The 576,716-nt window shown below is 38.9% G+C and overlaps 4 protein-coding genes, 1 long non-coding RNA gene, 2 other non-coding genes and 1 pseudogene across 15 annotated transcripts; 3 read left to right on the forward strand and 5 right to left on the reverse strand.

The window, feature by feature from the left end:
• Positions 1–17,729: 17,729 nt before the first annotated feature.
• On the reverse strand, positions 17,730–176,717 carry Sobp (sine oculis binding protein homolog). 3 transcript variants are annotated; one of them, XM_078019534.1, is made up of 7 exons: positions 176,360–176,717; positions 163,027–163,165; positions 161,058–161,249; positions 136,207–136,358; positions 85,579–85,674; positions 37,749–39,695; positions 17,730–19,658 (listed from the first exon to the last, which is right to left on the reverse strand). In XM_078019534.1, the coding sequence occupies exons 1-6, from the start codon at positions 176,453–176,455 to the stop codon at positions 37,752–37,754; spliced, it is 2,619 nt and encodes an 872-aa protein (XP_077875660.1). In that variant the 5' UTR covers positions 176,456–176,717; the 3' UTR covers positions 17,730–19,658; positions 37,749–37,751. The 3 variants fall into 3 exon arrangements, with proteins under 3 accessions (XP_077875660.1, XP_077875662.1, XP_077875661.1); XM_078019535.1 differs by lacking the exon at positions 17,730–19,658 and adding an exon at positions 22,552–26,624; XM_078019536.1 differs by lacking the exon at positions 85,579–85,674.
• Positions 176,718–200,226: 23,509 nt separating this feature from the next.
• On the reverse strand, positions 200,227–205,408 carry LOC144366133 (uncharacterized). The gene is made up of 2 exons (XR_013424987.1): positions 205,129–205,408; positions 200,227–204,830 (listed from the first exon to the last, which is right to left on the reverse strand). It is a non-coding gene; the product is annotated as an uncharacterized LOC144366133 (long non-coding RNA).
• Pdss2 (decaprenyl diphosphate synthase subunit 2) lies at positions 205,372–465,997 on the forward strand. 2 transcript variants are annotated; one of them, XM_078019537.1, is made up of 9 exons: positions 205,372–205,979; positions 300,494–300,553; positions 311,508–311,639; positions 361,665–361,863; positions 385,884–385,958; positions 416,670–416,843; positions 418,567–418,698; positions 437,574–437,606; positions 465,173–465,997. In XM_078019537.1, exons 1-9 carry the CDS (start codon positions 205,684–205,686, stop codon positions 465,329–465,331), a joined length of 1,260 nt encoding a protein of 419 aa, XP_077875663.1. In that variant the 5' UTR covers positions 205,372–205,683; the 3' UTR covers positions 465,332–465,997. The 2 variants fall into 2 exon arrangements, with proteins under 2 accessions (XP_077875663.1, XP_077875664.1); XM_078019538.1 differs by lacking the exon at positions 300,494–300,553 and having other exon boundaries at positions 205,373–205,979.
• LOC101955503 (succinate dehydrogenase [ubiquinone] cytochrome b small subunit, mitochondrial pseudogene) lies at positions 287,233–287,746 on the reverse strand (annotated as a pseudogene).
• Positions 465,998–491,629: 25,632 nt separating the features above from the next.
• Bend3 (BEN domain containing 3) lies at positions 491,630–528,285 on the forward strand. 3 transcript variants are annotated; one of them, XM_078019540.1, is made up of 5 exons: positions 491,630–492,487; positions 505,020–505,161; positions 507,321–507,368; positions 507,788–507,990; positions 522,111–528,285. In XM_078019540.1, the coding sequence occupies exons 3-5, from the start codon at positions 507,332–507,334 to the stop codon at positions 524,358–524,360; spliced, it is 2,490 nt and encodes an 829-aa protein (XP_077875666.1). In that variant the 5' UTR covers positions 491,630–492,487; positions 505,020–505,161; positions 507,321–507,331; the 3' UTR covers positions 524,361–528,285. The 3 variants fall into 3 exon arrangements, with proteins under 3 accessions (XP_077875666.1, XP_077875665.1, XP_077875667.1); XM_078019539.1 differs by lacking the exon at positions 505,020–505,161; XM_078019541.1 differs by lacking the exons at positions 491,630–492,487; positions 505,020–505,161 and adding an exon at positions 497,102–498,815.
• A 9,867-nt stretch (positions 528,286–538,152) lies between these two features.
• Positions 538,153–553,418, reverse strand: Mtres1 (mitochondrial transcription rescue factor 1). 4 transcript variants are annotated; one of them, XM_005330137.3, is made up of 4 exons: positions 553,334–553,418; positions 545,655–546,139; positions 543,804–543,876; positions 538,153–538,347 (listed from the first exon to the last, which is right to left on the reverse strand). In XM_005330137.3, exons 2-4 carry the CDS (start codon positions 546,125–546,127, stop codon positions 538,168–538,170), a joined length of 726 nt encoding a protein of 241 aa, XP_005330194.1. In that variant the 5' UTR covers positions 546,128–546,139; positions 553,334–553,418; the 3' UTR covers positions 538,153–538,167. The 4 variants fall into 4 exon arrangements, with proteins under 4 accessions (XP_005330194.1, XP_077875671.1, XP_077875670.1 ...); XM_078019545.1 differs by lacking the exon at positions 553,334–553,418 and adding an exon at positions 553,162–553,320; XM_078019544.1 differs by lacking the exon at positions 553,334–553,418 and adding an exon at positions 553,126–553,320.
• Trnaa-agc (transfer RNA alanine (anticodon AGC)) lies at positions 539,345–539,420 on the forward strand. Its single transcript has one exon. It is a non-coding gene; the product is annotated as a tRNA-Ala (tRNA).
• A 16,856-nt stretch (positions 553,419–570,274) lies between the features above and the next one.
• On the reverse strand, positions 570,275–570,349 carry Trnaa-ugc (transfer RNA alanine (anticodon UGC)). The gene has a single exon. It is a non-coding gene; the product is annotated as a tRNA-Ala (tRNA).
• Between the last annotated feature and the right edge of the window lie 6,367 nt (positions 570,350–576,716).

Raw genomic sequence — 576,716 nt, forward strand, 5'->3', positions numbered from 1 at the left:
CAGAGCTCTTCTTCTGCCCCAGCTCTCCTAAATAGCATGGAGGCATCTCCAGGGAGGTTTGTCCTGTCCCTCACCCACCACCCTATCCTAAGGATGTGTGTGGAATGGTATGTGAGGTGTGGGGACATACTCAATAGTTAAATGATAGAGGTTCTTGCACTGTTTGATGGGCTGGGAGGCTCATTTAGAATTAGTCCAAGTCCTCCTCCTCCTCATCTCTCGCATTCCTGCCTCTCCATGTTTCTCTGCTCTTTTATGCATCTCCTTTCTTTTTAAAGGCAATAACCTTCATGCTTATAACCTTCCCTAGTGAGAATTAAAATATACTCCTGGCTTCTTAAGAGAAAAAGTCCTTGTATTTCAGGGGCAGAAGAACAGTGAATGACAAGAAAATTATATGCTAATCTCACTTATAAAACGTGTACACAAAAATTCTAAATAAATCATTAACAAACCGAATTCAGCAATGTGTTGGGTGGCTGATATTTGGCCACTTTTGACCTACGAAAGTCAGCAATTTTATGTACTTCAATCTAATAAAAACACTCTATTGCCAAGTTGGGCTTAACCCAGGGATACAGAGAGTTTAACATTTCATTTTAAAATTTTATATTACCATCTCAATAGAAAATGGACTTAAAATATGTGACCTAATAATTCAAGATTAATTTTTTAATAAACTAGGAATAGAAAGGAAATATCCTTAACCTGTTAAAGAATGCCTCATCAAATTTAATGATAGAGAATAAAGATTATTCCCTATATAAATAAAATGATGGTGGATGGTAGACGCTAGGTTTCTCCCTGTTACAGAGGGAAAATGTGGATAGTGAAGGGGGAGCCTAAGGTGAGCTCTGAGTTCCTCAAGTACAACTCAGATTGAGCTTAATAAAAATGCAAATAAATATATATAGACATAATTGTAGATATGTGTGCATACATGGGTTAGTGTTACATACATTCTGAGCTCTGTATGTTAAGAGGCTGTTGAGAGCTTTGTCTGTTGAGTAACATTCCAGTTCTAAGGAGCACAAAATTCCCCAAGTCTTGTTTTCCAAATTCCAATCTCCAATGAAAGGAAAACAGGGCTCCTTGGGAAATGCTAAGTTTTAGATCTAGAATAGAAATAATGCAGATAGGCCTGGATCATGTTTTATCATTAGATGGTAAGAAAATATCAAGGTCCAGAAGGATGGGAACATGTCAAAGGGACACAGGAACCAATGAAAAATTTCCACTGGCTAACTTGAGACCATTTGAGTAAAATCACAAATAATGTGGTATCACCCAAATTATTTAAAAAAAAAAACCCACCAGAAATCCATACTGACATAAATAAATGATTGGATAAACAAATAAACAAAAATTCTTCCTTACAGAAGAATTCTAGATAATATATATAAGTGTTCCCTCCTCTAGGTAGTGGAACTTAATCCTCCCTCTGCCCTTCCCCTTGCCTTACACACACACACACACACACACACACACACACACACACATACACTTGAGTGTAGATTGGAACAGAGAATGTAAAGGGAGTTAAGGAGGTAATTTGCTGTGGAAAATCCTGGCCAACAGTGCCTTAGGTGCTCAAGGTTAACTTCACCAGCAATAAGACATGTTGGTGGAATGTACTCATCGATACCATGGGACAGGAAGGGCACTAATAATTTCTGACATTATTCCCCCAAAATGATAACCCCAGTCTATTCATGAGAAAAACATTAGATAACCCAATAATTGAGGGATATTTTAAAGAATATGTCACTAGTATTCCTCAAAACTGTCGAGATCATAAGAAACAAGAAATAAATAAAAACCACCATAGAACCACGGGATGTTAAGGAGACATGATAACAAAACAGAATCTGGTATCCTGGATTGAACCCTTGGACAGAAAGAAGATATAAGAGGAAAAGCAAGTGAAATCTGAATAAAGTCTACAGAGTTTAGCTAATATTGAAATACCAGAGCTGGTTGCTTAGCTTTGACATAGGTAAGATATATAAGATGTTAACAAAGGGGGGCAATTTGTGAGGATTAATTGGGAACTCTGCACTATCTTTGCATGTTTTCTTTTTAAATCTAAAATTATTCCAAAATAAAATGTTTATTCCAAGAAAAATTTTCCCTAAACAATGGGACAGATAGAAGGAAAACCTAAAGGAAGAAGATGTGTCAGGATAGAAAAAGGAAAAACTGAAATAGGCATTATTTGATACAATTTTGTACACACACATTCAGAAATAATAGACAAACTATTAGAAGTAATAAGTCAATTGCTATCAACACACATACACATATGCACACAAACATTTGCTTACATACCAGCAATAGTTAGAAAACGTACACATTACTAAAGATTCCATTACAATATCAACAAAAGCTAAAATTTATCTAAGAATGAATCTAATACAAACTGCTTAAAGTCTTTATAAAGAAACTTAAATTTTATATTAAGCCAGGCACAATGGCATATGCCTATAATCCCAGAAACTTGAGGCTGAGGCAGGAGGATCATAAGTCAGAGATCAGCCTCAGCAATTTAGTGAGACCCTCAGCAAAAAAAAAAAAAAAAAAAAGGTTGAGGACATAGCTCAGTAGTAAGGCACCACTGAGTTCAATCACCAATACCAAAAACAATTTTTTTTTTAGTATTGAAAGTTAAAAAAGAGAAATTGAATAAATGGAAAGATACACCATGTTCATGGATGGGAAAATGCTACATCATAAAGATGTCACTTTTCCACATATTAATATGTAATTTGGTAAAATTCCAATCAAAATCCCATCAGGTTTTCATGGAATATTTTCAGGCTAGTTCATTTCCATCAAGGGAGAGCATAGAAAAAGCTCCACAGAGTGATGACCCATCCCAACAGCCTCAGCTTCTCCTTGTCATTATCCCTGCAGGATGTGCCTGTACCATGGACCCCATTCACCACAAAGGTGATGAGTAGCTGATCTTGCCTTGTACCTAAGGGATGGATTGGGTTTTGACATCAGCTAGGTTCTGTGTTTTTAACAGAGGAGCAAAGAAGAAAATTAGTTCCTGCTATTTCTATTGCTCAGGAACCAAAGCCTCTTGTACTCTGGGATCCAGCCAGCTAGGACATCATAAATAACCCCACCAGTGGAAAAAATGCTTTCATTCAATTCCATGAGTTTATAAATCAGTATGTTACTCAGTTATCCCCTGACTTCATCTCATATTTTTCTCCATCACTTCACCATTGGGGATAGTGTCCTGCAGGAAAAATTTACATTCTGAAATGCGCATTTCATCTCCTTCCAATATGGAAAAGCAGACTCAGTGAAGAAGGAAGAGCGAGCTTCCACTGCCAGCTTTCCACTTGGACACAAGCCATGGAAAGGCATCCAGGAAGAATCTAGTTGGAAGATGACTCTATCAAGCTGGATCAGAAGTTTATGGCTGGCAGCTCACACTGGAGACTCCACATGACCTGCTCCAAGAAGTCAGCCACTTCTTCCTGCTTGGGTTGTCTGTGCCTCTCCTCTGCAGGAAGCTCTATGACAAAGCCGAGGTGAAAAGATGAGCCTCAACCACTGCACCCACATGTATACAGCACCTCATAATTTGCAAATCACTTTATCTCATTTAACCCACATAACAACTCCATGAGTGTCACCATTTGAAAAACGGGGAATATGTTAATTTTACAGATAGAGATGCAAACCCAGAGAGCTGGTAAGCAGCGAGTGGGCAGACAACTTAGAACTCCCCTCTATTTTAAAAAGTAAAAAAGAAGAAGAAGAAGAAGACTGTCCTAAACCATTGTCTTCCACTCCCCCGCCCCTCGCCCGAACCTCGTTACTTCCCAAGGAATAGGTATTATTCCGGAATCGCCCGCCTGGCTTCGCAGTTCACGTTTGATCAATAGGCTAGTGGCATCTTGATTAGTGGCAGTTTTACTCATCCAAAGGCAGAGACAGACATCGTGGTTAGTCCACAGCCAGGCTCGACAGAGGGTAACTTGATCATCACGCCCCTACTAATAAGAAAAGCAATCTCTCCAAAGTAGGAATTTCAGAGGGTAACCGGAGACCCCCTTCCTGCATACCGTGGCTGGCATTCCTCTTAGCGCCCCTGCACAGAGCCATCACCTGGTCAGCCCACTGCTGACACCTTGTGGCCGATAAACACAGTCCCTGCCCATTTTCTAACCTAGACTCACATCAAGCAAGGTGGCCAAGTGCTAGGATCCCACAGATCTTCTTCCGTCCTTCTGGGCTCTCCTCGCACTGGGCTCTCCTCGCACCCCACTTGCCCTGCCTCTGAACCCACAGCATTAGTGCTGCTTAGGGGCTCGTGGAACCCTCAGTGGGGTCGCTGAGTTTCCTTGGACTCCAGCTGCCCAGCTCTTGCCAAGCCACAGTGGCAGTCACAGGGCCTTCTAGGTGGCACCTGCTGCCCAAGGCAGGAACCAACATACACAGCATTCTCCAAACAAATGACTGATGAAATAAGGACTTGCTCATAAAAATAGGCATGAACCAGACACCTAAACACTTAGGGCTACTTGGGGCCCTGTCCCTGCAATCATAAAAGGTGAGCATCAGAATGGGGTCAAAGGACACCCTGCCAGATACAGAGCTTGTGGTAAATGGCCTTTTGTGAAGGCCATTGAGGTAAATAGCACTTTAAAGGCAGAAGTCACTAAGGAGTGTGTTCTGGGGTCAGCAAGAAAGGACTTGGAATTCTCTGGAGACACTAGTAGTGGAAATAGGTATAGAGGCATCTAACTCGGGAGAGGCTTGTACCCAGTTAAATGTTTGGGCCATGATTTCAGGTCAAGGTATTTTTAATATTCCTAAGAGTGGTCATTGATGTGACTGTGACAAGCTTACTTAGTTTAATAAGAATTTAAGATGATTCTTCCTGAAAGCACCATGGTTTTTCATTATACTAAATAGCCACCAGTTCAGAAGCAGGATACTGGATCTCTAGCCTCTATTTCTCTACCTAAAAAAAAAAAAAAAAAAAAAAAGAAGAAGAAATCTGGATTTCTTAAAATATGGTTTGTGAACATATGTGCATCATAATCACACCGTGTTGGTAAAAGATGCAGATTACAAAGTCACTGGTCTGAGGTGGATGGTTCTATATTTTCATCCAGTCTTCAAATGTTTGAGAATCATGAAGCAAAGTGACTTTGGATGCAAGATCTATTGAGACCTATTATATACCAGGCACTGACCCAAAAAGATCTTTTCCATGCAGGAGTCTGTAGTCCTTCTGAGGAGAAGACAAGTGAACAAAAAGGTGATGCAAATGACCACAGATGCTGTGGGAGAACGAGAGCGGGCTCCCCTTCCTGAGGTCATCACCCCAACAGCGCCATGAAGAGCTGATGCTGGAGTTGAGTCTGGAAAGATGGGTCTCCCAGGGGACAGTGCTGCTGAAGGAGGGAGGAGGGGCTCTGCAGACCTCGTGAACAGCACGTGACTTTTTACCTTCTGTCCCAGGGCTGGGACTGTTAGCCACCCCAAGCCCCGCCCCCACAGCGAGGCCAGCATCTGAAAGAGGAGAGGGACACGCTAAGGATTAGCCTGCGGTTTTCATTTGATCCAAAAATGGATCTGAAGCTCTGGTAATCTCATCCTCTCCTTCCAAAGAAGTAAGAGGTCACACAGGGAGGGCCCCAGGGGCCCCCGCACCCACCCCGCAGCAGACACGTGGGAGGGCGGTGGAAGCCACAGGTCGGGGAGCTTCCACGAACCTGGTCTGGAATTTGGTGTCGGCAAATTATTTTCTTAATAATAAGACACCTGAAAATTAATAGTTATTTCTTCTGATTTCTCTTTACTGCTTCCTTTCAACTTCCTTGACTGTCTAATATTTAAAACCTTAATTTCTGTAGCATTTGGGGAAATGTACCCTCCCCCCCACCCACATACACACACAAGAAAGAAAGATATAGAAAGAGGAAAAGATAACACTTAGTTACCTACTATTTGGGATCTAATTCGTATTCATAAATCTACCTTCTACCTGTCAGCATGAGTTTGGCCTATGACTTCTGATGCAGGTGGCCATCATCCTGGTCTCCACCATCTAGTGGCCTACACTGTACACCGAGAAGCAAATCTGGGGGTAGTCCCCATCCCATCCATCCACCAATTGTGTTCTGGAGGACCTCCTATCACACTTGCAAGAGCCAATTTTCAATTTTCAAGAATCATGTGCTGGGCACAATGGCACATGCCTCAGGAAGTGAGGCATGAGGATTACAAGTTAGAGACCAGCCTCAGCAACTTAAGGAGTCCCTAAACAACTTAGCAAGACCCTGTCTCAAAAATAAATAAGTAAAAAGGGTTAGGGATGTATCTCAGTGGTAAAGCACCCTTGGGTACAATTACCTGTAACCTCTTTCACCACCAAAAAAGAATTTTATATGCTGCTTTTAAGTACAGTCATTATTAAACCAATTGTACACACTTAAAATTAAACATCATGTTTGAAAGGTAATAAATGCTAAAAAAGTTTTAATTCTTTTCCTATATTATATTACTATCTATGCTTTTAAGGTTATTTACGTCCAATATATTTATCTGTACAGTGAAAATATTATATAATGATGTGTACCTGTACGTGTCTTACTGAGTTCAATGACATCAATTGGTAGCATGGAATTGGTGGTGGTGAGAATATTGGCATCAATTGGCAAGTGTCAGAAATCAGGTCTTGATTTATTTCTTTGTTGTTTGTCTTAGAAAGTGATGGAAAATGTAAATAATGAAGATTAAATATAAAAGTGACTGTTGTGAATAACACAAAATTTGAGGAAATATTCTCCCAGGGTTTGAAAAGTGTTCCCTGATTTAGAAAAGACATTACTCATGACACTGATGAATGAATGAAGCTCTAACCTATGTCTTTGTGGTTTGACTTTTATCTTATACATCAACCTATGAGAAGATATTCAGAATTTATGTCAAAAAACTATCCTCATTTGCAATCAGGTATAGTTCCAAGAACTCAGGAAGAATCATTAAAAGCATTTCATGAGAATCAATTGGCTCTATGGGATTTGTACTAAAGAATACTATTTATTTTATCATTATTTGTAAGTTGTGTGCTATCCATCCTTTATAAAGCAGAATTTATAATGAACTTTTATATATATATATATATATATATATATATATATATATATATATATATAGAGAGAGAGAGAGAGAGAGAGAGAGAGAGAGAGAGACATATATAGACATCTACCTACCTATAGTTAAATACTCACCAGTGCACCATTAATCTTCCCCAAGCTTTACATTGCTCCCATCAAGGCAGCAAAAACTTTAGTTGGTTTTAACTGCTGTGAGTGCTGCTGACTGAGAGCACATGAAGACCCAGGTCCTTGTTTTGACATTGCCTCCAACAGGTTGTCTGCCAAGGTAATAAATGCTAAAAAAAAAAAGTTTTAGTTCTTTTCCTAGATTATATTACTATATGACTTGTTGTCTAGTCAACTTTTCTCCACATTTAATCTTTCTCATGTGCAAAAATGAGGGCACTGAACCATACCAACAGTTAAGGTCTTTCCAGCTTCCCAATATCATGATTTATGCATATGTGAGCAAGGAAGGATTTTGAGGTTGTATGAATGCAAACCAGGAGGACTTGGTAGTACCAATACGCCCACCTAAGGGTACCAGATCTACACTTCAGTCCACAATGTTGTCTGTAAGGCCACAGATGGTGTTTAAAGTGCCCCATGCTGTTTGGTTACTATATTTTCAATAACAATTACATGAAATGTGGGCAGCCAAGGTGGGGAGAGAACACTCACCCAAGAACAATGTTTTACAAGTCCTGTCAGTTTGAGGTGACATAGCATAATTCTTCCTGTGGGAATGGAGTGAGCAAGGTGTTCTAAATAGGCTCCTCAAGCGAGGGCTTCCCTGTCCTGACATCCCCAGCTTTTGCCCAGTTCCCTTTGGACTTGGCTTTCTAGCTCCATGGAGCAGGTCATGCCTCACCTCTCCCTGTGTGGCAGAAGCAGAGCTGGTGTGGCGCCTCACACAGTATAATGATTAGCACGTAGAAAGTACCTTAAAACTCACAGAGTTCCTTTGTAGCCTTCACCACATTGGGCAAGAAATGGTTAAGTGGGGGGGCCCTGAACCTGGGCACGTGATTAATTACACAGCACAGGAAGTAGAGGCCTCTGTCTTTGCCCAATGGGGAAATCCATTTTCAATTCTGACCTCAATACGTAAGTTACTCTTCCTGCCAAAAGGAGTAGAGTATAACTGTCCCCACCCTCAGAGCACAGCAGAACCAAAAGACATGATGCAGACAGAAAGAGCCTATGGCCAACAAAACTTGGCCTTAACAGCAGACAGTTGATGGAGGCAAATTTCCATAGTGCAGGGACTCACCTCAACTCTTAGCCTGCACTCCTTGAAAAGCAGAGTAAAACAGGAGGATGCTATCCGTATAGGAGAGGAGTAGCACAGACACAGGAAAAGGTACCTAGAAGGGGAGTCCAGTAACACCAGACCATGCCGCCCGTAGGTTCCTTAGCAAGAAGGACAAGAAGGTATACTACACGTCCCCGGGGGCATTTTTCTTTATGGTATAGATTTTTAAACTACTATATGATTAAAACATACATAGTTCTTCTTCTGCTTTTATATCTTTATGAAATCCCCAATTGAAGAACCTTTCTGGAAGTTGTTTCAGATTGACTATTGGCCAAGGAAGATGCTGATGCTGTGGTCAAACTCTTGAATCTGATGCTTAGGGGACCCATCCTGCTGCATGTCAGTGTGAGATGTGTTAACTTGTTCACACCCCCCCCCCCCAGCCAAGGCCCAATCAGGAAAACAGAACGCCCCTCGGTCATGGACATTCAAGGGGATGCCACCAAGGGAACTGGTTACAAAGGTGACGGAGGGCTGAGAAACTGGTAGGGGGACAGAGGAGAAATCCTGAGAACAGTGAGACAAAGGGAGGAAACCATTATGAGAGCCACAGCTCCCAAGGGGTTTCCAGAAGGGGCTGGAGACAAGGGAAGGGAGATGTGGCTGGATGCTGGCTGAGGCAGAGAGAGAGAGAGGAAGAGAAATACCGTCTCCCCAGTCTCCTGTTGACTGAACTCAGCCAGGCTGAGAGCAGAGTGGGATAAGGTGAGGAATGGATACGAGCACAAACAGGATCCAGCACATTTACTAGAATTTAATCCTGGAAGTAACTCCAAAAGTAGGTACTGTAACTTCCATATCACTGATGGAGAACCAAGCCTCAGAGACATTACAGACCAGCACAGCCAGTAGCATGCAGCAGTAAATAGTGGAGCTGAGACAGAAACTTAGCTCTTCCATCTGTCCACCGACTCTCTGTCCATTCTCCTGATTTGGCCTTGCAGTGGTGGTGTGGGGTGATGTCCACAGAGACAGCCTGGCCCTTCCAAGCTGGTTTGATTGTAGGCATCCTTAACCTCCTGCTCCTTCCTGTGCCAGGAACCAGTCAGGGTGCCACATGGTGCTCTGGCACAAGGGGAGGCCACCATGGGCCAGGACTGCCAGCCAGGGAAGTGGACTTATGGAGGGTCTTGCCCAACCTCCCTGAGCCTCCATTAAGGGCCTCTCCATGCTCTTCAGAAGGACAGAGCAATGGGCCAACACCCTGGCTGTGCCAGCTAATTATCTAGCCCTCCTTCTGCTCCCTGGAAGCCCCTGCCCTGCTGGACAGGCCGGCATTCTGTGTTCCTGATGTCAGATGGCTTGGTTCCCCCTCTCAGTGGGGCTGGTATTTGGTTGATCCTTCAGGCTCCCATTTGGCTCATAAAACACAAACATCTGCTGGGGTCTGGTTGGCCTGCAGCAGACTTCAGAGCAAAGAGCGATGGAGAAAAGGTGAAGAGAGGGAAAACGGGGAGTGGGGCCATGTTTTGGGGGGAATTAATTAGATACCATGTGGTGGGGGGAGTCTTTATCAAGCCAGAGCTCTGATCAGACCCCCCCCACCCATAGATGGCAAAGCAGAGAGACGAATTTTCATGGAGATTCACTGGAAAGCCTGAGGTAGAGCTTGTGGCTGCTTTTCCTCTATTGCGTTGCTTCCTCCAACTGTTCCTTTTCTCACCAGTTGGCTATTATTTTCTAACGCATTTTGATAATTACTTTATCAATCAAGAAAGATAAACAAAAGCCTAAAAATACATCTGAATGAATGAGTTCCGGAGCCAACTCATCTTCAAGCATCATGAGTTTTTTTCTTTTTCTTTTTTTTTAATGGAGATGATTGGAAAACTGTGTAAGGTCCTCACTCATTGGTGGTTCAGTAGAATCCACTAATCTGCCTCTGCCCTCCTGGCTGTCCTATAGAGGGCCAGAGCACTCAGAGTAGTTAAGAAAATTCTAGATGAACAACAACAACAACAACAAAAAACACTTGCCTAAAGACTTCTTAGAATGACTCTCTGCCTTTGATTTGCTTATTGAATCAACAGATTACCGGGTCAAGAGTTGAGAGAGCGACACGTGCCCCTGTTAAAAAAAAAAATAATAAAATGTAGAATTTGTATTATTGCAACTGTTTAGAAAGACAAAATGCCAGTTACTCAATGAAGAGAGCTCCTATTTCAGAAGCCAAATGTTGTCTAGTTGCACCCTGTGAGTGACTGGATGAAAACCAGCACATTAGCTTCCTGTACACTCTCAGAGGGGCCCAGCCCAGCTGGCCTTAGCAAGAGCCCTGGGGGAGACACTAAAGACACTGCATTTGGAAGTAGGTACCAGTCTCTACTTCTTGGTCCTAAATCCATGACTTTGGACTGAAAAAGTCATTGGAGGAAATCACCCTGGTGACCTGTCCCACCCAGTCCTGTCCCCTCCCCACTTTCCATTTCCTAAAGTTATAGTGGTTGCTGCCAGGAGAGGGTATGGAATGGATCTTCTCTCCTATCAAGAACAGCACAGTGACTATTGCAGTGACATATGCAGTGACTATTCCCAACAACTCACAGCAGGTACTAGAGGGATGTCAGACCTGAAGGAAACCATCCAATTTATAGCTGCTCCCGTAAAAGCCATCAGGAGAATCATGAAGCGATTCTCCATATGGTGCCCTGAAGCTTCCAAAAACTATACGAGAAAGGGGCTTGGAAGGAATTCTTTCCTTTTAGGAGACATGGAGGGTGGAAGCCAAGCATCTGCGGCAACCTGGAAAGACACTCCTCCAGACACCCTCCCCCACTGCATCCCCAGGGGTGGCCTGAAGGATCCAGCGATGCCCGGCCCCGCGGGGTCACTGATATTGGCCGCTTAGGCTTTTCCATTAACCGAGCTTATGTTTTCTAGCATAAATGAACTCTACGGTTACATTGTGTGGAGGCTTTGGGACATGGTTTGCCAAATGGAAAAACATTTGGAGGTTGGGAAAATATCTTGCACATAAATTACCAAAGGCACAGAGAATCTAAAAGAGGGAAGAAATCAGAAGCCAAGGAAAAGCCGGGAGGATGCCAAAGAAAAAATGAAGAGAGAGAGAGAGAGAGAGAGAGAGAGAGAGAGAGAGAGAGAGACTGGGAAAGCGATGTAATGATTTCCCTTCACGACCTGCCTTCTGACCCAAAGGCAAGTTTCTAAGCCGCATTTGAGACTCATAAAAGCCATGTGCCCCAGTATTGGGAAAGAGCCTTTCGATGGCTAGATCCTTTCTGAGTAGAGGTCTCCATTGATGATGTTAAGCGCTGGCCACCGTTAAGAAACACAAAAAGCCCATTGTCTTTGACTGTGGCAAAGGCCAGTTACACACTTGTTAATTTCCTGATTTATGACACCAAAGAGATAGAACCCAGAATGCCACTTCCTTTCCCTCTTGCCACCTTTCTCTCTCTCCCTCTGTGTCCCTCTTGCCCTCTCTTTTTAGGTGATGGTGATGGTGGAAACTATTAAAACAGAGGCAGACCAGGAAGTTTGTGATAAAGAAAAGCCAGGCTCTCGCCTGACATACAATCTCTCTCCTGGCTTAAGTAAACTTGCTCCTTCAAGGCCTGCCATCAACAGAGTCCGTCTCACGTTTCACCACTAAATCTGAGTCAACAATCTCTAATCTGGACACTGGGTTCTGAATCCAGGCTCAGGTTGCACTTGGAAGCTGACAGCAGGGACGAGAGCAGAGAAAAATACAGCCTTTGTTTCTGGCTTGATCGTCCCCACCGAGCAGAGCTGAGGTCATGTGTCGTTTTCTGTCATCAACAAGATAAAAGTTTGCACCTCTCTGGCCCTGAAATGTCTCTCCTGCCATTTATATTAAGGCCAAGAAGCTCTCTGCCTCAGAATTGGAGGGCCAAGTTTGTGGAGAGCTTAGATTTGGAGTCCTTTTCATCTTTCTGACATGTGATACTGTGACATGGGCAGCCCTTGCGGGGTTGCTATGCAGATATACGATTTCTGAAAAGTTACACCCGGAAAACGAAAACCCTGGGCTGGATTAGCATTTCACAAAGAACAGGGATAAAATGTGTAGCAGTTAGGCTAAAAAGCTAAAAAAAAAAAAAAAAAAAAAAGAAAGAAAGGGGGAAAAAGAGTGAATTAAAGTTTCATGAAAACAAACTCTTTTTTTTTAAAGGATCAATAAGTATGAAAGTGTTTTATTACATTCCCGGCCTTGGTCCTGAGCCCTAACCCAGCTACTGAATGTGTAGGAGACACTGTGAGCCACGTGGTGAAGACAGGAGAGGGAGGTCTTGGAGCCAGGTGGGGGCTCAGGGGAGCTGGGGAGTGGGACGTTAAAAGGGCCCTCAGTAGGGTACTGCTATTTTATAAATCCCTTCTTTTTTTTCTACCTGTAATTGTTTTCATTGTTTTTGTTCTGTAGTAATCCTTCTCTTTTGTTGAAATAAACCTAGAAAGAAGGAAGAAAAACACCGCATAATCTTAAGGTTTTGGCTAGATGCTCAGCATCCATTTTCTCTTTCTTCACCAAGGTCAAAGGGCACATCTCTCAGTGATCACTCACTCACATCCTAGCCTTTCCTAAAAAATACTTTTTCCCAAGTATTTCTAACACCAGAGGTGAGGAACTTCTTTTTCATGAACATTTAAGTGGAATATGATATGTTTGTATGAGAGGGGAAATAATTCTTGTCTAGATCCTGCAACTTCCAGAGACAGAGACACACATGTGGCTCTGCAGCTGCCCTCTTTGAGCTGGTCCTGCCCACATGGCTGGGAAGGTAGGTGTCTCACTTGCTGCTCAAGACACTGGGACTTCCTCAGTCCCAATTCTACAAGGTCTGGAGGGAAATCAAGGGCGGGAAATTGGAACGGGGATTTGAAGGACAGGGGACATAGGGGAGATTCAGGAACCAGCTAGATACTGTTCCAACTGTGGATGATATGCAGGGTGGCCAGGGGCCTGCAGATAGAACTACTTGGCTACCTACATTGATGCATGCTACTCACAGGTCCTGGGAACACAGAGATGAATTAGCCTTGGCCCTACCTTAGCAACTCCCAGGCTGAGCACAGGAAATCAGAGGAGTGGAAACAAGTACAGCAAAGCTCTAGATTATGAAGCTGTTGACATTTACAAAGAAAAGTGCTTCCTCAGGACAGGAATTTGTTGGAGACTGGTTAAGTAAGGAAGATACTAGTAAATGACTTTGGCTGTGATTCAGAGGATAGAAATCACTTTTGTGCTCCCCCATGTCACTACCAGGGCCGATGTTCCGGTCACTCTCAAAGATTGAGATGACATGTGAAAGTGACTGGTGTAAGATTTAGCCACACATAAAATTGTTTTTTAAAATTTATGTATGTAGGCATCCATCTCCACAGGAGGAAGTCTCTACTCAAGCATGTTGGTGACCGGTGGGCTCTTATCCATCTGCCTGAATGCAGTTCAGGGCTCTAGCAGTTAGCCTCAGTGAGCTCAGTTTCTTTCTCTGTGAAATGGGGATGACAGTACTGACCTACAGGGTTGTTGGAATGCATAAATGTAAAAATGCAACTAAGTGGCATTTGGTAAGTTTTGGATAAATGTTCCTTAAAATCAGTAGTGATGTCTACTCCTTCTTGTAGGGGTTCATTGTCCCATGGTTGGGCCCAAACATGCATATGAGGAAAACATGAGGAAGGACAGCCTTGTCAATTGCCAGAGTTCTAGAATCAGGCTGGAGTGATGGTATCAGACATGTGTCCCATCAACTGATTCAGATTCAAACCAAGTTATGAGCAGAGTTATGAGCAGGTGGTTCTGCAGCCATCAGAAGGGCACCATGCTTGGGGTGAGAGGGTTCAGATCTTGGCTCTACTTTCCTAGTTGAAAGGCTTAAACACGTCACTTCACCTCCCTGGACTCTGTTTTCCTTATCCAGAAATGAGGTCCACACTCCCTATAGCACGTGGGTTGGAGAACTGCCTGAGAGTGAATCTGGGTGAATGTGGTAGGGTCTGGCACATGGATGTGTCAGAATAGACAACACTTCCATCCAGTCAGGAGTCCCGGACACATCCAAAAATTAACAGTAGGGCTTGGATTCAGCCCCTTGTACCCTGGGCAAAGTGGCACAGCCTGTGTGGCCCCAGTAACTCCATGCTGCTCTTGTTCACATCCCTTTGCCCACTAGATGAGTGCCACGGGAGAAAGCCCAGTTGAAGTTCAAACAGTCAGGACAACAGAAAATGGAAAAAAGTCCCTGCCCCATGTGCCCCACTCTTTCTGCTCCAAGAAATGGGACATGGGTGCCAAAGTGCCAGCTCTCTTCCTTTCTCTGAGCTGCCAGCAGAGCTGCCCACATCCTTCAGATATTACCTGTAGATATGGAAACAAGCATATTTTTGGTCTTGCCAAAACCAGGTGTGATGAGAGTAGAGGTCATGTTTTTTTTTTCTCTCCAAATACAATATAAGGTATAATATATCTCAACGTTGTAGTTTAGGCACCATGTAAGTGATCAGAATTCTACCTTTCAGTCACGACTTGCAAGTGTCTCAGGCCCTGATGGGACAGCTCAGCCCTGAAGCCCACTGCTGGGTTCTGCCTCTTATTATTTGTGCCTTGGACAGAAAACCCCTCCATCTTCTTGACTATGTATTTGGCAATCAAATGGGGATGATGATGATGGTGATGGTAATGGCGATAATGATGGTTTTGATTGGTGGTGGTAGTGGTGGTGGTGGTGGTGATGTTGATGATGGTGATACTAGTGTTTCCCACACAGGGTGTGGTGGGAGTTAAATAAGTGGATGTGAGTAAAGCCCTTAGCATGGGGCCCTACACAAAGTAATCCTCACAGATGAGCAATTTCCTCTGTGAAGTCCCTCCTTCACTGGAAGAATCTCTGCTCCCCCACACGTGGTAGCAACACTTCATCCATCTAAGTCAAGAAGACAGAGTAAGAGGCACATTTGGTTATTGTAGGCTAACTTGCCTTCTAGAAATGTGTCCAAGGGTCAAGGAATGATCTCATCTCCAAGACTCTTCTGGGTAAAACATGTAATACTTCTGAGACCTGGATTCAGTGTTGAGCACAGAAACACAAGGGCACTGACTGAGTCTGGGGCCCCTTTGCCAAGGCACCTCCCTCCTTTGACCATCAGAAACACAAAAACACAAAATGAAGCTCTAGTGTGTCTTGACTGCATGGGATGATGGTTTTCAGGGGTTTACTGGCCTTTTCTAGTGTGAGGCCAGAGGATCGTAGTGCTTCAGGCCACCGGCATTTTCAGTTCTAAGGGGGCTGAACAGCTCTTCGAGGATGTACAGTTAGGAGGGCCACAGTGCCTATCTCTGAGGAGCCTGAGGACATATGAAGATTCAGTACAGGGCCAAAAGTGGCCTCAGCCAATTTAAACTGGAGGTACAGAGCCCAAGGGAGAAGCCACTAATTGCACTCCAGGGAATCAGGCTTGGTTCCATGGAGAGTTGGTGTGTGAACTGAGCCTTGAAGGGGGAGGCTTATTAATTTTTAAAATAATAATAATGAGGACTTCCCATATGCTGTACCTAGCAGATAGGAGGTAAAAAAGGCACGATCCTCCTCCTCAAGGACTCTGCAGACCAGTAAAGGGCAGGGACTGAATAAGCAGTGGGATCCACAGGGATCTGAGAGAGGGTGAGCAAAAAAGGCCTCTCCTCAGGGGTCTGGCTGTGGGAATTGCCCAGGGGACAAAGAAAAGACATCTGAGGCAGAGGCAGCTCATTGGGCAAGGACCCAGGACAGGGAGAGAGCAGGGCCTTTGGGAGTCAGTTCCTAATTCAGTCAGGTGGCCTATAGAAGAGGCTGGAGTGGGAGCAGTTGGGGGTAGAGAGGTAGCTGGCCAAAGGCCCAGTGTGTGCAAGTCACCTGCAAGGGGAGGGTGGCTTTGCAAAACTAAAACCAGGCTCCAGATGTGTGATGATATAAACCCTGGAAAATACCCAGACAAGGGTATTCTTAGCATGTGTCAGTGGGGCAGGGACCATGGCTTTACTCTTCTCTGGTGTCCCCTCAGCAGTAGGCATGGGCCTTGTGATCTGTGGGGGTCTGACCACTGCTGTGGAAAACATGGCCTGATTTACTCCTCAGAAAACAGTGCCCTCCATGCTGCCACACACACAGTAGGTCCAACGCACAATATCCATCACCGCACACCCCTCTTGGCTTAGACTAAAACGAAGGCCACTTTAGAGAAGGTTGAATCACGGCCACAAGTTTACAGGAAGGCAAAGTGGTCGTGAGGATGTCAATGCTTGCTTCAGATCAGAGGGAGGGCCTGGGTTCAGATCCTGAACCTCCTGGGCTTGCAACTCACCAGCTGTGTGACCTTGGGTGGTTACTAAACCCACTAAACTCTGAGGTTTTTTTTATTTGTTTGTTTGTTTTGTTTTTTAACATATAATAAAGAGAAAATAAGAGGCCCTTCTTTACAGGGTTACTATGAGGAAGAATGAGGCCACGCTTCTGTGCTCAACACATACTGGTTATTGTCCCCATAATTGTCCCATTTCTCTTGGTTTTGATAGCTCAAGAGAGAGCACCAGGATCAGGACAAGGAAGGGGAGGAGGAAAAGAGTTCTGATGGCTCATGAGATGCCACAGAGTCTTTTCTTGTGGGAACAAAGGTACCTTTTGTTTTCGGAAGGGTCAAAATGTTTGCTCGACAATCTTGGACTAGAGACAAAAGCAAAATCAATATCCTGGATGGCCGTCTCAGTGGCCAAGTCCTGATGAACAATGCTGTCAGGGACTTTGCACCAGACAGCTACAGCGGGGTTTCGGCCCCTGCCACATCCTGGCTGGGCTGCCTCTGTGGGGCTCAGCTTGGATGGAATCACCCTTGCAACATACCAGGAAACCTGCAAGATTCTCTCAGGTCTCCCAAATCCACAAGATGGTCACTCAGAGGAACCTCATGATGGTGTCTAAGATTTTAATGATTTAAAAATTCTAATCATTTTAATTTGGGTTTTGAAAATTACATTAATCAAGTGCGGGGCTCTGGACAAGTTTATTTGCTTTTCTAACCTTCAATTTTCTTCACCTGTAGAACCAAAGGATTAGACAAGATTTACATCGATTAGAGGCCTCAGTCTGCATAATAGCAGCAGCTTAGGGAGGACCAGTGCCTCCCTGTATCTCACCATCTTTGAAACTTACTAGGTTTAATTGAAAAAAATGTCTCCCAGCGGGAGAAAAATCATCACTTTCTGTAACAAGGAAAATAACAACAATAGTCATAATAATGAGAAAAAACAAATAAGCACATGTAAGTGCATTTTTTTTTTCTTAGAGATTTATTTTTGTTTGATGAATCTGACACCCATCAGGGAGAGAGGAGAATGTTGTAGGCCCAGCAGGAAAATGAGCACCCAGAACCAGGGCTGCTGCTTCCTGCATGGGTGGGTTTGGTGTTGGGGTTGGTTGGTTTAATTTGTGGCTGGAAGTTTTTCTTTTGTTCACTTTTATAAATCTCTCCCGGGGCTTGCGAGCTTTCCCTCCCTCCCGCCTCCCTTCCCTTGCCCCCCAAATTTCATTTTTAAAAAGCGAGCTCGCTCGCCAGGTGTGTCCCCCAAGCTCTCACGGCTCTAATAAATAAGGAGCACCTGTAAAACAGTAGCTTGACTTGTTAAGTGACTGTACAAAGGAGAATATAGAAATACAGTATGTACACCGCATCCGTGGCCCGGGGTGCCGCACGGCCAGGTGAGCCAGCCCGGCCTTGTCTACCGGTAACCCACCACCCCCCTACTGCGGCTCAGCGGCCTGGTGGGGTGGGGCACCCAGACCCCTGCAGAGGGAACAATTGCTTTTATTGGAGTTAGTAAACAGATACACTGAATCACAAGGTGATTTGATTTTTTTTTTTTTTTAGTTTTCTTCTTTTTTTGATTTTTTTCCTTAATTTTTTCTTTTTTTTTTTTTTTCTGTACTCATCAGAATGGGGTACTCCACGACTGTCTCACCGACTCAGTGCCAGTACACATGCTCTAGAGGACTTCTGGACTCGCAGCTACAACTGTACAAGTGCACACAAGTAAATCTACCCTGTTATCCTCCACCCACGGACTGAGGATCCCATTGCACGTTTCTCTTAACCGTGACAGGAGAAAGCAAACAGTGAAACAGAATCATGGGCGATCTTTCTCACTTTCCCTCTTGTTTTCATTGGTTCGTCCATGCCATTCTAATTATCATGAAAGGGCTCTGCGTATAGGGAGATTGTCTCACTGACTTCCTGGATCACCAAAAACCATCAGGGTTGAAATTTCATCCGAGTCTTTCGTGACGCCCAGCAAATATTCCCCCCTCGGATTATTTTACACCTTGAGGGCATTTTGGTCTTCAGTTCAACACTCTTGCTCTGTTCCCAAATGGGGCGCTATTTAGGGGAATTTCAAGAGAAAGCTGAGAAGAATAAACATTTACCGAGTTCTCTTGGCATTCAGTCTCTGAAAAAACCACAGTATAAACTATCCATGCTGCTTCTTACATCTGTCAAATCGAAAATTAAAAGCCATAAAAGTGTAACACTGAAAATATGGCATCAAAAAGGATAAAGGTGGCCTTTGTAAAAATAACAAGAAAAGTATATTAGCCAATAAAATATTCTAACTCTTCATTAAAAGTGCATCCTGGGCCGGACAGAGATGACTCTGAAGCTTTGGGACTCCAGTGCCATCCCTCTCCGCCATCAAAACGTGAACAGTATAGGTCCAAAACCATACAATGCAAATCACAATTCTTAGTGTAGCAGCAAAACCACAGCAGTTTTTAAAAAGATTTAAAAAAGATTTTTTTTTTTTTTCCCAATCCGTATCATCTTCCAGCCTGGGCCACTGAGCCTTGAAGATGGGGCGGGGAGAATACCTACATTGGTCCTTGTGGCTTGTTGGTGTTTTGTTTTGTTTTTTTTTTTAAACCAGGGGGCGAAATCCCTAAGTTCCTCTGGGGAAAAGCAGAGATGGTGGCAGCAGGAAGGCTGGGCCCGCTTGGTGGGTCCAAGACGTGCTGGCTTCTCTGGGCTAGAGGCCACCGAGGGAGGGCTGCTTCCTCCGAGATGCTTAATGACAGGAAGCGGCTTTATTTGCTTGAGTTTTAGCCAGAGGGGGTGGTGAGCTGACCAGCTGGTGTCATTGGATGGCGTGACATGGTTTGCTCCGCGCCCTCTCTCCATGCAAGGTACCCTGGGAGTGATCGTTCCTGGGAAAAGAGGAGAAGGGGCCATCAGAATGCACTGGACCAAATCCCCACCGACCCACCCTGCCCAGCTGGGGAGAACCCAGGCATGAGTCAGGAAGCAGCACGATCTGCCAGTTCAGACCTAGGATGAGCCCCCAAAACGAAGGCACAGCGTGATTTCGGCATGAGTCTCATTCATGGTCTGCTCCGGGTCAGCCCTGCCAGCTTTGTGTGAGGAAATGAAACTCGAGCCCTTTTTGGAAGACCATAATGAGCACCGCGCACCACGCCCTCACCCCGAAGACCGCAGCATCCTTTGCAACCCAGCCACTTTTACCCTCCCCGTGACTGCCTGCTTAACCCACAGGAGGTCTTTGGAGTCATCCAAGGTCATTCCAAATCGAGGCAAGGTCACTAGGGAACCCTGGAGCTCCAGACCTTGCCCTTGTACTCCATGGGTCAGCTCTGGAGTTTGCAGAAGGAAGGCCCAGAGATTCGCTCTTTAGCCAATGACGTTACCATGAACACATGGACTTCTCATCAGGAGTTTCCTACAGAGGCAACGGAGATGGGAGAGAGGGTTGCCCCTCTCTCTTTGAGGGTATTGCCTGTAAAGGTGAGGTGTTCACATTCCTTCAGACCCAAAATGAAAAGGAACAAAGGACTGGAAGACAATAAACCACCCACCGGGGGCCTTGGGACCTGGGATCCTAGTGCAGGGACTCTAAATGCAATTTTTCACCAGGTTCCATCCCCACATTTACCACAGACATGAGGCTCTGCCTCTTCATCTCCACTGGTTTATTTCATTTGCTTTCAGTCCCTTGGTCCAAAAGACAGCCTACTGAGGACTTCAGTCACTTTCAGGAAGTAGCCACTTCCATGTCTGTCCAGGGAACTATGAAGTCCCTGAGGTCCAGGGCTGGGGCTGTCTCAGGCACGCCCGTACGCTCTTCCCAGGTTCAAGAGTCTGGCCTAATGCCTTTGTGCCAAATGAATGAGAGTCAAGCAGTTCTCTTCCTCTTAATAAATGGGGACATCAGAAATATAAAAGGGCAAAAGTTGGTTAATGTGCCGTGGGGACAGAGGACTTACATCTTTACAACTATTGAGATTATTCTCAGAACAATGAACAGATAATTTCAGAGAGGTGTTGAATTTAGTACTTGAAAGGACCCCAGACATAACATACAAGAATTTCCTCGTTTTATGGCAGCCACAGAGAAACCTGGAAACTTGCTCAGGGTGCTTGCAACATGAATTGAGCACCAGAGTGAGGAGGTCAAATGTCCACTGGGAGAATTAAGTAGAAGCTTGTGCTTTGAACCCTGCTATCCAAATCCTGGTGTTAATGGCAATGATAATAATCATCAGCCAAAAACAAGGTTTGAAAAACTCAATGTGCACGACAGGAAATGCCTGAGTTCCCCAAATCACATTAAATCACCAGATCTGTGAGCATTTAATATGTATATTAAATAACCAAAGTGAAAATGCAAAACACCACAAATATGCAATGGGGGTGGAATTACAAGGCCATGGAAACCTTTTCATTTGGCATGGTCAGATTTGGAAATGGAGATATTTATCTCTGAATAAAAAGCTCACATTACCCCCCTTCACACACACACCCGCTTTCTTTTTCTTTTGAGAATTAGATACAATGGAGAGGAGGAATATAAAAACAAAAAAAGATTGCAGGGCAGAGCAGCCCATGTCTATAATTCCAGCTATAGGAGGCTGAGGCAGGAGGATCGCATGTTCAAAGTCAGCCTCAGCAACTTAGTGAGAACCTGTCTCAAAATAAAGTCTAAAAAAGGGCTAGGGATGTAGTTCATATGGCTCATAGGCAGAATGTTCCTAGTTTCAATCCCTAGTGTCCCCCACCACATAAGCCATCAAGAATCACTATCAAGCTGGACATTGTAGCGCATGACTGTAATTCCAGCTACTCAGGAGGCTGAGGCAGGAGGATCAAGAGATCAAAGCCAGCCTCAGCAAAACCGAGGGCCTAAGCAACTTAGCAAGACACTGTCTCTAAGTAAAATACAAAAAAGGGCTGAGGGTGTGGCTCAGTGGTTAAGTGTCCCTCTGTTCAATCCCTGGTACCTAAAAAGAACTAAAGGAGAGGCCACAAAATATTGGGAAAGAGCTGTGGAAATGACAAGTGGGTCCAAAAAACACAGGGATAACTTCATCTGGGGACAGTTCTTTTGCATTTATTGAGCAGCCTGGAAGTTGCTGTGGAAGGAGGAAAACGATCTCCACCTCTGGGCCTGGGACCAAAAGTGACTGAATCTTGGAATCTGAGGGAACCTCTGAATTCCTTAAAAAGGAAGAGAAAAAGAAGTGTTCAATATTTCCTCCAGTGACTGGGAAACACCACCATTTTTAATTGCTTACTCAGGAATGCTGCAACTGCTTTTTCAATGATGTAGCTTTTTCTTTAATGTAATCACCCCAAAAGAAAAAAAAAAAAAAAGGAATCTCTCTCAACTAAGTTTCTTTGTATTCAAATCACCTTTGGACAAAGACCAAACATGCCCAGCATACTAGGAGAAAATTTTCAGGCTTTCATAAGAGAGTGGGAAAACGGGATTATAATGAGAGCCATTCTGGAACCTTAACTACAGCGTTTGCCATCCCAAACACTATAATAATCATTATTATTCTCTGGTATCTATTATTGTCTGGTAAATAATATGTGTTTTCCCGCAAAGTTCTAAAGGGTGCAGCTGCACTGCGCTCTATTTTTTGCAGCTCAGCTCTGAAACCTCCCTACACCGAGCTGATTTGAAGACAAGAGCAAAGTGGACCACTTCTGCCTTACATTCCCTCTCACCTCATTCTTGCATGCCTGGGACACCCCCAGAGGCTAGTTGGTGGCAGTACAAGCCCCTTTCTGCTGGTAACATTTGAGGAGGGGGTGGTCCTGAAGTCAGTCTCCATGGCTCTGGATCTGGCTCCAGCTCTGCCCGCCTCATTGGGCAAATAGAGCTCTGGAATTACTGATAATTAAGAACCAAGTGTGGGCTTCACTCTCCTCTGTTTATTGGTACTGGCCAGCAAGGTAGGGAACCCAACAGAGATGGGAGGGAGCAAGCTCAGATTTTAAAAAAGTGGACAGAGCCTGGAGTCCTTGCCCCACGGAGGGATCCAGTGGAAAATCAGTCCTCTCTAAGTTTCTTCTTCTGTGCAAAAGGAGAAATTACAACAGTAAGGAAGACAGAGACCCAAATGATAGTCCAGCATTGTCCTCATTAGCTGGGTAGCCTTGGGCCTGTTCCTTTCCCACTTCTCCATATCCCTAAGCCTTGACTCCTTCCTCTGTGACACTGGGGCCTGGGTGACACTTTATATCTTCCATCTCTTACATGCTGTGATTGTGGGATTTTTAGAAAAAAGTTGGTATCAAATATATAGTATTAAAACTTGAGAAGCTAGAAATTAACCTATTGCTAGTATATAAGGAAGCCTACTAATTTTGTGGACCTTTAAGTCCAAAATTTTAGTCTCCTTTGCCCTAATGTCACAGATGTAAACATTCCTGTGTGTGTGCACAGGCACACAGGTACACATGTACACACATACACACACACACACACACACACACATATCTCTGGTAGAGATTTTTGGAATGCCTTTGAATGCAAGGGGTTCTGGGAATGTGACCATGCTTCTACCTCACATCTGGATTTCCCCCTGAATTAAGTGTTTTGTCTGAAGGCAGGATAACTTGGCCCTGTGATATAGGGATTCCTCACACACACAACCACATACAAACAGGCTCATCTCTAGCACCACGTATGAAGGCTGATACCACCATGTATGGCCTCGATTGGGTACAGATGGCCAGTTATCTTCAGAATGCCAGGTCTGCCTGTCGCCTTTGGCTAGAAGAATGAAACATCCTCTCTCAGAATCATAAGTGCACAATGAGAGTGCTGAGTAATTCTCTGTCCACCTGGAAAGTCAATTTCCCATTTCATGAGGGAAGCATTGCTAAGAATGTGATTTAGTTACTCATCCTCCTTTATCACACAGAAATTTCCAGAGAACTATAAAGATCAAAAATGGGTCTGAAAACTATAGGTTTTTTTTTCAATGTTAATACTGTCAAAATATGGACATTCTCCCCTGAACACTTTTGACCTTTATAACTTGAGACTTATGTTGTTGCGTTTCACAGTTTCCAGGAAGCCAGTCCCCAAAGTAAATGTGTATCTAGAGAAAAATGTCTGTCTCATTCTACAACCCAACATTTCCAAGCCAGCCTTTCTGTGGCATGAGATTCCACCACAACCCGGAAGCCTGCCTCTATTAATCTAACTCATTTTTCAAGCTCTCACTCTTATTTCCTTCCTTAAATACCTTTGTCATACATTTGTCCTGTCTTACTCAGTTAAAAGGCAAGTTCTCCCATATTCATCCCCAGGAGTCTTCAACCCTGTGGCACCAGCTCACCAATGTGTAAGAAATGCCTGCTGCCCAGCCCGCTTGCCTTTGTCCGATAGGCCCTAGCAGACAGCCACTCACTTGGGCACTGCTGCCCATCACTTATCACAGTTAAATACAGCCATTACGTGCTGGCCGCGGCAACGCTGTTTATCTGGGACAATAACGAGTCCCTGAGGATTGGACTGCTCTCAGGTAGCTGCAGCTATTCTGGGGCACTCACAGGGTAGTGCTCTGTGGTCAATGAACAGAGCCGCCTGCACCTGCTGATAAACTCTGAGTGCGATGCCAGATAGTGGTCTCCACACTGAGCCCATCCTAGAAGAGATACTATGGCTTGGCAAGGTTTTGCTGAAAAGTGGTTTCCTTCCTCCCCTGTTGACTATGGCTTCATAAAGAGTTTGAAATGGTTTTTACCAGAATGGAAACTTTATGTTTGAAGCAGATGGCATCTCTTTTCTTAGAACTCATTAATTGATTAAAATAATTGGAAAATAGCCTTTCTTTCAAGGGTGATTGTGACAGGGAATGACCCAGGGTAAGGAGAGCATGTGGTGACCACGGTTGGACTTCAACTCAGCTCAGCGCTGGGCTGTGGTCTGAATTCCAGGCACCCTGTGCCTTTTAAAATCAAAAGCTCACGTACATTTAAGACCACATATAAGGTCTTAAAAATAAGGTTTTAATTTTTTTTTAATGATTTGCTCCATTATTCTTTAGTCAATAAAAGTCGGAAACATTTAAGACTCATTCCTGGGAAAACCCCATTTTTATTTGGTTTAGAAAGGAAATTTTTATTCCTCTTTGCAGGTTCTATAAGTTAAATGGGGAGAGAAATCTGTTTGTTCCTACAAGTGGTCACAGCTTTTTCTTACTGACCTCTGCAAGTTTCTGAGGGACAACAAACTTGGGCCCCACTCTTACGCACTCACCTGTCTTATTCTCAGGCTGGGCTCTGATCCTTTTTAACCTCAACTCCATTCTGGGAGTTGACGAAAACCAAACGACCCAGTCTCTGGCCCTTTGCTAAAAGCACTGAGGGATTTGTGACTAATGATATACGTTTTTAATTTTTACTTTTTACAAACATACTGGAGCAGGAGGCTATGTCCATACCCCGTCCCCACCACACACACAAAGAAGACTTACATGATATAATGTTCTGCTGGAAATTTTGAAAAAAGAGCCCAGAGCCTTATGCCCCTGACTTTCAGGACTAAGGACTTCTTCCTATGGTTTGGGAAGCTTCAGGATCTTCAAAGACAGGTATCAATTTTCTTTTGAGCATCTCTTTATGTCAAATACTGGACTAGGTATTTTTATGTGCTAATTTCACTGGAAAATAAGTCTCTTTATATACTCATTTCTCTTATACACTTATTTCACAAAAATAATAATGCTCCTGAAGTGTCCATTTTACAGATGAAGCACTTTGCCAGGAAGGTTAAAGAGTTTACTTGCTCAAGGTCACTATGTAGAAAGGGTGACTTGCAGGACCCCAAAGTCCAGGCTCCCCTACTCAGGAAGTGCTACCCCCAGTCCATCTCTCCCCTTTATAATCATGACAGTGGTGGGAGATCACAATGTCAGAGGTATAAGTGGCCCTACACAATCTAGCTCCCTTGCTTTGCAAACAAGAACTCTGAGCAAAGTTCTTTGATTAGGGAAAAAAAAAATGCATTTTCATTCAAGTCCCATTCAATACACAAACTAGCTGATGAGCAAGAGATAGGGTTCTGTGACTCAGCAGGTCCCTGGCCTGCTGCTTTCCTCCTCTCTCCCCCTCTGTGACTGTGACTACAGGAGCTGGTGTCACTGCTTCCCTGTTAGAGATGCTAAGTCCTAGATGAATTAAGTGACTTGTCCAAGGTGTCAGTGAAAAGGTCAGGGTCACATTCCTCCTCTGATTTCTACCACTCTACACTTCTCAAGACTGTTTCCTTCCAAATTTCTGACTTGGACAAAAACAAAATAGTTTATTATGTTATTATGAAGATTTAACTTGTTATCTATTATCTGAACACAGGCATTTTAGGTGACAAAAAAGGAACACAGAAAAAAAAAAAACAGCTTCACATGGCAAGTACCTACCTATGGCCTGTGGATCAATAGCAGATTTTAAGATTTTAAATTATGTTTGGAAAAGCAGTCTTCCCTATACTTTATTTATACTTCACAACCAGCCCATTGAGAGAGAGAGAGAGAGAGAGAGAGAGAGAGAGAGAGAGAGAGAGAGAGAGAGAGAGCTAGCTAGCTTCATATTAGCAAAACAAACAAAAGAAAACCTGGAAAAAGTAACAACAAGAATACTGAATTTTCCTCTTAACAGCAAAGGGGATGGAGTGGGGGTGGTTAACAGTTGATTTTCTGCTGACTTTCAGCCCCTTGAGCCCAGATGTGCAGGTGTGTCTATTTCCCCTCTGAAATCAGCTGCCTGATGTGAGGAAGTCATGCAGTGGGTGGCAAAATATGACTCTGGTCCTTGGCACAGGTCGTGTAACTCAAGCAGCTTCGGTCGGATCCTGTGTCCCACTGGAAGGAAAAGCAGATGAGGATTCAGGTTCTAATCCTGGCTGTGCCACTCTGCGACCTTGAGCGATTGCCCTTTTTGTCCCAGCTCATACTTGAAAAAGTGAAATGAGAGATTTTATGAGAATTTCTGGAATGGTTTCCCTCGCGTCTGCACTTGACAACATGGAAGTGTTTGATTCTTTTCCATTACAATCCAAGGCAAGAAGTCCTGGGCTGCACCAGGACAGTTCTTAAGAATAAGCATCTCCTATGAGCGAGGTAGCTCCTGGGCATTTTAACTTAGGTTGTTTAAGCTGGAGCTGATGATTCTTTGAAGTAGAGGTTATCATCTTCATTTTTCATACATAAAAGATATGCCCAGTGGTTTTGCATATGAACTCCAGAGTCAGTCAAATTCCAGTACTGCCATTTACTGGCCACATGACTGGGTAAAAATCTCTCACTTCTCTGTGCCTTGGTCTCTTCTAAAGTGGGTTTAAAAATAGTCTCCCCTGGCATAGTTGTTGGTATGCAGCATTTGGAACATTGCCTATGTGTAGAACATATAGATCATACTTAATGAATATAAGCTGTTAAAATTATTTAATGAAACAATGCAGGCCCAGGGAGCTATAAAAATGTGCCCAAATCCTCCCAGACAGTAAGGGACACAGCCAGCTTTCATTTCCAGGCAGGTCTCACCCCAGCCCTGAGCTCTTCCCCCAGGAGATGAAGCCTTTCCAACAGGACAGTAAGTGCCATACCTAGGGCACCCACGATGAGCCACACCTCACATGTTCCCTTACCCCGTCCCTCACAGCAATCTTGTCATTACTCATGACACACATACTGAGGCTCAGAGAGTTTAAGTCACTTCCTGCCTCACCTATTAAATGGCTCCACTAGGATTTGAACCCAAGCCAGCTCAACTCCAGGGCAGTTCTTTTCCACTAAACCACACTGCCGACACCCTTCTCTACTAGGAGCCCATTGTCACTGCATGTGGAAGCTTCCAGTCTATAGATCTGGAAATGAGAGAAGAGGACATCTTCAGGAAGTTGCCAAAACCCCTTAAAAGTAGCTGCGGACCCTGGGAGGACCTGTCTCAACTCAGAAAATCTCTGTAGATGTATCCTCATAATGAGCCACCTAGGCCCCCCTGGGGCTCATCAGTCCAAGGACTGGGAGCTGGGCATGTCACTGTGGTCACTGCCACATCTATGTGGTCCCCATCAGGAACTCTTTTGCTTTAAGAGCTGCCCCCAACCACTGCTCAATCCTGGACATTCTTAGTTCCCCCAAACAAGACAAGGTCACAAGGCAACGTCCCACACTGCACCCTTGCCCAATGGCCTCCCCTCAGAGTTGCTGGCTGGGCAGAAGGGAGGCAGTTTCCATGACAACCTGCCTCCAGCATCCCCCAGTTGTTGGACTTGGAAATGGTCTTTTGTTGTAAGGTTTCCTTCCGCTGTGAGCTGTGAAGTCTTAGGCCCATTCTGGGACAAAGAAGTTATTCCCATTGTCCTGCTACAATGGCTTTACATACTTAAAATTTAGATGTGACAGCTGATACCCCTCTGTGATAACATTCCACAATGATAACCCACCGCTGGTAATTAGCCTGTCATCAGCATGTGATGCGTAGCTTCAGTGATGCCAGTCTTTTCTCACTTTCTTTCAGTCCATGAACAGCTGCTAAAACAATTTCCCACAGATTTCATTCTTTCACTCTTCTGCTCAAGGTCTCAGTGATGTTGCCCGAATGCATCCAGGACCAATGTCTCCACCTGTAGTCGCCCCACCTTGCTTTCCACCAGCCTCATGCTCCCCACCCTCTGTGGTCAAGTGCTCCGGCTTCAGCTTACTGATACTGTAAGGTCATTCTAACACAGCCTGCTTTGCTGTACTTGTGTGTCTTTTGACATTCAGCTGCACCTGTGTGTCTTTTGACATTCAGCTGCATCCCTCATTCCTGCACTGTGGACCCCCAGCCCATGCCACTCCTCATGTTGAGAACCCAACTGAACTCATCTGCTTTAAGGAAACACCATCAAGGTTAGCTCCATTAGCTGTCTCTCAACCAAGACTCTTCTCATTCATTTGCTCAACAAATACTTGTGTGCCCATCTGCCTGTCCTTGTGCTAGGCACTTGGTTACAAGGAGTGAACTGGACCCTGCATGAAGCCTACTGTCTGCAGTATCAGATCAGTTTGCAGGTTCTGGGTGTTGCTTCTAAAAGTGACAATGTTGTTTTTTGTCTCTTGGTTTCTAAATAAGTCAGGGACATGTGCCACATCTCCCCCGTCCTTTTTTCTCCTTTTTAAAAAATTCTTTCTCCTCCACTCCCCACCCCACGTTTTAATAACAATGATATGAAAAAAGTCAGTGTTAGATACTGTTAGTGAAAAATGGATTATATTTTACCCTCTAGAGAAATTTATGAAGACTCTCTCTGAACCATAAATGAGCAAAAGGAACTACCTCCCTCTGTTTGGATGTTAGAAGTTTATTAAGCTTTATGGATTGTAATATATGAATTAAATACAAATTAAAAACTTATAAAATCCAAATGTAGAACAAAATTTTAAAAGATTTCTGTGCATAACCCACCCCAACACACACACACACACACACACACGCACACACGCACGCACACACACACATGCACACACACACATACACACACACACACACACACACACACACACACACACACACACAAAGCTAAGACAGAGAACAAGGTGATGGGCCAGCTGATCAGTGAGAAGCATTGTCAGAATTGGGACTAGAACCCTGAACCAACAGCCCTCGTATTCATGTGCAAGTTCATAACGTTTTCCACCAATTTTTTTAAAAATAATTTTTCAATTAGTATGTGAGATTCATGTTGCTCAAACTTTGGGGAACATGAAAATAGCCATTAAGTCCCATGTTTATGATGTCATCATCATATTAAATGGGACAAATGGAGGGACCTGGGTATATTTTTGGTTTGGCAAATTCTAGAACTATTTTTTCAAACATTTGGGGTTTGGCTAAAATCAAACCTTATTTTGCCAAGCACTTTGGCCTTAATTTTTAAACCCACGTGTATTTTTAAAAGAAATTCAATCTATATGTTTCTGACTCATTTACACTTAACTCATGAAAATGCTGTTTGGGAAGAACTATTAGATGTTGAAGCAAGTTTATGAGCCCTTTTAAGCCTTCTTTTCCCCCATTTTTACCAGAAAGTTATATTTTTGCTAGCCATAAAATGGTCTGTGATCAGTTTGATTTATAACCTCCAAAGTTTAAGTGTATTCTGCGTTTGAAAAATATTTTCCCCCTCCTCTTTTCTATAAGTTCCCAAACGGGCTACCTACAATGAAGACAAGCTCCCATACCTTACTTTCTAAGATAGCTGAAGGTGTATTCTGAATACATTCTATCTGCCAATAAATTGTCCCTAAGACATCTGGAGGAGAACTATAACACTTAAGTTCACATGGACCTGGACTGAGATCTGACATACTAATGGGCAGTTTACTAATTACTCTTAGAATAAGAAGAAGCAGAGGCCAGGCACCATGGCCCATGCTTGTAATCATAGTGGCTCAGGAGGCTGAAGCAGGAGGATCACAAGTGCAAAGCTAGCCTCAGCAACTTATTGAGGCCCTGTCTTAAAATAATAAATAAAAGGGGCTGGGGATGTGGCTCAATGGTTAAGTGCCCCTGGGTTCAATCCCTGGTATCCAAAAAAAAAAAAAAGAAAAGAAAAGAAAGAAAGAAAAGGATTGAAACTCAAAGCGGTTCAAACTAGAAAGAACACTTTACATTTTGTGTACTGGAGAATTTTTTTAATCACAGATAACCAACCCTGTTTATAACTTTTTATACATTTTAAAAATTAGCTGAATCTACTAAAAATGACATTTGAATTAGAACCAGAGAAGCAAGAACGTGCCTGCATGCTACAGCGGCTTCATCCTGCATCCTCTGGAATGATGCTCAGATACCGCTCAATTATAGTATTCTAGTGGGAGAAGGCTTTTGGATAAAGTACTTAAAAATGGCTTATAAATATTTAAAGTATAAGCATCTAACAAATCATAATGACAAAGTTTTACATTTAACCACATGTGCTCCAAATATCTTGAAATTACTCTAAATATGGGTTTAAAATATCAAAAGGGCTTGTTGATGGGATGCAGAACTTCATAGGGAAACTTAAACCTGATCATTCTTGCTCCCACAACACCCAATCTGCACAATTTTTAAAGTGTGCCTGTGTAGATTTCTTTAGAAAAAGATCATGTTACAGTCCGAATTTCCAAAACAAGAGTGGAAGGATGAAATATAGGGTTTCCCCTTCTCTCACCAAATGCAGTTTAGCCACTTTGCTTCTAGATAATTTGTTATTGTAGGTTGGCTCAAATTTAAGACAGTAACATTTTAGAAACACTTGGAGAACTAAGCCAGCTGCAAGGAGGATATCATTACAAATTGAGACACATGTGTTATATGGGAACACCATTCATTTCCAATATCAAAACTGTGTCTAGGGAAATAAGCCATGCAAATGAGGGAGATATATACTTTTTAATGACATTTTGGGGACATTAGGTCAAAGTTTCATCTCAAATGAGTTCATAAAGTGTGTTTTCCCCTTCAGTTCTTTAAATACTATCAGTCACATTCTTACTTTCTTTTTTACCCAAACAAAACGTAGCTTGGCATCAAAGACAACACGCCATAGGTTCGGACTGGGAAATGAGAAGACAACCAGCACTGGGGCAGCCAAACATCTGAATGGGAATGTGACAAACACAGTTCTGTCCCCTCAGCTTTGTGGAAAGGCAGTTCTGCCCCTGGGGGTCCCTGCTCCCTATCCAGGGTTGTGTAGTAGGGCAACATGGTGCCCAGGCACAAGCATCTTTTGGCTTTGGGTGGTAACTCAGTCCTAGAAGTGGCAGAGTTAAGAGATCTCAGGGACATCTTGTCTGGTTTGCAATTTAAGAATAATTAGGAGTTCACTCAGGAGCTAGTTTAAAGCACTAGAGGCCAATCCCAAGTTGTACCATTTGTTGTCTTCGTCGTCATTGGTTTCTGCTCCATTTTCACTAGAACCTCTTAAATGATAAACAACAAATACACAAAACAAATTTGCACGTGCTTCCCTCCCTGTTGTTGATGGCCATGTGTTCTCAATCCTGATCCTACCCTACTTTCCTCCCAAGCCCAATGCTGTGGAGCTCCACAAATCTTGAGGAGCACTATGGAGAATGTACAGCTGCCATCTGAGATGTCATTTACTCCTTTTCCTTGAGAATGGGATGCTATTAAATGCCACCAGTGCTGTTTATCTCCTAAAGCTAGTTTCTTTGAGCAAATTCTCTTTATGCCTTTTGAAGGCATTAATAAAAAAAAAGTCTACATAAGCAGAATGCATTACCTTGACATCCACCCACATATAAAGTGTTTTGCACTTAAAATGGCAACCGAAGGATACAGAAAAATTTCTGTGTGGAACATGGTGAAGGAAAATTGAATGCCCCCACCCTGTCCCTTTGGCATGGTCTCGTTGACAGGAAAGTGTGGAAAAGGCAGGGTGACCGGGTAGAGGTAAGTGTTCCACCGCATGAGGTAAGTGTTCCATGCTGTCTTGTGTTCTGTTCCTCAGACATTGCTGCCCCTCTGAAATGCTTGTCTGCACGAAGGTAGGTGTAAATGATTGGACCATGATGCACAGGCAGCCACTCAGTGACAAGGGAGTGATTCATGGAACCCAGTCCTGGAGCCTATTTCAGCTCAAGTTTGGCATAGAATCTAAGCACATCCAGTCAATTCTAATTTCCTTTCTCAGGTGAGAAAGTATACTGGAGAGCTGGAGGAATAGGGAGCACTCCTAGATATCTGTCCACAATGTCCCTGCATTTATTGACCTGCCCATTTTTTTTCTGACTCCAGCCATCCTGCTCTCTGGGCCTCAGTGGCAGGGTAGATGGGTTTCTCATAGAATAATGGCATCTCTCAATACCATATAAATTTTGAAAGTCTAAGTGCCAGGGAAGCACCTAGTTTATTTCTTTTCTTGCTTCCCTTTACTTCTTTTTCCATTTGCCAGGTATGGTAAGTTGAAACTTTTGCATTGTGTCAATAAGGCAATCTTTTCAAGGCAAATACTACATTTTTGTAGCTGCAATTGTGGTTTTGCAACATTAGACCCATAGCAAAAATTGCCAAAAGTAAATGCTAATTTTTAAAGAAACCTTACAATTAATTAGACTTTCTCAGAGAAATGAAAAAGTCCAACTTAGATATTACTAAATCTATGGGCCTCTTCTCCCAAGAAAATGCCTCTATGATAGGCACATTAAACTGTCCACGAAATTTCAGGGGGCGCTGCTAAAGGCCATCCAGATGGACTAGTCCATGGGGCCACGAGACCAGCATTGGGGAGCTGCCACATGGACTGGAAGGTGTGAAGATCACATCCAGGACTAGTGCTGCACTTGCACCAGCCTGTGTGGGTCCATCTTAAAAGTTTATGCATTAAGCACTTTTCTAGCCTCATCCTAGTTCCAGGCCTGCTGAAGACGGAAGGTTTTGACTATTTCTGAAAATAATAATAACATGGTTGCATATTATCTCAAATTCCATCATAATCTGATTGACACGATCTCTAAAAGTCAAATTCTTGCACACTAAAATCCTCCCTTTCAAGCCCTTTGTCATGAGGGTTAACATGGACTCAGCAGCTCATTAAATGGGACATGTCTATGGCCCATCTTGACATTGTTCATCCTTAAAGCTTTCCTTTGCAAGTCTGGAATGATCACAGCAAGGACACTCTCAGGTCCTTGACAAAGACGCCCACTAACGGATGGACATGACACCAACCTGACCTGGTGGCTTCTCATTGACTCTTCGAAGTACCTTTTAGTAGAGACTAAAACTATAAGGCCAACTGCATTCTGACAGACAAGGCTAACCTTTAACTCAGAGACTGTCACCAATGAGCATTTCAACCATTTTATATACTGGAACCTTAAACAGCTCAAGTTTGGCACATAATCTGAGCACATCCAGTCAATTCTAATTTCCTCTTGTCTCTTTCAGTTTTCCTTCCTTCTTCTGCTTTAAAAGTGGGCTACCATAGTATTGTTTCAAATAATAATACTATTATTGTCATATTATTATACAATAATAATACTTTTTTCTTCAATTTCAGTCCGAGAGACCAAACTGGTAAAAAGTTACTTGCTACCTCCTCCTTTTTGGCTTTCCTAATGAGATGAACCCCTCACCTTACAATAATTGGTTCTGGGATTGAGGCTGCATGACCAAATTAAGAAGTCAACATTACAGGTCCCCCCTCCAGCTCCCTCAGAGAAAATGCAGAGCTGAATCTTACTGGTGATCCCAAATCATAGAGTCAAGACCAGAGAAAAGAGTTTCATATTTTCTTTCTATATGTTTCTGTGGTTCTAGAAACAAACAAACTTGGGAACCATAAAGGTGGGAAGTTGTATGGACCTGTTATTCCTGGAGAATGGAAGAGCAGGGGTAAAAGGGTTGTTCCTGGAACACATATTTTCCATTGATTATTTTACTTAAAGAGAATACTTCATTTCCCTGGAAAACTGAGGAGGGGGAACATTTTCTTTTGAATATATTCAAACATTTGCAAATGGTTACTCTGAACTCCCCAATGTACCATAAACAAGTGTAAACTATAGAAATTCAGAAAAATGTACAAATACAAACAGCTATCCCCCAAGCACCCAGGCAAAGACAAAGAAGGGAGTATTTCATTTATAAATGGAATTCTTTGTGGATAGAATAGTTTGAGAAATGTTTATACATTGTTTTCCTTATTATTTGTGGGTATGCTTTTTTCCCCTAGCTACAGAAGCTGCAGAACTGGTATTTAGAGTCTTAAAAGTTGAAGATTAAAGGGAGTTTACAACCTTTTACAATCTTCAACTAAACAATTAGTTCTGCATCTGGAGAAAAATCATTTGAAATCATTTATAGTTGTATCAACAAATAAAAAAACATAAAGTCAGGTTCAGAATAACTTGGAAATGGGAGGGGAGGCTGTAATTTGCAAGGAACTAACAAATATGATGATTTCATCAAAGACCACTATAGCTGGGTTGTTTTCAGATACAGTCTGCTTTGGATCTATTTTAAATGTTTTTTTTTTTAAATCATAATACTGTAGAGACAGGTGGACATAACAAGAAGAATGGAGAACACTGACAGGAGCTGCTGACAGACTCTCCTGTGAGAAATCATAATGAATCACCGACAGGCACAGGGGACATTGCTCACAGGCACCTCTCTCACCTACCGCATCTCAGACTGCATTCTGCTTTGGGTTTCTTAATGCTTTCACTTTGGTTTTAACTTGTCATCAAAGAGTGCCCCATCAGGGCACAAAAGCTACCCAGTTCTTTATTTAATGGATGCATTTCAATTCCCCCAACCATACGAATGGGCTGAGTTTCTGAAGACATAGAAGAAAAACAGCATTGAGTTGCATGTGCACAGAAAAGCAGGAAGGGCCAGAGGGTATGAGTGAATTATGGCAGGTTGAGGCTGCACTGTGAGGTGACGTGGAACTACTGGGGGCAAGAGGAGGTGTGATTGAGTGGAGGAAAGATGGTTCTTCCCCGCTCTTAAATCACTTGCCTTGCCACCTCTCAGTAGCCAACAAAGCCTGAATATTTCTGACATTAGAGAAAAACTGTAATTTCTTGGGGGATCCATTACAAAAAGAACTCTAATCTCAAGAGGTATTGTCTGAAATTGGCTGAAACCAGGTTAATATTTTCAGTAATGATCCTGGTCCACATGTAAGACCCTCACTTGATTCTTTATTCAGAAACATAGATCATCCAAATAGCCATCATATATTTTATGCTTTTATGAACTTTTGGTCCCATGCTACTTATAGGCTTGTGTCACTATTCTTGACCAGGTCACTTTTCAACTCACTAATGGAAGTAAAATCTTTCACCCTCCCAATCTTTCTTTAATGCTATTTGAGTGATATTAGAATGTATTTAAATGGTAATTCCCAAGGCTTTCTGACTTACTTGAAGGTGGTCACTTATTTGTCACATACTTTCCCATTACTCAAAGCTTTGTCAAGCAGATGAAATTACTCTTCTGAACACATCAGGGGCATTTTCAACTGAGTTATCTGTGAGAAGGCTAAGGCTATCTGTCTTCAGACAACAGAACTCACAGATGTAAAATCAAGAAGGAATGAGTAACTCGTTTACAGTAGTCTACTCATACTGGCAAAGCCATCCGTGGAAAAGGAAACCTCAAACCATGGTGTCTGAGAATCCCTTCTTTCACCAACCAACAAGTCCCTTGCTCTGATTCTGTGTTTTCTAAGCAAACCTCTGGCTATGTGAGGTGCCCATGTAAATACACCAACCTAGAGACAATGGGATGGGCACCCCACACCAAGGGTTACACTCCATGGTTTTATGTCCCACCAGGTTTGTTGTTGGGGCTGGAAAAATAAGAACTAAATATTATCTGAGCAACTGAGGAAATTGGTAAATAGAAGTTTGGTGGTGTTTTTTTAGAAACTCCCTCAGAACAACTGAGATGGACAAAAAATTTCAGTAAGTAGAGTAAGGAAGGAACCTATTAGCCTATTCTCCTACAGTGGGGTAAAGGAAATGTAGCTCTGGAGTCAGGCAGTCTGCACTTGAATCTCATCTCTGCTTTACTACCATGACAATCATCGTTGATAAGTTCCATAACTCACCCCCCTTCCCCAGTTTATTCTTCAGTAGAATGAATGTAATTGTCTTATGGATCCAGATCCAAATATATACTACTGAGAAGCACTTCAAAGAGAGCCTGCACACACAAATGGGAGTGATTCTTCTTCCTGCCTCTCCTACGCCAGGCCCCCTGGATTTCCATCCCCACCAGATGGTAAATACCTTGGGAGCAGGCACAGCATCATCTTCACCTTTGTATCCTCCCAGGCCCTGGAAGGAGCAGTGCACGAGTGAAGTGCTCAATAAATGTTTATGTCTCTTCTCTTTTTCATAGGCAGTTGATAAACTCAACAGCATTTTGGCCTGTTTGCTGCCCACTTGCTCAGGCAACAACCTGAACTGAATACAAGTTCCCCCACTTACCAGCTGGATTTGGGCAAGATTTCTAAGCTGCATCTTCCTCTTTGGTATATGCATCCAATGCCTATTCTACCAGGACTGGTGAGAGGAGCAGATGAGGCCACATCTGGCTATGGTTGTCACACAAGCCAGTTTCTATCCCCCCTCTCTGAAATCTGTGACTCTCTTATTTTAGCAAGGCCTTCCCCTTTTCCCTAACCAAGCTTCTCACTGTCTGCAGAAGTGAACAATGCACCAGCTGAGCCACTGAGCCCCAAAGGGGGAGACAGCAAAGCTAGGATTTGGGTTTGCATTGGCGAACGCTGGTTGGTGCCAAACTGAAGGAAGAAAACTTCAGAAAACAAGAAGTTATGAGCTCCATGACTTTTTCAGGCAAGTGTGTCTTGGTGGCCTGGGCTCAGGTGACATATCTATGTGTGTAAGAAGTTTCATTTTTATTCTCATCCTACAGATGGTATCCCATGGTTATCAATAAAATATGATGATCTGGAACATTCTTCCAATGAGGCTACCAGCTATAGTAGGTCTCCCAGCTCAAGAGTTCCCTGGGCTTTTCACTACTGAAATCTTATGACCAAAATTTAGGGTTCCAAAATAATTTCTCCTTCCTTTCCACATTCTCCTCCTCTCTAGCAGGATGAATTACAGAGATGAGCCTAATAGTAAAATTAAAATGTAATTGGAACAGTGTTTTTACTCCAGTTCAAGGCTGAACTTTACCCTCAAGTGACCTTGGGCATGACACTTAGACATGCTGTGGCTGTTTCCTCAGCTGTAAATAGGGACTGGTGTTACTAAGCAAGTGCTCAGTGTCATAGTTGTTAGATCCAAACGTAGATAGTACAGGACCACACAATGTGTACTGTAAAATACGCAAGGTTTTTTTTAAAAAAAATCACGATTATTAATACAACTCTCTAGCCTCTGCCTTGTAAAAAGCAAAGCGAGGTGCAGTGGCTCGTGGAGGAGCGCCCAGGTGGACATACAAACCTTTTACTTATTCTGATTTCTAATTCGGAGGCACCTCCTTTTGAGCGGCGGCTCCAGGTCCTCGGGCCCGGCGCTGAGCATGGGCGAGGAGATGATGCACGGCGCCATGGCAGTCTTCTCCGCGGGTTTTGGCACAGGCTGAATCACGCAGCCGGTCTTGGGCAGCATCCGCAGAGCATAGGCGTGGTCCTCGTCTGCGGGGTTATTAAGGTTAGGGTCCGACTTGTCGCCCCCAGCCAGGGCCTCCTCCCCTATCAGCTTTTTGGCCGCCTCCCCGTCCAGGTGGCAGTTGGAAGCACAGTTGTTCTCCTTGACCGACTCCAGCTCGCTCACCGCCGGCTCCTCGGGCGACAGCAGCTTCTTGGGCGGCGCGGGCGGCGGTGGCGGCGGCGGCTGCTCGGGCGGCGGCTCCGCGCTCTTGGCGCCCTCGGCTGCAGCGCCGCGCGTGCCATTCACGATGACATTACAGGCCGCAGCGGCCTCGGGGCCCGCGGGGGCGCCTGGGCCCGGGTCGCCGGCGGCGGGAGGGCTGCAGTGGCCGTCCCTGCAGCCGCCGCAGGTCCTGCGCTCCGCGGCGCCGGGCTCGCGCTCCGCCTTGACATGCGTGTGCAGCGCGCGGTGGATCACGTTGTGCAGCCGGGCCCGGTGACCCACGGTCAGGTCGATGACGCCGTCCTGCGGTCCCTGCAGCACGCCCGGGAAGCCGAGCTGGCCGCCGGTAACCGGGGGACTGCCGGCGCGCCGTGTCAGGTCCACCACTTCGCTCCGGTTGTGCTCCGCGGGCGCAGGCGCCAGGCTCAGGGCCTGGCCGGAGCAGCCGGGCGGCGAGTCCGAGGACTTAGACGAGCCCTGCTTGGAGTCCCTGGGAGACAGGGAGTGTCCGCCTGGCTTGCCCCCCGCTGCCGAGGAGTCGCCAGGGGCGCTCGGAATGAAGTTCTCCCCGTTGCTGGAGAATCCATTGGGGGGCTTGGAATCATTGACGTGAGGGATGGGAATAGGGATAGGGATGGGCACAGGCAGGGGCACGATCACCGGGTATGGCACGAGCAGGGTGGGGGGTGGCACCAGCGGGGCGAGCGACGGCAGCCCGAAATTCATCATCTGGGGCACCGGCATCGGGCCATTTGGCATCATGCTCACCGGTGGGAAGGGAAGACTCGGCAAGGGGGCGCCGGGGGGAGGTGGGGGCAGCAGGCCAGGGGGGTTCCCAGGCATGGTGGGCGTGCTCGGGGGATGGATGTGGGGCGATAGCATGGGCCTGTGCATGGGGCTGGAAGTGGGGCCGAGGTTCCTGGGGCCTCCAGGCGGGGGCCCAATGCCAGGAAGCATGGGGTTGGACAGTGGGCTGTTGGGGTTGGAGGCATGGTGTGGTGGCCCGCGGATGAAAGGTGGGCGGATCTGCTGCATGATCTGCTGCTCCATGAAGATGGGCAGAGGCACCGGGCCACGGTTGGTCATCACCATGGGAGGGCTACGAGGAGGGACGCCGAGGGGAGGTCCGATGTTAGCAGGTGGCTGAACAGAGACAGGAGGGATGTTTGGAGTCTCGCTGATGGGGATGGACTTGGGGACTGGCGTGGGGATTTTAGTGACAGAGCAGTTGGCAGTGTCAGATGGAGAGACCGTGGTGGACGCCGATGGGCCAGGGCCCTGGCTTTGGCCAGCTGCAGCCACTGGGGAGGGGGCCTTCCTCCGAGCATCTGTTAGCGGGATATTCCAAGAGTCTGGAGTGAGCAGCTGCACCCCGGTGCCTTCTGCTTTATTTTCCATGGGAGGGTGTAATGTGCTGCACAGCCCAGCTGGAAGATTGGCCTGGGTCTCTTTGTAGAAAATGTCCATTTTGTATTGATTGAGACATTTCGCACTGCAGAACTGAAGCCTTCTTTCCCCGTCCCCAAAATCCAGGTATTCTTTTGTGTGTCTTATGTGCTTACACCAGTCACATACCTACAACACAGTTAAAAAAAAAAAAAACAGGTAAGATAAGCAATCTCCTTAGGTAGATGGCATTTCACATTTCATGTAAAGGTTCTTTTAAACTATCATAATTTTTCAAATAGGTTGAAGCATTTCCTTCTAAGAGGTAAAATTCTGGAATGTTGTGAAATGATGCATTTGCTTTATAAATACTAACTTCAGAATAGCAATGATCACAGTCCCTATACTTTTTATAGAAACTATGTAGACCTCTTTAAGCATGTCTCGAAGATGGCTCTGACAAATGGAAGTACATATACCTGCCCAGTGTACCTGCCCTCACATTTTCATTTGTCAAACAGGCTCACTGTAAACACAAATCTAAATAGTTTTAGAGGGAAGGATTCTCCAGAAAGCTCGGTGGGCATGAAACACATAACCCCTTAAAATTCTCCTCATGCAAAGTCACTTTACACTATTCACTGTGTCCAATAATGCAGTTGGAAAGGGTGTGCTGTGTTAACCAATAACACAAAGCACTGAACATCATTATGTCTGGCTTCCAAGGAAAAACTTGGAATTAGTCATGAAGTCTGTGTGAGGTTTAGCTATTCCCAACCTGTGATGTTGCAGCAAGCTAGAATTATTTTTTGAGCTGTTTGCCCACTCTTTCTCAGTAGTCAGAATTTTTGGTGACATTTCTTGGCAGGCAGTCTTATTTAACAACTTTTCAAACACCAGAGAACATTTTCCAAAAGTTGTTATGGCTTTTTCCCCTTCAAATACTCCTGGCAAAAGAAAGACATCACCAAATTTATTTTAAAGTTGGGCTGCAGAACTAATTAAAGGCTGAGAGCTTTTCCCAATTGGAAATCACCAGACATCAAAGTTCAAAAAATAGTCATTCTCGGCTTCAGAACCCATTACTTTGGAGAAATTATTGTGATTTCATTAACACATTAATTTTGCAACACCATCAGCTCTCACAGATGGTGAAGACATGATCTACAATTCAAATATGACTCTTGTTTGCACAAATGTCTTTCCTTCATATGGCATTTTAAACAAGAATTAATATGAGTAATCTTGCCATAGCTATAAACAGATAAACAGATGTCAAAATTTTCAATAGTTCTTTCAGTGCCTCACTTTTTTTGACAGACTTTTACAACACACAATCTTTTTTCTTTTTCTTATTTATTTATTTATTTTGTCATTTCCTTAGCACACAAGCCATACAGCACCAGGGAGGAATTGTGAAACAGTGCAATGGTGAGTTTATTGAATTCAAGTTTCTCTCTCATAAAGCACTGGTTCCAATACGGTTCTAAAAGGAAACCTGTTTTTGAAGAGTGTCTGTTCTGTTGTGTCTCTGTGTGTGTGTGTGTGTGTGTGTGTGTGTGTGTGTTTAACTATTGTAAATGGATGTAATTAAAAGATGATAAATTTTAATAATGATTGGTCACATAAACAATGCAAAAACAACATATGCTGGGCATTTGATTACTCATCTCATTTAACTCTCAGCTTTCCTTGATTGTAAACAGTGGTGGCATGCTGCTATGTGATTGTGGGCGAATACTCGCGTGGCAGATGTGGGTCTGTATGTGCAAATCTACTCTTTTCCTTCTCACTTTTTTTTTTCTCTACTATATTTACAGGTAATAAACTTGACAGTGTGAGATTGAATAAAATAAACTTATTGCCACCCATTAGTTTTTTTTGTCTGGTCTCATTTCAAATTGCCCTTTCAAAACACTTCTTGCAAAAATCTGAGAGTGAGAACACTGCTGAGTGACCTTTAATGATTAGAAAGGCATCTTCTCAATTTAGTTAGGAAAACTGTTATAGAGATTAAAGTGGTTAAGAAATAATAATTTTAATGTTTATAGTCTCCTATCTTTCACTACAATGTTTCAGGTTCCTCCTGGATTAAGTTGTTTTTTTTTTTTCCCCCATTAGTGAGATGCCCAGTTTACAAATACATGTAGAATTGCCTCTGATAAGAAGAGTCCCACAGAATCCATCAGACCCTCAAATTTCTCTTCTAAGTAAAGGTTAAGTAAACTAGAAGTGGAAATACCATACACATAAGTTATTTTTAAAGTCTGATCATTTTAATAGAGTTAATATAAAATGATGTGACATTTCAATTCTACCATGAAACAAATTTTCCTGTCTCTTTTTCCATATTAGGTCTCCACAGAAAGCCTACAGTATGAATTTACAAGCTTGAAGTGAGATATCAAATATAACTTCTTTAATTGTGGACTAAACAACATTATCAATGAATTAAACTAATCAAAATAATATGCCAGGTTTTCTGGCATGTTTCTTTTGGATCTTATTTTTTAACCAGAAGGGGGAAGAGCTTTCCTTAATTGGTTTTAAAATTGCCAAATTGAAAAAAACTTTTTTTTTTTTTTTTACTTCCCGAAGATCCCTGTCTCTTCAAGCTAAGTAAATATTTTCAAGCAGAGTGAATAATAATAATAATCATCATCTAAATATAACTTAAATGTTCTCCCTTCATTTCCTTCATTTTAAAGAATTCTTTAATGAATAAGGATTGTTCATAGATTTATCCTAATTATCAAGTGAGAATCCCCCACCATATTTGATCTATTTCCACATAGGAAGAATTACAGATATTACAGGTAAGCAAAAATTCTACTTCATCAAACTTCTCCATTGGAACCAAAGCCTAATGTCAGTGCTTGACTTTCTGCAGCATCTGCAAGTGTTCAGGCCGTAGCGTGCCATTTTTGTCCTGTTTTGGGGTAATGTGAGTAGTGTGTGTGTATCATCTTGCCTTATCACATGTTCTGACCTAAAAATACAAAAAGCAATCTTTCTGATGAAGAAAAAAATTATTAGAGGGGGAAAAATACTGTCACTTAAGAAATAATGAATCAAGTCTGTCTTACAGGACACATCATTTAAGATGAGGTCAATGAATTTATGGCACAAATGGGTATATCATGTGAGGCAATAACACACGGTACCATCATTCATTCTACATCTAACTAATGACACACTTGTAGTAATTAAAGATTTCATCATAAGAGGCTGAGCTGATTACTTAAGATGTGGTAGCTGGGTGAAAATATATACTGTATCTCCCTCTCTTTAATAAAATAACATTTGCATATCCACAAAATACACTGCCTGTGTCTCATGCACGGAGGTTTTCTGAATTGTGGTGGTGTGGGAGTATTCTTCCCTTCTTTTCCTGTTGACCAACTTTACATTTCGTTAATTTTATTTTATTTTTACTTTTTGAGGCCTTCTTTTTTCTTCATTATGCCAATAAGTACCAAAATTCCTTCAGACGTTTTAAGAGATAAAGACAAGAAGTGCAGAGCTCAACTTGCTGGGCTCAGGAATGATTTCCCCCTAATTCCACCCCAGCTTTGTTTCTGTTGGAATCTGGCCTCTTTGGTTCCCCTTCTCTCCCTAACAGGTCCCAGATTGGATGGGGGCTGACGCTGTTTAACGATGCCAATCTGGGGACTGAACAATCAGCAAATGCGATGCCATTGAGCAAGACAGCTGAAATGCTTCGTATCACAAATACATAATGTATCACCAGGAAGACAAAAAGATCACAAAGGAGATAAACAAATGCATGTTCCATTCAACCCCAGAACAGCAGTCCTCAAAAAGATTAAATTTACCTTCCTGGGATGTGTCCAATTCTAAACAACAGAATGAACATTTCCTTTAGTCCATTTAGAGTATTTATATTTTGGTGGCTGACTGCCAGGGTAGTACTTATAAGCTCAGTGGCCTGATGGATTCACTCCTTTCCTGTGAAATAAATGTGTGGCAACCTACACCGTTAAACTGCTCAAAAGACACTGCCTCAGCAGAAACAGCACTTGCTCTTGATACCAGAAAACTGAAAGGCAGGACTTCTGGTTCCTATAACTCTTTCCATCTTGTATTTCCTCTGGAAAGAAAGAAAGCTATTCATATTGGCAACGGAGCCTTCATTTTTATATAAACGTCCAAAGTCAAAGCCAAAGTATGCCATGAGGTTACCCACATGGGCACAATATATACATTCTGCTGGGCTTATGAGAAGATTCGGGTAACTGGGGGAGGGGGGGCAGGGTTTCTAATTAACACATTAATCAGCTGTCAGCTGTGGGAGTAAAGTTCATCCTTTAATGGAACCCACCGCTGCCTTCTGAGTGGTAATCTGGCATCAGGCAATATTTAATTAAGAAACCCTTGCACTGAAACCTTTCTTCTCTGGGCAAAGACATTTGCAGCAATGGAACAGTAAAAAGATATTAGCATCTGTTTGAATGCCATCAACAATTAAAAAAAAAAACACATCTCTCTGTCCTGCGGACTTTCCACTATTATAGCACCCAGGCAACGTGCAGAAGTTGTAGATCCTGAAGAGAGATTGCATTTTGTCATAGGATGGTGGTTCTCTAGGTCTTGTGTGTTAAATTTGGCATTGAGCTTTTGGTCCAGGCCAGCTCAGAAACTCCTGGGCTCATTCAGGAGTGCTGCAAAGGAGGCTGGAGAACATGGGTGGCGGTGTGCAGGGTTTTGAAGGCTTTGGGATCTGCCCTACCTACGGGCAGTCACTTCACAGCATGAGTGGAGACTGACCCTCCTGCACACTTACTCCCAGCCCTACTCTGCAACCCTGATCCCAGCATCTACTGTTCCTTTGGGTCTTGACACTGACTCTAACAGGGATCTAGACCCGTGTACTTGGGGGACAGAAGCTACAGAAATCACGTGGGATCTGGAATCAGAAAATATAGGTGCGAGTCTGGGCTCCATTAAATAATAGCACTCAAGCTTATGAAAATCTCAGCCTCGGTTTCTCCATCTGCTAAATGGAGCTAATCATGTGCCAGGTATATTGCCAAGCTTGTCACCTAGTCTATCTTTTTAATCCACAGGCTTCCCCACCATGGTTGCTGAAGGTGAATATATTTTTAAGTCCAACTTGTGGGAAGGATGCTTCAATGGCAGTGTGAGGAGGGAAAAGGAGATTGTTTTTCTGTGAGCCCAGGTGTCTTTGATAGAAAATGGGGCATGTTTCTCTCAGGACAAATGCATGCCATGCCTCACAGACACCAGCCCCCACCCTGCTTTCCAGGAGACTCTGTCCCAGGGGTAACAGGGACCTTCTGCAGTGACAAGGAAGCCAGTCAACAGTGTTGTGCACATCCAAGTTTCCATGGCCCTGAGAAGCCTCTATCCAGAGGCCTCTTCTTGTCCACAGGCAGACATTCTCCAATTCAGGAAAAGCCTAATAAAGCAGCATGGCTGCCTGGACATTAGGATTAGAACCACTAAAACGAATAATTCCTCTTAGGCTCAACTGCTGTGTGAAAAGTGGGAGCCATAGACTGTGCTATTCATGTTTTATTAAAAAACAGAGCTGATGGACGATCTGCTTGACTCATTACATGGCAGAACTATCTTCCAAAACAACGCCCAGAAGTCACATCTTCAGATGCCTTTAAGACAGGTGGAACCCACCCTCCGGTGGCAGAAGGTAGGTGTGAGGGAAGAGCCTTTGTGGAGGCAGAAGAGGCCACTAAAAGTGGAGAGGGCAGCCAAGCTCACCATTCCAAGTTTTTATGCAAACTGGAATTGAGAAGGAAGAAGAAAAAAGAATGATTTGGCTACAGACATTCAAGGCCATACCGAAATCAGGAGAGGGATTTTGATAGGAGCAGCTAGGTGTCTTTCAAAAAAGCAAATTCATGAAGAAGTTCATTTTCACAATGAACTTACACAAGGATATTGGCTACATGGTTCTTTATATTGAAGAGTCTTCTTAGGTTTTTGTCTTGTTTGGCTTGTATTTTTCTTCTCTGTCTCAGTTTCCCTTCTCTCTGCTTTCTTTTGTCTCTCTTTCCCTTCTCTAAAACAGGATTTGGAACTTAAGTAGAGGTTAAAGAGCATCTTTGTTAGAATTAAAAATCTCATTAGGAAACTGCCCTGTAGGAACTTCATACGGTGACTTGAGTCCTACTTATCTTGCAAGTTTTAAGCAGGAATCCAGAAGTTTTGGCTCAGGTCACTGGGTCAGATCCTTTTCTTTCTCATATGTCATCAACTCTATAAAGCACAGCAGAAGTGGGCCTGAAATCCAGGATCTCAATGAGCTTTAACCGATGGCTCATGACTGACCCAACTCTGTGATTCTAAAGCCAAAACAGGAGATGGAATCCTGGCCTGGATTCATTGACCACTGGGCCATCCCGACAGCCAAACGCATGATTCACAAGAAGGTGGCTTCCCTTGGGCTGACACGTCAGGTTGTCTAAGAGCATTTGCCTCTCATCACAAAGCCTCACTGGCGCTGGGTAAACAGTTCTCATGACAACACATCACCCAACAGAAACTGAAAAACTGTCAAACATCAGAAAAATCTGGTCTACCTGGTACCAAATCTCAGCCTCTCTGTCCTGAAAGGTCACAGAAATTGCTAAAGTGAAAGTCAGCCCTGAAAGGAACCTCAGAGGCCTTCTCCTCCTCTGCTCAGTGTTCTGAGCCTCAGGTGCTTGGCCGTAAAAAGCGACCATGGAGGGTGACAGCACTTTCAGGGAACATGTAAGGAAGAAAGGATGGCTAAGGATGCGAAAGGTACCTGTAGAAGCAGAGAGCAGCATCCGGCCCTGTCTCTTGTTGTCATGCTGCTGCTCCGGCTTCAATTTCCTCACCTTTTTAATCAACTCCCGATATTATATCCACCACCTGCCCTGAAAACCTGGCCATCGCAGAATCCACCTGACTCATTCCAATCAACCTTGATCCAGGGTCCACTCTGTGTCAGGCACTGTGCTAACTGGGGATAAGAACCGAGTAAGATTCAGCCCACTGCCCTCAGACAGCCAAGAGTCTACTGCAGGAGACGGGAGGCGTGAGGTTTTGTTGTATCTTTATTCAGCCATCTTTGCTTCGAACTGAAACTTAAAAGAAAACCAAGCTTCTATTTATAAGACTTTTATTTACTCAAAATAAATCCCTGAGCTGTGCTCAAGAAGACACTGGGCTGTGGAAGAGTACAGAAAAGGACTCGGCACCTGCCCGCACAAGTTCAAGTCCTGTCATTAATGTCAGCTGAAGAAACTACTAGCACATTCCTTCTCCCCCAGCAGCACTCTACCCACCCCTCCCCCATCAACAGATTTGTTCTAAAGGTCAAAACTCAACTAAGTTGAAGGGTTTTTCAAACTAAAAATCATCCTTAATATTTTACTCTCCTAATGGTGAATTCCGCTCCCCCTCCTTTTCTTTCCTTTTCTTTTTTGTGGTACCAGGGATTGAATCTAGGGCCTCCTACATGCTAGCCAAGTGCTCTGCCACTGAGCTACCTCCCCAGCCCTCTACATTTTATTCTGAGATAGGGTCTCACTAAGAGGCTGGCTTCAAACTTTCAATCCCTCAGCCCCAGCCTCTGGAGTAGCTGTAATTACAAACATACCCCATGGATTCTGCTTGACATGACTGTAGCTATCTAGAGTCGAAACTCCCAGCTTCCCTTTGTTCTTCTAACTCAATACTGTGACTCCTCTTTCCTCAGATGAACATCTAAATCATTTTTTCAGATGTACGTTTATCTTGTTTACGTTAACTCTCGTGTTTTCCAAATGCATATTTTAGTCTCCTTTCAAATACATCTTTGATCTTGTTTATTTTTCTCTCTCTGTTTTCTAAGGGTTTGGATATTTGAATCTTGTGATTACAGGAGATCCCTGATTGCCTGGAAAAGTGGCAGTGAGGGAGTTTGGGTTGTACTTATGTATAAGGGAGACCCAGCAAGCTAATGTGTTAAAAAGTGAAGTGGGGACTGGGGTGTAGTTCAGTGGTAGAGCCCTTGCTTAGCAAGCATGAAGCCTGGGTCCAATTCCCAGTGCTGTAAAAGGAAATGAAAGAGAAAACATGAAGCTTCTTTCCGTGGTCCCTCACCTCATTTCTTCCTGCAGGCAGACTTTTTAAGAAAATAGCAGAAATACTATTTCAAAGTATGTGGTTTTAGCCTCATGATATAATCAATCATACATCTAGGACTGTTTGAGAACACTGCTATTATTATCAGTGACATCGAAGCAGCTTTTTCTCCTAGAGATTTTATGTGAATCTGCCGCCCAGCCGCCTCACTGGCTGGGCAATACCACCCAACTGTGGCAGGACCAGGGTTGCACGTGTGCAGGTGACCAGGGTCAAGAACACTGCTGGACAGAATTAATGGCTTCTCTGGCAATCCTGCTTTGTGTTCACTACCTCAGCCACTCTCTGGCTGCTTCTTGAAGGCCTGGGACTGCTCCTGATGATGTCTCACTCACCAACTTCCCAGATTGGATGGGATCTGCGGGTATCTGGCTAACGGCTTACCTTGCATGGCCTCGGTCCTCTTTTGGCCTCAGTCCTCTTTTAAGGGTCTCTTGCACATACATCTCTCTGAACAGAGGGCCACAGACTGAACCTGCCTGTGGATGATCTGGATTGCCCCACTTCAGCTTCTGGGATTCATTTCTCCCCAAATCTTTCCAGGATATTACATTGAAAGTCATGGCTTTTATTACTGTGCCTATTGCAAGCCCCAATTTGATATAGTACTAATAAATTATACTAGTAATAATAACTAACTTTACTTAAGTACTAGTAACCATACGGAACATGGCTACCTGGTTTAATCCACATGTATCCTATCACACAAAGAAGCAGGCTTTAAATAGGTTAAATAACTTGCCAAACATTACTTCACACAGGTAACAGATGGCCAATCCAGATTCTAATGAAGGTCTGTCTGGTTTCAAAATCCAACATATTGGCCAACTAGTAGTCCAACTATTTCAAGTGTTGAGTTTTTAGATTGTGAATTTTTGATTTTTGCATTTTCCTTCAAAACTAAAGGATCCAGATAATTGACTGACATTTTCTAATGATGTTCTTTCTTGAAATTCCAGAATCACAGACATTTAAAACCCTCAGGAATTTCACAGGTGGAGTTCAACCCATCTCCCACAGCAAGCTTGGGTTTCCTTTCACACAGAGTGGTCTTCCGGGCACTCACACTTCCTGTGACAGAGACATTCATCTAGACCCATCCACATAGCCAAAGAGTGGTTCACAACACAGGGAGCTCCCTCCTTTGCAATGGTTTTGTGGTAGTAGAATAATCACAGAGCCCTGTGCTGCAGGATGCAGCCTGTTTGGTGGGACACTACTGATTGTTAGAAAGTTCAGCCACTTTACGTCCCTGTCACTTCTACCTACTGATGATTGTGCAGTTCTGCAGCATCTCCCAGCATAGACAACCCCCTTTCCAAATCTCAACCTTTCAAATATTTAAAAAGGAGCCATTGCATTTCCTCCAGATTATCTTTTAAACATTCCTGGGTTCTGCACCAGTCTCCATGAGTTGACTTCCCAGAGTCCTTCTATCCTATCTATCTTCCTATGGATGTGACAATGAGAGAGTCTGTCATTTACCCAGGCAAAAACAATTCAAATAAATAATGCTTCTTTAAAGAGTGAAGCCCAGAAGGAAATATAGCATCCTGACCAGTACAGGGGCCAGAAGAATTCTCCCCTCCCTATCATAGAGCATCATACCTCTGCTAGTGCCACTCAAGAATGAAAATGCTTTTTAGCAATCATATCTTGCTGTTAGGCTGTTGCTATTTTTTAAAAAAATGACCATTTATTGAGTATTGTTATAGACCAAACCTGAAGCTTTCATTTAAGCGAGTCCCTTAATTTGAACAAACTTGCAAAGGAGCTCCCCTTTGCCCGTTTTACTTGAGAAAACAAAGATCAAAGAGATGATGTAGTTTCCCTCCGTTCTCACAGCCTACCAAGAGTGGAGCCAGATTTCACATCTGGAACTTCCAACCCTTCTCTTTTCACCCTGCTCTGTTGTTGGCTTCACTCTTGAGTTTCTGCTCCCCCAAGACCTTTTTGTCTGAAGGTCTCCTCCGCTATTTGCTTAATGACATATTCAAGAGCTCAAGCCTTCTAGACTCGTTTCAAAAATGGGACTCCCCTCTCCCAATGTTGAAAAATTGGCTCAACATCTGTTGATTTCTAACTTTTTGAAGCCTCTCCCATTCATCGTGATAGAGCAAAGATTATACAAAAGTAGATAATGAAATTCCCTGCAGATTTCCTTATTCGGGTTGAAGTTCGAAACTTCAATAGCATAGCAGGTGCTCTCTGCCTGTCTCTCTCCTCCTAACTTAAATTCATGGCCCTCTTGATGGCACTTTTCCTACCTTTTCAGTATAAAGAACATTCCCTTTTTAAAGACAGCGGAAACCAAATAAAAATTGCCCAGCCCTGCCCTCTCCCCGGCCCTTTAAATACTACTCCCTGGGCTATGGTTGTAGCTCAGTGGTAAGAGCACTTGCCTGGCACATGTGAGGCACTGGGTTCCATCCTGAGCACCACATAAAAATAAATAAATAAATAAAGGTATTGTGTCCCTCTACAATTAAACATATTAATAACAAATAAATAAATAAGTGATAGATATTACTCCATTTGCTCCAAATCCTGATCTATCCACTTCTACTTCCTTTTCTCCAAGGGTACAAACCTTCTGCACTCTCACCTCTCCAGTACAACAGTCATTTTCAAAATCTCCCCCACTCCCCTCTTACCATCACCATCCCACTCCCCTCCAAAACAACTACAGAGCCTTTGGTTGTGGACCAAATTCACCTTTCTGTGGAAACATTTTTTTTTTCAAATCTGCCTTTCTAATTTCTAGAAGTTAGAATTGGGCCAATCATATTCAGCATTCTCTCTCCCTCTGCCATCGCATATTCTAAAATGAGTTGTCAGCTCCTCTCTCCATCCACATGCCAGGCATCTCTACCCTCTACTAAGAATGGTCCAACTCCAGGCTGGGGTTGTGGCTCAGTGGTAGAGCACTTGCCTGGCCCATGTGAGACACAGGGTTCAATCCTCAGTGCCACATAAAAATAAATAAAACAAAAATACATTTTTTTAAAAAAAAGAATGGTCTAATTCCACCATCCGTCCCACCATTTGAGTACAATGAGTTAAAATGAATTCTCCTGTCATGTATAACTAACTGGAACAAACAAACAAACAAAAGAATGGTGGTCCAAGTAGGACCTTCTCAGAACTACTCACAAGGCAGCAGAATAATCTCAGAGCCCTATGCCGCAGGAGACGGCCTGTTTGTGGTGGGACACTACTGATCATAACTGGTCTGTTTCAAAGAGAATGATATTCTTAGCAGATATCTTGCTCAGTTATCCTGGTATCTTGTTTATTTGCTAATTCACCTATTTTTTAATGTCTGCTCCAGATTTTGTACTAAATGCTTCAATACTACTCTTTGGTGTTTCCTTTTATTTTCCTAAAATTCCTGTCTTACAGTCCTCTGATCCGGACACCCAAATCAGCAAACACTTCATACCCCCACCGTCTCCCCCACCCCTGTTCTTCACTGTGTTTCCAGTGGCTTGTGCAGTGTGTGACAGCAGTGTAATTGCAGTAATGAGGAGGTTTCCGGGCCAGCCTGTGGTCCTCAGTTCACTGTGGATGTTTTAGCCCTAGGCTCAGCTTCAGGCCAGCACCAGTCACCAGGGCCAGAGTCACCAATGGAATCCCTTATGCTCTTGACTGTGACATTTGCGGCATCTGGCGCACTGTTCTACAAATTCAAAATGCCCAGTGTACCAGATTTACAAACTTGGGGAGAAGGACTAATTTGGGTTGTCCCTAGTCCTGTCCTTTTGAGCTAATTAAAACCTGAGCATTAGCACCTGCTTCATGATCTGAGAGGCCTGCGCAGGACAGCCTCAGATTTCTATGGATCTGCCTGTCTCTTTGTCTCGGAAAAGCGTCTTAGCTGCTTGTGGACTGTTGGTTTGCCTAGTTCTGATCCATCATTGTTTTGTGGACTTAGCCATCCTGCTGTGCTAACTAGCTGGTTGAAAGCTACACTCCACAAAAGCTTGACTCTCCACTGAGCCTCCTTCCTCTCCAACACCATCCTCATCAGCGAATCCTGGGTTAGCCTGACCCAATCTCCTCATTCAGTCTGAATGCCTGAATTTCTGACTCATGTGAAGCAAGACAACCTAGGATACAGATACATATGTCTATATATTTAAATACATTTGTCTCTCTCTCTCTCACACACACACCCCTTCTAATGACTTCAAATAGCTCAATAGACACTATCACCATACCACTCACCAGCAATCTATAAAAAGACAAGTAGCCAGATAACCTATCTTATTGTAGGGATAAGTAAATTATAAATAGCAACAATATTTGCCAGTATTTGGGTATATGCCCTCATCTCAACCTCTGTGTAATGAACTCCATCATTCTCTGGTCTCCTCTGAAGAAGGAGATGAAATGCAGAATACTTTGATTTGATCCATTGTACAACTAGATTCTCAGCTCCTGAATTAAAAGGGAAAAGAGTATGGCAGGACCACCTAATCTAAATGGGGTGAGAAACAAAAGAAAGAAATATTTGGGGGTAATCTGAAAATGTGAGGCATAGCCTTCCTTTTAGTCCTTATTATTTTAGAGTGAAATAAGCCAGGTGCCTTGGCTCACGCCTGCAATCCCAGCAGCTTGGGAGGCTGAGGCAGGAGGATCCCATGTTCAAAGCCAGCCTCAGCAAGGCCCTGAGCAACTCATGAGACCCTGTCTCTAAATAAAATATAAAAAAGGGCTGAGGATGTGAGTCAGTGTCCCTGAGTTCAATCCCCAATACTAAAACATTAAAAAATAAAAATAAGTGAAATCAAAGGCAATCCTGGATATAGCCCGCCATGTCAGGGCACACCTCTGAGACAGATTGGCATGTACACAAGTGGGAGCAGCAGGAAGGGCAAGAAAGAGGAGGAGGAGAAGAATCACATACTAACTACCTTTGTCTCAACACAGAACCCATCAGATGAGTGCTCGGTGGCTATGACTCCCACAGCACCTCCCTGGCCACAGCCAACTGGACCAACGGCACTGCCCAAGAGGGACAGAGTAACTCAACAGTTTGATTTTCTTCTTTGGGAAGTTTGAAATCAAAGTAACACCAAGAGACTAAGTAGGGACAGGGACAGTGGCCGTGGACATAAGGCTGGAGGACCACAGGGGAAAGGCAGTCATCAGAAACCACAGGCCAACAGAGGTGATGGGCTAGGGAGGGGAGAAGGGAGCTGAGAGTGTCCAGAGCAGAAGCTTGTGCTATAGGGAGAGGCAATGTTGTCTGCTCCTGGGAAACAATCAGACAATCCAGTTGCTCAGTTATTACCATCTTCTCTGCCAGAACAATGGCCCGGACTCCATGGGGATGAGTGGCAATGGCTCTATCTTTCAGGTTTCCTTGAGCTTCTGTATAGGAAGAACTCCATGACTTTAGGGAGACCAAGAGTCCAACCCAGCCTGACATGCTTTCCTCTAATTTAATCCTTGCCACAACCATGCCAGATATTACTTTCTGCTAAAAGATGAAGAAAATCAGTGACTTCAAAGCCCTTGAATGATCCTGTAATTCTTGGCCCCTGTGGGAAAGAAGCTCCTGATAGTACATTATCCTGTGCCCTGCTGAGGGTGTGGGGTACCCGGGACAGCTTCCACCAGCGACTGGGGTAGGCCAACTCATCTTCAAGGGTTGGGAGGTCAAATCATCTGGCAGGTTCAGATGCAGAAAGTTGGCACAGGGACAGACCTCTTAGGATGCCAGCTCTATTTCTGAGGGCCTCCATGGCAAGGAAACGTGAATGTTCCATCAGGCCCTGGCCTGTGGTAAATCCTCTGCACCTGCTCTATCTTCAATGTCATCCCCACCTCAACCCTCTACTGCCTAAAGTGTACGCTGAGAAACAGATCCACCAATGTTCTACCCAGAAAGGATTCCATGGTCAAGTGTGCTTGGGAAATATCATATACCCTACGCCTCTCTGGAGATTCTCGGGGCATAGTATATGCTTAAGCCTCTGAGACACTCTGCAGGAAGAATCAAAACAAAACAAAACATGTTCAACTTTATCAATCCAGAGTTCACCCAACTTTTCAAAACTTGAACTGTTTTGTTTAGTAAGATCCTGAAGAAAAACATTTGGGAAAAAATGTTCCTTTCATGAGGTGGATGCATAGAAGACAGGGCCAGGAAACCTAGGCCTTCCCATTTTTCCTTTGAGCAAAACTTTCTTTTGTAGTTCTAGGTCTTTACACTCCAGAGAACCATCCTGTACATGATAAGGGTTCAGGAGACAATGGTCAGCCGTAACTGAACTGTAGGAGAAGGTGAAGGTGATTCCCACAGTTGGTCTTTCTGCAAGTTAGCAGGCTCTGTCCTACCAGGAATCAAGGTTACTCAGCCCCTAGTGGCACTTTGCTCAACCCCAGAGCTCCCCCCTCACCTCTGCTTGCTTTCCGTGCTTGCTGAGGCTGGGGCGCTATTATATTTCACCCTGTGGTTTCAGCTTCTGCAGCCACTACAAACTCAATTTTTGTCCTCTCCGTTCTAGTTAACCCACGTAGCCGACAGGCCCGACAGGATGTCATGAATACTGTTACCTATGATGTGACCTTCCAAACCCTGAGGCTCCACCCCAAGAGCATTTTAGGTCACACCGTTTTTCTGCATGACAGATGAGTTTACAAGGGTTTCAGGAGAAAGTAGTCGAGCAGGCTCTTCCTGTGCTTTTGAAGCACAACCAACATCCAGCACAGATGGCATATTGGTATTTTCATATTTATGCACAAAGGACCATGCCTCCCTGTCACAATGAATAAAAGCATAAAATTAAGAAATACTACCTCAGTTGGGCTTGCTGGCACACTGATTATGAAATAAATTTGATAGGTCTAGGAGAGTTTGTTCTACTCTAATTTATATTGATCATTTTATCTCCTCCTTTGGCCATTCCCTGCCACAGGTCTCTAGACAAATTCAAGAGTGAGTGGCACATGTTCTAATGGGCCAGAACAACTATGGTCACAAGAGGAAAAAGGGTGACTAGTTATCTCTGGAAGAAGAAAGCTTTTCTAATCAGACACCTGCATCCTGTAACATGCCCTTCATGGCCCTACAGACCAAAGGAGGCATGAATGCTCTCAATCCTGTGATTTCTAGAAGGTCACCTCACTTGCCCAAGCCCTACCAGTTGGAAGTAACTCAAGTTCCAAGTCTTGTTAACATTGTGCAGTTACTTACCGATCCATTTGATTAAAAAAGGGTTGCCATAATTATCTAATGAAAAAGCATAAAACTTCCTAAACTGCCCAGATCTGTGTTACTGGACACTTTAAGAGACCATGGCTTTGCCTGATGATGGTCAAAATGAGCTGTGGAGTAAGCAGCTCGCCTGCTAATTGAGCTTTTTGCTGAGCACCAGTGAGATGTGAGAGATGAGTTTGGACTGGAATTCCATTATGGGTTTTTAATAATTTAACGTTACATGTTTGGAACCTCATTCTTCTGTATTACTTTTAAAATATTAATCTATTTACATCAGCTGGACTTCCCGCAGCTTGACACGCAGTAAATGGGAGTCACACTGAGACAGACAACTGTGTTCTTAGCTTAAGACATCTTTGATGTGCGTTCACAGTAAATGCGACACTAACCCTCTGTTCAACCAGATCCTGTACAATAATTACTCCACCTTTGAGAAGGTGGCTTGTCCTATTTTTTTTTAACACAGTCACACACTCCCCAACATTACATTGACTTTTTAAATGATCAAGAATCCAAATTAATCTTATTTGGGGGGGTTTATAATGCCCTTTAAGATTATGGAGGCACCCTGCCCTGCTCAGATCCAAGGTTACAGATGGATGAGGAAGGTATGCAAGGTTTTCCTCGGATATTACCCCACACTGAGATGAGACTGCAGCATAAAAATTCAAAAAAAAAAAATGAGAACACACATAAAATCCTCATTAAGGGATACCCCATTCCACAGAGTGCCCTCAGCTGTGAGCACTTCCCCTCAGGTGCTCAGGAGTAAATTCCTTCCGGATGCACAGGGTAGCTTTTGAGTGTGTCCTTCCTCCTCCCATTTCATCATCCCTGTCAGACTCTAGCACAAGCAGCAGCTCAGCAACTCCCTGGGTGACCCTCTCTCGGCTGCTCTGAGGTGCTGCTGCCTGCTCACCCTCTCTGGGTTCAAACACAGAGCATTCTGAGGACAGAGACTTAGAAAATGCCAGGATGCACATGGTGCTGCCTGAGGAGATGGCCCCAGGTCAGACTTCAAATGGAATCTGGGATTCTAAGCCAGGCGTGACAATCAAGGGCTGGCTAAATCAAGGGCCAGAGAGAACCGACACTGCAAGTGTCCGCTGCTCAGAGATTATGGACCCCACTGTTTCTGCAGTCAAGGTAATCATCAGACCCGCGTCTGCACTCGGCCCCTTGCAGAGAGCTCCATAACAATCTCCGATTTGGTTTCAATTTAAGAATTTTATTCCCTTTTAAGACAAAGCTAGCGGCACAGACCCAGCCCTGTTACAAGGGCGTTTTAAAGAGCAAAACACCATTTTACTTAATAAAAAAAGATGTAGGATTCAAAGTGGAAAATTACATGGGAGCTACCCCTGTAACAGCAAAACAGTGACCACAGAGAAGCAAGAGGTACTGAAACTCCCAAAGGCTTACACGCAACAATCTTCTCCAAAAGTCAGTATGTCTTTCTATTGTTTTCCTCTCAGTATCACTGGATGGCTTATGCAAAATACCTACATGCCAGTGTCTCTGTCATCAGCCTCAGAAGGAAGCTGGGGTTCCTGCCCCATCCCCCCCCCCTAAGCAATGCACAGCGCCCAGCAGGTCTGGCCCAGGCAGGCTACAAGTCTTAATGCTGTGACTGATGGTCACAGGAAGTGGGATGTCTCCTTCTCCAAGGAAGAGCTGGCTGAACTGGACTTTGGAAAGGACAAGTAGATTCCTAGAGTGTGAGGAAATGCTGCAGAGGAAAAGAAACGCCCAGGGCTTATCAGGGACTCCACGCTGGCTGAGGCCTGCATCATCCTCAACCGGCAGGGCTCAGATCTCCCTTGCAGCAGGCATGTTTTTTTTTGAATCCAGACTTTCAAAATCCTTCTCCCCACAGTGGCAGGAACTGATTTAATTTCAGCCCCTCTTCTTGCCCTCCAGAGACAGGACTAATAAGCAGGAGAAGTAAGGCCTGTCTAACCCTGGAGCAGACAGAAACCCTCCCCTGATTCTCACATTCAGATTCCTCCCCCGGGGGGGGGGGGGGGGAACATACCATCCTTTGAATAATTCCTGATTTGAAGGAAAAAGCAACCATATGCAATAGGTGGACAGAAGTAACTCAGACGGGATCTCCCACGGAGCTTTCCGCATGTGTAAGACGGACTAAAGGCAAGCAGAGAAAGCTCAGTGCTGTCCCCTTTCGCCTGACCCTGAAGGCTGTGGTTTCCTCCAGGAGATTATCTCAACCATTGTCCCTCTGATTTTCAAGTCATTTGGAAAGCACAGAAAAACAATCCCTAGAAAATACCTAAAAGCTTAATAAATCTATCAGAAGTACTCGCTAATACTCAGTCCAAATCTTTCCCTAATTTTATTCCATTACTCCTACCCTAATTACACCCTTTGAATTGAGCTAAATGAATTTCTTCCTTACTCCGTGTTTATATCCTTGAGATGTCTGAAGACCACGATTGTGCCAACCACCCAGATCCTCAGACCTCACTAACGTGTGCTGTATGGGGATATAAGGAATGATAACACTGTCACCAAGTGTGCTGCACATTCCAGCTGGATTGTTCCTGCTTTGTTAGCACCCAGGATCCATAGCCAGGGAGCAGCTCCATTTTGAGTTTTCTAATTCTTCTTCTTTTTTTTTTTTTCTCTTTTGTACCAGGGACTGAACCCAGGAGGGCTTAACCACTGAGCCACATCCCCAGCCTTTTTAAAATTTTTTATTTTGAGACAGGTTCTCATTAAGTTCTTAGGGCCTCAATAAGTTGCTAAGGCTGGCTTGGAACTTGCCATTCTCCTGCCTCAGCCTCCCAAAGCAGCTGGAATTACAGGTATGTGCCACCTAAGTTTTCTAATCTATGAGCTTATAAAGGGAAATGTCAACAGGTCAGAGTTGTACACACTGAATTTACAACGGGAAGGAAACAAATCCTGTAAGAGTAATTAATTTGAAGTAGTTCAGAAATTTCCATCAATGATGTTTAGTGATTTTTTTTTAAAGGGATGGTGCATACCTTAAACAGTTAACAGGATGAATCAATATCAAATTCCCTTTTGATGCTGGTTATCACCAATTTTTGAAAACTCTGAGTCCTAATGCCTTGGAGTTGAGCTAATACCAGGAGGTCATTTCATTGCACTTTTCAATCAGCTCAGGGAACACCTGCTGCTGTATGTGGGCCGTGAAGCTTCAGCCAACAGGAAACACACTACTTCACCAGAATGCCCATCCATTTCTGTTAGCAAACTCCTGAAACTGAGAGAGAAACCTCCTCCTGCAACCCCTACCCACAGGCCTGGCCTTCTGTCTATCAGTGCCCTTCTGACCTGGCATCTCAGGGATCACAAGAGCTGACATTATGTAGTGTGATTCTGTGATTGTAGGAAAAGTCCCTTTCTTCTTCCCTAGGTGTGACATTCCACCTTTAAATGTGTATAGTTTTAGGTTAAAATATTACATATCCAGGAATCCCCTGCTAAAACTCCAAAAATACCGTAAGGCATAATATCTTAAGCCTCTAATAGTGAGTATGAATTGATTTCTTTAGCAATTTTGGAGTTACACATGGATTCTAATCCTGTCTTTGTAATTTCCTAGCTTTGCAACCACAGCAAGTTCTTTAACCTCTCTGAGCAGGAGGGATTTAAGAAGAAGGTATTTGGGCCTATAAATTCTTTTTTGGTGGGGGATGGTACTAGGGATTGAACTCAGGGCACTTGACCACTGAGCCACATCCATAGCCATATTTCACATTTTATTTCGAGACAGGGTCTCATTGAATTGCTTAGCACCTCGATTTTGCTGAGGCTGACCTTGAATTCCTCAGCCTCCCGAGCTGCTGGGATTACAAGTGTGCACCACTGCACCCAACTGGGCCTGTAAATCCTTAAGACAATAATCATCAAACATTAGCCAATTACCTATGAACTTATAGCAAACACATTTTCCTTCTCACTACCTCTATAAGTCTCAGAAAACAGACCTGATTTCTTTAGATAGACTAGTGACTCACTGCTCTAGTCAGTATTGAGGCAGTCAGAGAGTGACAAAAACTCCTGGTGTTTGAATCCAAGAAGTCTGGTCAATAACAATTGAATAATTATATATTTTAAAAAATATCAATGAAATATTTTGAGCCATCACCCTAGAAATAAGGTCAAAAAGAACCCCTAAGCTGGAGAAGTATTATTCTCCTGGGACCAATCTGAGAACCTTCTAGGAACTTAAATATCAACCTTGGCAGCAGAAATGAAATGTAAGTGGCCACAGCCCTGACCCTGGCTGGATTGGAGGAGCTGCAGTAGGCACATAGCCTTCACCTAGTATTGTGAGTTCCTGCACAAAGACAGTGCCGGGGCTCTGGGCCAGGGCTTCCTGAGTATGTATCAGTCACCTGGGAAAGCCTGTTAAAGCCCAGATTGCTGCTACCTGCATGCCAGCGTTCAATGCGGCACTATTCACAATAGCCAAAGGGTGGAAACAATGTGTGTCCATCAACAGTCAAGTGTATAAACAAGACATGGTGTATCCGTAACATGGAACATTATTCAGCCATAAAAAGGAAAGAAGTACTGATTGATGCCACAACACGATTGAACCTTGAGAACATTATGCTGGATGGACCAAGACAGACACAAAAGGCCACCTATGACCACATATTTATGAAATATTTAAAACAGGAAAATTCTTAGAGACAGAAATCAGATCAGAGGTTATCAGGGGCTGGGAGTTTGGGAGTGTGAGGAATCATTGCTTAATGAATACAGAGTTTCTATTTGGGGTGATGAAAAAAATTTGGCAATAGATAGCAGCGGTGGCTACACAACATTGCAAATTCCACTGAATCTTACATGCTTAAAATGGTAAATGCTATGTCACATGTACTTTCTTGCCATTAAAATTTTTTTTTATCCTAGATTGCTGGGTCTCACCCCTAGAGACTCTGATTTAGTGGATGTGGATGGGGCACAGGAATCTGCATTTCTAACAAATTCCCAGGTGATGCTGATGTTTTGAGAATTTTGAAACCATCTAAGCCTGAAAAGGGGAGATGAAGCAAACCCTTCAAAGTCTTTGCTGATTGGCTGGAAGAGCTCACACTTCTTGTGATGTCAATGCAAACTGGAAATAATAAAAGCAGCTGAGTTTGTCATTTTGCATTCGTGCTGACTGGAGGCAATAACTCTGCCCTGTGGTTTTTTTCCTGCTTTTTCTTCTCACTCAGTTCTGAGCCATCGTTGGCCAGTAGAAATGACAATAGTTAACACCTACCAGGTGCAAGTCTGAATGGGCAGTGACTGAGTGGAGAAGTCATCCTCCAGGCCTTGTTCTCAGAAATCTTGCCCAAATATCCAAACTCACTATGTTAACAGTGAATTTTTTTTTGTTGTTGTTCTAATAGGACTTAGAAAAAGTGCTTGCTTCTTAAAGTTTCAAAAGAGCTTATGTGCCAGCCCTCCTGATATTGATCTGAGCAGGATATTCATACAGGGCATAGAGGATGTAATGCAGATGTCTCATTTGGGATCTGGTTGGGCTCCGGTTGCTCATGTTTCTGGGATTCTCTCTTTTGACATTCCTGGGTTCACCTCAAGTTCACCGGTTTTCCCTATGGTATTATTTAACTTCTTCAAATTTAATGTATTTTTATTCGTGCTCATTTGGGTGTTTTGTATTTCTACATAGGCATGCTTAATTGAGCAGAATGTGCTGGACATTTTCCCTACAGAGGTTACACTGCACGGTTTTTCCACCCAGAAAGAACAGCATCCCCATCGCCAGGGTGGAGGGGCCTGGACTCAATGGCTGACATGTAAATATTCGTGACCACACAGGTGAACCCAGTGCTGGCCGGTGGGACATCGCGTGGCGCTGGTCCTCCCACTGGGCTGAGGGAAGGGGATAGCCTTAACTCAGCAAGCAGACAGCGTTGGTTCCTTTCAATTTGCAGGGCTGTCATGTTTAAATATGAAAATGTTGCTTATAGCCAAATGTTAGTGACAGCAGCCTGTGGCGTCTATCATGGTTTGCACTCTTAACTCCTGCTAAAAATAGGCTTGCTTTCTCTGGAATCCTTCAAGTTCCACATCTGCAGGAAGTTTTTGTTGCTGTCCCTGGCCTTTTTCTTTCTTTCCTGAAGATTACTGTTCTTTGGTTCCACCAGGGCTCTCCTCCCGTGGCCCCTCCTGGGGAGAGCACCATTCAGAGTGATAATAACCACCCCAGGCCCAGACGGTCCCACAAAGGCCTCACGTGGGTTCTCAGTTATTATCACTGCCTGGCCTCTGAAGTCTTTGGTGCAGGGAGAAATGGGACAGCTCTAAGGGGCAGAACCATTTGACCTTCAGAAGTAAAGGACTGAAGGTTGTTGGAACTGATGGGACAGGTTGGGAAGGGAACTGGAGGGCCAGGATTCTGGGTTGAGAACCCACCAGTCAGCACCTCCAAGCCGACAGCCGGCTCCCGTCAGTGTTCCAGAATCACTCTGTTTTGCAGGTATTCAATTCACTCGCTACAAACAGTAACTATGGTAATGATGCATTTATTTAAAAATTACCAGTGGAACAAATGCTCAACTTTTCTCAGAGCAGGCATTCAATTATCTTTATTAATTCTCTCTCACCTTCCTGCCCATGGTGTGTGTGTGTGTGTGTGTGTGTGTGTATGTGAGAGAGAGAGAGAGAGAGAGAGTACATGGTGGGGCAGGGACATGGGTGTGAGGTTAGACCAAATGAAAATGTTGCTTTAGGTGTATTCAGAACCCATTAGAAGATCGTGTCTGGAACAAGACCTGCCTGCCTTTAGATACTCCAAGCTCTTTGCAATACACTGGAGTCACCCGCAGAGCTTTTGTGTGGTCCCACTCTCAGTATTCTGATCCAGTTACTTTGCAGTGGGCAGGGCCCCTGAGCCCTTGAATGGCAACTGTGTGGCACCTATCAGGGCCTCCCGGCAAAAACCACGGATGGTTGTGTGAATCTCTAATCTGTTGTGTCCCTCTGTCCTGCATCCACTGCCCCCTCATTCATCCCCTGCTGCCTCTATGGTCCAGCCCTCTCTGCTGTGCCCTCCTCCTCTGGTCAAAAAAGCTCTTACAGGAGAGGCTCCTGAGGAAAGAAGCCGGCCAGCTCAGCAGCCCTGCACAGGAGGAGGCCCCAGACAGTCCTGGGCCCAGTGAGTACTGAGGGAAGGGGACAATCCCCCTGTTTCCCTTTTGCAAGTCCATAAGCTACGTATGTGGCAGTACAGGTAAGAAAAGATGGCTTATAAATGACTTTCTATGAAGTGAGTCCTATTTGAACCCCAACTCGGCTTATGGTAACTGGAAATGTGTATTGACAGTGGGGGAGTTCCTCATAGGACTAGAAATCTTGGTCAAGTATGAGTTAAAGAGTGTCAGATGATGGAGAGCTGGCGAGGGTACTTGGGTAGCTGCTATAGTTTGGATGAATGTCCCCCAAATGTCCATGTGTTAAAGGCTTCCCCAGAGTGGTGCTATAGGAAGGTGGAGAGACCCTTAGGAGGTGGGACTTAGGTCACTGGGGGCTGATCTTCAAAGGGGATTGTGGGACCACAGCCTCTCTGTGCACTCCCTTTTGCTTCTTGGACATTATAGTGAGCTGCTTTGCTCCACCACACTCTTGCCACAGGCCTATAGCATAGGGTCAGTTGACCATGGACAGGAACCTCCAAACTGTGAGCCAAAATAAACCTTTTCTCTTTTATAAGTTTATTATCTCAGGTATTTCATTACAGTAATGGAAAACTGACTTATCATGATCCCATTTCCCAGTCTTAACTTTGTGCTTTTCTCCCAGTTTAGCCCTTCCTTGGGGCAGTAATAAAGGCAGGGGGGGGGGAGCGGGTGTTACAAGTCTTCCTCCACCCTGAAACCTCTGTCCTCCTCCTCTTTGTTGGGATTGCTTATGCCTAATGGAGATAGGCAGCAAGACCACCCCTTTACCCGGGATGCTAACATCACTACTACTCCAGCCTGGAAACCCCTCAAGGTCAAGCAGTCCTGGGTAATGGACCAATTACTGATGTATTAAATATTAACTCTGCACAACCAGCAGACTTCAGATGAAGAACCTCTGCTTTGTGCTCCTTGGGGGTCCTGCACTTCTCTGCACCTTCCATAGACACCCAATCTTGAGATTTGCTCAGGAGTGGGATGAGCAGCCTGACAGGGAACATCTTGGGGCTTTTCTTGTCTGTAAAGAGCTATTATTTTAACATCCAGTCTCCTTCAACAGCTCATGAACACCTCTCTGGAATGGTGGCCTTCAAGGTGGACTGGGGTACCTCAGTGGGTACAAAGATATCTGCTGAAGTAAAGGAAGAAAATGTGAGAATGTCTGTAGCTATTGTCAATCATTTCTAATTTCATGGGGATTTATAACACACAGATACTAGAACAGTTGTACGTGTGTGCAATTTACAAGCAGCTAAATACTGTGGGTATGTGTCAAAATTATTATTTTTTTTTCTGGTGAGGTGTGTGACAAAAAAAAAAAACCTGCTGAGATCACAGTCTAACCCCATTGTTACTTGCTGAAAGTAGCAGATTAGGGTATAAATATCTGGGGCAAGAAGGAACATGCTGGATGACAGTGCTCAGGGTTTTCTTTGGTGGTGGGGGTGGGGATGGGGTGGGGGTCGAAGAACAACCAAGAGTGAAGAATGACCCTTGTTTCTGTGTCAGGCTAAGGGGCTTCCCAATGCCAAATCTAACAGACCCCCTGATCCCTCTGCTCAATCAGGCGTGAACTGCTCCTCTTGGGGACCTCTCTTTGGCACTCTTCCCCTTGCTTAAAGCACAGGTCACTATAATTTCTGATGTCACTTGTGTGCTTGTCCTATCTGTCCTTGAGGGAGGGCCTGTCTCTTAGCTCATCTCCTAAAGACCTTGCATGTAGGATGTGATGGAGATTTGTTGGGAAACATAATCAAAGCTTTCATTTGAAAAGAGCTGTCTGCTTCTGTAGTGAGTCCTTGGTGCACTACACAGTGTTTACCTGGCTTTAGATTCCAGAGTTAGCAAAAGCTCAAACCAGCTTTTAAGTTCCCAACCCTATGTCAATCCCTGGAATTACTTTTGCCTAAATATGTTTCTTAAATTACTAATTGTTATGGCTACCATTTAATTTGTGTTTTTTAAAAAAAGGCAGGGAACATTGTAATATCACAGAACTAGGAAAGACATCATCTCAGAAAGAAAAGAATCCTTCCCACGAAAGAACTAGGACCTTACACCTTCACATAAAGTATGCGTAGGGCACACTCATGTTCCTGTCTTTTTTTTTTTTTAAGAGAGAGAGAGAGAGAGAGAGAGAGAGAGAGAGAGAGAGAGAGAATTTCAATATTTATTTTTCAGATTTCGGTGGACACAACATCTTTGTATGTGGTGTTAAGGATCGAATCCTGGGCCGTACACATGCCAGGCGAGCGCGCTACCGCTTGAGCCACATCCCCAGCCCCATGTCCCTGTCTTTACATCACCCTTTAGGAGCCTCAGAGGTGAAGGGAAGCTACGACACAAGAATTCCAAGCAAGTCACTGGCAGATCCCTTGGATGGTCAAGGAGAGGCAAGCCCCATTGTGATTAAAATCATGATATAGAAGATGTATGACATTTGGTTCACTTTCTCCTTCATCTCCCCCTTCATCTCTGTCCATGTCCTCCTTGGTTATTCCTCCTTCCTTCAGGGTCCTTGTCCCATGTCAAAATATCAATCCTTGTAAGGATTTTCCCCTTATATAGCACTTAAAACCCAAGAAAGTAACCTCTGATAGTGGAATTTCATGAGTGGGAAGTTTATCCCTTTCAGCCAAGTACCCCTCAGCACATTCATCATCACGGCCAATCCACCTCTCTCTAGAGCCAGCCCTATAAAGAGATGAGCAGTTCTGGCAGCCACTAAGACCCTGGGTTGACACAGGAAATCTCATCCATGGTCAGGGACAAACTCTCTAGAGAATCCCATAAAATTCTGATCTGGTAAACTATACCATTTAAACTAAAGACAAGATTCATCCTCAGAAAACATGATGACTTGATTATATTGCATGTCCACAATCCAGAAAACCTCAAGCCCGTGTGTACCGCCCCTGTGTTTGCACAAGGTTGCTGAACTACACCTGGTCAGCTCTTTCTGAGCTCATCAGTAACTCATTTTTTCCTGCTGCTTGTTCAGTTTCACAAGTGCTAGCATATGTTTGCTACAATAGGTGCCTGGTGCCAAATGTGTAAGAAAAAGTAGGAGACAAACTCTTAAATGGAAAAAAAATTATATTCATTAACTTAATTTTTTTCTGCAACAATGCCAGCATTTGACATCAGCAGCAAAGCACCAGGGGCCAGCTGGAGGCCCACCAGTGTTCCTTGGGGGCCGGATGATAACAGACCAGAATATTTCATGTTGGGCCTGTCCCAGAAATTCCAGGTGGCCACAGACATGATCCTTTAAGTTACTGTCCACTTCCTGTTGAGCAACAAATTGCCACCAATTGCCTGAAAAGAATCAGGACACATTATCTGACAATGTTTGTTCTGCTGTGGGTGGGGTATGTCAGGCAGACCGGGAAGTATAGCTGGAGCCCCAAGTCATCTCAATGATTTATAGTGACAACAGGCAGAACATTTAAAACCAGGTGTCCTGGAAAATGTACAGGAGCCCTATCAATAACATCACTTAGAGCACGTCCCTGGGACTGGACTTAAGGTCAAATGCTACCAATCCCAGTGCCTTCCCACACACCTTCTCATAAAGTATACCCGTGGGATTTTCTCCCCAGAATATTCAAAACCCAAGGCCTCTGAGGCTGCCACATGCTGAGCTCCATCACCTGTTCAATGTCCATGGTAGGGGATAACAAGCCCCAATTTGGGCAGAATTACAGGCAGCAAATTGAAAGTTGTGGAGCAGAGGCTGGGTCTGGCCTTGGCTTCCCTTCTCAAGTGCACCATCCATCAGCCCTTCCCAGCCTCCTCTGGACCCGAAGGCAGAAAGCAAGGTGGGAGAGGGAAGACCCTGTGCAGGCATGCCCCCATCCCCATCACCTGGTCCTGCCAAGTGGGAGCCCTCTCTTTTTGTCCCAGGGATTAATACATGGAGCTCAAATTCTCCACACACATGGAGGCAGTTTGGGACATAGTTGCCCATCAGCTGCCTCACCTACTCTTCCTAATTTGAAGCCTTAAAACTCAGACATCAGAGGCAGGGGCAGGAGGATCCCAAGTTCAAAGCCATCCTCCACAACTTAGCAAAACCCTAACCGACTTAGCAAGACCCTGTCTCAAAATAAAAATTAAAAAGGGTGGAGGATGTGGCTCAGTGGTTAATCTCCCCTGGGTTCAATTCCTGGCACCAAAAACACAAAAACAAAACAAAACAAAAAAATGCAGACATCAAGCACACTCAGGCAGTAAAGAGCTGGCCTTCCTACATAGCTGCACTCTCTTGAGGCCATGTCCCCCCATCACACTGCACACCCACTGTCACTGCCCCAACCTCCCTCTCCTTGACTGCCAGAAAGATATTCTCCTGACTGGTTAAGAATTCTGTCTGTTACACATCATGTCTCAGCGGCTGTGAAAGAGGCTGGGGATGTGTGTGAATGTGTTGTGGGTGTGTGTCCCACAATGATAAGGAGACCACTGAGGTTGTCTCAAAGCACAAGATAAAAACCCTAGACCAGAGCCTTTCAAACTTCAATGTTCCCCCAAAGCCCTAGAGATCTTGTTAAAATGCAATTCTGCCTCAGGAGGTCAATGGAGCCTGAGATTTTTACATTCCTAATAGGGGCCCCGGCTGTGTCCATGCTGTGTGGGGTGGACAACATTTTGAGCAGTGAGGAGCTACAGACAATTAAGGACGGGGACATCAGCCTACAGCAACGAAGGTCATTATTTTCTGAATCCCAAACCAAGGCACAAACATGGTCTCAGGAAAAACAGGTTTGATTACTAAGTCAGGGAGAGACTGGGGGAGACCATACCTGAGTGCTAAGCTTCCTACCTCCTGAGACCTTCTCAGAGATTGGGGCCGTGGTTCTCAAATTTAGCTTCTGAGGATGCACTGTCCCTAAGCTGGACCAGCTGGACCTGCTACTGCAATCAAACTATTTTTATTTTCTCCTAAACCAGTGGGAGGAATGTTAATGCACCCATTTTGTAAATATGTTCGTCTCTTATGTTTTTCTTCACCTTTAGTTAGAAGACTTCCAGACTGAAGTATGGCAAGATAATCTCTTGGTAGAAGAATGGCAAGTAGCCAAGCCAGAGGCAGTGACTCCTAAGCTCCACCACATGTTGGCCTGTTCTCCAGAATAACCTCCCTGACCTCAGCCCTGCAGGCCCCACATGGGCCTATAGAGAGTAAGTCTGGTCTTTAACCCTCTGACACAAGCATCAGCCCTCCTTTGACTTGCTCTATACCCACTGGTGCATTAAAAAAAAAAAATACTACGATATATAATATGGAAGGGAAAAAGAAGGGACATATACCCAGAGAATACAGGAATCACAAAGGCTGTTTTACACAAGAGAAGTTGGCCGGTGGGGGGGGGTGCTCTAGATATGGGGGCTAGGCAGGCAGAGAGGTGAGAGGAAGAAGTTGTAGAGGGGGAAAGGACGCTAAACAGGTTCACAGGGGACTCGGACTTGCAGGCAAATGAGGCCAGGGAGAAATTCATGGGGCCAGGTGGTCAAAGAATTTTTAGGAACTGGAATGTCATATTTAAGTTTTTCACAGTATGGTGATAAAAAGTCCCTTCGCTAACTTGAACCTTAGTAAAAGTTGCTGCACGCACATGCACATACATGTGAGGATTCACACACGTGCCAGAGTCTGGTTTAGAGAATCTAAAATATCAAACTCACAAGCTCCAAAGTGCTGGCACCGTCTGCAGGCCTGGGCCCAGACACCTCGCTTCGGGGCCAAGTTGGGGAGTGTTGTTTTACCACATACCTCTAGGGGGCGCCCTGTCAGACATAACATAGTAAAGACCAAAAGAATCTGCCCATTGCCTGTCTTCATCTTTATCTTAGTTTCCAAAGGGAAGGAAGCAAGGAGGGGAGATAGGTGAATGGGCAGAGTTGAACTTTGAAATATGAGACCCCACTCCCTTTAGGGCACTCTCTATAAAGGCAGTGGCCAGTTCTCTAGAACAGGATGAACAGTGAAACAAAATTACATCACAAATTATAGCATGCATAAACAGGAATTAGCCAAATTCAGTAGGAAAGGGCTTATCTCTCAGACTGAGGCTGCTGTATCTGCTAACAAGCATTCAAAGATGATAAAGCCAACCAGCAAGTGCCAAAGGAATACTAACAGAAGACCAGAAATAGTCAATCCTGCTTAGACAGCTTGATTATATATTTGTGAACCTGTTGGCTCTTGTTTATGACTTTATATTTCATATGTGTATTATAGATGGCAAAAATTACTCCCAGTTCACACAATGGGGATTAAATATGTCAATAATTTGCAGCGTTCTCAAAAAGATTGACACTGTTTTCCAAATGCTGGGCCACTTGAATTCATTTGAGGACCACTGATTTATGAAAAACGGAAAATCTTGGGACATGTGATCATCACACTACAGTCACAGTGCCTACATCTGCCTGTGGACACAATGTCCCCAACAAGGGATACCCCCAAATACATACCTGAATTCCAGCCCAGCAAATAGAGAAACTTTCCAATGGTGATCTAGTTTGCTCAATCCAAACTTATCTCCTTCCCCTCCAGTTTCTTAAAATTATTACAAGGGTGGGAGAAACTCTAGACCCCCAAAGAAGGAGAACCACAGGCACCCTTGGTCTCTGTCTTGCTTTCCCAGAAACTCATGAGGCGATCTCAAGGTACCTCAAGTCTCTGGACAAAGAGATCTGGTGTGGAGACACCAGTCGTCCCATCTCTCAGAGCATACAGGCTTCCTTTATGCCTCTACGACCCCCTTTTGGGGTTTCTATTACATGGTACTTAAGCTGCTTTTGAGACAGTTTTCCACTGTATTTTAAAAGCCAGTCCTGGCATGTCTGTAAACATCAGTTCATATTCCTGGAATAAATCTTTTTTGTGTTCCATCCTACTACCCACAGGGGTACAGATGGCATGTTTTATGTGGTGGCCACTATTTACAATTCAACCCCATGGAGGCTCATGAGATGCCACAAATGTAGCCCACACAGGAAGACAGCCCCTTGGGCAGAGACGTTTGTCCCAACAAGCCAGGAATGCCAGGAAAAGCCACACCCTCAAAGTACACGGGGTGCCTCTGATGCTGACGCACATCCCCCACTCAGGGCCAGTGGGGTCTTGGGCATCCCCAGAAGACGCTCTAGGAGGCAGGCTCTGCCCAAGTGACAATGGGGTGTACATGGCCAGTGGCTGTAGGCAGGGAAAACTGCCCACTGAATGCCCCAAAATCGACTGTAGAATTTAAAACACCAACAAAGCAAATCCATCCATCCCTACCAAGAAGGCTCACCACATTCATTTGCATGTTCATGGGCATCTGCTAGCTACCTATCAATGTCTCCTTTCTATTCTGATGGACAGCCATGAATCACAGTAGACTTGACCTTGTCAGTACCTCACTGAGGGGACAATGGAAGAGAGGTTTATTTGCAGGGGAGGAGGGAGGGTGGGGAGTAGACTCCCTTTACACTGAAGAATACTCAGGAAGCCGCTGCTGCCTCTGTCTCACACTAAGATAGCATTTGCCGAAAATGTCAACAGATTGCTTCTTGAGTTTGAGCTGTGCAGACATCAAAAGCTTATTTTAACAGGGCATTTTTCTTAAAATTGCTTGGTTGGTTTAGGCATTTAGAATGTCTCTGACTATATGATTTGGATTAAGAGGTTCTTGTTGAGTTTTACTGATTTAGCATAAATGAGGACCTAACTGCAATAGACCCCTTCACATAACCAAACCCTTCAGGACATTAATGTTGTAAAATTTCCTCTTTGTGTGTTGCGTTTTTAGTGCTTTCTTTTTTTCTTTATTTCTTTCCTTTTCTTTTTCTTTCTTTCTTTCTTTCTGTTTTTTTTTTTTTTTTTCCTTTTCCTTAACACAGCTTAGTTGCTATGCAGAGGCTTAGTGCTCCTGCATGGGGATCAGTTCCAGACTTTGGTTTGATTTGAAACAAGCCAAGCAAATTTGCCTGAATGTGATTTCAAAAGGTTTTCCTGTTTTCCTATTTCTCTCATCAGGAGATTGAAGGAAGCTGAGAGGCAAGTCACTATTTGAGTTCCAATAATGCTGGCCTGATTTTCTCAAGTATTTGGTATGATTCAGTAGACACAGCTCGCATGGATGACCCCTGCTCTAAAACCCTGCAGAAGCTCTCCAATCAGGACTGAGTCTCAGGAAGCTAATTTCAAAAGGCAGATGACTTATAATTGCAGATAAAGCTTTTTTCTTCCATTTTTACTTTTCTTTCCATCTTTCTTTTTTATTTTCTCCATATCACATTGACTAGATGTGACTCAAAAAGTTAATGGTAATTGCTCTCATCTTAATTTAGCAAAGAGAGAAAGAGAGAGAGAAATGAGTGTAATTTGCAGATCTACGCACAGGTCATTACAGGTGTGTTATATTAGTGTATTCATGAGCCCCCTGGGACAGGCATGCTGTGCTATCCAATAACTTTCTTAATGTGTAATTACACACCATCGAACTATAATTGATTAATTGAAAAGAGAATGTAGGCAGATGTGAGGGCAAGACTTTTGCTGCTCATTAAATGAATATGTCCTTGCTTCTCTTTAATAAGTTAAGTGGAACTACTCAAAAGCAATTAAGTCAGTAGTGAAATTCATTAAATTTTAAGTAATTACTGGTATTAAATTCTGTAATAAAATTCAAGACTTTGCATAGTTCCATTTCAAAAAGAAGAATGATAATTCTATAATGATAATTCTATGGGGCCAATTTAGTAGAATAAGGATTCCAGAGGAAACCTACATCTTGGACTCACTGTAATTCCATTTGAAAATCACCAGGGAGGGAGGGAGGGAGGCGGGGAGAGAGAGAGAGAGAGACAGAAAGAGAGAGAGGGGAATGAATAGGGGGTCTGGATGTACTAGTGCCATCCTACACCAGCCAGAACAAGTCTCTGTCACTTTAACCTGGGAATGTAATGGTGCTTCCAAAGTCATTTTTTCATTTGAAACCTTAACTGAAATATTTTAGGGAAAATACCTATTTTAAAATCAAATGTCTTGAGTGTTACATTTGATACCTTCTCTAATAGCTACGTTCAAGGTAAAAATGAATACAGGGAGTTGAATGGAATTTGGAGAACATTTTTTCCAGGTCCTACTGTCATTAGGGAAACAAACCTGGGTTACTAGGGTGGGTGCAGAGATGAAGTGTATCTTAGTTTAGGGATGGGACCACAGATAGTTCCCGAAGCCCATAGGTGGCTTCTTGCACTGTTCATTTTGCCCAAGAACCTGGCTAGTTGAGAAATGTGTCAGAGAGGAACAACTCAGTCATGGTGCACATTCCAGACATTCCTGACAACTCCCTCCACACAGGAGAGACCTTGGAGTACCAGACTGTGGAGAATTGCCACCAGGGAGCACACCAGTATGGTTTGAATAATAGATACATTAAATATTTCTTGAGCATCTTCAAAGCCCTTATTAAGATGATTTTATATACAAAATAGTTAAATCATATAACTATGCATATAATTTAGTAATGTAAGTTAAATATATGATAATCTTGGAAAAACTAGGGGTAGAATCCTATAAAAATTTAGTCCATTTTGTTCCCATCCAAGACATCTTGCACCCTGCATAGTAGGCTCTCAATAAAAGCTTGCTGACTAAAAAGGATGGAAGGTCTCCCTGATGTGAATTCTGAGGACAACATAATAATGTGTGGCACTTACATAAAGTCTATTTAATTTATGAGAGCCGTGAAGATTAGAAATGTTAATGTCTTTATAACATGTGCCGGTACATGGAAGGATCACCACTGTGCTAAGTGAGATAAGCCAAAGCCTAAAAACCAAAGGTTGAATGTTCTCTCTCATACGTGGATGCTAACACACAACAAGGAGAGGAGGGGAAGAATAGACGTTCAGTGAATTAAACAAAGGAGAAGAAAGAGAAGGGAAGGAGTATAGGAATAGGAAAGTAGAATGAATCTGACACAACTTTTCTATGTACATATCTGAATACACCACAGGGAATCTCACTACATCCACAAGACTGGGATCCTAATTAGAATAATATATACTCCATGTTTGTATAAATATGTCAAAATAGACTGTACTGTCACGTATAACTAAAAAGAACAAATAAAAAAAATGTTAATGTCTTGGCCAAGAAAAGCTAAAGGGATGGCGATGATGGTAGCTGAGAATGAAGGAGAAGAGACTGCAGATCTCAGGCTTCAGCTCCGACCATCAGTTATCCTGATTCGTTCCCACAAGGCTTTCTTACAATGTGAAAATGTGAAAATGCATACTCAGGAATTTTGGTCATTTTTGTTTGAACAGTAGATTCAACCACATATATATATTTTTTAAATCTGTATTTCAAAATCTAAACATAATTTTGTAGGATTAGTTTCACAATCTAAAAGGTAGTCACTGTATTTTCATCATTTGTGTGGCTCACACTTTGATGGAGAGCCAGTCTACTAGATTCAAGGCTGCAGGGCTGTTGGGTTCTGGAGGTGCCATTCACATCACTGGGGCCTTCCATACTGCAGCCCTGACTAGACTGCAAGAGTAGGAAGGTATGTGACTCTTACCAACACCCACAGGAGGAAAGAAGAGCATTTTACATATATTGTAATTCCAGTTGGGGAAAAAAAAAAATCCCAATCCTCACAAACACTGTAATTTTAGAAAGCATAACTAAAGCTAAAACTAAATTAGACGAAATAGGTGTATTAGGGTCACAAAGAAAAAAAGCCAGGACAAAGGAAAGACATTAGGTCTCATTTTCTGTTTACATGTTTTCCTACCATAGGTACCTTATTGCCCTGCAGTTCATTTTAATCTTGAACATGAGACTTTGATAACCTGTGTCTGGGCAGCTCAACTATTTAAAAGGGAGCCAAATCCAGGGAAATGCTCTTGCATTTGAACAAGTTAACAGAATGACATGTTGCTCACATTATTTCAAATTTTTGTTTCTTTTCTTTTTTCTTTTTATGAGAATAACTAAGTCCCAAATATATTCCAGACTGAACAAAGGAAAACTGATTCTCATCAGATCAATAATGAGGTACCCAATTAATATATTCTGCAACTTATCAGCATATACACAAAGATGGCCAAAAAAAGTAGGTGTTTGTGTTCACTTCCAAAAGAAAAGTGGAATTTTCCTATTGGTAGAGATTCAATTCCTCTTTAAATAGTTTAATTTAGGAACCTCTTTCTGATTTGTATGTTTACAGTTTAAATCACAGTGATCCCTGAATCATTCTAGATCACAAATATTTTTAAACTTCAGTTTTTTTGCTTCTACTTTGATCTTGTTTTTCCTACTGCACACAACTAGTGACTTAATTAAGACTGTTATCCAAAATCTAAATTTACAAGAAAATTGGCTTGAGATGAAATCTCTGCTGGTTATTTATATTAAGACAGTCATAAGAACTTGATGACCAATATTTTTGGACAGTCATTTTGCAGAGTCTCTTTCTTGCCTTTCCATCTGCAAGAGGTCTTTGTCCTTATCACAGTGTGCATATTCTAAACATCTTCTAGAAGTTTCCCCACTCCCTCCTCCAATCTGGGAAAGTGTTTCTTGCATAATAGGACTTCCTGGCTCAGGTACCTAATACAGATTCCCTCCAGCCTAAAACACCAAATGTAAAATTAACTGCTTGGCTCTCAGTTTTTAACCATCTGAATACTACTACCGAGTTAATTCTATTCTTACCACTCACAGAATGATGCCAGCCCAGGCAGTTTTCCACCTGGCCCCCCATGTGCATGATGCTCACCTCTTTCACCATCAGTCCACATCTTCTATTTCCCTAGAATGCCCTTGGGTGACTTTGCCACCCACCCTCCAAGGACCAGTCCAGGTTTCATCTCCTCTGAGGAGTTCTTCCTGATAAATCTGGCCCATCATTTCCTCCCCTTTCCGTACTCCTGGAGCACATCCCTATTTTAATATGTACTTCTACTCTCTAATCACCAAATTGTCCTTTACCGTACACTGGGCTATACTGTTCATATAAGTAGAATTGTTTGTAAACTCCTTATGAGAAGAATTCACATTTATACTTAGTTTGCACTGTAACTGAAATTTCGAGCACAGCATGGGGTGAGAGTAGACACCCAACAAATGCATGTTTGAAATGAAATGACTTCAAAATCTAGGTCACACACACACACCCCCTCTCACCACCTACTCTTATGTTAATTCTATTTTTTGAGATGTGTGCTTGACACTAAATACCCAGATTTTTTTAAGGTTTAAAGACATTGCATTACATTATAGAACATAATTTCCATGCAGGGTATACAAAAGAATAAATTAGAGCTATAAGAAACTATTCAGAACAAATAAACCAGGGAGAATATATCCCACGAGAAGGTATTTTTTTGGAGACCGGCTGTCTCCATTGATGCAGCTCAATTTTCAACTTGGCTGATTTGATGACAGTCAGAACACTGTTTGAAAATCAAAATGCATGAAGGCTAAGGAAAAATGAAAATACAAATTTGATTTTCCATGTTATTTATTTTTATATATTCATGTATAAACATCAAATTAGTATAGAAAAAAATACTCCATAAATGTTTGAGATGAGTTAAATGCCATAGACTCATAAACACTTTAGTTACACTTTAGTTTATTTTCATTTTCCCTTATATACATATCCATGTTTCTACATAGGATATGCAAATTTGCCTTCATATATTGTATGTGTATGTATATGTGTGTATGTATATATGTACATATACATATATAACACATCTATGTATACATATATATGCACAATGATGTTGCACATTTTCAAAATTCAAGCTATCTGGTAAATATATAAATATTCCTCTAAGCCAAAAATGGTGTTCAGTTCTCTGGGAATGTCTTACACATTTATCACAAAATTTGGAAATCAAAGGCATCAGTGATTGAAATGGCCATATGATGGAGGCCAGTAAATATTTCATACATCTTAATAATCTGACACTTTCCATGTGAAGTCCTCCTAGCACATGCTCAATATTTAATATTGCCTCCCTTCCCATCTCAGGCTTAGCCACTTAAAAAAATTTAAGTGATTTTTTTTTCTCTCCCTGTTCACACAGAGAAAAATATAGCATGTCCTGCTACAGTGTCAGAATCAGAATAAGTACTGAATTTTCCATTGAAAGGACACCAAACCCTATTCAGATTGGAACACCAAAAAAATATCAGAGGATTTCACACGATGAAATCTGAGGTCCAAGTTTACCTATGCTACAATCTGACGTCCTAAATGTAGATTATTAAATTCTGAAATGTAGGAAATCACTCATGTATACTTTGTCTCTTCTGTGTCTTGGGAACTTGTTCAAAGTATACTGGTGGTGGTGGTGGTGGTAGTGATGAGGGAAAACTACATGGCACTCTAATGCTATCTATGGCTTTTTCCATTAAGACAGACAAAAAGATCATTGCACCTCTTCCAATGTGTTTTTATGAATTTTCAAGAGAAACGCTGATGATATGCAACCCCCAAAAGAATATTAAGTAATTTTCTACATAATTAAGGCAAAAATATTGTTTACTATTTTAAAACTGGTTTAGCTGGCATATACCTTAACTGGCTCAACATTTCACTTGCAAGAATGAACAAAGCTATCCCATTAGTTCCACTGATGATAAAGCGTCCAGCAGTAAAATGCTCAGCCAGGATAATCAGAGGCCAACCCCCACCAACTCTACATTATCAGTGGCAGACACAATACAGAACCAAGTTTTAAAATCCAGAACCAGTTTCTACCTGGACAAGAACCAAGGAGATATGTTATTGCATGGACTCATTGGACAAATAATTATTGAGTATCTATCTCCATAGTTCACTGAATCTACATCACCAGTGATTGCAAAGATGCCATTATTTTAATACCACTAGGGAGAAAGCACTGACAACTAACCAAAGACAGGTCATCAATTATAATATGTGACTCCCATTTCTGAGCTGTTAAGATGTTAGGGGCAGAGGCATATCCTAGAATCCATGAAAAATGGTGTTAGCCAAGTACAGTTCTCAGGGGTCCTATAGTGAACAAGATAGACAAAGCCTCTGCCTCACTGAGCTCTCAGTCAAGGGGCTGTCTGGAATAAAGGAGAATGGGCGAAGTCCTCTGGAAAGAGGTCTCAGTTTCTGGTCATATGTAATAGGGAATTGGAGGTGGAGGGAAGAGGCTCAGGAAAACCTGATGCTTTGGACCAAAAGAGAATGAAGTGCACAAAAAATATAAATGGGAAAGGCATTTGAAGCCAAAGTGCAATGAGAAAAAAGCATTATTTTAAAGATTCTGTTTTCCTGGACCTCCTCATTTGCAAGCTTATTCATGGGCTTCTATCTTCAAACTCTCCCTAAGGAGTCCCCTCCATCACCCCCACATCACCATCTCCCATTTCCTGCTTCCCTCACTACCTCAAGACATTCTTGTAAACTCCAAAGATTTTTTTACTTTTTCCACCGAGAGAATTTCATTAGGTTGTTCTTCTAACCATAAACCAAACACAAAACTGAACATGATTAATTTTTGCTGGTTGTTTTATTGATAATTGATATCCTATCTGATTTCCTGGTTTTGTTAGATATATGACTTATAGTTTCCTGAAAACCATCATAAGTGAATTCTCTTTGGTATTTTAGATAATTATTTAGTTCTAGCCATTAAAATGATGAGGGAGAATGTGACTGACACCTGACTCCCATATGCTACTTTATGGCTAGAAGTCTCCAAGGAAATAGATCCATTGACCATGAGGAATACAACCAACCAACTCAACATAGTTCAAGACATGTAAAACTGACCTTACCATGAAAAAAAAAGTATCAAAATCTTCAAAAAGAAACTTAGTACCTATCTATGGCCATCTGAATTTTAAAATGCACTCAAATGCTTATATCACATTAAAATATTTTTTTCTAAAGTCTACAGTTGTTCTGTTAATGACAGGAGTCTCCATAATTAAAAAATATATGTACTTCCATTCTGTTCCCCACAATTCATTATGCATTGAGAATTCCCAAACACTGACATGACTTTTTGAATAAACTTGCCCTTCCTAACATTCCCCAGAGATGTTCTTCCTGGCCTCAGAAGACTACCAAAGAATTGTTACACTGAATTGAACTTCTTAATTCCTTCATCTCACAGCCTCTCTGGCCCTAGGATGGAAAAATATGTAAGACCTGGTCCCTACCCTGAGAAGGCAGCAGTATGGACTGGCCTGAGCATAGAACTGGTTATGTGGTCAGAGAGATGCGGGTCAAACCTCAGCTCTGAACCTATTCACTGAATCCCTCCCCACTGCCCAGGGCAAGGAATGTCTGGGCATTTTATTTTTCCCATTTTTAAAGTGAAAACAACAATATCTACTTAGCAAAGATATGGAGAGAGAGTAAGGGTCTAAAAGGGGGATTTTATAAAAAACCAAGCATAGTCTAGCATAGTGGGGCACACCTATAATTCCAGCAACTTGGGAGGCTGAGGAAGGATGATCAAAAGTTCAAGGCCAGCCTCACCAACTTATTGAGACTCTTAGTAATTTAGCAAGAACCTGTTTCAAAATAAAAAATAAAAAGATGGTATGTAGCTCAGGCTTGGTTGAAATTTTATGTGCATATTTAAAAATATATTAAAAATGTCAAATAAAAAATATTATAGAGTCATAGAAAAAAATGATGGGAGGTAGCTCAGTGGTAAAGCAACCCTGGGTACAATCTCCACTATCTAAATAAATAAATAAATAACATTGTTAGGTAAACCACCAAGGGCAGTTCCTTGCCTCCTTCCCAACATGCTATCAGAGGCTCCTTCATTTACTACTGCAGATATTTCCCTGTATAAATTATACTTTTTCTTTGCTTCACATTTATTTTCTTAGTTAAATATTTCTGAAATTAACAATTTTACTATTAAAATGATTGGGCAGGATGAAAAGGTCTTGGATCATGTAATGCACACTCCTTGAGAGTTTTTTTATATATAAAAATTTAGCTACACATAGATTTAGTTTTATATATATACATATACATACATGTATATGTATATATGTAAATTACCTGCATAATGCCCTTTTGTCCCCCTCATTATCCACATGAAAATTTTGTGGCTTTTGCAAGCACGTGCATACATAAAACTCTCAGACAGGGCTGGGGCTGGAGCTCAGTAGCAGAGCTCTTGCCTCACAGGTGTGAGGCACTACGTTTGATCCTCAGCACCACATAAAAGTAAATACAATAAAGGCATTCTGTCCATCTACAACTACAAAGAAAAAAATTAAAAAAAAAAAAACACCTTTCAGACAATCTAGAAAATTTGCCCAATTGGTGGTCTATGAAGTGTTTGAAAGCAAACAATCTTGGAAGAATCGAAATCATAGCAACACTTATTTATTAATTGCCAATTGTTTGCCAAATACTTTTTCAAGCACCTTGTGGGAATTCATTCATTTAGTTCTCACATCAACCTTAGCCAATTGGTACTGTTGTCTTCATTTTATAGCTGTGGACACCGACAGAGATTTAGTAACTTGTTCAAGGCCAAAGCCAGTAGGTAAAGCCATAGAGATTCCTAAATCTGAACAAAACTGTCTGGCACAACAATCCAAATTCTTCACCACAACACCATACCATATATTTTTTTAGATTTTTCTTCCAAATATACTCAGACTTTGCAATATTTCACAAACCAGTTAACATTTTCTATGTAGCCAACAGGCATCTTTAGTTCCTTGGACACAACAGGCAAGTAGATAAATTGTCAAGGGTTCTCTGAAGTTCTTTTACCTAAATTAAAATACTGCACTTGGACTTTGGAAAGATTACATCTAAACCAATTGGGAAAAGACTTGAGTTAGAAAATAAAGACAGATGCTGCCAGCATTTGCCTCAAGGTCTTGTTTTCTTTAATGCATCCTTCTTACTCTGTTTTAATAGTAATAAGACTACTGTTTATGGAGCTTTTACATGTTCCAGGAATGCTTAGTGCTTTACATCTGTGATCTGGTTTACTCCTCAAAACAACCCTTCGAGGTGGGTAGGTTCTGTATTCATGCTTATTGATTAATGAAGACATGGAGGCTCGGGGAAGGTTAGAAACCAGCCTGGATTGCACAGCTGGTGTATCTGAAAAACAGGGATTAAGACTCCTGCTCTTATTCATTAGCCCCAGTGTCTCCCACACCTCTCTGCAGCTCTGAGAACTACTGTGACATACAGTGTGAGAAGCCAGAATGAAAAACAAACCATTATGCCTTGGACCTTTTTTTTGGCAATTGAAAAATTCCCCCATGCCCTGGCAAAGGGAACCTACTGGGAACCAGAGGGTTCCTCCCCTATGAACAGCCCCTAAATCAGAGCAGAAGCCGTGGAACTCTAGCCCAGCTGGCTCCTCCCCCAGCTGAAACTAAAGAGAAAGATAAAATACAATTCACATAGGAGGCAGGAGAAAGGAGATGGTCCTCCATGGCCCAGAGGCTCATTGTACAGGAAAAGACAAAGGACCTCACCACAAGATATGGCAGAAATGGGAGCCAAGAGGTTGGAGAGATAGAGAGAGAGAGAGAGAAGCAGCAGACACAGCTGGAAAACAAGGTGAAGCAACAGCACCGGTGGCAGCAGAGGCAGTGAGGGCCATCCACCCCCTCCACTTGTTGAGAGTTCTAGAAGGTCTTGCTAGAGAGCACAACTGTGCCACACCCAATGGAGCTGCCCTTTGCTTCGTTCAATATTGTTTCTTTAATTCCCAGAAAGTTTGTTTTTTTCTAAAAAATAGTTCAGAAAGCAATGGGAACATAGGAATAGCCCCAGACCAAAGAGACCAGGAGGTTGGGGTCGGGGGAGGTGAGATAGGTCAACTCTCTCTAGATGGCAACCAGTCCCTGGGTTTTCTGGGTCATTCTCCACCTTTGGGGTTGTTACAATTACTGTTTCAGGAAACTGGTACACAGTACACTACTCATGCATACATCATGTGATGTTTTATTTGATGTGATGTGAGTTCCAGTGTGTTGCCACGAATTTTAACTTTCAGTGCCCCTGCTGCTTGGATATAACATCAGAGAAACAGTGTGTAAACGGTAGTTGAGCTGGGGCAGAAATCTGGCTTTGGTTAGAACAGTAGTATTAAGGAGAGGGTCGTTGGTCAATTGTACCTATTTTGAAAAGCCTACTAAGATTCAAATGAAATATGGCAGATTCTATTACCTTTTGATGGCTCTTATTGTATTTCTATGATCTAGCAGGAAAGTGGTAGCAATGGCTAATCGATGACAGAAATCCAGAATTTCCCTCATTGCTGTGATAAGGCTTACATGTACTGAAAGGCTGGGTTGGGCTGCAGAGACATAATCTTATTTTTAAATAAATACATTTAGAATCAGAGGCCTGAAAGCAAATAATATTCAAGTGACGACTGGCACTGTCGTGTATCTTTCACCTCTAGGAGTTTTTAAACTTGGTCTGATTGCCCAAGCCTTACAAAGTTGTGCTGGGCAGGGAGTCATTTGTTTTATGTGTGCATAATTACAAAGCTCCAATTCTCAATTCAATCAGTATTAATGGAGTCTTGTAGCCAAGGAAGAAGAGTGCTAAAGTTTTTACTAAAAAAAAGATAAAACACCAAAAAAGAAGCATATATGCTTCATAATAGTTCTGCAAAAAAAAAAGGGGGGGTGGATAGATAGGACAAGATTAGTCTTGAATTGATCATTGTTAAAGCTACATGAAAGGAACATGAGGGTACATTATATGACTCTCACTACTCTAATTTTATATACATTAGAAACTTCCCATAATAATTTTTTTGGGGGGTACCAGTGATTGAACTCAGGGGAACTCAACCACTGAGCCACATCCCCAGCCCTATTTTGTATTTTATTTAGAGATAGGGTCTCACTGAGTTGTTTAGCGCCTCGATAAGTTGCTAAGGCTGGCTTTGGATTCACAATCCTCCTACCTCAGCCTCCCAAGCTGCTCCCATAATAATCCACAGAAGCAATAGTCATTTCCATGAAACAGAACGGCTAAAATCCAGACTCGATATGATCGTGTTGCTTATTGAGACCCCTGCATAGGGCTCTGCCTGCCTGCCCACCCTTTTGCCTTCAGGAACTCTACACCCAGCCAACTGAGATTCTAAGCAGGGTGCAGGGTCCCCGGCCTGCACTGCTCCTCTCCCTGCCTTCACCCGTGCTACGTACCTCTGCTTGGAACACTCTTCTGACAGTCCACTCCATCTTTCAAAGCCCGACCCCTATAAGGCCTAGCTCAAGGGTATCTTTCCTTCAGTCTTCCAGGACTGCACCAGGAAATACTCTCATCCTCCTTTGTACTCCAGAACTTTGCTAGGACTCTTTTGGGTCACAGCTCACTATGTGATGATGACAATCATGACTATAAAAAGGATCATTAGTAGTAGCTATGATGTCGTGAGTTCTTACTATACACGAGGCACTTTAAACAATGCCATCGCTTTCCATCTTTACAATAGCCTCTAAATTTATTGCCTTTTATGATTACATTTTTACGGATGAAAATCTGAAGCTCAGAGAGGACTAAGAGGTAAAACAGGTACCCAATACAATGTCAGAAATATCATCGTCAATTTTAAGCCTTTGTACCTATAATCCTTAGCTACAGAGTCTAATTAGGGCAAACTTAACTTTTTGACTTGAGAGCTCATGTTTGATGCCTATAATTCTATATATGCATTATTCTTCCTAAGCACCTTCTGGGAAGGGATTGTATTTTTCTATTTGGCCTATCCAATGTCTTGTGCATAGAAGATGCTCAGGAAAGCCTTGTTAACTGAACACTATATTTTTCTACTGCAAAAAGACTACAGGAAACTCTTAAAACCACCTGCCTGGCTGCCTGCACAGGGAAATGAAATAGGAAAATCAGTCCCAGAAGAACAACCTAAGCTCTCTTCTTCCCATCATCTGTGTTCACAAGGCCACAAAACTAAAATAGTTTTCATCTTCTCCCTACACTGGCATTGTAAGTGACCAGAAAGAATTCTTTCCCGTTCTATTTTTGTTTAGCCTGCCAGCTGTGGGCTCCCTCCCCCTCCCTCAGCAAAACCCTCATCCCTAACAGCCTAAGGAAAAGCTGTAGGGATTCAGACTTTGTCTAGGCGATGACTCAGGAATCTGAAACTGAGGAAGACAAGCTAATTTTTACCCCTGAGTTTCCTTTCTCTGATTCCCCCTTTCAGGACTTTCTAAACCTGGGTTCTTTCCAACTAAACAATATTACTTCAGTTGCTGCTATTCTGTGGTTATATTTTTGTCCTTTGTCCCGAATACAGTGATGTTCTCTGAGGCTTGGTCATAAGAAAATTTGGGAAGTAGTCCCTGTTGTCTTTATTTCCCTCTTCAAAACCTTTCAGCATCCCTTTTCTTCTAGCTCTAAGTTTTTCTCCCCCAAGGACCCAGCATATGCCCTGTTTCTGCTAGGTGTTACTCGCAGCCAGTTTTCAAGGACTGAGAAAGAACTGGCTGATGAGAAGGTGTGAACTCACCATACGCTTAAGGAATCCCTCCTGCTCTGGCTGGTAACCCAAGCCCACCAGTGACATGAGCGGTTTATTAGGGGAAAGGAGAAGCTTTTCAGTCCCAAAATAATGAAGCAAAAATAATAAAAGTGACCACTGACAATGGAGGTGGAATTAGAGGTAAGGGCTAGCCACCCATGGCTGGTCCTAAATGTTCCCTCTTCTGTGAACTTGTAAGCCATGTTGCTATAGTGTTAACACGATGCAAATTTCTTACATGTTCTTCTACTGAAAGTTATCTTCTTTGGTCATAAATTTGGAAATGCCAGCAGAATACCATGTGTGTGTGTGTGTGTGTATACACACGCACCCACACCTATCTATGAATAGGTAGGTAGTCACACCAAATTGTGGTACATCTCATAGCAATTATTTTATCTAATATCACTCATCTCGATAGCCTTGAACTTCCATGATTAATAAAAAGCATAAGGAAACGACTGTATAATCATCAACTAAAGAATCTTAGCCACCAAGCTAAATATCTAGTCATCTGTGTTGTACATTAAGTGTGAAGGCACATATCACAGTTTGGGTTTTAAATGGAAAAATCAATGCCCTACAGGAAATCTACAGTTGCACAGCAGATTTTCTTATCAGCCAGTGCTTTCTTTGTCAGTGCCTTCTAATGGTACAGAGTCGTATATTCCAGGCATTGATTTTACTTTGCTTTTGTTTAGACTTAATATTCCTCCCTCTTCCAAGAAGCAGAGGCTGGAGGGGAAAGGCAGAGACATTGAACAGTCAATAATAAAGTCCAGGTACTGTCCTGTCTACCTGTCCAGGGTGCTGTCTATCAGTGCCCATGGCCCAGAGGACTAGCCTGCCAGCCATGTGCTCCTGATCCTCTGGGAGCCTAGCAAAAACCTGTGCCCTCAATGCTTTCTTCCACACTTTGCTAACTGGCTGCTGCTCTGGCTTCAGTGAACCATGCAAGAAGCAGGCAAACCCTTAAGCTAAAAAAGCACTTTGGAGTAGAGCTTGCTGTCTTCTCTGACAGATTCTCTAAAAATCTGCTCTATGCTGCACTAAGAAAACTCCAAGGACTTCCTATTTCTCTCTCAAGAATGAACAAGTCTTTTTCATATAGAAGCATAACTTCTCAGGACTTCATAACAGCCAAGGACCATCACTTTTCTTGCAGTTGAAAAAAAAATGAAATTTCTCCTTGGAGAAATAAGCTTACTTGTGCTTTCTCTTTTTTCTTCTTTTTCTTTTTTCCACAGGAAAGTATACTGAACAAAATAAAGCATTTCTAACAGTGGCTAGAAGGATGAAGATCCTACCAATTTCTCAAAACTACTGCCAACACAATATGGTGCGTAAGCACCGCAATGATAAGACGCCCGTGTTCTCTAAAGACAACTGGAAAAGATGTTCACAGTTACTTCTTACTTCCTCCTGTATAAATTGACCGCAACCAGGACTCAAGCACGTTCACTTTCCAGCAAATAGAAAAAAAAATTAAATACGGCACATTACTTTTAACAATTTCTCTAAAAAGAAGTAAGCTACTGCCCCCAAAGCATCCTCATACCAAAACACAGCATAAATGGCCCCTCTGGTCTAACCATCGTTAGGAGAGAAACATTCAGACTGAAGTGGAAAGCCTTTCCCCAGAACAGGTAATGCTAGCAGGTCTGGAAGTTTAAGAGCCTTCAAATAAAATGTCAGGTGATTTTCATGGAAAAGCTGTACCTCTCCCTGTGGATTGGTTGGTCAAGGGATGGCACACAGAATGAGTGGAGCTATTGTAACCCTGCAGACTGTGGCCCGGGAAGAGGTGGTTCTGTCAACATCTAGCTCCTGCGGCTAGAATGGTAAGACCTGTATTTTTCTCTCTTCTCCTGTTCTTTGGACACTTTGTTTTTAATGAACAGTTGGTATCAGAGCTAAATCCAAAGACTGTTACATGTGGGATTTCCTAATGCAGAGACCTGGCAGAGCAGTACTATATTTGGCCGAAAAACTAAACAGAAATTAAACTACCTCAAAATGTAACAACTGAGCATCCTCATTCTCTTCCCTTTTTCATTTAGTTGGAGCAAATGTTTTGCTTTAATGCAATTGAAAAGAAAAGAACGTTTTGGGATAGCATAGCTAGATCCTTCATAAAGCTTCATTTTCAAAAGCAGTGTTTGAATCTCTAAATAAATGACAATTCATTCTCTGTTTACTTTAGGTAAACAGAAAATGCATTGCGGAGCATTCATTTTCAAAAGCTAATCAAGAACATTAGGTCCCAACAGATTCATTTAATAGAAATATAATAGGCATTCCTGCTTGCTTTTCATCTTGTCTCACTGTAAATGCTAAAATGAACAGCAAATTAACCCTGCGTTGGAACCCAGTTTCTGTCACAGCTGATGTCCTCCCGCTCACGACTTGTAAACACCCCCCCTTGCTGTCACTGCTTTGACTCCTTCTGCAGAGGAGAGACGATTGAGTTTGGCAAGAGAATGGAGGAATTCTTGAATTCTAAAGGGAGTACTGCGCGTCAACTTTGCTATCTTTCCTAGCAGAACGAAATAGTACAATGGTTGTCCCCTACAATAGTGTGCAATTAGTGTAGGAGGAGGGGTGGGGTGGGGTTGATTTTTTTTTCCAAGCTCCATATATCAACTGTCTTCATATTTTTAACTTTACTAGCCATTCTCCAAGTGGCTGCTTATAAACTACTATACAAAACAAGCTCATAAAGACAGGGCCATTCAAGCTCTATAATCAGTTATAAAAGATGTGCAAACAACTTGAGATCTTATAATTAATATTCAGTGATATCAGAATTAGCATTTAGAACTCTATACAGAAAAAACTATAATATTTCATAAATTATGTAATAATGAACAAACCCTTTCAAAAACTGTTTTCACTGTGCTAAAGTAACATTCTAGACTTGTCGTAAGTATGTTATTCTTACAAGTAGTTCGCAGTTATTCTTGAAGGCAAGCCTTGGAGTTTCCTTAGCATAGTGCTGCTGGGGAAAATTTTCAGCATGTCCATCTTCATCTCTAGCCTGAAGGGAAATATAATGGCCTATTTAGGGACTTACAAATAATGGAAGAAAAAAAGCTAAAAGCATAACAGCTCAGATCATTAAACAAACGGGAATCCAAAAATAACAACATTATTAAGAAGTTTGTTTAAATACGCAGTACGCCTTTTAGATATCAAAATTTGGGATTCATTTTTCTTTATGCTGTTTAGTTCAAACGTTCAAATTCATTGTGGTGTGATAGTTAAAACAACATGAAGCAAAACCCAAATCAAGTAACTTTTTTGAAATCACCACCACTTTAGTCTTCCATTGTGCACCGTTCATGGCACATTTAGGATTACATGACATACGTACGTGTTTAAACTTTTTGGCATGCTTAAGCAATCTCTAGATAATGCACTTTTAAAAAATTCTAATAGCAAGGCCATAAGAAAAGCAATTTGCATAGTTATATTTTGCATTGTAATACTATTAAGAGATAAACTGATTCCCCTCAATTCTTAAATTAAAAATCTGAATGGAGCAATAATCTAGTAAGAACAATGATTCTTCAATCAAATGCAGTAAAAAAAAAAAAGAAAAAGAAAAAAAAGGAAAGAAAAGATTTAATTAAGAAGCTGCATTATAAGTTACTGGTTATTTTGATCTACACTGTTAATTAAGAAAGCTGAAGTTTAAATGGAGACATTAACCAAACCCATTAGCAATACCACTTGCATACAGTCGTCTCTTTCTAATCTCCATCGGTTTCTGGTTTGGAGTTGGCGAGAAGGGAGAGAGAGGTAGGTGAAAGGGGTGTGCCTGCAGCACACTCATTAAACCATTCATTTGGGTGACACTTGCTCTCTGCTCTGCTCTCATCTCATCTTAGCCCTAACTGCTCTCTCTTTCCTGGCCTCCTGAAATTCACAGCTGAGCTGTCTCCCTCACATATGGCTTGCATATAATTATGCATATTCCATTTTGCACTGCATTAAAATGATGAGCTCCTGGCTCTCTGCCAGCTGATTTTTAAAAGCCCCAGTGAAGTAGGAAAAAGGAGAGAAACACAGGGAGAGCCGCACAGGAAGCAGCAGGTAGTTCTGTCTGCTGTCTCTTTAGATAAAATGTATGTCTGGCACCAGGGGAACAGCTGAGAACTACCTGTTGTGATGTATGGATTGCGGGGGAGAAAACAATGAGCACACATCAGTGGCTGATCGAGGACAATGCTTATGTACTGTTTCCTTTAATGGAATGAAACCTGCCCTGAGTGTGTCATCCAGAGCTCCCCAGCTATTCTGGGGAATTGTTATTTTAAAAAGGGATCCATATATTGTACATTTGAGAATGTAATGCTTGTTTTTGTTTTTTTTAATTAAAGGTTTCTACTACTTATTGCAAAAGGGAACTGAATGGAATTTGGAAGTGAAATCTCATCATGGTCAGTAAGAAGTTTGCAGGGAAGTTGTTTTGGTTTCATTGCTGAGATTTACTAACACTCTAGTACTTGATGTCTTTTTATTGTACCTTTCCACCCCACCACCACCACCAAATCAGAGTACAATAAAAACGTAGTTACAGGGGCTGAGGCTGGGGCTCATTGGTAGAGCATTCACCTAGCACGTGTGAGGCCCTGGGTTTGATCTTCAGCACCACATAAAAAAATAAATAAAATGAAGGTATTGTGTCCAACTACAACTAAAATAAATAAATAAATAAATATCTTTTTAAAAAATGTAGTTTTAGGATTTACTATCTGTGACAGAGAAAAAAAAATAGGTGTTATTGTGTCCAGTGGTTGTCAAGGCAACTGAAACCAATGATGTTCCTTCTCAGCACACTGGTACCACTCTGCAGCTACATCGGGGTGTCAGTTAATATAGCTCTAAGGAGAACCACTTTAAACCCCAACTGGTCGAGGTAGCAGTGGAGTATATAACAAAAGGCAGTTGCAGGAAAGCTATAAGATGCCAATGGATAGCAGCAATATTAGATTCTTCATGACAAAATTTAAAGCCTCTGTGTGAGGTGTAGGTGTGGGTCCTTTAAAGGAAAGGACCACATCTATTTCATCTAACTCTGTCATATCCAGTGACTTACTTTTAGTTCATATTTGACAAACATTGACATGATTGGAAAAAAATATATATATATATATGGATAGTAACTAGACCCTACCATAAACAACTCTATAGAAACACCACCTAAAAATATGCTAAACTTGGTGGTAGGTTTATTATATTCCTGATGCACTATGACACATATGCTTGGAAACGCAATTTGCATATAGTTTATAAGGGGTACTATTTACATATGTATGTCTATATTCAATATATATGTATCTTGTGTATAAATATTCATAAGGTGGAATATGTTTATTATGCATGTACTATGTATACACATTCATACACACCAGATGCCTAGGGATATTTTCAACATTAGTGGCAAAAATACATTCATTCCTCTTACATGTAAGGTGCTCACAATACTTTGTGTCTAACAGGCAAAAAAAAAAAAAATCCCATTATCTAAGATTTTAATGTGATTCTTCAAAAGAACTACAGATTTCATATAAGGTCTCACCGTTTATGAGGTTAAATTTAATAGCAATGGAAGTAAAAGGAGAGGGAGGTTAGAGAGATGTGAAAGTGGGAAAGAAAGACAGAGACCTGCTTCTTTATTGAGCCTTTATGTTTGCCTCTGCACAAATCCCCATGGCCCTGGGCCCTCTGACACTCAGGCTCAGAGCCCAAGAAATTCTATTCTCCAGCCATCTTCTGTGTCTCTGGCATACAGCACAGAAATGGAAGGCACGCGAAATACACACATAAGCACTAACACTTGCCTCTCACCAAGGTGATCTCATTTGCATTCTGAAGTTTTGTAATGTGAAATTTTAAATCTTCATTACAGGACTAAGTGGAATGAGTGCATTCATCCAAGGTAGTAATTCTCTACCCTGACTGCGTATTGGAATAGTCTTTGGGGTTTTGATGTTGTTGCTGTTGTTTTAACATATTGTTGGCTGTCCCCAACCCCCATTTCAAGATTCTGGTTTAAATTGGTCCAGGGTGAGGCTCTAACATGGGTGATTTTTTTTCCCAGGTGATTGTAATATACAAGCAGGGCTGGGAACCCCTGATCAGAGAACAGTGTCTACAGGTACCAAGAGGAGGCCCTGGCATAGTGAGCAGAATGGTCTCTAACCTAGTCTCAGGCCTACTCAAGTGAACCACTGGGAGGACACAGGATTTGGCCCCTGAGATGGGTCTTACCCTAAAGATTCAAGATATTACATGACCAGCTGTTGTAAGCCAAATTTCTCATTATTTGTTTGTTTCTTAGTTTCTGGTGTGATGAATAGCCTTGGAAAAACTACTATGCTGCCTTCTGAAAAAAAGCGTTCTTGAACCTCTCTAGCCAATGCCAGTATCTCCACTTTGTTTTCTCTTGATGACACAGCTGCAACCCTGCAACCATCCATGTGATTTTGGTCTCCCATCCAAATCTCCAGTGCTGCAGCAGGCAGGAACTGATCTGGCTTTCCATCATCATCTTCAACCATTGCCTGATGCAGTGAGTGCTAAGAATGAACTTATCTTTCCACAGCAACCTGGTGGCAATGTAATATAGAATCCATGCAAGTCTCCTTAGCCTACATGTAGAATCATTCTCATATGTTTTATAATCTCTTATATATTGAAGCCAGTGCCTTACTACATCTGCCCCATTTGGGGTACCAGACAAAGACTTAATGGGGGAGGGACAGAGGGAGCCAACCACCCTCTGCAGGGAGGAGGATGCAAATGCTGAAATTGTTCAAAATCACCAGCTCAACATAAGGCAGAACAACTTTTAGCCAGTTTTATTATTGTTCTTAAATTCTCTACAGACAATGCCTTCTCTAATTGCCTGCAGGGAGTGGACCACCCCCCAGCAGCTCTTGGCACCCAGTGGGGCCAAGAGAACTGTGTTGATGTCTGACTTTGTTCTGGAGTAACAAGTTCTGAAAGGAGGAACGGTCAAGACACTTCATGATGAACTAACTCTCTCCATGTGTCTTATTCCCAGTAGCTTTATTCTGAGTAATGTGCTAGATATTTATGACACTACTGGGAAATGCCAATGGAGGACTATTTTTTACATTTCATTATAAATGTGTAATGACAAATGTGATTGTCAGGCCAAAGGTGCATTTTTGACCTATTGTTCTAAGAAAACTTCAGTTTTTTGCTGTAACAGAGGGAAAAAAAAATACTTCAATGAAACTGCACAGGGATTTTCCCATTTTGCTAAGAGTCATCCATCCATGTTCATAGTGTATCTAAGATTTAAATAAATATTAAGTTATGTGATTGCCTCTGAACTTCAAAATCGTCTGCCTTAAACTTCGTATTCACCTCTCTTTGCCTGTGAATCATCAAGATTTTAAATTTTGATTCTTACATACAGCAAACCTTATTTCTCCTCCAAAAAATTCACTTCTTCCTCTGAGCCAAAATCTCAGTACAATATCGAGATTTCAAGCAAGATCAGCATTCTTTCTCTTCTGGAGAACTCCTTTAGAAAAATGTGGAACATTCTAGAAACAACCCCACTCACCTATCCTAAAGACATGTGATGTTTCAGGTTCAGCAGAGAGGTTAACACTATTGTCATAAGTGGGGAGATAATGAGGCTTCCCATTGTACCTCCCTGTGATGAGTGGGAGTTTACACTTGGGTTTCATTGTGATTTCAGGATTTCTTTTGAAAACAAGGCAAGGTTTTGCCTGGAATCAGAACTGGGGTGAGCATGGCAGAGATTCCAGACATCCTTCCAAGCTGCAGCAGATGCAGCCTGTGTCAGCCCACACATATGGTGGTGTTACCAGACTTGGGAACATCAAAAATAGTGCACCTCAAAGTTGTGAGAAAAGATTTAGAGATGAAGAGTTACAGAGGAAACGGGGGAATATTAATTTTATATTTTAGAACTACTTTTTTGAACCAGAAGTAATGGTTTCTTTTCAAAATTCAAGGAAACAGAACAAAGACTCCACTTTGAAAAACTCTTGGAGGGTCACTTTCTGGTCTTTCTCAAATGCATACACACATTCTCTTGAGGAAGCCCAGAGAGGATGAAGGGCAACTACCACATACTACGTTTCAGTGTGTGATGACACTCTCATGACACCTTTGTGACAACCCATTTCTTTTGTCCTTCAGCGAAGACACTAGGAGTGCTTCAGTCACTCCTGCCCCTGACTGGAATAACATGGTTAGGTCTCAGGAACGAATAGCTCCCTTTCCACCTTGAATTACTGCCCAGTTGCTCCTATGTCAGTGGCCTGGCTCCTCATGACTGAACTCCTAGTTACCTTCAGTTGTGTTTCCTCTCTTCACCCCCTTTCCTTGGGCAAAACTAGACTCCATCTCCCCTCCCCACTTCTGGAAAATTCTTGCATCTGTTAAGCCAGAATTCAGACTGCAGTTCCTTTAGGAAGCCATTCGTGAAGTCTTCCTCCTAGTCCTAACCTGATGTCCCTGTATGTATTTCCATTCCATCTATTACAGTGTATGTATGATGATTGTTCCCCCCTTAAATCAATGAAGCCTTTGAGTGTACAAAATGTACAAAGCCCCAGCCATGCTTGTATAACAAACAACCCTGAACATATATGTTGAATGGATTCATTAACCCTTTCTTGTGCGTTAAGCCAAGGCCCAGAAAGGTTTTGTTTTTTTCTACTCTGCACTGCCTACATGTACAATCAGATATCCCTACAGTATGAGCTGCGTCTCTGCAAATATTCGAGTCACTGAAAAGACTGAATCATGTGCACACGCAGCTCCCACACAGAGCTTTCTGCTGGGCAGAGGACTCCTACCTGGCATCAGGCTCCCTGCTCTGGAGAGTCTCCAGGAACCTGGAAACATCAATCTCTGGACCCAGGCATCTGTTCAGTTCACGTTGCCACTAATCTTTGCATCAGGATCCCTTGCCCTCCCTTTCATCTGCTTCTCGAAGACTGTCCATGGGGATTCCTGCAGTGGTGCTGTTTCACTTTGTTCTTTTTAACAAAATGTATTTAAATTCCCATTTAGCATGCAGACCAAAGGAGAGAAGCTGTTTCCCCAACCAAGTTCCTCCTAATAACTCTCCTCCACTGGCAAGCAGACAGGCCTGCTCTGTGTACCTCCACAGGCTCTTCTGACAGCTCACACACCTCTGATGGATGAGAAGGACTTATTTGCTGCAGCTATTTTTTTTTTCACTCCATGCAAACCTTTATATATATCATAAATTTTTAATATCCAATTTGGAGTCTTCAAAGAATAACGGTAACAAATACGCAACATGAAGATAATGGGAATTGAATCATGTTTATGGCTTCCATGAGCATCTCCTTAAAGATGTCAGGTCAGAGCTACTCAGAGCCGCATGCGTGTGTGGCTGATCTTGGGCCTGATTAATGGCTGCCCTTACTCAGGGGCCTTAATGGATTGCACAACAGTTATGGCAACAGATTCCACATCAGCCCGAAATACAGCTGCCACATGGACTAAAATATATCATGCTGGTCCCAGCATATTACAACAGTGCCTGGGATAATCAGAGCGGTTCCTAAGTGGCTCTGAGAAAACCTTGGTTTTACTTTTTATTTTTAAATCTATGTTTCCATTATTGGACAGGTGACCCTTGTGCATTTATCTTGTTTGCTCTTTGTCAGGTCACCTGAGTGCCTTTGTCTGGTAAGTGTCTGTAGGTAAGGCTCAGCAGCTAGGGTACGCAGCCCCCTTCTTTTTTATTGTCAGCTAAAGCCACACCACCATCACACCCTGGCAGCTTCTGATTATTCCAGGACCCTTAATCCACATTGGATTATCTCAGCTCCTTGATTGCTCCCTTCCCCCACTCCCTCCTCCGCCCACTGCCTGCCTTTTGGCTTTTTTCACTATTCATTTGCATCTATTACCCAGAGACCTGTGAGGGGAAACAAAAGGCAGGGGAACACAAATGATTCCATCCACTTTGCTATCGGCTGGCACCTATAAAATGCTTAAAGAATTGGCCTAATCGAGACATTTCAGTTGGTCCTTTTATTCCTGTTCTCTGAAATGACTAGGCAGCAGGGGGCTGGGCTCATATCTTTATATGCAGACCTCATGGAGGACCTGAGAAATCAGAGAAAATATTAAAAAGGCAAGGGCTACAAGAGGATTCTAAGCCCCCATCTACAAGGTTAAAAAAGGATCCCGACATTATGGAGGAATTTTATTATCTACAAGATGTCTCCCCTAGAAATAGCCTGGCCTCCGATGACACTAAGAAGCACACCACTAACCAGATTAAGATTCTGCTCTGGATGTTATCAGGGTTAATAGCAGCTAACATTTCTACAGCCCTTAGGTATACACCGGACACCATTCTAGGTGCTTCATGTGCATTAACACATTTAATGCACACACCTACACACATAACCCCCAGGGAAGGTAGGTGCTATCATTATCTCCATTTTAACAAGTGAGGAAATTGGGGCTCAGAGATGTTATGTAGTTTATGCAAAGTCACACAAGCTAACAAGTGGTGAAACCAGGAGTCAAACCCATGCAGTCTGCCTCCAGGGTCCTGTTCTATCCCCTGATGATTTACTAACCCTGTGCTAGGGGCAAAAGGAAATCAGTATGCAATAACTCGGAAATACTGGCGTCATTACATTTAAAATATATATTATTAATGAAGGAAGGTTTTCATAATTATTTGGTTTTGCATTCCAAGATTGAATACACTAAGGAAATTAGGAAAGGAGGGTGTTTAATGACAAATAAAACAGAAGCAGGAGTGGGGGGTCTACAAAGAGCCTAGTAAAAGAGGCAGAGCAGCACATGTCAGCAGGTCTCAGGCACAGCCCGAGGGAGCCAGAATTTCAAAATTGATGGAATTAATCCTTAAACCAGCTTCTTTATCCTGACTTTTTAATTCGCCTTCAGATCATTGATTACGATATGTAGGCCCCTTAATATCAGAAGAGACATTGCTACAGAAGTCACTCAACTATTCAGAACCTTTAGAGATTTCCTTTGTGAATTGCTAAAAGCATCATGAACATGACATTATTTTTTATTAATCCTGTACATGATGCTGTACAGACTACAGAGGGTATTTGTGTTGTCTTATTTCATTCATTCCTGACTCTGGTAGATAAATGCAGATTGAGATTATGACTTTGGTGAACATGAGTTAGTTCATCAAAGCACTGGATACCCTTTGATTAAATTAGTTCAACTGGGCCCCTGTACTTGACTTGCTGAGAAACAGGCCTGGCCAGCTGTAATTGTCTATGGTGTTCAGAGAGCCAAAGGCCAGTTGCCACCCTTTGCTCAATCCACAGCACCCTCCCTTATTACCAAGGGACAGATACAACAATATAGCCCTGGGCAGGTCCATAGCTAATTAGCTCAGCTGGTGGGAGTGTGCTGCAAGAGGCTTAGGTTATGCTCCTGGATGAGTTAGACTGCTCTGTGCCAGTCACAGAACAGGCCCTTTATGGTGACCTATCACATCACACATGTACAGGCCTTGGCAAAGGAGAGACTGACACCAGAAAACATGTGAGAAAATGTAGAGATGAATGATGCACATTTCTCACCATTTCTGGAAGAAATAACTCAAAGGACATAATCCTGGAGAGGGTACTCATGGACAGCTATGAGTCACCGAATGCTGTCTTCAATTAGTTTCTAATTCTTAGGTCAAGGAGTATAAATTCTGAACTAGCAGTAATACTTGTCAAAGACACGATGTCACAATTGTTGTTTGTAATAGGGCTCAGCACTCAGATCAACAACATCTTTTTCTCACATCAGAAACCACAGAAATATCATAATCAGGGTCTGAATATGGTAGAATTGCATACATCTTCTCTGGGTGGTTCCTAAGCTAAGTTTCAGCCTATGCCATCCCTGGGTGTCCACCAACCACCCGAGCAGGCCCACAGATGTTCCAAGGCTGTTCTCCCTGCTCTCTTGTTGGCTGCTGGCCAGCTCAGTTTTGAGCCACTTCCCCACCAATCCCCACTCACCCATACCCTGACTCCAGCCCTGCCTTGGGCCCTTTGATCTGTGTACTTGGTCTGGCAGGAGCTTGCTGTCCCCCATGGATATGCCTTCATCCTGCCCCTCTGATCCTCCTCTGGCCTGCAGGAAGGTATCCTGTTCTGGTTTGGGTCAGTTTTATAGGCAGCTTTCTACAATTTGTACTAAAAATAAGATTTCTTTAGGAGGAAATATAGCGGAGATCATACAATGTTTGTAAAGATCTGAAATCAGCCTGAACATGAAGAGGAAATCCCAGGACCGGAATGAAATCCTGACTTTTACTGTGCTCTGTCCCCATAAACGTTCTGACCAACATGTAGTGAAGCTGATTTATGCCAGTGAATGCAGGCACAGGAGAAAGATGGGGTGACACATCCATTGGCTTTGCCCCCTGGGTCTTTCAGAGTGTGAAGTCCGGATGTGATTCTGAACAGGCTGGTCTTCCTGACAGCTTCAATTACAATCCATGTGCCACTTGACCTGTTAACGGAGGCGTCATTAGGCTTAAAGAGGAAAAAGGCCTAAATTACCAAACCCAGGACCAATCAGCCTCTCTGAGGAACCAAATGTAAAGATGGCGGCAGAGGGGCTTCATAAATAATGACCTCTGCTCAAATGGTACTCTCTGGAGTCTTAATTTTAAATCCCAGCCATTCAGCAGATGATGAATGGCGGTAATAAAAGGTGGGACTGTGACATGTTTAAATAGAGAATAATCATTTCAGCAGAATTTGACTAGGGTTTAGGGACAGGCCTAGTGAAGCTAACCGCTGAGTTATCAGGCTAAGTTAAGCAAGACAACTTTAGTTAATTCCTCTGTCTTCCATTTTATTGTTGTTGTTTTTGTCATTATCATTACCTTTCAAGGAGGTATATTTGGGGGGTCAAAGCCAGAGGAAACAATAAAGAGGGACCTGTGTTTCCACATCCCTTGGTATAAATTGAGAAAAATAAAATGTGGTTCCAGCCTGCACAGTGAGCAGCCAGACCCTTCTGTCTGCTCCAATCTCTCCTTCTCCCAGCCTTTCTAGTTACCAAAATTCCCAAACTATTCCAGTTCTTCTAGACCCTGGTATCTCAACTGCCCACTACTGTACCTCTAGATGGCATCTACCAGAGGAGGTTCCTGATCAGAGACTACAGGCATCACTACTTCCAGAACTTTCCAATTCATTGACTGCTTCATGGAACTCTCACTAGGTGCAAAGGAAGAAAACTCAATATAGAAGTCACTGTGAAAATAATAAGATTTCATGACTTTTCTGTGCTAGACACTGTGCTAGCTATTTTACAGATTTCATTTCATTGAAGCTCCCAAACCTTTATGAAATCTCTATTACCACATCGCCTCTACTTTGTCAAGGAGGAAACCAAAGTATAGAGTAATTTGCCCAAGTCTCAAGAGCTTCAAAAGATAAAGCTAGGCTCTGAACGCAAGGGTCCTGACACCAGGCATAGGAACAGCCAGCAATCACGTGATAACGAGCAACAGAAATTGCAGGTACTACTAGGAGGCAGAGGCATCATCACCTGTGTCCCCCTGGTCTGTCCCCTGTGGTGAAAGGCTGATGTCAGCATAGCACACATGGAGGGATAGTCAAGGGGCCAACCTAGCAGGCAGAAAGAATACAGGCAACAAGAGCACAACTCAAGGCCGAACAGACCCCAACCCCGAGCCACCAGGAGGAAGGACCAGATGCTCTGAGTACTCTGCACTTACACAGATATAGGAGGAGAGGGAGAATGGAGACTATAGTGGAAACAGGTTGGTACCAGGAGAGCCCTATGAGAAACCCTGCCCAGAGATGGGGAAGGAGACACCCAGGGACAGCCTGCTCACTGGGGGCTCACTAGTTTTGAAAACTTATATTTTGATTTCTTTGTCACACCCACAAGTTGAAAATTATGGAATTCCAAGGTGAGAGGGAGAGCTCAAATCTTTTCTCTGAGACCTAGAAAGATGAAGATGTTTTCAAGATCACAGGATTCTAGATTCAATAAACCTCTTTTTGTGGTTCTTGCATAACCATAGAACAAAAAAAAACTGCTCTGGTTTGATATGGAAAAGACCGAAAGGGGAATAAGAATTATCACTTGATTGAATTATTACAGATTTTAACCTTCCTTATTAATAAAACCCAGCAGCATTTATAGGTAATCAAATGTCCAAGTGTAATAAAGAAATTTCATTAATTTCTTTGCCTTAAGGGATGACAGACCCTGTCTTTGAATTATAACATATTTTGTGCAATTCCATAAACTTAGAATACACTACTCTATATTTATATAAAACCACTATATGTGGCATTGTGACTCCACAAGAAGTAGACCACAGTGGCAAGGCCACTTACATAATGATTCCCTTGGCTCTATGTTCATTCATTTGTTCATTTCTTTGTTGAGCATCCTGATGTGCCTGGTAAGAGTAGGCAATTTGGGTAGCCATGCACCTAAAATGAACTGTATGCAGCCCGCATGGTTAAAACATTTTAATTTTTTAAGTTTAGTGATAACAATAAAGCCAATGGTCTATCTATAAAGTATTCTATGTCACACATTTATATCTTATTTGAAATTTAGCTTTTTAAATAACTGTAATCTTGTAAAATTAAATTAAAACCAACTACGAAAGGCAAAGGGAAAAGATTCTCATCAGCAGACAAGAAAAAGCAAGAAGCAAGAAAAACACCAAGCACCCCATGTTCCACTAGATTGAGAATGTTAATACAGAGAGGAGTGAAGAGGGCCAGTGGGGGCCAACCAACTGGAGTTTGATTCCTGGTACCACCACTGATGGGGGCAGGGCACCTAAGCATCAGTAAAATGAGGGGAAAACATCCAGTTCAAAAATCTGCAGCAAAGATTAAGCGAGACAATCCTTCACATGTCCCACACGATGCCTGGCACAGAGTAAGCACTCTATGTGTGACATTTACTTAGATTTCTCAAATCTGCCTTCTTTCCTAGAGAGAAAAATAAATGCAGCTGGCAGGAAGACGTGGGGATTCACTACCTTTTCTTATCATTAAAGTCTTGATTAAAATTAAGTTGCATGCAGCTAAAAGTATGCTTGGTGGCCAAGGCAAATGCCAATCCGAAGACACTGGTGAAGGTCTGAGGTATCTTAAAAATGCTTCAACACACCCACTAATCAGTATCCTAATCCTCCACCAACCTGGACACAATCGACACTTAATGGCCACTTCTGTCTCTCTTGCCACCTATTATGGGTCCTGTTCCCTGTGAATAAGCATTCTGTTTTTCTTTTGATCTCCTCACATGTTAAGTGTTCCCTGAACAGGATCTCCATCAATAAATACCCCCACTCACCCAGGACTATATGTGGTACTACTATATGTTGACCCCATGGACATCACCACTTGCGTAATTTTTGTTATGCAAGATTTTTCATGTTAATCCACTTGATTACCAGTCATATCATCACTCTCCATTACTTATTATCCAGCTACTAATTCACCCTGTAAAAACCTTGCTCCTAACTCAATAATAGAGTACACCTCTGTCGTTTGCAGATTTACATGCTCAGCAGAGGTGGTGCACACATACATTGTAACCCACAAGTTCTTTCCAAGCTGAAAAACCTCATCAAAGACAGGGGTACAGAGAAGATGGAAGAGCAAAAGAGCTTCTGAATAATTGAAGTTGGTTCACCATTTTGCAGAAATTGTGCAAGCTAGCAGACATTTTCTGATTTGAAAGTCTAAAATTTTGTTTGGGATTGCTTGGTTGATTGGATTTGGGTGTGTGTGTGTGTGTGTGTGTGTGTGCGCGCGCGCGCGCGCGCACGCAAGTGTGCATGCTCTTTGTTTTGTTGGTGTTGGGGGTAGAACCCAGGGCCTTGCACTTACTAGGCAAGGTCTCTAATGTTGAGCTACACCCACAACCTGAAGGAGTTTTTTTGGGGGGAGGGAGGGTACCAGGAATTGAACCCAGGGGCACTTAACCACAGAGCCACATCCCCAGCCCTATTTTGTATTTTATTTAGAGACAGGATCTCAGAATTGCTTAGCGCCTTGCTTTTGCTGAGACTGGCTTTGAACTTGCAATCCTCCTGTCTCAGCCTCCTGAGCCATAAGGATTAAAGGCATGTGGTGCTGCACCCGACCTGAGAAGTTTTCTTTTTAAGTAAACATTGCAGTCTTTATTAGGCCTTAATTCACTTCAGAATTCAGTTCAAAATTGCTGTCTTTGAGGTTTGGGCTTTATTTATTTATTTTTAACACATTCATCCTCATCTTTTGGGTATGCCATGTTTTTCTTTACAATCCTTAGACCTTACTCATCATCACCTGGTAATTTCTTCTGCATAACTGAGAACTCCCATCCCTTAGTCACCTGTGCCACTTGAAAAGGCCTCCTTTTATACTGATTGATCTCATCTTAAAGTAAAATGTCCTCCTTCTGTAAAACATCTAGATGTCTCCCTCTCCCTACCCTTCGCCTTGCCACAGGAAGCTGCTTTACATGTACTGCATAACATTTATGCTCATTTGTCTGTATATTACATCCTGCCCTCTTGTCCTCTAGGATCTGATGTCTACAAAGATATAATCAAAATGAAATTGTATTAGTTAAGATTAGCATCTGTGGCAGCAATTCCTATAAACGATACAGACAAGGCAGTAGCTGTAATGTCTGTCTTGTTTCAAGGTAAAAATGAAAAATGACATCTTTGATGGAGAAGACTCCACAGAGACCTGAAGTAGAAATGTGGCCTGTTACTCTGCTCACAGACAGCCTTCTTTCCCATCATATGGCTGACAGGTGTGTAATCATGTTCCTTAGTCACAGTTTGTGTTAAAATAACCAATTACCCAATGAATGAGAATCTGAGCTCCAGTGTGACTGTCACCACCACTGCAAAGTGAAAAAATGTGTCATTGGAAGCACGGAAGGCTCTGACTGGACTTCTCCTCGGCCAAAGATGCTTTGCAAGGCTGTGAGAAACCCTTCCTACTGTACAGACAACTCAATAAAATGCAGGACATTTCTTCTTTGACCCCATGCATTTAGTAATGGAGATGCCAGCAGGCACCAGGGACAGTCGGTCAGGTTTCCTGGACAATCAACATCATCCCCACCATTTCCTGTCTTTGACCTTTCCAGAGTACATCACCTTCACTTCTCCTGGAGCACCCACTACCACAGCTGTCTCTCTGCCCACCCAGATTTCCACGTGAACAGGACAGCATCTGCCATCAGCCCACTCCTTCCCCTAAAACGAACATAATCTTCCACCAGAACCCACAGTGACAAAGGACAAGGCTGAAACCCAGGATACCTGCCATTCCAACTATAACCACACCAGACAAGAAGCTCCCAACCCCACTGGTCAGAGAGGTATGGTAGCATGCAAGTAGCCCTCAGGGCTATCTGTGATTGTAAATATAGTCAAAAGCAGTAGCTCTTTAGCATTCATGAAGAACATAAGCACAAACATTCCACTTTCTACTGACCCAGAGGGTATTTATTAACATGCTGGGGGAGGAAGCCTGCAAGTAACTCAAAGTCAATGAACAAAGAGGAATCACAATGGATTGATTATAACAACACTGTTGTCACGCTTATGTGGATGTTCATCAAATATAGACCAACACTTCTCTCTGTCAAGCATTCACCTTTGCAATCTGGGGCCTCCCCAACTGGTGGCTGAGAGCTAAGGACAGGATGAAAGAAACTGTCTGTCCTGTGGTTTTGTTCCCCTCTTTAAAGCAGGAGCTAGGCCTTGTTTTCTACCCGTGGTTGATGAGAGAGTGGTTGGAACCAAAGTGTAACTGACAGTGTAACTCTGGAAAAGATGTTGAGTTGTGGATCCACTAACATCTTTTGGTTAGAAATACAAACAGTAAATTTTCAGTCAAGTCAAAGGACATGATGATTCAAATTTTAGGCAGTCAATATGGAAATAGAAATTCTCTTGACTGGTTTACCGATGGCTAAAGGAAACAAGGAGATGCAAAGATGCAAATCTTTTATATCACTTGCTCTTTTTTGTTTTTGTTTGTTTGGGTTTTTTTTTGGTTTGTTTGTTTGTTTTTTTGGTTCTGGTAGCGGGGATTGAACTCAGGGATGCTTAACTACTGAGGCACATCTCCAGCCCTTTTTTTAATATTTTATTTAGAGACAGGGTCTCGCTGAGTTGCTCAGGGCCTTGCTCTTTTTATTTTCTTATTACTATAAAATCATTCTTTTCAAGAAAGATTCTCCTGTAAAGACCAGACAGGTATCACTTCCACATAAAAAAACTTGGAAAGCTACACTTTTCGGAAAATGAGGGACAATAAGTGTTTAGGGGGAGGAAAAACACATCGACTGTTTTCCCTCATGTCATTGCTCTGTAACTGATGAGTTTCTAACCACAGTCTTGCTCTCATTAGCACAGTGCCAATTACCTCCTCTTCTGTCTTCCTGGAAGTTCATCCTGGACTCCACACTTGCCTTAACAATGGCTGGCAGAGTGGGCCAAGCCCAGGGGAGCAGGATGACAGCAGGATGCTAGGTAAGAGTGGACGGTGGAAAACCATGTGAGACGTGAGCTGAAGAGGAGGACAGGAAGGCAGGTGGTGCCGAGGGCCTAGGGGTCCTCCCCAGGTGGGGCGAAGCCTGTGCCGCCTGGCCTCCAGCATCTCTCCTCCTCTTATTCATGTGCTCCTGGCGATTTTGGCAGAGGCACCTCGAGTGAAAAGCACACTACTTAGCACATATGGTGGAGAGAATCTTGTGCATCAGCTGAATGCATACTGTACTACATACACATTCTGTTTTATCTCCGGGCCCAGCCGTGCTGCAAACGCTTGCAAATTGGGAAACCTTCTGTGCAGTAAAAAATACGGACAGGAGAAGCTAGACTGTGACTTATAAGATGTGACACCAGCCAAAAAAAGCCAAAGTAAGGAAAAGTTAAAGAGTGTGCTTTATACTCGTTGCAACAAAGGCAGCTAGCTCTGCAAGGTGGGGGACTTCGTGGCCAGCTTCGTCCTGCGGTTTTCAACCCAGGGATGGGCTTCCCTTCCACACACATGGAAGACTCTGGGAAACTCTGCCTGTATTCTCTGAGCCTTGATTTGGGGGAATGTTTGAAATCAATATGGAAAAGCAATAGAGTGAAGTTTCTTAGAATCACCTTCATGTAGGGGATGGTAAGGAAATTGTTCTTTTTGTCCTCTTATCCTCAGGTCTTCAGCTTTGGCCCTCACACAGCCACTGGCATCTCTTCCCTTCCTAAGCATTTCTAAAAGCAAAACCCGATACCGCTCAGGATTCAGACCTCCCTGCATATTTGGGACATAAAAGCGGCAAAGTGGTGGATCCCTCTGACCTTTCTTCTCTTTCCACTCTCCCTTTACCTGCCCCTTTAATAATGATTTTTAGAATAACTCTTTTAAAACAACTATCCCCTAGGTAAGGAAAATGATATTAAAAAATCCTTTTTCATTTCAAATCACAGTTCTTCCTTTCTTTTCTATGAGCTTTATATATGTTGCAGGGGGTGGGGGGAATGGGAGAGTTTAAAGATTTGCTAATAAATGGAGACCATTTTATAGGGGTCAATGCATGAAGGTTTCTAATGTTCTTTTTTTTAGCCTGCTGAGAATGATTCTCCATGTTTCACAAATGAAGAAACCAAGGTGTAGCCGGTGGAGCTGACTGAAGGCACAGAATAAGAATTATAATACAGGATTCTTTATAAGATCCTGACTGCTTAAAGCACAAAAGGAAAAAGGGCAGAGGGTACCCAGAGTAATGCCCGATAGTGTCCCAACCACCTGCTGGCAGCTCCTTCTCATCCGAAGGACACAGGTCTCCCTTCCTGACCCTTTCATCTGGTCTCAGATCAGAAGTTGTGAAGAAGCAGCTGGCTTAATAATGCTGAAGTATGTGTTGCTCCTAACCTAATTTATTCTGTGTGTAGAATCCGTGATTTCGTTTCTATGTTATTTAGAATCATATCCTCTCACAAATGTTAGGAGTGATGGAAGTTAACCCCAAATTGGTGGGAAGCTTAGAGTTGCCTCAGGCATGCTTTGGCTTATTTGAGTCAGTTGTTCATTTTCAATATGGTTTCAGTTTGCCGAATTGTTGGAAACATTAAAATACATATTTAAGAGACTGTGTTTTATAAGGGACTCTGTGGGCGACTTGACCATACTTGCCCACTGTTCAGCACTGGCATTGTTCAGGTTTATTTTTCTTTGTTGTGTTTTTTTGTGGCTGCTTTTGTTGTTTGTGGTTAATGAGTTGAAATATACAGAAAATATAATAATGTCAATAACTGGGAAATGACTCTTGCCATTTAACTCTCTATTAACAATAGTATCTGATAATTATTACTGGTCCAGCTGAAATTCTTAATGGAGATTCCCAAGCAGTCTATATTAATGGAAGGGAGAGAAATATTACATCCTTGGATAAAGTTCCCAGGCTCTTAAAATGGACCTTTTAACCAGGTCACAAGGGAACGAGCCCATTTAAATTCTGCCCCTCCTTCTACACACTCACTCTGGAACCAGAACGGGTGGAGATTCTCTGGGCTACTTTCCAAGTCACTTCTCTACTTCTCCCTTTGGAACCTCCCTGCACGCCAGGCCTCCCCAGGCAGGCACACCTTGAATATCACAGCTCACCTTCACCTGAGCAACCACTTTCCACACCATGTCCTCACTGGAGCAAGACCTGATCTCCTCAAGTTCATCTCCTGGGCATTTCAAGCACTATTATTTGACTTTGCATCATCACAATTCCTGAACATTTTACCAATCAAATTCTGGGACTGGACTGCATTTTGATGCATAGTATATTCAAACATTAACCAAGGCTTCTCCCAAAGGAACTCCTTCCAATATTCTGAGTTCGCTTTACTTCACCTCAGAGAACATCAGCTCTGAGAATCATTAAAATGATCAGATCCCTTCTCTCAAGGAGTTTTCTATTTTGATAAGATTAGACATAAACGCATTAAGAAGAAATAAAATAAATAGTTGGCAGATGCTTGTTTAGACATGTACCCCACTAGCTAAGGCAGCAGGACAGAGCCATCTTCCTTAGGCAGGAGCAGTCAGAAGGAGATGAGACTTTAGCTGAGTCCCACTGGTTGGACTTCATTATGGATTTTCAGTCACTTTTACTTTATTTTATTTTATTTTAGCTTTAGTTGGACAAATACCTTTATTTCATTTATTTATTTTTATGCAGTGCATCTGCTAGGTGAGCACTCTACCGCTGACCCAGCCCCTTCAGTCACTTGTAAAGACCTGTCCCTCTTTCAACTTCATACTCCAGGAGCAAGAAAATGTGTTCTGGATTTTGGATCAGAACCACAAATCTAGTTATGGCTTATTAAGCCCCAAACTTCTGCCATCTGCCCAATGTGCTCGCCGATATTTTTATCCACTTCTGGTTGTGGTCACTTTCCCTTCCCTCTGTACTACATAAATAGGAAGTGCATGAGAAACTGAATCCTTCTGAAGCATGGAAGACTCAGAGCTTTTGACACCCTTGATGTCTATCACAGTGCTCACAAATGTTCCACACATGTGGAGCCGTGGACTTGAACTATCAGTCAAGGTGTGCACTCACCACACACCCTTCAAAATGACTCTGAGGCCATTTTTTTCACCATAAAACTCGACCTGAGCTGATGGAACAAGGCTGGACACATGACCCAAGGGTAGCCACTGGATAAGGTATCCAGCAACCCATGATGTGTCCTGCTGCCAAATTTCCATCAGCTCTCCACCCCCACCTACACACACACACACACACACACACACACATAACTAGACTATGCCAAGGGGCTGCAGTAGATTAAGATGGGAGCTGACCTGAAAGGTCAGAAGGTTGAGAGGAGCTGGAGAGGCCACGATGGGTTCGTACATGCTGAAGTGATTAGGACCAGGAAGCATGGGGAAGAAAAGAAATGTGATCTCACCACAGTGGGAAAAATAGGGAGCAAACGGCCAGAGAAAATCACAGATAGCAAGAGAGAAAAAGGAGAGGTGGAGAGAATCTGCCTCAGTTCTCACAGTTTTCGGGTTGCAATTCCAGCCCCCTTTCCTGAAGAGCCTAATTAAAACAGATAGCAGCTTCTGTTTTCAACTCCACTCCGTGGGCTTTCCTTTCAAAAGTCTTGCTGCTTATTTTCTTCCTCTCCCACAGAAGAGAAAGGAGCTACTATAGATGAAAGAGCCTCAAAAGGTGACAAAGTATCAAGGGTCTCATCACACACCTCCATCATCTGCTGAGTCGGGTGGACTGGGCACTGCATGGAATCTGAGAAAGGGGAAGGCATGGGTGAGAATGGTTTGGGTTTTGTTTTGCTGGAGAAGACAGCAATGTTAATAATCAGAACCAGGCTGACCACCTTCCTTCATCACCTGAAATCACCACTAAATGCAAGGATTAGACAATGCTGTCTATTCGGTGAATAGTGGAGCCTGAGTGGATTCTATTTTTGATGGAAAATCAGCCGATTAGTTCACAGCCTTTCACCCTTCAGGGTATCTGTCATTTCTAATTTCTGAGAGTGGCAGATGTCAGCTCCCTTAGCAGGGGACAATTTTTTAAAAATCTGTTTGTACACATAACCTGACACAAACTGAAACCCACCAGGGGAAAGTACAAGATTGTGCTTGAAGCAACCAGAGTACATGGCTTCAACTGCTCTCTCTGCATAGGAGGGGGGTGATAATTCTGGGCGCCTTCCACTCCAATTTCCTCTGGAATGTCCCATGATGTTCCTGGTTATGTATCTGGAAGGTGCGGAGACTGGCCAATTAATCTGAATACTCAGATGACTTTTAGGTTCACTTTGATATTCTAGTCTTTCTAGCTTAGTATGAAGACCTAGAGATTAGGTGCATGTTCTACAGTTTAATAGAACCTTGGTTTTTTTTTTTAGGTTTGGATTCAAGTTAACAGCATTTACTCATTCAACTTATTTCCAGATACTTTACAGTCACAGCCAAAGTCCGGGAAAATGCTAAGAAGTACAGAGTGTCACTCCCTAGAACTCTGGCTGCTGTCCTTGGGCTCTACCCACTCATCCCATATCTACCTGGTTCTTGCCTCAGAACAGTAGCCCTGGGAACCTATAATAGGACAACTTGCCTCCTATCCAAATGACCATAAGGGAAGTAGGTCAGTGTTAGTTCGTTCTCTTTCTCTCTCTCTCTCTCTCTCTCTCTCTCTCTCTCTCTCTCTCTCTCTCTCTCTCTCTCTTTCTCTCTCTCTCTCTCTCCATTATTACCCAGTGTAGGGTCAGACTCTTTACGCTTGAGAATTCAGAGAACTCAATATGAGAAGGGGTAGGTAAATGTAGACATCTCCACCATGTGGGACCATCTGGCCTTAGTCATACTGAACTTGCAAGGACAGCCTTGTGCAGACAAATTCTAAAGCAATCAAGACAGAGTGCCTTGCTGGGAATAGTAGTAAATGCCTGTAATCCCAGTGGCTCAGGAGACTGAGGCAGGAGGATCACAAGTTCAAAGCCAGCCTCAGCAAACTAGTGAGACCCTGTCTCAAGATTTAAAAAGTAAAAATGGACTGGGAATGTGGCTCAGTGGTTGAAAGTCCCTGAGTTCAATCCCTGGTACAAAAAAAAAAAAAAAAAAAAAGAGGATTTCAATGGAACCTAACAGAGACCCTGAACCCATGGACAACTAGGGTTCATATATCTGATGACCTCTGTTATCCCTTTTGCTTCATTAAATATCAGTGTATCATTGAATCTTCTTGGGATCTCTTTACCTTTCAAATGACAGGGAAACTTGACTCCTTCATTATAGCATGGGTTGAAATGCCACAGATCAATCTAGCCATACAATCCAAACCAAAGGAAAAAAAATTGACCATCTCAAAATTTGTGTTGCAATCACTTCAACTTCAGCTTTCAAAAGTCCTCTCTTCTTTCCCTCTTGCCCTCTTTATTTTGATCTGCTGCCCTTCCAGGCAGTGATGCTGTTTTCTTTAGCAAACCAAAGGCAGTTTGTTTCTGAGTTAAATGTCACTTCAGTATTTCCCCAAGTGAGATGTTTGAACCAGTTTATGGGTTTCCTAAGCAACAGAGAAACGCTGGAAAAATATTTGGTATCTCAGGTCTGCGAGTTGCCTTAAACTTTGGCTCCTACAAAGCAAATGAAACAGATAGATTGAATATTCCAGTCTCACAAGAGTTTCAAGTTGAAAAAGGATTGGCCTGAAAGCATAGAGCTCTGAAAGCTGGTCGCCTTGAAGCCATGTCACTCAGATTTTATGCCCCCAGTTTTAATACGGAAATATTCTGGTGACAACAAGAGAAACAGTTGCTGAGCAAATCGAAAATCATGACACACAATGGTCAACAACTAATGTACAGAGGAGGGAAGCGAGCCTCCCCGGCCAAACACAGAATTCTGGAGGAAAATTCCTGTGGGAACCCAGATTATGCCCTGAAGGCTGAGATTTGATTAACCTTCTTGTAGCATGTGTAACGACAAATGTTATTGGTCATAAAATTATCCAGCCCTTATTAAAACACAGCTGCAGCTCTGGGCTCAGTGACCTCCTGGGGGAGAGATTTCCATAAGATAGTGATAGACTTCATGGAAGGATCGTGCCTTCCCAGCGTCAAAACTACAGGAGAGTGTTTTACACATTAATGAGGAGTTCTTGAGAGAGACCAGGCTCCTTCGTATTAAAAGCTTTAAGAAATAGAAGGACCAGATTACATTCAGTCTGCTACTTGGTGGGCAGCCAGCCTATGCCTCACAATATGGAGGCATACATTTGTGTGTGCAGAGTCACATTCGCACAGACATACCTATTTTGTACCCAAATGTTTCCATTTCTCTTTGTCTTATATAATCCTAGCAGCTCAAAGATGGAAGGAAATTTAGAGACTCTTTGGTCCAGCTATCCATCCCACTTTATCACTAAGTAGAACTGTACAAAAATGGAAAGCAGGTCCTGAGAGGAGTGCAACACTATGGGATGTTATATTCAGGGTGATCCTGGCCAGTGTGATGGGTTTCTTCCAGCCACTAATGCTACTCTGCCCTCTACCCCAAACTGAAGGGTTGGGTAGGTGGGGCTTCCCCTTCTCTCCTGAGCCTTCACACACCTGGGGAGAGTGACTATGATGCTTCATCCCCTACAAGTCAAATTCCATTGGAGGAAGGGTATCTGCTGTCTGGATATATAGGTGAATATTTAAGCAATGCCCTGTTGTCTATAACAGGTTTTAAAAATACTTAGAAATAAGATAACGACAACGAAAATGCTTATTCTTTTCTGTGGTTAGTTCCTCACTATTTACATCTTACTTTCCTTTCTCTCACATGGGCCACTAAACTGATTTTACTAATGGTGCCTCCTTTATGAAATTTTCAGATCTGCCCCAAGAAATCCTTCTCTAAATCACAAGAGTATTTCCCTAGTTAAATTTCTCCTAAAATGGTAAAATGATCTGTTCAGAATGATTAATTACATCACATTCATTTTTTTTCTCAAAGATGTACATTCTTAATGAAAAAACTTTTTATCAAATGATGTAAATTTCAGAGTGACATTTTTTTTCTCAAATAACTTTCATGAAATGATTTTGTAATAGCAAACTCTTATAAATCTATTTTTATTAATTTTACTTCTTACATATCATGTTCCTATTACACTCTTGAATTTTTTGTTATAAATTTTTTAAACATATGCAAAAGTGAGATACTGGTGAAGCCCCAAATTCTCATCAGCATCAACAATTATCCAGATGTTTACCCTACTTTTACTTCATCCATTCTTTCTTTTTTCTTCCCTGCTGAAAATTCTGAGACATTATGTCATATCACATACACCAAAATACAATTCTATCTGATACATTTTACGTATAACTTTTATATATATATATATATATATATATATATATATTTTTTTTTTAAATTTTCAAGTTTGCCCCTCAGGTAAACCATCTCAGAATGTTCAGTTCCTTCTTCAAAGGAACTCAGCACCTTAACATGTCAAAATTATACTTTGTTCTATACTTTGTGTGGGGGGTAGGGTGGATAAAGATTTGCCTTCAAGTAAGAATACTACCATAAAGTATTAAATTATGGTTATGATTTAAAGTATCATTTATTACACCACATATGAAAACTATTGATGGAGGAAAAGTGAATATGCTAACTATCCTACTCAGTCAACATAACAAAATAACTGTTGCCTATAGTCTCAGCAAGATCTCAAAGCAGGCTAGGGTTGTGGCTCAGTGGTAGAGTGCTCACCTAGCATGCATGAGGCACTGGGTCTGATCCTCAGCACCACATAAAAATAAAATAAAGGTATTGTGTCCACCTAAAACTAAAAAATAAAAAAAAATTTTTTTAAGTCCTCAGAAGGCATCATGTACCAAATGGCTTGCTAGTATCCAAAGACAATCCTTTTTTCTTTTTTTAAATTAACCATTAAAAGGCTTCCTTTTAACATACCTTCATTAAGTGAAAATCAGTATTAAATAACCAGGCAGCCATTAAGATGCAAGCGTGTGATGATTTTATAATATTTTAGTTCAAAGAACACATGATTTTAATGATCTCTTTTGAACACACAGAATCCCAGACACAGGAAGAAACTGAAACGTGTGACACACCATTCGAGGGATCTATTTCTCTCTGTTGTTCTTACTTCTTTTTAAACTATCAAGCTGTAATAATTATTCAGTCTAAGCAGCCCCCAGTAAATGAAACAGCCCTTAGACAGCTGTCAAGGCTCAGTCTTCCGGAAGCTTTGATTTTAATGAAACTCATTAAGGAAAGAAATTAACAGAAAATATCATAATTTGTCTTGTTTCAGAAAACTAAACAGAAACAAAGGGCTTCTTAACCTGACAAGGAATCTGACCAGCCAGGCTCCTTCATTATATTTAGAGCTCCCCAACAAGCAGCTCTCACAAGCACAGAACTAGGAGAAAGAACCTCCCCCAGGAAATGCCCAGCCCAGCCCAGAGTGATTCCCCGCCTTCATGGAGATGTCTCCTCAGTCAGAGCAAGGTTTTTCAGAACCATGCTATGCACACACACAGAATATTCAAGGAAATGAAAGGTATGAAAAATAATTCCCATCAAAGGGCTATGGCTGCAGAAATTGTTCATGTCTGGCTAAAACCCTCTCCCCTCTGAAGTCTAACTTCTCTCCAGACAATCATGAAATATTTAGCTTGGATTATTTTTTTTAATTAAAATAAATCTGTGAAGTGCAGACTCCTTGCTTCCCTTTCCGTAATGTCTTCAAGCACAAATGGAGCTGAAATGCTTCAAACATTCACCTAAACTTCCACCTACCAGCTTGGTTGTTCTCAAAATGCTTCACAGAACCATTAGTCTGATAGGTTCTGCACTGTCCTGATTTGGTTATGTTTAGATTCCACATGGATTTAATTGGCATCTCACCCTGGTGGGTCAGATACCCTCAGAGACAGACCTTTCCAAAAGAGAAGGTTTCAGAAGTGTTTATGAAACTAAAAGCAAGTATATTATTGACAGTAGCCACACTGCTGCTTCCCAGTTGGAAGCACACATTTCTAAGTCTCTCAGAAATAGACCTGAGAAGTTGGTTGGGTTTTTGCAGGGATTTAGGTTGTATCAATAGGAGCCAAGATAAGAAACAGAACAGAGCAGGAGCCACATACAAAGTACTATTCGCCCCGCTGTTTGTGGGTGCCCACCTTCAGCCGGATACTGAGATAATCCAAAGCACAGCCTGGGGGGAAAGTGGATGGAATCCATTCCCCTCCCCCACCCATCCCTCCCACCCCCTGCACATTTACTCATGGGCTCTCACTTGGGTAAGTTATTTCACTTCTCTGAGTCTTGGTCATGGGGACGCTAAGATCTTTTTCATTAGGATGTCATGAGGATTAAACAACATGAAATATTTAACCTAGTGTCGAATACAGCGAGAACTTGAAAAATAGGAAGAACTGTGAGTTTCCCTAGGAAGAGTGGGCAAAGTGCTAATGTGCTAACCACTGGGAGTCAGGAAGGCTCTGGGGAATCAAGTGTAGGGGAAAGAAAGAATGGGCTTGGAGACCAAGGACCTAAAGGAGAGGGACCAGGGAGGAAGGAACTCCTTGTGGGTGAGTAGAGGCAAGACTGTAGAGGGGAGCAGGTGGAGTTCCAGAGTCACTCTTAGCTGACTTCACCCTGGCTTTGCATTGTCCTGTCAGTAAATCCCCAGGTCCCTCTTAAATCCTGATCTAGCCCTGTCCTTACCACAAGCATCTACACAGGAGACCCAAGAAAGAAGTGCATGAAGTATTTCTGAACCATTTAGGATGGTAAAAGCTCCGGAAATCTGTTTAAAAACAGATTGGTTGACAGGGTTGTGGCTCAATGGTAAAGCGTTTGTCTCACACGTGTGAGGCACTGGGTTGGATCCTCAGCACCACAAAAAAATAAATAAACAAAATAAAGGTATTGTGTCCATCTACAATTTAAAAAAAGATTTAAAAAGATTGGTTAAAGTAAAGGGAGGACCCTGCAAATAAAATAGAAGCCACCAGATAAACTAGAGGAGAAAAACTGAATGGTTCTCCTATGGCACATAGCAGTATTTTAAAAGTTGAATAAGTCATTTTGAATTAGTTATTTTCTACCTTTTTCTGGGCTCCATCTAATATGCACTGGGGCATCAGACTTCCCCACAACCACTCCCCCACTCCCTTCCACACTAAGGTCATAGTTGTAGGCAATGCACTGAATATACTTCCTTTTAAAAGGGGAAAGAAATCACTGTGCATATTGCAAACCACCGAGTGACTGATGACCAAGATTTCTACTTTAGATTACAAGAATCTGTGTTTGTTGTGAGGTACAAACTACATGTGGATGATAGTAAGGGGAAATAATCAGATCTACGGGTCACTCAAATGTCATACAAATCATCCTTTCACACAATATGAAACAAGAGGTTTCCTATGATGATATCACTGAAAGGCTGGGGGATAATTATTATTCCTGCTACAAACCTGGGAAGATCAATTAAGCTGAAAAGGTTTTCTGTGACCCAATGATTCCATGACAAAGCCATGTGGATGGGTGATCAGGAGATTAAGGACCCTCTGACTGTGGATCTATTTACCCCAGATAGGATTATGCACACTCTGCAGTTCTCAGTCTTTTTATAGTATCTCCCCTTTTTCTTATTCCTCGCCTGTTTCTATTGTTTTCTTAAATTCTATTGTAATTTTTTCATCTCTGGTTCATTTAGATTCTTTGTGCTAAAGAATTTGTATAATGAAGGAAGAAAAAATATGATCAACTAGTGTAGCCTTTACTTTTACAGTCTCTACCTCCTCTGAATGGATTTCCAGGTTATAAATATACACCAACACTCGATGGTACAAATAAGAATATCTACCAGCTTACAAACTAGCTTTTTTTCCCCCTTAAACATTTAATTAATCAATTTGGTAAACGAATTAACATTCCTTTCAGGGCTTCTTATTTCAAAAATCCAGGCCTAGTTTATTCAATTTCTCATTTAGTTCAGACGTATTGAATGAATATTCATTCAATGAATATTTATCAAGAATGTTTTATATGATGGACACAGTTTTTAAACACTGGGGATACAGAAGTGAATGAGACAGACAAAATTGCTGTCTTCATGGGGTTTTTATGATAATGGAAATCACAGACAATAGACAAATAAATAGCTATAAAAAATATATGATATCCAGTAGTATCATATACTGCAAAAAAGAAAAGCAGTTGTGTCTATAGAATGATAGGGACTCCTAATATAAATAGTTATTTGTTGAATAAAATAAGATGTGCTCAATTTTTAATATTACTAGGGTAACTTTCAAATTTTTTCTTCTCTCTCTAGTGTGCCATGAATTAGCATGCTAGGACTAACAAGTTAGCTAGGTAGCCATGGTCTTCTGCAGTTTTACCTATTAATTCTGTTTTGTTTATTAATTTATTGTACCCTGCAATACAGGTAGATTTACCATAAATCTACTGCCAAACCCTTCTGGTATTAAAGAACTAGATCTTTATGAAGAGACACAAACTCATTTCCCAAGTATTTCATTCTGTCATCTGAAGTTGATTTCTTCAACCATTTAAGTATGTCAGTAGGTACACAAAACCACAACTTGCCAGGAAGATTAAATGAAAAGGCTAAAAATCAATAAGGCAGCTACTATTTCATATAATCACAAATTTTCTAGAAATTCAACTTTGTAAATTTTTTTCACATTGTATCAGTCTCCAAATCATGTCAGGATTGATCCTATGAATTAGCACTCTAAATTTAAAATATTTACATTTTGCATTCTTTGCCTCTATACAACAAATGGCATGGTAACATGAGAGAGAGGAAGCAGAAAGAAGGGAGAAATCATTCATACATGACACAGAGGGTCACCTTTTGCTGATTCTCCCTGGTTGAATGAAAGGAGTTGGAATGATACAAAACAAAGAATGACCTAAAAATGCAACAGAATATGCAAAACCAGCAGCCCCCTCTGTACCCAATCTTGGCTCCTCAGATTTCCCCTCAGTAACCAGAATTTAGAATAATGGCGATGGGCAATGCCTTGTATTGGTATGATATTCATTTCATGACTAATCCAGGTCTTCTGCACTTAATGTGACCAAATAAAGTGAAATCTGTTTCAAATCCCCCACTTGCACTCAGTGTCCATTTACTGACACATTCTGTAATAACTTTTGAAATGCTTGGCTCATTTTGACCAAGCCTGATATATAAGTAATGGACATAAGGTACATTTTGATTTGTGGTAGTTCATTTTTCCATTTTCAAATGAGTAACCATTAATGGTTTTTAAATGGCTGTATTTTCCATAATTTTTAATAGTTTGAGAAAAATTTGTATGTGCATAGCAAAAATAGATTTCTGCTTATACATACAAAGCAAGTCTATGGCTTCAGAAACTAATATTTAGTTTTAGATATATAATTAAAATATGCATTTTAAAAACATTTTTGTGGACTGGGGATATAGCTCAGTGGCAGAGCTCTTGCCTGGCATGCACCAAGCCCTCTGAGTTCAATCCTAGTACCTGAAGGGGAAAAAAAAAATATATATATATATACATATATATATATATGCATGTGTGTGTATATACACACATCTATATATATAATATGCATATATAGACACATATATATTTATATATTTATTTTTTGCTTTTTAAGTCACCTCTACCAGAGGTGTTCATTAATTACTTATGCAAATTCAGTTTTATATGTTTTTCCACGGATTTCAAAGGAAAAAACATGAAATATGTTTTTCTATATCTTAGTCTTAGCTTAGATTGTATATACTTCATTCACAAAATAATCACTTGCACTAAGAAAAAATGAGTATACCAAGAGCACATAAAATACATGTATAAATAAAAATCTGGCAAAGCTTAAAGAGATTAAGATTAAGCTAAAGTCTGGAAGGCCTTGCAAAATATAAAATGTGATTCAAATGTATATTCTTATCACTGCTATTGATGACATGCTATCAATTAATTTCCTTTGAGGTTCATTGTATAATATGTTAGGCCACAGATTTTAAATTACCACATGGCTCTCTTTTATCAGTCCCCTGATTTTCAGAATTGCCAGATGGACACATCTGTTCTGAGGTCTGACTGGGCTCTGTTTCACCCAGAAAGAAGTAAGGTTCAAACTAGTCCAATGCCTACAGCTGCTGGAAGCTCTCAGCAAGCTGATTATTTACATGCTACCTCTTATTCATGTACAACTATGATTCTCATGTCTGAGTCAAGACTATAGATGAGGTTGTGCCACTTGCTTTGTTAGGCACAAATTAAAGCAGTCAAGCTATATAATTAATTCATGCCATTTTGTCAAGCCAATTCACAAAGAGCATTGGGAAACTATGCCATTACCTCCTTTGATACCTCCAAATTGTATTCATTCATTTGCTCTCACGTGTAATGGATCAGAGGGGTGTCCAGAAAGTTTCTGAGATGATAGAAATCATGTTGCTGTGAGCATTAGGAAAACTCAGGTAAGCTGGTGTGTGTGTGTATGTGTGTGTGTGTGTGTGTGTGTGTGTGTGTGTGTGTGTGTATGCAGTGCATGCACATAGACGTATGGCCCTGGCATAACAGAAAACCTTTGACTACATAGAAATTTTTCAGGCCATTATTCGGTCACTCAGCATATCAAGGACAAAATACTGATTTACTGGATTAGATTCAGAGTGTGCATTTCTGCCTTTTACAAATGATAAGCCACTAAGTGGGATCTTTAGACATCATTCTTGACTCTAGACCATCTTGTAACACAGGCCGCCTATGCCCTGTTGTAACATCCTTATTCTTTAACAAGGGGACCCATGGTCTGGTTTCTGCAACTTGTCACAAAATACTCAGGTCAAGTGTAAATGCATTTTATAGAACACCCTCTGGCATGCAATTGTTAGTCCTCATTAAAAACCTCCCAAAGTCTTCAAATGTGCGATTGGAATATGTTTCCAAATCCTCTTACCCCCAACATAACAAATCCTACTGTTTATTAAATCTGATGTTTTGTGAATTTGATACTACCTGGTTCAGAGAGAAGGAATATCTTGCAAAACAACCTAACAGAGTTCTTAAGGAAAGAAAAGCAAATCTGGAGAACCCCCTCTCAGGGTAAGAAGACAATTCTAGGATTAGGAGACACAATAGTATTGCTAACCAATTGCAGTTCTGTCTGGGTCATGCGCTATCTGTAGCAGAAAGAGGCAAGATGGCAGATGCCCTGGGTTATTTTAATTAATTTAATCATGTGACTAATTGGTCTCTGCTGGGTTTCTGTGGTAACTGCTTCCTAAGTGCTGATGGGCAATTGTGTTAAATGTAGCTTGGAATCCGCACGTAGGGCGCAGTGCCTTGGAGAGCTGGAGAGGAGAGCTGTGCAGCTGCGCTCGGAAGGTGTCCTGCTGGGCCTCTGATTGTCTGAGTGCGGAGCGCATACAGCTGCACCAGCCCCTGGAAACAGGCGCTGCCTCCTTTTTCTGAAGGAACATTGCTTACCTACCTACAGGGGCAAGAACTCACCGTGGACATATGAAAATGATCTGTGATCAACGAATACTCAGGTTCAGCAAGGACTGGGGAATTCAATGGAGGAAAGTCTCTGTAATAAAGGGACATTGGAATGGGGAAAAGGAGAGAAGGAAAATTAAGGGCACTCTTCTGTGAATAATACGCAGTCCCAGAAGCTATCATGTGTTATTCATAGCTGTCCAAATGATACTAATAAGCCATCCTTTTAAATGCCTTGCGGGGTTTATCGGTTTTTTTTTCTTTTTTTTTTTTTCTTTTTTTCATTCTCTTACAATGCCATCTCCTCCTTGTCACTGAGAAGGTGCGTGGGAGAATGGGTGGGTGGATGGCCAGTTTTAGAGCACAGTCTACTTCAGACAGATGGAAGGAAAATGACTTCCAAATTTTCTCATGAAGTGGGATATGTTTGTATTTGTGCAATGCATTCTAGCACCTGTGCAGAGAAAAAAAAAATGTAATCACAGATTTCCCTCAGAAGGGGATTTAAAAAAAAAAAAAAGTAAAATCACTAACTGCAACACAAAGATGCTGCTGTACTTGAAGAGCCCTTCCGCAGCCCAGTCAGGATCTCAGAACAACAGTTTCTCTCCACCCCATCCCGGCCCTCTGCAGAAAGAACCTTCAATGCCTGGACCATTTCAAAAGCTCAAGAGAAACTGCTTCCTGAGATCATTCCCAGGTCTACCAGAATGGCAGCATGAGTGATGCTTTTGTCCAAAGAAAGAGTGGGAGGCAGCAGGAGGGTGGTGTTGCTTTTCCTTGACAGATGCCACAATGCCCCACAGAAGCTATTCTGTACCCTGTGTGCTCCAGACTTCTGTAGAGACAGCTCCAATGGACTCCAGCCCTACTCCCCCCACCAGCTCTCCCACATGAAGAGATGTCTTGGTAGATTAAGCTAAATTGGCTTCATCTAAAAATTTCACATTAGAAATGAACGTTTAATGGGCTGACAGTCTAAATTCCTTTCAGAGGTGGCAAAGAGTTAAGTATTACAATGCATCCGACAGGACATCCAGGCAGCAAGCATTATTTAATATAATATCTTACAGACACCGGAGCTTCCCCACATTCATTATGTCTCTGTAATGCAAATGGAAGAATCTCTCCATGACATTACCAGTGTTGTAACTTTAATACCATCCATTTCAAGAGGTCTATGTCTGCTTAAGTACTGAACAAACTGTTAGGAAAGGGGGTCACTTGTTTCTGAAGTTTGTATCAGAAAAGAGCATCTCCCTAGTTCTGAGGCTAATCCTATAAGGTTTATTATAGGATGACTACTCTAAAAATTTACCTGGGGACATAGGTTGCATAGGTCAGAAACCGTTCCAATCTGATTTAAGGGAAGAAATTTGATTTATACAAGAGCAGATGAGGAGGTGAATTCTCCCACTTCCAATAACATTTACTTGTGATCCTAAACCTGGATTCCAGAGATCCATGGATGAATTCCAGAAAGTCCAGGAACCCCATGAAATTATCTGTAAAATTCTGTGTTTGTGTCTATTCCTGAGAGAGGGTCCAATATGATGAGGCTTTCGGCAAATTTTCAAAGAGGGTCATATCTTAAACAAAAGGTTGAGAACTCCCACTCAGACAGTCGTACATGTAAGTTTATACCCCATGCCACCCCACCTCACCACACCTCTAATGTAGCTTTGAGAATCAAATTATTTAAGCTGGAAAACCTTAGCTAGCATTTCTTTATCAGCCTCCTTTAAAATACATTCATCCACTCCTCCTTCTTGGTAGCCCAGTTGTCCTCCCAAACACCTTCCCTGATGTTGGCCAGTCCTCGTAAAGGATAAGCCCTGAGCCCTGAGCCATGACTAGCAACACAGCTCTGGGCATCATCATTGTGGCATGAAGACCAGGCCAAACCCAGCAGTAGTCTATCCTTCTGTTCGGCTCCTCGTAACCTTAGTCCCAAAGCTCAGAACTATAGTGAGAAGCTACTTTGGAGGCTGTACCTCATTGTCGGGTCCTCCTCTAACCTCTGGCTTTCTTACCCTTGCCCCTTCTCCACCAGGTCCTCTCTGCCTTCCTTTGTTTAATTATCACCTGATTAAAGAGCTTGACATGGCACATTTGAAATGTGAGTATTCATTCCCTTTACTGTGTGATCAATACACCAATGGCTTCCAATTCTCCAGTGAGACAAATGCTGATGTTAAAAAATGATAAAAGCAGTAGTCGTTGACCATTTTAAGGAATAAATATGACTGCATTAAGAGAGCCCGCCGTGAAAGTTTAAAACAATTGCTAATGCCTTGATTTAATATGGTGAGGCTACAGAGTTAAGGTGGAAGAGAATCCAGTGGTGAGACCCTGAAGGCACTTCATCTTCTGTCGTAATGGAATTTCATCATTCTGTAGAAATGAATCTCATCATCTACCATTCTCCACGTGTAAACCCATTATCAGTGAGTCCCAAACAGCAATTCTTAATAGACTAGAACAAAACAGGAAATATCAGAGCACAGCACATAGAAAAATAAATATTGTCTCATGAAACCTATGTGCTGGTTTTATAGATATACCCTGTTTTTTTGTATGTGTTCTAAAGACCAAACATTTCTCACATTTTAGCACTTCTAAAATCATGATGCACTTTGTGATTCTTGTTGACAAGGATGCAGTTGTGACATAATTGTGCAGAAATATGTTGATACTATCTGGTACGATCAAGAAAATACCAGTATCAACATGGCTTGGAGTCTGTGAGATAGGATGAGTATGTGTGTGTGTGTTTGTGTGTGTGTACACGTGCACACATGTGCATACTCAAGTGCACGGACTTAATGTTAAAGCAAACAAGTTCATGATAAATAAAAGTTTAAAAAACAGCACATGGATACTGTGATCATAAAGAGGATTGGTTCTTATTGCTCTTCAGGCAACTGCGATTACCATTCTCCTCTTCTCTTCCTGACCCTGGAACCCTCATCAGAGCTGACACATCAGTTGTGTATTTGCTTTTCCTTAATTCAGTGACCCCCGCAAGTCACTTACTTCTCGGGACCACAGTTTTCTCACTTGTAATTGGAGGAAGTTGAAGAATCATACTAACATCGCTTTATGTTTGAACAGGTTAGGACGCTCCTGAGTCTGCCACTCTCTGCATTGCTATATTCATGAACCCCATCTGTTAATTTTTCCACTTCTCTGCCTCCTTTAGCCTCTGAAGCAGACTTCTTTATAAAAATCACCCAAAGACCAAGTGATGTCAAAATCAATTTTTTTTAAGTCATGTAATAATGTTTCGTATTCCTAAAAAATTTGTAATGTTTTAAAATGCTAAAATGCAGGAATCACAGTAAGGGGTCATTGGTTTTTTAACATGTGACATGTGCAATTGTCATTAATGACTCATCTCTTCTTTGTGTGTGTGTGTGTGTGTGTGTGTGTATTTATTTATTTATTTTGGATGTTTATGAGCCTTTATTTTTTTGGGGGGTTTATTTTTATGTGGTGCTGAGAATCGAACCCAGTACCTCACACATGCTAGGCAAATGCTCTACCACTGAGCCATAACCCTAGCTCCTCACCTCCCCTTTTGAGCCTCGCTATCCTTAGCTATTTTCTAGCCACTCTTATTTCCTGAATTTACATTTTGGTCTCTATATCAGCATGCATTCACTCAAGGATAGAGCCTGGCCTGGGCCAGATAAGTTACCTATGGTCCCTGGTCTATGGATCCACATCTGTTCTAGTGGCCTCCTGTCATATAATTTATTTGTGGGTCTCCCCTACTCAACTGTGAGAGCCTTAGAGGCGAAGACCTCTCCTTATTTATCTTAGTATCCCTAGCCACAGAACAGCGGCTAGCCTGCTGCAGATGCTCAATAATGCTTGTTGAATAAATGAATAAGTGGAGAAATGTGCAGCATGAAGTCAGCTTCCCCACAAGCACAGGAAAACTCACACACTTGGGCATTCTTCTTCAAGCAGAAACCATGGCATAGATTTCTAGGTTTCAGGGCATCCAGCCCAGAGACAAATCCCAGCCTTTGACAACCTCACTGGGTGGCCAATTCTTGCATTCATTGCACACACACCAATTTGCGAATGAAGATGCATTCTTGTGCTTCTCTCCAGCCTTTCTTTCTCCAACCTAGAATAGTATCCTGGCCCAAGGCTGGAATGTGGGTCAACCTGTCCCTGACCCTGATAGCAACTGCCCCTGAGAGGGGGCTGAGTGACAGAAAGAGTTATTACAATCTCAGGACCCAAGAACTAAATGAAGCAACTAACTTCCTTCTGTCCCCTCTAGTCTTCCAGGTATGGAGTAGACAGGCCCCAAAGTGGGCTTCCCAGACATGAATAAGGCCTAAGATGCTATGTCCAGCACCCACATGCTCAGATGGCTTATAGCAAGAATGTCGTAGCAACCACTTGCCAGGCTTCTGATCTCCTAGAGAGGATAAGTGACAGGGGATAACTGTAATAGTCATTTTGACAAGAGATTTTATTCAATGTATCACTCCTTCTCCCTACAAACATAGGGAGAAAGAAACTAACAAGTCCATCACTTTTACTATTCCCTGGCAAAACATTAATCCAAATATCTAGCCCTGGGAATGTTAAACATCTCCTTGTACAGAACTGAATTATATGAGCATAAAGAATTGAAATTAATCAGGCATAGTAGTGTATGCCTGTAATCCCAGGAATTTGGAAGGCTGAGGCAGGAGAATCCAAGTTTGAGACCAGCCTCAGCAACTTAACAAGAACCTATCTCAAAAAAAAAAAAAGAAGAAGAAAAGAAAGGATTGGGGATGTAGCTCAGTGGTAGAGCATCCCTGGGCTTAATCCCCCGCACCCCAAGATAGATAGATAGACAGATACATACATACATACTGATATTTACTGAGTTCTAGATCACTGTATAGAAATGTAAAGAAAGTAGCAGAGATGTTTGAATAAAGAGGAAAGTAGTGCTGGTGGTGGATGGAAATGTTAATTCAAGCTCCACCTCCATTCACATCAGTGCCTATAATCTTCTTCTCTCTTCATTTAATGCTAAATAACTCTCTAAATGAAACATGATAAGGCATGTAAACTTTTCATCCAACTCCTTCTGAATTTCTAATTCTGATTGTCTTGATTTAAAACTCAATAAATCCAAATGATTTCTATGAGCTTCTACCTCTAGCATAGGGCTTCAGAGCATGCCTCTTCATAATTAATTCTCTGGGTTTCACCTATTTTTGATTCATTCTTTAAGTTTGAATGCACTGGAGTTTAGGAAGCCAATATTGTTTTCTGATCATTAAACAATTCTGGATAGGGCTGAAGCTGTGGCTCAAGGGTAGCGCACTTGCCTGGCATGTGTGAGCCACTGGGTTCGATTCTCAGCATTGTGAATAAATAAATAAAATAAAGACCTATCAATAACTAATAAATAAATAAATAAATAAATAAATGAAACAATTCAGGATAAAGAAAACTGAAAATGATATCATTGATACAAGGCTCTTTCTGGTGCCCACAGGCCATAAGATTGAAGATTTTTTTTTAATCACTATTAACTTGACGTTAGGTTTAAAGTTCCATGAAATTTACAGCAACGATATCTGCTTCCTTCACATTGGATTCACAAATTCCTCGTACTCAGTGAATCATCTCAATATCATTGGACTAAATCGGGGACCTGGGAGGTGAGTCCACCTTCTCCCCTTTTCATTTACTGGAAGAGTGGCCCTCACCTCTTCCCTGAAGCATGCTCCATCAGCTGCACAGTGCAATTCTGCTGTAGTTTGGATCTTAAATGTCCCCCAGAGGCCTGGGTGGCAAAGGATTAATCCTCAGGGTGGGGAAATCCAAAGGTGGTAGATCCTATAGGCAGTGGGGCCTAGCAGGAGGTCTTGGGTCACTGGGGACATCCATGCCCCAAAGGGCATTGTGATACCTTTGTCTTTTCTCTCTTTTGCTTCCTGGCTCCGAGGTGACCAGTTCTGCTTCACCACACTCTCTTCCCTAATGGTTTGCCTCGCCACAGGCCCCAAAGCAATGGGGCCAACTGATCATGGACTGAAACCGCCTAAACTGTGAGCCAAAATAAACCTTCTCTCATCATAAGTTGATTATCTCCGGTATTTGTTACAGTGATGGAAAGCTAACACAAATACAAAGAGGGACATGTTTTCCCAAACCAGAAACTCATCAACTTGAACCCTGAAGCATGACATCTGAATACCTAACTGTAAGAGCAAAAGCAGCTCACAAGAGCCATCCACGATCATTAGCAACCTGCTTGCATTTCAGGGCTGCCTCCGTGGATTAATATGTGCACTATGTATTAAACCATCTGCCACAGAGTTCCACCCGGTCTTTCTCCACGGTGGCCAACTGCAAAGGTTACCCCTGAGTGCTAAGAAGCAGGGCACGGTTTCATTACATCTATCTTTACCAATTCTTTAGTTTCAGCATTGGTTCTTTTGTCCTTGACACTATACCTTTGTAGCCTTTTGTGTCCTCTATTTGCATAGTCTGAGGTCTAATGAAAATACATTTAATCCTCTATGTCAACTAGCTTGAAGTTCAGTGTAGTCTTTTATAAAAGGGAAATGGAATACACATTTCCTGTGAAAATGGGACATAGATTGACTATCAGCATATTGCTTGATATGCCTTGGTCCACATCAAAAAATTATCTTTAGTGCAGTCAAGCATTTAAAACCTCTTTCTTCTTTACTTTTTTTTTTTTAATTAATTTTAAGCCGGCAACAAAATGAGTCCCCTACAGAGTGGACCAACTTCTGCTCTCTGGGAATGCTGTCATTGGTACCAGAGCATTCGAGGATGAAAACTTTTTGTTTCCTTGTGCTAGCTGACAGGTGAGTGAAGGGAATTGCTTCTGATGTCAGGTTACCTCATTATACTTACATATCTGTAGAGCAGACTATATCCTTATATGTATATACCTGTGGAGGTGCAGACAGGAGGGTAATCCTCTGTGGTTTTTCAAATGAAAACAACCTAGAGAAAGTAGCAGATGTCCCCTCCCCCCTGTCATCTACTTCCAAATAAGCAAACAGTCTATTAAGTGACACTACTACTAATATACGCCCTTGGGATGGCAGGCTAGTAATTTATCTATACTCTGAGGAATATCATCCATTCCTTACTCAGGTTCTTAATCCAAGGCAAGCCTTTATTCCCTGTCTTCATTCCTCAAGGGTCCCTTCTGAGGGAGTCAGCCAACCTCTAAGTGAATTACTTGGATTTCTGAAAACGCAAATGACTTACCTTATTATGTGCAAGGCTATATTTAGCAAATTTATTTAGGTTTATATCAAAGGCTAACTCAAGACACAAGTACTGTTTGTCAGTTTTCTCGGAGGATGCCTCTCACATAGTGACCCTGAAATCTCTGCACTGTCCTGATATTCTCCAGAGCCTGACTTCTCTCAAAATTATGATGCTGGAAGTTCACTGATCTCAAGTCCAGAGGCTCTCTGTATGCGCTGTGTGGGCACATGCATGGGCATGGGAACACACCCAGAGAGGGCCATCCCTGTGGCCTCAGGGGTGCCCTCAAAAGAGGTCAGATGCTCTCTCATCCCAATGGCTTCCCAGTTCTCAGGTACACCTCCAAGTTTAAACAATACCATCAGCAACATCGTACTTTATTTGCTCCATATGCCTGGGACCCTCTTATTTATTGCACTTAAGCTTCTTAAATTTACTTCAGCTGATACTCCTTGGAGATTCAATCACCATTTAAATTGCACCAAGTCCCTATAAAATCTGCTCTACATCAAAGACCAGTGCACATCCAGGAGGCCACACCCAACACTCTGCACCCTGCATCTTTCTCTTCTTTGCTTTCTAATGTCCTTGGAGCCCAGCTTCTGATATCCAACATACATAAGCACACTGTGCGTCTTCACAATCTTGGCTTGCTTTTTGAAATGTCATCTGTTTGCCCTCTCCCTTTCCCATTGGTCTTTAACATGTCTTCCGAGTTTCCTGAGACAGATTTTTCACTTTTCTAAAGAAGGCCTTTTTAGCACTAATAAAACTTTCATACTTGTCTGCTTAATCACGCCAGCTTTACTGTCCCCTTTTTACTTTTTGTTTTTGGCTCAGAGGTATATGAACCATCTGTGCCTCTAAAACAGTTTGCTTAAATAGCCTCCAGGCAGATTTTATGGTTTTTAAGTTTTTTACTTTAACCTTCAGCCTGCTGTTAGCCATTTTCATCACAGTTTTAAAATCAGCCTCTTTTGGAAACGACTATCACTATTTGTGGGTTTTCAGGAGCTACTGGAACTGGAAAGGGGGCTGCCAACTCACATGAACCAGAGGTCTCCGGTCCACAGTCACCTGAGGCAGGTGCAGGTGTGGTTAGCCTTGACATGGGCCAGCACCTCCACTCAGCATTCAGAAGAGCAATGCAGACACCTCTCCTTTAGAATACCCATGTCCACATCACCCAGGTGGGACCCAGGAGGATAAAATATGCATTGCTTACCTGACTATTTATTTGTCACTACATTTCTACAGTTTTCATCATGATCCTAGGCACTAAAGCCAGATCCCAGGCTGAAACAAAGAACACAAACAAAGGGAGGAGAATCCATTCCCTACCACCATGCCATATGCCACCAAAGTTGCCCTCTGTCATCGTGCCAACAGATAGGCTGTGCTATTTCCATTTGATCACAGTTGTCTGGTCTGGGGACATGAGTGTCAAAAAGTTTTTCTCTGTCATGGAATTCATCATTGCTAAACTTCTTCTTGCATTAATGTTAACATAGCTATACAGTTAACATAGCTCTATAGTTCTCTCTATACAACAAAACTGCGTCTCTGCTCCACACCCAGGGCTGGGGGCAGCTGAGCATGTGCTACTTCTCTGGCTCTTTCCATCAAAAAGTGATTTATCCCATTTATTTTTAGCCACATTCATCAGAAAGTAATTATTCTTCACTAATCTCCTCTTTCAAAACAGTTCTTTTCACCCAACCTTTTCTCCATTGTTATCATTGTTTTTCTGACACATCTGATAATTAAAACTACATAAGCTCTTATAGTCATTTTTATTTTATTACTATTTATTTGCAAAGCACTTCTACTTTCAAGAGCTATAAGCTGCCTATACTCTGAAGTGAATTCATATGACGGGCAAACACCTTAGCCCAGGAAACTGAATGAAAGGTCAGGGAGGCAGAGGCCAGTAGGCAAGTAATGAGTCCCCAAGGGTTGGCAGAAAGAATGAATACACAAACACATAGATAAATGGGGTTATGGTTTGGGGGAACATTTTATTTGTTCAATTTTTTTCTTGTTTGCAGGCAATGCTCCATTGCCCCACAAAGAACTTGAAATCAACAAGGAAGGAACAAATCCATGCGCGATTGAAAATCGTGATGCTGTCCTCAGCTGAGTGCGTCTCCCTTCCCTCTTTCCCTACTCAACCCCTCTTCATCTTCAGACTTCAGTTCTAGCTCCACTTCCTTAGAGAAACTTCCAGATCTCCTGATTAGTCAAATCCCCCTGTTAGAGGCTCTCATGGCACTGGGCCCATGACATCATAGAACCTAACACAATTTCCACTTCACATTTGGGTTATTTTAGTAAATGTCTGTCTCCCAGTAAGCTTCATGAGAGCAGGAACCAGGATTTTGTGGGCCACTGTTACTCCAATGCCTTCTACCATGCCTGGCATATAGTGGCTGCTCAACAGATGTTTGTTGAGTGCATAATTAAGACTGTGGAAGTTGCAACTTTCAAGACTTCTTACTCTTTTGGGGGACTCTTGACCACCTGAACTTGATGCATTCAGCTTCAGAGTAAATCACAATTCCCCTGTCCCTTCTGTTTAGCAGACACAATTTTCAGCTATAGAGGAAGTAGCATTCTTTATGTGAGTAGGTGTGCTCTTGATGGGTAACAGTAGCCTCATTCCATCAGACATCTCACGCAAAGCATCTTCCTCCCCAGGTCTTATGTGGTCCTTGGCCAACATCTTCCAGGCCATTTACACTAATGAACTTCATATGTACTAGGCTATCTGTTCTAACTGTAGTATGTTCCTCTTCATAAATGGGGATCTCTAACAGCTAACCATGATCCTTTTGTTTCAGTTCTGTAAATTTCACATTCTAGAGTCCACAGAGTAGTAAGAGTCAGCTATTTGGCCCTGACATTAGAGCCACTATTCTAAAATTGGGTTTTTCAAAATAAGTGGTACTACATAGAAGAGGCTATTCATCTAAGCCCCTTATGATAAATATTAACCACATTTTAAATCTTTCAATCCATACTTGTATTCCAGATTACTTCTTCTACATGACAAGGATAGACGTGACACATTCATTTGTAAAGAATTTAACCGTGTGAAATAACCTCATGGACCACCCCTAGTGGTCCTCTCTAGTGGACATTTGCTAGCATCCACAATTGGTTATTACTCTAATCCTCTCTCTCTTTTAACAGTTCCCAGATTTTTATTCTGGGAGCTACACTTCCCCATGCAGCCCATGAAGTTAGAAGAAATTGTGCTCAACTTCAACAGCAGAGGGAAGACTGATTGTCTCAAGCTAATAAAAACATTCTATTGCTCTGATCATAGTCCCTCATTTGGACATAAGTCTGTTATGTAAGCACAGGCAATGAGGGTGAATTTTGAGAATCTTTTTTCACACTCTTTAGAGGCATTCATTCTTTTGGATGTGAGCAAGGGAGCATATAGTCTGTCTGCTGCTAGTAGCCATCCCATGACCTCTGAGGAGCTTGCTTTGGAACATGGGCACACCCACACAGAAAAGTACAGAGTTGGAAAGAAATGAGACCATGACAAGACCACTGTGCTGCTTGATCAACCTACCCCAAGCATACACTAACCCAGGATTTTATAACTCCATCAGATGCAAGATGCCTTTTATTGTTTAAACCAGTTTGAGTTGGGTATTCTATTACTTGCATTAAAACATTCTAATATACCCTATAAGTCATCATCAAACCATGTTTATTGTTTGGATAACATAAACTCAAAATAGTCCTTTTACCCAAAGTTGGTTCCTTCAAAGTTATCATCTCCTTTCCATCATGCTATCTCTAGGCATAGATCTTAAGAAAACCTGTGGATACTGTAGGTCTCCCAGTCCAAGAGTTGGGTTCTGTATGGAGGGCGCCTTCTAACCACCCTACCTCCTCACCAAGTTGGGGGCAGACATGTCTACACTAAGGAAAAAAAACTGCTATGTCAGAACACTTAACCAACTGCACTCCCCAAAAAAGGAAATATTAAATTGATTATGCACCCTTTTGCTACTGGGAAGTGTTCCATAACTAGTAGTGAATCATGCTGTGAAAAAGGCATTTTTAGTTTTCTACTACCAGACACACTCAACTTTGTGGGAATCCTGTTGCCTTTCTTACTGTCCAAATCCTCTTTGCAGGTGAAATCTTAAATGTATTGCTTCGTTAATAGAAGTCCAATCAACAATAAAAATCAGATCATGCCAGGCATGGTGGCACATGACTATAATCCCAACAGCTCAGGAGGCTGAGGTAGGATGATTGCAAGTCCTAAGCCAACCTCAGCAACTTAGCAAGTTCCTAAGTACCTTAGTAAGACTCGTAGCAAAATAAAAAATAAAAAAGGACCGGGGATATGGCTCAGTGGTTAAGTGCCCCTGGGTTCAATCTCTGGGATCAAAAAAAAAAATACAGATCATATCAACACCCATACAATAGCTGCCACCACACTCAGAATGAAATCCGAATGATTATTTCTCCAGCCTTAGTGATTGGGGGTCCCCCATCATCCTGATCATTCACCTCAGACACTCTGCCCTTCTTGATGTTGTTCAAAACTGCCAAGCCCATTTCTGTCTTACCAACTCTACTTCCCCTCCTCATCCTCCTCTGGGACCCTCTGCTACAAGTTCTTCATACAGCTAGGTCCGTCACTTGCCTCCATCCCTACATCACCTTTTCAATGAGAGTGCCGCAGTCTGGCTGGGCACAAATCACGAGCCACTCAAGCAGGAACAAACTTTATTTCCGAACTGCCCCGAACGCCACCCACGAGGCCTTCTCCTGGACACATCACACACCAACCAGAACTCCCTCTCCCCAACTTCCCCGACCAACACAAACTCCCCAGGCAATCCTCGGGAAAACTCCAAAGTAGCAGGTGCCCCAGGCGGACAGTAAAGGTCTAATATACAGTTGAATCAATCCAGCATCATCTTAATGGCTCACCTCCCAACCATTACTTCTGGCAAAATGCCAGGGGCCATTCTGACTCGACTATGGCTCTCAGAATAAGAGAACCTCACTGTAATATATGAAACAGTACCCCACCACTATCCATCCCCATCCCCACACACTGCTTTTTTTTTATATCATTTATCACTATCTGAAATTATATCACTCATATATTTTTTACATTTGTATATCCTTTATCTCCCCCACTAGAATTAAGTCCCTTTAAGGCAGGGACCTTTTCTCTTGTTCCATAGTATATCTATCAAAACTAAAACATGCCTAGCACATTACCTTTGATCAGGCTAACTGTCCCCCTCGCCCTTGATGACAACAATGTAAACTTAAGAAACACTATAGCCCATAGATGATCACAGAAACTATCAGGACTTTCAGGATTCTTCTTATAACAAAAAGTTGCATGTGCTCACCATATTTTAAATAATGTAAATCATCTATCAAGACAGATTACAAGATGACACATCATTTATTGGATCCTTATAGAAATCATCCCTTTAACAAGGAGGTTTTGGCAAAAGGCCTGTGAAGAAAATGAAGAGTCATAATACCTCAAAATTCCTGTTACTCACTGAACCCTCAAAATACATGTAGCTTTTAATGCTAATTAGCTAGCCAAAATTAAATACTAAGAAATTCTAAGTTTGTGTGGATGCAAAATCTTTGACTTCTGTCATGAATCCTATTTCTGTGGGAAAAAAAAAAGATCTTTCAAAGTAAAAACAGTTGTTTTTTCACAATCAAAAGTGGTCAAGTACGTTTAAATACATTACAACATATTTGTGAAGGAATTCTCCTGCATGTCTCCAAAGCTTTCTCACAAATCAGTATAATGCTTTCAAAGCACATTTGGAAGTAAAAATAATAATAATAATAATATCTACTAACTATATTTTCTCTAGACGAAGATGAATTAAGCAGAAAATACATTAATATCTGAATTTATAATAGAGTGGGTAACCCTTAACCAGAGCAAACTAATGAGGAATATTTCACCATGGAAGGATTTATCAGGGCTCGCCAATGCTGTGCAATTTGACATTTTAAGGACTTAATCATGAATGAATTTTATTCTCCTATTTACGTTTCATCATGGGGATGACTTACAAAGACATTACACGTTAGAATAAATGTAATTCTTGAGCTTAATCTTGTCACTTTTAAGTAACGTTAGTTTAAATAATATTCCATAGCTTAGAAACAGTCCTCATGGGGCAACACTATGCCTTCTCTGCGCCAAATTCAGTCCTCAAATGTGGAGCCAGTATTAACATGGACCCAGTGAGCCTCAGAGCCTAATCTGACTCTCTGTTAACACTGAGACAACAGGAATCCTGGGAGGTTGTGATTGCTGGACATTGACTTCTATCCCCAGCCATTGATTATCTCTCTCTTTGTTAAAGACTACAGGAGTTTCATTTAACTAGAGTGCTCAGTAAATTGCAGCAGAGTCCAAGCATCTTTTATGGATTCATTAAACCATTGATCTGCCTTCCCGGGCTTGTAGTAGTGCCCAACTCTGGCCCACAGCTTGTTTTTACAGAAAATGCAATAGACTGATGTGTGTAACCTCCAAGAGTAGATTCCATCCAACTGTGTGCACAGTCACCCAAAGGGTGGATGGTAACTCAGGGGGGTCTCTACTCTCAGTCTGAATTGCTGGGGTAGAAATTAAGCAGCTCTCTGAGGCAAGGTTTTCTTTTTTCCATCCCAATCCCTGATAATATGAACACAGAGCAAAGAGCGCAAAGAACAGAAAATTACACATGGCTTGTACAGTTCACACTTTTGTTGATGTGTACAAAAGCTATTCAGAGGTACTGAAATGAAGGAAACTAAAAATAACCACAGGCATGCCTATCATTTGGATTTGCTGTATGTAGCCTTCTTGGGTATATTAGGTTTGGTGACCAGACATTGCAAACATTTATAAGAGAAATTCTGGACTCAATCTACTACTTAAAATATCTCAAGGCAAACCACCTGCCCTTTTATGCAGGCACTTATTTAGATACGTAACATTTCTAACAAAAGCATTTGAATTAACAGACCATAATTTCAATCCCAGGAAAATGCATAATCATTTTCGCTTGGTTTATCTGGACAGCTCACTCAGTTCTCTTAGAAGCTTCTCCCCTCCTCTGGTCTTTATTAATAAGGTCGCATGACCCTGTCCTTTTTAAGTCAGGCACAAAGAGTACCTCCCTGTGCTGAATGCAGCTTATGATGAGGGAAGCACATCAAAACAAACCATTAGATATTCTTTAAATGTTCATTCTTCAGATAAACCTGAACACCATTAGTGGCAAGGGTGAGAAACGTGGCGATGCAAGTGACTGGATCAATAAGGAGAATGTACGTCCCAAATAAATAGATCCCTTCCTGATCATTTGTTTACTGAACTACCTACTGCCCAAACAGACAGTTGGACTATGAACTCCAAATGCACACATTCATCACTCTGCAGCAGCAGTCACCAGAGCACAATGTGGCTGATGCAATCTGACACTGTGGTTAATGTTAAAAGGGAGCGTGCCTCTTAGATGGATTGGATAATTACCGGCAGTTCAGATGAGAAAAACTTGATTTAAGTGAAAAGCGTTAGCTATCACCAGAAGGATGGCCAGAGATTTGCTGTGTCTGAAAATTAACATTCCGGCATAGATGTCAATAGCCCTGTGTATTGATCCCCAGGTGACCGGATTTGGGTCTATGAAAAAATTCCCTCTCTTCCTTCCGCTCATTGAAAAGAAATGTTGGACACCAGCTGAAGCTATTTAGAGCTTTGATCATCTCCTCACATTTAATCTAAAATATCTAATATTATTCAGAAAATGACATCTATTCTGAGTAACAGAATTAGTTCTCCGGTTTTCCCCACCATCTTACAAAATGTAGCCCATTAAGAATCAGAAGTGGTTGCTTATCCTTTCTTTCAGTACAAACCCATTTGCCCCATTCTGTTTGTGTTCCAGGTTTCCCTTAAACTACTGTTTCTCAAGTGGTTCTCAAGTGTTTGGGGAAACAGGAAGATCACATGCCTATTTCCCCACGCTCCTGATGGCTGGCTGCCTAGGGCACTGTGCCCTACTGGCCTGCAGAACCTCAGCCCTGGAACCCTGCTGGCTTTCCTCAGGAGCCTGTGCTTACACTTTAAGTTGACCTACACTTTACTTTCCCTTCCAGAACTTTCCCGTTCTAACCCCCTCCCCAAAATGTATTTCCAAAGGCAAATGTTTCCCTCTCCTCTGCCATTACTTTTCCCAGCAGCACACCAATATTCCATTTCATATTTTCAAACAGGACAGATCAAGATAACTATTGGGTTTGTTGTTGTTCTCCCAAGAGCTTCTTAAGGACTCCCCTATTTACTTGCCTGAAAGGGAACTCAGCCACTGACCTGCAGAAGAATGCTCAGGAGGAGGAGGCCACTCTACACACAAGACTGTGGGCAGACCTACAGCACAATTTCAAAGGACACTGCAAAACCAAGGCCTTGTCCTGAAGTCCAAGGTATAGAAAGACAGACCCAATAGTTCTCTGGTGCCTGATACAAACAAGGTGAATCCACTGCAAGAACCCTGGGGCGCCCTGGGTTCACGTACTTTTTGGACCAAAGACATTCACAAACAACTGGCAAAAGCAAGTCTGCAGCCTGAGCTTCAGGCGGTCAGGGGACATTAATTGCAAGTAATTTCTTAATGTCCTTCCCCAAACCTTCATGAATGATAGCCATTTTGTAAATTAAATCTTGCAGGTGTTTAAAGGAAAAAAGTAGACAGGTTAATCACTAGATTAACAGGGCAATTGTTACACATTTCTTCTGCACTACTAGGTTCTATAATTAAGTCTGAAACCAAGAAGTCTTTCCCAGGATATGTTCAAGTTTAATAAAAAGACAAATAGCCTATGATTAAATAAAGTATAACTCCAAATAATATGATGATACATGCTAATTAGTGATGGCTTCCTCCAAAAGAGATCTCTTTAAATAAGAGATTACTTTGTATCCAGGGATATAGTTTGAAAGTAAAATAAATGTTTATTATTCAATATTCTTCTCATTAAGAAGTTGTTATTATTACAGTGATTGTTAGAAAATCTTAATGGCACCATCATTTGCAAATGTTATTTCTGTTTATATAATTTTTGTTTTTAATGCACCCATGTCCTCATCTCTATATATATTCATGGAAGGCTCTTCCATTATGGTCTATTGGGAATAGCAACATTGTGATATTGAAGAAGTATTTCTAACTATTCCTGTTTAAAATCACAAGAAAACCAGAATTAAACAAAACTTTGATGCTCTCAGGAATTTGTTTATTACTAAATTATCAATGTTATTCATCTCTAGAGAACACTATAAACTTGAGATTTGGACATGGAAAGCTGATGATCATCCTTTACTTTGCCTGCTTTGGCCATTTTTCTTGCACTTAGACTTCCAGTTTGATTTCTGGATATTAGTTTAGACAACAGAATATTTCCCATGCAAAAGGAAAAAGATCAAACATAGGCTGTGTGGAAGTGGCTACTATTTGTGGTCTTATTTGTTACTCTCCTTTCTTTTAGAGAAAGATAGTTACAAAGAATATGTTTAAGCATCTGCTGTGCAAAGTAAAACTGGTATTTCAAAGTTGGACTAAATGCTTTTGCATCTCTTGCAAACCCTTTAAGAAGACTTGCAACTTTCCAACTCCTAGATGAATCACTAGGCTAAAAATATTCTCAAGTTCTGCTCTTCTGTGGCCTCAAAAAGGGCTAGTCCCCTGAAAAGTCTCTAGTGCCTCAAATATTGAGATGGGCATCCCATTGTTCACCCAATGCCGGAAGACTACAGGAGTTTTTGTTTTTGTTTAACCCACTGGTTCAAAACTTTTCAGCTAGCAATTTAACCTTTTGGAAAGAAGTATTCTACAAAATATATTATGCATTAACAATATACACTTCTAAGAGTCAATATCCTGAAATGTGTAAACTTGCAGTTAGATTCCTTGGGCAAATACAGCTGTGATTCACAGGCTTCTCCCAGCAGTGTTCAGCAGAAGCAATTTGAAAAAAGTCTACATGCTTGTGACAATCCAAACACCTCTTCAAATCAATTTTAAATTCTGTTGAAAAATATAACCTACATGCCATAAAGGGTTAACTTGGCTTCCATTTATTCCACCTTACTTCATCATGCTAGGGTTTATGAGAGATGGATGTGACATTTTTTCCAACATACTCCATTCACCATGTACAGAGCCCCAAAGAAAAGGGAAGGTTTGAGAAGCAAATGAAATTTAAAGAGCCCATTTTCAGTGGGCCTTTATTTTGAGAGTTGGGCTATTTTTGTCCTTATTTTTAGCAGCAAAGCAATGCCTGCTTCTATAGCTGAGCACTTGTGAGGAAGAGAGCTCAGGACCACAGGCACAGCTGTCCCATTTGTATTCACAAATGCAGGTGTTGCTCAGACACAAAACAGAGGTCAGCTGAACACTGCTCCTAATTAGCTACCTTTTCTACTAGGATTTTTCTTTGTAAAGTTATGCACGTAATTTGGGTTCAACTTAGAGACCATTTTTAGATCCCAGCATGCTATCCAGCATGAAATGGGCTGTCATTATAAAGCATAATTTACAGCATAGTTAATTTTACATTTTTTATATCAACACTATACCTAAGACAAAATTCTATTCTGCACACACTCTGTTTTTCATCTACCTCTCAATATACAAAAGAATAGAATTTAGATAGGAAAAAAAAACTGTAATATAGGAGTGGGAAGAATTTTTCCCTTTTTCTAAGTCCACAATTTTAATAAGGAGGACTAAGGACTTCGTTAAATGATACAAGAGACATAGCTATTTGCTATTGTCTTCAGGAGGGAACACTCTGGGGCTTATTATAGCAGTTCTTAGAAATGGCAGGATGGAGACTGGTATCTAATACAATCCATTATGAAACCAAAGCCCTAAATGAAATGACCACAAAATCCTATCAGTTAACAGAAATGCAGCAGCTGTACATGTTTCTTATAATACAATATAATATTGTAGCAGAGATAACACTTTTAAAATTATAAGACAAAAAATAAAAGAAGCCAGCAGGTGATATGACAAGTTTATTTCTCTATTTGAAAAAACTAAAAATGCATACCACGGCAGAGCTTTGCAATACATAATAAATAAGAGTGAAAATTGCAGAGAAGTGTCATATTATATGTACACTAATGGGCTACTAGGATCAGCCAGCCAAGTCGCTGTTTAAATATCGAACCAATGCAACTCCCAGACCTTACAAGAGGTCCTAAGACCTACCCCAGTAACTCCTGGTGAGAAGTGCAATGTCAAGCTCCTCCTCCCACTGTTGATTTTACCTACTGTAAGTACTCTAAATACTCATTCTTATCTTGGCTCCAAATCATCTATTTTTCAAAAATGTATGTTATGAAAGTTTGAATTCGGTTTGACCTTAAGCATCATAATGATTTAAAAAAAAAAGCCTATACATTATATAGTATTCTGGACTGCTTTTCCAAGTGGTATCAGGTGCCTTTCTTCAAAGGCTTACTATAAAGTAAATCACTTTGCAAAGTGTCATATGTGTCATCAGGGTTGTGACAAATACATCTTGCTTGATTTCATTCACTACAAGCAGCTCATCAAGATTCAGAACCTTAACCCTTCAGAATTATAGAAGACAAAAAGCCCTGTTCTATAGCCATCTTCTGGGATGGAATGCAAAGTATTTTGTTGTGGTAAGTAGGGCTTTGAAGAAGAAAGCTCTGGGCCCACTCCTGGGATTGTTACTCCAGCGCTCAGCATTCAAAATGGGAGCCCCAGGGTCTTGGAGATCATTTTAATCCTCCTATATTAAAACAAAACGTGTCTCCCAGGCATGTTCTTCTCACCCTCCTCCCCAGATTCACTGGCCCCTCCCAAGGGAAAGTGAACTCGACTGTTGACCATCCCCAAAGAATTCCAGACAATTTCCTTACTTGACTCCATGTTCCAGTGAAGATTATGAGCCTAATTCTTAAAGACTGCTACTAAAATTCCACCCCACTGAATTCTGCAGCCTAATTCTTTAGGCATTATGTTTTTGGCAGAATGAATGTGACCCAAATTTGCAGCAGATAATTTGCTGCAACAGTGCTTCTTGCAATGCAGTAAGCCCATGGTTAGCATTTCAGAATGGCAAACATTAGACTTTTTAAAAATAATAATTGTTTGCTTCAAGAAAGAACTGATTTTGATTTTGTATTATGGAAAGAAAAATGCTTAACAAAATGTACTGTTTTATGAAGTAAGGAAGCTTCACAGATCAATGAAAAATAATCAAGGACTAGCATTTAACATCAATACTTGGTGGCAAAATGTTATAGCATTTCTTTAAAGATTAAACAATTGTTGAGAGAGAGAGTGTATGTGTGTGAGAGAGAAAGAGAAAATTTGTGTGTATGTGTGTGAAAAACATCATGCATCCCATTTCCCATTGATGGTGGCTAATAATATTGGAAAAGGTCATCTTCAGACCTAGGATGTCTTTTAAAACAAAATAAAAACTATAACTATGGCTGTCCCTGTGTTACCCAGCATGCTTCTCACAAATACTTGGTGGTGTGAGCAATGTTGGTTTATGTATTCATGATTTCCCCTTTTGTCAAGATTAATCAACTTTAACATAGAGTGTCAAGGAGACGTGACGTTTTTCCTGACTAGAATTTGTGGGTCAAGTTTGGAAAGAGCAACAGCAGTATACCCATTGAGAGTAAGAATTAAACTGGGTGGACTAAAGCTTTCTGGCCATGCTTCTGTGGCTAGTTTCTCAGCTCTAGGAAGACGTTGCTACCACTTAATCTTTCGTGGTCTCTAGACTGCCCTCTGCTACTGAAAAGACTGCGGATGAGGACACCAGCTGTGATCAGGGGTCCCCGTCAGATTCATTCACCCTCTCAGAATTCAAACACCAAGCCAAGAGAAACTGAAGAACAAGGTTACACGTTAGAAGGGATTCCTTATTCCAAAAAGTTGAGCATGACAGAGGAAGAAAACGGACAAAACAAGGAATAAAAGTACAAAAGGGAAAGGGGGCGCGGCTTGGGCTGAGTCTACGAGGCGCATGCGCACATGGTGGGAGGCCGCGGGGCGCCCCTCTAAGGCGGCTTACCTTGTTTCTCTTGAAGTAGGCTCGCCGGCAGGCTGCAAAGCACTTCTCGCTGCAGAAGCTTTTCACCTCGCTTCCCATACTCAGGGAATAGCGCTTGATTCCCACTTTCTGGCACCAGGCACACATTATTTGTACATTTGACACATCATCTTCTATAATAAAAGTATAAGAAAAATGTTCATATCAGAAGCAAACATCCCTTCAAACTTAGACGCACCCTGAACCTGACAGCTCCTGAGGTCTGATCTCAATTTGCAGACCTTACCATTTTCTGAGTAGGATGGCCAGCTCTGGGGGTGGGGGTGGGAGAGGGGGTGCTCAGTGCTAGCTCTTGCTTTCGCCCTCTCCACCACACCCTTCCCTAAGTTTCCAAAAAGCATTTACTTAAAAACCAGAGCATGACTGCAGAGCCACAGGAGTTCCTCGGACTTCTCAGCCTAGTTTCAATCTGCCTAACCGGCACCAGGAATGAAGTAATAAAGCTTGTAAAATAAATGACCCATTTCTTCGAAGGTCCTGCTTCAAGTCTACAAGACCTGCATTGGGTAAGATAATTTGTAGAGTACTAACCTACAAATGCAATGCCCTCCCATGAACCTTGACAATCAGGGGCCAGGCTCCACAGGGGCATGTTCCCCATTACTGTTAAATGACATGAGCTGTTGTTTACTCTTGAAATATAATGATTTCCAAACCTTGTGTTTAGTTAAAAAAAAAAAAAAAAAAAAGGAAGATGTAAGTGGCCAGATTCTGGCAATGGGAAGGGAGAAGCCTGACTGGCTGAGCAGTTTCCTACAATACAGCCTTCTGGTGCTGGTGTCCTCAGGGAGATGCAGGACTGATTTAAATTCTCCTCCATGTGATATGGCTCCTAGTCCCTGGATGAAGGGATGGTAATAGGGATGTCAAATCTTTCTCATCCAGACTGGTGGTCCTTCTGGCTCCTGGAGGACCAGTCAGTCATGTCAAAAGGTAGCTCAGAATGACTTCAAGTGGTAACAAATATTTCTAATATTTAAAATGCTGCCTTTCTTTTCCTTTGCATGAGAAGAAACAAATATAACTGGCACAATGAGACTATGATATCACAACCATTACTGCTTAAAATAAACATAGGCTTTTAAAAAGAGTTGGTTAATAAAATATTGAGTAAATCATAGTGCAGGTGATAAGTTATGAAAAATTGAGAGGGTGATACTCAAAGGAGAGACACTGGCCTCTTTTAGGGGGGAATGAAAGGAGGCCTTAGAAGCCTAAGAAATATTTCCTTGCTGCTTCCTAGGAGCTTTTGCTGTATCTTGAGCATTCTCTATCCTGCCAACTGAATGTGTGTGTGTGTGTGTGTGTGTGTGTGTGTGTGTCTGGTTGGCACTATTAGCCACAGCTCTTCTTCCTTCATGGAATTTTTTTGGTTTTTGTACTAACCCAGACTCATGCTCCAGATATGAATGGTAATCACAAAATCCCCAACAAGCTCTGGTATAGTGGTGTCTGATCTCTGAATAAAATCCCCCAAAGACTAATTGCTAAGCAAGGCCTGGTCCATGAGTTGTTGACATATTCATGGTTCATAGAGTCTGTCATGCAATCATTCCATTTCCAGGGAAAAGATTTGGTTTGAGGCAGTGTGGTCATCAGCCTGCAAAATTAGAAGCAAACTAATTTGTAATGCAGTGATGTTTTTTTCCTCTGAATATCATCACTCAGAACCACATGCAGCATTTTATTTACCTTAATGGAATAAATATTGTCATTTTAATGATCTTTTCTAGTTCACAAATTACAGATTGTGATCTATTGTCAATTATCCAATGAGACAGTCTAAAAAGTGATCTTTGATGTTAGTTAAACATATTTTATATCATGACTTCCTTTAAATGAAGTCATAATATGAATTCAAATATAAAACAATTAAATATAAATTCAAATGTAAAACAATTACTGCATTTAATGACTTGTAGTCAAAGGAAACATCTTTTATATGATTTATAATGTGGCATCAGTCTACATATAGATATTTTATGTTATGAAAAATTAACAAAGCTCTAAAATCTACCTTAGCACAATTTTCTTAAATTAGGCTAGAAGTAATTGTTTTGTTTTTAGTTTGTTTCTTTGAGAATGTCTTGGTAAATTGCTGAATTTGAAACTTGGAGCTGAATTTGAAACTGAGACCTTCCTGCCTCAGCCTTCCAAGTAGCTAGGATTACAAGCATGTGCCACTGTACGTGGAATAGAAGTAGCATCTTTTAAAATAATTATCCATTATTACTAAACTAACTAGATTAACAGTTTCTATTTTCCTAATCAACAAGATGCCTTAAAAAATCTTAAATTCCTGAAAAACAAGACAATAACAGCAGAACTCTCACAAATGATCCATTCGAAAAAAAAAAGCTTGATTCTGATGAACTCTGTAAGGAAAAAAAAATTAAGGGGGAGAATGATTTGTTCTCACGGTTTAATGAGAAGATCCACTTCCCAGGGAGCCATTTGAAAACATGCATTAGGTTCCCAGCATTTCATCTTCCTTTAAAGGGGTGATTTGGGAAATAAAACATGAAATTCCTTCCTTAAGCGCTGTCTCTTTAATTACAATGGAGTACAACCAAGATGAGAAAGGGCAGAGGACAAAGCTACAAGAAGGCCCCAGCTGGGACCTGGCCTGGAAGAAAGATGCCGGGGACCAAAAGGCCGCTTCAGGTCCTTCTCATGCTTCCATCGTCACCAGACAGATCCACCTGTCACTTTTTAAAGAGAGGAAAAGATACTTTCTTACAATAGACCTAACAAATAAACAACAACAACAAAAGTAGAATGTAAAGCAGATTATTTTATAAATCATTCTTGCTGCAAAGTAACAACGTGGGAAGATGAGACAAAAGAACTGTGCACTCTTGTTATCTGACAGGTGCAGAACTCTTAGAATGGTGATTAGCATCTGTCTTGTTAAATAAATCAGCATTTCTCTCCATTTTCCATAAAGTTCTGTTTCATAAAGGCAAACACTTTGGAAAAACTTTCATCAGATGTCTCTTTTTCTACCATGACACTTATCAATAGCTAATGATAAATGCATTATTATTCCAAAAGTTCAAGAAAACACTTTCAGGTATCTCAGGTATTCCAGTCTTATAAGTCATTTATGTTACTATTAGACTTAAGAAACTAAAAAAGAACTGTTGATTATCTAAATTCATTTTGTCAGCCAAATCGCAGCTCAGATTCTGCCACCAGATATGACATACGGCCCCATCTTGGCATGACAACATCCCTAGAAAATTGAACTTTGCCTAAGTAATTAAAGTCATAGGGATCAGTTCATTTCAACCTCACTTTTTTTGCCTTAAATCTGGTAATCACAGCATACTTTACACTGGCAAAACAGAAGGCCCCGGAAATTTCGCTTTTCTAACTTATATAGTTTAAATTTTTTTATGTAAAAAACATTTCTTTAAACTAGAGAAAACCTGAGTTCCAATATAATACTTAGGCTAAAAGTCTTGCCATGAGAGATTTGAGATTATCTCAAGAAAGATTCACACTACAGATTTTTATATTGTATACCTTACAGCCATTAGCCTGTGTATTTTTATAATGAACAATGCAAAATGTTTACAGCATTAAATCACAATCCCAGAGTGAATGGTTTATATAAAACGATAAAAATTTCATAAGATGTCATATAAATATGCATCAGCCAAAATATTCATGTTTCAATTAATCATGAAAAGTCTGAACCACCTCTTTAGGATTTAATTAAGCAGAATGTTCAGGGCATTTTCTTTCTAATCTAATCTTCAAAGAGCTATAGAACATTTTTCCACTTTACATTCCAGAAGGGAAAGTTCAGATTAATTACTCGAAGATGAAATCAAAATTGTATTTATTTATTACAGTGAAGAGAAGTATGAGATCAAGCATTTCTGGAATGCCTTGCTGAAGTTGTTTCAGAAATTGCCTTATCTGGTGACTTTTAAAAATAAGGATAGCCATTGGCCAATGAGTTTCTTGGGGCATCTGAATCATGGCTATAAACACACATACTAGCTTACGTGACCAGGGGCCAAAGAAAAACAGGAGGGCTTTAATGAACCCCAAGCAATTAAATTGTAATTTTAATTGTAACTTTCATGGGAGTCCCTTTGCAACTCTCATGAGAGTTCAAGACTGAGGAAAAAATTCTGAAAACATTTGCTGGTGATATTTATTTTCTCCAGTAGTTCCTAGAATGCAGACATTCAGATAATCATTTCAATAACTGAATTATATTTGAGATAAGTTACAAAGCAGTCTGAGGAGATTCCTATGTGTTGTGTTCCCCATGACCTGGGCAGCATTCTGTCAAACTCGCTGGAGCAGCTATATTTAAGAAGGACATAAAGGCTCAGTGATAGAGTGCTTGCCTAGCATGCATAAGGCCCTAGGTTCAAAACCCAGCGTTGAAGGGGTGGGGGAGAAACAAAATAAAGACATCACCTGGAAGGCAGGCAAGTAACTGGGGTTAAAGTTTGCTTTCTTTGCAATAAAGACAAAAGGAGACCTGGGGTAAAACTTGAATTACTGATCCATAAAATAAAATAAAATAAATAAGAAGACAGCCACTATTCAGTATCAGGCACAGTGCACCTCATCATTGGTCAACATCATGTCATCTGAATCACAACCCCCAACCAACAGGCAGGTACTAACACTATCTTCACTATCTTCATTCTGTAGGAGGGAACATGAATTTGGAGACTAATTGGCTCCAGCTTACACATGAGTACATACCAGAGTCTAGATGAAGACCCAGCCATATGACTCGACAGGCCTAGCTCTTGACCACTACACCTTGGACACCAGACTCTTCTCAGCATGTAAGATTACATACCATCCACACAAACTTCCCTCCACAAATAGGACTAGAAACTGTCACAGATTCTGCTACTTACAAAGAACACTGCTCAGTGACACTCCAGTAGACAAAATGGAATCAAAAAGGTCAAAATGTCTTTGAGGAGACAGCTGAAGTGTTAATCAATATTTCCTGATTGATTTTTTTTTTAAGTTAAAGGTCTGCAGTGCAAGCCTTTACTTCTTTATGACTGTGAGACTGGCTCTGCTGCATGCGTTCCATATGAACTCAAACCAGCAAGTGCTACTTCAACACTAACTGATAACACAGAACCAGTAATATGTGGATCTCAGGAAGCTATTCTGTTTGCAGGCTAGCAATGCTCTTGTCAGCTCTCTCTTTTTTAAGGAGCAGGGAATCACAACAGGACATGAATAAGATTGGCTTTCCATGTGGATGAAGTGGGAAAACAACTACATCTATAATTTCAAGGGTGCCAGTAAGACTACGCAGACTTCAAAAAATTACTCCTCCACTGCTCACTGAAATTCAGTTCTACTGTTGGAGCATCATTTCTTTGGCTAATGTGTCTTAAATCCCATTAAAATACAAATTTCCTGAAGCAAGGAAGCTCAATACATATTTATAAATAATGGCTTCTATTCTTTCTTTCTTTTTTTCTTTTTTTTTTTTTTTTTTTTTTTTGGTACTGGGGATTGAGCCCAGCGGTGCTTAACCACCAAGCCACATCCCAGCCCCTTTATATTTTTTATTTTCAGATGGCCTCACTAAATTGTTGAGGCTGGCTTTGAACCTGCAATTCTTCTGCCTCAGCCTCCTGAGTCACTGGGATCACAGGTGTGTATACCATGCCGGGCATGAGTGATTCTTTCTGAAGAGCAACTGTTCACAAGAAATGGGGGAAACTGCTGGGGATAGGGTTCCAATGACAAGGGCAGAGGGGGAGAGATGGCAGAGGGTGGGGCATAGAAGTTTCTGGTCATTGCTTAGCTGATGTCTAGTCTTGGGCATATAGCTGGAGGACCCTGAGGGCAACCAGAGTAGACAAAAAAAAAAAAAATACTGTCTGTATCATTATACACTGTAGCATAATGTCAAATATTCTCAGAGTGGCTTTTAAGTATGTCTGTAAAACCAGTAGATGTTGACAGGCATATGGAAGAATAGCATATAGGCAGGGGTTGCTGGGAAAGAGATGCAACAGGCAGATGCTTATGACAGTCTCAAGGGGGTGATGACTTTTTTTAAGTAAATGAGGTAATAGATGTTCAATGCCTTGCAAACCTAGGTTGCTACTATTTGAAAGGCAATGGGGTTGATTGCAGAGAGACAGAGACATTGTTAAACTACTAATATCACCCATTCTAGTCAGGGTATATGGGCAAAATGACACAAAGGATAGGAACATCCACTCTAATGAAGCTGCATAGTTGAAGTGAGGATCAAATGAAAGAAAGTATGTACTTTCTATATGTAAATGAGTTTCCTTAGAATGATGGACAATTAGAGCTGCAAGAAATGGTAAGTGTCAGCTACACACAATCTGGAGAGGCCTAGTGACCAGACATTCCTCTCTTTAATCCCCTCTCCTCCCATGGAGGACATCTGTAAAACCATGACCCTTGAATACAAGGAACAACCCAGTAACTGGTTAAATTTCACTAAGATTAAGAGTAAAACCATGAGAGTTAATAAAAGCCTCACTTACTGCTATTCTTTTAAAAACTTACTTAACTTGAATTAATAGTTGACAAGGTGTTGCCAAATATATCACTGCAGTGCCAGATATTCTGTAATTAATAGATGGGAATTCTTTGTAATTATTACATTAACCATCCACACATGGGTGGATCTTTCTAAGTGTCTGAGAAGTTTGCTCCTTTAAAAAGTATCAGAGTAGCAGCTAAAAACGTCTGCCACCTTGGTAACAGAACTGACGAAAATTCCCAAACAGAAGAGTCTGAATTAATAAAATTTTATTGCGCTTTTTTCTCATTAAAGGGACAGATACAATTAAATGATAGAGGCCCATGCAACTATATGAGTCTTTGTAATACCTAAAATATCCCTAGTTTTCTCTTGAAATTAGATTTGAAGGGATTTCAAGAATTTAAATAGTTCACACTCCTTTAAATAGACTAGTACTTAACCCTGAAATAAAATCTAATCTCTACACATAAACCAAAATTGGGTTCCAATAAGTCAAAGAAATGAGCACCTAAAATAATGGAAAAATGATAGAATTTAAAATTAATTTTCAATTTACTAATGGAACTCTTCTGGTCCATGTTTAATTATTTATCTGTGTGTTCTATGTAGATATAGATAGACAGAGATGGAAAGGGTGTGATTCCAGGAATAATTAAACATTTACACACAGGTCCCTGTGCTAGGCAACTGGTCAAGGATATTGGGTTGAATAGGATCACTTGCAAGAAAAAAGGTAGGAAAGTGTGGCTCCTCATGGGACAGGTAGAACGCAATGACAGACGTCCTGAGAGCTGCTGGAGAGTTAAAGCACATTTGAGTTGGTTCTTGAAGGACTTGCAGGGGGAGGAAATTCATGTGGAAAGGACACAGAAAGCTGCACTCTCCTGAGCCAGAGAGTGGCAAACAGCTCAGGGTAGGCAGGAGTCCTGAAAGGCATGCATTTGACCAAGACTTGTGTGAAGGGAATTTGGAGATTAGACCAGCGCTCATGGGCTTAAACAAGGAGCTCAGTGAATGTCACTTGGCTGTGGGGTGTGGGGCTCCTCTTTATTCCATACATAACAAGAAACTCCTGGGTGTTTCTCAATAACATCTGATGGGATCCCAGGTGTATTGAGAAATGTTACTCCGGCAGGATGGATCAGAATTCAGAAAGATTGGAATCCAGTTCCACATCTAGAAGTCTTAGCAAAATGAGAGCCGGGTCCACGTCTCATTTTCCCTTGTGTGTTCAGTGCCTCGCACACAACAGTACTCAAACCATGCTGAATGAATGAATAAGTGGACAGATAGATGAATGAATGCACAGGAGAAGGGAGGAAAAGGGATGAAGTCCTGAACACATAAGTGACAGTGGAAATGAACAGAGGACAGATTTAAAAGTGAAACTAAACAAAGACCAAAATGTGGGAATGTAGCTGACCCAGAAACAATTCGAATTATAGAAAGTTCATCTTCTTGTGTTTCTAGTTAAAGAAGACCAGAGAAAAGTCCAGTGAGTTCTTTGTGGAAATCAGAATCAAAACAAAATGAAGTTGCTTTACATCCAGTATCCCTTCCCCTCGTATCTTCCCAACACAAAAGTAAATAAGGAAAATAGACCATAAAGTCACCAAAAAAAAGTATAAATTGGGCATCTCTATTCTGTAAACCTGAATCCACAAAGCTCCAAGATCCAAAACTTCTTGAGGGCCAAGAGGATACCACAGTGAAAAATTCCTGATGGATCATAAAATGCAGGTACTGCATATATAAAATTCCATTCAGGCTATGAGCACAAGGTGTATATTAAACATAAATGAATTTCTTTTTTAGACTTGGGTTCCATCCCCAAGATATCCTCATACATACATGCAAATATTTCCAAATCTAAAATAACCAAAGCACTTTTGGTTCTGAGCATTTCCAATAAGGGACACTCAATCTGCAATTCTCTGTTGAATACCACACTTAACTGGGATTCTTTAACATGACACTACTAAGCACAGTGGCTCTGGCTGGGTCCCTGACATTGATTTGAATATTTCCCCATGAATGCGCTGATTTGCCAATGAAGGGGGTCCTTGTAAGTCTCTTTAACAACCTCGTCTCTGAATCTCAGCATCTGCTGTGGAGTCTATATTCTCATCCTAAAGAAGTTGAAGTAGGGGCTGGGGCTGGGGCTCAGTGGCAGAGCACTTGCCTAACATGTGTGAGGCACTGGGTTTGATCCTCAGCACCACCTTAAATAAATAAATAAAGGCATTCTGTCCATCTACAAGCACAAAAATAGATAAATAAGTAGGTAGATATTTAATAAATAAATTGGAGTAGGAAGGGGAAAAGGTAAAATTTCAGAGTAAGGAAAACTCAGAGACTTATATGCAACATTTCCCAAAGCACATTTCACACACACTCATCTCATGGGGTACTAACTGGGTGTTATTTTTAAAAAGGCATCCATGATTAAATATGTAGAATCCCCAAGGGTAAACAGAGTTCAACAATAGACTTTTTACTGCAGGACATTTTGGTTCCCCCAATGTATAATTAAGAATCTTTGAGAGGGACATCAATTGTGCTGTATTTCACAAATTTGACCATGGACATGTCTTTTCACAGAAGATTCCCGGGTCTGAACTTATGAGGAAGTCTCCCCGGGGCATGCTGCTCCACTGCCCTACATTAGCACTGAGGCATAAGCATTTCCATGTGGGTCATTAATTATCAGGAAGGTTTTTCCTCTTTTGCCCAGAATTGGCTCCTTAGTTGCCAGGAGCCTCCTTTGTCTGCACTGGGCCAGTGCTGGACATACTGACCAACACTTACAAGTCTGCCAGATTAACCAGAGACATCCATGGTCACAAAGTCCCATAGTGTCTGTTACATGCATCAAACCCAGAGCAGGCAAGCCTTTTCCTGTAAAATCCTAAAGAAAATGGCAGAAATCAACAATAAGGCAAAAGGAGAGTAATACTGCTCTTAACAGACTGAACGATTCCTATTCTCTGGGTGACTGCCGTAGACAGGGGCTAAGTAAAATCTTGTCTCTCATCCCTGAACCTTGAATCTGACCCTCTGAATAATCTAAGATGCTCTGGGACAATAATGCTGCAGTAGAGAGGCTCTCTACTGAACCTCTCTTCCCCCTATGGCTGGATGTACAGCATCCAGCCCATGATGTACGTGATTAGGGACGATGGAGTCAAGTCAAAAAGTGTGACCAGCAAGTTCGCTGCTGATAGAAAAGTTAATCTGAGCCTCTGGCATGCCTCAAGGGACACTATCTCCAAAGAAATACAAATGGTGGTATATTAGGACTAAAGCTGCTTTATATAAGCACCTAAAAGCAAGAAAAGCATTATTAAAAGAACCAAGACCAACTGACTGGACATTATTAACAAGATACTTATCTAATTTAGCTCATGGCTTCTATGTCCAAAGCCTCCCAGACATCTTAACAAGTTATGCCCAAAACTGCACTTGAACACACACCCCTCAGCCAGGCCCCTTTACCATGTTTCCCATCCACCCAGTTATTTGTTGGCAGAAAGCTTCATTCTTCTCCATCTCACCTTTCCCATTCTGTTCTCCCTAAATATTTTTATACTATACCCATTCGTTCATTCAATCAATATTCACCAAGTCTACTTATATGCCAGGCATAGATGTATTGCTCTCCATCCCAGTGAGGCCACCGAGACCTCCTGCTCATAGTACAAGTGGCCTCCTCACATTCCTATTCAGTTCATTCTCTTCACTCTGTCTCCAGGGAAATCTAAACATAAATCTGACCACTGCTCTCACCTGCTCAAGACCCCTTCAGTGGCATCCACAGCCCTCAAAATGAAGGTGGAACTCCTTGGCATGGTCTTAGCAGCCCCCATGACCAGGCCAGCAACTCAGCCCATTTACACTAAAGAACTCTGGCTTCTGGCCCTTTCTTAGGGCTCTTTCCATTTTGAGCCTATACACGTGGTGCTTCCTCACCCAGGACCCCAAAATCCTTTAACAATTCAGTCCTTTCTATTATATCTTAATCCTCATCCTAGGGGGGACCTTCCCTGATTCCAAACCTGGTCAGATCTCACAGCAGGTCAGATCTCACAGCAGTCTGGGGGTGATAATCTTCATTTGACTGAGGTGTGTTGATGATGTTGTTTTATGTCTATCTCTTCCACCAGACTGTGAGCCAGGTAAGACATGTCTACCTTGTTCACTAGAATGAAATGCTGACCTAGGGATTCAGCCTAAGAGGGGAAGAAAGCAGAATCCTGACAAGCCAAGGGTACCATCTTTGGTAATCACTCAGAACAAAGTTGGCTTAGAGGGAAATACCAGTGAAAAGCTTCAGAACAGAATGGGATCATTATTTCTACTTTTGTCAACCAAATTCACAAACTAAGTCTTCTCAATTTAATAGGAACTTTGAAAATTTAGTATTGGGAATGCCCCTAGAATAACCAGAAACACAGACATCCTCTAGCAAACAAAGGAAGGCACAGCTAACATTTCTCCTTGGAGACCTGGGGCAGGGTATCTTGAATGTATGATCCCAAATAGGTCATAATCCCAAAAAGAGCTTAGATAATGCCAAGAAAAGTTCTAAGCTGCCTTCAGGATCATAGGAGTATGTGATTTAGGATTGATAATTAGATGGTATTCCCACTTCAAAAGTGGGTTCTGGTCTGGTTTCAACTATTAATGCAACTAAATGACCTTGAGAAGGTCATTTAGTCTCTCTAGACCTCATTTTCTTTATCTGTAGAACAGAGCCTTTAACTAGATGTACTCATAGGCACCTTCTAAATAAAATTCTAGGATTCTAAATCTCTGAAAATAACAAGATCCATTTAAAGGAGTGCAGGCAAAGGGTATTCTTTTTCCTTTCCTCTTTCTTGAATCTCTGACCAAATTTCTTCACTTTTTTTCCTTCTATATGGTCACCACTGTTGTCCCTTACCCTTACTATAAGAAGCTGAGCAATTGCTTTGGATGATAGGACAATTTTAGAATGGTGCTTTCTGAGGACCACATATTTACACCACTAAAAAACTGGTACTCTTGTTTTCACTCTTTTATTATATATTTATGCTGAACTTTAAAGGGAAAAGATAAATATTCGTTTTCTAACTTTTCAAATATGTTCCATTAACTTCTTGTCTTTCTCTGTGGACTTCCATATTTTTATTCTGAATGTCCCAGAAATCAGAATCTGAGACAAAGACATATGTTGGTGGATTATTGAGCATATGATTCTGGGAAGTAGGAGAGAAAGACAAGCGGAATGAAGCTGGGGAGGAGGAAGAGATAGCATAAGCCTGTGTTATTGGGTTGGCCACTAAGGGAGGCTGGTGTTCAAACACACAGGTAATCATTGGAGTTTATGAAACGTACTTCAGAACTATTTCCCCAGGGGATAAGAGGTAGAATTTATTCATTGGGTCTCATCCCCCATTGATCTAGTCTGCTAATTCCCTTATACTTTCAGTTGGCACATGAGTGAATGATTGTCATGCATGGGATGTCCAAGCTGGCAAGTCAGAGAAATCCCCCATCAGGGAACTAGAGACTATGTCACAGGCATAAGGCAGGATACTTTCAAAAGGCACATGCCCAAGCTGGTCAAAGTACACCAGCAATCCCATAGCCAAGAGGATTCAGAGTGGTGCACACAGGTGTCCCTACACAAGGCTGCCACCACTGTAGAATAGTCTTTCAAGTGCAGTACTACTGACATTTCAGCCGGATCATTTGTTGTGCGTTGTCCTGTGCATCAGAAGATGTTCAGCAGCATTGCTGGCCTCTATCCACATTCCCTCTCCCAGCTGTAACAACCAAAAATGTCTCCAGATATTCCCACCTGTTCCCCAGGGGGACCAAGTTACCCACTGATAAGAACCATGAGTGTAGAAATATTGTGAATTCTACTTTTGTCCTTCACCCATTCTCCTTAATATGTCTCCATTTTGCACCATATCAAAAGTCACACTCAAGTAGACCACATGGGGGATATTTATGCCTTATGCCTATATTTTAATTTTTAGGCTTCACCATGATTCATTTGCATTTAGCTAGATAATTCCTTCATAATAAAGAATGATGGGATTTTAAATACTCTACATGATTTGAGATAGTCAAGAACAGGGTAGATGTAGGACTAAAATGTCAAAATTACATTATTGGACTTAATTGCTAAATTTTTAAAAAGTTAAAATTCTTTTTAACCATGAAAACCCAGATATCTAAGCAGGATTCTTAACATTTTATGAGACAAGGATCATTTTGAGAAAAAGGGACAAGGTTTCCCTAACTTATGCATAAATGATATGCACACAATTTCATATTCCACTTCAAGGCCCACATTTGCCCACCTAAACCCATCTGAGGAACCCCTAAGAGTCCATCTTAACTATTACTGATGAATGTTTGAGTTGTCTCCAGTTTTTAGTTATTATGCTTAATGGCTTCTATAAAGATTCTTCCTCTGTCTCACAAATTCACATATTTATTTCAAGTACAAATCTAAGATGCAATTATCAGATGCTGAGATATATGTTAAGTTCAGATTAATAGATATTGCCAATAAGCTTTCAAGAGTACTTATATTAGGGGCTGGGGTTGTAGCTCAGTGGTAGAGCACTTGCCTAGCCCATGTGAGGCATTGGGTTCTATCCTCAGCACCACATAAAAAAAATAAAATAAGGTTATAAAATATATTTGAAAGAAATACTTATATTAATTTAGCTATGCATGAGAGTTCAGTTGTTCCATATCTTCCTGAGCACTTGGTAATGTTAGCCTTTCTCATTTTAGCCATTCTAATGTGTGTGATCTGTTATCTCATTGATCTTAAATTTTATATCCCTGATGATTAGTGAAATTGAGCAACTTTTAACATATTTATTAATCACTTGGACACTTTCTTTGGTGCAGTACCTATTTATGTTTTTTTGCTTATTTTTCTATTGGATGGTTTTCGTTTTTATTTATAATGGTTATTTTTCGTTTGTTCATTTGTTTTTTGGTCTAGGGATCAAACTCAGGGATGCTTTAGCACTGAGCTACATCCCCTCAGCCCGTTTTGTTTTTTATTTTGAGACAGAGTCTTGCTAAATTGCTGAAGCTGGCCTTAAATTTATAATCTACCTGTCTTGGCCTCACCTGTAGCTGGGATTACAGATGTGTGCCACTGCACTGAATTTATAAGAATTCTTTATATATGTTTAAATGAGCCTTGTATTGAGATATTATAAACATAATAAACATCATCTCCTATTCAATGACTTGCCATTTTATTCTTTAAAAAGATATTCTGTAAACAGAAATACTTCATTCTATAAAGAGAAACATTTCATTTTAATATAGTTTATCTAATCAACATTTTCCTCTATGATGTGTGGTTTTTTGTGCATAGTTTAAGGATACTGGCCTATCCTAACTACATAAATATTCTCCTAAGCTCTTTCTAGAAACTCTTTGTTTTACTTGCCACATTAAGAATAACAATCCTGGCTGAGAAGAATGGCACATGCCTGTAACCCCAGCTACTTGGGAAGCTGAGGCAGGAGGATCACAAATTCAAGAACAAATTCTGAACAATCGCTGTCTTAAAATTAAAAATACAGCTGGGTGCCGTGGCACACACCTGTCATCCCAGCATCTTGGGAGGTTGAGGCAGGAGGATTGTGAGTTCAAAGCCAGCCTCTGCAAAAGCAAGGTGCTACACAACTCAATGAGACCATGTCTCTAAATTAAATACAAAATGGGACTGGGGATATGGCTCAGTGGTCAAGTGCTCCTGTGTCCAATTGCAGGTAACCCCTCCCCCCCAAAAAATTAAAATACAAAAAAGGGCTGGGAATGTACAGCTTTATGGTAGAATACCTCTGGATTCAATTCCCATTACGGCAAAAACAAAACAAAACAAAAAACAATAATCTGTCTAAAATTTATTTTTGTGAATGGTATGAGGTAAAGAAACACATTTTTTTCTATGAGCACATTTATTGGAAAGATTATCCTTTATGTGGATGCTGACACACAATGTGGGGGAGGGGGGCTGGATGTTCACTGGAGTCAACAAAGGGGAATGAAGGGAGAGGAGGGAGAATGAGAATAGGAAAGACAGTACAATGATGGGACATAACTTTCCTGTGTTCATATATGAACGCACGACCAGTGAAACTCCACATCACATACAAGTGCAAGAACGGGATCCTAATTAGAATAAGTTATACTCCACATATGTACAATATGTCAAAGTACACTCCACTGTCATGTATATCTAAAAAGAGCAAATTAAAATATAGTATGTGTAATAAAGTATCTGAAAGCTTAAAAAACAGGAATAAGTATGATAAAAATATAAAATCATATTTTCATTATTAAAAAAAGGATTACCCTTTCCCCACTGCTCTACAGTGTCACCTTTACTATCATCTACTGAATCTTTATGTTCCCCAAATTCCTCTGTTGAAGCCCTAATTCTCAATGTGATGGTACTTGGAAATGGAGCCTTTGAGGAGCAATGACTGTTGGATAAGGACTTGAGGGTGGGTCACTCATGATGGGATTGGTGTCTTTATAAGCAGAGACACTAGAAAGCCTACTGCCTGTCAACTTCAAGAGGTAAGAGCAAGAAAGCAGTCATCTGCAACTGAAGGCAAGAACCCTCACCAGACACCAACCCTGGTGGCACCTAATCTTGACTTCTAGTCTCCAGAAATACTAGAAAGTAAACTTGAATTGTTTAAACCACCCAATCTATGAAATTTTATTATGGCTACCTAAACTCTCTTAAACCTTTGGTATAAATCAAAGATTGGATTATATTTGCTTCTGGACACTGTCGCATTGATTTATGTGTATATCTTTGCATTTTTACTTCATCATTTTAATTATTATAACCTCATAATAAGCCTTGAGCCCTAGTCATATAAGTCTTCCAATTTTTTTTCTCTTCAAGATTGTCTTGGATATTATTGCCCCTTTGCATCTCCATGCAAATTTTAGAAACAATCTTTTAATTTCCACAAAATTGAATGGCAGGATTCTTGTCAGAATTAAATGAAATACATAGATTAATTTAGGAAGAATATGCCTCTTTACAATATTTAGTCCCTGATCCATAAACATGATATGTTCCTCCACTGATTTATGTCTTCTTTAATTTTTCTGAGCAATGTTTAGTTTTTGATGAAATAAGCTTTCACATATTTTCTTAGATTTCCTGAGTATTTTAAGGTTTAACGCTATTTTAAGTAATATTTTCAAGTTTTGCTTGTTTTCTGGGTTTTTGTTTGTTTGTTTGGTACCAGGGAGTAAACCCAGGGGCACTGAACCACTAAGACATCTCCCCAACTCTTTTTATTTTTTATTTTGAGACAGGGCCTTGCTAAATTGCTGAGGTTGACATGGAATTTGTGATCTTCCTTCCTAAGCCTCTGGAGCCACTGAGATTACAGGCATGTGCCATAAGCTTTGTTTTTTTATTGTTTTGTGGTTAGTATATAGACTTATAATTAATTTGAGAGTATCGATTTATGTTAAAAAATCTTGATAAATATACTAATTAATTATAATAGTTTACCTATAGATTAAGTTGGATATCTACTCAAAATGGCATTCTACCTTTCAAAACTCTTTAAAATGTAATAATTACCTTATTATATTTTTCTGTGAATTCCAGTACAAAATTGAATAGAAAGGTGATAGAAGTTATCTTTCTCTTGTTCTTGACCTTGATGAGAAGACTTTGAATATTTCCTCATAATTCCTCATTAGACATGTCTGTTGTGGGTGTTTTGTGGATCTCTTGTCAGATTAAGGAAGTTTTAGTCTACTCCCACTTTTCCAAGAGTTTTTATTATTTATTATGTTTTATCAAATTATATTTATGTATCTACTAAGATTGTATAAGACATTTCTTTATTCTGTTAATTTGGCTAATTATATTGACTAATTTTTCAAGTTTAAACCAAACCAACCTTGCATTCCTAGAAAAAAATAATCCAAATTAAATATGATTTATTATCCTTTTGCATATAACTTGGCTTAGTTTGCTATAATTTTGTTCAAGATTTTTGCATCAATGTTCATGATGAACAGAAGTTTTCAATTTTAATGTAACTCAATTACATTAAATTATAACTTTCCTTACTTAAAATGCCCTTGGCACATACTGCGATCAATGTTGTGCCAGGATTATAAAATGAGTGAAAGTATTTCTTCTTTTTCTATTCCCTAAGAGAGTTTCTCCAAGTTCAGTTTTATTTTTTCCTTAAATGTTTCATAGAATTTACCATCGAAGCCATCTAGGTCTAGAATATTCTTCATGAAAATAACTTAATTATTTGATTTCTTTAATAGATGTTGGGCTACTTATGTTTCTGTTTCTTCTTGTGCCTGATTTGGTAAGCTAAATATAATATAACTTCTCTTTTACAGAAATTCTAGGATTTACTTCCAACGATCACTGCCTCTGTGTAACATCAAAATGATTAGGTCTATCATGAACTGAATTTAATTTCCATGCATGTCTGAGTTTGTTAGGATGAATCAACTACTAAGTATAACCATAAAAATCTAATTTAAAAATAATAATACTAAATAATTATGTTTAATAGCATATGGATGATAATAGTCTTTATTTAGTTGCATTTCATATTTCTAGCACTTTTCATATTTAAAATTAGGTCTATTATTTCAACTCACTCATTCAGAGTAAATATATTAACAATCATTGAAAGTTGTCCTAAATGGCATAAATCTCCCACCAGACTTTTGACTGCTATACTTATACTCATAGATGAGTTTGCTTTAAATTTGTTCGATCAACTAAGAACTATATATTAAGGCATATTAAAATATCCCTTGCAGATAATAAAATCAGGTGAATGATTAACTATACAAGTCACAAAATTAGGATCTTATAAATGTAGGAAAATTACAAGTCACCTAAGGTAATCACATCATTTGCAGATGAGGAACTAAGGATCAGAGAGGGTAAGTGACTTGTTCAAGATTAGATAGGTAATAAATAAATGGCAGAGCTGGCATTAATTACACTGGCTTCCTGGTTATTGCTCTGACAGTCTTTCTACCATCCCATGCTACCAACCAAATTATACATTTCTTCTAGTATTAAGAATGATCAAACATACAAAAATTGCCTGACTTTTTTTAAAGAACTTTGTATTTAAAAAAGAAAGAAAGAAAGAAAGAAAGCAGAACCCATATCATAACTACCTAACACGTTAATGTTTCAATTGGGGCCTTTTATTATTATTATTACTTTGAATTTCAAATGACTATCTTTCTAGTCTATATTGTTTCAGGTACCCATTTTTTTTTCAACTGTATAAATATATCAGTTCTTGATTATCTGAATTTCTGGCAACTTACCCTTTTTTTGTACCAGGGATTAATCTCAGATACACTTAACCACTGAACCACATCCCCAGCCCTTTTTATTTTCTATTTTGAGACAGGGTCTCACAAAGTTGCTTAGGGCCTCCCAAAAGTTTTTGAGGCTGGCTTTGAACTTGTGATCTTCCAGCCTCAGCCTCCTGAGTTGCTAGGATTACAGGTGTGCTCCACCACATCCAGTTACACTACTTTTAACAGTCCTTATACTTCCACATTGCACTCTCCAAATACAGATACAATTATACCATACATTCTAAAATGAAACTGTAATGATGTTTTGATTATATGCCAGTTATACTGAAAGTTCTTAGTAGTCGGGGATAATAATATATATTTGTATTATTTGTCTAGTACAATGTAAGGAACATTTAATAAATATTTAATGAACTAAAATACTGATGTAGTGTTTTGGATAACCTAGTGGTTATGAATATGAGAAATAATGCGTAGTTCAAATATCAACTCTGCCACTTATAACTTATGTGACCTCAGGCATGTTGCTCAACTTCTCTGTGTCTCAGTTTACTCATCCTCATAAATTCATTGTGAAAATTAAATGATATAATCTATTAGAACATCGCCTAGCCCATAAGAATTATTCAGAAATTATTAACTATGATGAGATTATATCACGTTATTAACTGCTCCTATTCCTGCCATTCATCATAATTCTTCCTATCCCTATCCTAAGTGACTTAGGAAACTGAGAGTTCAGTGAATCTCTTTTTTATTTTTTGAGAAATATATCTGGTACATAAATAGTAAGTCATCCAAATCCCATTAACTCTAGGTAATTTTATTTAATAATCATATTTTAAGAGTTGGACAAATAAATAAAACGCCAAAGCAATTTTGATTAAATCCTGTTTTCTCAATGGCTATTTGGAATACATCATTCATATGCAAGCCCCAAGAATATTGAATAACAGATAAAATAAATAATGACCATAATGCAAACCACATTCTGATTCCCACTTTCCTGCAAGTAACAACTCCATGTAAGAGTTGTAAGAGCCAAAAAGTAACATGCTTATTAACTGTGGGTTACTCAGCTATATACATAGAGCTTAGCAGATCACGCGGGTGTTTCCATATTCTCAGTTAAGCTAATTGTTCCTTGGAGTCCAGTTCTTATAACCTCTTAGGAATTTCAAGATTTGCCTGAAAAAATAGATCATATTTCCATGACTATGCCTGAACACAAATTGGGAAAGATCACTGAATGCAAACCATCCTGGAGAACAGGAAACGGTCATTGTTTTCAAAGACAGGCCAGACGTTCCTGCACACAGGAAATCAAGCTGGCCTTAGGAGACTGAGCTTATCTTCTTACACATGAACCTGGGCATAAACCTGGGCACATAATGTGGACGGGCTCCCCCTTTTCCCTCACCCTTGGGCACATGGCGAGGAATACAAATATGGGCACTTATCATTGGAGGCAAAAGACATTTTATTCAAAACTGCCACACGAATGCATCAAGAAAAGTATATTCCGTCCTTTTTTCGCATTCCATCTCATTTTTAAAGTATTCAGGGATTTACCAGGGATTCTGGACTCAGAACAAGCGAGTTGTAAGCCTGTGGGAAAACCTGTCAAAAGATTCGAATCTACAATGTTGTTTCCTAGATACACAGTATTGTCTGCAGCAGTGAAGCTTCACCTCAATATATATATATATATATATATATATATATATATATATAGAGAGAGAGAGAGAGAGAGAGAGAGAGAGAGAGAGAGGGAGAGAGAGAGAGAAAGAGGGAGAGAGAGAGAGGGAGAGAGAGAGAGAGAGAGAGCTTCATTTCATCTTTTCTTGTGAACAAAAATAATTACACAAATAATTTCATTGATTTTTTTTTTTAATTCTTGGGAGTAGAATGTCATCATGGTACAAGTCTGAAATGAGGAGGAAAAAAACTCCTGGTTTTGGCTCCAATTGGGCTACAGTTGACCCTGGTTGCTCTGACCAGAGGTTGATAAGATGGGGAGACCCAAATCTGCCTAACTACTGCAGATAACAGATGTGTGTCCATGGAGCCAAGTGCTGTTTCTCTTGTAAAGAAGTAAAGACCATTATAAGGTCTTTGTAAATGATTTTTTTTTTTCAGGAATCCCTTCTGAAGCCAGATGTAGTGGTGCACATAATCCCAGTGGCTTAGAAGGCTGAGGCAGGAGGATCATGAATACAAAGCCAGCCTCAGCAATTTAGGTGCTAAGCAACTCAGTGAGATCCTGTCAATAAAAACAAAAAAGGGCTGGGGATGTGGTGCAGTGGTTGAGTGCCCCCGAGTTCAATCATTGGTACCAAAAAAAAAAAAAAAACTCCCTTCTAAATGCTTTACTTCAATGGTCCAGCCTCAGGGGAATAGGGCAGGGACCAGGTTTTAGTGGAGACTCACTACAGCACAGTTATTGCCATCCATTCCAAAAGCCCTTTCCTGGCACAGTCCTCTTTGAATCAAATCCCAAAGGACTGGGACCATATTAAAACTTTTAACATGAGAAGAATTACAGCAAGGTGACAATGCAATTAACCTGAGTAATCTTTCAAAACTCACTGATAATATATAATTTTTGCTACTTTAGACTCCATTCATGATGTGATTTTTTTTAATTAGTAAAGAAGGAGGTTTTCAGATCTGTTCAAACTAAAAGAATAAAGGCATGTTTGCATAAAAAGAAAGAATTGGTCAATGCTTTTCATTGTTTTTCGTATTCTTACAACAGTTTTTCAAATGGCTGCTCTGCAGCTTTATTCTGCTCACTTCTCAGACTCTGTAGAAAAGTCTGTGATTACTATTTAAGGATCCTGGTGATTCCCTTCACTGCATAGGGGGAAAAAAGGCAAAATCAGGGCTATTATCCTGTGTTTATAACAAGTCTATCACCATAGTAACACCTGCATGTCACAAACAGTACATCAAGGACCAAAGGCTGTCTCTGAGAGGGAAGGGCAATTAGCCTCAAAGATGGACACACACATGTGAGGTCAAAGAAGGGTCAATGCCGTGATAATCACCAAGACACAGGGTGCTCCCCTTCTCCAGAGGAAAGAGGGTGGGCCAGAAGAACAGTTCCCCAGGCCCAGAAGCAAGCTACACCCACACTTCTGTACACAGCTGTGCAAAAGGAGTGGAAATCCAAGCAAATGTGGTCTCACTGTGTTCCCAATCATGAGTATTCCACTGGGCTCTCTGGCTGCCAAGACATGGAGGGGTTCCAGTGGTAAGCCTGCCCAAGTGCATGAAACACACTCTAGCAAGGGAACCAGTGCCTGGCTAGATGGAGCCCTCTGGTACCTGGGAAGAGAAGTAATTCCCTCTTGGTGGCAAGCACTTAAAAACCCAAGCTAGGTTCTATCCCCACCAGGCCATCTGGTTCAAAGACCCACAGATTCTTAGGGTTAAAGAAGTCTAGGTTCTCAGGGTAAGATCAACTCTCCCAAAAGATAGGCACTTTTAAAAAATACCCTTTTGCAGGAAAAAGCTGTATATCCTGCCACTGGAGGATATGAAAGTAGAATATTAATGAGCATTATTATTCTGATAGTCTAGGGAAGCTTTATAAAAGTATTCTGAAAATGCAACCTTATATTAAAAAAAAAATAGTGGAATCCATAGCAGTGGGGCACTCCTGTAATCTCAGCTACTCAGAAGGCTGAGGCAGGAGGTTCGCAAGTTCCAGACTAGTCTCAGCCTCGAACTTAGTAATCTTAGCTCAAGTGCATAGAAGTCACCTTACCTTGAGGAAGCTACTTAACCTATCTGAGCGTCAGTTCTATTTAATGATATCTAACATGCAATTTCCTGGAGTTATTGTAAAGACTGAACTGAATAAAGAATGTAAATGAGTTTCATAAACTCTAAAGGATTTAACATAAATGTAAAGTATTATTAGCTTACAGTACAAAAGGAATCATTTGAAACATAACATAGGAATCCAAAGCATACATACAATCCTCATCTTCTCTATCCTGAGATGGACACTAGCATGACACAGTCATTGCTAAATTGTTCAGGGTCTGATTAGCAGAAGACCATTAGCTGCTGGCTATTGTACCCTTTATCAGTAACCTTCAGGAATGTCTTTGGTTAACATGACAGGGAGGGGGACCTCGACTCAATTACCTTGAATAACAACTCTGGTAAAAGTTTTAGTAAAGGAAGAGTTGAAATAATCAACCAGGTGGAAGTTTCTGTATAATTTATGAACTTGAATGACTTAATTAAGAGCAATGGAATCCTTGCTTTATATCAAGAAAGCTGTGGTTATGCTCAGACAGGTTGGGGATAATCCAGATAAAATACTCATATTCTCTCAGTGAACCACTTGTCTTACATACATGCAGTAAGATTTGTATATCAGTCACTTATTCAACAAATATTGGTATGCTAGGGCTTACTGTATACCCTTAAGACCACTATTTTCCTGCCCTTTTTGCTGAACCCTCCTTAAAATATTACACAGCACACCTTGTCAAGCCCACAGCCAGGTTCTGAAACCCTATTCATCTTCTTGTTATCGTGAGACTTGGCTAATCTCACCCTAGCACAAGCATCAGCAAATTATAGCCCCTGGGTCAAACCCAGCCCACTGTCCTTTTGGTAAATAAAATTTTAAGGGAACACAGCCATATGCACTGGTTTATATATTATCTATGGCCACCTTCCTGCTACAACAGTGGAATCTAAAGTGATAGAGGTGACATGGCCCACAAACCCTAAAGTACTATCTGGCCCTTTACAGAAAATGTTTGGTGACCCCTGCCCTAGATGGCATGACTAAAAACATAATTCGTTTCTCTGGTAAGTTTCAGTTTAGAAACAAACACAGTAAGCTCCTAGAAAGCATAGAACATTCCTGTTTCTTTGTCTTGTCTTGTAGAACCCTCAACCTTATAGAACAGAGTCAAGGTTAGAGCAGTTACAAAAAAAATTAAACATGTCCTTCCCTACTTTCTGTTTTCCACAGATGAGTGCCTTGGCGTTCCATGGTAGACAGCATAAAACCACTGGTGTTCGGTTACTCTGGTCTCTAATTCCTCAGAGTTCCTATGTCTAAGACTTCCAAGGCTCAATTTTTGGCCTCTATCCCTTTGCATATTTATTTCCTGATCTGATGTGGAATTAGAGTTAAATAGGAGCTGTGTGCTTGAATTCCACGTGGCTGGCTCAGCAGGAAACTCCAGGGCAGGTTTTTTGGCATGCTGAATTCATGTTAGCCTCAGCTATGCTAATTTCTAAAGCTGTTTGCTTTGCGCAAATAAATCTTAGAGATGAATTTGCATTTGGATGCACACCTTTTTATGCACAAATTATGTGCATGATAACTCTAGGGCAGAATAAGGACTGAAAAAATAGAAAGGTATGGTGTTTACATTTCTACAACAACTCCATGAGGTAAGACTGTGCCCCACCCACCCCTTTTACAGATGGGAAAACTGAAAAGAGGAAACCTTACTTAACTTGCCCACATTAACAAAGTAGGCTATTGACAAAGCCTAGAATGAAAATCAAACTTTCTGATTGGAAGCTCATAGTCTTGTCACTTAGTCACACTACTTTATTGATACACTCAACAACATCACCTCTCACCTAAGCCATGGAACATATATCCAAACATGAATGCTATAATTACAAAATAAGTTGCTCTCCCCCACCCCCAGTTGACCTTCGCAAAATATGACTTTGGTCCTTGGGAGAGAAATTAGGACTAAAAATCACAACCAACCCATCAAAGGAAACAGAAACACTAAGGCAACTTTATATGATATGCCAATTATATTAGTCATGAGATAAACACAATTATAAATGATTTTAACAAGTAAATGGATTTTAATGACATATCTAAGGACATCAGTATGAAAGGACACTTTTACTGCTAAAATGTAGTAGACCAACAAGAGAATGTGGCTCTAACCATGAAAGAAAATGAAAAATGTGAGCAACACTTAGAAAACAATGTAAATACATCCATAACATAAGCCTGGGAACTTAAATCTACCAATTTCCTGTTTATGGAAACATAACCAAACACCTAGCTTCCCTAATAAAAAATACAAGCATTAGCTTTATTTTTATTACAATAAATGCTATTATTGTAATTCAGTATTTATCATTCTTCAATCTAATACACAGAAAAACTAACTAGTGTCACAATTAAGCATACTAGCATAATTCCAACATTTTATAGCAAGCCAGATACAATATTATTTAACTTTTTTCTCTGTGTGAAACATATCAGTAGCCAAGCTTGCAATATCATAAAGCTCAGCTCATTGCCATCCAGATCTAATACACTGCCATCCAATTTTCTGGAAATATAAAAGAACTGATTACATTTTCATGCAAGTGAAATTCAGATCTCCATCTTTTTTAAGCTCTCAAAGACAGCTTTCCAGGAATTAGAAAGAACTCTGTGGAGACAGTGCATAATCTAGCTAGGTTCTTGAATGGATTTAGACGAAGGCATATTGAGGGACATGCCTGCCACATGTCCTTTTACAAAACTACCCCTTTCTTCAGAAACTCGAGAAAACCAGACTTTCCCTACGTATTACCTAGTTCAAAATTGCTTTTTTTCTTGCTAATCAGTCATTGTATTTCTCTTATTTTAAAAAACATTTAAACTTTTTTTTTAAATAAGTGAATTCAGAGAAGGAAAATAATTATTTTGTAGTTGGTGGTAAAACCTAAGCAGTAGTAGGGGACTTTTCCTGAGGTAGCAATAAAATACTTTAAATGAGACATGCACTAACATTTCCCATCTACAAAGTTGCTAAAACAGTCTTCAAGTTCATTTGAGCACTTAAGAGTTATTTATATTACAGTTATGTGAATGGTTATCATTGGAAACTCCAGTAATGCTTACCTGCTGGTGGCTTTATGAAAGGTGGAGGAATTAAAGGTACAATAATGGGCACATTGCCATGATCCTTTGACCCTGCAGGTGAGTCACTGACACTGAGTCCATTTCCAGTGGCAAGCCCTGAATAGCCTGTGCTTATATTGTATGGTGAAATAACACTGTCCTCGGGTAATTTTGGTTTTGGCAAAGAATTTTCTGTAAAAGAAAAAAACGATATTCAATATGACAAAAGAACTTATTCAGCAGACTTAAATTTTCCCTTATTTCCTCGAGTAAAATGGTCATGTAACAAAACAAGTTTTTCCTTGCAAACCTTTAAAGAATTTACCAGAACTCCACAGTCCATCCTGGAGCTTTTTAGTCTTGTTACCATAAATTTCCAATGGGCTCCTTTATAATTTGCTCCACTATGATAGCTAATATCCCAGTTGAATCATGGTGATGAATTTTAGCACTGTAAAATCCCATAGAAAATTGAGAGGCAATTAACCTTTTCCACATACAAAGTGACATATAGCAGGCAAGGCTCTCCGGCTACCAGAGGGAAAGCCTAAAGCAGCTTTGTGACTAGGTCCCACCCAACTGTAAACTTAAGACTATAATATAATCTACTGAACCAATGAGAAAGAATCGGATGATTCCGATCAGCTGTGGCACCAAATATTGATGACGATCCTCAAAAATCAACAAAAAATGAAAATAAAGAAAACTTACAATGATATAAACTTTATTTATAAATACTTTATCCTTGTATTTGAATCATCGACAAAAAAAGCTTCAACCATGGAAAACAACGTTTTCCCTACAATAGCATATTCTGGCACTCTCTCTTTCCATATTCCCCAGGGGCAAAGATTATTACCTAGGCTAAGTATTATACGAGCTATTAGTCTATAGAATTTAAACTCATGACTTGCATTTTTCATTTACAGTGAAATTGATGACACTATCTGAGTAACACGATATGTACAATTTCATAGCAAGCTTAACATAAAATTTGTCACGTACATTCAATTCCACACACATGCCTGCAGGACAGCTCATTTACATTTTGTTGCTTAGCGTGTAAGAAGAAAAAAATACTATCTCAAAGACTGAAAAAACGTGCTTGAGCAGGTAGTTCATGCCAACAGATTTTGAATACAACACAAGTACTGGGCAAATTGCCAGTGATAATGCACAATTAGTTTTACCCACATTTTATTAAAATTCCCCAAATTGGTTGCTTCTTCACATGTTCCTCCTCTTATCTTTTATAAACAAACCCTTATTCCAAATTTAGGTTCATAAATTCTGTGTTCATACAAGCTTTCCCCTTAGATATCTGGCACTGCTGTCCACTGGTACAATCAATGTAACTTCGACTCTGCCAATCCTCTTTAATTTCCACTCTTTGGCTGGGCTTCGATGAAAATTCTTACAGAACCTTATAGGATCTAATCCTCTACTCCCCTCTTACTCCTCTTCTCACCCTACTCAAGGGTGTGGGGGCAGAGGAAGACTGAAAACTTCAAGCACAAAATGAAAACAGAATTCCTACCCCAGAAAAAGGAAAGGGGTTTACGAAACGAACAGAATCTCTCTTAGAATCTGAAAATGTAAACCTAACATTGCACATAGCAGGAAGTCCTAGTCCCTGACAATTGATGGCATATCAAAGAGATCAGGAAACTAGAAGTTAGCAAACATTGCCCCTTTCTATGAATTTGTGGGAAGGACCACAGCACTTAAAGTCCTGAGTCTTTGTGTAGTTCTTCCATTGCTGGAAGGAGATTAAATTGTGTCTATTTTTATTTTAGGTTGAGCTCCTATGTTCTGTGAAGTTCTGCTTATAGGAAAGCACTACTGGAGATGTATAGTTAAATCAACCATGGGCATAGTCAACAAAAGGAGTCCCAAAGCAACTCAGTTCTGAAGAGTTGTGATAGTTAATCCTCTTTCACATGAACAAAGGGACATTAAATGTCATTACCTTTGAGAACAGAAATGTGCTGCCGGCTCTCCCCATCTGTAGGGTAACTCCTGAATTCAATATCTTCACCATCTTTTAATTCAACCTTATCATAGCCATACCAGCCAAGGAGTTCATTCATGGTGTTTTCTGCAAAGTTCTGAAAGAGAAGCATAGGCTACTACTTATTTCTATAATCAATAACTATTTGAAAAGAAGACATAAATTGAATTGTTTGCCTTGCCCCATTTAATGTCAGCCTTACCCTTCTTCCCCTAGAGTATTGTTCATTTTTTCAAATCACGTTCAAAAATTGTAATGCATTTAAATCACAAAATGACGCATCCAATTATGACAGGCCTTCAGACATTTGCAATTTAAAGATAATGAGAAAAAATGGTATTTGTCAGTTTTGCCTATGAATAGGAAGTCATATTTTACCATATTCTTCTGCAAAGTCTGTATCCCACACTAACGCAAAAATATTGTAAGGTAAAGCATAAGAAACAGCTAAGAAAAGATTTTGAAAATGAAAACAATTAATCAACCTTTTTGTGGTTCAGATTAATTTAAATTAGAATTGCTTTCTGATTCAGGTATTGTTTCTTAACATGACTCTTATCTCAGATAAAGCAAAATCTCAACAAAGAAATAATTTCTCAATTGTCAACCATTATCATACAGAAAACTGAATAGGTTACAAGGGTCTCCCTTTTTAAATTTTCCTCTTTGCAAGAGTATTTTTTTTAAATCAAGGCACAATTTGCTTTATAAATTGTATTGGTGGCAGATTCTTTCTCCATGAATGAAAGGTCATTATGATTGTATTCTGATGAGTGACATAAAAGTACCAAATAACTTTAAGGTTACTAGCCAGACCAGGCTTTGGATAATGTATGAAGTCACTTTACAAACTATAAGTCAATATATAAGTGTAATTTATTGTTACTGTTATTAGAGATATCAAAATTTGAAAATAATGAGTATAGCTAGATGGATTTAATGAAGTGTTTATTTTTAATAACTCATCAATTGCTCGATCTGGAAATAAGATGTGAGACTATGCGTGTTAATGATCTTAGTGCTCATATATACCTTAATAGTCTATCTGGCAGGGCACCATGAGTCTCTGAGACTGAGTGAGGAAAACTATATATTCTAACCTTCTCTGTGGCTCACAGAATCTTTCACTATTCTCCTAGAAGCTGTCATTTCTGAATTACACTAGGATGTATAATTTATGTACTTGAAACAAAGCACCAAGGCTAAGCTAGAGCGTACACAGCCTCAACGTGTGAGTTCCATGTTTTCTCAAATTTCAAGACTTTAGATTTCAGCAGGGGTTGCATAAAAAATAAAAGATAATACACTACTAACTCCATGAAAACAAACCTGACATTTCAAACCACCCACAGAATGCTACATTTTTTGCTTTCGTACCCACTTAAGTTCTGAACTCCAACTGGGTCAATCTGTGATGGTATAGTGCACCAGCAATTTAAAAAAAAAAAAATCTAGCCAGATTGATTCAATGTGACCATCCACAAGGCCAACAGTCAGCCATATCAAGCTTTAGTGAGGCATTTATTCTCTCTGATGGCTGATCCTGTCCACATTAAATAGACATTCTTTTCATGAATGCACAAAGATGATATGATCGATATGAATAATAAGCTCAGCAACTTCAGGAATACCACTGAGGAGGACTGGGCTAAATGCTGCTGTACTCAATCAAAAGAGATCCTTTTAATGAGGCGTCACTCTCCCCTAACACCTAATTTCTTTCACTGAGGCCGAGTGCCTGACTCAAGAATGACAGTCCCTAAGCACACAAATCAAGGTCCTCCATCAGTGGTCTGGCAGCAGAAATCTCCAAGGATGAAACTTACCTTGCATGGAAAAACCAATTCTCAACAGCATTAAAAGCCAAGTTCAAGCCATCCTATTGGTCTGGATGCTATTTGTCCTGATCTCTAAGAAAACTGTGCCAGTAAGTCAGAAAATCTTTGGCACAGTAATTCCTGGCTACCATATCCAGTTTTGTCCACCATCCCTATCCAGGCGCCACTTTCTCCAGTTCTGTCTAAACTCTAAAGTCACACAAAGGCTATAGATGCATAATTCATGCACCAACCTTCCAGCCAAGGATATAGATTTGTTTGTTTTAGTCCAGCTGCAAATCCATTCAGCCTTTCAGAACCAACCCTGGGGAGGGGATACAGAAGTCTCAGACATTTGGAGAAAAACTGAAACCTCAACTGGATTATTAACACCAAATTCATATTGTTTGAGCATCTTAACTGCATCAGTTTAGTTTATGGCTCCTGCTGAAAACTCAGAGGCTTCACAGAACGATCAATATGAACTTGATCTATTCCATGATTTTCGAGTTACTATAAATGTCAGGGAAAATAAACTCTAAAACATCCCCTTTCTTGTCACTGAAAATAAAAATAAACACCTTAATGTTTTGATATATGACTGCAAAAGCTGAAAACAAAAGGTTTATAAAGACTCGAGCTATAAGTCTCAAACCTTTCAAGAAAGGCGGAGCAAGATGAAAGAAAAAGAGAAACAAACACTGAAATTTCTTGTAATTTAGTTGTGAGAAATAGACTATTACCTCTGTTGCATGCACTACTGTTTAAGAAACCAAACACTCCCAAGGAATAAATTATTTAATTTTCTAAAAAATCCTAATTAGAATTTGATGGTAGATATTAGATGGGCTCATTATGGTGCTACACCAAAGCAAATGCAATAGATGTTTTCAGTTATCTTCTAAGAAATATAACATATTCTGAGAGAGGTGAAATTAATGTTTATGACCTCTAAGGGTTTTCAAGTCTTTCTAGTAGAGAATTCTAACAATTATTTTTTGTATTATCATCCTTTAAAAAAGAATTGTCTATCTAAAAGAATTATTTCTTCCCAAGCTGGGTATAGTGGCACACACCTATCATCCCAGCTACCCTGGTATCTGAGGTAGGAGGATCATAAGTTCCAGGCCAGACTGGGCAGCTTAATGAGAACTTTTCTCAAAATAAAATAGAAAGGACTGGGGATTTAGGTCAATGATAGAGCACTTGCCTAGCATGTGTGAGGCTCTGAGTTCAACCACTAGTACTGCAAAAAGAAAATAAAAAAGAAAAAGAATTATTCCTTTTCTAAGTAGTTTTCTTGCTTGTTATTAAAAAAAAGTAAGATGAGAAGAGTTCAAATGGAGAGTTTTAAGGTAAGAATGTTCAATAATAAAACAAGCTACTGCCAGTGTGGTGGTGCACACCTATAATCCCAGTGATTCAGGAGGCTGAGGCAGGATGATAGCAAGTTCAAAGCCAGCTACAGCAATTTAGTGAGGCTTTAAGCAATTTAGTGAGATCTTGTCTCAAAAATTAAAAATAAAAAGGTATGAGGATATAGCTCAGTGGTAAAGCACCCCTGAGTTCAACCAGCACTGCCCCCCCCCAAAAAAAAACCTATTGTACTAAGAGATCATAAAATTTCCTTCTCCCCAAAATCTTTACCAAGCATTTCTCTTGAGACCTAGGGCAGGAAACTAAGCAGAATCTCTTTAAAATTCCTTCCAGCTTTAGAATTCTATGAAATCAAGAAACTTCTACTTATATGAAAAATAAAATACCTTTTACAAAGAAATTTCATAATTATAGTGCTCACACATGATGAATTTTACTGAGCAGTCATTATTTCAAATATTTTATCACTGCTCCCATAAACTATCAAAATATGCCAGAAATTTCAATATTTTGGCATCCGAATTACATTTCACAGACTGTTTCTTGCCCTTGGAAGTGACACAAAAATCCTTTCATACCATGTGGTCCAATTTAGGTTTGGAAAATAGGTCACTAAAATTATAATGATAATGTCTAATACTCTATAGCACTTTGCAGTGTTTCCACATCCTTTCATTCTCCTGCCCCTCTCAATAACCCTATGTGTTAAGTATGTAGTTTTCACAATAAACTTTCAGTGAACTTATGTGACATCATCATTTTATGACAGAAAATTAGAGCATCAAGAAGGTAAAAGATAGGCATGGATGATCACCCAGGAAAGTAAAAACTAAAACACATATCATTTGATACTTACAGCAGGCCTCTTTCTCTTACAAATTCTATATAGTCTAATGTGTGGCAATTGCAAAGAAACTCCCCCAACCCGGGGCCAATCACAGAGTGGCAAAGAAACCATGCCATAGGATGTCAGTATCATATACCAAAAGGGATCAACAAGGGAACATCTGCGCGTGATGAGACTTTGCTTGCTTTCAGATTCAATCATTGGCCTCTACTCTCCTTAATATGGTCATAGAAGGGGTGCTCAAAATTCACAATTAAAACTGAGTCTTCTGGGGCTGGAGTTATGGCTCAGTGGTAGAGTGCTCACATGCAAGGCCCTGGGTTCGATCCTCAGCACCACATAAAAATAAATAAATAAATAAAATAAAGTTATTGTGTACAACTACAAAAAAATATATATTTTAAAAACTGAGTCTTCTTATTTTATAGTTTTTTGACATCACATGTAACTCTAAGTGCTTTGTACTACTAATACCTAATTCCCCTACCTTGTCGTCACCCTCTCCAATTTCCCTCTCTCACTTTCAGTGCTTCTGAGGAAAAAAACAGAATCCTAACAGTTAGTCTGAAAACATACTTTCTTCCTAAAATTAATAATAAATAAGCGGGTATTAAAAAGGTAAATAGAAAGGAAATTTTACAATTTCTTCAATCCTTCTGAGTTCTTTCCATACCGACAAAAATAAATTTTTGCCGGGGGTACAGGCATTCGACCACTGAGCCGCATCCTCAGTCCTATTTTGTATTTTATTTAGAGACAGGGTTTCACCGAGTTGCTTAGCACCTGGCTATTGCTGAGTCTGGCTTTGAACCTGCAATTCTCCTGCCTCAGCTTCCCAAGCCGCTGGGATTACAGGCATGCGCCACTATGCCAAGCTTTTCTGTTGGATCTTAATGTGAGGACATTCATTAGACACCCTCCTTATTCAATTAGAAGTACCATATATATGTCAGAGTTCAATCGAAATGACTTTAATTGAACATTTCATCAGGTAAATAATAGTTGACATCAAAGCACTATGAAAATAGTGATTACCAATTCTGAAAATACCTCTGAAACATTAAGTACTTCAAGCTCTTCAGAAAGAGCTAATGATTTTTTTAAAAAAAACATCAAACACAATTCTTTTTTCTTTTGAACTAGGGATTGAACCCAGGGGCGCTTAACTACTGAGCTATATCCCCAGTCCTTTTAAAAAATATTTTATTTAGAGATAGGGACTCATTAAGTCACTTAGAGCCTCACTAAAATTCTATAGCTGGCTTTGAACTTGCGATCCTCCTGCCTTCGCCCATCAAGCTGCTGGGATTACAGATGTGCGCCACCATGCCCAGTCCATTAAGCTAATTTTTAAACACAGGTAAGTACCATTGAATTTTTTTCATGTCAGATCTTGTATAATTAAATGCTGATATGTTTTCAAATTTGTATCCTACCAAAAGAGTAGGAATTACTCAAAGAGCTCTTGATCATTTTCCCAAATGAGGCAAAGTCATAACCTCTCTTTCTTCATAAACATTATTTCCACCTTTACTCCATGTCCCAGCTCTAGCAAAATATGTCATCTATCCCATATATATTGAGAGTTGTTTGAGGGCAGAGACCTTTTATTTCATTTTATGGCTCACCTAACACAATATCTGGACACTTAGAAGGTACTCAGTAAATGTGCCAATTCACTTGGATCCATTCATAAATATAAAAAAAAATGTGTAAACATAGAGAAATGATAAAATTCAGGAAAACATAATTCTAAATATACTGATGTGAAAATTTAAAAACCATTATATGAGCTGGGCACAAAGGAGCATGCCTGTAATCTTAGCTATTCAGGAGGCTGAGGCAGGATGATTGCAAGTTGGAGACCAGCCTGGGCAATTTAGCATGACCTGATTTCAAAATAAAATTAAAAGAGTTGGTGATATAGCTCAGAGGTAGTACCTTTTTAGGTTCAATCCCAGTACCAAAACAAACAAACAAAAACCTAAAGCATATAGTATTAGTGAGCACTCTCATACTATTGGGAATTAAACTGATAGAATTTTTAAAAAGAGTGATTTGACTCTATGCATTAAAAGGCCTTAAAATTTTGCATACCATTTGATTCAGCAATTTTATTTCTAGGAATTTTAGGAACTATTCTAAGGAAATAGATATAGACATATGCAAGTTCAGGAATATTTGTCTCAGTGTTGTTTTCTTAAAAACAAACTAAATGCCAAATAATAGGAACTTGGCTAAATAAATTGTACTTTAGTCACATAATGGAATACTATTATGTTAATAAAATATATGCTGTAAGTAAAATTTTAGTGCCATGAGAAGATATGAACAATATGTTAAGTTTTAAAAAGAAAGTTAATACATACGAGTTCATTTTGTTTTTTTAAAAAACTAATATCATACATAGAAAAGGGCATGAAAAGACACACATCAAAATGTTGACAGTAATTATATCTGGGTGGGAAAATTATAGGTTTTGTTTTTATTTTTGCTTATTTCTGTTGCTTATTCTACTATCTGTCATGTCTATTACTTTTGTAAAAAAAAATAAGAAATCTAGTTTTAATTAAAAATTAACACAGTCTCACTGATAGTCAACTACATCGATCATATTTGCAGTTCTAATGACAATAAAAAGAATCTGTCAGTTACATTACTTAGCTTCAAAACATTCCGACATGCATTATCCAAAAAGTAGAGCACATGAAAAATACTCTCAAAGGAAAAGAAAACTTCCAATCCTGAGCAATTTATAAGACAGCTAAAAAAAATGCTAGTGTCTCTGCTAGCTAAAGGTTATGAATAACGGAATGATGGTTATTTTGGGAAAACATTTTCTCTCCATTGCCATCTCCAAGTGTTCTAACTTCTGAGGTTAATTTCTATTAAGCATCATTGGACTCTCTAATAGAGATAAAGAAAGTGAATCTGCAAAAGAGAGGCAGGGCCTTGATCAAGTTCAAATGTGAAATAAGAATTGAAATTGATTAGAAATCAGTTTCTAATTCTATTCCCAGGCCTGGCCCAAGGCTGCATCTAAATTGTCTCCCTTAACACAGATTCAGTGGGCCAGTTTTATTTATAGTTTTGCCAAGAAAAAGGTCATGAAATAAAACTTAAATAGTACAAAAGAAATATCTGAAAAGCCCTCTACAGATGGCAAAGTATTTTCACATCCATGGTCCCATTGGATCAGATGGTATAGTAAGGACAAAATCACGCCCCACAGATGGCCCATTAGAAAGTCATCAACATTCATGAAATAATAAGAGTGGCCAGATTCACATTCTTGGTGCAGATTTTATACTTTGAGCCCTGCTGTTTCTACCTGAACGACAGTTTTGGAGACTGAAGTCCTCTGAGGATGATCACTATGCTTCACTTTGGTTCATTTTGCAGCACTGTTGTTAGTCACACACCATGATTTTAATGAAGGGCTAAGTCCAGAGGACACTGTTAACACTAACACACAACTGGACAGGGCCTGAAAAATACCTTATTCTCTTATTGATATATTCCAAACTGGATGACTACATAATTGGCATATGAATCCAAAATAGTGTAGTTTTATATATAAAATCTATGGTGTTTTATTGTCTTCTTGGGACACAGAGTAGACAATGACACAACCACATTTTATTCTGCTGCCAAGACACCAACTGTCCTAAAAGGGTCAAACAAATGCTGTGAAATTGTGGATACTGGCCCTCTGCAACACTGGCAGGCATGGCAGGTGTACAGCTGTGTGCAGCTGTGTCCTATCACAGCTGCAGAACTGCCTTCAAAATCACCAAGACTTGTTACATTGTTTTCCTGTCTGTGCCAAAGCCACCAGCCTTAAAGTACTACAGAGTCCCACAGGCCTTTGGTTATATAAGAGATATTAACACCCATCAGTCTACAGATCCTAAAATATACATTCAGCAAATCTCACTCACCACATGCTTTCATGTCTGTTTACATGTTTCAATTGGCACTATCAAAAACAAAGTACTCTATTTTTTTTCCCTCCTTCTATCCTGTAATATCCCTTCTCTTTCAGGAAACTATTCAATAATCTTATTAGCTTGAGAGTACAAGTGTGGCTGGCTTCCCATTCCACAAGAGGAAGTTTTAGACTTCAGGGTTTTGATGATACACCTTCTACTACTTCTAGTACATTAAAGAAGAAGAGGAAAAAGAAGAAGAAGAAGAGGGAGGAGGAAGAGGAAGAGGGAAAAAAGTAAAGGTACTTTCAATATATAAAAGGGATATTTCTTTAGAAGACATGGTATAAAAATGATCACCCTAACGAAACAGTATCTTTCCCTGGGACTCTCCTTTTTTAGAGAGTCATAGCACTCACTAATATTCGCCCTTTTTTGAGGCCCTGTTTTGGATGTTCCTTCAAAAACTCTTGTTACCTCTTGGTTTCTGTAAATCTGTCTTTCACACAAGCAGAGTAGGGCTTGGCTTCTCAGAGCAGAGCTTGGCAAGCACACAGGCAGGAAACGCAGAAGGGAATGAGTCTGTCAGACTCATTTTCTTCTAGTTCAAATGTTTATTTCAGATTTGGGAGAAGTGAAGTGGTTCCTTTCCATTTCCTCGTCTCTGGAACCTGCGAGTTGTGTAAGGCTTGGAGAATGGTGCTCTACTACATATCACACTCCATGGCTCACAGATGGAGAGACTCTTCCCAGAAACCCCAACTGAATACAGCAGAATGCATAGCTCTCCAAACCCTCTCTGGACTGTTTCTTCTGGGTTTAACCTGGAGTCTTGAGCCAGGCAACTGAGAGCAATGATAAGGGCTTAAGAACATCCTACACCTGCTCCCCAGGGGCAAGACCCAGGTCTCAACTGACATTAGTCCCTAACTCTGCCACATGGCACACCTGAGGCTACTCTCAGAAAGGAAGGTCTGACCTAACTGTGAAAACCACAGTGGGATCTGATCCTAAGCCTACTTTCTTAGGTTCCTGAGACTTATTGCATCCGACATCAGGTTAACATTTCAACAGCAAAACTTAAAATGTACCTGATTTGGTAATGAGCTGATTTCAAACTTGAACATGCTGGCTTTTCCAATCCACACCAACTTCTCTAATTTTTTTTTTTTTTTTTTTTTTTTAAGCATCAAGTTATCTCACGGCACTCACCAGCTAGGCTCTGCAACTTGCTTTATTGTCTATACAATTGACAGAGATCATTTTTAATGTAATGTCAAATGAAGACCATCAGAAACCAGACTAGAAAATCTTGTGGTAAGTTTTCTACTAAACTCTAACAGATGTGCCTGCCTCAAACTTTAGGGATCAGGACTGAAGCATAATTTTAGGAACAAATTACTTGCTGAGAATATTAATAGACAGAAACCTTCTTCAGCAAAGGTGACCCTTTGACATTTAACATAGATTTTCCAGCAATTGATAAAGAACCCAAACATTGTAAGTGTGTCAATTATGGTTTGTTTAGGAAAGTTTCCAGGACAGAGTGCTTGATCTAATCACATTGGTTTTGTCAAAGAGTTTTAAAAGATAAAAAACTGACTCATTATCTCTACTCAGAGTTCAGACTTGAAAGATTATATTATTGTTTGGTAGCTACTGATTACAAAGTACAACTTACACACTAATTTATACTTACACATTCACTAGTACAAACTCATTTGTATGCTACATCTTGCATATTCTAGATGAACTCCTGAAATTAATTAACCCTTTCACATTTTGGAATTCCCTCCTGACATCCCTTTCTTATGGCACATGTGAGCTAGAGTGAATCAGAGACATATTACATTAGATACAATTCCAATATTCATTTTAGAAACCAAAAATAGTGAAAATATAAATTGCACCGTCATCTGATTTTTAGAAATCCTCTCTACTACTCACTGATTAAATAAGACATACTAATTGTAAGTAAAGCAAAATCAAGAAAAATCAGAATGAAGGGAAGAAGAAAAGATAAACATTGTAAAGGTCATAATGAGACAAACATTTCTACTTGAAGATACTTTCACTGAAGTACACCATAAGCAATCTATGCCAAGTCATGTACTTCTCACTCACAAAATTATATTGTATCAAATTCAAATTTGTTACAACTGCCATGTACATTAAATCAGTGATAACGAAACTGTAACTCAATATCTGATCTAGTGAAACAGCAACCAACATTAGCTCTCAGCCACATGAAGACAATCTCCAATGCCATTACTGGTGTCAGCTAAACCTCAGCAAGTTTGTCTTCTCCAGTCCAAATAAATAGGTGACTATCTCAATTAGGAGATCTTGAAGGGAGTCTCTGAGATGAGGCAATTTTGTTGTTCATTCTCAATACCCTGCATTTGCTGTACTTAAAATAGATACTTGTACCAATGTCCTTTCTATTACCGGAGGAGAAAAAAAAATCACATAGACACCAGTCCCTTTTCTTTCAGCTCACAGAGAAGCAACCCGATCCAACCAGTGTTGAAACCTGAGTAGGTCACTGTACACCACGATAAAATTCCCTAATCCCTGAGCCAAATCTCCCTAAGGGGGGCCTCCTCCTGATCCTCCACTTCCCGGGCTGACTTTTCCATTCGCTCTCTCCTCTTTCCCCCTTTCATTTCCCCTACCTTCAAGCCTTGATATGTGATCCGAGGTGGGGGCTCAGGTTTCCGTTTTTACAGCTTAGGCCGCGCTAGCTGTATACATTCCTTTCTTTCTGCCGGGCAGTGATTACTTACCAGGGCTTAGTTTACACTGGTCCAGATGAAAGCCGTTCAGATGAAGGCAAACACAGCCAGGCAGCTCCAGCGGCACCAATATGAAGCGGCACAAGGCCACATTGTGTTCCTGGTGACATTTTGTTGCACACATTTTTATACAGGGCAACCAACTTGTTATGTTACTCTACACTTCACATTGGGGAGCTGAAGGGTAATGATACCAGGGGATTCAGGGAGGAGTTTTGTTGCTGTAGTTATTAATTTTAAAAGCAGAAAAATATTAATGATTTGCCCAAAAAAAAAAAAAACTTTGACTTTGAGCAACCACCTTTTTAAAAAAAGGCTGTTGGGTACGAGCATATTACAGGAATGTCTACAAAACAATTCCACTAGACACGCTGGCATGGTGTGAATGGAAATGACTGAAAATTTTGGCCAGGGGTCTTACACAGTGTTCCAAACCAGAGAGAAAATACCAATCCTACAGGTATTTTGGATTATTTGCTGTGCAAAACTTCTTGTTTAATGCTACTTTGGATGGAAATGATGAGGATTAGAACTTCAAATAGTAGATGGTGATTTGAAAGAAAAATAACATTTTAAAAAGAGGAAATTCTGTTCACCAAGGTTAATTCCATACTTAGTCCTGCAGCACTGGCTAAAAATTGTGTAATTTTTCCCCTTCATACAATGTTGTTTTTGTTTCTTCCTCACCAGTTCAGACAAACATCTGTTATACTGTAGAAGGACAACTATCTCCCAAACCACGGAGTGCGCCTGCAGCCAAAGTCAACAACACGAGCCCAAAGTATCGAGCACAGTCAGCCTTTATATCCAGCCGGGATAACATTTCACATGTTTTGATTAAAATTAGCTAATTTGTAATTCTAGAACCTATGAAACTTAAAAGCTGCCATCCATATAGATCACATTAGGCAGCCTTTTAAAGGGCCAGAGCATGCTGTGATTTCCTAGTGGCCTTCACCTCTGTCCTCTTCCCCCACTCCAAATTTAAAACGAAATGGAAAAGTAATCTGGAAATACAGGACAGGAGGGAAGGGCAAGAATGGTTATTGTAGACTGAATTCCAACCTCATGGGAAGAAAACAACTTCTACCTTTTTTTTTTTTTCTACCTTAACTATCAATGGTGGTTTCCATTACAAGGAATAGCATTGATTTCCAAGGCAAATCTCCTTTGGACTGATACTACACTTCTTGCTTCCAGATACTAAGTTTCTCACCCTGAAATAAAACCCTAATTTCAAAATTTAAATGCTGCTGACATTTCTGGAAGGAAGGTAAAGCTAAGCATATACACCTAGCTACACACGTACACACACACATTCACACACAGCAGAATGTGTAACCGTTTGTCCCTTCTAATCGTGGGCTTCACACGAGGCATTCTTATGGAATATACGTGACATCAAGAAGATGTCAGAACGCAATAAATGAAACTTGCATACTGTTTTTATCTAGTTCATCTTTTAAATACAAACTTAACCAAACCTGACCAAGTTACCTGGCAGTATTAAGCAGAACAGGGGGAGCATCAAACCTGCTACTTTTTTGTAACTCACAGAAAAACAGACAAATTTAAAAAAATTAAGAGAGACTAGTAAAATCAACATGGAATAAAATGCTATCCCAGGCAAAGCCTCAGCATGCAGAAAATAAGGGAATGGGGGCGACGAGTGGGGTCCGGAGCTGAGCGGTGTTCTTTTACAATCGCTTCTACACGAACAGCTGGAGCGCCAGGCGGCTGCGCTCGCCACCTCTGGAGCACCGCTGGTCTGGCGAGGAGCCCGGCCTCGCCGAAAGGACTCCGGCTGGCCTTCCCGAACAATGGGCAGGCGCCCTGCGAAGGCCGCTCTTCGGGGCTCGCTGGGGTCTGGTTAACTGGGAAGCCAGGCGTACAGAGGCTAGCGAGAGGCGGAGGTAGCGATGGAGAGGCGCCGGCGGGGGCGAGCGAGGCGAGCGGGACGTCAGGACAGCCCTCAGACCCTCACAGCTCTGGCCGCAACTCGCCCGGCACTGACAGCCCCTACACTGTCGCAGCTGGAGACTTGGGGCGAAGCGGGATCCCTGAGCTTAGGGGTGAACCGTGGAAAGGGTTGAACTCCAGCTCTCCCAGGGTGCCTCGGCCGAGCGGCTCTAACTTTGGAGAGGCCGGAAGGACGGTTCCCGAGGAAGGAGTAAAAACTACACTGCTCACTAGGAAAGCCTCTTCACCATTCCCACCCACCACTTGGACCCTGGTCCCCTCCTCTCTGAAACGAATCTGTGCCAACCTGGGGTTTGTAAGGTCAAACAGTATGTGGTAGCCCCCCACACCCCCCCCCGCCCTGCTTCGAATCTGAGGCTGGCAAATTTCGGGGATGCAGCCCGCGAGTTGACCTCCGCTTTGCACCTGGAGGAGGAGCTGAGGCGTTCCGGGCATCCTACGGTAACTGACAAGCGCGTCCCTGTACCCCCGAATCCATACAACGGCCCAAAGGGAGCGGACCGAAGAAAGAGCTCCGTCTCCCCAGCCCCCAAGGTCCAAAAATACCTTCATTTCCTCATTGATCTCCCTTTTCACTGGGTGAGCCGGTTTCCTGCTCCTTTTATTTTCCGGAGGTCTCCCTTCTTTCTCCATTTCTGCCATGTTTTTGTGTCTGGTTTCTGTGGAGATGAAATGGCTGCTGCCGCCGCCGGCGGTGGTGGTGGTGGTGGTGGTGTTGGTGGCAGTGGCGGTGGTGGAGGTGGTGCTGATGGTGGCAAAGCTGGCGGAGGTAGCGGTGCTGGCGGGGCCGGGGCTGGGAGGGGGGAAAGGCAGGCGCGGGAGAAGCGGGGTCTCTTCTAGCGGCGGAGAACGTCAGTGGCTGTCAGAGGGAAAGGTAGCTCGGGGAGTCTCGGGGATGCCGCCGCCGCCGCTCCTGCTCCTGCTGCCGCCGCCGCCACCACCACCAACGCCGCCAACGCCGCCGCTGCCCGTGCCGCCGCCGCAGCTTCTGTCGCTCCCGCCGCCGCCGCCGCCACCGCCGGGCTGCATCCTCGGTGCCCCATGGAGTCGTCAGCCATCTTCCGTCTCTCTGTCCGTCTGCATGGGCGAGGGGAACGAGGGCCGGGCGCGGAGAGAGCTGCTCTGGGCGTGCGTGCGTGGATGTGTGTGTGCGCCCGGGAGAGCGCGCCAGCCCCGGCGCCCAGCGCCTCCCGCGAGCCGAGCCGGGGGCGGGCCGGGGGCCGGCGCGGGGAGGAGGAGGGAGCAAGGGAGATGGGACAGGGAGGGGGCCGGAGGGAGGGGGCCGGAGGAAGGGGGAAAGTGGGGGGGCTAGGACAGCCCCCAGCTCCCGAGCGGGCGTGGCTTCCACCGTCACTGTATACGCGGATGCCGCGCGGCTCCGGGGGCTGCTCGCGGCCGCCTGTTCATCAGCGGCGGGCACCAGCGGATCGCTGCGCCCCTCGCGGCCGCCACCTCTCTGCGACGACCCACGCGCGTCAGCGCCCGCTCAGCTCCCAGCTTTCTTCCGTAACTCAGTGATGCGGGATCTGATGGGTTTGGAGTTGGTTTTTTGAGCTCGCCCTAGAAGCTGCTAAGGAAAAATGAATGGGAGTGAGGGGAGGAGGTTGAGTGCAGGAGAGGGCACGGGGACCTGAGGTCGCTGCGCTAGAGGGCCGCTTACCCCAGGAAAAGACCGACAGAGCTCTCTGCCTCTAGACATAGCGCCAGGGTGTTGGGCAGAGGATGGGGATGGGAAAGGAATCCCACAGCCCCGATCCACCCTCAGATACCAGGATAGTATGTCCTCCTTCTGGGGACACCGCAAAGCGTGTAGAGTGCCTTGGAGAGGTCCCAGCGCCCAGTCTAAGCGGCCCCCAAAGCTGCGCTGCTCCCTCCCACTGCTCTTGCAAGGTAGTTTTGCCTTTCAGAGAACCACTCAGAAGTAGGAAATTTCGGCCTCCAGTCCCCAGATCTATCCCTCCTCCCTTCTCTCCTCACCTACTACCCCCATTGCACAGTCACGCACGTTTGCCCTCCTACAAAGTAACAGCTTTTACCCTGTGACACAGAGCTCACTCTTATCGGGGTCCCTCGGATGTAACCCAAAAGTTGGGCTTAGCAGGAGCTCAAGGTCGGGCATAAGATCACTCTCTCCAGAATCCGACCTATCTCACCACTCCCAGCGGGACCCTTTCCTCCTCTCGTATACTCTCTCCCTACGACTTCGGTCTGCAATTTCGAACCCGTGCTAGTTCTCTGTACGTCCAGGCGTGCCACTTTTGGTCCCCTCCGTAAACGCCTAGGGCCACGTTCGGATTGCGTCCGTCCCTGTCTCTGGATTGAGGCATTGGTATGAATGGTTTGATGAGGCTTCCGTGAGACACCCGGCCCTTAGCTCCTACAAGCTACAGGGGACTCAGTGAGGCTCCCAGCTCAGCTTTCCCGCGCCGCGACACTTCGTAATTACCTGACACCATGTGATATGGGGGTGTCCATTGTTCCACTGCTTGTTATTGTAGAGTGTTCATTATGACAGTGATGGGACTTAAAATTACACATTTTTAAGTACTTAAAAAATAGAATGAATTCAGTGTGGGGGTATGAGTAAGCTTTCCATTAAAATCTCAGTTCGGCCTGTCAAATGAGTGTCATTCTGGATATTAAATTGCCTGATTTGCATTTTAGCATTGTTTTGTTTCTTAAACGTATAATTAGATATATTTAGGGGCATACTCATCGGGGCTAAGCACCTTCTCGCTGCTTGTTTTGCGTTTTAGTATCATTGTGTTTTGTACCCGCCAAATTCCAAATATTTGGGAGTGTACCCAGAAAAGCTGAAAACCTCCTCTTGCCTCTTCTCTGCCCTGGATCTGGGGAGCGAGGGAAAGCCGCATCCGGATCCGCGTGGCTCTCCAGATCCCAGTGAAGTCAGGAGGCCTGAGCTAGCCGGGCGAGCCAGCTCCTGTCCTGCAAGGGGTTCACGCGAAACACTTGCGCCCAAGGAAAAGTTAAAATCTCTGGGACGATAAGCAGGGACGCCAAAGAGTCAAGAAAGAAGAATTAAAGAGGTTTTAGGGAGCTGCGCGACAGAGCGTCCTCTATTCGCGATTTTTCCCAGTAGCCTCTGGGAGCATATCCAGGTACACCCAGCTTGCGAGCCCCAAGTCCTCTGGCTGGGTTTTGCATCAGCCTGTGGAGGACTTAACCACGATCCGTGCAGCGAAAGTGATGCACAGAGAAGCCCAAACCTGTTTGCATTAAAGCTCCCCGCCCTCTCCTGGACCGTTAGCACATTCCTGAGTATTGGGGGGGGGGGGTTACTAGAGGGAGTATCTCCCGAATACTGTTGGTGGGAGGAGGAGAGACAAAGGGAGTCCTTAGGGTTTTATAAACTGAACTTCACCCAAAACATCTAACAGATGACGTGTGGGTTGGAATTAGTTTTCTCTATGTTGTCCTCTTCTTATTTAATGAGGGAAGTAATAAGAACCCTTGGCGGGGGAACTTTTGAATATTCCAAAACCGCGGAAACATACGTTGTAAACTGTACACAAAAAGAAGAGTTTTTTTTTTCTTCTTTTTTTTTTTTTCTGGAAACATGTTTAAGTCCTCTCCATTTCCTTTGGTGCCAGAACCATTACAATTGATTCACTGTTGTTCAGCTGATATCAAATAACAAGTTATGTACCCCAAGCCTTAAGATACAGTTTCAGGAGTTAAGAATAAAGTAAACAGAAAAAGTGAACTATAGCTCAGAGGTATACTTAGAGGCCGTTAAACTTTCTTTAGAGAAAATGACTTTCAAAAAATGGTTCTGGTATTTAATAAAAAAATAATGACATTAATCAGCCACCTGTTCCTTTGCAGGTAAACTGAGGTGAGGAGGGACATCTTTAGAAAATATACACGAGGAAAACTTTTATTGTAGAGTGAACTTCAAAACTTATATGATCATTTCACATTGTTAATCATGCTAGGCCTGTTCAGACATACTATAGGTGAAGACAATTATAACGAAAGTTGCTGCTTCATGAATTTAGAATTTGGAGAAAAATAATATTCCCTGGATAACTTCATAGTTTGGAAGAATAAACCGTTTATGTTTAGGAACAATATATAAACATATCTTAGACACACTTGCGATACTGTGACATACTCTTATGTTCCTAGTCACTAGGGCATTTACTCATATCCTTTTCCCCTCTCCACCTGCACACATACACATACCACATTAAAAGCTCCAAGTGTACAATTCTCAATTTTCCTTCTACTACCCCTGCCAGTCACCAAGATGAGTACAGAACTGATCTTTCAAACATTCCTTGAGTATATTGTATTCTTTTCCTATTCAAAGCTTCTCTTGATGTTTGTTGTAATTGCATTTCACCTGAAAAACACATCAGAGGAAGATTTCAGGTTGACTGCTTTTGAACCCTTTACCTCTCTATGTGCTTCTTGTTATCTCCAAGAACACTTCACTTAGAGACCCAGTCTTAATGTCTGGTGAGGAATTAGTAAATGGTTGCTGATAAATTAGTTTGTCCTACTAAAACTCATTGAATAGGTTTTCCTATATATTATTTGAAATTAATGTTCATCTTGAACAGTCTGTGATCTAGCCAAAGAGGGGAATTAAAAAATGTGAAATAATTATGCTGCTGTATACATCTGAGGAATTATCTTACTTAATATTCATAAAACTCTGAAGCCAATTCTATTGTGTCCATCTCACAGATGAAGAAACTTAAGCTGATACAAGCAACTCAGACACAAGCTAGTAAGTACTGGAATTTGAATTCATAACTTCCTGTCCTACTCCAGCATTGGAGATCTTAACACTTTGCTAATCTGCTTTAATTAATTCCTTTAACAGTCTGTATTTTATTTAATCTAAGGTTCATTTTTAACATTCTAACATCTTTGAGGTTAAGATGCATATAACACTAAATTTTTATAATTACAAATGATGTCTTCTCAATGGTATATAAAATAACAGCACATTTCCCAATCAGTGGTGTATTAGGTTTCATTGGGCTATGCTGCAATAATAACAAGTCTTTGGAAAATCTCAGAGACTTAAAACGACAAAGTTTTGTATTTCTTGCTCAAGTCAGTTAAGGATCCACTGTGTAGCTCTCCAGGGCAACCATCCCCCATGTGATAGCATGTCAACATGTGTTGCCCTAGTGGCTACCTCCATGCCAACATGTGTTGCCCTAGTGGCTACCCCAGCGGAAGATTGAGCTGGGGACTTCACCAGCAATTATATGTTCCAGCCCAGCAGTGACATGTGTCACTTCTTCTTCAGTCTATTGACTACAATTAGTCACACAGACATGACTAACTCCTAGGGAAGCTGGGAAGTTTAATCTTTACCAGTCTCACAAAACTGGAGACAAAATTAAATTAATTATTAAATTCCTTAATTCATTAAATATGATAATTAGGATTCATCAATATAAATATCAGATATCTATTTTCTCAAAATCAATGTACAGTGATTGCTGGGCTTTGTTATATTCCACCTAAAATATACTTTTGAAATCCATGCCCATGTTTAATTGTAAAGAATAAAATTCTATAATCACTTTTAAAAATAAAGTTTAGAAACAGTATAAATATAATGCAAGGGTTTTAACAAGGATATATAGATGAGCTTCTAGGGATCTAAGACCTCCTGAAATTATATACAAAACTTTCAGTAATTTTTTTTCTCCTGAGGAATGAGTAAATATCTGTCATCAGATTCTTATTTGGAGTTTATGATTTATTCTTTCATTGATTCAACAAATATATATTGAGAGCCCAGGCACTATTCTGGGTGCATGACAGACAAGTTCCCAAATCTCATGAAGCTTATAGTCAGGAAAGTAGACAAGCAAACTAGTAACAAGGAAGAGAACATCAAATCCAGATAGGTGAAATCAAAAGACAGTGTTGATAGAGCATAGGGCTAGGGGGTCTGCTTTAGCTAAAATGGTCATAGAAGACCTCCATGAGAAAAATTTTGACCTGAAACAGAAAAGATGAGAAGGAGTTAGCCATGCAGAGATCTTAGAATCCTGGAGGAAAAGTGTTCTGGTCAGAATTTTAAAGGAGCTGAAGAATAGATGTTTCTCAGCATGTTTGAGAAATTGAAAGTATCTTTAGTGTAGGGAATGAAGAGAGTGGTAGAAGTAGTGAAAGAGGAATGCAGAGACAGCTTATAAGGAGCCTGGAAGTCATGGTAAAGAATCAGGGTTTTATTTTGAGAGCAGTATGGACACAGGCACACCCTGCTTTGCATGGGAAGGCCTAAGTGTCTTTCTGTCTTCACTCTTTGTATGGGTGGGTCATCTGGCCATCATAAACTCTTATCTTACACACCAGGTTAACTCAAGTAGGCACATCCCTGAGTGGGATCCCCTCCTTTCCTCTCCAGAAATGCCTTCACCCCCTTTGTCATACCAGGTGAAGACTACTGCCTTCCCAGAAGAATGGAGGAGTACTCTTTCCTTCCGTTGTAGGAAAGGAAGGAAAGCCATCTTACATAGACCAATTGTACAGACTCAAGCCTCTTTGCAGGAGAATGAGGGACGTCATCCTTTAATAGGGAGGCCTTGAGCACATAATTTGACCTTATCTTTCATTTTTTTCATTTGTGAAATGAGAATAATAATTTATATTTTGAAATATTGTGATGATCACACAATATGTATTACAGTAATCTGAAAATAAAACAGCACAAGTTTTTTGTATGCACCTAGGCATTGTTTGTTTTTTTGTCTCTTTTGGTAGATGAGGTTTTGCTGGGAATAGAACCCAGGGCCTCACTCACTCTCCCACTGAGCAACCCCATTTTTGCTCTTCTGAGGATCATTATTATTTTACTATAGCTTTACATTTATATGTACAGACTGATGAGTACCAATTGAAGGAAACCTGACACATGAGAAGTAACCCGCATAATGAAAAATATTCTTCATTTCCAAATTAATGTACAGTATAGTCCCTTTGAATAGCAATTTGCTAAAGTGTATTAACTTTAATTTAGAAAAATAAGACTTTCATATATGTTTTTAATAATATTCTACTGTATCTATTGATGTAAACCTAACAACACCTATACTTATAATTTTAATTTATCCATCAAGTCAGATATCAAAATCCAGTATTGTTGGGCAATAATCACTGTAATCCCAGCTGATCAGGAGGCTGAGGCAGGAGAATTGTGAATTCAAAACCAGCCTTAACAAAAGCAAGGGGCTGAGCAACTCAGTGAGACCCCATCTCCAAATAAAATACAAAACAGAGCTGAGGATATGGCTCAGTGGCCACGTGTCCTGAGTTCAATCCCTGGTACACCCCCTACCCAAACAAAACCCAGTATTAATTCCAAACATTTCTATGCTCAAAAAAACTTGTTAAATTTAGCTATCAATATGCATTTTTTAATATAATAGCTTTATGTAGATTGAGACTGGGGAGATAAATTAGGAGCACTCAAGTGAGAACAAAGTCTATTTATTTAGATCAAGGGTGGAAGCCACCATCACTTGCATTTGGTAAAGATTCAAAGACAGCATGGGAGTAGGAAATCTAGATAGTGGGAAAAAGAAGAATAAAGTTTTCAGGTGTGATAAGACTGGAGGTGGTCAACATGGAGAAGCTGAAGGAAGACTAACCAAAGGGCCAGCTGAGTAGAAGCAAGGCACCCTATGTTTGGGAAGCATGTTTGGCTTTCTCTGGTTGGTCCTGAATTGGAAGGGGATGGTGGTGAGGAACTGGAAAGCTGGAATGCATTGACTAAGTAAGTCCAAACCATTCTGGTGGCAGCCAGAAATGGTGGTTTGGCATCTCTGGTTTCTTGCTGCAGGTTGCAAGTCAGAGTTCTATTGTTGTATGTGGTCTATTTGTCTGGTCTGTCTCTAATGTCATAAACAAGATAATGATTTAGATCAGACAACTAAGAGAAACTAAATCTAGGTGTAAGGTGCTTCCATTTGTGGTGGGGACAATATATTGATATATTGAAGTGTTTTGTGTTCACTAATTTCTTTTTTTCCCTCATGCAATCTTTCTCCTAAATTAGACTTTGGCAGTCATTGCTTTAGGAAGGATATTATAATAAAAGAAATTCACAGTCATGAGTTGCCCACAACTCTTGAGTTTTAATATGGACTTGTGAAATACAAAGCAGAAACAATAGTTTGAGAGAAAATGTTTATCTTTGAGTTTGAAAAACCTAGTTTTTAATTATCAAAACCCAATAACATGGGTTATAAGGTTTATACCATGAAAACTAGGTTTAGACAAAGAAAGGATAAGTCCAAGAGAGTTTTCTTAATCCAGAAAGAGATCACTAGCCTATGAAGTTGAGGAAAAGAAGCAGCAGATGAGTGAAAGAAGTTAAACATTGGAGAAACCTCACTGCAGATCCCAAGATGATCCCAGTGTCCACAAGATGGGATAAACAACTGGAGCACTCGCTAGGTTTGTGGGACTCTGAAGGCAAAGGGCCGAGACCAGGGTTAACTCATACCTTCCTTCAGAGTTGGAACCCAGAATAGCAGCAAACCTTATAGAATACACAAACCCAGCATGACCCAGGAAGGCACACAGGGAAAGGCATAGTGGTTATGAAAGAGCCTGGGCCGAAGGAACTGGTGTGGCTATAAAAACTCTCCACCTACTATAACATGGGTTTCAGGTGTGACCAAGAGTGGGACTGATATGGCTCTGAGAAGCTGCAGAATTGGAGTACCCTGCACACCCTCAGAAACTTCATGAGAACATTCATCTCAGAGAAGACCAGCTAAGAGACAACATGACTAGGTTTTGCTACCCACCCTCCCAAACTCATACAGATACCAGCCTAGTGAGAATAAGGAATGTGCACAAGAGAAGTCCAAATCAACTGAGATGATCTGGAGATTTCATTTTCACCTCCTCTCGTGGTAGTAAACTTGTGAAATAGAGATTGCATTCGGTTATGAAAAAAATTAAGTTTACATCTAGTTAACACCTGAGGTTTTTTTTTACTTTGATACTTATGATTCATATATATATATTTACCCTATGACTCAAATTTGCTTTTAAAAAATGGAGTTTTCTATCCCCCTCGGTAAATTTGAGGCATTATCTGATTCATTATTTTCTACATAAAAACTTTCACCCAAATTAAAATAGTTTATGGACCCAAAGAAATATCATAATAAGACCAATTTAGATGCAGAATGTTTTACATTTATTAATTAAAATTCTGATTAGATCTAGGTGTGGCAGTGGACACCTGTAATCCCAATGGCTCAGAAGGCTGAGGCAGGAGAATTGCAAGTTCAAAGCCAGCCTCAGCAACTCAGCAAGGCCCTAAGCAACTCTAAGAGACTCTGTCTCTAAATAAAGTATAGAAAAGGGGTGGTGATGTGGCTCAGTGGTTAAGCATCCCTGGGTTCAATTCCTGGTACAAAAAAAAAAATCTGATTAATATAACCCTTAACTGTGTATCTGCGTTATCTTGAATTGTCATTGTCTTCTTTGATGATATTCGTTGTTTAAATCAAAGCTCTTGTCTTCATTTGATTTTTATAGATGTGAATGTGGACTTATCATTTCCTTGAGATATACAATCAAATACCCTCATAATTACTAAACCTCTAACAATCCTATGTTGAGCTATAATATTAATTATCAGATATTGAATTCCTTCTACAAGCTAAGAATTTTTGCACACATTATGCCATTTATTTCTCACAACCATTAATAAGATTGTTTATTGTCCCCATTTCACACCTTAGGAAAGTGAGACTGAGCACAGTGTCCCACTAGGAAATTCAGGTCTAGGATCAAAGCCTGCTGACTCCCACACAGGTAAGACATGCTTTGATGTGTACCACGCTGCTTTAGCCCCTTTAACACTTTTTTAGGAGGAAAAACTGAGCATGCAGAGATGGTAAATAATTATAGTTTCTTCTTTATTCTAATTTATACATGGCTGTTATGGAAATTAGAATAGCTATAACAAAACACTCAACCTTTCAAAAGTAACATACTGCATTTTAATATTCTCAGTCAAATATGGAATTCAGTAAATGGTTACAGAGGATTGATATCTGTGTTTTGACCTACCTCCTTTGAGAAACATTACATGTGGTAAAAAACATTTTTCTATAACAGAAAATTTGTCTCCAATGTGCTATTGGGCCATAAGTTGTTTCTTTATTATATCCCAGAGGGAGGAAGTTGAGTGGAAAAGGTTCTGCAGTTTAACTATGAGAGGACATTATACATTCCGGTGGAAGAAAAAAATCCTTCAAAAGCTAAGTAGATAAATGAAGGATTCCATGTTAAGTCTTAGGACATAGGCTATACATTTTTTTTTACATTAAAGCTACCAAATCTGTATTCCAGATGCTGAAGAAGGACTTTGATTTAGCCAGTTTTGTTCTTTAACCAGCAGTTTATCTCCTTTTGGAGGCCTGGAGGTGGGATATAACTGGTAGGACAGACAGGAGAGGAAATCTAGGCACAATGACAGGGAGTTGTGCCCCTAAAGAAAATCTCAGGATATAGCATATGGGAATTTGCTGAAGTTCTAACCAGAGAAACAAAGTAAAACAAAACAAAAAACATTGATGTGCCACACTGAACACAGAATATGCACTGGGGTATTCTTTTTCAAGTAGTGAGCAGTTTCGTAGCCTGAACACATGGATGATTACATAGAATTTCAGTAATAACAAAAGCTACTATTTATCAAATGCTTCTTTGTCACCCAGGCCTGTGCTAATTGTTTCATAGAGATTTTATTCAGTCCTCACAATAGGTCCATGACACAGTTATTGTTTATGGTCCCATTTTACAGATGAGCAAATGGAAGATTAAAGAAATTATTCATTTGCAGGAGGATACACACTGAGGAAGTGGCCCAGCAACCTGACTCTAGAATCTAGAACGCTTTCTGCTCCCTTGCAGAACTGATGGTATCAGCTGCTTGCAAGCAAGAATAACAAACATCTTTTTAAAAATAAAAAATAAGAGAATCCCACTACTGGGTATATATGCAAAGAAACTGAAATCAGTATGTTGAAGAAACATCTGCACTCACAAGTTTATTGCAGCACTATTTACTATAGTCAAGATACAGAATCAACCTAGGTGCCTTCTTCATTGTCCTAAGTGGATGAAAAAAGAAAACATGGTATAAACACAATGTAATAGTATTCAGCCATAACAGAGTAAAATTCTGTCATTTACAGCATTGTAGATGGGACTGGAAGACATTATGTTAAGTGAAATAAGTTAAACATAGACAAATGCTGAATATTTTTACATACATGTGGAAGCTAAAAAGCTCATCTCAAAGAAATAAAGAATAGAATAGAAGTGATTGCTAGAGACTGGGAAGGGTGTGGAGAGAGGATGGGTAACAGGTGCAAGGGTGCAGTTGGTTAGGAAGAATAACTTCTAATGTTTTAATACACAAAAGGATAACTGTATATTACAATAATTAATTGAGCATTTAAAAATAGTATCCCCAACGCGATGTCTGAGGTAATAGATGTGCCAGTTACTCTGATATGATCACTGCATAATATTCATGATATTCAATATTCATGTATTGAATATTACAATATACCCCTATAAATATGTAAATTACTATGTGTAAATTAGCATATATACATATCTAAATATATATGTGTGTGTACATACACACGCGTGCATGGACTCACTCACAGATATACATATCTGGTTTTGTCTGTTTTTAACTGAAAGAAGGGATGGGTAGATTCCAGAAAGCTGGGAGCAGAGACTTAGAAAATGTTTAGGAGCCGAGGGGTTCAGGAGGCCAGACCATGGAAGACTCTATCCAAGATGTCTCCATCTCTGACTTTAAAGTGCCCCACTTCCTGGAAACCATCACAAAACAGTATGCTACCCCCCACAAGCTGCTCCAGATGCTATTCCTTCATCTCAGGGGGACACAGCCTGGGTGGAAGTGTCCATTGCCAGGCACTGGGAGTCCTAATTTATGTACTAGGATGTTGGGAGAGTGAGTTCAGTTTTTGGCTTCCAGTAGAAGGTGAAGTCCTATATCCCAATAAGACCAGACTCAATGAATTTTCTGCAAATATAAGAATCCAAAGGAATGTTACAATCTCTTCCAAGACTGCCCACTGTAGCCACTTTGTAGCAAATCATCCCATTAAGAAAGTAAATGTAGGCCTGTGAAATAATTTTGAAAAGTCAGGCAAAGTTTGAATTATGTAAACATTAAATATTGCAAATCAAACCCTACTGACCTAGAAATTCATCCTAATAGATACATTTGCAATCTCTAAATGCAAACTTCAAAAGGCAAATTTGGTAATCCATATGCTAAACATCAATTAATTAGGATGTTTAGGGAATAAAATGTTCTTGTTAAGTTTATAAATAGGTGTGATTAAGCCTTTAAATAGACCCATGAACCTTTATATTTCAGATCTTGCTACTGGAATTCTTAATAACATATTTAGATTGTGAATAGTTTGCAATGCCTCAGAACTAATGCCACCATGTGGGGTTGTAAAGTACAGTGGGTATGGACTGAGCTAAGTGTACACAGATCCTAGTAAGTACATTCTGTGTACATTTCATTAACTAAACTTTTACTGTGAGCTTGCCATTTTTTTTCCTCCATGTCATAAAAATTGGGTAAAGTGAAGGAAATAAATTCTGTCCATTTAAACAAGTTTTTTGGATTCCACTAGCTACAGCACACACTAGGTAGTGTAAACATAAACATAAGTGATAAACGTGTTTTAAAAGTGAGATGGGAAGTTTTAAAAGCAGAATACTAATTCTGAGTGAGGGATAGAGGTGATCAAAGTTTTTCAATGAAGGATAATGCATAGGATATTGAGGGAGAAAAAGGAGCATGTTAGGCAGAAAGAACAGAATGAAGAAAGTTGTCAAGATATGAGAGAAATCTGTAAAGTAACAATAGAAAATTAATAACTTATTTAACAATAAAATTTAAACTCCTTGCCCTTGGCCTTTGAGGCCCCACATACTCAGGATTCTGCCTATATTGCTAATTCTGTCACTCCCTTTGTGGAAAAGACTATTTGCTGTCTCCTAACAACTAACTTACTTCCTCTTTCCCTCCTTCCCCCCACTCTCCTCTGTCTAACACAAAATCAGCAAAGTATATTCTATCATGTGAATCCAAGCTAATGACCACATTTCCTAGCCTCCTTCACAGCTATGTATGATACATATGGTCATATGACAAAGTTCTGGTCAATGGAACAAGAGCAGAATAATGTGTGCAAATTCTAATTGTGTCTTTAAATAGAAGGGATGGACCTCTCTTTCCTCTCCCCTCGCTCCTGGTTGGAATACCGGTAAGATGGCAAAAAGGTAGAATCTGGAATAGTTATCTCCAGTCACAAGATGGAAGCTACATCGCAAAGCCCTGAGATAGAAAGGGCTGAGGCCCTCAATACCATTCAGCCAAAACTGTCTGTCTAATTAGACATGAGCAAATGATAGGACTGTATCTTGCATGCAAGTCACTGTTTTGGGGTCTCTTCATGACAATAACCCAACTCCTTGTTCACCACATTCTAGCCACATTGGTCTTCTTTTTTTCTCTTTTACTATCCTAAGGCCTATGCACTTGCTAATCTCTCTGTTAAGAATGTTTTTTCCTTCAGATCTTTGTCTGGCTGAATCCTCACTATTGAGTTTTACTGCTAAAAACCATTGGGTTTTCTTATTCCTCAGTTCTCTACCTCATATTCATGAGTAAAACACGATATAGTTTATTATGTTGACTCTAAGATGCAAACTATTGTGAAATACTCTTATATATACCATAAGAGAGCTGCTGCTGTGGTAAAGTTTGTTATTCCCAAATTTCTGTCCCCACAAGCCCTTCCTAGCCTCACAGTGCATACAGCACAGATCTCCACTCCATTGTCAGATGAATTGCTTTAGTCAATTGAATGTGAGTGGAGGTGGCAAAGGCCCTATCCAACAAACTTTACATGTGTTTGCAAGGTTTGAATCAGCTTTTGCTCCTTCCCCAAATACTCCCAGATTATGGCTAGTCCTTTTGCTTGGGTTCTAGAATAACATGTATAGGAGTGCAGAGCTCAGTCATGCTCAGCCAAATCAGCCACAGCAAAAGCCAGTAGAACCACAGTCCTCACATAATGTATACAAAAAGTAGGTGTCCTTGAAAGCCACTGAGATATTGATAATCTCAACAAACTATGGTAATTAAACTTCTACCTGCTATCAATTATAAGCTGCACCTTGATTTGAGAGATGCTACAATGTGAACAAATGTACATCCTAGAGTCAATAAAATATGGTATGTATTATACATGTTATATATCAGTGTAAGATATATACCCAGTACTCAATAAATATTTGTTGACCTAATATTATGTACATAATAATAAATGTTTGTATTCATGGTGAGAGTTTTCTTGATAAACATACTTTCCCTTTCAGCATTGAAACCTCAGGTATTAACTGTAATCAAAACTAAAATTTATATAGCAAGCAAAGTCCAAGCCTAAGAAAAAGGTTAGCTGTGATTTTTCATTACTTTTCATGTGTCCCACTCCCCTATTACCTCATATCATTTGAGTTATATCCTAAAGGACTCCTCTCCCACTTTCTAAACCCTGTAGATCTATTGGGCATAAGTCTTCTATTTAAGGTAGCCAAAATGGAGTTAAATAGCCACTGGTATATCATGCTTGTGCAACAAGGTTATCCTCAAACTAGATAAGAGACAGAATAGGGTGAAGGCTGGAGGGAGTGAAACCCCAGGAGCCACAAGCAGAGTCGGAGAGATTTCAGCTTCATCTGCCAGATCAAGCACCATCTGCTATCAATACAAAAGCTGTGTAGAAGCCAACTCAGAGCATTGCTCACTAGACATGGTCTAAACTGTGTTATCAATTAATCACAATATGTAACTTGGATTTCTTACCCAGTAAAAATAAAATAGAAATAGCAACGATAATAATGGAATAACAACATCTTTATTAATCCCCACTGAGCAGAGCATTGATGAGATGCCTAGCACTATGATAAACATTTCATTTGTTCCTCATAATAATTTTGCATATTAGTCAGCTTTTGCTTTGATAAAGCTTTTATACAAACCACGCCAAAACTTAGTAACTTGCATCAACAGTTATTATCTCTCTTGTCAGTCTACAGGTCAATTATAGCTTGTGGGGACTAAGCTGAGCTTTGCTGCAGAACTCTTCTTAAGGCTGTAGACGGAACAGAGTTGACTTCAGGCTATGTGTTGGGTTTGGATCTGTGCCACATGTCTCTCATCATTCTGAGACAAATAGCTACCTGGCATATATTCTTCTCATAGTGATGGCAGGCATATAAGAGAGTGAATGGAAACACATGTTGCTAGGCCTGGAACTGGCACACAGTATATCTAGACACATTTCATGACCAGGACTAACTATGATAGAGGAAATAATGGTCTACATTAAGAGATATAGGAATGAATATTTGCTGAATTTTAATGAAATATACTATATAATAAGTATGTAGGTATTTCATACCAATTTTACAGATGAAGAACATTTTTAATGTTCTCACCACAAAGAAGTGATAAATATTTGAGGAGATAGATATGCATATCCTGGTCTGAACATTACTATATATATGATACATGTATCAAAACATCATGTGGTACCCATAAATGTATATAATTAGTGTATATATATATATATATATATATATATATATACTAAAAATAACAATAAAATATGTAAAAGTAAATTCCCCCCTATAAACATATTAACATTTTATCTACCTGGTACTATGTTTGCTACATATTTCCTACCTGCTAATTTGAAAGGAAAACTTATTTATTCTGCTATACTTTGTCACCTGAAAGTAATTATAAAGTGTCTCCTTAGAAGGCTGCATTGCATTCATATTAAATCAACATTAAAAACAATGAAGTTCTTGGACATAGTGGCATACACCTGTAATCCCAGCAACTCAGAGGGCTGAGGCAGGAAGATAACAAGTTCAAAGCCAGCCTCAGCAACTTAGGGAGGCCACAAACAACTTAGTGAGACCCTGTTTCAAAATTTAGAAAAATAAATACAAAATAAAGGGTGGAGGTGTGACTAAGTGGTTGAGTGTCCCTGGGTTCAATTCCCCATACCAAAAATAGAACAAAACAAATACAATAAAAGCTTTAGAGTAAGCCTTAAGAGGAATGCAAATAGTCCAGTCAAAAACAAAAGTGCAATATGATTGTAATATGTGAGAAGCAAGGTACCAACGTCACAAATAAGTCTCTGGAATTTTTGTTTGTTTGGGTACCAGGGTTTGAACTCAGAGGCACTTTACCACTGAACCACATCCCCCCACCCCCCACCCCCCCTTTTTTTTAATCTTGAGATGGGGTTTTGCTAAATTGCTTAGGATCTTGCTAAGTTGTTGAGGCTGGCCTTGATCCTTGATCCTGCCTCAGTCTCCCAAGTAGTTTAGATTCCTTTGGAAATGTTTTTAAGGAAGAGATGAGAAAGTATGGGATCAATGAGCAGCAGGATCCATATTGAGAGAACTTCAGAAGATTGGGGTCTTGACCAGATTCATGCACTTTAGGTCCTACTATGCTCACAGACAGGCTATTTTTGAACTCTTGATGCTTCTTACACCACAACTAATTTAAAGGAATATTTTTCTTCATTCTAAAGTAGCAAAAGAATCTAATGTTATGTAATGGAACCTTACCTATTTCTGTATTACTATAAAACCCAAACCTACTGTAAGTGCCCATTTCTCCCTCTAGCTCTAGTATTATGATGATGTCAAATTCAAGTTGCAACTGTAGACATTCATTTCTCTTAAGAATGAGTATAAAGCTGAAACATCTTCCACAGTATAGAACCAGACGACTATAACTTTTAACATTGTTTGGAGCTTGATTTAGCTATATAAAGATAAGCCTAAGACTATCTGAATAGTAAGAATACTGGTAATTTTGTTAGGTACAATTATACTGGGATTACTTTAAAAAAAAAAAAAAGAACTTAACTTTGACTTTATTTATTATTTATTTCTTTTTTTATGTGGTGCTGAGGATTTAACCCAGTGTCTCACACATGCTAGGCAAGGGCTCTACCACTAAGCTACAACTCCAACCCCTAATTTTTTAAAAGTTTTTTTAATAAGTTCTGAAATATTTATAGACAAAACGCCAGCTGAGATTTGCTTCAAAATACTCCAACATTGTTGGGAAGGGGAGTGCAAATGTTGGTAATTGCCCAAACTACATAACAAGCACATAAGGGCTCCTTCTATTTTCCTACTTCTGTGTGAAGTTAAAAAAAATTTTTCTATAAATAAAAATAAATAAAACACAAAAATCCCATTGTCAGGGCTGGGACTGTAGTTCAGTGGCAGAGGCCTTATCTAGCATATGTGAGGTACTAGGTTCCATCCTTAGCACCACATAAAAATAAACAAATAAAATAAAGGCATTTTACCCATTACAACTACAAAAAAATTTTTTTTAAATCCCACTGTCAGGGAAGTCTAATTCAAAAGATATCTTCAATGGCAAATAAATTTCTCCATATAATAAAATCATAGGTTCTAAGGTATACAACTGGGAACATACTTAAAATAACATCACCATAATAATCAAAAGCAGTACAGCATTTCAATTGTCTTTTGTGTGTGTACATAAACTCATGTTATGTGGGTAAAGTGTATTATCTGTTCTAGAATTAAGAGTAGCTGTATTTCTAAAATTATAAGAAGAAAAAAATTTATATCTCTATACATTTTTTGAAATTAGGAGGCCCAATCCCTGAATAGTGGAAAATAATGAGGGTTCATGCTATGGGCTCACTATGTGCCAAGCACTGATCTAAGTACTTTGTATTTATGAGCTCATGCTAATCTTCACAAATAACCATTGATAAAGGTATTATTGTTATTCCAATTTTGTGGATAAGACGACTATAATACTGAGAGTTCACATAATTTGGCCAACATCGCACTATTGGTTAATAGAAAAGCTGGAATTCAAACATAGGGCATCTGGCTCCAGTGTCTGATCCCTTAATCACCAAGCTCTGTCATTGTCCATGGGGAGAGCATATTTGTAGAGTTATTTCTTTGTTTAGACTTTAGAGCCTCAGTCTCTTTTATTCTTAGTAAAATAAAGCAACTCTTGCTGCCTTTGATATCAGCATATTCCTTTTTTTTTCTCATGTACTTCAAGCCTATCACTCCCAACATGGTCACACCAGCTCTGGAATGTTCAGACTTATTTATTACAGATGTTTGTTTATGGCATGATTTCAAAGAACAGAAAACATCAGAGTAAGCTCTTCTGAGTGATTTAGAACAGGGCAATTCTGAGAAACAGCTCTGATACTATGATAGTTGACAATGTCATCTCTCTTATGTGGGTATCGGCTGCTGGGGAAAAACCTTACATGATTTGCCTTAATCACCTGATTTTCTCATATGATATTTAGCAAATTCTTTGCAGCCCAACAAGTTCCTACCCTTCCTTCCATTTTGCCATATTGCCAAGGTTAATAATGGAAACTTCTCTCCCCTCCCCTTCTCTTTAGAAGACTTTACTTAGGGGAAAAAAGAGTTTTTAAGGATTAATTTACTCATGAACTACATGATAATAACCTTTGAATATGATGACTTTAATTTAGTGGACTTTTACTAGCTGCTCTAGAATGAAATTATGATGAATCTACATGGAGCTTCAATTTGACTTATTTAACTGAATTGATAATTGAACTTATGAACCAAAGGCTTGACTGAATTTTTGAAATTTGTGAAAAGTGATTTTTTTTAGCATTCACTGATCAGTCTGATATGTTTTTTTACCCATCCCTGAATGAAAATTTTTCCAATTTTAGAGGGAAACTGTACTGTAAGACCAAGAAATATGTTCATGTAATTTAGAAGTTGTATTTATTACTATAAGATGGCAGTTACTGATATAATGCCTTGATGTGTGGAGGTTTTTTTTGGGTGTATATATAGACACACAATTTATCATATGTAAATAATATATACAATTTATTACATAGTAATGCACATTTATTATATAAATATCATATTTATATGTAGTATAAATATTTATTATATATAATAAATATTGTATACTGAACATAGATACAATATATTATATATAATAATGTATATATAAAATAATGTATATATAATAATGTATAATATTATATGTAATAAATTATATATATAATAAACATCATGTGTTTTGTCTGCTTTTTACCTGATATTACCTGTATATGCATTCTATACAGTAAAGGGAGGGTTTTTCCTATATATAATTCCATCAGAATTTCTCCAGAATCCCAGGAAAAGGACTCTGATCTATATTACTCTAAAAAGTAAATGAGAAAGAAACAAAGAAAGAAATGAAAGGAGATAGAACAAAAAAGAACAGAAAAAGACTGGATTATAATTTTTCTAGATTTGTAGTTCTTTAGTATAGTTGCATATCCGAATATCCTGGGGAATATGAAAAATACTGCTACCGGGTCATCAAGCCCAGAGATTTTGATTCAAATGGGTGTGGAAACTTTGGTTTTCAGAAGAAACATTTAAATGGTAATGAAGGGCTAGCTGAACTTGTTAGTGATGGAGACACTCTCTACTTTGCTTTCTGAACTTCTTAGTACACATAAAGTACAATTCTAATAATGTGTGAATTTGTGTGTTACTGTGGAGTGAAAATGGGAATCAAGAATAAGGACCTAGTTCATTCATTTATTATTTGCTCAAATGACCAACAAATAATTATGCAGTGCCTGTTCCTTAGCAGATATGGTATTGGGTGCTAGGGGAGCAGTGATAAGCAGAATGATTAAAGAAGCCCGATAGAGCCCTCTCTAATGCCCTCTTTGTAGGCCTGGGTTTCCACTTATATTAATGTCAAGATTAATCAGGTTAGTGGGAGTCCTGTTGTGGGGATGGTGAAGACAGATGAAGAGAAAATGATATGACCACTAGGACCAGTGAGTCTGCTAGATTTTGTTCATGGAATGAAAATATTTTGATACTTAAGTGGTTCCAAGAGATGACCTACTTTTGTTTTATAGATGAATAATTTTAAACTCAGAGGTGTTAGATGATGAGCCTATGATCATGTAGTTATTTAGGACAGAGCTATAAAACCCTGATGGCTGGCCTTTTATAATACTGTCTATGTTCAAGTAAAAATCTCAGCAGACTTTTTTTTTTTTCCATTCCAAGTTTCTAAAAGAAAATAGTCCCCTGGAAAGAGTCTTTGTGAAAGAAAAGGACCAACTTCTTTTCCTGTTGAGCTAATCCTAGTGTGAAATTAACTAGCAGTGCTGCTAGTAGATTCCACACTGCTGTCCTGTAGGGAGAGAAGCTAGAAAAAAGGAGTAGGTCTTGGTCCATTTCCTCCCTAACTACAGTTGTTCTAAGGTCAAACTCTTAGAACATTAGAAGGAAATGAAGAGAAAGAACTATTGTGAATATAAGGAGTGAGGATCTGAGAATGGAAGAACTAAAAATTAAATCAAAAAAGTGATAATGAAGAACTATGATTATATATACCTTCCCCCTTCCCCCTTGGAGGATGATTTGCAAGATAAAAAGTGATAAGAGAAATGCACATCCCTTACCACAATAAGATTCCATTTTATACCCCTTTGTTAGAAATTTTAGAAGTCTGTCAATATCAAGTGTTGAGAGAGTAGTATCCACAGAATCATTTAGAGTCTTTTTTTTTTTTTTTTTTTTTTGTACCAGGAATTGAGCCCAGGGGTGCTTAACCACTGAGCCACATCTTCAGCTCTTCTTATTTTTTGAGACAAGGTCTCAATAAGTTGCTGATGGCCTTACTAAGTTACTGAGGCTGGCTTTGAATTCCTGATCCTCCTGCCTTGGCTTCTGAGGCACTGGGATTGCAGGCATGAGCTATCATGCCTAGTATGGTAGAACCACTTTTAAAAGCTGTTTGGCATAATCTAATAAAGTTGAATATTCACATACACCACAACCCAGTAATTCCAATCTTGTGTAATTCTCTTCCCATGTGCACCTGAAGGCATTTGTAAACCTGTTTATGACAGCACTGTTGTGATAGAAAAATATGAAAACAATCCAAATATTCACTGATAAGTGAATAAAATGTGGTATATTCACACAATGAATATTATACAGCAGTAATAACAAATGAAGTGTGTGTGTCTGTGTGTGTGTGTGTGTATTTATCTCAACATGGGTGGATCTCAATAAAATAATGTTGAGTAAGCAAAAAAGCTCACAAAAAATTGCCTCTATCATGGAAATTCCTTTTTAAGTTAAAAATATCAAACTAAATGATATGTTTTTAGGAATACATGGATTACTACATGATGCAATTTTAAATGAGAGGATGATAAAATACAAGACTTGGGATAAAGACAATTTGAACTTCTGGAAGTTAGAGGAACAGGTTGGAAAAAGGACACATAAACAGAAGTAAGCTGTTATCAATATTCTACTTCTTAGTGGTAGATTCACTTTATGTATTAAATTATATCCAGATTAACAGATAATTGTATTATAGTTATTTATTGCATTGTAACAAAGTATCTTATGGTTTACCAACTTAAAATGATACCATTTGTTATTTTGCAAAGTGTCTAGGGTGAGGAATCTGGGTGTATATACCTGGATGGTTCTGGCTTGGGACTTTCATGAGGTTACAATCAAGTTGTCAGTCAAGGTGATTGTTCTGGAAGGAGCTGGAAGATCCATATCCAAGATGGTTCATTTGCATGGCTGTGGTGTGAGACTCAGTTCTCACAATGTGAGTCTTTTCACAGAAGTATTCCTGACTTGGCTTCCCCCAAGGCACACAGTAGATGAGAGAAAGAGACAAGGACAGAGACAGAGCAAATAAACAAGAAATGCCAAAGATGGAAGGAGCTGCAATGACTTTAACGAAGCTAATATCAGAAGTTATGGTCCATCACTTCTGCTAAATGCCATTACTCATAAAGACGAATCCTGAGACAATGTGGAAAGGGACCCTGGATGTGATAACCAAGAGACGGGGGTTGTTTGGTACTACAGTACAACAAAAAAGAACAATGCATTCACCAAGGATGAAATTATGTCAAGAACAATCATGTGTACCTGAAGTAGGAAAATAAACTAATAAAATAAAATGCATTCATTTTTAAATGCAACAGGACATAAGGAAAGGAGAGAGATGAGTTATCTTTGATTCTGGCTTTTCTGTTTTCCAACTTTACCATTGGGTGTCTTTTAACTTCCATTTGTGAAAAAAAAAAAAAGGGGTGGGGTGGGGTGGGGTGGCATGGGGATGAGACAGTTACTTGTTTCTTTAAATTTTTTTTATCATGAAATATTCAAACATGCACAAAGCAGCTGGGTAGGAGGTGCATGTCTATAATCCCAGTGGCTCAGGAGGCTGAGGCAGGAAGATTGCAAGTTGAAGACTAGCCTCAGCAATTTAGTGAGAACGTGTTTCAAATATTAAACAAATTAGAAAGGGCTGGGGATGTGGCTCAGTGGTTAAGCACCCATGGATTCAACCCCTGGTGCAAACAAACAAACAAAAAAAAACATGCACAAAATAAAATAGTATCATGAATGCCATTTGCCTATAGTCCATGATCAACGACTTTCTAGGTTTTAGCAAACGTGTTTCATCTATTTTCTCTTCCAGAAGTCTCTTTTTTTGGGGGGAGCGGGTACCAGGGATTGAAATCAGAGGCACTCAACAACTGAGCCACATCCCCACCCTATTTTGTATTTTTATTTAGTGATAGGGACTCACTAAGTTGCTTAGAGCCTTGCTGTTGGTAAACCTCCTGAGCTGCTGGGATTACAGGCATGCACCACTGCACCTAACCAGAAGACTCTTAAAGAAAATTCCTGACATGTATTATTTTACATGTATATACTTTAGTATTCATCACTTAAAAAATTGACATCTTCTTATAGACTCACAAATAAAATTAATAATAACTCCTTTGTAATATATATTCAAATTTCTTTGCATGTCCTAAAACTCACTTTTTATATTTGGCTTGTTAGAATAAGGATCCAGACAAGTCTACACCTCACATTTGGTTTCTATCTTTTAAAATCTTTCAAACTAGAAGAGTCCCTTTTGGGGGCTGGGATTGTGGCTCAGGGATAGAACGCTCACCTAGCACGTGTGGGGCCCTGGGTTCTATCCTCAGCAGCACATAAAAATAAACAAATGGAATAAAGGTATTGTGTCCAACAACAACTAAAAAATAAAAAAATATAGAAGAGTCCCTTTTTACCCTTTGTTTGTTGAAAACCCAGATAGTAAGCTTGTAGACTATCCCACAGCTGAATTTGTTGGCTTCCTTGTGATGACATTTTGCTTGTTCTACTCCTTCCTATGTTTTTAGAAGATTGGAAGTTAGTCCAATTGGAAGACTAATTTCCAATGAGATGAGATTTAGATCTAATTGTTTTGGCAAAAATATTTCATAGGTGATGTTGTGTATCTCATAATGTACCATATGAGGAAGCCCATTTGTGTGGACTCCCTACTCCTAGTTGATACTGGGTTGATTAGTAAGTTGTGGGTGGTGTCAACAGAGGCTTCCATTGCAAAGTTCCCAATCAGTCTCTGATTGATGATTGTTTTAATCCAGAGAAATTACAAAATGGTGATTTTCTATCCTTTATTTGATGACATTAATTTTATAAGGAAGAACTTTTCCTTGTGTACCTAGGCTATTTGGTTACCACATTAATTGAGGCTGGTTCCCTGTTCCACATTCTCTCACACCTTTTATTATAGTCATTGCTGTAGCAACCTGCTTCCTGCAGGTGTAACCGGACAGCAACTCTCCTTATATTCACTGGGTACATCTTACTCCCCATCCCCAGTTCCTCTGACTCCAAAGGGTAGATATTTGTCACAAGTGACAGCTCCGAGGTAGGAGGGAGCTAAGGCCCCAAGCAGGAACTTGGGCCAATGGGACGTCGGAGTAGTGAATAACTGCTCTCCTCTTGCACTGAGTTGACAATTATGAAGTATATTCTACATGGCTCAAGGCCTCATTGCCCACAGTAATGACTAATTTGAGAACACCCTGGTATTGACTTTCCTTGTTTCACCTTCCCTACTCATCCACTGCTGTTTCCTGAGATCACTGTCCAAAATCAACTACCTAAAAGTAAGCTCTTGTCTCAAGTTCAGCTTTCAAGGGGGTAAGCCAGGCTAAGACACCACTAAACATAATTCATGCAGGAAAGGCAGAATAAATGCTCAGTTCTTTTATTACATTGAAAATATTCAGAGTGTTGCTCTAGTTACATCTAATAATAAACACATGGGCTTATATGTAATCAATGAATTTCAACAAGTTGTAGTTCTTATGCTCTATTTTTAAATTTTTTATTATTTTGATGCTCAGATCATCCTCTTCCATCCAGTGGAACTCCTTTATGCTGACTCCTTTGTGCCTTTGACCTGTCCCTTTAGATTTTAATAGTTTTCTTGATTTCTGGTACAACAAGATATTCCAGGCTCTTTATAGCCTGGAATCTGCCATTCTTCCAAAAATACTCATTCCTTTGCATAGGAAATGATGTATTAAAAGTACAGTGAGTCGGATGTGGTGGTGCATGCCTGTAATCCCAGCTCCTTGGGAAGCTGAGGCAGGAGGATCATAAGTTTTGAGGCCAGTTTTAGCAACTTGGCAAAATCCCATCTTAAAATAAAAAATAGAAGGTGTGTAGCTCAGTGATCCTGGTTTCAATCCTCAGTACCACACAAAAAAAGTTTTTTTTTTGTTGTTGTTGCTAAAGATTCTTATTACTATAAAATTGTTATTACCTGTGGGTCTTTTCAAGTGACAAAACAAGCAAATGCTTCTTTTTAAAAAATGAATGTAAAACTTTCCTTGTTAATAAGAAGCATTTTTATTGGTGCATATTAATTATACAGAATAGAGGGTTTCATTGTTGGCATATTTGTACATGCATAAAACAATATTTCCCTTGACCCTTCTCTTCTCCTTCCTCTGTTTCTCTTCCTCTAATGGTCTTCCTTATTCATGATGTCTTTTCCCCTGCTTCTAGCTTCTACATATGAGAGAAAAATATGGTACTTGTTTTTATGAGCTTGACTTACTTTGCTTAACACAATGGTCTCTAGTTCCATTCATTTTTCTGCACATGGTACAATTTCATTCTTCTTTATGTCTGAATAATACTCCATGTGTATCTATACCACATTTTCTTTATCCATTCATGTGTTTTTAGACACCTAGGCTGATTTTATAACTTGGCTAGTATGAGTTGTGCCATAGTAAATGTGAATACTTATGTATATCTACAGTGTGCTAACTTTAATTCTTCTGGATAAATATCAAGGAGTGGTATAGGTAGATTATATGATAGTTCTATTTTTAGTTTTTTGAGAAATCACCATACTGATTTCCATAAAGGCTATACAAAGAAAATAATAAGATCCTGAGATCACACTATTTCTAATTCAAATTTAATATTACATATATTCTATTATGGAATCATTGTTCCTAATAAGCCTTATATTGTGTACCTATAATATACACTAATAGTTTGAAAATAATAGCCTGTATATTTCTACTAGCAATAATACTATTGAATAAAACTTAAGATTTATCCTAAGAATATATTCCATTGTGAATGTACTGTGAAAACACTGTTTTTTATCATTTACTTGATGTGGTTTTACCACCAACTTAATATACAGTTAGATCATTTGCTTCAGTTTATTTTCAACTTTTAGAAACTGCAGTTTTCTTTTGGATTTAAAATTATTTTGAACATGATATATACATACATACATATGATCCTAAAAAATCAAAACTATCTAGGTCTGGTTTATTCAGAGTGATCAAGCTTCCATGTTGATCTCCTCTGGTTCTTCCTGCCCCAAATATATGTAAATATATATTCAGAGTTCAACTATCTCACCAAAAAAGCATACCATACTTTCTGAATTTTTAAAAAACTATTGTATATCCTGCAGACCACTATACATCATGTAAAGAGATGGCCCTTATTTTTTCACAGTTGCATAGTGTGTTTCATTATGTGGATTCACCAGTTTATTCCACTAGTTCTAGTAGTTGTGGTTATTTGGATTGTTCCCAGTCTGTTGCTATTACAAATAATAATACAATGAATAACATTGTGCATAACTCATTTTGCATTTTGGAACAGCTGCCTACAATTGGGATTTCTGGGTTAAAAGGCAAAATGAGGGGCTGGAGTAGTGTCTCAGCGGTAAAGTGCAGCCTAGCGCAGGCGAGGCCCTGGGTTCGATCCTCAGCACCACATAAAAATAAAATAAAGGTATTGTGTCCAACTGCAACTAAAAAAAATTTTAAAAGGCAAAATGATGGGTAATTTTGTTAGTGATTATCAAGTTCCTTTCCATGGGTGCTGTGTACCATTTTTCTTTCTCAATGGCAATATGTGCCATCCCTGTTCCTTATAGCCCACCAACCAAGTAAGTGGCCAATCACAGTATCACTATCCTTGTTAAGACCTTGTATTTCCATAGGTTGGTCTGGGTTTCCAGTCAACATCAAACATGACTTCACTTCTTTCTAAAGTCAACAGAATACAAAGAGGCAGGTAAGTGAAATCCACTTATTGAGAAAGATTCCTCAGCAAAGCGGAGGAGGAACCATGACCACCTTTTGTCAGATTACTTTCTCTAGAAGAATATCAATATCAAGAGTGTTGATATGTATGGCTGGATATGGAATGACCATAATCTTGCAGAGCTGCTAACTCTCAGGTTCTCTTCTTTTGATGCTTTGTAGGAGAAAATGTTATGAATGGACATTTTTTCTTTTCTCCCTCACTTTTTCCCTCCTTCCCTTCCTCTGTTTCTGCTGGAGATTGAACCTAGGGCTTTATGCATGCTAGATATGCATTCTATCATTGAACATTGTTTTTTCTTCTAGCGTTTGCATTTTCCAGTGGGCTATTTTGCCCTGTCCCAGGTGATAGATATTTGGCAATGTCTGGAGGGTTTTTGGTTATCACAATTTTGAAGGGATACTTTTGGAAACCAGTGCAGAGAGGTCAATGATGCTGTTATACAATAATACGAACATCCCTCCTCACACCAAATAAAGAATAATCTGGTCCAAAATATCAAACATACTTAGGTCAGGAAACCCTGCTGGGGGGGCTAGGGTTGTGGCTCAGTGGTAGAGGGCTTGCCTAGCATGTGTGAGGCACTGGGTTCAATCTTCAGCACCACATAAAAATTAAAATAAAGTTATTTAAAAAAGAAACCCTGCTGTATTCTTACTTCATGCACACATTCACAGACACCTTTTTAAAAACATTTATTTTTTAGAAGTAGTTGGATATAATATCTTCATTCTATCTATTTTTATGTGGTGCTGAGGATTGAACCCTGGGCTTTGCACATGCTAGAAGAGCGCTCTACTGCTGAGCCACAATCCCAGCCCACAGACATCTTTAAAGTAGTTATTATCAATGGCAGAGGAAGGGAAGAATCCCAGATACTGTCCCCCTGCTCCTCCTAAAGTCACTAGCAATTTGGAAATCTCTTTAATCATAAAGACTTGAAAGAATTATATATTTACCTGGAAGATTAAAGAACAAATACATTTTGACCTTCTAAACCCTGATAATCATAATGCAACATTTTAACTGTAAGTATAAAAGAAAGTGTTGATTATTTAAAGTAAATGGGACCAAAAGTCCCATGAATAATCAAAAACTTGGTTAATAGAGTATGACCAGAGAATAATGCCCTTGGTTTCTGTGGAGAAGTTAAAGTACATGCTGTGAATTGGTATTAAGGAAATTGCTTAAAAGTTGCTCTTAAGGTACCATGATTCTGAAGAAACAGCCTTGAGTGCACAGTATATCACATTCAGTCTTTATCTTTCTTTGGGTTTTCATGACTTTTTTCACCTTGGATAACCCAGCTCAGGCCTTGGAACCTTTTGAAATGGTCCAGTATCTCAATCACCACATTTATTTTCATCTAGCAGCAGACTTGTATTTTATTGCCAGGAGTTTATCTCTTTCACAGGAATTATTTTCAAACTTCAGCATACTTCACTTATTTTGAGGACAGAAACTGTTTTTGACATCTTTCAGCATAATCCACTTTAAATAATCTGTACCCCTAAAAAGTCATACCTAAATTAAATTTTTGTAAATTTGAATCATAAGGGAAATTTGTTATTAAAAAGGACTCAAACTTTTTGTAAAGTATCTTATTTACAAACTGAACAATTCCTCTTAATTTGACATTTTTCTAAGTTCCAATTTTTATATGTAGCCCAAAAATCTATGCATGGTTCAAATTTAAAAAATATTAATCATGAATTTGGGAAGATTTAGAAGAGAATTTTAGAAGCTATAAATATATGAGTGTAAAAACTAGGTAATGCAATAAGGGTTTAACACTTGTTTTGGGTGATGAGGAAGAGGGTAAAATGTTGCACATACTAAAGAAAATAATAGGTAGCACTACTAAAACAATATTCACATTGACAACTTTCCATCAACAATGATGAGGAAAAAATGGATTGCAGTCTTTTACATAAGAGTAAGGTTAAGAGTATGTATTAAAAAAGAAATAGACTCTCTGGGTCCATATTCTGCCTAGCATGTTTGTAAACCTAACACAATTTAGCTGTGCCTGAGTTTCTTCTTATAAAACACGAAGAATACTAATATCTACTTAACGAGGCTGTTTTGTGCTGATATGTGAAAAGCACTCGGTCCAGCGATACGGTTTGAACCCTGGATGGAGAGTGGAGTTCCGAGGCTAGGAATGAAGAGGAAACCACAGAGGTGAAAGCTGGGAGGAGGCAACGTTTCATTCCAACCTCTCTGCGCCCGTACGAAGGAGGCACAGCTGATTCTGCCTGGACTGCACATCAGCGGAAACGGATACAGAGATGAGGCCGGTGATTCCAACGACTCTCAGAGGACGTCCCTAAGGGAAAGGTACTCTTTTCGCTGCGCTGCGCCACTTTCAGTCTGGTAGGGCGTAGAGGACACGTGGGCGGAGTCCTACGGCCGGACTTGGCCTTCCACCGGAGAGCCATGGCAGCCTGAGGTACAGGCAGCCAGGCTGCCCTCACTCCGCTCCACTGCCACTACCAAGGGCTGGCGGCGGACAGCAACCAACGGCTTCGGGAGGAGCCGGCGCCTGGGCCTGACACTCTTCCTTGCGGGCGAGACGGGGCAGGGGTAGACACTAGACAGACACCCAACTCTCAGGACAAACATACATGCCCACTCGGTGCTGGGCGCCGGGACGCCCTGATGAATCCCGACTGGACCCAGATTCGAGGCGCCGGGGACCCTCTCTGTGCACACACACAATTCCTGCCACGGGATCCTCCTAAGCCAAGGAGAGCAGAGGTTTTCATTCCACCCGCGGCCTCCCAGGGCTCGCTTCCAAAACTCCGCCTATGGGGGCGTTCCCGGCTGCGCCGTAAAGTAGGGGACATTCTTTGCTCCTCAAGAGCCCGCCTCCATCTTTACGGCAGGCCGCATTCCACGCCTCCAATATGGCGCCCCCCACATAGACTTTGGTTGTGGTTTCTGCTCCCGGTAGCCGGGGTCAGTTTTGAGCCGGGGCTGCTGTCTATCCTACTCGAGCTGTAGAAAGCAGCAAAGGTCGTTTCTGGTCACGGCTCTAAGGAAGCCACTCTCCTTTGAGAGACGGGAGCCACCGATGTTTTTTTTTTTTTAGTTCCTGGAAGTTCCTCCTCAGCCCCTGCTTGGTTTCCCCCGCCACCTCCGGACACCCCCCAGGTCCCTAACTGTTCCAGACTCTAACCATGAACCTTCAACGTCTGTTGTTGCGCTTTCCGGGTTATCTGGGGGCTTTGGGCCCCCCACGTCGCCTGTGGCGGTTCCCATCCCTCGACACTATCTCCTCGGTGGGACCCTGGCGTGGTCAGTCCTCCAGGTCCCCAGCCCACTGGAACCAGGTGGTGTCAGAGGCTGAGAAGATCGTGGGCTATCCCACATCCTTCATGAGCCTCCGCTGCCTGCTGAGCGACGAGCTCAGCAACATCGCAATGCAGGTGCGGAAGCTGGTGGGAACTCAGCACCCTCTGCTTACCACTGCCAGGTGAGGACCCCAGTCCCGCTGACCCCGCGCGCACCCATTCAAGTTCTGTTTCTTGGCCAAACACCCTTCCTAACTCGCTGAGGCTGCTTCCTGCCAGTCTTTATCTTTTCTTTCTCTCGGTTCTTCTAGACATTACTTAATTTCTTTTCTTCTTTATAAATAAACGGTCTTTCTTTTTGTCCACTTTAACATTCTTTCTCCATTAACCCAGCTGAGTAGATGAATGGTTTTCTTATGAGAAACTCTTGTTATGTTCTTTGCGATTTTGCTGTTTGAGTTGTTGATGGAGAAGATGCTACAGTGATTTGTGGAGAAATTGAGCATGCATGTAATTTATTGAGTCACTTTACTATTTTAAAAGTGGGATAGATTAATTTTCAGTTCCGCACTCTTCATTGGGTCACCCCCAGAAGGGAGGGACAGAGAAAGACTGGAAATAGACACTTCTTTCCATCGAATGTCCAGGCTTGAATACATATTTATTCAGTCTGTAGTCATATACTTCTTGGGGTTTTTATCACTCATGCTGGACTGTTACTGTGAAAACTATCACTAGTTTTTTTTTTTTTAAACATGTTTTTTTTCCCACTTAAAAACAGCCTGTACCATGTGTGTGCGCGCGCGCGGGGGTACTGGTGATAATGCATAAGTGCTGTATTGCTGAGCTACACCCCCCGCCCAACAACCCACGTCTTTTGATTTGTAATTAATTTCAAACGAAGGAGAAAGTTGCAAGAATGAAAATAGTACAAAGAACATACTTGTATGACCATATATTAGATTCACCTACCACACACACTACTCATTGTGGATGTGTGTGTGTGTGTGTGTGTGTGTGTGTGTATATATATATATATATTTTATTTTATTTTTATTTTTTTCTGAATTATTTGAAGTTAGATTGCATATATCATGGTCCTTTACCCCTAAAAACTCAAGTGTCTATTTCCTAAGCTTAGAGATAATTCTTTTATATAACTACAGCAGTAGTTGTGAATTGGGGTACATTTAATATTTTTTAAATATTTGTTTTTGTTGTAGATATCTTTATTTTATTTATTGATTTTTATGGGGTGCTGAGGATTCAACCCAGTGCCTCTCATGTGCTAGGTGAACTCTCTTCCACTGAGCCACAGCCTCAGCCAGGGTACACTTAATATTTATAAAATACTTTTATTTAATCTACAGTTTATATTTCATTTTTAAAAATTGATCTAATAATGTCTTTTTAACATTCTTTATGCTCCAATACAGGATCCAGATTAGGGTCAAGTATTGCATTTAGTTGTGATGTCTCTTCAGTGTCCTTCAATCAGGATTATTTCCATAACTCTTCTTGGCTTTCCTGACTGAAACAGTGGTTCTCAATTTAGCCTCAAAGGGAGCATTTGACAATCTATGACAAAACTTTTGGTTATCACAAATGCAGGCAAGTAGAGGCTGGGGGTGCCACCCTAGAATGCCAGCATAGCCCCTCCTTTAGTTTAATCAATGGTAATGTCTAGTGCAACTGTAGTATAATTCTACAAGCAGGAGATTGACATTGATACAATCAAGATACAGACTAATATAATTAAGATACACTTTCATTACTATAAGTCTCTCTCCTGTTGCTTTTTTTAGCTTCACCCACTTCCCTTGCCCACTCCCTTGCTTAATATTTTATGAGAAACACCTGTCACTTTCTTACTATAAAAGTTGCCAAATAGCATAATAAAGTGATTGTATTTCTTTTCTTTTGGTACTGAGCCACTTCCCTGGCCTTTTTAAATTTTTGAGACAGGGTCTTGCTAAGGTTTCTTAGGGCCTCACTAAGTTGTTGATGCTGGCTTTGAACTTGTGATCCTCCTGCCTCAGCCACCTGAGTCACTGGGATTATTGGTTATGCCGCTGCGCCTGGCTTCAAGTGATTGTATTTCTTAACATTGTTCCTAATTATCAGGAATGTCACCTTATGATTGCACTAAAACTTATCTGGTAGCTGGAATGTTACTTCTCCAGAGATTGTAGGTGATAAACACTCAGAACACACACACACACACACACACACACACACACACACACAGATGTATGTATGCATATGGTTTAAAGCTTAATAATGAAACTAACAAGTCTACTATCCAACTTAATAACTACAACTTTGCCAATTCTGTTGATGATACATGTGTATTTTCCAGTCTCTCTCTGATCTCTATCTACTATTTTTTTTCTTAAAGTTACATAGATATTTCTCTAAACAATAGCATGTTTAATTTTGCCCATATTCTTTGAAATTGTCAAATATGATAGTTAATTACTTATGGTTTTCTATAACTTTTAAAATTCATTACTGTTTCTGAGACTCATTCATGTTGTATATTTAACTGTATTTCATTTATTTTTCACTGGTGTGTGAAATTCCATTGGGTGAATATACCACAGTCTTCTTTTAATCAGCATTGGGATGTTTGCATTTTTTTGGTGTTATGAAAAGGGCTGCTATGAATATGTTTGTATGTCTTGGTGTACATGTCTTGAGGGTATAGATAGGAGTATAATTATGGTGTGCACATGTTCATCTTTAGAAGATAATATCAAATTGTTTTCTAAAGTGGTTATACCAGTTTACACTGTCACAAGCAGTGTCTGAGTTCACGTTACTCCATGTTCTTATGACACTAGAATCATTGAGGTTTCTTAATTTTTACTAATGGAGAAGAGAGTTTCTCTCTCTCTCTCTCTCTCTCTCTCTCTCTCTCTCTCTCTCTGTATGTGTGTGTGTGTGTGTGTGTGGTGGGAATGGTTGTGTCCATGATGGGGTTTGTAGTAGTATAGTAAGTACATTGTGAGTATTGTATTCCCTTTAATAAAGCATTGAAGTGAAATGGGCAGAGCTGAAAAGAAGTTTATTTAATGTGTATTTTTGGAGAATTGCAGTTCATTTACTTAGTTGCCACAGGATCAGAAGAGGACTTGACAAAGATCTCTTCTGAGAACATTAGAGACACACCAGATGAAAGGTGTGTCTAATGGCTTTGCAGCTTCCCTGATTATAACTTTCCCTGTCTAGTAGTCTCATAGTATAGGGAAAGAATCAAAGAGGAACAAAATTTTAGCAAAGTTGTTATGGTAGAATATATAAATTGTTATTTTGCAAGAGAAGAAGGAATTCATTAGCATGTAATGTTACTATAGTTATTATGATTGTATGTTGCAAATTATTAACAGTCTAAACTCATAGGCAGTCAATGGAAAAATAATCTTTTGGGGAGAGGACATATCTCTTTCTGTTTATACATGCACGTAGCGCACGCACACACATACACACTGTACATCTGTTTTAGCAAAGGAGGAAGGACTTGATGCATGGGTTAGGCAGGTTATGGCTATTGTAAATTAGAGCTAAAATATAAACATCTTATTTTACATATTGTACACCATACTTTGTTGAAGTCTTGTCAGCAAAGCATTGATAATTAAGAGGAAAATACTCTCAGTAAGGTAGCCAAAAGGGCACAAACACCCCCTGTAGTTGGTGTGTTAGGACCATAGGGAATCGGACTGCTCAATTCTTTACAATTTTAATGACCCATTTTATACTCTGATTTCCTAATATTTGCTTAAATCAATATTCTAATCTTTTGTGCCATTTACTTTAAATTTTTAAATTTTTATTTTTTAGTTGTAGATGAACATAATACTTTTATTTATTTATTTATTTTATGTGATGCTGAGTATTGAACCCAGTGTCTCATACGAGCTAGGCAAACACTCTACTGCTGAACCCCAATTGCAGCTTGCACCATTTACTGTTGAGTATATCTGAACTGTATGTTTAGGGTGAAACATGTTTAATAGTCCTAACATTTAAATGAGTTGTAATAGTGTTGGCAAACAGCAGGAGATGAAAAGGCAATCACCATAACTCATCATTCACTATTTTTTTTTCTTTACCTAAGCCATTCCATCAAGAGAAGTATTACGGTTTAGATGTGGTGTCCCCTAAAAGCCCATATGTGAGACAGTAAGATTGGGTTATATGCTTAACCTAATCAGTGAAATAGTCCCTCATGGGATTGAGTGGAGACAGGTGGGATGTGTTTGGAGGAAGTGGTTCATTGGAGGGGATATGGGGTATATATTTGTATTTGGAGAGTGGAGTCCCTATCTCTGCTTTGTGATCATTATGTGAACTGCTTCCCTCTGCCACACTCTTCCACCATAATGTCCTGCTTCACCTTGAGCCCTGAGGAATGGTGCTTGCTGTCTCTGGACCTCTGAAACTGTGAAACCCAAAATAAACTTTCCCCCCTCTATAATTGTGCTGGTCGGGTCTTTTAGTCACAGTGGTGAAATAGCTGACTAAAACAAGAAGGGGAAAAAGAACCTAGAAGTACATACTCTTTAACAATTTAATTCTGAAGTGAGTAAATTTAAAAATCTTGATATTGTTGAGCTAATAATCCTAGTACTGGGAACAGTGGAGAATAAGAAGCTCTTATTTTTTACACTTCTTCTAGATTTTCTAGGATCTCTCTGTTGTAACCTCCATTTAGATAAATAATTTTCAATAAATTGATTCAGTGTTTATTGTAACTTATGAACATAAAACAGTCTGAAACAGGGACCCTGTCCCTTAATGAATTGACATTCTATTGAACACTAAATATGTTTACTAATATCTAACAGAATGATAAAACGACTTGTGGCTAATGAGCTATTACAGTTAGATATGACCCAGAATAGTAAAGAACCTTTCATGGAGAAATTGGGACTTCATTCAAGGATAGATGGATACAAATTGCATGAGTAGTATTTTAGGGTGTTGGTAGTATATTACATATTTTTATCCTTCATGTTTTTTTCTGTTTTTCTCAGACTATCATTAATATGCAGAACACTTTAAAAGAATATGCAGTAAAGTAAAATAAATCAACTAGAGTAGCCAAAACAATGTTGAGGTGGGGATAAAGCAGGAGAAACTATTCTGTCTACTGCTCCATCTTACTATACTTATATTTATTAAAAAACAGTGTGGTGTTGGCAGAGGCACAGACAAATCAACAGATCAGAACAGAAAATCCAGAGATAGATCAACATGAATATGCCCAACTGATTCTTAAAAAGTATAAACGCAATTCAGTGGAGGGAGGATACTCTTTTCAACAAATGATATTGAAATATTTGGACATCATAGGAAAAAAAAGAAAAATACCCTCAACCTAAATCTTACCCTGTATATTTTCAAAAGTCATTATAGGGTGCTGGGGTTGTAGCTCAGTGGTAGAGTGCTTGCCTAGCACATGAGAGGGACTGAGTTCGATCCTCAGCACCACGTAAAACATAAATAAATAAAGGTATTGTGTCCATCTACAACTAAAAAATATTTTTTTAAAAAAGTATAGAGCTGGGGTGGTAGAATGCTTGCCTAACACATGTGAAGCACTGTGTTCAATCCTTAGCACCACATATAAATAAATAAATAAATAAATAAATAAATAAATAAATAAATAAATAAAATAAAGATATTGTGTCCATCTATAACTAAAAGTCAATATAAATTGATCATTGTGAAATCAATGTAAAATAGATTTGAAACATAAAACTATAGAACTTTTAGAAGAAAGCATAGGTGAAAATCTTTAGAACTTAAACAATTCTTAGATTGGCACCAAAAAAATTAATAAAAGGAAATAGTTGGACTCCATCAAAATTAAAAATTTTGCTATGGGAAAGATCCTGGGAAAAGGATGAAAAGATTAGTCACAGACTGGGAGAAAATATTTACAAATCACATTTTTGAAGAAGGACTTATAGACAGAATGTAAAGAATTCTCTAAACTCAACAGTAAGAAACAAAGAATACAATGAGAAAATGGACAAAGAGATGATTCTATAGAGGTGGCAAGTATGCTTTGTGGAAAATGTTCAACATTATTAGCCATTAGAGAAATACAAATTAAAGCCATCATGAAATACCACCACTTACCCTATTAGAATGACTAAAATAAAAAGTACTGACAATATGAAGTCCTGGTGAATATGTAGAGAAACTAGATTTCTCATGCATTGTTTTATAGGTAAAATTATATAGCCATTCTGAAAAACAGCTTAGCAATGTCTCATAAAATTAAATATACATTTAACATACATCCCATACTCCTAAGCAGAAATAAAACTTATGTCTATATCAAAACCTATACCAGAATGTTTATAGCATCTTATTTGAAATAACCTCAAATTGACCAACCCACATGTCATATAGTGGTGAATGGTTGAGCTGTGGTACATAGATAATAATAAAATAGTCCTGGATAAGAAAAAAAAAAGAGATATTGATACATGCAGCAACTTGGATGAATCTCAAAGAAATTATGCTAAGTGAAAAAAGTCAATCTCCTTCCTCAAAAAATTAAAAGTAGAATAACCATATGATCCAGCAATTCCACTACTGAATACACACACACACACACACACACACACACACACATACATACATACACACACACACACACACACAAAAGACAGCAGAGTCTCAAAAGAGATATTTGTATGTCCACATTCATAACAGCAGTATTCATAATAGTCAAAAGATAGAAGCAACCCAAGTGCCAATTAATGGATAACCAGATAAACAAAATGGTATGTACATATAATGGAATATTATTCAGCTTTATAAAGAAAAGAATTCTGGCACATGTTATAACATGGATGAACCTCAAAGACATATTCTAAGTGAAAATTATCCACTCAAAAAACAGTACTCTATGATTTTATTTATATGAGTAGCCAGTATAGTCAAATTCAGCCAAACAATAGTGTAGAAACAGAAAGTTGCCAGGGATTGGAGGGAGGGGAAAACGGGGAGTTGTTGTTTGATGGGTGTAAAGCCTCAGTTTTGCAAGATAAAAAAGTTCTGGAGATTAATTGCACAACAATGTGAATTAACACTATTATATACATTTAAAAATGGTTAAGATGGTAAATTTTATGTGTGTGTATTTTATCACAATTTTTTAAAAAGTCAGCTTCAAGAGTTTATAATAGTATATGATTTCATTTGTGCAACATGTCATTTTCAAAATGCCAAAACTATAGAGATAGATAAAATATTAGTGGTTTCTGGAGTCAGATAATGTTGGGAATAGGGATGAGCATAAATATAAAGAGGTATATTGTGGTGATGGAACAGTTTGGAATCTCGTGATGGTGGTTACATGAATCTAGACAAGGGATGAAGTTGCATAGAACTATATGCACTTACAACAAGTGAATGCAGATGGAAAAAAATGCTGAAAATGGAATAAGATCTATAGCTAACACTAAGTTAATTGTCAATTTTTTGTTCTTGGTATTGCTAACCAACTATAGAAGATAACACTATTGGGTGAAGCTGGATGAACTCAGTATATAATATTTTTGCAATTTTCTGTTTATAATTATTTCATTACTTTGAAAAGCTTAAAAAATATATATCACTTCGAGTCAATAGAAATGGGGGGTTGGGGGATAGGCATGTAACTGTGTAACCCCAGCAAGTCATTTGATCTCTCTGGGCTTTAGTTTCCTGAGAAATGAGGTAAGGAGTTTGATGAGGTGATTTCCAGTGATATTGCCATTTCCACACTTGTCTAGAAATTAGTGTTGTGCTTTGAGAAAACCTTTCTCAGTTCTGAGAGTGAACAGATTGAATGCAGATTAAATGAGTAATAGAAATCTATAGTCCTTTTTCCACAATTTAAAAATCTTGAAAGCTCAGAAAACAGAATGTTTTTGCAGACTCAAATTCAACCTGAACTGCTGTTAGACTGTTATCCCACTGAAAGTCAATATTTATGTATTTAATTACAGAAGTATTAATGCCTTTGATTACAGGGTGCTGCCCCAGTTCCTGCTGGAGTGTTGGGCTAAAAGGACCTTCCTAAAATCAGAAAAAAATTGAATTCTGAAAAGACACTTGGTTTAGAACTTTGTTGAATAATTGTGGACCTGTCCAAATTGGACAGTCATGTTGTAGGATGGTCAGGCTATGTGATTTAACTTGGTAGTGTGGGGGAAGCTAAAGGTAGCCACAGTGCATCATTTTAGCTTTCTGCCTGTACAGTTTGTGCCTTGTTGTTTCATTTCTTCCTTCCTAATTAAATCTAATTATCCACTTAGGCATTTTATATGTTATATATACGTAAGTGTGTGTGTGTGTGTGATATATGTGTATATACACACACATACTTCAATCACTTACATTTCTGTATAGATCATTAAAATTAGCTTTTGTAAATCACTTCAAATACTATCTAATGTCAAGAACTTAAATGCTTTTGATATCATATGGAGAGTATTTAATTGTTTGAAAGATAATGAGTAATATTTTTCCACTATAGAGTTAGTTAAATTTTTGTGGTTGCTTAAATATAGCTATTTCCATGAATAATATGGCTTTATTTATTTTCATTGATTACTCTTGACAGATTTGGCTTTTAGGATTAAATTTTTGTTTAAATAATTTGCCTTTTTGCTTTGCCTTTAAAACTCTGCTCTCTACTTCAGATTTAGATAGATGTGATTAATTTAGTATGCAGTTATAGGAGGCAAATTATGACAGTTAGCCTCTTTTCGTAGGGGGCATTGATTTCTTGGTAGAGACTTCTTGTTCCTGAGTTCACTATAGTTACTTGGCTGCCTTAGAAACCTCATTGGTCTTTTCTATGTCTTAAAATTCTTCAGAGTTCTTTGAATTTATTAATAGAAATTTAATTTTAGTCTTTTTTGTTTATGAAAGACCCTTTCAGATTCAGTTCTGTAATTACTGACTGAAAACCTCCATTATTTACAAAGAACTTTTTCTTTGATGACTAGGAGAAAATTATAAATTTCAATTCATTCCACAAATATTTGAGGTGCTCTGGGCATGGAATGTACAAACAGAATAAGACACAGTTGTTGCCATCAAGGAATTCATGAGAGACAGTATAGAGAGTGCAACTGTGGATTCGACTGTTTGGGTTCACATCCTGGCCCTATTGCTACCAAGCTATGTGAGCTCAGGCAGTTTACTTAACCTCTCTGTGCCTTAGGTTCTTTTTCTATAAAATAAGGACAACATAAATTAAAAAAAAAATAAGGACAACATTCATACCTATATCATAGAGCTTAATGAAGATTAAATATGAGTTACTATAAAGTGCTTAGAAAAACAGTATTGAAATGCACATAGTAAATGTCCACATGATAGCAATTATTATTACTAGAAATTTGTTTTAGTTGGGGACACATGCACAGAATCAGAGTACTTTGATAGCAGTGCTGTAGTGTGTATGAACAATGTGCTATATAGTCAGGGAAAAAAAGATCTATCTGGTGAAATTGAAGACTTCCAAAGATAAGGTGGCAAGAGTTGAGTCCTGTTGGATGAGAAGGTGTTGACTGAGTCTGGAAAAGAAATTAAGACACAAGAATTGCTTGGCAAAGTCTAGGGAAATTTGTATTTTGGTTTAGGGTGAGATAGGATGAGACAAATAATAGGTTGGAATGTCTGATTCTGCCATGATCGAGTGACTGATGCTAGACTTGCCCCTCCACTCTAAGTAAATAGAAAACTGAACGAAATAGATAAAACAGTTATAATTCATTTTTATTGTTGAAGGGTATTCTATTGCATGAACATAGAGCATTTTAATGAACAATTTAAATGAACATAAAGATTATTTCTAGTTTTTAGATACTGTAAATAAAGCTTCTATGAATGAAATGAAGTTGACTTAAAAGGTGAAAGAAAGGAAATGCTAGGACCAGATTTTTAGGCACTTTGTATATCATGTTAAGAAAATCTAATCTTGTCTTTAGGTCAGTAGAGACTGTAAAAGTTAAGCAGTAGAGAGACCTGAGCAGATGTGCTCTTTGAAAGCTGACTTGGGCAGCTATGGAGATTGTGAATTGCAGAAAAGAAAAGCTGAGCAGGAAGACCTGACAGAAGACTGCTATGGTTTATTCATTTCTTCTTTCAGCAGCTAGTTAGTGTGTCTCCTAATGACCAGGCACTGTGCTTATTATTAGGGGATGCAAAGATCACCAGATACTGAGCCATATCTCCCTCCTCCTCTCCAGGATTTATAGTCAATTAAGGGAAACAGATGTGTAAAACAATAAGTGCAATAAAATGTTACATATATGTTAGGATAAAAGTGTTTACAAGTGAAATGAGGACACAGAGAGTGGTTCATTGGGTAGGAACTAATGAATTAAGGAGAATAAATGAAATCACTTGACTATTAAAAATTGCTGTGTTCTTAGGGATATGCACTTAGGCAGCAGTGGTGAAGACAAAAGTAGAAAGAATGAATTTAATGTTCTTTCATGAAGTGAGGTTGACAGAACTTGGTAACTGGGAATGCAAGAACAGATCTGAGGTAAAATAATTGAGTATATTGAGATACCAGGGGAAGTATGTTTAGGTGCAGATATTGAGGGAAATTTTGTAGCTTTGTTGAACTTTAAGTGTTTGTGGCATGTTGAGATGTCCAAAATGCCTAAGGAAGGTGGGCACTGGAGCTAGAATTGGAAATACCCAGACCAGGAAAGGCTAAAAGCCACAGGGGTTTAGGGGTATGGGAGAAGGTATAGAATTATATCTGTGTTATTTTGTTGCAAGCAAATAAATTGATTTTTGATTATTTAAGCAAGGAAGAGCTTTTCAGGCCTTAGGAAGAATGGAAATGGGAAGCTCTAGGGAAGTCAAAGTAGTAGTCAACCTGTCTACATGATGGTTGCATTGTCAGGAAGTTTTAACTCTACCTACCTTTCATATTTGGATGGCTCCTAAAGTTTTAAAGCCCCGCAGTCCTGTGAGAGAGGATCTATTTGGCCTTCTTGCATCTTTAAAATTTTTTTTTTTAGTGTGGATGGACACAATACCTTTATTTTATTTTTTATGTGGTGCTGAGGATCAAACCCAGTGCCTCACATACGGAAGGCAAGGGCTTTACCACCTAGCCACAACTCCAGCCCCTTTCTTGCATGTTAAACTGAATCCAGATCTATTCCCTAAAGAGATGAAAAGTGTGCTATGATTGCCTCTAGGGGGCAGTCATGGGCACACCTTTAGTCAGTTGTGGGGTAAACTATATTTCAGTCCTGCCCAGACATCACAGAATAAGGGAAAGGAATTTCTATCTAGGAAAAGTGAGAGACCAAGGGAAACAGATTCTGGGCAGGGCACCCCTTGCTTGAATTTACTTCACTCCCCCTTCCCCATTCCACCAACTTTTTATCTTGTGTCCAATTTAAAAGATGCCCTTACTTAAAATGATGTAATTAGGTCTAGGACCTCTGAGTGATGTCTAATCTTCTAATTTTACTATGACCCAATTCTTACATGCATAATTCGTGGGCTAAACAACAGTTTTCTCTGAAACACAACATATTATTGGCCCTTGATGGCAAAGATTGCTGGTTGCCCTTTTCAACTTTTGTCTTCTTTTTCCACCTTCTTAAGAGAACCCTGGATTTATTTAGCGTGGCAATGCTTCCAGCTAAGAGATTATATTTCCTGGCCTCACTTACTGCTGGGTGTGGCTATGTGATTAATTTCTGCTCTCCTCCCCACCCCATGTTGGTGGAATATGAAATTTCTAGGAAGTCTTCTCAAAGGAGGGGGTCTATTATTTTCTGCCACCTCTTTAATCTACTGCTTTGAATGTTGACGTAGTGGCAAGAGTTCTAGAAGCCATTTTTGAATGTCACATTTTATGGATGATAGACTGGAGAGTAGGAAGGTATATATCTTTGTAGTTACACACAGGTCAGTATGACCCATCTCCACACTTCTTTCACACTGCTTAAATTGTTTTTTGAATTTTTTGTCACTAATAGTAATACTGGATCCTAGCTACTATGCACATTAAATGAAATAATTTGGTTATTGTTGCAAGTGGCCATGACCTAAGCTGCCTGGGATTCTTTGCTTGATGGGTTGAGTCATAACTTCATCCTGAACGGTTAAGCTATTTCTGGCTCAATCCATTAGTCTTTCATTATATTCTAACATGAAAGCACCTTAGAGTGCTTCCTGCATTCCATCTGTACTCATTCTGGTTTCCACTGTATACAATATACATATACCCTGATGGTAGTTTATATATCATTCTATTTCAGCCTCTTGTTTTGCATTTTCTGGCATGATGAGCCAGGTAGCAGTTTCAGAGATACCATTGTTATGTCTCCTGGTAGAAGTTATTCTTTCCTTGGGCACAAAACCTTTAGTAACTTCCAGTCTTAGGGATAGGAAACAAATTTGGGAGATTATTAGCTGTAATTGTGAGAAGTGCCATGTCTCATACCCAACTGGAAAAGTGTTGGTTAAGCTCATAAACTGCATTCTGCAGGCTTCTAATGTGGTGACTCCAAGCTGGACCCTTGTCCACTTGTAATCAGTTGTTTCACTGTTGTGTGAGCCTGATGCTTGTGGAGGATGGGGAGAGTACATGGTTAAGAATAGAGCAGGGGCTGGGGATGTGGCTCAAGCGGTAGCACGCTCGTCTGGCATGTGCCCTGTGCTGGGTTCGATCCTCAGCACCACATACAAATAAAGATGTTGTGTCCGCCGAAAACTAAAAAAATAAAAAAATAAATATTAAAATTCTCTCTCTCTCTCTCTCTCTCTCTCTCTCTTAAAAAAAAAAAGAATAGACAGCTCTTGGGAACATCATGTGAAATATGGCAGTTCATATGTTTTTTTTTTATATATGGAAACTAGAGAGGAAAAAGGGGGTGGTGGCTCTCGTGAAAATAGAAGGGAGATCAGTAGAGGAGAGGGATGGAGGAGGGGAGAGAAAGGGGAAATATTGAGGTATAAAATTGACCAAATTATGTGCGGGTATGAATCTATCACAGTCAAGCCCACTATTAGGTATAATTATAATGCACAAATTAAAAAACAAAAGCCAGTTATCTTGCTTTTGTTAGGAAGTGGTTTTATTCATTTGAAGCATTGTTGAGTGGGATATCATGTGAACACACAAGTCCACAGATTGTTGTGTTGATAGTAGCATGATAGGCATCACATTCAGATCCAGAAATGTTTCTTCTGAAGATAAATCGGTTACCTTTCTAAGATGGAAAGGATCACTGGAGTCCATCCCTTATGGGGACCTCAAACGGTTCATTTGGAGGAGTGTACATTATAGGGACACTTAGCAGTGATACCACGAGTTCAGCCTTGGTGGGAGGAAACCCTTGTTGTTGAGCATATGTTTAGCTACCATCCTTGTCACCAGTACCTATCACTTAGCCAAGGATGTTGTTGACCAGGCAAGGAAACTGGCTTACCACATCTACAGGAGCCACCCTGTGCATCTGCTTGTTAGGAGTCTTTTCTCAGTGGGGGTACTTTTGTAGTCACGAGGAACACAGATGGTTTCAGGTCCTCTCCCATTTCCAGAAATTTATCCAAATTTCCCTGCCCCAAATGACCCTCTCACTAATCATCCAAACATGCTCCCTCTCAATCCTGATCATTCATTCAGGCGGTCTGTTAGGCATGCCAGAAATTGCCATGTAGATCCTGACTTCAGGCCACCTTTTCCCATGCAAAGTGAGCAACGATATGTATAGCAATATGTCCTCCATGTAGAAAGAATTTCTCCTTTTCGTTAATTCTCAGGATCACCCCTGACCGGGGTTGTTGTGTAGCAATAGTGGTTTTAATAGGTTACTTCACAGCTGGTTCTAACATAGTATGCAGGTCTTCCTGAAACCCGGGAGGCATTTCCCGCGTTTCAAGCTTTCTGGTCCTACCGTCCTCATGAAGCCATAAGAACAGATTGAGGGCAAGGTGGCACAAATCACCTAGCAGGAGAACACTCCTAGAGACTGTCAGTGATTTGATATACAACTTAATTGTACCTGAATTTGGGTCTGTTAGAATTTAGAACTAAATGCATCCAATAACAACTAATGGTGGAAAGCTAGACTACATGATCACTTAATGTTTTATGCAGTATCAAGTCAGCAGCAGTTTCTCAAAAGAAAACAGTTACTTCAATTGCTTACTGAAATGGCCATGGACTTCTTCTTTGGGGCCTTTCACAGGCTCAGTCCATCATTATTTTAGGTTCAAACATCTTTTAAATTGTCTGTACAGTAAGAAAACGGGGCGGGGGGCTGGGAGGAGGGTAGTATGTACATTTGCTGTTTAAGCAAGGAGGGCCCTGCCCAGAATTTGTTATTCCTTTGTTTTGTAACAACATTTCACCTTTTCTTTAGAAAGTTTCCCCTAGAAATGCAGTGATTTTGATACAGAATGAGAATTTGATCAGCCTGTACTTTATGTTTCTTATCATAAGTCCTTCCTCTTGAACCAGGGAGCCTCTGTGGAGATTCTGGCAATTTCAGGGAATATATGAAAATTGGCACATGTGTGTGTAGGCGCTCATGAAGACTACTGTGAGAAGAAGTTGAATATAACTCCACCTATATACCAGTGGCATTCTTAGTTTCTAAGAATTATTGTTAGCGTAAAGCCAATATGTAATAATCACCAAGAAGATTGGGTGTTCCCTTTTGCCTCCTCATGAGTACCTAATTGAATGGCCAGAAATCCACTTGGGAAAAAGACATTCTAAAAGTGATTTGGCCTCCCCTTCATGCAAGGTACTTCATTCAGGGGTCTTGGATTTGAATCTCAGATTGGGTCATTAGATTTGGAGTAGTTTGTTTTGGTTCTTTAATCTTTTAGTAGGTTGTTTAGCAGGTTGCCTGTTGATTTGAATTCTTGAGTCCAATTAATCAAATATAGACAGGGATTTCTGCCTCTCCTAACAAAGCCTAAGATACCTAACACATTTATATTGCTGCCTGTTAGGATCACCTTGCCCCTTTGAGGAGTTAGTGACCACAATTTGGATTCAGTCTTCCTCTGGGTTCTTCTCTTTGCTTTCTGAGTTGAGGGGTTCCATTCAGTGACCATTGCTCCCACTGAAGTGATTAATAATGATTGTGATGTGCCCCTCACCGATCTATTTCTTTGTCAAGAGCAAAGAGAATCTTCTAGATCTAATCAGAAGATATAAGAGCAGTGTGTTGTATGAATAACAGTTTCTTAAATCTGAATAGAGGAAAGTGGTGAGAGAATGCACCCCCCATAGGCTTCCCATATTCCAAATGACCTACCCCCCAACAAGGCAGTCAGTACCAGCGGCACACTGGAATAATAATTTAGATTCAGTCAAGTATCATCATTTGTAATAGTAAATCAATATCAATTTGAGTAGGTTTTTGTTTTCAACTTATTTTAGTTGTATAAGAACTATAACCATATAGTTTTAAATCCTTATGTTTGTACACATTTAAATAACTTTTTAATAAAAAATAATTTAAGGCAATACTGATTACTTATTACTATTGTATTGACAAGAACTTTTCATCAAATTGTGTTATGTAATTGTCTTCTCTTTATTGTTCTTCAGGATTCACAATTTTCTTTTTCAAAAACGACTTAGAGGAGGCCCACTAGTTTAAAACAAAATATTCATTTGTGTTTGTGGTTTAAAGAGGAGTTTAATGGATGTTTTTCCAAATACAGCTAACTCTAGAGTAAGTTTTAAAAATGGCTATCATATGTTAATACTTCAGAAAGTTGTTTATGATTTAATACTTATCAGAAGTTCTAGATAAAAGTGTATTGTTTTGTGCAGCTGGATTTGCTTTTCTTCCTATGACTCACCAAAGGCTCTTCATAACCTTTCATTTTTTTCCTATTTTTGTGTACTGAAACTTCATTTTAACAAATATTTAAAAATAGCTTTAAAAATTACTGTTCTCCTGGAATCTCCTTGAAATGTTATTTGCTTAAAAAAATATTTTTTTTTTTTGTGGCCAACTGAATTGGTTTTATTTCCAGTATTGTGAACCTAGACATAGGTCTAATGAATATTGTATTATACATTAAAATCTTAGTAGTTTTGTTTTAAATTTTTCAAACACTGATAATTTGCATGAACACACTCTCGTTAGTGTCTAATAATTACAGGGGCTTTGTGAGGGGTGATTTCTATCTGTTTTTAAATATCACCAAATAAGTGAAATTTACTTTCTTCTTTAAATAAAAATGTTGTCATGAATCTTCTACTTTGTTGACATTTGTCTTTAACTTTAGGCTATTTTTTTTCTTTCTTTACCTTTCCAATGAGATTTTATTATTAGTTAATTCAGATTCAGGGTTCCAGGGTAGAGACTGACATTACCCAAATTCCCCTTTACCTTGGGAGGAGGTCCGAGGAGAAGTATGGTAGAATCAGTTCAGATCTTCCCAGGAAATGTGCCTTCTGCCTGGTGATGGTACCAAGTTGAGACCTAGGATATGGGGCAGAGGCCTGGAACAGAATCATTTGTACACAGAATCATCATCCACTTTTGTGGTCATTGCCTTTTTAAGAAAATTAGGTATATATAGCAGTGGAAAACCAGGTATTTCCTCTAGCATAGTTCTTCTAGCAGTTCCTGGTCTGGTTCAGCTGTTAAAAGAGGCAGTCTTAACGTTCTGGATAGCTCAATGTGACCCTTTACCCAGGCTCTTCTTTTTATGTTGTATTTTTAAAAGGAATGCCATTTAGTTTCACAGAACTGATACTACAGTATATACAAAGCTTTTGTCAAGGACTGGGGATATAGCTCAGTAGGTGGAGTGCTTGCCTCTCATGCACAAGGCCCTGAATTCAATCCCCAGCAGCACACACACACACACACAATTAGCAAAGCTTTTAACAAAAGTATTTTGTGTAATTTGATTTTTTTAAAATATTATTTTTTCACATACTTTATATTCTGTAGTAATCATGATTTGAAAAAAGGCACGACTATATGACAACAGTGTATGCATGGTACAATTTTATGTGTACATAGAAAGGAGCTTCAGAAACAAATATCTTATAGTAGATGGGAGTGGCCCCAACACTTTAATCTTATTTTGCAAATACTTAAAAATATACTTGGTCAATCTATGGGAAAAATGAGGTGGAAAACTTTTCCATCCTGGATGATTTTGCTATTTCATAGGATGAGTTTAAAAAAATGCTTTTGATGTTGAATGTTAGAATACAGAATTCTTGGTTAAATGATCAGGGTAATGTCTGTTGTCCCAGAGAGGAAAATCCTGGGATCTTGATGGTTGAATTTCCTCCTAAATTATATTAGTTTTCTGATTATCTCTGTCCACTATCCAATGAAAAATTTCTTTAAAATTCCTAGCAGATATTATCTTGCCACCTGTTTGTCCCTTCCACTTTCATTCAGTGCAGGGTTGGGAATGCAGACTGATTTTAATTTCAACTTGAAATTCTAACCAATTTTAGTTTAACTTAATTATGGTGAAAGCATGGTATCTATAAAGAGCACTATAGTTTTGGGGGGCAGTACTTTATGATGTTGTAGATAAGAACATGGGCTTGCAAGCCTAGCACTACCTGAATTTTAATTCTAATGCTGCCATTTCTTAGCTGTGTGAACTGCAGAATTCCTTGAACCTTGTTCAATATTAATTTATTCTTATCTCATGGAGTTGTAATGAGGATTACACAAGAACACATATTGTAAAATGTTTAGTTGAATTGCTCAATAAATATAGATGCAGTTAACAGCTGTTATTTGTGCCTAATAGTAATTTTTCTGTGATCTTAGTTAATTATCTTCCTTCCCTTTTGCCTTAGTTTCCTTTATAGAGATAGTTTTAGGAACCTTTAGATAAAAGTGTTCTGAAAAGTATGCTGCACTATACAAATGTAAGTTAGAAGTGGAGTATTATGACTACTTTATTAAAATTAGTAGCAGTTAAAGTTTTGTGGTATAATGGAAAAATTATAGTTTTGAAAGCATATAGATCTGGTTTCAAACTTGGCTTCATTTATTTACTATTTGCTATTTGGACAAGTTATCTACATAGAATTTCAGTTTTCTCATCCTCAAAAATGGGAATAATAAGACCTATTTTGTGGAATAATAATACTTATCTTCTTGTGAATCTCATTGAATGAAAAGCTTAGGCAATGGGGCCCAACTTAGTTTTCTTCCTCCTCCTTAATTGGAGAATAGGAAATGTTCTTGGCAAAACAATCAACCTTTTTGAAGCAAAATATAGATTAATTTTGTATTAGAGTTCATATTTTACTTGAATGAATTTTAAGTAAAATAGGATTGATTAATGAGTTAAGAAGTTGAAGAAAATAGAGGTGCTAATTAGCTTATGGTCTTAAATTAGTTTTTAGAACTTTTGACTGGGTAAGGTGGCACATGCCTGTAATCCTAGCAACTTGGGAGGCTGAGACAGTAGGATCACAAATTCAAGGCCAGCCTCAGGAGTTTAGTGAGACCCTTTCTCAAAATTTTAAAAGGGCTGGGAATGTACTTAGGCTGCTGCCTGTTTAAGGAGCCACTGCTGCTACTGGAATCATACAGGCCCTTAGATGTAGTTAGGGGTTTAAGAGAGTGTTTAGAGATGGCAGTGCCCAGTCTAGCTTTGTGGATTAAAAAGCAAGGTGCCTGTCTCTTTATATGTCTATTAAATCTTGAAATTGCACTGAATGCCAGTTTTGTGAGATTTCTGGCAGACAGATAAATTCTTTTCTTTAATGTAGAGTCATATTACACTTTTCAGGAGTTTCCCATGTTCTGAAGGGCACAGTTTGGCTTGAGCATGGTTTCCATCCTCTATAGTTGCTTCTCCTCCTCTCCCTGCTTTCCATTCACACTGGAGCCAATGGAAATAAACACCTGCATTCATACCAGGTAAGGCTTGCTTCATCACTAGAACTCAGTGTTGGCTCTCTTGCTAAGCATTTCTGATTTTTCCAGATGAAAGTGCCATTCCCTCCAAATTTCTGTATCTTCTAAAAAGATCAGAGGCTATGACACCACTGAACTGGCATTCCCTCCCATCCTCCATCTGCAGGTGTCAGCTGGTGCTGATGCCTCTAGACTGTTCTCTACATCACTATTGGAGCTGCTTCAGTCACAGCTGCCACTTTGTGGATTAGCTGGCCTACCTGGCCTCCCTATTTTGGATCTCTAATTTAAGTACAAGTGTTTCCAAGACTTTGAACTCTTTGAGATGATTTTCTCCTTATATCCCTGTGGCCCAGCATATACTTAACACACAAAGCCTTCAGAAAATATTCAGAGAATTAAAATGAGTGGAGTAAAACCTTTCCTAACCAGAAGTTCTTTCCCTTTTCTTGATCTTTGCCTCAGTCATTACTTTAGTTAGTTCATGGTGTTCCTCTTACTTGTTATTCTTCATGGGTCAAAGAGGGACCAGCACTTATTGAAGACAAAGCAAGAGAGAATGCACTTAATCTGAAACAGGTTGATTAAAATTATGTGGGGAAACTTTACCTAGCTCTAATAGTTGTAGATTACCACAAGATGCTATTGCATCCTTTTATTTTGGAATCTTCTATGCAATCAGCTTACACCTTAAAGACCAAGGGCAATATAAAATTCCTTTTGAGTTTGTGCAGTGTACTAGTGAATAATCAGAATGGTTCAAAAACTTTTGACTGTATTTAATATATAGTATAAAATATATTAGTTTTAAGATTCTGTAGATTTAGAATCTGAGAATAATTCAAATCAGCAGGTGCATAACTTCTACAAAAAATATGGAATTTGTCATTCTAAAATTTGTTCCTTTATCAAAACAACTGTCTCTAAATAGTGCTTTATAATGTTGACAAATTCATTACAAATGCAGGAAGCAACTCCTGTTTCAAATGATTTTGATTTGTGAAAATAATTTAGATGTAAGCTATCCATAAATCATTTTTTAAGTAACAGTTCTATCTATATCTTCATATTTTGGCATTATACACAAGTGTCATAAGTTTGAATTCTGGAACCTCCAAGCAGAAATATGAGAAAGGGCTCATTTAGAATGGAATGGTAAGCATTTCTAATAGGAAGGATTCTCATTTTGATTTCTGCCCTTCTGTTCCCACTGCCTAACCAAAAAGCATTAAGGGTTATTTAAGCAGTATAACAGTTCTTAAAAACAATGGATCCCTAATAGTAAAGCTCTTTTTGGCACTGAAAAAAATCTTTGGATAGACAGCATTCATATAATTGGTAAAAATGTCTTTGAATTCACGAAAGCACTCTCCAATCATGAACACAGGGTTTGGGAGTATTGTGAGATCAACACTGATGGAGTTATAAGTTTAAGCAAATTTTGCTGTGGGGAGACCAAGAAGAAGCAGTGCCCTTCAAAGCCCTTAGTTTCATTCTCTCCTGTGTAGCTTTGTTTTTGTAAGACTGAGGACAAGTAGGAAGAGTAATAGCTAAGCATTGGAAGTAACAATGGTATCCATTAAGGAGTGGAATTGAAAGGTATACCTGGTTGCAGTGTCAGTAAATATATATTGACCCTTACTGTGTTTTAAAACTCAGTGAGGGAGATGTTGAGGTAAAAAGTATTTCTATAAGAGAACTTGAAGTTTTCTTAAGGATATTAAATATATGAAAACTTTCATAATGATACCAGATAGAAGGTATTATAATTGTTGGTAATTGCTAAGCAAGTTTAGTTAAGCATTATAGGAGTTCAGGGCAAACCATTGTGGGCTACCTAAACCAGTGGCTTTATGGGAGAAGAATTTTAAGAAACTGCTTGAAAAATCAGTAGAATTTCAATAGATGAAAAACAAGAAGAAGTTGTTTCTGTTCTTTTCTCTAACTAGAAAACTTAGTGTGAGGTCAGAAAGAACATGTTAATTACTCATGTTAATTCTGAGTCAAAATCAGTAGTTAATCGTGGGAGAGAAAGTTTGTCATAATTAGCCCAAGAAAACCTCTTGATGATTTCAGTATATTTTAAGTCCCTTTAATTCAGGTCTATAAGACAAAAATAAACAAATTTTAAAAGTCCTGGAAGTCTGTGAAAATGATACAATCTAGGATATTCACTCTGAAAGCATCAGTATTTTATTATTAAGTTTAGACATTTTAAGCAGTTTAACTGCAAGTTTTTCTCTAGAGAAACCTAAACTTCCAGCTAAACAGTAGGTCTTGGTGACTCTGACTAGCAAATAAGCTTTCAGAGATTCTCAACTTAAGATGCAAGTTACCAACCTAAAGAGGAACAGATTTCCTATATGTCTTCTTTCTTTTTCCTTCAGAAATAAGGGAATTCTTTTTTTTACTTAAGATCACATTAAGGAAGATACTATCATTCTTGTCATTATATTCTCTACTCTTTTTTCTGTTCAGCTTCCTTTCACTCTAAGTGGAAAGTATTCCTGTTAGTATGTTGTTAAAAAATTAACCATTAAAAATATCTGCACAGAGTTATAAGTCCTTAAAACAGCATGGTATTGGCATCAACACGGACATATAGACCAATGGAACAGAATAGGGAACTAGAAGTAAACTCATGCATCTTCAGTAAAGCTGCTAATAGCATGCATTGGAAAGAGGATAATCCTTTTAATAATGGTGTTGGAAAAATATCCACATACAGAAGAATGAGACTAGACCCCTATCTCACATGTAAAAATCAATTAAAAATGGATAAAAGCTCTAAATATAAGGTCTGAATCTGAAACTGCTATAAGAAAACGTTCAGGAAACACTTCAGGACATTGGAACAACAAAGATTTTTTGGATAGAATCCTCCAAGCATAAGGGGAAAAAAAAGCAAAAATATACAAATGGATTTGATCAAACTAAAAACCTCTTCACAGCAAAGGAAAATCAGCAGGGTGGAGACAACCCACAGAGTGGGATACAATATTTGTGAAATATACATCTGAAAAGGAGTTTAATAACCAGAATTTATAAGGAACTCAAGCATCTTAATAGTAATAAGTAAATAAATACAAAAATATTTAGATTTTAAAATGGACATTAGTCTAAATAAACATCTTCCCAAGGAAGACATTCAGATGGCCAGTAGATACATGAAAAAAAAGCTCAACATTACTAATCACCTAGAAAATGCAATTAAAACTATAATGAGGTATCACCTCATTCCAGTTAAAGTGACTACTATCAAAATGTCAAAATATAGCAAGTGCTGGTGAGTATGTGGAGAAAAGGAAACCCTTTCACACTGTTGATGGGAATGTAAATTAGCAGAGGCATTGTGGAAAATGGTGTGGAGTTTCCTCAAAAAATTGAAAATCGTATAACCACATTATCTAGCAATTCCACTATTGGGTATATATTCAAGGAAAAGAAGTCAATCTGTCAAAAAGACATCTGCACACTCATGTTTATGGCAGCACTATTCACAATTGCCAAGAAACAGAAACAGCCTAGCTATCCCTTCAAGGATGAAATTCTTTTGATAATATGAGTGGGATTGGAGGTTATTGTGTTAAATGAAATAGGCCAGACACAGAAAAACAAGTACCACATAATTTGTGGAATCTAAAAAAGTGAATCTCATAGAAGTCAAGACTAGAATTATGATTTTTTTTTTTTTTTTTTGAATTTTAATATGGCCATTTTATTCATAAGTATATTATTTTTCAATGCTTCTTAACATTTTACTAACTAAATTATGATTATAAGAGCCTGGGAATGTTGCAAGGAAGGAGAAATGGGGAAAGGTGGTTAACAGTTACTAAATTATTAGGAGAGAGAAGTTCTGGTGTTCTGCATGATATAGTGACTGTAGATATTAATAATGTACTATGTTTTTTAAAATTTTTAAGCTAGAAGGATTTTGAATGTTTTTACCATAAAGAAATAATAAATGTTTGAGAAGATAAATATGTTTACACTGATTGGAACATTACACAATGTATACATGTGTGGAAACATCAGATGGTACCCCATAAATATGTACAGTTTTTATGTATCAGCAAACTGCTGGCACCTTTCCAGCTTGCCTGTGTGTAGGAGTGGCTCTGTCTGAGGCTAGAAGGTGACAGTACTTGGTTGGAGTGAGCTTCTGAACATTCAATTTAGCAGTGGGTGAGAGGGAGAGTTTTTAGGGAGTAAGAAGTGGTTCCTAATGTTGAACAAACATCATTTTAAATCATTTTGTAGAAAAATTTCCTTTTGTGCTATCAGTGCAAGGCTATTATATGCAGTGTTTAAGATGGCCCTGCACTGCTTGAAAGCAAAGGGGTAAATGGATAAGTTCTCGAGGACCCTCTGTTGTTGTTTTCATTTTTCCTCTGTGTCAGGGACTTGGGTTTACGTTTCTACAGCAACCAGTCTGGACTACATAATACGAACGCTCTGCGTGCATGTGGTGTTAACTCTGATGCCTTGTACACTACATGTGGCAGAGTTACAGTTGCTATGGAGATCAGTCTTTGGACACACTTGGTTGATAACGATGTCTTTCGTATGTGGATTTTGCTGCTGAAAGAATATGAGGTGATACTATGAGTTGACCAAGGGATGAATACAACTCTCAGTAAATTTCTCTACAGCTGAGTATCTCACGTTTGAAAACTTTAAGTTATATATGTGCTAACACACATACTACAGAATGTGCATATTTTTGTAAATAAGAGTTTTAGTAGAAAATAGACGGAAAATATAACTGAAAAACGTTATCAGAGGAATTTGATAGCCCCTTCTTGGGTGATCTATATAGTCTGCTCAAAAACAGACCATAAACATTCAAAGATGAAATATATAATTTGAGTAGTTTTATAATAGGCTTAGTTGGTAATAGCAAAGTAGAGAGAGGAAGCAGAGTTATTGTGAACTGTTCTAATTTGAATGTAGGTTCTTGAGATAAAATGTAATAGCCTTTTTCTTGAAGAACTATCTCTAAAGAGTCTTTTTGAACTCTTAAAGAGAAAAATAGGGAGTAGAATGATTTTTATTATTTTTCTTTTCCTTTGACAAAGAGCCAGTTAAACTAATTCCCACTCTTAAATTTAAGCTAATACAGACTCTCACTAAGTATTTTTATTTGCATAGTTTTTGCAACAACATGTTGTTTTAGGTTGAATTACATTTCTGCTTTGGGTTAGGGAAATCTGTCAGTTCTGAGTTGCTATAGCAGAGCAGTGGTTCTCAACACTGGCTACATATTAGCACATGGGACTTAAACACACACACACACACAGATGTTGAGTCTAACAAAAATTAAATCAGAATCCTGAGGGATGGAAGAAGTCATGGCATTAAGTGTCTGTTCTCTCTCTTTCTTTAAGCTAACTCTAATACTAATATGCAGTCAGTGTTGAGATCTACTGCAGCAAAGTATGTTTTCATGTAAAATCTTAAGTTTTGACTAAATTCAGGTATTCTAGAATAATCTTTCCATCTCAGAATCCTTAATCACTTCTGTAGAGTTCCTCTTGCCACATAAAGTAATATTCATAAATTCCAGGGATTAGGGCATGGATATCTTTGGGGGCCAACTATTAAGCCTACCGTATTACCTTAACACAATAATTATCAGTTTGATATTTCCCTTCCTAGTCTTCCTTAATATGCATATTTCTGTTTCAACATAATCATCATATATATACAGTTCTATACTTTTCTACTTAGTCTCCTTTACCCTCACTTAAAATAGCTAGGTAATATTGCTTTCATGATAGAACATATATTGTATTTTATATTATATGGTTCCTTATCCTGTTGGATTTTTGTGTTTCAGGTTCTTATTATTGATAGATTAAGCTTTGATAAATCTTTTTTGTTTTTAGATAGATTCCATGATACAGCACTTACTGGGCTAAAGTTCCAAACATTTTTGTAGTGTTTAATTCAGACTGCCAGATTGCATGTTTGAAGAGTTCTAACCAATTTGCAACACTGTCAACAAGTTATGAGTGCCAGGGTTACCATGTTTTTCCCAATATTGGTCATTGTATATATCTATCTATATCTATATATACACAATATATATATATATATATTTAGTTGTAGATGGACACAATACCTTTATTTTGTGGTGCTGAGGAAGGAACCCAATGCCTCACAGGTGCAAGGCAAGCATTCTGCTGCTGAACCACAACTCCAGCTCCACCTTTAAAAAAAAAAAAAAAAATATATATATATATATATATATATATATATATATATATTTAGTTGTATATGGACTCAATGCCTTTATTTGCTTTTATGTGATGCTAGGATTGAACCTAATGCCTCACACTTGCAAGGCAAGTGCTCTACCACTGAGCTACAACTCCAGCCCCTGGGTCATTATCTATTTTTTTAAAATTTTTTATACTTATTTTTTAGTTGTGGTTGGACATAACACCTTTATTTTACTTGTTTATTTATTTTTATGTGGTGCCGAGGATCGAACCCAGAGTCTCGCACGTGCGAGGCAAGCACTCTACTGCTGAGCCACAACCCCAGCCCCTGGTCATTATCTTTTAAAGAAGACTTTTACTAATTAGGGGAAAAAGCAACCCTGATTTAAAATGTAATTTATTTGAGTATTATGATTCTATTTGTTAGTTTTCTTAGTGTTTTTATTCATTTATCTCTCATGATTTCAATTGTTTTATTAATCCTTATGAGATCTTTACATAGTGAGCTTATTGTCCTATGCTACAAGAGTTTTATTTAAACACAAGTCTTTAATTTTTAAATGTTGATATTTTTTTGTGTGTGTTTCTTACTTTTCTCTATACTCAAGGTTTTTCCATCTAACAAAAGTTTGCAGTGAATATCCAGTTCTGTTTCCCCCGCCCTTCCTTTATGATTTAGTTATTGCCCTTAGCAAATGGCTAACAAGCTACGAAGTTTGGGGACTTGTGGGTCCAGATCTAATGCTATAACTTATTGTACCAAAGCAAGTATACTAAATTAATTGGCTTCCATTTATACAATTTATCAAAATTGGAAACAATTTTCTAAAAAGACTGGAGAAGAAATCTAGTAATTGTAGCATATTTTAGTGTAACCTAAGATGTTTGTTGCTTTTTGCTAGAAGGTTTATTCCTCATGCTGTCAGGTTGTGAGTTCATGCAGATAATTGAGAATTATAGTAAGCCATCTTTGTCCATGATAAACAGAGAGAATGCACTTTAATTACATTCTAATTTATTATCTGGTGAAAGTACCTTGCTAACAAATCAACCCGGATATGACTTATTGGATAGCCTTTGCACTTAGAGGAATAATCAGTCTGTAATCATAAACAACATGAACCGTTCATCTTCTCGATTGCTATCATTTTTATTACCCTCAAATGCCTCTGCCGAGTCTCTTTCCTGTTTGTTTCCCATTTCATGGCTCATGGGCTCCCATCTTGCCTGCTGTAAGTTGAAATACTGTGCTTAGAGATTTTTTTTTCCTCCTCGAAATAAGGGTTAGGCACATCCCTGGGAGCATACTTCTGTCTTTTTACCATAAGAATAACAAATATCTCCTTAATAACAGTAAATAAAAGAAAATATCACCATAATGAACTAATACATGATTTATTCCCTTCTGTCCTGGTAGGAACTAGAACAGTTCTGATTTTATAAATAAATAAAAAACATTGCCCTGCAGAATAGCCACACATGCTTTAATACGCTTTTGTTACTTCCCTTTGGTTCCAAAAAGAGGTTATGCAAATTAAACAACAAAACTAGCCAGCCAGTTTCTTTCATCTGAGACCACCTCCTGCAGAGAATTGATACCTAAAAGTAGATTTTACTAAGTGAAAATGCAGATCTGTTACTGTGCTTTCTTATAATTCTACTACTTTAGACTGATGGCAGAATGAATTGCCTGTGGCACTAGTTCCACAGAATGATTTAGAAGTTTGTATGCTATTGCATTTTTTCAGTTGAACTGAATCTTTTTGAGGCTGCTTTATGTTGCATTGGAGTAGAGAGAGAGAGTGTGTGTGTGTGTGTGTGTGTGTGTGTACATAAAACTTAAATTTATAACCAGTCTCCTTGATGAAGCTACAATAAAAAATTGTTCATTGCTTTGTCTATTTCAGGCATCCCCTTTTCCTTCTCCTCTATCACTGCCTCATTGCTTAGTTGAATCTACTGATCTTTCTTTTTTTTTTTTTTTTAAAGAGAGAGTGAGAGAGGGGAGAGAGAGAGAGAGAGAGAGAGAGAGAGAGAGAGAGAGAGAGAGAGAGAGAGAATTTTAATATTTATTTTTTAGTTCTCGGTGGACACAACATCTTTGTTGGTATGTGGTGCTGAGGATCGAACCCGGGCCGCACGCATGCCAGGAGAGCGCGCTACCGCTTGAGCCACATCCCCAGCCCCTGATCTTTCTTAATATGTTGCACAACCACAGAGGATAATAATCTGATCTAAGAGTATTCCCTTTTGATGAACATCTAGAAGAGACCTCACCAGTGTTTTTGGTTACTATGTTTCACAACAAAAGTGCTTATAATTGTGTAACTGGTATGTGGTAGAAGCGATCTGGAATTTTTGCAGTTTAGTGCCATGACTTTTTTTTCCCCCCCTCATTCTTGGTCCAGATTATGTTAAATGGGAGGTAAAAAAAATATTGGTCTGTTTCACTATATTGTTTTTCCAGTAGAATGTTGGCTTTAGTATACAAAATTAGCATAGCTGGGCTTTGAAATTTTCTGTTCTGAAGAATTCTGCAGGAACTAAAAATTATTTTAAACTTATAATTTGTTTCATTAATAAGTTCCATTAGAGATTCTTAGTTTTATTTGGTTAAAATGTAAGTAATTAGATTGTGATATAAAATCATCCATCCCTTCAACTTCCCCCTTCTTTTTTTAGCATTCTCTCTGAACCAGATAAGGTGTAAGATCCCACCCCTTAAATTAGAATAGTATGATTATGTCCCTTGAATGCCATGCCTCACCTCCTGTGCATTCTCTATCCTCACACAGTCCCAGGTTTCTGGAGTTTCCAGAGAATGACATAAGGTCATTCTCCTTATGACCCTCTAGTTTGATTCTGACCAGGGTATTGTCCCTATTTTTTTGATCCCTCTGTTCTGACCCTTCTTGAGTGCTGTCCCATTTGTGAATGGATTAGAGGATATCTGTCATTATCTTTACTTCCTTACTAGAGGATGCCCATATACTTTTGTTGGGACTTACCCAAAACAGAAACCACAATGAAGATTTTGAGATCAGATTTAGGGAAGGAGAGAGTAGTATCTTGACCAGAGGCAGAAGGAAGTATTTCTGAGCAGCTAGCGCTTTGTTTTGTGCATCCAGTTTAGGCAGTTGCATATTGTATGCAGCTCTCTGGACACAGTTGTGCTACAATGCTACATTGGCTAGTCCTCTGAAGTTGTAACCCGATTTGCTTTGGAGAAAATGTGCTTCATGTTTGCTCTATCACCTTTCCTTGCTACACTGGGCTCTATCACCTTTCCTTGCTATACTGGGCTCTATCACCTTTCCTTGCTACTCTGGTTCCTGATATTCCCTTCAACTGGCATTATTTCCTGCATCTCTGCATTCTTTGTGTTAATTATTCAAAAATCAGAGTTCAAACATACTCAGAATTGTGAAAACTCCAGATGGGTCAGAGATCTTAACATAAAAATATGAAAACATGGGAGATTTTAGAATTATAACCTTAGAGTTATAAAGCCTTTCTAAAATTGTGACTCAAACCCCAGAGGTCAAAGGATTAGTAAATTTGCTCCTAAAAAGCAAAGACAAAGGGAAATATAAAATTGAAGAAAATGCTACTTATATTGCATATATATGTATACACACATATTGCAGACAAATATATATAATGGAAAAAATGTGCAAAGGATATGTCAATACATAATTGACAGAAAAGGAAATATAGATGACTCAAACATATGAAAGGATTCCTAACCTTACTTTTAAAAAAAGGAGAAAGACAAATTAAACCTGTATTACTTGGTAACTCATTTGATTGTCTAGATTTTGTATATTGTTGGTAGAGTACAAAATTTAACAATAAATGTGTGAAAATTACAAATGCATTTAGTTTTTGACCATGCAATCCTACAATCCAGTTGGTTTTCTTCTCACCCACAGGGGACTGGTTAAATAAACTATGGTACTTTCAAACCATGGAATGTTATGCAGTTGCAGAGAAACCAGAAACAAAACAAGAGTAGATATATTAAGTGGAAGGATAAAAAGCAGGGAACATAACTGTATAACATACTATCTTTTGTTTTAAAATATGTAGAAGTGGATTTGCATGTCCGTGTATTCATATCAGAATACTTGCTCTACATGTAAGACTAAGATTGATTACCTGTGCATGTGGAGGAAATCAGGTAGGTAGAGGGTGGAAGTAAGACAATGTATGTTCTACTTTATGTTCTTTTGATTTAAAAATGCATAAAAATGTATTCAAATTGATCTTCTGTCTCCACTTTCTCTTACATCAACTGCTTGTGTTACTCTTGGCTTGAGACTTCTAATGTGAAGTCTTCTTCTGTGGTGCATTTGCTCAGGCTTACCAAGTAGCATGCTTCCCCTGGTCCTCCCTGCTTTGGACACACAGGCCTTTTTTCTGTGCCTCAGACTCCATTGTTGAATCTTTTCTCCCTTTCTTCCTTCTGCCTGAAGACTTTACTTTGTTAAAACTTGCTTGTCCTTGGATCTCTATAGATTGTTCCTTCCACAGAGAAGCCTCATGTTCTCAGGATAAGCCACATGTTCCTTTACATGCAGTAATAGTAGCTTGTTCATCTCCTTTCTAACTGAGACCCCAAATGCAGGTGTAAATTCTTGAGATTTTTTTTTTTTCATGTCTGTCTCTCCCACTAGAAAGTAAGCCTCATGAGGGAAGGGACCATGTCTACTTTGGAGATATAAGTGCCTGTTTCATAGGGTAGTGAGGGTTCCATGAGATGATACATTAGGCGCTCACACAGTGGAGCACAAAAACATGTAGTATTAGCTAGATTATATTGTTTTGTTTGTTTGTTTTTTTAAGAAAGAAATGATATTGTTTGTGATTAAATTAACTGTATACAGATTAAGGAAGAATTCTGACTCTCCTTGGCCAGAGAAAAGATTGCTATTGGAGAATGGATTGCCTTTGGAGGATTACCTTTGTATTACTGTAGTCTTTTTTTGTAAGGAAAGAAAGAAAATAGCTTTTGCTCCTCTATTCTTGGCTCCTGTATCTGAGTCAAACTGTAAGAAAGCAGCTTTTTGCCAAAAGATTATTTCCCTTCCCAGTTCCATTTCTTTGAGTTATTCATTTTAATCAGATACTAGGCAGTTTCAAATAGATATTTCTTATTAGAATGTGGGAAATTAACATATACAGTTACAATCTGTATTTGTCATATAAACCAAATTGGGTAAAATTCAGGAGAGAGGGACTGAAGAAGATACAATAGACAGTTCACATTGTGGCACAGGAGACAGAAGTGTTTTGAATCACTGGGGTCACATGCCCTCTCCTTTGTTTAGAGAATTGCTTCAAAGAGTTTTAAAAGTTATACTCTAGCTGCTTAATATTTTCTTCCAACATTCTCAAGTTACTATCACCTCATCTTAGTTCCTGACATTTTGGAAGTTGGTGGATTATTTTAATGTGTACTTTAAGTGCCAGGTTTTAACTTTCTATATAATAAATAGGTATTAAGAAAATTGCCTTTTCAGTTTGCTTCTTTGCTTTCTTTATTTTATGTTACTTGAATGTTGCCTGCTGTTTTGCCCTCAGGGAATTAGAGCCTTAGATCCTAACTGAGATACACATTTTTAGGAAGTATTGTTTCCTGCCCTTTTCCTTTATAGCTTTAAGAAGGATATTGTGTGGAGCAGAAGGCACAAACTAGAAACCTCTAGTCTATTTAGAGTTCTCAGATTCATTTTACTTAGCTTATTGACTATGTTGAAAATTTTGAATTTAAGTCACTATTGAAAATTCAGAAGGTAATGTTTAATAGTGAAAAAGCAGTATTATCACATGGCAGCACTTCTGTGTGTGTGGGCAAAGCACTCTAGGTTGCTAGTTTTCATTCTCTACCTTTCAAATCCATCCTCCTTGCTGGCTTCATTCATTTACATTCCTTACCTGGCCTCTGACATTTTAAGTATTTGAAATTGTGACCCTTGGTGTAGAGGGGTAGGACACTGCCAGGTTAAGAGTCAGGGAGGTTAAAAATCAGTAGTCTGCTGAGCTGATTGAGTTAAACATTCTCAGGGACTTCCATCCCTTGGGCATGATACCTCTTCTGTTAAATGAGATTTTTTTAAAAAATGGCAATAGATGTTTTGTAGAAATGAGTGTAGAACAGTTAGGTAGTCATTCAATAAGCACTGTAGTACTACCAATCAGGATAGGTTTTACCTTCAAAACTGTTTTCTGGAGCTTCCTATAGTTCTTCCGATTGTCCAAATATGTCACTTTTTGGTTTAAAAAAATTGAATTTATGTTTTAAAAGACTTTTTAAGTGAAAATAACCCACAGCTAACAAATTGGCAAGTTGGTAAGTGGAACAGAAAACAAGTTCCTCACACCTCTAAAACTCAACATTTAAAAAAAATTATTGGGGGCTGGGGATGTGGCTCAAGCGGTAGCACGCTTGCCTGGCATGCATGCAACCCGGGTTCAATCCTCAGCACCACATACAAACAAATATGTTGTGTCCACCGATAACTAAAAAATAAATATTAAATTCTCTCTCTCTCTCACTCTCTCTTTAAAAAAAAAATTATTGTATACAGCTGAGCGTGGTAGCACATACCTGTAATGTCAGTGGCTTGGGAGGCTGAGGCAGGAGGATTGCAAGTTCAAAGCCAGCCTCAGCAACTTGGTGAGGCACTAAGCAACTCAGTGAGACCCTGCCTTTGAATAAAATATAAAAAGGGCTGGGAATGTGGTTCAGTGGTTAAGCGCCCCTGGGTTCAATCCCTGAACCACAAAAACAAACAAACAAACAAAAAATTCACATTGTTTTGCAGCCATCATCACTGTCAATAATTTTGTTATGCCAAACAAAAACTCTCTGTATTTGCTGAGACAATACTCAATTCCTTCTCTTCCCAGCCCTGGTAACATCTATTTTACTTTCTATCTCTATGAATTTGCCTATACTAGTTATCTAATGTAAATGGAATCATATAATGTTTGTTCTTTTATGTCTGAATTACTTAGTATAATGTTTTCAAGGTTCTATGTTGTGGTGTGTATCAGAATTTTGATCCTTTTGTGGCTGAATAATATTCCATTTTATGGATATTCGTGTTTTATTTATCCATTTTCTATTGGTGAAACAAAACCCTAATATTTTTTCTGTACTGCACACCTCTATCAACATCTAAATAGGAGAACAGATTCGTTTTGGTTCATTTTTCCCACTGGCTTCTGTTCTTCCGCTCAAATCTTTGGAGACTTGCACTTTGGGATCACTTTTGGTCATTTGAACCCAAAGCAGTTCTGCTTCATTTAAACATGAGTGTAGCTACTTACAGATATTTCCCCATTCACCTGCTTAACTTGGGGAGTGTAATGATTTCCTACTTGGTTCTGTTGGACTTATGACTCTCCTGTGATTAGACCTGTTTGGTGCAACTCCCTACACATCTGGAGGTTTAGCTTTCTGGTCTCCATTGTGTCAGTCACTTACTAGTTGTCTCACTATTCTCAATTATCATTTCCTTGAGAGCCTTCTTTCCCAAACATTGCCCCCACCCTGGCACCAGTTCTTCCTTCACCTTTCTGGATTGGCCAGTCTGGATAATTGTGATCTTCCCTGCCTTAAAGCTGTTGGAAAGAGAGAGTAACTTAATTCCTTCCTACATAGTTAAATAGAGCTATATAGTGAAGAAAAAATGAGTTTAGGAATAGTTAACTGGGTCTAAATCAAAAGTATATCTCATTTTGAAAAGTCAACTGATAATATTTGTAAACAGTTTTACTACATTTATACTTTATTGATAGAGCCACAAAAGTTACTTTTATTACTTTTGCTGGGACTTTTTGGGCAGGATAACTGACTGATTTGATATCAACTAACTGTATTAGAAAAGAGTTGGAAGGTCAAAGACAGATCCTGATAAATTGATAAAACTGATGTAGACTAGTTTATAATGTCAACTTTTAGTTTACCAAGAAAAAATTATGAAACAAAATATTATCTATAATCCCTGTTTAATAAAAGGGAAAACAAAAATGTTCTAACAGTTAATTGTAGGAATTACCCAGGAATAAAAGTTTTTTTAAAAAATTTAACAGTGCATTATATCACTATTTTTCTCTGCACTATTGTAAATTTGGTTGTGAATTAGTCTTTGGAGCCTTACTGGGATAGATATAAATGTTTCTGAAACTTATAGGAAGCAAAGATCATAATTGCTTATATTTGCCAAGAGTGGAAAGAATAGAGGGAGAACTGGTGCTAGTGGGAGGGCAATGTTTGGGAAAGGAAATATTCAGTGAAGAAGAAGATCCATTTATTTTAGATGTGCTGAATGTCCAGGTTGCAGGTCAGCAAACAGTTTAGATGTAGAAAGAGAGATTTAGACATTTTGCATTGGGAATGTAGATCAGTGGAAGAATTTCTGACTAGTATGTGCAAGGCCCTGTATTTGATCCCAAGCACTGCAAAAAAAAAAAAAAAAAGATTGATTTAGGTATTTTCCACTGTGAGGTGGTAGTCTCATTCATGGAAAACATAGAAGATAGATAGAACAAAGTGTAGCTTGTTAGAGGTTAAGGGCATGGAGTCTGAAACAGCCTCTGGTTTGAATCCCGGGTATACTGCTTACAATCTGACTTTAACTTTACTAGACAGTAATAGTATCTACTTAATTTTGTTGCCTTCAGATTTAAAGAAGTTAATATTATATAAAATGCCTAGAATATTGCTTGGCAGATAGTAAATGATGTATGTGTTAGCTATTATTGTTTGATAATGGCTTAAATAACTTCTGTCTCTTGGGTGGTATGTATTAGGTAGTAGCAGACAATAGCTCCTGTTTACAGTATGGATAACTTCCAAAAATCTTGTTTTAAAAATTTTAGGGGGGTCCAGGCTAGTAGCTCAGTGGCAGAGCACTTGCCCAGCATGTGTGAGACACTTTGTTTGATCCTTAGCACCACATAAAAAAAATAAAGTCATGTTGTTTATCTACAACTACTAACAAATTAAAAAAAAATTTAGGGGAACTATGGAAGCAAAGAAGAGGAGATAAATTTAAATTCTAAGGAGGGGAGAGCCCTTTTCATGTGAACTAAGATAGCCAGTGGTTGGTTGGTTGGTTTTTTGTTTTTGCTTTTGTTTTTTTTTTTTCTGAGAGCACTTGCCAAGTATAGGCATATTCCTGTATTAGATTTGATCCAGGAAGATGGAATCCTCAGGGGAAAAGACAAATCAGACAATCTTTTAACAGTTGTATGAACTGGTTTGTGTAAATCTAGAGAAACCCAAAATGCACAGCTACCCACGCCCCTCCCCTTTAGACATTTACCTAAGTATTGTATCAATGTAGGAGGCTGGGGAGGAGGCTGGAAAAACCAAATAGAATCTCTTGCTGTCCTATAGTGTTTAAGAGACTTTCTAGATTTTGAAACTTCTTGACTTCAGGACCCTTTTCCTATCTTAAAAATTATTGAATTCCATGAAGATTTTGTTTCTGTGTCTTGTATCTGATACTGTATTAGAAATTAAGATAAATTTAAAGTATTAAAAATACTTTATAATATTAAAAATAATCCACTTCATGGTTACATTAATAAACTTTATTCTTGAAAAATAATTAAAATTTTCATAAGACAAAACAAAAATGTTACTAAGCAAGTCTTTTTACTGTCTTTTTTTTTTTTTTTTTTGTACTGTGAATGGAAACCAGGGCTTTGCGAATGCTAGGCAAGTACTCTACCAGTGAACTACATCCCCAGCCCTGCAATGTGTTTTTTGATTGGAATAAATGAAGAAAATCCATCCTCATATAGATAAGTAGCTGGAAAAAAAGGAGGAGTAATTTAATAGCATTTTTAGGTAATTGTGAATATCTTTTGATCCTATGCCCAAACTTGACAGGTGGTAGTCTCTTAAAGGTTAGTTGTTGTGTGAAATCTGAAACCACTTGATGAACTTTTTTTGTACTTGATTACATTAAAATCCATTTTTCTATGCCAAGAGAGGGTAAAAGAGAAGGTGCACATAATCAGTGCATTATATATGCATGTACAGAAATGTCACAGTGAAGCCCATTAATTTGTACAATTAATGCATGTTAATTAAAAAAGAAAATCTATTGTTCTATAATGTATTTTGAGGGAATCTTTTACCTATCTATAATTTTTGAATCATGCACATGGTATTTAGAAATATGTTTACTGAGATCTGTGGTCTTCCAAACATTGTGTTTCATTATATGGTATTTTAGAAAATCATATTTATCAATCATCAATGATCTTACAAAAAAGTGGTTTAAGTATAGGAAAGCTGTCAAGGTTTTATTGGCTGATAAAAGTTTTCCAACAATTTTAACTTTTGCCTGAAGGTTTAAATTACAAAATAACATTGGCAACAAATACTGTTATTTTTATCCCTGAAGTTACAGACTTACTGCATTCATTTTTGAGAGAACATCTGTTAAATATCCAAGTTGAAAGACCATAAGTTGTCTCTCGGTTGTTCTTTCAAGTAAAAATGATGTTTCATGGGGGTGTGGTATAGATCAGCAAACCCAAACAGTTAAGTTTGCAACTTAAAAAGTTACACAAGACCTTTCCTTGAAACAACAACCATACTTTGGTGTGTAGCAAAATGTTTCACAATTACTTCCCATTTTGTAACTTTGATTATAAAAAGACATGTACTTACTGGTCAAGAGTTAATCAAACTAGTTATTTTTATGCTTTATTAAATATTTTTTTAGTTGTAGATGGACACAATATCTTTTACTTATCTATCTATCTATCTATCTATCTATCTATCTATCTATCTATCTCTCTATCTATCTATTTTTATATGGTGCTGAGGATCGAACCCAGTGCCTTACACATGCCAGATGAGTGCGCTACCACTGAGCCACAACCCCAGCCCTTACTCTTTTTTAAAAAATTTATTTATTTGTTCTAATTTGTTTTACATGACAGCAGAATGCATTTTAAGTTCATAGTACACAAATGGTGCACAAATTTTTATCTCTGTACACAACGTAGAGTCACACCATTTGTGTCTTCACATGTGTACCTAGGGTAATATTTTTATTCTTTTTATCAAGAACATTAAGGAAAATTGGTATTTTTTTTTCCTTACTGTGAGTACATGGCATTGAAGAATATAGTTCTACAGTTGGTGCCACTGCCTCGATTCATGCAGAGGTTCTAACAGTTTTACACATCATTGCTTTTGCACCATCAGTGCCAGTATCAACACAGTAAGAAGGGTAAATAATATCTGTGTATTATTATAGTTTTTATTTCATAGGTCTTCTGGAAAAATCTGAGACTCTGGGGTCCACAGGCCATATTTTGAGAACTACTAATCTGCGGAAGGGACCTGCATGAACAACTGACAGCTTTACCCTTGAAACAGTTAAAAATAGAGGTGCACAGAATCTAACTAAAGCTTCATTCTAGTCCCATCCTCACTCAGTTTCTTTCTTTCTTTCGTTCTTTCTTTGTAATCAGAGCCATTGCTTTTATTTATTTATTAGTTGTCAGTAGACCTTTATTTCATTTATTTATATGTGGTGCAGAGAATCAAACCCAGTGTCTCACACATGCTAGGCAAGCACTCTACCACTGAGCCACAATCCCAGCCTGTACTCAGTTCCTTTTGACATAACAAAGGACAGAGCAAATCTTCTTGGGAAATATGTCAGCCATAGCATCTACAGTTGTTTTATAGGTAATGTTTAATCTACAATCAAGTATTAGGAGAAAGGACTGTTTCTAGGAATAATAGGATCTGGACAATATATACACAGCACCTGTCTTCACTTATTAAATAACAGGCAACACAGCACTGTGATTGCTGAGAATTGTCTTGGCTTTCTGCCTAGAGGCAATTTCCAGATCTTGGTTCAGGGAAGGGAAACCCACGCAATACCCTGTGGTATTGCTGAGTGGTGTGAGACATAGATCAGAGTTCAGGAAAGTCCTGGTGGCTAGAATGTATAGGGCAGTGTACCCAACAGGAGGGAACTCTGCAGATAAAGAGCGCTAGTTCCTCTGAGTCCTGCATGTGGGTAGGGTGAAATTCCATAGACTCAGCAAAGAACAACTTCTAGGAAAAACTAGGTTTAATAAGCTGTATGATTCCCAGAACTCATATAGAAGCATAAATTATTTGAGTTTCCATCCACCAGAGTGCAAAAACCTTATTTGATTACGTGGAATATTTAGGAGAGACTTTAGAAATGTCACAATTTATAGTAGAACTAAATTAGTTCTAGAATAAAGAATACTCCAGATCTACCCTAATCATAAGGCCCACATTTATTCATTTGGTTCATGTGTAATTTAACAGCCAGTTAGGGCAAAGTTCAATCATTTTTAAAATCTAAAAGTTAACAGCATAATATCAAAATTATTTGGCATGATAAAAAATTACTAGACATGTCAAGAAACAGGCAAAACATAACTCATAACCAAAATTTTTTAAAAAAGCAAATCCAAAAATAGTATTAATAATGGAATTAACATACAAGAATGTTGAAAAACTTCAATAAGTACACTCTATGTTCAAGTGATATAAAGGAAAATATGAACATTATAGGGAGAGAAATGGAAAATATAAAGAACCAAATGGAACTTCTAGATATGAAATAAAAGTATACTTAATGAATATCATTTAATGGAATTACAAACAAATTAGATACTAAAGAAGAAAATACCAGTGATCTTGAAAGAAAACAGTAGCTATCCAGACTGAAGTGTAGAGAGAAAGAATACTTAAAAAAAAAAATCACAGGAACTTATGAATAGATTGTCATCATTAAGTGATTTAAAATTTGAGAAACTAGAACACCAAAAAGTGGGAACAGGAAACATATTTGAAGAAATAACATCCTAAAAATTTTCAGATTTGATGGAAAGCATCCATTAACAGATCTAAGAAGCTCAACAAACCCCAAGCAGTATAAAAAAAACTAAGCAGGATACATCATGATCAAATTGCTGAAAACAAGTGATGAAGAGAAAAATCTTAAATTCAGGTGGAGAAAAATATAGGCACACGGGGCTGGGGATGTGGCTCAAGCGGTAGTGCGCTCACCTAGCATGTATGGGGCGCTGGGTTCGATCCTTAGCACCACATAAAAATAAAATAAAGATATTGTGTCCATCGAAAACTGAGAAATAAATATTAAATTTTTTTTCTCTCTCCTCTCTCTTTAAAAAAAATAGGCACACTAAGTATAGAAAAACAAACAGTTACCACAGACATATCTGAAATTATAAAAACATGAAGATAATAGAAGGACATCTTTAATGTTGGTGGGGGGAAAATCCTGTCAGCCTCGGTTGCTGTACCCACTGAAAATATCTTTCTTAAGTGGAGATGAAATACTTTTTCAAACAAATTAAAGCAAAGCAAAGGCATCATTTGCAGACTTGTTTTATATGAACTGTTTAACAGTGTTCTTTAGACAAGAAGGAAAATGATATCCAGTGGAAACTGTGATCAACACATAAGAATGAATAGCTTTGGAAATACTAAATATGTGGGTAAATTCAGAGTTCTTTTTTTTAAAAAAAAATTATTTTTAAAAATTTTTAGTTGTAGATGGACACAACACCTTTATTTTATTTATTTATTTATTTTTATGTGGTGTTGAGGATTGAACCCAGTGCTTTATACATGCTTGACAAGTGCTCTACCATTGAGCTACAACCCCAGTCTGAGTTCTTTTAATCATTAAAAATGGAAGATAATTAACTGTTTAAAGCAAAATAATAGCAATACATATTTTATATACTTTTGTGTGTGCGTGTGTGTGTGTGTGTGTGTGTGTCTGTGTGTGTGTGTTTTAACATTTGAAGAAGCTAAATGAGAATATTGGGTGGGATGGGGTGATAAAAGAAGGATAGCCTTCTCTTATCCATGGTGTTTTGTTTTGGGTACTGGGAATTAAACTCACAGTTGTTTTACCACTGAGCCATATGCCCAGCCCTTTAACTGACTGACTGACTGATTGGTTTTTATTTTGAGGCAGGGTCTTACTAAGTTGCCTAGGACCTTGCTAAGTTGCTGAGGCTGACCTTAAACTTGCAATCCTCCTGCCTTAGCCTCTTGAGTTGCTGGGATTACAGGCATGCATCACCATGCCTGGCTTATCCAGGGTTTTAATATCTACAATTTCAGTTATGCTTGGTCAACTGTGGTCTGGAGAAGAGTAAATGGGAAATTTCAGAAATAAATAACTCATAAGTTTTAAATTGTGTGCTGTTCTCAGTAGGGTGACAAAAATCTCATGCTGTCCCAGTCAGTCCCATAGATAAATCATCCCTTCCACATATCAGTGCTGTATTTGCTAACTGTGTACATGCTATATGCACTTTATAGCTGTCTTGGTTATCAGATTGACTGTTGCAGTATTCCATTGTGTGTATGTAGGATTTGATATACTATTTGTAGTTTTAGGTATCCAAGGGGGGGGGTCTTGAAATGTTTCATCAATAAAGGGAAACCACTTTACTGTTTATGATTAATATATTACACACAAAAGAAGATAATAGTATTTGAAGATAGATCATGATTAAAGTAAAAGGTGCATGCTGTAAATCCTAGAATGACCATTTCTGAAATAAGTTGCATTCTAAGAAATAATTAATCCAAAAGAAGGAAGGGAATGGGGGGGGGCAAAGAACAAATGGGGCAAATAGAAAATAAATTAATAAACAGTAAAATGGTAGATTTGATTTAAACCCAGTTTTGTAAACAATTATGTTAACTAAAAGTGGCTGAAATACTATAGTTAAAAGTAATTTTCAGGGCTAGGATTGTGGCTCAGAGGTAGAGCACTTGCCTGGCATGCGTGGGGCACTGGGTTTGATCCTCAACACCACATAAAATAAAAGTGAAGATATTGTGTCCATCTATAACTAAATATTTAAAAAATCATTTAAAAGGAGTGATTTTCAGGCTACATTTTAAAAAGCATAAAGTCTTTGCCATCTACAAGAAACTAATTTTAAATGAAGACTAAGTCAAGAAAAAATAAAACCAAAGTAATTAAACACTAAGAAAGTGGCCATATAATCTACAACTAGACTTCTGAGCAAAGAATATTATAAAGGGTAAAAAGGTACACTTAAAATGATAAAAGAATCAGTTCATTAAGAAGATACTACTATTCAAAAATTTACAGCTGAAATAGAAAATTATAGTTGATTATTTCAACACTCCCCGACTTGACATTAACTGCATTTATAGAACATGCCTCCAAACAACTGCAGAGTGAACATTCTTTTCAAGTGCACATGAAACATGCACTTGAAAACTCCCAATATCTTGAAAAAATTTTAAATCACAAAATATATGTCTTGGGACAAAAACAGAGTTAAGTTAGAATTTACTAACAAAGGTATCTGGACGGTTCTCAAATATTTTGAAATTAAAAGTAGAAAATGGATAAACAAAGAGAAAAATTAATAAAATAAAATCCCAATTTTCTAAAAGATCAGTAAACACACCAATATCAGAAAGAATGTTGATAAGAGTATGTAGAGATGGGGAAGTCCTCAGTTGTACATATAATACTGTTTTGAGTACGAGACAGTGAGATAGGAGACAAAACAGGCTAAGGTTCAAGAAGGGGAGTTCCAAGGTTGAGATCTGGGTGGACCTCTTCTGGGATCACTCCAGAATTTTCCTGACACTAGGATGAATTGGAGGGAATAGGGAGAGATGCCAGGCTGGAATTCAGGAGGCCCAACAAGTTACCTATATCAGTATTGCTGAACTGAAGATGAAAGGAAGAGGGAAAAATAATCTACTGCCTAGAAGAAAATATGTTTGATTTCCCTTGAGAAACATGCTTTGGCTCTATTTCTGCATTAAAAATTTAGATACTATGAAAGCCTTAGTTGTGGTCATTTTTCACTCTCAGATTTAAGCTAACGATTAGTGTTTAAGTTACTTTAAATTTATATTTATTAAGAAAATGAGAACTTTTCTTTCAGAATATTAAAGATGAACATGGGATTAAATATCAAGAAAAATGTGTAACTGCTTTGGGAATTCTCCCTTCTGCTTTAAGGTGATTTAATTTTTTTTTTTTTTTTTTTTTTTTGGTGTGTGTGTCTGGCCACTTTATTTCCTATGGAAATAGGCAGTCAAAAAAAAAAGACAGTCAAATGAAATCTACTTCAGTATAAGCAGAGCTGCTGCCCTTATGATTAGTTTTTTTTCCACACAAATAGTTATAAATTTAGCCAGTATTAAAGCATATATACCTATGTTTGTTTTCATCTTGAATCTTGACTTTTAATTAGAGAAAGATTTTATTAGATATGTTTCAGGTGATGGGAAATAGTAGGGCTTAATTTGCAGATTTTTTTTTAAGAGTCTAGGATTAATATTGGTATGAAATTCAAACTTTAGAGTTGGGTTATGCTTATTTTTAAAGAAACTCTTCTCATTTGAAAAGTGATTAAAGTACTTTTTATAAAATACATGCAGGGGCTGGGGTGGTGGCTCAGTGGTAGAGTGCTCGCCTAGCATGTGTGAGGCACTGGGTTCGATCCTCAGCACCACATAAAAATAAATAAATAAAATAAAGGTATTGTGTCCAACTACAACTAAAAAATAAACTTTAAAAAAAAATATATGCAAACATATCCAGTGAAGAGAAATGCCTTGGTGGTTTTTTACCAAATGTTAAATGCTAGGCAATAGGTTGTAGGGTGATGTTTTTGTCATTTTTGCACTTGTTTGAATTGCTTGGATTTTAAAATAATGAACATGGATCATTTTTTCAAACATGAAACATCCAAAAGTACCTACACATAAGAAGCATAAGTTAGTATTTATCGAATAAATGAATGGCTAACATGAATTTCATGAGGAAACTAAGGATAATATTTGTTATAGCATATTAGGTTTAGTTATATTATGTTTTGATATGTTGGACACTGAAAAGTACTTTGGCAGTAATTCTAGTTTACTGCCCCCCACAAAGGAAACATAGACTTACACCATGTTAGTATATCAGAAGTTCCTAAAACTCCCTAAAACACCAGTCCTTCTCATACTGCTGTGGAAGGGAGAAAAACATCAAGAATATTTGCTTTCAAATAAATTTTGTATTTACTGTGTAATTTTTCCCCCTGCTGTGAATAGGAATTATTTTTTGGCAGTTGGAACTCTCTAAGAAGAATGTTATTAGCACTTACCACAGCAGACAAAGTTATACAAAAGGTTAATTTTAAAGTACAGTCTGTTTCTTCTAGCCAAGATAGAAGGAGGCTAGTCAGTTTTAGTATCTTCTTTTATTCTCTCTTGACATTAAAAGGGGTATTAAAATCTTCTGTTTGGTTTCTTTCTTATCTCTCTCTTATCTTTCACCACTAGTCTCATGAGTAAGGTGGGATTTCTTTTTCACTAGCCATGTTCTTATCTCTTCCACATGAATAAAATATGTGAGCCTTTAAAAATAAAACTTGAATGGTATTAAAAAATCTTTTGATCACAAATTTATCTTATCAGTTAAAGTAATCTTATTTATAACATTTTTTAAATTCTTTGTGTTGCTAGCAATTGCAAAAAAAAAAAAAAGTTAATTTTTTTTTCATAGTGATGGGATCCAATTAGATTTTCAGTGGTGACTGAATAACACAAACTCCTTTCTTATTTTCTAGATTTTGGCGGGGATTAAACCCAGGACCTCCTGAACCTAGAAACTTCAGGACCACATGTTCCATCACTGAGCTATACTCTCAGCCCTTATTCTCTACATTTTTTTTTATACTGGAGATTGAACTCAGGGGCACTTGACCACTGAGCCACATCCCCAGCTCCATTTTGTATTTGATTTATAAACAGAGTCTCACTGAGTTGCTTAGTGAGTCACTTTTGGTGAGGCTGGCTTTGAACGCATGATCCTCCTGCCTCAACTCCCGAGCCATTGGGATTACAGGCGTATGCCACCGAGCCTGGCTTTCTCTAGATTTTTTAACAGTTACAGATGTTAAGAGTGAAAGTAGGGGGACTGGGTTTGTGGCTCAGTGGTGTAGCGCTTGCTTAGCATGTGTGAGACGCTGGGTTCAATCCTCAGCACCACATAAAAATAAATAAATTAAATAAAGGTATTGTGTCCATCTACAACTAAAAAAACCTTTTTTAAAAAGAGTGAAAGTGGGGCTGGGGCTGGAGTTCAGCGGTAATGCACTTGCCTGGCATGTGTGAGGCACTGGGTTTGATTCTCAGCACCACATATAAATAAATAAAATAAAGATCCGTTAACACCTTAAAAAAAAAGTGAAAGTGGACTTGGCTCTTGCATTATAAAGAGTCTAGGATTAATATTGGTATAAAATTCAAGCTTCATAGTTGGTTATTCTTATATTTAAAGAAAATTTTCTCATTTGAAAAGTGATTAAAATACTTTTTATAATATTGGTGCTAACACATCCAGTGAAAAGAAATGTCTAGTTTTTTTTTTAATCAAATTTTAAATGCTAGACAGTAGGTTGTAGGGTAATAAGCATAATGTCCAGTTTTTCCAGTATATTTCTGTTTTATATGTTTTCTTGGCAAATTTTTAAATGCACTTTTAATTTAATAATTTAGATTTACAGAAAAGTTGCAAAGATACTACACAGCATAAATATTCCCTTCTTTCAGTTTCTCTTATTGATAACATCTTACATGCTTTCATGTCTCATTAGTTTCTGTTTTGTGATAATTTTTCAATCTTTCCTTATGTTTTACAACTTTGTTTTGAGGATTATTGGTCAGTTTTGTGGATTGTCCCTTAGTTTGGGTTTGACAAATGTTTTTCTCATGTAGGCTAAAGTTGTGGGTTTTGGGAGTATGGGAGTGGGGATATACCATGGGAAAGAATTGCTCCCCCTCATTATAGAATTTGAGGGGTTCTGTCATTATTATTTATCACTTGCTGTTAAGTTAACCTTGATCATCTGGCCAAGGCAGTATTTGGCAGAAGTGTCCACTGTAAAGTTACTACTCTGCCACATGCTTTTTTTTTTTTTTTTGGAAACAAGTCACTAAGTCCAGCCTACACTCTAGGAGAGGGATTAGGTTAAGTAAACTCTTCAAGAGTATATGAAAAAATTATTTAGAATTCCACTTTCAGGAACTGGGGATGTGACTCAGTTGTAGAGCACTTGCCTTGCATTGTGAGGCTCTGCATTCAATACCTAGCACCACCAAAACAAAACAAACAAAACAAAACAAAAAAAAAACTTTTGTAGGGAAAATCTGTCTTTTCTCCCCCTAATTTTTAAAAATGTCTTCAGTCATTTATATCAGTAAAGAGTCATGGATATTTATTTTATACTTTGAGTTCTAATCTATTATTATTGCTATCTTCTTGCTCAAATGTTTCTAACTTTGGCCATTAGAAGTTCTTTAAAATTGGCTTCAATGTTCTTTTTTTTAACCTTTTTCTTTTGTTTTTCTGAACACTTCCTTACATTTTGGTACTATAAGACTTACTTTGTATTTTCTCTACCCTAAAGCAACCATTTCTCTAGAGAACTGCAGTCTTTTCTTTTGAATAGTATTTTTTAGAAACAATATCTGGTAAGGTTGGTATGCTAAGTGTTGCTGGAGTATCACTATTTCTAAGTTCTCTCAAAAGAGAGCAAGGAGCTGGGCGCAGTGGTGTACACCTGTGATCCCAGTTGCTGAAGAGGCTGAGGCAGGAGGATTGGGAGTTCAGAGCCAGCCTCAGCAACAGCAAGGTGCTAAGCAACTTGGTGAGACCCTGTCTCTAAATAAAATACAAAAAAGGATTAGAGGTGTGTCTCAGTGGTTGAGTGCCCCTGAGTTCAATCCCTGGTATCCCCCTCCCCTGCTAAAAAAAAAAAAAAAAAAAAAAAGAAAGAAAGAAAAGAGAGCAGGGAAATATGTATATATACATACACCTCTATAGTTATTTCCATAGTTATTTGTATCTATTTTAAGTTGGACATGATTTCATCTTGATGATTTTTACTTTAATCCAGTACCACAGGGTTTTTTCTAGCTTTCTTCCTTAGTTTATTCATAAATTCCCTAAGAGTGAGTAATCTGGCTTCTACAGTCTACCATCGATTTACTGATTTGTTCAACTATAGTATGCATGTAAAGCAGTTTCAGACATGTTAATTCATACCCCCATGAGGACAAATTTTACTAACTAGATAAGCAATATTTTTTGTACAAATAAGTCTTTTTGCCTCTAGCCTTACTGTTTCCAGTCAAAATATGGTTTTCCAAGATTATTTAGGTCAGCTCCTGTATTAGTCAGCTTTCATCACTGATCAAAATGACTGACAATAACAACTTAAAGAAGGAAAGATTTATTTTGGCTTATGGTTTCAGAGGTTTCAGTCCATGGTTGGCTGGGTTCATTGCTTTGGGACTGAGATGAGGCAGAACATTATTGCTGAAGGGCCTAATGGAGGAAACTGCTCAGCTCATGGCAACCAGGAAGCAGAGGGGTGGAGGTACAGGGACAAGATGTAGTCCCCCAAGGGCATGCCCCCTAGGGTTCTACTTTCTCCAACCATTTCCCCACCTTCCTCTAGTTTCCATTTCCTCTCAGTTGTTCCATTCAAATTATTAGCCCATCAAATGGATTAATCCACCAATGAGGTTACAGTCCTCATGATCCAATCACTTCCCATAAGCCCCACCCTGGACATTGTTACACTGAGAACCAAGTCTTCAACATATGAGCTGTTAGAGGACATTCCGGATCCAAACCATTACAGCTCACTTTTCTTACCTGCACTCCTCAGAGAGATTATGTTATACATATATAATGCAGTCAGACTCTGTGTGTGTGTGTGTGTGTGTGTGTGTGTGTGTGTGTGTGTGTGTGACATCCTGTATTTCCTCTTGGTATTCTCACCCTCCTGGTTTATTTAAAGTTTTGCCTACATTAAAGTTCACCTTTTTGGGTTTTGAAGTTCTTTGGGTTTTGCCAAATACATAGTTTCAGGTATCACTACCCTGCTACTATATAGAATATTTTTGTCACCCTAAAATTCTCCTATATGTCACCTTTGTAGTAGACCACTTTTGTTCCCTAACCCCTGGCAAACACCAATGAGGTTACAGTCCTCGTGATCCAATCACTTCCCATAATCTGTTTTCTTTCCCTTTAATTTAGTCTTTCCAGAATATCATATGAATACAATCCTATGATATGTAAATAATACAATATGTAATCTTTCAGATTGTTTTTTTTTTTTTTTCACTTAGCAAAATGCATTTAAGATTCACCGATCTTGGGCTGGGGTTGTAGCTCATGGTAGAATGCTTGCCTAGCATGTGTGAGGCACTGGGCTTGATCCTTAGCACCAGATAAAAAAATAAATAAGTAAAACAAAGTTATTAAAAAAGAAAAGATTTATCCTTCTTGTGTGAATCCTAAGTTATTCCTTGGTATCACTGAATAATATTACATTGCAAGGATATACCAGCTTGTTTACCCTTTCCCCTTTTGAAAAGCAGATTGGTTGCTTCTAGTTCTTAGTGATTATGAAGAAACTGAAGTCAGAAATTCACACATAGGATTTTGCATGAATATAAGTTCAGTTCTTTTCAGTAAATATCAAATGTATTATTACTAGGTTAATTGGAAAGGTTATGTCTAACTTTTTAAGAAACTGCCATAGTGTCTTCCAAAGTGGCTATTAACATTTTGCATTTCTATCAGCAATGCATGAGTTCCTGTTGCTCTGCATGCTCCTGTGGGGTGTGTGCATATATAGGGGGGTTGTACATATATAAATTTATTTTTTTGAGGGAATATGAGGAATTTAACCTAGAGGCACTTTACCATGAGCTATAGCCTCAATCTTATTTTTTCTTTTTTATTTATATAAAAATAATGATGTCATCAATAATAAGTTAAAATTTTTGAGCAGTTTATTTATGTCATCTTCCCAGGATCTCTAGATAAGTTCATTTAAATGAAAACTACTAATATTTCTGGAAATACAGGCTGCTACTTTAGTTGATCATGTAAGTGAGAATTCCGCTGGCAGGTCAGAGGCCACAGGTGCATCTGCAGGTCTGTCATCTCATCTCCAGAATAGCCAACTTATCTTTCTGGTCTTTTTCACAAGTGCTAGGGAGAAGCTGGAGAACAGTGAAGTTTCCAGATGTCAGGGTCTTATAAGTATGTCAAATCAGATCCTCTTTGGGAATGTCTAGTTCACAGTGGTCAGAATACCAAAGCAGATTGCAGTGATTAGTAGAAAATTAACAAAACTGTCAGACTCATTTGAGGATAAAGCAGCCTGTGGATTAAGTTTTTTGGTTGTTCCAATGTATGGTTTTCTTTTTCTCAGATGAAATTAATATATGGCATCTTTTTGTGTCTTGCCATGATGGGAGATAATCAGAAGAATTTTAGCTTTGGACTTTCCTGGTTTAATTTTTACATTGCTTTAGATACTCAGGAAATAATCTGAAGGCTTCCTTTATTACCAAATGTGATGTCTAGATGATCTTCGTATTCTCTTCAAAACTGAGAAAATAACTTTCTGATGAAAGAACAAAAACTAATTGAGCCTTAATTTTCCTTTTTAGCCGAATGTGATTCAGTTAGCTTTAAAATTAAAATGTTACAACCAACACTGTGCCATGTCCTAATTATGAGATCACCACGCATTTTGGGCAAGTTACTTAACTGTCTTAGTCTTAGTTTTTTCTTTTGTAAAATGAGGAGATTGAAATATTGGATTTTTGGATACCTTCCAACTCTGTATTAGGTTTTACCCTAAAATGAAAAATTGTCAAGTGGTGTTGATGAGTTAAATGTAAGCCTCATCCTCCCGTGAGCCTTAGTAGAACACAGAACAATGTTCTGTAATGTGTTCATATACATTTAAATATAGGATCAACTTGTCAATTTGTTTTTATTTTTTAAATTGAAATCTACATCCCCAATGTAAAACTGTTTACATTATAAACTTTCTGCATATATCTAATAAACAGAGGCTTTCCCCCCCCAGTACTGGCAATTGAACCCAGAGCTTCATATGTGCAAGGCAAATGCTCTAATCACTGAGCTACATTCCCAGCCCTGTAGAATTCTGAATTTTTAAGTTTGCTGTTCATCATTATACAAATATTTTTTGTAATTTGTTTTGATTCTTGTATATGGGAACCTGGAAGAAAAGCAGACCATTATTTTCAATATCAGATTCTTTTCCATATAAATACATAAAACTAATTTATTAACTAATTAGTACAATCTCAGTTTTCTTTTCAGGAATTGATATTATCAGAGTCATTTGTTGTCAACAAGATACCCCCCCAAAAATATATATACATTGCAATCTCAATGCAAACAATTAAATGGAACCCCAGTCTTTAAAAAAGCAGTTCACATCTATGTAATAAGAATTGTAATGCATTCTGCTGTCATAAATAAATAAATAAGCAATTCACATTACCCTGGAAAGCAACTGAAATTTTTAAACATCTTTATTCATCCAGCCAACAAATTAAATTGGTTAACAAGGAAAAAAATTACAAATTCAGAGGTTTGGAATTGATGTTTAACGAAGGCAACTACTGAAACATTTCTATTGATTTAAATATCAGTCTAACAGCCACTTGGTCTCCTGCCATTCATCATCCCATAGGCTCTCTCGGCCCCTCTGGCAACTCAAACTAACCACACTGCATCCCTTGGACTTCCCATTCTCCTTTTTGATGTTGGCTTACAGCACATGGCCACGTTTATTGAATTTGTCCTTTAGCATCTTTCCTGTAAAATCAGAGGGGACATTTCTTACAAATGTCTGGCAGGCCTTCCTGGCCACCAATCTTAGTTTTTAAAAATATGTTTGAGTTGATTTTTGAAAAGAAACATTTATAGCTGCCTTTCTCAAAACTGGTTAGAGAAAGAAGAGAATGAGAAAGAGGAAGCTAAATTTGGCTTCATTTAATGTAGTTAATGACATTCCAGGGCATAAATTCTGTCTACTTAAACAGTTAGTTTGTAAGATTATTGAACCTACATATGATTTCCTGTAGACTTGCTATTATACTTGTAAGGAAATTATATTTTTTATAAATATAATATGTAATCTTGTTACATACTTTGGGTCATGTATGTTTCCTGATGTACAATAGTATTTTCTTAAAGGTATAAATTGGCCACACATGGACACTTGCAGGTTTGATCCAGGCCACATAGAGATGTTATTGTGATTTTATACCTAAAGGAGGTGCATTCACTTGTGCTTGGCCTAAATGGTTATCTGTTTCTTTGTCCCAACACAGATTGAACACCATTAGAGACACAGATGATAAATGGATTTGTCATTATGTCTTTATCAAACCAGTATTTGCAGAGGTCTTTTTCTTCTTCATCCTTTTACATACCACCAGGAACAAACATTAGAAGGGCTGTGTGAAACTTCTCTTTGACCCCTCCCCCTTGTAGGAATTCCTAAATGCCACCTTCCTTCTCATTTAGTTTTCAGGGTTTTGTTGTTATTATTGTTGTTGTTTGTTTTCTGTAATGACTTAGTGGTGAACTGAATGTTTTATTCCTTTTGTTCTTCTCTTTTTTCTTTTTCTAAGATAGTCAGCATTCTGCTTAAAGTGTCAATTTTTATTGTCCTGTAATCAAAGTTGATCGATCTACTAGGCATTATTTCAACTGAAACTTTCTTACCAAAAACATGTACAAAAATAGCCCAACATAGAAAATAATGATAGTTGATCATAACAGTGATTCTAAAGCAGTGCAAGAAATCAAAATGTTTTCTGACTTATCTCAAAAGATAATAATTTGATCAATGTATTATGTATTTTGTTTCAGTTCATTTAACAAGTGCTAATCTATATATAGTAACTAAGTATTGATCAGATTACTGTATTTCCTGATCCAAGAGGACAGCAGGATGCTTATTATGTTTTGCTTTAACCCTTTCTGTAAAGGTTTTCTGCATGAAGAACATTTTTTAATTAAAAAATGCAGGAAGGTATAGTATCATATATTAGGGGTCATGTTCTGAAGATTTTTTAAATCTCTCCTCCTAAACAAACAGGTGAAACACTAAATAAAGAGATGAAATTCAGAGGTCAGTATTCATCTGGAAAGGCTCACTATTAAGAGTACTTCTTTATGAACATGTAAATTTTTACTCTCCTTTTGAATATTGATATGAATAAACATTTGAATATTGATTTGGATATTTGCCATGTATAAAATACTTGATAGAAGAATGAAGGGAAATTGAACTATGATGTTGACACTTTTGTGACCTTCAAATACTTAATATTTTAATAATTCCTTAAATTAACAATTAGTCCTATATTTATAATTTTGGAGGAGGTTTTGCATGTCTTTATTTGTGGAAATCTTCTGAGAAATTTTCATCAGACAACTGAAAGGCACCTGGGGAACAATGATCTATTCAAAATTGCATAAGCATTGTGTGTGTGTGTGTGTGTGTGAGAGAGAGAGAGAGAGAGAGAGAGAGAGAGAGAGAACATTTTAATAATACATTTTACATACCATAAGATTCAGTCATTGGTTTTGGTGTATTTACAGAGTTGTGAAACCATTACCATTATCTTATTTTAGAACATTTCCATCATCCCCCCGAAAACTCCTGTATCCAATTAATAACCGCTCCTTGTTACCTTCCACCTCTAAACAACTATTAATCTAGTTTCTGTCTTTATGGATTTGCCTATTCTGGGAATTTCATGTAAATGGAATTATAAAATATTTTCCTTTCATGTCTGGCTTCTTTTGCTTTGCGTAAAGAAAGATTGAATTTCAAGGTTCATCTATGTTGCAATGTGTATCAGTACTTCATTTCTTTTTATGGTAGAATCATACCTATTGTGTAGATACACCACATTTTGTTTATTTATTGATCAGTTGATATTTGGGTTGTTTCCTGATTTTGCTATTATGAATAATACTTCCACATATTTCATTTACAAACTTTTGTGTGAGTACATGTTTACATCTTTTGTGTGTATATGTAGGATTAGAATTGTTGTCATATAGTAATTTTTTAAAAGTTGTTTTCCATGTTGACTGTATGATTTTGCAATTAATAATTGGGTATAATTCTATGGGTATAATGTGTTATCTCACTGTGGCTTTGATTTATATTTCTCTAATGGCTTATGATGTTGAGCATCTCTTCATGTCCTTTGCCCATTTTAACTGAGTTATTTGTTTTTTAAATTATTGAGTTGAAATAATTAGGATACAAGTTCCTTATCAGATATATGATTTGTAAATATTATTCTATTCTTTGAGGTTTCCTCACCCACCCATCCTTTTGGTGTCCTTTAAAGTACAAAAATTGGATTGGGGTTATAGCTCAATGGTAGAATGCTTGCCTAGCATGGAAAAGGACTTAAAGTTTTGTCGAAGTCTATTTTATTTTTTAATTTTATTTCTTGTGTTGTATCTTAGAAATATTGCTTAATCCAAGGTTATAAAGATTTACATCTATATTTTCTAAGTATTTTATAAATTTAGTTTTTAGAAGAATAATCTATTATTTTTTTAGTTGTTAATGGACCTTTATTTTATTTATTATATGTGGTGCTCAAAATTGAACCCAGTGCCTCCAGTCCTATTTGGAATTTTTGCATATGGTAAGAATTAAGGGTGCAAGTTCATTTTATTTATTTTTTGCATGTTGCTATCTAGTTATCCAAGCACCATTTATGGAAATATTATTCTTTTCCCAATATTGAACTCAGCCCAGTTATCAGAAATCAATTGAATATAAATGACATGCTTTGTTTCTAGATTCTCAATGTCTCTTCTGTTGATCTGCTTATCTGTCCTCATGTTGTTTTTATTATTGTAGCTTTGTGGTAATCTGTGAAATCAATAAATATTTATGTCTAATTTTGGTTTTTACATTTACTTTTCCTCATTGCTCATATCCTTTCAGTCACCAGTTCTCTTAATATTTCTTAGACTGGTTTATTCATGCCCTCAACAATTTGTTTGTTCACAACCTTAATTGTTTTGTTGTGAACAATTGGTATTGGTTGTTGTTAGCCACTTTTTTTTTTAAGGCCTCTCAACTAGTTCTTTATGTAAATTCATGCACCAGGAGTATAAATTGCCAGAACTGATAGGAGCACTTAGATGATAGTTGACTAGTTGGAGGAGACTGGATCTGGACTGTTTTTGTTTGTTTGCTTACCTGCTGCACCTGGCATCATATAGACATCAGAGATATAATAATAAGATGTCTATATATGAACTGTAGGCTTGCAGACCTTACATTCTAATTGGACTAAACATAATAAATAAATTTTAAAATTAATTAGATGAAGGGAATTGAATGAAATAATTTTTATAAAACATAAATACTTTCCTGGTTAAAAGCTCCCCATTATTTTCAGAATAAAGTTCATATTCTTTAACTAGTTCTATTTGAACATTTTTCAACATTAGTTTCTAGTAAGTTCTCTGCTATCTTTCTTTATAAGTACTACATACAAACTGCATAGTGAGTGTTAAACCTCTGAAAAATGTATATGTAGATCAAAAGGATTTGTAACAAGCCCTTTTTATTTTAACATATTGGCTTGTACATTGCCAGTATTGATTTATAAATTGTATTATACATTAATAATATGCTATAGTTTTAATGAAATATTTATAAATATGATGAAGTATATTAAAGGAATATATTGGCATCCTAACATGGAAATAAAAAAGTTCAACTGCAAGAGTTATTTCACAGTAAAAGCATTCTGATTGCTTTGCCTATTTAACTAGAATAGTTTTAATGAAGGAATGGCACATAATAGAGTCTAATGATTAATGTTTCTCTCACATTTAAATAAACTCTTTAAGTTATCTTTTACTTCTAGCACATTCCATTTTTTAATGTACACTAACTGCTTTGGGAGAAAGAAATAGTAGAAAAATGAATCTGTACCTTTTGTGACTTCCATTTTCTGCTCTGGCATGTGGAGAGTTTAAAAACTGTCACTCCCATTTCCTAACAAGAAAAACCAAAACAAAACGGGAAAATCAGTAACTGTTCTTAGGTTTACCAGATAATTAAGGTCTGCTGCTCTGAAAACTAGAGAGACAGGTGAATTCAGAGAATCACAACTTACCAGAAGCATAAACTACCAGAACTGATAGGAGCACTTAGAATATAATTGACTAGTTGTTGGAGACTGGATTTTAAACTCACAGGGACATCTAAGAAGGCCCCACACATTTCTGTACATTTTATGTCCAAGTGGAGTATGGCCACCTTTATAAGTTGAAGACCTGGGAAAAATCCCATCATGCTTCTAGCAAGAGAAGGGGGAAAAAATCATTTTGCAGTACTCTGAAGGGTGTTGTTTTCTCAAGTAATGAAGGCCTGCTCAGTGGTAGAGATTCAATCACCAGTATCATACACACACACACACACACACACACACACACACACACACACCCACCACCAACAAAAAACATATCAAGATCACCAAAACAAGGAAAATCTGAGAAGCTAATTGCTAAGAGGAGGATAAGGAAATATGATACTAAATATACTAAATGTTGTATGCTATTCTGGATGGGGTCCTAGAGAAGACAGCTGAAAATGAAGAATTAGTTAAAAACTTATAAAATCTAAATAAACCCTTGACCTTTGTAAATTAGAAAAACAACAATAAATTACAAGTTTGTATTCTATGGAATACATTTTTTTGAATTTTTAATATTTTATTTTATTTTTTTAGTTTTCGGCAGACACAACATCTTTGTTTGTATGTGGTGCTGAGGATCGAACCCGGGCCGCACACATGCCAGGCGAGCGCGCTACCACTTAAGCCACATCCCCAGCCCTCTATGGAATACATTTTAGTGGTAATCAAAAGAAAATTTGTAGCCTCACACCCTTTTATAAATAAAAGTGACAAGTTTAAAAAATAGAAAACTAACAAAGTAAACCAGAAGGAAGCAGATGGAAGGAAACAATAAATATAAGGCAAATTTGATTTGAGGAAGAGAACAGAAAAGTAGATCTATTAGTAAAAAATTACAAGGTAGACTGTAAAGTAATTTCATCAAAATGGAAGAAAGCAGAAATTTACAAAATCAGAATTAACAAGAAAGAAATAACCATGGATACCAAAGAAATGTTTTTTAAAAGTACTCTCATGACCTCTATGCAAATAAATATGAAATTATAAATCAAATTGATAATTTACAGTAAAAATACATTTTATCAAAATTTATCTCATTGAAAATACAAAACAATGAATATATAGATCAGTCTGAAGGAAAATTGGTATGTTAACCATATTAAATCTTCTAATTCAAAACCAGGCTGGGCACAGTGGCACATGCCCATAATCCCAGCGGCTCAGGATGCTGAGACAGGAGGATCATGAGTTCAAAGCCAGTCTCAGCAAAAGCAAGATGCTAATCAAATGTGGTGAAACCCTGTCTCTAAATAAAAAACAAAATAGGGCTGGGGATGTGGCTCAGTGGTCAAGTGCCCCTGAGTTCTATCCCTGGTACTTTTGTAGTATTTCTCCATATATTTAAGATCTTCATTGTTTTTTTTCATCAGTGCTTTGTAAGTATTTCATAGTTTTTGGTGTTCTTTGGTTTCTTTTCTCTCTCTCTTTTTTTGGTATTGGTTTCCAACTGTTTATTGCTTAAATATAGAAATAGAATTTAGTTTGTATATATATTGGTCTCATATCATGCCACCTTGCTAAACTCATTTATTGGTTCTGGTAGCTTTTTTAAAAATTCTTTGTAATGTTCTATATAGTCATGACATTTACAAATAGGGACAGGTTGATTTCATCTTCAACCTGTATGTCTTTTTTAGTTTGTTATTTATTTTTGTCGTATGCCTGCTAAAATATCCTGTTTATTGTTGAATAGTGTTGGTATTGTGGCTCAGCGGTAGAGCATTTGCCTAGCATGCAAGGCCCTGGGTTCGATCCTTAGCACCACAAAAAAATAAAATAAAGGTATTGTGTCCACCTATAACTAAAAAAAAAAAAATATTAAAAAAAGAATGGATATTTTCATACTTTGTTCCAAATCTTAGGGGAAAATTCATATTTTCACTATTAAGTAGGAGTTTTATTAGGTTGAAGAAGTTCCCTTTTATTTGTTTACTCACTTATTTCATAAATAGTAAAAATTGCTAACTTTTACCATTAATGGATGCTGAGTTTTATTGAATGCTTTTTCTATGCATATTGATATATTTCATGGTTTTTTCTTCATACATGTTAAACCATCCTTATATTCATAGTATAACCTTACTTGGTAATGGTGTACTATCCTTTGTATATTGTTGGATACGATCTGAGTTTTGCAACTGATTTTGCAGCATGAATTTTGCAAATAATCTAATGAGGGATGTTGTTTATTAGGTTTTTTAGGATTTTTTTTTTGGTCTGGTTTTAGTATCAGGCTACTGCTGGCTTTATGAAATGAAATAAGAAGTGTTTCTTCCCAATTTTTGTAAGAGCTGATATGAGTTCTCCATTATGTAATGGGGAGAATTCACCAGTGAAGACATCTGGGCCTGAATATGCCAATTTTTATTCTAATTGAATGAGCTTTTATAGTTAGTGTTTTTCAAGGAATTTATCTATTCCATCTAAATTACGGAATTTATAAGCAAAAAGTTCTATCCAGTATTCCTTTGTTACCTTTCTAAATGACGTATTTGGGGTTTGTGGTTATTTCAGTCATTGGGAATGTTTCTCACTTGTGTCTTCTTTATCTTACTCATTCTGGCTAGAAGTTTATCAATTTATCTTTTCCCAGAATTTGTTTCTGTTTTATTATTTTCTATGTTGAGTTTTAAATTTTATTTTATTTATTTGTTTTTATTTTTGCTTGTTTTGAGTTTATTTTGCTCCTCTTTTTCTGGTCTCTTAAAATGAGAATAAGATTATTGATTTGAGAACTTTCTTCTTTGATGATACAAATCTTTAATTTAAAATTTTCTCAGAATTTCCCAAAGTTTGATGTTACATAGTTACTTTTATTCATTTCAGAATATTTTCTAATTTCCATATGACAGTTACTTTGTTCTGAGGGTTGTGTGGGAAATTTATGTTTATTTTCAGATATTTAGAGATTTCCAGATATCTTCTTATTACTGATTTCTCTCTCTCTCTCTCTCTCTCTCTCTTTTTTGGTACCAGGCATTGAACCCAGGGGCGCTTAACCACTGAGCCACATCCCCAACCCTTTCTAATATCTTATTTACATTTAGGGCCTCATTAAATTGCTGAGGCTGGCTTTGAACTCAGGATCCTCCAGAGCTGCTGGAACTACAGGTGTGAGCCAGCCACTGCACTCCACCTGGTTTCTACTGTTTCTACTTTAATTCTGATATAACCAGATTTAATTGGTGCTAAATTTACAGAGATTTGTCATATGACCCAGAATGTAGTCTGTCTTGGTGAATCTTCCATATGCTCTTGAAAAGAATGTATATTCTGCTATTGGCAGGTGGATTCTCTATAAATGTCCCAAAAATCTAGTTGATTGATCATGTTGTTCAGGTCTTCTGTGTTCTTACTGATTTTCTGTCTACTTTTGATTGCTGATATAGGAATGTTGAAATTTGGATTTGATATTTTCTCATTTACTTCTACCAGTTTTTGCTTCATATATTTTGAGGCAAACTAAATTTGAAGTATATATAGGGCTTTTGTGTCATTTTGATGAATTGTGTCTTGTAGGCACCCTAGCCCCCCCACTCCTTTTTTTTAAATTAGCCTCTGGATAGTATATTTTTTTTCTACCTTTAATTTTAATATATGTATTTAAATGATTTTTAAATCTAATCATGACAATCTCTGTCTTCTAGTTGGTGTCTTTAGGCTACTTACATTTAATATAATTATTTATATTACATTCAAATCTACCACCTGGTTTAGCAGTTTTGAATTTAATTAATCATAAATTTTGTGCTACTTTGCATATAGTATAAGAACCTTCCAATTGTGTACTCCTAGCCCTTCAGTCCATCCACCTCTGCCCCGTTTTGTTTTTGTTTTTGTTTTTTGTGGAGCTGGGGATTGAACCCAGGGCCTTGTACATGTAAGGCAAGCACTCTACCAACTGAGCTATATCCCCAGCCCTCAGTCCATCCTTTATTGTACTATTGTTATACATTTTATTTATTTATTTTTTAAAGACTTTTTAATTGTAGATGGACACAATACCTTTATTTTATTTATTTATTTTTATGTGGTGCTCGGGATCGAACCAAGTTCCTCGCACATGCTAGGAACCTGCTCTACCACTGAGCTACAGCCCCAGCCCTACATTTTACTTTTTATGTCTGTTGTCATACATTTTACTCCTTATGTATGCTATACATTGTTTCTTTCTTTCTTTCTTTCCTCTGGACTCTCCTTTTAAACAATTTTAAAAAATTTAATAAAAAGGGAATCTTATATTTACCTTTATGTCTATGATTTTTAGAAGTTTGGAATTGGAAGTGTTCATAGACATGCATTTTTTAGCTTCATAGATTCATAGATAAAGATGTTCCACATATAAATATGGATATGCATATGTAGGTTTCTCTCTCTCTCTCTCTCTCTCTCTCTCTCTCTCTCTCTCTCACACACAGCACACACACACACACACACACACCTGTTTTCTCTTTTTGTGAAGAGAGCTTACAAACAATGATACTCTGGTATCACTGAGCATGCTTCATACCAGATATTGATTTCTAAATACCTTCTCTACTGGAGAAACTGGAACTCCCTAGAAAATAACAGTCTTCATGGAACAGCTGTTTATGACCAAAAGGAAGAAGAGCTCAAAAATGACGACATGTTCAAAGAACACAGGAGCCAGTTTAAATGAACTGCCAATGACCAAATCTCAAAAAAAAAAAAAAAAAAATCAAAAGAGCAAAAATAATGAATTATAACTCATCAAACCAAATAAGAACCCACACATTCATATTGATATAAAATAAATAGGACAAAAGAGGTTATTTGTTAAAGTATAATGCCAGCTATATATAGTAAAAATAGAAAATCACCATTTGGCATCCAGTATAGTAATCATTCCTTTTAAAGTTATGATCAATAGGTGTTAAAACTAACATGCACAGGTTTGGTCAGTAATAGAATATCTCAATAGTTTCATAGTAGGTGCCCAATAGATTCTTTTTAATTACAAAAGGAAAAATAGTAACTGGGGAAAACCAGCAGACAAGACCTAAACAAAGTTGCAAATCCAGGTCACCAATAGTGAGACAAGCTGACATCTGGTTTCTTCATACATCAAAATAATTGTTGTTGTTGTTCTGTGCAATTGAAGATATATCCCACACTCTATGAGTTTCTTTATGGTCAGAAGAGGGTGGGTGAACCACTATCACTCAAAAGTGTCAGACATGAGACTTTGCCATATGTGCAAGGAAAGGGTGAGATGAAGTGTATAGTCATAAGTTAGCAATTTCTAGGTGCTAATAACATATATTTGAAAAAGATTGCATTGTCTGTCCAGTGAAACCTTTCAAAGGTATTTTATGTATTGACATGCAGCATTGTTTTAGTATAGAGAGGAATTTCCTCAACAGTATCTGCTTGAGACTCTGGGTAAAAAGAATAATTCTATGAAAAGATAAGACTCTGTTCCAGGTATCTATTGTTAATATGCTACCCCAGAATGTTGTGCTTTAAAATGAAAATAATTCATTTTGCTCACAAACTATAATTTTGAGAAGCCCCAACAGAGACAGTGCATTTCTACCCCATCTGTCCTTGGGGTGGCTCAGCTGGAGGTAGGATGATTCACTTTTATGATGGCTCATTCAACACTACTGGCAAGTTGCTGCTGGCTGTCTGCTGGAAGATCAACCAGGGCCTTAGTTCCTCCCCAAATAGCCTTTCCTTGTGCTCATTAGACTTCTGCATAGCACTTGGGTGCATTTAAAGAACAAGCATTCTAGAGGAACAAGGAAGATACATATGGAATTTTTATGACCTAGCCTTGAGATTCATATAGCATCACTTCCACCATGTTCTATTTGTGGAGGTATTCTTAAGGCTCATCCAATTTCAAGAAGAAATAAGATCCTACCAGGTGATGGGAAGAACATTTGGTATGAGAAATATTGTTGTAGCCAAACTTGGAAAATATAATTTGTCACCACCCTCAAATCTGTTTTATTGTGTTTTGAGTCTGAGTTTACCCTGTCTGTGTTGTATGGAATCCCCAGCACCAGAATAAAAAGTGGGGTTCCATTATAACCACATCAGTATTTGGTCTCCTGTGATCCCAGTGTTAACAAAACCAAAGTGATTTGTAGTAATATTTCCAGAATTCAGGGTATATTTGATTACCACTAAGAAAATAATATGAAGTAGTAAACTCGCAACAGAAATTATAAATATATGAGAACCTGACCTACCATAAATAAAAATAAACAGAAGTGTTAGCACCTCAGGAACCTGAGATACAGAAAAAAATGGAAGGGGCTGTAAAATATATGTTTAAAATAATTAAAGAGATAAAATAAGGAATATTACCCAACAATAAAGAAAAGATACTATGAAAATGGCATAAGTCCAGCAAGTCTCCCTTAGGAGGAGTTCCCTACACTCTGTCATAAGCTGTGCACTATTGTGGCAGTTAAAAACGCTTTGTTAATAGCATTTCGTATTTTCCCCCAACTGATCTGTCTTGTACACATGGATTTGGTAGTAAGAGGGCTTTATTTTTTGTACTTAGGAGGCCTGTCACATAGTAGAACTTAAGTGATTGTCAGGCTTAATAAAGACTTCACAGTTCTGTACTAAACTGCAAAAAGCAAAGGTCAGTTCAAACATACCAGTTGAGGGGAACAAGTTTTTGTATCTAATATTAAATAATAACATTGGCAGCAGTACTTAAGAGTATTAGCTGCCTTTATTTGCTATAATTGGTGATAATTTATAAAATGTTCACAGGACCCTCTCTTTAGAGGAGAACATCTTACTCATTTGCCTAAGGGGAAAGAGGTGTTTTCTTCTTGGTGTAAGTAGTAATCTGGACCTGGAAATGGAGCTGAGAGCCATGCTAGCACATTTACTTTTTTTCTGTCATCCTGAGTTAGAAAAAGCAGTGAGTTTGAACCCCAGAATTATATCTTCTGTGCTTTAATGAACTGTGATCTCTGTCAGAAAATAGTTAGGGGGATAATTCCCATCAGGCCTTTATGGAAACATTGGTAGCATGTAGCTTAGAAAGAAAATGATTGTTTATTTTCCTTTCCAGCTTTCATAATAACTTTATGTAGAAGTTACTGATGGAACTATTGAAGAAAAAATAAATAGACCCACCTTGAATTTCTAGTGGAGCATGTAACAACACAAGCAACAGTTGGCAACAAGATAAGGCTACTAGCTGTCTCTAGATTTAGAATAATTCTAAAATGTAAATTTAACATGTCTTCCTGATAAATAATTCTGATCATAATGATATAAAAATATTACAGCAGATAAGATACATTTTTTTCTTAAGCTCAACTCATTTTCTTAAGTTTTAATTCTTTAAACTTTTGAAAGCCATTTTTACTTTGCCTTGTAGACTAAGAAATTACACAGCATTACTCAATATACTTATAAAATGGATTACTAGATCTGTCAAGCAAAAATTAAGTATGTAGGTTTAGTTTTGGAATTCCCATAATTACCTATATATATTGGGAAACAAAAGGGAGGCTTAGACTTTGTCAATTTACTTATTTGTTTAGAATCTAATCAGTTTTTTTTCCTCTTGCTAACATGGAAGGATTAATGGTTGGCATGAATTATGTTATGTTAATGTTATGTTTCTTTTTGCCCCCCAGCCTCTCCCTTAAGGCTAAATGGAGTTCCCATGAATTTTCCCTAAAAGCTATCTACCTAGAAATTCTTAAAATAGCTATACTTCAGACCTTTGTGATTCACTTGTTCTTATTGAACATGTTTCTTTAAACCACCAGTGTACAGTAGTTAAGGGAGAAACCAAGAGCCAGTATGGAAGAAAGAAAGAAAGAAAGCTGGTATTTGCAGACACCTTTGCATAATTACCTTGCCTTCAACCCACCGTTTGTTGACTACCCTTTCAGACTTCCTGGGAGACTATGATGAGAAGTGTACAGCATCAGGAAATGGTAAATGGTTATTACTTTCTACTTAACTGAATCTTTGAGCATAGCATCTCTAATGTATTAATTGCTCATAGTGAATTAAAAAAAAGATGTCTAGGTCCTTGGTTTGAATTTTGCCTTGGTCCAACTATAAGCAAGTTCTTATTCCTGATACCAGTTTTGTTTTGTTTTTTAACTTATAAGTTAGGGGGAAAAATGCCTGTGAGAGTAGTTAGAAAGATTACATGAGAATAATGTATATTCTAGCATATGCCTATATTAGAATAGGAAATCAATACATGTTAGGTCTCTTCTTGTTAGATAGAACCTTTGACAGACTGTTTAGTTGATTTGTAAATAATTCCTTAAAGAACTAGCATTTAAGATATCCTAGATACTAAAATGCTTTAAGAACCCTATGGAGTTTCCCTGGTCTCTAGGAATTTTCTGTGTCTCTTCATGATTACTAATTCTTACTCATGTATTTTTGCCAGTTTTACATTCCACAGGAATGTTTTCACTTTAAAATGACATAATTCAGCATGCCACGAAGCATTTAGCATTTACTTTGAGAAAATCTATTCATCATTGTTTAGTAGATTACAAAGAAAACTTGAAATCAATCCATCAATTGATGTAAATGAAAACATGGGACCATATAACCTGCAGATAGCATCTCTGTCCTTTTATCATTGCTAAATTCAGTTTAAACTTAGACGTTTTCTTATTATTATTAAGGAGTTAAAAAAGAAAATATAAAATATTCTATTTCCTTTTCCAATATACCTGAATTTTAAATATGCTGAACCTTTGGTAAAAACAAGTTGATATACTTCCCTAATATGAGTAACTTTTTTTTTTAAACTTATAGGTTAGGGGGAAAAATGCCTGTGAGAGTAGTTAGAAAGATTACATGAGAATAATGTATATTCTAACATATGATTTTAACTTTTAAAATGGGCTTTTCTTACTGATATTTTATAGGACTGTCTCATATTCAGTATACTTTTCTTTAGCTTCTAGTGATTGATAAAAATTTTCTTAAAGCATTTACTATAACTATATTTAAAGAGATAAAAAGGAGTGTTGCTCTGATTGTGACCTGGGAACCAGAGACTCAGAGATACACATATTTTCTTAGCTTCATTAAAAATGATCTTGCCCTATGCTACTTAACAGAAGGTGATAAAATAAATTATTCTACAGTTGTTATCTGTAAGTTTAGAATTGATGTTTGCTAAATGGGGAAAGAACAAAGCTAATACTTGAATATTCTGCATCATAATCAGAGAGGAAGAAATTAAAATTCTTTAATAAGTACTTCCTTATCTTTGAAATACACTCCAACTATGCTTAAATGGCAGACTCAAAATTCAGCCTTGTAAACCACACCATGCTATCTTTGGAGATTCTTTAATTTTGCAGATGTTATTGAATGCAAAGTTCCCAATGGAAACTGCAGATCAAGGAGCTTTGATGACATTCTTTGTGGAAATCAAAATCCGGTAGTGTATTTAGATCTTTGCATCGTCTTGTTTTCTTCAAACTAACATGACTTTTGAAGGTGATCTTGTGCAAATGATTTAATGAAGAGTTGCCAATGCTTTCACTGAAACATATTCTAATGATCGATGATAAGTATTCTCTGGATTATTCATGTCTTGAAAGTAATGTGTGCTAAAAATACCTGGACCTCAAGTTGATGCTGCTATAAAGTTTTAGCAAACCTGTAGAAACTCTTGAGCATTAACTAGAACTTTAACTATAGGTTACAAGGTGATGTTCTCAAAGGTCTCTCTTGCCCCTTCATCACTCCCTCTCTCTAGTGATTCTGATTTTCTGAAGTCTGGCTTAACATGATGCTTTCCAGTTCTATCCATTTTCCTGCAAATTATATGATTTCATTTTTATTTATGGCCAAATAAGATTCCACTGTGTGTGTGGCATATACACACAAATATTAAATTTTTTTGTGTATTTTTTTATCCATTCATCTGTTGACAAACAACTAAGCTGATTCCATAATTTGGGTATTGTTGGTTGTGCTGTTATAAACATGGGCATGCATGTTACTGCTATGGTATGCTGACTAGTTCCTTTGGATAAATGTTGAGGAATGGTATAACTGAATCATATTGTGGTTTCATTTCTTCTTCAGAGGAACCTCCATACTGATTTCCGTAGTGGCTATTCTAATTTACATTCCTACTAATAACAGTTAAGAATTATTTTCCCCTACATCCTCACCACCACTTACTGTTATTTGTATTCTAAATGATAGACGTTCTAACAGGAATTACATGAAAGCTCAGTGTATTTTTGATTGGCATTTCCCTGATGGCAAAAGATGTTGAATAATTTTCAATGTTTGTTGGCCATTTATACTTATTTTGAGAAGTGTCTATTTAGTTCATTTGCCCATTTATTGATTGGGTTGTTTTTTCTTTCTTTCTTTTTCTTTTCTTTCTTTTTTTTTTTTTGTAAGTTTTGGAGGTCTACATATATTTTGGATCTTCATCCTACGGGAAGAATAGCTGGCAAAGATATTTTTCCATTCTGTAGCTTCTTGCTTCATGCTCTTGTTTCCTTTGCTGTGCAGAAGCTTTCTAATTTGGTGCTATTCCATTGATTAAATCTTCGTATGATTTCCATAGGTATAGGAGTCCTGGGAGAAAGTCATTGGTAGTGCCTATGTTTTAGACAGTTTCCCTATGTTTTCTTCCAGTAGTTGCCAAGTTTCTGATTAAATTCCTAGGTCTTTGAACTATTTTGACTTGACTCTTGTGCAAGGTGAGAAATAAGGAACTAGGTTCATTCTTCTGCATATGAATATCTAGTTTTCCTCGCACCATTTGTTAAAAGGCTGTTTTTTCTCCAATTAATGTTTTTGGCATCTTTGTCAAGGATCAGAAAACTGTATCTATGTGGGTTTGTCTTTTTGTCTTCTACTCAATTCCATTGGTCTTTGTTTCTGTCTTTATATTGTTAGGCTGTTTTAGTTACTGTAGCTCTGGTGTAATTTGAAATTGTGTATTGTGAGGCCTCCAGTATTTTGGGTTTTGTTTTGTTGCTTAGAATTGCTTTGGCTATTCTAGGTCTTCTAGTCTTCCATATGAATTTTAGGACTTTATTTATTTTTCTAGTTCTGTGAAGAATGTCATTGATATTTGATTGGGGTTGCATTGAATCTGTAGATTGCTTTTGGTAATATGATCCTTTTATTATATTAATTTTTGCCTACCCATAAACCTTGATGGTCTTTTCATCTTTAATCTTTCTTCTATTTCTTGTTTTTTTTAATTAGTTGTTCAAAACATTACAAAGCTCATGACATATCATCTTTCATACATTTGATTCAAATGGGTTATGAACTCCCATTTTTACCCCAAATACAAGTTGCAGAATCACATCGGTTACACATCCACATTTTTACATAATGCCATATTAGTGACTGTTGTATTCTGCTACCTTTCCTATCCCCTACTATCCCCCCTCCACTTCCCTCTCATCTTCCCTCTCTACCCCATCTGCTGTTATTCAATTCTCTCCCTTGTTTTTTTTTTCCCCTTTCCCCTCACAAACTCTTATATGTAATTTTGTGTAACAATGAGGGTCTCCTTCCATTTCCATACAGTTTCCCTTCTCTCTCCCTTTCTCTCCCCCCACTTGTCTCTGTTTAATGTTAATCTTTTCCTCATGCTCTTCCTCCCTGTTCTGTTCTTAGTTGCTCTCTTTATATCAAAGAAGACATTTGGCATTTGTTTTTTAAGGATTGGCTAGCTTTACTTAGCATAATCTGCTCTAATGCCATTCATTTCCCTGCAAATTCCATGATTTTGTCATTTTTTAGTGCTGTGTAATACTCCATTGTGTATAAATGCCGCATTTTTTTTATCCATTCATCTATTGAAGGGCATCTAGGTTGATTCCAGAGTCTAGCTATTGTGAATTGTGCTGCTATGATCATTGATGTGGCAGTATCCCTATAGTATGCTCTTTTAAGGTCCTCGGGGAATAGACCAAGAAGGGCGATAGCTGGGTCAAATGGTGGATCCATTCCCAGCTTTCCCAGGAATCTCCATACTGCTTTCCATATTGGCCACATCAATTTTCAGTCCCACCAGCAATGTACAAGTGTACCCTTTTCCCCACATCCTCGCCAGCACTTATTGTTGTTTGACTTCATAATGGCTGCCAATCTTACTGGAGTGAGATGGTAACTTAGTGTGGTTTTGATTTGCATTTCTCTGACTGCTAGAGATGATGAGCATTTTTTCATGTACTTGTTGATTGATTGTATGTCCTCTTCTGAGAAGTGTCTGTTCAGGTCCTTGGCCCATTTGTTGATAGGGTTATTTGTTATCTTATTGTTTAATTTTTTGAGTTCTTTCTATATTCTGGATATTAGGGCTCTATCTGAAGTGTGAGGAGTAAAAATTTGTTCCCAGGATGTAGGTTCCCTATTTACCTCTCTTATTATTTCTCTTACTGAGAAAAAACTTTTTAGTTTAAGTAAGTCCCATTTGTTGATTCTAGTTATTAACTCTTGGGCTATGGGCGTCCTATTAAGGAATTTGGAGCCCGACCCCACAATATGTAGATCGGAGCCAACTTTTTCTTCTATCAGGCGCAGAGTCTCTGATTTGATATCAAGCTCTTTGATCCATTTTGAATTAACTTGTGCATGGCAAGAGAAAGGGGTTCAGCTTCATTTTGTTGCATATAGATTTCCAGTTTTCCCAGCACCATTTGTTGAAGATGCTATCCTTTCTCCATTGCATTCTTTTAGCCCCTTTATCAAATATAAGAAAGTTGTAATTTTGTGGATTGGTCTCTGTGTCCTCTATTCTGTACCATTGGTCCACCTGCCTGTTTTGGTACCAGTACCATGCTGTTTTTGTTACTATTGCTCTGTAGTACAGTTTGAAATCTGGTATCGCTATACCTCCAGATTCATACATCCTGCTTAAATTGCTTTTGCTATTCTGGGTCTTTTGTTTTTCCATATGAATTTCATGATAGCTTTATCTATTTCTACAAGAAATGCCGTTGGGATTTTGATTGGCATTACGTTGAACCTGTAGAGAACTTTGGGTAATATCGCCATTTTGATGATGTTGGTTCTGCCTATCCATGAACAGGGTACATTTTTCCATCTTCTAAGATCTTCTTCTCTCTCTCTCTTTAGGGTTCTGTAGTTTTCATTATATAAATCTTTCACCTCTTTTGTTAGGTTGATTCCCAAGTATTTTATTTATTTTTTTTTGAGGATATTGTGAATGGGGTGGTTTTCCTCTTTTCCATTTCAGAAGTTTTGTTGCTGATATACAGGAATGCCTTTGATTTATACGTGTTGATTTTATATCCTGCCACTTTGCTGAATTCATTTATTAGTTCTAGTAGTTTCTTTGTAGACCCTTTTGGGTCTTCTAGGTATAGGATCATGTCATCTGCAAATAGTGACATTTTAAGTTCTTCTTTTCCTATTTTTATGCCTTTAATTTCTTTTGTCTGTCTAATTGCTCTGGCTAGTATTTCAAGGACTAAATTAAATAGAAGTGGTGAGAGAGGGCATCCCTGTCTTGTTCCAGATTTTAGCGGGAATGCCTTCAGTTTTTCTCCATTTAGAATGATGCTAGCCTGAGGCTTAGCATATAAAGCTTTTACAATGTTGAGGTAAGTTCCTGTTATCCCTAGTTTTTCAAGTGTTTTGAACATAAAGGGATGTTGCACTTTATTGAATGCTTTTTCTGCATCTATCGAGACGATCATATGGTTCTTATCTTTAAGTCTACTGATGTGGTGAATAACATTTATTGATTTCCGTATATTGAACCAACCTTGCATTCTAGGGATGAATCCTTCTTGATCATGGTGCACAATTTTTTTGATATGCTTTTGTATTCGATTCACCAGGATTTTATTGAGAATTTTTGCATCCAAGTTCATTAGAGAGATTAGTCTGTAGTTTTCTTTCTTTGAAGAGTCTTTGTCTGGTTTCGGGATCAGGGTGATGTTGGCCTCATAGAATGAATTTGGAAGAGCTCCTTCTTTTTCTATTTCTTGAAATAGCTTGAAAAGTATTGGTATTAATTCTTCTTTGAAGGTTTTGTAAAACTCCGCTGTATACCCATCTGGTCCAGAGCTTTTCTTAGTTGGTAGTCTTTTGATGGCTTCTTCTATTTCTTTCTTTGTTATTGGTCTGTTTAAATTGTGTGTGTCTTCCTGACTCAATCTGGGCAGATCATATGACTTAAGAAATTTATCGATATCTTCACTGTCTTCTATTTTATTAGAATATAGGGTTTCAAAATTCTTTCTAATTATCTTCTGTATTTCTGTGGTGTTTGTTGTGATATCGCCTTTTCCATCCCATATGTTAGTAATTTGAGTTTTCTCTCTTCTTCTCTTCGTTAGCATGGCTAAGGGTCTGTCGATCTTATTTATTTTTTCAAAGAACTAACTTTTAGTTTTATCAATTTTTTCAGTGGTTTTTTTTTTGTTTCAATTTCGTTGATTTCCGCTCTGATTTTAATTATTTCTTGTCTTCTGCTATATTTGCTGTTGTTTTGCTCTTCCTTTTCTAGGGTTTTGAGATGTAGTGTGAGTTCATTTATTTGTTGGTTTTTTCTTTATTTGAGGAATGAACTCCAGAAAATGAATTTCCCTCTTAAAACTGCTTTCATTGTGTCCCATAGATTCCGGTATGTTGTGTCTGAGTTGTCGTTTATCTCTAAGAATTTTTTTATTTCCTCCTTTATGTCTTCTGTAATCCATTGGTCATTCAGTAACATATTGTTTATTTTCCATGTGATGTGGGATTTTTCCTTCTTTCTTTTATCATTAATTTCCAGTTTCATTCCATTATGATCAGATATGGTGCATGGTATTATCTCCACACCTTTATATTTACTAAGAGTTGCCCTATGGCATAATATATGATCTATCTTTGAGTAAGATCCATGTGCTGCTGAGAAGAACGTGTATCCACTTGATGATGGTTGATATATTCTATATATGTCAGTTAAGTCTAGGTTATTGATTGTGTCATTGAGTTCTATAGTTTCTTTATTCAGCTTTTGTCTGGAGGATCTGTCTAATGGCGAGAGCGGTGTGTTGAAGTCACCCATAATTATTGTGTTGTGGTCTATTTGACTCTTGAACTTGAGGAGAGTTTGTTTTATGAACGTTGCCGCACCATTGTTTGATGCATACAAATTGATAATTGTTATGTCTTGTTGGTGGATGGTTCCTTTAAACAGGATATAGTGTCCTTCTTTATCCCTTTTAATTAACTTAGGTTTGAAGTTGATTTTATTCGATATGAGTGTGGCCACTCCTGCTTGCTTCTGAGGGCCATGTGAGTGGTATGATTTTTCCCAACCTTTCACCTTCATCCTGTGTATGTCTTTTCCTATCGTATGAGTCTCCTGAAGGCAGCATACTGTTGGATTTGTTTTTTTGATCCAGGTTACTAGCTTGTGTCTCTTGATTGGTGAGCTTAGTCCATTAACATTTAAGATTACAATTGAAATATGATTTGTACTTCCAGTCATGTTTATTTATTTATTTATTTTAGTTTGGCTAGTTTTTACTGTTTGGTTATTTTTTCCCCCCTTTACTGAGCTACCTCTCGCTGTTAGTTTTGGGCACTATTTTTCCATTCCTCTTCTTGTAGAATTTTGCCCCAAATGCTTTGCAGTGCTGGTTTTCTGGCTGCGAATTCTTTTAGCTTTTGTTTATTGTGAAAGATTTTAATTTCATTTTAAAATCTGAAGCTTAATTTTGCTGGATACAGTATTCTTGGTTGGAATCCATTATTTTTCAGCGTTTGAAATACATTGTTCCAGGATCTTCTCGCTTTCAAAGTCTGGGATGAAAAATCAGTCGTTAACTTAATTGGTTTACCCCTGAATGTAATCTGCCCCCTTTCTCTCCTAGCTTTTAATATTCTCTCCTTGTTCTGTATGTTGGCTATCTTCATAATTATATGTCTTGGAGTTGGTCTATTACAGTTTTGGATGTTTATGGTCCTGTAGGCTTCCCGGATTTGGCAATCCATTCCATCTTTCATCTCTGGGAAGTTTTCTAGGATTATTTCATTTAATAAGTTGTCCATTCTTTTGGTTTGAACCTCTGTGCCTTCTTTTATTCCAATGACTCTCAAATTTGGTTTTTTTATGAGATCCCATATCTCTTGGATAGATTGCTTGTGAGATTTAAGCATCTTTTTTGTGTTGACTATATTCTTTTCAAGTTGATAAACGTTGTCTTCATTATCTGATGTTCTGATTTCTACTTGATCTAGTCTATTTGTAATATTCTCATTAGAGTTTTTAATCTGGTTTATGGTTTCTTGCATTTCTAGGATTACTGTTTGGGTTTTTTTAAGATCTCTATCTCCTGGTAAAGCTCGTTCTTTGCAGTTTGAATTTGTTTGTTTAGTTTGTTTTCAAAATATACTTTCAATGCTTGGATTTGCTGTCTCATGTCTTCTCTAATATTCCATTCCATCTGAGTTAGGTATGCCTTGATTTCTTTCCCTGTCCATGTTTCTGATGTAGATTTAAGTTGTCCTGCATTATCTGTAATTCTTTTTTCCCTTGTTTTTTCATGTTGTTCACGTTACTTTCCAGCTCTGTTTGACTGCTTTGTAACTGCTTTCTCCTATACATTTGTTTTGGCTTTGTATATCTCTGTTGTCTCTCCTTTGTGGTGGGAGATTATGCCTAGAGATGTTGGGCTTTATTGTACTTTAGAGCTGATTCATTCAATTTATAAAGGGCTTCCGGATTCTGTATGCATATAGTGATTTGTTGTTTGTTCTTAGGACTTTAGGTTAGGTGCTATGAAGGTATAAGGGTTAGTATGTCTTGGCTACTTTAGAAGGTTGCTCTACTGAAGGGGGATACTAACCGTCGATTGGATCAGGGTGTTGGTAGTAGCTAGGTATTTAGGAGCCCTATAGACAGCCTCGAAACATTCACCTATTTGCATTTAGACAATTACACGTAATGGAGGACGTAATGCTTGGGATGAAAGTTGGGGGAAAGGGGAAGGATGGTGCTCTTGAAAAGAAAGGAGAGGGAGTTAGATAGCATAGAGGAGAATGGAAAGAACAATAAAACTTGAATGGGGAAAGAAAGAGGGAAAAGTGGAGAGAAAAAATAAAATAAGAAATAAAATTAGGTCTTAGAGATCCATTTTCTTCTCTTCCCGTAGGCAGAGCTGTGCCCTCCGAGCTGAGTTTTGCCCTCTATCTGTCGATAGCAATCCCTGTGAGGCGGCTCCTGGGAGTCTCTCAATCCTGTTGGTCCAGAGCCGTTTCACTTCTACAGCCCCTCCTCCCCTTCCTCCTGCCAGCCATCCAGGTCCTGTTCACCAGAGGGGGTTCCCCAAGGATCTGGTTACACTTTCAGCCCCACCGTGTGCCCTATTTCTCAAATGACTGAGCATTCTCTCTGTCATTCATCTAAGCCCCAGTGCTGTGGAGCTGTGGTCTGGGAGTCAATAGTTTAATTTTTTCGGACCCCTTTGGTGGGCATGCCCTTGGAAGCTGGCGGCTAAGACCTTTGGTGTCGCCACTGGTGGTAATGGGAGTTGGGGGTTGCGGATCCCCTCTGCTTCCCTCAGCCCCTACAATCACAACCACTACACTGGCAGTAGGAGGAATTGGGGGTCTAGAGTGTCCTCTTTTTCCCTCCGCCCCTACCGTCACACCCTCTCAGTTGGCGGTTAGGGGAGTTGGGGGTGGGGAGTCTTCTCTGCTTCCCTCCGCCCCTACAGTCACACCCATGTCACTGGCAGTAGGGGGAGTTGGGGGTCGGGAGTCCCTTGGCCCTTACGGTCACGCCCATGGAGAGATTTTTGAAGTTTCCCGGTTGTTTGTACCTGATGTGGGTGGGAGTCACACACCTGCTAAAGTAGATTCTGCTGGGAAGGAATCTCGTTGGCCGAACTTTGGTGACTTCCCTTCTCTGCTATGGCGGGCCCCTGTCTCCTTGCCGGAGTGTCTGAAGGAAGGGGTGAGACTGGCTTGTCTCTGGTCTGACTCAATCTCTGATTTTAGTTCCCAGTTCGCTATTTCATAAAGGCTTGGTTAGAGTCCCTCCTGAGCAGAGCAGGCTGGGGGGGCCGTTTGCTGTGTGGGCAGGGCCGTTCGCAGAGCCGGGAGGGCGGGGGCCGTTTGCCCGGCTGGACGGGGACCCTTCTTGCCTCGCTGGGCCGCCGGGGGCCATTTGCAGAGCCGGGCAGGTGGCGGCTGGTGGGACTGGACCTCTGCGCCGCGTGGCCAAGATTCACTTGTCTGGGACAAACTGTCACCTCTAATAAACTTACTAATTCCCGGCAAGTCTCCTTTCAGCGGAATTTTGCTAGAAGTTCCTCAGCAGGTTGAGTCTAGACGTATTAATGGGTCTTTCTGATCCCGTTAATGTGGAGATACTGAAAGTGCTGCTTCCTCGCCGGCTGCCATGTTGGGTCGCTACTCCTATTTCTTGTTTTAATGTTTTATTAGTTTTTCTTGTAGAGGTCTTATCTCTTACGTTATTCTGAGGTTTTTTTTTGTTTGTTTGGAATTGTTTTTCTGATTTCTTTCTCAGCATGTTTGCTATTTGTGTATAGAAAAGTTATTTTGAATATTAATTTTGCATCCTACTTCTTTACAAAATGTGTTTATCAGATCTAGAAGTCTTCTGTTAGAACTTTTATAGTCTTCTAAGTATAGACCATCATATCATCTGCAAATAGGGATAATTTTACTTCTTCCTTTCCTATTTGTAACCCTTTTATTTCTTTCTCTTACTTAATTGCTTTGGCTAAAATTTTAGTACTATATTGAATTAGGAGTGGGGAGAATGGACATTCTTGTCTTGTTCCTGATTCTAGAGAAAATGCTTTCAGTTCTTCGTCATTTAGCATGATGTTGGCTTTGGGCTTGTAATGCACAGCCATTTTTATGTTGAGGTAAGTTCCTTCTATCCCTATTTTTTTCCAGGATTTTTAACATGAAGGGATGTTGAATTTTTGTCTAAGGCTTTTTCTACATCTGTTAAGATGATCTTGAGATTTTTGTTCTTAATTCTATTTATTTGGTGTATTATATTTATTTTGATTTGTGAACATTAGACCATCCTTGCATCCCTGGGATGAATCCAAATTGATCATGATATTTGATCTTTTTGATATGTTGTCAAATTTGATTTACAAGTATTTTGTTAAAGATTTTTGCATCTATGATCATCAAGAATGTTGGTCTACAATTTTCTTTTCTTGCTGTGTCCTTATCCAGCTTTGTTATCAGTGTGATACTAGCTTAATAGAATTAAGAGATCTTACTTGAGATTTTCTGATTTTTCCATGTCGACACTCACAGTTATAGACTTTCTTCTTAGAACTGCCTTCATTGTGTCCCATAGGTTCTTTTAGGTTGTATTCCTATTCTCATTTGATTCAAAATTTTGTAATTTATCCCCTGATTTCTTGGATGACCCACTCATTATTCAGAAGTGTATTATTAAATCTCAGTGTGCTTGTGTAGTTTTCATAATTCTCCTTGCTGTTGATTTCTAATTTCATTCCATTATAATTTCATTCTGATTCTTTCCATTTTATCAGTAATACAATGAATTTTATATATTGATCATATATCCTGAGACCTTGCTAAATTCACATATTCTATATGTATATTGTTAAGTCCTGAAGAATTTTCTACATAGATGATCAGCCTCGAATAAAAACAATTTTTTCTTTTTCCCTTTTCAATCTGTATACCTTTAATGTTTTATTGCACTAGCTGAAACCTTCAGTGCAATGTTGGACGGAGTTTTTATTGTGGATTTGTTAAGTGATTTTGTATATCTTTTGAAATGGTGATGTTTTGTCTTTTATCCTTTTAATTTAGACATTGTATTTATTGATTTTTTTAGTGTTAAACTGCATTCCTTGGATGAGTCTCACTTAGTCACAGTGTATATAAGCCTTTTTTGTTATGTTGCGGGATTAAGTTTGCTAATATTTTATTGAGGATTTTCCTGACATTTATGAAGGAGAGAAATGTGTTGTTTTCTTGTGATGTCTTCGTCTTTGGTGTTAGGGTAGTAACTAACATCATAGAATGAGTTGAAAATTTTCTATTTTCTGAGTTTGTAAAGAAACCATATTTCTTTAAAAAATATTTGATGATACTTGCCAAAAAATTTTTTCTAGACTAGTCTTTCCTATGTGAGTAGGTTTTTAATTAATAATTTAGCTTATTTATTATAGGTCTATTTATATTTTCTGTGTCTTGTCGAATTGGTTTTGGAAATTTGTGACACTATACGAATTTGACCATTTTATCCATATTCATTTGTTGGAATAAGAATGTTCATAATATTCCCATATAGTCCTTTTAATTAAGTTAGTCTAGCTAAGAACTTGTAAGTTTTATTGATCTTTTAAAATAGCCACTATGTGGTTGCATTGATTTTTCTTTATTGTTTCTGTTTCCTACTTCATTGATGTTCATTCTAAACTTTATTTTCTGTTTTCTTAGGGTTTAGTTTGCTATTCCTGTCTAGTTTCTTAAGGTGGAGCTTATCAATTTAAGACTTTCCTGATTACAAGCTGTAAATTTCCCTCTAAATATTTATTTACTTACATCCTATAAATTTTAGTATGTTTTCATTTTCATTCAGCTTAAAATATTTTTAAATGTTTCTGTCTTCCCCCTTTCATTCCTGGGCTATTTAGAAGTATGTTGTTTAATTTCTGAATATTTGATTTCCCCCCACATTTCTTTCTATTTGAGATCTTAGCCTTAATTCTATTGTAGTCAGAGAATATGAATTTATGATTTCAGGTTTTTTAAAATTGATGGAGACTTGTTTTGTGGACCAGAATGTATAAAATATTCATGTATACTTGAATGTGTGTTTTGTATTCATTGTGCACGACAGTCTATAAATACCAGGTATATCAAGTTGGTTGATAATGATATCTATTAAAATCTTCTGTGTCCTTGTTCAAAATGGAGTATTGAAATTCCACATATTATTACTGAATTGCCTATTGTTCATCTCCAGATTTTCCATTTGGTCCTTAAAAAAATAATTTCTATACTTTAACAAGATTCTGTATTCACTGAGTTATTTAATTTTTTTAAACATGATTTTCTTTACTTTTTAAAGCTTATTTATAATACCTAGTTTGAAGTCTGCTAAATACAATATCTTAAAGACACTTGGAAATAGTTCCTAAAGACTGCTTTCTCATGAATCACATATTTGTGTTTCTTGCATGCCTCATTAGCTGTCTATGGAATGCTGGACATTTACGTGATAATGTATTTTAGTAACTTCAGTTTCTGACTTGTCCCTTCTATTGGTAATCTTGGTGATTGCTGCTTGCTTGTTTTGTAACTTGCCTGGACTAAACCTTTAAAGTTTGTATCCTGTGTGATGTGACATGCAGCTGCAATATCTGTGTGCTTTTTTTTTTTTTTGGTGTTGGTGGGGGTAAGTCTGGCTTCCTAGCAGTTGCTCCTTCATCTGTAGAACTTAGTTATCAGCTAAAGATTGGTCAGAAGCTATGCTGAAACATCTTGAGCCAATAAAGCTTCCAGTCTCTCCTTATGAATCTGTGTGTGAAATGGAGAGCACATTCAAATTTCAGGCTGTTCTGGCCTTTATTTTCTATTGTTTCCTCTTATGTCTTACCTGCACACAACTGCAAGCTACATCACCCAGGGATATTTGAGCTTTCTCTGCACTCTGTGAAAGGCACACAGCCTTTGGTCAACTCTAAATACATAGGTTCAGGCCTCTCCAGCTGCTGGAACTCCCTGTTAAATTCCTGACTAGTCTGTTAGTATGTTCTTTGCCCCAATCAGGTTTACTTATTCAGGCTTTTGGAGCCTCAAGCCATCTCTGTTTACTTACTAGAGATCATTATTTAACTATCAGTGCTCCAGATCAAATGAGCCCTGCCTTGGCAGAGGTGACAAATCTGCTTGTTTTCACAGCCCATCCTGCTCTGACTGCACTACTACTCTTAGCAGAGCTCAGGGATGGAGGTGGGCACAGCTCTGGCAACAGCATCATAGACTCATGCTGTTCATTTGTTTTTGGTGGTGTTGAGGATTAAACCCGTGGCCTTGGGCATTTTAGGCAAGTACTCTGCCAACTGAGCTACATCCCCAGGTCTCACACTGCTCTTATCTAAAGTTATATGGTTTTCATGAAATGTATGCCTCTTGATTGAATTACTCAGTTCCAAAATTATTGGCCTTGACGGTTTTGTCCAGCGTTATGGTCACTTTTGAGGGGGGGATTGTCAACCAGCTCATTTCATCATAATAATAGTTGGAATCCTCTATACATATGTTTTAAGGCACCAGTGATTTAGGTTGTGTTACATGTGTGATGCTATGTTTTATATTATTATCATATGACCATATTTTTATAATTAAATTCTTGATTGATTAGTCTTTGAGGAGGATTTCCATTGTGTAGAAATATAGATGATTTTGTACTTAAGTGAAATAATAGTTTAGAGAAAAGACATTTATAAAGTCAAATAGAATATGTCAACCCTAAAGGTTTTCTTGAAACACAAATTAAAAATGAAATGGGGGCTGGGGTTGTGGCTCAGCAGTAGAACACTCGCCTAACATGTGTGAGGCCCTGGCTTCGATCCTCAACACCACATAAAAATAGATAAATAAAATAAAGGTATTGTGTCCAACTACAACTAAAAAATAAATATTTTTTTAAATAAATATTTTAAAAAATGAAATGGACCAGAGAACATAAATTATTTCACTACTGTTTTTTTCTATAGCTTGGAGCAGCACATTGCCTGTTGCATTTAAAGAATTCTTTATTAAATTAGTAATAATTCAATAATAATTAGATTATTCCTTTACTAAATTACAGACCTTATTGAAATACCCACAATAAGTGCTTAGAATGCAGGATACTAATTTGTTTTCTTTGCATTTTTTTTAAGTTGTTGAAGAACGTTTATTTTATTTATATGCTGTGCTGAGAATTGAACCCAGTGTCTCACACATGCTAGGCAAGTGTTCTACCACTGAGTCACAACCCCAGCCCCTAATTTGTTTTTTACATATTTGAAATTTTTATTGTCATTTATATTGTGTTTACCTTCAATATTTAGAATTATTCAAGGAATGTAAAAAGATTTTGAGTTTATTAGTAACAGGTTTAATATCATTTGTCAGATTGGTATGTTTACTTTCTAAAAATGAGAACGTGGTTTAAAATGTGAAGCACCAGTTTGTTAAAATTTTAATTTTTCACAGTGAAAGTTTTCCAAATAGGATTTGGATATTTATCATACATCATGAATATTATAATATATGTAAAGTATAGCATTAAATGTAAAATAGTCTGGCACTGGAGTTCCCAACTAAAAATAAGTTGTCCTCAATATGAATCAAATATCTCTATACCTCTAACACTGGAAATTAAATTTTCACGTAGTGTAAAATTCTGTTCCTGTTAAAGGAAATACTGCTCAGGATGTAAATTTAGATATAGTAAGTTATGTCCAAATTTCTAATGTTGGAGATATCACTATACTAGTCAAAACAAAACAGTATTAACAGAACTTTTCAGACTGTAGGCATCCTTTTGTAAAAACAGACCGACCATTCTCCAAAACAGACCGACCATTCTCTTCTTTTATATAATGTTGAAGAAACAAAAGTTTGTTGAGTATGAAAACTTGAGACCAATTGGTAATTTTTTAAGTGAAGTTAGAATCAAAATTAGCCTGATCCTCTTGGTGGTTATGATTCTCAAATTCATCCTCTGTTCTGTTTTGTTTCTTTTCAGTGCAGAGCCCATAGGTTCCTCTTGGAAGCATAGAGGGCACTGATGGCAGGCCAGTCTCACAAATGATCCCTCTAGTGGGCCTGATTCTTTTTAAATTAGATCCTAAGCTAAGCCAACTCACGTTTAGTCACTAAGTCACAAACATTTCCTGTCCATCTTTCTTTCTTGATGTCTTCTTCTAGAATACTTTCCACATGCACAGTGCCCCACATTTCAATGAGGCATTGCCAATAATGAATAGTTGTTCAGAGTTTTGTGCTTTCACAGGTGAAAAAGATGCCTGAGACAGAGAAAGCCAGTTTTCCCCTTTATATATTATGTAGATCCAGTGTTCACTTGCCACCTTAGTTATTTGGCCCTTGAGCTAACATTTTAGTACTCTCCAGTATAATAAACCTTCAGTGTTATTGAGACCTTCGGAAAGTATGAAATTTATAACAGGGTTTTTTTTTTGCCCATAAAATTCATATACAGAGGATAAAAACAAAACTGTATTGTTTTAATACTTAGTCTTAGGCCTTTGAATAGGTTAAACATGAACTAATTAAAGGTCTTATTCCTAGACACCAGCTGGAATTGTAGTTCTGTGAAATTTGTGCATAAGAAAATGGCAAGTTATATTTTGAAAGATTTGGAGAAGTAGTACTAAGGTTTCTTTGGGGGAAGGAGGAGCAGTTTCTAATTTGACAAGTCTTAATATTAAAAAGATACTTATTTCTCATTAGGAATATGAACTCATTTTCCTCATTTCATATTTCTTTGGAATTTTTAGCAGTTAGTGACAAAAAACTATAAAATCAAAACCAGAGCTACATCATGACATTGAATATGTGATTTTATTTCTCTACTCATTTATTCTAATGTTCATAGTCTTATGTCTGAAGCTATTTAAAAGAACACTAAAACTCCCAATTTGCTTTGCCTCTGGACAATATTTAATATGTATCATTAATCTGAAAATCAACTTAAATTATAGTGGTCTGCCTTATCTAGTGATTTCTAACCAAGGTGATTATGTCTTCCTAGGGATATTGGCAATGTCTGTAGACATTTTTGGTTGTTAGAACTAGAGGATGCTACTGGTGTCTAGAGGTTAGGGATCTTATTAAATAGCCTACAGTATATAACCCCTCATAACAGATTGGTACCATTAAAAATACTACTATAGTTTTAAGCATCACGATTCTTACCCCTTCATGTTTAAAACACTAGAAAAACTAGGCATAGGAGGAACATACCTCAACATTGTAAAAGCTATCTATGATAATCCCAAGGCCAACATTATTGTAAATGGAGAAAAATTGAAAGCATTCCCTCTAAAAACTGGAAAAAGACAGGGATGTCCTCTTTCACCACTTTTATTCAACATAGTCCTTGAAATTCTAGCCAGAGTGGTCAGACAGATGAAAGAAATTAAAGGGATACGAATAGGAAAAAGAAAAACTATCATTATTTTCCAATGACATGATTCTATATTTAGAAGATCCAAAAAAATTCCACCAGAAGACTTCTAGAACGAATAGATGAATTCAGCAAAATAGCAGGATATAAAATTAACACCCATAAATCAGATGCATTTCTATACATCACATACAGCACTAATCTCCAGGATATGTAAAGAATTCAAAAAACTTAACACCAAAAAAACCAAATCACTCAATCAACAAATGGCAAGGAACTGAACAGACATTTCACAGAAGAAGAAATACAATCGATCAAAAAACATCTGAAAAAAATGTTCATCATCTCTAGCAATTAGAGAAATGCAAATCAAAACTGCCCTAAGATTTCATCTCACTTTAGTCAGATGGCAATTATCATGAATACAAGCAATTATAAGTGTTGACAAGAATGTAGAGGAAAAGGTACACTTATATATAGCTGGTGGGACTGCAATTTGGTGCAACTATTATGGAAAACGGTATGGAGAGTCCTCAGAAAACTTGGAATGAAACCACCAATTGACCCAGTTATCCCACTCCTTGGTTTATATCCAAAGGACTTGATAAAATCAGCATACTATAGTGACACAGCCACATCAATGTTTATAGCAACTCAATTCACAATAGCTAAACTATGGAACCAACCTGGATGCCCTTCAACAGATGAATGGATAAAGAAAATGTGGTACATATACACAATAGAATATTGTTCAGCCTTAAAGAAGAATGAAATGATGACATTTGGTGGTAAATGGATGGAACTAGAGAATATCATGCTAAGTAAAGGAAGCCAATCCCCCAAAATAAAAAACCAAAAATTTTCTGTAATAAGCAGATGCTGATCCATATTTGGGGGTGGAAGGATAGGCAAGAATGAAGGAACTTTGGATTGTGCAGTGAGGAGTGAGGGCAGGGGCTGTAGGGATGGGAGGGATGATAGAATGAGAGAGACATTATTACCCTGTATACATGTATGATTACACTACTGGTGTGACTCTGCACCATGTACACCAGAGGAATGAGAAGTTGTGCTCCATTTGTGTACAATGTGTCAAAATGCATTTTACTGTCATATATAACGAATTAGAACAAATTTTAAAAATTAAAAAAAAAAAATAATTACCCCTCTCCCCCAAAAGAGTCATGAATCTCAACAATTTCAATTTTTAAAAAATATTTTTTAAATTGTAGATGGACACAATACCTTTTATTTATTTATTTTTATGTGGTGTTGAGGATCAAACCCAGTTCCTCATACATGCCAGACAATTACTGTACCATTGAGCCACAACCCTAGCACCATCAATTTCAATTTTTTGATTGTTTTTATTTCTACAGTGACTTTTCCTAGATACCTATAGAAATAAATCATGTTGTGCCATTTTTAATCTCTTTAGTGTGGCACAAAGAACATAATCATTTAATACTTCTGAATTAGGTAGGAAAAATATCATTGTCTGAATATTATGTAAGTAAATAAGCCAAATTAAAAATAGAAAACTAGACATGGGTAAATCCACATCTGAAATAGCATCAACAACAATTTACCCACTGAATTTTCACATTATTCTTGGATGATAGATACTATTATACTGACTTTTTAAAATATCTCCTCTTTAGCAATTCCCACCATGGGAAAATAATTTATTATTTATAGTTTTATATTTCCGGATAGATTATTTTAGAGACAAGTAAAACATTTTGAGGATTAAGACTGTTTGGAATTTGAATATTCTGAAACATCTACAAGAAAGATCTTCCCTTACTGGAACTTCTCTAAATTCAGAAGCTCTCCAAGCTTCCCTTCCTAGGATTTAGAAATCTGTAATCTGAGATTTCAATATCTCCTAATTTTAAAATTTCTCTATGATATGTAACCATTAGTATCTGATATCAACTGAACAGACAGGGAAGTTTCCAAAAATTAAATACTAATTTTCTGCAAAGTCTTTACTCATGAATTAACAGTCATTCCCTTTGTTTATTATTCCCAAGAGAAATACAGAAGTATGATCATATATGGATACTAATTGAATTGAATTTTCTTTAAAAGATTGACAAAAGGCAAAAGCTGATATATGAAGTTTTTTTCATTTTTTTGGGGGGGGTGATACTGGGGATTGAACTCAGGGTCACTCAACCACTGAACCACATCCCAGCCCTATTTTTAAAAATTATTTATTTATTCTAATTTGTTATACATGACAGCAAAATGCATTTCTCATTGTAGACACAGAGCACAATTTTTCATGTCGCTGGTTGTACAGAAGGTAGAGTCACCCCATTTGTGTCTTCAAACATATATTTAGGTAATGATGTCCATTTCATCCCACTGTCTTTCCTATCCCTTTGCCCCCTCCCTTCCCCTACCTCCCCTTTGCCCTATTCTAAAGTTCCTCCATTCGTACCATGTCCTCCCCCATCCCCATTATGGATCACCATCTACATATCAGAGAAAACATTCTGCATTTGGTTTTTGGGGGATCCCAGTCCTATTTTGTATTTTATTTAGAGACAGGGTCTCACTGAGTTGTTCAGGGCCTCTCTCGCTGTTGCTGAGGCTGGCTTTGAACTTGTGATCCTCCTGTCTCAGCCTCCCCAACCACTGGGATCACAATCATGCGTCACTGTGCCAGGATTGAAGTTTAAATATACTATGAATCTTATGAGCTAGGGAACAACCATTAACTCATCAGAATACAGAACTTGGTCTCATAATTTCTTGGATACACTTCCTCTCAAACCTTTTCCATAATGAAATTGCAAAATAACCATGTGATTAGAAGATTTTTCCACTGGTGGACTTACCTCTTACTTCTTTCTTACTGTGAAATGAATGGCATGACAGAGCAGAGGCAAGGAGGCATATAATGAGTTCTTAAAGGATTGAGTCAAAAAGGTCAGAGTTTCCACAGCATGGTGACAGCTTTGCAGATGCTCACATCAGGATAGCTGAAATAACAAAGACCAGCAAAGGTTAAACCTGAGAGTACCAAAAGGCCTGCTTTGGCAGCTTTCTGCGATGCATCCCCATGAACATAGTAACAACTTATCCAAGGCCCCAGTGACTAAGGAGAGTGAAGACTATAGCCAGGAAATAGTACATTGCAGAGCAATGATTGAAATGCCCCTGAAGTAAGCCCCAAAGCTGAACACAGATAACCCTTTTGCTAGTCCAGTGGAGAGATGCAGCCTTGGAATCAGAATGGCAGCTTGGTAACAGATGAATGTACTGTGTGTTCTATACCATTCTGGGATAGGTTGGTCCTGGAGAAATGGCAAGACAGAAGCATTCTGACCATTGGAGTTTGATGGAATAGAACTTGGCCTCCCTGAGCACCACAGAGGACACTCAGTCTCAAGAGAACTGCCATCTTGCTTATGAGCCTTTGTACTGATTTTATAGTATAGTAGTATTTTGTGATCAAAATGTTTTTGTGATCAAAATGTTGCTGTGTTTACCATAGCCAAATTACTTAGCTTCATGATACCTTGTTATTTTTTAAAAATATTTGTATTTGTTCTTTTTAGTTATTTGTGACAGAATGTATTTTTTGACATATTATATATATACATACATGGAGTATAACTTCCCATTCTTGTAGTTGTATATAATATGGAGTTACATTAGTCATGTATTCATATATGAACATTGGAAAGTTATATGTCAGATTCATTCTACTGTCTTTCCTATTCTCATCTCCTCTCCCTTCCCTTCATACCTTGTTATTTTGTTTAAAAAAAATATGTGTGTGTATATGTATGTATTAGAGGCTGAGGATGTGGCTCAGTGGTACAATAATCGTCTAGCATATATGAGGTTCTGGGTTCAAACCCCAGCACTACAAAAAAAAAAAAAAAAAAAAAAAGCCACAGGGCTAGATTGCCCCTGCTGCACTTTCGATTTTAACATTCGAAATAGCTTTTAGTAAGATGTAAAGATTCCTCAAATTGCTCATTTAGCTTCTTAGTCATTGTTCACAGATGAGACAGTAAAAAAATTAGAAGTTAACTACTGCCACTCAGGCTTTTCAAAATAAATAGTATAATATGTGGTGAAATGAACCAGATTTAGGGCAGGAAGTTGATGTGCATCTGATACCCTCCCCTGCTTTTTTAAAAGATGGATACTTGTTTATATCATTGTTTAAATTTGAATAAGAATTTAGTTCTTAGTAAATAACGCTTGTTTAATTTTATCAAGACAGAAGACTGTTCATTTATTTTTGCATTCAAATGGAGTTTAATATGAAGGTCTTCATTTTGGGACTTAGGGAATGTTGTACATAAACTTCAGTGTCCTATGATCAGGACCATAGAAAAATACCTTTGTATTAAATTACACTCTGCAAAGCTAGGCATTGTTTTCACATGCTAATAGATGGACTTTAAATTTGTATTTATTTTTAATCTGTTGCCTAGTATTAAAATAAATTTGGATACCAGCAGCTCATAATACTTAATAGCCTATATAAATGAGTCCCAAGACACCTGTTCCTTTATTGTTAATGAATCCCAATTATATGTGCAGGAAGAGAAGAGTTCCTGTTGATTCTTTGTCCTAGCACATCTCCCTGTCTCCTGTGTGCATATTTAAATGACATTAAGAAATGTTGTTTCCTCTTGTTTTCTGTCATCTCTAGAATTCTGCCAGACACACTTAGTCTCTTTAATAGGTTGTTTGTTCCTAAATGCATTAGGGTGGTATTTTTCCTGTTTTGTGTGTTTTGATTTTTTTTTTTTTTTTAGAATTCAACCTCAATCATGTTTTATTATGGGATTTGATGTAAAATTATTGTGAGTTAATAGCACCAGATACACAAATAGCCAAATAAAGTTTCTCAAGGAAAGAATAAATGACTTATGGAAATTTTAGTAGTCTGTGGAAATGTAAGAAAACAAACAAATGTAGAAATCAATTCCAAGGTCATTGTATGGTCATGGTTTATCCTCTGAGATTACTTAATTGTACCTCTTTGTATTTTCCATCACTGACAATTTGGAGAGTTTGTAATTATTTTTTTTCCTATTTACTATTTCATATCAAGCAAATAAGTCAGTGGTCTTTTCGTAAGTAAATTGAAAGGAGAAAGCCATATAGTTAAAGAACTATTACCACAATCTACCAGATAGTAGTTATTTTTCTATATGTAGAATTTTGTTATAGCTTGAAATAATGTTTGTGATCTATGTCATTGACGTCTATTCATTTTAGGGGACAGCATATTAATAGGTTTTTAAAACATGTTTAGAAGGAGTGCTATAGAAGAATATAGGTGTCCTTTTTAATCTTTGGAGTATTCCCTTCTCCCAAACCTGAATTTCATTTCATTACTGTTGATGATAGTTTAAAGGTCATTCTTTTAATAGGTTGTTTGTTCCTAAATGCATTAGGATGGTATGATATCTGTGATTATGATATCATAGTATAATATAAGACTATGATATCTGTGAAATAATAAGTGAGAATTATACTGCTGATCATTTCAGTCAGTTCTTCAGAATCTTTTAAGTGTCTGGAAACCCCAGCAGCATTTATTTTGTTTAGTGTGCAGAATATATCATAACCAGCTGACATACTATGAGTGTATCCTGAAAGGAATGAAAATAAATTACTATTCACAAATCTTCTTGGCGGTGACAATATTGCTAACAGGAACATTACCATTTGGAATAGTTCAGGGGGAAAGTTCTTTCACATCTCTGTACTATATTTTGTTGAACCCTTTTATAATTTTTTTTATCATACCGAATAATTCAGCATAACAATATCTGTTTCTTCAGTCTTATGCCTCTCTCTAATGAAACACTGAATGCTGTGTCCTGTAGAGTTGGAGCGGTGATTTGCAATCCCTTGCTCATTTAGGGGTAAAGAGAAACATGGGCCACAGTCTCGGGTGTTTTGTTTTTTGTTTTGTGGCAGCATCTTAGAATTATCTGAGGAACCTTTCCTCTGCCTGTGCTGGGGATTGAACCCAGGGCCTTGTGCATCCTAGGCAGGGACCTACCACTGAGCTACATCCTCAGCTCCTGAAGAGTATTTTTAAAATACACGTGCTTGGGCCCTACCACCAGAGATTCTGGCTAAACTGGCATAAGTTGGGAATGTATTGTTATATTTACTGCTCTTTGAGTGGTTCTGTTTTGCTGAGAACCACTCTTAGATAGGCACCTCTTAGAAGAAGTTAAGCTAAACAAGAGCAATTAGTTTCTAAATAGTGTTCCATACTGAGAGTTCCACAGAAGGAGGCAAACTGAAGACCCTGTGAAAAGGGCTTCGAAAGTTTGCAGCCACTGAGGCAGTGATCACTCACTGGAGGTAGGCATGTTTGTTGGGTGGATGAGCTCGAGGATGGGAGATGGTGTAGCCCCACATGAAAAAGGAGATGCTTTCCTAGGCTTTAATAATTTCTAAATTTACATTATGGCATAATAGTTTATCTAGGATAATTTAGAAAACATTTTCCCTTTTCCGAGTCAAATGTAAACCTAGAACAGTATCTAAATGAAATCTTTTAATTGAAAAAAAAATTTTTTAGTTGAGCCATAATATACGTCCCATCATCTAAATTTACTTTTATAAATATACGCACTTCTTTTCTGAATTGTCAACATGGATTGTCCTGAACCGTGAAATACCTCACTTCTAATGAACTTAATTTTGTGTAAGAAGTATAGGAAGAATGTATAAGTGGTACAAATCAGCAAATTTAAAGATTTTTACCTGAGTAGAATTTTAAAGGAGGGAGAATTTCAAAGTACAATTTACCAGGGGCTGGGTAAATTGTGACTCAGTGGTAGAGTGCCCATCTAGCATGTGCGGGGTGCTGGGCTTGAGCCTCAGCACCACATAAAAATAAATAAAGGCATTGTGTCCAACTACAACTTAAAAAAAAAACAAAATATTAAAAGTACTATTTACCAAATATTGTAATTGTATTAAAAATGGCTATTTATATAATTAAAAATAATCAGTATTGTACTGAATTTTTCAGAGGTAAGCATTCTTCAACGTTGCTTGGAAAATACATCAGGGCCTCTCAACTGAGCTTAATAAGATTTCCTGGTGCCCTGGTGGAGCCTTAGATTCATGGCTAGTTCCTTGGAACTGATTTCCTTATTGATACAGGGTCACTGCTTATAATGGGTTGATAATACATGCAGAAATTGCCCGTTCAAACTTTTACTACAAGATTAATCACATTTGTAGTTTTTTGGCTGCTTTGGTTTTCTAATAAGTAGTACCTAGCAACTTACCACAGTGGAATTCAGAACACCTGTATTTTTAAAAGCCACTACTATATACATGGAATGGAATCTGATTTTTAAACAGTTTACAATTTGCTTTACAATCTATCATTTATTGTAAGGAGACTCTTCATGTTTCTTAATTTCTCATTTTCTGTAAGAAAAAATGGCAAAAGAATATAATTTTGGACACGATTCCAATTTTATTATCTCAGTCCATTATTTGTTCCTCATCAGATTCATATTTGTGGTTGTATGCCCTGCATGGCAAGTGCCGAGAAAACATTTGTACAACCATACAACATTGTGCCAAGGAAGACTGTTGACTCTGTGGAATATAGTGACTTCACTGTTCAAGATCTTCATGTGTTTATTAAAAGAGAGGAATAAAAACACCAGATACTAGTTAATTATATTCATTTGAATTACTACATCTTGTGATTAGTATATTACATTTTATTAAATAGTTTAAGTATATTCAATACAGTATTGCAGCAGTTTTATTGATATACTGGCAAAGAAACAAACATGACCACTCTTTACCATCTGTTTATAATGCTATATAAAGAAGACCATGTTGGTTGCCATGGAAACTACATTTCTAAAACCACTTAGTGTTTGCTTAAATTCTCCAGTCTTTTAAAGTCATAAGCTTTTTCTGAGAAAAAGAATAGAAAAAATACATTTTAAAATGTGCAGTGATTTTTTTTTCTAAAAGTCTTTTTTCAGTAAAATTCATTTATGTCTAAGCTGATATTTTGCATCAGGATTTCATGAATTACATTGAAGGGCTCTTAATTTGAGAATCTTTGGTATTTTCAGAAACTGGGGAGAAAATGTTAATGCTATCCTATTGAGTGGTGCCAATAATCTTTTTATAGGCAAATACTTTGCTTTTTCAGAAAAAACTTTTTATTGGTATAATAATAAAAAGGAGTCTGAAGAGTAACAAATGTAATCATACGGTATTTGAGGAGGAAAGGCGGCTGTAATGTAATTACAGTGGCTAACCATGTTTTGTTATTTCTGTCATATTAGCTAATATGAGAAAAATTATAGCAGGGGAGTACTTAGCTTTAAACAGAATAGTTCAGACTTTTAAAAGTGTGGCTATTAAATATACCTTGTTATTGATATTCCTGGGAATCAATCACTATTCTAGGGAAGAAAGAAGTAAAATACATGCTTTTCTGTTGTTCTTACTAATCTACATATAATTAATTTTTCCTAATCCAGAATGATTGTGTACAATTTTGTTTATACAAAGATGATGTCTGTGTAGACTAAAATAGCCTTTTGTCATTTCCTTTAAAAAATTCTTTATTGTTCAGTGTCTTCAAAATTATTCATGTTTTTGCACTGGTGGCAGTTATATAAAAGAGGGTTGCATCTATTCTAGCATTTAGTAAAGTCAAAAATCATTGACTGTATATATAACAATAGTAATTCTGATAATAGTAATAACTAGTGCATGTTGAACACACAGCAATATTTTGTATGCTATATGTTTATCTTTAGGCATCATAATAATCCTACAGGGTAAATCTTATAAGTACACACATTTTCTAAATCAGGATTTCTCAACCCTAGCACTTTGTGATAGGGGACTACTAGGTATGTCGTAGGATAATCAGAACCAGCAACCCTGGCCCCTATCCTCTAGACATCAGTACTAACCCCTCAAGTTGTGATAGTCAAATATCTCTAGACATTACCAAAGTCCCCTAGCATAAGTGTGTGTGGGGGGGTAATCACCCCAAGTTGAAAACCACTGCTCTCCGTCAACCAGCCAGATTAATTTTTTTTCTGTCAGACCTAGTTTATACACGACCATTTGGTGTTAACATCTGTTGCCCCTACCACCATCATTTCTAATAGTTTCCAATTTTGTTCAGTTATTGGTGAACATAATAAGCAAAATCCATGTATTCTGATAGCCCTCTTACATCCAGGATTTTGAAAACTGTTTTGCAGCATAATAAAACAAATGAGATGGTAATTACCATAAGTTGTACTAAAATTACGTATCCAAAAAAGAGAATTTTTAGTAGAATTTTAGAATCCTCTACTGAGTTCAGTATATTAAAAAAGGGAGTAAATCCATGTTATTTGCATGTATTCTTCTATAAATGCCAAACTGAAGTTATTCTTTTTTTTTTTTTTTTTACTACTTACCTAGGTAAGAATACTTAGTACAGTTTGTGTGAATCTTTTCTGTAGTACTGGAAAATTAGAAGATGATCAATCCTTACAAAGTTAAAAAAAAATTTAGATAAACTCATAACAACTTAATAATAAGGCTGATTTTCTGATCTTTTTGAAAAAAAAGTGTTTTGCTGCATTTTATTATGAAAGTTTGCTTTTAATACAAAATATGTTTTTAGCAACATTTTAAATTGTGATATTGTATAATGGAACTCAATAGGTCTCTGAATTGGTGAAGTTCACCAAATTTCTGATTCATGAAATTTCTTTCTCAAAAGTCTTAACCTATCAGTCCACTTCCCTAAAGTCTCATAAAATAAATTATTTTTCTCTGACAGGTTATTTTAGAAATATATGGCAATACATGGCTCCCATTATGCTGTTTGGTAGGAAATTATTAGATCTCACTATTGTTAATTAAAGGAACATTTTGGAAAAATGCAGAGAGAGAATAATTGCTTTTTTTTTTTTAGATGTATGAGAATGTTAGACTTTTCAGATAAGTAATTGTGCAAAATGATCACACTGAAATTTTAACTACTGTAATTTTTATGTAGGCAATAGTTAGCACAGTGAAAATATCATATTTTAAAATCAGATTGAATGGGAACCAGGGTATGCAGTGAGGACTATGTTTGTTTCTTATATTATACAGCACTTTTCAGCTCTTGAATAATATGCAACAGTTAGAAGCACTCACTAGGCATTGATTTAAATGTAAAATATTTGAAGGTGATTTTACCTTACTCAAATGGTCAGATTGAAATTGTGCTGTTATGGAACAAACTGAAATTGAAATGGGAAGAATACAACATCATTTCTGTGATCATCCTGCCAAAGATATATAGCCTGAATCCAATACCAAATAAATGTCAGACAAACCCTCAATGAGAAAACTACTACAAGATAGGTGACTTGTAATCTTCAGAATTGTCCAGGCCACAAAACTAAAAGGATGACTAAGAAACTGTTCTTGATTAAAGGGACCCAGAGAGTCATGGCAACAAAATGCAGTGTATAATTCTGAACGGATCCTTCTTACCATAAAAGATACTATTGGGATTGGTGAAACATATCAAGACGTCTGTGATTTAAACAGTAGTGGTATTCCAGTTAGTTTTCTAATTTTTGATGGTTGTATTATGGTTATTAAGAGAATGTTCTTTTTTATAGGATTTATACACTGTAGTATTCCAGGGTGATGAGCTACCAATCAGCAACTGCTTTTTAAATGCTTTGAGAAAAGTTCTTTGTTATGTACTTGCAATTTTTCTGTTAGTTTGAGATTACTTTTTATAAGGGAGACTGGGGAAAAAACTGTAGGCTGTTGTTTACTAATGCTGGGGTTAGAATCATGTTGCTACCACTTACTTATTGCCTTTTTGGGTCTTAGTTTCCCCACCTGTGAATTAAGATAAAAATACCTGTAAGATAAAAGTACCTTGTAAGCTTGTGTAGGGTTTAAATAAATTAAAAAACAAATCTTTTAAAGTTCTTAGTAGTGCCTGCAATGAGTATCAGGTATTATATTATTTGGGTTTATCACTTTTACATTTCTAGAACACAGTCGTCATGTTTGAGTTCCTACTGTATCAATGAGCAGGATTTCGGATCTTGGACTATTTACTAGTTATTTGTTGTGATAAAATGACCTTTGGATTGGTAGAAACGTTTCAGTATAGAAATCTGATCTGTTCCAAAAGTAAGTAAAGCTGGAGGATATAAAGGAAGGATTCTTGTGTGGGAGTGCCTAATAATAATGATCACAAAGTTGCAAGTTTGTACTGAGTTAATTTGAGCTGATTTCATAGACCTACAAATCTTACTAACCTCCTACATTGATAAACTCTGTTTTTCACCTACATAATTATGAGTTACTATCTTCATGGTTTTCAGAGACAGGCTAAAATACTAATTGCTTTTGTACTAATTGTTTACCAAAAAAAAGTAACGCTCTGCTGTCTTATTTATTGTTGTCTTAGCATAATCTCTGCCCTATGTATGCCTTGTCCAGTTACCTGCCATCTGCCACTGTGGACCTCTGGACTGCTCTGATGCTGAATACCCTTAACTGTCCACACCCCACTTGATAGAGAACAAGGACTTTTTGTTACTTCCCCTAACTTCAACCTCTTTTAGCAGGAAGCAGTTTGGAGATGTCATTACCCATTTTTTTTCATAGCAATGGAACGCAGAAATTGACAGTTGGGAAGTGCAACAGTGGTCCACTTTATGCTTTGAATATAGCCCTTTCTGCTCTGCCACTGCAACTTATTTTTAAAATGGATATGTTTCTTTCTCTTTCTCTCTCCCTGCTCCTCTCTAATTTCCCTTCCCCCAATCTCAAGGAAAACAGGATTACCTTTTTTCCCCATTTTAGGCAGATTTATCTGTCCCTGAGTACACACCCACCATAGGAATGCAGTAATCTCGACTTTGGGGATGGTACCAGAACATCTCAGAAATTACTATATCTCAAATTAACAAGTGGATGACAATTCCAACAGAGAACACGTGGACTATCGCCTTTGATCACCTTTTTAAAAACCTCCTGTTCCTTCTGATGGACAGAATCACAGCCTCTGGGAAGGAGTCCCCTGTGTTTCTCCTTTCCTAGCAAGGCAATAAAACTTTTTTTCCTTTTTCTCAAAAACAAAAAATAAAGAAATATGATCAGTTGTGCTACAGGTCAACACAGTGAAATAAATGTAAAGAAAGAAATAAGGAAATGTAAATAGTGGATTTTTTAAAAATTGGGTAGGTATAGAGCTTAAAAATTATCCATAATACCTGTTTTATTTTTGCTTGATATTCCAGTGATTGTTAAAGACTATACCTATAAACAAAACCTAGCTTGATTGTTTTACTACTAAATTCTGTCTCCCTTTACACTCTGGAGTCATATCCATGCCTTAGCATTACTTGTCTCTGGGAACCAAAGAACTTTAACAAATAACTAGTAATTAAGGTAGCAGCTTTGTACACAGATCATTCTGATTTTGAATTCTTTCTCTCCCACTTTTTTTTTTCCTAATTAAAAAAAAATTTCTTTAAAAAAAATTTTTTTTGAGACAAGATCTCGCTAATGTTGCCAGGCTGACGTCAAACTCCTGGATTCAAGCCATCCTCCTGCCTCAGCCTTCCCAGCAGCTGGGATTACAGGCATGCACTCCCACTGCCTGGCTTCCCACTTACTTTTGACCTTTGACAAGAAACTAATGTCTCGGAGCATTAACTCTCACCTATAAACTGGAGGTGATATAGTGTGTGTGTGGTGTGTATGTGAACTATGTAGTTCATGGTACTCACTGTAAAAATATTAGCTTATTTCCTACATTCCTCCACCCCATTGCATAATTACCTTACATCAAAAAATCAGTCAAAAGGATATGCAGGTAGATGTTCTCAAGTTCCATTGCCTTGTTTGTGAGGTGGGGTAGATTATGTGAGTTACCTTCTATTACTTTTTTCTCATTTCTAGTGAAATAAAGGGTATCATTTTCAGCTCAAACCAACAACTTTTCAGGAAGGATAACTCAGAAACAGCATCCTAATGAGGCAAAGCTTGATGATGACAACAGTATTTTCATTTTCTAGATGTTGTAGCTATAATGGTGTCCTTTACTCTTTTTTTGCCTTTTAAAGACTATTTTAATATTAATTAGGACAAAATCTAGCTATTAGGATGGGAACAAAAAGTCAAACCTCATAAGTAATTAGGTTTCAAATACAGATTTTTTTGTGTCTCATTTTAATATATTTCTGGGAATAAAAACTGTTTAAATTATTTCTATTAACTGAGTTGCCCTTCACTCAACTATTTCTGTAAAGAAATTCACATTCTGCCCAATTTTAAGAAAAGGACCCAAGATACTCAGAAAAGAACAAAGAAATTATGATCTTCTTCCCTAAAGTTGTGAATTTGTAGGCCATATTAGAGGATCAGCTGTCACAGATCACCAGAAGGGCACAGCGCCATGGGTAACAAGCTGGACCTGTGCAGATCCTCGTTCAGTGTAACATTCCTTGGCTGTGGGCTAGACCCTGGCTACTCTTACAGTCTGTGAGGTTTTGTTTTTATTTTTTTAGTTTTGGTTTTTAACCTGGACAGCACTTTCACTGTACTGCAGACTTTTCTCAGCATCTGTGTGAATGGGGGCTATTCAAGACTTCCCGTGGCCTTGTTTTTTATGAGCCTTGGTGCCCTGGCTCTGTGCTGCCCGGGACACTTGTTGAACATGCCTGAAGACCCCTCTGCTGGTCTTGCTCTCAATACACCAGGCCTGGAATCAAAAGACATTTCAAGAAAGTGTTCAAGAGAAATAAACTTAATTTTTTTTTCATGTACCTTGCCCATAAGGCACTTTTGGGGCGTGGGGTACCAGAGATTGAACTTAGGGACACTCTACCACTGAGCCACATCCTCAGCCCTATTTTGTGTCTTACTTAGAGACAGGGTCTGACTGAGTTGCTTAGCACCTTGCTGTTGCTGAGTCTGGCTTTAAACTTGAGATCCTCCTGCCTCAGCATCCTGAGCCTAAGGCACTTTTTAAAGCCCTAATTTTTAGTCATATTTCCTGTTTATTCTCTGAATTTTAATTCTGCTGTATTCTTTATCTCCACTTTGGGGTAATATGAACTCCAGTGATAGACATCTAAATTGAACCCCATGCTATACAGCTTTATACTTTCAGGCAGAATATATTATTAATCCATTAAACAAGAATGTATTGAATATCTTTGTATGCCAGGCACCATTTTAAGCACTGGAAATTCAACTGTAGTCAAGTAGACTTGCAGTAACATATTCTAGTCAAGACAAATCATCAAAATAAATTATATTCTATAAATATGTAGTATATCTGATGACAGTAACTGATAGGGAGAAAAAAAAAGTATCCCTGTGATCCTCAGTATCCTTACCAGAAAACTGGATGACAGTTACCTCAAACAATTATTGTTCAGTCAGATGAGAGGGCACACATAAAAACTGGAGACACTGTGCTGAATTAGAAATTCTACCTCAGGGAGCTTCCCAGACTCTCTTTAACTTGCCAGAACAGAGCAAATGTTTTTTGAGACTTACATTCCTAAGATAACCTGTATGTAATTTATTCCTGGTATATCCTCATTAAATAGGTGCCATCCTGTTCATTAAGTGCCATGTAAATGAAACTTTAAAAAATTGGATCATGTTTTTCTGTTGACACACATAATTTGAAAGATGCTTCTATTATAGTAATCCTTCTCTTTCATTGCCTCTGTTGGTGGCTATTTTAGACATCTATAAGGTCTTAATGTTAATTGGGTGGCAACATTTGTGATTATGAGAGCTAATGGGTTTGAACTTAGGCAGCCAATCATGGGATCTTTTCTCTGTTGGAAACTCTTTACATGGAAAAAGAACATAAGTTATCTGTTCTGTCACTCCTGTTCCTTGTAGTTCCCTTTGTCTTGGCCTCCTGTATCTTGAATTATGTTGACTTTGAAAAATAAATGAGATTTTCTTAAAAATTTTGCACTTCCGAACCACCATGTTGCAGTAATATGGTTTTATGTCTTATTTTTTCAGTAATGTTTTAAACACACTTTTCCTGCTAAAATCTGTTGTATTTGCTTTGCTGTTCCTCCCTCCCCCTAACATGCCCTTGAGGTATTATCTGTTTCTCTGTAAAGTATAACATCATTTTTCCCCCCAACTTGCTGAGTTTTGCTGGCTTCCATCTGCTATTGTGTGTTTTGCATTTGGCTTTAGTCTCTTAGTAATGTGTTATGTAAATGAAAATCGAATGACCTTCTACATTTTTGTCTTTTTCAATTTGTTCAAGTACAAATATTCTAGATTTTGTACAATTGAATCCCTTCATTAGCTAAGAGGACCAATACTTCAAGAGCTAAATACTCATTACTTACTTTGAAGCATTCTTTTTATAAAAACATAACTACTTACAAGAGTGAGTAAAACCATAGAAAATGATACAAAATTAGTCTGAGAGCCGTTTTGTTGCTTTTGAGTGACAGAGTCTATTGAAACTGAGACTGTGCATTCAGAAAAGCACTCAGTGCTTAGGAAACACTCATTCACATCAGGTTGATTTATTCTTTGCACAAACGGGCTGTGGTAGTGGGAAGTGTAATTCACAGCACATTAGCTCTTAAGTCAGTGTCACTGCTTGAGTGGTAGTGTGAGGCTTGCATGTCTGCGCAGTGTAATGATACCTGTATTCCAACACTCAATTTTTCTACCCCTTTGCCTCAATCCTAAATTGATTTTTTAAAAGTGTGAACAAAAGGGGTCTGTGCATAAAAATCACTATATGTGATCATTTAAAGAGTTTTCAGTATAATAAATATATTATTTTTTTAAATGGCCTCATTTCTTTCCATTAATACTTTAAAAAAATCTTCAGTTATCATTTCAGTGGGGAAAATCTTTGCTGTTGTTATTTTCTGGTGGTACGTTCAATTCCAAGGTGGCTGGGCACATCTAACTGCAAATGTGATCAATTAGTATTAGTATATCATTTTAAATATTTTTTACTTCAATCATATTTTAGTAAACTACTAGTGATTAGCAACCATTCTGAAAAGCTCCTGTCTTGATTTCCCTGACTCAACAAACCTTATACCCTAGCCCCATTCTATTTTCTCTTTTTTCCTTTTTCCAGGCACCTGTCGTCTTCTGCCACATGCCTATCAAACCTAATTGCAGCTTCGGGAGGACTTTGGTGAGGCAATTCCTTGGTCATGCTGTCCCTCAGGAATTTAATTCGAATGGGATGTGCATGTGGCCCTGGAGCCATGTCAATGCCTGCTATAGCTCCCAGATTCTAAAGGCTGGTCACCTCAGGCCTTAAAAGTTGTTTCAAGTCTAGGACAATTTAGTCTCAGGATAGATATGGCAGTAATAATGCAATTTGGGTCATTTTGTCGATGAAAATTAACCTTCAGTGTTCCTGCTAATTTTATATAAAAATCTATGACATACAGACTATTTTTAGTCTCTCTCAAACTATAGTGCTTTAAAACAATTTTCATAAGCGTTTATTTTTTTCTTTTACAACTAATATTACCGTCATCAAATTGCTAAATGTGTGTGTGTTTTAAACATAACTTCTTTAACACTATTTTTAAAAATTTTTATCATTCTTAATTTTTTTAAAGTTGGAGATGGACAGGATGCCTTTATTTGTTTATTTTTATGTGGTGCTAAGGTTCAAACCCAGTGCCTCACACATGCTAGGCAAGTGCTCTGCTACTGAGCCCACTTCTTTAATACCATTTAAACTTTGGCCCTCTGACTAAATCTTAGAAAAATTAAAAGTGAAGTATGGGAACCAAAAACACACTCAACCTAGTGCTCTGGGGTTCATTAAATATGGGTTAATTTTTTTTTCTTACAATGAGAAACACACCTTATCTACCTTTAAAAATTTTTGTTTTTAAAAATACAAAGCTTTTTCTCCATACTGAAAAAGAGATCAGTGAGTTGTATGCAGTTTGGAAAACAAATCACCCAGAAACTAAAAATCCACTAACACTCAGTACCACTTGATAATATTTTACTTTTTCCTATTGTGTTTCTTTTCATTTTTAAAGAACACATTTCAAACACATAGAAAAATGCATGAACTTTCTGTGTATTGAACATCTAAGAATGATACCCAGATGTAAAATGTTAACTTTCACCATATTTACTTCTAGTTTTTGACCTTGGGTTTCTTTGTTTATGCATGTGTGTGCATATTTTCAAACATAATCAAGATATTATTATGTATCTAGATTTATATTTTTTCTTTAACATTTTAAATGTTTGGCATATCCTGATTTTTATTTTATTTTGTTTTATTTTTGTGGTGCTGGAGATGGAACCCAGTTCTTCTTGCATGCTAGGTAGTCATTCTATCGCTGATCAATAAATTTGCAGTATTGCTTTGTTGTAACACAAAATTTGTGTTTTTATGGCAGCACAATTCACAATAGCCAAATTATGGAACCCCAACCCAGATACCCATCAATAGATGAATGGACCAAGAAAATGTGGTATATATACACAATAGAGTTTTACTCAGCCATAAAGAAGAATGAAACTGGCATTTACTGGTGAATGGATGGAAGTGGAGAACATCATGCTAAGTGAAATAAGCCAGACTCAGAAAATCAAGGATTGAATGTTTTCTTTCTTATGAGGAAGCTAGAACAAAATGAGGAGAGGGGAGGGGATATGATATCATAAAGATGTAGGGAAGACCAGTGGAGTAGAAGAAGGGGATTGAGAGGGGGAGAGGAGGGATGGGAAGGGGGGAATGTGTAATGAATTTAACAAAAACATATTATGTGTACGTATAAACGTACATACAGTATATACAATGTGAATTCCACCCTTATGTATACCTATAAAGCACCAAATAAAAATAAATAAATGGTGTGGGGATATATATAGCTCAGTTGGTAGAGTGCTTGCCTTGAATGCACAAGGCCCTGGGTTCAATCCCTGGCGGCACAAAAATAAATAAATAAACAGGTGAAAGGAAGATTAGTAGAGTAGAAAAACAGGGGAAGGCCTAGGGGTTCCAGGGACTGAAATGGAGTAAATCAGATTCTACGCATATATGATTTTGTCCAAATGAACCCAACTATTATATGCTGCTGTTCGTATCACTACAGTGCACTAGTAAAAAAAAAAAAATTGTGCCATTGTATGGACAGGTTTGTTTTTAAAAGGTGATAATTTAATTTAATTTTATATTATTTTCTAGCTCTTTTAATATATTATATTCTATGATTTAAATCACTGTTTTTCAAAAAACTGTAGTTACAACTCATCAGTGGGTTACAAAATCAATTTTAGCAGGTTGCAGTTAGAATTTTTAAGGCAACTAAAAAGTAGAAAAGACCAGGGTATACCTCAGGTTCTTTGGCAAAAATTGTACATATTTTCATCAATGTCTTTAGTTGTCTGCATGTAATTTATTTTATTTATTTATTGTGGTACTGGGGATTGAACCCAGGGGCCCTCTACCACTGAGCTACATCTCAAGCCCTTTATATTTTTAATTGGAGACAGTGTCTGGCTAAGATGCCAAGGGTAGCCTCATACTTGTGATCCTCCTGCGTCAGCCTCCTGAGTACTGGGAATATAGGTGTGTATGTAATTTACAAAAAAAAAAAAAATAGCTAAAGGCCACAGTCATAAGCATTATTAGGCATCTTATCAATCTACCTACCTCATGTGTTTGAATTTAAAATCCATTTTAATGCTTTTTCTGGATAGATTTATTAGGATTGGACATATGAAAAGTGGGGTAATAAAATAGTAAAACACACTCTATACCTCTGGGTTTTAGCACTGTAGGGAGTTCTTCCTCACAGGTGATTGTTTTCATTTAGTTTTACATTAGGGGGCTTTGAGCCTGTGTAAGAATGATGATCCCTTATTAAATGGTAAGTTGTTTATTTAATATTAGATTATAGCTTTATCAAAAGATTGTAATTTAAATCATTTGTATAAGTTAGAATTCTGAATAAATAAATCTCAAAAGCATCTTCCCTTGCCCCAGTTCTTTCATATCACCTGTGCTCCTCATCTGGAAGTACCTTTGCCTTCTGTTCAAAGGGCAACATTCTCTCAGGAGCACAGCTGCAGTGGTGGATTCACTCAGTTCTCCCAAGTGAGAAACAAGGCACAAGGAACACTTCAATATATTGAGTTCTCTCTAAAACTTAAGGAACAGGCCCTTTAATGAGATATGATTTTTATTAAAAGTAATTTTTTAATATAGTATTAAAATAAAAATATCTTTCAGCATGTATTTTAAAGAATACACTGGGGGTATTTCTCTTGTGTAGCTATGACTTTTAAAGCAGTCATTATGTTTTAAGAAGAGGGACTCAGAACTTCAGAGCCAAATGATTGAATCTGGCAAATGGATAATAAGGAGCCATGAGAAAGTTGGGCATAATAACAGGTCTGTTTGGGGGGAGATGCATAAGATGGAGAGCCTACTGCCCTACTCCTTGAAGCTGTTCATTCACTCATCTTTCACTTTCCTGAGATCTTTTCTGTGTCAGTTACTCTGCTCTGGTGCAGGGTACCCCCAGATGACTATGCCCGAGTGTTCTCAAGGTTCTTGTAGCCTTGTGAGGGAGTCCTGTGAACAATAATTAAATAGCAAAGCTGTGAAGCATAAACAGGCCTGGACTGTCAAGTCCAGATTCTGTTTAAATCTTGACTAATGTGACTAGTAATTACTGAACTTTTCTAATCCTTGCTAATTTTCCTCATTTGTGAAGAGATATTGCTAATTACTTTGTGGGTTTTTTTTTTTGTGTGTGTGTGTGTATGTGAGAGAGAGAGAGAGAGAGAGAGAGAGAGAGAGAGAGAGAAACAGTAGATACCTAGCATTATAGTATGTTACAGTTATTGTCTATGTCAGTGTTATTATCGCTTTTATTTCTGAGTGTGTTAAGTGCCAAACTAGAGGTTTATAATAAGTGCTCATGAACAAGTCAACTACTGCCTTCAGTTTCTGTATGCTGCACTGTTGGAATTCTCTGCCTCCATTGCCCCGGTATGTACAAGCTTCTTTATCTGTGTCTTGGATACCCTTTTATCTGTTTATAGAAGTAATGAATTCCTTTGTGTTGTTACTCACCCTTCCTTAGTCCCCTGAGCATAGGAATTCTCCAAGGTTCTTTTCTCTTTCTTTCTTTTCTTTCCCTTTTTATCTCTCCTGTCCCCCTTCATTCCCTGTTTTCCCTTTTCTCTTCTCTTCCTCCTCAGAAACTCATCCATCAATTCCTACCGTTTAGCCATCACTTCTGTGAAGATGCTTCCCAAATCTATATCCATAGCATTTCCAGCTGCCTGCTGGGTATCTCCATCTGGAAGTCCTTGCATTCAAAGTTACCATGTCCAAAACTGAACTCATTATTTCCCCATTAGCTCCTCTTCTTTCTCTACTAACTGCAGCATCATCACCTCCAACAAACAAGTTTGAATTTTAAATTCAGCCCTTGCCTTTCCTTTGCTTCTCCATCCCTTGCCAGTTCCTCCCTTCCCCAGTCAGTCGGCAAGAACAGCCTGTCCCATCTCCATGCTGCTGCCATCCTTCAGCTTTTCTTCTCCATCCCTGTTGCCACTACCTTAATTTAAGCCCTCATTACCTCCCACCTGGGCTACTGGACCAGGCTCCTCCTAACTAATCTTCTCTCCTTCCCTCTGTTGTAGGGGACAGATGAGGCAAGGCACCAAAGATAGCAGGAAAACAGTTTTATTTGGCTGCAGCCAGGTTCAGAGGGTAAAACTTTCACTGTAATCAATTAATTGTCTGAATTCCGAGTTCAGGTAGTTTTAGAACTTTATGCCCAGTGGGTAAGGTGGGGGACAGAGTTCCCAGTCTGCAGAAGTTCACATAAAAGCAGCTTTTTCTTTCACTGTTTTGGGCAAGTTAACCCTTCAAGGACAACACCTGACAAGGGGAGAGCTTCTTCTCCCCTTTCTTTCCTCCCCCTGCCAGCTGTTACCATGGACCCCAATTGGTAACTTATCTTAAAAATGTAGACATCTCTGTGAAGCCCCAGCTCAAGGCCAGAGCCCTTGTTAAAGGCTCTGTCTTTTTAAAATCACATTTTGCGTTTGCAAACACACTTTTACAAACTACTATACTGGATAAATGTTTGTGAAAAACTAGTAAAGGAGCGTTCAGCATCTGGAGTGCTGATTTCTTCCAGGCCGGTGGCCAAGTAAAATAGACAACAGGAAAATAGGAAGTTTACTTACATTGAATTCTTTTGTAGAGACTCTTCTGCTGATAGTCCTAAAATCAATTATGGTGAAGATTTTTGGATAAGCTTAGTTAAGATTTTCTGTGGAGGAGGTGGTGCCAGTATACCTCCTGCATTCTACTGCCAGAGTAAATGGTATTAGGCCCAGAATACCAGGTTTAGTGTTTAGTTCTAATCACACCATTGTCTTGCTGACAAACCATCCGTGCCTCCAGATTGCCTGCAGACCCAAGCCTAGTCCCTTTGTTCTTTAGACTATCTTTTCATGGGCTTATTCACCTGCACGTATTACCTGAATGGATAGCTCCACAGCTTTTGAACCTTTTCTCTCTTCTCCTTGTCACTGCTTATCCTGTTTCTTACTCCTGAAATAACCCTTTTTCCATTCCAGTATCTCTAGCACCATCCCATCTTATATTCTCTACTCAAGGAAATTTGACCATGTTTCAGTTTCTACCATAAGGGCACCTCCAGCAATAAGGAATTTTCTTTTTTCCTCTGTGTACTGATAACCTGTTTGTTACTCTACTGTCTTTGTTACCTTTTCTTTATAATATTAAGCACATATTCAAATATATTATGAGTTTACTATTATAGCTGTTTTCTTACAGCTCATATTTCATTGTGTTCCCCTCATACTTTGTACGTTTGTGTTGAAATGAAATTTGAGAGGATATTTGAAAAAGTGCCATAGAAGTGATTTGAGGACTTGAGATACTTACAGGATTGAGTTAAGGAAGAAAAATGGTTAATAGTGTGGAAAGATATGATGAGGCACGAGCATCGCAGTCAGCCATGGAAAGCATAATGTGAGAAGGGAATGGAGCTGGCTTGCCTGAAGTTTTACCTACTCAATCTTTATGGCCACGAAATTGCCTAGTTATTAGGATATGTTCATCTGTTATAGATCTGGAGTAGAATTTTGAAAGAAGTATTTTCCCCTCAATAGTCAGCTTACAGGCTTTCAGAATAAGATTATTTAAAATTACTGATATATCTACATAATGTAATTCTAGGACAGTGGAGCACGCAATGTCTATTTGAATTGAATCAAATGTTATTTTAGGGTTAGACATCTCAAGATGTCCACCAAGTTGGCCCATGTTTCTCATTGAGTATGGTAAAAGCCTTCTATCTGGATTCTCACACCCACTTGGTTTCCTCCTCTCTTCTCTAGCCAAGTGGTTTTTCTACACTGAGGAGAGAGGATTTGGAGAGGATGATTTTTTTAAAAATATCTGATTATGTTTAATAAAATGGTGTTGTTTCTTTGTATTACTCTTTGGATGAAGAGCAAAACTGTTACTAAAGTCTGTTCAACCTATGTGGTCCAATCCCTATCTGTCTCTAACCTTATTTCATACAATGTTCTCAGCCAGGGATATGCCCATTCTTGGGCTGTAAATACATTCCTCTTACCTGTCTCTTCCCACATCCTCTTTTTTTTTTTTTTTGAAGATTTTTTAAAAATTTGTTCTAGTTAATCATGTTAATCATGACAATAGATGCATTTTGATGCATCATACATAAATGGAGCATAACTTCTCATTCTTCTGGTTGTACACAATGTGGTATTATACCAGTTGTGTAATCATATATGCACATAGGGTCATAATGTCCGATTCATTCTACTATCGTTCTGTCCCCCTACCGTTTGCCTTCTTTACACTTCCCTCCACCTAATCCAAAGTACCTCTTTTCTTCCCTTGCTGCCCCCCTTATTGTGAATTAGCATCTGCATACCAGAGAAAACATTTAGCCTTTGTTTCTTTGGACTTAGCTTATTTAGCTTAGCATGATATTCTCCAGCTCCATCCATTTACCAGAAAATACCATCATTTCATTCTTCTTTAAGATTGAGTAATAATATTTCATTGTGTTTATATACCACAGTTTCTTTCTCCATTCATCCATTGAAGGGTACTTAGGTTAGTTCCGTAGTTTAGCTATTGTGAATTGAGCTGCTATAAACATTGATGTGGCTGTGTCAGTGTAGTATGCTGACTTTAAGTCCTTTGGATATAAACCAACGAGTGGGGTAGCTGGATCAAATGTTGATTCCATTCCAAGTTTTCTGAGGAATCGCCCTCATTTCTTTAAATCTTCTGGAGGTCTCTTGCTCTCATAACCCTGTTCATCCCTAAAAGTAATTCATGTTGCATTTAATCATGATATTTTTCATTCAGACTGTTATCTACAAGAAGGGAGACCACAGCTCACCACTGCTTGTCATTATGTCCACCACTGCCTGTTTAGTACCATGCCTGACATGCAATCAGCATTCAGTACATTTTTGACTGAATAAATTTGAAAAACCAACTTTATCATTCTCTAAGCTAGCATTCATTGTATGTGGCAATACAGGTTGAGGTATTCAAAATGCTTAACCACATATGTTTCAAATTTGGGTTTTTTGTTTATTTGTTTGTATTTCGGAATATTTACATAGTCCTTAAATCTGAAACTTTTGCAACTTGTATGTGATTTTACTATCTTCTGGATATGCTCCTGTTTGTGAATGTAACTCCTTAAAGAGAGACACTGATAGTAGATAGATCAGTGTTCCCAGTAAAATATGACCTGGATTATATGAAACATATTATCTTTTTAAATTTAGAATGCCAGGAACTTTTTTATGCTGAGAAACAAAATTTCTTACTTTCTTTAGGATCAGAGCTAATTTTTGAGTTGTGGGCATCATCAGTTTATCTCAGTACTTTTTAAAAAAAATTGTTTATTCTGATTTGTTATACATGACAGCAAAATGCATTTCTCATAGTAGACATAGATTTTTCATGTCTCTGGTTGTACACAAAGTAGAGTCACACCATTCGTGTTTTCATATGTATACTTAGGGTAATGATGCCATCTCATTACACCATCTTTCCTATCCCTATGCCCCCTTTCTTTCCCTTCCTCTCCTTTGCCCTATCTAAAGTTTCTCCATTCCTCCCATGTCCCCACCCCCCAACCCCCATTATGGATCAGCATCCACATATCAGAGAAAACATTCAGTCTTTGGTTTAGGGGGATTGGCTTATTACTTCACTTAACATGATATTCTCCACCTCCACCCATTTACTTATAAATGCCATGATTTTATTCTCTTTTAATGCTGAGTAATATTCTATTGTATACTGTACTGTTTTTGAAGGTGTTAATGAAGTGAATGTCAAGAAGTTGCTTTTAGAAACAGTTATTTAATTAACTTAAGCTAGTATCCATTTGTTTTTCTTCCTGACCTTTTCAGTACATTGATAGTGATGCTTACAGAAGAGTGGGGTAACTTTTGTCCTTCGGGAAGGGAGAAAAGTGAACAATATTTGTAGGAGATTCTATATGCAAGTAGAGTGGGGGAAGACAGATGGGAGGAGACAGGGAGTAAAAGGAAAGGAAGGAATTGAAAAAAAAAGTAGATCATAAAAAAGCATCAAAGAGAATGTAATTTACTGATAACTTGATCTCCTACCATATGCTTCACAGAGTTATAGGCTTTATCCCTGTTATCTCTTCCCCACCATGAGTATGGAAAGTAGACATTGTTACTCTCATTTTATAAAAGAGTTGACAGCCTTCAAGTAATACAGCTGGTGAATAACAAAAAGAATTTTTCAGACATAAGCCTGTCTGGTTCTAAAGCCTACTGTTCTAATTATATTTAGCAAATAGTCTTGTCGGTGAGATGAAGCAGATACAGAGTCACTATTTGCATTATGATTAAGAGTGTCTATAGGGGCTGGGGTAATTAATTAATGATATTGTATCAAACTACAACTAAAAAATAAATATATAAAAAAAAGAATGTCTATAGACCTTAAAACTAACTATTTGCCTGGTCAGAGCCTGGCTCTGTCAAGGCTCCACCACTTATCAGCTATGGTACCTTGGGAAAGTCACTCAATATTTCTGTGTGCTTCATTCTCATCTATAAAATCAGGATAATTGTGGTACTTTCCTGTTTGAGTTGTGAAATAATTTAGTTAATATATAGTAAAGCATGTAGAATAATTCCTGATATGTTAAAATACATAAAGCATTAGATAAATGTTTACTGATGCTATTATTAATCCCCTGTGAAGGTTTCCATCTCTAAGAAGTTTGGAGAAAATGTTGTCAAAATTGTTGCTAGACCTAGTTTCTCAGTGTGACTAGGTTTGTGTTGTCTCCAAATTCACCTGCTAGGGTTCTTACTATATCATCATATCCCTCTTTCCCTGACCAGGCTCAACCCCAACACCCATCCACATCTATATCCACCCACACACAAAGCCTTACCTACCTCTTTTGCCTTTCTAGAATTAAAGATCTATTTAAACCTTCTCTTTAATATTATAAAAGAAAGGATGCATAAAGATTCACTGTAGGTAATACCTAAAATGAGGACTTGATAGCCTTAGTTAAAATTTGCAATTCCAAGCAAACAAATTTAGAACAAGACCCTATTTTACATTTTCTTGTTCCCCACAGGGTGCTTTCCAGCCTTCCTACAATTTGGATCCATAAGATTTAGGCAACTTGTTACATAATAATAAAGAGTTTAGGACTTTTCTCATATTTTGTTTCTGCTGCAATGTAATTTGATTACCTTAACTTCATTTTCCTAGGAAATGAGAACTTCTTTTTTAAAATTACTAACCTTTCTAATTACTGAAGATCACTTGTTTGGTTAAGGGTAAGATATACCAGTAAAAGAGGTAAAGTTGTTCTTTTGCAAAGAACCTGATTTGTCTTATTTTGAAACTAATGAAGCGTAAAAAGGGACCTCTTACAAATTTCTGTTCAGAAGCTTGAGAGGCAAAGATTTTTAAGTAATAGATTAACTCATTATCTTTGGTTATGTTAACTTCATTAACTTAAATTGATTCTTTTTTCAAAACTAAGTCTTAATTCAATGAACAATACTAATTTTTATCATTGCTTTTTTACCACATTCAAGAACTATACTTGTATACTATTTATTTATGCTATAACATAATCTATTTGATTAGTACTCACAAAGGCATTCTTCTACCTATTAATTTATCTTAACATTTTGCCCATTTTCTTTCATTTTAAATGATGCCATTTAGTCTTTTATGACAACCGTTTGCAACACTTTAAAAAGAAAATGTGTTCTAGAAAGTATTGCTAGCCCCAGTTATAGCAGAAATTATAAAAGTTCAATCCTCATAACAAAAGAAATATGACATCCTAAATTAAAGCCTTATTATTGCCTAGAATGATGATGCTTTCCTATTAATAGACAAGATTTTTGCTGATGACATTCATTTCTATTTACTTAAATGCATTTTTAAGTCATTTGGATTTTTTTTAATCCTTTCATTCTCTGAACTTCTTTTCTACCATGAAGACAAATAATTTTTTTTACCATTCTCTCTCATTACTATCATCACCAAATAGTATTGCTTCATCCAAGCCATACAGTTTCTATTACAATTGCCATCAACTACCAAAACACTTTAAACTATGGCTTCCTGTAGAGCACTTACCTAGCATACATACTATACCTGAGTTCATCAGCAACAACAACAACAACAAAAGAGGAAGAGAGGGAGGGAGGGAGGGAGGGAGGAAGGAAGGAAGGAAGGAAGGAAGGAAGGAAGGAAGGAAGGAAGGAAGGAAGGAAGGAAATAGATAGTAGAAAGATCCAGAGAGAACTAGATCATCAAGCCTTATAACTTTCAAGTATCACTTTTAAAAACCAGACATGGATTTCTATGGTTGTTTCTATGTTACCTGCTTTCTCAATTAAATTCCTTCCTCCCCATCCCTTTCTTTTCAATAAATCCCAATGACCAGTTTTAAAATTTAGATATACTCATAGCAGTTTTCTAACTCGGTCTGACTGATCCTGTGAAGGTATATTAATCCTCTTTTCCCTTTACTTGTTGGCAGGGGACTTGTGCATGACAGCCGTCATAACCTCCAGTTGAGGGGCTTGGTGGTGCTGCTTATTTCGAAAGCAGCTGGGCCCAGCGGAGTGAACACTTCACAGAACTATGACACAGTCAGTGGGATCTACTCATGGTAAGAAGAAATAACTCTTCCAACATTGTTCTCTAGATTGTGTTTTCTTTTACTGAATAGTGGTCAGTGGAAATCACTGTTTAGCCCTTTGTCATTCTCTGATTCAGAGACAGAGTAAAATATATTGTAGGTTTCTAAAAATGGATTTTTGCTGTTCCTAATGAGTCTGATAGTCTTGGCCAGCTCCATGTATACCTCTCGTAAATTTCGCCACACATTTGTATCAAATGCTTTCATTTCTACCTTGAGCATTTAAAATGTTCTTCTCAATACCCCCCTCTCCCCATAATGGACTGCTGCATCTCTGTAGAGATGCCTGTGTCACCTAATTGAAGATTTGTGATTTTTAAACCTACTCAGAGTGCTATCTAATTGTATAAAGACTAATGCTACTCCCATTTTAGGAGAAATAGTCTACTTTAGTGCTATCCTTTCTATTTGATTTTGAGGTTTTTTTTTAATATTTGTTCAGTTGTCAGTGGACCTTTATTTATTTTTTTATACGCAGTACTGAGAATTGAACCCAGTTCCTGCATGTGAGGCAAGCAAGCGCTCTACTACTGAACTACAACCCCAGCCCCAAAAAAGGGTTTTTACTAGGTTACTACAATGAGAAATTTTTATATCTTATACATTTTTTTAAATTAATAAACATGTTTCACTCATTTTTTCTGCATATAAAATAAATTTAAAATTTTTAACTTTGTTTTTTTTTAAAAACTGCATATATTTTTAGTAAGAGTATATCAGCAATAATTTAATTTAATCCTAACAATATGCTTGACATTGGGTTAACAGCCTGTACAGAAGTAACAATCTGCGAGTAAACTTTGGCATGTGAAGTTAAAACCACCCTAAAAACATGATGACAAGGAAGTTTTTCTCACAAAAAGAAGCATTTCTAGAAACTCTGACTTATGGCTAATTGACCTTGTTTATTTATTGTAAAATCAATACATATCTATGATTTTTTGTTATTTCTAGCAGTCTTATCCATAAATATTTTCTTGTATACTATTTAGAGATGACTATTACTTGCCATGTGTGAAGTCCAATGACCCTTCCTCATTAATAAGCAAGCAAAGAAAATTACTGGAGAGGCTAAAAATGACCACTCCTTTGGCCAGTATCATTTTACACATCTGTCATTATTTGTCCATATAAGTGTCATCCCTAGAAAGGGTATCTGGAGATCACTTTCAGTTCTTACTCATTTGGAAATAATTTATATTTGTTTTATGCTTTCAGGTTACTAATTATTCTTATGACAGTTATCATTTAATCCTTATAATATTCAATAGCTAAGAGTTGTTATACTCATTTTTCTCTTGAGAAAACAGATTTTTAAAACTTTAGACTTTTTCAGGTGACATAGCTGGCAAATGGGGAAAGCGAAGTTCTACTTCTGGATCTCTTCTCTCTAAATCTCTTGTGTTTTTCCATCTTTCTGTTCTCTTTCAAATAATTTATTTTACCTCTACAAGTTATTAATACTAGTTATTAAATTGGTATGACAAAAACGATCTTAGTATAAGAATGTCTTAAAAGCTGGGTTCAGTGATGCTTGTCTATAATTCCACCTACCAGAGGCTGAGTCAGGGGGATCAAAAGTTCAAGTCTAGCCTGGACAACTTAGACCTTGTCTCATAATAAAAATAAAAAAGACTGGGGATGTAGCTCAGTGGTAGAGCACTTGCATGTGCGAGACCCAGGGTTTGATCCCTAGCACCCTCTCCCCCTCACACAAAATGTCTTGAAAAACTTACAAATTGAAGGCAGCTTGGGAAATCTTTAATATATGTACATTCTTCCCTGATACCTACTGGAATCAGAGCTCAACATTTTAGCCTTTAAACTTTGTAGAAACTCGTGGTTCAGATTTGTTGGGGTTATAGGAGAAAATACATAAAAATTTAGAATGAATACTAATAGCCTTTGATCCTTGGAAAGCAAATGAACCTCATATCACCTAACATCCTTTATATCGCTTATCATCTTGTATCTACTTGTATTATTTGGGTAACTACACATATATAACGAATACCAGCAATTATCTTTAATAACCTTTGGAAAGTACTGCTCGATACAGTATTTATTGGTTGCGTAAGTGAATCATCCTCATTTTATAGAAGAGATAACCATTACTCAAGTTAAAACTTGTTGAAAATTTTTTAAGTAGAAAGTGGTAGAGTTGGATTAAAATCCTGTTTTTATTCTAAAGTGTGTAGTCATCTACCCTTGAGGGGTTTTTAATCTATATGTACACTGTGATGTTACCCCATGTTTCTGATTTCTTATCCAGTCTCTAAAAAACAATTACATTGCTTCTGATCCTTCCCATAACATAAATTGGTAGATGATGGTTGTAATTTGAGCAATCTGAGTAAAAGAACTTTGTGAAAAAGAAGGTATATATTATGGACATAAAAATTTTCCAAATAACATAAGTAAGTTTTATACTGAAGTATATAGAATTCCCTATACATTTAGGGAATAGTTCTGCATATAGTTCCAGGCTATTTTCTATAATCAAACTTAATCTAGTAAGCCATTGGTGTGTTTGGTTGTTTTACACACTTGTTAATGTGAAAAAGTAATTTGGTACTTTGAGAAACCATTAATTTGTTTCTCTACCCCTGAAGTCATTTGTTTGGTTTCTGCTTCCTTAATTGTTCAAGTGTAATGTAACTTTTGCTGGAGGCTTGTATCTATAATGCCACAGTGAATTATTTAACATTTGAGAGAAGTACTGATTTGGGAGCTTTTTAATTCACTTCCAAACTATTGGGATTTACATTGTTGGCCTTTTTCTCTCATAAACTTGACTTTGATGTCAACTAATGGGCCCTTAGTAAATCACCTAAGGGCCCAAAAGTGAGGTGTTTTCTTTTGTTTGGCCTAAGGATATAGCTGGTGCTGTGGATGTGTCTAGTGACTTGTCACATAGTGGCCAAGAGGGGTATAAGTTAGGCTAAACTGTAATAACTACACTTTGAAAAACAGTCAAGAGAACCACATTTATAAAAATGTACTATAAATATCCACCATAGCCTTTTACCGAGAAGACCATTAGTTTAGGGTTTATTTTACCAACCCTAACTTTTAAAATATTGATTGTAAAGCCACTCAAAAAAAGTATTACTAAAATTTCAAGTATCCCTAGCCATAATTGGGAAAAATGCATACTATTTCCCATTCTATTAATGTAGAATATTTTTATTTTTGTACAAAAGATAAGGTCATTATAATATAAAATACATGGTATCAAAAATAAACTTTTCTAATTAACATGATTATTACATTAGAAATAGAAATTTTAAAGAAATTCAGGTGAATTTTTTTGACTAGTGGTCCAACTTTCTCAGTTGCTTTACAAGAACTGGCTCAGTTTTATCTTGTATAACTAGCATTTGAAAACAGACCACAAACTAAGAATATTTTCCTTCTACCTTCATTCCCTGAAATTTCCCAACACCTTCACTGTGGCAAAAGAGACTGTAACAAGTATATTTCCTGTGTACCCAGCTAGGTACTCCCGGTATTATCTGGGTCTTATGACTGAGATGTAGGCAATAGAGTATGAGTAGAAGTGATACTATTTTCTGACCATAAAAATCTTGCATTTGTAATATTCCTTAAGCATATAATCTTGGAAGTGACACATTTAAGATGAAAGATAACTGTATCCCTATACCCTAGTAACTCACAATGTGACCTTTGGAAATAGATTTTTTTATAGAGGTACTCAAGTTAAAATGAGGCCATCAGAATAGGACCTAATCCAGTGTAACTGGAGTCCTTATAAAAAGGGAAAGTCTGATCACAGACACACTTATATACAGGGAGGATGCCCTGTGAACTAAAGATGGCCATCTATAAGCCAAGGAGAGAAGCCTGCCTAGAACAGAATTTTTCCTCACAATCCTAGCAAACTCACATAGTAGGGAATAGAGAAGAAGAGATGAGATAGGAAAGAAAAATTGAAATCAGATTGTTGAAATCAGGGCTCTATTGTGGAGAAACAGTGGGGAGCCATTCAAGAGACAGAGAATAGACTTGGAATCTGAAAATAGACTGCACCATGGACTAGCTGCTTCATGCTTCAGCATGTACTTCAGAGAATGATTTTTTTAAGAATTAAATGAGTAAGGACGGGAAGTACATTTCCCAGTACATGCCTAGCATATAGGGGATGAGGCAGTGCTTCAACCCTGAACACGGAAAAAACAAATGAATACCTTAGCTGCATTAATATATCTGTGCTATGAAACATAATTAGCTGATGCTTAGAAGATGATCCTGAGAACGGATGTCCAAAAGATAGAAAATCAGCCAGTGAGTTAGGCAAGAGTTGAGAAGGAAAACACGGATTTGGAGGAGGGCTGAGGGATTTTTGCCTGAAAGATTGGATAAAAATTGAACTATTCTCAGACCCATTAGGTCCTCTGATTTCATACTCTTTTTTTCCGCCAAATTTCCCCAAGTCTGGCCCAGAGTTAAGGTCTAATTGTGTGCATTCAAACAAAAAGTCCCATTGTCAAATAAGCATGGGAATGTCAGGTAAATAACAGTTAAAAAGGTTTCTTCATTTCAGAATTCTCAGGAGTTATGTACATTTGGTGTACATCCTGAACCTCTAAGAAGATATGTCCTTTCCTGATTATTTGACTTCAGAACCCTTTAACTACTCTCAGCAGTGCATCTTATGGAATCCTGCAGAAGTTCGGTAAATATTATTTTATTTCAGAGTACCTAACTTTGAATCCTAATGGGAATTTTGTGAGGTAGAAATACACTTTCACCAATGAGAAAACAGGATCATAAAAGTGAACTGGCTTTCTGAGGTCCCAACATGAAGTGATCAAGTAGAGAAAGAAATATGTCATACTGATTTTAAGTTGCCTGAGTTCAAATCCTTATTCCATCACTTATTAGTTGTGTGACCCTAGACAAGTTAGGACAAGTTAGTCTCTCTGCTTCAAAGTTCTGTTGGGCAGATTAAAGAAGGTATAAAATGCTGGGCATGGTAGCTAATACCTGTAATCCCAGTGACTTGGGAGGCTGAGGCAGGAGGAACATGAGTTCATAGCCAGCCTCAGCAACTTATCAAGGCACTAAACAACTCAGTGAGACCCAGTCCCTAAATAAAATGCAAAAAAAGGGCTGGGGATGTGGCTCAGTACTTAAGCACCCATGGATTCATTCCCATATCCCCCACCCCAAAAGAAGAAGGTATAATATTTAAAACACTTTGAACAGTACCTGTTATGGAGACTGTGTTTAGTAAGCATTGCCTCTTGTTATTCCAGATCCCTGTCATGTTGCTCTGTGTCTTTCATGAGATCCATCACTCTTTCAGGGCAGGTACTTGGCTTTGTGTACCTTTGTTGACCAGTGCCTTGGACATCATGTTCATTTGAATCTTTGGATGACTGGATCTTAGGTATAACATAAATGTTCTAAACCAAAACAAACATTTGAATCATATGTTTTACCTTTTAAGACAAGTTATTATGTAAACCATGTTATTATGTAAAGTATTATATATAATAATGTGTCTTTTTCTTCTAATTTTATTTTGTTTATTTTTGTGTGTGGTGCTGAGGATCAAACCCAGCATATCACACATGTGAGGCAAGTGCTGTACCACTGAGCCACAATCCCAGCCTGTAACATGACATTTAAAGAAAGGAAAAGTATTAGTGAAATATCACAAAAAACAATCCAACATAAAAAAAATTGTGGAATATCAAGTGATTTTTTTTTCCTACCTGAGATTTTTTTTTCCTACCTTGCTTGGTCCAAAGTGATATCCTACATAACACTACACCTTGCTAGTGGAATTCTTAAATTGCACTAAACATTTATTTTCTTGATTTTTTAAATTTTATTTTATTTTTCCTTCATGTTTGAACCTATTCTTTCTTTTACTACAATTTCTTTACTCCCGTGTATTATCTGTGGTTCCTTTCTGGTATCTATAAGGCTTGAAGTTTTTCTAGTAGTTCTTAGACTATTCTGGGTTTATATTGTCCTTCATTCCATTTCCTGGAAGCAGCAGAGGGAGGAGAATAAGCTACTGTGAAGACCACTTTAGGGGTGGTGTACCCACTACTGTCAGAGTTGAAACAGAGCAACTCACTGGGCCACATGGAAACTCAAGGCACACCTGCCAATTTTGAGGCAAGACCACTAAATTTAATTACAGATCCGCAATGCCCTGGGACACATATGTTCATTTAGGGAAGTGTTGCCGCCTTCTTCTTGCTAATCTTGCTCTTTTTCTTTAAAGATCAGTTCAAATGTAATTTGAACATGTGAGAATGAAAAGTCAATATGTCATAAATAAAGTGATTGTTAGTATTTCTACTTTTAGATAGCCTGGTCCAGAATACAGAATGACATGTTAAATCATGGCAATTTTATTTGTAAACAAACACTTTCATCCTAGTACTTATGTGACTTCTGGGTGGCACGTGAGCTGATGAGTAAGAATAAAATTGAAGGGGCTGGGGATGTCACTCACTTGCTTAAGATGCTCATAGTCCTGAATTCAATCCCTAGCATACATTGAGACACATTCACACACACAGAAATAGCATTATAGATTGAAAATTTTTATATTTGTTTGAAATATGGGTAATAGAAGACTGTGTCTTTATGTGCTATTAAACAGCACAGAGGATCATATACTATCCAGCACACAGGTGGCAATTGGTGACTATTTGATCATGACTGACTTCTTATTGCTAGTAGTATTTAATTTTGGAGCAGGGAAGACCTTTCTAAAGAGGTCTGAAATTATAAAGGATAAGATTAACATATTTGAATGCACAAGCAATAATTTCTTCAATGGAAAAAGTTCCTATAAAGTCAAAAGACAAATGCCAAAATTACAAAATTCTGCAATATACATGACCAAGGGCCAAGTTTTAACCTACAAATCAGTAAGATCTTATAAATTAGGAAGAAAAGATAATATGACACAAACAGACAAAGGACATGAAAAGTTGGTAGCTTAGAAAGTACATCCTGCTATTAGAATAAGAGTCCTAGAGTCTCTAGTATGAATTGAACTTTTATCTTTTGGCCTCTTTGATCCTATGATCCTATGAAAATGTATAAACTGTAGATTTTTTTTTCTAATTAAGAAAAGCAAGGATAAAGCCAAGTGATATTTTACCATCTATGTTTAATTACCATTAATTTCTTAACAATTGTGCTCACTAAACTTAGTGTATTATTCAACTAATTAAGATTAAATTAATGGTATAAATTCTTAGGTAATCATTGGGCTTTAAGAAGTTTTCACAAAATGCATTATAAATATGTCAGATCTAGAAAAAAATCAAGCTACGGATCTTAACATTACTTATTCCTTAAGTGAAAATTAATCTAACTTGGTGTTAAAGGAAGTAGATGTAGAGTGTTTAGAGGCCTATGTGAAATAATCTGAGAAAGGGAGGTAGAGAATATAAATAGCTGTGAAAGAGAGGAGGGTTTTTGCTGTTGTTGTTATCTCCCTATAAACTTGTAAATTTTGGCTGGACTTGGCCTCAGCTGTAAATATTATACTCCATAATTTATCATTTTAATATGGTACTAGTTAGCAACTGATGACTTCTAATTATATTAACAATAGGCTGTGACTATCAATCCTCATCTTCACTAGGCACATTCGTGTTGTCTAGTATTAAAAAATGCCAAACAGTGTTTCCCTTGGGCATTGATCAGATCAAAAAATATCTTAAGAAATGAGACTTAGGGCAGGAGTTGTGGCTCAGTGGTAGAGTGTGCTTGCCTAGCACTTGTGAGACACTGGGTTCAATTTTCAGCACCACATAAAAATTAATAAATACAATTTTAAAAGATTTTGTGTCCACTTACAACTAAAAAATATTTTTAAAAAAGAAATTAGACTTAGTAGGAACACATTGATAATATTAGTTATTTAGGGCTCAATTACATAAATATGAAAGAAGCAATATAGAAATATGTAACATTCAAAAAATAGATATGTTGGTTGTTGTATTTAAGATAACGTGTAATTGCATAGAAGAGTCTGAAAGAAAGCTTGCTCACCTGATAACAACAGTGGTTGGGAAGCATAGGGAAGGGATGGTTTGGGAGCAAATATAAGGAAATAATCAAAGGGAACTTTATTTGTAATGTTTTAGTTTTTAAATAAAGAATGCATTTATATTATTTTGTATATTTTAAATTATCTCAAAATTATTTTGTACTTGTAAAACAATGAAAACCTATATAAAAATTTTATTGTATTGTACTATAAAAACCTTAAAAGTGAGGAGTGTATATTGACTGATTTTTGAATGATTATGCTAAATAATTGAACTTAGTGTCAGCTGTTGAAAATAATTTCAAAAGATATCTCAGCTACTCTACAGATCTCAAGAAATGAAAGCATAAGCATTTTGGTTTTGTAATTCCTATTGATTGTATTCCACTTACAACAATAAAAATAAACTCCATACACAAATCTAGCAATATTACTAATTCATTACAAACAGTACTTATTTTCTTCATTAACTTTTTATTGTTATTTTCAACTTACACAGCATGCACAAATGCAGCAATTATATGTTGAGCAAGAAGGGGAAGGCTCTTTATGTTCAATGTACTGTACATCAGAAGTCATTACTTCACCAGAGCTTTTAGAAAAACACAAAATAAGATCAGCCTCTTACAAAACAAGTATAATTAACAGCAAAAAGTAGGTGGGCTAAGCTACTAATCTACTCAGCTGAGAGTTAGTTTATTGTATATAAATAACATGATATAGATTAGCCTGCCTGACTACATCACAGAAAAAAAAACTGCTTAAATTGTTTTATTAATGGTAAACTTTTTTAAGATCTTTTTTTTCTTTAAGGAGGGTGTTAAGTTGACTAATAAAAAGCCAAAGTGAGTGTCCAGTCTCTATTCTAACTCTTAAACAGTGCTTAAATTCTTGACATTCATCAGCAAATGTTAGTTCTTTGTGATAGAAGACCTTTAGTCACTTAAATTGTCTAATGTGGTGTGTGCCTCCAATCCCAACTACTTGGAAGGATGAATAAGAAGAATCACAAGTTTGAGACCAGCTTGGGCAATATAGCAAAACCCCATCTTAAAAAAAAAAAAAAAAATCCAGTGGCAGTCTGCTCTATAGCTTCATAACTTAACACTGATCCTTTGGGCCCAAACTCAGGGCACCCATATTAGGAAACAGTGTGTTGTAATAGAGACACAAGTGAAGTGCCAGAGAACTGGGTTGTTTCAAATCTGTAACGCATTAGTTATTTGACCTTAAGCAAATAACTTAACTCTGCTCATCTATAAAATGGAGGTGATAATGGGTTTCATACCAGGAGCTTAAGTAATATGACCACTAATGTGGACAACATTATCACTTTAATGGTATGTATATCTTTGTACATATCTAATATGACTTATCCTGACCATCTTCTGTCTGCAAGGTGCAGGACTGCACATTGAGGAAAATGTAAATATGAATAAGAAATATCTTTAACTTCAACGGCAAGGTAAGGAAATAATTTATGCATTCCTGATGCTATTGATACAATTTCTAGAATTTCATTGCTAGAGCTATATCTGTGTTCACCACTGGGTCCACCAACTGACCCATATCCATAGTCAATTCCTTGGTTATCTAAAGACAAGTAATCCATAACTCCCCTCATACAAGATGCTAGGTCAGAATTGGCATCTATAGGTGGTTTGGTGCCTGAGGAAGTCTTTTCTCACTATGCTCTTAAAGACTGCATAGTTGGTTAGCACAGATAATAAAGGCAAAGAGGGCAGATTCTTGGATAGTTACCTCTATCCCTGGCATCCTTGCTCTCTGAATTTGCTAGTATTTTTTTTTTTTTTAAAGAGAGAGTGAGAGAGGAGAGAGAGAGAGAGAGAGACAGAGAGAGAATTTTTAATATTTATTTTTTAGTTCTCGGCGGACACAACATCTTTGTTGGTATGTGGTGCTGAGGATCGAACCCGGGCCGCACGCATGCCAGGCGAGCGGGCTACCGCTTGAGCCACATCCCCAGCCCAATTTGCTAGTATTTTGAGTCAATGTTTCCTGTTTTGAGTCTTTGTTTTCCCTATTGCCTCCTTTTCTCAAGTTTTTACATGGAGTAGAAGATCTTAAATACTTTATTTGTATTCCATTCCCTACAGGATTAAGTATATATTCCTTAACATAGCAACAGCCAGTTCCTAGAGTAAGAAGCATGGTGTGGGATTCTCTTTGCCCATCTTAGAAAAGGGTACTTGCAAGAGCATAGCTGATCTTTTGTAACTGCCTAGGCTTGATCAGATAGGAAATGCAGCTGAGGGGGCCCAAAATGGGGGGCAAAATAATAATCAAGGAACTGGAGGTCATTATGAGTCAGATTGTAAGAGCAGAATTAGTAATGCAGTGAGACAGCTGAGAAGTTAGGAGGTTGTAGTTAGAGAATAGAATGCTTGAAGATTTCAGAGGTGGAACAGTTCTGAACGGATGTTTCAGTAATGCCTAAGAGTAGGTTTCATAGAGTACTGTGGAGGTCAACTTGAGTAGAAATAGATAGTACAGGGCGGGTTTCACATGCTTGAATTTAACCAGGAGAGCAGAGCTGATAAAAAATGCCAAAGACTTCAATGAATGCAGAATGCCAGAAGAGGCATGAAGAGGCTTTTACCAAGATGGTGAGGAAATAATGTGAGTCCTAGTCCCACCTCTCAACTCCTCAGTTTTAGCCTTAAAGTTAAACATAATTTACTCATGATGATAGAGGATTCACATATCCTAGGAAAAGCCATAACCTAGAGGGAATATTCTGTGAATTCTTAAAACAATTATTGTTTTGTAATGACTGATTTATGTACATGTTTTCGTAATGAAATAGGTCAAGTAAGTCTTCAAGAGGTCAGGGCCTGTCATAGTCATCTTTCACCCTTGCACCTTTCCCATCACTGAACCCTCTATTATATTTCAAAACTTCTAGGCACTTCTTAACCATCTTAAAGTGATTTATTTGCCTATTTTTTCACTGTGCTAGATTTGTTCATTTGCTTATTGATTGATTCATTCAGGAAACATTTGTTGAGCATCTGCTGGGTACAAAACTGACTATAATATAGAAATATAGTTAATATGTAGAATAATAATACAGAAATATAATTAATATAGTTAACACATTTAGGGTTTTCTATAAGTCTAGTACTAGTCCATGTTCTTTATATATGTTAACTCATTTATTCCTCACAACATGGTTAAGAAAAGACTTTTGAGGGGAAACAGGTTTAAACAAATTTAGTAACTTAATTTATATTGCTAATAAAGGCAGAATTGGAATTCAAACCCTATTTGATGTAGAATCCATGTTCTTTTCAAGATTAGAGAGCCTCTGGATTAAGTGTTCTAAGTATACTTTCTTACTCAACTCAACATCCATCCACAGCACTGAGCATGAATTTTTAAGTTCTGAGTTTGATGATATTGAGTTGTATAGTTTGGTAAAGACCAAATTCCAAACTTTTTCTATGAATTCTTAAAACGATTATTGTTTTGTAATGACTGGTTTATGTACATGTTTTCTCAATAAAGTAGGTCTCCAAAGCCCTAATATCATAATGGTTACTTCAGTGCTCTTGTGTATTATTCTTGATTTATTTTAAACAAAATTTCCTTCTGGGATTGAATATGGATCATGGTAGGCTATGTACATCTTTAAAAATTAAGAAAAAACTTTAATGTTTGTAGGTCATATCTCTTTTGCTGCACATTTCCTTTCACTGATTATTCTTTATCTGTTATAGAATATTAATACCTGTATTCTTTCTTTGATATAGGAACCATTTTTTAAAATCAACTTCTGAGCTAAGTAGATGTTCTGCCTAATGTATTTCTTTTATAGTTGAAGAGCAAAATATATGTCATTTGTTATTAGTTCTAAAATGCTCAATGCTACAAATTTTATATTAAAATTATTATTTATACTCATCGGAGACATCATTTTAAGGCAACACTTGGATGATTATGTACCTACAAGATTTTCTACTGTCCATGGGTAATTTGTATCCAGCAGTAATATGGAACATGGATTTACACCCCCTTCCCCACCACACACACACAGTGCACACACGTGCATGCTTCCTCCCCCCTCTGTCCATATATATGTGTGTATATATATGTAATTACTTTCATATTTATTGCAAATAATGATGGTACATATTTTTAGAGGCTGTGCAAAAAGAACCAACAAACTGAGGTGCAAAATAAGTTTCTACCCCTTCTTTCCAAAGCTGTAGTTAATCACTTGAACACTGTCCAATATAGTAGAAGCTGGCAGACTTCTCTTTGTAGCAGCCTATGTAAAATGTTTATAATTTACAGCTTATTATGCCATGCAAATGACTGTGTTCCCAGTGAAGAAGAGTGAGAAAATATGGCTGTGAAATTATTTAACTCTCTTTTGTTAGTTATTTTCTGGCAACAGTAGAAGGATACTTTGCACTTAAAATGCATTTTTGTATTTAATTTTATACCATTCAATTCAAAACTTTATAAATAGGAATTTAGTTTTTATCTTTCTATATAGATAGGCCAGAGAAATTTTAATTTAACAAAAACAATAAGCTAATATCAGAACTGTTAGTGTATTTAAATGGAATAGTACTAAACTATTAGGGTTTAATTCAATTGATGGCTTCAACTTTGCAAAACCTGTTTCTGTTTTTTGACACACCTGCAGTGGTTAATAGGCATCTGTTATTTCCAAAGTTACCTTCTGCAAACTTTCATATTGTCTGTAGCACTTTGGCTGAAAGTTAATCTTCCTTAGGAGCAATTAGAGGGGTGATCAAGGGAACTTGGACCTTTCTATAATCTGTTGAACATATCCACTTACTTTTAGTTCTCCTCTTAGCATTTTCTAATTTTATGGATTCCCTCCATTAGATTCATGAAGCCCTAAAGTCAGTACCATATAGTCTCTTGTGGTCACTGTTACCTCTCTGCCTGGTATCATACTACAAGTTTATACCCAGTAAATATACCTTAGGTCAGCCAGGAAAGTAGTTAAGTCTGGCTTTTAGATGCCATGCCTTATAATGGACCTTCCAGGAAGGAGGTACCTAACAGAGACATGTAAAACCATAGGAACTGGTATTTAAAAGTCTATCTAGACTTTTTCCTTCTAATTCTTCCACTCTATTTGGGAGGAGAAGAAATTTCTATTTGATTTATACATCCCTGAATATAAAAGAAAAAATACATATTTAAATATTTATTTTTTTAAGAGAGAGAGAGAGAAATTTTTTTTTAATATTTATTTTTTAGTTCTCAGTGGACACAACATCTTCGTTTGCATGTGGTGCTGAGGATTGAACCCGGGCCTCACGCATGCCAGGCGAGCGCGCTACTGCTTGAGTCACATCCCCAGCCCCATTTAAATATTTAAAACATTCAAAAATATGTTTAATTTTTCTGTTCTGGCTTGTTTTAGAATTAATGTAGAAGCTGACTTGGTAGCACTTGATGAGGTCCTAATAGCCAACCACATTTTTTTTAACTTACAAAAATCATCCAATATTGAGTATATTTAAATAAGAAAATTTTACACCTGCAATTTATGTTTTTCAAAAATAATGGATAACTGTCTGAAAGAAAACAGGATTTTTTATGTCAATATCAAGGCACTGCCATTTTTATTGTGATTGTTCTTTTCAAGGAATTCTGGGATCTAAAAACTTGTCTTTTATAACTTCAGAGGAGAATTTGTTTCCTTCTTCAAACCAGTTTTTAAAAGTTAAGCAATCTTAACTTGAAGCAGTCTTAAAAGTCATCTCAGATTGTGTCAAAAGTGAAGAATTGAATATAATGATTTGTCGTGTTTTCTTGGTTGCTGATTTTTGGGTAAACAGAGACCTAGAATGTGCTGGACCTAACCCAGAGGGTAGGATAATAGGTGCCTAGTGCTGCTCTCCGGTGACCTCTTCTGGCCTCCTGTTAGATGTGTTGTTGAAGCCCAAGGCTACTTCTTCCTAGACTGCCTTAGAGAGAAGACAGTGGTCTGGGAAAGTGATGGGAAATGAGCCACCGGAAACTTTGTTATGATCATCTTCCAACCTCCTATACCCAGGACTAATTTTACAGTTTTTGTACCACCTTAAAAAAAAATTCTGCTTGTGAATCAGACATAACTCTTCTATGTTTATATATGAATACACTACCAGTGAACTCCACGTCATGTACAACCACGAGAAATGAGTTTAAAATTAAAAGTTTTATTAACAGCTGTACCTTTTTCCTGGAGTGAATGGCTTTCCTTAGACATTTTTTAAAGGGGGAAATAATCACATGTATGAAGAATTCTACACTTTGAAAAATCCTTAAAATTTTGGGTACCTCAGATTAGGAACCACTGGTCTAGATGGTATCATTAAACAGTAAGTGCTCCTTTAGAGTTTTGTTTTTGTTTTGCTGTAGAAATGGATTCACTCTATTAGATTCATAAAGCCCTAAAGTCAATACCATATAGTCTTTTGTGGTTGCCATTTTCTCTGTACCTGTTCTTCTACTGAAAGTTTATACCCAATAAATATGCCTCAGGTCAGATGTGAGTGAGAAAGTAGTTAAGACTGTCTTTTAGGTGGCCATGCCTTATAATGGACCTTCCGGAAGGAGGTGCTAATTACTAATTTAGTACCATTTTTAAACAGTTAAAGATGACTCCTAATCAGAATTCAGAGTTCTACTGCATGCATATTCTTTTGCACTTTGGTAAAGTAATAAAACCTTAAGTCGAACCATCATAAGCTGAAAACCATCTATATATCATAGCCATAAATAGTAGCTGTACTAGAACAACTACTAGAATGATATTGCTGTTATTTAAAAAAAAATGCTTTTGAAGGTACCTTATTACACCTGAACTGCACTGGGTACCTACCAAAAAAATTAAATCAATCTGTCCTCTGTCCTCTCAAAGTGTATTATCTCTTACAGGTATTTTGAGAACAGACACATATTAGGTATATAACATAGTAGAAAAATTAAAGTTGTTTATATCTCATGCTTTTGTTAGTTTAAAGGGAAAGAAACCAGAATCCTTATCTCATTTACCAGGGTAAAGATTAAGAAGGATAACCAACAAAATTCAAATGTTAGTAATGGCAAGTTATCCAGTCAGACTTATAGTTAACATTAAGTGGTTGATATATTCATCTATTCTGAGATATGATTGAATTTATGTTTATGTAACCAGAAAATGTTCTCCTTAGGATATTTCTTTTAGCTGGGTACAGTGATGCCTGCCTGTAATCCCAGTGGTTCAGGAAGCTGAGGCAGGAGGATCCCAAGTTCAAAGCCAGTCTCAGCAATTTATCAAGGCTCTAAGCAACTTAGTAGGATCCTGTATCAAAATAAAAAAGGCTGGGGATGTGGCTTAGTGGTTAAGCACCCCCGGTTCAATCCCTGGTTAAAAAAATAAAAACATGATGCACATGATCTGAACTGTTCTAGAACATACTTGCTGACTTTATTTTGTAAAGCCTATCAGTAAAACTTCAGGATGTTTTCTAACTTGGATCAATTTTTGAAAGAGATTTTGTATACTTTGATAATCTGAGGTTAATATTTCCCTTTCAGCCAATTCTCTCTTATTCACATTCTCAGGATCTCTCTCTCCTATGGGTCTTGCTAGGTAGAATTCTTTAAGTCTCACACCAGGTGTTACTTCTTTGCAGATTCCTTTTGATTTCCTGTCCAGTCCTTTACTAATCTAGCTGTCAGCTGTTTGAGCACAGAGCTATGGTTTTCTTCCTTTTTTTTTTTTTCCATTTTCCTTGATGAATTCTCAGAACCTATCACATGGTCTGACATAATAGGTACTCAATAAATGTTCATTAAATGAAAGCAAGGGATTTTGAATACTCACTACAGTTGTAGTCTGTTAATAAAATATGGGGAAATACCTTTGAGTATTATTCTTCTAACTCTAATGTATTTTAACATTTTATTAATAGTAGTTTGATCAGGCTTTAGAAGCCTCTTCACAAGATCGCTTTACTGCAATTATTAACTCTGCTGCTAATTCAGATGTTGTTAACCACTTGTCTGCTGATTTAGCAAAATCCATTAAGTAGCTACTATTTAGCAGTAGACATCTTAATGTTTATAACTTACTCCAAGATCTGCCCTCCTGACCAGATCTTTTTAGTTATATCTGTAAATTACAATTCATTAAATACCAATAAGTGTGGGTTTGTCACAAAGATTAGAAACAAGGTTATTTTTTTAAGGAAATAAATATTTATAATAGTCCATGAGTTTATAACCAAGTTGTGCACAAAGGCAGTATAAAAAATGTTTAAAAATAAGTTGATGTAAATGAGGCATTTCAAAGTATAGGTTGGTGCCTCATCATTAACTTTAATTTTGTGACTTTTGTCAGTTGATGTCACAACCTTAGTGTTATTTTTAAAATAGTTTTTTTAAAGGTATTTAATTAAGTAAATGTGGTGTTTGCTTATTTCAAACAGTGTGTCTTTGTTCCTGTCAAAGCCATGCTGGCAGGGCATTGCTTTTCTTTTCCCCTTTGTTAATATTCTGCGTTAGATAATGGTCTCACAAATAATAGATTCCAAGGACCTTTGATCCACCATTACTGTAAAATAAAATGCAACTTAATTTTTTTCTGGGCATAATGGTTTTAACCTTGTGTACTAATTTGACTGTGCTTGTGGGGGCAGATCCTTAAATGAGACGCAAATGAAGGAAAAATTGCTAATGCTGCCACTGTATATCTAATGAGCACTGTGTAATAAACCATAACCTCTTCGACATTTCTCTGGAAAGCGGCGTGATTATTTTGGATGGCTAGCCCTTTGTGGATGGCTCATTACCGTCTGGCATAATATGTATTGATAGAGACTGTAATTGTCAACTCCTATTTGACATGCTGCCTCTAATAAATATGACTTGCATCACTGGAGCCCACTAATGGTTATATGGGAAACTGTAATTAATGGGAAAAAATATATTTGTAGGTTTAAAAAATATATATGTATGTAAAATGTCTATAGAAGATTGTCTGCTGTCTCATCTTCCTTCCCCCTAACCTCTTAGATTATTTGAAGCTTCCCCTAAGGATTGGTGCTCTTTTATTAATATAGGGGCCAAGACGAGATAAGGTGTGTGTATGTATAAGAAGGAGGAACAGAAACAAGCATCTCCATTGGTAAAGAAGTAACAATATGAAAAGCTTCATCTACCTATGTATAAGACCCATAAGACTGTAGTTTCTATACCCAGGTTTAGCTCCTGAATTAATGCTGTATAAAAGAGTCTTGACAGTCTCTTGTGATTCACCTTTCCCATGACTTTTTCAGCTGTATTTTTCCAACTTTATTCTTATAAATTCTATGTTCTGTAATAAGGGAAGTAAAAGAATACCTAACAGGCCATAGTAATGAAATGTGAATCACAAGGATATTAAAGGTCCACAGAATACCTCATACAATATCGGGGGTTGAAGATTACAAAGATTGAAGATTGTAAAACATTTAGTTCTAGTCAATTTATAATTTCTGAAAATAATTAGAATGTTAAGAGAATAATATTTCTGTTGCCCAGTGTAGAATTATAATATATTCTGAACTTTTAGACAAATAAGTATATTGTTGGTTTATATGCTGTAATTCATGATTTTAATGAAATGGAATCCTCAGCATTGTACATAAAATTAGACATGAACACATATTTCTGTTTCCTGGAGTAAAACTAGGAAATGATATGAAAATTAGGCAGTTCTCAGGTTTCTTCTTAGGCATGTCAAGTCTAATGTAATTTTCAAGCTAAGAAACTGGAGACCCAGAGCGACAAAGAGAAATAATTGTGGGTAGAGAAGATTTTTGTTCTTCCACCCATAGTTTTTTTTTTAATATTTTTTTTAAAGAGAGAGTGAGAGAGGAGAGAGAGAGAGAGAGAGAGAGAGAGAGAGAGAGAGAGAGAGAGAGAGAGAGAGAGAGAGAGAGAGAGAGATTTTTTTTTAATATTTATTTTTTAGTTCTCGGCGGACACAACATCTTTGTTGGTATGTGGTGCTGAGGATCGAACCCGGGCCACACGCATGCCAGATGAACGCGCTACCACTTGAGCCACATCCCCAGCCCTTCCACCCATAGTTTTGAGGCCTGGTCATGATCTAAAGTTCTTGACCTCCTTGAACCCCCGTGAGTACACTGGGACTAGAGGGCAGTACCACTTTCCTAGCAGAGTTGTTGTCAGGATGGGCAGGGGAGCAGAACTGTGTATGTGTAGTGCTTAATGTAGTACTTTGGGCACCTAGTAAGCAATAGACAAATATTTATAAATATTTTCTTCTTTTTGCCCTTTTATTCTCCCTTGATCCTCTACCCTCCACAGATGACCACATTTCTAATCTAATACATTCTCTATTTGCTGAAGAGTGTCTTGTCCCTGAAACACAGACTTTTAATTTTGGTAGGTAATACTAGCTACCACTTATTAGCAGCCAGGTTCTCTTATAGTTTTCTTACATGGATAAACTCACTGGTTCACAATAACCCTAAGAGGTGGGTACTATTATTTAGCCCCATTTAACCAATGGGAAACACTGAAACAATGATGAAGTTAACTTGCCCAAAATGATATAAGGATTTGAACTAACTCCAGAGCCACACTCTTAGCCACTTATACTGCCTCTGCCAGGCATCCTTTCTCATGTTCATATAGCAGAGAGAAAGAACAGGTTCTGTAGGGTTTTAAAGAGGCCTATACCCCACCTTCTTCTGTAGAGCTGAAATTGTTCTTATGTGACACACCTAACGTAGCTATTAGTGGTAGGAATGTATTTCTGGGGAAGAGGCTTGGCAAGGTATAAGAAGGGAGAAGCAACTCTGCTGTAAGAAGCCAGGGTAACAGGGAACTGATTAATAACTATTCTTGTGATAGAACTGCCAGTAAATGACAAATACTTGCATTACCTGCATTCACCATGCTGTCTCCTTTGCAGGGGATAATGTTTCCATCTTTCTTCATCTGACTAACTTATGTCTAAGGTACATCTCTGCTGTCATGTTCTCTAAGAAATCTTTCCTGATCCAAGGCTAGGCTAAGTACTTTTTTGGTCTTCCACAGTGTACTGTGCATAAGTCTGTGCCAACATGAGTGGTGATGGTGTAATAGCTTCCTGAACTGAGCATTGTGCTGAAAACATTTTACACATTATCTTATTTACAGCTCTCGATCATTCCAAAAGGTCAATAGTGATGGCCCTTTTATAAAGATAAGGGCAGTAAAGTTGAGAGATGTCAAATTATTTAACCAAAATCTACATAGCAGTAAGTAGCAGATCTGAGATTTAAACCAGGTCTTACTCCAAACTCATATTCATATATTCTGAAATATGATTGAATTTATGTTTATGTAACCAGAAAATATTTTCCTTAAGATATCTAGATATGGTAATACATGTCTATAATCCCATTGGCTCAGGATGCTAGGCAGTGTATTTACCATATGTATTGATATTATCTGCTTTTATCTTTCTCATAATCAGATTAACTCATCAAGAACTACACTGTCTTATTCATCTTTTACCCCAAATCCTATCAAAATTGTACATTTGAGGTGAAAGAAACAGAATTACATATTAAAATGTGCTTTTTTTGCTAAATGTACTTGAATTTTGAATGTGTTATGAAATAGCTGAATTAAATGTAATTTCTTTTGACTTAATAATTATAAACTGTAAAAATAATATGCAGATGTTTCTAGGAAGATATTGTAGACTAATTTGTGTCCTTCAAAGATTACATATTGAAGCCCTCACCCCATTATGACTGTATTTGCAGATAGGGTTGTTAGGGTGGCAGTTAAGGTTAAACAAGGTTATAAGATTGGGGTCCTAATGGGATAGGGCTGGTATGCTTAAAAGACAAGGAAGAGACAACACAGAGTTAGTTCTATATCACACTTTGGCAGGCACTGAAGAAAGACCATATGAGGACACAGTGGGAATGGGGCTGTGGGCAAACCAGGAAGAGCCCTCAACAGAAAGTGAGTTCCCCAGCACCTTGATCACAGACTTCTAGCCTCTAGAACTGTGAGAAAATAAATGTGTGGTTAAGCACCGATCTGCAGGTTGTTTTGTGTTATTGTTATGGAAGCCCAGGCAGTCTAATGCAGTAGGTTATTCTACACTTTCTTGCTTTAGGATTTAAATCAAATATTATTTGAAGAAATGTTCATAATTGATAATTTAACATGGTAAATATCCAATACCCATAGGTAATGCCATATGACAGCTCAAAATATGCCATTAATAATAATAATAATGTTAATAACTTTGAAGAAGCATACAGAAATTGAATTGCTTATGTTATTAGGAATTCAGAACAACAGCCTCTTATCATGAATCACCTGAGAAATAGCCCGGCCTCCTTCCCTTCCCACAGTAGGAGCACCACAGCTTCCCCACCTCTTTCCTCTCAGGATTTCTGGCCCAGTCCTTTCCCATGGATGAGGGCTTATGGAAAGGCAAGATCTGAACAATTGAAGGGCAATTCAATTAGGAACCATCAAATTTTTTAAAAATTAAGGCCACAGGAAGAAACTTTCCAGAGTGTTCTCTGTATCACCTCCCCTGTTAGAGAAGTCTTTTCTGCATTCTTTTCTTTGGAATGAGAAGAAGACAAAAGGCTAAGTTTACTTATTATTTCTTATTTCTCTGCTATCCTCAAACTGAATTAACTCTGTAAGGCCACTATGATTAATAAGTAGGCCTCTTTTCCAGTCCACAGCAGGGCACTTGTGACCAGCTGAAAGTGTGCTGGTAAATTAGGTAGTATAATGACTTGACATTCCGATAATTAACTGTCAGTGAATATTGTTCTGTGGTATCTAAGACCCAGCTATCAACTCACATTTCTTTGGTTTAGGTAACCTTACTTGAACAAAATGTAAAGTAAGAAGCATGTTAATTTTCTTTTGTCTGTGTGAAAATGACTTTTTGGAAGATAGTAGCAATTTAATCATTTTTTTTCTTTATTTTTACAAATCATTTGGGGAAAATTGGGGCTGTGGGGAGAAGATGGAGAATGTTCCTGGACTTTTCTCCCTTTTTGTGGTGTTATTCTTATTTCTTTTCTTGTCAGTCCGTATCTGAGAAGAGATACCCAAGCTCTAGTCCTAACCCTATTCTCTGCCCATAATCTAGTCTCAATCTTCTGGCTGCAGCCACTCTCAGACGACCTCACGACAGCTATCAACTCTGGTCATTGTCTGGCAGGGGCAGTAAGCCCTATTGGTACTAGAAGCTGCTGCCTACCTGGAGCCCCCAGAGCACTGTGGTGGCACCACATGTGGCACCAGGGTAGGTGGGAAGCAGCAGCATCCTTGCTTTCAGGATCTTCATTCAAGAAGAGCCCAGCTTCCTGTCACCTTTCCCATGGGACTTCTCATTCCTCACACCAAATCTCCAGGGATCATCATTGTGTATCCTTAGAGCAGCTACACTGTGGCATTCATTCACAGTTACGTGCTCTACAGTTTTCTTATTAAATCTTTTTTTTAAGTTTTTATATTTTTTAAAAAATTTATATATAACAGCAGAATGCATTACAATTCTCACTACATATACAGAGTACAATTTTTCATATCTCTGGTTGTATACCTAGTATATTAACACTAATTTATGTCTTTATACATGTACTTTGGATAATAATGATCATCACATTCCACCATCATTAATAACCCCATGCCCCTGCTCCCTTCCCCTCCAACCCCTCTGCTCTATCTAGAGTTCGTCTATTCCTCCCATGCTCCCTCTTCCTATCCCACTATGAATCAGCTTCCTTATATCAAGAAAACATTCAGCATTTGGTTTTTTGGGATTGACTAACTTCACTTAGCATTATCTTCTCTAACTCTATCCATTTACCTGTAAATGCCATGATTTTATTCTCTTTTATTGCTGAGTAATATTCCATTGTGTATATATGCCACATTTTTTTTATCCACTCATCTATTGAAGGGCATCTAGGTTGGTTCCACAATTTAGCTTATTAAATCTTTTTATACACTGTATCACCAACTGTATCAAATTTTGAATCCTCAGGGCATGAATCATGTGTTAAACTATTTAAGAAAAAGTACTTGCACAATTATGGTTTGATACTTACTTATTTATAAAATAAAACTACCTTTTTATATTTCCAGAGGCTACACATGGTCAGAATTCCGTAAGTAATTTTTTGATAATAATGATAATCAGATAATTGAGGTTAATACTTCTGTCAGTTTTCTCTTGTTCTTATACCTAAGTTACAAAATAATAAAATATTTAGTTTTTATAGTTTTTATCTCCATAAGTTGACTCAGGAATAGATTATTTTATGTGGTAATGAAATGTATATATTGTTTAAGATGAGCATATATTATGTCGATGTTGTGGTACTATACATAATCTAAATTCATGACTTTGCTATCATTATGTTCTGCTGAGTTTTTTGTTGTTGTTGTTTGTTTGTTTGTTTGTTTGTTTTTTAAGTACTAGGAATTGAATCCAAGGGCATTTAACCGCTGAGCCACATCCCCAGCCCTTTTTATATTTTATTTTCAGGCAGGGTCTTGCTAAATTGCTGAGGCTGGCATTGAACTTGTAATCCTCCTGCCTCAGCCTCCAGAATCACTGGGATTATAGACATGTGCCACTGCACCTGGCTAAGTTCTGCTGATCTTTGACTTCCAAATTGGTTTGTGAATCATTTGGTATCCTCAACCATCAAGAAGACTTCTAATGGGGAAAAGCAGTGACTTTCTTGTCTTATTCCTACATTCCTACTATTCCTTCTTTTTTATATATATTTACTTTTTAGTTGTAGTTGGACACAATACCTTTATTTTACTTATTTATTTTTATGTGGTGCTGAGGATCAAACCCAGGTCCTTGCATGTGCTAGGTGAGCACTGTACTATTGAGCCACAACCCCAGCCCCAGCCCCAGCCTTACTTTTTTAAAGATTACTTATAAACACACTCATTTATAAAGACAGGAGTCATTAATATTTTAAAAATAATTATTGTAAGCTGTAATTACTCTTTAAGCAAGTGAATTTGATAGGATGTAAGTCCAAGAATGCAGTGTGGTGAGAAGAAACTAATTTCCTTTAATTAATTATTGGACACAAGAATTAACTAATGAATAGGAAAAACAATAATGGTAGAGTGCCATGGTGTTTAAATGTGGAAATATATAAAGACATGAAAGACAATATAAAACCCTCAAAAAATGGAAAAGGGTTAGGCTGCTTGGAAAATTATAGAGACATTACAAAGTTTACTCAAAATATACGTAGTAATGCAGACAACCACTCTCCCAGCTGCCCGTTTACAAAGTCTTATAAAGCAGAAGTTTCCCCTCTATGAGTTAGAAGTGTATCAGATGATCTCTAAGTTCTCCATTTAATTGTTTGAATGCAAACTTTTAAAGCTGCTGCCTGATATACTAGGTAAAACTTTGAGTAGAATGCTTGCTGATTGAATGTGTAGTTTTATTCATTTGCAACATTCATGCATGGGAAGCATTTTCACACACCTTTGCCTCTGTTTATTATTTTTTAATCCTTACCATTCTTTACACTCCTCATGAGTAGGACTTAAATATGTACATGGTGTAAAGTCATCACCAAGTACATTCTGAGCACTCACAAAATGAGATTGGCAGAACTGTGAGCACATTTGGCCATACTCAGGTACATTTTCATATAGTTAAGTTAAAAATGTAGGTTCTCAAGACTGGTGGTAGAGCACTTGCCTAGCATGTGCAAGGCCCAAGTTCAATCTCCAGCACCACCAAAAAAAATATATATATATATACATAATTTATATATATACATAATTTATATATATATATAAATAATATACATACATACACACACACACATACACATTTTAATAAGCAATATTACCTGCCTTTCTCAAAAGTGGAGATTAGCACTGAAGATACAGAAGACCAGAATGAGAAGTCATGGTCAGACACAGAAAAATAGAAAGATACTCAGGGAGAAGAAGAAGGTGCAACCAAAAGTAATGTGGTCTTAGAGGTCTTTATGAAAAATCAGATCCTTATGCTTATCACTGTTTGGGGTGTGAAGTCAAAATTTGTAAACTTATTTTACAAATTTATCTTCTCTAAGATGGAAAGGGTACATTTTTAGATGCATCTGTTTATTATGCAGAATAAAACAAATTTCACTAATTTATTTATAAAATTTCTTTGACTATTTTGTATTTTAATGCCAGGTAAGCACTGTTAATTGATTTTTAACATTACTTATCAAATACTAGTTCAACTTTTCTTTAAAAAAAATCTTTATATAGTGATATATCTTTATTCTGTATCTGAAGGACTATCAATAAATTATAATTCCTGGAATATATACATTTCATTATAGTAAGAGAATTTGGTTATTTTGTGCTACCTGATTTTTTTTTTGTCATTAAACAGAAATATTTTGAGAAACTTCTTCTTAATTGTTTTATCAGCTTCTTGGGACAGCATAATCTGTAAAAAAGATTAGAAGATAAGGATCATATTTCTAGTTACCAGTCTTCCCTTGAACAAGGTAGTTAGCCTCTTTGGATAGCTAGCTACCTGTGTGACCTTGGACAAAGTACTTAAGAATCTCTGGGGTAGTGCCTTACTTGTAAGAGGTATTTAATAAACATTTCTTGAATGAATAAAAAAGCCATAATACTAGACCCATTTGTCCAAAAAGATTTCAGAAGTGGTCAGGGTGGGAGGTAAGGACAGACTGGAGTGGCAGGAAAGGATCGCCTATGACCAAGAGTCCAAAATTCCCTCTTGCCATAGTTCATGTGCTCTGTGAGTGAGTCACTTCTGACTTATATTTATTAGTTGGGTTGTAAAGTTTTCTCTAAAGATTTACTTAAATAAGAATATGAGTTGATTTAAAAGCAGTAAAAGTAAGCATTTACAATGTAAAGTTATCTTTCTAAGAAATATATTTGTATATAAATTTATATATACACACACACACACACACACCCCCAACATCACTCTGTCTGCTGTTATTGCCATTTTAGAGATAAAAAAGATTGGGCCATTAGAGAACTGAGCAAATTGCTCAAGGTCTGATAAGTTGCAGAACTGGTATATGAATTAGATGGTCTGGCTCCAGAATCTATACTCTTTTTTTTTTTTAAATGTTTTTTAGTTGTAGTTGGACACAATACCTTTATTTTTAAAATTTATTTTTTATGTGGTGCTAAGAATCAAACCCAGGGCCTCACATGTGCTAGGCAAGAGCACTACCGCTGAGTCACAAACCCAGCCCCTGATCTACTTTTTTAAACAAAAATAGAATAGGCAATTTAGCAATTAGAGGTCTTTATGAAAAATCAGAATTTTATGCTTATCACTATTTGGGGTGTGAAGCCAAATTTTATAAACTTATTTTACAAATTTATCTTCTCTAAGATGGAAAGGGTACATTAAAACTAACACAGTTTTGGGGCTGGGGATGTGGCTCAAGCAGTAGCGCGCTCACCTGGCATGTGTACGGCCCGGGTTCGATCCTCAGCACCACATACAAACAAAGATGTTGTGTCCACCGAGAACTGAAAAATAAACATTGAAAAATTCTCAAAAAAAAAAAAAACTAACACAGTTTTAAATGTCATTTTTTGGGGGGGTGATCCTGTAATTTCACTTCTACGGCTATATCCTCAGAAGTGCTCCTACATATACACAAAGATATATGTAGAAGGATGTTCACTCCAGTATTATTTATGATACTACAGAGTAAGAAATAACCTAAACATTTATTACTGGAGTCTGAAGAAAATTATGGTACATCCATACTATGGATAAAACCCCATCATTAGGGGCTGGGGTTGTGGCTCAGTGGCAGAGCACTTGCCTGGCATGTGTGAGGCCCTGGATTCTTTCCTCAGCATCACATTAGATAGATAGAAGGAAAGAAAGGTATTGTGTCCATCTAAAACAACAAAAAAATTTTTAAAAAAAATCATTAAAAAGTGTGAGATAGCCAGGTATGGTGGCACATGACTATAATCCCAGAAACTCAGGAAGCTGAGGTAAGAGGATCATAAGTTTTAGAGTAGCCTGGGCAATTTAGTGGAGCTCTTCTAAAAAATTAAAAAGAGGCCAGGGATATAACTCAGTGGTCAAGTACCCCTGAGTTCAATTTTCAGTATCACAAAAAGAAGAAAAAAGAAAAAAAGAGTGAGGTAGTTCAATATGTAGTGACACAAATATCTTTAACTATATTAAGTGAATAAAGCAAATTACAGTGCCATATGTAGAGTATGAACACATTTTTATGGGAAAATGCATACCATTTGCTATATGTTTATAAACATATGTTAAAAACATGTAATAAAAGTCTGAAAGAAAAGATGCTAAACTATAAGAGAACTTCTGGGGAAAGAAATAGGAATCTTGTAGGGTCCCAAAAGAAGTGGCACTATATCTGTATCCAAAGAAATATAATTTTAAATTTGCTAGTGGCCACACTAAAAATACAAAAAGAAACAAGTGCAATAATTTTAATATTTAAACTAATATGTTGAAAATATTATCTTTACATGCAGTCAATGTAAAGCACTTATTATTGAGATATTTTAAGTTATTTTACACTAAAGAATATCTGAGCTGGGTGTGGTGGCACATACCTATAATCCCCAATGTCTTGGGAGGCTGAGGCAGGAGGATTTCAAATTCAAAGCCAGTCTCAGCAAAAAAGCAAGGCACTAAATAACTCAGTGAGACCCTGTCTCTAAGTAAAAAATACAAAATAGGGCTGGGGATGTGGCTCAGTGGTTGAGTGTCCCTGAGTTCAATCTCTGTTACCAAAAAAAAAAAAAAAGAATATCTGAATTTTGACCAGCTGTGATATTTTAAGTGTTTAAGAGCTACCTTACTATCATATTAGACAGCTTAACTCTATATAGTTTTATAATTTTTACTCTAGAGTATGCTCTCATCTGACTTGTGTAATATCTTTTTTAAAGGCCATTCAATAGTAGTGATTTTTTTTAAAAGGTGAGTTTTAATTTCACCTTATAATCTTCCTGCATCACTTTTGTAGGAAAAAGAAAAAAGTTGGAGATACTTCTTTCTCTTGAAATAAGCATTTATGGATTTTCATTACAGTGAACACATATCCAGTCCATATTAGAATGAAGTGATATGATTTTAATGAATGAATGAAGATTGCTCTTTATAACATGTAAATTATGGTTCATAGATTTTTTTCATTATTTGATACATATGTATTATTTCCTTATATGACTGTGGCAACCTTTTGAACATTTTTGTTGCTTCTGCGGATCCAGACCAAAAAGACAGCTGGGAAAAAAAAAATAAAAGACGTGAATTTAATGATTTTTTGATGTATGCACTGTGATTCTGCGTAATAAGGTAATTTGGATGAATAAATGAACTATATGCATTTATTTGCTTTTCAAAATGATTTGCTTAGAAGTTGTAAATTGCTGAGAGCCATAGCTAAGTAAGAATGATGCATGGCATGACCCAGGTCATTTGCAGTGACATTGCATGAAAGGTGACCTTGCTCAAGGACCAGGGCCCATCCAGGTTTAGGGCAGATCAGAGTTTAGGGCGCTCCTTGGGTTTAGGGCGGTTCCAGGTTTAAGGTGTATTCTGCTGGGAATAGGGCGTATCCTGCTGCCTCCAGGCGCCCGCTCCTTGAGTTCCCGTTGAGTTCTCGCGGGATTCAGAGAGTATTTTGGGATGCAGAGCCTGGTGGAAGTGTGGATTTTGCCCAGAACATGCTTGTAGAATGCCGGTGTGAGTTCGGGAATAAAGAATTGCTGTTTGAATCTACAAGGCTGTGAGTGGCTCGTGATTTTGTGCCCAGCCAGACTGCGACAGTAAATATACACCCCAAGTGCTGAAAACACTTTCTGCATGTATTTTTTTAAATACCTTATAGTTAGTTTGTGAAGAAAAAAAGTATTACTTTCAGGCACCTAAAAAATGTGTCCTTTAGAAATATCACAACAGAAACTACAGAAGTACAGAAGATAATTAGAAATTATTTTGAAAACCTGTACTCCAGTAAAATAGAAAATATCAAAGGCATTGACAAATTTCTAGAGTCATATAATTTGCCCAAATTGAATCAGGATGATATACACAATTTAAACAGATCAATTTCAAGTGACAAAATAGCAGACACCATCAAACGGCTACTAACCAAGAAAAGCCCAGGACTGGACAGACACAGCGAGTTCTACAAGACCTTTAAAGTAGAACTAATACCAATACTCTCCAGTTTACTTCAGGAAATGGAAAAAGAAGCAGCACTTCCAAACTCATTCTATGAGGCCAGTATCACTCTGATTCCAAAACCAGGCAAAGACACATCAAAAAAAGAAAACTTGGGGCTGGGGCTGTAGCTCAGTGATAGAGCACCTGCCTAGCATGTGTGAGGCCCTGGGTTCGATCCTCAGCACCACATAGAAATAAATAGATATTGTGTCCATCTACAACTAAAAAAAAATTTTTCAAAAAAGAAAACTTCACACCAATATCTCTAATGAACATAGATGCAAGAATTCTCAATAAAATTATGGCAAATCGAATACAAAAACATCAAAAAGATAGTGCACCATGATCAAGTGGGATTCAACCCAGGGATGCAAGGTTGGTTCAACATACAGAAATCAATAAATGTAATGCATTACATCAATAGACTTTAAAGATAAGAATCATTTGATCATCTCAATAGAAGCAGAAAAAGCATTTGAGAAAATACAATACCCCTTTATATTCGAAACACTAGAAAAACTAGGGATAACAGGAATATATCTCAACATCATAAAGGTGATCCATGCTAAGCCCCAGGCCAACATCATTCTAAATGGAGAACAATTGAAGGCATTCCCTCTAAAAACTGGAACAAGACAGGGATGCCCTCTTTCACCACTTCTTTTAACATAGTTCTTGAAACACTGGCCAGAGCAATTAGATGAAAAAAATTAAAGGGATACATATAGAAAAAGAAGAACTCAAATTGGCACTCTTTGCTGTTGATATGATTCTATTCCTGGAACACCCTAAAAGTTCCACCAGAAAACTTCTAGAACTAGTAAATGAATTCATCAAAGTAGCAGGATATAAAATCAACACCCATAAATCAAAGGCATTTCTATATATCAGTGACAAATCCTCAGAAAGGAAAATGAGGAAAACTACCCCATTCTCAATAGCTTTAAAAAAAAAAAAGATACTTGGAAATCAACTTAATGGAAGAGGTGAAAGATCTATATAATGAAAATTACAGAACCCTAAAGAAAGAAATAAAGAAGACCTTAGAAGATGGAAAGATCTACCATGTTCTTGGATAGGCAGAATTAATATTATCAAAATGACCATACTTCCAAAAGCACTATATACAGATTTAATGCAATTCTGATCAAAATTCCAATGACAGTCCCCATAGAAATAGAAAAAGCAGTCATGAAATTCATCTGGAAAAATAAGAGACCCAGAATAGCTAAAGCAATCCTGAGCAAGAAAAGTGAAGCAGGTTTCATCACTATACTAGATGTTAAACTATACTACAGAGCAATAGTAACAAAAACAGCATTGTATTGGTACCAAAATAGACTGGTAGACCAATAATACAGAATAGAGGACACAGAGACTAACCATTCAAAATTAGTTATATTAGACAAAGTTGCCAGAAACATACATTGGAGAAAGATAGCCTCTTTGACAAATGGTGCCCGGAAAACTGGAAATCCATATATAACAAAATAAAATTAAACCCCTATCTTTCACCATGCACAAAACTCAAAGTGGATCAAGAACCTAGGAATTAAGCCAGAGACACTGCACCTATCAAAAGAAAAGGTAGACCCAAATCTCCATCATGTCAGATTAGGCCATGACTTCCTTAAGAAGACTCCTATAGCACAAAAATTAAAATCAATAATCAATAAATGGGATGGACTCAAACTAAAAAGTTTCTTCTCAGCGAAAGAAATAATCTGTGAGGTGAATAGAGAGCCTACATCTTGGGAGCAAATCTTTACCCCTCACACATCAGATAGAGCACTAATCTCTAGGGTATATAAAAAACTCAAAAAGCTAAACATCAAAAAAACAAATAACCCAATCAATAAATGGGCCAAGGACCTGAAAAGACACTTCTCCGAAGATGATGTACAATCAATCAATAAATACATGAAAAAATATTCATCATTACTAGCAATTAGAGAAATGCAAATCAAAACCACTCTAAGATTTCATCTTACTTCAGTCAGAATGGCAGCTATTATAATACAAACAATAATAAGTGTTGGTGAGGATGCGGGGGAAAAGCTACACTCATACATTGCTGGTGGGACTGCAAATTCTTGCAGCCAGTATGGAAAGCCATATGGAGATTTCTTGGAAAATTGGGAATGCAACCACCACCATTTGATCCAGCTAACCCACTCCTTGGTCTGTACCCAAAGGACTTAAAAACAGCATACTACAGGGACACAGCCACATCAATGTTTATAGCAGCAGAATTCACAATAGCTAAACTGTGGAACCAACCTAGATGCCCTTTAATAGATGAATGGATAAAATAATGTGGCATTTTACACAATGGAATATTACTCAGCAATAAAAGAGAATAAAATCATGGCATTTGCAGGTACATGGATGGAATTAGAGAAGATAATGCTAATCCCAAAAACCCAAATGCCGAATGTTTCCTTTGATATGAGAAGGCTGATTTGGGGAGAGGGAGCATGGGAGGAATAGACAAACTCTAGATAGGTCAGAGGGGTGGGAAGGGAAGGAAGGGGGCATGGAGTAATTAATGATGGTGGAATATGATGATCATTATTATCCAAAGTACAGGTATGAAGTCATGAATTGGCTTGAATATACTATGTATACAACCAGAGATATGAAAAATTTTGCTCTATATATGTAATAAGAATTGTAATGCATTCCACTGTCATATATAAATTTTAAAAATGTGTCCTTTATATTTAGCTTTGGAGACAGTTTACTATTTGTCACATATCATAATATTTTTTCATTAGGCGTATGTTGACATTTCTATTTTATATTGTTACTATTTATAATTAATTTCATGAACAATTCCAAACACTTGAAAAACAAAAATGAAAATCAAGAAAAATAGCCTCAGCTGGGTGCAGTGGCACACATCTTTAATCTCAGCAACTTGAGTGGCTGAAGCAGGAAGATAGCAAGTTCTAGGCCAGCCTCAGCACCTTAGCAAGGACCTCAGTAACTTAATGAGACCCTGTCTCAAAATTTTAAAAAAAGAATTGAGAATTAAATTATATTGTTATATTGTGTGCATATATTTAACAACTAATCTCATCATTATGTATGACTATAGTGTACCAGTAAAAAAGGTGGAAAGAAAACAATGTAAATAGAAGATAGTATTGCATCCGTATGTTACAGAACCTTTTATATTTTATGTTTCTTAAGTAAACACTTTTTATAACTTAAGAAAACTGAAGACATAAGGTTATTATTGTGCTAACAATTGTTTTTTATAATCTACTTGGCCTCTCAATGTCAGCAACTTTATGGAAGTACATAGTAATAGTATTCTTTGTGGTTTTCAAAACTTCTACCTGTGGTTGTGGAGTTCTGTTGATTACATTTGACATGTAATTTGACTTCCTCCCCTACATATCATTTTAAAGACATACAGAGTTCTAGTGATTAGATATCAATTCGCATTTGCTGTGTAAGAAACCAATAAAATTTACTGTTTTAAAAGGAGGGAGTGGCTAGGGGAGTAGCCCAGTGATAAAGTACCTCTGGGTTCAATTTCTAGTACCAAAAATAAAAAAAGGAAAGAAGAGAAAAATAGCCTGACTAGAGAGTGACTTTACATGGGCTTGAAGTTTTTTCTTTTTTTCTTTTAGTGTGAAGGATATTGTAAAATTAGACTGTAGTAATGGTTGCACAACTCTGTCAGTGTATTAAAATTCATTGAATTATATGCTTAAAAATGGGTGAAACTGATGACATATAATTTTTTTCTCAATAAAGCTATTTTAAAAAGAAAAAATAGCCTAAAAAGGTGACTCTGTTCATAATTTTTTTGTAACCAGATCTTTATTTTGAAAATAATTTCATACATGGTTAACAGGAGTATTCTATAGAATCTGATTGCTTAAATTTTTTTAAAAGATATTTCATTTTAAATCTTAATATTCAGATTATATATCTTTCCCTCTCCTGGATAATATTTCCTATAGACTCCCTTATTTTTTTCCTGCTGTGGATAATAATTATAAACGTGTGTATGTGTGTATATTCAAGAATATCCATTGTGTGTATATATTCACTGGAAATCAGAGTATATACTTTTCTTGAAAATTTTTTTTTTTTACTATTCTGAATACCTAGCAAGGTAAGGATAGTGAGATGCCAGGACTAGATATTTATATCTGGGTCTCCCCACCCCCCATACTGGGGGCTGAATTCAGGAACACTTTCCCAGTCAGCTACATCCCAGCCCTTCCTATTTTTCTTTTGACACAGGATCTCTCCAGGTTGCATAGAGCTGGTCTCAAACTTGTGATCTTCCTGCCTTAGTCTTAGTCACTGCCATTACAGGCACGCACCACTGCATTCCCTGTAAAGACCACTGTGGTTCTCTATTTGAATATGATAATGCTCATCTTTAAGTGATTTGGTGTGTGTTTGTATTGCAGTTTACGTATGAAGTGCTCATGTATGAGACAATATAAGAAATTTTAGAGGTAAAATGATTGGGTTATGAGAGTGTTAACCTAATCAGTGCATGGATCATCTTGAATAGATTAACTGGGTGGTAACTATAGGCAGGTAGGTATGGCCAGAGGAAGTAGGTAAGTCACTGGGGTATATACTTTGTCCCTGGTGAGCAGAACTCTCTCTCTGCTTCCTGCTTGCCATGTTCTGAACTACTTTTCTCTACCATACCCTTTCACCATGATGTTCTGCCTCACCTTGGGCCCAGAGCAATGGAGATGGCCATCTATGGACTGAGACCTATGAAACCATAAGCCAAATAAACTTTTCCTCCTCTCATTGTGTCAGGTCTTTTGGTCACAGTGACAAAAAACAAACAAACAACTAACTAAAACAGTTTGTGTTTAAGTCATAACTTGAATTTGGATGCAGAGCTGAAAAAAAGTTCTGTGAGGTTTTGTTTTGTTTTGTTTTACATTTTCCCCCACTTTTATAGCCAGATTTTGGTACACATTGCTTGTTACTTCGTTGCCATAGAAGCATATCCATTCCTTCTTGCTGCAATTCAGATCATATAGGAGAGTGGGTTACCTCTTTGGATGAATAGATTTAGGTCTTGGATTTCAAGGTCTTCTACCCAAATGTTGCCAATTGTGTGTGTGTGTGTGTGTGTGTGTGTGTGTGTGTGTGCACGTGCATATGTGCTTACATTTACGTGGTTTTTTTTTTTCATTTCTTGCCATTCTCTCACATTCTGAAGTTTATTCTCAATAGAGATTCCCTATAATTTGTAATTTGCTTTGGAACGGTAAATGTGCCATCATGTTTGTTGAGAAGTCGGCTGTCAGCTGGATGTGCTGGCACATGCCTGTAATCCCAGTAGCTGGGGAGGCTGAGGCAGGAGGATCAAGAGTTCAAAGCCAGCCTCAGCAACAGCAAGATGCTTAGCAGCTCAGTGAGACCCTGTCTCTAAATAAAATACAAAATATGGCTGGGATGGGGCTTGGTGGCCCTTTGCCCCTGAGTTCAATTCCAGCTCCCCCCTCCACCACCAAAAAAGAAGAGAATCCATGTGTCTAGTGACTGTCTGTAGATGATACCATAATTATTCTGTTAGACAAAGAAAATTGTTTCTTTAGGGAGGCAGTGGGTTTGAGAGATAGCAAGTGAAGTGTGTTTTACCTCAGCAAAAATAAATAAATAGATAGATGTAGATATATAGATATAGATATAAAATATATTTTAATCAAAATTTAGCCCCATTGCTTACTAGTCATAAGATCCTGGGCAAAACAGTTAGCATATCTGAGCTTCCATATTCTCATCTATATAACAGGGTTACTAACTAAATTTGGTGAAGATTAAATTAGATGTTTATTAAAAATCAAATAGTTATGAATTGTGCATTAGCCTGTACAATGAGTACTTGTCTATGGCTTCTGCTGCCTGTGGTTTAAACATGCTAGGGAGCCAGTCTACTTTTGTACATGAAAAGACCTGGTAAAACATTCTGGGAGGTATTCAGGATTCGTCTTTTTGTCTCTGGATATCTTGATTGTTAGGAAGCAGCATAAGAAATCTAACTTAAAGCATATCATTGTGTAGCCTATCCTGACAATCTTTTCATAGGCAATAGATCCTTGCCTCTTTATTCCCACTTTCCTTTCACATCTCCCAGCTTCCTACATATTTTGCTGTCTAAATAGAGCCTGCCAAGGTTCCCTCTTCTGTCCGTCACTGCCTGTTGTTATGCAGCTGGAGAGGTTTTGCAGAATGACATTTCCCTCCTGCAGTGCTTACTGTGGCCCATTTAACATGCAACCCTCACATCTCTCCTAACCCCTTCTTACTTTCTAAAGGAGGAAAAACTCAAACCCCAGCCTCTCATGAAGCAATTCTGAACACAGAGAGCCCTGGCACTACACACTGGGGCCAGCACTAAACTTCAGTAATGATTCAGATCTCCCTTGTTTCTGAATCATTCTCTAATATTCCCAGATAAAAATCTGCTTGTCTTCTTCATTCACTGTCACACATCTTTCCCTCTATCCCTTCTAAAACCAAGGTATTTATGCCAACTCCAATTCACCAAATATTTTTAGCTTTCTCATATTCTAATTTAGCTCAGCAGCATTTTCTGGTATACTATCTGTGTTGTCACTGGATTGTCATTTCTCCAGCCTGAAGCAGTTTCATAGCTAAATGAGGAACCCTCCAAGAAAGGGGTTTGTAATGAAAATGGAAACACCAGCATGCTCTTTGTAATCAGCTCTTTAATTCTCCACCTGCCATACCGTGGAGACGATTCGTAATTATCAGAGCAGAGAACTGAACCTCCTGTACCAGGGCAGAAAGAATAAGCTCTCTGGGAGGGCAAGTGACAGAATCTATTCTCCAGTGGGGCAGGGGACAGATATTTTGGAAAACTTTGACACAGAATCTGATATATTTGTATAACCTTTTCATGTAGAACGGTGCTACAGTCAGAAAGGGGTTTTGGTTTCCTTCATTAAAAGCTTATTAAATGAAGAAATAGGACAGTGGTTTTGCTTCGGTAGATGGGGGTCAGAGAGGCGGTTCTGATCTCCTCAGGATATTAATGTCTGCCTTCAGCCGGGGGAAATGAGCCGTCACTTGAGTTAGAGGCAGCTTTATGTGCTCATCACTAGGGATTCCCATATGTCCAGGGAACTGCAACAGTAAAAAATGGCAGAGCTCGGTAGTAGAGTGCAGAGGGCTCTCATTGGAATTCATGTCAGGAAGCCCAGCTCATTCTGCCCAGAGCAAGTCTGTTTAATGTTGATCAGCTGTCCATCTGATAAACCGAATTGATATGGGCATTCCCTCCAAGGGCTGCCCTGACAGTGACAGCCGTAGCACCCAGATGTCTTGTTAGGCCTTTTTTTTTTTCTTTTCTTTTTCTGCTCTCAAGTATTTTTAACCCCTTTTGTGATACCCAAACCCAAAAGTACTCTTAAGACCTGAATAAGGATGCCTAGCCAGACTTTCTGTTTCTCTAAAGAGAAGATCTCAGTGTAGCTATTTCCAGAAACCAGATACTATTAGTTAACTACCTTTCTCCTCTTCATAATAGGCTTCTGATTGACCCACAGGATAATTATATGTTGACAGTGTCAAGTTTGGCTGAGTTATTCACAGGGTCTTTTAAATGTTCCTAAAAGTAGCAGTTTGCCTGGGTTGGTTATGCTTTGTTAAAGTAATTTCATAGATATGTTCATTGATCACTAAACTGAACTTTATTACGTAATACAAATTTCATTTTGGTTGGCTAATTTCTGGAGGTAAATATGGTGACTTCTTGCTGGGTCTCAACATTCCTCTGCTCTTGCAAGCATGACTATCACCACCTAAGGTAACTCACCTCTGTATGGTAGGTATGGAGGGAATTAGTTACATAACACGTCAATACTTTTTCTTTTTCTTTTGGAAACTTTTTTTTTTTTTTTGTCAAAACTTTTTCTTTTGGAAACAAATGAGGGCAGGGGAGGAAAAAATAAACTGTGTGAAACTTTGATTATTTAAAAATTATATTCTGGAAAACTGCCAGCAGTTTTAAATTATAGCATTTAAATTCTTTACATGGGAGAATTTTGTTTTAAAGGTTTTTGTTGAAGTTCTACTTAAGATGTTTTTGTCTTTTTCAATGTTGTTTTCCCCACTTCTAGATCTTGTGTTTTCATGGAATGGCAAGATTCTAACGGTCTCAAGTGTCTAATCTCTTAGAAATGAGATCAGTGCAGAGACTTTTTATATGACAGCGTGTTGGGTGAGCTTTCCTAAAAGAGACACTAAGCCTTCAGTGCCCGAAGTGAGTGCTAACGTGGCCAGAGCTGGTTGTTCTTTTCAGCCTTTGAACCTGTGACTTGATCACTACATGGGGTTCCCCTTTACTACTGTCTGCAGCTCTGTCATTTTGCCTTTAAAGACTGAGTTTTTTAACTTCATTATGTTGTTTTTAAAGTCAGAATTCTCATTTCCAAATTCCAAAGTGAAATAAGATTTATTTTGAATGCTGTGATCACAGCAAACTTCAGATTCAAACTTCCATCTTAACCTAGGTTATCAACATGAATAAAAGGCAAATGGAAAGATCCTTCTGTTTCTTTAGATTATTGCAATTTAAATTGAATGAATCTCTTGGGACTTTGAGTCTAGTTTACTTATAAAATATTAATGTCAGTACTCAACAATTAGTTGAAAGTGATCATCACCATGAAAGATTTTTCCCTGGCATGAATTTGCAAAAGTATATGCTTTTCCTTTTTATTTATAGTGACTTTTTTTTTTTTTTTTTTTATGTTGCTGTGCTAGAAATCTAACCCAGGGCCTCACACATGTTAGACAAGTATTCTAAAGCTTGATATTTTTGAAGTGTGTTTCTGGAATTCTTTTGTTCTTATGTGCTCCTAGCCCCTGCCCCCCACCTCCGGTCTTTACCCTTATGGAACTTTCATTCAGTGAGACCATGGGTGGAAAAGCAAAGCACAGTAGGTAGCATGTCAGATGGCGATAAGTCTGTAGAAGGAAAAAAGCAGGAGACAGTGATGAGGAATAGCTTCAGGGGCCAGTGGGTTGCTCTTGTCAATGGAGTTGTTTGGAAAGTCCTTACTTATGAGAGGTCCACTTTTGCAGAGACCTGAACGGGATGAATGACAAAACTTTACAGATATATAAGAGAAGTACAGCGCAGACAGAGAAAAGGGTAAAGACCCTGAGGCAAGAACAGGCTTGGCATATTTAAGGAATAACAAGGAAACTGGTGTAAGAGAGAAGGGGGAGTGGATTTGGAGGGAATGAAGTCAGTGAGGTAAAGGATAGAGATGCTGCGGCAGATTAGTTATATTGGACCTTGGAGTTCATTATAGAAACTTTTGCCGGTGAGTGAGATGGGGAGGGTTTTTGAGGAGGGTTTTGAGCAAAGGAGCAATGAACTTGATGGTTTCTTCACTTTCCTGCTTGTCTCACTTATGCTAGCATTTTACCAGTCACTTCAGTTTCACATCTAAAAAGTGTCTTCTAACTGAAGCATCAACTGCTGCCCAAGGTTTCCGGCCTGCTGATCTACTAGTCTTCCCTGTGGAGTTAAGGATTGTCAGTCCACAGAATCACATGAGCCAGTTCCTTGAAATACAGCTCTTTATATTTATCTGTGAATTTATCATTCTACTGGTCTGTGTCTCTGGAGAACTCTTGTGATTTAAAAAAAAAAAAAAAAAAAAGGAAATTCTATTCATCCTCCATATTCAATCACACAGCAGTAGTGGTCTCCACCCCCTTATCCACAGTTTTGCTTTCTAAGATTTCAGTCAGCCAAAGTCAACTGTGGTCTAAAATTACTCAATGAACATTTTCAGAAATAAATAATTCTTATGTTTTCAGTTGCAAGCCATTCTGAGTAGTGTGATGAAATCTTCTGCTGTCCCACTTTGAAATAACCACGATGTGAGCCATCACTTTGTCCATGTATACACACTTTATATGTTACCTACCTGGTAGTCACTTAGTAGCCATCTTAGTTATCAGATCAACTGTCACAATATTACAAGTAGCCCTTATTATTATTAAGCATTATTCAATTAACCCTTATTTTACTTAATATTGGCCCAAAGTGTAAGAGTAATGATGCTGGCAATTTCAATAGACCAAAAAGAAGCTATAAAGGTCTACTTCTAAATATCATCTCACATTAAGAAGAAGAAGGGTGAGTATAGTACAATGGGATATTTTGAGAGAAACTGCATTCCCATACTTATTATTATAGTATGTTATTATAATTATTCTATTTTATTAATTATTGTTAATCTCTTACTGTGCCTAATTTATAAATTAAATGTATCATGGGTATGTATGTATTTATAGGGTTTGATAGTATCCATGACTTCAGGTATCCACTGAGGGTCTTAGAACATATCTCGCAAGGATAAGGGTGATATCCAATTCTTCCATCAAAGTATCTAATGTCACTCTGTTCATGTTGTCACTTTCGAGTACACATTCTAATCATGAAACTCCTAAATTACTAGTAAGGTAGAAACAACTTTGTGACATTATGGGTTGGCAAAATGTCATGTAAAACCAGGGATAAATTTCTTACAGAACTATTTAAACAGAATAAGTTTCCTTATATAGTCATCAGCTCCTTGTGACTGAAATATTCATACAGGTTGAGTGATTTGCTGAGTGGGAGCTTGAACTAGAGTTCTCTGAAGTCATGCTGTACTATCCCCATCTTTTCAACATTCTGTACATCCTGGATTATGCTGGCATATTCCATTTCTTGAAATATAAATTTCATCTGAGTCTTCATGCTGAGCTCTTCAATGGTTCCACACTAGAATTTAGAAAAACTTGAATTCCTTGCTATATTCAAGGCCCTCTTCCATTCACAACAGTAGTTTCACCTCTGTTCCTCTCCTTTAGAAGGGCTAACCTGCCATTGTCTAGCAAACATCCCATTCTTACCTACAAATCTCAATCTTTGCTTGTTCAGTGTTTGTAACCTTTAAAAAGCTTAAATATTAAAAAAAAAACAAAAATTGCTGTTTAAAAGTTTATAATCTCAGCATCTACCTTTGCTGCTTCCCATCTGTTTTCTTTCCTTTCTTCTCCTTGTCCTTCCTTTTATTCTCCAAAAATTAACTCATGCTCTTCATTCATCCATTTATTCATTCAACAAATAACAAACACTCTGTACTAGGTACTGGTATACATACTTGAGATACAGTAATGGAAAAAAAAATCATAGCCTTCATGGAGTTTACATGCTTCAATTTGTTTTATATACTTAGCAACATACCACGGACAACTTTCTAAGTCAGTAGATGTAGATCTGCCACATTCTTTTTAATTGCTACTTAGTATTGCATTAGTGAACATTTAGATTGTTTCCAATTTTTGGCTGCTAACCAAGCTATATAATATATGTTAGTAAAAACAAACATGTTTATGTGTTTATAAAATTTTGCTGTTACTTCAATGAGATATCATAAATCAAGGGTATCCACATTTTTATTTTATCAGATATCATATTTTCAGTTATCAGGAATTGTAGCAATTTAAAATCCAACAGTGGATCAGAGGAAATTTTCCCTATTAGTGGTTGCCTTCAAGGGTCAGGCTGTTCAAGTGGTTTTAGAAATGGTAGAAACTGATGAAATGATGAGCATAGTTCCAAAGGCTTCCAGATTCTGTTTTTTTTTTTTTAATATTAATTGCCAAAGAGTATGCCTGTGGACTTCATTTGTCTTGGAGCATCACCAAGACCCTATACCCACACTCACTGAAATGGTATCTTCTTAATCTTTTTCATTTCTTCAAAGCTAACAAATTAAAAATATTACTTCACTACTATTATAATACTTCTTTCCTAAATTATTTGTGAGTTTGGGCATCATTTTATATGGATTTTGGACATTCATGTTCCCTTTGGAATTACCTTTTTGTCTCCTTTCCTATTTCGCTATTAAGCTGTTTATCTTTTCTTATTAATTTTGTCCAATTTGGACAAATTTCACACATTTTTAATATAAATCTTTTGTGTATGTTGCAAACACTTTACTTCCTACAATAGCTTCATAAGAAGTTTAGAATCTAAAATAGCAGGTCGTATATTTTCCCAAAAATTTCTTTTTAATTTTAAAATTTATTCCTCTGATGTAAACAAAAAAATTAGTTTTCTGGTTTAGGGGCTGGGGCAGTATCTTAGTGGTAGAACACTTGTCTCACACATGTGAGGCACTGGGGTCAATCCAAATAAATAAAGATATTGTGTTCATCTACAACTCAAAAAATATTTTTTTAAAAAATTAGTTTTCTGCTTTAAAAAAAATTTTAGGATTCAAAGAAAATTACTGTATCCCAGGCCTGGTGGCACAAGCCTATAATCCCAGTGGCTCAGGAGGCTGAGACAGTAGGATTACAAGTTCAAAGCCAGCCTCAGCAAAAGCGAGGCACTAAGCAACTCAGTGAGACCCTGTCTCTACATAAAATACAAAATAGGGCTGGGGATGTGGCTCAGTGATTGAGCGCCCCTGAATTCAATCCCCAGTACCAAGAAAGAAAGAAAGAAAATTACTTTAAATAAATGATTCTTGCCTGCCATTTTAATACTTTTAGAAAGACTAAATTTTTGTACATGTTGTGTTTGGGATTTTGATGAGTTTTCAAATGATATGCAATGAGCCCATGCATTAGAACCCAAGAGCCTTGGGCGTGAATCCAGTTCTGCTGTTTACTAGCTATGTGAACTTGAGCTAGTTATTTAGCGTGTCAGCCTTGCTCCCTTCTGTGCACTGGTGATATTGCTTATCTCAAAGAGTTCTGATTTTACATTATTTGACTTATTAATAAGTTAATTGAGTTAATTCTTCCAAATATATTTCACTCAACACCTAGTATATAGTACTTAATTGGCTTAAACTGATTAATTTATTAAGTAGTAGCTATAATCACCACTAGGCATTTTAAAAAATAGGGTATTTAAAGTATTTTCAGATGAAATGACATGATATCTGGCATTTACTTCAAAATAATCTGAAGGGGGAATGTGGGTGTAACTTAAACAGGGTTAGCCTTAAGTTAGTAATTCTTGAAGCCAGTGTCGGTCCATAGAGAATCTATTATTTTTATTCATGTATGTTTGAAAAGTCTCAAAATTAAAAAAAAAAAAAATAAAAGCATCTTTAGAAGCTGTTGAAAATAACAAGGTGTAAACATTTTTTTTATTTCTAAGTAGAATACTATGTAAATATTATTGTCTATACTTATCTGTATTTTTTAAACCCCTCAGAAAGAAGAAAGGGAAAAAAATAGAGAAAGAGGTTCTGTTTTTGTTTTCTTTTTAACTTCTTTTGTGTATGTGGTAAAACAATTGACCCGTCTACTATTTTAACAGCAACTTTAATGTAAAACACTTGCATTATTATAAGTTATTATAAGAAACAATTTTCAAATATATTTTTAGTTGTTATAGACCTTTATTTTTTTCATATGTGGTGCTGAAAATCAAACCCAGTGCCTTACACATGCCAGGCAAGTGTGCTACTGCTGAGCCACAGCCACAGCCCATAGAAACAATTTTTAATAATTAAAACTATTCATCAGCAGACATGGCTCCTATAAGGTAGTTATCACTCACACCTGGAAGGGGCTGATTGGAAGCTAACTGACCTCTAGGTCACTTCCAATTATGATGCTATAAACCTGACTTTAGTTTATACCATTCCTTTTCTTTTGAAAATATGATAGCAGTCCCCTGTAGCCTTTATAAAAATGATTTCTACGTAAAAAGATATTTAACAAATATTTATAGGCTAGGAAAGTAGATAGTATAATGTACAGTGTAGTGTGAGAAGAGGGGTTAGGGAGATGGATGGCTAGAGAAATAATTACAGTAAAATATGATTAATGACTGAGCTGTATTCAGAGGCCTTTAAGCACAGAAGTTAATTCTGGAGAAGTGAAGGAAAGCTTCGCAAAAGAAATGACACATGAGCTGATTCTTAAAACTTCTTTATACAAAAATATATTGGTTACTTACTCTATAGCAGCAAAAGGTTGTATGACCTTCATACTGTGGACCTCTGTAGAAATATAAAATAGAAAAAGGAAGTTTTTTACTTGTAAAAAACATGGAACTCTCTGAGAGGTAATATTAGGTGAATAAAACCAGAGTGCAGGGATATGACCTAAAATATCTGCACCGTAGTTGTGGTACAATTTTTATTGACTGTATCTTTCAGGAATTTATTTGGCTACATATTACAGGATTCTAACAAACAGTAATTTCAAAGAGTAGCTGAAAATTGTTTATCTCAGAAAACAGAAAGCTGGGGGGTGGGTAGCTCAGTGGAAGAGCATTTGCTTAGCATGCACAAAGTCCTAGGTTCACTCCCCAGCAAAAAGAGAAAGAAAAGAAACAAGAAATCTGGAGGTGGGCTTATCAGCAGGTACAGCCCTCAAAGGAGTCCTTGAGGGCTTAAGTTTCTTCTTTCTTCCTGTTCTGCCATCTCTCTTTTCTTCCTGCTCTACCATCCTTAGCTTGGGGCTATCTTTAGGATCCTTGAGTCTCTACTGGGCCTCTAAGCAGTTGGGCCATATTCTAGACAAGAAGAAAGAGCGTGCCCAAAATGCCAAAGGTACACACCAGCTGAATCTGTCTCTTTGTATCAGTAACTTAGTAGGCTTCTCAGAAACCCCACCTAGTGGACTTCTGTTCAGTTTGATTGGCAAGAATTTGTCACATCTAGGTGCAGATTTGGGGAGGTTTTTTTAAGTGAGTGCATTGCCACTCCAAAGATAATCAGAAGTATGTTGGTGGTGAGGAAGGGAAGAATGGGTAGGTAACTGGCAATGTCTGCCATTCTTATTTCAGAAGTTTATCATGCTAAAAAATTTGCAGAAATGTTAGAGGAAAATGAATAAATCAAAAGCAGATGAAGTTGTTTAACATATAATTGAAAGTGATTTGCTGGTTGTTCTTTTAAAAACATTGATTAATTTTAAGTTCTTTTTTTAAAAATTTAAGTTGTAGTTGAACACAATACCTTTATTATTTATTTATTTATTTTTATGTGGTGTTGAGGGTTGAACCTAGGGCCTCGAATGTACTAGTCAAGCACTCTACCACTGAGCTACAACCACAGCCCCAATTTTGAGTTCTTTTAATGTGGTCATTATTTCTTTTTTATTCTTTATTTTTTTTAAATATATTTTAGTTGTAGGTGGACAATGCCTTCATTTTTATTAATTTATTTGTATATAGTGCTGAGGATTGAACCCAGTGCCTCATCCATGCTGGGCGAGCGCTCTACCCCTGAGCCACAACCCCAGCCCAGTAATTATCTTTTTACTCAAATTGCTTAACACAAATGATATTTATTTGTAGCGTTTTTCCAAATCACTTAGCATGAGATATACCAAAGAGGAATAAGATAGATAGATAGATAAAATGGTATGATGATGTTTATTTAATATGATTTTTTAATCCAGTGTATTGAAAGTTCATTAGATTGCTTAAGGTACCTTAAAATAGTAATAAGATAATGAGAAAAAAAAATTCTCCCAGATTTTTTCATACTTTCACTGCTTCTCTGCTGTATACTAAATAGGATTCTTGGATAATGTGATCAAGATTATTTATCTGATAACAAAATCTGAGAAGTTGAGAATATAATACTGTTACAGAGCTGGGGCCTTCCAAGAAACTGAGGCAGCACAAAGAACTCCCCCTTCAAACCTGATTTTTGCAACCAAATCAGATTTTAGACAATGTCATTCAGAATAAGAGGAATAAGTTTATTTTTTATTTGTTTTTTTTTTAAAGAAGACTTTTTTATAACTTATTTTTTAATTTTTTTTATATTTTATGTGGTGCTGAGGATTGAACCCAGTGCCTCACAGGTGCTAGGCAAGTGCTCTACCATTGAGCCACAACCCTTGCCCAGAAATGAATTTATTGAAGGGACAGGAAAAGGGAGAGGGAAATGCTCAAGGGAGAAAATGTGTCCTGTCAGAGAGGAGAAGAACAATGTCCCTTTCCTGCACCCCAGCTTTATTGGGGATCCCAGAGAAGTTTCCAGAGTCCCGCCCAGGTCTACCTCTTGACTTTTGACTGGCAGCAAGATGACATCAGACTTTCAAGTCCCCACTGTCATGGAAACTCTTAAGTCATCTTGGCCTATGCTGACCTTACATTCTTAACAGATTTTATGGTTAAAAGGAACTATCCTTGTTTCCCAGAATTTCAGGATCTGGTAACAAAAGTCCCCTGGGTTTCTCTTATCAACATTTCTGCATTTCTCCTGCAGTTAACAGGTAGTTTGCTAAGGAATCTGGCATATCCTGTCCACTTAGGTCAGGCAAGGCTGCAGGTAAATTGCTTCTTGGAAAAGAAAGCATGTGGGGATCAACACAGTGGGCCCATTTTATAAAATAATTTTTTTAACTTTGTGTTCCTGCCATTTCACATCTGTCTGTCCCCTAACAATACTAGATAATGGAATTATAAAACATATTTTAGATGACCAGCCACTTTATTTCTATTTTTTACAGAAAAATAAGTACCAATAATAGCAGTAGTTTTGTGTCTTTTTTAACAATTAGCTGCTACTCTGGCGGTTTTGTTGTTGTTGTTGTTTATTTGTTTGTTTTAATTGATGAATCTTAGAATTAGGGAGCAGGAAGGAATTTGTTTATCTAGCACTCTTCTTTTCAGTGATAAGAAGACCAAGGGCCTGATTATTTAAGGAGTTTGCCCCTAGCTATCTCATGTAATAGGCAGAAGTAGAAAAGTCATAGAGATTCCTGACTGGGCTAAATCAGTTGATTTGGTTCTGAGCAAATAATTTAGAAACAACTTGATTACTTTATTCAGTTATTCTGCACAATGAAAGAGCCAAACTTGTTCTTAATATACTTTCTCCTAGTAAAGTTTCTTTCCGTGGTACTTAAAAACTGGGGGTGAAAACTGGACAGATTTTTGATGAACATTGGTAACATTGGTAACTTTGGCTTATTTCCCCTCTCCTTCATTTACTATTTGGGAGGTAAATAGACACTTGAAATTATCATTGGTCACTATGACAAAGTGACTGAGTTCCAGCTTTTTCCTTTTCAAACTCCATGTTCTCAATCAAGTATTTAACCTCCCCAGACCTGCTATCATTAGAATCACAAGTAGATAATATAAATGAGTTCTTTTTGTAAATGTTGGGCCCTATACAATCTGATGGGTTTTCACTTTTAGTATTATCATTGTTTTTGTTACTACTGACTGTTGCATTTAAAAGTTGCTATTAATTTAATGAATGCTCTTTTATGTTTATAGATGTCTTTATTAAAAGCTCACAATTACTTTTTTTCTTCCTCAGGGTAATTCAAAACACCTACAGCTTCTTGCTTGCCTGATGATTACTTTTCTTTCCCAAGCTAAGCCTCATGAGAGATTTATCCAAATGCTTAACCCTTTTGAGTTTTATGCTTGTCCATAATTTAATTGTGTGATTTTATTTTTGAAATGTGACAATATGGATTTTTTTTTCAGTGAATGGTTTTGTAAACTAGAAAGCATTTTCAAGATAGTAATAAGATGTACTTTTATTCCTTTCTTTTAGTTGTTTTTTTAAAGGATTATTTTATTTATTTTTTTAAAATGAGGACATGAATGTGATACCTCATTGTTTTTAAAGAGAGAGAGAGAGAATTTTAATATTTATTTTTTAGTTTTCGGTGGACACAACATCTTTGTATGTGGTGCTGAGGATCGAACTCGGACCGCGTGCATGCCAAGCAAGCACGCTACCACTTGAGCCACATCCCCAGACCCTAAAGGATGATTTTAAATGTTAGCTCTGCTCTTAAAAAAAATGTTTTCTGTTAACTTCTCAATAGTCTTATAAGCATCTATCCTTAATGATTTTCTTGGGGATGTAATGAGATTTTAATCTAACCATGAATTTACTTTTTTCTTAGAAACTGTTTCACTCACTGGTTCATCTCCTTTCCATATTCCTGCAGTTTGTAATCAAGTGCTATATGTCTACTGGGTCATCTTTACACATTCTCTATAATTTTTTAAATAAAGGAAATGAACTAGAGATATGTTTTTTGATATTACCAAGTTGTTTGACTCCTTTGTTTTTAATTATATTTTTATGTAATTATTATTTAGTAGTTGCTCAATAAGTACTATATTTGAGAAAAGGGGGGCAAGTGTTTGTTATTTGATGTATTTATTCTTCTCCATGTCCAAAGGAGGTCTGAGGTCAAGCCCTTTTGTCACATTTGCCTTGGACCTTTGTAATATCTCTCTATTCTTACTATCCACTTTTTCAGATTTTTTTTCCACATTACCACCTTCGGGATATTCTTCCTAAATTATTAAAGCATATATATCATCCCTCTTCTCTAAAGCATTGCCTTTGTAATAAAATACAAACCCTTTAACCTGCTCTAACCTACCTCCAGAATCCAATTTCTCACTTAACCCTCATGCTTTGTATTCTAACCAAACTAACCTCCTCATCCTCACCACATTTTCTAGCCTTGCCTTCCCTAGGCCTTAATTCCTAGTCTTCCTTATTTATGGGTTCCTAATGCCTGCTGTTGTCTCTGCTCTTTCTCTCCAGCTATGGAAATCCTACTTTATCTTTCAAAGCCTAGCTCTCATTAGGTTCTTTGAGGTATATTTGGGAGGCAGCCTAGGTAGTAGAAATAGATGGGATTTTAGGGTCTCTTTTCCATTTTTGCATAACAAACTGACTCAAACCTTAGTAGTTTAAAACAACCATTTTTTCTCATAATTCTGCAGGTTGAGTAAACTGTTCCTCTGCTGGTTTCTCCTGGGTATATTTTTGTGGCCTGGGTAAAACAGCCAGAGGTTTAGCTGGGCTCCGATGACTATACTTCTCTCCATGTTGTTTTTCATCCTCTGGGAGGCTGTATTAGTTTTCTTAACATGTAGTCTCAGTGCAGCATTCCAAGAAGGCAAGTCCCAATGCAAAACACTTACCAAGCCTGTTTGACCCATGCCTGCTGATGTCCCCTTGGCCAGACAAATCATATTTATCAAACTTAGAGTCAATCAAAGAGGAGACTACATATGGCATGGAAACCCTAAGAGATGGTTTATTATTGGTAAGCTGTCTGCCCCTGGCTGCAGTGATTCATATTCTTTCCATGGGCATAATGTGCTGCCTCCTAAGATCCCTAAGACTCACCTATTTCATGGCATCAAGTTCAAAGTCCATTATCTCATCATTTGCACTAGGTCTAGATGTGGATGTGGCTCCCTGGATACAACTCCTCTTAACTCAGGAATCTAGAAACTAAAAGAACAAGTAGTCCACCCCACCACTGCCACCTCATATCCAGTATACAATATTGAGGCAAAAACAAATTAAAAACCAATAGTCACAATAGTCACTTCATTTTTTAATATTGATTTTTTAGTTATAGGTGGGCAGAATATCTTTATTTTATTTTTATGTGGTTCTGAGTCTCAAACCCAGTACGTTACACATACTAGGCAAGCGCTCTACCGCTGAGCCACAACCCAGACCCCACTTCTGTTTTTTAAAAAGGAGTAATGAGGGTTGGAGATATAGTTCAGTTGGTAGAGTGCTTGCCTTGCATACACAGGCCCTGGGTTCAATCCCCAGCATCATTTAAAAAAAAAAAAAAAAGGAGTAATGAGAGGTACACAGTAATCATTGGTCCAGAGCAATGCTGAAATTCAGCTGGGCAGTGAGCAAGGAATGCTTCATGATTAGGGCCCAGTCCTACTCCCTAGAATTTGTTTCCTAATCCACCTATTTATGGCTCTTGACTCTGTTTTCTGAGCTATCTTCCCTTTTTGGTAAGAACTGGCTCCTATCTATAGCTGACTAGCTATCAACCTGCTTTTTGTCCAAAAAGCTGGAGATCCAGAAACTGCTTTTCCCCCTCATCTTTTAACTGTTACTTTTAACCCAAACTCATAACTTCTTTAAATTTTTTTTGAGATTCTGATTGGCCATTCTGTACCCTAAAAGCCATATTCATAATTCATTGTTGAGACAGACTCTCCACTTTGAGCTGACAATGAGGCTGCAGTGGAACAGAACCCTTAAAATTCATAGATGCTCTTTTGTCTGAGAGTTCTCCCAGTCACCACTTTTAGTTTTTTTGGGTCTTTACAAAGGGTCTTATGGCCATGCCATAAGGTACTCCGTGTACAAAATGGTTTTCCCACTTGTTTTCTACCTTATAGCACGGTATGTCCCTTCTCAGTCCTCTAGGAGTAATTTCTTCAATGTCTTTTCAGCCCATACAAAGGTTTGCCATTTTTTTACCCTTCACTTCTAACACTCAAAGCCATTGATATGTAGTTTAAGTTTTGATTACAGCAACACCTCACTATTAGATATACCAGTTTCTGTGTTGCATATCTATTGTTGCATAGCAAACCATTCTATATTTTAGTGATTTAAAACAACCATTTTTATTTCTTACCATTCTATTAAGTTGACAGGGTGGTTCTTCTATCTAGGGTATGTGATTCCTGTGACTGCCTTAGATAAACCTAAGCTTGTCAGTTACGTGAACATTCATTAGGCTTTGCTTGCATCATGTTTGTTGAGTCCTAGTGACCAAGCAAGTACATGGCCAAGCCCAGGGTTAATGTGGTAAAGACTGCACAGGACCATGGACCAAGAGATATAGTTCACATGGAGCCATTTGTAATGGTTAAAGTCCAACAGATTTCCAGTTTACATTACTTTGTATCCTTGGGAAGTCATTTCACTTGTGTGCAACAATTTTTTTATGCCATAAAGGGGTAAATAATATCTATAATAGGATTGTTATGATATTTTAATTTTAAGTAACTACTTATTTATTTATTTTTATACTGGGGATCGAACCCAAAGCTTCATGCATGCTAGGCAAGAGCTCTACCACTGAACCAATCCCCACCCTCTAATAACTACTTGTTTTTTGTGCAGTTATGAGAGTAATACTTTTGTCATTGTGCAAAATATACAAACTGTAGAAAATTATTTAAAAGAAAGCAAACATCTCCTGAAATTCCATCTAATACAACACTATACCAGTAGCTCCTCGGGGCCTTTTCTGTCTTATTTGCCATTGTAAGGGTGTGTGTGTGTGTGTGTGTGTGTGTGTGTGTGTGTGTGTGTGTGTATGTGTATGTACACCTTTCTCATCCTGAAAGGTAAAGTCCCTGAAGGAGGAGAACTCAACTCGGTAAATTTCATAACTTTGTATTTAGGATGATAATGCACATTAAATACTTAGCCTAATATCTGGCATAGGTATATTCCCACTTAAATTGTTGTTCTGTTGATACTACCAAGGATTCTTAGAAATCTTAAAGTTATGAGAATGAGAAAAGTATCCTGAGAGCAAAATATCTAAATGGAACTGTGGAGGGTGGCTTCTCTCTGGGGATCCCAGTGAATTGTGAGATAGAGTGTAGGAGCATTATAGAGAAAGACGTTGTCAAGATCTACTTATAGATCCCAAAGTACTCAATGGCAAGGCCTCTATTATAAATTTTTAATTAAAAGGGAATACCCCCTTCAAAGAATAATCTAGTAAATGTTTTATTGTTGAAAACTTGACGCCTGACATTAGTAATAAAAATTATATTCTTGATACTCAAACAGATTTTATCTTCATGTTTTAGTCAAAGAAGTTTGGCAGAGATCACAGAACTTATCCATACTGCTCTCCTTGTACATCGTGGGATAGTAAATTTAAATGAATTGCAGTCTTCTGATGGACCACTGAAAGACATGCAATTCGGAAATAAAATAGCTATCCTAAGTGGAGACTTCCTTCTAGCAAATGCCTGCAATGGACTAGCCCTGCTACAGAACACCAAGGTAAAAATTGTAAGAGTTTGCTTATACCTGGATGGCCTTCAGGTGGTTCTTGGTTGGGAGATGGAGCCATAGAGGTCTCTGTGCTCTGTGCCCAACTCCCCCATGTAGATGTTCAGTAAAACGTTGTTGAAGATGATGATGGCGGGGTCAACACCAGGGAAAACTGGTAAATGCTATAAGTCAGTTTTGAAAGTAATTTTTATTTTTTTGTGATTACAGGTAAAATTCATTAATTATTATTCCAAATAAAGAATATATTAATAAGTTAAATTTATTTTTAACAAATTTTAAATTATTAAAATTAAATTATTAAAAATTATTCTAAATAAAGAATATATAAATAAATATTATCTATAATCCCAGTATCTAGTTAATATTTTCATGTATTTCTTTGTAGTCATTTGTTGGCTATTCATTTATACTTTTATATATAGGGATCATTTTTATAATATACAAGAATGTGTTTGTATATAAGGTTTTTTAATCCTGTTACTGCTTTGCACCTCATATTATAATGTGGGTATTTTCCCATTCTGTTAACATTTAAAAAAAAAACATTTTTCATACATTTTAAATAATTGCATAATATTCTTTCATTTAGATATTATATCATTTATTTAACAAATTCTTTAGTGTTCAACATTTAGTCTGCTTCCTATTTATCACAAATTGACCTGCAGTAAATATCTTTTCACATCAATTTTCTCATTCCTGATTTTCCATTATAGATTATTTCTTTTTTAATATTTATTTTTTAGTTGTAGTTGGACACAATACCTTTATTTCATTTATTTTTATGTGGTGCTAAGGATCGAACCCAGGGCCTCCCATGTGCTAGGCAAGCACTGTACTACTGAGCCACAACCCTAGCCCCTCCAGATTATTTCTTTAAGATGAATTGAAAGGGTTTAAACATTTTCAGTATTCTTGATACATATTGTCACACTGCTTTCTGTAAAGGAGAAACATTCTTTACATATCAGGTTTATGTTTGACAACAAGAGAACATTGGCCTATGTATGTGTGGGAGGGGGTTCTTTATTATTTCTCTCATGTAAAAACATCCAGAAGTTGGTATAGTGATTCTGCAAAGTCAAGGACCCAGGCTCCTTCTATCTTACTGTTCTGCCTTCCTTATATTACCACTTCATGGTCTAAGACAGTTGCCATCATGCCTCACTCCAGTCACTAGGAAGGAAAGAGGAAGAAAGACAAAAATGGACAGTTCTCCTTTCCTTGAAGGTCACCTGAGCGTACATCTGGTTTGCTAAGAACAGTCTCAATGTAGGACAGCTTTCCCCAAATCCCATCTTGTTTGGCTTTTGTTCTGAATTTTCCATTTTTTAACAAGGATTTATTATCTAATTATTACATTAGAATAAGACGCAACGGGTTTGATAGATTCCACATTGTACTTCTAGCTTCTGCTTAATTTTTGTCTAATATAAACTAATTGTACTGTGAAACCCTTACACAGTGGACAGAGTTCTCATTTTAAGGTGTTATTAAATCTGAAAGACAACCAGCAGTAAGTAACTCATCTCTTTTTCACAGCCCTTTTAGACACAGTGTAATTAACACCTCCTCATTACAGGGCAATTGCTGATCCCACAAAATACACTTAAATACAAATGTCTAGACTGAGATAACTCCTTTCTGTATTAAGTGATGAGAGAAGTTATTTGCCACTGCTGCCCTAGTTAGCTACTTGGTGTTATCAACCAATTGTACCATGATCCATGCATGGACTACAAGTCACAAAGCTGCCAGGTAGTCAGGCGTGGTGGCGCATGCCTATAATCCCAGTGGCTCAGGAGGCTGAGACAGGAGGATCATGAATTCAAAGCCAGCCTCAGCAAAAGCGAGGTGCTAAGCAACTCAGTGAGACTCTGTCTCTACATAAAATACAAAATAGGGCTGGGGATGTTCCTCAGTGGTCAAGTGCCCCTGAGTTCAATCCCTGGTACAAAAAAAAAAAAAAAAAGCTGCCAGGTACCACTGTGTAAGCTCAGTGGGAAACATAGGTTTGATGTCTATAAAATATATGTGAGAAGTCAGAGCTGGTCACTTGTGTTGTACAGCAAGTAAAAAGTAGGGTAGGCTGAGCATGCTTGCTTGTATAGTGGAAATCTGGTAACTATTTTATGTTTTTTTACAGCACTTTGTTTTTATAAGTCCTTTTAGCAGGAATGAGCTGAAAAAAACTAAAAATATATGTTTCATTTTTTTTAAAGTACTGCATTTTTTTGTTTTGAGAAATTTGATAAGAAACATGTAACTTGCACAAAATGTTTGTTGACATTTACTATCCACTTTAGAGGCCATAGTGATATCACTAACCACATGAAAATGAGAATCAAATTTGCTGGAGAAGTATCAGAATCTGTGGAAGCTGGTAGTTAATTTAAGATCACTGCCTAAAGATGATGATCTAACACATGCAGCACAGAAGGTATATATACATGCCACTCTAAGAGACATAATTTGTGTAGATAAATAACTACTCTTCTAAGTTAATGTCATTCATTTTCAACTATATGGTTTTATGTGCACATTGGAAAAGGGAAGCATTGGCAGAAGAACTTAGTAAATAGTTAAATAATTTCAGTTTTAGTTCAGTGTTGTCAGGTGCTCCCATTGTTAAATCATTTAAGTTAATTTTAAAAATGATTTGGATTTTTTTTCTTTCTGTCCATTCATGGGATCAAAGTAAAATTTTTATGAGTATAATCTGCCAAAGATAAACCCTTCGTGAGTGACAAAGGCACCGAAAACATTCACTAGAGAAAAGATAGCCTATTCAATAAATGGTGCTGGGAAAATTGAAACTCCACATGTAACAAAATGAAATTAAGCCCTTATCTCTCATCCTGTATGAAACTCAACTCAAAGTGGATCAAAAACTTAGGCACCAGACCAGAGACCCTGTGCCTAATAGAAGAAAAAGTAGGTCCAAATCTTCACCATGTCAGCTTAGGATCTGACTTTCTTAACAAGACTCCTAAAGTGCAAGAAATAAAATTAAGAATCAATAAATGGAGTGGGTTCAAACTAAAACTTTCTTTTCAACAAAGGAAACAATAACATGAAGAGAGAGCCTGCAGAATGGGAGAAAATCTTTACCACACGTTCCTCAGGTACAGCATTAATCTCCAGGTTACTAAAAAATCATAACACCAAAAAAAACCCCAAATAACCCAATCAATAAATGGGCTAAAGAACTGAACAGATAGATACTTCACAAAAGAAAAAATAACAATCGATCAACAAACATATGAAAAAATATTCAAGATCTTTAGCAATTAGGGAAATGCAAATCAAAACTACTTTAAGATTTCATCTCACCTTAGTCAGAATGGCAAGAATGTTTGTATTATCAAGAATACAAACAACAATAAATGTTGGTGAAGATATGGGGGGAAAAGTACATTCATACATTGCTGGTGGGAATGCAAATTTGTGCAACCATTATGGAAAGAATCCGTATGGAGATTCCTCAGAAAATTTAGAATGGAACTACCATTTGACCCAGGTATACCACTTCTCAGTTTATACCCAAAGGACTTAAAATTAGCATATTACAGTGAAGTAGCCACATCAATGTTAATAGCAGTTCAATTCACAATAGCTAAACTATGGAACCAACCTAGATGCCCTTCAACAGATGAGTGGATAAAAAATGTGAAATATTACTCATCCTTAAAGAAGAATGAAATGATGGCATTTGCTGGTAAATGGATGGAGCTAGAGAATATCATGCTAAGAAAAAAAAAGCCAATCCCAAAAAACCAAAAGCCAAGTGTTTTCTCTGATATACAGATGCTAATTTACAATAAGTGGTAGGGGCTAGGGAAGAATAGAGTTACTTTGGATTAGGCAGATGGAAGTGAAGGAAGGGGAAGGGATATGAGTATAGGAAAAATAGTGGAATTAATTAGACATTATTACCCTGTGTACATATATAACTGTAAAACCAGTGGGATTCTACATCATGTAAAATCAGAAGAATGAGAAATTATGCTCCATTATATATGATGTATCAAAGTGCATTCTTCTGTCATGTATAACTAATTAAAACAAAAATATTTTTTAAAGTTCAGTGTTGATAAAATTATGAGTTTATAATAACAGTACAAGTACAAAATTTGAAGAAGCATAGTATTTGTGGTAAAATCGATGTTCTTACTACATTAAGAAACCTATGGAGTAGCTGGAATTGGTTATGGCATACATATAATTCATAGTTTCATCCAAACATGCATCAACATTCCTCTAATTGAAATAAAATCTATTGCTACATCAAAATTCACAAATATCTCTATTGTTAGAGTTTCTGAACTATAGGATTTGGAAGATAGCTGACCTGGAGTATAAAAATATATCTCACTGGGCTCGGTGGCACAAGCCTATAATCCCAGGAGCTCAGGAGGCTGAGACAGGAGGATTGTGAGTTTGAAACCAGCCTCAGAAACTTAGAGGCACTTAGCAGCTCATCGAAACCCTGTCTCTAATTAAAATATTAAAAAGGGCTGAGGATGTGGCTTATGGTTAAGCAACCCTGGGTTCCATCCTTAGTACAAATAAATAAACAAATAAGTCATTAAATGTGTGGTAGCATTTTGTTCAAAATAAACTGGAAATCTAAAGTATTCAACAAATGGGACAGCAAATAAGGCTTTTAGAGAAAAAAGTTTCCATTGATATTTTTCCCTACACAAGCAAGGAAGGGGCTGAACAAAATGATAACAATTCAAATAACATACAATATTAAAATTTTCATTTCTGTAGTTTTGATAGGAAGTGTCTCACCTTGTAGGAAAAATCTTTTGGTGGTACTCCTGTACAATTTAATAAATTGTACACGTACATGAATAAAATGAAATTGTGAAAGCCTAGATTTTGCAGCTTGGAAATTTGGCAAAACATTCAAAAATATGGAAATAATTTATTCAACAAATTTTGTCTTATAAAAGTATTCATAGCCAGGTTCAGTGGCATAAGCCTGTAGTCCCAGCTACTTGGAAGGGTGAAGCAGGAGGATTGTTTGAGTTCAGCAGTTCAAGACCAGACTGGATAATGTAGTGAGAATGTTTCCTTAAAAACAACAAAAAAAAAAATTGTCAAAGAAAAATACAATGACAGAGGCAAAAGGACTTGTGCCTATGAAAATATTTGGGCTGAAATATTTACATTGTTCAATATTTTAAAAATTGGAATTATGTCCTCTATTTAACAAATTTGCACTGAGTTTGGCAGGTAACTCAGAATCTAGAGAAAGAACATTTTCTCAACTTAAAATATTATAGTCTACCAAAAAGAATCAATTGAAGATATCAGTAATTTCAAATTAATTAACCATAAAAAATGCAACTGTAAAAAAAAAATGCAACTGTGAGGAATGTTACTGGCAGTTTTATTTTTGAATATAATACTTTTAAAAAATATATTCTTTAGGAAAATACTAGTAATAAAACATTAGAGACAGATTTGGCTAAGAAATTAACTAATGTATATGTATATACACCTAAGAATAATTATTCCACTTTTACTTATTATTTTTTAATATTCAGTTAATCAGTATTGTGAAGAAGTTTTTGCCAGGCTCTATGGCGCATGCCTGTAATCTCTGCAGCTCAGGAGGCTGATGCAGGAGGATCACAAGTTCAAAGCCTGCATCTGCAATCTAGCGAGACATTGAACAACTCAGCAAGACCCTGTTTCTAAGTAAATTATTTAAAAAAAAAAATGAGGACATAGTCAATGGTTAAGCGCCTCTGGGTTCAATCTCTGGTACCAAAAAAAAAAAAAAAAAAAAAGGATAAAGAAGAAGAAAAAGTTTTCCTTATTTATTTATTTTGTCCTACTTGAAATTGATTCCAGAACCTGAACATTATCCCCAATTCTTTTTTTAAATTTTCTTTCTTTTAATTTTGAAACAGGATCTCACTAAGTTGCCAAGGCTGGCCTGGAACTTGTGATCCTCCTGCCCTTAACCTTCTGAGTAGCTGGGATCACAGGCTTGTGCCCCTGTGCCCAGCAGTTTTTCCTATCTTAATATATGAATGTTAGGGGTTGGGGCTGTGTCTCAATGGTAGCATACTTGCCTGGCATGTGTGAGGCACTGGGTTCGGTTCTCAGCACTGCATATAAATAAATAAAATAAAGGTCTATCAACAACTAAAAAAATCAAATATATATATATGTGTGTGTGTGTGTTAATTTTTTGAAATTTTATTTTTTTAAAAAATTTTTTGTAGTTGTATACGGACAGCAGGCCTTTATTTTATTTGTTTATTTCCATGTGGTGCTGAGGATCAAACCCAGTGCCTCAGGCATGCTAGGCAAGTGCTCCACCACTGAGCTACAGCCCCAGCCGTGAAATTTCATTTTTAAAAATAGTTTTTAAATAGAACTAGTTGAGTTTACCAAAATAACAAACTTGATTATTAGTTAATAAATACATCTTTTAAAAAGTCTAAAATTTTAGTTATATGGTACTTCTAAATTATAATATCTACACTTCAAGGACATTTCTCAGAAGTTTTACAAGATCCTTCTGCTTACATTTCACTGGCCATAATTTAACGACATGGCCATGTTTCCAGCCAAAACTCTGGAAGACACTGAGAATAGACACATAGCATTCTTCCCTACATTTCCGTCATATTTGCACATTTGGGGCTAGCACATATTTTTTAGATATACCTATTGATTTGAAAGAATAAAATAATACCTTTAATATGTAGTTTATATCCATGTGGGAAAAAAGCTAAAGAAATGAACTTGTCATATGAAGCAGAATAAATTATCCCAAAACAGAATCTCAGATCTCCCTCTCATTGGGCATTCTTTTTATTTCATTCACCTGAAATTTGTATAATGTACTTTGATGGCTCTAACTTAATTCTCTCAAACACTGGATTCCCATATTAAGGGAAGGATGAGTGCTTTATTCTCCCTAGGAGTCACTGACTGTGTAAGGCATCTTTCCTCTATTGCATACCTTCTGTGGTCTGTGAGTAAGGGTGGGCCTTGCCTGAAGAAGGAAGAGGCCTTTTTGAAAGTGCGGGTCTGGTAGCATTTCCTGGTACCTTGAGCTATATGTGAGCAGCTCTAGACATATAAACTAGTCAGTTATCATAGATTAGACACACATCCCTGAGGAGTTATCCTGGACCAGTTGCTTAATGATCCATGTTTTAGAAGTTTAGCCTCAGCATGGTCCCAGCTCAGGAAAGAAACTAAGGCTCATTGTCTTCAGACAAACTTCTTCTATTTTGTCTCACATTAGCTTGAACTTACTTCAATCTATTTTGATGAAGTCCTTTATAAATGTGTTTAAGATGTGACTTAATGTATAGACACAGTCACGACACCAATAGGCACTTGTTTGAACCTCTTCCCTTTACAAGAATATTTAATGTGTTCCTTTTCCTTAACTACCTCATGTTGGTCATACATTCTCTCTTTCCCTGTGGTTCAAGTTCAGTGAAAATGGAGGCTTTACTCCCATCAAAATCAAATCAAATTCACAGTCTGTGAAATCCACTTTTGGTGTTTTGCATTTCAGAAGCATCACTATAAATGTTCCAGAGTCTAAGACCTCTACCATCTGCTCCTTTAGGCACTGGATTTCAGTAGCACTGCTTGATTTACAAAGGCTGGGGCTGGGGCTGGGGCTGGTGGGGGGCTGTGGGGGAGCAGGGCTAACATATCCAACAACAATTCAGCTTGAAACTTCTGCTTGAAATAAGAATAATCAGGCACCTCCTCCCCTCCAGTGAGCGCTGTACCTTCTTGGTCTTTGTGTAGGTTTGTACCTTTAGATTTGCATTTTATCAATCTTCTTTGGAGAGGATTTTTTTTTTCTCCTTGTTAGGCAGTGATGTGGGGTTTTTGTTTGGTTTTGTTTTGTTCCTGTATTGATAGATACATGTTAAATTGAAGCCTTTATTCTCTACATCCCTCCTGATCATCCAAAACATGGATCTTTTGCACCTTCTTCTATAAAGGGTCATCAAAGCTCTACAAGGTCAATTTTAAAAGGTGCTTCATCAGCACACTTTTGGTGAAAGACTGAGTACCATGTCCAGGGTCCATGATTGATTTTCTAAAAATCTAGGGTTTATCTTATTTTGATAATAAGAGATGACATCCAAATCATATGAAGAGTATTTCAAACTGAGGCAATAATAAGGGATGATTAAAAGGCTTGAAAATCAAGAATTCTGTTTGATAATTCCAGTATCCCATATTCAGAACCAGTTTATTTAATTTACTTTGACAGTATTTTCATGAGAATGGTTTTTTAAGGAAGGTTAAGTAATATCTCAGAAGAGGACTTATTTTATTAAAGGAGTCTCCCATAAACTTAATTAGATTAAGTATAATACTATCTTAGAATTGTTTTGCAGTTTTATTTTGGTTTTAGTTTTAAAGAAGGAAGTAGCAATAAACATTTCTTTAGGCAGTATTAAATTTTCTTATCTCTACATATGGTTAATGTCTTGGTATAGTTTGATTCTATTTAATGATATTTGAGTTTTCTTTTATAAGAAAGAAAATTTCAGTAAAGCAACATAAATAGACATCACAGCAATGAGGGAGCAGGCAGAACCTAAGACAATTTCTGTTTATAATGTCACTGTTTTTTCACAGTGACAGCCTGCTTTTTCTTTGAGAGTATATATTTAACTTGGTAATTAAAGTTGGCATATTTGCAGCAACTTTAATATTTTATGACTTATTCATCCTACCAATTTTCCATTTTCTTGTGCTGCTGGATTCTTGTCTGAATTTCTGTATTATATGTTTATAACCATACTTCTCCAGGGGCAGACCATTAGATGAAGAGTTCTGTAGTCAGATGAAATTCAGAGCTGTTTTATAATTGCCAAGGGTAAAATTAGCAAAGTCAATTATTCTCCCTTTGGCTTTTCCCTAAAGATATTAGGGGTCTTCAAGGTAATTGCCTTAGGTAACACTTAGATTTTTAAATATCTTCAAGTATAGAAATTGGTATATTAATCCTCTGGTAATTGTCTTTTTAATATTATAGCTAGAGTCACATACGTGCAAATTAACAAGATTTTGAATTCAAGAATAAGTTTAAAAATTAATGCTTAGACTTTTATTCAATTATGGAATATAAGGGCAACTTTTTATACTAGCACCTCACTGTGTAAAGACCTGGACTAAGAAACTTCAGAATGCTTCTTTTGTTGTGTTTTTATTTTTGTTTTTAGTACTGGGGATTGACCCAGGGGCACTTAAACCACTGAAGCACATGCCCAGTTCTTCATCATCATTATTATTATTATTATTATTATTATTATTATTATTAGTGAGACAGGTCTCTCAAAGTTGCTTAGGACCTGTTAAGTTGCTGGGACTGGCTTTGAACTTGAGATCCTCCCACCTCAGTCTCCCAAGCTACTGGGATTACAGACATGTGTCACTGTGCCCTGCTCAAAATGCCTCTTTTTTTTAATTTTTAATATTTTTTTAGTTGTTGATGGACCTTTATTTTATTTAGTTACATATGGTGCTGAGAATCGAGCCCAGTGCCTCACACATGCTAGGCACGTGTTCTACCACTGAGCCACGACCCCAGCCCTCAAAATGCCTCTTTTTAAGCCATAAATTGACTGACTCTTTTGATATAAGTTGCTCTATATGTGTTTATATAGAATATCACTGAATGTTACAATGGTATGGTTATGCCAGAATCTAAAACTTTAGTGTTTGAGCATCAAGTTATCACTGAGACATGTTAAATAATTTGGAGGGGGGCTGGGGATGTGGCTCAAGTGGTATAGCGCGCCTGCCTGGCATGTGTGTGGCCCGGGTTCGATCCTCAACACCACATACAAACAAAGATGTTTCAGCCAAAAACTAAAAATTAATATTAAAAAAAAATTTCTCTCTCTCTCTCTCTCTCTCTCTCTCTCAAAAAAAAAAAAAAAAAAGAAAAGTAATAATTGGGAGGGAAATCATAAAATTGAAAAGCACTATAATTTAGAAATCTAGCTGGACATTATAAGTTTTCTCTCATCCCGTATTTATTTAGATGGCATTTGTATTTTAGAATTAAGCCACAGTGCAAATAAGACTATGGATTACTATTTGTCATCCTCTTTTTGTTTTTCAACATCTTTTATTTTACATGTTTAGTGATAGACCTAGTATTTAAAGAATTGAACTCACCATGTTATTAGTATTTTCTTTTTAATTTTTGTAGTCATTTTCATTTAATGGACTTGTGGCTGTACATCAGATGAGAGACTGTGAATCAGCCTGGGTCTTGTCTAAAAACCCAAGAGCATTGTCCTGATGTCACTCCTGGGGGCTATTTTATTAAGCATTAGTGATTCATATTTCTAAATAACCGGTGGCACAGATGTACTCCTTACGTAGCTGATGTATTTCCTTATGCTAACTTTGTTTTCCTAAAGGCATAAATATGTTGTTTACAAGGAAGAATTTTGTTTGTGTAAATATGCTCAATTTATGCATATAAATCTCCTTTTACACTGTATATATATATTTTTTTAATAAAGAGGCTGCTATTGCTTGATGTTTGTCTTAACTGTTATATTAATTTTACTTTTCAATTCATGTTGAAAGTGAAATCCTAAAAACATGCTACAGCATATAACTTTAAATTTTTCTCTATCATATTTATTTAAAACAGCATTATTTTGACAGTGTGTATGTAGTTTTATTTTTTATTTTTGAGACAAGGTCTCACTAAGTTGCCCAGGTAGCCTTGAATTTGAGATCCTCCTGTCTCAGCTTGTGGAGTAGTTGGGATTATAGGCGTGCATCACTGAACCAGGCTGATTCCCAGTTTTTCTTCTTCCTTGTGCTTTTGGAGGGGAGTCAAAAGGAGTTTGGATCTGATTAATTCAGATTGTCTGTTGGGGGGTGCATTTGTATGTGTGTGTGTAGCTGGGGATTCAAACCCAGGGCCTTGTGCATGTGAGGCAGGCACTCTACCAACTGAGCTATAACCCCAGCCCCATTGTCTATGTAGTTTTGCCAAGCAGTATTTTACTTATAGAAATTATCAATCCTTTTTATTTTAATTTTGAGACAGGGTCTTGCTGAGTTTCTTAGAGCCTCACTAAGTTGCTGAAGCTGGTCTCAAACTTGCTCCTTTCCCAGAGCCTCCTGAGTCACTGAGATTACCAGCATCTGCCATCACACCTGGGTCCAAATTAATATCTTTTAGTCTCTTTAGCTTAATACCCAAGATTAATACTCTTTACTACATGTAACACACTCAAGTGTAGATTTTCAAGACTAGAATAAATGGGTACAGAAGGTAAATGAGGTGTTATGTATTGTAACAATAAAAGAGCCTATCTCCATATCAATTTAATAGAAAAGTCAAAATGCCAACATAAAATTACTGTGGTCACATATTAAACAGACTATATTCACTTTGAATCTGCTAGATCTTTAAAGTACAAGTGATAAATTATTAGTGTGTGCAAAATATACTATGAATAAGAAGACAAATATGTCTTTTAAAATTTATTTTCTCATTAAAATCTTGAACTTTGCCCAATTTGATGCTACAAAACAATGGACTATAATTTCTCTTTGACATAGGAAGGTCAAATGCCATCCCACAAAATGGACATTTCTCTGAGTGTCTGTCAGTCTGGAAACCTGACAGTAAAGAAGAGCGAGATAATCTTGCATGTTTCTTCCACATGCCTGGCATTCAAAAACATGCTTTTAAAAAAAAAAAATTGTATCCTGTAGAAACACATCTTCTGAAATAGTCAGAGTTGAACACCATACCATGGTTGGCCAGACTGGTTATAGCAATCTTATAATACATTTAACAACTTTAATTTTTGCAAGTTCGATGTCTACTTTCCAGAAGTAAATTTAATTAAATAGACTTTCCCCCCGTCCATTTTCACTAGGGCAAATCACTATTTCTCTAAAGCCAGGGAAATGGAGAAAGTCCTATTTTCAAAAGTCAGCTCTCCTTTACTCTTCTTTTGCCCTTCTAGTGATTTTACACAGGGAACTTCCTGAGTTGGTAGTTTACAAAAGTACTGTGTGATGAATGGTGGATTCCTTCCTCTGCATTCTCAGCTGCCTGGCTGAGCATCTCTTATCTCCACCCATCCTTTCTTCACTTGGCTCAGATCTTTGTCTCTTATTGTTCACAACTCAGTGCTAATTTCACCTCGGTCAATCTTCAGAGTGCATTCACATCCTTTTCAGCCCCTTTCCTCCAATTTTTCATTCTTTGTTTTCTTACCTGTTATTTCAGTAAAATTGTCAACCACCTTTTTTCTTTTTCCTTGTAACTTTCAAAAAGAAAAAGGAAGCCAAGAACCTTTACTTGGAGTTGAAAAACGTCAGGGCAAAGCTTAGTATACTCTTGCGTGAAGAAAAAGGAATATTATGTAGTTAGAAATGAAATTGAAGTAAGAAAGAACCAATGTCTCTCTCTGCATCCTCTTATAAACCAGATTTCCTACTAACTGTCAATATTTAAAGATAATTTAGCAGATGTTCTCTATTTTATTTTTCCTCTTGTGTTGGTAAATTGCAGGTATTTTAAGGTGTGGTTTTCTACTAATCTATTTTTACGAAAAGTATATGCTAATTCTGACAGTATGAACTGATCAAGCTTTTGTAGCTGCCTTTATGTAACTTAGCTTTGCTTTATGGACCTTGTTTGTAACCTTGCTAATTGTTGGGAAAATGTGGTACAAACTCCAAACAATTAACTTACAGATGAAATTCCAAAATAATGTGTATTTGTAATCTGGTACTTGGTGTATTAGACTAATATTGAATTCTGACACCATAAAAGAAATAATAAGAGTATTCAAAAGACCACTTTTCATTAATAGCCACATATAGCTTAGCTCAGTGGTATTGATATAACTTTAGTCTGAGTATTTCCATTATTTTCTTAAATCTTTAGAGTTTAAATACTTAGGGAAAAAATTCATTCGAAGCCAGAGTTGGCTTATAAGGCCTAAGCCCAGGAGCAAATTTTATTTATTTAGCAAGAGTGATTGGGAGAGCCCTTTTTTGGCAGCTAATGACCGACTGGAGGACTTGAGTGCCCAAGGCAGAGCTGAAGGCCATTAGCCCAACAGGTCATTAACTGACAAATGCCTGACCCTGAGGTCATTTCTGATATTGTAAACCATGAAAACATTAAAGTGGGTTTGTTGGAAAGTATGGCTATGCCAAGCAAGTTTCTTTTTAAGCAGTTTAGAAAATGCATTAAATTATTTGTTGTCATTCATGTGGTTTCATTGTCTTTGTTATGGAGCCATTTTCACTGTGTGTGATAGATCAGCCAGAAATTGGGAAAACACAAAATATCATATGTCCAGTCTTTTGTTTCTAAAGAACAATTACCCTGTTTAGAATATCAGATTAACTATTTAATTACTAATAGCTGCACTCTTGCAGGTCACTTGTACTTTCATAATGGGTTGAGTTACATAGCACTTACCTATTTTTATACTCTTAGAAAAGACATAAAATACTACAAAGTATAGTGGAATAAACACTGAAGTATCTAGCCTTGGCCTTTTCTTTTTCTTTTTCTTTCCCGTTAGCCATTAACATGTGAACCCTTATTTTACCTCTCAGAATTACAGGTTCAGGTCATTTATCTTTTTCTCCAAACTATCTAATGTCTTAATGTTCCAATTTTTATCATTGAAATAAAAAACTTCAATAGAAAGTCTTTCTTAAAATTGCTATCAAATATTTTTAAAATAATAACATATCTTCAAGTGCTTACTACATGATAGAAACTATCTTAAATGCTTTATGTATGTTAACTGGTTTATAATGTCTTCTGAGGCACAAGGAAAAGGTCAGTAATTTCCCTGAGGAAATGCTGCTAATAAAGAGTAGGGCTGCTGCCTAAATACAGGCAATCTGGCTCCAGAATGCTTATGCTTAACTAAATAGAAAACTAACAAACCAACAAAAAACCATGATATTTTACAACTTGGAGTCTTATAAAAAAGAGTCTAACTTGTAACATTAAACTAGATCCTGGGTAGAAAATGGAATGATATGCAAAGAAAAAGTAATCAAGAAAAATTGTTAATAAAAGCAAGTATGTAATAGAGAATTCAAAATCTTTGGACAAGTCAGATATAAGATTTATGTGCATATTTCAGCAGTCTAAAGCAACATTCCACATTAGTGAACTCTTTCCATAGTAGATTTGAGTTGAGAAACTTATATAGCTTCATTTGTGTAAGTACTTTAAAAGCCATAAGGTAATATACAAATGTAAATTTCTGAGAATGATCAGGCAAAATGATAATTGTTCAAATTTATTTTGAAACAGTTACGGTTCACACTCATTGGAGTGGTATTGATATCTCAACAAAATTTTGTGTGTGTATTATGTTAAGCAGTCAGGATACCAGTTTAAAACCTGGGGTGTAACTAGGCGTGGTGGCTCATACCTTTTACCAGCAACTCAGGAGGCTGAGGCAAGAGGATCACAAGTTCAAAAAAAAAAAAAGAGGATCACAAGTTCAAGGTCAGCCTTAGCAACTTAGTGAGACCCTGTCTCAAACTTAAAAAAAGGCAGAGGGCAGGCTGGAAATGTAACTCAGTGATAAAATAACCCTGGGTTCAATCCCCAGCATAACACCATCACTATCCCCCCAAAAATATCCAATTGTACATTTTCACAGTTTGAAAAAATTTTTTTAAAGAGAGAGTGAGAGAGAATTTTAATATTTATTTATTTTTTCTTAGTTCTCGGTGGACACAACATCTTTGTTTGTATGTGGTGCTGAGGATCAAACCCGGGCCGCACGCACGCCAGGCTACGGCTTGAGCCACATCCCCAGCCCCTTGAAAAATTTTTGACCCAGGGATATCCCTTATTTGATTCAAAGGTACAGTGCAGCCAGTCCCAAATTTCTAATACTTCATTTTATTAAAGGAAGGGAGCAGGGAAGGATTATATAACTTTCTAGAACACAGTATCAGAGGGCCAGTTATTTTTTAAATTCCTTAAATCATGGATTTTTAAGAGCTGCACAGGTATTTGGGGGAAATACAATTAACAGTTGCAGTCAAGATGTGTAGATTTTAGTGCACATGATTCATACTTTGATTTTTGTTCTTGCCTTTAGAGTACAAACCTTGGGATGTCTCTGAATTACAAACATCTGCCTTTTAGTGTGTCCCAATTTGAATAGGAGCTGAAAAGTGCACTGTTATTCAAAAGACATGGCAACCCTGGAACTTGAAAGATATACTCATGAGTCCAAGGAAGTTACTGAAATTTCTAGCCCTATGGCCAAATGTTGTTTAAGCCAATTTATTTTTTAATCTACTGGGATCGAAACTAAGTGTCAAGAACATTAGTGATTTAAACCCATAAGATTAAAATGCACCATAACAGAATATATCCCAGAGTGTCCAAGAAAGATTCCATCTTTAATTACCTTTCTGTTTACCTTCAGTTAATTGACATGTTTTTGGTATAAAGTGATAAAGAAAACAATACCTTTTAAAATATATTTCAGAATAATAATGTTTTAAATTGTCAAAAATTTGGGGGAACTCACATGCAACTTAAATGACTAAGGCCTGACCATGTATGACATGTATCATCATTTTGATGGAATAGGATAATCTTTCAAACCACACATCACTTCCTTCATTGGTGAGTGTGTAATCAATTTAGTAAGTCACTGTTAACATTTTTTAGAAATGGAACACAATAGAAAGTACAGGCATAATGAAATTTTGTTTTATGAAATTTTGAACACATGTATATATACATGTGTATATGTGGTATGTCATGAGGGAAAGTGTAATCCTTACTGTGGGTTGCCATTTTTAAGTTTCAGAAACTCTTGTAAGACTGAGTTCTAGCCAACAACAGCCTTCCAGTTGACGTCATTGAGAGGGCCCGCAGATGAAGAAGTTGTGAAAGCAAAATGGAGATTTTTAGCCACAATGAAAAAAAGTTGATCACTGAAATGTCCTGAAAAATACATTCAAAACTCAGTAACAGCACCACTAAGTAACCGAAGTACTGAGAATATGGTATTCTAAATACAGACATTGTATTCAGGAATTCCCTTACAAGATGAAAAACAAAGCAGCTAACTACAATATGATAATATCAGAATTACTTTGTTTTATGATTATTACATTTAATTTTCAGTATCTAGTTACAGTTATGAATAAAAAGTATATATAGTTGCATTTTTAAATATTTTTGATCATGGAGCTTATTGTTGACAAAATCCAGATACTGCTTACCTAGATAAGCAAATTGAGGTCCAAAGAAGTGACATGGATAGCCTGAGGTCGTACAGCTCACCTGTATATTAACCTCCAAGTGATCAGAGACAGATTAAGGGCCTTTATCTTTACAAGGTCAATAAGTGTGTTGTTTTAAAAAGAACACCTAGTATAATAAGCATATATTGCAAACGATGTAACATATAATAAATTTGTTTATTAGAGTTTGTTTACACATGATCCCATAGTGGTATCTTAACTCCAGATATCTTTTCATATATTAATTAAAGATTATGATTTAGTAAGTTTACTCCCTATGTCAAAATGCACTCTACTATCATGTATATATAAAAAAGAATGAATTAAAAAATGTTTTAAAATTATGATTTAGGTCTCTCTTGGGTAATGCCTTAAGGTACAACTCTGGCCTGATGGCACTAGTATCATTAATATAGTGCCAGGCATATAGTAGGCTATTAGCAAGTGTTTATGGAATATATGTACTGACCAATATAAAATTAAAACTGAACACTTTATATAAAATTAAAGCTTAATACTTTATTTTCAACCATTTTTCTGAACTTGTGGACCGATTTCTTTCTAGTTGTATCCGTGGAAATTTTATACTTTTGTTTAGTTCACTGAATTTTCCTAAAACCTTTTTGACAAATGTTACCAGTAGTTTATAAACCAATGTATCAGCTGTTCTAAATTAAAAATTAAGATTATCAATTTGCTTAGTTTTTGCTGCACCTGTCCTATTGGTAGTGCCATTTCTATCTCTGCTGTCCCGCCTTAGCCAGAAAGAACTTCCAGCTCAGTAGAACAGATTGTTATCCCTCCCACAAATAAGCAAGGCCTTACACATTTGGCAGCATTGAAAAGGCTCCCTTCAAACAGCCGAGTGAGAAGCTTCCTCCAGAACTCCTCTGAGTTAGTGGTGTGTTTATTTCAACAGACCTTTCATCCTTTCCTTCATTAAACCCAGTCCTTGTCTGATGGGAAGGAGAAGAGAGCCTTTCTTTCATAGACTTCAGCGATGGCTTTATCAAAGCCACTCATTTATATTAATCAGCTTGCAGAATGGGGCTCATCTGGGCTATTTGTGCCCAGGTGGTGGGTGAGTGGATTTCCCCCTTATTTGGCCATTGCTGCTCTTCCCGTGTTCTTCAGAGGTTGTTTCTCCACTGAGGCTGCCAGGCTAGAAGCCCTGGCTGAGCACTAGGGACCAAATCCACCTGGAATGAAATGGTTTACTTAAACCGAGCTTGTAAATGATGAATTTCAAATGTCAAGTGCCATCCATTATTGATCTCCATGGGAGAGTGCTACACCTTACCTATTCCCTCTCTGCCTTACCTTGTCTGTGCCAACCTGTCCATCTTTATGTGCATATCTCAGATTCCCTGTGCTCCATTTGTGCAAGAAGGAACTAAAGAGTGACACTAACTGCTCTGATTACCCTTAGCAGTCTATTTAACAGCCACTATCTATAAAAGGATTTTTCTGTAAGATGTTTTCTCAGTAATATAGTTTCTGTGGCTTAAAAAGAAATCTTAACAGTATTCCTTCAAATGCCAAAGCTCTTTGAAAAGGACATATTTATACTAAATTCATCCCTCCCAAGATGTATATGAAAATTTATTCTTCCCCAAGAGTGTTTTTACTTTTGCTACTGCTTTATACATTGCTGTCTGTTCCTGGGGTGGAAGAAGGGAGTGCGATAAATTTGTGTATAATTAATGCCATCAGCACTGCAGATGCACGCTCACACGACTGTTAACTTTGCTAGCAGCTGTTAAGAGTAGTAAAGGCTGAGGGGCTCCGGGTTCATTTGCCTCCTAAATAGAGTGATGGATCACACGTTGTTTTGTTACTCTACACTGTAGTAAAAACTGTCATTAAAATAACCTTTCAAGGACAAATTTTTCAAAGAGGATTATAAATGTTTAACGACCGCCACCATTTTTATACACCAAGTAAATGAAGTTGCAGAGTAGCCTTTTTAAATGAATTAAAATACAACTATGCTACTTTACTACATCAACTCAACTTATGCTGAATTGAGCTTTAATTGAGCCACATTCATTTATAGTTATCATTTTTCTGAAGATTTAGTTGTATTTTACTTTTGAGATAGGCACTTTTTTGCTCAAACCAAAGTAGTCTGGTATACTAGCTAAATATCAACAGTGCTGTTGAATCTTGTCCATCTGTCAAATGCTAACTGACAGTACCTCCTGAGTCATATTTATTGAGAAAGACACAACTTGTCTACACAGAATGCCTACCACCACTTACTGATCTTATTTTTGCTAGTCCAGAAACTATTTGCTGATATATTCTATAAATCAATTTATGGGCACAGCTTAGCTTGAAGGCACTCCAAGACTAAAAACAGGATGTGCTCCACCACTCCATCTCCCAAGGAAATAATTTTTTTTTTCTGGTTATAAAAGTGATACAGTAAGCCCTGCACAGTGGCACATGTCTGTAATCCCAGCGGCTGGGGAGGCTGAGATGGGAGGATCATGAGTTCAAAGCCAGCCTCAGCAACAGTGAGGTGCTAAGCAACTCAGTAAGACCTTGTCTCTAAATAAAATACAAAATAGGGCTGGGGATGTGTCTCAGTGGCCAAGTATCCTGAGTTCAATCCCTGGTACCCCCAAAATAATAATAGTAATAATAAAATAAAATCACTACAATAAAAAGGGGGTGAAAATGTAATCCATGGTATATTTAAACAATTGTGAAATTTAAGCAGTTATAAATTTATTCAAAGAGGTCAAAGAAATGTTTTTATTAAAAATCATCTAGAATTTGTCACTTATACATTATCATTATTATTATTTTGTTGTCTCTCAAAGTTTTTTCTTTATATATATTAACACAGAGATTGACCTCATTCTTATTCTAAAAATACTGATTATACTACTCTTACCTTGTAGCCTGCCTCTTTTTTTTTGCGGGGGGGGGGGGGGGGGGTGGGGGGGGTGGGGGGGTGGGGGGGGTAACTGGGGATTTAGCCCAAGGCAATTTGCCATTGAGCCACATCCCTAGCCCTAGCCCTTTTGAGACAGGGCCTCACTAAGCTTCTGAGGCTAGCCTTAAACTTAGGATCCTCCTGTCTCAGCTTCCCAAGCCTCTGGGATTATGGGTGTACACCACCACTCCCAGCCCAGCTTTTTTTTCCATAAAAGTGTTACATTTATCTTTGTATAGCAATATGAGGATATTTTTGTCATTGTTTTTCTCTTTCTACCCCGCTACTTCTCTCAATTTTTATATTTTGTGAAGACAACTTATTATAACTCAGGCCTTACTCATCACAACATCTATTATGATGGTAGTCATCATCCTAGTATTTCAGTCAAAAAAATTAAATTATAGTTACCCTTGCCAAAAGATAAAGTATGAAGCAATTATATATTCCTTTGAAATTGTTAAATTTGTCCCTTAAATTACCATTTAAGAAATTCATTACAAAGTTCAGTTAGATCTGTAATTGTGTTAAATTCTGAGGCACCTGGGTCCTATCTATTCCTTATCTTTGATGAGAAGATGGTGAATGAAGTGGGAAAGATCAACAGTGTGCTTGAAAATAGCAATTAGATACATAACTGTTCATTTACTTCCTTCCCCATGTTGTAGCCTTTCCCCTCCTACAGCCAACAAAGAAAGGTGGCAGGAGAAGCCAGCTCATGATACTGACATTGTAAAGGGTTGCTGCTACTGGTTCACTGGACTCTAAATTGTTATTCAAAAGATTGAAGAACAGTGTATGGCACTGATGTAAAGTCCAATTTAAACATGACACAAAAAACATTTTTGCATTTGCACAATAAGCAAGCAATGCTGCTGTTGCAATGCCAGAAATGAAGAAACATCTCCTGCTTAATTACTTGCTCAGATGGCTGATCATTATGACATTGATGGTGACATTTCTCTAATCTGAAATGTTTGGGGATATAATAATAAGTCGATATCTCAGAAATATCTAATTTTGGTTAAAATAGTCTTCCATGTGTTCTGTTGTTGAACTAAAGCCCACTTTCTTCCAAAATATTTGGGCATACAATTTTTAAAACACTGTAATCTTGGTTTCCATGCTTTACGTTTCACCTTCCCAAGATTTATACTGAATAATAATATTCTGAGTAATAATATACAGAAGAATTGTAAGTTAACACTCAGACTTATGTTTCAGCTTCTCTTTAAATGCTTTACATATTTACTCTAATTAGAGATGGGAGGAATAAGACCAACTAGTGCCAATATTTATTTGATGCTATTTGGCAGTTAAGCCTGATATCATTCCTAATCAGTATATTTAACTTATTCCCAAGCATTAGAGCCCTTCAAGGATCAGAATTCAGTAATGATGCCTTTAATTGACTCTACTAGGCCTACTTTGCTAGCTGGTAAAATGGGCTACCAGTCATAATGGCTTAAAAATGGAAATTGTTTTATTATGTTTCTAGATATTGGAACCAAGAGGTGTTGGGTTTAAAAAGAAAAAAAAATGTTTAGCAACGAAAGTGATCAGTAGAGTTTAGACAGAAAGAAAGGTCCATGTGAAGCTGACAGATGAAATAAGAGTATGAGGGGTTGTTGTGAAGCTCAGTGGTAGAACATTTGCTTTGTTAGTATGTGTGAGGCCCTAGGTTCAATCCCCAGAATGAAAGGAAGGAAGGAATGGAGGAAGGGAGGGGAGGAGTAAAAACATGAACAAAGATTTTCCATCAAAGTTTGTAAAAAAAACTATTTCCTAGTCTAAATGCCTAATTATAAACACTGAGAATTACATTTCTAAAAGCTTAGAATTGGGTTGGGGATGTGGCTCAAGCAGTAGCGCGCTCGCCTGGCATGCGTGCGGCCCGGGTTCGATCCTCAGCACCACATACCAACAAGGATGTTGTGTCCGCTGAGAGCTAGAAAATAAATAAATATTAAAAAAAAAATTCTCTCTCTCTCTCTCTCTCTCTCTCTCTCTCTCTCTCTCTCTCTATCTATCTATCTATCTATCTCTCTCTCCTTTCTCACTCTCTCTTTAAAAAAATAAAAATTAAAAAAATAAAAGCTTAGAATTTTAGAGCCAGAAGGGACCTTAAGAAATCATCTTTTCCAACTTTCTTCACGTCATAGTTGAAGAAAACCAGATCTCAGAATCGATTTGCCCCAAATCTCAGAACAAAAATGGCTAACATTGAGACTCTTTTAGCCTCTTTTGTTTTTCTAGTAAAAATCGTTGGCTTGCTCCCTACCCCTGATGGACAGAAGTTCTTGAATCTTTCTCTTGGTTGCTCTTGAAGAAATCTAAGGATGTTGGGGTTTTAGACCTCTGGATTCTCCTCTGGCTGCCATGATCCTAATTTTTGTAGCTTGAACAAATCATTTCTCCAGATTTTTATGTGGGGGAAAATGTTACTAAATGCTTTCTTATCTTTAAATACAACAGGTATTTATAAGCAGGTGACTGTCTGAGGGAGTAAACCAAGTAATAAAAAAGGATCAGATCATTAAGTGATCTTACTACATTTTGAGTGACTGGTGTTCTTTCTAGAAATATTTGTGACTTTAAAGGATAATACTTAAACACTATTTATTTGGTATAAATTTTTAAAAATGAATAAACATTTCAGGAGTGGGAATGTAGCTCAGCAGCAAAGCGATGGCCTAGCATGTGTGAGACCCTAGGTTCAATCCCCAGCACCAAAAAAAAAACCCAAAAAACAATTAATGGGTAGGGATTTATTGGTGCCCTGGGCAAGTCATCCTGGCCTAGGATGCATTCAACACCCCTAGGCTATTACTGTTTTTCATAATCTCTTCCCTTCCTCAGTTTGTTAACTCTAAGTCTCAAACTTTCTCCTTAATGATTGTCATTGGCTATAGAGGTATTTGGAAGTATTTCTGCTTGTAAGTACAGATCACTTATAATTATGAAGTTATGAGTCAGATCTGCCTATATTTGCTAATTATATTAAGAGAAAAAGAGAGAACAAAATGTTTTTGTTGCTTCTGCCTGGTCTGGAATTTCAGGGAAGTAAAGGAACACTCTGGTTATCCAGAGCCAGATTGACTGTTAAAAGTTCAAGCCATCATTTTGACATTTCATGTTGGACTTTCTTTTTGTAAATCCCTCTTCACATTACTAGCATTGGTCTTAGAGCTCAAACTGTTTCAAAACCATAACATTTCTTAGTGAGTGATTGATCTGTATTATGTGTCCAGCCATCAGGGGAATCTTGGGATGTTGCTTGTATAAACTGTAATCCAATCTGATGCTGTGCATTTAGTTACAGTCTTTCATAGACCTATTGGCGATACTCAATCCTCCTGGATTTGGGAATAGGGCTTATCTGATACCTTCAGGGGGAAAAAATCCATTCATTTTTCTCTCTTCCCCACTTAAATAACTCAACACATCTGGTAACACTGTAGGATCATTGTCCTTCCAGTTCCTCTGCAGCTCATATTGCTACAATATTTCTTAAGTATTTAGTTACCCAAAGAACAATGTGATTAAAAATATAAAAGACTTTGTATAGGTCTTACAAATTAACCCATCTCTAGAGCTAGAAAAAAATATGCCTTTAATCAGAAAAATTACCATATCAACAGCCCTGTATGTGTTAGTATGAACATAAACAGAAAAATGTTAATGTGTTAAAATTTTAAAGCAAGTCTTTACAAATTAATGTAATTTGCCTCTAAAGAAAATGTTTATGAAGTGCCAAATACCTGAGACTGAAGTATCCTTTGGCTTAATAATGTCTTCAATTACAAGAATGATAAAAGCTGAAACAAAATCCTTTAATTCAATCAGGGCTGAGCTAAATTTTTAGGAAGCAAAGAGTGGAAATCAGATACAGAACTGCATAATGTAGGAAGTTAAATATACCAGATATTAAGACTTCGTAAGAAGCGGATGGAGTTTCCTTGAGGAATGCTTGTTTGAAATGGCTGTATTGAACACCATCATTAATACCACTATTTTATTATCTTGTGTTAAGATGTTTTATGCAAACAAACTGTTAACTGTGCCATAGTTCCAGAGAGACCAGTTACTGTTTTCTGCTTGTTCTACATTCTGGAATAAGTTCAAAGCTTTTGATTTTACTTGAGTCATGATAATAATACAGGTTTGATGAATATGATCTCAATATTGTGGTTCTGTAAAAATTTTCAGTGTTTGCAGAACATTTGACCCAGGGGCCCTACACCACATATATCCATAGTTCATTTTAAGTATTACAGAATGAACACATTTGAAAGATTAACCATTCTCTTACTGCTGCTTTTCTTTCTGTATTAAGTATGAAAATTAGCATAGTAATGGCTCCCAGAATGGGAATGCTGAAAAAGTATCCACCTGACAGAAATAAACATGCAGAAAATAAATTGAGTTAGGATCGCATTCGTTATCTGAAACTTAAGCTCATGTTCAAAATGGCTATTACTGGATTTTCATGTACATTAGTTAAATGCTAAGCTTAAAAGATTTTTTTTTTTTGGCTTGAATTATAACTGAAAAAAAAAAATTGGATCGCAGCTTTAATATCCAGGTGGGCAGTGCCATTTGCCAGGATATTTGAACATAAGTCCTGTTTTTTTGTTGTTGTTTCTCTCAAGCACAAATCCTGCCTTACTTACTAAAAATCTTCTGAAGGATGCTGAGGTATAAATGGTGATATATTTTTTCAGTGTCTCTTCTAATTTTTTCTTTGTTTTTTTAGGTTGTGGAACTTTTAGCAAGTGCTCTTATGGACTTGGTACAAGGAGTATACCATGAAAATTCTACTTCAGCCACGGTAAGGATTTCAGAGTCATTTGTAAAACCTTAGGTTAGAAATGCTCATGGCAAAACTAGAATTGATAAGCTAAAAATGTCAATCTTGTTTTATGTTTAAACTGCATGTGACTTCTTTTTTTTTTTTTTTTAATAAGATTAGTGTTTTGGCTACAAATTCATGATCACACACTTAGTACAGGCCAGATTTAGCCAACTAAAACAACCTCTTCTCCTCTGGATGGATTTGCAGTCTTTTCAATCTACAGCAACCCAGTAGACATGGGAAGCTTGTAGCTAGCAGGTAGCACTGTCCCTGATGGGCAGGCTGGAGATCGCAACTTGTGCCTATATGAATGGGCCAAGACTTTCCCCTGAGGAAGGAGCTCCTGTATCCCAGAAGAGTGGACCATGAGCCCAAGAATATGGCTGGCTGTGAGTTGGGGGAGGAATGTCTTTTATATACAAGATCTAAAATTTACTACATTATTAGATTCTCTGTGATGAGAAGTAGGATGGTTGCACAGTTGGATTATTTTAATTTTCTGAGTCTAGAATTAAGGAGGGTTTTTTTGACTCATTTAGCAGAACATCTCAAAAAAGGTTAGGTTTTATTTCCTTAAAATGCAGTTATTTCATTTCAATAGGAGATTAGATATGAAGTAATTGCTTCATTGACCACCACCATCATTTACCAAGCTATATACTATTTATAAGGGACTCCTCTCTCAGTGTTTCATTATTCTAACTTCTTTAGCTTCTGCATTAGCAAGATTTCACTCACTGCAAATTAGAAAAAATATGCATGTATGCACATATGAAACATTAACATTTCCATTTGAAGAAAAGAGACAAATTTTACTAGAAGTGAAATGTAGAGCATGAACAAGTTGAATTAAAAAAAATTTAAGTATAACCCAGGGACTCTGTATGGTTCAGAGAGTGGTTAGTGAAATATGAAGAATTGCACCTTGAACATCTGCTAACATTTGATTCAGGGAACCACAGTTCCCAATAGGCACATCTAATCTTACCTAAGCAGCATATTGATATGTGGGGGCCTCACAAGATTTATAACCACAGTGGACCTTCTGTGGTCTTTTTCAAAGACAAGCATGGTTCTCTACTTTGACTGAGGGTCAATGTCATAATGTAAAATGTGTGACTTCTGGTGTAGTTTCATTTATAGAAAGTCGCCTTGTATGTAACATGGTATGATGATAGCTAAACAAGTAACATTGTGGTAAGCCATTTTTCTGTGTTTCTTCCTTTAATCTTCATAAAAATCATGAGCCATAGATCCTACTACTACTCCCATTTTGCAGATAATGAAAACTGAGGTTTAGAAAAGATTTTCCCAAGACCACACAACTTGTAAACTGGGATTTGAACTTCAGACCCCAGGTTCTTAATCTCTTATTCTACTGCCTCTCTACCTTAACTGTACTTTATTTGGTAGCCTCCATCTTCCATACCTGAAGTCTCATCATGTGTTGATGACTGACTTATATGAGAGTTGAGGCATTGCTTTCCCTTGGGATACTTCCAAGGAATTCAACTTAGTTCAATAAAAGATCTTAATATTTTATGCTTAAATGCCTAATCTTTAAGTGAAAGTGTTATGGTTGGTTTGGGCTCTTAATTTATCCACTCACCATTTATCTACTATAATTAGCCCAGTTCATTAATAACTTTGTGAACATTTGTTAAGTACTTTTATATGTCAGGCAGACCTAATAAAAACAATAATAATAAATGATTAAATAGCACTTTACAGGGCTGGGGATGTGGCTCAAGCGGTAGCGCGCTCGCCTGGCATGCGTGCGGCCCGGGTCCGATCCTCCAGCACCACTTACAAACAAAGATGTTGTGTCCGCCAATAACTAATAAATAAATAAATATTTAAAAAAAAAATAGCACTTTACAGTTTACTTATGCTTCTTTGTTCACAATCGCCTAGGCTGAAAAGGGAGACATTTGTCAGTAATTTCATTTTATAGAGGAAAAGCCTGAAATTCAAAAATGACGAATGGCAGGAAAGCACAGTATCTGAAAATTGTTAGAATTGTTAATGTTTAAGTGTTAGATCTGAACCAAGTGTTTTGATTCCAAGTTCATGCTTTCTCAAATATAATCTGTTTCCTCCTGTAAAAGAGAAAAGAGAGAGCAACAAAGACTTTGAAGGACTGTTGCTCATACTGGGAACAACCACTGAGAAAGCACCATTTGTGGACTCTCTCATTAGTTAATAAATTTTACTCAAAAGAATCTGTAGCAGGGGCTGGAATTGTGGCTCAGCAGTAGAGGACTCGCCTAGCACTGGCGGGACCTGGGTTCGATCCTCAGCACCACATAAAAATGAAGGCATTGTGTAGTGTCCATCTACACCTAAAAAATAAATAAATATTTTTTTTAAAAAAAGAAAGAAAAAAAATCTGTAGCAATGCTTTGTTCATCTGGCCTTTTTTCCATACTACCTCCCTGAATAGAGTCTTTTAAAACATTTGAGTCTTTATTTAAGCAATGAAGTTTCAGAATATAGTTAAGCCATTTTAAAGCACCATTCTTTTTTAATAATGGAAACAAAAATGCATAGTTTAACCACAGCAGTGAGAATGCTTCTTGCTGCCTTTATTTATGCCCTAGGTTCACTTTAGGTTAACCACATTTCCCTTCCTAACCAGAAAATTTCTGCACCACCCCCCACCCCTGCCCCCAAGCATGCTTGCCATTGCAATGATTTTTCAGAATTTGGTTTTTCTAACTTGGTCCAGGAATTGCTTCAGAAGCAGAGTGAGGGAGCACTGCCCCCACATGGAGTGCCTTCAAGGTTTTCATATTAGGACACTAACAGGGTAGCAGCCACAAGCAAAGGTCATGTGGGAAGGGAGGCCAACTCTGTGGATCTCTGTTGCACAACCTCCATAGCCTGGGGCCAATTCAGTACACAAAAGAATTGCTTTGGATTTAAAATACACTGGAAACCATTCCTTCTCTCTAGGGGTAAGAAGACACAATAGCAGTCTGTTTTCTAGATGGCAGCTTAATGTAGTGATGGAGAAGTGGGTAGTAGGAAACTTGGTTTCTGTAGAGTGGTATCTACATGCCTAAGGTGGATACATTAAAGCAAAGTGAGGGGAAAATGGAACTGGATACATTAGAAATCACCTTCTCAAACTGTTGTAAGTTTGTGATTACTTAATTCTCCTTAAAGTGTGACAATTTATGTGATTAAGTTACCAATACTTAACATTGTAGATAAATTGTAATCATGAAAACATGCAGAGTACTTTGTTCCACCCATTGAAAAAAATATTTTTATTTTTGTATTTGCTAGTTTATGAACCATTTTTTCCTTAAAATAGAAATTAGCTGTTGTGCTTTTTTCAGAATTTATCAGGAAATATTTTCCCTCTATTTTTTATAAGGTAACTACTTGAAGAAAGAAACAGGTTAAATAGAAAAATTGCACTTTAAACTGTCATTTGCCATTCTAAGGGTTCCCCAGATAAGTTCTGCCTTATGTATAACACTCATGTACTCACTATACCTGCTAAATATTTTACATTTTAACAAAATTGACTTTGATTCCACTCTTTATTAGCTAAAATCTTTTCAAAATTATCTTATTGTTATAACTTATTTGTTGATTAGAAAAGCAAATATATGTTCATTAAATGAAAAAGTTAAAACATAGAAAAAGGATGTAAGGAAAATAAAAATCATTTTATATAACTATCTTCCAGAAATGAGTAATAATTATAAAATGATATGCTTCTCTCTAGTTTTCATTCCATATTTCTCACATTTTTGAGATATTGCTGTATATATATTAAATTTATTATCTCATTTTACTTTATTGTCATTAGAATTTTTCAAAAATATTAATGCGTATTTAGTATTTCTTAATTCTAGTATACTATATTGAGCCATTCTATAATTTTAGATGCTTTATTTATATTTTTAACTAACTTACATAATATTGTGATAACAACTTAGTATATGTAGCTTTGCTTTACTTTTCACTGTCTTTTAAAATCCTGAAAGTGAGTGCGTGCATATAATCTCAGTGGCTAGGAGGCTGAGGCAGGAGCATCCCAAGTTCAAAACGAGCTTCATCAGTTTAGCGAGGCCCTAAGCAACTAAGCAAGACCCTGAGTTTAATCCCTGGCACCAAAAAAAGAAAAACCACTGAAATTGAGATTCTTGAATTTAAAAACTATGAATATTTTCATATGTATCCTTATACAGAAGATGATTACTTTCCTTAGGAAAGCCTACTATATAGTTGGCCTGTGACTGTCATCTCTGAGAACTTGGATTTTAGGGGTGTTCCCACCTTTTTCTGATAAGAATGACCCAGGGTACCTATACAGTTTCTGCAGACCATGTGGTTTATGCCAAACACCTGCTCTCTTTCTGGGGCTCTGGAATTTTGGTACATGCTCTGCAAACACTGCCTACTTGACCAGCTCCAATAAAAATCATGAGCATTGAGTCTCCAACAAATTCCCCCAGTAGACAGAATGTCTTATCTATTTTCACAACTAATTGGTGGAGTTAGGCACATCCTGTGTGACTCACCTGATGTGACTATACGATTTCAGCTGATGGGACTTTCTTTCCCCTTGCTGGTTTTACTTTGGATTCTTTCTCCAAAATTTTTTAAATCTTAACTTTTAATTTTGACTATATGCTGGGTACCATGAATCATCCTAACAAATCATAAAGCCTGGGGATAGTCTGGAGAACCCAAAGTATACCTATTTTCTGATACTTTACTGTCTATTTCCCACCCATTCCTTTTTGCTCCTAAGAAATCTAACTAAGGTCCTTTGCAAAGGCAGTGTCTGAGTCAAGTTAGTGTTAATAAGCGGAACTACGCACCTCTTCCCACTCTTCAGAGATTGTGCCTCATAGACTTGGCCCAGACCCAAGAAAATGAGAGGATTTTAAAGAATCAAATTAACCAGAGAAAGAATTGGTTTTAAAGTTAATGAAATTGTAAGCCATGCGCAGTGGCAAACACCTGTAATCCCAGTGTCTCTGGAAGCTGAGGCAGGAAGATCATAAATTCAAGGCCAGCCTCACCAACTTAATGAGGCCCCAGGCAACTCAGTGAAACTCTGTCTCTAAAATAAAATACATTAAAGGGCTGGGGATGTGGCTCAGTAGTTAGAGTGTCCCTGGGTTCAATCCTTGGTACCCCCACTCAAAAAAAAAAATCACTGAAATTATGGGGCAAGATAACTTCTGTCCATTTATTTGTCTTATCTCCCTTTGACTCTGAGATAGTTTTCAAGTACAAAAATAAGATGATTCAGTTCACTAGAAGTTATGCGTTGTCTCCTACCTGTAAAGCCCTATATCATCATCTAAAATATACTTTAAAAGGTGAGCAAAATGAGTTTTTGCCCATTGAGAAAAATGACTGTAGAAAAATGTAAACAAGGAGTAACATCTGGTTGGGAAAATCAGAAAAGGCATCAAGAATGATCTGATATTTGAGACAGAGATTAGAGGATGGAAGGATGTCTGTTGAAGAAGGTTGACAATCTAAACAAAGGATGAATGAAAAAAGCATGATGAAAACAAAGGAAGCATCATTAAGACCAGAGTTTCTTTCATGTAAGAATTTTGAAAATAGTGGCAATAAACAATGCAAAGATAGGCATACAGTGGAAGACCTGTAAGGCCAGAATGTAGAGTAAATGCCATATTTAGGAACTAGAAAGGAATTGAAGGTGTTTAAACAAAAGAACATGATCAGATATCTGTTGATTCAGGAGTGGTCTTTATGATAATTTACTGGAGATTGCAGGAATTCTTCCACTTTGACATCTTGTTACCTTTATTTTATTTTATTTTATTTTTATTTTTATTTTATTTATTCTTTTGTGTATTGTATTGAGATCGTACCTAAGAAATGGTTGCCTAATCCAACATTTTTCATCCAAAAAATGTTTCACAACAAGTGCTGGCGAGGATGTGGGGAAAAGGGTACTCTTGTACATTGCTGGTGGGACTGCAAACTGGTGCAGCCAATTTGGAAAGCAGTATGGAGATTCCTGGGAAAGCTGGGAATGGAACCACTATTTGACCCAGCTATTGCCCTTCTCGGACTATTCCCTAAAGACCTTAAAAGAGCGTACTACAGGGATACTGCCACATCGATGTTCATAGCAGCACAATTCACAATTGCTAGACTGTGGAACCAACCCAGATGCCCTTCAATAGATGAATGGATTAAAAAAAATGTGACATTTATACACCATGGAGTATTACCCAGCACTAAAAAATGACAAAATCATGGAATTTGCAGGGAAATGGATGGCACTAGAGCAGATTATGCTTAGTGAAGCTAGCCAATCCCTAAAAAACAAATACCAAATGTCTTCTTTGATGTTATGATAGCAACTAAGAACAGAGCAGGGAGGAAGAGCAGGAAGAAAAAATTAACATTAAACAGAGACATGAGGAGGGAGGGAAAGGGAGAGAAAAGGGAAATTGCATGGAAATGGAGGGAGACCCTCATTGTTATACAAAATTACATATAAGAGGTTGTGAGGGGAATGGGAAAATAAACAAGGAGAGAAATGAATTACAGTAGATGGGGTAGAGAGAGAAGATGGGAGGGGAGGGGAGGGAAGATAGTAGAGGATAGGAAAGGTAGCAGAATACAACAGTTACTAATATGGCATTATGTAAAAATGTGGATGTGTAACCGATATGATTCTGCAATCTGTATTTGGGGTAAAAATGGGAGTTAATAACCCACTTGAATCTAATGTATGAAATATGATATGTCAAGAGCTTTGTAATGTTTTGAACAACCAATAAAAAAAAGAAAAAAAAGAAAATAAAAATTTTTTTTAATGTTTCAAAGTTTTATATTTACATTTATATCTTTGACCCATTTTGAGGTAACTTCTGCATATGGTAGAAAGTATGAATTGAAGTTTTTTTTTTTAACATATGTAATATCCAGATGTCTCAGCACTATTTGCCAAAAGAATATATATCTCCTCTGCTTAGTACCTTCATGTCTTTGTTAAAACTCAGTTGGATACATGTGTGGGTCTGTTTCTGGGTTCTCTGTTTTGTTTTATTAATCATCTTTCTGTCAATATTACACTGTCCTGATTTTTGTAGCTTTGTACTCAATGTCAAATTCAGGTAGTGTAAATCTTCAACTTTATTCTTCATTTGCAAAGTTGTGTTAAGTATTTTAGATCCTTTTTGTTTTCAAATGAATTTTAGAATGAGCTTAACAATTTCCACAAACTAGGCTTCTGGAATTTTGACAGAGTGAAGAATATGAGTCTTTATTATTTTTGGTTCGTTGTAATGTCTTTGTCTGGTATGCGTGTCAAGGCAGTGCAGGCCCAGAATGAATTGGGAAGAATTTTTCCCTCTTCTTTTTTCTGGAAGTTTGTATAGAATTAGTATCATCTCCTCCTTAAATATTTGTTAGACTCACTGTAAAGCCTTCTGGACCTTTCTCTGTAGGAAAGTTTTGTTGGTGGTTGTGGTGGTTTATTTTTCATATTTATTTATTTATTCCTTTATTTACTTTGGAACTATAAATTCAATTGCTTTAATAGTCATAAAACAATTTAAGTTATATGTTTCTCCTGAGCAAGCTTTGGCAGCTTATGTCCTGCAAGGAATGTATTTATTTCATCTAAGTTGTCAAATTTATTGGCAGCAAGTTCTTTACAATATTCTTTTGTTGTCATGTTAATATCTCTGAAATTTTAAGCAGTGTCACTTCTCACTCCTGATGTAGGTCATTTGTGTCTTTCTTTTTTTCCTTAGAGATTTAACAGTATTGATTGCAGAGGACCAGCTTTTGGTTTCACTTACTGACTTTGTCCCTGTTGATTTTCACTCTGAGTTTTAATATCTCTTTTCCTCTGATTATTTTGCTTTTATTTCCTCCTTTTTTTACTAGATTTTTAAGTTGGAAGGTTAAATTTTTCCTAGTTTTTAAAGCAGAGATCATCAATTTGAGACTTTTCTAAGTCTTTTCTGGCATTTGGTTCTTTGAGTCTCCCTCTAAGTGCCACGTTAGTGGCATACCTCAAATTTTCAATACATTGTCTTTTCATTGTCATTCAGTTCAAACTACTTACTGATTCCCTTTTGATTATTTTTTCATTGACTCATGGTTTAGAAGTTTAATTTGTTTTCAAGTATTTGGGGCATTTTCCAGATGTCCTTCTGTTATTGATTTATTATGTCATTGTGGTCAGAAAACATATTTTGTATGGTTTGAGTTATTTAAAATTTATTGAGTTGTTTTATGACCCAGTGTATGATCTATCTGTGTAAATGTTTCATGTTAACTTATAAAGAAATATATATTATGTTGTTAATGGAACGTTCTATAACATCAGTTAAGTCATTTTGGTTGATAGTGTTGCTAAAGTCTTCTATATCTGCAAGTATTTTCATTCTGCTTGTTTCTTTAGTTACTTAGATAAGGGTATTAAATTCTGATTATGCTATTTCTACTTGCAGTTCTACCAATTTTTCCTTCATATGTTTTAAAGCTCTGCTATTAGGCATTATTAACTTTTATTATTATTTATTATTTTATTAACATTTAGGCTATTATTTTATTAACCTTTAGGCTAATATTTTGATGATGTGGTCCCTTCATCACTATAAACTGTCCTTTTTTGTCCCTAGCAATGTTCTTTATATCTTTTTCTCTGTTATCTACTTCATCTAATAGTAACATATTCACTCCAGCTTTCTTTTCATGAAAATTATTATAGTATTTATTTTTCCATATTTTTACCCTTTTGTATTTAAAGTGTTTCTTTTTAAAAAAAAAAAAAAAAAAAACATTTTATTTTTATGTGGTGTCAAAGATCAAACCCAGTGCCTCATGCATTCTAGGCAAGCTCTCTACCACTTAAGCCACAACCCCAGCCGTGAAGTGTGTTTCTTTCTTTCTTTCTTTCTTTCTTTCTTTCTTTCTTTCTTTCTTTCTTTCTTTCTTTCTTTCTTTCTTTCTTTCTTTCTTTTTTTCTTTCTTTCTTTCTTTCTTTCTTTCTTTTTTTCTTTCTTTCTTTCTTTCTTTTTTTCTTTCTTTCTTTCTTTCTTTCTTTCTTTCTTTCTTTCTTTCTTTCTTTTTTTTTAATGGACCTTTATTTTATTTGTTTATATGCAGTGCTGAGAATCAAACCCAGTGCCTCACACATGCTAGGCAGGTGCTCTTCCACTGAGCTACCACCCCAGCCCCTAAAGTATATTTCTTGAATGCAGAACTTAGCTAAATCTTGTTCTTTCATCCAACCTGTTTCTGCTTTTAATTTGTATGTTTTTATTTCATGTGTTTATTGATGTGGTTGGGTTTAAATCTACCATCTTGTTTTCCATTTGTCCCATTTATTCTTTCTTCCCTTTTCTGCCTTCTATGGTTTTTCATAATACCATCTTTTTTTTTTTTTTTTTGAGAGTGGATAACACTGTTGCCCAAGCTGGCCTCAACTCCCTATCCTTCTATCTCAGTCAGCCTCCTGGGTACTTTCTTTTTAATCTTTAGCTATAACTGTCGGGTATAATTTTTAGTTGTTGTGTTTGAACTTATAATGTATATCTTTAATTTATCATGATCTACTATCAAGTGATATTGTATCTTTTCACAGTAAGAATCTTACAGAAGTTTATTGCTATTTCTCCCCTCCAAGGCTTTGTGTTATCACTGTCATACATTTTAATCCCATGTATATTATAAATTCCACAATACATTGTTATTATATTTATTTTTTTCAATACTGGGGATTGAACCCAGGGATACTCTACCACTGAGTTATACACCCAAACCTTTTTATTTTTTATTTTGAGAGAATCTCACTAAGTTTCTCAGGCAGGCCTCAAACTTAGGATCCTCCTGCTTTAGCCTCCCAAGTCCCTGGGATTACAGGTGTGTGCCACCACACCTGTCTTTATTTTTATATCAAACATTTATTATACTTTACAGGGATTTATATTTTGTAAAGTCCTTTATATTTATTGATACAGTTAATATCTTTGCTGTCCTCATTTTGATACAGATTTTTGATGTGGTATTATTTCCCTTATTCCTAAAAGATTTCTTCTACCATGGTGGTGCAGGCCTGCTGAAGATTAATCTTTTTATCTTTATATGTCTGAAAGATATGCCCACTGAATATAGAATTCTGTGTTGCTGGGGTTTTTGTTTTTGTTTTTAGTACTTTAAAATATTGCTCCATTATTTTCTCACTTTCCTTGCTTCCAACAAGAAAGCTACTATCATCTTTATCTTTGTTCCTGATTCAAAATTGGATTATGATATGTCTTCATGTCTATTTTTTCATATTTCTTCTGCTTGGGGTTCATTGAGCTTCTTAGATCAATGAATTATTGTTTTCATCAAATTTGGAAAGATGATTAATCATTGTTTCTTAAAAGACTTTTTTGTTTGTTTCTTTGTTTTTCCTTTTCTCCTCTTACAGGACTCCAGGTACATAATAGGCTGCTTTAAATTTCCCAGTGCTCTCTGAAGCTCTATTCTTTTTTTTTTTTCTTTGCTTAGAATAATTTTTATTGGTGCGCATCCAAATTTGCCAGTTTATGTCTTCTGTATTTCTATTTAATATGCTCAGTGTCTCTTCTAGCATCTTGACCATATGGAATATAGTTATGAAAACTGTTTTAATGCCCCTATCTACTAATTATATCATGTGTCATGTCTGTGTTGGTTTCAATTGACTTATTTTTCTCCTCATTATAGTTTGTATTTTCCTGCTTTTTTACATGCTTGGTTATTTTTGATTGAGTGCCAGACATTGTGGATTGTATTTTGTTGCATGCTAGATATTTTTGTAACTCTGCGAATATTCTTGAGATTAATGCAGTCAAGTTACTGGAAATATGTCAATCCTTTCAGTGTTACCTTTAATCTCGTTAGGTAGGACTAGAGTTGCAATTAGTCTAAGGTGAATTTCTCCACTTTTAAGGCAAAACCTTTCTGAGTACTCTACTGATACCCTGTGAATTCTAAGATTTTTCCTCTCTGGTGTAACAGAACTATTTCTAGCCAAGTGTGAGCTCTGGCAATTATCTTTTGCTCCTTCTGGGTGATTATCTTCCAAGATTTTAGTAGTCTCTTTATGCCTATATATTGTAATACACTTGGACCTCCATATCCACAAGTTCCACACCTGTGAATTCAACTAACTGTAGATCAAAAATATTTGGAAAAAAGTTTCATCTGTACTGAACATGTCATTCTCTCAAACAATACAGTATAATAACTATTTGTACAGCATTTACATTGTATTAAGTATTGAAGGATTCTTGAGATGATTTAAAGTGTATGAGAAGATATATGTAGATTATATGCAAATGCTGTGCCATTTTACATAAGAGACTTGAGCATCTGCAGGTTTGGGCATCTGCAAGAGCTCCTATGACCCTCAACTTCATATACTGAGGTATAACTATACTCAGCTAAAGGCTTTAGGGAGACCCTGTGTATATCCAGAGCTCTCTATGCAGCTGTTTATACTGTGTTCTCTGCACTGTGAATTCTAGCCACTAACTCTAATCCCTTTGACCTGTCTAGACATGGAGGTTCATCTCTTCCATTAAAGGATACTGTCAGGCTCCACTGAGACCTAGGATTCTCTCTAGGCAATAAGCTAAAAAACATTTGTGAGACTCACCTCATTTATTTCTCATTTCTCAAAGACTACTATCTTTCATTGCTATATTTTAAATGTCTTATGACTCTTGTTTCATATATTTTATCTAGTTTGTTTGGTTTTGGTTTTTAACAAATATAAAATTTTCTCTCTGTAAATTTTATGGTGCCTTTGTGTTGCTGTACCCTAAGTGTTTATTTATTGTGTCTGTTGGCTACTTCAGCCAAAGTGAAAAATCAAAAATGACATCAATGTTTTGTACCTAGTTGACCTGAAAAACATGATGATAAAGTTGCCATAAAAGATGATAGCTTTTAGGGCTGGGGTTGTGGCTCAGCGGTCGAGTGCTCACCTGGCACATGTGAGGCCCTGGGTTCACACCTCAGCACCACATAAGAATAAATAAATAAAGAGACTGAAATTAAAAATCTAAATAAAGTATTTTTTCATTAGATTCTGATTGTTGTTATCAATTCTACATTGACCATAGAACTAAATTAGGTAGTGCTAATAAAGTACATATTACTAAACTTATATTTTATTTCTGCTTTGTTCCAAACAACATACTAAGTGCTCCTAAAGCATTCAAAACAAAGATACCATTAAAAAAAATTTTTTTTTAACTCAGAGATGCCCTCAATCATCTGGTTATATGTACAGTTCATAAGAAACCACTGGAGAACACCCATAAGACCACATAGTAAATTATGTGGTGTAGGCTATTATATGAAGGAGAAAGTGCAACATTAAGGATTCGCCATGTTTCAGAGGGACTTCTGGAGGAGATAGTTTCTAAGTGGAGTCTTAGAAGCTGTAGTAGATAGCTAAATTGTGGAACCAACCTAGAAGCCCTTCAGTAGATGAATGGATAAAGAAAATGTTATATATATACACAATGGAATATTACTCAGCACTAAAAGAGAATAAAATCATGACATTTGCAGGTAAATGGATGGAGTTAGAGAATATTATGCTAAGTGAAGTAAGCCAATCCTAAAAAACCAAATGCCGAATGTTTTCTGATATGTGGATGCTGACCCATATGGGCGGGGAGGAATGGAAGAACTTTAAATAGGGCAAAGGGGAGGAAAGGGAAGGGAGAGGGCATGGAGGTAGGAAAGATGGTGGAATGAGATGGACATCATTACATGTATGAGTGTACATGTATGAAGACACAAATGATATGTTTCTACTTTGTGTACAACCCGAGACATGAAAAATTGTGCTCTATATGTGTACTATAAATTGAAATGCATTCTGCTGTCATGTATAACAAATTAGAATAAATAATTTTTAAAAAAGCTGTAGTAGAAATAAATCAAGAGAAAATGTTGCTTATTGGGGTCAGAAATTGGTGTTGAGCACTGGCTGGGGAGTCAGATTCGTTTATTAATTCATAGAACTTGTCTTTCGAGCATGTGCTGTGTGGCAAGCCCCAGAGATACAAGTGCTTAGTGAGCCAAAGTATTTGTGTCCTGAGGGAGCTTTTATCTCAGTGAAGAAGCCAACTGTAAGTGATCACACAAGTAACTGAACAAGAGAAATAACTGATAGTTTAAAAACTAACTGCACAGCAAAAATCTAAATAGGGAGAAATGGTAGTGAAGGATGGAGGGGTTACTTTAGATTTGATGTTCATGGAAGGCCTTTCTGAGGATATAACATCTAAGTTGAGATCTGAAAGACAAAAAGCAGTCAGCTATGGGGGAGGGAGAATTTTCCAGGAAGAGGAAGGAACTGAGGCAAAGACCTGAAAGAGGAACTGGCATAGTTTGTGCAAGGAATATGAAAGGTGAAACATGGAAGATGAACATAAAAGTGGTTAGAGTAGAGTTCAGAGAGGTGTTACGAAAACGCATGTGATACACACATCAAAGTGCTTTGAACATAGGCTCAACTAAAACTAAAGAAAGAAACCAGCTGGGTGTGGTGGCACACAACTGTAATCCCATCTGCTCACCATGCTGAGGCAGAAGGATTACAAGTTTGAGGCTAGCCATGGCAATTTAGCAAGACCCTATCTCAAAATTAAAAAAGCTAGAGATCTAGCTCAGTGGTAGAGTGCTTGCTTAGCCTGCATGAGGCCCGACTTCTGTCCCCAGCAAAGCAAAGAAAGAAGCCTATAACTTTGTTTTAATATTACCTTGTTACTATTCAAGGACTGTTCATTCAACTAATGTTATTGAGTGCCTATTATGTTGTGGCAGCTCTTCTAGACCAATCAGGTATGTGTATTGAGAGCTGAGATGGAGACAAAAGTATAATGGAAGCTGATGCTGGGGCCTTGGTGGGGAAGGGAGATCATTTTAAGGGGATAAATAAATCAGTGGATAGAACATTTGTGTTGAGGAGTTTGAATTTAAAATATTAAGAATTAGGATATTACCATGGGATCTTATTCAGTAAGAAAATCTGTTATAAAAAAATTATTACAAAAGCTGTGAATAGGATAAATTGGAAACCAAAGAAATTAGAAGCAGAGAGACCAGCTGGAAGAGGGTTGATATAAAACAGGTGTGAAGCAGCAGAGGCAACTGTTGGCAGTGGAAACAAGTGTGGGGCAAGGGCCCAGGAGTTGAGCAAGTATCCTACTTCCCAATTTATTGATTTACAATTTATTTATCGTATTTTATTACTCTCTTACTGTGTGTTTTGTGGAATTGGGTCAATGATGACCATCTTTTAACCTGTGCTTTACATATTACAGTCTTTTATTTGATGCAAATAATTTCTAAACAGCATTTCCCCCCCATAAAATTAACTGCATCACACAAAAGTATGGTTTCAAAAGAAACAGGCAGTAATGAGAAATACAGGATATTTGCACAGATCGTTTTAGTCTCTTCGCATAATATAACATTTCTAATCTTTTATGAGACGTCCCAAGCTAGAACAAGTAGGCGAGCCATTCCTGGTTTCCTGATCCACAGAAATTGTGAGACATAATAAATGTTTATTGTTGCTTTAGGCCACTGAGTTTGGTGTAATTTGTTATGTAGATATGTAGATATGTAGCCGTAGATAACTGGTGAACACATCCACATCCTTTGCCATCCAACTGCAGTGCCTTTCTGCTGTGGGAGCGTCCTGTGATGTACTTTCATGTACTTTAACTCTGGGCTCAGCTATTTGAATTGCTTTGGCCAGTAGAAGGCCCTCTTGAGTCTCTACTATCACTGAGAGAAAAACATGCCCTGGCTAGCTTGTAGGTCCTGAAAGAATGAGATAAACTGGAGTGGACCCTCTTGTGCCAACCCAGAGATGTGTAGTAAGCTGTGGAGCCACCAGCCTACATGAGCCAGTTGCTTCAAAGCCCATAAACAATAATAAACAATTGTTGTTTGAAGCTATTGGGTTCCAGAATAGCTTTACCAGTTGTAAACCATAGTCAGTGTTAGACATCTGTGGGGATTTGGGTGTCTAGGCTAAGCCTGTCATTAGGGAGCTGGTTTGAGGAGTTTAACCAGAGGCTTCTAGCCTGAGGACACAAGACCTACCTTCCAGTGATAGAAAGCATTAAATAACCTGAATGTCAACCCTCTCCATGCTGTCCGTAGCAAAAATTTAGTACATAGGCGAGTTTCAGAAAAGCCATATTAGAACTGTTTATAATATGACAGTATTTTTTAAAAGTTTTTGCAGTTTATTAATCCTTTTCTGAAAAATCTACACAAATCCCTACAAAGTCATTGCAAATCTGTATGCCTTCTTTGCAAGCAGCTTTGCAAACTCTTCCCATAAAAATGGGTGAAGGAGAACAAGTGAGGTTGACTGGACAGAGGGAATTAGTGTGTTTGAGTTAAAAGAAGCTAATTTATCTGACCAATGTGGAAAGGTGTCCATGTTGAACTTTTTATTTTATAGATTAGAAATAGGAAAAGTTTAGAATCAGGCATGATGGCACACACCTGTAACACATGATGGCATATTCCAGCAACTTGGGAGACCAAGGCAGGAGGATCAAAAGTTCAAAGCTAGCTTCAGCAACTTAGTAAGACCCTTAGCAACTTAGTAAGACCTATCTCAAAATAAAACATTTTTTAAAAAAGGCTAGGATGTAGCTTAGTGGTAAAGCTCTCCTGGGTTCAATCCCCAGTTCCAAAAAGAAAAAGAAAGGTTTATTTTCCTTTCTTTGAAGTTAAAAATATTGTGTGTGTGTGTGTGTGTGCGCGCGCGCGCATAAACCCTGTTTTAAAAAGGAAATGTATATTTTAAGAGGTTTAAAAGTGAGACAGTGAATGCTGTATAAAAGTATTAAGACACTCCAGGGTGTATTTCATTGGTCCATTTACCTACAGCCTGTCCCTTACATTGTACCCAAGGCATGTATTAATGAGCTAATAAAACATACCACGTCATGTTTTATTGTTTGTTGGGCATCTGTTCTAGCTTACATCATTCACAGATCCAAGACTTTGAAGATGCCAGTAGTGATGATGATAATAAATATCTGTTATTTTACTAGGCATCCTTTTTTCACAAGGTAAAAACAATGTTAAATCATTTGTTAGAAATGAAAATGTCAAATTTATTCCAATTTTAATACTATTGAGAGTCTTTTAAAATGGTTTGTTGTAATTATGAAATATATCAAACATATAAAAGTATATATGAGCTGGGCACAGTGGTGCTCACCTGTAATCCCAGTGGATATGGAAGTTAAGACAGGAGTTCAAAGCCAGCCTCATTAACTTAGTGAGGTACTAAGCAACTCAGTGAGACCCTATCTCTAGATAAAGTTTTTAAAGGGCTGGGGATGTGGCTCAGTGGTTAAGCACCCCTGGGTTTAATCCCCCAATACCCAAACTTAATTAATTAATTTAAAAGTTTATATAATACATACAATTTAAAAATAAAAACCCCTGGCACATACTAACACATTTAAGTAGTATTATACATTTTTTTTCTTTTTTTATCTTGCAATGCTAGGAATTGAGCCCAGGGCTTCCTACATACTAGGTAACTACCCACAAGGTACATCCCCATCTGTTTTTATTTTATTTTGAGCAGGGTCTCACTAAGTTTCCCTGACTGGCCTCAAACTTGCCATCACCTGTCTCAGCCTCTCATGTAGCTAGGAGTACAGATGGGCATCATCACGCTCAACTATAGTTTTTTAATTCCACAAATGTTTTTACTTAAAGAGGTTCAAAAGTGGCAAAGGTGTTGTGAAAGAAATATACTAGAAGTTAAATGTTCAAGTATTAAAAATGCAAAGATAGTGAAGATCAATATAGATATTGAGAAGGAAGAAAAGCTGTTGGAAACTGAGAAAGCTTAGTATGCAAAATGGCCCATTTGATTAAGTAGACCCTCCAGTTTAGAGTGGATCTAGTTGCTGTATGTTTTTATTTGTTAAATCTTTAAATTGAATTTATACACCATTCAAAAGCACTCTAGGTCACTCACTGTCAGCTATCACAGCAAAACATCTTAAAAGGCAGTTTATTTGCCTGAGAGATGAAACACCGCTGCTAAGCATGTAAATTGTTTAATAGAATCCCATTCTGATCAAAGGACAAGAATAAACTGTTCAGAAAGTGAAACCCAAGCCTTCAATTACCATCTGTCTATATGCCAGTGAGTCCCCATTTTATCTCCATCCCAGATCACTCCTGAGTTCTAGAGCTAAATAGCTGCTTACTCAGTATTTCTACTTGGAGGTCTACAGGCATTTCAGACTAAGCACAACTAAGACCAGATATATGATGCAGTCTTCCAGAACCACTCACTGTTCTCTTTCTTCATGAAGAGCATCACTATTCCTCCAGATTTTAAGCCAACAATTTGGGAGTCCTCTTTAATACTTCTGTTTCTAACCAGGCTTACCCCTGGGGCTGCCTTCCTCCATTTCCTATGTCACCACTATTGCCGGAAGCATAACTGAGAGGAAGCAGAGAATGCAGTTGCTCCTGCGCACTCTTTTCAAAAGCAGACTCTATTGGTTTAAGAAAAAAAAAGGGCTAAAAATTCAATGACTCCCCTCCTATCGTCTCGCATTCAGTGGTGGCAATCTGGGTTCCTTTCCCTTGAATTTTAGTTGGCTTAAGAGCACTCAACCAATACAATACAACAAAAATAGTGTTATGTGACTTCTCAGACTGGGTCATAAAAGGGTGTCTTATAATATTCCCTCTCTTGAAACACAGCGCCCCCTTGGAAGTAACCACCATGCTGTGAGAAGCCACATGTAGACATCGTGGGTAGGTGCTCTAGTCATCCGTCCCAGATGGACCTGAGTGATGTGAGGGTTAAGAAGCAATCTTACTGGAAGTGGATCCCTGTAATTCAGCCATTCTGTATCCCAACCAGCCAAATCATCCCCAGCTCTCTGAATCATCCCCAACTTATCTGGTCTTCCAAATTGTGGCCCCAGACATCATGGAGCAGAGATATGTCACCTTCATTGTGACTTGTCTAATCCTGACCCACAGAATCTGTGAGCATAAAAAAATGGTAGTTGTTTTATGCCACCAAGTTTTGGGATGGTTTGTTATGTAAAACAGATAACCAGAATATGGATTTTTCAACAAATTTTAAGACAGTATATTAATATGATAGTCGTTAAGTCCATGTTAAAAGACATGGGGAGGAACAGTATAAATATGCTTTCAAAGTATCATGGATTGAATCCTAAAAAATAGTTGTATTAGTCATATTTGGCTTCCATAAACAACATAAAATTCCTTCTTTTCTTCCTTCCATCCTTCCTTTCTTCCATCCTCCCTTCCTTTCTTTGTGGTGCTGGTCATAGAACCCAGGGCCTCATATATATTAGGCAAGTGCTGAACCATTGAGCTACATCCTCAGTACTTTTTTTTTTTAGTTGTACACAATACCTTTATTTTTATTTATTTATTTTTATGTGGTGCTGAGGATTGAACTCAATGCCTCACATGTGCCAGGAGAGTGCTCTACCTCAGCACAGCCCTTTTTATTTTATTTTGAGACAAATTCTAAGTTAACCAGGCTGTCCACAAACTTGCGATCAGCCTCCAGAAGAGCTGCCACACCTGGCCAAAATAAATTTATTTTCTTACAGTTCTGGAGGCTAGAAGTCCCAAGAGAAAGTTTCTAACCAATTTGGTTCTGGTAAGGGATTTCTTTCTGACTAGCTAACAGTCACGTAGCTGTGTCCTCACATGACAAAAAGCACTAGCAAGCTCCTTAGTATCTAATAACAATCAAGGACATTAGATAAGAGCAGTAATCCTGTTAGATCAGGGGTCTACCCTTATGACCTCATTTAATTGCTTTCTTGCTTCACACAGTCACACTGAGGATTAGGGCGTCAACATTAGAATTGGAGGGTGGGGGCAGGGACACACTCATTCATCTGTAACAGTAGTCAAGAGTGGTACCTTTATAATTCTTTTTGTTCATTTGTTTGTTTCATGGTGCAAGGGACTGATCCCAGGGCCTTATGCATGCCCAGGCAAGTGCTCTACCACTTTGTTCATGCCCTGACTCCCCTGCCATCAGTGGCACAAGCTAAACTGACTTTACCCTGCATCTGCTTACCCTGGTGTTAGATGCTGGCTGCCCCCCTGTGGTTAAGATGCCTTCATCTCTTCTCAGAGATACTCCAAGCAACCTCTTCATTTGCCAACCTGTAGATAGTCCTCCTGCTGTAGTTTGGATCTTGAATGTCCCCCAAAGGCCTGTGCATTGAAGTCTTGGTCCCCAGGCCATGGTGCTTTTTTGGAAGTAGTGAAATTTTTAGGAGATGGGGCCTAATGGAAGGGACTTAGGTTGCTTGAAGTGTACCCTTCAAGGGAATATTGGGACCCTGGCTCTACTTCTGCCTCTCTCTTTGCTTCCTGACCACTATGAAGTGAAAAGCTTCCTCTACCACTCGTTCCTACCAGGATATACTGTGTCACCACAGGCACAAGCAAAATGGCAAAGCAACCATCGACTTAAACCTCCAAAACTATTCCTCTGTTTAAATTGATTACTCAGGTATTTTTTACGGTAATGGAAAGTTAACTAATACACCCCTAATTCTAGTCTGTTCTCCACACTGGCAGAGATTTAAAAATACTGATGTTCCATTTCTACTCCACACCCCACCGCCATCTATTGACATCCCATTGCTCTTGGGGAAGGAGGGGACAAAATCCCAGAAATGAATGAAAATACACTTTAGCCTGACTCCAATGTGTCCCTCTAGCTTCACCTTGACATACTCCCCATCGCTATCTGCATTCAGCCCTAGTAGCCTTAGGTATGCCATTTTCTTTTGTATCTACAATCTTTGATACAATACACTGGTAAGACGTCTCAAATTTGGCTGGTCAGTATGTACATCAGAAAATCTTTTCTAGAAAACAGTTGGGCAGAATGTTTTAAGGGACTTTAAAATGTTCAGGTCTGTTGACCAAATAATTCTCATTGTAGACTCCATCTGTAGTAAGTAAGCATCCTCTAAGATCATCACCAATGAATCCTACCTCTTAGTATTGCTCATGTGATCACTGCCAACATTGTATTAGGGTTGATCTGTCAACCAATTGCATATAGCAGAAATGATGGTATGGCACTTCCAATATTAGTTTATAAACGATTATGAAGCTTCCTTCTTGTATGTGCTCTTACTCTTCTTGGGTCACTTACACTAAGGGAAGCTAACTATGAGATTATGTGAGTAGACCCACAGAGTGGCCTGTGTAGCAAGGAGCTAAAGCCTATGGCCAGCAAGCACTTACATGAGCTTAGAAGCAGATTCTTCAGCCCCTTCATGTGACAGTAGCTACAGCCACCTTACTGAGCTATTCCTAGATTAATGATTCTCAGAGACTGAAATAACAAATTTTTAAAAACTATTTCTTTAGTTGAAGATGGAAACAATACAATATCTTTATTTATTTATTTTTATGTGGTGCTGAAGATTGTACCCAGTACCTCGTGCATGTGAGGCATGTGCTGTATCACTGAGCTTCAACCCCAGCCCATAAATGTTGTTTTAATACAACAATTTCCCTCTGCCCCTACTGTACAATCTGTCCCAGAAATATCTGCTGCCCTTAGCTTTCAAACCTCCCCCCATCCCAGGTGTAGCACCTACTGGTGGTAAGATTTCTTGCTGTAAAATAGGATTCCTTCCTCCATCCAGACTCCTACTCTTCAGCATGCTTGTACCCGATGTAGCTTAACAAGAACTGACTGGTAGAGAGGGAAGGAAGGGGCCGAGCGCTAGACCAAGGAGTTCTTACATTTTAAATTCCTTGTCAACCCTTCTGTCTAACTCACGAGTAAAAATTTTAACAGCTCTATTCCTTGAATAGAAACATTTAAAAAGAGCCTTTAGTAAATCTTACTAGCTTTCTTCCCCCATGATTTACATGGGTGTAAAGCTTCCAGATTGTTATTTTATTATCTCCTATTTGACTGCAATATAAATCAAAGCAAATTATTTCATCCTATTAGATGATGTTGTTAAAATACTATATTTTTCCCTCTCCCTCTGGATTCTTGAAAACATATTTACCTACTGTTTCTTTTTACTTGTATGCCCGTGTCTCTTCAATGAATATTATTGAAAGGTTTAATTTACAGGTTTGAATGCCTTTTTGATGTGTTGATGAGATATGTCATTTCCTCTTTAACACAACCTACTCTTAAACCATAAAAATATTAAGCATTGCATATATTTCTATTATGTGTTAAGCAATAGAATCCAATTGCTATACATCTGAGACTCATCTCTGCTACTTAATAGTACTGTCTGATCTTGATCAAACTACATTCTTGACCTCCTTAACCTCCTTATCTATTAAATGGGAATGATGATGCTTAAGATTTTTGAGGGCTGATATGATAAATAATGCAAAAGTGTCCTCATGTAATTAGCTCTCAGGAAATATTAGATTCCATTCTTCTTGCTCCTTCTAATCCCTAATTGTAGAGATTTATTGAAAGCTTCCTATGCTTGATTTATTTATTTATATATGTATATATTATATAATCTTTATGTATATATAAAATTAATTTTTATTTTAATTTTATATATACATGTATAAAGACTATATACATGTATATACGTGTATATATACATAATTTTATATATGTAAAAGGATAGTTTTTTGTTGTTTTGTGGGGGGATACTGGGGATTGAACTCAAAAGCACTAACCACTGAGCCACATCCCCAACCCTGTTTTGTATTTTTTTAGAAAGAGGGTCTCACTGAGTTGCTTAGGATCTCACCTTTGCTGAGGTTGGCTTTGAGTATTTTTTTTTGAGGGGGGGTTCCAGGGATTGAATTTAGGAACTCTCAACCACTGAGCCATATCCCCAGCTCTATTTTGTATTTTATTTAAAGACAGGGTTTCAGTTGCTTAGCACCTTGCCATTGCTGAGACTGGCTTTGAACTTGTGATCTTCCTGCCTCAGCCTCCTGGGCTTCCGAACTGCTAGGATTACGAGTGTGCACCACCAAGCCCAGCTTGTAAAAGGTTTTAATAAATTTTTATATATGAAAATTATATATATAATTATATAAATATTTTATATGATTTTATATATGTATATTTATATCTATGTATATTATACATATACAAAATATAGTGTGCTATATGTATATAATTTTAATATATGTACATATAATTTATGTATATACATAAAAAGACTGTTTTGGCTGTCTTCTGAAAATATTTGAAAAGAACAGTTTAAAGAAAACATTTGAAATAGTGAAATGTGTGAGGGCAATGGATGTATAGCTTAGTGGTAGAGCACTTGCCTAGCATGCATAAGTCCCTGGTTTTATTCCCAGCATCAGGAAAATAAAAATAATGAAATGTGGCATTAGTGAGATCTAGTCACTTATCTAGCCCAAATTCAGATTACATTTATAAAGGCAGTGGCCCAGAGTATGAACCTGAAGTAGAGAGCAGGGAAACAAGAAATATTTGCATTGCGTGTATATATGTGTGTGGTGTTGGGATCAACATGATCACACGTGCTTAGCATGTGCTCCAACACTGAGCACATCCCCAGCCTCTGCATACTTTTCTAAAAGTATTTTTATCTCCATGGAAAACTAGCTGTTGAGTTCCAAAACTCTTCTCTTCTGATCATGTGAAAGGGAGCAATTTGGCCCGACAGGTTCTTGTTAGCTTTGATATCTTCCCAGGCCAATTAGTTTGCCTTTATTCTGTGGCCATGGACCTGACCTTTAATCCTAGACAGCCACTTTCACAAATATTCTTTGGTCTCCTATGAATACATACAAATGCATCAACACCAGGAAAAAAGCAACTCAAAGTATGTGTTTGTCAGGCAATAAAGTAGCAAAGTAGCATGTTACATCTGAGTGATACCACCAATGCCACCCTCTTGGGCAAACATCATCTTATAAACTTCAGGTTTATGGGGTTTTTCCCATATTTGAACCTGCTTTACTTGAGCAAAAAAGTCATGAGACCTTTATTTTTCTAAATTATTGACGTTCGGATAGTCATTCAATAAGTATATTGACTTACCTTCCTGAAAATAAGGAAATAAGTCAAAACTAAATATTCATGACTATATCATCTTTTAATATATAATAAATTTTCAGTAAAAACTGCATGTATTCTAGAGAATTGGGGGACTGAGGCAGGAGGATTGTAAGTTTAAGTCTGTCCTCATGAATTTAGTGAGACCCTAAACAACTTAATGAGACCCTGTCTCAAAAAATAAAAAGGGCTGGGGATGTGATTCAGTGGTAAAGCACCCCTGAATTCAATCCCTAGTACCAAAACAACAAAAACTACATCTATATAACTTGATGCTGTATGCATATTTAAATCTCATTCACTCTGATTATTAATTCAATTCTATATATCTGGAGAGTAAAAAGTCTGGTATAGATGTGGTTATCTTATCTCCATATTTTACATTGTACATTAACTTTCCCTTTGTTCCTAAAAGAACAGAGCATGTTCTCTTAGTATATACATGACAAGCTGGTAGAAATGAATAGGGGGATTTTATTTCATTAATAACCGAGTTCACAATAGGTAATAACTTAATGTTCAGGGAATAACATTTCAGATTAACTTAGGAACAGAATTATTAACTTATGGTGCAATTAACTGGTGGCAGTAGATTTCAGGGGACTATAAATTAATTGTTTCTTGGTTTCTGAATTTCTTAATTTTTTTCTGTGATCATGTGTTACTTGCATAATTTAAAGTGTGAAAATTATGAAATAAAATCTCTAAATTCCCGTAAGAAATATATAATGAACAAAACTGAATCTTTGCTCATCAGAGATCCTGCAATTATTGTTCTGAAATGGAATTATCTATATATCCTATATGAGGATATCTACATTTGTATATTTATTTCTACATATCAATATGTAGGTATATATACCTATATATATCTATATACAATCTGTCCTTGAACTATGAGCTTCTTGAAGATAGACTATTAATCTTCATATCTAAATTATTTTACAAAGATCCCGACTCATGATAGAACCTTAATGTTTGTGTATGAATAAATGAAGTTGATATACCAATCATTAAAAGTTAAATGATGATCATGTAAATTTTTTAAAAGTTAAATTAACTATTTTAGAACAAGAAATGGAAAATATTATCTCCATTAATTCTTTTTAAATATTTTTATTAATCATTGATGGATCTTTATTTTATTTATTCATATGTAGTGCTGAGAATTGACCCAGTGCCTCACACGTGCTAGGCAAGCACTCTACCACTGAGCCAAATCCCCAGCCCTACCTTTTTTCTTTAAGCTTTATTGAGATGCCTTTTACATATAAAATTTACCAACTTCCAACATAGAATTCCATAATTTTTGAGTAACTAAAAAGTGATATGACCATCACCATAAGCCAGTTTAGAACACTTTTCACACATACTTCTATATGGTTTCTCATGCCCGTTTATAGTCCCCAACCTCCAGCCCCGGACAACCACTAACCTACATTTCATATAAATGGAATCATGTAAAATATATAGGTCTCTTGTGTCTGACTTTTTTCACTTAACATAGTGCTTTTGAGATTCATCCATGGAATAGCATGTAATGGTAGCTCCATTCTTTTTATTGCTGAATAGCATGCCATTGTCTGAATATGTCTACCCATCAGCTTTTAAAATTAAAAAAAAAAGATAAACAGCTACTTAAAAACTACTATAGATGGGCTGGGATTATAACTCAGTGGTAGTGTGTATGCCTAGCATATGTGGGGCACTGGGTTCGATTCTCAGCACTGCATATAGATAAATTAAAGAAAGGTCCATCAAGAACTAAAAAGAATTTTAAAAATAACTACAATAGGTAAACTGGGTTCTATTCATTCAGCAAACATTTATTGAAATAAATATAACTTTAGTGAATAAAATAATAAAAGATGACTAAGACTAGCCTTTGGAGAAACAGCTGTGTAAGCAATTATAAAATTTGAAGAGAATTAAGTACTCTGTTAAAATATAACTCAGGGAATATTCATCAAAAGAAAAAAATATTTGTGGAGATATTTTATATTTGATATTCCTCAAAGAAATTATATTGTACTGAATTGATTCAATTTCCTGGCAAAGAATGTGAGGAAATGATATTTCCTTTGTAGAGAATGATATTTTAAAATTTGTACAAATGCGAAAGTATATATTCTACTTCAGAAACAACCAATTGTCCTGTGTGAATGAAACAGGGAATATTTTGGATAGGAGATGGAACCAAGAATTACTGCTTGCTAACTCAAAAGGAAGGCCTTAAGCCAGGCGTGGGAGCTTATGCCTAGAATCCCAGTGACTTGGGAGGCAGAGTCAGAAGGATGGTGAATTCAAAGCCAGCCTCAGAACTTTGTGAGGCCCTAAGCAACTCAGCAAGACCTTGTTTCTAAATAAAATATAAAAGAGAGCTAGGTGAAGGACTTAAAAACAGCATACTACAGCTACATAGCTGTTTATAGCAGCACAATTCACAATAGATAAACTGTGGAACCAACCTAGATGCCTTTCAATAGATGAATGGATAGGGAAACTTTTGTGTATATATACACAATAGAACATTACTCAGCATTAAAAGAGAATAAAATCATGGCATTTGCAGGTAAATGGATGAAGTTGGAGAATACAATGCTAAGTGAAGCAAGCCAATCCCAGAAAACCAAAGGCCGAATGTTTCCTTTGATATGAGGATGCTGACTCATAATGGCGATGGGGGGGGGCGAAAGCAAGGGAGGAATGAAGAAACTTTTGATAGGTCAAAGGAGAGGGAAGGGAAGGCAGGGGGTAAGGCAGTAGGAATGATGGTGGAATGAGTTAGACATCATTAACCTTAAGTACATGTATGAAGACACAAATGGTGTGGAAATACTTTGTGTACAATCAGTGACTTGAAAAATTGTGCTCTAAATGTGTAATATGAGGGGCTGGGGATGTGGCTCAAGCGGTTGCACGCTCGCCTGGCATGCGTGCAGCCCGGGTTCGATCCTCAGCACCACATACCAACAAAGATGTTGTGTCCGCCAAGAACTAAAAAATAAATATTAAAAAAATTCTCTCTCTCTCCCCCTTTCACTCACTGTCTCTCACTCTCTCTTTAAAAAAAAATAATAAAATAAAAATAAATGTGTAATATGAAATGAATTGCATTCTGCCATCATATATAACAACTTAGAATAAATAAATAATTTAATTTTAAAAAGAGGGCTGGGGATGTGGCTCAGTGGTTAAGCTCCCCTGGGTTCAATCCCCGGTAACAAATAGGGAAAAAAAAAGGAAGACCTTAAATGTAGTGCTATGAAGTTTATCTTGATTCTGAAAGGTAAAATTTCTAAGCTGATACTAAGCTGCAAAAGCTTGAGTTAAAGTGTAAAAGATTGGGCATTGTAAAGCTTCTAAATGGCAAGGCCTGGGCTAAAAAGTAAAGACCAGGTATTTCCGCCAGGAACTAAAAAATAAATATTAAAAAAAATTCTCTCTCTCTCTCTCTCTCTCTCTCTCTCTCTCTCTCTCTCTCTCTCTCTCTCTCCTCTCTCACTCTCTCTTTAAAAAAAAAAAAAGACCAGGTATTGTTAAGATTCTTCTGCTACCCCCGGAACCTGTAATCTCTGTAGCTGTTAGGACAATGCTGGAACTGCCCAGTAAATATCTCCATTGATTCCCTGGTTGTTTAATAGCTAAGGGCTCTAAGTAACTCGGCTCGTAAGCATCTAGGCTCCAAAACCAATCAGTTTAAATGTGTACCCGCTTAGAAATGACCAATCACCCCTGCCCAGATTGTTCCCGCCAATGTATGTACTAATCCTGACTCAGAGATGTTGTTCAATTTTCCCGCGCCTCATGATGATTTGTTCTGATGTATGCAAAGCCCCCCACCCTCTCCAAAAAGTGTACTTAAGCTCCGCTTGACCTCTGCTCTGGGCTCTGGGCTGCGGGCTGCTCTCCCTTCTTGAGTGAGCACAGAGTCCCATCGCGCTGGAACGGATCCCCCAATAAATTTCCCCCCTGCAATTGCATGGAGCCAGTCTCTTGTGTGGTCTCTTTCTCCGATGCTCCGCCGGACCCTTACAATTCTATGAGTAGGAGTGAGACATTAAAGGAGAATTATTTCTTGTTTTTTTTTTAATATATCTTTTTTTTTTTTAAAAAGAGAGCGAGAGAGAAAGAATTTTTTAATATTTATTTTTTTTAGTTATCGGCGGACACAACATCTTTTGTTTTTGTATGTGGTGCTGAGGATCGAACCCGGGCTGCACACATGTGAGGTGAGCGCGCTACTGCTTGAGCCACATCCCCAGCCCCTAAGGGTTGTTTTTTTGTTTGTTTGTTTTTTATTTTAATCTTTTTTTTGGGGGGGGGGTTCTTTTTTTGTCTTTTTTTTTTTTTTTTTTTGAACTGGGGGTCGAACCCAGGGCTTTGCGAATGCAAGGCAGACACTTTGCCACTGAGCTACATCCCAGCCCAAAGGAGAATTATTTCAATTCTTCATTATGACTAAATTAGGCAGGATAAAGGAAAGTTGGCATGGGAGCACACACCTGTAATCATAGCAATTCAAGAGGCTGAGGCAGGAAGATTACAAATTTGAGACCAGCCTGCTCAACTGAGTGAGACCCTTTTTCAAAATAAAAGACAAAAAGGGCTTGGGTTATAGCTCAGTAGCTTAGTAGTAGCACCACCCTGGGTTCAATCCCCAGTGTCTCAAAAAAAAAAAAAAAAAAACAGTTTGGGGGGTGGGAGAGAGAGTAAAGGAAATTGAAAAGAGGGAGAGAAAGACATCGAAACAAAGATAAAAGATTCAGTAAATATTCATTGCGTACCTAACATACTATATTAGGTGTTGATATATCTATCCATATTTATATCCTTGATTCAGTTGACAAAGCAAGATCCTTATTTTCATGGAGCTTATATTCTAGTGGAAGAGACAGACAATAAACCAGTAAACAAATAAATTTATGAAAGGTCCAGCAGTATCAAAGAAAACATGTTCAAACAGAGTAAGGAAATAGGAAATAATGTGGGAGAGAGGTAGATCATTAAAAATGAATAGAATTTTGAAAAGACACCAGAAAGCAATGAGGGGAATTTAGCCATGTAAACGTCAGGGGACAATGTTTGCCAGAGAGAACAGCAAGTGCAAAGGCCTTCTTACAGATGAAATGCCTGCAGTGCTTGAGAAACATCCTGGAGGCCAGGGTGGTTTTGAATTATATTTTTAAAAAGTCACCCTGGCCCTTGTGCATGTTCCATTTCACATATGTGTGATCTGTAAGATTAATTCCTGGATGTAGGTTACAGGGAAAATGATTTATCACTTCAATAGAAAATTTCCATCTAGTCTCCAATTCCACCAACCATATTTGAGAGGCCTATTTATTCACGATCTTACTTACACAGAGTGAAGCTTTGGGGAATTGGGCACTGTTTATTGGTCAGAAGCCACAAAATCAAGATGATGACATGGTTGCTGTCCTGGAGGCTCTTGGAGAAACCCATTTCCTTGCCTTTTCTAGTTTCAACCTTCATTCCTTGGCCCATGTTCCCATCCTCCATCTTTGGATCCAGCAACATGGCATCTATCAGTCTCCTTCCTTTCATTATGTCACCTAATATTATTCTGACTCTGATGCCTCCTTCTTATATTGACCTTGTGATTGTATTTCACCCACTCAGTTAATTTTCCATCTCAAAATCCTGAATTTAAATCCTTATCCTGAATCTAATCACATCACAATGTCCCTTTAGCCATGTACAACAACATTCCTAGGTACCAGGGATAAGAGTGTGGACATCTTTATGAAGGAGGGAGATTTATCGGCTGTTTCTTTGATAATCTTCTAACCTTGCAGAAGGTTGTATAGTTGTTTGTTTGATTTTGGTTTTGCCATTTGGAGTTTATCCTAGTAAATGGTATAAAATGCAGATTAGACTTTATTTTTTCCAGATAGCTTTTTATAGTAAATGATACCTACCCCACCCATTTACTGAGAAGTCCAACTTTTCCCTAAAATATAGTGAATTCCTATATATAATTTGGTTGCTTTCTGAAGCTTCTATTTTGTTCCATTGTCCGTGTGTCTAAAAAGTACATGTTTTTTAAATTACAGAAGGTTTTTAGTATGTCACAGTATCTGGTAGGACTAGACAAAATTTGCTCTTCCTTTCCACCCTTCCCCCATGCATACATACAGTACCTTGCTCTTCTGTTCTCAAGGTTTTCCCTGCCATTTTTGTTTGTTTATTTTTTTCTACATGAACTTTAGAATCAACTTGCCTGATTTGGGGTGTTATGGAGATTGTTAGTTTCATTGGAGAACTATGAGGTTAGTTAGCTCTTACTGTCTTTGAACATCATATGTCTTTACAGTCATTCAAGTTACTTTCCCCACTCCAAGTACTGGAGATTGAACTTGGCATTTTACCACTGAAGTATATCCCTGTATCCCTGCCCCTCCCCCTTTTTTATTGAGACAGGGTCTCTAAGTTGCTGAGGTTGGCCTTGAACTTGCAATTCTCCTGTCTTAGCCTCTAGCTGGAATTACAGGTGTATGTCACAGCACCTAGCTCAAGTCACTTTTATTCCTTCAGTAGTATTGTAACATTTTCTTCATAACAATTTTGTACATTTTAAGTTTATTCCCAGCTTTTTAATCTTTCTTTTTGTATAATGGAAGAGAAGATATTGTTTGTAATACTCTCTGATTAGTTTTTAATGTATGAAATCTATGGTTAATACACTTATTATGTTAATTACAAATTATTAATTTTAACACTGCTCTCTTACTCAATTATCTTGTTTGTAGTAGTTTTTTAGTTGAGCCTCTCGGTTTTCCCATTGCAGTTTATATTGTCTTCAAATAGCAATAAACTCTTCCCTGCTAATCTTTATATATCTGTCTTTCTCTGTCTCTTTTATTACATTGTTAAACAGCATCGGTGTTGTGCATCTCTGTCTTATTCCTGATGTTAGTGAGGAAGGCTCCTATTTCCCCATAAGTATTTGCTGGTTTGGGGCTTATACACACACGCACACACAATCCCCATCATGTTAAAAGAAATACACATCAGTTCCTACTTTACTCGTTTTTCGCACCCCCTGGATTAAATCCCCAGTACTAGGGATTGAACTCAGGAGCACTCCACTACTGAGCCATATCCCCAGTCCTATTTCGTATTTTATTTAGTGGGTAAGAATAGGAGTTGAATTTTATCAAGTGCCTCTTTAGTGTGAATGGAAAAATACTGTGGTTTACATACTACTACATATTAACTTTTCATATATTAAAATACATTCTCAGGCCAGTCGTGGTGGCTCATACTTACAATCCCATCAACTCAGGAAACTGAGGCATGAGAAGGCAAGTTCAAGGCCAACCTCAGAAAATGAGTGAGGCCCTAAGCAACTTAGTGAGACACTAAGCAACTTAGTGAGACACTATAAAATCAAGATTTGGCATCTTTTAGTTCTGTTTTGTTGCATTCGCCAGTTTTGAATAGCTCTTTTCCTAACTCTTTTATTCATCAAAAACAGAAACAATTAAGTTACTCCTAAAATGCTTTTAATCTTGTCTTTTGTTACATTTTAGGGAAATTATATCACAGATGATATTGGAATATCAACTTGGAAGGAGCAGACTTTTCTCTCCCATGGTGCCTTACTAGCAAAGAGCTGCCAAGCTGCGATGGAATTAGCAAAGCATGATGCTGAGGTTCAGGATATGGCATTTCAGTATGGGAAGCACATGGCCATGAGTCATAAGGTATTTGCACACCCTTTATCTTTTGCAATACTTAAGTAGCTAAAGTGATATACAAAAAAACCTTTTGCCATTTAATAAGCTACTTTTATATGTCAAAAAATGTTTGTATGCTCAAAATCTGTCAGTCATAGATGGTGATTGTATAGTGTAAACAGTATGATTGTTAAGTACTATATAATTTTGACAGAAGTCCACAGTTTACTTAAGCCATGTTGTTTGTTTGTTTTTTGTTTGGTGTTTTTTGTTTGGTGTTTTTTGTTTTGTTTTGTTTTTGTTTTTGTTTTTTGTTTAGTACTGGGGATTTAATCCAGGGACAATTTACCACTTAGCTATATCCCCAACCCTTTTTATTTTTTTATTTTTAAATAGTCTCACTAAGTTGTTTAGGGTCTTGCTAAGTTGCTGAGGTTAGCCTTGAATTTGCAATCCTTCTGTTTCAGCCTTCCAAAGGCCATATTTTTGATGTTTGTCTTTTCTTTCCACCTGAAAGGGTTGGTTTTTTTTTTTTTTTTTGGGGGGGGGGGAGGGGACAGGCGGGACTAGAGATTGAATCTAGGGGCACTCGACCACTGAGCCATATCCCCAGTCCTATTTTGTATTTTATTTAGAGACAGGGTCTCACTGAGTTGCTTAGCACCTCACTTTCACTAAGACTGGCTTTGAACCTGTGATCTCCTGCCTCCGCCTCCCAAGCCACTGGGATTTTACAGCCATGTGCCACCGTGCCCAGCTGAAAGGGTTCTTGAGAGAACTCATAAAATTATTAAATAACATAATATTCCCATTGACAGAATGGGAGAATATTTGTTTGTTTGTTTTTAAGAAATATTTATTTATTTTTTTTTTAGGTGTAGATGGACACAACACAGTGCCTTTATTTTTATGTAGTGCTGAGGATCTAACCCGGGTCCCGCCGGTACAAGGCAAGCGCTCTACCGCTGAGCCACAATCCCAGCCCGATATTTGTTATTTGTGATACCATTGCATTATAGCTCCTTATGTAAAATAAATTATGGGAAGTTATAAAATATGCTGAATAAAACTGAAAGCTTCAATTTTAACTGCTGATTCTCTTAAATGGCATATATATATATATCAAATAGCCTAAAACTAGCTATTTATTTCTTTCATATATATGAATGCTTTAAAATTTTCATTTAGTATATATTTTTAGGTGTTAAATAGCTCATAAAAGGGAGGGGGAAGATATATATATATATTTATATATCTTCCAGATGAGGTTTTTTGCATATTTTATTAAATGTAATTTAATAAATAATTATATTTATTAAACCTTTATCTAAATCCTTCCTTTTAACTTAATTAAAATAAAGGTTGCTACCAAATAAAAAAGAAATAAGACTGGGTGTAATGATGCACACCTGAAAACCAGCTGCAAGGGAGACTGAGACAAAAAAGGAAAAAATGAACGGGACTTAGGATGTAGTTCAATGGTAGAGCATGGACACACCATGCGAAGGCCCTGGGTTTGATCCCCAGCACCACCAAAAAAAAGAAAAGTATTAATGGAGAAAATTAATTAATTCTAAAGAATTGTAAAGGTTAATGTTAATAATCCAAAATGTTCTTTTGCTTATTAAAGCTTACTAATGTGCATCTTAAAACTTTATTTTACTGCATTACTGGTGCTTTCTGAGTATGACTAAAACATACTATTATGTATACATTTTACTAATAGAACTATTTTAACTACTCCTTTTAGATAAATTCTGACCTCCAGCCTTTTATTAAAGAAAAGACCAGTGACTGTGTGACTTTTCATCTAAACTCAGCTCCAGTAGTTTTACATCAGGAGTTTCTTGGAAGAGATTTGTGGATTAAGCAGATCGAAGAGGTAAAGTAAGATTTTTCCTATTTTAGGTACTGTTAGTACTTAGTTGATTTTAGAACATAATATCTATTTCACAATGATTTAAGGGTATAGATCAGCCATAAAGGAGCATATTTATTTTACAGACAAAACTCTTTCTTTATAATCTACATTTTTAAATGGTAAAATATTAGTTAAAAGTTAGAGACTGCACTCTTGTGTTCTCTTATTATCTGAGTTCTTCCAGTACTGCAGTACAACACTAGTGCCTGTGGCGAATGCTAATTAACGCAGGGGATATTTTTTTCTAAAGGCTTCAGAAATCGGGCTACGGTAATAGCACCACCCTTTAGCTGACAGCAATTTCCCATCTGTGGACTCTAGCGCAAGCTGCAGAATTCCAGGAGCTCCGTCTGTCAGCTCATTGGGTTATTTTAAAACAAACTTGGACCCTGAACACTTGTTCTAAGGCATTATCAAAGAAAAAACAGCATGATGAAGTGGGAAGGGTAAAGGCGTTTGAATTAGGTAAATTTCATACATTTTGGGAGGGTCTGAGGATGTCAAATATGAGGAAATTTTTGGGTTTTATTTTAATTCAGAAACTCTGGTGCAGAAGTTCTTGCTTTTTTATCCAAAGTCTCAAGGAATTTATTTAACTTCATGTTTGTAATGGGTTGGATTAATCTGAGGCCCTGACTAGGAAACCAGGCACAGCCTGAGGGTGGGGAAAGTGGGAGTAGCTGCCATATTTATAGCAGAGAGCCTACATGAATATCTGCATTCTGAAAGATAACATTTCCCCTCCCTCAATCGTCTTTCTGCATGGACTCTCAAAATGCTGGCCGCCAGCTTAAAATCCCTCATATTTACCAGGTAGAAAATTGGGAGTCATTTCTTAGGAAACTGTCAAATTCTGGAGAAAAGATCTGCAGATGAGTGTGTTTGGGGTCCTCTCAGTAAACATGCATAACCACAAGCTTCTCTATAGCCATCCCCTACCAAGTGACAAGCCTCAGTGTATCCACATGAACAGAATCTCCAGCTGCCTCACTTGAAGCAGAAAAGTAACATACGACCACAGGACATTGAGAAAAGACTCTTCTGTAAGAAAAAGTCAAAAGCAAACTAATGAAAAGGGAACCCAGAGGAAACAAAAAATATGAGGAAAGAAAGACATTTCTAGAAACACTTAATAGTATGCTTAGCAAGATGTTAAACCCATGAAACAAAAACAGGTAACATATAGAAAAAGATATAGAAAAGGACAACCCAGCCTGGCACATTGGCACACACCTATATAATCCCAGCCCACTTGGGAAATTGAGGCAGAAGGATTGAAAGTTTGAGGCCAGCCTAGGCAACCTAGCAAGCCCCTGTCTGAAAAAAAAAAAAAAAGAATGGGGATGTGGTTCAGAGGTAGAGTGCTCTCGGGTATAATCCCCAGTGCCCAAAAAACAGACATCCTCAAAACAAGAAATCAAAACTTATAATATAATTTCAGGGTTTTTTTTTTTTTGCGGGGGGTGGGGGGAATGAACTCTGGGCACTCAGTCACTAAGCCACATCTCTAGTCCTGTTTTGTATTTCATTTAGAGACAGGGTCTCACTGAGTTGCTTAGTGCCTCACTTTCATTGAAGCTGGCTTTGAACTCAAAATCCTTCTACCTCCCCTGCCTAAGTCACTGGGATTTTAGGGGTGCGCTACCACGCCCAGCAAGATTTTTTTTTTTAATCAGAAGGAATATGAAAGACACAAATGAGAAAATCTTTCTGAAAAGTGAGCAAAATATGAAAATAAGAAAACCCTTTCAGGAAATCTTACATGATCTTGCATGTATTAAGAGTCTCAGAGAGGACGGGAGTTGTGGCTCAGTGGCAGAGCGTTTGCCTACCAGTGTGAAGCACTGGATTTGATTCTCAGCACTGCATATAAATAAATTAAATAAAGGTCCATTGACAATTAAAAAAATGTTTTTAAAAAAAGAGTCTCAGAGAAAACTGAAAATGGAGGTGAGAAAATTAATCAAATTTTCGGGGCTGGGGTTGTGACTCAGTGGTGGAGTGCTCACCTTGCATGCATGCAGCACTAGATTTGATCCTCAGCACCACATAAAAAAATAAAATAAAGATATTGTGTCCATCTAAAACTAAAAAATAAATTTTAAAAAAAGAAAATTAATAAAATTTTGCAAGTACACAGGGCATGATGGAACATGCCTGTAATCCCAGCTACTTGGGAGATTGAGGCCCTGGCAACTTAGCAAGACCCTGTCTCACAATTTTAAAAGTGTTGGGGATGTGGCTCAGCAGTAAACTCCCCCCAACCAACCCCCCAGGTTCAATCTTTAGAATCTTAAAAAAACAAGTAACTTTTTTTTTGGAGGGGGAGGGTAGGGATTGAACTAAAGGGTGCTTAACCACTGAGTCACATCCCCAACCCTTTTTATTATTTGACATGGGGTCTCATTTGGTTCCTTACAACCTTGCTAAATTGCTGAGGCTGGCTTTGAAACTTCCATCCTCCTGCTTCAGCCTCCCAAGCCGCTGGGATTACAGGCATGCACTACCATACCTGGCTATTAATAAACTTTTAACTTTTTAAAAAGAAATTTTTACAAAGAAACATTCTGAGAACTGAAGGCTGAAGTGCCATAGTTTCGAGATTGAAATGGTGGTAACCTAAATAATGAATTTTTCCAGATGGGACTTGGGGTGATAGAGTCCATGCTTAGCATGCATTAAACCCTGGGTTCAATTTCCTAGTGCAAAAAAAAAAAAAAAAAATGTGAAACACACCAAGTCACATCATCATCATCAAAGTTTAAAACAATAGGGATAAAGAATATCTCTAGGAAAAAAAAGAAATTTTCTTACAAAAGAGCAAGGATCAGAATGGTATCTCAGGGCTGGGGATGTGGCTCAAGCGGTGGCGTGCTTGCCTGGCATGCGTGTGGCCCGGGTTCCATCCTCAGCACCACATAAAAACAAAGATGTTATGTCCACTGAAAACTACAAAAATAAATAAATATTTTTAAAAATTTTTAAAAAAAGAATGGTATCTCAGTTGTAACACTGAAGCCTTCAAGACAGTGAAATAATATCTTCAAAACTCAATGAAAAAATTGGGTGCAGTGGTGCACACTTGTAATCCCAGTGACTTGGGAGGCTGAGGCAAGAGAAGGATTGCAAGTTTGAAACCAGCCTCAGCAACTTAGCAAGGCCCTATCTCAAAATAAAAAATAAGAAGGGCTGGGGAGTGACTCAGTGGTAAAGTCTCCATGGATTCAATCTCCAATACAAAAAAAAAAAAAATCTAAAAAGGAAATTGCAATTTATAATTTTGTGTCAGCCATGTCATCTTTAAGTATGATATGAAGACTTTTTAAACTCATCTACAAGATTCAAAAAAACTTACCTTTCATGCACTTTTGTTTCAGGGAGCAGGTAAGTACTCCATAAAGACAGGGGAGTAACCAAGACAGAGAAAAAGCCAAGGAGTGTAGGAACTATGGGATTAGACATATGCATAAGGCCTGAGAATTACCAGGACAATGTAAAAAGAAGAGTTACAAATAATAATAAGGCCAACAATAATAGCACTTACTGTAAGTCAAGCACTGGTCTAATGAATAATCTGAAGTAGAGAGATTAAGTAATTTGCACACAGTCTTACAACTAGCAATTGGTGAATCCTAGGCAGCCAGCTATAAAATCTGCATTCTTAAGTAATGTGCTGCCCTGTCATTCCAGCAAGTCCTAGGCTGATGGCTATATACCCAGTCTACACTGGGACAAGAGGACAGAGATCTCCTAGAGAAATATCTTAAAGGAAAAAAAAATGGAACTGATAAGTCACCCAATGTGATTGATCATATTGCAAATCAGGGATGAATTAATTATAAATACATAGAAAATTAAATGTTCAGCCTGGCATGGTGGCAAACGCCTATGATCCCAGCAGCTCGGGAGGCTGAGGCAGGAGGATTGGAATGTGAGTTCAAACCCAGCAAAACCCTAAGCAATTTAGTGAGACCCTGTCTCTAAATAAAACATAAAAAGGGCTGTGAATGTGGCACAGTAAATAAGTATCCCTGGGTTCAATCCCTGAAAAAGAAAGAGAGAAAAGAAGAGGAAGAGATGGTGAGGGAGGAGGAGAAGGGGAGGGAAGGAAGGAAAACTAAATAATAAATGTCCCAGTTATTATTGCTAGAACAAAACTTAGCTACCTACAATAACCATTTTATTTTGTTTGTGGATTCTGGGAGCTATGAATTTGGGCAGAGCACACTGGAATGACTTGGCTCTGCTCCATGATATGTGGAGCCTTACCTGGAAAAAATTCAGGTGCTGGAGGTAACAACAATGCTGGGGACTAAAATCATCTAGAAGCTCTTTCACTCATAAATGGTATCTAAGCTGAGCTGCCTAAAAAATTAAACTGCTAACCATCCAGAATGCTCATGCATGACCCTTCTTCCACTTAGCTTGGCTTCCTCACAGCATGGCAGCCTAAGAATAGTGGAATGTTCAGAACTGTAAATAGATATTCTACCATGCAAGGCAGAGAGGCTGCATCTTCCTTATGACCAGCCTCAAAAGTCAGTGCCATTTCCATGATCTCTTATCAAGACATCCATAAGCTTACCCAGAATCAAGTGAGAAATCATAGACCTTACCTCTTTATATAGCAAGAATGTCAAAGAATTTGGAGGTCATGTTTTAAAACAGACATACTGTATATGTATAGAATAAAATGAAATAATTGTATAGACTAAAATGAAATAATTATTAGATGTAGTGAAAAATTAAAAATGTATAAGAAAATGTAATCATAATATTCTATATAGCTAAGATAATAATATTTATAAGAGCATAAAATATAAAACCTGGATATTTTAAGTAATAAATGAATTTAATTTATAAAATGAAGCAAATGCCTTTTGGAATTGGGAAACATTTCCAATTTTTCATAAAATTGTTAATCAAAATTGCAAAAGTAGATTCATTGAGCCAAAATGAGAGGGAAATGAAACATTCCAGAGACATCTTGAAAGTTCCAAGGAACACATGCTAGGCTAGAAGTCTTTAGTTAACCCATGATTGCACAACAGGTTACATTCATTTTTGCTTTTTCTCAATAAGTGATTCCTTATATTTGCTTTTCTAGAAGCTTATTGAGTCTTGGCTTTGATTTCAAGAACTTTTCCCAGTCTTCTTCCAGTTTTAGCCTGGTGATAATCACCCTGCTCGGTGCATGCCCATGTGGACATTTATGTCTGTAGCCTTCTCACACACTGTGTGCCTCAATGTAGATGACATAGTTTTTCCTATACATGTGGACTACTTTGTCAATTTGTTGACCTTTGTAGTGTCCTCAAACCACCCAGATCTTGCCGTCCTTACAGATGGGCAGGAATGGACACTGTACTTTTGCCACAGCTCCTTAGGAAGAAGGGAAAACATGCTCTTCCTGCACAAGTGTAAAGGGACATTGAAGTGCCTTTTGTGGTTTTTGCTGCAGTCCAAGGTCATGAAGAGGTTGAACTTCATGGTGACTATCTGGCGCCAGTTGGGCTCCTAAATACTGAATATTGATTTAACCAATATTAAACCAATTGAATCCAACCAGTTGAGTGGAAGGAAGATAGAAAAAGAGTGTTTGGTCATGTAAGAGATCTAAATATTCCATTCATGTAGAATCAATAGATGTTGAAATTTTAAAATTAAAAAGACAATATTTGAAGATAAATAGCAGAATAACTAGCTGAAGTAAAGGATATGGATAGACAGAGGGGGTCTAGAGGCTACTATGTTGATTTCTTAGAAGTCTTGTCCTGCTTGACCTTTTTAGTATCCTTTTGGGGATTTGTTTTGTTTTTGTTTTTATGGTGCTGAGGATCAGACCCAGTCACACATGCAAGGCAAGCAAGCACTCTCCCACTGAATTAAGCCCCCATACCTATCCCATTTGTTTTCATTTTAAAACTTTGAAATTAAAGATATAATGTAATTACACTTCCAGGAGTCAATCCTAAGAAAAATCTCAAAGATATAAGCAAAGACTTGCATATTTAAAAATCTACTAAAATGTTAATTATGAAAGGCAGAAAATGAAAAGTGACCCATTTAAAAGTATGAAAAGGTTAAGTGAAGTATGGTACAATGAAATATCATACCACTATTGAATATTATATTACTGGAGAGTATTTGTGTGTTTTTTGACAGCTGAACTGAAAGTATATATACAGATGGTGCTACTAACTCTAATTGGGTTGCATTAGAATACATTGCAGATTTACATTTTGGTTGAAAAGATCCAGCTGAATGTGTTAAATGACAGCTAGCAGCTCTCCCTTGGATATTCACTTATGTGTGCACATAGGGATAACATAGATACGAATTTTAAAGCAAAGATACATGTTTAATTCCTGTGTTTCTTTGCAAACTTACAAAGTTGTAAATATAGACAAGAGCAGTCCACAATTTCCTCAGCAGCTGGTGAAACATCCCAAAAATTATTATCTGCAACTGCATTTTAGATTCAAATGGATATCCATTAAAGAAGCCCGTATCTTGGGCAGTAACTCAATAACTCAAATAAATCAAATACACCTAGTGTAGAGGTCAGAAAACCCTGAGATGTTTTGTACAAAATGATGTCCCACCCTCCAAGCTAGATCCCTGTGGTCATTTCTAAATCCTCATCTTCAGGAAAGACTGGTAGTTGATTGCCACCCCCAGGCTGCTTTGGTTTGCACCAATGACTTCAGGCCTTTCTCCTTGTATCTATCTACCTGAGTCACTGATAAAGAGAAAATGGATTCATCAAGCAAATAAGTAGTATATTAGTTTCTGTCAGGGCAACATTCTTCAGATTAAAGACTCTTCCCTATGCCTCTCCCACCCATCCCCAAACCTCCCCCACCACCCCGCATTGAACCCAAGGCCTTTTCTTTTAATTTATTTTTTATTAGTTCTAATCAGTTATACATGACAGCAGAAAGCTGTCGATTCATCCTACACAAATGGAGCACAACTTTTCATTTCTCTGGTTGTACAGATGTAGAGTTGCACCACATGTGCAGTCATATATATACCATCTTCTCTACCTCCCTCCCCCCTCAACCCCCGTGTACCCTCCTCTCCCTCCCTCCCCTTTGCCCAATCAAAATTCCTTCATTCTTCCTACTCCCTGCCCCCCATTAGGGATCAGCATCCATTTATCAGAACATTTGGCCTTTGATTTTGTGGGACTGACTTACTTCACTTAGCATGATATTCTCCAACTCCATTAATTTACCTGCAAATGCCATAATTTAATCTCTTTTAATGCTGAGTAATATTCCATTGTGTATATACACCACAGTTTCTTTATCCACTCATTTATTGAAGGGCATCTAGGTTGGTTCCACATTTTAGCTATTGTGAATTGTGCAGCTGTAAACATTGAAGTGGCTGCGTCACTGTAGTATGCTATTTTTAAGTCCTTTGTGTATAGACCAAGGAGTGGTATAGCTGAGTCAAATGGTGGTTCCATTCCAAGTTTTCTAAGGAATCTCCATATTGCTTTCCAGATTGGTGGCAATGGATGAGTGTGCCTTTCCCCCTACATTCTTGCCCAAAAGACCTTTTTAATTTTTATTTTGAGACACAGTATCACTGAATTTCCCAGGCTATCCTTAAACTTGCAACCTCCTGCCTCGGGCTTCCTAGTAGCTGGGATCAGAGGTGTGTACCATTGTGCCTGGCTAAATTGAAGACTCTACTTGAGTTTATCTTCTACATTGAAATATATATGTTTTGTAAAGCTCTGTATGATAATGATCTTGTTCTATGAATGCCTTAGAGTCAGAGATAGGGAATGCAATTTGCAAAACATCTGAGACATTCCATTCTAAGTCTCAAGGTTACTTCTAGTACCCTTTCCAATTTTTGCATGTTATTTACCTTTCTATTTATTTTTGTGACCTTTTCCTCTCCCAGTTTTAAATTTAATTGTAAGATCCTGAAGGATAATGGCAAATTCACCTTTGAATTACCTTTAGTGCCTGGCACAGTGGCTTGCTTGAACTAATAACCCAATTAATATTTATCCAGAAGAGTGTGTATGGACCAGGCATGGTGGCCTATGACTTTAGTTCCAGTGATTTGGGGGGCTGAGGCAGGATCTCAAGTTCAAGGCTAGCCCCAGCAACATAGTAAGACCCTGTTTCAAAATTTAAAAAATTAAAAAGGCCAAGAAAGTAGCTGAGTGGTAAAGCACCCCTGGATTAAATCCCCAGTACCAAAAGAAAGTGTGTATTACTGACCTTCACTAGGTGAAGCTATTTGGTAGCATATCTGTTTGTCAAATTAAAAAACTCAAGTTAATTATAGTAGAAGTGGCTTGTAGAGAACAAGGATTTGGAAGACCTGGATTCTAGTTTGGGCTCTGCCAACCTATGTGTAACCCTAATCACATTTTCTCATGTTCTTTTTATTATTTTCTGTAAAATGATGGCATTAAACTAGGTCATTTCTAAAGTCCCTTTCAGCTCTCAGATAAACTTAAGAAATTGATCTTTTAGACAGGAGTAATTAGAATAATTAGAAAATTATTCATCTCTATTAGAAACTGATACAAGTTCTGACACTGAGAAATAGGAAAACCTTGTTCCCCATGATAGAAATCACTTATGATTTCTTACTATCAGAATGTAAAATTACTTCCTGCTCTGCCCAGACAGGTTTGTGTGTGTCCTGTCTACTCTTTTGATTTCCTGCTTGGAGACAGTGAGAATTATTGATTAGACAAGGAAGCGAGGAGATCACATTCTCTTAGTACCCGTTCAACATCATTGTGAAGCTAGGAGGAAGAACACCTCTGGGATTTTTCCTTTCAGGCCCAGCCACCTCTTCTCCATCTCTCAAAACACCCACACACACACAAACATTTTAAGATTAGATCACCCTTTTTATCACAATCTTAGGCCATGGGCACACGCACACACATGTACCCTTCACAAGAGGCAGTTAAGAACACAAGGCTGGACCCCAAAACAGCTGAAAAATATTTGTTGAGCATTGTCTCTATACTAAATTCAACAAATCCCTCCTTACCTTAATTTTAAATTTAAATTTGTAGTTGCTGAAAAATAATGATCAGGTAAAAATACTGTTAGTGAATGGGTGATTCACCCTGGGGAGGTAAAGTCATTACTCCGTTTTCATTTTGATTCCTAATAAAAGAAAGTAGAATCCTTCAGAGAACCACCAAGCTCTGTCTCTCACAGGGAGTCCAGGGGCTATTGCAGGTCAGCAAGCTTTATTTTTAATGATCCTTCTAGTTTTCTGCTGCCATTATAAGTCACCTGAAGAAATAAGAATTACTATTATATTTTCTTGGCTATTCTTGAAAGTACTGAAATGTCACTTAGGCTTGTGACATTCTGACACTGTCATAACCAGCTATAAAACACCTTAAGTATACTACATATTACCATTGATGTGCTATTTCTCATTTGTCCCTATATATCCTGCTATTGCTCCTTATTCAAAACTTAAAACAAAGACAAAGCTCGTGTGCACAAAAATAACACATGGAGATTCTTAAACAAAAAAGAACATACACATTCAGAAAGTCCACATTAATACCACAAGTGGTGTTCTTCTAGTTACCTAAGGTATTTTGATTCATTTCAAAAGGAATAAATATTTCATTCTCCTCTACCATAGAAGGTGTACATCTCAGGCACTTAAAAGAACCATATGGGGGATATTGGGGGTTGGGGTTGTAGCTCAGTGGTAAAGTGCTTGCCTAGCCCGTGTGTGGCACTGGATTCCAGCCTTAGCACCACAAAAAAATAAATAAAATAAAGGCATTTAAAAAAAAAAGAGAGAGAACCATATGTATACTGGGTATGGTGATGCATACCTGTAATCCCAGCAGCTCCAGAGGCTGAGACAGGAGGATCATGAGTTCAAAGCCAGCCTCAGCAATGGCAAGGTACTAAGTGAGACTCTGTCTCTAACCAAAATACAAAATAGGGCAAAGTGGGCTGGGGATGTGTCTCAAGCGGTAGCGCGCTCGCCTGGCATGCATGCGACCCGGGTTCGATCCTCAGCACAACATACAAACAAAGATGTTGTGTCCACCGAAAACTAAAAAATAAATATTAAAAAATTCTCCCTCTCTCCCTCCCCCTCTCTCTCTCTCTCTCTCTCTCTCTCTCTCTCTCTCTCTCAAAAAAAAAAAAAAAAATAGGGCAAAGTGCCCCTGAGTTCAATCCCCAGTACCAAAAAAAAAAAAAAAAGAACCATATGTCTAATCACAGACTATGAGATAACTCTAGGTATCTCCTAAATTAAAAATATTTCTTAAGGTTTTTTGATAAACAAAGTGCTTGACTACAGAAAATACAGCAATAAATTGGAGCTCGGATGCAGTCCATGAGTCGAGTGTTTGCCTAGCATGTGCATAGTGCTGGGTTTAATCTCCAGCATTGCAAGAAAAAAAGAAAGAAAAAGAAGAAGCATGGCATAGTGGAACACACCTGAATTTCAGCATCTCGGGAGGCTGAGGCAAGAGGATCACAAGTCATGGCCAGCCTCAGCAATTCAGTGAGAACCTTCTCAAAAAATAAAAGGAGCCAAGGATGTATGTAGCTTGGTGGTAGAGCACCCCTGGATCTAATCTCCAGTACTGCCAAAACAAAAAGAAGAAAGCAACAGTAAACTGCCTGAAGTTCATCCATAGTTTAATCTGTGGTTTAGGGATAAGAATAATACATGAATACTAGAAGTTTTGCCATTTGGGGAGCTCAGAAGAAAAAGAATTTGCAAACAGTGGGGGGAAATCAGGAAAGGGTTTGTGAAGTAGACAACATATGAAGGTCTTGTAGGAGGAAACTGAAAGCTTAGGCAAAGGAAGACATGAAAAGGTAATTTGCTGGACAGGCATTTAGTATATTCAAAGAAAAGCAAGTCTTATGATTTGAGTGGGAGCAGTGCAGGGGACAGATGAAGAATTACTCAGAAATAACAGGTATTCACAATAGCCAAAAGGCAGAAACAGCCTAATTGTTCATCAACTGATGAGTGGATAAACAAATGTGGTGTATGTATATAGTGGAATAGTGCGATATCAGTGCCTGCTTCAGCCTGGGTAAACCTTGAAAACATTATGCTAAACAAAAAAATCAAACACAAAGTGTTACATTTTATATGACTGAATTTATGTTAAATGTCTAGAATAGGTAAATCCATAAAGAAAAAAATTATATTAGTGCTGCCAGGGGCTGAGGGATGGGGAAAATGGGGAGTGAACATTTAATGGGTATAGATAGCCTTTTGAGGTGATAAAAAAATGTTCAGAACTTAATAATGGGGAAGTCTGTACAGTATTGAGAATGTATTAAATGTCACTGAATGTTGCCTTTAAACTAGTTAAAATGATCTTGGCACGGTGGTGCATGCCTATAGTCCCAGCAGATCAGAAGACTGAGAAGGATCACAAATTTGAGGCCAGGCTCAGCAACTTAGCAAGATTATGTCTCAAAGAAAATTTATATATATATATATATATATATATATATGTTGTAGATGGACACAATACCTTTATTTAACTTATTTCTTTATTTTGATGTGGTGCTAAGGATCGAACCCAGTGCCTCATAGTTGTGAGGCAAGGGCTCTGCCACTGAGCCACAATCCCAGCCCTCAAAGAAAAATTTTTAAAGGGGAAGGGTTTAACTCAGAGACATTGGGTTCAATCCCTAGTACCACTGTGGGGGTAGGGGGGGAGCTAAAATGATAACTTTTAATGTTATCTGAATTTTACCTGAATTAAAAAAGAAAAAAGATTCTGGGATGTTTGCCTATGGAAAATGAACTTGATTCCAAAATCATGAATCAAACAAGGTGGGGTAACTGGGGATGACTGTCTGGGTGCAGGTAACATGTCAACCCTGACCCAGGGCTGATACTTTTTGCTGGCATCAGAGGCCACCTCTTCAGAGGCTGTGGCGCTCAGGTGGCCAGAAATGGTAGAGTTGGTCATGCCGGCGAAGGTATGCACATTCGGCCCTGGGATAGGCAATTTTCCCAGCTGACCAGATCCCTGGAGATCCAGATCCAACCTTGTGGTTCTAGCTTTTTCTGGTACTTTTATCTTGACTCACATGCTGTGCTGGGTCACTTTACATATTCAGATATCTCTCTGAGGACAGATTAGTTATCCATCCTGATGATGAAGACTGAAAGTGTAGACTCACTTTACAAGTAGGAACCAAGTGAGAATTTCAAGAATTATAGACTTAATATTGTACATTAAAGTTATAAATGAAAGTGTTTTGGCCAAAGGAAAAAAAAAGTCATGAAGCAGATGTTGAAAGTGTTTATGTCAGTGTTAGTCTAAACTGTGTTTGAGGGAGCTCAATTTGGCTACCTTATGGGAGAAAAGGAACAGGGAGATTCACTAGAGACAAGAAGATCAGTTAAGATGCTTTGGGAAACCTGTTAAAAACAGGAGGAAATGTCCCAAAGGGTTGCCCCTAAGAATTAGAAGGTAGGGAAGTTCAGTGTAAAAGTCTTTTCAGAGAGAAAATATATAGGACAGGAAAACTGATGATACAAGATGGAAGGTATAAACTGGGAATGGGATAGTCAGAGACCAAAACCAAAACTTTGAAGCTGAATAAAAGAAGAAAAATGCCATTAATAAGAAAAGAAAAATAAAATGCCAAAACTGGTTTAAGTTAGGTTTTCAACATGGTGTAAGTGTACCATCTGTTAACAGCCATTGCCTTGGGACCTTACTACTGAAGAAACTACTCAGTTCTGCTACCAAACTGATTTCCTTGCTTATGGCCTTTCTGAGATCTGGTAGATTTTTTTTCCTTTTTCTTACTCAAGCTTTGCAACCTTAAATTTCATGTTTCTTCCAGATTCCAAGAAGGCATAGCAAGAAAAACAGGTTGCAGGGGCTGGGGATATAGCTCAGTTGGTAGAGTGCTTGCCTCGCTTGCACAAGACCCTGGGTGGTTCAGTCCCCAGTACCACCAAAAAAAAAAAAAAAAAATAGGTTGCAAAGAAATAAGAAAACCTCTGAGCTCACAATGGCGAGCATGTAGAGTGGGAAGGCCATAGTTCTGAATGGTGTTAACGTCCTTGCAGATGCTCTGTGTTCTATTCTTAGTAGACAAGAATGATTAAGATAGCAAAGAGAAGCCCTGGCTTGTACCTTTGTGTTCTGGTACCTTTCCAGTTGTTGTCACTGGGAGCCTAACAACAGAAGGTTTGCTCCTACCAATCCAAAACTCAGTGGTTTTTGCTCTAACTTCAAAGCTAGTAGACTGCTGATTGGTTACCATTTTTTTGATCTGCATACACTATACCCAAACTATTCTGCAAAGAGGGTAAAGGTATCCTTTCTCCCATTCTGTGTCCCCCCAACACCTCCTTTTTTACATATAAACTCAACTCTCTCTCTAAATACCAGTGCAAATAACCAGAGATGTATTTTCAGGAAGACCTGTGGAGTCAACATTTCTGCCAGTGTCAAAGCAAAAGACCTTTAAAACATGATTGTTTTGCAGCCATCAATGTAATCTTTTTTTTTTTTTTTCACATAAAATGATCAGTTAAAATAATTGGATGAGGGCCTGGGGATGTGGCTCAAGTGGTAGCGCGCTCGCCTGGCATGCGTGTGGCCCGGGTTCAATCCTCAGCACCACATACAAACAAAGATGTTGTGTCCACCAAAAACTAAAAAAAAATAAATATTAAAAAATTCTCTCTCTCTCTCTCCCTCCCTCTCTCTCTCCCTCCCTCCCTCCCTCCCTCTCTCTCTCTCTCTCTCTCTCTCTCCCTCTCTCCCTCCCTCCCTCTCTCTCTCTCTCTCTCTCTCTCTCTCTCTCTCTCTCTCTCTTAAAAAAAATAATAATTGAATGGTTAGTAGGGAACTGGACACTCACATAGACTCAAAGCACCCAACAGATTACTTAGTAAATATATAGGGAAGCAACAAATGAACTTAATTTCAGTAGTAATGGGACAGGCTGATACTGAGTGATTCCTGCTGTAATCAAAAGAGAAGTTATACAGTATCACCTATGTAGTTGTCTTGCCAAAAATATTTAACCTGAATCTCATCAGAAGAAAAAGACAACTGACCTGGACTCCTTCTAAAAATGTCAGCATTATGAAAGACAAAAAGGTAATGGTATGAGAGCTATTCTAGAATAGAAAGGGTTAAAAAGATGATATCCAGAGGCAATGTATGATTTTTAATTCAGTCTTCATTTGGGATCAGAACAGTTCCACAGGACACTATTGGTTCAATTTATTTATTTTTTTAATATTTTTGTTGTTGTTGTAGATGGACACAATACCTTTATTTTATTTGTTTATTTTTATGTGGTGCCAGAGATGGAACCCAGTGCCTCATGCATGCTAGGCAAGTACTCTACCACTGAGCCACAACCCTAACCCCTACTGGTTCAATTTAGAAATGTGAATATGAATTGCATTTCAAATAATATTATGATAAAGGGCAAACTTGTCAGATGTGATAATGGGCTTGTTGACATCATTATGTAGGAGCATATCTTGTTCTCATAGAGTATTTAGGGATGATCATGATGATGTCTTCAATTTACTCTTAAATAACAAATTGTCCTATCTAAAGAGAGATGGATGATAAAATGTTAGCAACCAGTAAACCTAGGTGGAGGGCAAATGGCTGTTCATTTTATTCCTTTAACTAAAAAGTTGGGGGAAGGGAAATAGTTTGCCTTGGAGGTTTAAAAAAGAAAATCCTTAAAAGTGACTTAATCCAAAATTTAGCTGGTAACATTTGGGAAGAATAACCTAATAAGTAGAAATGATCAGCCTCTAGCAATTTCTGGACTCCCTGCTGTTCGAATATTAGTTTTCTGCATTTAGAAAAAGGTGTACCCATATCCAACTTTCAAGTCCAGATAATAGTAGTTGGAAATTGGAAACAGTTCATTTATGTCATCCAATCCTTCTTTGTTACCTGACTTATAAAAAAGCATTTGTTTCTTAAAGTAAAAGACCACATTGTACATCCATTACTTACCAACAGGGAATCTGTCTGCTTTTGGTCTGCAGAGCCCGGCATATAAACCTTTGGAATTAATCCCTTTGTGTATCCTCTCAATCAGAGTGCTGGCCCTTTTTTGCTTTTGTAGGGAACATTGTTTTACAGCGCTCGCCATGGCTGTCTGAGGAGGCCTCCAGTGTCATAGCACTGGCATGCTCCCTTGTCTATTCGCACATTTTTTAAAGATAAAACAAGGTTCAAACCACACATTCTCTGTGAACTGCTAAAGACTGGGAAAATTTACTTTCTTTTCTCATGACCTGGATTGACGAGAAGCACACCTACAGGAGGCAAAGAGATGAGTGAATCCCTTTTAAAGACCTTCGTAATGAAGCCCTCGGGGAATTGCCGTGTACGGAGGCGAACAGTGTAGCAGAAAGAGGTACAGGGCTGCTGCTGTTGGAATACAGTCTGCATTTATTTTATATCAGCCTATTTTGGGTCCCAGTAAGAAAGTTATTTTAATACTATCTTGCTCTGCTAGAAATATACATGATAAGTGGCAGATGTCAGAAAGGGGGTGGGGGAGTTACAGTACTGCATTCTCCTTGACACTTAAGGAGTTTATATAGTTGTTCTCTTTTAGCCTTTGAAGTCAACACTGATGCATATAGAAACGTAAGTAGGAAAGGACATTAGATAGTGACCAGACCAATGATCCTCAAACAAGACAGAATCCCATGGATAGGAGTTTGGGAATCTGCATTTTTCACAAACTGCCCAGGTGATTCCAAGACAGCTAGTCCAGTGTGGAGAGAGCCCAGCACTTGGGAACTTCTGGTCTGATCTGGAACTCTTACTTTATAAACAAAGAAATGCAGACCCGTTTAAAAAAAAAAAAAATTTAAAGGGCTGGGGATATAGCTCTGTTGGTAGAGTGCTAGCCTCACATGCACAAGGCCCTGGGTTCATCCCCAGCACCACACACACACCAAAAAAAAATTAATCCAATTAAGGCCTAGAAAATGTATCTTCTGGCCCCTACCATGTTCCTCTTCCATGGAGGTCACAGTGCCTCTTGGAGTGGTCACAATTAAGATCTTAGGCACTTATTTTTCTCAGAAGACAAGGCCTTACTGCCTGAGCTTGGAGGGGTACATCCTGAAGTCCTCCTGGAGGTTTCCTGACTTCTATTCCAGGCCCTTCTTATTGCATCTCGAGGCTGTCCCAGAGCAAGCACTGAATTATGCTAAGGCTGCTAAATTGTTCTTCTCTGTCTTGTCCTTTTATTGTTCACTTTTCATAGAATATTCAAAGTGATTTTCTATAGTTGGAAGCTTAGAAAATATTCTTTATTCAATATGGATAAAGTTATTTGTAAGGTATTGGCTAACGGCTCCACATTAGCTGTATCATCCCTTTAAACCATAATGTCTAGCTTTCCTATGAATAGTGTGAGTGAAATGAATTTTGCTTCATAAGTTTCCTGAATAGACAGTTACATAAGTGAAACATATGAAGAAAAGACATTCATCTAGGCATTCAGTCATTCAGATACTGATCTCAACATGAGGTAGTGTAAACAAGACAAAAATTTTCCTGCTTTCATGAAGCTTAAGTTCTAGAGAAAGATTTCTTTGAAGCCTATCTAAAATATAAAATAATGCAAATAATTAAAATAATATTGTGCAACACTCTAGAATATAAGCTCTATGAGGACAGGGATTTCTTCTCTTCTGTTTTTGACTACATCTCTAGAGCCTCAGTAGTGCCTGACTTAAAGACCAAGCATGTTGCAGAAGTGCTGTTGCTGAATTTTGGTCACAAGCAATCCATGGATTATTCATAGGATCAAGGCTAGTACATGTTTGCACAATATCAAAGTGAGTGACTAGGTCCTAAGCAGGGCCTACAGATATGTTCTGGGCTACTCCTGGCTTCAGAAGTTTCCATGGTGAGGGAGGAGATTTTCAGTATAGGCAAAACAACTTCATTCTGGGAAACGATGCCCATGTACAAATAGACAGAAAATATCTGAGCAGAAAAGAATAGCCTGGTTTTAAATTTTTGGTAAGAATGGATTCCTTCCTATGTTGTGATGCATCTCAATACTAAGTTCAGACTCTTTTCAGTCTACTAGAAACCCTATATCCCTAAAAAATCTTTAAAGAGCAGACTGATGACTCTGAACCCTTTTGTAAATATTATATCGATTTTGAGACTTTCTGTCTCATTGAAATGTTCCAATCAAAATTTCAGAGTGTTTTGTGGTGGTGCCAATAGCTGTGGGTGAGCAGTGGCTAACTACAGTTTCTTATTCTGAAAGAAGAAAAATATTGTAGGCATCTGTGGATAAATTTTCAAAAGGTTATAAAGAAGCAAGAAATGTCAGACAATGTAATAAACATTTCCTTTTCTCTCAAGGGATATTCTGCCTAGTTTAATTACTGGGATAATGTAATTTTGGACTCAGGAACAAAGTGGTTCTAATATCTAACCAAGAGCAGTGAAGTGCTCTTGTTCTGTGTAGAGGTGATAGAAGTTTTATTCTGAAGTCTGCAAAACACAATTTGACCTGCCGGCAAAGGTTAATACATTGTTGTCTCTATTAAGATTTGAAATATTACACATTTGTATGTATTATTCAATAACAACTAAAAATATTCTTAAGTCAAATTTGACCTCACACAGAATATCTCTTTCACCTCCTTCCTCACCCCACCCCCATGCCTCTGGGGCTGGCAGTCAGAGCCAAGGCTTCATGCACTAATCTAAATGCTAAGCACTAAACTACACCCCCAGCCAATACCTCCTCTTTTCTTTCCTATCCTCATCCTTAGTATGAGTGGGTGGATTGGTGGGGATCTTTCAACCCACAGCAATGTAAGAAAAATTACACCAAGACATGTGAGAAACAATTGACCCCACAGATTACTTACAAATTGAATAGGACTTGGAGATCTGTCTACGGAGTGATCTGATAGTTGTGTTAACCAAATGATCAAATTAATAGCAGTACCAAGAGTGGGACCACCTGACATTTTCTGCCATCTGAACTGATGAAGTATGTAATATTCCACAAAGTGTTCTTGCCACAAATGTTTAACCTAAATCTGAGCAAGCTTCCCCAGAACCAACTATTCAGTTTACAAGCAAAACAGGGAAATTAAATAACACAATAAAGATAAAATAAGAGAAATTTTAAATACAGTCATCCTGGTATCCTCAAAAAATCATGAAAAGAAGTTAATGGCTTTTATTTTCATTTCATGAAAAGGGGTGGGGGGCACTAGTCCAATTTAAAAGGCCAAAGGAGACATAGAAAACAGATCTAATGGGTCAATCTTGATTTATTCTGTTTTGTGGGGAGAAAAGATACGAAAGATATTCCTGGAACCATTAGGGAATTTGAATATGGATTGCATGCTAGATGATATGACATTTTGTTAGTTTTTGAGTCAGATAGTGGTCATGTGATTATGTATGAGCTTTCCTGTGTATACAAGATATGTGCTGTAGTGTGTAGGGGTAAAGAGTTATGGTGTCTGCACCTGTCAAATCCTAATGGAGTCCTTATGTGCTCCTTGAACTGTTCTTTCAACTTTGCTTTATGTTTGAAATGTATGCGTGTATGTATATATGTATAATATATATCATATATATTAGAACATAATATGATATACACATATTAGAGAGAGATCACTCAATATGTGTGTGTATATGATCAACGTATGTATATATTGAATAGAGAAGATGGAGAAAGGAGAAAGAGTTGACTTTTATTCTTTGATAAACAAAAGTTATAAAACACTAAATAATTTTTAAAGAACTAACAAATTATTTTCTATTTTAGGCTCAAGAAAAAGGAAGATTAAACTATGCTAAGGTAGGTAGATTTTTATACATGCTATATAGTTTTATGCATTTCTATTTGGTGTTTGGTGTTTGTTTATATTTGAAAGATAAAAAGAGGCTCATTACATTTCAAGCTGAGGAACATTTCCTATTAAATAATAGTCATTAGTAAGTAGAATTAGATTTATTTAACAATAATTGTATCTCTGAGTGAATGCCTGTTATATTCCAGGCACTGTATTAGGTATTGAGAATACAACAGTGAACCAAATAAAATCTTCCCCTTCAGGACATTTACAATCTAGAGGGGGGAAATAGATAACTAAATAAACAACTAAATAGATGATCATGATGTCAGGTAGTAGTAATTTCTATACAGAAAAATAAACAGTAAGATCATTAATTATTGTTAGGAAGAAAACCATGGCCTATGATGAAAGACAACTTTTGGTGCCATCAAGAATCCCCAATATCCATTTTGTTGCTATAAACAAAATGCCTAGGGTGGGTAGATTATAGTTGATAAAAGTTTATTTGCATATAATTCTGGAGGCTGGGAATTCTGAGAGCATGGTGTTGGCATCTGGTGAGGACTTTTTACCCCATCATAACATGGTAGAGGTCATCACAGGTTAAGATAGAGCGAGTATGCTCTCAGGTCTCTCTTCTAATGCCATCATGGGGGTCCCATCCTCATGACCTCATCTAATTCTAATTACCTCCTAAAGATTCTACTTCCAAATATCATTAACATATGAACTGGAGAATTAAGTTTCTAACACGGGGACTTTTGGAGAACACATTCACCACAGCATTTGGGAAGTGCTATACAAGACAGACTCAAACCCTAACAGGCACAAGTTCTCCCATCACCTGTAGAGCTTGTAAAGACACACACCTAGGTACCACTGAATCATACTCTTTTACCAAGAATAAAATCCCCAATGGGGTCAGGTGCAGTGGCCCACTCCTGTTATCCCATCTTCCCAGGAGGCTGAGGCAGGAGGATAGCAAGTTCTAGGCCAGCCTGGGAAGTCTGGACTCTGTCTTAAAATAAAATTTTAAAAAGGGTGGTAGGCCAGGCATAGTGATGCAAGTTAGTTATCCCAGCTACTCAGGAGGCAGAGGCAGGAGGATCATAATTTTGAGGCCAACATGGGGCAATTTAGCAAGACCCTGTCTCAAAATAAAAAGAGGATGTAGCTCAGTGGTAGAGCGCCTAGTGTGTACAAATCACTAGTTCAATCTCTGATAACCCCTCCCCACCAATAAAAAGAAAAGGTCCTGGTGAGAACAGAGTGGGACGGAGCAAGCTGGATTGATTTCTTCCCAAAAAATTCTGACCCAGAACCCTAGCCAAAAGCTGCTGTAGGAGTTCAGATGTCAGTGTGCCAGTGCAGGCCCATGAACACACTTGGGTCACAAATAGAACATTTAGTCAATGTTTGGCATACATTTGTCTGCTTGGCGAAAGGAACATTCTAGCTATCTGATTTATAGAACAATCTGGAGTATCCAGAAGGTGAGCACACCTGCACTCCAAAGACAGGAACAAAGAAATATGACCCAGAAAAGCTTTGCTTGCCATGGAACCACCAGAATCCACATAAACCTATCCAGGATTGACCTGGAACCTTCCACTGATAATTCCAGAGGTGCATATCCATGGTTCTGTGCCTTTTATTCTCCTTTCCTCACTGCAAAGGCATCTCTCCTTTTATCTGCCTCATAAACTTTTTTTTTTTTTTTAATTCAGGGGAACTTAACCACTGAGCCACATCCCCAACCCTTTTTGTTTTTTATTTTGAGATAAGGTCTCACTAAATTGCTTAGGGCCTCCCTGAATTGTTGAGGCTGACTTTGAATTTGCAATCCTCCTGCCTCAGCCTCCCGAGCCACTGGGATTACAGGCATGAGCCACTGTTCCCAGCTGCCTCATAAACTTTTGCCTCCTTTAAGAAAAACTAGAGGGATTGAGGATGTAACTCAGTGGTAGATTGCTTACTAACATATGCAGGACCCTGACTGAGTTCAATCCCTAGTACCAAAAAGAGAGAGAGAACAAACACAAACTCCACACCAACAGTCTCTCCCACTAGTAATACCCCACACTGGAATAATACACTGTTTCTATCCATTGGCCTACACCAACACATCATTCTCACCCACAGTCTATAGTTTATACCTGCTCTATCCTTGGTGTTATACCTCTAGTCCTTTTTATTTATTCTCTCTCCTGTTGTTGACTGTCATCCCACCAGTCAACCATGTGAGAAATTGCTCCTACCTCCTCATTCCTGAATTCCATGACCATGTATGTTCTTTGTTTTCTTGAATCTGATCTTTCTTCTTCTGGGGTGGGGTGGGGTAGGGAAATGGGATTTAGACCCAGGGGCACTTTACTACTGAGCTACATCCCCAGTTGTGGTTGTTTTTTGTTTTGTTTTTGTTTGGGGGTTTATATTGTTGTTGTTATTGTTTGTTTGTTTGTTAAAATCTGAGTAAGTTTTGTTGAGTCTGGTCTCAAACTTGTAATCCTCCCACCTCGGTATCCCAGATTGCGGAGATTATAGACATGCCCCATCGTGGCCAGCTAGTCTTTCTTTTTGATCTCTCCTTCATTGCTCATGTCTAGTCTTTGCATCTGAATCACTGAAAAACCTACTGCCTGATCTCAGTGCCTTTCTTTTGTCCCTACAGATTTATTATCAGACAGAATATTTATCTAAACTACAAGTCTAACACTTTTGTTCTCCAGATTAAATACCTCTGCACTGGCTCCATGTTGCCTATATGGCATTCAGCTTGCTAGATTTACATAGACAGGGCTGTGGTAGCCTAACCCTACAGGGATTTTCCAGCTTTATCTCCCATTCTGCTCCAGCAAGACCAAATTACATAATACAGACTATTTCTGTTCTCTGTGCCTTTACTCATGTTGTCCACTGTGTTTGGAAGGCTCTTCCCTTTTTATCTGGTCCCCTCTGCTTACCTATAATGGTTAATTTAGAGTCATCTTCTCTAAGGAGGTCTTTCAATTTCCCAGACTACATTAGGTGTTTCCTGACTTCATTAATACCCTGTGCGTCTCTGACATTGCACTTTCTCTGTAATACTATAATGATCCATTTATGAAGCAGACCATGGACTGTGAGCTCTTCAAGGATAGGGACAATGTTCTTCTGGCCTATGTAAACCTGGATACAAGTACTTAGCATTTAGTAAGTGGTGAATAAGTGACTGAGGAGAGGGCTTGAATCAGAAAATAGAAAAATGAAGAAAGTTGGGAAGAAGTAAACTGCAGGAGATAATCTGCTCAATGCAGAGAGGAAAGGAAAGCTTTTGACAGGTATCAGCAAGGTTAAGAAGATTACTTAGGAAGGTTGTAATAAACTAGTTTGCAGATAAATCCTGAGATTTTACTGTGGTAGTGAAAGAAAACAAATATGAGAATAAAAGGGTAAAGAAAAAGAACATTTTGTTCAAGAGCCCTATTGAGCGTTGATGCTTAGTTATGACTCAAAGAACATCTCTGAGGTTTCTTATCACAGAAGCCCTTTGACAATGGAAGAGAAGATTTCCATTGGAAAATGGAAAAGAAGAAAATATGGTATACAGATAACAGCATTTCTGGGCCTAGTATGGCTCCAGCACCAACTCACTGAAAAATCTGGTATTGGTCACTTAATCTCCTTGATTTTTCCTTAATTTCCCTCAATATAAAAGGAACAGTTGAGAATACTGCTGTCCTACTGTCCAGCCCATTCCAATATATATATAATATATATATATATATTTTTTTTTTTTTTTTGGTGGGGGAGGCTGTTGCTGGGGACTGAATTCAGGGCCTTGTGCATGCAAGGCAAGCACTGTACCAACTGAGCTATATCCCCAGCCCACCCATTCCAAACTTTCATTAGGCAACATTCTTTTTTTATATATTTATTTTTTTTAGTTTTAGGTGGATACAATATCTTTATTTTATTTTTATGTGGTGCTGAGGATCGAACCCAATGCCTTATGCATGGTAGGTAAGCATTCCACCACTGAGCCACAACCCCAGCCCAATCAGCACCATTCTTATCCTAAGTACTGCTGAGGTCCAGACTCACTTCTTCATCTGCCCCAGCCATATTTATATGTGTAACATGTTCAAGGCACCACGCTGGTGCTAAGACCACCATGAACAAGACTACCAGCACCACAAGCTTCCTTGATTCAGGCCTCCCTATTTAGAGCAGCCACTCCCCCTTTGCCCTGTCTTTTCCTTAACATTTGTTATGATCTAAAATTTCATTTTTGTTTAATTGATTGTTTCTTCCTTCTTCAGTAGAATGTAAGAGCTTGAGAGCAACAGCCTTGGCAGCCTCCTTCATGTGCCTCACACTCCCAGCACAGGCTGACACCGAGGAGTGCTTGACAAATGCCTGGACATAAATGTGGCTTTAGTGTTATGGTAGGAGAAGAACAGGAGGCTAAGAGGTCTGGGATCAATGACTGTAGGCTCAAATTAGCTATTTTAGGAATATATTGGTGGGCCAGATGCAGTGACACACACCAGTAATCCCAGAAACTTAAGAGGCTAAGGCAGAAGATTCACAATTTTCAACACCAGCCTGGACTCCTTAGCAAGACCCCTGTCTCAAAAAATAACAAGGGCTAGAGATGGAGGTCAGTGGTAGAACATTCCTGGGTCCTACCCTCAGTACTGAAAAAAGAAAAAAAGCTGAGAGTGGTGTCGCATGCCTCTAATCCTACTATTTTAGGAGGCTGAGGCAAAAGGATGACAACTTTGAGGCCAGCCTCAGTAACTCAGAGAGGCCCTTAGCAACTTAGTGAGACCCTGTCTAAAAATAAAAATGGGCTGGGGATATAATTTAGTGGTAAAGCACCCAAGTTCAATTCCCAGAACCAAAAAAAAAAAAGAGAGAGAGAGAGAGAGAGAGAGAATTTATTAACTGCATAATATGGTCCATTCTAATATGGCCTAAGTTTGCCTTCCCAAGTACGCAATGACTATATTTCTTTTACCAGTAAATAGAAATCTACCCCCTTAAATTTCTACTGCTATTCTGATAATTAAAGACATAACACAGCTGGTCAGGATTGATTTAGTAATTAATCCAGACCTTGCCATCCTTGCACAGCCTTAAATCCAGGTAACATGGGGGGAAAGATTATGTGGAGTAACAGAGAAGTCTTCAGGGGACAGCTTACAGTATTGTCTCTTAAGCAGTGCATTCTGGGCCCTTGTATCACATTTCATGACCCCAGGTCTCCCCGTCTGTTTTGTGTGGTCTCACTGCTCATGATGCTCACACTAACTAATGCAGGCATCATGCTTGGTGGCTTAGGGTTCCCCTGGTAGGTGATCTGTAAGATGATATTGGAAAAACTCAGCAGCCATTTCAGTAGACTGTGGTGAAATTTATTTGTTGCCAGAAACGTTTTTATTTCCGAGAGATGAGTATTTACCCAAAAGCCAAATTTGAAAAAAAAAATTTCAAAAAATATAGAAAATTATTTCAGTTGTGTGCTCTAGCTTTATATGCCATCACATTTTGTCAGTCTCACATGATGAGGAAGTCGGGTAGAGGTAATCGTTTGAAAATCAGTCTCGCTGGATCTCCAGAATGTCTGTCACATTCAGCAAAACACAGTGGTCTGGACTCGAACACTCAGATAAGAAGTTGAATTACTTTTTAACTGAGATCCCATTGCAGTGGATCCTGGGTATGAATGCTTTACACTGCTTTAGTGGCTTTCATCCTAAAATATCAAACACTTGACAACTATTACTTCCTAAAGTCTCTCCTTTCCTCCTAGGATAGTTAACAAAGCCCCCCACTGCTGAAGCCCTCCTGCTGGGACGGTGGGCAAGGATGGAAGCCATCTCACTGTATAAGGCAATTCTAGCTTTTAATATGGAAAAACAAAGAACATCTTATCTATTTAAAACTGAAAAAAAATTATTTAATGGAGTATATTCACCAGAAGTGAATTGGATGCTACCGGTTTTGTGCTTGTACACAATGCTGTGGAGGTCTTAATTACAGTGACCTGTCTGCAGCCCTGGGTGCTCTCTTAGATTATCCCTTGTTCCTTATGCTACTGGCCCCAAGATGAAGCACTGTGGATTGAGTTCAGTGCTAGAGGGAAGAGTGCCACCTATTGAATTGTAGGAATTCTTGGGTGTGCTTTGGGGACTGACGGAGAAGCCTCTCAGACCACGTTCACACTTGGTTTGCTATGGTAACTAATATATATGTCTAAAAGAAAACGAATATGTTGACTACTCTTGCTTAGAAAAACATCTACAAACGTCTGTGTATTTTCCCCAGCTGGAGCCGAGCGTATGCCTGTAGTTTAGCCTACTGCTACTTGAAATAACCATGCTGCTAAAAGACTGAGGCAGATGGTATTTTTACCACTTCAGGCAAAACATGGCACCTATGGTTCGACTCTCTACAATTTTAATTTTTTAACATTTTCAAAATGGCTTGTTTAAATACCTCCATCTCAGAGACATAGACTTTTTCCAGTTTCTTTTTAATAATTGTTTCAGCTATACAGAAATGAAAAAATATCACTTGGTGAAAACCAGGCCCCCTCACCATTGTGGAGTCTGCCTTCTGTTCATTCTTTCCCAAGTGCCTAAGACTGTGCCTCAACTGGACTTTGACATTCTTGCTAATTTTGCCACACTCTAAATGGTTTATAATAGCTTGCTTTATATTTATCTTTGCTTTACTTGGCATTTCATATCACTTGCCCCATGACTCAATACAGAAAAGTGAATTTAGTTTTTTAAATGTCTTCTTAGGAGGTTCGTTCTAAGAACAGAACAGGGCTCAAGGTTAAGCTCTCTGTAAACAGAGATTGCACAGATGTTCATTCTGCAGGCATTCAGTTCCCAAACAAGTGCAAGAGAGATTATTTAGAAGGATGGGGTTTTGGACTCACATTGTCTCCTAGAATTGGCTCAAGGTTCCAGGGTGGCACGTTCTTCTGGCTCTGTCCTGCTGTGCATCTCAGTTATCAGCGCCAAGCAGCTGCTGCTCTCCTCTACTTAGCCCACCCCAAAAGTCCTTGCCCATTTTGTTTTATTACAAATGCATTTGTTTTGACTACACATTAAGATTCTCTTCCTACCACAAACAGTGATATCTATAGACATCTGAACTTGCATGATCACATGTCATCACTTCCTTTAAGAAGACAAAGAAGGGGCTGGGCTTGTGCCTCAGTGGTAGAGTGCTCACCTAGCATGCATGAGGTGCTGGGTTCGATCCTTAGCACCACATAAATGAGATATTGTGTCTACCAAAAACTTAAGAATAAATATTTTTTTTAAAAAAAGGCAAAGAATATTTCCTCTCATGACATGATTCTCCTGGCCAAGGTTTGCCCTGTTAGCCATTTCTTCTTTCTGTCTTACATCAAAGCTTCAACCATTTCGCTGTATACTGAGTCTACAATGCTACTTTTTTGAACCTCGAGTATAGAAAAATGTTTTCTAAATGTTATTGTTCTTTCTTTACAAAGGCAGAATCACTTTATTTGCTTATTTATTTATTTATGGCAGATAATTTTTGCAGCTCACTTTCCCACAACCATAGCTAACTGGCTTTGAGAATTTTTCACATTGGCACATTTAGAGACCAGATGTTGCTGTGTTTTCTCTCCCCTGTACCCTTTTCTTGGCCAGATGCTGCCTCTTCTTTCCTGGGATTTTACATTAGCTGCTTTGGTAAAATATTCCATTCAAATCACTTTAAGCACTAAATCATCTCATTTCTTCTGGCCTCTTGAAGATGTCCTAACATTTAGCATTTCTGTTTTAGTGGTAACTATGGAGACTATTCAGAAGCATGGGCCTTCCCCTTTCCTATCTTGTTCCTAAAGAACTTGTAGTATAGTAGATAAGATGTTTATAGCAGAATTTAAAGAAAAAATCAAAATGCCATTATGACATGGGTGCAACTATATAAAATCTTATATGCTCAATAAAGACTGGAAGACAACATGTAAAATGAAAATAAAGCCATTAAAGTGATAACATTTAATCATGTTTTAAATAAGAGACACATTGTACTTTTTAAAGATTTCTATTTTCTAAGTGTAGTCTCTGATTTGAATTGGAATTTTTTCAGATTTTGACCTAAGCTGGTGAGAACTGAAAAATAAAGTGTCTGAAATCATGTTTTATTGAGGTAACCAAATTTAATTCTAGTCTTCTAAAGAATTAATTGCTTCTATGGCAATAGACAGAAATGCACATTTGGGAGATGTCATTTTTGTACACTGTGAATTTCTGTGCTGGTCCTGCAGGAATAGTGGAGGGGCTAGAGGACAGTTCAGGAAGATGGAAGCCTGGTATACTGAACATACATTGTGAATGTTGATCTTGTGTCCTGCCCACAGGGAGAGGCACCAGAACTGCCATCTGACATTTTTAAATGCCCCACTCCTATTTCCTTAAAAATTAGATTAAACGAGTTATTTTTCTTTTGGCAGTCATATTTTGGAGAAATGTTTTTCCTTACAGCAATAATGAATAAATCTCTTTCATCTATTTTGCAAAACAATATTTAAGTCAGTTTTTGTAACTACTGCTTTGACTTCAAATCTCCTGCAAAATGCCATTATTGATGATAAAAAATAATCACTGGTCAATTTATGCCCATAGCAAAGCATAGAAGCTTTTGTATACTAATTGGAACCTTCTATCAAAAACAAATTCTAGTTGGGCAGAGTGGCTAATGACTGTAATCCCAGCTACTCAGAATGCCAAGGCAGGAGATCAAAAGTTCAAGGCCAGCTTCAGCAATTTAGCAAGTCCCTATCTTAAAAAAAAAAAAAAAAAAAAGGCCCGGGATATAGCGCCCTTAGGTTCAACCCCCAGTAGTACACACATACACACACATAAACTCTAATCACAGATGAAATAATCAATATTTTAAAACAGAGTTATGTCTTATTATAAGTCCTGTGGACATTCCCTCCTTCCCCATCATTAAGCTAGCTTTTTTCCTCTTTAAGTCTCTGAGTATATCATTTAGCATTTGTCCCCAGTGACTATCATCTTGCTTTGATGATCTATTCCTCTAATTCTTAATGTTATTTTAAAATTAGATTCTTGTTCTCTGAGGTGCTAGCAATCCCACACACCTCAGTGGCATCAACAGATTTAATGATCATAATCTCTGATCCCTTGTGGATCATGAATAAAATTATTAAATGATTTCAACCATAAGCCTCTTTATAATATCATAAAATATGCCACCCTCTCAGTTGTTAGCCCAAATATCATTAATACAATTTGAATATAAGCAATTATAAATCTCTTATTTTTCTTCAAATTATAGTCCTAGATGTTGATCTTCGATTTAAAATGTTATACATACTATGTTAAATTGTTTAGCTCATGGCAAAAATATTAGTGGGACAATTGCTCCTTTTTTTTTTTTTCCTGGTGGTACTGGTAATTCAATCCAGGAGCATTCTATGTCTGAGCTACATTATCAGCCCTTTTTTATTGCTGTTGTTTATTTTGAAACAGGATATCATTAAATTGCTGAAGCTGGCCTACAACTTGTGATCCTCCTGCCTCAGCCTCCCAAGTAGTTGAGATCACAGGCATGCACCACCTTGCCCAGCTCCCATTCTTAAATTAACCATTTTTATTTACTTGCCCCTAAAAAAATCACTTATGTACATGTTAGCTAACATTTATCAGGAAGGTAAAATAGATTTAGATTATTGGTGAAGATTCAGTCTTGATTCTAAGCCTGAATGATGTCTTGGTTTGCTCGATTTTGAATCCTGAGGGTTTACTTGGTGGCACATTGTAAATATCCAATAAATATTTGTTCAAAAATTGTTAAATGAATAAATGACCCAAGATATCCCACATGTTTATGCCTATACCCTATTCTTCTAAGTCACAAGGCATATTTGACTCTACCTTTGTTCCTATTATTTCCCACCAAGTACATATGTTGATTTATTTATTTGTTCATTTATTTATTTGTGGTCCTGAAGCTGGAACCCAACATCTCTGCACACTAAGCAAGCACTCTTCCACTGAGCTCCATCGCTAGCCCTCTCCCCAAGTGTGTATTTAATCAAGTGGCTACATCCTCAAAGCCTTGCCTCCTCTGGGTTGAAACAAAGATTGAATTGGGGTAATCTTTGGAATCTCAGCCTAGAAGCTAAGAATGCCCTCTAGGCTGGTTGTGTGGGTGGATGGCTGCACTGTGGGATTGCTGGATTCAATTATCACTCCCAGTTTGTAGTGCCAAGAGCCACCTGTGCACAGGGAGAGCCTCGGTGCCTTTATGTAGAGGATGGAGCCTTCTGGCCCCATGAAAGAGCCTGCTTAGTCCATTAAAACAGTTGTTAAGTAGAACTGAAGGGAGAGCTCTTTCCTCATCTTAAAATAAAGAGGAGAGGCTGTGTTTTCCAAAGTTATAGTTTTTTAATAATTAAGATAAAAGAGGCACTTCTGTGTTGCTACTGAGTATAGTATTATAGTCATTACCTAGATTTATATTTTCAAGTTCATCCTTAATTTTACAATCTGTGTTTGTACAGAATCAAGGAGTTTTGAAATTTCAGGCTCTCTGGTCCATCAGAAAGCTATGATATCTTTAGTGGTCCATCTGAAGCCCTTCCCCCAATGTGTCCTGTGCAGGGTGTGCAGGCACACTCAGCCTCCCCATTACCACATCAGAGTACTGGTCCTTGGTCATGTACCTTAAATATCTTTCCTGCAGTAACGAGGTTGCTGTGCCACTTGATTTTTCAAGCAAATTATGGAGATAACAGTAGAGAACACAGGACTTGCAGTGTAGCTGAGTGATGTGTATCTCTTTCTCCCAAGTGCTTGACTTGCTGGCTTGAGGAGAGGTCTTGTCTAGTCCAGAGCATAATAAAGCCAAAGCCATACTCAGAAGATTAGTGAGGGCATAGCACAATGATGCCCCCTATGGAAGATCACCTGTTTTATCCCAAAGGAAATCATGCTAACCTGTATCTTTGATCATTCCTGACAAGATTTATGGGTACCTGTTCAGGAAAGATTGTAGGCCCCTGTGTGCTGTGCTTTAAAAGACATGACACTATATATATGTTTTTCAGTGTGCACTGTATTCAAGACACTAAGAGCTTCATCAGATGGTTCTATCAGATTCTTTCTCTGAATCTCCTCAGGGAACCTAACAGTGTTCATGAAGCTATTATCTCACATAGTCAAGATTCTCCCCAGGTGTTTGACTCCCCATTGTGTGTTCTTCACCACACTGCTTTTCAAGGTGCTTTACATATATACTACAAAAATAAATTCTGTGCAGGCTCTGGTCTTCTAAGCATCCGAAAATGGTGTGTGCTACTCTATAATGTAAAGTAGTTCTGACCTAATAAATGGATTTATATTTTCTGACCCCATGCAATAATTATTGTGACTTTTTAAAGCTGGTTAGCATTTTTCACTCTTCCCAGAAAGTTTTATAGATATACCTCTTAAAACAAGTTCTGATCACCATCTTCTTAAAGGAGACAAGGATCCAAATCAACAAATACATCTTCCATAACACTGCTCTGTACAGACTCTGTACATCTGCAGGAGTTGTTCATCTTGCAATGTCATTACACCTCTGTGGCACCTAGAGTAACTTCCTCACCCCATATGCCAATTCTTGTGTTCACCCCAAGTCTGATATATATGTGTATATATATATATATATATATATATATATATATATATATATATTTCATTGTCATTATTCTTTTTTTTTTTCAAGAGAGAGTGAGAGAGAGAGAATTTTTTTAATATTTATTTTTTAGTTATCGGCAGACACAACATCTTTGTTTGTATATGGTGCTGAGGATCGAACCTGGGCCGCATGCATGCCAGGCGAGCGCGCTACCACTTGAGCCACATCCCCAGCCCTGTCATTATTCTTAGTTATGTAAAGTTTTTCTGTTGTTTGAGGTGCTTTCTTATGAAGTCATGAAAGTGTTTGAAGTTCATCTTACATCATGCTAGGATATTAGTAATCTAGGGTCATGTGGGGTTGATAGTTTGGGGCCAGTGGTCCCCAGCTATCAGTAGTGGATTACTAAAGCAAATGAAAAATTGGGACATGAACAGATTAAAAGAAATTTATACATAAAATGTGAGTTCAAGTAAAATCATAGAAACCTAAACTCTATCTTATGTAGTTTATGTATTCCTCAAATAACCTCCAGAACTATGATGCTTACATGATGTGAGTGCTCTTATCCCAAAGTATCCTTTTTAATTAAATACTAGTGTAGTATTTGTCTTGAGATTACAGAACTGACTATTTATTCCTCCTAAAAAAGTTACAAGCAAGAGCTGGGGTTGTGGCTTAGCTATAGAGCATTTACCTAGCATGTGTGAGGCCCTGGGTTCAATCCTCAGCACCACATAAAAATAAATAAGTAAAATAAAGGTATTGTGTCCAACTACAACTAAAATATAATTTTTTTTTTTTAAAGTTACAGGTAAGAGTGGCTTATTGCTGCAGTCTATAGCCTATGACACGTTTGCCTGTTGAATTTCTATTACACAGTTTACTAAAAAGCTCAACGGTCCCAGTTGTGTTCTTTGAATCACAATGTGTAGAAGGAAGTTCCTCTTTGGAATATGATACTTAAATTAAAAATGAACTTTGAACCAGAATGTTGATAAGCTGATGATTATTTATAAAAGCATGAAAACAATTTGGAAGACATGATAACCAAGAAGCAAGGATTGCTTTTCCTTTAGAATTAATCCTGAATTGAACATAATTTCATATTACTAACCTCAAATTCACAATCTATTAAATGTTGATGGCATTTTATAAATTCAGAATTGAACTATACATCTTGTCACATTTAATTTCATTCTAAAATCAGGCTCTTCTGTCTGCTCATGCCATGAGTTACAAATTGATCTCTGCTCCTTAAAGTAGCATGCAGCACTATGCCTGAATTTTTCTCTGCCATGGGGTCAACAATTTAGGTCAATTTTGATTGCACCAGTAAGAATTGTTATATTCACCAAGTCATATATCCACATAAACATACATACGCAGGCATGTATGTACATGTGTATGTGCATTTGTATATATTGTTGGTCTATTATATTTAGTTAGAGATGTATTTATGACAGTTTGCATTAAATGAGTTGTTGGGTTATTTTTCAGCTCTTTGTGTGTGGATTGTAGGCCACTGCATGGATTCATAAATGTACTTAGTAGAGAGATTGATCCCTGATAAGTTCTCAGCTCCCAACAGGAGGCCACACACCATCCAGACTGAGACTAACAGGTGTGTGTAAGAGAGGGAAAGAAAATTCATACCAAATTTGTCTTTATCACTTTTTTTTTCTCTCCTCTTATAGGAAGAGACATAAATTGATCAAAGGCCTAGGGATAGCACTTGACCGGCATGTGTGGGTTTAATCCCCAGAACTTCAAAAAATAAAATAAAATCATCACAGTGATTTGGAACTTCATTTTTTAAAAAACAGGCATGTTTCCAATGTACTAACAATCAGAGACTTGGAATATTTAACATACTTTCATGAATCTTTGTGATGTAGTCTGTGAATGTTTATCCTAAATCCAGGTACGTTATATGAATATTGCATTAAGTTTTACAGTGATCCCCATGTTCCCCTCTTTTCAAATCTTACCAACTGGTGGAATACTTCATTCATGTCAAAATGATTTCACATACATTCTCTTATTCTTCACAATAATTCCATATGGTATAAATATTATTTTTCTGGCCAGGAATGGTGGCACACACCTGTAATCCCAGCTACTCAGGAGCCTGAGGCAGAAGGATCCCGAGTTCAAAGGTAGCCTCAGCAACATAGCAAGGCCCTACACAATTCAGTGAGATCCTGTCTCTAAACAAAATACAAAAAAGGGCTGGAAATATGGCTCAGTGGTTAAGTGCCCCTAGGTTCAATCCATGGTGCAAAAAAAGGAAAAAAAAAAAAAAAAGGAGGGGGCAGTATTTTTCTAATTTCGCTAAACTGGAGCTTAGAGAAGTTTCTCTGCCTAAGGTCACACCTGTCAAGGTCTAGAGTTTCCCTATCACAATTTTCCCTGCCTTTTTACAGTCCTTTTCAAATTATTATGAAATACAACATAAACAAATTAATCAGTGGTCCCGTTAGTAGAGAACATCCCAAAGGTGTTTCCCCATTACAAGATTTCTTAAACGTTCTCATGTGGCTTCAAATGAAGAATTCTGTTCCAAGGTGCTTGGAGAGCCATTATCTTTGGAAACAGTCATTTTTTCCTTCCCACAGTCTGCATCCTCTTTCCTCCCACTTTCATGAGCTTTGGGTCCTAGGACATTGCAAGGAAAATGAAAGTAATGTAACCAATATCATGTAATCCCATACAGCTATGCAGAACTATTTAAATTCCACAAAAGAATAAATAGAACTTGTTAAAATGTGGGCATATTAGTTCATATTCTCCACAAGATAGGAATTTTACAGGCCATGTTACATAAGAAAAAATATTTCCTTAGAACAATAAAAATGATAAATCATAGACCAAATCATACTTGTCATTTTGAGCTCACTAATCCTTTACCAGTCAGTCACTTAAATATGGTATAATGAGCCCTGAGATTGAATTTCAAAATGAGTGAAAATAATCTGTGGCACGCCAGGTATAGTGGCGCACACCTGTAATCCCAGCATCTCTGAAGGCTGAGGCAGGAGGATCATGTGTTCAAAGCCAGCCTCACCAAAAGTGAGGTGCCAAGCACTAAGTGAGACCCTGTTTCTAAATAAAATATAAAATAGGGCCAGGCATGTGGCTCAGTGGTTGAGTGCAATCCCTGGTACCTAATAATAATAATAATCTGAGGCAATATTTGGTCTTGTCATTGTGTGACACCATGAGTACCATTGCTGTGGCTAGTGTTTTATTCGTTTTTTTGCAGCACTGGAGATTAAACCAGGGCCTTGGGCATGCGAGCAAGCAACAGCCAAACTGTAGTCAGTGTCTTTGGCTGAGAATTTTAGTAAAAAATTGGTTTTTACCAGTTAAAGATTAAAGTTAAAATATATTAGTTTCATTTGTGACTCAGTGATATCAGGTCTTCTTCAATGTCATTTTTTTTGGGGGGGGGGGGTTGGGAGGTACCAGGGTTTGAACCAGGAAACTCAGCCACTGAGCCACATCCCCAGCCCTATTTTGTATTTTATTTAGAGACAGAGTCTCACTGAGTTGCTTAGTACCTCGCTTGTGCTGAGGCTGGCTTTGAACTCTCAGTCCTCCTGTCTCAGCCTCCCAAACTGCTGGGATTACAGATATGTGCCACTACACCTAGCAGAAGAAACAGAACTTTTTTTTTTTTTTTTTTTTTTTTTTTGTGGTTCTGGGGATTGAACCCAGGGCCTTTTGCATGCAAGGCAAGCACTCCACCAACAGAGATATATCCTCAGCCCCCAAGAAAAGTTTTAATTGTAGCTTTTCCTTTTATACCAAGTCTTGCCACTCAGAAATTGTCGAGATTTTTCAGTTGAAGCACTATGTGCTAGAATCTTGTAGTTGAATGAACTATTGGAGGCATCCTAGTTCCACTTTCCTTGGTGTCTAAAATAATTTCTCTGACATGTGGCCATCCAGTCACTGAGGATTCTGATTATAGGGATCTCACAGCTTGTCAAAAATAATTATTCTATTGTAGAAAACTCTAGTCATTTGAAAACTCTTTCTTATTTGTAATTGAAATCTGCTTCCAGAAACTTTACCACGTTGCTCTTTGTTCTGCCTCCTGAAGCATATCGGGCTGCCTCTTCTTCCACTTAATTGCCTTTTATATTTGGAGATGGCCTTTGTAACCTTTATCAAACTTTTCCTCTAGGTTAAACATTTCTTAGATGATACATTTCCAAATTCTTCTTCATCCAGTCATGGACCCAATCTATCATGTCAGTGCTCTTTCAATCTACACATGATACCAGGACAGAACATAGTTGTATTTTATTGTTGTTGTTGTTTTGTTTGTTTTGATGTGCTGCAGATCAAATCCAGGGCCTCATGCAAGATAGGCAAGCACTGTACCACTGAGCTACAGCTTGAACCCTAAACATAGTTTTATAAACATGAGTCAGTTGTCAAGGGGACAGTGAAGCTAAGTGTACAGTGCCACATACCTATAATCTCAGCTACTCAGGATACTGAGGCACGAGGATATCAAGTTCAAGGTTGACCTGGATAATTTAGTAAGACCCATCTCCAAATTAAAAATAAAAAAGGCTGGCTGTATAGTTGAATGTGCAAGGCCCTGGGTTCAATCCCCATCAACGATTGCAAAAAAAAAAAAAAAAGAAAAGAAGAGGAAGAAAGGTAATGAGACCCTCCCCACCTGTGTTTTGGACATATACATCTGTGGATGCTTTAAAAGTTTGCATTTGTATTCTCTAGTATCTGTACCACAATCTTGGCTTATATGAAGAGTGCGGTTATCAAAGATTCTGAGCATTTTTTATGTATTACTGCCTGACTAAAGCTTTACTTTTACGTTTTTTTTTTTTTTTTTTTTTTTTTTTTTTTTTTTTTTACTATGGATGGGATGTTTTATTTTGAAACAAGATCTTACTGAGTTGCAGTTTGGTCTCAAACTTGCATTCCCTGCCTCAGCTGCTTAAGTAGCTAGGATTACAAATCTATGCAACCACGCCCAGTTTATAATTACTCTTTTAAACCCAGATGCATGCTGGGAGTGGTAGTATATGCCTATAATCCCAGCAACTCTGGAGGCTGAGGCAGGAGAATTGCAAGTTCAAGGTCAATCTCAACAATGTAGCAAGACTCTAAGCAACTTAGTGAGACCCTGTCTCAAAATAAATTATAAAAAAAGCTAGGGGTCTCGGGATGTGACTCAAGTGGTAGCACGCTCGCCTGGCATGTGTGGGGCACTGGATTCGATCCTCAGCACCACATAAAAGTAAAATAAAGATATTGTGTCCACCTAAAAACTAAAAAATAAACATTAAAAAAAAAAAAGCTGGGGATGTACTCAGTGATAAAGTATCCCTGGGCAATTCCCAGTACCAAATAAATAAGCAAACAAACCCAGATGCATAACTATACAATTATTTTTATATTTCAATGGCTATTCTTATTCAACATATCAAAACCATTAAAATTTTGATGCTATTCATTTGTTAACCATCTCTCTTGGTTCTATGACATCTGAAAATTAAATTTTAATATGTATTCCTTCTTTATCTTCATTCAAACAATGCATAGAAGTGTGATAAGGGGAAGAAATCGAGTATTGAGTTGTGGCAACACAACACGGGAAATTCCTCTCTGTTCAATGTAAATCTGCTACTAAATGTTTTCTAGGAAATCCGCATTTCCATGTTCAAATCCATATTACCATACTCAAATCAAGATATTTTTTTTTTTGAGAGAGAGAGAATTTTTTTAATATTTATTTTTTAGATTTCGGCGGACACAACATCTTTGTTGGTATGTGGTGCTGAGGATCCAACCCGGGCCGCTTGAATGCCGGGAGAGCGCGCTACCACTTGAACCACATCCCCAGCCCTCAAATCAAGATCTTATTTTTTCTAAAGTCCATAAAGGACTAAATATCCAAAATCCAAATGTATTCTGTATTTGCTATTTCTGAAACTAACAGCCAAGTGACCCCCTCCCCCCAAAAAAGGGGGGGAGAAGGGCTGGGAGTACAGATCAGTGATGGAGCACATTCTTAGCACGTACCAGGCCCTGGGTTAAATCCACAGCACAAAAGAAAAATGAGAGCGTTTTGTCATGGCTTGTTCATGGTGACCCACTTATCCTGAGGCCACCATCACCATGGCCTTTTTTTCTAGAGCTCACAAACCATCTGTTTCATAATCCTTCCTGGAATTTCCCCCTAAAATGTCTATAAATTTGTTGGTCTGTGTTGCAGAATACACCTTTTCTTTTGTCCTGTGTTTGAAGATGTGAGTCAGTTGAATTGCTCACCTCTGAGGCTTCTCACGGTCCTTGAGTAGCTGGGAAGGGCATTTGTGTGCATTCCAGGCATGCAGGAGCAGGACGGAGTGTGTGGACGCCTCTGTGAAGGGGCTATATAGATGAGAGGTAGTGAAGAGGAAGACAGAGAGGGGAAGGGACAGAGAGGAAAGCCTGGCAGGAGCATCCAGGAACAGAGCAAGAAAGCTGGCTTTGGAGAGGGGGCTCACTGGGTGCCACAGTGATTTGTCCTGGACTATGTCATGTTTGGAAAAGGAGTGTGGGTGGTCTTGGAAAGGAAAAGACACCAGAAGCTAAATGAAAAATGAAGCCAGGCTGGCAGCTGCATCCAAGGCCTCCCTGACAACCTGTAATACGCATTTTTTTTTTTTTTTTAGAGAGAGAGAGAGTTTTAATATTTATTTATTTTAGTTCTTGGCGGACACAACATCTTTGTTTTGTATGTGGTGCTGAGGATCGAACCTGGGCCAAAGGCACACCAGGCGAGCACGCTACCACTTGAGCCACATCCCCAGCCCTGTAATAGGCTATTTGAATGTATGGTTTGTCCTTAAAGACCCCTGTTCATGGAATTTATTGTACTTTTTACAATTAATTCTGTCTCTAGTTAGATTCTAACTCCACTCTGTCTCCTCTTAATAATATATTCTCTTTTGCCTGACACAGTGGCACAAACCTGTGATCCCAATGACTCTGGAGACTGAGGAAGGAAGATTGCAAGTTCAAGTTCAGCCTCTGCAATTTAGCAAGACCCTGCCTCAAAATGAACAGGGTTGCAGATGTAGCTCAGTAGTAGAGTACCTCCTGATTTCAATCCCCAGTACAAAAACATAGTAATAATAGTAATATATTAACTTTTGAAAAAAAATGGGTATACTTGTTCTTCAACTTAATAGCCTTTACATTTTCAAATCCTTGATTTTTGTCATCATATCCTCTGCACCCACCCCATCAAGCGTTACAGGATTCTGGGTTTGGGTTTTAGCCTTCCTGACAAGTTTGTTTGTGAACTTTTTTTTTTTTTTTTTAATCAGGAACAGCACTTTAAAAACACTTGTGACAAGTGTCCTGGTGATTATACAGACTTTGACGTAGATGTCCAGCACAGTTTTTACAGTTTTGTACCTCTCCTTTGTCAACACCTTTCAATCAGGCAGAGTAGCCTGTCTTAACGGTGGTGCTTTGTACTGAGTAGGTGTTTTACCAGGGCTCTTTTTATACACAGGTGCTTTAAAATCTGATTCCTGAAAGAGTGCATTTGCAGCCACCTATTTTGGTGTCTTAAATATTAATTATGTCTGTTGTAGGAATTTAGTTTTTTAGAGGAACTCTGGAACTGTTTCCCCTATGATCTCTTGTACTCATGGCATTCTTTCACTAAATTCCACCCCCTCACCCCACCCCCACCCCCAACCCCTGCTGTAGTGAGGATTGAATCTCGTGATGGTCTTGAGTCAAGGTCTTGCTAAGTTGCTGAGGCTGGCCTCAAACTTGCAAAACTTAATTTTGCAGTGAATATTCCTCATGTAGAGTTCAGATTTCTGAAGCCATGCCTGTTACCCCTTTCCTAGATTCTAATACCAAAAGGATGTTACTTTAAAAAAAAAGAGAGAGAGAGAGAGAAAACAAGATTGTAGTCACCTTTACACCAAATTATGTTGTCACAATTAAGCAAAAAGTGCTTCTTTTATCTTCTGATACTTAAGATTATCCATCAGGAACACCAAGAATTTGTCAACTACAGAATGCAGAATGGTAGTGTCAGCAGATGATCAGAGGTTGAAGTGTCTTACCGCTGATGCATTTTGCCTTTCTTCCCACTTCCAGATCTCTCTTAGGGAAGCACCATCCACTCCTACCACCTGGTTAGACTGGCTCCCATTTGTCTCCTTTAATCTGTCCATGTGTTTCCAACCATGAAAAAAACTTTAACATTCTGTTTTGGTCTCCATTACTCTCTATTATAGTTTCCTCAGAACAAGATCTACTCTATGTTCCAGATGAGAACATCTCTGTTTTCTCTAAGTTTTCTCCAAATCTATTCCAGTGTTGTAGATGGGAGCCCTCTGGGTGTGCAGAAATGAAACCCAGACTGTTTCACAAATCCACTGTGTGGGCTGGAGGTGTGGCTCAGTTACAGAGCTCTTCTCTGGATTCTACCCCCAGCATAGTAACAATAACAACAAGAATTCACTGTGGACTCTTGCCCACGTCTTTTAAGCTCTCTCATCCCAGTATCCTCTCCTGCAAAATTAGGTGAGAAGATAAGATTTTGCTTAGGGTTTTCCCCAAGTCTTAGTCTTTCTCTGGTTTCCCTGGACAGAAGTAGCTGCTGCCTCCACTTCTTATAGCTACTTATAACCCATGCCAGGAACTTTTCTTTAATATTTTATTGTATTATGTTATTTATTTATTTATTGCCAAGAATTGAACCCAGGGGCACTTCACATATTGGACCACAGCCCTTTTTATTTTGAGACAGGGTCTCACTAAATTGTTTAGGGTCTTGCTAATTTTTTTTTTTAAGAGAGAGAGAGAGAGAGAATTTTAATATTTATTTTTTAGTTTTCGGCAGACACAACATCTTTGTTTGTATGTGGTGCTGAAGATTGAACCCAGGCCACACGCATGCCAGGCATGCACGCTACCGCTTGAGCCACATCCCCAGCCTATGTCTTGCTAAATTTCTGATACTGGCCTCAAACTTGTGATCCTCCTGCCTCGGCCACCAGGCCAAGCTTCTTTAATATTTTAAAAAAACTTTAGTTTTCAGATCCATATGATTTCCTTAAAAAGATCTCATTTATCACTCAAGAGGTATTTCATAAATGTTAAATAAAAACACACTTAACTTTAACTACCTTGCATCCTTTTTTCTTTTTGTTAATATCTTTAATTGGATCCTCTAACGGGGGATTTGGACTTAATTTATTTTAAATGATACTGCACTTATACATTTTTCTGTTGATTTAATTAGAGATTTAATTTTATTAGTGCCCCAAATACTATCTCAAAGAAATAAAAAACAGACTTTCATATATATATGTCCTATGGCTAAAGTGTTTTTCAAGTCATAAGAGCCAAAGTGAATATACCTGCACATTTACCCACATCCCCACATGGAAAGCTCTATCAGTTTGGGCTTTTAACAGCTAAAATATAGGTAAACCCCAAAGTGGAAAGATATTGTTTTAATTGTGGTCCCTCCTCCCCAGCTATTAGAATCAAGGTCAAGGTCATGGCTTCATTTCTTGATGTTCCACTTAACCCTCTCTGATTCTTCTTTCTGTCCCTTTTAACAGGTGGTGCTGGGATATGGGATACAGCAACTATGTTTTTCCTTGTGTCTCCAGGCCCTCCAGTAAGCCCATGTCACAGAGGTGTCCAATAAATGCTTATTGAATTGAATTTGATCATTGCAAAGACAACCAGTTGAAAGTGTGTTTAGACCATCTAAACCCACCACAACTGTTTTAAAACACAGTAGCCAGGTGCATTATCATATTCCTGTAGTCCCAGCTAGTTGGAGGCTGAGGCAGGAGGATTGCTTGAGCCCAGAAGTTCAAGACCACATAGCAATATCCATCTCTAGAAAAAATATATACAGAGGGCTGGGGTTGTAATTCAATGGTAGAGCACTTGCCTAGCATATGTGAGGTGCTGGGTTTGATTCTCAGTACCACACATAAAAAATTAAAATAAAAGTTCATCAATAACTAAAAAAAAAATTTTTAATTATGTGTATGTACACACACACACACACACACACACACACACACACACATTTCAATATATATATTGAAATGACCTGAGAAGCATTTTTCAGGTTTTGTTGACTCCATCTCTAGGGGTGGGGTCCTAGGCATCTGTATTGTAAAGTTCCCCCAGTGAGTCTCATAGTCAGCCAAGTTTATGAACTCTAGCTTAATTTTTTTCATTACATTTGCAAAGGACAAGATCATTATCTTCAATATATTCAAGATAGACCTATTACTTATTCTAGTTAGCAGTAAAATGAATTTGTTTATTTGTTTTATCTAAAGGATTTCCTTTGAGCAAATAGTTTACATTTAGTGGGTGAAATGTTGACAGATATCAGTGAGGAATAGCATCTTTTGTGAAGGATTAGATTACAAGTGAGTGTGGAGTGAGCACTTTACTCATGGGAGCTATCAGGCCCTTGGGATACAAAGCCCTGTGAATCTGCTTTTGTGGATTTGAGTATGGGCTGAAGTAGAATAGTCATTATTCAAGAGAAATGTTTTTTAGGACTTGAGAAACTGATGTTCTCCTGGCTGCTGTTTTGCACTAATCTGAATTATCCTTCATCATAGAATCAGATTTTTGAGGAGGTGCTGAGGATAAAACCCAGGGCTTTGAACATGCTAGGCAGGCACTCTACCACTGAGCTACACCCCCAGCCTCTCATCATAAGATTAAATACCCTATTAGCCACCATCAAATATTCAATTAAGTTGGGCACAGTGGTGTTCTCTATAATCCTAACAATTCAGGACACTGAAGCAGGAGGATTGTAAAATCGAGCCCAGCCCTCAGCAATGTAGCAAGACCTTCATCTAACTAGTAAGACACTGTTTCAAAATTTTAAAACAGAAAAAGGAGCCAGGCATGGTGATTCACACCTATAATCCCAATGGTTCTGGAGGCTGAGACAGAAAGATTGAGAGTTCAAAGCCAGCCTCAGCAATTTAGCAAGGCCCTAGGCAACTCAGAGAGACCCTATCTCTAAACAAAATACAAAAAGGGCTGGGGATGTGGCTCAGGGGTTAAGCTCCACTGGGTTTATCCCCACTACCAAAAAAGAAAAAAAAAAAAAAGAATTAGTGATATAGCTCACTGGTAAAGCACCCCTAAATTCAATCTCCTGTACTAAAAAACAATAATAATAAATACACACACACACACACACACACACCCTTAGCATATACAGATATATTTAATTGAGCCAGATTGAATTAAGTTCATAGAGGAACAAACTAAATAAAATAATCAGAGAAATGTAAATCATCCTGCAACACAGCCTGGTTGTTTAAAAATGACAGTGTCGTAACAGAATAAAAGAGATTAAAGTGTTTTTGCAAACAAATGTGCAAACTGGGATTAATCATGGCTTGAAAAAATTGTTAAAAATTTTTTGGAAACCAATTGAGGATATTTGCATAGGGACTATATTAAATAATAGAGAATTCTCCCTTTTTTTTGGGGGGGTGGGTATTGGGGACTGAATCCAGGGGCATTTTACCACTGAGCTAGATTTCCCAGTTACCCCCACCCCCAGCCCTTTTTTTAAAAAAAATTTTGAGACAGGGTCCTGCCAGACTGTTTAGTGTATCGCTAAGTTACTGAGGCTGGCCTCAAACTTGAGATCCTCCTACCTCAGCCTCCCCTGTTGCTGGAATTACAGGTGTGTGCCACCATGCCCAGCAGTTCTCTACTTTCCCAGTTAACTTTCTTAGTTGTGATAATAGTATTGTGATTGTATAGGAGAATGTTATCTTAGGAGATAACAAGTCAAAAAAAGGATGAAGCATCCTATACCCAGTGATATGCCCAAACCAAGTCCTAACAACTCAGAGCCAATCAGCCTTCATCATAGAATTAATTTTTTGAGGAGGTACTGTTGTTAAAGATCCAAGAATTTTGTGATCCCTAGACCCTGGCAGATTAAAATCAGAGAATGGAAATCTGCAAATATACAACTAGGGCTTCCCCCACCACTATACTCCTGAGAACTAACTTCACAGCATACCACTTCCTGCACCTTATTTTCAAATGGTCCAGAGGCACATACATACATGCAGATAGAACAGCAATGACAAATCTTAACAACTGTTAGTGGCATGGTAATGCACACCTGGAATTCTGGCTACTTGAGAGGCTAAATCAGGAAATTTGTAAGTTCAAGTCCAGCCTGGGCAACTTAGCAAGATTTCGTCTAACATAAAAAGGGCTAGGAATTGCTCAGTGGTAGAGCATTTTTCTAGCATGGCAAGGCCCTGGGTTCCTCCTCAGAATGGCAAATAATAAGAATGTAACCATGGTTGAGTCTAGGTGGAAGATACATGGTTTTTCATTGTATTAGTTCAGGAGTCAGCAGACCTTTTCTGTAAACGCCAAAATGTAAATGTCTTTGGTTTTGTAGGCCATACAGTCTGCAGCAGTAGCTCAACTCTACAGCTCTGCCCCATAGCACAAAAGTAGCCATAGACAGTACATATTATAGACATCGTTATGTTCCAGCCAAACTTTATATGCTAAAACAGGGGACCAAATTTAACCCAGGGCTATAATCTTACATCTTTTCTGTTCTTTTAAAATACTTTATACTAAAAATTAGAAGAAAACAAAAGTACAAATATCTTAGTCTGGTTTTCAGAACTTTCCTGGGTCCCCTGACACTTAGCCCTGGAAGCTATGCCTCACGAATCTGTTTTCATTTTCTGGACACTCTGCACTCTTTGGTCTCCTCTGTGCCCTTGCTCAGGCTGTTTTCTTCCCATATCTGTTTATTAACATTCATGCCTGAAAGCACACTCTGCAAGTCTTTCTAAGAGTCTCCCAACTAAAGTCAATCCCTCATTCTTCTCAACAGTTTAGTACAACCTTGGTTTGCTGCTTTTCATAGTTTGCTCTTCATTGGTTCTGGATCCATAAACTAGAGAAGGATCATTCTACTAGTACTTTACAATTAGTAGGTGCTCGATTAGTACTTACAATTTGAGCATCTAGTAATCTAGTAATGCAGATGTCCTCATGCTTACAGGTACCAACCTAGAAGTGTAGAATAGAAGAGAATGTTGGATTTTCCAATTTAGATTTGGCATGCAGTCTGCTGTCATATATATCAAATTAGAATTAAAAATTTTAAAAATAAATAAGTACTATGTTAAAAAATACCCTAAGTACATGTATGAAGACACGAATGGTTGTGAATATACTTTGTATACAACCAGAGATCGGAAAAATTGTGCTCTACAGATGTGTAGTATGAATTGTCATGCATTCTGCTGTCATATATAACAAATTAGGATTTAAAAATTTTTTAAAAAATAAATACTATGAATAAAAATAGATTTGGGGAGATTAAAGAAAATGAAAATAGGGGAGTGTCCTATCTATCTGTCTCTCTTATCTATCTATGTCCAGGACTGCTCTGATCCAAGTCCAGCTACCTTTGAGGCTATTGGGTATCAAGTCAAAATAATCTTGATCTGAGTGGATTCAATGGCTTTCTTGGCCATAGCTAAGGGCTTGGAGGGAGAACTAAGTCTCCTGAGCATCTGCAGTGATTTAGACACTCTCAAGCACTCTGTGCTCTCATGTACCCTATTCCCAGCAATCCTACAAAAAAACTGATATTATCCTCATTTAGAACTAAGAGCAGTGAAGTGGCTTCCATCAGATTGTAAAGCTGGAATGTGAATTTGAATCTTGCTGCCCCTGCTACCCAACACCATTTTAGTACCTCCATGCATTCAGTGATTGGCAAGAGACCAGAGAAACCCAAGCTGGAATAGCCCCAGAATTCATATGCAGTTGAAATACCTGTGGAGTGCTAGGAACCTGGGGTTTAGTATTAAGTGCCTTTGGATGAGGCATCAGCTTTGCCACTCTCTATCTATGATCTTAAGTCACTGAGTTTCTCTAGACCTCTGTTCTCTTGACTGTATAATTAGAGGAATAAACCAGCATATTTCTTTTTTGTTCATGTTTAATGCATTATGCAGTAAGTAACATAAAACCTCATAAAGAGTAGATAAATGAATAGAAAATTGAAATACAATACTGTATAATAAGGCTGCACTCCAGATGTGTCCAGGGTACTCTGGAATCCAAGAGGAAGAGCAACACCTAGCTCCTCAGGGCCACCATGGTGGCTGAGTATATTCCACCCAGGTAGAATTTGGGGAGCTGAGGGGGTGGAGGAGGGCAGTCCCAGGGGAGATGATAGGTGAGAACTGCAACTAGATGCCCTAAATACATGATGAAAGGGTACAGGGGAGGATATTGAAGCTAGGCTAGAACAAGATTGGGGAAGAGATGTCACTGCCTCCTGAAAAAGCTTGGACTTTTAAGGCAGTGGAGGATTTTAAGCAAGGTCATATTTGTATTTTATAAATCTCTTGGCAGTGTGCCATGTCGGATGGGGTTCAGGGGTGCAGAACTGGTGGTAGGAAGACTCTCTAGGAGGTGACTGCAAAAAATAGCCCAGGCAAGGGATGATGAGAGCCTGAACTAATGTAGTGGCAATAGGAAGGAAGCGTAGAGCATAAATCTGAGAGCTCCAAGGGAGAAGGACCAACTAGGACTTATTGACTGTATCAGTGAAAATGGCTTCAGATGATCTCATAGTCTCGGTGGCTTAAGACAACAAAGCTGGGTCTCTTGTCCACACTACATGTCCATTTCAGGGAGAAGAGGCCCATGGTTTAATCACTCAGGATTCAGGCTAAGAAACAACTCCAAGTGCCAGAAGGAGAGCCCTAAAGGGACTCTCCTAGATAATTCAACACTACAGCCCAGAAGTGACACGCATCATCATCCACTACTAGACTAGAATTTATCTCCTGGCCTCACCCAGTCTGTGAAGGCCAGAGAGTTCAGTCATAGTGAGAAACCCCAGAATTGCCCTTGATCTGGGGACCCAGGAGGACTCCCCGTTCCTTACCTGGGGAATGAGGTAGACATTGGAGATGGAAATGGGGCGGAGGAAAGTAGACAGACCAAATAGTTGAATTCTCTCCATCTCTAAAGTGTAACCATTTCATTGGTCTTTTTTTGTGATCAGAGAGAGGGATTGGAGTGAACTTCACCTGTCAGCAAGAGTTAATCATTTACAAAGGTTGTGTTGGTTAATTCTTCCCAAATAAAATTTTTCATCTTTTTTGTTTTGTTTTGGAGACTGGGGATGGGCCCAGGCACTCTACCACTGAACTACACCCCCAGCCCTTTTTATTTTTTGAGACAGGGTCTAAGTTGCTGAGGCTGGCCTGAAACTTTTGGTCCTCTCATCTCAGCTTCAGTTACTACGACCGCTGTTCCCAACTCGTTGAAGTTGTCACATTCAGTCTAATAACATGTGTCGTTCTTGAATTTTCATATGTTCTATTGTGTTCACATATGGTGTTAAAAAGAAAGTTCTGAACCAAGATGTTAGTGAAGGCTTCCTCACATAAGAATAGCAGTTGTCGAATTCAAAATCCCAGGGATGTAAATGCCCTCCACCTTGGTGACTGCGCTCCCAGCCTGGCACATTTCAGCGTATCCAGGGGCGGGAGAGGAGGAGGTGTAATTAGGCTGATTGGAGCCTATTGTGCTGCTCTGCGGCGCGGACAGGAGCAGCCTCGGGGAGTGTTAGTGCCTCAGGATCACTGGGGAATGATGTCCTCTTTCCTCAAAATAACGGAGCAGAAATACTGAAGCTACACTGTTTCTCCCCTTCTTTGTTTTTCCAACACCCCCCCCTCCGCCAAATTAATTGTGATCCTTATCCCGAACCCTAAAAACTGACTTTTATTGTGCATTTGTTTCTTAACAGTTGCGAGAAACAATCAAAGCTGGCAAAGGTGTGACTTCAGCTATTGACCTGTGTCGTTACCATGGAAACAAGGCACTGGAGGCCCTGGAGAGCTTCCCTCCCTCGGAGGCCAGATCGGCTTTAGAAAACATTGTGTTTGCTGTGACCAGATTTTCATGACACCAAATTAAAAAGACCCTATTGTTCCTTAGCTGAAAAACCTAAGGAATGAGGTGATTGGAAGAGCTTTTGTGAGGAAATATCTAAACGTGTTTATAACTTTAAAATATACACATTTTTCCCCCTTCCTTTTATCACATTGCTAAAATGAATACCGCCTTCATTTTGGAACTGCTACAAACAAAATTAGAAGGAAAAAAAAAGGTCAAGCAGTTTTCACTTGTCACGCCAGAAGCACACTTGAGGCTGCAGCAGCAGAAATAATTAATGAGATTCGCTCCTGTGACCTCAGCAAATGGACAGGAAATAAGTCCTTATTGATTGGACCAAGCCACGGATGGCGCCAGGGCGGTGGCCTGTGGTTTTCCTTCTAGAGAGGACAGAGCAAGCTGGAAGCTGCAGGTGTCAAGAGAAACACTCTGGATCCCAGCCAGGAAGGACTGTCAAATCAGAAACCACTGACCCATCTGTCAAAAATGGAGAAGAGTTCCGTGAATTAAGAAAAAATATGCTTTCTTTGTCATCTTGCAATTATGTCTCTATTTATAGATACAATATGAATATTTCGTGCATCATGATTTTTATAAGATTTGAGGGTAGGAGGGAAATTGCTGAAAAGTTGCCAAATATTTAAAGTAGGAGATTAAATGTTATCTTGATATATTAGAGATTGTCTGTTTTTCTTTCTTGAACATCAAATTATTTTCAAACACATCTCAAAGATCCAAACTTTTTTTTTTAATGAAAAATGAGTTTTTCACCAAGTAAAATATATGCATTTGTAATACTTTGGTTTAGACAATACCTTTAATTTTTACAAATTTGGGAAATGTAATTGTTATATTAGGGAGTTCATTGGTAAGCGTGTTCTTTTACCCTCATAATGTCAAATTTTGGTGTTGAACCACAGACATCCAATTATAGAAAGAACATAAGCAATCTCGCAAGCCTGCAATCCGACGCTGTCTCTGTGTGGTTCACAGGAGATGATTTTTGTGGTTTGCACGCATGCAATGTGAGAACACCGTTGACAAGAAGGCTGAGTTTACATAAATGATCTGGACTGAGACTCAGCTACCTTTCTTCCTCATGTGGTGTAATTACAGCCCTATCTGGAGACAGTGAGCACAGCAAACAGATTTGATTACCTACTTCACTCAAACACTAAGGGAAGTTATTTCAGTTAAATTCCTCCCCCTCAACACCCAAAAGTTTGATCCCTGCCCAGTATGTGGCATGCAATGAACAGAAAATGTAAGGCTACAGAGGTTAAGATATTGTTTTATGAAATATTTTAAGTGGACTTAAAATATTTTAATTGTGTGTTTTCTACTGCTGCAATCTAAGGCCTATAGATTGTGAGTAGCATGCTCCACTCTCCTGTTTGAACTGTCTTTTCTCACTGAGTTGGCTTAATTAGTAACTACAGCTACCATGCTTTAGATGAGACTGGGTTTTAATCATTAACTGTGCCAGGGAGGAGGAGTGCCTTCGTGTTAGATGCACAGGAACCTCAGGGAGATGCAGGTTCCAGGAAGCAGATGGACAGGTACTGCAGTGCACAAGGCAGGACCCTGGGGCTTCTCCGATTCTGGCTTAGATCTGGTATGCTGTATATCTTGAACAAATCACTTCCCTCTCAGCCTCAACTGCCTCTTCTGTAAAATTGGATTTTATGAGATAATTTATGAAGTCCCTTCCAGGTTTGTTTTATTTTCTAAAAGTTTACCATTTAAGATTGTCTCGATAGCAAACATGCTGTAAGAGATTCATGGAGGAGGAAAAGCAACTTGCAAAGAGAAGCTCTGAGGAAATGCAGAAAGCTTCCCCTTACATGACATGCCCCTAGACTCTTGTGTTTCAACACTCACCTTTCTCCTCTCTTGGGGACCTTTCCTACCTCCTGTTCCATTCCGTTTACTTTGCCATCTGGACTTCTAAAGCTCCTGGATGCCTGAGAGCAGCAGGCCCACCTTACAGAGCTCTGCCTTTCTCCTCAGGTCACACTCAGCAGTTTTCACTTCCTCAGCATCTTGGCAAGTGTTTGTTTGTTTGTTTGTTGTAGGACAAACCCACATGCTAGGCAAGCACTCTACCACTGAGCTACATCCCCAGCCTTTTAAATTTTATTTTGAGGCAGGGTCTCACTGAATTGCCCAGGCCAGCCTCAAACTTCTGATCCTCCCACCTCAGCCTCCCTAGTCACTGGAATTGCAGGCTGTGTAAAAGGCCCTGCTCTTTTTTTTTTTTTTTTTTTAATATTCGGTGGACACATCATCTTTATTTTATTTTTAAGTGGTGCTGAGGATTGAACCCAGCGCCCTGGGCATGGAGCACGCTACCGCTTGAGCCACATCCCCAGCCCAGCGCCTGCTCTTGACAAGCTTTTTTAAAAGCTTACATGTTGACAAATCTAGAGTATGAAATGCAGATAGCCTTCCTCCATGCACATTATTTTTCTTTTTTTTTTTTTTTTGAGAGATAGAATTTTTTGACATTTACTTTTTAATTTTCGTCGGACATAACATCATCTTTGTTGGTATGTGGTGCTGAGGATCGAACCCGGGCCGCAAGCATGCCAGGCGAGCGCGCTACCGCTTGAGCCACATCCCCAGCCCGCTCCATGCACATTCTTAAAGGATATTTATTTATTAGCTCACACCAAGTTTTTATAATTTCAGACACCTCTAAGGAGAAATTTTAGGTACCAAGACATTGCTTAATCATACCTCTCAACCTACTGCCTGGGTATGACTTAGTGGAGATAATGAATAGAGAGAGTCAATGACTCTCCAATGTCTCCTTTACCTCAGCTTAATTCCTTCCCCATCCTGAGTTTCTTACTAGAGGGAAGAGTTCATTAGCCGTTGTCCTGCTTCCTCCCACCTGTTACCCCCAAACGTAGAGTTGGTGCCTCCAAACCTTACTTTAGGCCATGAACCTAACTGCACTCTCCTCCTACCAGCTTTTTCTTTATTAGCATAATAAATGGTGTATTCTGCCAGGTCTGGTGGCCAACACCTCTGTAACCCTAGTGGGGAGAGGGGTGTGGGGGGGGGGAATGAGATAGAAGGATCACAAGTTCAAAGTCAGCCTCAGCAGCAACTTAGCAAGGTCCTAAGCAACTTAGTAAGACTATCTCAAAATAAAAAGGGCTGGGGATGTGGCTCAGTGATTAAGCGTTCCTGGGCTAAACCCCGTTACCTCCCACACCCACCAGACAGAAAGAATAAGACTTTTCTCATTTCCAAAGACCTCAGGCCTGTTTCCTCCTGTCTCCTTCCTGTCCCTGTTCTTGAATCTTAGGTTTCTTCTTTATGAATGTGCCCATGTCTCCCTGTGCCTAAAATCCCTCACTTTTCCCTATATATTCTTCCACCTGCACTTTCTCCCTCCTAATTTTATCAACAAACCTTCTTACAGTTTACAAACTCCTTAACTTTACAACTGGCCATTCACTCCTAGGTCCCCACCATCTCGCCCATTGCTTGGGCTTTGTGTACTCAGAGAATGCTTGAACAAAGACATCATGTGCCTCTGCACTGCTCTCCTGAGATGGCTTCTTCAAGATCACTGATGGTGTCCCCTCAGACCTCCCTGTCTGCATCATTTCATATTGTAGCTGGCACCTGGGTGCTCATGGATCCACTTTGGTTCAGATTCCCCCTCTTTTCTCTGAATAGCCTTCTTTTTCTTACTCCTATAGCCATTCTTTTCTAAAAAATATCAATTACGCTTCCCCCAGAAATTACAAAGCAGTTTCCTGTCCCACTAAATCTGATTTATTTCTTCGGTGCTAGATATTGGACCAGTACCAAAGGCCAATGTCTGGGCTTGGCACCAGAATCACGAGCCACCACACACCTTTGTAGGTTCAAACAGCAATTCTTTATTCCCGCTCTCACACCGCCTCCACACAGGTCCAGGGCAATCGCGTTCTCCCGTCTCCCGCACAATTCACCTACTCCACGAGGCTATCTCCAAAATCCCATTTTAATCTCACGAGAACTCAACGGGAACAAGCAACAGGAACACCCTAATCCCAGCAATAATCTTCAACTTCCAACTTCCCTAAAACCCATTATCTTAAACTGGCAACGCCTTAAACTCAAGGAGCCGGTTACTTCCTCAAACCTGATCAGCTCTAAACCCGGATCCGCCTTGGTCCTTGAGCAAGGTCACCTTATTAAAGCATGCATGCAATGTCCCATCGAATGTCCTCTAAGCAGCATGGGGTACGCTTGGCAAGGAAATTTCGATGCTTCATTCCTACTTGGTAATGGCCCTCAGCAGACCAGGACCTTATGCATACTAGGAAAGCTCTCTACCTCTGAGCTACATCCCCAGCCCCTGAATCTTTTTTTAAAATTCTCTGAGTTAGACCTGGCTGTATGGCCTCAGTGGTGGAGTGTTGGCTTAGCACATGTGTGTAAAGCCCTGGGTTTGAGCCTCAGGACCATGTACACACACCAAAAAAAGCACTCCCAACAGGATGCTCATTTATTTCTTTCTCATTTCCTATCTTGACTGCTGATCTCTTCTCAAATAAACTGTTTTTGGTTTTGTTTTCTTTTCTTTTTGGACTGGGTTCTGTCTTCCCATTAAGGAGATTATAGACATCTTGAAGTGACCTTAAAAGAAGTGTCCCCATGGGAAGGCCAGCACTGCTATCCATCCTCCCTTTAGCTAATGCCCTGTCCTCCGGCTCTGAAGTGCTAGGCTCTAGGCCTCTCCCCATGGGTCAAAGTTTGTCTTTAATACAAATTGCTTTCTCATGATAGAAAGAGAATCTTTCTCAGGATTCTACTCTTCTTTTTTGGAGATGCCTATCTTCATGGAAAAATAGCATCTAGCTTTTATCTAGTGGCTCTGCTCACATCTAGGATTGACAGTGTGTGCATCCTTTTGCACCCTGTGAACTAATAAGCGTGTTGGATTGCTACTGTCTTAGCTATTAGAGTAGCTTGAATTTCACTTAATTTTTTTTTTCTCTTCAAACACATCTAAGTAAATAATCAACTTACAGAAATCTTGGGGGGGAAAAAGGTCATTCATAACCACCACCCTAAAATAATCAGTATTATCAATTTCATTTCAGTATTACTGTTTCATTTGTATTTCTTCCAGCCTTTTTTTTTTGCCATGCGGGTTTTTTTTTTTTTTTTTTTTTTTGCATGTTGTAATTACAGTATAATTTCAACTTTGGGTCCTGCTGTGTTCATGTAACACATTATAAACATTTTCCCATGGTGCTGCACCCTTCACGACTATTATTAATGAGTGGTTTAAATGTTAAAGGAGGCATCTGAATTTCTATTCCTGGTTGTTTCTTCTGGTGTAAATAAGTATATTAAAATGGGCTAACTTTGTAAGTCAGCCTCCAGACCCACTATTAAGAAAGTCTTTGACTTGGAAAAATAGTGCCTCTACAGGTTCTCCATGGCACAGGTTAAAATTGTGGAACAAACCACCTTAAAATTCTTCAACTTGAATTATTAATCTTCTCAGTTGATACAGCCTTAGTGAGTCCCAGTTCTGTTAGATAATGCTTAAGATGAATTCATGCCTCTTTGCATTTTCCTCTTGTTTCAATATAAGTTCCCAGTCAGTCGCACTTCGTTATGATGACTTCTTCCTTCACATTGAGGTTCAGTCAATTTTTTTTTTTTTTTTTTTTTGGTGCTGCAGGGGCAATTAACCACTGAGCCACATCCCCAGCCCTTTTTTCTATGTTATTTACAGACAGGTTCTTGCTAAGTTGCTTAGGGCCTAACTTGCTGAGGCTGGCTTTGAACTCACAATCCTCCTGCCTCAACCTCCTGAGGCGCTGGGATTATAGGTAAGCACCACAGCATTGGGCCATCTTTCTTTGTCTTGTTTTGTTTTGGTACTGGGGATTGAACCTGGGGGCACTTTACCACTGAGCTACAGTTCCAGCCCTTTTTATTTATTATTTTGAGACAGGGTCTTGCTAAATTGCCCAAGGATGGCCTTGAACTTGTGATCCTCCTGCCTCAGCCTCTGAAGTAGCTGGTATTTCAGGTGTGTGCCACTGCATGGGGCAAGATCTACATTCATTTTAATGTCACATATAAGACAAAATAAAGTTAGGGTTTATATTTAGGGGCTTTGGGCTAAACTTCTGTCTCATGCCCATATTCCATTCCACTGAAGTCTTTTTTACCTTCTAGGATCCCTCCTAGCCAAGTAAACATCTGCTCATCATTCAGACTCTGTGTGTGTGTGTGTGTGACTAGTCATCAAACCCAGGGCCATGTGTGTGATAGGCATGTGCTTTACCACTGATCTACACCCCTGACCCCAGACATTTTTTCTTATAGAACCTCAGAAGCCTTCTCAATAAGCACCTTAGGCAGCCACTCCCTCCTCCCCTAACCCTCTATTGGGAATTGAATCCAGGGTCATTCTACCACTGAGCTATATTCCTATTTTGAAACAAGATCTCCCTAAATTGCCTAGGCTGGCTTCAAACTTGTGATCCTCCTACTGCAGCACCCAAGTTGCTGTGCTTACAGACATGGCCCAACACACCAGCTATTAATATAACAGAGTCAGCACACAAGATGGCAAATCTATTTGCCACCTCCGTTCAACTAGCTATTTGCTTTAACTTATATTTTACCATTTTTTAGTTAAGTATTTGAAATAAAATCAGTAGCCCTAAAAAATCAAGGTGATTTTATTTACTTTCCAAATGTTATATCCTCGGGCTGGGGATGTGGCTCAAGCGGTAGCGCGCTCACCTGGCATGCGTGCAGCCCAGGTTCGATCCTCAGCACCACATACAAACAACGATGTTGTGTCTACCGAAAACTAAAAAATAAATATTAAAAAAAAAATTATCTCTCCAAATGTTATATCCTTCATATTCCACTTCCTCTATATTGCATATAAATTATCTTGATAAAGATAATGAAAGGAGTCATATAGTAGGTTGATTTTTAAGATGTCAATATCCATCACATTATCCAAGTCCACTGGACCAGAGGTGATTATATTTTGAGCAACCTTGTCCTCCTAATAGCTGTTAGCAAAAATTGAGTATCTTTTATTGTGGAAAAATTCTTTTGAAATATTTTTATAAAACAATTCTCATGTACCCTTTGTAATCATTATTTCCTATTTGGGAAAAGTTAAAATATGTTGCTTTTTCATGATGTAAGAAAGGCCTAAATTATATTTAATTAATTAATTAAAACACTAGTGTTGATTTTATTTATTTATTTATTTTAGATTCTCATCCTTTTTCTATATGTATATGAATGCGAGATGAATAGATGGACAAGGGCAGTTAGAGCAAATCTCTTTTTTCTTAAACCAATAAACATCTATATTTTTTCCCCTAGTGTCCCACCTATCAACTTTTGGTGAGAGCCTGGCATGACAGTAACCTTCATTTGTATCTAGCTATTGCTAAGCTATCACGGTGGTATCAAGACACTCAAGCAAATGCAGGTGCTAAAAACAAATGTGTAGGAAGAAAAATTTGTCTCTGGTCCCCTCATCTCTACTGTCATTTGGTTGAGTAGTTTAGCATTAAATCCATATCACAGTGACTTCAGAGCTCTAACAAAACAAACATGCTTGAAAAACAAATTATTGCTTCCCATGAAAATATAATGATGTCTGCAAATTTTATATTTGTAATTTACAGAAGTCCTCACTAGTCTTTGTACCCAAACCTTGTAATCATTGAGATAGCCTGCACAGTAACATTTATTGAATTTTTGCCCTCTAGCCATATAAAACACCAGCAAAAATACAGCCCTATTAATCATAATTTTTATGTTCATACAATCAAAATGAATGGCACCTTTTTGTTCTAACTCAGTAGTCAAGGTTTTTCAAATTTCAAATCCTGATGGATGATTTCAGCAAAAAGATCTAATGTGAGGTTTATCTTTTTAAAGTAGTACAAATATAAGCAGCACTTTCTAATTTTGTATTTTAGTCCCATGACCTCCTTTCCTATCCACATATACATGATAGATTTTTTAATCCAAGGGGAACAGCTCAATTTTCCTAAAAGCATCCATTGACATTATCAAAGTAGTTTTATAGACTGAATATATGCTTGTTTACCCAAATAGTAGCATACATGTCTGTTTTTAGAAAGCTTTATCATAAGGCTTTTTATATGATTGCATTCATAAACAAAGCTATGATTAGGAAATAAACCACTTTCCCCTTTGGCTAGTTCTAATGTAAGCCTTTCAAACGGAAACATTGTGTTTGAACACTTCTTCCATTCATAGCACGTGCCCATCAAAAAAGCACTTTCTGTTTGCAGGATGTAGGGTGAACTATCTGTAGCCTAGTTAACAATGCCAACTAGAGGCAGTGAAAGGTGTATATTTCACATGCAAATTCCAAACAATAGTTTCTACAATTACATATTGTTTGTTCTATTATGTTCAACATCAGCATTACAAAGTTGAGTACAGGAAGAAGAAAATAAAGATTCTTTTATCAAATTAATTAGAAAAATAAATTAAAGGGTACAGGGCTGGGGGTGTAGCTTGGTGGTAGAGCACTTGACTAGCCAGTGTGAGGCACCACATAAAAATAAGTAAATAAAATAAAGGTGTGTGTTCATCTACAACTAAAAAAAAAGAAAAAAAAAAGAAAAGAAAAAGAAATTAAAGGGTGCAAAATGTAAGTAGCCCTACTTTGTAATGGACACTTTTACAAAAAGCAACTTTGATGACCTGTCATAGAACTATTCAGAGGAAGACGCTGTGTGATACAGGTTCTTTCTATGTCACCTCCAAATTTGTGTTTTGCTGCCTCTTTGTTTTACCAGACGGATTTCCCTGACTTGAAACCATTGATAGAGAAAGAAGGCAGAATAAGTTCAGTGTCACTATGTACAAAAAGCACTGTCTTGGGGACAAAGACAAACTCAAGAGTGACATTATTAGTGTCTTCCCACCATATTTAGGCTTCTCAGGAGCAGGTTACTTTTGAAAGCAGTGGAATATAACAAATAGAATAAAAACAGATCTGGGTTCAAACCCTAGCCTCTCTATCCAATATGATGTGTGGCATCTCTCCCAAGTTTCTTCTTTTTTGATTTATCTTTTCATTCTTCCTTGCAGTGTTAGGGATTGAACCCAGGAGCTGTTCACCCTAGGCAAATGCTCTACCACTGAGTTACAAAGCCCAGCCCTTTTGTTTTCCTGCAGAAATGGAGACAGTCACCAGTGATGGTAAAAGAGCTACTAAGTGCACCTGTCACAGAGTGACCATTCAATAAACGCTATTAAAGGAAATATGCTTTTGTAACAATGAAGCAAGCAAATAAAATAGAGTGATAAAGTCACATAGATTACAAATTATAATTGTAAAAACATAGGCTATAAGATAGGTCTAGAGACTTGTTTCCACATACAGGAAAATATAAGGTGAGAAAGGGTCAAGCACAGTGGTACATGATGGAAATTCCAGCAATTTGAAAAGCTAAAGCAGAAGGGTGACAAATTCAGGGCCAGCCTGGGCAAGTTCAAGGCCAACCTCAGAAATCTAGTGAGACCTTGTTTAAACAAATAAATAAATGTAAGGGCAGATGATAGATGATATAGCTTAGTGGTCGAGTACCACTGGGTTCAAGCCCCAGTCCAAAAAGGGGAAAGAGAGAGAGAGAGAGAGAGAGAGAGAGAGAGAGAGAGAGAGAGAGAGGTTAGAGCCCACCCTGGGGTGTATATTTGAAAAGCAGTATTGCAGTATTTAAGAGACAACCAATACACATAAAGATTACCATCTAGAAAGTAGTAAATTGAATGGGAAGAATAATCACACTGCACACACTCTTGTAAACCACCTGTAAAAAAAACCAGGGTCTTGAATTAGAATAGGGCATCCTGCTGAATCAGGATCTCTAAAGGGAATTGCAAGAATCTACACTTTGTATTTTTTGAAAGAGACAAGGTCTTGCTATTCAGGTTGGCCCCGAATTGGGATCAAATGATCCTCCTGCCTCAGGCTCCCAATTACCTAGGATGACAGGCATGGGCCCACACACTTATCTTATACATTTCCAGCTAGGCAAGATGGTGTACCCCTGTAATCCTGTGAGAAATCAAATCCCCAGTTGTCCATTTTCGGAAAATATTTGGCCTTAATTGGGATGTAAGAGCCAAATGTAGCCATTTTAACTCTAGTCCTTCCCTTTGCCCGCCCCAATTGTAAAATTAGCCAATCCCATAGAGGGTAACCCCGCGCTCCTCCTATCAGAGAAAGGGGCAGTGCTGCTTTAGGGGCAAAATCAAGCAGACAGTCCAGCAAGTGTGCTTGCTTGCCAGACTTTGTTCGGTAGCACACCCTTATGCCGGAGTAAAGTTTGCCTTGCTGAGCGATTTCCATGGCACCCTAGTATTTCTAACAATCCCAGAGACTTGGGAGGCTAAGGCAGGAGGTTGCAAGTTCAAGGTCCATCTCAGTAATTTAGTGAGGCCCTAAGCAACTTAGCAAGACCCTGTCTCAAAATAAAAAAATTAAAAGGGCTGAGGATGTGGCTCAGTTGGCTAGAAGTCCTCTGGGTTCAATCCCCAGTAGAAAAAGAAAAAAAAAAAAAAAACATTTTCCAGAAGCTTCCTGGTAATTCTCACACACATAATCCACTTTTAGATCCATCAGGGTAGATGATAAATTTCTTAGACTCACTGACACTAATTCTTTGTGGCACAGCAGACAAACATGAGCTTTGAAGTAAGACAGATTCCAGGCAGACCAGATGCAGAACAAAATATAAGTCAGGAAAAGATTTATCCTATGGAAAGCAGAAGGGGGAGGGGAGAATAAAATATGTAGTTAATGAAAATTATAAAATAAAAGGACAGAAATAAGTACTTATATTATAATTAATTATAATTAATATAAACTTATTAAATTCCAATTTAAAAACAGACTCCCAGGACTGGGATATGGCTCAGTGGTAGAGTACTTGCTAAACCCTGGGTTCAATCCCCAATATAAATATATATATATATATATATATATGTACCCAAGGAATTATTTAATGACTATTAGGTGGAATGATAAAAATATCAATATCTGACCTATAAAAATGACAATTTTATATTATTTCACCTATACTTTATATATTAAAGGGATTAAATTAACTAATGTATATAAAGCAATTACCCATTGCCTATCGTAATCTCCATTGGTCTTCTGCATAGCAAGCTGGCAGGGAATTCTGGGAGTGCAGCCGTCCTGTCTACATTCATGCCAGACTCAGATGTGATTTGACATCATCTGATGGTGGCAGTTGGCCCTATTTTAAATAGCATGGGGGACAGTTCTGAGTCTAGAGGCAATAGGATAGCATTGGTGATTCTAGAAATGGCCCCGTTAGTTCACCAGATTCAGCTTCGAGAGAAGCTAGGACCAGGGCTGGGGTTGTGGCTCAGTAGTAGAGCGCTCGCCTAGCACTTGCGAGGAACCAGATTCGATCCTCAGCACCACATGAAAATAGAATAAAGGTATTGTGTCCAGCTGCAACTAAAAAAATATAATACTTAAAAAAGAAAAGATTACCAAGGACCAAAAAGACTCACCCTTGGGGCTGGAGTTGTGGCTCAGCGGTACAGTCAGAGGCCTTGGGTTCAATCCTCAGCACCACATAAAAATAAATGAATAAAATAAAGGTATTGTGACCATCTACAACTAAAAAATAAATATTAAAAAAAAATAATAAAAGACTCACCCTTTCCCTGCTTTAAAGTCTTCAGCCTCTACTTCAAGACCCCAAGCATAGAACGTTCACCTAATCCCCAACCCCTGTGTTTTGTTCTCAAACCAAGGCCACACAGGAAATGGGAACTAGCTACTAATTCTGCATTAAATTGGAAATTATACATTTAATTTTTTAAAATTGTATACACGTATATAATTTTTATTTATTTATTTTTAGCTGTACTGGGGATTGAACCCAGTGTAACACACATGCCCCAGAAATCTCTACCACTAAGCTACATCCCATCCCTTACTTATTTTGTTTTACTTGGAAATTGGGCCTTATTAAATTGCCCAAGCTGGCCTCAAACTAGCAATCCTCCTGCCTCAGCCTCCTGAGTAGTTGCAATTACATGTATATGCCACAAAGCCCAGTTTAAAATTATATTTTTGATGAATGCATTATTATAGGGTTTAACTGTGCCTATCAAAGATTTTCTGAATGCTTACAGCACAGTAGCTCTATGTTTTTTATTTTAAAGCTTTTTATTACTGTGAGTGTTTTATGTGGCTATAGTGCCTTTATTAGGTTGAAATAAAATTAAAATTTAAACAGGAAAAGGGGGGCAAGCAAAGGTCAAAAATCCCATCCAGAGAATATTAACCTGATTGCATGAATGCCACAACATTTTAAATTAACCATTGCCTTTTGTGAATGATCTCCGGTTACCCAGTAGACTAAGACATTCTTAGTTTGTATTTTTATGTGTTAAAATTCCTTGGTACGTTGGGCCACTCTTTCCTTGGTTGCATGAACAAACATGTGGCCCTGTTCTAATATTGTTCAGGGATCCCCGTGAACACATAAAAACTGGACTTCTTTTTTTTCTTTTGGTGGTACTGGGGGTGGAAGCTAAGAGTGGTCTATTACCAGGCCACATTCTCATTTGGACTCTCGATCCTCTTCCCTGCACCCAAGCCGCTGGCATTATAGGCCTGCCCCACTGCTCCCAGCCCCATCCATTTTTATTTTGTCTTATTTTTTTGGTACTGGAGATTGAACCCAGGGGCACTTTACCACTAATCTACATCCCCAGACCTTTTTGTTTTTTATTTTGAAACATTCTTGAGACTAAGACTGGCCTCAACTTTCAATCCTCCTGCCTCAGCCCCCTGAGTCACTGGGATGACAGGTGTTGGCCACTACACCTGGCAAAGCTAGACGTCTTGGAAGCTGCACAGAGGGGCAAGGCTGTTGAGGGACAGTGGTCAGTTATTGGTTACGCTTCTGTTTCTCTGCCAACCCTCTTCCTGGTTTCCCTTCAGTTCTGACTTTCTGCTCCGTCCTGAGTGTGAGTCAGGCCGTCTAAGAGACCAGCTCTGCTGATGAGAGGTTTTGGATCAGGGATTTCTTGGTTTGTAGCTTGTATGAAATAGTCAGGCACCAAACTGACTGCCAGGTCTTGAAAGACGTGTGGCACAGGCCAGAGGAAGGCTTCACTCTGTTCACCACCTGCCTCTCTAGCCTTACCTGCTCTTTCTGTCCTCCCCTCCCCCTAGCTTTAAGGCTCCCTGGTTTTTGCTCAGGACTATTTATAGTTTTCCAAATCTTGCCCACAATTTTCTGCCTTAGCTGCTGCCCCTGGTCTTCCCTGCTCAGAATGCTCTTTCACCCAGTCTCCGTGGGTCAAAATCCTGCTCAGCCTCCTCCTCCAGGAAGCCTTCCTGATTTGTTATGGTTCCTTGCTCACCCCTACTTGGGTCTCTCCTCTGATGCACCATATGTTTCCAGGGTTCGTGAAGTTAATTCTGAAAGCAGGCAACTTGATCATCCACACACACACACACCTCTCTCTCTCTCTCTCTGTACTGGACACTGAAGCCAGGGACATCCTGCCACATCCCCAGTTCCTTTTTATTCTTTATTTTGAAACAGGGTCTCACTAAATCATCCAGGTTGGTCTCGAACTTGTGATCCTCTTACCTCAGCCCCCGGGATGTGTCACTCTGCCTGGCCATTTGTATAATTTTGAAAGCTTTTGCCACCTTAAAACTGGCCATGCCCTGTTCCAAAGGGTTCTGCCACCTGCGAGAGTGCTCAGCCCTTTATGTAGGTACCCAGAGGTCCCTCGCCTCTCTCTAAATGGATGTGAGCCAAATTCTGTCATGGCCAAAACTCCCTGAGAATATGGGCACATTCACTTGCTCCCGGTGCAGCTGAGAGATCCCTTTGATACTTGAGGTCATTTACTTACTTACCTAATGTCAAGGCCTAACAAAGGCACTTCCCACAAGGACAGCCTTCACTTACTGAGAGTCAGGAGGGCAACAAAAGCCTTGGGAAGAATTTCCATAGCTGTCAAAGGGCTTCCTCTCTGTGCCTCAACCTTGTAATATGAAATGTTATCAAGTTGTTGGATGTCAACTTGGATGTAACATATTTTATTATATCAGCCATTTGAAAACTTTAGTCTTGCCACAAAGATAATTCAAGATACACCAAATGTTTGATTCTTGGACACTCACAACATGCAGTATGTGTCTGCCCCCAAACTTAGGAGTTTCTCTCTGCCACCATATACATGTGACACTTGTTTATTCTAATGCCTTTACTTTTTAATTTTTTTTAAAAAATTTATTAGAGGAAAGGAACCTAACACTTGTAAAATTTATAATGCAAAACATTCAGAGGAAAGAAGCAGATCTTTGTGGATTATTTGATTCCTCTGGCCCTCTTTCTCTCAAACTCACCCATTTTCAGGTTCCAAAGGGCAATTATTCCCCCTACACCATGCTGACTAAATAGGTCAGGAGGGTAATAAGGTCATTTATTTGAAGGATTTTCATCTGGTATAGTCCCAACTTGCCCTATTCCTGACCACTCAAATCAGTACCATACTGAGAGCAGCCTCTCTCTCTCTCACCACCAAAGAAAATGATGAAACAAAGGTAATTTCAGTGAACTTTCTGCCCCCAAATTTATCATCTTTCCAGAGCACAAAGGTTATATTGCTTTAGCCCTTTAAACCAGTAATGGCTCAATAACAACATTAGTGCTTTAAACCAGCAGAGGCTCAGTAATAACTAGTATCAGATGTTTACTATTAACTCGGTGGCTAAACCTTCAAAGTGTTAAACTCCTTTTGGTTTAGCATTTTATTATTTTTAAAGTATATATATATATAATTGAATTCACAAATTTCCCATGACAGAATCAAGAAAACAAGGTACTTTACTAGCAAAAGTGAATGTTACACCATAATGTTATTATTACTGTTATTATTTTTAATATTATTTTTTGGTATCAGGGATTGAACCCAGGGGTGTTTTACCAGCTCTCTCTCTCTCTCTGTCTCTCTCTCTCTGTCTCTCTCTCTGTCTCTCTGTCTCTCTCTCTGTTTACTTATTTATTTTTTGGTAACAGGGATTGAACCCAGGGGTGCTTTACCATTGAACCACATACTTAGCCATTTTTATTTTTTATTTTGAGACAGGTTCTTGCTAGGTTGCTTATAGCCTTGCTAAATTGCTGAGACTGTCTTTAACCCTGCAATCCTCCTGTCTCAGCCTCCCAAACCGCTAGAATTATAGGTGTGCTACCATACTGTTTGAGTCAACTTTTTCACTACTGTCACTAAAGGATCTGACCAGAACAATTATAGGGGAGGAAAAGTTTATTTAAGGGCTCATGGGAAAAAAAAAAAAAAAAAAGGGCTCATGGTTTCAGAGGTCTCAATCCATGTACAGCAGGATCCATTCTTGGGGCTCAAGGTGAGGCAGGACATCATGGCAGAAAAATGTGGAGGAGGGAAGCAACTCACATGATGATCAGAAAGCAGAGAGAGATTCCACTCTCCAGATACCAAATATATACCCCATAGCCATGGCCCAATGCTCCACCTCCTCCAGCTACCACTCACTCAGTTAATCCCATCAGGGAGTAACTCATTGATTGAATTAAAACTATAACCAATCGTTTTCTCCAAATCTTCTTGCATTGTCTCACATGTGAACTTTTGGGAGATATAACACATAGTTCTCATTTACATATGTGTGTGTATGTGTGTGTATGTGTTTGTGTGTGTGTGTATATATGTGTGTGTGTGTATATATATATATATATATATATATATATATATATATATGTAACTTTTTTTTTTTGGTACCAAGGACTGAACACAAGGGCACTTAACCACTGAGCCACATCCCCAGCCTTTGTTATTTTTTAATTTTGAGACAGTGTCTCACTAAGTTGGGGCCTCCCTAGTTTTTGAGGCTGGCTTTAAATTTGTGATCCTCTTGCCTCAGCCTCCAGAGTCGCTGGGATTATAGGTGTGCACCACCACACCCAACTCATAATATATTATTAACTAGATGTTGTGTGAGATAAAATGGAATTGGCTAAATTGGGATTTTTTTTTTTCCTAAAAGATTTTTCTAGTGCTTCTTTAGAATCCCCAGAATGGGGAAATTCCAAGCTTTTATAAATAACCTCATAACAGGGCTGGGGATGTGGCTCAAGCGGTAGCATGCTCGCCTGGCATGCGTGCGGCCCGGGTTCGATTCTCAGCACCACATACAAACAAAGATGTTGTGTCCGCTGAAAACTAAAAAAGTAAAATAAAATAAAATATTTAAAAAATAATAATAAATAACCTCATAACATATAGGTTTAGTATGTGGGGCAAGATGATATTTCTGCAATATTTGTACTTTTATTTTCCTGGTATTTTCTCTTTTCCTGCCACCAAGTAGATATTCCCACCTGGGTTCACTGCTGGGGAAGGGCAGGGAAGGGCTGAGAGCTGAAATAGCCAAGAAACTTTTATTCCTTAAAGCTTAAGGCCCTAGAGAAGGGTGCAGGTGGCCTGAGGCAGGATGTCTTCAACAGAAGCAGAAGGGCCCTGGACTGGGTGCTGGCTGAGCAGGGCCACTGCATGAGCTTCCCAGCAGCCTGGCTGAGAGGCAGGACTCTGTCCAGAGAAGATGTGGTTGTCAGCTGTGGCAGGTCCCACTCACAAATTGGAGACAAAATGGATGGATGTGACCTGCACACAGGCTTTGTGTCTTCAGCTATTTCATATGAAACACCAGTAATTTGGGCTGAGGTTGCTGCTCAGTGATAGAAAGCATGCTCAGTATGTACAAGGCCCTGGGTTTGCTCCCTAGTGCCAAAAATAAATAATAACAATAATATTAATAACCTAGGCAATTTCACCTAAAAATTTGACAGATTGTTTCCCTAGCATGCATGAGGCCTAGGTTCCATCCCCAGCACTGGAAAAAAACAAACAAACAAACAAACAGAGAAGGTTGAAGAAAAAAAGATAGTCTAAAGATGGGCTTGTCTTGACCTCTCCTTACTTTCTCCCTGCGGGCATTTGCGTCACATATCTGGGCATCCTTGCACAGAGATGACCATGTCCCTGGTTGGGCCTGGCAGAGTCAATGCCACAGGGCACAGAGAGCAGAAAGACCATGGCTCTACAGGAACTCCGTGTGGCCAGAGGCCTGGAGGGCAGAGGCTGAGAGGACTCCAAAAGGAAGGAAGGGATTCAAATATAAACAATAAACATTGTTATTTCATACACAAACACCTGTGCACACTGCTTCTGATTTCTCACTGGCATGGGGTACTTGGCCCAAGATTCTGGGAGCCCTCAAGTGCACACAAGATGGAGGTTTCTAGAAGGAGGCTGAAAGAGGACAGCAGGACTTGTTTTTCTTTTCTTATGAGTTAGGTGAGAAGAATGGACATCAGGATTGGGGTTTGGGAGCTGGGCACCACCTGTAATTCCAAATTACAGCCTGGGCCAGTTAGCAAGACCCTGTCTCAAAATAAAATAAAAAGAACTGGGGATATAGCTCAGAGGTAGAATGCTCCTGAGTTCAATATAAAGAAAGAAAGAAAGAAAGAAAGAAGGAAGGAAGGAAGGAAGGAAGGAAGGAAGGAAGGAAGGAAGGAAGGAAAGAAAGAAAGAAAGAAAGAAAGAAAGAAAGAAAGTGATTTGGAGCCTATTGTATTTTAAATGTGTTTGAAACTTATATCGTGATATAGTGGTATTTTAACTTTCTGGGTAAAGTCAGAATTTAAAATGGGATTCTGCCAGGCACATGCCTGTTATCCTGGCAACATAGTAGGCTGAGGCAGGAGGATTAAAATTTCAAGAACTGCTTGTGTGACTTGGTGAAACCCTGTCTCAAAATAAAGTATAAAGGGCTGGGGATGTAGCTCCATGGTAGAGAACTTGCCTAGCATGTACAGGGCTAGGTTCAGACCCTAATACCCAACCAGGGAATGAAATGGTGTTCTATGGGTATCTTCCAGACAGCACTGAAGCTGACTATATGAACTTCTGTTTTTTTGCTGTGTTTGTGGGCCGGGGCTGTAGCTCAGTGGTAGAGCACTTGCCTAGCATGTGTGAGACCCTGGGTTGTATACCCGATACCACAAAAAGAGAATAGAAGTGTCTTTAGGTTTTATTATTTTTATTATTTGTTGTATCAAGGAGGGAAAAAAAAACACAAACCTCTGCCAAGTGGTGTGTGCACCAAGAGGATCTCAAATTCAAGGTCAGCCCAAGCATTTTAGCATAATCCTATCTCACAAAAGGTGGGGGGAGGGTCGGGGTTGTGGTTCTGTGGTAGAGTGCCTTCCTAGCATGCCTGAGGCTCAGGATTTTAGTCTCTGCACCACATAAAAATAAATAAAGGTATTATGTCCATCTATAATTAATAATATTAAAAAAAAAAAAAGACTGAGAGCTGGGGGTATAGCTCAGTTGGTAGAGTGTTTGCCTTGCATGCATAAGGCCCTGGGTTCAATTCCCAGCAACACACACACACAATAAATAAATAAATAAAAATAAAACATTAAAAAAGACTGAAAGACTAGGGATATAGTTCAGTGGTAAAGTGGTAAATCACCCTGGGTTCAATCCCCAATATTGAAAAAAAAAAAAGAAATTAGGGTTTGAACCTAGGGGCCTGTGCATGTTAGACAAATCCCCTAATTGTTGTGTGCCTGGGCTAGTTATTGTTATTTCAACAGTTCACTCACCACATATATTACCAATAAAAATACAAACCAGCTGCTAAAAAAGAAAATAGACTAGCTGCTAACCTTAGGCCAGTCATGGTACCAGGGCCCCAGGTAACTGCCTCATTTTTAACCACCAGTAGGGTGGAATGAACCAGGAAATACAAGCGAAAAGCTCAAGCTGCTTCCTGGGGTCACAAACAGAACATATGATCAGCTGGATCCTGGAACCAACTCCAAATCTGCTGGACTTCACACCTGGGCTGCAAGCTGCACTGCCAGCAAGTGCCCCAGCATTTGCCACCACCTGCTGTCTCAGACAATGGTAGGAACTGAGGGACAGCAATATGAATGTAAATGGTCAAGGCCTCCAGGAGCAGCAAAGTTAAATTATTCACATCCTTCAGAAGAAAAAAGGGAAGGTAAATTCCTGCAGCACTTGGATCATATTAGGTCTTCAATAATTATTCATTAAGTTGAGTGAATTACAATCCACGGAATCTCTCTGGACATTATTTTTCTCATCTATGTAAAAATAGGGTGACATGGGGAGGTGACAGAACTTTTCTGCTTCTCCGTTTTGTCATCAAGGGCAAACAGGATGCCAAAGGTCATTAACACTACTGTTTCAGACTGAAGTGGCCTTTGCTCTCCTGGCAGGTACTTTGAGATACAGTGGTGCTGCCCTCTAGGAGCTTACATTCTAGTAGAAAGAGACAGATTAAAAGGCAGTTCCAGCTTCATGGGAGCAGGGTCAGTCTCTGCGTTAGTCGGCTTGGGCTGTCTCAGGAAAATATCACAGCCTTGGTGGCTTAAACATTAGAGGCCAGCAGGGCTTGTTTCTCCTGAGGTGTGTCTGCTTGGCTTGCAGAAGGATGCCTTATCACTGTGTCCTCCCTTAGTCTTCTCTTTGTGCAGGCACACCTCTTCTATCTTTTCCTCTTTTTGTAAGGACATCAGTCCCATTGGATTAGGGCTTCACCCTGTAATCTCATTTAACCCCTACTGCCTCCTACTGCCTTCCCTTTTTTTTTTTTTTTGTGGTGTTGGGGATTAAACCAAGGGCCTTGTGCATGCAAGGCAAGCACTCTACTAGCTAAACTATACCCCTAGGCAACACCCCACCCTATTGCCTTCCTAAGGCCCTTATCTCCAAATAAAGTAGTACTGGTGATTAGGATTATGAATTGGTGGGGATGGGGCAATTCAGTCCCTAGTAGTATCTATGATAGGGTAGAGTAAGCTGCTATGGGAGTGCACAGCATGGGCCTCCAACCCACAAATGGGAAACCCCAGGCCTCTTGAGGAAGGGATGGAAGCTCCTGAGTACTAAAGAATGAAGCTGGGTACCAAGGGTGACCTTTTTTTTTGTTTGTTTGTTTTTAATGGGCATTGAATCCAAGGGCACTTAACCACTGAGTCACATCCCAGCCCTTTTAATCTTTTATTTAGAGATAGGGTCTCCCTGAGTTGCTTAGGGCCTGACTAATTGCAATCCTTCTGCCTCAGCCTCCTGTGCCACTGGCAGTACAGGCATGGGCCACCATGCTGGTCTATGATCATTTCAATGCAACTGTGGAGCATAAACCTTACACAGTCCTTGGTGATTTTTTTTTCCCTTGGTGATTTTTGATTTCTTTTTTTTAACCATTTTTTGGTCTTTGGTAGGAATGTTATAGAAAGAAGAACCCAAGTGCATGTCTGTAATCTCAGCAATTCAGGAGGTGGAGGCAAGAGGATCACAAGTTTGAGGCCAGGGCTGGGGATGTGGCTCAAGCGGTAGCGCGCTCTCCTGGCATGCGTGCGGCCCGGGTTCAATCCTCAGCACCACATACCAACAAAGATGTTGTGTCCGCCGATAACTAAAAAAAAAAATAAATATTAAAAATTCTCTCTGTCTCTCTCCTCTCTCACTCTCTCTTTAAAAAAAAAAAAAAAAACAAGTTTGAGGCCAGGTTCAGTAACTTAGTGAGACTCTGTTTCAAAATAAAAAAGGGCTGAAGATGTAGCTCAGTGGTAGAGTGAGTGCCTCTGGTTTCAATGCTTAGTGTTATAAAAATAAATTTCTTAAAGTGCGTGGGAGGTCTTTGCTGGGGGTATAACTCACCAGAAGGATACCCTGCATTCAATTCCCAGTACTCCAACAAACAAAACACCTCAAAGATAAAAAGAACCCCAAAACACTTTTCCAAAGGGCAATGAGCCTAGCCAGATGTGGAGGTGCATGCCTGTAATTGCAGCAACTTGGAAGACTCAGGTGGAGGATCTCAAGTTCATAGGTCAGCCTTAGCAATTTACTGAGTCCTTAATCAATAGAGAGCCCTAGATTTAATCCTTATGGGGGGAGGGGATAGAAAAAATTAGAAAAGGAAAAGAAAAAAGGCTAATGAGTGTTAGGCAAGCCAGTCTTTCCTTTTACCTCAGTTTTCTTAGTGGTAAAAGAAGGCAAATCTATTATTTCTCAGGTCCTCATGTGTCATGATTCTAGGGAAATCATTAAGCATATGCAGTTACCTCTTAAGATATTATGTTGCCACTTAGAAGCTTGGAAAATCGGGTAATGAATACTGTAGCCAAAATACCTTATTTAGTTTTGGGACATTATTATGCCAAAAGTTAATGTTATTCACTTCTTTTTCTGCTTACTCCATAACAATATGTAGAGAAAGGGGGGATTGGTGCCCAGCGTATACCCAGTGTCTCACAGCTGTTTGGCATGATTTAGCTGCTTCAGGTGACTTTTGAACTTTTTTGTGTGTGTGAGATACCAGCGATTGAATTTAGGGGCACTTGGCCACAGAGCCACATCCCCAGCCCTATCTTGTATTTTATTTAGAGACAGGGTCTCACTGAGTTGCTTAGTGCCTGGCTTTTGCTGAGGCTGGCTTAGAACTCATGATCCTCCTGCCTCAATCTCCAGAGTAGCTAGGGCTATTGGCATGAGCCTCTGTGCCCAGCTAAATAATTTTTTAAAAACTATCAGCTAGAGCAGTATAAGTCTCCTTTTTCTTTTTCTTAATGGGCGGATTGCCTAGGAAGTCTGTCTCCACCAGCTCCAGCTTCCTGCCTCTTGGCTGCAAGGGGTGGCTTGCTTGAGGGCCCCTGGGCACCCCTCTGGGCATAGGGGCCCTGGTGGCCACAGAGCCTCCAGGCAGTGCTCTGGGCTCAGAATGAACTAGAGTTCAGATTGGCATTTGTTTTCTCAAGGGCTTGAAATTTCGAGTGGGACTGCAGCAGTTTTTACTTTCCCTAATATTTCTTCTTGCAGAATCCTACTGTGTAAACCCAATATCCAACTAAAATCAGATCCTAATGGCTGTGTTGGGTGCTTAAAATCTCAAGCTGCTATAAATTATTAAATAGTTCTCCTACACATAAGAAAAAATGTCCATCTAAAATTCTTCAGCTTTTCAATCAAAATTTCACTTTGGGGATTGGGCAGTAGCTTAGTGGTAGGTAGATCATGCATTTATCCTGTTTCGTGAAGCCTTGGGTTCAATCCCCCAGCACCAAAAAAAAAAAAAAAAAAAAAAAAAACCCTCATTTTTTCCCACTCTGGGGTCACAGTGTGTCTATCATCTTATTATCATCTTATCTGTCCCTCAATCCACTAAGGGTAGGTTTTTTTTATTTTTATTTTTATTTTTTTTAAGAATAGAAACGTTAAACCTCAAGGTGTGTCTTCTTTATACAGGGTTTTTGTTATTATTGTTTGTATGGGGGATTGAACCCAGGGGCACTTAATCACTTGAGCCACATCCCAAGCCCTTTTTATATTTTATTCTGAGACAAGTCTCACTAAATGGCTTAGAGCCTTATTAAATTGCTGAAGCTGGCTTTGAATTTGGGATCCTCCTGACTCAGCCTCCCAGAGCTGCTGGGACTATAGTTGAGCTGGGCTATAGGTCTCATTTAATAGAGCTAACACAAGCTCCCTTGCCCCTCTTTTTCCATCTTTCTTTTCTGTTGTGAGTATTCACAGAATCTGGATCTGCCAGCTACTTCTGTTTGAAGTTGAAGACTTGGCAAAATTATACATCCAGCAGGCAAGAAATAAAGTGGAAATGTCTCACAAGTAATGATAAAATCTGTTAGGTTGTTTTAAGACTTAACTACTGAAAAAAAAGTCCCACTAAATATTGTCTTGGCAACTATAAATATATTTTAGCAACGATAAAAACCTTTACAGTATTGTTAAAAGATATCTGCCATATATGTATATGTATTTGTGTCATCTTTAAAAGTTGTGTAATTTTCCATTTAGTATTTTTATGTTTTACATGGCCAATGTCCCTCTTGTTGCAATTACTCAGGTAAGATTGAAAATGAGGGGCTTAAACTGGGTATGGCAGCACAACCCATAGTTACAGCTACTGGGGAGGCTGAGGGAGGAGAATGGTAAATTCCAGGCCAGCTTCAGCAATTTAGCAAGACCTTGTCTTGAAATGAAAAATAAAAAGAGGTGGAATGTAGCTCGGTGGTAAAGTATCCCTGGGATCAATCCCCCATACCAAAAAAAAAAAAAAAGCCGAGCACCATAACACACACTTGTAACGCCAGCAATTTGGAAGGGTGAGGCAAGAGGATCAAAAGTTGAAGGCCAGTTCTAGCAAGACCTTATCTCAAAATAAAACAAGTGAGGATATAGCTCAGTGGTTGAGTGCTCTCTGGGTTCAGTTTCCCCGTCGCCCCTCAACCCCCAGCGCCCCTTGAGGGTAGAGCGCATACTTTAGCATGTGCAGGACCCTGGGTTCCACATCCAGCACAGAAAAACAAAACATAAAAAAAGAGTTCCTCATGCAGGTCTTCAGGCACATATCCTTATGAACTATCAACAACTTCTTAAAGAGTCGTACCGGGCAAAGATTTTACTTTAATTTAATTTTAATTTTTAAATTTTGAGACAGGGTCTTACCAAGTTGCTGAGGCTGGCTCTAATTTGCGATCCTCCTGCCTCTACTTCTCAAATAGCTGAGATTCAGTGAGGCACGTCCCTCTGAAATTTTGCTTTTTTTTTTCTTTTTTTTTTTTTTTAAAATAACACTAGCGACAGAACTCAGGGGCCTTTACCACTGAGCCACATCCCAACCCTTTTTTATTTTGAGATGTGGAGCCAAGCGTGGATGTTCACTGCCTGTAAGCCCTGCCACTGGGCAGGCTGTGGCAGGAGGATCCCAAATTCAAGGCCAGTCTTGGTAATTTAACTAAACCCTCTGTCAAAAAAAGAAGGACTGAGGATATACCTCAGTGGTAAAGTGCTTCTAGGTTCGATCCCTAGTTAAAAAAAAAAAAAAAATATATATATATATATATATATATGGATAAAAAAAAAATATATATATATATATATATCCATCCCTGGGATCTTGAGACAGGATCTCCCTAAATTGCTGACACCGACCTTGAACTTCCTGTCCTCCTGCTGAGCTCAGGAGTCTCTAGAATTAAAGGTGCGTGCCACCAAGCCCAGCTTTTACTTTTTATATTTCCTTATTCTAATTCTTTATTCCTTATTCTCCTCTTCTGCCATGTTTATTCAAAATTGTTGGTAGGGCATTACTTTTATCCAATGCACTTTTATAACTATTATTTTTCTCTTTTAGATGATGATGATAATGATGGTGGTGGTGGTACTGGGGATTGAACCTAGGGGCGTCCCATCACTGAGCTACACTCCCAGCATTTTTTTTTTTTTTTTTAGAAAAGGTCTTGCAAAATTGCTGAGGCTGGCCTCTAACTTGAAATCCTATCTCCACCTCCAAAGTAGCTGGGATTTCAGGTGTTTGCCACCACTTTCTGCTTAGAACTATTTTTTTTTTTAAGATTCCAAAATTAGATACTTTCTAATACATTTGTTTTCACCCGTATCCATTGCTTTTCCTTACTCTTTATTTAAAAAAAAATCAAAAGAAACAATTTTTTTTTTTTACATAAATATCAAAACCATTTGAAGGTAAGTACTTTTCTTTCCCAGCTACTAATGTCAGTACATTTCTGTTGATGATTATTTGGAATAAACATGCTTTTACAATAATACCCAAGGTCAGTGTAAGTGTCCTGATATGTTTTGAAATGTTAGTTACATTAGTTAAGGAAGGCTACTTGCCTGGGATACTATTTATTAATAAAAATATTGTATTTGCAAAATCTTTTGTTTCTAACAATAGGAATACAGATATGTTAATTTCTATTGTTTTATTACTTAAATACCTGAGTTGTGCTGTGAATAATTGGCTAAAGATATATCCCTTTTCATTGTACATTTCACCTTATCTTTCTAAAAATTTAATAGGGTCATTTTACATTCTTAAAGCAGTACAGTAAAATAGTTTAAATGCAAAATGAGCTTAAATGCTACTCAACTCTTGTACTGGAAAATCCTAGAAAACAACTAATGAAATTCAATTTATACTTTTAAAATTCTAATTATATGTCACATTAAACTGAAGGTGAGAATAAAACTGCTGCATCTGTTAACTATGTCAAGGGATGTGTTACATCATACATGTTATTTAATGTGTAAGTGTAAAAGTCAAGTTCCCTGCAGAAATCCAAGTGCCTCCACTTTGTCTTCAGGGAATGTATAAATTAACCATTCTCCCTCAAATCGTCCTCCTCCCTTCCTCCCTCCACCCTATTTTAAATGTAGATAGGGCGTACCAAGTCTTTTGAATTTGAAGGGCTGCTATCTCGGCCCCATTCTTTTCATCATCCTGTTTTGAATGACACTGAGCACGTATAGATTCTTTTATAAAAGCACCCCCTGGATGCGGGGCTCAGTCCTCCAGGCTGCTGGCTAATTTTGCATAGCAATTAGTACTGACTTCTCCAAGTCTGCAATCCAAATACAGCTCGAGAACGTTCAACAGAGTTCCTCAAAGGTCCTAGATAACCGAACCCTGTGCCTTTTGATTTCAAATCCGTAGGGGAGGAACTTGCGTAATTACTAAATTCCCAATTGGAATGGTCTGGTGGAGTATATGGTAATCCAAAACTATACGTTAATTCAAACCCTCGCCGCGACTGGGCAGCAAGGAGCTAGCATATGCCTTCTTTTAAAATCTATTCTACCTATTCAGTGACCGCGCAGGGCTGGGCCACATGGTCCTGTCTTACAGCCAGTCAGCTGTGAGCAGCAGATGGGATCATTTGCATTTTTCTCTTTATACTTTCTTCGATCGGCAAATTAAAGGATTTTTAAAGAAAATTTACATTCTCATTGTTTGCCTAACATACTAACGTGTCCTAAATGTTGAATTGGGTTTCCCTCTCACTCTCCCTTAGTCACTGAGATTTGAGAAAATACCCGAGGCGTAGGTTTCCTACTTTTCAACTTGGAACCTACAATCCCGGAGTTAGGAGTAGACAGAATCAGTCTTTACTGAGTTAGTGACTAGTGTTTTTGTTTTAAGCGTTCCACGCAGATATCCCGTGGGTTTATGTTGGTGGCGTGTGTGGGAACGCGCATGCTTCTGAAGCTTTCGTCCTTAACCTCAAACGTAAAAACTTCGGGTTGCAAGTAGAAGGCAGATTTTTAGCTCTTAAGGCTTACAACCGAGGCGGCCAACCCGCTGGGGGAGTGGCCAGAGCCAGGGTTTCCCAGCGCCGGGGTCGCTCTCCCGCGTCCCGCCGGACTCCATGCCCGCTCCGCGGGACCGAAGGGGGCACAGCGCCCCGATGTCTTTGTGCTGGCCGCGGCGCGGGAAGACCGGGCCGGGTGTCCAGAGCCACGGCCGAAATGCAAAAAATTCGGGAGAAGTGCGGACCCGAGCGTGAAGACGTTTCCTACTGTTGTCGTCCCGCGGGGGAAAAAAGTAGAAGGAGGCATTTCGGGCTAAACTGTGGAGTCTGAGAAACCACGTTTTAGAGAAATGACTCACGAGGGTAGAGCACACGGTGTGCAAAGGACATTGTTCGCTAGCGCCCGTCCGGCGCGCCGTGGGTGCGCGGCCACCGCCCCCCGCCCGGGCAGCCCGCGCGGGCCCACGTGGAGCAGCGCGGCGCTGGCCGAGCGCGCCCGATCGCTCGGGTCCCCGGAGTGCGCGCCCCAGCACCCCGCCGCGGCCGTTCACGCCCGAGCGCCACCGCTGGTCCCGCGTGTGCCCCGCTGAGGGGGAGGGGCGGGCCGGGGGTGGGGGCGGAGGGGTTGTGGTTCCACTGCAGCGGGGGCTCCTGTGTCCTTGTGCGGAAATGACACACGGAGTCCCGTCACGTCACGCGAGAGCGCAGCGCACGGACACACACAAAGAGAGGGGAAAATACACGGCGCCCGCCCGCCCGCTGCCCCCAGCAACTCCCCGGGCCGCCCCGGCCAGGCCCTCCGCGCGCGGTCCCCACTCCCGGCCCCGCGCCCTCCCCCCGCACGTGGCGCCCAAACTCGGCGCGGGCCCGCTCCGCAAAGTACAGAACTCGTGTCCCAGGTAAGTGCGGGGCGGACCGGGCCGGCCGCGCTGTGGCGGCTCCGGGGCAGACAACCGGAGAGTGGCTGCAACATCCATGCCGGGGTGGGGGCGGGAGCAGGGGAGGGGACGCGAAGGGGGGCTGCCCCGAGCGCGCCCGCCCGGAGGAGCGCCCACCCCCGCGCAGGGCCGAGCCGCCGGAGCGGGAGCCCGGCGCCCACGGGCTCGCCGCGCCCATTGTGCCGCGCGCCCCTTTGTGCCCGCTCGGAACGCCGTGGCTCCATGGCGTTCCGGGGAGCTCTGGCGCTGCGCGGGGGCGGGGGAGACGCACAGTGGAACGGTCCTCGCCGCCGCCCGCCCCACTCGCGCCGCACTCCAGCCCCGCACCCCCATCGGCCGCCGCGATGGAGCAGCCGGGGTCGCCGGAAGACTCTGCGGAGCCCGCGGTGGCTCCGCGTTCGCGCTCGGCGGGCCGCAGTGGGGGACAGCGCGGCGTGTGGAAGGGGGTGTCAGAGCGGGAGCAGGGGGCGGGGACTGAAGGGAACTGTAGAGCGGGGAGCTGGAGGCCGAAGAGCCGCCGCTTTGAGGGACGTTGCCTCGGGAGTCTGCTAAGGGAGCGAGGCAGGCCGGCTGCTGCTGCTGCTGCGGCGGCGGCGGCAGCCGAGAGCGGAGAGGGACAGGCCCCGCCGCTAGGGGGCGCGGCGCCCTCCCCGGCCGTTCCACGGCGGTCCGCGGTTCCCGCTGTCCCGGAGCTGGAGGCGGGCCCGGCGCCCTGGGTGTGCACCCCGGCTGGCTTGAGGCCTTCCTGGCCAGCCGCGGAGCTACAGCCTGCAGCGCTCGCAGACCCTGTGACTGTCCTTTCCCTCTCTATGGTGGACGTGTTTTCCCACGCAGACTTTACCTTCGCTTTCCCTGGGAGTTATGTAGCGACTATTTCAAGGACTTTGTGCGCTAAGATGTACAGACACATTGTCTATTTTTCTATGTATTTTTATTTAAGGGAAACCAAGGTGCTGCTACTAGTTTGATTGCTGTCTCAGGTAGCTCATCTGGGAAGAATATTGGTCGTGGAAGCCAACCAGATAAGGGTACTCAGAACAGTTCCAAGTCAGAAATATTGAATTTCCCCCTCCCCACCCCAGCCCACCCCCGTGCTAGGGATCGAACCTTTGAACGTCACCTTCTTAAAGTAACTTTTGAATGTTTTGCTACAGATGTTACAGGGCTGTGGGTTGAGTGCCAGAATGCTAAGGCTGCAGGAAACTGAGGCAAGGAAGAGAGCCTTTCAGGCTAGATTGGTATACACAGAACCGGGTTGGAAAAGATTGTTTTGGTGTCCTGTGTCCCACCTCCATGCCACAGTTTTACTCCTTTTTTTAAATTGTTATGTTTAGATAACTGGGGATTGAACCCAGAGGCAATTTACCCCTGAGCCACATTCCTGGCCTTTTTTTATTTTTTTATTGAGACAATTGCTGAGACTGGTTTTGAACTTGCGGTCTCCTGCCTCAGCCTCCCTCACTGGGATTACAAAAGTGCACCACAGCACCTGGCGCGGTTAAAAAGAGTAAACTCTTTGTGTAACTATCCATCCTTAGTTTCTGGGTTTATATTACTATGCCGGATCCCATCGGCTTCTGTCAGTACTGAAATTTGGATAAGATTAATTTAACTAGTCACTGAACCAGTATCTGATAATTTAGTAGATACTCATTAAATGTTTGCTAAATAAATGGAGAAAAAAATGTATTCAAGAAAAAAGATATGGGGTGAGAGTGGCCAGTTCCTGATGGCAAGTTCACCACTATGTTTCTGGCCCCTGAAATTCACAGATTAAACCAGAGCCTTTTAAATCTGTTGCATTCAAAACTACTGCCAGCCAGGTGCCATGGTTCCAGCCGTTAATGCCATTGGCTCAGGAGGAGCACAAGTTTGAGACCAGCCCTTAGGCTCTAAGCAACTTAAGAATCTTGTCTCAAATCAATAAAATAAAAGAGCTGGGGCAAAGCATTCCTGGGTTCAATCCCCAGTACTAAAAAGAAAAACTTCTGTCACCCAACATGGACTTTATTAGAGAAATCATCTCCTTGTTGGAATAATTTAATAGGAAAGCTTTATGTTGTTATATCCTGACACATATACACTCATAGACAGCAAGAAGAGAGGCCATTTAGGACCCAGCAGATAAGATAGCTGGCTTGGCGGTAATCTGTTGAAGTGCCACATCGACGCACTGTCTTCCTTCTTGGTGCCCCCTGCCCCCCATGAGCAAAGCCATGGCAGAGTGACTAATAATTAGGAAAAGGATTCAACCCTGATATAGATTGGATTAGGTGAAAATTTAATATCCTCCAGGAATGTCCCATATCCTACTTGCTGGCCTTGAACTTGGGTTACTCCTGCCTCATTCTCTCAGGTCACTGGGATTACAAACCCATGCCACTATGACCAGTTTAGATTATAAATTTTAAAATAAAATTTAAAGTTAAAAAAATGCACACACTGAAAAAAGTGAATATTTATGTGCTGCAGTAGCATCCCCTTGTTCTCAGTTGCTTTCCCCCTCCATACCTGACAAGTGCTGTTCTCCTTGTCCTGAAACTTCATCATCTCTCAAAATGACATTTCTACCCAGAGCTCTTGTGATTTCTGGAATTAGCTGCCACAGGACCCTGCCATTCCTGGCTAAGAGCTCTCTATATGCTATCATCAGGCCTCCGGTGTGTTAAACAAGAGAGGTGCTTTCATCTGGGTTAGTGCCTAGCATGTTTGTGTGTCAATTTTGTCCAAAAACCAGACTTTTATAAATTATTGTTTTAGAGCTCATGTTTTCCAACAGCTGCTCTGATCACATGCCCTTCCATTTTCAATTGAACTTAAAATATACATTTAAAGTCAGCCCTCTTAATTTTTTACTTTCTAGTGAGGGACACCTGTATTCTTTGCTTGCCTGATTTTCTTTTATCACTGGCCACTGAGAGACAGTTGCATCACAGTCAGTGAGGGTGTGGATTGTTCAATTGAACAAATCACTCATGACCTTTTCTTGTAAGCAAGGGACTGTTGGTTTGCACATAGAGTTGGTTTGCTCATCTAGCAAACTGAAGGACCATGGCCTGCCTGCAGCCATGGGCACAGGTCACACCAGACTGTTTCCCGAATTCGAATTAGCTACGTGGGCACAAAACAAAACACTTGGGATAAATGGGCAGTACTGATGAAATTTGGCTTACACCTCAGAAAGTTATTCACCACTGTCCAGTCCCAAGGTGGAAGCTGGGGTGTGCTCTCCCCCATTCCCTCCTGAGCCCAACTTCTGGATGCCAGGGTTGATCCATTATGAGGCCAAGGAGAACCAAAGTGGAACTTGTTAGCTGAGGAAGATATCATGTTTAGTCAGGTTCTGAAAATGCAGCGGCCAAAGGGTTAGGCACCAAATTGCAAGCAGGCAGGCAGGCAGGCAGGAGTGTGGGTTGTACTTTGCTGCCTGCTAAAAGATGAGGTTATGCTTTGAATAAGGAAGGCAGCGACAATTACAGCTTTAGAAAAACTAAGGGGGAAATTGCCCTGGTTTTGTGAGGACTGGTATTTTTCAAACTACATTTGCAGATGTGTCTAAAAATAAAAACAAATTGCGAACATGTCCTGCAAGTCCCATGGGCACGATGCCAACTGCCAAGAGGGCTGGGTTCTAAATGCAACAAGGCTCCCGGCTGACCTGAGTGCCCGGAGCTCCAGCCCCACAGAGTGGATGGCATGGGAACATTCCTCCAGTCCTTGGGGAGAGCAATTGATTTGATTTCACCTCCCCCCCCCCCAGTATGTTTCTTCCATATAAAGGAAAACTTTTGTAAACCTTTAAGCCATTTTATTTGATTTTACAGTTCTTTAAAGAAATGTATCATTAAAATGGCACTTTAATTTTTTTTTTTTTTTAAACTTTGTAATAGGTCATGCAGAGTGCTGTGTGCCAGACACTTTTTCTTTGGTAATTTTCACAAAAACTCCATGAGGTTGAGGTAGATACGTTCAGCTCCTTTTCATAGAAGAACAAACCAAGGCTTGGATGGGTATGTAAGAAACTCACCCAGTTTTATATGTGAAATATAGTTCCAACTGGATTAAAAGCCCTTTTTAAAAAAACAGGTTAAAAACCAGGGTTTTAACCTAGTTTTATCTGACTCTGAAGTTTAGGAGGGAATTCCCTTTTATTCAAGGGCAGCTGCATTGGTCGGCTGACGGCTCATCTAGCTAGTTTATTTGCTCTCACAACTGAGCCCAGGCCATAGATGGCTGCCTAATCGCAAGGGGAAAACAGATCTGGGTGCTGCTTCCCATTCCTCAGTCTGGGCTCTCCCTGGAAAACTGGAAGGAAGGAATCCCCCGACTCCTTTTCCTTCTTCTTGGTCTCCCCTTAGGGAGGCACAGATGCTGGCCCCTCTTTTTCTCCATCTGCACAGTAAGAGAGCCCCTGTGAGATTGCCTGGGTTAACATAGGTAAGACCCTTCAAGCATGGAGCCGGCTACATGAATATTAGCCGCCGTCCTCCTTTTCTATATTTATTTTTAAAAAATCAATGTGGCCTGTAGCAGAGTCATGAAATTACACAATGTGGTAGTTGTGAAAGGGTTGAAGTAAAGTTTTGGTCTTTAATAAGACTTTAAAACCCTTGAGTTTGTTTTATTAATGACATCTTGAAGATGACCTGAGCATATTCTCTGTGCTTTACCTTTTGTGTGTGGCAGAGGCTATGCATGCCACAGTTCCCATTGTCTCAGGGTCCAGTCACATTCCTGTTCTGAGGCTCACATTCTCAAGGGAATCCGGTAATGAGCATTTGCTTCACTTGACATCTGGAAACAGGTCTGGGGTTGAGGTGGATTTGCCCCTGAGTGGTCTGAGGTCACAGCTGCGGCGGCTCTTCCCCGACCTGTACTTCAGCCATTGGCAAGTCCCAAGCGTAGCAGGCGGATGTTTCTGATTTAGCAGGACAGATTCCTGAGTCAGCTGTCTGGGATTTGAACCTTAAAGTTTCAGGAAGCCCAAGTACTTCCCATTTCTGGGCCTGCCGCTTGTCCTGTGTGACTTGGGGCCAGCCACAAGCCTTTGGCAGCTCCGATTAGCCTCACGCTGCTCTGACAAAGGGACTGGTCTGGCTCTTCGGAGAACTTGATAGAGGAGCCGCCGGCTGGCTACTCCAGCCAGCCGCCTGTGCAGGCACTGGAGAATGTGTTCCTGTGGAACCCATGGGTCAGTTGGGGAAGAGACTGTTCCTGCAAGGGTCAAGGGCTTTGCCAACAAATTGCTCCCCTAGGTGCCCCAGCTCATGTTACTATCCTCTTCCTTAAGGAGGCTCCCTGCAGTCAGGTCTCTGCGGGACTCTGCTCATCCACCTGAGGATGGAACCTGTGTCCTCACTCATGCTAGGCAAGCCTTCCACCACTGAGCCCTAGTTCTTTTTTTTTTTTAGCCTCAGTTTCCCAAGTAGCTGGGATTCCAGGGTGGGTTGTACCACTATGCCAGACTTCATTGTCATCTCTGTCAGTCAACTCATGTTTAAAAAACTGTTCAGTCCTGGGTGCCATGTGTGGAAAGGGGCTTTGACAGGCTGGATTAGGCCCAGGATTAAGATGAAAGATCTAGTTGGGCATGGTGGTGCGGGCCTTTAATCCCAGTGGTTTGGGAGGCTGAGACAGGAGGATCGTAAAAGCCAGCCATAGCAAAAAGTGAGGTGTTAAGACACTTAGTGAGACTTTATCTCTATATAAAATACAAAATAGGGCTGGGCATGTAGTTCAGTGGTCAGGTGTCCCTGAGTTCAATCCCCAGTAACATCCCCCCACCAAAAAAAGATGAAAAATTTGGAAAAATGTCCTCTAAGAAGTGTGTGTGTGTGTGTGTGTGTGTGTGTGTGTGTTTTGTTTTGGGTTTTTTCCTTTTTTTTTTTTTTTTTTTTTGTGGTACTGGGAATTGAACCCGGGTGCTACTGCTGAACTACATCCCCAATCCCTTTTATTTTTTATTTTGAGCCAGAGTCTTGCTAAGTTTCCCAGGCCAGCTTCTCTTAAGTTCCTGAGCCTGACCTTGAACTTGCAATCCTCCTATCTCAGTCTTTGGTATTACATGCAATACTGTATAGCTAAGTGGGAATACATATATATATATATAATTTATATTTATTTAATTTTTTTTGCAGTGCTTGGGATCAAACTCAGGAGCCTTCTACCTCTGAACTATATCCCAGGCCTTTTAATTTGTTTTGAGACAGAGTCTTGCTGAGTTGGCTGAGGGTTGGCTCAAACATTCCATCCTCCTGCCTCAGCCTCCTGAGTTGCTGGGATTATAAGGGTATGTTATCATGCCTAGTGGATTATTCTTTCATTCTTTTCTTTTTTTCCTTCTTTCCTTCCTTCTTTCCATCCTTTTCTTTCTTTTCTTTGGTACCAGGTATTGAACTCAGGGGCACTCAGCCACTGAGCCACATCCTCAGCCCTATTTTTGTATTTTATTTTGAGACAGGTCTCACTGAGTTGCTTGGTTACTGGTTTTTGCTGAGGCTGGCTTTGAACTCATGATCCTCCTGCCTCAGTGACCCAAGCTGCTGGGATTACAGGCATGTGCCACTGTGCCCGGCGGATTATTATGATTCTTATTTTTAATTTTTATATATTTCTTTTTCAATGTCAAAGAATTGCTTTCACACTATAGAATATTTGGAAAATATAAGGAAATAATCATCCATAATCCTCCTAATTGGAGGTAAAATTAACATTTGGGCATATTTCCTTCCAGCTGCTTTATGGCATTTTTTAATTACATAGTTGAGATATCCCTAGTGAACTCTGAAGTATGTTATTATTGACTGGGTAGCCCTAAAATGAACAATTGATTTTGAATCTTTACACATAATTTAATGCTTAGCTCTTTCTTCCAAAAGAGGTTTTGTATTTGAAGTCTTAACGCTTCAAGTGTAGAAGTTGACTTTCTAGCTTTGTACAATGGAAAAAACAATAGTGATCAAAGGCCATCTCAATCCAAGTCACATTCATTTTCCCATTTTCTTTGCTTTTTTTTTTTTTTTTTTTTGCAAATTATCAGTAATTAGTAACTTTAATATTTATAGAGGTCTCCCCAGACTAGGATTCTTGCGCTCACAGTGCAACCCAAGAGTTGGGCTTATATTCAGAGTTAAACTACTGGCCTAGGTCCTTTGCTCTCTGGCCTTTGCTCATTGCTGTGACTCAGGGTCAGAAGTTTCTTTTCGAGTGGGTGAGGCTCTGTAGGTGATAGAAATATTTGGTTAGAGTTTTTGAAATGAATGTGATGAGGGAGAGCAAGTTCTGTCCTGATTGACATTAACAGTTAATTTCTAGGTAGATTTTTTCCCCCTAGAATTAGATTTTTTTTTTTTCCTTTTTGGTACCAGGGATTGAACCCAGGGGCACTTAATCACTGATCCACATCCCTAGCCCTTTTTAAATTCTTTTACAATTTTGAGACAGGGTCTTGCTAAGTTGCTGAGGCTGGCTTCAAACTTGTGATCCTCCTGCCCCAGCCTCCTGAGCCGCTGGGATTACAGGCATGTGCCATTGTGCCCAGCTAGAATTATCCTTGATTAACATTCTTTCTCCTCCAAGTGGGAAAACAGTCTCATAGTTCTGTGTTCGAGTTTAGAAATATTTGCTTCCAGATCACAAAATTTGAGTACTGGGCTGCTCTGCACAGCTGAAACACACAGCCTGTATTTGCTAGAGATTGAGTTTTGGTTGTTGTAGAAATCTCAGTGCACTGTCCACTAACCTAGATAGTTCTGATTGCTGTTTTATCTTCTGTCACTTACTTATCCTTCACTTACACAGCAGTTTCCATGATTCCATCTTCAGCCTCTGGGTCTTCCTGTCTCTGCCTCTGTTGATTGTGATCCCTGTCAAAAACATCCATAGTTGATTGATCCCCCACAGAGGACTGACCTCATCCGGCATCGGACTAGTAGCTCCCTGTGCATCACATAGCAAGCCATGGAGTGCTCTTGTACATAGTACTTACCTTCCTGAGTCTTGGGTCCTACACCTTTGAGAGGGAACTGCATTAAATGTTCTCTGAGGCAACCTCTCTGCCCCAAATCCTGCCTCCCTTTTAACTTGTAAATTAAGAGTGACAAGAGTTTCTACCTTTCAGGGTTAGTAGGATAAGTAAGTTTACCATAAAGCTCTTAGTATGGCACTTTCCACACCATATTGGCTGGTTTTTTTACTGAGTCTCCACTGAGTGTTCATAGTACTGTTCCAGTGTACAGAGGGGTCAAAAGGAAATGGCTTCCAGAGACTTGCCTTGTGTGGGGAGGTTACCCTCTGGACACCTGTCACTGCCTGAGGCCTGGTACTGTGTGCCCCACCAACTAGCACATTATTGGTTTTCAGCCTTCCTTGGTCTTTTCCCAAAGAGACTACTCAATCTCCAAATCTCTGCCTCAAGATCTGCTCCCTTCACCACCACCCCATACTGGGGAATTGAACCCAGGGGCCCTCTACCACTGAGTTCCACCCCCCAGCTTTTTTTACTCTTTATTTTGAGACAAGGTCTTGTTAAGTTGCCCTTGAGTTTGCTATCCTCCTGCTTCAGCCTCCTAAGAAGCTGGGATTACAGGAGTTGTGTCACTGTACCCAGCTTCAAGATCTGTTCTTGAGTGAACTCAAACTATATTACTATAAAGAAATTTCAAGGCCAGGTGTGGAGATGCATACCTGTATCCCAGTGGTTTAGGAGGCTGAGGCAGGAGGATTGCAAGTTCAAAGCCAGCTTCAGAAACTTACTTAGCAAGACCACCCCTCTAAATAAAATATAAAATATGGGCTGGGGATGAGGCTTAAGGGGTTAAGGAACCCTGGGTTCAATCCCCAGTACCAACAAAAAGCAAGAAACTGGGACTGGGGATGTGGCTCAAGCGGTTGCACGCTCGCCTGGCATGCGTGCAGCCCGGGTTCGATCCTCAGCACCACATACCAACAAAGATGTTGTGTCCGCCGAGAACTAAAAAATAAATATTAAAAAATTCTCTCTCTCTCTCTCTCTCTCTCTCTCTCTCTCTCTCTCTCTCTCTCTCTCTCTCTCTCTTCCTCTCTCCTCTCTCTTTAAAAAAAGAAAAAGCAAGAAACTTTAAATGAAAAAGCAAGAAACAGGGTTCTCAAACAATCCCAAGATCCCTTTAGACACTTAAATATTATTGAGGTCCCTGAAGAGCTTTTGTTTTCATGGTTTATAGCTATCAGCAGTTACCATGTTGAGAAACTAAAGCTGGCCTATTATTATGTAATTAATTAAAATCCAGTAAACAGTATAAAATAATGCCAACTTCACAGGACTAACCTGCCCCAGGTGGCCTAAACTTCCATGTTTTTCTGATATTAGTAAAGTTTTGAAAGCAAACAAATAAAAAAAAGAAAGAAAAACTAAAGCTGGAAAATACTTAAATATTTATTAACCTTCTGTAAAAAATTTTTATTTTAAAAATTTATTTATTTTTGGTACTGAGGATTGAACCCAGGAATAAAGCGCTTTCCCACTTAGCTATATCCCTAAACCTTTTAATTTTTTTTTTCTGAAATGGGATCTTGCTAAGTTGCTAAGGGCCTCTCTAAGTTGCCAAGGCTGGCCTCCAACTTGGTGAGCTTCCTTTCTCAGCCTCCCAAAATATCTGGGATGACAGACATACACAAACATGCCTAGTGCAAATCTCTTTTAATGTCTGGCTTAATAGAGAACAGTTGAGGGCTGGGGATAGTGTGCTTGTCTAGTGTGCAAGGTCCTGTGTTCTATTTCTCAGTACCAAAAAAAAAAAAAAAAAGAATTTCTATACTTTCTCTTTATTCAGCCTCTGGAAAACTCCCCTACAGACCTGTGAAAGAACAAGAGTACAAGGGCAGTAATATCTAGTGTTGTTATGAAGGTAGTTTTGATCTCATGGTCTTGTTATGGTAAACTGACCCTCCAAAAAGAAAAAAAAAAATGCCTTCTTTGTAGTGAGAATCAATTTCTATGATGTTAATACCGTACCCACCATGGCCTGTTTGAGACCACCCACCTGACTAATGGTGGAGTCTGGGAGAGTCACAATATGGGTGCAAGCCATGTGAGCTTGCTCCTGGCAGCCCTTTTTAAGAACTGCACTTTGAGAACCATTGATAGAGACAACTGTGGAAGGGCTGGAGAAAGTGATCATATTTGCCTCCAAAACAGTAACTCAGTGGTTGTACAGGGCACTTTTATTTTTTTTATTTTATTTATTTATTTATTTTTTTAAAGAGAGAGTGAGAGAGGAGAGAGAGAGAGAGAGAGAATTTTTAATATTTATTTTTTAGTTCTCGGTGGACACAACATCTTTGTTGGTATGTGGTGCTGAGGATCGAACCCGGGCCGCACGCATGCCAGGAGAGCGTGCTACCGCTTGAGCCACATCCCCAGCCCTACAGGGCACTTTTAAACTCAACATCCTTTTGAATTTTGTTCAACTTAACATATTGTACCTGAATATGTACAAAGAATATTTACAAAGAAAAATAATACTTTAAGTATCTTCCTTTTAAGATGAACTCTAAAAGTGCAACATGTCCTATAATCTGTAACTGTTTGGGGTTTTTATTTCTTTGTGGCATGGTTTGTTCTAAGTGTTACATTCACAGTTCTCCCCCCTCAGCTTCCCTACCAACCCCAAGCCAGGTGCCTGTTGATGGGCAGGGTTCAGATTCATCCCTGTTCTAGCATGAGACACAGGGTTACCACAAGCCCTGCAAGTTACTGTATCTATGTAGCCAATTTAAACACCTTGTGGTTGTAATTTGATATTTGAGTGGCTAAAGCATCCTGTTATTTCTGAACATTTGGAATTACCCTCCCTTGGTGCTTTTTGTAAACTGAAAGCTTTCCTGCTGACCTACTAATCTTCCCCAACCACACACCCTAAATGGAAGATTAAGGTTTGCCGTTCTCACTCCATGTAGGATGGAGACTAGAAGACATTTTAATGAAATTACTTCTCTGAGCTCTGCAACATTTTGAACCTTTCTGTGTTATCCACAGTCACCTTACCTAAGGCTTCTTTCTAGGCTATTTGTTTTAAAAAGCAGGGAGGCACCGAGGAGTGTAGATCAGTGCTTGAGCACTTGCCTAGCATGTGCATGGCCTGGGTTCAATCCCCAGCTCCTATGGGGGAGCGGGAGTGGGAGCATTTTCATTAACTAAATAAGGCACCGGAGAAGGCTGGTGCTGTTTGAGAGTTAACAGCATCTTGCAACCTGTGGCATTTTAACAAGAAACAGCTGCTAGCTGCATAGGTCTTGGTGATTCTCCTCTCCTCCTCCATTCATTTAACTCTTCCCTTGGCTTGTGCAGAGTTTTTTGAGGGATATGGAACAGCCACCCCTCAGGTAGGAAACTGATTTGGGGGGATGTGCATGGTCAGAGTGCCCCACAATTTGAGATTTGTGCTTAGAAGCATAAGGTTTTGCAAAGGAGAGAATGCTGGGACAAGAGATTCCACACAGTCCACAAGCACAGGTGACTAATGGCAGCAACCTGGCACTGCAGGAGCAGCGAAGCTGAGCTGCAGAGGCTGCTCGCTGCGTGGCTCCTGCACAACCTGCAGTTATGCAATCAAAAGGAATGTCTGTGGCATGCCAGGCATCTGGGTGCTCCGTGTCCACCCACGAAGAGCAGAGCTTGTGACCCTCCACTGAGCAGGTGACCAGCAAATGGAGGTCACTAGGCAATACTCAGCTCCTTTCTACCCAGCTGCAACATTGTTGCTGAGCTGTCTCTGTTCAGGGATGCAGGGAGTGACCTGCGTGCCCTGCTGCAGAAACTTTCCTGCACTGTGGGGTGGAGTCTGTCTCCCAGCCCCCAAGCAGACTGACTTTCCAGGTAGCTTCCTTGTGAAAGGAGACTCATGTGTCCCCAGCTGCTGCTGGACTAAGCGACCCAAGTCTGGAAGCGGGCCCTGTGTTCATCGAAAGCACCTTACCAGAAGAAGAATGAGAACTCTGTTTCCTTCTCCAACTGGCTGAGGGGAGGTACAGACAGACTCGCTTTGAACCCTGGTTCTGCCACTCAGTTGCCGAATGACACAGCGAGTTTCTTGATTGGTGAAGGTGGGATTAAAATAGCTCAGGAAGAGGCGGAGGCACAGTGGCCACTGGGGCTTGGTGCTGGGCATGCAGCTCGTGGGCCGGGATGTTAAAGAGGACCCTGACTCACTCCTCCCCACAGCAGCCAGAGGCAGCTGCAGGTTTTCCAGGCCCTGCAATTGGGAGACTCCCCACCCTCCCAAGCGCGTGGCTATCTGCCTGTGTTCTGGGTTATTTCTGTGCTAACCTAGCATCTGCCACTAGTTGACAAAAGAACACAGAAATGTGTTCCAAAGCAGATGCACTCTGGGTGTCTCGGAAGCCCAGGCAGCCCGCAGCCCCTTCCTCTCACCTCATCCCTAACCCTTCCTAGCTCCCCCACAGCTCTTCTCCCACCTACAGGTGGCTCACATGTCTGCTCTTTCTTTGTCAGTTTCAGGAGGGTTCACAATTGAAAGGTGCCAAATTGCCTGGTGTAATGTCATCTGGTGGTGGTTCAGAATATAGCTTCCTGCTCACCAAGTCCCATTGCATAGACTCCACCCAGCACCTGCCTCCCGGCTGCACACTGCTCTGTATGTGACTGGCATCAGAGAAACGTGGGTGGGCAAGTGTAATGACAGATGAATAGAGCGCCCCCGGCTCCTGGGCTTGTCTGCTGTGCTCTTTCATCCACTCCTGTTTTCTAGGGTTCGCCTGGCCTTTCAATGCTTTTCTGCTTAGCCAGAGTCTTTGCAGTATTTTTACCTGTTTTCCCTCAAATAAACTATCAGCCGTGTTCTCCCTTTTCTGTCAAGAATGGAGTTTGTATGTAGTGCACCTGCCTCACTCACTCCTCCCCATCTGTTCTGCTGCTTCTCACCCCTGCCCTTGATTGGAGGCAACAGGTTATGTGACTGTGTGGCAGAGTTTGCAAGGGCGTTTGGCAAGCTCAGGGCACTGGGCTGGCCTCAAGTGTTTTGCCTGATAGGCCCTCAGGCTGGGCCAGGAGTCGGTTCTGAGTTTCTGCCTGGCATTAGCTGCCCTCTGGTCCACTCAGAGACACCCAGAATCAGATGCAAGGTTTATATCTTGAAATACAATGGAATGAGTCACTAAAGCTTGACTGCTGGTAAAATAATTGATGAACCCTTGAAGTTGACTTTTTGTTTTCCTTCAATATCACTTTGTATATCCATTTTTTTTTCAGGTAGGAGATTATTTTAAATTTCAAATACATCTTATTTTCTTTTTTAGCCTCTGAAAGTTAGTAATACAGGGATGAAAAGAATCGTGTCTAACTCAGAGGGTTATTGTGATCCTCTGAGAACAGGGCTTCACCTAATAGGCACTACATATGTGTGACTTTTGAAGATATTACTATTTACATAGGTCACCTAGATACAGTCTCTGTTGTCCCCTGCATCCTGCCCTATTAAACAGGACAATATATTGAACATACACCATTCCATGACTCTCCCTTGAATGGTTTACTGGATGATGTAGTTGGCATCCCTCTTACAAAAAAGTCTCAAGGGATATTCCTTGGTCCTATTTCCTTCTATCTTTTACCCAAACGAGAACTCTGTGTTTGCAGTCACCTTAATCAGTTGTTCAACAACAACTCCCCAATGTCAATATTAAAGGTTGCCATGTACCTTTCTTTCCCAAATGTTGGTAACTCATTTGTACCTTATACTTAATGATGTTGTTAGTTCCATCCTGCCTGGGGCAGTGGGAGTCAGGGCTGGCTCTGCTTAGACAGGGCACCCCACACACATCCTGCCTCTTGCCCTCACCTGATCTTTTGAACCTGATTGTCTATAGAGTTCTGAAAAACCCTCAGTGCCTTTCTGTCCCTGTTGTGGAAGGAAGGGCTAGGCTAGCATCATCCAGTAAAAATATAAGGGGACCCCATATGTAGTTTTAAGTTTCTTATAGCCATGTTTAAAGATTAGGTGAGGTGTTTTTTTGTTTTGTAGTATAAAGGATCTAACCCATGGCTCATGGCTTTACATTCTGCCCCTTTTCCCCAGCCTTTTCCTTTTTTGGAGACACAGTCTCACTAAAGGTCCAGACTGGCCTTGAATTTTAATACAGTTTTTTTTTTTTTTGGTAGCCCATCAAGTAATAAATATCAAATAATATCATTTCAATGTGGCCAATGTAAAATGGTTATGAATGAGGTGTTTTACTTTTTTTTTTTTTAAAACTAATCTAAATCTGAAATATGGTATGTATGTCACACCTGGCGCATGTCTCCATTTGGGCTGGCCACATTTAGAGTCCTCAGTAGTCACATGTATCTAGTGGCTGTCTTCATGGGCACCATAGATCTCTTGGCTACCTAAGTGCTGAGACCTCAGCTCCACATGTTGGGGCCCACAGTCTCTCTTCTTTCATGTCATGGCTAGGGTTTTATAAGCAGGGGCTAAAAGGTGATCATCTAAATTGGGGTCTTTTGCAAGATTTAATTTGCTCAAGTAATGTTCCCCTGGTTCACTAAGTGGCTTTCAATGGATGCTTGACGACAGGTTCCGCCCACGTGAAGTCTTGGAGAGAGGCTTCCTGCCGGCCAGGCCTGACTGCTCCTGAGCATCTGCAGACAAGATTAGGAGGCCGGCTCTTGCACAGTGCTTCATGACCTTTAACCTCCTACTGCACAGAGCTGGGGCAAGGGAATTTCTGTGGATAGGGAATATTAATAAGCAAGTCAAGCAATAAATGAAGGCTTTGTGTTTGTGTTTTCATTTAGTGGAATAGAAGATGAACTCAGCTGAATTCGGTGAAGATGTAGAAGAAGGTAAATAAACGTTTCTCATTTAATAATTTTGAATAGGTCATATATTACATACTCTAAAAATGTAGAAGGGAATATAATGTAAAGTCTCCTACTGCCTGTTCCCATCCCCCTCTACTCAACACTTGTTATAAGTATCTTATGTATTTTTTAAAAGTGCAATACAGTTAATATTTAGTTCTCTCCATATCCCACCTCTCCCCCCAAAAGACTTATAGACTAATTTTGAACTTAGAACATGGTTTGGTTGTGTAGCACTAGTTTAGTAAGATAGAGATCACTTTGCTGGAAAGCACAGGTTTATGACTAGATAGATGTTATTCTCTGAGTGACAGTGTCAGGGGGTGATCCTCAAACAACTGTGGCTCAGAGAACCCTGCCGATCTCTCAGTGGCCCTAAGTCCTATTTCCTCTCTGCACAGTTCTAAAAAATAACACTGTGAAGGTGGAGACGGAGGCTGAAGATGCTGCCCTGGACTGCTCACTGAATTCCAAGCCTTCAGAGAAGCACCCTCTGGACAGCGTCTTTGCCGCCCTCCAGGACTCCAGCAAACGAAAGCAGCCAGGTGGCGAGGGCCAGCCAGATTCTGTCCCCAGCGTGAAGAGGAGGCGGCTGATACCCGAGGTGAGGGCCCAGCACCTTCCCTCTGCTTGGGCTCTAGCCCTGTCTGATCCAAGGCCGAATCTCTCTCTACTCTTGGGCCTCTGGGCTATTGCTAAACCCTTGGACCCAACTGACTTCAGTTCAGTTGGAAGCTTTGTCTGTATCTGGATTCCTTACAGGGAGAGGGGTTTCTTCACAATGCAACTGCTTTTGAGTTCTTTGTTTTGCTGTGCTCCGTGAGGGCAAGGACCTTGACAGCAAGGGTGGTCAGTTCAGCCCAGCCTCCCACAGCTTTCATGGTCGACTCCTTCCTGGGAAGGTTGGGGGCTAGCAGGTCTTTTCATAAATCTATCTTATGTCCCAATACTGTTAGGCAACTTGTTCCCTAAAGAACTTTTCAGTGAATCTTTCTGGAAGTGGGGGATTCTTTTACATCATACCTGTTACCATGTAAGTTATCTGTTTTATGAATTTGCTTTATTTCTTCCTCGCTTTCTGACTGTATTGCACTTGGCTAAATACTGAGAGAGATAGAAAATGGAAATTAACATGCTGGCACCCTGCTGTTCAGGCGGGAGACAGGGACATCCATGTGAAGTGGTTTGCACTGAGGAGAGGAACAGCATTGGGACTTCAGGTGGGTGTTTGTCTTAGGATGCTTCAGTGGGGTTGATGGAGCCTCTCCACGGTCCAACAAATATATCTTTAATTCTTAGGAAAACATTTTGCCAAACCCCCAACCCAGCTCCACATCTCCTCCCTGCCTCTCCCCTCCCGCTGGCCACATTCACTCTTTGGGAGACCCAAAGAAGCATATTAACTTCTGCATCTGTTCACAGAGAATCCAGGTCTTCAGTGCTCCTGGTCATTAGTCAGAGCACCGTGGGGTATCAATATGGGACTCTTGGTTTTATTGGTTAATTTCAATTCCTTATTCGATATTAGGGCAGATCTAAATAATTTGGAATTCATGCATTTTAGGGTCTTGTTTAGACCTCAGTAACTAAAAATTATCCTTGTATTGCAACAATGGTGAGACTAAGATTTTAACAAGGATTTAAGTATGCATGTTTATATTATGTAAGGACCTGCATTCTATGTTATGGAACACTGAGAGATACATTTTAAAAAATTTAATTGTATTTCTTATTTTGTTATCTTTCTAACAACTTAATTGAAATATAACTTGCATACTATACCATTCCCCAATTTAGGTTTTGTGCAACTCAGTGGTTTTTAATACAGTCATAGAATCATGCAGCTATTACCACAGATTCATTTTTCAATTCGTTTTCATAACCCCAGGAAGAAACTCCTTTGCAGTCATAACCTTTCCCATACCTCCAACTCTTGACAGCGTCTCATCTACTTTGAATCTCTATAGATTTGCCTATTCTGAACATTTCATTTCAATGGAATCACATACTATATGGCCTTTCCTGTTGGGTTATTTTTTTTTTTACTCACCATAATGTTTTCAAGATTCATCCCTGATGTAGCATTCATACTTCATCTCCGTTGCACACACCCTGGTCCCCCCTTTTTTCTTTTTGCAGTACTGGGGATTGAAGCCAGGGCCTTGCATGTGCTAGGCCAGTGCTCTACCTCTGAGCTATATCCCCAGGCCACCCCTATGCTTTTTTTTATTTGTGGTAGAAGGGATTGAACCCCGGGTATTTGTCTCTAGCCCTTTTTATTTTTTATTTTGACACAGGATCAAGCTTAGTTTCCCAGGCTGGCCTCAAATTTGTGATCCTCCTGCCTCAATCTTCTGAATAGCTGGCGTGCACTATCCTACTTGGTTTAAGAACTTCTCTTAACATTTCCTATAAGGCAGGTCTACTGGTTACAATTCCCTCATTTTTTGTTTGTTTGAGATCTTCTTCATTTTTGAAAAATAATATTGCAAGGCACAGAGTTTTGAGTTGTTCAGTTTTTTCTTTCTTTCCATTTCCCTGCGCTTCCTTGCCTTCGCGGTTTCTGAGGACAGGCTGGATGTGAATCTTACCTTTGCCCTTCTTTGGTTTCTCTTGGGATTAATTAATTTTTTTTTTTTTTTTTTGTATTTTGCAAACAATATGCCTAGACATAGCTATTTTGGCATTTTCCTTGGTTTTCTCTGAATTCCCGAATCTTTGTTTAGGTGTCCGCCATTAATTTGGAGAAATTCTGTCATGGTTTCAAACATTTTTTCTCTTCCTGGTATTCCCATACCTGTATGTCACATCTTTTGTATTGCCCTACAGTTCTTAGATTCTCTTCTCTCTCTCCCTCTTTTTTTTTTTTTTGTGTGTGTGTTTGTTTTGTTTTGTTTTGTTTCTTCTCTAATCCTTCTTCTCATTGCTTCAGTTTAGAAGTTTGCTATTGAGGTATCATCAAGCTCAGAGAGTCTTTTCTCAGCCATGTCCAATCTGCTAAGACCATCAAAGGCATTATTCATTTCTGTTATAGGGCTTTGTTTTTTCTCTAGCATTTCTTTTTTGTTCTTTCTTCAAACTTTTGCTTCTCTGTACATTGCTCCTTTGTTCTTATATTCTGTCTACTTATCCATTAGAACCCTTGACATACAAATTATGGTTGTTTTAAATTCTTTGTGATAATTCATTCCATCATCTCTATCATGTGATTCTGCTTTGGTCTTCGTATACTTTATATTTTTTCTTGATAGTCAGATCTGATGTACTGGGTCAAAGGAGCTGTTGTGATAGGCCTTTAGGGGGTGGTGGTGAGGCAAAGGAAGAGGGGGTTCGCTACCCTGTGGCTGGGTCTCTGTCCTTTAGCAGATCTGTGCCTCTGGACTGTAAACTCCACTGGTTCTCCCGAGTTCCTCTGCTCCTCCCTGGGCTGGGACTGGATGGCTGGTGTGGGCTGGACTTGGTATCTCCCTCCCCACAGGTCAGAAGGTCTCAGATAAAACTTCTTCAGGGTAGGCTCTGGTTAGTTTCTCCTGAGGGCACATCTCCTTAAGTACAGATGACTTGGAGTATTTCAGAATGCTTCTGTTTTCCCTGACCCTCCCATAAGGCTTGGGAGAGTTTTTCTCAGATAGTCACACTAAGAATGTGGTAGAGCTCTTGAAGGTAAAGCCATAAAAATATAAAGGCTTTCTGAGGCCTGGGGCCTCTGGAGTTTTTAATTCTTGGACTTGTCCACCCAGAGCCTCCAGCAACCTATCCTTGCAGATCAGGCTTCCCTGCCCAGCTCCGATTGCCTTGGGGGTCTCCACGGTTGGGTGTCTGGTCTGGGCAGTTGTGGTTCTCTGTATTCATTCACCTCTCTCTCCATTTTGGGGTCAGCAGCTGGACTTCACTTGTCTTATGGATCTAGGAAAATTGTAGATTTGTGTTTCTTTATCGAGCTTTTTACTTGTGAGGATAGAGTGGAGATTTCCAAGCTCTTTACATGCAGAACCAGAATCCTGAAACCACTTTACTCCTTTTCATGGCTGGATAATAGTCTGTTGTGTGGACACATGCATCAACTGATGGACATTTGGGTTTTCCATTTTTTGACTTACGTGAATAATAAAATTGAGCGAGACATTAAAAAAAAAATCTATAATGCCCAGGAAAAAAAAAGTTACATTTAAAAAATATCTTTGAGCCTTTTTAAACAAATAAATAACTAGAAATATCCCACCCTTGACTCTGGCTGTCTATACCAGACCCTTGCTGTATACTTGTGAGCTAAGGAAGGGCTTCATGCCTGGATGGCAGTTTCTAGTGGATTGAAACTCAGCTCCCAGGGCTTGGGTTGTGGTTTAGAGGTAGAGCGCTCGCCTAGCACATGTGAAGCCCTGGGTTTGATCCTTAACACACATAAAAATAAATAAATAAAATAAAGGTATTTTTGTGTTCAACTACAACTAAAAATTAATATTTAAAAACAAAACCCAAAAACCCCCCTCATCTCCCAGGTTAGGGTTGCGGCTCAATGGTAGAGCGCTTGCCTAGCATGTGTGAGGCACTGGGTTGGGTTCTCAGCACTGCATATAAATAAACAAAATAAAGGTCCATCGACAACTAAAAAAAAGTTGAAAACAAAAAACTCATCTTCCTGATTGCTTGTTTGAAAAAACATTTAACCATTTGCTTTTTCATATGTTTTATTTTAGATCATGATTTATTATCTTTTTTCCTAATGGTTGATATTTAAGTGTTTTCCAGTTTTATAGTCTTACAAATAATGCCACAGGGACCTTCCATATACCTACTAAACCTAGTCACTTGTATGAGTGTGCCTCGGCTGCAATCCCAGAGGTTATTCTGATGGTGTGGAGAAATTTGAGGAGGAGGAAGTTTCAAGGAACACTTGAAAATATTTTCCTCATGTGTTGGGTTCAATCAACAAAGCAAAACAAAACCAACCCATTTTTATCTTTCATGTTACATTTCTGCTTATGCTCAATTCTGCAAACTCACCAGAAGGTTGAAGTAAAGCTAGAGTTCCGGAAATGGAAGATAATGTTGAGTGTATCAGTTTATTTGAGCTGTGAAACAAACCACCCAGGATTTAGTAGTTTAAAAAAACCGCCTTTTTTTTAAAACATATTATTTTGTGGATCAGCTGGTGGTGGTTCTTCTGATGTGGCCTGATGTGTTTGGGTGGGGTGGTCTGGAATGGCCTATCTGGGGGGGGGGGTGACTGGAGCTTCCCTTTGTGTACATTCTTCCCCTCTGGGAAGCCTGTCTGGACTTGTTCACAGGATGATGAAAGAGTTCCTAGGGGCTAGGGAGGGCCAGCTCTGGAACCTCTGCTTGCATCACATTTGCAAGGGGCCTGCAGGTCAAAGTAAGTCACATGGCCATGGCCAAACCCAGACTCAAAGGTGGACAAATAAAATTCTATCTGCTGATAGAAGAAGCAACCACAGTGCAGAGGATGGGAAGGAATGCCCGCCCCATTGCCATGGCTGATTCATCACGGTGAGGAATGGCGAGCTCTCAACCAGGAGTTCTGGCCGCGTGTAGGCCAGGTGGGCCTTTGGGTGGCCCGGGTAACCCCACTGCTGTGTTGTACAGATAATGTTACTCTTCATTGTTGTCACAGTGGGAGCATGGAGAAAGGATCTGCTTCTTATTCTTGGGGCAGAAAGGGAAGGAAGTGTTTTTATAATTAGCATTTTAGTCCAATTCTTCAGTACAAAGCCATTCAGAAGAGCTCTGGGTTTATGGTAGATACATTTCTGGTGTCACATGAAGGTTCCAGATAGTGTACTTGGACAGTGGGGTGGGGAGGGCAGGAGCTTCAGGCATTGCTTTTTCTTTTCTTTTTTTTTTTTTTGGTGCTGGGAATTGAACCCAGAGCCTTATGCATGCAAGGCAGGCATGCTACCGACTGAGCTATGTCCCCAGCCCCAGGCATTGCATTTTGACATTCTTGGGGAAAGGGAACCAAGAGTGGATTTAAATATTTCTGCTATGACTTGTCGAGTCTGCTTGTGCTCCATGGTCATGTGTGGTTGCTTTTCAGAGCATTGACTATAGAAGGCAGTTTACCTCTTGGAGTGGAAAAGATATGTTAAGGCCCAGATTTTATTTGGGTGTTTTACCACTTTATTAATTTCTCTTAGCATATGTGAAATAAGGACATCCTTCCTTGTTCTGTACATAAAAATCTTTTTTTTAAAATTTTGTTGTTAGTTGTAAATAGACAGAATGCCTTTATTTTACTTGTTAATTTTTACGTGGTACTGAGGATCAAACCCAGTGCCCCACGCATGCTAGGCAAGTGCTTTGCCACTGAGCTATAGCCCCAGCCCCATAAAAATCTTTTGAAATTATTAAACTCCTTGTGGAACATTTAAAGCAGTATTTCCTTTTTAGAAGTTTGTACATGGAGACATGTCAGTAAATCAATAGTCTCAGAACCCTGGGGACTTTAGAACAATCCATAACTTTCATGAAATTATCATATGTGTTGATTTTTCAAAATAGTACTTATCTTAACACAAATAGAAGAGTCCTTTTTCATTGTCCCGCTGAATCTTCTGAGCCTTCTTCTACATGATGGCAGGGCTGAGGCAGGGTGTATGTACTGCCTTATTGGCACATTTGGCACCTGGTAAGCCAGAAGAAGCCTGGAGGCTGAAAGGAGTGATCATCAGAAAGAGTGGGAAGCCAGGCATGGTGGCTCTTGCCTGTAATCCCAGCAACTGAGGAGGCTGAGGCAGGAGGACTTTAGGTTTGGGGCCAGCCTCAGCAACTTGGTGAGACTCTGTCTCAAAATAAAAAATAAAAAGGATTGGGGGTATAGCTCACTTGTAAAGTGTTTCTGGGTTCAATCCCCAGCACCAAAAAAAAAAAAAAAAGAAGAAGAAGAAGTGGGTAGGAGGAGCGGTAACTCTGTTAGTACAGCCCTGTTCCCTTTCTTCTTTTACTTAATTCCTATTACAAGGCAGTGAGGAAGGAATCAATGTGTCCTCCAGGCAGATGAGTCAACTGAGATAGGTAAGTTAAAACCAAGGGTTGGAATGCCAGGGGAGCACCCTTGCTCCTGGGGTCTGGAGGGAAGACTCTGGCTCTCTGCTCTGTGGCCTTCTTGTCACCTTCTGTGATTCATCTCCCCTTCAAGGTAACATCAGTAGGAACAGAGACTCTGGAGTCAGATAAGGGGGCATCTGGTTCTGTGACCTCTGGGCCTCAGGTGCTTCCACTGTATGGAACGATAGCACTGCTCACCTCCCTGGCTTCTTGTGGAGTGGTGAAGTGCTCTGGAGGAGCCTGGTGTGGCCTGCCCCACCCTTCACAAATGTTTATTTGCCTTCCCAGCCCTATCTCTAATCCCCACCCTGAGGCCAGTATTCACCTTCCACATTTATTGGAACAAAACTGGCATGAGACTGTCAAGGAAGGCCATCTGATGCCCTCCAGGATGCCCCAGGCCTGAGCACCACCATGGTCAGAGCATAGAGCACCTGTTTTCTCTTTTCCACTCCAGGGCAAGAGGGCAGAGGGGCAAGGATTTGAATGGTAGCCCTGACCCTAAGGTGCTCCACATTCCTACTTCTATCAATGTTGACAGCTGGTTTTTTGAGTGACATTTAGTACCATACTCAGATGGAAAATAAAACCTCCCTCAAAAAGTCTAACAAAAGGCTGTGTGAAGACTTATTTGGCACCTCCCCTGATGAGAGTTGCGTAGCCAAAGGCAGCAGATGTGGGAGGTGAGTAGCCAACGTTTTCATTGGGAATCATCTTTTTGTTCACAGAAGTGGAGGCAATGTTCAGGAGCTTTGTGCCAGGCAGAGGTTAGTCCTGTTCTGTGTTTTTTTGTTTGTTGGTTGCTTTCTTGTTTGTTTTAATCCCAAAATGCTATTGTGGTCGAGTTTTCCATTGGAGAACAGAGATGCCATCTCGCTCATACATGCAGTGCCAATACCCTGAACGCCTCATAAGTCAGTGACTATGGGATGAACTGGGGATTCTTGAGAATGTGCAGAGCAACCACAGCAGACAGGTACTGTGGCCATTCCCATGTTTACAAGGCTTGGAGCAGTTGGCACCACCAACCCCGCTGCATTTCACGCTGTGCACATAGCGCTTAGACCTGAGGAGCAGAGAGGGGAGTTTGTAAGGCACCTGAGGAACCTTAGATGCAGTATTATTCCGCAGTCTTCCTCTTTTCCCTTTTTTGCTGTTGCTTTAGGGTTCCCCCACCCCCCCCACCCCCCACCCCCACCCCCGTTCCACCCAGATTCTTATTTCTTTGGCATCTTAGCACATTCTTCTTCCTCACCATATACTGCTGGAGGGTAAAGACAGCCCGCCCAGAGGCTAAGGGCCATGAGAGGGGAGACTGCATCCAGCTCATTTCCCATGCGCCTGGGCCTTGCATAGTCCTGCCAGGTGCGGGAGGCTGCTCACCAGCTCCAGTGGTGAGGCCTCCTCCAGCCCTGTTGCTGACTGCATCTAGAAGGGAGAGGAGGAGAATTCTGTTGAAAATGAAAAAGGTTAGCATCATTCTCAGTGCAGTTGTGCCAGGAGGACAGTGCCAGCCCTCTTGCTGCCTTTTCTCCTGGCCTGCCCTCGATAGCACATTAATTCCAGACGCCCTGCTTCCCAAGGCATGCTGCTTTCTTGGTGTTCCACTTTGCTGCCTCTCTGGGCACCATTTAGCTCCTCATCAGTCATTGAACTGAGTTCAGTGACGGCTCTTGGACCTGAGGGCCTGATGAAGATGTCTAATTCAGCCTTTCCGTGGTGACCCAGTCCCTGGGATGTCGCTGGGCATGAACACCTGGAATCTCCCCTTGACTTTCTACTTAACTTGAATTGCAACATATTAGCTTCCTTTTCCATCCCATTCTCTGGCTGAGAGATGTGGGCATTCCCTTGTGAGTCCACGGATGCGCCTGGTAGCATGAAATACCCTGATCGTGATCCCGGCTCGATGCTGGCATCGCAGAGCCTCCACTATGCAGCAGAGTCCCCATATGGTTGGAAGATAAGCTTAGGAGAATTGGGAACTGTGTCAACCAGACACCCAGTGCCAAGTAGCACAGATTTAAAGATTTCTTGATACTCCTAGACAGCTGAGCAGAGATTTTTATCATCAGCAGCAAGTGCAGCCAGCCCGTCGTCGCTTTGGCAGCATTTGTGGAATTAATTGGAGCACTGAGTTGACAGGACACCAGTGTGGGGCTATCTCAGAACCTTCTCTTTGGTACTTGTGTTGTGTTTTATGTTGAATTGTGTGTCCAAGGTTTCTGGAAGTGCAGAACATTGCCCTCTACTGGGACTCTAATATTTTTTATTAAAACAGTTTAGTCAAAAATGTTGATGTGGACAGTAGTGTTTCTAACATGCTCAGTGCAAATGAAAACATTTGTCTTAATAAGGCTGGATATTAGGGGATTTCCAGTTCAGATATACTCTCGTCTCCTGCGTGGAGTGGGAATGTAGGGGAGTCCAGAAACATAAATTGGTTGTTGGAGTTCAGCCAGTCCCCCCAGGAACTTTTACCAGTACGTATTTTCCACGTTAGGTATTCATTAGGGCAGGTCTCTTCCTACACAAGATCCTATTTTATTTATTTTAAATTGTTTGTTTCTGCTTCTTTTTTTGCAGTACTGGGAATTGAGCCCAGGGGTGCTCTATCACCTAGCTATATCCCAGTCATTACTATATTTTTTTTTTTTTATAATTTTGAGACAGGGTCTTGCTAAATTACCTAGATTGGCCTCAAACCTGCCATCCTCCTGTATTCAACCCCCCCAGGTCTCTGGGATTACAGATATGTGCCACTGTGCCTGGCATGAAATCCTATTTTTAGTGTACCATTGGTACCCCTTGTAAAATTACTCCTAAGGTAGTTATAATTTTAATTATTGCTATTACAAACTCAGATCCTCTGTATTGGTAAAACCACATCATAATCTCATAATCCACAGAACCTCCGAAATTATTTTGATGTGATAGAACCTACGGTGAACAATTGCAGATCTAATTTTGTCTATAAAAGTTAGCAAGAAGGACAACTCTGATTTTGTTAGGGCAGTGCTTTTCAGCAGTACCCATAGTTGTAAATCCAGTTTCAGAGTAGTACAGCTCACATATATTTGTATGTAAATGTATAGATACACACAGAGAAATGAAGTAAAACTTTCCTGAATTTATTTACTTTGTACAATGCACTGTTTTCCTATTCTACTTTTTTTCTTTCTTCTTCCCTTTAATGTTTTTACTTCTTTGCTCTCTCTTTCTTATGCTAGTCATGACTTCACCAGATCGATTTTATTATATACCAACCCACAATTCAAGACCCATTGTAAGCTGGGCATGGTGATGTATGCCTGTAACCCCAGCAACTCAGGAGCCTGAGGCAGGAGGATTGCAAGTTTGAGGCCAGCCTCAGCAACTTAGTGAGACCCTGCTCAAAGTAAAAAAAAAAAGAGAGAGAGAGAGAAGAAAAGAAAAAGAAAGGGCTGGGGATATGGCTCAGCAATTAAGTGCCCCTGGGTTCAATCCCCAGTACGAAAAACAAACAAACAAACAAACAAAAAAACCCACATTGCATTATGGGTAAAGCTTTTTAGCTCTCTTGGCCTCTTCTTGTTTTTGTGGGGTTTTTTTGTTTGTTTGTTTGTTTGTTTGTTTTTTGCTGTTTTTCCTTCTCCTTTCTTTTCTTTTTTCTTTCTTTCTTTTTTTTTTTTTTTGAGATGAGCACTGCATTGCCTGGATTGGTCTCAAGTGACCCTCCTGCCTCAGTCTCCCTAGCCGCTGAGACTACAGGTGCTTGTCATCATGTCTGGCTTTTTTTTTTTTTTTAAACTAATAATTCTCTGCTTTCTGACAGATAGCAGCACAAAAGAATTGTAAAGAATTTAAACTCCCCTCTCAGCTCAGTTGCCAGGTATGTCTCCCCTTCCCATCCCTCACGGGAAACAGACCTCAGGAGAAGGGAAGAAGGGAAGTGCCTTCAGTAAGAGCTTGACACTGAGTGCACTGGGGAAGTCCTCTGGTGACTGGTTAAGAGGAACCTTTACCAATTAACAAAAGGCCCACAGTGTTACACACCTCCGCTGTGGCTTATGAATAGCATTGTTTAATAGTAATCCTGTTGTACCAGGGACTAGGGGGAGGCTGAGGTGGGAGTATCACAAGTTCAAGACCAGCCTCAGCAACTTAACAAGACCCTGTCTCAAAATAAAAAATAAAAGGGACTGAGGACATAGCTCAGTGGTAAAGTACTGAGAATTAGTTCCCAATACCCGCCCCCATTATAATTCTGTTGTAGTGGTAGATATTTGTTAAGCACTTACTGTGACCCAGCCTTGGGCTCAGTGCTGATGGGCAGTGTTTCATTTTAAAGCCCTTACTACCTTCTAAGACAGATACTCGTAAGAAGTTGAGACATGAAAGGAGACACAGAGGACAACGTAAAAATTGAGCTGAGCTCCTATCCAAACCTTCATACCTCTTTACTATCATGGTTTCATGAAGCCAGTGGCACTGTTTATTATTATTATTATTATTATTATTGCAGTATTGGGGTTGGAACCCAAAGCCTTCTGGTATGCTAGGCAGGTGCTCTACTACTGAGCTCTACCCTGGCCCCCAGTGTTCCTTTCCTTAAGCAGGTATTTGAGAGAGGTACAACACCATGTCCTACTTTAGCCAACCGTGTCTGTGGTTGACATTCAGTGACCTCTTCTGTGCCCTGGGCACTTTGCTAGGCAATGCAGATAGACCAAGAATGACATGGTCCCTTCACACTTTCCCATGAGGAGGAGGCGACTACAGGAGGGAGCAGGACCGGTTGCAGGCCACCCATGCCAGGCTCCCTCCATCCAAGTATGTCCCTAGCCCTCTGCTCTTGGGAAGGGGATGTGTGTGCAGAAAGATCATGTGGGATAGGTGGTACTGACCCTTCCTTAGCCTCTACAGATCCACCATGAAAAAAGTATTGGCCAGTTCCTTGGAATAGTTAAGACACTTTTGAGAATCCTTTCATGTTCAGATTTCTAAGGGAGTGTAGTAGACTTTCTTTGGAATGATTGTAATCAGTGAAGAAAACAGCCTTTCTTTACCGTGAGTCAGATGATTGTTTTATCTAAATGAATGTCCAAAAAAAAAAAAAAAAAATCAAAAGAGAGTGTCCAGAGCTGGGCATGGTGGTTTAAAACTGTAATCCCAGCTACTAAGGAGCCTGAAGCAGGATGATTGAAAGTTCAAGGCCAGCCTGGGCAACATAGCAAAATAAAACAAACAGATAAAAGAGGATCCAGGAAGTAGTTCATTAATTTAAGTGAGAACCCAAGTGTAAGAGTTCAGAAGACTCCAAGTCTTGTTGTGTGACCCTGTGGTCTGTTTTACCCTGGGTCCCCTGCTCTCCTGGCCAAATTGCTTCCATGCCATTATAAACCCCACCTCCTCAGCTTGTCTCTTTCCCCAACATTTGGTTACGCTACAGAGAAAACACCTCATGTTCAGATTTGTGTGGGCATTAGTTACCTGAGCACTTGAAAGTAACTCTAATCTTCCTGGGTGAGGTGAACCATGGGCAGACACTGTCTGCCAGGCTCTTACCACTCCCAGAGGACCCACAGTACCAGGGATCTTGTTAGTAATGCAGACCCAGAGATTTCAGTCTGTATTCTAACAGGAACCCAGGTGATTCATGTGGATATTAGAATTGAAGGTGCACTGTCTGTATTTTTCCCAGTTGTGGAAGTAGCATCCTAGGGTGCACTTTGTTCTTGTCCGGTCTCCACTTGCCTGAGGCGTGTGGAAGCCTGGGCTTTGTGCTTCAGTCCTGCACCTCCCCTGACACCTACCAGTGCTCACTAATTAGCTCTCCTGCTTAATTAAACCCTCACAAACATTCCAGTAAGTTTCTGGGTCAAATTCAGCATTTGTAGGAAAAAAGAAATAGGTTTATTAGGAAACATAGCTGAAGTACAACTAGTACCTTTTAAAGATTCAATTTGATAAGTTTTGACATGTATATAGTATGCCAGTACACCATCACCTCAATAAGATAATCATTATAATTACATCCATCGCCTATTGAAGTTCTTTCATGTCCCTTTGAATCTTCCCTGCCACCCTTAGGCAACCACTGTTCTGCTTTCTATCACTATAGGTAAGTTTGTACTTTCTAGAATCTTATATAAATGGAATCATATGGTATGGTTTCTTTTGTTTGTGGTTTCTTTCATTTAAAATAGTTATTTTGAGATCTATTCTGAGTACTCTGTCTACTATACAGGTCAGTTTATTGCTTTTTATTGCTGAATAGTATTCTATTGTATGAATATAATAGTTTATTTATATACTTGTTGATAAAAAGTTGAGTGGTATCCAGTTTTTGTCTATTTGCAGATAGGACTGCCTGGAATACCTGTGTACAGGTCTTCATGTGGATATGTGCTTTTTATTCTTCTTGGTAAACAGATACTGAAGAATGGAATACCTAGCTTATATGGTACATCTAATGCCAATTTTTTTTAGAAACTGCTAAACTATTTTTCTTTTTTTTTTTTTTTTTGTTCTCTTTTTTTTTTTTTTTTTTGCTAAACTATTTTTCAAAGAGGTTATATCATGCTGTCCCCATCAGCGGGGTATGAGAGCTTCATTTCCTTCCATCATCTGCAGCACTTGGTATTGCCTTTTTAATTGTACCAAGTCTGGCCTAGAATTTGCATCCTCCCACCTCAGCCTCCCAAATCGATAAGATTACAGATGTGTGCTATGGCTCCCAGCTGTTTGTAGTTTTTAAATTTTTTAAAAGTATTTTGGTGGGGGAGAATGAAATCTTTATTATTCATTTATTTATTTAACCTTTATTTATTTATGTATGTATGTATGTGGTGGGGAGGATCGAGCCCAGTGCCTCACATGTGCAAGGCAAGTGCTCTACCACGTAGCTACAGCCCCAGCCCTGTCTTAAAATTTTTTTGAAGTATTTTTTAAAGGGCAGAAGTTTTTATTTTTGCTGGCTCTAACAATGTTGGTCTAAAACAACTGGTCACAAAGGAATTTTCATAAATTTTCTTCTAGGAATGTTAGAATTCTAGGTTTTTAATTTAGGTTCATGATCCATTTTGAGTTAATTTTGTGCATAGTCTGAGGCTCAAATTAAAATTGATATTCTTTTTGCATATGGATATCAGATTATTCAGGATCATTTGTTGAAAAGACTATCCTTTCTCCACCAAATTGCCTTTGAATCTTTGTAACAAATCACCAGTCCTACAAACAGAGAGAAGCAGATCCCTTAAAACTTCCAGAGTCTAAAAACCACTGAGAAAAATAGTAGGAACTTTGGGTTCCCAAGTGGTGATGCAGCTTGGCCTCAATTATTGGGATCTTTGGAGATCCTCATTCCCAAGTTCTCCCTCCCATCCCTTGAAGAGTCCTCTTCTGGCCTTGCCAGCATCCGTGCTCTTTCTCCTTTTGGGCCCTGTGGACAGGAAGTCCAGCACTGATGTTCTGAAGGAGCATGTACCTTCCAGCCTGAGCCCTTTCTCAGGGATTGGAGAGAACAAGCAGGTTTGGCCCTGGCATGCAGTTGTGTTACAGTTGTGTTAATGGTTGGGGGAGGAGAGCATTGACCACAGCAGACTGGGTGGCTGGCCTGAGTCCAGTCTAGTAAGTCAGAGCACCTGCCTAACTCTGGGAAACCTTTCTGTTTTCCAGGCACTCCTTGCAGGCATGCGGAACCGCGAAAACAGCTCGCCCTGCCAGGGCAACGGAGAGCAGGCCGGCCGAGGCAGGAATGTGGGCTCCGTGTGGCCGGGGGAGGAGGAGCCCTGCAACGATGCCACCACCCCTTCCTACAAGAAGCCTCTCTATGGCATTTCGCATAAGATCATGGAGAAGAAGAACCCTCCGGTGGGGGACCTGCTCAACACCTATGAGCTCTTCGAGAAGGCCAACGCCAGCAACAGTCCCTCCCCCCTGCGCCTGCTGAACGACCCTCAGAAGCGGGACTGTGGCGGGGCCTCAGGAACAGCCACTGACGGCGACCCCAACATCTACTTTCTGATCCAGAAGATGTTCTACATGCTCAACACTCTCACTTCCAACATGTCCCAGCTGCACAGCAAGGTGGACTTGCTCTCCCTGGAAGTGAGCCGCATCAAGAAGCAGGTGAGCCCCTCCGAGCTGGTGGCCAAATTCCAGCCACCCCCCGAGTACCAGCTCACCGCTGCTGAGCTCAAGCAGATTGTGGACCAGAGCCTGTCAGGCGGGGACCTGGCCTGCCGTCTGCTGGTTCAGCTCTTCCCCGAGCTCTTCGGCGACGTGGACTTCTCCCGCGGCTGCAGCGCTTGCGGCTTTGCAGCCAAGCGGAAGCTGGAGTCGCTGCACCTGCAGCTCATCCGCAACTACGTGGAAGTCTACTACCCCTCCGTGAAGGACACTGCTGTGTGGCAGGCTGAGTGCTTGCCGCAGCTCAACGACTTCTTCAGCCGCTTCTGGGCCCAGCGGGAAATGGAGGACAGCCAGCCAGGAGGCCAGGTCACCAGCTTCTTTGAAACTGAGCAGGTGGACGCCAGCCACTTCCTGGACAGCAAGGACCAGGAGGAGGCCCTGTCTCTGGACCGCAGCAGCACCATCGCCTCAGACCACGTGGTGGACACGCAGGACCTCACTGAGTTCCTGGATGAAGCCTCTTCGCCCGGTGAGTTCGCCGTCTTCCTCCTCCACCGGGTCTTCCCCGAGCTCTTCGACCACCGGAAGCTGGGCGAGCAGTACAGCTGCTACGGTGACGGTGGCAAGCAGGAGCTGGACCCGCAGAGGCTGCAGATCATCCGTAACTACACAGAGATCTACTTTCCCGACATGCAGGAAGAGGAGGCCTGGCTGCAGCAGTGTGCGCAGCGCATCAACGACGAGTTGGAGGGCCTGGGGCTGGAGGGCGGCAGCGAGGGCGAGACGCTGCGGGATGACTGCTACGACTCCTCCAGCCTGCCCGATGACCTCTCCGTGGTCAAGGTGGAGGACAGCTTCGAGGGTGAGAGGCCGGGCAGGCGCTCCAAGAAGATCTGGCTAGTGCCCATTGACTTTGACAAGCTGGAGATCCCGCAGCCGGACTTCGAGGTGCCAGGCGCCGACTGTCTGCTCAGCAAGGAGCAGCTGCGCAGCATCTACGAGAGCAGCCTGTCCATTGGCAACTTCGCCTCCCGCCTGCTGGTGCACCTCTTCCCGGAGCTCTTCACCCACGAGAACCTACGCAAGCAGTACAACTGCAGCGGCTCGCTGGGCAAGAAGCAGCTGGACCCTGCCCGCATCAAGCTGATCCGCCACTACGTGCAGCTGCTCTACCCCCGGGCCAAAAATGACCGCGTCTGGACTCTGGAGTTCGTGGGCAAGCTGGACGAGCGCTGCAGGCGCCGGGACACGGAGCAGAGACGCTCCTACCAGCAGCAGCGCAAGGTCCACGTGCCAGGCCCTGAGTGCAGAGACCTGGCAAGCTATGCAATCAACCCCGAGAGGTTCCGAGAGGAGTTTGAGGGGCCCCCTTTGCCCCCCGAAAGGAGCAGCAAGGACTTCTGCAAGATCCCCCTGGACGAGCTGGTGGTCCCCTCACCCGACTTCCCGGTGCCTTCTCCCTACCTGCTGTCGGACAAGGAGGTGCGCGAGATCGTGCAGCAGAGCCTCTCCGTGGGCAACTTTGCCGCCCGGCTCCTCGTCAGGCTCTTCCCCGAACTCTTCACTGCCGAGAACCTCCGGCTGCAGTACAACCATTCCGGGGCTTGCAACAAGAAGCAGCTGGACCCCACGCGACTGCGGCTCATCCGCCATTATGTGGAGGCCGTGTACCCCGTGGAGAAGATGGAGGAGGTGTGGCATTATGAATGTATCCCCAGCATCGACGAGCGGTGTCGCCGTCCCAACAGGAAAAAGTGCGACATCCTCAAGAAAGCCAAGAAAGTGGAGAAGTGACGGGCCTGTGGGCTGCCCAGAGACTTGGGTTATGAAAGGCTGAGCGATGGGCACCCTCGGGACCGAGTCACTTTGGAACATGTGAATGGTATCCACAGACAGGCACCTTATGTCAGTGGGGAGTGGCTTCCTACATTTGCACACGTAAACACCTACCCACCCACCCATGAGAAAGCAGCCTTGAATTTGGTCTCTTGACTTTGCCCTGTATTCCCTGGTGGCACAGCCCGAGTTTGGGAGGAGCCAGGCTGTCAGCAGAGGGACTAGCCGAGTAGGTCCTCTCTTCTTGATTGTGCCCTTTCCTGTCCCTCACAATCCAAAATGCAAATTCAGCAGCTTCTGGTCCTCTCCCCACACTTTACATCTTCCATTTTTAACTTTTTCTTCTTTTTTTAATTAAAATGAACCCCTTTTTAAAAAAAATCATTGGGCTCTTTGGGGGCCATTTTACTTAGAAAATCTTTTTAAGTATTTGAGATGAAGTACTGTAAGATAATTTCAGTTGCTGGGATTTTAAAAGATGATTCAGAGATTTATGAATTTTTTAGAAGTGCCATGTTTGTGCATGATGGGTAATCATAGCTTCAGGTGGCATAGAGACTGATTTTACTGACCTTGTCTATGACATCTGATTTTGGAGGAGTCTCGATGCCCCTTGGATGGCAGTAGAGGGGATGATAGGAATAGCTTGAAGTCCTTTCTGACGATGTGCAAGTTTTTCCTTCTGCTGTGGTCCCCGGGAAGGAGATGTGCTGCGCGTCAGTAGAATGCTGTGCTCACTCTGTAGATGAGAACACTGGATGATGATATGAATGTAGATACACCTGGAAACACACATTCACACAATGCCTCCATTTGAGCTGTGTCCTTCCCTGGCCCCCTATTCCCTCTCCACACATGGGTGCTAATTGGAGGGGCAGATTCATTTTCTTGGAAAATAATGTGTGTGAGCATTTGGCTTCTTGTTGATTGAAGGGTGGGCTTCTTTGAGTTCACCAAGAACTGTTTACTTTCTGTGCGGGTATTTGTACAAAATGCAGGTCTTGGAGCTGTGTGGTGACTTCCCCAGACCTCAGCATTAGCTCCTCCCATTAGCATGGCATCTTTATGCCTCTGGGCAGGCCCAGGCCTGGGGCCCTCTTGAGGATACCTGATATTGAAAGGGCACAGGTCATCTCAAATGGGGCTCCCATGTCCCTTCCCAGGTTCACTCAGAACTTTCCCCTTGGGTCCTCTAGAAGGTTCTACTATCTTACCCTGGCCCATGCCCTGTCTTCTAGGTGTACATCTCTCCCCTCCCCACTGATTGGGAAGGTCACACTGCTCCAAGCCGGCAGTTTGCTCTCTAGGGGCGCCAGTTGGGAAACTCCCCAGCTGGTCAGGTCTTTAAAGACTGAACTTTTACTTGCCCTATGTTGGGGGCCAGATGCTGAAGAAAGAAAGGGAGCAGTCTAACCCAAACTGGATGCATCTTACCAGAGACCTGGGAAATCGACCCACACAGGATAGTCATAAAGCCTTGTGGGAGGTTACAGATTTAATACCCTAATGGTTTAATATTTTGCTACCTTAAAATGCAGATATAATAGAAATAACCTGTGAATTTTCCTCATATAGTTAAGAACTTTAGTTCCAGTAGCTATATGACATAAATTTTGCCTTCACTCAGTAGACATTTGTTTATATAACAGAATCTTGAGCCACTTAAAAATGCCTCTTCAGTATCATTTACAGATTATTTCTGTTAAAACTGCAAACCTGAATTTTTGGAATTGAAAAATGCACAGGGACTTAGTGACTCTGTCACACATACCCATACACGCAAACACACACACACTTCTCCTTACTAGAAAACTTAAGTGAGAGGAAGGGGACCTCAGTGAATACTCGTTTGCCTTTGTGCCTGTGAAGGAACTGGGGCAACCAGCAGACTCACTTCCCTGCTCACTTGGGCTTTTCTTTCTGCCTTAGTCTTTCCACTACATACACACGTGCATGCGCCCTACCCAAAGATGGCTGTGGCACTCTCCTGCAGGCCCCACTAGTTGGGGGGGTCCCATGGAATTTTTTTCTGGTCTCTAGGATGTATCCAAGAGGATTCCAAGCCATGTGAAAATTGCCCTGCTTTCTAGAGGGTGAATATGACCCTGCAACTTCAGAAGCACAATCAATTGTTAATTTTTGAAAAGTTCCTGTTTGCTTAACATTGAAGTCAATAGGTTCTAGAAATTAAATATGTCTCTTTGTTACCTAGAGCATGTTAAATTTTTGGAAACTGTATTTTGGTGGTTTCCTTAACACCCTTGTGTAACTCACCCCACGACCCCCAATATCCTACAGTCCCTTTCAGTGAAGAGAGGTGGACACACTCTGGGAGCGTTTCCTGTCCCCCTGGATTGTGTTCTGTCTGTATGGTGTCCTCACTTCTGCATCCATACAGGTGGCTCCGGTGGGCATGTTTTTTTTTTTTTTTTTTTTTTTTACATGAAGCAATAGAAGTACAAAATACTTATTTTTTCAGAACTTAATGTGTTCCATAAAATCTGTTGGCATCACCCCATCCTTCTCCCCATCTTAATTCTTTGGTTTTTACTTGTTTGTGTTTTGGATTATTTTCTGCCTTGTATCCCAAGGACTAAAGAATTAGCACAGACACATTCTGACGTTAAGTAAAATAGTAAGTCACGGTAGGTGGTAGTGGTCATGGTTTTCTCTGTTAGTAAGTTGTTGAAGAATGTATGAAGATAGTCATGAATGTACTCAGTGTTCGGATCCTGCTTCAGTTCACATGGCTGTGTCTACATGACGACAGAAGTTTGACAGGGAATCAAGTGGTGTCTGTGTCACTAGCACGAGTGTGCCCCTCCCCCTTCAGTGTTGGCTCCAAACCTTGCTTTCCTTTCAAGTTAGGGGGCATATCAGCAGCAGTTATCAACCAACCAATGGGATCTACTTAGTGGTGACTGGATTGGCTGTTAAAATGGTGAGAGTTGGTAAGCGTTGCTGCCTGACCACACCGCAGCATGGCCACTTGGGTTCCTGTAGAGATGGCCTCAGTTTCCACCTCCCCCCCCAAGGGTTCTTGAGACCCCTGGTTGGAGGTCATTGAGCTCTTGCCTTGTCTGGCTGTGGTGACGATTCTGAAGTGGGGTTGGGGGCCAGGGGTGTCCCTGCTGTTGGGAACATTTGCCTCTAGTAGATCCAGCCTTAATGTTTTCTGACATCCTAGTGAGAGCAGACCCTGCACAAAGCGGATATCAGAGTTAATACTGTGAGGAGACAAAATAATGAGAATAGTTTTACCAAAGATAATGAAATATCGCATAATGTCTGCATATTACCATTGAATTGAGTGCATCTTTAGAAAACTGAATGTAACAAAAACCCACAACATTTTTGGAAATTGTATGCTCTCTAGCAACTTTGTGTGAATTTTTATACAAGCACTGTTTTATGAGTTATATAAAATGTTTTAAAAATAAGAAAAACTCTGGTCTGCTAACATCTTATTTCCTTAAGGCACTGGCCTCTTAGAACATGACTTGGTCTGTCTGTCCTTCTGTGTGACTTCCTGCCCACCTCCCAGGGAAGGGAATGAATGTTCTGGGGGGTTCAGCTCCTCGGGCTTCCACTCTCAGGGTGTCAGGGGTACATCTCGGGGTTTCAGTTTGGCCACAGCTGAATGACTGAGAAGTCACTAAATAAGTCCTCCAATCCAGCTTTTACACAAACCACTTCCTGGCCACACAGTGGGAAACTCTTTTGACCTTTTTTTACCTTTCCTGGTTAGGTGCCAGGCCAGCCCTGCCAAACTAGCAGAGCATCACATAACTTTAACCTCTTTTTTTTTTTATTCACTTTGGATTAAATGGGATGTATTTCATCAAAGCTAATGAGTTATTAAAAACTAATTGATAACAAAAAATGCATGATTTTTTTTTTTTTTGGTACAGGGATCGAACCCAGGGGCGCTTAACCACAGAGCCACATCCCCAGCTCTTTTTTGTGTTTTATTTAGAGATACGTTCTCTCCGAGTTGCTTAGGGCCACACTAAATTGCTGAATTCTCGATCCTCCTGCCTCAGCTTCCTGAGTGTGCCTCACCATGCCTGGCGAAATGCATGGTTTTTGATAGCAAAAATGCATGTTTTCCCTCACGTTCTCTTGTCCTCGGCTAACTATAAATGAATGATCTTCAATATTTTATAGTAAAAATAAGCCTGAGGATCACAAAATGTAAACAGATTGTGGCTCCTTATTGGAGCCTTTTTCTTACTGTGAGTGTGCTCCCGGGATGGGGAGTTGTTTCTTTATGGTGCTAGGGTTTAAACTCAGAACCTCATGCATCTACCCCAGAGGTACACTCCCACCCTCTTATTTCTGATTTGATAGCTCCAAAAACTATTTGACTGACATATCTGTGCTTTAAACTTTGTGGGCAGTCATCCTGGTGAACACATGTGTACGTGTGCGCGCGCGCGCACGTGCGTGTTGGAAATTGAACACAGATGTTGCTCTACCACTGAGCTATACCCCTAAGTCCTTTTAATTTTTTTTTTTCCAACTTTGAGATAGGGCCTAAGTTGCTAAGGCTGGCCTTCAACTTGGTGATTCTTCTGCCTCAGCCTCCTGAGCCTCTAGAACTGCAGTCATGCCCCACTGCCCTTGACTAAGGAAGGCTAAACATTTTTAAAGTCCCTTCTGGCTGCAGGTGTCTGTTTTCTACTGAAAAGAAAGTCTGAAGTAATTTAATAGATGAATGCATACCTAAGAGCTCTACTTCTCAGAAATAAGAACTCCATTCCAAGTTAATTATGAGCTTTGCACTAGCAAGAAGCTTCCAGGGAGAGCTGAAATGCACGGTCCCTGGTGGGGAGGGGAAGGAACGTTCACTGTCTGCTGGCCGAAACGGCTGCACCAGTCACACAGTTGTACCTAGAGGACGCATGTAATCCTTTGCAGAGACCTGTAAGGTAAGTTTCGTAATTGTCCCCTGATAAAGGGTGAGAGCCAGTACCCCCATAGTATCTAGGGCATCTCAACCAAGGCCCACAAAGGGTTAGGGAGCAGTGGGTTTCCTGCCGAAGTTCACACAATTGGTGAATGTGCCAGGATTTGATCCCACACCACACCATCTTGGGTGCTAAATACCCGCTGAGCCACAACACCCCAAGGTTCAGATCCCCAAACAATTTCAAGTCATTGGTCGGCCTCTATCACCACATCCTGTTAGCTCCCTCTGGTCCGATGTGAGATACAGATGTGCTGGTTTTAGAATCGCCCTGGGTGAAATCATAGGAGTGATTGTGGACAGACAGACATATCCTAGAATAGCAAGGGAGTAAATTTTTTGTGATTGTAAAAGTAGTGGCTGTAGATCAGATACCTTGGGAGAGGCAGAGACAGGCAGGGCAACTCAAAAGAGGAGGCTGAGGGAACCAGGAGTCTGGTCCTGCCTGTAGTCTAGCTGTATTCCCTTGCCTGAGGAGGATATGCCATAATATATGCCAGAATTTGTCCTAGTTGAGGCAAAGGGGCTGGGTGGCCATTGTCCGAGGTCTTTCTGGGAAAGGTAGTAGCTGGCAAGGTGGCTCCCTTCAGCCAAGGGCAGTGCTCCAGAAGGGGCCACCATAGTGATGAATAGCTGACCTTCAGCAGCCAGGGGGTAGGCGTGCCTGTAGAGGGATCTCCATGGGATTCCACCAGCAGCCACTATAGCAATGTCTCAAGGTTTATCTGCATCAGAATCCCAGGGGGCTTTTTAAAATATTGCTTGCTCCATCCTCCAAAAGTCTGATGTAGCAGATATTACCAAAACAGAGAGTACTTTATGAGCAACAGGTCTGAGTCCTGTAATTCCAGTTACTCAGAAGGCTAAGGCTAGAGTGAGACCAGCCTCACAATTTTGCAAGACCTGCACGGTTGATTGAGCCTGTAATCCCAGTGGCTTGGGAGGCTGAGGCAGGAGGATCACGAGTTCAAAGCAGCTTCAGCAATTTAGCAAGTCCCTAAGCAACTCAGCTAGCCACTTGTTTAAATAAAATATAAAAAGGGGCTGAGGAGCCTGGACTGTAGCTCAGTGGCAGAGCACTTGGCTAGCATGCGTGTGGCACTGGGTTCGATTGTCAGCACCACGTAAAAAGCAAATAAATAAACTAAAGACTTGCTGTCTACAACTATATAAAAATAATTTAAAAGGCAGGGTGCCAAGGCTGTGGCATCATGGTTAAGTGCCCCTCAGTTCAATCCCCAGTACCAAAAAAAAAAAAAAAAAAAAAAAAAAAAAACTGGAGCTAGGGATTGTAGCTCAGTGGTAGCACCGTTGTTTAGCATGTGTGAGGCCCTGGGTTTAGTGCCCAGTGCCACACACAGGAAAGAAACAAGATCTGAGCTGAAACGAGTGGTTTCCTATTGTCTTCATATAAAACTCTTGTTTAACTAATTTAGCTTGGAAAATGAGTTTTCAGCTTTTAAGTCATTGGAAAGAGTCAAGTTTACAATGCTTCAACAGCAGGTGTTATGGGCACCGGCTGAATACAATGGCATTTGATAAAACATTCAGTATGGAGAAGGCTGTTGATTTTAAGGAAGAAGAATTAATTTGTTCTTCAAAACAGTCTGTATTGGGTTTGATGGTGCACATCTGGAATCCTGGCTAATCCAGAAGCTGAGGCAGGAGAATCACAAGGTCAAGGTCAACCTCAGCAACTCAGTGATAGCCTGCCTCAAAAAATTATAAGAACTAGGGACATAGCTCATAGAGATCCCTGAGTACTGGGCACTAGGTTTAATCCCCAGTACCAATTCATAAATTAAGTCTTTGTGATGCAGATGATGAACTGTGACCTTGACAGAAGTGGAGAGCATGCAGTGCCACAACCTCCCTTCTAGGAGCTCTTGCAATGTGACAACTGTCAATTCAGAAGTGACCATGGATCCTTAAATAACAAGTCCTTAAATTACAGAAATGCCTCCTATTTTTTGAGCTCTATAATGGGGTCAGGGATGTGCTAGGAAATTGCTTTATGTTATTTCATGTGCTCTTCCAAATAAACCCATTTTACAGAACTGAAGCTTCCAGGTTTGATACTGTGGCCAAGGTTATCAAACCTACTAGAGCTGGTAGAGCTGGGGGAGGCTGACTCCAAGGATTATGCTTTTGATTTCTATGCTGCTGCTCCTGTACAGAGTGAGCCAATTTCTTCAGCTCTCTGCCTACTGATCCCTGTTATTTAACATGGGGTTTTGCTAACTGTCCACAGTGGGGCTTCTGGTTCTACCCTAGTGACAGTGAGTTTGACTTAGGAAACTTTTTTTTTTTTCCTTCTTCTTGTTTCTAGAGTTGGGCAACACTTCATTCCATAAAATAGAATAAGTATTCAGATGAGCCAAGCAAGGGAGGTTGGTTTTATAGAAAAAGGCTGAAGAAAGCAAGAACCAGGAGACATTTCAGTGCTGTAGAAAGGAGAATAAGGAATGCAGTAAGGATCATGTCTGCCTCTAAAGGTGGCTCATTCATTCAGCAAATATATTTGGAGAACTAGCTACCTACTGGGCACTGTTCTACAATTTTAATGACTCCCAACCACATGAGTTGATGCTTGAGCCCAATTGAGCCCATTGGAAAGAACGTTCTGGCAGTAAATAGCAAAAACCTGACATCTCTTGCCTAAAGCTGATTTTCCAGGTGTATGTTGGTCTAACCAGACGGGAACCCTGCTTCCTCCCCTCAGTGCAGACAGCTGCGGGCCCTGCAGATAGGATCTGCTGGCTCTGGCCTGAGGCACACCTGCAGGACGACTTGGTTTCCTGACTCCCCTGCTTCTCACAGAGGGAAACAGTTGCTAAGTGTGCCTAAGTGCTAAGTGCTGACGGCAGGGTTCCTTAGTGCTGGTCTTACTGGTATTCAGCTTGTGCTATTTCTGACACAAGGCATTAGACATTTGACTCCTTAGTTTTGACAAGCCAAAATCTTAGCACCGGCACAGGTCCACGCATGAAGAGGCATATTCTTCAGCACATGTAAGGCCGGTGGGGATGGGTGCCCTCACTTCAGGCAGTTAATACAGATTGTGTTGCTCAAATCCAGAGGGTTGGCCCATTTCATTTCAGACTCACCTTTGGTTCTATGTGTCTAAATTGAGAATTAAAAGATTCCCCTACAATCCTAAAGAACAATCTCAGTATGTTCTATGAAGAAGTGTCTGATGGTGACTTCTCTGAGTGCAGCCTTGGAAATGAATGTTTCCTTCTGAGCCTCTAAATAGAAAGTGCCCATTTTATTATTTACTTATTTGTTCATTTTTTTATTTTTGCAGTACTGGGGATTGAACCCAGGGGTGCTCTACCACTGAGCTACACCCCCAGCCCTTTTTATTTTGGGGGACAGGGTCTCACGAAGTTGCTGGGGCTAGCCTCCAATTTGTGATTCTCCTGCCTCAGCTTCCTGGATTGCTGGGATTCCAGGAATGGGTCACTATGACTGCCCAGAAAGTACCATTTTAGACACCCATTGTTCTTCCCTGGCTGCAGTCTTTAGGCCTTCAGTTGTCTGTCTTGGGGAAGATCTAGCCAGCTTTTAAGAATAAAGTCTCAGGCACAAGTGCATAGTGGTGTGCGCCTGTTACCTAGTGATTTATGAGGTTGAGGCAGGGGGGTCTCAGCATTTTAGTGAGACCCTGTCCCAAATGAAAAAGTACAAAGGGCTGAGGATGGGGGCTCAGTGGTAAGGTATGCCTGGGTTCAAATCCCTATACCACAAATAAATAAATAAAATCTCAGGATAGGCGGTCCTCTGAGTGTAGTTGGCATCTCTGGGATGGAATCAGTAAGTATATTGGGCTGACTATGGTGGCACACATTTATAGTCCCAGTAGCATGGGCGGCTGAGGCAGGAGGATTTTGAGTTCAAAGCCAGCCTCAGCAACTCAGTGAGGCCCTAAGCAACTCAGCAAGACCCTGTCTCCAAATAAAATTTTAAAAGGGGTTGGGGATGTGGCTCAGTGGTTAAGTGCCCCTGGGCTCAATCCCTGGTATCAAAAAAAAAAAAAAAAAAAGAATATTGGGATGTCCTAAATCAGGCCATTGCGGCTGTCAAAGGGCTGGGAGGGCTTGTGTGTTTAAGAAAAAAGAATTTGGGAAGAGCGCATGTTACAAATAACCTCTTCACACCTGTATCACGCTGGCAAAAAGTGAGCTGGATGATGCCATGGGCCAGGTGAGGCGACAGGACTGCTGGCACTTTGGTGTGGGGCTGGTGGAAGGCAGCCAGTCAGGCATCCTGGAAGTCAGCAGCACTGTTATTTGTGATGAGGGGAGGAGGTGGGTGCAATCTGGGACAGTGTCCTTAGGGGAGAGAGGAGGTAAAATGTGTTCGATGCACTTGGAGGCAGCAGTGATTAGATGTAGGTACAGTGCCGCAGACAGATCTTAAAAACCATTCGGAGTGAAAGAAGTAAAATACGAAAGGAAACACATAACAGTGCACTTAGGAAATCTTAAAACACTTATGCTGGGCTGGGGATGTGGCTCAAGTGGTAGCGCGCTCGCCTGGCATGCGTGGGCCGGGTTCGATCCTCAGAACCACATACAAAGATGTTGTGTCCGCTGATAACTAAAAAATAAAAATTAAAAAAAAATTCTCTCTCTCTCCCCCTCCTTCTCTCTTTAAAAAAACAACACTTATGCAGAACAGCAAAATATTTCACAAGAAGGAATACAAACAAAAATGTCCACATTAAACACAGTAAAATGGTCAGCAAAATAGGGCAGGAGGGTATGTGGAAATACGCAAGGAGGGAGAAAGTGCCAAAGGTGTGGACATTGGTGCCAAGGTTTTTCCTAATGGAAAAATTCTTGTGTTGTTGGTAAATGTTTAACAACTGCTTCTCCAACGGGAAAAAATTAACCCTGATTTGCAGTGTTTGCCAAGTTCCAAGGTAAAAGCCCTCGGGTGGCTGATTGGAGCTGTCCACAGGACTCACTGAAGCAGAGTTTGGGAGATGCAGGTGCCTGCTTTGCTCATGGGAACTCATCACTGTCTTCACTACCTCTTTGGAGATCTTCAATAAGTTGCGGATGGAAAATTCTCTGATAGGAACTTTTTGTAATGTTTTGAAGCCAAAATTCTCCCAAGGTAAGGTAAAACTTTAGTGAAATATTATTTCACTTGCATAATACGCAATGCATACCCTTTTGGAAATTTTATGGAACATACACCACCCTCACACCCCAGCTGAAATCTCCTTTCTTCTAGTTTCTTGAAAAAATAGTAGTTACGTCTCTGTTTCCCCAACCATTAATGTCTAAACAAATGACTGGAGAATTATCTCCAAATGTCTATTTCCTGCCCCTCCAAAATGGTTAAAAGATAAACTATTGCCTACTCACTTATGTAAATGTTACTTGACAGGAAGTGTCATTAGCATCGGGTTTCCTAGAGAAGAGATTTCTTTTTGAAAGGATAATCATTATTGGTAAAAGAGAAAGAATGGGTCTTTTCCAAAACAATTTTTTAAATTGTTCATCTTTTAAAAACTGCATACATCAGAAGCATTTTCAGACTCTCCTGGAAAGCGAGAACTACATATTTTTAAAACCATGGGATGGGCATATAGCGCGGCACTATAGCGAGGTCCTGGGTACTAGCACCAGCACCATCAAAAAAAAAAAAATATATATATATATATATATACACATATATGTATATAAATTTTATATATATATTTTGCTAGAAAATATAAATGCTATAATATATAAGGCTATATATAATTTTTAAAAATATACATCTTTTCTTATCCTATTAGAACAGGGCCTTTGAACCTCACCACTGTTGACATTTAAGTCAGATCATCCTTTTTTGTGGGGGCCATGTGTACATTACATTGTAGAATGTCCCACATCCTTCCTCCATGCTCACCCATTTGATGTTTATATGTATATATATATATGTGTGTGTGTGTGTATAAATATGTATTTCTTTTTTTAGTTGTAGATGGACATAATACCTTTTATTTATGTATTTATTTATTTATTTATGTGGTGCTGAGGATGGAACCCAGCGCCTCACACGTGCTAGGTGAGCACTCTGCCACTGAACCACAACCCCAGCCCCACCCACTGATGTTTACAGCACTAGCTCCATCATGACAACCCAAAATGCCCTAGACATTACCCAAATGTCCCCAGTGGGAAAAATTACTTCCAGTTGAGAACCACTGTGTTAAGAGTGTGTCAAAGTATTTTCTTTAATCTTTTCATTATATTGGTCACATTTTCACTGAGGGCTTGCCAGAACCACATTAAAAGGCAAGTAATGAGTGAGTAACAGGAATTCCCTAAATCTTTATGAATTGCTTGTATGTTTCTGCTACTGTTTCATAAATATGTTCAGAGCCCTGTGCTATGTAGACAACTATGCAAGAACTAGTTTTTGCCATGTGCTATGACCATACCCCATTCTCTGTCAACAGATGTCCTTATTTTGATTCTTAAAAATATTATTTGGGAATGGGTCAAACTTGCCATGTACCTAAGCTGAGGTGCTATTTACTAAATGCTCCCATCAGCATTTCAGATGGCCATTCTTGCTCAACTCATCTCACCTTGTTTAATTTTTTTGTTTTTGTGGGGGTGGGGTACCAGAGTACTCAGGGGCATTAGGCCACTGAGCCACATCCCCAGCCCTATGTGGTATTTTATTTAGAGACAGGTCTCACTGAGTTGCTTACATCTTGCTTTTGCTGAGGCTGACTTTGAACTTGTGATCCTCTTGCCTTGGCCTCCCAAGCTACTGAGATTACAGGTTCTTTAATGTTTTGACTTTCTTTCTCCTCTGGAGACACAAAGAGAGCACTCAGTATCTTGGTCCCCATTTGACTGATGAGGAAAGTGAGGCTGAGAGAGGGTGAGGTAAAACTATGATCAAAGCAACCCAACTGGCTAATGGCAAGGGTGGGCCTAAAAACTAGGACCCTGAAAAACCACTAGATTATCCTACCCCTTGCCATCTAAGACTTTAGGCCTCTGAGGCTTCTAGTCATTTTCTAAAAAGAATTCAAGAGAGGGAGATGGACTGGGAAAAGAGGATGAGAAAAAAGTATAGAAATATCATTGACTAAATTATAATTGTAAGCTATGGAAATTATGGAAAAGCTTACACTGCATAGTATATATTATTTCTTCCCAAGAGTTTTAAGTTTTCAAATAAAAATCAAATTTTCCTGAGTCTTCTAAAAAAAAATTAAAAATGAGCTGGTGAAAGACCTCAGACTCATGGGCCCAAACATCCATTGCTTTGGACTACAGACGTTTCCATTCACTGTCAGCCTTGATTCTCAGGAGAGCAAACAAAGGAGCGATAGGCATAGTGGTGCATGCCTGTAACCCCACGGATTTGGGAGGCGGAGGCAGGAGGATAGAAAGTTCAAGGCCAGCCTGGCAATTCAGTAAGGCCCTCAGCAACTTGGCAAGACCCTGTCTCAAAAATTAAAAGGGCTGGAGATGCACCTCAGTGCTAGAGCTCCCCTGGGTTCAATCCCCAGTGCAAAACAACAAAACCCACACAGCTAGCTCTTTTGATGTGACTGACTGTTCAGTCTCTCCCTGTGGAGCTGACCTTTCCTAATGGTAGGAAATAGTTCCTGAGAACCTACAGACCAGACTATTTATGCAGATGCCCTCTTAGTGGATGACATAGAGTATAGGTGTCCCTCTACTGCTACTATATTCTGTATAGGTTTGGTTCCTGAGAAATAGAATAATTAATCTGTTTGGTTAAACTTTCTCTTTGGTTAAAAACTGTTTATTTCCTACTTTTACCTGAAAAGTAAATCCTCTACTTATCACCCTAAAATAGGGGTCACTTTTCCCGATAAGGGTCAGATAGTAAATATTTTAGGCTTGGTGAACCACATGAGGTATGTGTATGTATATATAATTTTTTTTTCAAAGATGTAAAAAGGAACATTTTTTTTTCCTCCAGAACTGGGGATTGAACCAGGGATGCTCCACTACTGGGCTACATCTCCAGCCTTTTATATTTTTTTCTTTCGAAATAGAGACTTACTCAGTTGCCCAGCCTCAGCTGGAACTTGTGATTCTCCTGCACCAACCTCCTGAATTATTGGGATCACAGGTGCATACTATGTCTGCCTGGCTTGTAGAAAACATTAACTTAGGACCATTCTACAATATTCTGCCTACCTTAATTTGACGCATTCTCTAAACAATTTCAAATGGGCCCTAGCCTGGATGGAATTAGTTATAACAACTTCACTCATCCAGATTTCTGAAGGAAAACTAGGGCCAGTTGTGTTGGTAATTTAGGAGACAGGTGAAGAAAGGGACCTCCCAAAGCTTCTGTAATAAACTGAAGGGCAACCTTTCCTTTGCTGGTTTTGCCATAAGAAGCCTGAGCCTGGGGAAGCTGGCCCCAGGGCAGGGGAAAATTTCAAATAAAAATCCTAGGAAACAACAAGGCAGTTTATTTCATAATGACTCGTGAGGTAGGTCGTGTGGGAAGCAGGAGGCAGGTCATTAAAGCCCTCCGTGGGCTTTGCTCCTCCAGAACACACCTTACTCTGGGCAAAAGGTTCTCTCCACCATGAGGGGGAAAGCAGCACAGATCCAGTCTGGAGAGAAACACTGGCCAGGAAGTGTCTCCTAATCTTCACAAAATGCTCTGCAGATTCCTCTAATGGTAAGAGAACTTTATTTTAGTAAAAAGTCCCCCCCCTTTTTTTTTTTTAAAATGTTGGCTCCTTCCCCCACCATTAGAAAGCAGCTTCATGGATAAAAAACAATCCATTTATTTAGACATACTCTTCTTAGGCAATGTTAACTTTTTCCACCGTCGTAACACCACTCGGTATTTTTCACTTTCAGTCTTCTCTTCAAACACTTTTTTCAGGAGAATCCGCATCACTGTCTCTGTTTCTGCTTCTTTGTCCTCTCCAATGAGAAGATCCAATGTATCTCCTATTTTCACCTGAACAGAATAAGAAAATGAACCTTCATTATGTTTCAGGACACCCAGGCCTATGCAGACATCTGTTTTTCTCCTTGTGATCAGGTGATCATTATCCAGGTGGGCAGGTAAGAAAGGGCTTTGACTCCTCTGAATCTGTCACCCTTTCCTGTGCCTTAGAGTGAAAGAGCCTCCCCAAAAGGGTGCCTCACACACAGGGACTCAACAGCAGCCAGTATTCTTCAGAGCTAGGCAACTGGCTGCTTGTGGGTGGGCAGTTTCTGTGTGTGGAATCATTCAAATATGTTGATTGTGGATGATTTAGGAAATATTCGAATGGACATATTGGAGATACTGGCAAGATAAAGAAGGTGGAACACGATCTTTGTGCACAGAAATTACCACATGTACTAGAAGGATAATTTCCAACACCACGCTTCAACTTATTTATTTATTTATTTTTTTGGAGGATACCAGGAATTGAACCCAGGGACATTTTACTTCCCCAGTCTTCTTGGGCTGGCCAAAATGGCTGGCTTTGAAATTGCAATCCTCCTGCCTCAGCCTCAGGAGTCACTGGGATTATCATGATATTAGAGACTGAACCTCAGGGTACTTTACTACTAAAGCTATATTATCTCCAAGTCCTTCTTTGAGACAGTCTCCCTAAATTGCTGAGGCTGGCCTCAAATTTATAATCCTCCTTCCTCAGCCTCCTGAGTCACTTGAATTACAGGCAAGGCCATGACACTGGGGATTTAACCCAGGGACACTCTAGCACTGAGACATATCTCCAGTCCTTGCCCTGAATTTGTAATCCTCTTTTCTCAGCCTCCTGAGCCACTGGGATTACAGGTGTGCACCACTGCGCCTGGCTATTTTCATTGATTTTTTAATCCAGGTGACTTACATAAAATGGAGTTGGGGCAGTGTGTTGGAAATCATTCACTATGGACAACAGTCAGCTGCAGAGAAAAGGAAGTAAAGAAACTGCTTTTCCAGTGTTAGCTGGCCCAGGGCTGGGGATGTGGCTCAGTGGTAAAAGCACTTGTCTAGCACATACGAGGTCCTGAGTTCAATCCTCAGCACCAACAAAAACAAACAAAACACACCAGTGTTAGCTTGCCCAAGTGATGCCATACAATCACAGTGACAAGCCTCCACCCACAAAGGTGGCGTTGGATACTGTGGGTCAAACCCATTCTTGCCAAAAGGGAATTTTGGCTTGAGCTCCTCAAGGCACACCCTAGGGCAGTCCTACCCGTTCAAAGTCCTGAAATCTCAGGCCTGTGCTGAGGGTGTGAAGAACCTGTGACAGATTACCGGGTCCAAGTGGCTCAGGATCTCACGGAATCTTCCCAGAAGCTCAAGAAGGGACTAAACAGACCCAGTTGCCAGAGCCTGCTAAAAAAACAGGCCTCCCAAACACTCCCAATGGTGGGGAACAACCTATGTGTGGTGGTCTATACAGTCTACATGGCTATTTAACAGCCTATTAGAGGGCGTCAGTTAAGAAGCATGATATTGCTGGGCAGGATGTCACACACATGTAATCCCAGCAACCTGGGAGGCTAAAACAGAAAGATCACAAGTTCTGGGCCAGCCTCAGCAATTTAGCGAGGCCCCAGTGAGACTTTGTCTCAAAATGAAAAGGGTTGGAGATGTAGTTCATTGGTAAAGTGCCCCTGGAGTTCAATCCCAGTACAAAAAAAAAAAAAAAAAAAAGACAGCAAAGGAGTGGGGCTGTGGCTCAGGGGTACAGCACTTGCCTAGCACACGTGAGGCACTGGGTTTGATCTTCAGCACACACAAAAATAAAGCTATTGTGTCCATCTACAATTAAAGATATTAAAAAATTCATTCTTAAAAAAAAGCGCAGGACCGGGGCTGGGGCTCAGTGATAGAGCACTTTCCTCACATGTGTATGGCACTGGGTTGGATCCTCAGCACCACATAAAAATAAATAAAGATATTGTGTGCATCTACAACTAAAAAAATATTTTAAAAAACCCACAAGATGTCAAATGCTGACTTTTACCTTATTTTTCAATTACATTCTCTGCAGCAGACACAACTTTAGACAATCAAAATATTTGTACCTCATCAGGACAACCCCATATCTATTCTCCCACCCACCCAAGTCCTCTGCAGGTCTAACTTTGATGTTCAACATGCACATGCCTACCTACTAGCCACCATTCTACACTGGTCATTCTGGGAAGCACCTAGTAGCTAGATGCAAAACTCTCAAGGCAGGGGCCAATTTTAAATCAATGACTTCTCCTCTGGGCTGAGAAACAGACTCAAATTACAGTCAGGCATCAAGACTGCTCTCCCTTGAAGGAAAGGGATGGAGGGGGGATGGGAATAGAAAAGACAGTAGAGTGAATCTGACATAACTTTGCTATTTTCATATATGAATACATGACCAGTGTAATTCCACTTCATGTACAACCGCAAGAATGGAATACTAGTTAGAATGTTATATTCCATTTATGTATAATATGGCAAAATACACTCTACTGTCACGTATATCTAAAAAGAACAAAAAGACTGCTCTCTCCTTAACTATGAAGAATGGACACAGGCATCATCTGGAGGGGCTCTGCCCTCCTATAGTTCTGTTGGGTTCAATCAGAAATGTAAGACTTGGGCCAGCTCCAAGCTGGCCTCTAAATTTGGGGCCAGCCGTGGCAACTTAAAACTCAAAATAAATTAAAATAAAAAGAGCTGACAATGTAACTCAGTGGTACAGCACCCCTATGTTCAATCCCCAATACTGCCAAAATAAATAAATAAATAAATAAATAAATAAATAAATAAATAAATAAATAAATAAATAAATAGAAAAGAAATACAAGGCCTGGAAACTGCTTACCTCTTTTGTATAAATTTATTTCATTAAAATTCATTTTTAATAAAAAGTGCATGTGATACAAAAGGGTATACAAATAAAAGGCAATATTCTTTACATCCTTTCAAAGATACACGGTTCAGTTATCGTGCAGTTGAAAAGTGAATCCCTGAATCCCTTTGGTGGCTTCCTTCTGGGGCAGAGAGAGGCTAGGGATGTTTCTCCTGTGCCCAGATGATCAGGGGAGAGGTGAGTTTAGGAAGACATCAACCCCACATTTGGGCTCCTCATACCTACTGTTTGTCAACAGCTACTCAGCACCTACAGCAATCTGGATCCCACTTATTTTGCAGCTCACAGAAAAGCTTTGTCCAGCTGTAGGCAGCCAGGGTTGGAGTTGCAGCATCCGGCAAGCGCCTGACCCTCCGGGGCCAGCAGCCAGACACAGGCTCTATGGAGCAGGCCAAGGAAAGCGAGGCATTCTTTATTCCCCTCCCAGGCCCTGTCCTTTAGCAGACACAAAGCAAAACTGGCTGGGATTACTGGCTGTTCCAAATATCTACATTTCAAATCTCCCCTTAGCTGCAGTTTCTATGGCTACCAGGCCTCCTAGTAACAAGGCAGCTGAGTGTTAATGCTGGTCTCTGCCTTTGCTGACCCTCAGGAGAAATCTGGAAGGCAGTTGAGACAACAGAACACCCATGGCAGAATGAAGCAGCAGCAATTAGGCCTTAGTTAACAATATCTCAAAGCGGAGGGAGAAAAATAGGCTTGTGGGGTTTGTAAATGAGGCCCCAGCAGAGAGGCAGGGTGTGCAGGGAGTAATCATTCCATACTCCAAGAACAGGTCTTGCCTTTGGAATACTGTGACTGGGGAGAAAGCAATTAAGGGCAGAGCAGGGCCTATCTGGAGCACCTGGTTTTATGCAGTTCACTGAACAATGGCTGACATGCCAGTCTGAACCTGCCGACTCAAGAGCTCTCAGAGGATCCTGGGCCTTGTGGGGAAGGGGGTTGCTGAGACAAGCATGGGGGAGCTTTCCCTCCTTCTGCCTACATAGCTGCAAGAACCTGTATCTCAGGGAACAAGGTCTGTAGGATGCCTCAGTGCTCACCCCAGTGCAGGTCAGGACAGTTACTGTTTCCCATCCCAGGGGGATTATGGAAGATGAAATAAAACCTACCTCCAAAAGTGTATCTAACTTCACTGAAATATTTGTTCCTTAACATTAAGAGATGACATCTTCCAATATCTCATAGGTGTTATGTTTCCAAACCTTTAAAAAAGGGTCTTTCTCTTAACCCCTTTAATGTGTTTGGTTAACTTTTACTAACAGTATTTATTTTTTCCAATTATGTGACACATACTTATGGTAAAAATTCATAACATAAAAGGCATGAAGAAAATCAACACAATCCATAACGTGCCAAAGATACATTAGAGTAATGAAAATATTTTAATTCCAGATATATGTGTGTGTGTGTGTGTGTGTGTGTGTGTGTGTGTGTGTGTGTATATTTTTTTTTTTTTTTTTTTTTTGGTGGTACTAGGGACTGAACCCAGAGGTTTTTATCACTGGACACATCCCCAGCTTTATTTTTTATTTTTAATATTTTTTAGTTGTCAATGGACCTTTATTTTATTCATTTATATGTAGTGCTGAGAATCTAACCCAGTGCCTCACACATGCTAGGCAAGTGCTCTACCACTGAGCCACAGCCCCAGCCCCAACCAGCCTCTTTTTAAAAATTGAGACAAGTCTCTTTAAGTTGCTTAAGGCCTCACTAAGTTACTGAAAAAACAAATATATCAGCCAGACATGGTGGTACATGCCTATAGTCTCAGTGACTTGAGAGGCTAAGGCAGGAGGATTATAAGTAAGTTCAAGGTCAACCTGGCAACTTAGTTAGACTAAGTAAAAAGGGCTGTGGATGTAGTTCTGGGTAAGTGCCTCTGGATTCAATCCCCAGTAGCAATACAAAACAACAAAAAAATCCCAGATATGTATGTTGTGTGTACATATGCATATATATATATTTTTTCTCTGTTCTTTTAAGGTCAAGAGTGTTAGTGGCAATGCTTGGCTAACATGCACAAACCCTTGAGTTTAATCCCCTACACGACAAAAAAACAAATAAGCAAACAACCCCCACAACACAAAAATAATAATACTGTCAGAAAATACAGACCATCTTTTTCAAGCTGCTGTACACGCAGAGCAGTGTACCCAAGCAAGAGCTCAGTGGGGGCTGCAGAAGTGAACAGAATGGAACATCTGCTCAGATAACATCAGGGCAAAGAACACCTCTACATGGATCAAATGTTTCTTTTTAATCTAATTATTATGATTCCATGGAGGCTAACATTAATACCCTGGAAGTTTAATTAATGGATTGTTGCCAGTCCTGATGGTGGCTTATCCCAAAATCCTCTTCATCACAAGGTCATTAAGGCTACAAAGGAGAAAGTGGTCTGTGTGACTGAAGCCTGTTGTTAACGCCCACCAGCTGACCAGAACTACAGAGGACCTCAAGAGAAGGTAAGGGAAAACAGGGCAGCACTGAGTAGTGGCAGAACAATAAACAAAAATTTCTGGCTGTCATTATAAGTTTAATGTCTCACCGTTCTGCTTTTCTTCCATAATTTTTCCCCATTAAGTCTGAGTTCACCTTTGTAGAATGCATCTTCCACTTTGCTATTCAAAAAAAAAAAAAAAGTCAAAGTACTTTAAAATATAGAAATATATTCAAAATAATTATACAGGTTTGAGAGAAGCATCATAAAATCTGCATTTTGAATGCTAGGAAAGTGAAACTCAACTTTGTCTGTATGTAACTAAAACAGGGAGACCAAAGGGCACTTCTGAATATATGCTCAACTACTGCAAAGATTTTCTAGTACTGTTGGGCTGATAATTAGATGAGGCTTTGTGTATCTGTCAGTAGGGATTAAACCCTTGGTCTAATACAGGGCTACGTCCCCAGACTCCTCCCTCTTTTTAAAAAAAATTTTGAGACAGGATCTTGCTGCGTTGCTAGCCTGGCCTCAAACTTGTGATACTCCTGTATCAGTCTCCCGAGTAACTAGGATTACAGGTGTGCACCACTGTGCCTGTCTATAGGAGGTTTTAGCATGCATACCAACCTCCATTCTCCCAGTGCAACAACTACATGGCTACAACTTGGTGATTAGCAATACGCAAAGTGAGTGGACACTGAATTCCCCTCAGATACCTGCTCTACACTCTGAGAGAAAACCCAGGCACTACATTCATAACAACCAGATCAGAGGATGCAGACAAAAATTTCCTTTTGATGATCTGACTCCAGGTGACTGATAGTTGGGGTTCAATTTAATAATAACAGCAGTAACTACTACTCTGGGAAAGGAGATGTCCTTTATGAGTTTGCCAGATTTTGGAGAACATTCAACAAATTCTGATCATCATGCCAAGAGGGGAACCAATGGGCCCAAATCTTTTTGAGTCTCTTAAGCTTCATGATTTAAAAAATTAAATTATGCCATTAAATGAGGTCTTAAAGGTACAAATTACATAAGGAAATCTTTCTGAATTTATTCATACCACAATTCTTACCTTGTATGCAGTATGCACACAATCAATCAATGATTGCTAAAGGAATGAGTGACAATGATGGTCAGTCTAGCTGAGAGAATGAGCATATTAAAGAACTTCTGGGGGCTGGGGTTGTGGCTCAGTGGTAGAGCGCTTGCCTAGTATGTGTGAGGCATTGGGTTTGATTCTCAGCACCACATATAAACAAATATATAAATAAAGGTCCATCAATAACTGAAAGTTACAGTTACTATTTCTATGTATTACAAACACATTAAATTTTCTTCATAATATGTAACATATATTGAATACTGACTATGTGTCAGGCACCATTATAAGTGCTTTGGATAGATATTTAATCCTAGCAATTAACCTCTAAAGGAGGTCCATTATCCCTGTTTGACAGATGAGGAAACTGAGATATAGAGAGTTGAAGTAACCTGCCCAGGGTCATACACAGAACCAGGATTGAAACCCCAGTAGTCTGGTTCAAGAGCCTGTATTATTAACCACCACAATATACTCCTCATGTTGATTCTGAAAGGTACCTTCTCACATTGTAGTGAAATCCAGGTGCGTTTTTATGCTTGCTATATACATCTAATATGGTGATTCCTTTTCTCCTCAAGAAGCTGTTATTAAATCAATGGTTCATCGTACACTCAATTGTGCCTTAGAATCAAGGAAATATGGCACATGGGAATTGCAGACAGTCACTTGACTTCTTAGGGAATCAGTTTTCTCATCTATAAAATGAAATAGTTGAAACAGGTTACCTATAAGGTCCTTTCATATCTGTGGTTATTCTTTACCATAAATACAGGCTGAGTGATTTATGATACTACATTAAAATAACCAGATGACAATTGGGTTTATAATAAAACATACATCATACTCACTTTCTCCCAATATCAAGGCCTGTCTTCAGGATAACATCATACCGAAAAGACTGCACAACTTTCTCCAGGTCTTTGTAGTCTTTGATTACACTAGGGTCATCCTCCAGCTCTGCTTCCTGCTCACTCCTGTCCTCATGATCACCCTCCTCATCAGAGTCTTCTTCATCCTCTAATTTTTGCACAGTCTTTTTAGAGGATTTTTTAGACCTTATATTACTTTTGAGTCTTATGGAAAATGGAAAAATATATTCTGGAGATACCAAAAGCCCTGGGAGTCTCAAAGGGAAGATACTATGGAGAAGTATTTTATACTTTGATGTATTTAACTTGCTACTAGAAAAATACAAGTATCGATTCCAGGAAGCACAGAATTTATGTGAAGAAGGTGTCCCTTGAAGAACACTCCAGAATCCAATCCAGGCATCTGATCTTCTTAAAACACCAGTGAGAAATCTGACACTAGTCATAGCCATGGCACATGTAACCTGAAACAAATAATAATTTAGTTTTATTTCACAAGTGCAGCATCATAAATCACACCCACATGCTGTGAACACTTTATATCTAGTATTATACGTAGGCTTCCCTATACAAGGCCATATTAGTCTGTACCTGCCAAGAGCAGTACCATACCATGGTGCAATTAGTATGCTTAGCTCCTAGGGTTGTCACAATGGTTCAATAAGACACCAACATGTGTGAAAACACTGGTTCTACTCTTTTCCCTCCCTCCAATTAGCTCTGGGTACTGACTGCTACTGAAAAATATTAACAGTAATTCTCAATGACTTTTCTTTTGTTAAAAAAGAAAAATTTGGGGAAACTGTTTATTAATATACACTATATCCTTATAATATTCCTATGCCAAGGAAAGAGCAGATCATGACTTCATGAAACCCACAATGAACCTCTAAATGATTTCAACCTTCAACCCCGGTGAATCAGAGCTAGGAATAAACAAATAGGATAGACCTGATCCTGATTTTTACTTCCTTTTTTTTTTTTTTTTAAATGTTGGGTTGGGGAAGGACCACGGGACTCAGGGGCACTCAACCACTGAGCCACATCCCCAGCCCCTTTTTGTATTTTATTTAGAGACAAGGTCTTACTGAGCTGCTTATCGCCTCTCCATTGCTGAGGCTGGTTTCGAACACACAATCCTCCTGTCTCAACCTCCTGAGCCGCTGGGATTACAAGCCCTTATCTTCACCTCAAATGCAGCAGAAATCATACTATGATGGTGGCAGACCTCCTTAAGCACACCAAGATGGTTTTAGGGACCATGATTTGGTAATAAGAGAAGGGTTTCCACATGGTTGATATCCTCATACTGTGAGTCTGTAAAATGTCTTTGTGCCAAGATTATACTTAGGTAATAACTTCTTTGATAATGGTTCTCTTCAGGTTTCCTTCCATTTATTACATTTACTTCTATTTATTTCATTAATTCCATTTATTTCATTTATTACAAGGCTGACAACAATAATTATCTGTATGGCTCACTCAAAAATACAGAGCTAGCTGGGTGCAGTGGTACACACCTGTAATCCCAGCTGCTTGGGAGCCTAAGGCAGGAGGATCATGAGTTCAAAACCAGCCTCAGCAACTTAGCGAGGCCCTAAGCAACTTAGTGAAACCCTGCCTCAAAAAAATAAAAAGGACCGGGGATGTGACACAGGAGTTAAGCATCCCTGGGTTCAATCCCTGATTCTGTACCAAACCAAACCAAACCAAACAAATAAACAAACAAACAACAACAACAAAAAACAACCAGGGCTGGCTACTTTTAGTTTATAGTTAACATTTTGAGGCTTCATTTTCCTTGAATAATGAGTAGACAACATAAACTTGACTTTATTATTCTAAGCCTTAAATAGCTCAGTGGTAATGTGCTTGCCTTGCATTTCATGGTTTGAGCCCTGGCACCAGTGGGGAGAAAAGGTACATTTATACATATTCTAATTTAATAGAAACTGAACAATACTCATTTAAAGAAAGAAATTTACATTTTATAAAAGTAGAGATAAAGGAAGAAAATACCATATCCCAGGAGTTCTGAGACTCTGTGTTTCAAGGATCTTAAAGATTTTTTTTCTTCAACAAAAGCTACCTTCACCTACTATAATATCAGAGAAAATGAAGTTTTAGGAGCTGGGGACTGGGAAGGACAGTCACTTCAACTGAGGGGAAGGAAATGGCCATCACTAGGGTTAGGAAGTTGAGTCTCTATGTCAGTTCCTGGGTGTCACATTCCCTTTTCTAACATCCTAGCTTTAGCTGAGTAATTCCAATGACTCAGAAGGCTGAGGCAGGAGGATCACAAAGTTCAAGGTCAGCCTGGGCAACTTAGGGAGACCCTGCTGGAAATATACAAATTTTAAAAAGGGCTCTGGATGCAGCCCAGTGATAGAGGACTTGCCTAGCATATGTGAGGCCCTGGGTTCAATTTTGTACTAGTTTCAATTCCCAGTACAAAAAAAAAAAAAAAAAAAAAAAATCCTAGCTTTATACTACACTGTTGTTTTCTTTGAAGAATGCCTGGATATGATGCCTTAGGCCCATATCAGATGGTCACATTTACCTACAAGATGCAACCTTTACTAGCAAAAAGTAACTATTTAAAATTATACTAACATGTAAATAAAACACATTTTTAAATGTCAAACTAAGTTTTACCTTTGTGTTCATTAGCTACTTACTCCCTCTGTGATCTGCTTCTCTTTCCAGCAGGCAAATACTGCCTACTGGATGTTTAGATAAAATATATGAAAAATATAAAACTGAAGAAACAAATTAATCTAGTTTTTGCTGGAAATGGTGACCATTTGAAGATGTTAGCCAGTGGACACTTGGGCCTCAAGGGAGGAGCCCAAGAACCCAGAACTGGTCAGAGGAGCCCTAAGGTGGAAGTAGGAGGTCAGAGAGAATCCAGGGTTCCTTATATTTCATTTGAAAATAATATTCCATTGCTGAAAAGATTTGTCCTTTTAGCATGGCCTCCATCTCTTCCAGATTCCACACAAGCCCCTCTCATCCTTTGCCAACCCCTGCACCAGACTCTAGTTGCACAAATACTACGTAATTTGCCATTTTCTAATTAGTTCACGTGGACTGTTTTATCTCCCATCTTCAAAGAGGAGGGAGGGCAGAAACTGTGTCATATTCCTCACTCTCCTTTTCTGCATAGCACTTTTTTTTTTAACTCAATAGTTGCAGATTCATTTTCTAGAAATGACTGAATATCCTACCCATTACCACATCTAACCTCCATTCACTCATTTGCCCATATATCCAAGGTCCTGACCAGACCTAGGTGTAAAACACCCAGTCCTTGCCCTGATGGTAGTGCCATTTAGTTACAATGTGGGCAAGTAATTTATTTATTGGCTGTCAGAGAACAGAAATGAACATAGGTCTGGAGGAGACTAGACCCTGTAACAAGTTGTGGCTCAAGAAAATGGATGTCTAAGGCACATTCTAATAGCAAAGGTGACCTGAAACAATTATTTTTTTTTTTTACTTTCTAGTGGACCATTCTATCAGCATGTTGCTATTTCTCTCATTAAAAAAAATCAAATAAACAAAAAAAGTAAACCTTTTAACTTTACTACTTCCCAGCTACTATCTTTTCTTGCTCTTCTTTACATAAAATTCCTCAAAAGATGGGTCCATAATCTTTCCAATTCCATTCCTGTCATTTTCTAAATTCAAAAGGTCATTGGTTAGTCTTCGTTTTACTTCACTTCTGATCACTCCCTCTTCTTTATTTGCTTCTAGGACACCTCACTCTTGGAATTACTCCTATTTCACCAAGAGCTACTTCTCAAAACTCCTTTGCTAATTCCTTTCATTTTCCCTGACATCTTACTATTGGAGGGCCCAAAGGCTCAGTCTTAGTCCTCTTCTTTTCAGCTTTTAAGTATACTGTCAACTACTTTTTTTTTCTTTTTTCTTTTTTGGCATTGGGGATTAAACCCGGGGACATTTTACCATTGAGCTATACCACCAGTCCTTAAAAAAAAAAAAAAAAAAGTCTTGGGTCTCACTAAGTTGCCCAGGCTAGACTCAAACTTGGGATCCTTTTCCCTCAACCTCCCAGGCTAGGACTACATGTATGTACCACTCTGCCCTGCTCAGCCAACCTGTTTTGACAAATGCATCAAAACACCAAGTATTTCCATGGCTTTAAGTACTACCCATATAACCAAGTACTTCGTAATCTATAACCCCATTCCAGAACTCTCCCCCTAATTCTAGACTTGTATATCTGCACAAAAAGAGTTAACATAACAAGCCTGAAATTACAATCCTTAGAAAGGCCTGCTTGCAAAGTTGTCTAAGAATTCGGACTTTAAGAAAGTTCCCACCATACCCCAAACTGATAGGAATGGTGCCAAAATTGTACCATTTGTTTTATGCTAAATACCTACTTTTTTTTCTGGGAGTCTGTTATAATGGTTGCTATAGGAATTAAGCATGTCCTGTGTCACTCTACTACAGAGGACTTTTTGAGAAAATGGTGCCTAGTTTCCTCCAGACTTTGTCCTATTTATCTTTTCTCTTTGGTTATTTTGCTTGGTATTCTTTAGCTGTAATAAATTATAGCTATGAGTATGATTATATGCTGAGTCTTGTGAGTCCATTTAGTGAACAGAACCCCCAATACAAAGTCCAAATGTTTATTTGACATCTCCACAAGAGTAATAGGCACCTCAAACTTAACTGGTCCAAAAACAAACTCCTCATATACCCCCAGCCCCACCTGCTCCCCTACAGCCCAGTTAATGGTAACTCCATTTTTCTAATTGCTAACAACAAAAGCATCTAGTCATTCTTGATGCTTCTCTTTCCATCATATCCATAATGTTGGAAATCATGTTGGCTGTTTTTTTTTTTTTTTTAAGAGAGAGAGAGAGGGCTGGGGATGTGGCTCAAGCGGTAGCGCGCTCGCCTGGCATGCGTGCGGCCCGGGTTCGATCCTCAGCACCACATACCAACAAAGATGTTGTGTCCACCGAGAACTAAATAAATAAATATTTAAAAAAAGAGAGAGAGAGAGAGAGAGAGAGAGAGAGAGAGAGAGAGAGAGAGAGAGAATGAGAATTTTAATAATTATTATTTTTTTAGTTTTCAGCGCACACAACATCTTTGTATGTGGTGCTGAGGATCGAACCCAGTGCCCCGCGCATGCCAGGCGAGCTTGAGCCCTTGGCTGTATTTTCAAAACATGTCCAGAGTCCTACCACTTCTTACTACTTACACTGCTACTACAGATTCAGTCCACCATCACCCATCCCCAGGTGCCACAAAGGCTCCAAGGAAGTCTTTTCTCCACAATATGGCAAGAATGATCCTCTGATTCTTTTAAAAAGCTGTCAGACCAGTGGTGGTGACCTATATCTGTAATCCATACCTACTTGGGAGGGTGAGGCAAAGGATTACACTTTTGAGGCCAGCCTGGGCAACTTAGACCCTATCTCAAAATAAAATATAAAGGGCTAGGGGTGTAGCTCAGTGATGGATCACAGTCCTGGGTTACATCCCCAGTACCACAAATTCTTTAAAAAAGTGATTCAGACTATGTTACTTGTTTCCTCAAATCCCCCCCAAAGCACCCAAAACTCTCATCACCTGCCTCTTTCACCCTTTCTCACTCAATTATAGACAACTGGCCTTCTTCATACTCCTCAGATACAAGGGACTGTCTTAGCTCATTTTCTATTGCTACAACCGAACACCACACCCAGGTAAGTGAATACAGGTATTTATCTAGCTCATCATTTCTGGAGGCTGTAAAGTGCAAAAGCATGGTGCTGGCATCCCATAAGGACCTTCTTGATGCATGGTTACATGGTAGAGGGCATCATGGCAACACAGAGCAAGAATATGGAGAGCTCTCTTTAAAACAAAAGCATTTCCTCAAATAACCTATTAACCTATGGATGGACTACTCCATTCATAAGGGCAGAATCCTCATGACCCAATCACCTCCCAAAGGTCCCACCTTTCAACACAGCTGCACTGAGGATCAAGTTCCCAACACATGAAATTTGGGGTCACATTCAAACCATAGCAGGGAACTTTCTTCCAGCTTTGTGAAACACTCTTATTCTGATTATCTGCAAAGGGAACTCTCTACCTTCTTCAAATCTTGATTCAGTGTCCCCTCAATGAGGCCTACCTACTCTTTAAATAGTTTTAATTGTAGATGAACACAATACCTTTATTTTATTTTCATGTGGTGCTGAGGATCAAACCCAGTTCGATATGTGAGGCAAGCACTCTACAACAGCAGCACCCTATTCCAATTCTATTCCATCTTGCCCTCCCCAAATCCCTTACCTTGTATACTTTATTTTTTTAAATGTAAACAGAACGAGAGAGAGAGAGAGAGAGAGAGAGAGAGAATGAGAATTTTAATAATTATAATTTTTTTAGTTTTCGGCGCACACAACATCTTTGTATGTGGTGCTGAGGATCGAACCCTGCCAGGCGAGCGCGTTACCGCTTGAGCCACATCCCCAGCCCCACCTTGTATACTTTGTTCTCCCACAGCACTTATTACATGCTACCATGTAATTTACTGGGTGTTTTTTGTTTGCCCATGTCCCTAAGATGAACACTTCAAAACAGTAGGATTCTTCATCCCTATTTCCTCTCCTCTGCTGCATTCTAATAGGCGAGAATAATGCCTGGCAATTGCTAAGCACTTAGTTCAAAAGGGGGGCTGAGGTTGTGGCTCAGTGGTAGAGCACTTTCCTGGCATGTGTGAAGCACTGGTTTCGATCCTCAGCATCACATAAAAATAAAGGTATTGTGTCCACTACAACTAAAAAAAATTAAAAACAAACAAACAAAACCTTGTGGAATGAAAGTAGACCAGGAGAACTGGTATATTAGAAATGAACCCAGAAAAGAACACACAGAGGGACTGGACTGATGGGCAAGGGGCTACATCTCTAAGTTTGGACCATCAAAGTTTGAACCTGACCCAGACAGCATGAAGCCGCAGAAAGATCTTAAGTAGGAAAATGACCGAATAGGAGCGTACATTGAAATATCTCTTCAGCTGTGTGGATGACGAGTAGGAGCATGAGTGCCAACAAGCCGAAAGAGGTGTAAAATCTGTGAACTAACATAGGTCTGCAAGAAGAGCAATGTTAGGATACAAAGGCAACATGTCCTTGACCTGCACGAAGCTGAAATCGCTGCACAGGACATAGATCCATCAGATGGGGAAACCCGTCTAAATGCTGTGAAGATTACTGTAGCTTAAGGTTACAGTCCTTCTAGAGACCTCAGAAGCTGAGGGCTGAGACAAGGTCGGATTCCCCTCGCGCCCTCCCCATCCTGCAGGCTGTGCACCTTTCCAACTCCCCAAGGTCAGAGGAAATTGAACACCCACGTCACCGGGTTCCGGGTCTGCGTCTGAAGCCAGCAGAAGCGCCCCGGCCCAGGAGCCCCGACGCACCCAAGCCCACAGTCCTCGTGCAGCCCCAGAGCTCACGCGGCGTCCGCAGGTTGTTCGGACTCAGCAGGACGCAGGAGACTCTTGCGTGGACCTGGCAGGAGTGTGGGCGGGGCACAGAGGCTCCCAGCGTAGGTTTCATAGTGAAAGAGTGAAGCAACGGAGACCGGCACGGGCCGGGGGCGCAGCGCGCCAGTAGGGGCGCACTTACCTGTATGTCAGGGCCGCCGCTCCCTCCCTGCGGCCGCGCCGACTGCAGGTCCCCAGTCCAACCCTCCACCCGCTCCTGCCCCGCCCCTTCCCCGCCCCTTCCGCCTGCGAGCCCAGAACAGGCCGGAAATGACGCGTGGTCAGGGCGATACTGGCGCAGCGACCCCTGCTGGAGGCCACGCCTTGGAGGACCCCACGGGAGCGGCGCCCTGAGGACCGCCTCAGGCCTAGGTGAGCCAGGTTGCAGCGCCGTGTGGTTCCACGTGGCTCAGAAAAGCTTAGCTATAATGCAACGGTCCTTTCTCTGGAGTTGCCAGCACCTTTGAGAGAGTTATAAACGTTGTCTCCAAATAAATGTACACACATTCTAGAACGTGGAAGTTTAGAACATCCTTTCAAGAATAAGGCGAATGAAAGGATAAACCGCACCCGGGTTTGTCCAGTTCACTTGTCACCTATTGGTGATTGGATGGCCAAAAAGAGGGTGTGTGTGTGTGTGTGTGTGTGTGTGTGTGTGTGTGTGTGTGCGTAAAAATATGCCCGGCTAGTGTATCTATGGAAACAGCCCTTTTGAAGCAACAAGACGAACCAGATTCTAAAAGAAGGATTTTCATAGAATACCTATTTCATAGTTTTATACCTGTTCATATTAATGCTTTTGGGAACACATGCATCTCAAATTAGAAATAGATTTTTCTTTGTTTTCAGGAAGTCCTCTGTTAATTGTCCTGCATAATAGCTTTGCTGCTTATATTTTCTTTAAAAAAATATTTTTTGTTGTAATTGGACACAATACCATTTATTTATTTATTTATTTATTTATTTATTTATATGTGGTGCTGAGGATCAAACCCAAGGCCTTGAATATGCTAGGCAAGCGCTCTGCCACTGAGCCACAACCCCAGGCCCAAGTTAATGTTTTCTTTTACGCTTCACACAGTGGCTAAATTCTTATTGCATTTGTGCAATAAGAAACAACAGTTGCAAATTGTTTCAAGTGTAGGAATGATACAAATTAACAGGTGTCAGTTCAGTTATACTGTTGACATATTGAGAAATGCACAGTTGCAGTTACTAGTTTAAGTCATTTGTGAAACATTACAGATACATTGTTAATAAATGTGCCTGTAATGGGGTTAATCATAATTATTACAAACTGACAGAATTGCTGAATAATTATGGTAAGTATGGAAGAAGAGAATACAGTGATATTGAATTATATACAATCAAATTGGACACTGGCCTTTAAAAAAATAAAAATTGGGGAGCTGAGGTTGTGGCTAAACGGTAGAGTGCTTGCCTAGCACTTGCGAGGTGCTGGGTTTGATCCTCAGCACCACATAAAAATAAATAAATAAAATAAAAGGTACTGTGTCCAACTACAGTTAAAAAATATTTTTTAAAAAACATTTAATTAGATGAATAAAGGTAGTTTTTAAAACTTAAAAATGCTAATCATAGTTAAAATCTATGGTAAGATTAACAAGTAATGTAAAGTATAGTGACTTTAAAAACGTTTTGCATTTCTTTACAGTACTCCCCCTGCCTATCCTACTCCATTTCTTTTTCCTATGGGAGAGAAATTCCCCCATAGGATTCCTATGTATTTGGTGCCTTAGGGGGATGTGGTTTTCACAGGTGTAGACCACCTACTGAACTAAGATCCCATTTTAGTCACTAGCACTGCACTACTTCAGACCAGAAGATGCTGAAAATTGATCTCTTGGTTGAGCCCTAAAATCTGGGATGCAACACTTAATTTGGTATAAATATTTATCTTATGTAGGGTTTGGGTTATGGGTTGAATTTCACTATCTTTCTTTTTTTAAAGATGGACACAATATCTTTATTTTATTCATTTTTATGTGGTGCTGAGGATCGAACCCAATGCCTCACATATACAAGTCAGTTACAGCTCTACTGCTGAGCTATAACCCCAGCCTCCAATTTCATTTTCTTATATGAAATCCACACAATTACTTTCTAAGCCTGATGTGGTGGTACATACCCAGCTATCTGGGGAGGCTGAGGCAACTTCAAGGCCAGCCTGGACAATTTTGCAAGACTCTGTTTCAAAATAAAAAATAAAAAGGACTGTTGTAGTGAGGCTGGGGATGTGGCTCAAGCGGTAGTGCGCTCGTCTGGCATGCGTGCGGCCCGGGTTCGATCCTCAGCACCACATACCAACAAAGATGTTGTGTCTGCCGAGAACTAAAAAATAATAAATATCAAAAAATTCTCTCTCTCTCTCCTCTCTCACTCTCTCTCTTTAAAAAAAAAAAAAAAAAAAAAAAAAAAGGACTGTTGTAGTACCTCCAGTACTACCACAAGCAACACACACACAAATGCACGTATACACACTTTCTACCTGGAGTAGAAGGTTCTCTTTTACTGCCTCATCCTGTTTATCCGAAACCTCAAAGTTTAGCTAATCACCAAAAAGCCTCAAGCCTCCACTGGTGCCCTGAATGTTCCATCCTTTCTTACCTTCTCAAGGAATTTATTGTGGTGGTGCTGGTTTTGTGTGTGTTGTTTTTGGGGTACTGGGGATTGAACACAGGGGCACTCTGTAACTGAGCTGTATCCCCAGCTCTTTTTTATTTTTGTATTTTGAGACAGGGTTTTGGTAAATTGTGGAGGCTGGCCTCTAACTAGCCTGCCTCAGTCTCCAGAGTTGCTCCAAATTTTGAATTTTATCAAATAATTTTTCTGAGCTGGGTGTGGTGGTGCACACCTGCAATCCCAGTGGCTTGGGAGGCTGAGGCAGAAGGATCATGAATTCATAGTCAGTCTCAGCAATTTAGCAAGGCCCTAAGCAACTTAGTGAGACCTTTTCTCAAAAATAAAATAAAATAAGAGCTGGGGATATGACTCAGTGGTTAAGCACCCCTGGATTCAAACCCCAGTACTAATACTGCTACTACTACTATGACAGTGGCCCAGGTTATGCTTTAACTATAGCCTTGCTTCTCTAAAATTGACATTTCCCCCCCTTCTTCCTGATCCTCTCCTCCCTGATTTTCTCCTCCCTGATCTCCTCCCTGATCTCTCCTTCCTAATCTCTCCACACAATCTTGGGGAAACAGAACATGTGGAATGTAGCTTTTGAATCACCTCAGGAAAAAACAACAATAAAACCTGTTCCCCCCGATGGGGAGAATCACAGACTTTGGAACAGGAGTCTCCTGTGTTTCTCCTTTGCTAGCAAAGCAAATAAAACTTCTTTTTCCTTTTTCTCAAAATTGTGTCCTCATTGTTGGATCAGTATCTGGGACAAGGACCGAGCTTTTGGTAACACCACTACTAATTAAAAAAAAAAAAAAAAAAAAAAAAGAATTAAAAAACCAGCACCTTGCTCAGTATTTTATGAAACAGCAAGAGCAGAAAGGTCACTCTCACTTTTCCTCTTCTCCTGAAGCAGGTCCTAAAACCCAAAGGGATGGATCAGAGAGAGAGAGAGAGAGAGAGAGAGAGAGAGAGAGAGAGATATCGATCCATCCGTCCCTTTAGGTTTTAGAACCTGCTTCAGGAGAAGAGGATGAGAGAGAGAGAGAGAGAGAGAGAGAGAGAGAGAGAGAGAGAGAGAGGGAGGGAGGGAGGGAGGGAGATATCGATCTCCGGTAACTTTTCCTTGAAGCAGGTTACAAGATCCTCATTCAAGAAGTGCCCTTCCTGTGCCCTAAGGATAGAAACGCCCTTATCTCTGAAGACACAGACACAGCAAAAAACCTGAACACACCAGCCTTGTAAGTCCCCCTAGCTATTGCCATCAGGTCAATACCCCTTTGCCCACTGATGCTTCACCATGCTACCATGACTATCCACTTCATCATCCCTTGCAGAAAAAGTACACAGGTGCACTCTTTTCTTCAGCTCTTCTTTTCTTTATGAAGGTCCCATGTCAGGTTAAACTTACATTAAATAAATTTGTGGGTGAGGATGTAGATTTGTGGGAGAGTGCTTGTATAGCATGCACAAGGCTCTGGGTTCCATCCCCATTACTGAAAACATAAAAAATAAAAAGCTAACAACAACAACAACAAAAAGCAATGTGTGCTTTTCTTGCATTGTCTGTTCTTATTGCGGTTTCAGCCATGAACCTAAGATGAAAAAGAAACATTTTTCCCCCTACACTTGATTTTGTGTGTTTTTGATTTATGTATGTTCACACATGGGAAGATTTTAAACTACCAATTCAATTATTTTGAATGATAATAAACTAGAATTGATAATGCAGAAGTGTCCCAATGTCTTTTTTTTTTTTCTTTTCCTTCTCTTCTTGTGATGCTGGGGATCAAATACAGGGTCTTATTGATGTTGGGCAGGTACTCTGCTACTGAGCCACACTCTGAACTCTAGGTTTTCTATTTATTCTTTAATTTTAAGTTACAGTTTCCATGGATTATTCCATTATGTGTGTTTTCCAGTTAAATAAAATTAAATTGTTGCTAATATTTTCTCACCTTTTATATCTCTTTCTTTTTTTCCCCTTCTTTTTCTTGATAAATCTTGCCATAGGTTTGTCCTTTTTTTTTCTTTCTTTCTTCTTCTTTTTTTTTTTTAGTACTGGGCATTGACCCAGGGGTGTTCTATCATTAAGCTACATGCCCAGCCCATTTTATTATTTTTTAAAAGTTTGAGACAGGATCTTACTAAGTTGTCTATGCTGTACTTGAATTTGTGATCCTCCTGCCTTAGCCTCCTGAGTCACTGGGATTAGAGGTATGTGCTATCATGCCTGGCAATAATAGTCTTATTTATTTATTTATTTATTGGTACCAGGGATTGAACCCAGTGGTGCTTAACCACTGAGCCATATCCCCATCCCTTTTTATATTTTATTTGAGACAGGATCTCATTAAGTTGCTCAGGGTCTTGCTAAATTGCTGAAGCTGGCTTTGAACTTGTGATCCTCCTGCCTCAGCCTCCCAAGCCGCTGGGATTACAGTTGTGTACTACCACACTCAGCAATAATAGTGTTTTTAATACCCAACTTACAACTTTCAAAAATCTTCATGATTATATTTTCATCTATTTTATTATTTTTGTGTGTGTAGTGCTGAGGATAAAGTATAGGGCCTCTCACATGCTAGGCAACTGTGCCACGACTCCTTCCTTTTTTTTTTTTTTTTTTCTTTCTTCCAACACTGGGGATTAAACCCAGGGGCACTCTGTCAACATCATACCAATACCACTCATTAGATCACAGTTGAGATTGCTGGTATAGATCGATTCATAGCAAGTAAGCTAAATTTGTTGAGCACTTACTAACTATAGGCCACTGTGACTGACAGTCACCTTGGGAAAAGGAAAACCTACAGCATTTACTGTCCACTTCCTTTCACACGAGTATCATGAATCTATTGCATATTTTACTTGTGACTTAGTCCCCCTAAATTGTACAACCCTAATAACGCTCCCTATTATAAGGACCTTAGAGTCAATAGGGATAAAACAATGCCAATAAGAAGCAATGAAACAATGACCCAAAGTATGAAACCATGAAGAGAAAGTCTCAGCCCCAAATGTTTTTCTTAAGTACCCAGTACTGTATCAGGGGATATGTGAGCTTCCTTCATAAATGTACTTTTTATTTATATTGTATTCTAGGCTGAAGGATGGACCAAGGATTAGAGCTCACTAGTAACATGAAAAGGTTAAGTTCTTTGGCCAGAAGTATCCTTGTTCTTTGAACCATGTGGTTTGCAATGTCCTCAAGGACAGCTTTTCGTGTTTTGTGTAATTATGGTTAAGGCCTGAAGCTATAATTTGTTGGACTTTTCCATGAGCGCTCCTTTTGCCACCATTCATTCTCTGCTATTCCACAATTTCTAAGATCCATATGTGGGTGCACATTGTACAGGTAACCAGGAAACATTTGAGATTTCTGTGGTTGTCGTTGTTACGATGATGTTCTAGAAGAACAAAGGAGGATTTGCATTCATTTATCTATCATTGTATTTATACTAAGTTGAACCATATGAAATTGCTGATGTTTGACCATTTTTAACTGACAAAGCTAGCAATTTCATGACTCAATCTTGTATAATTAGAGCTTAAATGGAAGCTAATCCTATGTCATGGTCATGAAAATTCTCCTTTCTGCTAAGGAAAAGAAAAATTGGAGAAAATTAAAGTAATTGTGCCATACATTGATAAACCTTAAAATTCAAGGCTACTAACTAACTTAAGGTTGAACTTTGGATCTGTCATTAAAGTGTGACCACAAAACAAGCCTCTCCCCACCCTTATGTCCAAAGGGGAAGAATGGCAGTGTTTCCAATGCTTGCACACTGTTAGATGGGCTTCATTTTGTTTTAAACAGCTGGGAAGATAGTGATATAGGGTGTGGGGGAGAATGCAAAATCAGGGTCACAGAGAACCAAATTAAATTCACTTACTCACTGTCATCCAGTTTTAATTGTTGTGTTGTCACCATAAGGGGTCCAAGGAGGTCTCTCCAGAGGCAGAGGAGACTTCTCTGCTTGGACTTTCCAGGCTCTCAACATGTCACAGAGAAGAATTTAAGAACATATCAGGTTTTAGCAAAGCAGAAGAATTTTATTAGAAAGTAAAAAGTGACGCTAAGCATTCTCAGAGCAGAATGTGGGCTATCTCAAGAGAAGCACCTTTGGGGTCTCAGGCTGCTTTTTTAAAGGCAACTTTGCAAGGGGTGAACATAGGAAGGTATGTGGGAATGGCAGCCTGGCCAGCTTAGCTCTATGATCACAATCACAAGACATTTATGTTGGTCTGGTCCTTTCCAAGATCTTCAGGTTGACATCTCTCTTCTATCTAATGTTTGGAATGTGCCTATCTTATAGATTTCCTAAAACACATCTCCTCTGTTTGATCTAATCTGAAAGTACACCTGGGTAGGCTAACAGTATATTGTTATTTAGTTAAAATAAAGTAACTTTGCTGGATGGTGCACACCCGTAATTCCAGCAATTTGGGAGGCTGAGGCAGGAGGATTGCAAATTTGAGGTCAGGCTCAGCAACTCAGTAAGACCTGCAAAATAAATAATAAATAAATAAATAGCTGGGAATGTAGCTCAGTGGTAGAGCACTCCTGGGTTTAATTCCTAGTATGACAAATAAATAAAATAAAATATAGAACAAAAACAAAATAAGGTGCTTTTCATAGAGAAGTGAGTTTATAGTAACTACAAGATTTGTAGACTTCTCAGGAATTTATGAGGGACAGGGCTGGAGGAAAAATAGTTCTTGGGAGTCTGATCATGGGACTTTTAGATTTATGGCTACATCCCCAGTGCTGCAGAAACAAAACAAAGCAAAACAAAAACAAAAAGAAAAAACAATACAAACTCCTGGGGCTTGGGATGTGGCTCAAGCAGTAGCGCGCTCGCCTGGCATGCGTGCGGCCCAGGTTCGATCCTCAGCACCACATACAAATAAAGATGTTGTGTCCGCCGATAACTAAAAAATAAATATTAAAATTCTCTCTCTCTCTCTCTCTCTCTCTCTTTAAAAAAAAAAAAAAAGAATACAAACTCCTCAAGCTGTTAATGTCACCTGATCCCAGAACAGCCTTGTGGTTGGGTCGAAGCAGCTTTACCCTTGGGCACCATGTGGTCCTAGTACCCACCTTCCTTTGCGTTCACTTTGTATGTGTATTGCAATGAAACACACTTTCGTGGAAATTTAGAGATTGGATGTTTGCCACAGAGTCCATGTTTATCCATGTCCTGTGTCCTCCATTTATGTAGTACTTGAAGTTATTTATTTATTTTTGTGGTATTGGGGATTGAACCCAGGGCTTTGTCCACTCAGCTACATCCCCAGCTCTTTTAAAAATTTTGTTTTGAAATAAATTGTAGTGGCTCACATCTGTAATCCCAGCCACTTGAGAGGTTGAGGCAGTAGTTTCACAAGTTCAAGGCCAGCCTCAGCAATTTGATGAGGCCCTAAGCAATTTAACAAGACCCTATCTCAAATTTAAAAGAAAAAAAAATCAAATAAGGGCTGCAGATGTAGCTCAGTGGAAAAAGAACTCTGGGTTCAATCCTCAGTACTCCAAAACAAATCTAAACAATTATTTTGTGACAGGGTCTTGACAAGTGGCCCAGGCTGGCATCTAACTTGTGATCCTCCTGCCTCAGCCTCCTAAATAGCTGGGATTATGGGATATGCCACTGCCCCTGGCTAAATTTGAATTTCAGGTCAGCGACCTTTTTTTTTTTTTTTTTTTTAAGAAAATGTCTTGTTTGGCTGTGTAGACTGAACTCAGATTCCTGGACACAGTGATTTCCCACTTTAGTCTCCTGTTGTAGCTTGGATTACAGGTATAAATCACCACATCTGGCCCAACAAATACTCTTTTTTTTATCGTAAGTATGACCTAAATATTGCATGGGACATATGAATTCAAATTTAACAAGATAGTCTGTATTTTATCTGGTCACCCTATCTGTATAATGTGTTCATTACAGTGCTCAGCACAAATAAAAGCTATTTCCAATGTTTCCACCAAGGATATTATGAAAATAGAAACAGTTCTCAAATCGCATTCAGCAGATTAAATTATCACTAATATAAGATAAATTGTAGTGTTCTAGTTGGCTGTGTACCTCTGTATTTTTTTTTTTTTTTTTAAGAAAGAAATCCAAGGGCCAAATGGGAAGATTCCCCCACACACCCCCAGTACTGACTAGTTGCTGAACATAAATAAATCTTCTGTTCAGATACTGGGAGGTGCTGGGGGTGGGAGCCAGGAAGTCAGGGTCATTACTTCTTCTTCTTTTAACCTCTTTTTTTTTTTTCACCCAACAACTGATATCTTGAGGCTGTTTCCCAACTAGATTTTCCTCTTGGGAAATATGTATGTTGGCCAATCTATGCAAGTATTCTATTATTATCAGTGATCTTTCTCAAGACAAAAGGGATGAACAAAATACAAAAAGAATGTGTAGGCCTGCCTCGTGGTGCAAGCCTGTAATCCCAGCATCTTGGGAGGCTGAGGCGGAAGGATCATGAATTTAAAGCCAGCCTCAGCAAAAGCAAGACACTCAGCAACTCAGTGAGACCCTATCTCTAAATAAAATACAAAATAGGGCTTGGGATGTGGCTCTGTGGTTGAGTGCCCCTGAGTTCAATCCCTGGTACAGAAAAAAAAAAAAAAAAAGGAAGAAAGAAAAAAAAAAGAAATTTATAGAATGGTTACAGGCATGCAAGCATGGGTTATGGAACCAGAGTTCAAATCTTGGTTACATCACTTATGAACACTGTGACCTTGGCTATGTCATGTTACCCCCATGTCTCAGTTTCATTGTGTAAAATGAGGGAAATAATATAACTATTTTTGAGCTAGGGGTATAGCTCAGTGGAAGAGCATGTGTTTAGCATATGCTAGGCCCTAGGTTGATCCCCCAGCACTAAATAAATACATAACAAAATATATTTGTTTATTTATTTTTGGTACTGAGGATTGAACTCAGGGGCACTTAAGCACTGAGCCAGACCTCTTTTGTATTTTATTTAAAGTCAGGGTCTCACTGAGGCCTTGCTGAGACTGGCTTTGATCCTCCTGCCTCATTTTCCCAAACCACTGGGATTACAGGCGTGCACCACTGTTCCTGGCACAAAACATGTATGAAAGAGTATGGTGAGGTACCAATGCATTAACAATGTGAAATACGAAGCAGTATAAGGCTTATGGTAAGTGATATACAAAGATTAGCTTAAAAAAATGCTCAACATCTCTAGCACCTAGTACTGTCCCTCTGTGTACAGTTGTGCTCTAAGTCATCATGCTCTCCATCACGGGCCCCAGTCAGGTGACTGGAATCCATAGAAAAATCTTCAGACATCTGCACTGAATCATGTTGCTAGCACACACTGCAGTGGTAAAAGCAAATGAGAAAATTAATTTTTTTCAGATTTTAATTAAGATAACTACATATGGCTATTAGCTATTATATTGGACAACATGAACTTCAGATTATCATTAACCAGCAACATAGTGGGGGGAATTCTACCTTACTATAGTTTTCCATACAAAAAATAAAAAATAAAAAACACAGTCACTTAGAAAATGGCTAATCTTAAGAACGCCCCTTGATCTTTCTATTTCCTTTTTTTCCCTGTATATACCCATCTGAAGGAACCAGATGATATAAGACTGACAGCTCACAACGTATGAGCTTCACTGTGATGGAAACCCCTAGAGCTCTAGTCCTCAAAAAGGAGAGAGAAAAGGTTTCATAACACCAAGCAGTGTAGCCTCAAGCCCTTGAGTTCTACAGGTAAAGCCACTGGGTGGGTTGTAGCTTGGGGACAGGTAGCTTGTCTTTGCATACTGTTTCCTGTGTCAGAGAAGCTTGTAAAACTAGCTGGGCCAATAAGCATTACATAATACCTTTACAGTCATCCATTGATTAAAATATCCTTTCAGTCAGTACAGGTGCTGCTATACTGCAAAGCCCACAAGGAGTTTCTGTCCAGAGAAGATACACTAAAAAATGGATCATTTTAATGCTATAAGTGATTTAATATGTACCATGATTTGCAGGTCTTGCAGAAACAGAAGGAGGAAAGATGTGGTGGGCCAGGCAGAATTTGGTAAGACGTCACAGAGGAGGTGATATTTGAATTAGGGTTTGAAGGATGGGTAGACTAAGGTAACCCTGGCCACATGAACAGCATGCACGAAGGCACAGGGGCCTGCGATGGCTGGAGTGCTGGGAACAGTGAGATGTGCGCCATGCTGGTAGAGGTGTAAATGGATTGGGGTGGTTAATTAGGGACAGGTGGGAACAGGTGGCTTGTACTTTACTAATGAGGTTGAACTTTGCTCTGTAGGTGTTAGGGACTATTTTAAGTAGTTTCCTTCATACACTTTCATTAATTACATACCATGAAGAACTCTGGTGTGTTGCACAGTGTCATCAATGTGTGTGAACTGCTTAGCACTAGACCTGGCACATCCGGGGTAGTCAAAACCTTGGTTTTATGCATGTTGGTTCTTCTTTTAGTTTGCTTCTTTTCTCTGCTCTCCCACAGCGTATTTCTGTCTCTAGGGGTGACCAGTTTCTCTTGTCATTTCCCTGGCTATTAAGTCTGACAAATCTCACCCTCCTATCTATTAGGGGTTCATTACCGTGCTCTTTACAACAGCAGTTAAAATGTCTACTTCAGTTTATCTGCTTTCCCTCTCGGCTGGAGTTTTTCCCATTCCTTTGTGATACATGACCTTTCTGCATGTAACTTTACAAAGGAAAGTCTCTGGTCTATCTATCACTGTCCCTGACCTCCTGTCATAAGACAGCATTATAAATGAATGATTTTCAGGAGTCACTTCATTTTTTAAAGGGCACCTCTTATTTCTGAATGATCGCAGGGATTTTAGTTGTGAGTAAATGTGTCGGGCTGAGATGGCTCTTAATTCTGATGGATTGATAACAGGCACCTAATTCATCCTAAGTCACTAACACGCAGGGCAGGCATACAAATGGAGACACATTCCACATGTCTAAATATTTAAAAGCTATAAATCAGGCTAACGAAGGTTGAAGCATGCTTTATTCTCCTGCATTAATAAATACACTTTTACGATGACAAAATGAAACATGTTTAAAATGATGAAGGTTTTGTTTTTCATTATAACAGTAACTCACATGTTTTTTTTTTTTTTTTTTTTTAAATATACCAGGGATTGAAGGGATTGAATCCAGGGGTGCTTAACCATTGAGCAATATTCCCAGCCCACCCCCATCCCCTTTTAATATTTGACTTAGAGACAGGATCTCACTGAGTTGCTTAGGGCTTCACTAAGTTGCTGAGGCTGGCTTTGAACTTACAATCCTCCTGCCTCAGCCTCCCAAGCCACTGTGTTCACAGAGGGTGCCACTGCCCACAGTGTCATTTGCATTTTAATGGCATTTCTCTCCATGAACAAACCCCACCACAGTCATAGAACGAGCTTGCTGGGACTGGCTATGAATGAGACACCCAGATGCAGCTCAAGTTTGGGGAAGACAAGAATTCTAAAACTTTATAATGGACCTAGATACAGGATAGGACCATTAAAATTAACTCAGCCTGGAGGTCAGAGAGGTCTGCCTGGATGATATAGCACCTCTGTTGATCCCAGTCAGAATAACCAGGTTTCCCAGGAATTGGGAGCAGGATGAACAGAGGTAGGAACAGTATGTTACCTTGAGAGAACAGCAAGATATTCAGTGTGGAAAGTGATAATGTTTATATGGCAGAAAGTTGGTGACCTATCTATGATACTAAATTTGATTATTGCATATATCTGGGTGTTTTGTCGATTGACTACTGTTTGGATAAAACATAAAAGAACATTCATAATTCACAAATGTTTTTCATAAATTTATTTTGTTTTCTTACCTTTACTTCAGAATCACTATGTTGTTATAACCAACATTTTTGGCAATGATTTAAAGAATTGGCAAAGGAGCCAGGCAAGGTGGCACATGCTTGTAATCCCAGCTACTTGGAAGGACAAGGCAGGAGCATCTCAAGTTCAAGGTCAGCTTTAGCAACTTAGTGATACCTTAGGTAACTTAGTGAGACCCTTTCTCCAAATAAAAAATTAAAAGGGCTGGGGATGTGGCTCAGTGGAAAAGCACTCCTGTTTTTTTGTTTGTTTGTTTGAGAGGTTGTTCCCCCCATAATCTTTTTTAAAAAATTTGTTCTTTTTACATATACATGATAGTAGAGAGTATTTTGACATAATATACATACATGCAGTATGATTTATTCTAATTAGGATTGCATTCTTGCGGTTGTACATGGTGTGAAGTTTCACGACCATTAACTCATATGAACATAGGAAAGTTCTGCCTGATTCATTCTGTTGTCTTTCCTATTCCCATCCCCTCACTCTTCCCTTAGTTTCCCTTTGCCTAACCCATTGAACTTCTGTTCTGCCCTCCTCTCCTTTTTTTTTGTGTTAGCATCAACATTTCAGAAAGAACATTTGGCCTTTGTTTTTTTGGGATTGACTAATTTCACTTAGCATGATACTGTCCAGTTCCATCCGTTTATTGGCAAATGCCATCATTTCATTCTTCTTTAAGGCTGAGTAATATTCCATTGTGTGTGTGTGTGTGTGTGTGTATGTGTATATACATACATACATATCACATTTTCTTTATCTATTCATCTATTGAAGGGCACTTAGGTTGGTTCCATAGCTTAGCTATTGTGAATTGAGCTGCTATAAATATTGATGTGGCTACATCACTATAGTATGCTGATTTTAAGTCCTTTCTGAATATACCAAGAATCCATATGTTTAATCCCTAGTACTAGTACCTAGTACAAAAAAAAAAAAAAAAACAAGGGGCTAGGGTTGTGGCTCAGAGGTAGAGTGCTCACCTCGCACGTGCAGGACCCTGGGTTGGATGCTTAGCACCACATAAAAAATAAATAATAAAGGTATTGTGTTCAAGTACAAATAAAAAATAAATATTCAAAAAAAGAAGGGCAAGCATATGGCATAAGTGGTTCAGCTGAAATTTGAGCTCAGGTTTGCCAGGTACCTCAGGTTCTAGGTGAGCTAAAATTAACACCCACATCATTTTTTTTTTAAAAGGGTGATCACATCTTTTTTTTAAAAAAATATTTATTTTTTAGTTGTAGTTGGACATAGTACCTTTATTTTTTTAATTGATTTATATGTGGTGCTGAGGATCAAACCCAGGGCCCCACGTGTGCTAAGCAAGCACTCTACCGCTGAGCTACAACTCCATCCCCGGGTGATCACATCTTAGGTTCTAGGATAAATGAAAAAGTACCATCACCAGCTAATATACAACCAAATTAGCGATCACATACAGTTAAAATGAAACCAATTTCAGCATGGATGACCCCATAAATTTCCATTTGTCATTGCATAAAGATATTTTTTGAAAAACAGGCTACATAAATAACAAACCACAGCGAAAGACCCTAGGATCAGTCAGGAGGCTTCATCATGTCTTCATTTAAGTGTTACCTAGAAACATTTCCAAGATTGCTGATTATGTTGAAATATACAGTTGCTTTTCTTTTTTCCTAGGGTGTTAATAATTTCAAGGCAAAGTGAATTGGCAAAGTTAGATAAAAGATGGGCTTCCTCTTGTGATTGGATTCTGGTGGTTTCTTGCAGTAATTCATTTGTTGAGGACTTATTGTGTACTAAGTACTTTAGAAGTCACTGGGGAAACAAAGATCAATAACATGTAGCCAATCCCTCAAAACCAAAGGCCTCATGTTTTCTCTAATGTGGGCGCTAATTCACAATAAGGGGTGGGGGGCTAGGGAAGAATAGAGTTACCTTAGATTAGGCAGGGGAGGGGAGGAGGTGGTAGGGGGTAGGAAGGATAGTAGAATGAATCGAACATTATTACCCTATGTGCATAAATGACTATACAACCAGAGAGATTCTACATCATGTATAACCAGAAGAATGAGAAGTTATACACCATTTATATATGAGGTGTCAAAGTGCATTCTACTGTTATGTATAACGAATTAGAACAAATGAAAAACAACAACAACAACAAAATGTGCTTTCCTCAGGAGCCAGACTGGGGAGAAGATGACAATCTGTGTTACAGAATTATGCAGGAAAGCAAGGGACTGAGGGGTAAAGGGATGGGTGCGTCAGAATCGCCCTAATCCCAACTATAGGGTCAGGCATGGCTTCCCAAGGCACATGTGATGGCTCATCATATAATCTCTGTGACTCAGGCTGAGGCAGGAGGATGGTAAGTTCAAGACTAGCCTGGGCATTTAGTGAGATTCTGTCTCAAAATAAAATTTAAAAAAGGGCTAGGGGTGTAGCTTAGTTAAAGAATAATTGTTTAGTATGTGCAAGGTCTTGGGTTTAGTCCTTAGTACTGCAAAGGGGAGAAAGGAAGGAAGGAAAGAAGGAAGGAAGGAAGGAAGGAAGGAAGGAAGGAAGGAAGGAAAGAAGGAAGGAAATGCATAGCAGTTATCCCAGAGAAGAAGGATCTTGGCTTAAATTTTTTCTCTGAACCATTTTATTTATTTAATTTTTTTTTTATGGTGATGCTGGGCATTGAACCCAGAGCATGCTAAGTACTCACTCTACCACTGAGCTATACCCCACTCCCTAGAGGAATGAAATGATCAGATTTGTAAAACTGGGCAAAACTGAAGGCTGAAACAACAGTAACTACGTTAACATAATAGTCTTTGCATGAAATCCTGAGGAGGGTTGGAGCTGTGGCTTCATGGTAGAGTGCCTGCCTAATATGCATGAGACTCTGGGTTCTATCCCCAGCATGACAGAAGGAGGTGTATCAACAAGGCTGAGGGACAGATTGAGAAAAAAAAATGAAGTATATTAGGATTAAGTTTGGCTATACATGTTAGAAATCCCAAAATAAAAATTTCTTCAGCAAGAGAGAAAAGTCAGTCTGGGGGCGGAGCTCAGTGGTAGCATTTGCAAGACTCTGGGTTTGATCCCTAGCACAGCAAGGAAAAAAGTTGCATAAAACAATAATAAGTTCTTTTTTTTAGTACTGGGGATTGAACCCAGGGATGCTTAACCACTGAGCAACATCCCTACTATCCCTTTTTATATTTTATTTAGAGACAGGGTCTCATTAAGTTGCTTAGAGTCTCGCTAAGTTGCTGAGGCTGGTTTTAACCTTTTGATCCCCTGCTTCAGTTTCTCCAGGTGCTGGGATTATAGGCATACACCACCAGGCCCAGGTCCTTCCTTCCTTTTTTTTTTTTTTTTTTGGCAGTACCCAAGGGTGCTTTGCTATTGAGCTACATCCCAAACCCTTTTTAAAAATTTTTAAAATTTGAGATACAGTCTCACTTAAATTGCTGAGGCTGGCCTCAAACTTGCAATTCTACTGTCTCAAACTCCCAAGTTGCTGGGTCTACAGGCATGTGTTATCTTACTTGGCTTAGAAATAACACACAAATTCTCTATACAAACACATAATTGCTTATGCCAGTGTTTGGGCACCCCATAATTCCCCAGATCTCTAGATTTATTGTTATAAAATGGTGTTTTCCAATATGATGGCTACTAACCAGTAACTATTGAGCACTTAAAATGTGACTGGTCTGACTTGAGATATGTTGTAAATATAAATGCATGGTAGATCTCTCTCTTTTTTTTGGTGGTGCTAGGGATTGAATCCTGGGCCTTGTGCATGCAAGGCAAGCACTGTACCAACTGAGCTATATCCCCAGCCCTACACTGTGGATCTCAAATGCTTAGATAGGTGGTAGACAGACTGAAAAATGACTCCTGTCACATACATGAGTGCACGCCTGTGATTCCAGCTACTTGGGAGGCTGAGACAGGAGGATTACAAACTTGAAATTAGCCTGGGAAATTTAGTGAGATCTTATCTTAAAATAAAATAAAAGGAGCTTGAGGGTGTTGCTTGATGTAGAATGTTTGCCTAGCATGTGCAAGGTTCCATCCCTTATACCCCAAACCCCAAACTCCCATTAATTCCTGTCCCTGGTATTTACACGCTTGTGGAATCTTTTCCCCTTTGAATTATAGACAGGACCTGTGGCTTGCTTCTAACCAACAAACTGTACAAGGGTGATATGATGTCTCTTCCATGATTGCATCATATATGATATGACTTGCATCTTGCTAGTGGGCTCTCTCTATTGACTCTTTCTCTCTTGCTGGCTTTAATGAAATAACACACTATCAGGAAAGACCCACATGGCAAAGAATTTGAGTGACTTCCAATTGGCAGACAGCTTTGAAGTAAGGCCCCTAGTCTGATAGCCCACAAAGAATTGAGTCCCACAAACCATGATGTGAACTTGGAAATGAATCCTTCCCTAGTGGAGCCTCAGATTAGGAGCCACTGCTCAGATGACACTTTGACTGTAGCCTCATGAGAGATCTTGAAGCAGAGGACTGAGCTAAACTATACTGGATTCCCAACTCACAGAAACAGCAAGGTAATATGCTGGGGATCGAACCCAGGGCCTTGTGCATGCAAGGCAAGCACTCTACCAACTGAGCTATATCCCCAACCCCAGGAATGTGTTCTTCAAGCTGCTAATTTTGGAGTAATTTATTATACTGTAACAGATAACCAAATCAGTACTGTATTATATAATTTTCCATAGCTAATAACACCGTATTACAGATTGGGTAAGTTTCAAGGAAAATGGATTTATGTTGGCTCATAGTTCTGAAGATACAATGTCCAGGACCATATCTAGAGATGACCGTCTTTGCTGGTAGAGTCCCAAGGTGATGCAGAGCATCACTTGACAAAAGACTGGGTGGTATTCATGAGTGTGTGTGTCTTTTCTGGTCCCTTTCCCTTTTCTTATAAATCCACTAGGACTCAATCCTAGGGAATTGAATCTCTAATGACTTTATCTAATTCTAAATCACCTCTCAAGGTCCATCTCTAAACACCACAGTCAGATAAAGGTTTTACCATCTTAGTACCTCACAATCCCCATTACATTTTAACACACAAAGCCTTGGGGGTCATGTAAATTAAGGTAAAACAGAAGAACTAAGAAATAGTTAAAAAGGAGGCATAGCCAAGCGCTGTGGCACATGCTTGTAATCCTAGTGGCTTGGGAGGCTGAGGCAGGAGGATGGAGAGTTCAAAGCCAGTGTCAGCAATTTAGCAAAGACCTGAGCAACTAAGTGAGACCCTGTCTCTACTAAAATATAAAAATGGGCTGGGGGTGTGACTAGTGGTTAAATGCCCCTGGGTTCTATCCCTGGTACCAAAATAAACAAACAAACAAATAAATAAAAAAGAGGCATAAAGGAAGGATAGGAAATAAGTTTTTAATTCAAAAGTTCTGCATAATTTTCCAGGGTTGTGACTCCCTTAGTCAATCTCTCTTGCAGGTCTGTTACTCCCAAATTCCTGGGAAATCTGTAAATCTACCTGTGCACTGTTAATGAACCTGCCAATAAATAGATTAAGCAAAGAGAGACATTATATCTCAAGGAAGATATAATTTAGGGGAATTTCCAGTGGATCAGATAAAGAAGATGGTATCAGCCTAAGAATCAGGAGAGTGACCAGACCACCAGAGGCCATCTTGAGATCACTGATACTATTCCTACATACCTCTCTATACCCACCCCTCACCAAGTTTCCTTTAAAAGAAGAGCCTGGAACCCCAAAATCATGTCCCTCCTCTTCAGATGGTCCACATTCTCCCTTGGATATGTATTCCTTGCTTTATCCCCAAAATGCATCACTGTGCAAAGATTGTCCCCATGCTTCTAGGATTATGTAGCTACTTTCTAAAATAAATGTCTGTCTATGCCTCTGGGTAGTAGGTGTTGAATTTTTCCCTCTTGTAGGCCAAGAACCATTCCCCTTTTCTCCAGGAACTCCTCGGACTGTTTCTCAGAGACACATTTTATCTTGTGACAAAACCACATCTTGGCCATAGCATGAACCAAAAAGGAATGCAAAATGTTTCAAGAATGGTTGACTATTTATTATTATTACTATTTTTACTTTTCGTGGTGCTGGGGATTGAACAGGGCTTCTCACACGCTGGGCAAACACTCCACCACTGGGCTACATCCCTAGCCTTTAAGTTTTGAATATTGATGACATGCTTAAATGATATTATTTGGAGATATTGGTATCTTAATCTGTTATCTGTTGCTATAAAAATGCTTGAGCCAGGCCTAATGACACACACTTGTAATCCCAGCTATTCTGGAGGCTGAGGCAGGAGGATCAGTGTCACCACTGGGCCAAACTTCTAGCACATGAATCTTTGGTGGACAAATCACATCCAAACCATACCGTTAGGTTAAATAAAATATTTTATCAAAATTAATTTTACCTATTTCTTTTTACTTTTTTGGTGCAGCTAATAGAAAATTTAAAACCTGTGATTTACTTTTTTTTTTTTTTTTTAAATACATTGCACAGCCCAGTATAGAACTCCAGGGAGACAGAATACAGCTCAATGGTAGAGTACCAGACTTGCATGCACCACCTCTAGGTTCAGTCGCCAGTACGGCAGAGTTCCTGGGAGACAAGAATTTCATGTAGTCAGGTAGCCCCGCGTGCTAGGAGTCATATCCTTAGCATTAGCCTCTCACTTATTGAGGCATGCTATTGAAATAGAAAGTATTCTATCTCTTCTGGAAAAGAATGCTCCACCTTTTTGGAAAGAGGTGAAAGCTGTTGTATAATTTGTGCCCAAAGGTGAAATCTGCATAGTTTTTTTTTTTTTGGTTGTTGTTTTGTTTTTTTAAAGTAGTAGTACTGGGAATCAACCCAGGGCCTCATGTGCTAGGCATATGCTCTACCACTGAGCTACATGCCCCAATTCTTTAGACTTCTTAGTTTTGGATGCTGCCTTCAGGGTTTAATTTGTTTCAAATTAACAGCAAGTGGCAGATGCAATTAAAGGGGGAAACAAAACAAAACAAAACAAAACAAGCAACAACTTAGCACAATATTTTGAAGTTCCTTATTTGCTATGGCAGCTACACATTTAGGGAATAAATGCTAATTGTTTTGAATTATTTGTTTATGCATTGTGTCTATGTTTGCCTCTTTGCTGATTAATTCACCACAACTTATGCAGCATCCTTTGTGGCTAATTAACAAAGTCATAATGCCAGGACTAGTGATCCTGAACCTAAGGCGGCTCTTTCAAACCACACCCCCTCTGGAGGCTCCCCCTGGGCAAATTCTCCCACCAGGCTCCCCTAGGAATTGCTGCTGTCAACATGATTGATGCTAATGGAGGTTGCTCTAAACTTTGAGGGGGTTAGGACAGAAAAAAAGTGTTGAAAATAACTAGAAGGTAACAGAGACATTTAAGTCCCCTGGGCAGTAGAACTAGTTGTGCCTTTAAATTAATATTTTAAAATATTTGTACTGGGGCTGAGGGCATAGCTCTGTGTAGAGCATGTGCTTAGAATGTGTGTGGCCCTGGGTTGTATTCCCAGCACCAAAAATAAATAAATAAATGAAATAAAAATAAAAGCTACCTTAACTTCCTTCTTTCCCTCACTGCTATACTGGGGAGTGAGCCCAAGGGCACTTAACCACTGAACCATATCCCCAACCTTTTTTTGTATTTTATTAGAGACAGGGTCTTGCTGAGTTGCTTAGGGCCTTGCTAAATTGCTGAGTTTAGGGCTAGGGATGTAGCTCAATTGGTAGAGTGCTTACCTTGTAGGCATCAAGGCCCTAAGTTCAATCCCCAGCATCAAAATAAATAAATAGGTAAGTAAATTGCTGAGTTTGGCTTTGAACTTCCTCCTGTTTTAGCCTCCCAAGCCACAGGGATTAAGGTGTGTACCACTGTGCCCAGCCCATTTTTTAATTTTTTATGTTGAGACAAGCTTTCACTAAGTTACTTAGGGCCTCACTAAGTTGCTGAGGCTGGTCTTGAACTTGATACTCCTGCCTCAGCCTCCTGAATCTCTGGGATTACAAGCATGTAACATTGTGCTTGGCTGAGGAGGATTTTTTTAAATTAAAAAAATGTTTTTTTTGAGTAGGGTGTTTTAATTGATACATAATATTTGTACATATTTATGGAATACAGTGTAGTAATTTGATGCATACACACAATCTATAATGATCAAGTCAGGGTAATTAGCATTTCGGTCTCCTTACAAATTTATCATTTCTTTTTGTTGGGAGCCTTCAAACTCCTCTCTTCAGCTTCTGTTTTTAAAAAATTGTTTTTATATGTTCTTTTTAGATATTTGTAATAGTGGAGTATATCTTGACATATTATACATACATGGAATATGACTTATTCTATTTGGGATCCCATTCCTGCGATTGTACCTGGTGTGGAGTTTCACTGGTCATGAATTCATATATGAACATAGGAAAGTTCTGTCTGATTCATTCCTATTCACATCCCGCCTTCCTTCCCTTCATTCATCTCTGCTCAATTCAATGAACTTCTATTCTTCCCTTCCCTCCCATTGTGTGTTAACATCTACATATCAGAGAGAACATTCAGCCTTTCTTCAACTTCTTCTTTTCTTTTTTTAATAATTGACTTTAAAAATTATTTTATTTGTTCTAATTAGGTATATATGACAGCAGAATGCATTTCAATTCATTGTGCATAAATGAAGCACAACTTTTTATTTCTCTGATTATATCTTCCACTTCTTTATAAAATATTTAATAAAGTGTTGTAAATGATAGCTACGTCCCTATGCAAAACCCTAGAACCTATTCCTTCTATTTTGGTAACCATCATCTAAACCTTCTTCTATCCTCCCTTCCCTCCCCCAGTTTTGTTATCTTCTAATGACACCTCTTTTTGTGTGTGTGTGTGTGTGTGGGGGGGTACTGAGTATTAAACCCAAGAGCTCTCTACTGCTAAGCCATAACACCAGCCTCCTTTTATTTTTTATTTCAAGAGAAAGAGTCTTGCTAAGTTGCTGGGCCTTGAACTTACCTAGCATGTGTGGGGCACTGGGTTTGATCCTCAGCACCACATAAAAATAAAATAAAAGCATTGTGTACACCTATAACTAAAAATAAATATTAAAAAAAAAGAATAAGGAGAGGAACTTTTTTGTTTTAATTTGGAGATCTACATACAAATGTATGGCTCTCGGTTGAGAAATCTTTCAGCCCTGCTAGTTAAATTCATCTGTCCTATTTTAATAGCTGACTAGAACAGAATGCTTCTTCCTTAGAGTAACATGTTGAAAGTAGATTGAATAAGATGTAAGTCAGCATCTGCTTTAGATATTGGTGAGTGGAATCCTGAAGAATCATGTTAACAGATTTAGAAATGATTTCATGAAGTCTGAAAGTGCAGTCCCTGTTTCAGGCTCCATGTAATATTTCATTAAATGCACCATTGTTCTTTGGGGCTATGAAAACACTTTATCCAATTTTCCAGGCCACTTAAAATCTTACTATTCTCTGGTGACAGAAGAGTCCCTCCTGCTTTAGACCTAGAAGAATGTGAAAGAAAAGAGATGGGGGTGTAACTTGGTGGTTGAGTGGGCTTTACATATGCAAAGTTCTGGGATTCCATACTCAGCACCAAAAACAAAACACAACACCCCTACCCTTACCGAAAGACAAACAAAACAAAACAAAAAACCCTGAGAAAATCAAAGAGACATAGAAATGAGACTAGAAATCATACGGGTGTAAAATACACATATAATTCCCTACTCTTCCAATTTCATTGTTTCCAAGCAGAGGATCACTGAGGGTCTGGCTGCAAATGGCAAATGATGTAGGACTTTTGTGGTCTGGAAACTCTTTTCTGTGAGGTGGAAGTGGGATTTCATTCCTGTTAGAACTTAATTATCCCAATTAGGCCTTGAGTCTGCCTCCTGCCCTGGGGTGGGCGGGGAATTTTAGAAAGGTCCTTTATACAGAAGGAGCCCACCCAACTGAGGCCTTTCTCTCAGGCCAACCCAGCCTGCTGGAACTCCCTTATCCCCAGCCTTGGTAATCTGAGGCAATGGCTGGGAGAAAAAAATATGGACACCTATGATTTCTCTTTACTTTTTCTACAGCTCAGCTCTTCATTTTTACTGAAGGTTTTTTTTTTCTTTTCTTTTTTGTGCTGGGGACTGAACCCAGGGCCTTGTGCATGTGAGGCAAGCACTCTACCAACTGAGCTATATCCCCAGCCCCCTGAAAGCATTTTTGTGTGTGCTATCTGGACCTGAGGGAATGTGGTCTCACAGTTGTCACAGGCTGGGTGAGCTGAGGCACAGCTGTCATTTCTGTTCATGAACCTAGGAGTGATGGAAGGAGGGTCCTGAGACACAATTCTGAGGTCCCAGAGACTGAGTTGGTTTTCCACATACTTGCTTTGTGGGAGCTGGGGAGGGGAAAGTCACGAAGGCATTCACTTGTTAATTTATTTAAATTATTTGTGGATAAGTAATGGTACCAGCTAGTATAACAATGAAAAAATGCATTTCATTCCTGTGCCCTGGCCATCTTATTTCCTCTTCTCAGTGGCAAGAAGTATCATTTTTCATGTCTCTTTGGAAATATTTCCTTTGACTTTTTAAACACAGCACCATACTCTATACACTGTTACATATCTTCCTTTGTTTTTATTTAAGAGTTCATCATGGAGATTTTCCACTCCTTGACATTTTATGCTCTTTTGCACTTTTTCATGATTTCATAATATCTTATAATCTTGATATGCTATCATTTCCTCAGCCAGGCCTCTCTTTTTGGATAATTTCGTTTCTAATCCTTTACTGTTACCAACAGTGCTGCAACACTTTTTGCTTTTATGCAAATTTATCTGTAGGCTAAATTCCTAAAACTAGAATTGCCAGGTTAAAGGGGAATACAATATTAACACTGATATATACCAAGTGTCCTTTCCATAATCCCATCTGCATGGATGGGAGGGCCTGTTTTCTC

Source organism: Ictidomys tridecemlineatus, chromosome 8 (genome assembly GCF_052094955.1).
Source record: "Ictidomys tridecemlineatus isolate mIctTri1 chromosome 8, mIctTri1.hap1, whole genome shotgun sequence".
In the NCBI taxonomy this organism is placed as follows: domain Eukaryota; kingdom Metazoa; phylum Chordata; class Mammalia; order Rodentia; family Sciuridae; genus Ictidomys; species Ictidomys tridecemlineatus.

Excerpts from the sequence above, each read along its gene's own strand:
- Mtres1 (XM_005330137.3), bottom strand. The coding sequence starts at position 546,127 with ATGGCTATGACTAGTGTCAGATTTCTCACTGGTGTTTTAAGAAGATCA. Across the intron at positions 543,877-545,654 it reads GGCCTTGATATTGGGAGAAA|CAAAGTGGAAGATGCATTCT; the intron begins GTGAGTATGATG and ends TTTTTTGAATAG. Across the intron at positions 538,348-543,803 it reads TATGGAAGAAAAGCAGAACG|GTGAAAATAGGAGATACATT; the intron begins GTGAGACATTAA and ends TATTCTGTTCAG.
- Pdss2 (XM_078019537.1), top strand. The coding sequence starts at position 205,684 with ATGAACCTTCAACGTCTGTTGTTGCGCTTTCCGGGTTATCTGGGGGCT. Across the intron at positions 361,864-385,883 it reads CCCTGCTACAGAACACCAAG|GTTGTGGAACTTTTAGCAAG; the intron begins GTAAAAATTGTA and ends TTGTTTTTTTAG. Across the intron at positions 385,959-416,669 it reads AAAATTCTACTTCAGCCACG|GGAAATTATATCACAGATGA; the intron begins GTAAGGATTTCA and ends GTTACATTTTAG.
- Sobp (XM_078019534.1), bottom strand. The coding sequence starts at position 176,455 with ATGGCAGAAATGGAGAAAGAAGGGAGACCTCCGGAAAATAAAAGGAGC. Across the intron at positions 161,250-163,026 it reads GCACATTTCTGTTCTCAAAG|AAAATTCTTTGCCAAAACCA; the intron begins GTAATGACATTT and ends TTTCTTTTACAG. Across the intron at positions 136,359-161,057 it reads TTTCATAAAGCCACCAGCAG|AAGATGATGTGTCAAATGTA; the intron begins GTAAGCATTACT and ends CTTTTATTATAG.
- Bend3 (XM_078019540.1), top strand. The coding sequence starts at position 507,332 with ATGAACTCAGCTGAATTCGGTGAAGATGTAGAAGAAG. Across the intron at positions 507,369-507,787 it reads CGGTGAAGATGTAGAAGAAG|TTCTAAAAAATAACACTGTG; the intron begins GTAAATAAACGT and ends CTCTCTGCACAG. Across the intron at positions 507,991-522,110 it reads GGAGGCGGCTGATACCCGAG|GCACTCCTTGCAGGCATGCG; the intron begins GTGAGGGCCCAG and ends TCTGTTTTCCAG.